We start from the raw sequence: 576,716 nt of genomic DNA on the forward strand, positions 1-576,716 counted from the left end.
TTTCTTTTTTTAATGGCCAAAAGTTCTATTTTTTTTTTTACTTTTTTAGCTTTTTTTTCCTTTATGACCAAAGGCATGAATGATGAACCTAGTATAATGGAGAAACTCCAAAAGTTGTGTAGTGAAACACTTCAATCACAACGTCATCAAAGTTGAAGTATGGTTAATGGCCAAAAGGCCAAATCAAACTAGCTTTGTGCAATGGTTGAGTGGCCAGAGGACCAAACAACTATGATACCAATGTAGCGAACAAAGTTCATACTTACAACTTAGATACTCCATAACACTTGGAATATGAAGATGTTAATTGAGGACAAAATTATATATACAAAATGTATAAATGAGAATATGATGATGAGATTGTTACAAATGAGGGCCCGCTTATATACCTAGGAAAATGCCCCTTTGTGAAAGGTCATGTCCTTAGAGACATGCCTCTTTAGTATAAATCATTATTTAATTTAATTATTATAATTATTATTTATATATATTTCATAATGAGTGACAAAATACACATTAGTATGTTGGGATGCACCAACACTATGATTAACCATGGTGGTAGCTTCAAAATATTTCATAGCATTAAAGATCAATGAGGTGCTTTGGGGGAATATTGAGAAGGAATGGATGAAATTTGAATGCTCATAGGTTGTTTATATTTAGTAAATATAATTGGTTCAATTGTTAAGCTTTTTGTATATCTAATTGAAGAGGTTATAGTAATGGAGGTAGAACAAGGGGTTCTAACTTGAGAAGCCTTTAGGAAAAGTAGATCAGGAGTAGGGTTTACACAACCATCATTAACAATAAGGAGTGCACGAGGTGAGGAAATTTACCTCTATCTCCTTAGATTACCATATCTCCTTATATTACCATTTAGCCTTGCTTGGAAGTTGTCCTTTCAACCCAATCTTCTAAGGTCATGCTTCCCTTATCTTGTAGTTATGGTCCTCTTCCACAAAATTGTATCTTTTATAAACTTTTCCTGAGCATCTAGTACTAAATTCTTTACAGAAGGTAGGACCTTTTAATAACCCCATCCACCTCATAGCCCATTTTGAGCGTAGAATATGGTATTTGTTGGGTTTCCGCTTTGTCCTATTTTTTTATCTATTTCTCTCATGTTGTCGATTGGCTAAATGATTATTTTTGAAGAGTATTTGCTACTTATTTGTTTTAACAGGATTAAAATAGCATTAATGTGAGTTTAATTAAGGCTTGTATGTTGTAGGATTAAAGCTGGTTTTATTATACTTTGGGACGTGCCTGCACCAGTTCATTCACATGCCTGCACCATTGCACTTACCTGCCTACACCATGCATTGGGATTCTTGCACTAGTTACAGTGGGCTTCTTGCACTATGAAGGATTCTTGAACTACATTCACATTCCTGCACTATGAGTCCAATGATTCTGCGTTGCTGCTCTTAATTGCTTCACCAGAACATCCTTCATTTTATTGAAGTTTCTTTTATCATGAATTGTATCTTCAGTGATGAAGTGATTTGGGCAGTAATATGTCTATGTATTGTTAGTTTGAAATAAGTGACAGTTATGTGGGATGGAAGTCTGGTTGTAGCTGCAAATAATCATGGAACATGCTATGTTTGGAGGTTGATGCATGGAACATAGACAATGACAAACTTCGAGCCATTGCATAAGCTTCAAGCACATAATTCATACATTTTGAAATATCTTCTTTCACCCGAGTTCTGTCAACATCATCGGTATTTGGCAACAACATCATCTGACCAAACTGTAAGGATATGGAATGTTGATGAGTTTGAAAAATCGAGCATGGAGGTAGCTACTTTGCCTACCTCGTCTTTGGCCTCGGCCATGACAGTGCAATGTGGAATGCCCTGAATGCCCACGGGAACACTGTTTTTCTGGAGGAGGACTCCAATTGGCTGTGGGAAATCGTGAAAAGCCAACCAGATTGAAGGCAAAGCTGGAAGCATTAAAACGTCGCCATACATCAGCTTTAGAATTAATGGGTGAGCATGATGAGGAGTTAGAGGAACTTCGGGTTGACATTGATGATGTCAAGAAAATGCACCGCGAGCAAGTGGACGTGCATGTAAGCCAGATCGAGAAGTTGAGTTCTTCACTTGGCAGTAAATAATTTAGTTGGCTTTTCAAGGAGGTTAGATATAGTGCAACAAAGAGTAGATAACAAACATTAAAATGCTTCTGAAACAAGTCACCCCTCCATCCCAAAAGTCTTTGTCCAAGATGGAGCTATAGGCTCATCTCCAAAGTGTGATGTGAAAGTGCGATGTGTGTGTGATAATCCTTCAATGGCTTCATCTCTTCACAGTATATTGTGTCGAACTCCAATGATAAGCGTGGAAGAATTGTGGTCTGAGCATTGTTGTTTCATGGAGATCACTTACTGCCCAAAAGTAGCACAGTCCAGATTTGAATGACTCCAGGTGGATAAGTCCGAGTCAATACGAATCTAATCGAAGGAGATATGCGCCGATGCCAACCTGTGAGCAGCTCACGCAAGGAGAAAATCGCTTAGTCAAATCACACCTTCCAGCAACAGCTATTCCAAGAAAAGAGGAATGATTCACCAGAATCGTTCCCTCTTTCGACACTCAGTTCAAACTAATTCTTAATTCGACAGATTGTTAAAACTAATAATCTTCCCTCCTGTATTTTAATTGGATGTTGAAAAGCCCCAATTTGTAAATCAATGCCTATATAAACTACCTGGAGCGATAGTCAGAAATTAATCAATTAATTACAGTAAGGAAGGAAATCGACCCAACTAAGGATAGTGCACATCAGAGGAAGGCACAGAAGGGAAGAGGAGTTGTCCCAATGTAGCCTCATGCAATTCATCAGTTGTGGATCACTCCTCTGGTCTTGCTGGAGTTGAGGGATGTCTGCATAATGTAAACATTGTTTCAGTAATTAAATGAAGCAATTTCCCAACATGTTCCGTTTATCTACTTGTTGTGTCTAATGATTTATATTTCTGTGTGAATTATGCACTCAAAGAGGGTGTGACCTGGATGGGTTGTTCGCCAGACCAGCTCGACACTACTCTCATCTTTTAGATTAAATAGCATCAAAATTATTATTTTCCGTGTGAAAGACTTAACTGTTTCAAGTCTCTTTTCCTTCTTCAAGTTAATGTTATTAAAATTGCTACAGCGTTTCCCTTCAGCTTTAAACTTTATTGGTTTGCTTCATTAAGAAATTATTCCTTTTTGTGCTTATGCTTGGGATATTCCTCCAGTTGTTCTTATTGACAAGATCTGCTTATGCGTTGATGAGCTGCAATTAATTTATACTATGGAATATGAAAACGATGTGAGTGGGTGTGGTTTTGAGGCACTGACAGATCCATTTAAAACTTTGCTTACAAAAACCATATATTATTTGGATGTCGTGGAGCCAATATTAATGAAAGTAAATTGTGTCATTTACTTTCCATTAAACTTCTGGAGAGTTTGCAAGATTTATTTTCAGGGCAGGGAAGGCGAGAGATTTACATTAATTTAATTGCTTTCATAAGCTATTTATGCAACATATTTACTTGACAATGCTTTCAAGTTAACCTTACACAGAATTAGTGTAGGTAGAATTAGTGCAAGCAAAATGGTTTTGAATTTCTTTTGAATTTATTCCAACATTTACAGTGTTTTTGTTATTATGCCGGCACTGCTTGATTTCTAGTTCAGTTTTCCTTCTATTCGCTTGTAATTAGAATTTCCTTTTGCATTGTTAATTGCCTTTTATTTCCCGCATGATTTAATTGTGTGGATTGATGTTTTCTTGAATTCTCTTTAGTGCAAGATTTCATTTATTGATGAGATTAAAACACAAGATAGAATAGCATTTATTTTGCAGGTTGTCAGGGGCTTTCTCTAGCATTTCCAGTGCTGCGTCTCAAAGTTCACAAACTATCCAGATTGAAAAATTAAATGTTGGTACATTTATAGACCCTATACTACACCCAACATTTTGGCGCCATTTCCAGGGAGGTGCTTAGGGGATTGACCTTGGTAACCTACTGCAGTTTGGTTTTCTCTTTTCCTAGTTTTTTGCAAATTTTATTTACTTTGAATTTGTTTCTTTTCTGCATTCTTTTTAAGTTTTTTTTTCATTTCTTGGGTGTTGTATGAACCCTCCCCCCCCCCCTAATCTATTCAACCACATGCTAACAATATATACCAACTAGCTTGTAAAGATAAAGAAATGGTATTTCAAGGCATTTTTTTAATGAAGAGTTTTGAGGCTAATATGAATCATTCAATGCACCTATTTCACTAATTAGTTTCCAGGAACATTCAAAGAAGGAGTCTCGAAGTAGTACATGGAGAACCTCTTTTAGTTTGGTAAGAAATGGAAAACATTGTTACTTTTGAATTTCCTATCAAAGATCTAGGAGTGGCTCAAATGCATAATATTCCCCCATCTGCACTACCAAAATTTCATGGTTTGGAAAATGAAGACCCAGATACATTCTTATTTGAGTTTGAAGTACTTTGTAGAGGATATGGTTATTTTACTAATTCTCAAAGGTTGAAAGTGTTTCCTTTTACTCTTAAAGGAGCAGCTCTCCGATGGTTCATGAGCCTTGGTGGGAACTACATTCAAACATGGGAAGACATGAAGAATGTATTCTTGGAGAAATATCAAGACTATTGCCAGGCCGGTGAAGATATTTTTGGAATAAAACAAAGGGAAAATGAAAGCTTGGAGGATTATGTGGAGTGATTTAGATACAACATCCAAAAATCAAAACATAAGAATTTGGTAAAAGAGACCTTGAAAACACTCCTACTCAAAGGAATCAAAGATGAATTTTTAGAACCTTTAAATCTGATAGGAGCAGGTGATGTTTCTCACTTACCATATGATGATGTTTGTAAATTATGCATTAGTTATTCATGAGGAATATCCAAGATCGGTAAGAATTCTAGAGAAATTTCTTCTCAATTTTTGGAATCTACTACAAAAATAGGAGCTACAAAATCTTTTCTAAATTTACAATTGGATGATTTGCAGGAAGAACGGAAGCAGTGTAAGGAGGATCATTCAACAAATTATTTCCCATCACTGTCGGGGTTTCAACAGGTATTTAAGGAATCAAGTAAGGAAATAAATCGACCACCAGGTATAACTCAAAACACATCATCATTTAATACTTGGAGTAATATTTATTGTCCACAACAGGTTCCTCAACACATCTACAACCCCATAGTTCCATGGCAAACTTATAATCCTCCTTTGATTCAATACCCCACCATATTCCCACAATGGCCCTCTCCCTGGAGCCAGATATTCCCACAGCCTCAAGGATGGTTTGAAGCCTCCTATCTAGGGAAATTCCCCATGCAAATTCCATTACCTGAGCCACAATAGTTGTAGTTCTCGTCCAATGTACCACCATGTTATCCCTCTCTATTTTCCCAACCATTTGTGCAACCAAAACCTAATTTCAACAATCAAGTTGCACATCAATTTAAAACACCTATTTTTCCTACTCGCTCCCCTATCAAATGTAATGTCATATCTTTTAGAGAGGTGAGAGGAGTGAATCCAGAAACTTCCCCTATTACCACACAACATTTACCTAGGGAAGAAAATTTAATCCATAAACCATTAGAGAAGCAATCCATGATTGGAACTTGTTCGAAAACTGTTGTTGAAGCTCACAAAGAAGAAAACCCTAGATTTTACCTTAACCATCCTTGTCAATCTAAAGAGAGAAATCTTCAAGCTGTGGAAGACCTATACAAGTTGGAGAATTATCAATATGTGTGTCCTATTGAATCATGGTTCCAAACAATTGTTAGTACACCCCATTCCCTCATCATTCAAAAACTCTTGATACCATATCAAGTAAGTTGGTTTCTCATACTCCGATATGGGTTAAAGTTTACATTTTAAACCTGAGTGTGAGTATATTTAGTATTTTGTTATGCACATGGCTTCATTGGAAGTATGCCTTCACTTAAAGGTGATATTTCTTTCTTTAAAAATAGGGTAGGATAATAGGAGAATAATGAATAAAGATGCATAATAACACTCTTGAACTTGTGATTCCCTAAAAGCACAACTTTTCAAATTTCTATTATCATGCACTCTCATGGTAAGACTTGTCAGAGAAAATAAATAAATAAATAAATAAATTACACTTAATACCTCATCTCTTAAAGTGACTTTGATTGTTGATCAATATGTCAGTGAAGTATTGTTATAAGTTACATGTAATATTTTTTTTCCTATTCTAACAAACTATCATCCAGAAAATCTTTTTAAGTTCCTCTTCGAAGGGACCAATGAAAAACCTCCTATGGTGGACCACGCCTACAAAACTCTAAGAATATCTCATAAATAACCCTAGCATGATCCACTCAAGGAATATTTTTTGTCATTATCTGAGATGTCTTTTAAATAAGTGCTTAGGGTAGCATGACCAACAAGTAAATAATAATAATTAAAAAAATTCACGCCATCCTACACTCTTAGAGAGTAGATTTGCTTCCCCACCTATTAAGTAACCCATTTGAGATTAATCATAATCAGAGTTTTTTTTTTTTAATTAATTGAGGGATAGGAGGTCTCATTGCGAGCCGACCTACTATAATCATGGGTCCTAAGGAGAATGACATTACCGCACTGGTCACCAAGCCAGGGTAATACCTTTCAGTTGAAAACTGGAAGACAAGAGGTCTCACTACGAGCCAGCTCATTCATTCTTGTTAGTTCTTGTGAATGGCATTGTTGATAACTGGTTACCAAGCCAGGACAATGACCTTCAATTAACTTCTAAAAAGAGAAAAGGCAAAATGTTCTTAAGTGAATCTGAATCTATATCTAATAGGTGGGACAAAAGCATTTCATAAGGTTAAAAGGTACCCCTGTCGAGGCTATGGATGCCTGCTGGCAGTAGGGCCATGCCTGTGGTATTAAAGTTAACTCTACATTATAATTTACTTGGTTGTTTTTTCTTTCCCTGAACTCACTATCAATCTCTTTGAGAATGGCTTTAAAATCCTTTTGTTCCTGGATTTAAGACCTCTGTGGTTTATATCTTCTAACTTAGTAACCGGAGAACCCACAGTAAAAACCATTTTTTGTCAACGTTTCAAATCCCAACAGGGATCCATCATCAGGACTTCTTTGAATGATGATAGTAGAAGAGCTTGAATGAGGGTTTTAAATAGTTTTTAATAGTTTTGAGGTGAGAAGATTTAAATGGATGTCGGCCTGTTTTAATTATTTTTATTTATTATTATCCTTATTTTCAATTAATTTTAAAGTATTTTCAAAAAACTATTTATTAATGTAATAATAAATAAATAATTTGATTATTTTAATCTTTATCATCAATATTTACTACTAAATGTTTAAATTTATTATTAAGGGTTTAATAAATTTATTATTAAGGGTTCGAAAATGGTTTTTACTGTGGGTTCTCCGATTACTAAGTTAGAATCCTTTTGTTGTTATACCTTGGAGTTCTATCTTTTTGGAATGGTTTTTATGGACGTGGGACCCTTAGTGCAAGTAATTCATTGTGCCCAGACAAGAGGAGCTTCAACTATACATGGATAATGGTAAAATGGTCATTGTGGGAAGGTATTACTATGTCTATTTTTAACACCATGGATTTTAAATCATGTCACTCATATTTACAAATGAGGATTTTAAAGTGTAACTTCTGATAAGGGATTCCTTCGGGATATTCTTTGGAAATTTTAAAAGTTGACTCTTTTATTTGAGTAAAACACCATCCGTACAATTTAGTTTTTATGGCAGTTTTCATTTTAGGTTTTCTTGAAATCAATTTAAGCAAATAAAGAGTCCAATAGACACTCTGTTTTAGAGCAAGCTTTATCTAACGCAGGAAAGGTGATCACGAAAAATTGTAGGAACATCATTTTGAAACGCCTACAAATATTTCTAATTTTGCTTTTTTGGAAGGAAGAGACATTACCGAATTTCCTTGCATGAGGACATGCAAAATGGTAAGCATGGGGGGATGTTGGGTCTCCGTTTTGTCCTATTTTTTTATCTATTTCTCTCATGATGTCGATTGGCTAAATGATTATTTTTTAAGAGTATTTGCTACTTCTTTGTTTTAACAACATTAAAACAACATTAATGTGAGTTTAATTAAGGCTTGTATGTTGCAGGATTAAAGTTGGTTTTATTATACTTTGGGATGTGCCTGCACCAGTGCATTCACATGCCTGCACCATTGCACTTACCTGCCTGCACCATGCATTGGGATTCCTACACTAGTTACAGTGGGCTTCCTGCACTATGAAGAATTCCTAAACTACATTCACGTTCCTGCACTATGAGTCCAATGATTTTGCGTTGCTGCTCTTAATTGCTTCACCAGAAAACCCTTTATTTTATTAAAGTTTCTTTTATCATGAATTGTATCTTCAGTGATGAAGTGATTCGGGCAGTAATATGTCTGTGTACTATTAGTTTGAAATAAGTGACAATTATGTGGGACGGAAGTCTGGTTGTAGCTGCAAATAATCATGGAACATGCTATGTTTGGAGGTTGATGCGTGGAACATAGACAATGACAAACTTCGAGCCATTGCATAAGCTTCAAGCACATAATTCATACATTCTGAAATGTCTTCTTTCACTCGAGTTCTATGAACATCATCAGTATTTGGCAACAACATCATCTGACCAAACTGTAAGGATATGGAATGTTGATGAGTCTGAAAAATCGCGCATGGAGGTAGCTACTTTGCCTACCTCGTCTTTGGCCTCAGCCACGACAACGCAATGTGGAATGCCCTGAATGCCCACGGGAACACTGTTTTTCTGGAGGAGGACTCCAATTGGCTACAGGAAATCGTGAAAAGCCAACCAGATTGAAGGCAGAGATGGAAGCATTAAAACGTCGCCATACATTAGCTTTAGAATTAATGGGTGAGCATGATGAGGAGTTAGAAGAACTTCGGGCTGACATTGCTGATGTCAAGCAAATGCACCGAGAGCAAGTGGACATGCTTGTAAGCCAGATCGAGAAGTTGAGTTCTTCACTCGGCAGTAAATGATTTAGTTGGCTTTTCAAGGAGGTCAGATATAGTGCAGCGATGAGTAGATAACAAACATTAAAATTCTTCTGAAATAGGTCACCCCTCCATCCCAAAAGTCTTTGTCCAAGACGGAGCTGTAGGCTCATCTCCAAAGTGTGATGTGAAAGTGCAATGTGCATGTGATAATCCTTCAGCGGCTTCATCTCTTCACAGTATACCGTGTCGAACTCCAATGATAAGCATGGACGAACTATGGTCTGAGCATTGTTGTTTCATGGAGATCACTTACTGCCCAAAAGTAGCACAGTCCAGATTCGAACGACTCCAGGTGGATAAGTCTGAGTCAATATGAATCTAATCGAAGGAGATATGCACCGATGCCAACCTGTGAGTAGCTCACACAAGGAGAAAATTGCTCAGTCAAATCGCACCTTCCAGCAACAACTATTCCAAGAAAAGAGGAACGATTCACCATAATCGTTCCCTCTTTCGACACTCAGTTCAAACTAATTCTTAATTCGGCAGATTGTTAAAACTAATAATCTTCCCTCCTGTATTTTAATTGGTTGTTGAAAAGCCCCAATTTGTAAATCGATGCCTATATAAACTACCTGGAGTGATAGTTAGAAATTAATCAATTAATTACAGTAAGGAAGGAAATTGACCTAGCCAGGGATAGTGTGCATCAGAGGAAGGCGCAGAAGGGAAGAGGAGTTGTCCCAATGTAGCCTCACGCAATTCATCAGTTGTGGATCACTCCTCTGGTCTTGTTGGAGTTGAGGGATGTCTGCATAATGTAAACGTTGTTTCAGTAATTAATTGAAGCAATTTCCCAACATGTTCCGTTTATCTACTTGTTGTGTCTAATGATTTCTATTTCTATGTGAATCAGGCACTCAAAGAGGGTGTGAGCTAGTTGGGTTGGCCGCCAGACCAACTCGACACTGCTCTCATCTTTTAGATTAAATAGCATCTAAATTATTATTTGTCGTGTGAAAGACTTAACTGTTTCAAGTCTCTTTTCCTTCTTCAAGTTAACGTTATTTAAATTGCTGCAGTGTTTCCCTTCAGCTTTAAACTTCATTGATTTGTTGCATTAAGAAATTATTCCTATTTGTGCTTACACTTGGGATATTCCTCCAGTTGTTCTTATTGACAAGATCTGCTTATGCATTGATGAGCTGCAATTGATTTATACTCTGGAATATGAAAACGATGTGAGTGGGTGTGGTTTTGAGGCACTGACAGATCCATTTAAAACTCTTCTTACAAAAACCATATATTATTTGGATGTCGCGGAGCCAATATTAATGAAAGTAAATTGTGTCATTTACTTTCCATTAAACTTCTGGAGAGTTTGCAAGATTTATTTTCAAGGCAGGGAAGGCGAGAGATTTACATTAATTTAATTGCTTTCATAAGCTATTTATGCAACATATTTACTTGACGATGCTTTCAAGTTAACCTTACACAGAATTAGTGCAAGTAGAATTAGTGCAAGCATAATGGTTTTGAATTGCTTTTGAATTTATTCCAGCATTTTAGTATTTTTGTTATTATGTCGGCCCTGCTTGATTTCTAGTTCAGTTTTCCTTCTGTTCGCTTGTAATTAGAATTTCCTTTCGCATTGTTAATTGCCTTTTATTTCCCGCATGATTTAATTGTGTGGATTGATGTTTTCTTGAATTCTATTTAGTGTCGGATTTCATTTATTAATGAGATTAAAATGCAAGATAGACTAGCATTTGTTTTTCAGGTTGTCAGGGGCTTTCTCTAGCATTTCTAGCGCTGCGTCTCGAAGTTCACGAACTATCTGGATTGAAAACTTAAATGTTGGTACATTTATAGACCCTATATTGCACCCAACAATATTACTATCATTATCAACCTCCAAAACCCTGTCATGGAAATGGGGTCTTAAAAATTCTGTCATTTTCCAACTCCTTGAAACTAAAAACTAACACCACCATCGCATCGACTCATAGAGAGATTTCTAATGATATATTTTTTTTTTCAAAAAATGACATCCATATCACAAGATATGGCTATTTAAATTAAGGTCATTAAACTCTTGCCATGTTAGTGTTGTTTTGCTTCCAGGAATGCCTCCCTCTTCTTTGTGCTCATGAATCTCTCCTCTCACTTCCAATGCCTCTCATCCTCTCTATCTCCTTTCCTAGACACATCGTGGAATGATTCCCTTGAGGAATCTCCTGCTACCCTCTCCATCACGACCATTCCAATTGTCTCATGGTGTCATCTAATCATCGCCTTCTCTTCCAACTGTAATTCCCCTAGTTAGTGCTCCCATTGGTCCCCACAATTTAGCACAACTATGTCATATTTTAACCCTCTTTCATTACAAAATATACTAGCTGGTCATGCTACCACTAAACAATCGAGCTTCCTTGTTACACATTATTTTGTCACCATTAGTGATATGAATTTCAATCTAGATCTTTCGTTGTCCATCAAAGTGTTCCAAAGCATTCCCCTGCAAGGCTAGAAGCTAAACAATCCCAAAGAGAATGGGAATTTTGGATTACATGGTCCAAAAACCTATTTTTTAGCACCTACGCAGTTCCCTAGTAAGTTTCTGCACATACGCATATTTGACCATTAAAGTCAGCAAAAAAGTGCACTCTATCTTCCACTGTGGACTACTCACATGACTCAACGAAAGTAAAAATAAAAAAGTAAATTATAGAAGCTTTGTTGAGAGAATATTTCCCAATTGAAAGCTTCGAGTTGATGCTTACTAAAGCCCGATCCCTTTGTTCATGGAGATAATTCCCTCTCTTTGTGGAACCCCAATCCCACCTTTTGAGGATCTAATCCCTTAGGGTGAGGATCTCAAACCTCCTCCTCTTGGACTATAAATCAAACACAAACTAGAGGGTTAGGGAGGACCACTGAAGGTAAACTTATGCTGCTAAAATAGGGCTAGAAGGCTTGTCATCCAAGAAGAAGATTGGAGACCATTGGAAGAGGCTTGTGACATTAAGGCAACCAGGTTGTAAGCTTGTTCCCCTTTGAATTCAATAAAAAGCAAATATTATTTCCTGATTGCAACTATTTTGATGTTATTTGTGAGATTTGTTGATCACTCACATGGTTTATAACTGATTATTGATTCAACTATATGATGTATGTTAAGAACTTCATTTACCTTTGATTTTATATACGAGATGTTTTTATCCCTTTGAATGTTTATGTCTATGCAAATCTCTTTTGGAGCACCATGGAGAAATTTTGGAAAGCATTGGGAAAGCTTCTAAGGCATTGAGAAAAAGATGGTTGTGGAAAGCACAGAAAGGACTTCAACAAGCACTTCACTAAATAGGTAAGTGATTTTTCACATACTACACATTTCATGTTTCAATTATAATCTAGGGAAAGGTAGCAATTCTTTTGATGTTTGTTACTAGGTTTTGTTTGAAATCTAGGGAGATCCTTCTTGTTCGCAAGAAGGATTAGTCTGCTATAACAAATTGGTGACTCCACCCTGGAACATCTCGTTCTTCATCATCTCATTGTTTTGAATTTTTGAACCTCTTCTCATAGCCTTATCTGAGTTTCTGCAAGATATTAAAATTTTGGATTTTGCGAATTGTTTTGTTTTATTTTTATTTTTTCTAAAAAAAATCTTGGACTACACATTTTATCTTTACCAACAAAGTGCATATTTTCATTTAATCCTTAGCATCAGTGTGTATGTGATCAGATGCTCAGAATTATGCTCAAAAATCAAAGTGTCAGAATCTTCTCAAACTCGACTTCAGATCGAAGAGCTTGTCATTCTAAATCCAACGGTGCAAACGACACTCAAATATGAGTTTGTATGTAGAAGTTAGAGAAAGTCAAAGTTCAGGTTTGACTTGCCTACATGGCAGGATCGGGATGATGTGGAAAGTATTCAACAAATAAGGAGGCGCCAAATGGCAGCCCACCATTGGCCCTTACAAATCGCATATCATACGAAAGAAGTGGCAACAAGAATCGGCCCCGACACGGTTGAGTTCCGAGTGCGATAGACCCGAACATGATAATTTTTATGTTGCAGTTTAATATATCGGCGAGTCAACGAAATCGCAATCATGGTATTTTGCCAGGTAAAAAAGACCTTGCGCCCGCCCAATCTCGTCAATTGTGATGAGCAGGAGGATTCCAGACGCAAGAGTTTTATAAGTTCCGATTTAATATCTCGTCGAGTCTGCAACCCCGCATCGCAGCGTTTTTCTCTGGGTAATTGTGTGATAACTGCAGTAGAATTTATTTTAATATTTGTTGAAGGGATTTCATAAATAACTTATTGTGAATAATAAGTAGGTGAAATAAATCAGTTGCTGCAGTAGAATTTCAGTTTAGAAATTTTCACATAAATCAAACACAAACCAGAGGGTTAGGGAGGACCACTGAAGGTAAACTTATGCTACTGAAATAGGGCTAGAGGGCTTTTCATCGAAGGAGAAGATTGCAGACCATTGGAAGATGCTTGTGACATCAAGGCAATTGCTCTCCTTTGAATTCAATACAAAGCAATTGTTCTTTCCTAATTGCGTCTATTTTGATATTATTTGTGAGATTCCTTGATCACTCACATGGTTTATAATTGATTATTGATTCAACTATATGTTGTATGTTAAGTTAAAAACTTCATTTACCTTTGATTTTATATTCGAGATGCTTTGATCCCTTTGAATGTTTTTGTCTATGCAGATCTCTTTTGGAGCATCATGGAGAAGTTGTGGAAAACATTGGGAAAGCCTCTAAGGCATTAAGGAAAAGATGGTTGTGGAAAGCATTGAAAGGAATTCAACAAGCACTTCGCTAAATAGGTAAGTGATTATTCACATACTACATGTTTCATGTTTTAGTTATAAGCTAGGGAAAGGTAGAAATTCTTTTGATGTTTGTTACTAGGTTTTGTTTGAAATCTAGGGAGATCCTTCTAGTCCGCAAGAAGGATTTGTCTGCTATAACATTCCTCCAATTTCCAAACTGACCACCTCCCCAAACTTTGAAATATGTGCCCCATCTCTTAGCCAGTTATATTTTAATTACAGTGAATGTTGTAATATTAACAAGAGGAGATTAGCTCAAAGGGGCTTCACAAACCCCACTCACTTAGAGGAACATAGTCCTTCGTGTTCTAATATCGAACATAAATACAAAAACATGCTTAATGCAAGCATAAATCATTGTGAGTTTTATAACTACAACTAAGTTACAATCATATCTTACATACACAATTTCTTATCCAACAACTCAAGGGATATAAAAATTCATTCAGGAACCCCCTTCCCTTGGCATGGTTTCCTCACATCGGAGGAGTTTCATAACTGAGGCATTTACCTTCCTCAAAAAAATTCATATCTGTCATGGCATGATTCATGGCAATCAATGGTTAATATTGGGTTCCAGTGTCACCACAATGGCCATGTTCGTTGTTATACACTTTGCCATATTCAAGTTGTTGCAGTTTAAATTTTTAGCCAACTTCATTTACCTAAATAGAGTAGTATGACGTCCTTCCTACATCATGGCATACAAATTTTACATGAGACACATCATAAATAAATTGCAATAAACTTAAATTATACCTCATTAGCATATCTGTCCATGAGGTGAACCCTGCAATTTTTATTTTACTTCTTATCACAACAAAACCAATTAGTCCATAATCCAAATCATCATAAATCAAAACTTTAAATAAAACTAAATCATGGCAATAATTTAGAAATTCATTAAATCAAATGGAATAATTGATACTTATCTCTAGTCTTCTCTTGTTCCTTTGATCCACACATACTGAGTGATTTTGCAAGCTTGGATAACACTTAGCAGTTCTCACACAACTCCATTAAATTTTCAACTCACACGCACTAAATTGGTTCCCAAACCCTACAAGCATCTAGTGGTGGATAGGCTCCATGCAATATTTAGTCTTTGACTCACATGCATTAGAATGGTTTCCAATCCTGGAAAACATCTAGTGGTGGATATGCTCCACATGATCTTCAATCTTTGACTCGCACATCCCAGGCCCAAGTAACCCCCCAATTCCTAGTGGTCTATGTGTCCCAATATCATCACAAGCCCAAGAAACCCCCAATCCTGGGTGGCCTACTTGTCCCAATATCATCATAGGCCTAGGAAGCCCCCAATCTCTGGTGGCATACATGTCCCATTATCATCATAGATCTAGGAAGCTCCTAATCTCAGGTGGCCTACCTGTCCTAATCATTGGGAATCCAGAGACTACCCCATCTCCAACCATCTGAACTAGGAAATATCACCTCTAGTGTCTCCACCCAATACCGAGAATCCAGAGCACATTGTAACCAAATGCAAACCCAGAGTCAAATATTGAAGACACAAAGAACACCTTTGCAAGCCAAAAATCCAAAGGATACAAGGCCTCCACCCAAAACCAAGAGGCCATAGAACCTTTCTCCTTCACCTACATAATGGATTTCCCACGCTTTGCTGCGTATACCCACAACCCAAATCTTGAGTCTGAGGTTCCTTCAACTTGTCCACAATTGTCCCAACATGTTGTAGATCACACAACTCTTTACCTGCTAACATAACCTTCATCATTCCTTGTTCACAACCATGACATAAACATGAGTGTCATAATCTCGTGATAATAAAATCATAAACTATAATAATCATCAACAAGAATTCACACTTTCTCAATAGATTCCTCCCACAACCGGGAATATTAAACATTACATCCATACATGCATTCAATTCATAAACATGATCAATCATTCTTTCATGGGAATGATTTCAGATAACAAAGTTCCAATTTCAATGGAATTTTTACACATTCATTTAACGATTACCATGTTCATGAATATAACACTCATATTCACATATATCATTAAGATCAAAGTTCAGAGACCTCCATGCATCTATGCAAGTCATGCATAGAAAAAAAACAATAGTTTCCAACACGACCAAAATAATTATTTTATCCAAATTACTCCTTTTTATATTTTTCCATCTTGCAGTTTACAAAGTCCATTTTCCATCCCACTTATAATCCCACATTCATCATCATTATCACCCTTGGGAGCAACGCTCCAACATATTCCAATGATGGCTTAGTCCAATCCATATGCCCAACTCCAACCTTTCTCAATTTCTCCCATTGTTCTTTATTTATACGCAAGGCCTCACTTAGGTAGCATAATTCTGTTGGGTTCCACTTAGATCTTCCCCAAAGCTCCATGGATTTCCTTCCACACCCAACAAATTTTTCCAAGACCCAAAAACAGGAAACATGAAAGGGAAAAAAAAAACAAGGGGAAACAATAAGAGTTCATTACAACAATCATAAAATCATAAACAAAAAGTAGCATGGCCATGCCTTCAATCAACAATCAAAATCAAATACAATACAATTCAATCATAAGATGCACATGAATCATACAACAATTTCCAAAATCAACTCAACTCCCATGATTTCAATGTTCAATGCATCCCTCACTTCATGTGAGATACATATTTGTGTTCTAATTTCAAGCTGAGTGCATTCCAAATATTTTTATAGTTCTTTAGAGTTTCAATGCCCCCCTAAACAATCCACAAAGGGCCCCTTTTGATTTTTACATATATATTCATGCAAATCAAATACCATTTTGTTAGCCCATAGGCCCCATAACACACATCACGCCCTTTGTAAATGCCGAGGAGCAAGGCCCGAGGTTATCAAATGTCATGAGGGTGTTGTAGCTACCGGAACACCCTCCAAAATTTTGGATTAAACTCAATTTCAGAGCCTTCCTTGGACTTTTATATTGTTGTCTCAAACATTAGAGCTTATTTCATGAGCTCTCTTGTAACACTTTGTTCCCTTTTGCATGTTAGGTTAATTGTCATCTTTTGGCATGTTTGGTTGTCGCGTAATGTTTGCAAGCCTATTCTGATGGTTTTGAAGGTCTATCTTTGTGTATATTATTTTTTCTAACTATGTAAACATATGTCGCACCCATACACAAATTCTTGAACATTGTCACACAAGCGTCGTCACGATCATCCTAAAGTCTATCTTAAGTGTCACACTTGTCGTATCTTGTCATAAGGTAGTCACATAGAGGGAAATGATTTGTTCATGTGTTCAGATGATATATGTTTTCATGTCGTCAAAGTATTATAAGTGTGTGATCACAGTCAAGTTTCATCACAATTTATCACCTATCCCACACTTAGCCATTTTTGGAAAATCTTCCCGACCAAGAAACTTAGCTTAACCAGGCCCCAACTGAACTGTGCACTGCACAGTCTCAACCCTCTAAGTTGTGCCATTGCTGCTTGAGATTGTTTGATGCGCAGTCCCTATCTCCCAAGGTTGTTGCACTACGCAATTCCTATGCCCGACTCTTAACCTTGACCCCCATAATTGCGCAATTATGTCCCCTAGCATGCCTTAAACTATGCACTTCACATATTCAAGCCTCAAGCTCTTCCCCTAGCTGTTGGAACTGCGGAATGCGCAGAAGCCCAACTTCCCTTGACATCCAAAACTGTACAGTTGGATTTCCCAATGTCCATTCCCTCAACCTGACCCCACTGTCTCCAGAAATGGCATAGTCTTGTCCTTTAGGCCCCCCTGAGTTGTGCATTGCGCAGTCTTAAAGCTCAAGCTCTTCCCCATAACTACTAGAATTGTGAACTGTGCAGTCACTGAGTCCCTCTTCTCAGCCTATCACTTCTCATGGGCTCAATGGATGGATCATAATGCATCATCTTAGACTAGGGGGGTTTCAGATTGAATTCGTCTCATCATGAGTGAATTGTAGGAACATGTACACTATCATGTCATGACAAGATGATGGAGAAGGAGAAGAAGGAGGGAAGCATGCCTAAAGACTCTCTTGTAGCTGAACTCACAAGTTGATCAATCAAGAGAAAGAAAAGGGACACAAGTTTGTGACCACCATCCAAGACTAAAGATCATTGAAGATTTTGCATCACCAAGCCATGCAAAGGTGAAGAGAAAGCATATTTAAGAAGACATCCAACACTTAACAGCAACAATGACTTGACATTGCCACATCATCAAGCAATCCATGTTAGCAGTGCCATGTCATGCCATGTCATGAGTGGTCATATGCCACATCACTATTATGGACCATGTATATTGTATTCAAATGTATTGTAAAGTGGATGTCCAAAGGACGCACATGGAATGTATAGAGGCATGTAAGTTGGAAAGTCATAGGAAGTTAAACAGTCATGAGGGTAGTCAAAGAGTCACCCTTGGTTATATATAATCCCTCATTGTATGAGCAAAGGGATTTTCACCTTGGCTCCTCCCGCATTAAGGAATTAGAGAGATCATCTAGTTCTTTGAGGAGCAAGGAGTGGCTCCAATGCTCCACTATTGGGGCTAGTGATGTACATTGTAAACATGTGTATTATAACTTTTACTTAATAACAAAATCCTTCAAGGCCAGCATGTTCTTCATGCCTGGACTATGAATGTTTGTAAGATTATTCTGTGGATGTTTGTATTTCATGTTTGCTTTCACATGTGCTAAGATAGTTGAACTATTTAAGTTATTTTGGTGCTTATCTTATCGAGAATGTGATGTAATGGTTTGTATTGTTATCCCATCCTTGCGGACTATTCCGCGGGATATTAGACAAACCTTTCATTGTTTGTTGGTTGTAACGACTGTCGCATCCGCTGGGTGTTAGACGGACCCTTATGGTTTATGTGTGTGTCTTCTTGGGTGGTACTATTACCTCTCACTTAGCGGCTCACTTTTCTCCCCCCTCTGTAATAGAAGAACCTTGACACAGTTTCAACTGAAACCTCACCAGGCATGCCCCCTTGCTTTTCGAAGATACATTTTCACCCCTCTCTTGTTGACAGTTAGAGCCAAGGCAAATCATTAAGAATTCGACAACTGAGCCTTAATACTAGATGGGACTCCTACACCAAATGGTGTGAGGTCTAATCGAGACTTCACGTCGGGGAGATCCCCTAAATGTTGGCAGGTTTAGCACCATCAACATTTTTGGTTCTAGAAGGAGGGTCGCCAGTATTTTATGGTTGATAAACCCACCGACCCCATCATCCCATATTATAGTCAAGACAACAATGTTCATTGCACCTCCCCTACTCGTGCTTCTGAAGTTGGTGACTCTTCTCAGCCCAAGCTTGAACGTGAAATCCCATATGATTAGATTCAGGCCATCCGCCCTATAACCTGTCAATTTGAAAAAGTTGTTGGATTGATCCCGAGAGTAATTAGTCTTCCATATTCTCCAAAGAAGAACAAGACCACCCCCACGGGGATAGTAGTTTCTACTCTTGAATACGTGGTTCTTGCCACTCTTGAAGAATTAGCAAACTCTGTGGAAAAACAAGAAGAGCCTCCACTCTTTCACAGTGGCAACAGTGACAACATTCTACTCTCAGACACAACTTTTTGCGGGTCAGGTAGAGAAGAGGAAGAGGAAGAAGAGCCATCAGATTATGACAAAGAAGAGGAGGACAATGAAGAAGAAGACATGGTAGACCAAAATATGGATTGGATGACTCAGGGCCCACTCGCACTTCCGGGTGTTCTACACAAGATGCCAAGGCATTCAGAGAAGCTTTTAACGAAGTATGACCCTGATAAAATAGTGAAGGTTGAAGACCATCTGGACAACTTTTACCTACATATGCAAACACTTGAGGTATGTTATGATGATGTTGCATGTAGACTTTTCCCATGTACCTTGGATGGTAGAGAAGTTGTATGGTATCACAGCCTTCCTCCAAACTCCATCCAGAATTGGAGGGGGTTTAAGAAGATATTCCTTGAAAAAATTGTTGATGATAAGACCCCCGCCATGTTATTGAAAGAGTTGGGTAATATTAAGATGGAGCAAAAGGAAAAAGTGAAAGATTTCAATCAGAGGTTCAATCACATCTTGAACAAATTTTTGGAAAACATGAAACCTCATGACTCCATCACAATAGATTACTACACTTTTGCCTTGCCAGCAAGCATTGCGCAGTTTGTGAAGCGAATTGTGAAACAAACACTAACAGAAAATTATGAAGAGGCTATCGTTGTTGAGAAGGACTTGTGTGCAATCGGAGTCATCTCAGATGATGAACCAAAAAAATACTCCAAGGACACGAGTAAGAGGTCTTAGGCCTCTATGAGCAGGGCCAAAGAGAAAGAACCATCTGATCTTGAAAGCTTGACTTGTCTTGTCAAGTCTCTGTCTAATGAAATGGCATAGCTCAAATAGAGGTCAAGTGAGACCACCGTGAGTAGCAAGCCTCCCATATTCAACCTGTTCAGAAGGACTACAACTTCTGGTAGTAGTAGCAACCAACCAACAAAGTCTGCGCAAAGCTCCAATGTTGTATTGAACATTGAACACTTGGGCATAGATCAATACTGTTCATATCAAAAAAGAACACCATTCAGAGAAAACGTGTCCACAGTGGAATCAATCCATGAGCATGCTTGCTACACAGCTTGTTGATTCGGTAATGGATGAAGAGAAGATTGAGCCTACAGAATAAAAGGAAGAAGTTGTTGCAACCGAAGCAACTCCAAGTGTCGGGCATGCAATAAACATGTTTAACTATATACTCACAGCCCAAAAGAGTATTGTTGATAAGCAGCCTCCAAGTGACGGTCCAGCGCAGAAGCAGACCAACCAATACAACCTAAGAAGCCAAGGGCCGACCACTAAAATTAAGTTGTTGAATCAGAAATTTAAAGAAAATCTATTAAGAAAAATCAACCCACCGGTTAACTCAACGCAGGACACTCAAAGCTATTTTGGGAAAGTAATCTCAATGAAAAGTGCTTCCACGAGAAGTAAGGACATAACCATCACTCTGGAAGCTAGAAACCAAGTTACATCCCCAGACACTTCGTCCATTCTTCCCATTGTGGACTACAACATAGTTGATGACATGAAGAAGGTTCGTGCGAATATTTCAATGTTTGAATTAACAAAGATCACGAGCCAGTGGGACATCCTCTTACAAGCACTTGGGCAGACCTCTACATGTAACGCTACCTCTTCAGACAAGGGATCTGGTAAGTCTTTTGGTTCTCTCAAATCTATACTTAATGCATTGATGATGGATGTGAATACACTTTGCCCACCTTTCTTGTTAACTTTCGAAATCTTTAATTTCAATGTACACAATTGCTTGGTTGATTCTGGTGCATCGGTGAATGTAATGTCATTATCTATTGCCAAGAAAATCAATGCAAAATGGGACAAAATAGATGCACAAATTATTCAGATGGATAGGACTCATGTCCAGGAAATTGGTGAACTTAGAGATGTCATAATCCTGTTATCATCTGACAGACGGGTCCACCAATGTATCAACATAGTGATTGTGGATATTTCGAAAGCATGCACAGTATTGTTGAGCAGAGACTAATCTAGAAAGCTACAAGGATACCTTTCCACGGACTAGTCACACTTATGGATTTCGTATAAAGGCAGAAATAATCAGAAACACATTGTCACTCCCTTGGACGGTCATAATGAACCGATGGCTTTCACAAAATTAATTTTCAGCAATTGCTTCCTTAAAACTCAACTAGGGTGTTATCTTGCGCAACCATCCCCAATTCCACCAATTACACAGTTGGATCTCCTTCCTTGTCCAACTAGTGATAATGAACTTTGTACAATTAGCAGTAGTTGTAGCAGTACTAGTGTAGTTCCTAGTCCCTGTACATATGATATTTGGACTTTGTACTTCAATGGTTCCAAAACGTAGGAGGGCTCTGGAGTTGGTTGCGTTTTAATAGACCCGCTGCAAAGAAAGCATTTGATCTCTAGCTACTTGGAATTTGAGTGCACGAACAACACTGCAGAGTACGAAGCACTCATCTTGGGCTTACAAAAAGCCATTGACCTCAATGTTGCCATCCTAAAAGCGGTAGGTGACTCAGAAATTGTGGTGTGACAAGTATGTAATACCATACATTGTGTGTCACCTCATCTTAGAAGTTATCAACAAGAGGTATGGCATCTTATTTCACATTTCCAAGCTTTCAATATTATTTATGTTCCAAGAATGCGTAACGCAGCTACGGATGCATTAGAAAATGCTGTTGCTAGGTTGTCACCATTAAGGGACGGTTTTTCTATTGAAATTCTTTATAAGCCTTATGTCCCTGACAATATCACTAATTTACGTGTTTTTGATGATGACCAGCAGATACTGTGCTTCATGGTGAACATTGATGTATTCAAAGATGCAGCGATTGATGAGGACGAGCACGAAAAGGCATTGCAGGATGCAGCCAGTGCAAGCAAAGGAAACCTCATCCCCAAGGGTGTGGTATCGTTGGAAAAGTTGTATGACCTACATAATCGCTTCCGAGGACCTGTCAATGCTAAGACCCATAGTTCCACACTATCACACAAGCAGATTAACTTGGGAATAGAAAAGGATCTGAAGTATGTCAACCTCGGTACTTGTTGTACACCACAAGAGCGAAAAGCCTTTATCTGCTTATTCAAGTAGTATCGAGATGTCTTCGCATGGACGTACAATGAACTCAAGACATATGACACGCGAATCATCCAGCATGTGATAGTGATCAAGGAAGGGGCCAAGACATTCCAACATAAGTTAAGGAAAGTACATCCAATGCTTGAGCCTCTTATTTAGAAAGAGTTGAGAAAACTGTTGGATGCTTGGAACATATAGAGAGTGCGACACTCAATCTGGGTGTCAAATTTGGTCCCGACGAGGAAGAAGTCCGGGGAAATCTGCCTGTGTGTAGATTTTTGAAATCTCAATCGCACCTTAGACAATGAAAACTACCCCGTGTCGTCCATGGAACAAATATCACAAACAATATCAGGGTCTGAAATGTTTTCTTTGTTAGATGGTTATTCTGGATACAACCAGGTTCTAGTCGTAGAGCTTGATAGACTTAAAACCACGTTCCAAACGAAGTGGGGCACGTTCGCATTCAGACGAATTCCATTTGGGCTAATCAACGTTGGTGCAACATTCTAACATGCTATGCACATCGGTTTCCGTAGACTCATTCGGCGAAGGGTAGTGATCTATCTTGATGATGTAACAGTGTTCTCCAAACAAATGTCAGACCACATACGCCACTTAAAGAATATTTTTGAGTGATGTCGAAAGTATGGAATATCCTTAAATCCCAAGAAAAGTATCTTTGCAGTGTTTGAGGGTAATCCCTTGGGCCACATTATTGTTAAGAGTGGGATTAAGGTAGACCCGAATAGGGTCAGTACAATCACACAGATTCCCTTCCCGGTGAATAAAAGGCCATGCAATCCTTCTTGGGAAAAATCAATTTATTCTGCAAGTTCATCTCTGACTATGCTTAGATTGTCAAGCCAATATAGGAGATGGTGAAGAAGGATGCAGTTTATAAATGGAATAAAAGGGAAAAGGATGTGTTTTTCCGTACTAAGAAGATTATAACAGAAGCACCCACATTGTACAACCCAGAATTCAATGAAGATTTCTTGCTCTACACTTTCGCCTCTGATACTTCTCTCACTGATGTACTCATTCAGAAGGATGAACTAAACAATAAGTGACCTATCTCCTTCATGAGCGCAAGTCTGCAAGGACCAGAACTTAACTACCCTCTTGTGGGTGGATAAATAGGCTTATGTAGTATACAAGGCGGTAAAGCACTTTCAACCCTATCTATTGAAAAATGATTGTGTTATATTTGTCCTACACCCAATAGTCAGATCACTTCTTATTCAATAAGAGTTGGGTGAAAATATAGCGAATTGGATGACCAGGTTGCAAGAATATGATCTAGAAATAAAGCCAATTCACACAATCAAGGGCCATGGCCTTTATCGACTAGCAGCATAAGTAGTAAACATGAAGGAAGAAGAAGAATATCTCTCAGGATGGGAGCAAGAGATTGAAATGTACAACGTTGAGCGAGCCTCCCCCACTACAAGCACAAACCCTTGGTCCACAAATGTGCGCCAATACCTTGAGCACGACACAGTGCCCTCCCAATTTTCGGCATGGCAAAAGAGGGAACTCAGACTTAAAGCATTATATTATCAATTGGTGCATGGGGTGTTGTTCAGAAAGCACTACAACAGAGTTTTTCTCAGGTGTTTGGAAGCACATGATTCAAAGAAGGTATTGTGTGATCTCCACGACGGACCAGTTGGGGGACACTTCGCAGAAAACACCACAATCCATAAGGTTATGTGTGTTGGATGTTACTGTCCTACATTATTCAGAGATGCTCATGCTTACGCCCAAAAGTGTCTGGTATGTCAAAGGTGTGCCGAGAGAAAAAATAAGTCATCTGCCCCACTGCATCACATTACAGTGGAAGAACCTTTTCAACAGTGGTCCTTAGACATTATTGGAGAAATTTTCCCGCATTCATCAAAGTAGCCCCGCTACATCCTAACTACCACAGATTACTTCACGCGATGAATAGAAGCAGTTCTGCTCAAATAGGTGAATGATCAAGAAGTCATTAGCTTTTTGCAGCAGAACAACATTTCCAGGTTCGGCATTCCTACTTCACTTGTTTTAGACAATGCAACATATTTTTCATTGTTAAGACTCTATGATTTTGCATTAGAAAATGTATTGAAACATTCAACTAATTATTATCCGCAGGGGAATGGTCTTGTTGAATTCACGAATAAGAACCTAATATGCATGATCAAAAAGACCATATTCTCTAAGCAACGAAACTTCACTCTGCTTTGGTAAATGCCTTATGGGCTGACCGAGTCATGCCGAAACCTTCCTTAAACACCTCCCCTTACTTCCTGGTGTACGAAAAATAATCCATCCTCCCGCCCAACATCTACTTGCCTGCTCTCCAACTCTCACAAGAATCCCAAGGCAAGCCATGTCTGTTAGTTCAGTGTAGGATGGATACCCTTCATAAGCTACAAGAAGAAAGGTTGAAAGAAAAAGAAAAAAATTCACTTCACCATAATCGTATTAAGAGGTGGTTTGACAAGAAGTCTACCGGGAAAAACAACTTTAGTGTGGGTGACTTAGTCTTAAAGTGGGATAAAGCTCACGAGGACAAATGAAAACACACTAAGTTTCAGTCCCTGTGGATTGGGCCATTCATGGTGCACGAAAAGCTTGGCCAACACACTTATCGTCTTCAATCACTTGACGGGAAGATTGACTCTCTCCCTATCAATGGCCAAGACTTAAAACAATATTTTCAATGAAGATCTGGGGTTGTACCCTACGCTGTGTACACAATCTTTCTTTTGTTGTTTGTTTGTTTGTTTGTTTGAATTTTGTTTTGTTGTTCATTATGTGAAGAAGTGTTTTTCATGAACATGTTGCGGCTTCTAAGCATTTGTGTGGTCGAACTATAAAGATCCTTGTGACACTTCAACATTTGGCTAGCCTTCTCTTCGTCTTCCTTGTGTTGGTTACATCTTTTGGCCAATGAATATCCGATAGAAAATATGATCCATCCATAAAGAGATTTTTGGTCCAGCCATGAACCCATGTCTAGTCCAGAAACACCATGTTTATACTCAGTCATTATGTTTTGGTGTCCTCAAGCTTATCCAACTAGTAGAAACAAAGAAGGGGGGAAATATAAACGAGCAAAACTAAATCAGAGGTCTCTATATGCTTCTTTGAAGGAACAACCACTCTTGCTCTCAATAAGTCGGTATCCCTCTTCCGCCCCAAAATAAATAAGTGTCGATGCACAATTCTCTTTAAATAAACAAATAATGGTGAAAGAAGAGAAAGACATCCTGCGCAGAGAGGTGAAGCAAGAAACTATGTCGGGGTACTGCCTAGGATCGCTGGTAGCGGAATAATGTTTGTGTTCCTGTGTGACTTCGTTGGGGTATTGTCCAAGCCTACTAGCAATGGAGCAACACTAGAGATGAAAAATTATACTCTGAAAATCTTAAGCTCGCAAGCTACACTACCCTTCCCAACTTGAAACATTGTGATTTTGCTAAATCTTATGTTATGTTCAACTGAGAAGGTATAGAGGGGACCATGTATGTTCGTGGGGTAAGTGGGAATGCCAAAGTAATCTTCACGATGAATCAATACTCCCTAAAGAACCAAGGCCATGCATAGAAGAAGTTAACCAAGGCAAAGAAGCTGGAGTTCAACCAATGTGTCACCAAGTGTTGTAGCTACTACAACACCCTCCAAAATTTTGGCTTACACTCAATTTTGGAGCCTTACTTGGTCTTTTATATTATTGTCGCAAACATTAGAGCTTATTTCATGAGCTCTCTTGCAGCACTTTGTTCCCTTTTGCATGTTAGGTTAATTGTCGTCTTTTGGCATGTTTGGCCACCGCACAATATTTGCAAGCCTATTATGATGGTTTCGAAGGTTTTTCTTTGTGTATATGAGTTGTTATAACTATGAAAACATCTTTCGTACCCATACACAAAGTCTTGAGCATTGTCACACAAGTGTCGTCACGATCATCCTAAAGTATATCTTAAGTGTCACACTTGTCGTATCCTATCGTAAGGCATTCACACAGAGGGAAATGATTTGTTCATGTGTTTGGATGATCAATGTTGTCGTGTCATCAAAGTATGCTAAGTTTGTGATCACAGTCAAGGTTCATCACAATTTATCACCTATCCCATGCTTAGCCACTTTTGGAAAATATTCCCGACCGAGAAACTTAGCTTAACCAAGCCCTAACTGAACTTCTCATCGCGTAGTCTTAACCCTCTGAGTTGTGACCTTGCTTCTTGATACTATGCAATGTGCATTCCCTGTCTCCCAGGGCTACTGCATTGCGCAATTCTTGTGCCCGACTCCCGACCTTAACCCCCAAAATTGTGCCGTTATGTGCCCCGGCCTGCCTTGAACTGCACAATTCACATATTCAAGCCTCAAGCTCTTCCCCTGGCTGTTGGAACTACGCACTACCTAGAAGCCCAACTGCTCTTGAAATCCAAAACTGCGCAGTTGGCTTTCCTAGTGTCCATTCCCTCAACCTGGCCCCATTGTCTCCAGAAACTGCATAGTCTTATCCTTCAGGCCTCCTTGAGTTGTGCACTGCACAGTCTTAGAGCTCAAGCTCTTCCCCCTAACTACTAGAATTGTGCATTGCGTAGTCATTGAGTCCTTCTTCCCAGCCTGTCACTTGTCCCGGGCTAAGTTGATGGATCAGAATGCATCATCTTAGACTAGGGGGTTTTCGAATCGATGTCATCTCATCATGAGTGAATTGTAGGAATAGGTACGCTATCATGTCATGGCAAGATGATGGAGAAGGAGAAGGAGGGAAGCATTCCTTAAGACTCTCGTGTAGTTGAACTCACAAGTTCATCAATCGAGAGAAAGAAAAGGAACACAAGTTTGCAAACACCATCCAAAACTAAAGATCATTGAAGATTATGATTCTACATGACCAAGGCATGCAGATGTGAAGAGAAAGCATATTCAATAAGACATGCGGCTCTTAGCAACAACAGTGACTTGGAATTGCCACATCATCAAGCAATCGATGTCTGCAGTGTCATGTCATGTCATATCATGAGTGGTCATATGCCAGATCACTATTGTGGACCATGTATATTGTATTCAATTGTATTGTAAAGTGGAAGTCCAAAGGACACACATGGAATGTAAAGAGTCAAGTAAGTTGGAAATTCATAGGAAGTCAAACAGTCATGAGGGTAGTCAAAGAGTCACGATTGGTAATATATACTCCCTCATTGTATGAGCAAAGGACTTTTCACCTTGGCTCCTCCCGCAAGGCATTAGAGAGATCAGCTAGTTCTTTGAGGAGCAAGGAGTGGCTCCAATGCTCCACTATTGGGGCTAGTGACATACATTGTAAACATGTGTCTTGGAACTTTTACATAATAACATAAGCCTACAAGGCCAACATGTTCTTCATGCATAGACTATGAATGTTTGCAAGACTATTCTTCAAATGTTTATATTTCATGTTTACTTTCACATGTGCTAAGATAGTTGAACTATTTCGGTTATTTTGGTACTTATCTTATTGAGAATGTGTTGTAATGGTTTTTATTTTTGTCCCATCCTTGTGGACTATTATGAGGGATATTAGACAAAACTTTCTTTCTTTGTTGGTTGTAACGACCATCGCATCCGTTGTGGACTATTCTACTGGGTGTTAGATAGACCCTTTTGGTTCATGTGTGTCTCTTCTTGGGTGGTACTATTATCTCTCACTTAGAGGCTCACTTTTCTACCCCCTCTGCAGTAGAAGAACCTTGACACTGTTGCAACTGAACACTCACTAGGCACATCCCCTCACTTTTCAAAGATACCTTTCGACTCCTCTCTCTTGATGATAGTTAGAGTTTAAGAATTCGGTAACCAAACCTTTATACCGGATGGGACTCCTACACCAAATGGTGTGAGGTTTAATTGGGACTTCACATTGGGGAGATCCCTTGAATGTTGGTAGGTCCAGCACCGTCAACAGAGGGGATTCCCTATCCTTTCCTTTAACATGACTTATTGTTGGCTTCTATGTCTGGGGCTTAACCAGTTCATCCTTCTTCTTTTTTGGTCTATTGGGGTGATCATTTTTCATATGGTCCTCTCCACAAAACCAACATGAGATGGGATTCATTTCCTTCTCAGCCTTATGAGGCCTCTTTCTAGCCCTATCAACCCGACTTTCCTCTTCTGAGGATAAGGCCCGTTGTGTTAACTCCTGCATCCATTTTTGCAACTTTGAGTTAACTTGGCTAGCTATTGTTGCTTCCTGGAAAGCTTCTTAGTTTTTTCCTTGTAGCTCTTCAGCATAGCCTCGAGTTCTTGAAGGTCCCTGCTCTTTCAAGGGAGTTTCCCCTTTCCTGTTCATGTTAAGTTCTATTGGCCATGCATTTTCCCCTTGCCACAATTGAGTCCTCGTATGTGTTGTCACACACCCACTCAACTGTTAATTAATTCTAGATACCAATGTCAACAATGAAATTTAAATTGAATCCCCTTCACCCACATTTTTCGTTGGAATAGGTTCTCACCTTCCTTAGGCTCCTTTGGATCTTTTGGTTGGACATCATAATTTTTTTTTAATAAGACCTATTATATGCTAAGAAAAGTATGCATTGTTATATTGAAGTACATTCTTGTGGTATTTGTTCTCTTGTATTTCTAAGTGAAACTAGGTTAAGGGAAGTGAAATATTTCTATTGTAATTTCATAATTCAAATCAACCCTAAGGCTACAATTTCACATGGTTTAGATCCAAGAAACCTCAAGATTGAAGTGAAATTCCAAATTTATATGACTGATTCTCAAAATTTCTACATGGTATCAATGTTGATTGCACTAATATTATCTTCTTATTTCTTTGAACATCAGATATTTCATCTATTGTACTTAGGAGTGGTTGTTGGGTGGTTAAGCCCTAGTGTGCTTGAGATGAACACTTGCACTCATGAAGTGTTTGATGGTTTGAAACCCTAGTTGCTCTTTTGATGCGAATATTTTTTATGTGGATGGTAATGAATTCTAATTTATTCATAGATGGCATGGATTTATTTTCAGCAGATGTGACACCCAAGAGGACCTACACTAGGTGGTTGATTTGATCGAGTATATGCCAATGTGTTTTCACATATGATAGATAAAATAAATACTTCATTGATCATTGGCATGTGATCTATATTTTGATGTGTATGATGCCCAAGAGGACCTATGATAGGTAGTTGATTTGTTCTAGTGAATTCCATCATTTGGAGTGGATTAATTCTTGTGATAGGCATGATAAACCATTTGAATACTTGTAAATTTTTAGATCCTAGGATATGTTGATTCATTTTGTTATAGATTGATGATTATTGGTTGATTTGTTTTCATTGAGTTGTGACTCCTGAGTTTACAATAATGGTGATCTTGGTCAATTTCAATGATTATTAAAGATGGAAGGAGTTTTCAATGTTATCTCTTGGGGCTAGTATTGGTTGTACATGTTGTACATTTGTGGAGAGATTGATCATGGATGTGCTAATTAATGTGATCCTTATATGTCCATGATCTTGTGCACCCGAGAAATTTCTTAAGGATGGACAATTATTTTAAAGTGTAGAAAGATTGGTAAATCTTATTATTTCTTAATTTGCAAATTGTAAATTGTTTGGTGATATTTTTGGAAAACTATTCAAATTTCTAAGGATTACACACACACACACACACATGATTTTAGACAGTGAATATTCTGTGTTGTATTCTTCATATATGTACTATTTTCTTGGAGTGTTTGACATTGAAGAAGGATGTGAAAGACCTAATGTGGAGATCATTTCAAAACCTACACTAGTGGACCCAATTATTGATTCCAGGCTTGCAATTGGTTGGACTAGTGATGAGTCCAAGTGATAAGGTTTTTGGGTCATCTTAGGCAAAGGGAGTTGACCATGATGATACTCATGCTTTAGTGGCCAGTGGTTTGAAGTGCATGAGAAGGATTCACATGGTAGAAGTTTGATGATGCCCCTTTGTGGATTAATGCTACTCTTACTATAAGCTTGAATTTCAAAATTGATGAGCTGATATGTACATAGATGTTATCTCATGCTTTTTATAGATTCAATCCACTTATATTGGTGTTATTGGAGATGTGATTCTCTTTGCAAGATATCTTGATGAACACTTGATGTGCTACCAAACATTTGGGCATATGATTTTTTTTTTTAGGGATGTTGGAGTTTTGACAAGTTACTATCAATGTCTTCATTGTTCTTAAGTCATTCTAGAGTTTAGCAAGAAGCAATAATATAAGGTTATGTTCCCTTAGTTTTCCAAATGGGCATTGTTCTTTTGGAGCCCATAACAAAAGCGAAAAGGGAGTAGCTTGGTTGGTGGTGTAAACCAAGTGGCTCTGTTATATTCTCCTTGTGTGTTCACTATATGGAGGTCGAGTTGTGCTGAATTGTTTGGTTGAATGCTTGGAGAGAGATACACTTTTGTGAGTAAAGATTGCTTAGATGTTGAGATGTGTAGACATATACCTGTGGGTGTGACTCTTGTAGAGATGATATGATGTTCTATCAAGATGGAGGAATATTCTTTAATATTTGTGGAGTCACTAAGGTTACACATCGTTAATTAAAAGTGAGTTGATGGGTGCCACAAAGAACATTTTTCTTTTAAAAAAGAGTGTTGTCTTTTGGGGTTATTTCAAAAGTGTTTTCACCTTGCTAGGTTTCTTCGCCCCTTGTTGATACTTTATGGACATATGGATGGTTAAGTTTGAATGTAGGTTTGACGTTGGCAAGAGTGCTAACAAAGTGTCATTAATTAGGAGGTTTTATCCTAATAGACATAATGACTAGCCCATTGGGTGCATGAAATGGGGAGGTTGGTTGTTTGATTAAGAGAGGTGACTACCTAGGATGAGCATCCAACATTTGGAGGGTGCTTAACCCTGAGAGCTTGGGGCCATGTGATGTACACATTGAGGGTTGGATACTTGACCTAAGGTTACATGGGTTGAGAAACATACTTCGTGGATGTTTGAGATGGATTCAAACACACATTTTGAGGACAAACATTGGAGATCAATGATCAAATTAGCGTAAATGTTGAGTAGTATTGGGCACAGGAGGACTTGTGGCACAAACTTAAAGGATGATTTCCTTGCATTACAACACTTGGATAATGGATCACCATGGAAATGGGAGTGTTGGACCACCATTGTGTATAAGAATGCACCATTTTGAAGAAGGAGCATTGAGCACAAGGATGGAAATGAGCTTCAAGGATTGGATAAACCTAGTTTGACACATTTACATCCTTGTATTGTAGAGCGCTTCATGTGGGGTTTCCTTTTTGGTTACTTATGTGGACTTATGTCCCTATTTTTATGTTAGCCTCCCTCACTTACTCTATATATAAAAAGTGAAGAGAACTCTTATATTAAATATAATTCATTCTACTCTATTCTACCTTTCTATTGTCTTGGAGGAGCCTTGTAAGGAGAAAGATGCTAAGGCTCATCAGGAAACCCGTAGAGAAGACAAGAAGAGGAGATATATATTAGTTGTTCTTGCTGAGATTTATCATGTGATTCTAGGCTTTTCTCTTGTAAGACACAAAGTTTTTGTTATGCAAATAAACCCTAGAGAAGAACATGACATTGGAGTTAAAATTGGACTATGTTGTGGCTCTAGTTGTAGCACTAAAGTTTCCACCATAATACCAGACATGGGGAGTGGAACTAATGCCCTGCATGATTTAGTAGTCTTGTTCTTATTTGATGCATAGAGGCTAGGGAAGGATAATGTAGATCCTAACATGATGAGTCTTAAACTTGATTTGATGCCTTACTTCGCAGAGACATGGTTATTGTATTCTTGCTATTTCATGGACGTTTTGGTACTTGTATTGATCTAAGCACTGGAGAATTAGGGTTTCTAGACTCAAACCCTAGGATGGACTTGTAGACTTGAAGGTTAGTGCTAGATTTGTCTTTCCATGTATTTGTATGATGTAACATGGCTAGGGTTTATAAACCCTAACAAAGACATAAGCACTAGTGTGGAGAGCTTGTGTGATACAAGCTTGGTGTATGTGCCAAGGAGGATTTGTTAATATTGATGCTAGCTTGTTGAAGCCTATCTTTCATTGGGAGTGCTTCCTAACTAGGAGCGGTTGGTGGCTAATATTTTCCTATGATCTCTCCTAGCTAGGGTTTGAGAGTTTGACTTGCATTAGCTCAATGAAAATATTATGGTATGTACATGTACTTCACGTGTGTGTGAAGTTTCAAATTGTCTAGTCACTATAAACTTGTAGATTTGTTTTTTGTTTTTTTTTTTTCAACTTTTGTTATCTTCATGATTGAGTAGATTTCAGTTCTTGTTCATGCTAATTTGATATAACATAGAGTTGAAATGGTTAAGTAATTTAAGAAATAGTAAAAGGATGAAGATGCTTACTTTCTATTTTATAATCTATTGTAATAAGGTAATTTAGATATGGTATATGCCTTGAAAAGTTTTTTATAAGGGTTGATACATTTTGGTATTCAATTACACTCATATGTTATTTATTCCCTTAGTATGCTAAGCACAATTAGGTTGGAGGAAAGTTTCAATTTGTACAATTACTATAAACATGTAGATTTGATTTTCAATTTGTGTTTTCTTCATGATTGAGTAGATTTCAGTTCTTGTTCATGCTAATTTGATATAACATATAGTTGAATTGGTTAAGTAATTTAATACATATTCGAAGGATAAAGGAGTAGATTTTCTATTTTATAATTTGTTGTAATAAGACATTTCATTTATGTGACATGCCTTGAAAAGTGAACCCCAAGGATTGAGGAATTGTGGTATTCAAGAAACTCATATGGTATTTATTTCCTTGATATGCTAAGTGCAATTGGTTTGGAGGAAAGTGAAATAATAATGCTGTAATTTAAAAATTAAAATCAATTGTAAGGTTGAATGTTCATAGGGATTAGATTTGATAAACCTCGTGATTAAGGTGGAGTTTTTGAATTTGCATTAATCACTTGATTCTCAAATTTCTACATTTTGCCTATAGAGCCTTAAATCTACCAAGATAGTAACAAATTCCCTTGCATCCATTGTGTTGATGAGTAAAGCAATGTACCATCTACCAATCCAGAATCAACGAACTCAACCTCATCTCATCTTATCATCTTCCCTCTTATTATTAGCACATGTATTGATGAATGCACTAGCTACATGCAACTCTAACACCCATTTGGGGGTAAATAAATGGTTTTATTATTTGTTGATGATTTTGTTAATTTCGGGTCATATAAATCAATCCTTTGTTGCAAGTTTTATAAATTCACCATTATTACCATGTTTGTTGATCCCACCAATAAGCATAAAGAAAACACACAACATATTTAATATGTAGAAAAACATGTAAAGGATTTAATATGAAATCAAGTAACAATGAATTTGAATATCATTTTAATGTTGCATTCGTCATTTTGTAGTTCACAGTTGCTATCTGTGTTTGAATTCTTTTTATTTGGACTTTTTAATACACATTTTTTCCTTAAGTTTTTTTATTCAAAGTTATTATATGATTTCTTTTCAAAGAAAACTTTGCAAAAAACCTAAGGGATTCCTCCCCACATTGGTAGTAAATTTGTCGACATACAATATTTTACCTCACCCAGGGGCATTCAGATGAGAACCTATAAGTATAGAACTAACCAAATGTTCAACAACACTCTCAACAATCAATTGAACTAACCCCTTGGGTTGAAGATATTCTATCTTTACTTCTTCCAAAATAGGGAAAATCTACATGTAAAAGCAGCATTACAATACGACCACCTTGCATCGTTGCTAATGCAAGTATCCAAACCACATGCTTACCTTCTCCCAATGGTAAAAATACAAAAGATAAGTTCAACAAAACATAACCAATGTCCAAAAATGGTTTTCCAGTAATAAAAATCCAAGTAAACTACCACTCCTACCATAGGATTGATGGTCCATTATGCTCCCTTATGGTTCCAACAAACCAAGCTATAATTAGCCAAACATACATATTTAACCTTGCATTCCATGAACATATTATATGTTACATGTAAGTTTATTGGGGAAAAAGTTTCTAACTAGGGCAAACATACAAATTAAACTTGGGAAAGGTCGATAGGCATCAACCCGTAATAAACATTAAATCACTTACCTCATGATACACCTCACATTCTCAAGATTAAAAAAATCATAAAAAGTGATTTAATTATAACTTTATTATTATTATTATTATTATTATTATTATTATTATGATTATTTATAAAAAAAATTAACATATGAGTTAAACATATAAATATTTAAAAAACATATAACAAGATTTATAATCATAGAGATTCACTTCCACTTTATTAGGAGATTCTTAACTTGTAAATATACTTTGTTATAATATCATGACTTAATAACGTCTCATTTCATAATCAAAATATTTTATATGAAATTTAGTTCAATTTGATTTATAACATATTTTTAGTTAAATTAAAAAGAAAAAATATCATTTTTTTAAAATAAATCTCAATTCTCTATCTAAATCTCTATCCTAACTTACTAAAAATATTTCATATTTCATAAAAATTAAATATTTATTATCCATTTATTAATTATTAATTATTAATAGTTAAATTAAAATTCTAAAAACTTTATTCCCAAATAAATCTCTCACCCCCATATATAAATATATAATAATTTGAACATGGTAATTTATATATATTTGAGCATGGTAATTTGAGGAATCATCAAACAAACCTAAGAAGTGTCATTATAATTATAACACCAAGAGGTCAAACTTATCATGGAAGATGGAGGTCTCGCACAACGATAGGGCTAGGATACTGACGCCCACTGGTTTCATGGATGTGGTATGCTGCGAAGATTGGAAACGAAGCGAGGACAAAGCCCTCCTTATAATGTGGGTTGATAATCATAGGGAGCTTCTGGCCTTTCATCCGGTGGCAGGATTTAAATCCTACTATTTCGCACAATTGTTTCATGATGGCAAGCGATCACCCTGTTATTCCCATTTTTTTTTGCGCCAGGGCTCCAATTGAACTTGCAGAGAAGGACCAGAGTTTCAGAATTGCTTCCAGAGCTCGAATCTATGGCAGAGGTGTGGATAATCTGTGGTGGCTGCGACATGTATCCTCTACGACGCATTTTATTTTATTTTTTTTGGTCTTCGTGGCCATTAGACGCCTAAGTTGCGCTATCTCCACGCAAATCTGGTTTTGTTTTGTACTCGTGATCAAGCCACGAAGACATACAATGGGCCTTAATATTATTTTCACGGGTTGCATCACATTTTCTCTGAGATGGATATGGCGTGCGAGCCCATCAGAGCCGAGATTTGTCCTCCTCTTTTCCCCTGTTATGTTTTATGTCGCATGGGGACTCTCACTGCTCGAATGGCCCTGTTGCCTAGAGAAAGTAGTTGATTTTTGTGGAAAAATCATTTTCCCAGCCTTGTCGGCGTTGGTGGGGAGGTTAAAAGAATCATTCCAACCCCAGTGAGTTTTCGGGTGTGGATCCAGTTCTGCATGCCCCGATCTATGCGTTTCTCCACTTTGTGGACCCCAGATCCGAGCAGATCTGCTATAAATTTAGCTGAGAAGCAGGAGGAGGAGAAGAGTATTTTCCATATATTCATAAAAACCTTTGCTGGAAGATCTATATTGATTTGGATCAATGACGAGGATTCAATGAAGAACGTCAAATACATTATACGACATTGGGAGGGTCTTCCATCAGCTGAGCAAAGGCTCATTTCAGAAGGGAAAATCCTTCAAGATAATAAGACTCAAAGAATACAAAATAAGCAGAGGCTACACTCTATCCTTGGTATCGGTATATGCTAAAAGGCCACAACCCTAGATGAGACATTTCCCGGACCTTACATAGTGAAGATGGAAAACACCCCCAAATTGAGATCTGGAACTCACAAGTAGATAACATGTTTCCATATTTTCATAAAGAGGCCATTAATTGTAGATTTAATGGTTTCTGGTTTCTGGCCCAAACTTGAGGGACTTATAGCGATGGATCTACACAAATTGGACTAAAAAAATGACATCTACTTGTGCTAAGAAGGATTTCTTCATTGTACACCTTTCCTTAAAAGAAGGTTATTAGAAAAATTTAGAGGAAAGACCATGGTTATGGGAAAGAGTTGGGTTATTCGTTACTCCCTGGTTCTCAGAATTCTACTCATCAATAATGGAAGTAACAAAAATGCCCATCTAGGTTCGGTTGCCTAATCTTCCAAACCCTTTTGGCACCATCAAGTTCTTGAAGACATTGGAAACACACTCAGATTTTTTATCAAAACAGATAGTGAGAGAATAACAATGGGGCTTTACAGATATGCCCACATTTTTGTGGAGATCGGCCTCAGCAAGGGGCTGCCAGATCATATCCAACTGAACAACAACTTCCAACTTCCAGTGGAAACAAAGTCTAGATTTTGAAAAATACAACCTTCAGATGTCTGCCAGATGATATCCAACTGAACAACAACTTCCAACTTCCAGTAGAAACAAAGTCTAGATTTTGAAAATACAACCTTCAGAGGTCGTGTATACAACCAAACCATACATCTACAATATAGTTATCCTACTGCCAAAAAAACCAACAAATAGGAGGAAATGGCAGGGACACAAAACAAAGAATTGGCAACCCCTGAGCCCCCTCCCTCTGATGAAGAGGTGGATCGGGACCTCCCAAGCAAAGAAAACGATGAAATGACTAAAACAGTAACACAGGAGGCACCCACTCCACAGAGAACAGAGCTCAACCAGAACACAGACATGGCAGTCACACCAATACTTGCAGTACACAAAGCAGCGAAAACGAAGAATGAGATGATATCAGGAACTAAAAGATATCATGTATCTAAGAGTTCTGAATCAGAAAATGAGCTCCACCCTAAAACAAATCCAGGGGATTCAGCTTCAGCTAATTATCTAACCTGCCACAGGGCTTTGGAAGGAAGTAAAAAAGAAGCGGAAGAAAGGAAAAGTGAACAACTTCTATAATTATACAAGCTGTTAGACAATCTAGCTTGTTTTTTTCTTTTTTTGCTCAGTTATGAGGGTTGTTAGCCACTTATGTGACAGATCCAAGTGATCCTTTATCTCTGAATATTTGTTGAACATGTATCTAGAAAATGTAATTTTATTTCAATTGATAATAAATTTACGTTTTTTTTCAAGTAAAAAAAACACCAAGAGTATCTCAAACAACCCCCGTAAGAGGGTGGGGGAGCCTACTCTTTGGACCTTATCACAATAAGCCAAAGATTCCCTCCTTGGGATTTAAAATCAGATGAAGAGGATAACATCTCATTGTGCCAACCAATGTTCCACCAAGTTTCCAAGACAAGGAGGCAACGGAGCGGGGATACGCAGGAGCGGCCTATGCAAAAGCTCCCCACCAATTTTTAGGAAACGTAGGGGGACGTCAGGGTCTTAAAAACTTATAAATATAAAATATAAATCGATGAATCATATAACTGAAACAAATTTAAAATGAAAAACATGATCATTGATATCATTATCATATAAATTATAATCATACATCATACATGTAAGTTTGTAACTATACAGTGTAAACTCTAACTTACTAACAATGCACAATGAAAATAAATTATAAAATTATAAATGTTTAAAGTTTTAAACTTTAAACTTTAAACCATATTGATGTTCCACTTCCTACTATGAACATTAAACACTGAATATTGAAATAAAATTATAAAAGTCAAGTCTGATACATCAAGAGTCAAAATTTTATAGTCAAAATAACATAAGAACATCAACATATCAAAAGATAAATGAGCATAATTGCTCAAGGTAATGCCTTGCTAGTCTCTGCATCCAATTGCAGCATGAATAAATCGGGATCAACCATATCACCATCTGAATCTGAATCACTTGCATTCTCAAACATGCTAAGTGGCACACCAACCAACCCCATTTGTGTCTCATCAAGTCTCTCCTCCATATCAACTTGTGCATCATCCTCTGGATCAACATCCTATCGTGTTGTTGGTCCAATCAAATACTCAGGTGTCTTCCTATGCTCAAGATGTAGGGCATTGTGCACAACAACTAACTTCTCAGCTCTTTTAGAGGTAAGCTTGTTCCTCTTGATAGAGTGGATGAAGCTATATGTGGACCAATTCCTCTTTGCTGCAGAAGAACTAACAATCTGAGACAACAAACGCATAGCTAGATGTTTGAGCTCTAGAGCACCATCCCCATGCATCCTCTACCAACCAATTGGATCATCTTGGGCTAGATCTATGTAATCTGCCCGAGCACCACGTGTGTTGAAGGGGCCACTAAGAGATGCAAACTGAACAAACTGTCTTCGAAATCTTGCTCCCTCCTCCTCATTGTACATCTTTGCAATTGCATCTAGGAAGCCATTGTTTACCTCAGGATCATCAATAAGAGGCACCCTCCTAGGGCTTTCAACATACCATTTTGGATTTAATGCATGTGCTTCCATGTGCAAAGGTGTGTTCATGCAATCCCACCTACGTTGAATGATGGGTCGAATCTGGGATGTATAGAACTTTAACGAGGGCTCCTTTTGTTGAATGGATGCCTTCACACGACCCAACATGCTATCAAAGGTCCCATAGATTTCTCCAAGACTAGGAGCATCTGAATCAATGTAACGAATGACCTTCACAATAGGGCCCAAGAATGACACCAAATAAGAACAATTTGCCCACTAATCATTGTCCAACGCCTGAAGCCTGACCTTCTTCCCCGTGTTTGTCTTTGATTCTGACCACCTTCCTCACTCTAAACTCACAACCAAGGATTGTAGAGGTGCTTGTACCTTTAGCATCCTCTCCAATAAGAGAAAATAGCTAACATATCTAATATCAGTGGACTTGAGGAATTCCTTCCTCGTGTGAGCCCTGTACATGGCCAAGGAGGTGTGGTGGTTGTAGATAAACATTTGCACATCTCTTGCAGCTGTCACCAAGTCTGATATCCACTGAATCTTGCTAATGTCCTTCAGTGCATTATTGAGTGCATGCACACAACAAGGAGTCCAAAAATATGTTGATACTTGCTTTGAATCAATAACCCAGCTGATCTACAAACTACTGTTGCATCTGTCACAACCTGCACCACACTATCAGGCCCAACATCCTTTATAGCTTCTCGAAGAAGCTCAAATTGGAAGGATGCATCCTTGCGCTTTCCAAAACAGTCAACAACTTTAAGAAAGAATGGAACTTCTAAAGATGTCACTATGATGTTGATTAGTGGGCGTTTTTGGATGTCAATCCATCCATCCATAACAATAGAGCAACCAAATCTCAACCCTGTTTGTCTCATTCTCTCTTTTTGCACATTAATTTTGGACACTTGTTTATCTAAAATTGTTGTTTTTAGCTTAAGTTCTCCAGGTGGTACATATGAAGGCCCTATTCTTGCAATTGCTTGGACTATTTCCTTGTAATAAGGAGAACGAACAACATGGAAGGGAATTCCATTGGCGAAATGAAATTTGCCAATTGCATCATCTGTGTCATCTCGATCTAGAACATTGTACATCCCAGACAGTGTAGCACCCATTGCACAAGAATGAGATGCACTAGTAGAAACCTTTGTCTTTTTTTATGAAGCACTAGATGGAGGCATATTTGTGGATGGATCAACATTTCTATTAGAAATCTATCATTTTCCAGTGGTTGCCCTTTCTAGCCTCCAAAGTGGCTCTCTTTGAGTTGAATTCAGATTCTTTGAGGGGCACATATTGACTCCTTTACCTGTAATAGCCAAAATAGGTTGCTTCACCCTGGTATAGCTGCCAACAAAGTGATGCCCACAAATATTGCAGACCCAATCACGTGAGCCACCACCAACTTTTGGATTTTTTTCGGAAGTCTGGTTACATAGATTAGAAGTGGTTTTAGAGGATTAAATGTCCCCTTTGCAAATTTTTCCAGATCTCTTGGTGGGCCTTCAGAATCTACACCATGCAAAGGCCTATTCTGATTTCCAGTTCCTGCCCTCCTGTGACTGCTTTCAATTTCTATTTCTTCTTGGGCATCATGTGACTCACTACCATTGTAGTTGTTGTCACTGTTCCCACTGTTCCCAGAATAACTCATGGTTGTAAGTTCAATGTAACTTGTAGGCTGCAGCCTGCAACAAGGGTTCACTGTTTAAATTTAAATTTTATTTTTAATAAAAAAAATTATCGCATATGCATACTAATCATAGTTTTAAAAACCGGCGGAAAAAACCGGTAACCGGCCTAACCGGCCGGTTGGAGGCCTGGCCGGTCCGAACCGGCCTATCTAACCCGGTTTACACCCTCATTCGCCCAAAAAACGGCCCTAACTGGTAAAAACCGGCCGGTTTAGGGCGGAACCGGCCGATTTATAGCTAACCGGCCGGTTAATGGACAGCATCTTTGTTACTAGGTGCGACAACATCTTTGTTAATCATAACACCCCTGAGAACCTTTGAATCTTCCAACTGGCCTCCAGGAACCTTCTCTACTTTAACATATTTCTTTATATCAACTTCATGCAACCCATTCCCAAGATCAACACCCACGGTAGTTGTTGCATCAATTGCCATATCCTGAAAATGGATGCTGTGTATTAGCAAGTCTTCCACACCATCAAACAGAACTAAATCTAAAATGTAATTTGTAAATTGTGCGAGCAAACATAGCAAGTGAAGAAATTTGAAACTTCTTTTACATATATGTCGACTAAATCTTATTTTTCTAAAAGGAAAACGAAAAGATCTTGGATTAGTGTAATGTCGAAAACTTAGTTTAACTACATAGTGAAAAATAAACTCACGACTAAGTACTCTGTTATGCCCCAACCCTTCTCAGTAATGCGTTTGTATAATAAGCATAAAGTGTGGTATAAAAGAATTCATAAAAACAAGAAAGCAACTGCATCGAACAAAGTAAAAGAGCATTGCAATGTCGAAAACTTAGTTTAACTACAAAGTGAAAAATAAACTCACGACTAAGTACTCTGTTATGCCCCAACCCTTCTCAGTAATGCGTTTGTATAATAAGCATAAAGTGTGGTATAAAAGAATTCATAAAAACAAGAAAGCAACTGCATCGAACAAAGTAAAAGAGCATTGCAATGAACTGACTCTGTAAGCAGTTGCTCATTTCACAACTCCAAATGTATGGTTCTTAACATTTTCATAAAGCTATTTGAATATAAATGATTTTGAACAAAGATTGCAAAATTACTAAAAGGTGAAGGTTGAATGAAACATTGATCATGTGTACACTGTAGACTTGTAGTAGGCCAATGGCCTCATAGCTTGCAGCATTGTTTTTGGACTTTATAGGCCATTTAGAGCCTCATTTCTTATGTATTTTGCTATTTTGTCGATGATATGTATTGCACTCGGTGCCATTTTGATATATTCACCTTTGCATGGTATATAAATGAGCAAACTTTGCATATTTTGTCTCTATTGGCTTGGAATCATGGTTTTACATCTTAAAAATAGTTTTGTTTCATTAAAAATTAATTATTTAATGTATTTTTTAAAAACCGGTTCGTTTAGACCAAACCAGTCCCGGTTAGACCGGTTCCGGTCGGTAAACCGGTTCATTAGGTGGACCGGTCCGGTCACCGGTTCCGGTTTTAAAAACACTGATACTAATACACAGTGAAAAAAATAAAAAATAAAAATACAAATTTAGTATTTACACAGTTAACAGTGACTGTTGACTGTGTAATACTAACACTATGCAGTCAGAAAATTCAAAATTTACAAAAAAATTATTACATTTTACAAAGTCAACAACACTGAAATTCGAAAATTATAAAATAAAATAAAAATTTACAATTTTTTTTTTTTAAATACAGTGACAGGTAATAAAAATTTTAAAATTTACAAAAAAAATTAAAACACAGTGATAGGTGGAGGTTAGCCGCGTGCTGAGTTACTCACTGTGGTTAGGCAGCAGACTCCATTCCAGAGGTGCGTTGTGCACTGTGGTTAGGCGGCAGACTCCGTCACTCCAGAGGTGTGTTTTGCACTGTGGTCAATGTCACGGACTCCCGACGACAGTGGGCAGTGTGGTGACTAGTCACGGGCAGCAGTGGGAACTTCAACTAAGCAACGATGGATGGCGACGGCAATGTCGAAGACTCCAAAGGTGAGATGGCAGCGATGGGCGTCGACACAAATAATGAACAGTGAACTCATCGGCAACGATGGTTTGCAGCAGAACAATGAACGCGTCTAGCAGTGATAGCAGCTCGATGGAACAGTGAACTCCTGCAGCAATGATGGTGGCACAATGGAACAGTGAACTTGTCCAGTAGCGATGGCTCAATGGTTTGCAGTGATGTCCAATAGCGATGAAATAAAATGGAAACCTAAAATCCAACGTGAAACATATATTATAATTTTATGATTTAATTTTTTTTTTAAAAGGTGATTTTTGTCGAAGGAAATGACCCCAGGCGACCCTAGACGACCCGTACGACCCCCTTTCGCGGATTTGACCCCAATTTTTGAGGAAACGACCCCCAGTCATCCCCAAGTCCCTGGAACACGAGGGAGCTAGGAAACAAGACCCCTAGGCGGGGGGACGCGACCCCGTGGAACACAAGTGCCAACCATGAGCCTAAACTTTGGACCTTATCAGAATAAGCCAAAGATTCCCTCCTTGGGATTTGAAATCAGATGAAGTGGATAACATCTCATTGTGCCAACTATTTGTCCTATTATTTTTTTTATTTTTTATTATCTTATGTTTCCAAAGAAAACAAAGGCATACCCTAATCTTATTTGATCCTTGCAAGAGTGGATTGCTTGGAAGCTCCTATAATTCACCTCAGTTTTTTGTGATAGCAAGTATCCATATCGTATAGGCGATGGACTATGGAAGGCCTGAGTGGTTGATTAATGGCTAAGTTGCACGAAATGCCGAAACGTTTCAAAGTTTCCGGAACGGGTACGTTTAGAGACGTAACCTCCCAAAAATGGAAACGTCCGCTGAAACGTCAGCAAAATGTCATATATGTATATATAAATAAATAAGTGAATAACACATTATCTTGCAAGAAAAAAGGAATAAATTATAAGACCCATAGATGACAATTTAGAAGGAAAAAACAAGTCTATAATAACTCTAATAGATGATTATGTAATGGTCGAATTTTGACCGAGTTTCGGGTACGAGTACTGCCTGAAACGTCAGGTTCCTTGAAGTTTCATGCAACATAGATTAGTGGCAACTTACGATAGAAATGAGAATATGGTTCATTATTGCTTATTTTGTAAATATATTGATTTTAATTATATTTCTTTCATTTTTAAATAATAGATGATATTATGTTTTAGTTAGTAATCCTTTCTCAGATGATATTGTGTTTTAGTTATTGATTTTTTATTTATTTTTATCAGATCTCGTTCTTTGCTTCTCTGTCCTGAGTAAGGGATCTAAAACATACTGATGTAACATGTATTCTTTGTAAGTAGTATTTTTAGAAAAAAGATAGATAAATAATTAAAATCTCCAAAACTAACAAATACAAAAATGTTGAAATTTTGGATTTTAGAAATCTAATTTTGTAAATATATTTTGCAATGTTGTTAACTTGCAAATCATAATAAGCTATTTGGGGAGCCCTTTATGATTTATGTTTTCTGATTCTTGAATAGATTAATTGTAAATTTACTAAAAACAGTATGAAATTTTAGTTTTCCCCAGGGCATAGTTTGGGCTTGACTCAATAAATTGTGAAGAAAATTGAAAGTTCAATTTAATGCTGCTACAAGCAGAAATGAACTTATGTTGTAACCACAGCTAACAGACAACTAGCTTCATTCTCCTTTTTTATTAAAAAATAGCAGGTTATTCAATTAATTTCAATCTGAATCATTGCTCTCTGGCAAATGGAATCTAACCACACAAATACGAGTGGCTATTATCCTACAGAAAATAATCTGATAAGGGTAACTGAGTTCTGACTTCATTGAAAGCCCTATTGAGTCTTCGTAACTCCTGCACATGAGGCTCATCATCTTCCACTGGAACAATTTTTGCAAACTGTCCTTCCCCAAAGTAGTCCACCACTCTGTTGGCAGCTTCTAGTCCAGTGACATATGCCTTTTCCTGCAATAATTCAAGAACAAAACGTAGTAAAGTATACCCTGTATTCCAAATGGACATGAAGTCCTAGATTAATGTACATGATAATGAGGGAAATGTAGTCACACCTGAGACCAAGAACCATGTCGAGTTATAATCCAGTCACCAGCCATAAATAAGTTTGGAATGCTAGTATTTCCACGCATCATGTATTGATAAGAACCTGAAATGTAAGTTTGTCAATCAGCTAACAAAATATTCAGTGCTAAAAGTTCAAATTATCATCTCAATTTCCTTCTAATCATGTTAAAACATAAGTAATCCATGGTGAATGATTTGGGTTAAGAAAAGAAAGGATTCTCACTAGCATAGATTGCAATCCGAACCCTACACATCACAATTGCCAAACAGATGTATTAATGTATTAGCATTCGTATGTTTTGTCATATCCTAATTGATGGCCTTTCTCCACTAGAAACACATGCTGAGAAGAAACTTGGTATTCTAGGGTTGGTGAGATACATACATAATCAAGTACTAAAGCTGTATGACCACCAAACACATCATTATGTATACATTGTACAATGGATGGTTACCTTGCCAGAGAGGCTCGCCTTTATAAGCTTCCATATGTGATTGATCTTTAAGTTAATGATTACTGGATTTTTGCTGAAGCCAAATTTCTCTATGGGGCTTATGGCTCTTCTAGCCTATTTGGTCAGGACTAAGCCTCTGGCCAAATTTGGTCCTGCGACCTGTTCTTGTGGTTCTCTGTTGGATACTGCAACTTAAGCCTGCAGTCTCTTTCTTGATACACAAACCTCATTTTCATAACTTTATTCTTCTATCAATCCCGACTACATGATCACCCAAGAACTCTGAGTTTGCCCTTAGTCAACCTCACAACTCGAAATCCCTCCGCCACTTCCTAAGTTTAAATGTGGGAACTTTTCTTTGGTTCAATGTTGTGCATACAACTTGTTTTAGTGCAGAACCATCCTTAACTTCCAATTCAGAACAAATTTGTCTCATCATGGTTGGTGGATCTAGTCTTTCACTAAGTACTTGATCATATTTCAGAATTACCTGCTGATATGGAATCAGTTCTTCTGCAACAAGTGTGAGGATTCCTCATTGGTCTCTTTGTGCAAAAAGGATGGCTCAAACACTAATCTACATTTACCACATAATAGATCTCCATGACTGGAATGGAATCTAAATCGAATGCTAATCTTCTCAATGATTGGAAATGGTCCACACTAAGATACTAAGTGTTGGGCTTCTTGATGTTGATCAACCTAGTCATAGTTCCCCAACAATGCATATCAACTCTTTATGGCTATTTTGTCAACACATGATAATGTACACCTATGTTGTGTTGAGTTTTTGCGTGCAAATTATACAAGCACTTATCTCTGAAACTTTATAATTAATTCCAATGATATAGAAGATTATTTAGCACTTCCAATGTATAATTAAGCAAATACACATTCAGAAATTCAGCCATAGAAACAATAAAGCAGTAGAGATGACAATGCACAAGAGAGACAAGAATTACCTTGGGAAAACTCACTTGGGGAAAAACCCAGCAACCTTCTTCTTAGAGAAATATTCAGTTCAACTAGAGATACATCAAAGTCAATGCTTATGGTCACACTAACCAGCAAGATGCTTCCACAAGACAACCAACAAGATGCCAAGTCCAACCTCCTTCACTTGTCCACAAAAATCCTCCTTGAGCAGCTCCGTCAAGGTCTGTAATGGAGGGTGTGTTTCTGCAAACAGAGATCTGAACTTTGGCTCTTTCACAGAGATCATACCACAGGGAACTCAGCCCTTTCACAGAGATCATACCACAGGGAACACAGCCCTTTCACAGAGATTTACCACAAGGAACTTGGTCCTTCTCACAGAGATTATGCCACAGGGAACTCGGTCCTTTCACAAAGGATATACCACAGGGAACTCGGCCCTTCTCACAGAGATTATACCACAAGAATTTCAGACTATCACAGAAGAATCTCAGACCTGCAATTAGGCTAGCTTCTCCTCTTCTTTGTCATAGAAATCTCTAACTTCTTCTTCACTTGTTCGTCTGGCTAGTCTTGTCTCCCTTCACTTGCAATCAGAGATCTATTTGTCTTGTGTGTGAATCGAATGATGCCTTTGGAAGGGGACGAATCACTTATTTACATGCACTGGAGGGGTTCTGAATGGGTCTCTCTTGGGGTAGAGCCGACCTGATCACATGTAGGATGACTTGACATCTTGTGGTGCCTAAAATCCAAATTTAAAAATTCAATATCCCGCTTTTGAAAAAGGCCATGAAGTTTTGGAAAATCAGGGGACTTATGTATTATAGATGATTTTTCTTAACTTGATAATTACTTGTCATGTATGTTGACCTTTACTTACTTTATTGGTTCTTGTTTATCAAGCAATTACCAAAACAATGAAAATTGTTAGGATATTCCAACACATAAGAAATAGTTAAGTATAACTTGGTCTAGTGTAAAGTTAAGTAAAGTATGTTTCTTTACTATGTACATTTGTAACTTACAATCCGACGGTCACGATATGTTCTAGACATGAAGTGATCCGACGGTTCATTCTCTCCTCGATATTACCGACATTTGATCCGTGGCTTAACACCCGATTGGTCCATGATCTCTATTTCAAGAGCATGGAGGGTCATTTGTAGGGTGACCATTCATGAGAGAAGCTTAAGTAAATTTTATTTCTTTTATTAATAAATTGCTTGAAGTGGCCGCGTTGGCTCAGGCTATGAACTGTTTCCCTCTTTGAGGGTTTTAACCACATCAAGAATACTAGTGTATTGATCTATGATCTGTTTGTGAGCGGTGTCCTTTGGTGTTCTATCTGAAGAACTTACCCTGTAAATTCCTACATGGTATCAGAGCTATTTGAGGGCCGCATCCGTTGGTGATCCAAATTTGAAGCCGGTACAAGTGCATGCGACTATTGTTTCCTAGATCTACTATTTCTGTCTACTTTCGGGCCGAGATGACTGCTCTATTATGTTAGAAGCATTTGTACCAGTGAAGAACCCCTTTTGTTTCATGCGAAAAGGTTTCCGGTAGCCCTAGCTACGTCATTTTTAAGATCTGGAGGTATACAGTCTTTATTTGCAGTTTTAGTTATTCATCTCTCTATTTATTTTGGTTTATTTAGCTCTCTATTTTTTTTTATTATCGGATCTATACCTTTCATTTTTGCGTATGCTCTTTGCCCTGCGACTCTGTGCAATCTAGGCAAATCATAAACAAAAAGGAAGGATTTTTCTCATGCATATGCTCTTTTCCGCCGCGCCTTAGTGTAATCTCGGAAAATCAAAAACATTGAGGAAAATATTTAGTTTCTGGCGAAAGCTAACTTCAAGCCATAATGTTTGGTTTTTTTTGTATGTCCATGTTGGGTTGTGTTGTTTTTTGTTTTGTAAGCAAAAAAAGATTTTTCAAGTAAGCACGGACCCCAAAGTTTCAGTGACTAAAAAAAACCCTTCCTCTTTTCCAAAAATTACTAACCTTTTAAACTAGCTCACTTGGTCCAAAGTTATAATATGAAAATAGAGGTCTTGAGTTCAAGTCTTTCTTTTTGTTGAGTTACTTTTTCAAAAAACACATGTAACTTATGTTTTAAAGTTACTTTATGTAAAAGTGTTCTCACCCATTATAAAAAAGTGAGTCACTTATAATTCTAAAGTCTTTTTATCTTTTATTTAAATTACAATTTAGTGGGTAGCTCATAAAGTACCATTGTAAAAGTGACTTTCACTTATTTATAAAAGTGGGCCACATAATTTTTTTTAAAGTGATCTAATTAGATTAAGTTTGGAAGGGGGGTGGATTTTTTTTAAATATAACATTATCATTCACTTCCGCACATTCACGCACTTCGTCAACATCGTCAACAACTTTTCTTAAAAAAGCCATAACTTTTTCATCCGGAAGTCGTTTTCAGAGCTGTTTTTTTAATCGGCCTAATTTTTTGAGATCTTTTCATTGGAACACTTAGTTTCAACATCTACAACTTCAGTTTCTATTAAAATGGAAAGTCCATGCCAAGTTATTCTTGACAGCACCAACTACTTCCAATGGTGGTCCTACATTGTGGATTTACTTAGAAGTAAAGGTCTTTACAGAATAGCCTCAGGCCAAGAAACTAAACCTGAAGACGAAGATAAGGCAGCGAAATGGGAAAATAGGCAAGATCTAGCATGTGGGTTGATAGGGATGTCTATTTCTCCAGACATTAGATTCCATATCGCAGAACTTGATACCCCTAATGAAGCAATGAAACAACTCACTAAATATTTTGGAATTAAAAATAAAATTAGAGCCCATCAACTCGAAAATGAGTTGCTTACGTTGGACCCAAATAATTTTTCTTCCATTGAAAATTTTTTGTCCAAGTTTAAGACCCTTAGACTTCTCTTGGAAGGTGATAAGGTTAAGAAAGAAGATGGTAGCCTTATCTATTCCATTCTTACTAAGTTGGGACCAGCCTACTCTGTGTTTGTTTCCACCTTCCATTCTACCAGAGAAGCCTTCATTTCTCAAGGACAAGACTACAAGTCCCCCTCTTTTGATGCTTTTTGTGATTCTTTAATAAAAGAACAAGAACAACTCTTACATCTTGGTCTTCTTAATCTTGGAAACTCTTCTAAGAAAGCGTTAGCCGCCCAACATCAACCAAATTCAAATAATCCTAAGAAGTAGTATCTTAAAAAGAATGGTCCTAAACCAAACAAGGGTCCTAAGCAATTTCAATCTCAAAATGAAAAATCAATTCAACAAAATGATAAGGCAAATAAAAACAAAGGGAAGAAAACTGATAGACATTGCAACTTTTGTAATCGAGATGGCCACTTAGAATCCAAATGCTTTAAGAAGATGGAAACCTTGGAAGCAGCAATAAAGAAGCATAACATCCATTTGGAGCACTCTTCAACTTCAACTTCATCTTCAAGAATAACACTTTCTGCATGTGGTTGTCAAGCATCTCGGTCTAGTTACACACTAGATGTATCTTCTTCTTCTCATTCTCATGAGTGGCTCATTGATTCTGAAACTTCTTATCACATGGCCAAAAACAAAGCCACGTTTTCTTCTTTAAATGATTTTAACACCAAAAATATATATGTTGGTGATGATAGATCTCTTAGTGTTAGGGACTGGAACTGTTCATCTAGACAATGGTCAATTTAATGATGTATTATGTGTTCCAACCTTATCCCGCAACCTTCTATCTATATATCAGATAACTCATTTAGGTGAAGGTAAAACCGTTGAATTTTCACCTCACAATGTTGTAATTAAAGACCTAAGAGATCCTAGACAAATTTTAGCTACTGACATTGCTGATGATTCTACAAGGTTGTATAAGTTTAACAACTTTGGGTCATCAACTCTTCCCTCAGTATTTGTTGCTCATAATGATGAAGTGAGCAAACTTTGGCATGAGCGATTTGGTCACTTAAACTATCGCTCCCTTCAAAATCTATGTAAAGAGAATATGGTGACAGGTCTTCCTATGGTATCTTGCAGAGATGGTGTTTGTTCCGAATGTGTACTCGGAAAACATCATCGAGATAGTTTTGAAAAATGTGCCTCTTGGCACGGCTCAACCCCTTTACAGCTTGTGCATAGTGATTTATGTGGTCCACTTCCATTTGTTTCATTCTCTGGCTACAAGTATTTCTTAACTTTCATTGATGATTTCTCCAGATGCACTTGGGTATACTTCTTAAAACTCAACAGTGAAGTATTTAGCATTTTCTTGGCCTTTAAAGCCTTTGTTGAGAAACGATTTGGACATCAAATTCTTAAGCTAAGATCTGATAATGGCGGCGAATATGTTAACAACAAATTCATCAACTTTTGCACTGAGCATGGAATTCAAATGCAACACACTGTTCCATATACTCCACAACAAAATGGTGTAGCTGAAAGGAACAATCGCACCTTAAAGGAAATGGCTAATTGTATGCTTCAATCTAAAGGACTTAGTCTTAATTTTTGGGCAGAAGCAATTAACTGTGCAAATTACATAGTAAATCGCACTCCTACTCAGGTTTTAAAAAATATCACTCCAAAATAAGCATGGAGCTCAATTAAACCAGATGTAAGTCACTTTCGTATTTTTGGAAGTGAAGCATGGGCCCATATTCCAGAGGAGAAACATAAAGCTTTAGAACCTAAGAGTGAAAAATGTATTTTGTTGGATATTCTGAAGATGTCAAAGGATATAGACTTATTCCACTTAAGTCCAAAAATGTTATCATTAGAAGAGATGTAAAGTTTGCTGAAAATATATCGGCCTGCGAGCCTAGTTCGGCGGATGTGCCACCTCTCTCTATCCCTTCTACCTCTAAAACTATTTCTTCTTCAGATGATGACAACGAGGATGACAATCCTCCCCCACCTTCTCAGGATCCTCCTTCAGCTCCTCATCTTCCAAAATGGGTCCGTGGTACTCGAGATGCAACAGGTGCTCTCGCAGGTGATCCTACAGATCAACGACGTACAGGTTCTCAGTTTGATAGAGCCTCTTCTTTACTGGCTCAAGCTTCAGCGAATTATGATCCTGACACCTTTGCAAAAGCTTAAGGCCATCCAAATTGGGACGCAACTATGAATGAAGAATATCGTTCATTATTGGCAAATGATACATAGGATCTTGTTCCTCTTCCAAAGGGACAAAAACTTATTAGATGAAAATGGGTTTACAAAACCAAGTTTGGACCAGATGGAAAAGTTGATAAACATAAAGCTCATCTTGTTTCTAAGGGTTTTTCACAAGTTGAAGGCATTGACTATACTGAAACCTTCTCCCCTGTTGCGAAAATGAACTCTATCTGCCTTGTTCTTTCCCTTGCTGCCTCTTTCAAATGGGAAGTCCATCAGATGGATGTTAAATCTGCCTTCTTGCATGGGGACTTGCATGAATAAATCTATATGGAACAACCTCCTAGCTTTATACAAACAGACTCCAGCCTTGTATGTTGGCTTAAGAAATCCCTTTATGGTCTCAAACAAGCCCCTCAGGCTTGGTATGCCAAAATGGATAGGTTTCTTTTAGATATTAGCTTTTCTAGGTGTCATTCTGACAATACTGTCTACACCAAGAAAGTGGGTAAGTCCCTTATCATTCTTGTTCTTTATGTTGATGATCTTATCCTATTGAAAAAAGACATTAACTCAAACAAATATATAAATCACACATAAAAACCAGAGACACAATATTGGCAGAAAAAGGCTGAAGCTTCAAGCTTCCTCATGTATTATCTCTCATTCATACATTACAAAAAAATTGAATATAGTGTTACAAATAAATAGATGAGAGACAGTGTTCTCAAGATAGTGCGTGCTATCTTAGACACCTTTGGTTGAGATAATTTCTCCTTTGGTTGAGATAATTTCTCACCAGACACACACCAATATAGGAGTTACCTAAACTAACTCCTATCTTAGAGGAACAACCCAAGAGTTAGGCACAAATTCCTAACTTGGAATATTTAATTTATTTATTTATTTTGGATTTATTATTGTTTTATGAGAGAGGCTAACATTCCCCCCTTCAATGATAAATCCAAAATAAGAACAAGGAACCATCTTCCAAGTTCTCATGTTGATCCTCAAAAACATTGCCTGAAAAAACCGCCAAAACTGGATGCTGGAAAAAACTCAAATCTGAAGAGAACATGAATCAGCTGCATGCCTGATTCATCTCTGAATGTTGCTTGACAACTCCATCACGTGCCAAGCCGCAAAAGGATCCAACTGTCCTTTGTTTGAAAACAGCATCCGGTGTCCACTGACACAATTTGATGAACGCCCACTGGCTGAAGATGTCGAAAAACAACTCAATGTTGCTTTTGCTATGATGAAAGCTGCTCACTGCTGCTTTGGCTGTCGATCGCCCACTGGCGAATTTGCTGATGCTCACTGCTGATGACAAATGCCCACTGGCTGATGAAGATGCCCACTGGCTACTTCGCTGATGTTGTCGAGACTTTCAGTCTGACAACCACTTGTCAATTTCATTGACATTTCCCCCCCTTTGTCAGCTGAAAGGAGAGACAATCTTCTCCAAAATATATCTGAATCCCCCCCTTCAGGTGTAGGAGAGTTTCACTATTGTACTCCCTCATTTAACTGCATGAGAGTACCATCATCTGTTCACTGCTGGCTGCACTATGTGTGATTGTAGTCGATTGTAGAACTGAGACAATCGTTTGACTGTGGATGACCATTCCCAAGGATCAATCCATTCATAATGTATCTTCAATCTGGCTGATTTTGGTTGGTTGCGACATTTTTCTGAGGAATGATTGGGCTTGCCACAATGGCAACACGGATAGAGATCAAAACACTGATCTTCCATATGACCAGCTCTTTGACAATGAGAGCATTTCGGTTGAACATGAACTTCAGGTTGCGTGCAATTCGGGTTGACTACTACTTTCTCAGAACCTGCTGAGGTGAGTTGTTCAAGAAATCCTGCACTCACAAACTTAATTGGCTTGGAATAATCTGGGATATGTAAGTTGGTGGCATCAGTGACATATCCTAAGCCTCGTCTATTCTTGTTATTTTGAATTTCTTCCCAGGGCTTGATGAGGGGTTTGGAAGAAATTGGAATTTGATCATGAACAACTTTGACACTTGAAGTTGTTGGGATGAATGACTTATCATCTGGATGGTTCAAAGACTTGAAAGTATCACTCTTTTCTTGCAATTCATTCCTTTGAAGTTGGGACTCAAGTTGAAGAAACTCAATGGTTTCATGTGTTTGTTGTAGATGCCGTGAAATATCAGCAAGAGTTTCTTTGCTGATGTGCACCATGTCTTCATCACTGGAGATGATCAAACTGTGAAGAATGTTTAACAACTGAATATGTTGCGCCATCTGAACTTGCTCACTTGAACTCAGGCTCTCTTGTCGTAGATGTCGTGCTTTGAACTGTTTCACTTGATTTTGTTACTTGAATGACAGGCTCGCTTGCTATGGAACTTGAATGGCACGCTCGCTTGATTTGTGGCTTATTGTACTTGCTGAGAACACTTGTTAGAACTTTCTAGAATTCACGCTCGCTTGATGACGAACTCAACTTGCTTGATTGGTGTTAGAGTTGAACTTGTTTTGGTTGCTGTGATGGTTGTGTCAAGGAGTTAAAACTCATGGACAGGGTGTCGAACACTGTCGAAAATGCACCCAAAAAAGCTTACAATGATTTCAATGATTCACTACAATGACTCAATTCAAGGCTTGGGTGTCGGTTTCAACCGAGAATGCACCCTTACAATTCAATGTGATTTGAGTTTGATTACAAGTTCAACAATGTTGATGTAGACTGTGCGCTGAAACGTTGAAGTTTACAGATTCATTAACTTGATTGTAGTGATGTAGACTTTGCTTTGAAACGCTGGAGTTTGCAGATTCATGAACTTGATTATATTGAGTGAAATTGTTTGTTGAGGTAGAATGGCGATGTTGAAAACTTTGATTATTTGTTGTAGTGTTGTTCTTGCAGCTATGTGTTGTGCTTGCTTTATGTATGCGATGAAATTATTGATGTGTCACAACTAGACACAGATCGAAAAGCAAAAACATGAATCCATAAAACACATGCGCCATCAAGCACACATAGTGTACCTTAGATCCCCTTATTCAATTTTGGGCAGATCTAGGACACATCAACACTAAAAAATGATATCTTTATTAATCACTGAGTACATCTGAAGCAATGAGAATGCCAAACTGACAACCCTTTGAAACAACTCGTCTTCAAAATTTGAATGGATAGTAACACGATCCCTCTCAAAGTAAAACAATACTGTGAATTACAACAACTTTCCCTTATCACTTCAAATACAAAATAATACACTTATATCTCCACAAAATATTCTTCAAATTACAAAATATAATGCACCTTATCCACTCATCTTCTTTCTTATGTCACTCCTTATATCTCCCCAAAGCACTCCAAAAAAACATTTTTACACATTAAACAGCATACCTCATTACAAAAATTTTAAAAAATATTATCCACTCCTTATCTCTCCAAAAAACACTTTAACTAAGTCATGCCCACTTAAAACTCAAACATAATAAAAACTCCGCTTCACATTACACCACTCATCCTTTTTTGTGCATAGGGCTTAAGAAAAATATAAGTAAAAGGTTGTAAACTCACGTTTTGGAAATGCCCAATTTCCCAAGCGTAAAACCTTTAAAAAGATTACTCCATTTGGACGTGTTGCTGCCCCAGGCCGATGTTCATAAGGCACAGAATGTATTGCAGATTGCAATGGTTCGTTTGGAGGAAGAGTTTAGGAATCTTTTGCTCCTTCACAGTGAACCTCTGGATCCCGAGCTGGTTCTCAATCCGGCCTCAATGGCCTCTTTCAGGTCTCTACTTGATTAGAAAAGAGTTTTACCCACTAGCTGAATTACGAATGATAAAAGTCGGGCAGTCTGTGATACCTCAGCACCCAGAAAACCACGCTGCTCACAGAATGGAGCTTTGATATGAAAATGACAATTGCGCCACATGAATTCGTCTGATCAGCCGTATGCTTTGAGACTCTTCGCCTTTGACGTGAAGATGGGAACTTCGTGCTCTGCTTTCAAGTCATTCTTACAGAAATGATCTTCCTCTTGAATTCTATGTATCCTTCATCACCTCTTCAACTGATTGATGAAAATGGGAAGCGCTCCATCACTGACACTCGTAATGCTCTCTGCTCCACCAGTCCGCCCAGGTCGATGAAATCAGGATTAACAGAAATATAATGCGGTCTGATCAGAAGGGTGATGGTTCTGGTCCTTAAATTCAATGCGGTCTGGTCAAATGAGTGATGGTTTTGGTATAAATTTCTCCGCCACGCCTTACTTCAAATGCTTATGCATCATTACTTCAAATGCTTATGCAATCTTTGCTAGAGCTAATGATATCCGCCGATGAAAGATCGGATTCTTGTCTCTGGTGCGAATAGATCAGCGAAGTCCAGAACAGAACTTCTATGCAAACCTCCGATCAAAACCCATTTCAAACCTGACTCGGAAAATCAGTCCATCCTCGATTTAGCAATGCGCTGAATCACATCTCAAGTTGGTCTCAGAATGGATTTCGTTTCCCAAAGGAATCGAATACCTTTGCAACACCTTCGTATACTAATGCTCAGAATTTAATTTTGTATGAACTGACAAAATAAACAGCTTTTACGCAGGGCTTCCTGATCTCTGAGCGGATCTCTAATCAACAGAAGTTTTGTTTCATTTACACTCAGGTGGCGATTTCCATGAACTCAATGGCCTGATCATACAAAGATGGGCGTGCTCTGCCCTGGCCTTCTCCTCTGTCTATCACTTTGTCCTATTGCCTCTATCTGTCAGGCCTCCCCTGGCTAGCTTGTCTCAGCCACTTCTAACTAAAATATCAACCATTACAATAGACAAGATGGATCCGTTTCCAACAGTTCACTCCACGCTGCTTACAACAAGAATGTAAGCCTAGCATCTATCATAGCTCACATTCAACCTAGCTCTGATACCACATATTGAAAAGAGAAATTAACTCATAGAAATATATAAATCACACATAAAAACCAGAGACACAATATTGGCAGAAAAAGGCTGAAGCTTCAAGCTTCCTCATGTATTATCTCTCATTCATACATTACAAAAAAATTGAATATAGTGTTACAAATAAATAGATGAGAGACAGTGTTCTCAAGATAGTGCATGCTATCTTAGACACCTTTGGTTGAGATAATTTCTCCTTTGGTTGAGATAATTTCTCACCAGACACACACCAATATAGGAGTTACCTAAACTAACTCCTATCTTAGAGGAACAACCCAAGAGTTAAGCACAAATTCCTAACTTGGAATATTTAATTAATTTATTTATTTTGGATTTATTATTGTTTTATGAGAGAGGCTAACATATCCTTACTAGTAGTGATCCCAACCTTATAAAACATGTGAAGTCCAGCCTTAAAAAGCAGTTTGAAATGACAGACTTAGGACACTTGCATTATTTTCTTGGTCTTCAAGTCTTGCAATCCAAGTAAGGTATTTCCCTTTCCCAGTCCAAGTATGCCTGTGATCTTCTATGCCACTTTCACATGGAAGACTATAAGCCAGCCCCTTCTCCCTTTCAGTCTGGAGCCAAAATTTCAGTCACTTGTACTTCCCCTGAAGTTGATTCTACCTTATACCATCAACTTGTAGGAGAACTTTTGTATCTAACCCATACTCGACCTGAGCTTTCCTTTGTTGTTGGCCATATTGCTCAGTTTATGCAAAACCAACATGAAAGTCATTAGAAAGTAGCTAAAAGAATACTTCGTTATGTTCGAGGTACAGTTCAGTTTGGGATTCATTACGGTGTAGAAACATCTCTTCTATTGGTTGGTTTCACTGATTCCGATTGGGGTGGTGACCCTGATTGGAAGTCTATTGCAGGTTATGTCTTCACTCTTGGTTCTAGCCCTATTACATGGGCTTGTAAGAAACAAAGTGCCATTTCTCTTTCTTCAGCAAAAGCAGAGTATCGTGGCGCCGTAGAAGCTAGTAAGGAAGCCATGTGGCTTCGTCAAATCCTGTCAGAGTTTGGCTTTCAGCAGCAGCATCCAACTACACTTTGGTGTGATAATCAAAGTGCCATTCAACTATTCAAAGATCTAGTCCAACATCAGCGCAACAAACACATTGAACTACACATGCACTTCATCAGAAAGCTCATTCATGACCATGTTATTGAAGTGCAATATTGTTCAATAGATGATCAAGTTGCAGACATCTTTACAAAGGCTCTCACAGAGGCGAAGTTTACTAAACTTCGATTTATGGTTGGAGTTCAGGAAGTTGTCACTAAGGGGAGATAGGCTCTAATGCCTCCTTCCTTCTCCTATTGTGTCATATTTGTACATCCTTCAATCCTATCCCAAGTTTTTCTTAAGGGGGGATGTTAGGATATTTCGACGCATATGAAATAGTTAAGTATAACTTGGTCTAGTGTAGAGTTAGCTAAAGTGTGTTTCTTTACTATGTACATTTGTAACTTACAATCCGATAGTCATGATATGTTCTAGACATGAAGTGATTCGACGGTTCATTCTCTCCTCGGTATTACCGACACTCGATCTGTGGCTTAGCACCCGATTGGTCCATGATCTCTATTTAAAGAGCATGGAGGGTCATTTGTAGGGTGATCGTTCATGAGAGAAGCTTATGTAAATTTTATTTCTTTTATTAATAAATTGCCTAAAGTGGCCACGTTGGCTCAGGCCGTGCACTGTTTCCCTGTTTGAGGGTTTTAACCACGTCAAGAATACTGGTGTATTGATCTGTGATCTGTTTGTGAGCGATGTCCTTTGGTGTTCTATTTGAGGAACTTACCCTGTAAATTCCTACAAAATTCACAACAAGACAGTACACAAGATATAGGCTCCATAACAGGGCAAAACCCCTCTAAGGGGAAAATGCAGAAAAATGCTTATTTTCTTTTTTGGAATCTGCTTTACAAAGAGACTTCCAAGACCAAAAGAGCAAATCAAACAACCCTACCAATCACCAAGTCAGCCCCTAACAAGATCTTCCCCAAGGCAGCTTCCAAACTTTGACCTACTGCAATTTTGGCCCTGTAATTTCAGCATTCTGCAACTGTAGCTTTACAGAAACCCTAACTTCACACGTGTGGAGAGAGAGAGAGAGAGAGATTTAGCCCAAGAAACTTCGATTATTCCTTCTTTTCCTAATCCTTCTAGCTCTTCTTCTCCTTCTCTATTGCAGATTGAACTTGTCTTGAGTGAGTGTCTCAAATGATGTTGAGCTCCTTGCATTTATAGCATTCTTGAGGGTTCAAATATCCCTCCCTTAGGCCGACTTGGTCTTGGGATACAAAATCGATTTTTCTTGATAGAATAAATATCTTTATTTATTACAATGAGTCCAAATGGAACTATGACACATGACCAATATTATTCTTTATGCTAGAAAGACCTAGAAAACCTAAAATCACAAAGAACATGCTTTTAACTCAAACTTGAGTATGAAATCAATATTACAAAATACAATATAAATTTTCTTTCTTTATAAATAATATACAATGTCATGATTACAATTAGGTCATTATGAAGACTGGACCTAGTTACAAATTTCAACATGAAGAACATGCCTTATAAAAATATTCTTTTGACAAATCAATAAATAAATTCTCTCAAGCATGAAGAACATGGTAGATATAATTTTTCTTTAATCACAAACATAATTTGTATTTTATCTTTACAAGTACAAATTGTACATTATGAAGACCGACCATAGCTACAAAAAACATGTTGTAGGAAATGTCACCCCAGGGGCCGTATTGGGACCTGAAACTCCACAAAAAGTGGAAACTCACCCGAAAAAGTCCTGAAATGCTGCCAGCCATACCATATGGCATTTCACAATTTGGAAATGCCATATGGTATGGATGACAACTTTTTAGGGTCATTTGGGCCAATTCCACGGCATTTTGATGTTGTTTTTGACTTTTGCAAGTCCACTCAAGTGGCCAAGGAGGGAGTGGGGCCCTTCTATGGCCAAAAAACACTAAATTTATCATTAAATTTAACTTTAATTCAATCCTTAAATTTACTTTCCATTTTAAAAAAATCAGTTATTTCATGGAAAGAAATAGTTATGCTCCTTGAATTAGAGGTTTCCAATAATGATCAAACTAGTGCACTCTTTCCTTACATTAGATTGTCTCAACTTGCTTTCACGCTAACTGTGACCAAGGAGATTAAATCAGGGAAGGGAAAGATTAGACACTTCATCGTATGCCAATCATGATAAGGAAAATCAACTTTAGGCTTTTCTGCTTGGTGACTTTTAGCAACAACAATCCTTTATCCAATCCCCTTTTTGCATACAAGACTGGAATAAACAGCAGGATTAGGCTTCAAGGTTTTGAAACGTTGGAAGAATTGCTAATTGCAACCAAAGAAACTAACCTGCCTTCCTGTCTAATATAATTAGCATGCAACTTAAACAACAGGGTTTCCTTAGTTTGGCCAATTTGGCATAGACACTAAGTGTAGGTGACCCAACAAATGAGAGAAATTTATGTTGGAAAATGTAACTAGGTCCAGTCTTCATAATTGTCATTGTGCTTATGTCATTATATATTTTATGTAAAATGCAAAAGAATAAAAAGAAACTTATTTATTTTTCAAGCATGGGTTTCATGCTCAAGAATTATTATTTTTAGATAAGCATGTTCTTCATGCTTCTAGGTTTTCTTGAGTCTAAGAGTCAAAATCCTATTTGGCCCTATTGTAAAGAAAAAGGAAAAATAATTTTTAAATATGTATTTTGGGAAAAATTCTCTCTAGAAGTCAAGTCGGCCCTACCTGTCATGTAGGCTTCACCCGAAGGGACATGATTGTTCGCACCCCTTTGGACAAGCATAAATAGAAGAAAGTTGGAGCTCATTTTGGACACACACATTTGGAGTATCTAATCTGAAATTTTGTAGAGAAAGAGGAGAGTCGAAATCTGAGCAGAAGGAGGGTTTGACTTGGTTTCTAGATGTTGGAAGGGTCTTGGATATCTCACTTTGATCTGATTCTATATGAAGAGAATTTTTCTGGGTTTTCCCCTTGAAGGGGTTTTACCTTGGCTTGGAGCCTATATCTTTTGTTCCTTTGTTCCTGTGATCTTCATGTTCATGTTGTGGTAATTGTTTGATGAAAGAATCAAAATAAAGATTAATAAAGAAGCAAACTAATTTCACAGAAAATTACTACAGTAAGGAAAATTTAAATTAAACTACAAACCTCCTGATTTTCCAGCATGGTATCAGAGCAAGGTTTGATTAGGGAGGCTTGAAGATCACTTTGATGGACTCCTGTAACTTTTGCATTGTCTCGCTTGTCTTATTTATTTTTCAAGCATGGGTTTCATGCTCAAGAATTATTATTTTTAGATAAGCATGTTCTTCATGCTTCTAGGTTTTCTTGAGTCTAAGAGCAAAGTCCTATTTGGACCTATTGTAAAGGAAAAGGAAAAATAATTTTTAACTATGTATTTTGGGAAAAATTCCCTCTAGAAGTCAAGTCGGCCCTGCTTATCATGTTGGCTTTGCCCCAAGGGACATCACTGTTCGCACCCCTTTGGACAAGTATAAATAGAAGAAAGTTGGAGCTCATTTTGGACACACAAATTTGGGGTATCTAATCTGAAATTTTGTAGAGAAAGAGGAGTCGAAATCTGACCAGAAGGAGGGTTTGACTTGGCTTCTAGATGTTGGAAGGATCTTGGATATCTCACTTTGATCTGATTATATAAGAAGAGAATTTTTCTGGGTTTTCCCCTTGAAGGGGTTTTACCTTGGCTTGGAGCCTATATCTTGTGTTCCTTTGTTCATGTGGTCTTCATGTTCATGTTGTGGTAATTGTTTGATGAAAGAATCAAAATAAAGATTAATAAAGGCGGCAAATTAATTTCACAGGAATTACTACAGTAAGGAAAATCTAAATTAAGCTACAGACCTCCCAATTTTCCAACATGGTATCAGAGCAAGGTTTGATTAGGGAGCATTGAAGATCACTCTGATGAACTCTTGTAGATTTTGCACTGTCTCTGAAGGTTGAGCAAGATTACAAGTGGTGCGCTAGTCTTATTCACACAATATTTTTTATCACTGAAGTAGCTCGTCACAAGGCTCTCGACCTCTATAATAATATGACTCACTTTACAATACACTCTGTAATACATGGCTCACATTCTACCCACTAGATCTTGCTGGATTGGTGTAACGACCCAGCGAAATTAACCAATTATATAAAGTTTAAACTTTATAATAAAACAAATGTGATGAAATTTAAACAATAAATATGTTAAGTTTATAAATACAATTTAAATTTATAAACATATATAAGTTAAAATTTTTATAAAATATATAATTAAACTTTATAATATATATATATATATTAAATTTACAAAATATATAAGTGAACTTTATAATATAAATTTTATAAAGTATATAATGGAACTTTATAATATATATATATGTTTAAATGTTATAAGATATATAACTAAACTTATAAATACACATATGCTAATAGCGTAAAACTCAACCATATGCTATAGCATACCTAAAAATCATTTCAGGAACCATTAAAAGGGGGGCGCGTCCAAACCAACTGAAAATTTATTGCAGAGCGCACCTTGCCAGGAAAATATCCGAGAGTTAAATTGCATGGAGGGCGTGTCGAGTCGCAGGAAGGCGGTGGCTGCAGGTAGGAGGGCGGCCACCGCCAGGCCCGTAGATAAAAACCGGGAGCCTGGATCGAGAAGGGGGGGGAAAAACCAGAGAGGGGCAGAGAGAACTGTTGGCATTATGGTTCAAGTGTTGTCCTTGATGGCAACTCACTCAGTGGATGGTACAGGTGCTCAAAGGTTAGTACAGGTGATGGCAACTCAATCAGAAGACAGATCTCAGTACAGCAAGAAAGCTCATACACGCTCTTTAGTTAAGCCCAAGTCGCGTGTACACGCAAGTTAGATTCAGAAAAAGCGCGTGTATGTGGAAAGGTTCCTTTGGTTCATGGTGGTTAGACCTTGGAAGTTGTGCCTATGATTTCGGACCATTATGTCTCGACGGGCGTGTCGATCCCTAGTTTTAAAGTTGATGGTATTGTGTTACTATGGTTTTGGCTCTTGGTATTGAGAAAGGCCTAAGGCTATATAAGGAGAAGAAGATCATTAGGCAAAGATCATCTTTCGACAAGGCATGAATATCTAAGAGAGAAAGAGATCTGATATGCAGGTTCTGAGTTGGTTGATCTGAGCTAAGGAGAGATCTCATCGGTTGATGGAGAACTAGATCTAAGGAGAGATCGGGATCAAATGGTTTGAAATGCACTATCATGTTATGGTTGATTATGCGTATTTCTAGATCTGCATATTGTCGCAATGTTACGTTCTGAGTCTAACTAATATCTGGTACAGCTGCAAGTTGAGAAAGTTTATTTTTAGATCTGTACGCAGGTTGGCTTCGGTAAAAGCGCGTGTATACGCGGTTTCTGCTCATTAAAGTAGCGTATATCTTTTGAAGCTTGATTTGGGTTTACAGTGGGATCTGACTGTTATTACAGAGTTCTGTAGTCTGCTCTGTGTTCTGGTAACTGGTGATTGACAGGGTTCAGTGGTTCAGTGATTCAAAGTTGGTTGTTTTATGCTTCAATGATCTGTTGTGAAAATTGAATGAATTGTGGTCTTCAGATTGTAATGTTGTGCTTCAGGAATATCCAAGTCTGAAAATGTATGAAAAGTGATACCTGGAAGAAGGAAGATTGTAGGTCAGCACCTACGTACTAGTATCTTGGCTAGTACAAAAGCAAAAGGGGGTTGGAGCTCCCTTCCAAGGAAGTTTGGAGAACGAGAGAAGGTTGAAGCCTTCTGCAGGTTGTAGCCTGCGTACTGGTATAAGGCTGCACCAGTACAAAAGATTGTAAACTGAAGTTTCATATTAAGAAAGATAGAGACAACTTGCAGCAGGTGGTTTTCACCCACATTGGGTTTCCACCTTATATCTTGGTGTTCATGTGTGTGGCTTTTTATCTGTTCTGTTATACTGCACATGTTTACTGTTAATATGATGAATAATGTCCTGATGCACTTAATTGAAGAATAAGCCAACTAAATTGTGAGTTTTCTGCTTATACGCTATTTTACTTCGTCACAGTAGCGTGTACACGCTGGTTCACTTAACTGAAGTAGCGTATATGTTTTGGGCATTTGAAAAGTTTGATTAATCTGATAATACTGATTCACCCCCCCTCTCAGTATTATTTCCAACAATTGGTATCGGAGCAGGTCCTTCAGAGAAGCTTGATCGCTTGAAGGAAGATCATTCATCATGAGCAACTACGAGAAAGAAGCATCAATCAGGCCACCGGTTTTTGATGGAACAAATTTCAATTATTGGAAGGTAAGAGTTACTGCATATCTTCAATCTCTTGGTACAGAAGTTTGGGACATTGTAGAAAAAGGCTATGCTTTTCCTTCAGCTACTCCTACAGATCCAGATGAAAAAAAGGCATATGAAACAAATGCAAAAGCAGTCGCTACCCTATTAGGAAGTATATCTCAAACAGAATTCATGAAGGTCATGCACTTCAAATCAGCAAAAGAAATATGGGACAAAATGATCACTAGCTATGAAGGAGATGAACAGGTAAAGGAAGCTAAACTTCAAACACTCAGGATTCAATATGAGACTCTCAGGATGTATAATGATGAAAGTGTGGCTAATTATTTTCTCCGGGTAGATGAGATTGTTAATTGTATGAAAAACTTGGGTGAAGAAATAAGAGAAACTATAGTAGTTCAAAAGGTTCTAAGATCTTTATCCCCCAAGTTTGAATCTAAAGTATCTGCAATAGAAGAAAAAGAAAATCTCCGTGTTCTCACTATGTCTCAGCTACATGGAATTCTAACCGCTTATGAAATGAGAAAGGGAGGTCCATCTGACAGAAGGGAAGCTGCTTTTAAGGCATCAGGAAAAGAAGATTACTATGAAGCAAGCCATGTTCCAGAAGAAGAGGAAGAAGAATCAAATTTTGTCAGAAATCTTCAAAGGGGTTCTGGAAGGTTCAGAGGTAAGCTACCTTTCAAATGTTTTGCTTGTGGGAAAGTAGGTCATTATGCTGCAAAATGTCCTTATAAGGATAAAGGAAAAGAACCTGCTAGATGGAACAAGAAACAAAGTGCAAATAGGAAAAGCTACTACACCCATGAAGATAGTGATGGCTTATCAAACAGTGATGAAGATGAACAAGGTAATAAATATAAGCTGTTAATGGCATTTGAAGATGATGATTATGAGGATGCTATAGATGTGGATAATCTCTATAATGAAATCACTAGACTCAAGAGAAGCATAGAAGAAAGGAATGTGATTATTGATACTTTGCAATTTCAAATTGATGAAAAGGAAAAACATCTTGAAAAACTAGAAGGTGAAATTGTTGGTCTCAGAAAAGAAATTGAGAAAACAAAAACTATTAATCTTAAATTTGTCAAAGGATCTGAAACCTTGGATGAGATTATTAGTGTGCAGCGGTCTCCTCTAAACAAAACAGGTTTGGGCTATAATGGAGAAACCTCTCAAGCATCCACCTCAAAAAGTTATCTTGATGCAGCAAGAGGAAATGAGCGGAAGAACAATGAAGATAATCAGGTAAAGCAGGGACGAGTTACAAACAGAAACTATCAGGGACAATCCTCCTTAAGGATGAACAAAAGCTACAACCAACCACAGGTAAAATCTTCTCAGTTTGGCTCAAGAATAGATGAAAATAGAAATTACAATCAGTTGGCTGGTAGATTCAATAACCGCAGAAGCTTCTTCAATGGACAATGCTTTTCTTGCCACAACTTTGGTCACAGAGCAGCTCAATGTGTTGCATATAAAACAATCATGACTAGGGAAGCTCAAAAACAAAGAAGTATGACAGGGATTACAAAAAGGACCTATAACAACTTTTCGGTGCTTGAAAATGAAGTTGAATGTTCTATTTGCAATAATTTTGGTCATAAAGACTCTGAATGCAGGAGCAGGTTTCAGGAGAAAAAGGAACAAGCCACAAGCACCAAAACATGGAGAATAAAGGAACCTCAAACAGAAAGATGTGGGATAGCATTTTATGCAGAAGGACAGGAAAATCTATGGTACATTGACAGTGGATGTTCGAAACATATGACAGGTGATAAAGAAAAACTTGAATCTTATTCTACTTTAGAAAAGGGAAAGAAAGTCTCTTTTGGAAATGATACTCCTGCTACTATAAAAGGAAAAGGTATTGCTCCTTTAAAAGAAAAGGTCAAGGCTGGAAATGTTTTGTATGTTGATGGATTGAAACATAATCTTCTAAGTGTCAGCCAGATGTGTGATCAAAAAACAGAGGTTATTTTCAGATCGAATGGATGTCTTGTTCGTGATCTTGATACAGGTAAAACAGTTCTCAAAGGCAAAAGAACTCCAAATAATCTGTACATATTTGAAGAAGAACAACAACAATGCTATCTTAGCAAGGATGAAGAGCACTGGTTATGGCATCGAAGGTTGGGACATCTAAGCTTCTCACAAATAAGGAAAGCATGCAAATATCAGGCAGTTCGCGATCTTCCAGATATCAAAATTCCAGACAACACCATATGCAAATCTTGTCAGTTTGGAAAGCAGACCAGAACTAACTTTCCAGAGAAGGAAGGGTCAGCTAGCTTGCCTCTTGAGCTAGTCCATACAGATGTATGTGGTCCATTTAGGAAAAGGTCACCTCGAGGAGAAGAATATCTGATATTATTCATTGATGATTTCTCAAGGTTTGTTTGGTTAGGGCTTATGAAGCACAAAGATGAAGCATTCGAAAAATTCAAATCCTTCAAAGCATTGGCCGAAAATGAATCAGGACACAAAATCAAGTGCCTCAGATCTGACAGAGGTGGGGAGTTCACATCAAATGAATTTTTTGATTTCTGCGATGAACATGGGATAAGAAGAGAATTCTCTACAGCTAGAACTCCTCAGCAAAATGGGGTTGTGGAAAGAATGAACAGAACTATCCAACAAATGGCTCGTGCTATGCTCGATGAATCAGGTACTCCTGCAACCTTCTAGGGAGAAGCCGCACATGCTGCTGTTATCATTCTTAACAAAACAAATGTCCGAGTAAACAGCACTCAAACACCTCATGAGCTTTGGAGTGGTAAAACTCCTTCCGTGAAGCATTTCAAAATCTTTGGGAGCAAATGTTATATTAAGAACACTGATGAGCAACTTGGCAAACTTGAACCTAGAGCAGATGAGGGCATTCTTCTTGGTTATTCTCCACATAGCAAAGCATACAAGTGCTACAATAAAAGACTTGGCAGAATTGTTGACAGTATTGATATAGTGGTTGATGAGAAGGGATATATTCCTAGGCAAGTTCATCATGAAGAAGATGAAGGTTACTCTCAAAGGCGAAATGATGAAGAAGAAGAACCTCAAGAAGAAGAAGAATCTCAAGAAGAACCAGAGGAGCAGACAAGAATAGAAGAGAAGACTCCATCCAGATATGTCCAAAAGAATCATCCAGAAACTCAGATTGTGGGGCAGAAAGAAGCATGAGTACAAACAAGAAGGACACTTGCAGAAGCTTCAAGCTACTTGGCTCTACTCTCCTCCATTGAACCACAAAATGTGAAAGAAGCATGCAAAGATGAATGTTGGGTCAAAGCAATGGATGAAGAACTTGAGCAAATCGAAAGGAACAACACTTGGGAATTGGTTCCTAGACCAAAAGATAAGAATGTAATAGGAACAAAATGGGTCTTCAAGAATAAGTTAAATGAAAATGGAGAAGTAATTAGAAACAAGGCCAGACTTGTTTGTAAAGGGTATGCACAGCAAGAAGGAATAGATTTTGAAGAGACCTTTGCTCCTGTGGCAAGACTAGAGGCCATCCGAATGTTCCTTGCTCTCTCAAGCTTTCAAAACTTCAAGGTATTTCAAATGGACGTGAAATCAGCCTTCCTGAATGGAGACTTAGAAGAAGAAGTATATATTGAGCAGCCAGATGGGTTCATTCTTGGGAATGATCCAAACCTTGTATGCAGATTGAAAAAGGCTCTCTATGGGCTCAAACAAGCTCCAAGGGCTTGGTACTATCGGTTGGACAAATATCTTCACCAACAAGGCTTTTCAAAAGGATCAGCAGATAGCAATCTCTATATAAAAGTTGAAAATAACAAATTGCTAATTCTTGTTGTTTATGTAGATGATATTATTTTTGGCAGCAATGAAGAGACTATGAGTCAAAACTTTGCCTTGGTTATGCAGAAAGAATTCGAAATGTCACTTCTTGGAGAATTGACATATTTTCTTGGATTGCAAATCCAACAAAATGAAGGAGGTATCTTCTTGTCTCAAACCAAATACCTCAAGCAGATCTTGAAGAAGTATGGCATGGAAGAGTCAAAACCAGTATGTACACCCATGGTTACAGGATGCAGCCTCAGTGCAAATGATGAATCAGCAGCAGTCCACCAACCCACTTATAGATCCATGATTGGGAGTTTGCTTTATTTGACAGGTACTCGACCAGATATTACACATGCAGTAGGAATGGTTGGAAGATTTCAAGCCAACCCAAAGGAAACTCATCTTCAGGCAGTCAAAAGAATCTTCAAATATCTTCAAGGGACCCAAAACTATGGCTTATGGTATCCTAGAAATACTGATCTCACTCTTCATGCTTACACAGATGCAGATTGGGCTGGAAGTGTGGATGATAGGAAAAGCACAAGTGGAGGTGCTTTCTTCATGGGTTCCAGATTAGTATCTTGGTTCAGCAAGAAACAAAGTTCGATTGCCTTATCTACAGCTGAAGCAGAATATGTAGCTGCAGCATCTTGTTGTACACAACTTCTTTGGATGATGCAGACCTTGCAGGACTTTCAAATCACTTGCACTCCACCTGTCTCTATCTTATGTGATAATACAAGTGCAATCAGCATTTCAAAGAATCCAGTCATGCACTCAAAGACCAAGCACATACCAATCAAGTACCATTTTCTTCGGGAACAAGTGCTTGAACAGAAGGTCAAGTTGGAGTATGTTCCTTCTAAGGAGCAAGTTGCTGATATTCTCACAAAACCACTGCCCAGGGAAACTTTTGAATATCTCAGACAAAAGCTGGGAGTAGTTAATGCTTCATCCTGTTGTTGAAATTTGTTTGTTCTACAGAAAAGTTGGTATACGCAGGTTACGGAAGTAATATTAGCGTATACACGCGGATTCATGGTGGGAAAGTCGCGTGTATGCTGGACGCTTGTTGCAGAAAGAATATCCGCGTACATACGCTGTTTTATACAGGAGAAAACGCGTATATGAAGTTCTGAACAGCAAGGGAAAACTCTGAAGTTCTGAACAGCAATAGGAATGTCAGAATTATTCAGGCACAGTTTCAGGGAGTGCAACAAGCACAGGTTCAGGGGGAGCAGCTCAAAAGTCTCATAAAGCATTGTTGGCATTCAGATGTTTTTGGTTGTTGGTTTCAGGAGAAGGAGCTCAGAAAGAAATTCTAGTTGCTGATCTAACAAGATGTTTATCAGATGCTGCTGATGTCTTTCCTAAGTCTTGGTCTAGATCTGTTGTCTCTATGTCATGTATCTCTCTTGTCTCTTTTATGGTGTCAAGGTCATGTAACAGCCTTTGTTGGTTTCCCCACTATGCCTGGGATGAATGATGAAATGTTCATGTATTATCATGGTTAGGTGGATGAGTCAATATTGATGTATCCCCACTTGGTTGGGTGGATGAGTCATTTTTTTGTATATCCTCACTTAGTTGAGAAATGGATGTATGTATGAGTCTTTGGTGATAGGAAGGTCTTTTATGATGTATAGAGTCATGTTCTTCTTGAAGAACATCTTTTGCAGATCTTGCCTACAGTCAAGGGGAGCATGAACAGCACTTGGTGAGCAGGATGGATAGATTGTTACTCTTTGGCATTCACAAAGGGGGAGCACACTTGGAGATTTCAGCATGTACTCAGGGGGAGTATGGACAGCAGTATGGACAGCAGAAGGATTACCAAGGAAGAGAATATCTTGGTCCTCCCTTTGCCCTTGATGTCAAAGGGGGAGAGTGACTTGGTGTGGTGGTTGCCATCAAGTCCAAAGGGGGAGATTGTTGACATTATGGTTCAAGTGTTGTCCTTGATGGCAACTCACTCAGTGGATGGTACAGGTGCTCAAAGGTTAGTACAGGTGATGGCAACTCAATCAGAAGACAGATCTCAGTACAGCAAGAAAGCTCATACACGCTCTTTAGTTAAGCCCAAGTCGCGTGTACACGCAAGTTAGATTCAGAAAAAGCGCGTGTATGTGGAAAGGTTCCTTTGGTTCATGGTGGTTAGACCTTGGAAGTTGTGCCTATGATTTCGGACCATTATGTCTCGACGGGCGTGTCGATCCCTAGTTTTAAAGTTGATGGTATTGTGTTACTATGGTTTTGGCTCTTGGTATTGAGAAAGGCCTAAGGCTATATAAGGAGAAGAAGATCATTAGGCAAAGATCATCTTTCGACAAGGCATGAATATCTAAGAGAGAAAGAGATCTGATATGCAGGTTCTGAGTTGGTTGATCTGAGCTAAGGAGAGATCTCATCGGTTGATGGAGAACTAGATCTAAGGAGAGATCGGGATCAAATGGTTTGAAATGCACTATCATGTTATGGTTGATTATGCGTATTTCTAGATCTGCATATTGTCGCAATGTTACGTTCTGAGTCTAACTAATATCTGGTACAGCTGCAAGTTGAGAAAGTTTATTTTTAGATCTGTACGCAGGTTGGCTTCGGTAAAAGCGCGTGTATACGCGGTTTCTGCTCATTAAAGTAGCGTATATCTTTTGAAGCTTGATTTGGGTTTACAGTGGGATCTGACTGTTATTACAGAGTTCTGTAGTCTGCTCTGTGTTCTGGTAACTGGTGATTGACAGGGTTCAGTGGTTCAGTGATTCAAAGTTGGTTGTTTTATGCTTCAATGATCTGTTGTGAAAATTGAATGAATTGTGGTCTTCAGATTGTAATGTTGTGCTTCAGGAATATCCAAGTCTGAAAATGCATGAAAAGTGATACCTGGAAGAAGGAAGATTGTAGGTCAGCACCTACGTACTAGTATCTTGGTTAGTACAAAAGCAAAAGGGGGTTGGAGCTCCCTTCCAAGGAAGTTTGGAGAACGAGAGAAGGTTGAAGCCTTCTGCAGGTTGTAGCCTGCGTACTGGTATAAGGCTGCACCAGTACAAAAGATTGTAAACTGAAGTTTCATATTAAGAAAGATAGAGACAACTTGCAGCAGGTGGTTTTCACCCACATTGGGTTTCCACCTTATATCTTGGTGTTCATGTGTGTGGCTTTTTATCTGTTCTGTTATACTGCACATGTTTACTGTTAATATGATGAATAATGTCCTGATGCACTTAATTGAAGAATAAACCAACTAAATTGTGAGTTTTCTGCTTATACGCTGTTTTACTTCGTCACAGTAGCGTGTACACGCTGGTTCACTTAACTGAAGTAGCGTATATGTTTTGGGCATTTGAAAAGTTTGATTAATCTGATAATACTGATTCACCCCCCCTCTCAGTATTATTTCCAACAAGAACCAGAGCAGAAATTCACCAGGAGAAAACCAAGAGAAGATAATTATCCATTGAAAGAGCTTTAAGCCGTCTGAGGTTCTGGGCACGGAGGGACAGAGAGCTTCTGTTGAGCAGCTTTCTGGATTGAGCAGCTAGGTTTGCTCAGTCTGGTTGGGTGGTATTGGTCTCCCGGAGAATCGAACTAAATAGCCACGGCATCACCAGCAGCAGAATCACCAGTTCAGTAGCAGAATCAGCAACAGTTAAGGTAAGTACAAATTAATTCTTTAGGCTTTCTGTATTTCAGATTTTAGTTACTGTGTTTTGTCACTACAGATGGTATCAGAGCCAGTTTTTAACTCTACGGTACCTTATTGGCCCTACACCTGTAAACACACTCTTAAGGTTTATGATTCTGTTCTGTTTTAGAAAGAAAACATTTCCGTAGAAACAAATTCCAGGCCAGGTGCTCCAGTTACAGGGCATATAATTGTCTATTTGAAAAGTTCCCGGAGATATGAATTCAATCCACTTACGAATGGGAAGCAAATTTTAAGAATTTTGTCCAAGAACTTCGATTAATAGAGATGTCGCCATTATTGAGCGGTTAAAATAGACCACTGTCAATAATGTGAATCCGTGCATATGATGCCCGTCCTGTAAAGTCCCTTGTGGAGTGCTAAGCAATTTCTATGTCGGTTTCTTCATAAAAATCTGCAACGAAAACCGTTCCCATGAACGGAATAAAATCGTCCGTGATAAACTTCGATCCCCATCTCTGCAAAGCTAAGTAGCAGGAAACGTGGCCTTAGGGGTCGTTTCCCCAGGGGAAACGAAACGAAACGCGTTTCCCCGTACCGTACGGCCTGGAAACACGTTTCCGGCCATATGGCCACGTTTCCCGAAACGGAAACGTGGCCATACGGCCGGAAACGCGTTTCCAGGCCGTACGGGCCACGTTTCCCCAAAAAAACAGTGGTTTTTTAATTTTTTTTTTAATTTGTTTTTAAATTTTTTTAGGGTTTCCAGGATGTTCTAGAAACGATTCTGGAAGTGGAATTGGTGCATCATCTTCTTCAGCACCACCATCCACTGTTGAGCATTCTACTGCTTCTATTTTTGATGAGGATTGTTATGATGAGGATTAGTCTTTTGTGACTTGTCTCTATAGTTCTTGCAGCCTTATAGTCTTTATTGTACTTGCAGCCTCATATACTAATATAAATAAAGGCTGATTTTGGATTTTCCAGTTCCTATATTTTTATTTTCATTATGTGATTATTCATGACTCATGAGTAAATGTGATGTAAATTTAATCTTAATGTTTAAATGTAATAAATTATAATCATATAATGTAAATGTATCATTAATGCTTTATGATTGCACATATATATATTAATAATTTTTAAATATTTTTAATATATATATATATATATTCGCGTTTCCCCGTTTCCAAAATTTGGGGAGGTCGCGTTTCGTATCGCTTCCCGTTTCGGAAACTCGTTTCCGTTTCCCCGTTTCGTGCAACTTAGCTGCAAAGAGATCCACGGCAGACGCCTCTTCACTGTTGCAAAGAACGCCATCCATGTCAAATAGAACAGCACTGACCTTCTCGGCCCCAGCCACCGACTTTGGACGACGCTTAACGGACGGCTCCGAACTGGCTATAACTCCCTCTCTATCTTTAGCAGCGCCGCAGTAGAACTTGGAGTATTTGTTCTTCATTCTTGCCCATCCTGATAAATGAGAAACCCTTAATGGCATGATCAGAGCCAGCGCTCTGTAGTCACCTCTCGATTCGCCAAAGGTGAAGTAGATCGATGGCGGTGATTCCATCCGTAGGCAGGAATTTAAAAGTAATATTTAAAACAGTTGCATATATTATGACCTTAGGATATGGTAGATAGCGCAAAACGGAAAGAAGCTTTAGAAATAAAATGAATAATTTATTTTCAACTTGGTAACATCGTGCATGGAGAATCCACTGGAAAATGATGTACACCGTAGTCCACAGCACAAAATATGCACCTCGGAACCAAGTGAAGTTCATATTGTTGAGCGCAGTGTCAATAAGAAGGGAAAAAGCATTCACTGAATGCATCCCTTCATAGAAATAATAGTTGCAAGCTACAACAATAAAAGATGAACTTGCAAACATGTCAAAGCTTAACCTTCCAGCTGATTCATTTCTAACAAGTGATGAGAAGGCATTCCATTCATGCAAGCTTTCAAGAGTCAAAATAGTCTTTGCAATTTTTGTTTTCTTTTCTTTCTTAATATTGAAAGTAAACAATGATTATTAAATAATGTAATAAAAATACTTTAGATTTTACTGTAAATACTGATTTTATTTTGCATAGGTCTTTTTAAGGATGTTAAAATCCGTGGGGAACCATTGCATAGACCAGAAGTTAGAACGTAATAGAACAGTACAGTGAACACCAGAATATAATATTTTGTGTTACGTTACCCAATAGGTGCTCCGCCTTCCTATATAAATTGCATATTAAAGTTCTCTCAACGGAGTCACATTCTTGGGAGTTCGCCAGTCAAGTAAGGAGTAAAATTCAGGAGATAAAGAGTGAAACAGAGGCAGATGACAGAAAATTGTCGGGGTTCAGGTTCCTTGCTCACAATCTGATTAGAAGCAAATTATCAGGCTTCAGGTTTCCTGTGTCCTTTGCCAGAGTGATGTTTGGATAAATGGAAATACAGAGAATCACTTGTAGACAAATTTAAGTTACTAATGAAATCATTTAGTTTCACCTTCTGTTAAAAGTATTTGACAGATCTTGAGTGTTACAGTTCGCCATGTAGAGTGAGCGTTTCTTTTGTTGTCACATGTCGAAAATACTCAGACTGCTATGGAGAAAAGAAGGCCCAAAATAGTGACAAGGAGGTGCCCTACAGATGCTGATTATTGACCAAAAAGTTAATTGTTTAAAATAGTGATAAAAGCAGACCCAGATTTGGCTCTAGACAGTGCTCTTCTTGCTGGGAACAATTCTTGAACAGAGCACCTAAACTTAGGGAGATAGCAACGGTATGTTTTTAAGAGAGAGTTCAAATAGAACTTACTCAAGTGAGAAATATTGTGACTACTGAATCCATATCCATTTAATGAATTTGAGCCAAGTCAATTATTTTAAAGAGATTCAGTGAATCAAGATCATCAAGAGTTTAAGAAAGAAGTGGGGCATAATTTCCTAGAACTGAATGTTGACATTGAAAATATTAAAACAAAATTTACAAATCTTAAGACAGCAGGTCGTGAACAAGAGAAAGAAGGGTTAACTTTTTTCTTGCACCAAACTTGTCAAGTCGGCCCCAGTGGAAGAGACACCCATTCGACCATCCAGAAGTCTATATATAAGGCATTCGACCTCCTCCTTCAAGCTCAATTTGATCTCTCTCATGTAATAGTCAGATTGAGGTATGACAGGTATGTTACCAATGAACATTATAAACGAGACATCTAACATTTTCATTTTGTGAATGTTATTAGGTAAATAAACTTTTGTCTTACCTTAGGAGCTAATAACCATACACTTCTGCATTATTCATATTAGGATAGAATACCCTGCATTAGGACAAGGAGGTCGCGAGACCACCCTCCTTGACCTCGGTACCAGTAAGATCCGCCTAGCGGGTAAAAATAGCAAAACTATACCCGTTTATAAATGTGAAGTTGCAAAAGAAAATTGTGTGTTAAAATTCGGTTATCCACCTCTTTTTCTTATAGAAATTTTATTATGTGTTCAGGGACCATTACCATGGTAAGGACGTATGAGCGACGACGACGTGACCAGGCAACATCATCACCATTAATGCCGCCACCGTCGCCATCATCATCCCCATCACCTTCGTCACCACCAAGACCACCGTCAACATCAAACGCTCCAACGCCAGAGTTGACTGTGATAATGAACTCTTTGGAAGCCTTATTGGAGACATTAAAAGAATCAACTAAGGCTAAAAACAAAGGGGAATTTCAGCATGTAGCCACCAGTTCAGCAGAACCAAATAATTTGGAGCCCAGAAGATCGAGAGAAGACATCTCTAGAGAGCTTCAGAAAATTAGACTCCCAGAATTTTTGGGAGGTCGAGCTGGTGAACGCGCTAAGGCATGGTTGGAAGGGATGAACCGGTGCTTTAGGTTAAGAGAATATTCGCCTTCAGCAAAAACAAAAATTGCCGTGTTTCAACTAAAGGAAAGTGCCTTGATTTGGTGGGGAAATCTGGAAAAGCAGCTGCACCTTACATCGGATAATGTTCCTTGGGAACTATTTGAGGAAAGGTTTCGCGCGAAGTATTTACCTCCATACTTTCAACAACAGCAAGCCAGAGCCTTTCATACACTAATTCAGGGAAGTAAAACGGTGGAAGAGTACGAAATAAGGTTTATGGAGCTGGTAAAATACATTCACTACTTAGACTCTGATGAACGTCAAGCTGAACGCTTCATATTTGGGTTAAATCCTCGCATCAGAGCCTTGGTAAGTATGTGGAAACCATCATCTGTAGCCGAGGCAGTCGAATGTGGCCGTTATGCAGAAGAGCACCTTGGAATCAAAAAGGATATGGGGCCAGCAGGGCCTTTACAATCAGGATTTCCAGGGAAGGCTCCCCGGAACTTTTTCAGAGGAGGTAGCTCGAGGCCACCTTACGGTAACAGGTTTACCCCAAGTGTGGGGACAAGAGTTCCCATGGCAGTAAACACTATAGCCGCGGAATCGTCCAACACTAGACCATGGGCATCGCGAGGGACTACCGGTAGAGGAAGGAGTGCGAGAAGAATCAACATGGGAGGACGCGGCTCGTTCTCTAGAAATTCACACCTTGATTCAAGAGGATCAGCGCAGCTCAATTGTTGGGGATGTGGGGGGGCCGCATTTCCAGCGTAACTGCCCAGAAGCTTCATCGAATATATTGCAAAGGACTGGGAAGGAGCCGATATCAGCCAATCGAAGTAATCATAGAATTCATGCAGTAGTCAACCACGACCAAGCAGCCCATCAATCCACTGTAGTGGAATCTTCAGGTATTATCAATGGCGTAAAACTCAAAATCTTATTTGATACTGGTGCCACAGATAGTTTCATTTCGTCATATGCATTAAACAAATGTGGGTTGGCAGCTCGTAGACAAAATGATTTCCACCAAGTGGAAATGGCCTCAGGAGAACTCCAAACCGTGGGCTTGAGTGTGGATCAATGCAAAATTGACCTAGGGGTCTGTTCGACTAAACTAAAAGTTTATGTCACAGCCTTAGGAACGTATGATCTTATCATAGGTATGGATTGGCTGGAAGCTCACCAAGCTTGGGTGGACTGTTATGGAAAAAGGATTCTGGGCATAAACGACGAGGGAGAAGTAATCCAAATTCAAGGAATCAAGAGGGAAGTTTCTTTACGCTACATTTCGGCGATGCAGGTGAAGCGTTGTTTAAGAAAGGGTTGTCAGGCTTATGCAATTCACGAAGTAAGCCAAGAAAAAGGGCCATCCTTAGAACAATATCCGGTGTTAGCCGAGTTCCCGGATGTATTTCCAAAGGAACTACCTAGATTACCCCCGGTAAGAGAATTGGATCTCACTATTGAATTAAAGCCAGGTACCCAACCGATCTCTAAAACGCCTTATAGAATGACAGCTCCAGAACTTCAGGAATTGCAAATCCAGTTGAAGGAACTACTCGATATAGGGCATATTCGGCCCAGTACCTCACCTTGGGGCGCTCCTGTAATTTTTGTGAAGAAGAAAGATGGATCCTTAAGATTATGCATAGACTATCGAGACTTGAATCGAGCTACAGTAAAGAATCAATACCCTATGCCGCGAATCGATGATCTTTTCGATCAAATGAAAGGAGCTGCTGTCTTTTCAAAAATTGACCTTCGATCAGGGTATCATCAGCTAAGGATTTCTGAAAATGATATCTCTAAGACTGCATTCCGGACACGTTTTGGGCATTATGAATTTACTGTGGTACCATTTGGGTTAACAAATGCGCCAGCCGTATTCATGAATCTTATGAACAGTGTTTTCAGTCAGTATCTTGATAAATTTGTACAAGTCTTTTTAGATGATATTCTTATCTATTCCAAGAATGAAGAAGAGCATAAAGAGCATTTGCGGCTAGTATTGTCCTGCCTTAGAGAACGTCAGTTATATGGAAAACTATCCAAATGTTCTTTTTTTCAGGAAAAGATTCATTATTTGGGTCACATCATATCAGGTGAAGGGATTTCAGTAGATCCTGAGAAGGTAAAAGCGATCATGGAATGGCCAATACCGAAAAATGCACATGAGATACGAAGCTTTATGGGTTTAGCTGGTTATTACCGGAGATTTGTGGAGGGATTCTCCAAAATCGCAAAGTCAATCACAACCCTTCAGCGTAAAGGTGTTAAGTATGAGTGGACCGAGGAATGTAATAAAGCATTCTCTGAACTCAAAAGACTACTCACCAGTGCACCAATCCTAAGAGTCCCTGATATGGGCAAAGACTTTACGGTATGTACTGATGCATCCAAGCAAGGGCTGGGTGCAGTGTTGATGCAGGATAAGGGAGTGATAGCTTATGCTTCCAGAAAGCTAAAACTTCATGAAGAACTCTATGCTACTCACGATTTAGAATTGGCCGCTGTAATGCTAGCTTTAAAGATTGGGAGACACTATCTAGTGGGACGAAATTTTACACTTAAAAGCGACCATCAAAGTCTACAATATTTGTTCACCCAAAGAGACTTAAATGCCAGGCAAAGGCGATGGAGTGAATTCCTAAGTGAATATGACTTCGGAATATCATACATTAAGGGAAAAGAAAATGTAGTAGCCGATGCCTTAAGCAGGAGACCTCGGATATTTTCTCTCATACCCATTAAAGTGGACTTAAGACAACGAGTACTGGATCATCTTACAAAAGACAGCTGGTATTTAAAGGTGAAAGCAAGTCTTGAGGGTATTAAGGCAAAAGAATCTAAATTTGAGGGTTATGAATTAGAAAATGATGGGATCTTACGATTCCATGGAAGGATGTACATTCCTGATGATAAAGATCTTCGAGATACCATCCTTGGGGAAGCCCACAAAGCAGTATATTGTGCTCATCCTGGAGTAGGGAAAATGTATGCGGATACCAAGAAACTCTTCTTTTGGGCAGGCATGAAGCGTGATATCACTCAATTTGTTGCAAAATGTTTGGAATGTCAGCAGGTAAAAGCAGATCATTGTCACCCAGCGGGCCTCTTACAACCCCACGACATTCCTATGTCTAAATGGGAGACCATTTCTATGGATTTTATCACTGGACTACCTCTTACTTCTCAAAGACACAATGCCATTCTGGTAGTGGTGGATAAATTAACAAAAAGCGCCCATTTCATTCCGGTAAGAGATACTTATGATGTTGCTGACGTGGATCGAGTATTCATAAATGAAATTATCAGATTTCATAGAGTACCTAAGAAGATTATATTCGATAGAGATTCGCGATTCACTTCCAGATTCTGGACTTGCATGCAGACAGCCTTAGGTACTCAGCTAAATTTAAGCACTGCTTACCATCCTGAGACTGATGGGCAAACTGAAAGAGTAAATCAAGTACTTGAAGACATGTTGCGAATGTATGTAATGGATCAGCAATCACACTGGGAAAAGTATTTACCCTTAGTCGAATTCGCACACAACAACAGTTACCACAGTTCGATTGGGATGCCTCCATTTGAAGCTTTATATGGCAGACCTTGCAGAACACCGTTAAGTTGGGACAGGTTAGAAGATCGAGTGATAATAGGACCAGAATTAATCCATGAAATGGAAGCGCAGGTCAGACAGATTAGACAACGATTAAAGGAGGCACAGGATAGACAAAAGAGTTATGCTGATGCTCACCGATCTGATAGGAAGTATGAAGTAGGGGACCAGGTCTTCGTCCGCATCAAACCAAATAAAAGTACTATTCGATTCGGAAAAGGGACAAAGTTGTCACCCCGATTTATAGGACCGTTTAAAGTCGTGGAAAGAGTTGGACCTGTTGCCTATCGTCTTGCCCTGCCACCTCACCTGCATAGAATTCATAATGTATTTCATGTTTCTGTATTAAGACATTATATAGCTGATCTATCTCATAACATCCAGTGGAAAGAATTGCAGGTATCGGACGAGGGAGTCATAACGGTCGAACCATTACATATACTGGAACATTGAGTTCGACAGCTGAGGAACCGTCTGGTGGACCAAGTTAAGGTCCAATGGGACAAGTATAGTCTTGGATCAGCAACTTGGGAAAATACAGAGGACATATGTCAGAGATACCCTAATTTATGTCCATTTTGAAGAACTTTACACTATGTTTAGTATATATTTACTTCACTACAGTCAGAGACTCAGAAACATTTTGAATGATTATGGATAAACATGAAACTTTATGGCATAATATATGTTTAAATTTCGGCTGGTACATGGATACCAAAATGATATATGTGGTTCGTTTTACTAAATTATAGTTGTCAAATAAGGTTAAAGGCCGCTAAATGATTTTACTTCTGATAGAAATTGAAACAATATAAATCTGTTTTATTTATGCATGTCAAAAATGAGCAACTGGAATGGAAGACAGGAAGTGAATACATCCTAAATAAAAGTCAAAATACATGCATAGAATATGACAAAATATGTTATGCTGTAGTATCTTATGTAAATAATACGTAAGTTATTTTGAATATGCTGATGCACATTTTACAAATGCATGGGTAAGTGTATGATTGCAGATAAACTATGATTGCAGATAAATGATCCAATCTCCAATTTCCGGGATGACCACGTGATGACAGAACCTCAGATCAGTTAAAGCTCAAAGTGATTCTATGATAAGGTATCAGCCCAAATTTTACTGGGAGGGGTGGAGGTGTTACCCACCGTTTATCCTTCGAACCCTGGAGTCATGGGAGGACTGTGCGAGTCACGCTCCCCTAGACGTGTGATGATGACTGCCGGATGCCTACTGAGAATCAGGTCGGTATAACCGACGCTGTCACCTTAGAGTTATGAATGGTTAGATCAGTGAAACTGACGCCACGGCATACTCCAGTAGAGGACGGATAGGATGGGAGCGGAAGAGATTAGGAAGGATAGGATGATTTTGAATAGCTTGGGGACCTGGATAGAAAAGGTCATGTCCATTAAAACCTTGAACCTAAAACTCTAAACTTCGGGACGAAGTTCTCAGAAGGGGGGGTGTATGTAACGACCCAGCTAAATTAACCCATTATATAAAGTTTAAACTTTATAATAAAACAAATGTGATGAAATTTAAACAATAAATATGTTAAGTTTATAAATACAATTTAAATTTATAAACATATATAAGTTAAAAATTTTATAAAATATATAATTAAACTTTATAATATATATATATTAAATTTACAAAATATATAAGTGAACTTTATAATATAAATTTTATAAAGTATATAATGGAACTTTATAATATATATATATGTTTAAATGTTATAAGATATATAACTAAACTTATAAATACACATATGCTGATAGCGTAAAACTCAACCATATGCTATAGCATACCTAAAAATCATTTCAGGAACCATTAAAAGGGGGCGCGTCCAAACCAACTGAAAATTTATTGCAGAGCGCACCTTGCCAGGAAAATATCCGAGAGTTAAATTGCATGGAGGGCGTGTCGAGTCGGAGGAAGGCGGTGGCTGCAGGTAGGAGGGCGGCCACCGCCAGGCCCGTAGATAAAAACCGGGAGCCTGGATCGAGAAGGGGGGGAAAAACCAGGGAGGGGCAGAGAGAACCAGAGCAGAAATTCACCAGGAGAAAACCAGGAGAAGATAATTATCCATTGGAAGAGCTTTAAGCCGTCTGAGGTTCTGGGCACGGAGGGACAGAGAGCTTCTGTTGAGCAGCTTTCTGGATTGAGCAGCTAGGTTTGCTCAGTCTGGTTGGGTGGTATTGGTCTCCCGGAAATTGGATCAAAATAGCCACGGCATCACCAGCAGCAGAATCACCAGTTCAGTAGCAGAATCAGCAGCAGTTAAGGTAAGTACAAATTAATTCTTCAGGCTTTCTGTATTTCAGATTTTAGTTACTGTGTTTTGTCACTACAATTGGCACTACATCTCCATGGTTTGAATAGAGGCTTGCAGCAATATCTCACACATATTGTTTTGGGTCTGCAATTACATGCCTGAGGTCACATGAATGCTACACAATGACTTGTAGCGCTATCACTGGTATTCTTCAATATCAGTGGCTCACTTGATTAGTGGCAACCCACACTGTATCTTGACTATGACTGCAACAAGTTATATGCTCATGATGATGGTATGTTTGATAGTAAGTCAGGAATCATGCTCCGGATAGAAGTATAATCTAAGACTACATATCCATAGTTTGAAACTTTAATCTATGAAAACTTGTTACAGTAAGAAAGTAATGACCTTAATAGGTCTTGGTATACACCGAGACTTGATTATCATGATTCGCAAGACTCTGAGAACGACCTTTTATGACCCGATTCATGTGAAATTTTTAATCAATTGTAGCAACTGGAAATTATTCTTCTAACTTATTAAAAATTAAGTGTAGTTTATTTGCTACGACAAATAACGAATAAAATCACAACTTCAATTTTCACCATAAAAATGTTGGATACTGAGAAAATGCTAGCGCACAAAATAAAATTGACACTGTTATTTTTGGACAATTGTCCTCGGACAAACCCAATGTAGGAAAATTGGTGCAGCAAATGAGGGTTTTATTATTATGATGCAACAGTGAATAATCTAAGTACAACCTATGGATGCCCAACTGGCTATCCAATCAGCAAATATCTAGCAAAAATATTAGAGAGAAAATTCTCGCTCCACAAGCAATCCCGACACTGCTTGCCTCAGAAAATCTAGCCATCCAAACCCTTGCGCAGGCCCTATACACAGCCATTGCACTGCCCTCGCACTTGTGGCCTATCTCAGCCTCTGATCAAGTCGACTTGCATGTCTCTACTACTGGAAGTGATTCTCTAGCCCTCTAGAAAATTATCTTGGCCTCTGGAAGTTGAATCAACCTCCTTCTCAGCTAAATCGAACTGCTAAACTGAATCCCTTGCACAACTTCTCTATGGAATAGCTTTTCCACTTGTTGCTGCCTCTTCGGAACTTGAAAACTTCCTCTAGACTCATTGTCTTTGCTCCCTCACTGTCTCTACATCCCCTCTGGCTCGAACTCTCTCTGCTCAACTGCTGGATGCTCGATCTGCCAAGGAAATCGATCTCTCAAGTGTGTCTTTCTCCAACCCCATCGACCTCCTCTTATAATTAATTGTTGGCGAACCAATGACCATGATTAGATCCCCATCAACGACTAAGATCATTTCTGAGTCGATCCATATGAGTTTCTAGAGAAATCTCACCTTTCTCAATTAATTCTTGTTAATTAATCACTTTTCCTAAGTTAGACTTAGGAAATATTTAATTATTGATTAATTAACTTAATTGAGCCATCTCTAGGTGTTTTCTCCTTAAACGTTTTCTAGGTTTTGGAGATCTTGTGTTTCTTAGCCTCTTTGACCAAAGTCAAGACTAGAACACCTTTCCGATGCTACAAAAACTAACACTCCCTCTTAGCAAGGAAGGTGTTCTCTCTCACTCTATCTCCATAACATCCTCCATACACGTTGTTGATGTCTGACCACTGTGATAATCTGCCACTATCCATCAAGCTACTGCACAACTCTGATTCATCTGTTACTATGAGCTGAACCATATTGTATTTGCATTGTTGCTAATAATGCACTGTACCACTTGTACTATTGCCAACCCTGCTCTACGCTGCAACTGATCTCATGTTGTTGATGCTGCTGCAACTACTACAAGTGAGAACCAAATCTGAATCAATTGTGTCTCTGGATTGGCTCTACGTCTATCTCCTGAGTCTAATTCCTCTGTGCCCCTCAACATCTAGCTGCAACTAGTACTGCAACTGTCCCTCAAGATCTGGCTGCACCATCTTGAACACTGATCCATCTACTACTGAAAACTATGGGTCCCTGTAGCAGGGGTAATGATCCGCGATGAAACATCTGTGTGATGTTATCCTTCATGGATCCTGCCCAAACCTACAACTCTAAACTCTAATCTACTCATATTATTGGTGCTACTGCTCTACTCCTATCTCTGCACCGCTGCTACAACTACTACAATAATGAGTCACATCTCCCCAGATCCCAAAGCACTAGCTTCCATAGGGTTGCTCCCTCTGAGTCTCGATCTCCCTATGGGAAATATCTCTACTCCCTCTTGGCAACTTACATTGTCCTCCTGCACTGGAAACTGGAATGCGTAGCTCTACACTAGGAATCTTCTGGCTAGATTTGGACCTACATATTGGGCAATTCGCATTGCCCATGTCACTGCAACTAGCTCTGCAACTGTCTCTCGAGAACTGATTACACCTAGCTATGTTGTTTTCATCTAAATAACTGATTGCACTTGTTGACACTGAACCTTCTACTATGATACGGTGGGCCCTCGTAGCAAAGGTGATGGTCCTGCTGCAACAACTGGAATCAATCTAACTGATCTCCTTACTACATCTACACTGAACCCTGCCCATCTTAACACGCTGAAGTATCAACCTCCACCTCCATCTGGATCTGGTGCCTCACTATCTCCTATCAAGCCTTGTCCCTTATTGGGACTTTTCTTCACTTTGCAACTAGCACTAGACAATTCACACTTCCTCCGATACCTATCTCTAGCAACTAGAAGTTGATCTGCTACCCAAATATGCATTCTAGCTAACTCACATGGACTGCTTTGGCAATCTCGTACGCCCATCTCTACAAGGCTACAAAATCTGTGAAACTCAAATAAACTGGAGAATGAAACTGGGAATCTCCTTCTCTTTCCTACTCGGCTTCCTTCTGCTACTCACACTCCCTTTTGGAATGCGCAAATCTGCTTGTTGCTACTGCCTTCTACAACTGGAAATCACAGATTTCCTCTAGGAACTGGATTTGGAAACCCTCAGATAAATTCCTCCATGTGTTCTTTTCTCTTCCACGTGGCATTGATTTTCTATTGCAAAACTAATGCAAAAACATCTACGCCCAAATTTGTTTAGCAAAATCTATGATCTGCTCACCCGAATTGCTTCCCGGCAACACCACTGCCTGCTAGAACTGCTATTGGACAAAATCGAACTTTTATGCCACTTGCAACTAAAACTCAACCTCTTCCCAATAATTCACACTACCTAGTTGGCACTCTGTGCAGACGTAGAAATTTTGCTCAGAGACTCTCTTTGTAAAATTTCTCCTCATCACTAAACCATTGATCTATCTCGAGCTTGTAGTCATACCATGTGAAATTTTTAATCTATTGCAACAACTAGAAATTATTCTTCTAATTTATTAAAAATTAAGTGCATTTTATTTGCTACGACAAATAACAAGTAAAATCACAACTGCAATTTTCACCATAAAAATGTTGGAAACTAAGAAAATACTACCACACACTCAATAAAATTGACAATTATTTTTGGACAATTGTCCCCGGAAAAACCCAATGTGGGAAAACCGGTGCAACAGATGAGGGTTTTATTATTATGATGCAACAAAAAATAATATAAGTACAATCTATGGATGACCAACTGGCTATCCAATCAGCAAATATCTAGCAAAAATATTAGAGAGAAAATTCTCACTCCATAAGCAATCCCAACAATGCCTGCCTCAAAAAATTTGGTTGTCCAAACCCTTGTGCAGGCCCTCTGCGCAGTCACTATGTTGCCCCTTGCACGTGTAGCTTATCCTAGCCTCTGATCAAGTCGTCTTGCCTGTCTCTACTGCTGGAAGTGACTCTCCAACCCTATGTGAAATTATCCTGGCCTCTGGAAGCTGAATCAACCTCACTCTCAATAAAATTGAACTGCTAAACTGAAGCCCTTGTGCAGTCCTTGCGCAACTTCTTTGTGGAATAGCTCTTCCACTTGTTGTTGCCTCACCGAAACTAGAAATATTCGTTCGGACTCACTGTCTTTTCTCCCACACTGTCTCTACGTCCCCTCTGGCTCGAACTCTTTCTGATCAACTGTTGAATGCTTGATCTGCCAAGGAAATCAATTTCTCAAGTGTGTCTTTCTCCAACCCCATCAACCTCCTCATATAATCTGTCGTTGGGGAACCAACTACCATGATTAGATCCCCATCAATGGCTAAGATCATTTCTGAGTCGATCAATGTAAGATTCTAGAGAAATCTCACCTTTCTCAATTAATTCTTGTTAATTAATAACTTTTCCTAAGACTTAGGAAATATTTAATTATTGATTAATTAACTTAATTAAGCCATCTCTAGGTGTTTTCTCCTGAAACTTTTTTTGGGTTCTGGAGATCGTGTTTCTTAGCCTCTCTAACCAAAGTCGAGACTAGAACACCTGTCTGATGCTACAAAAACTAACAATTCACCTATTGTGGCTCAAAATATCTTTTGTGGCACATTGGTGGCTCGCACGTATTATTACAGTTTACAATGGCTTGAAGTCTTACTATGGTTCTCGATATATATATATGTTACAGTAGCAGGATGATATACCTATGGCATGATGTTGGCTCACATACATTATATATTTAGTACCTCACACTGTTACTATCTGTTATGATCTCACACATAGTGGTTATGGACTCGCGTATGGTCTCGAACTTGCAATATGGTTGTCACACCTAAAATATAAATTTGCCACCTATAGCATGACTTTCGATCCGGTTTGCATATTTTTACATGATCTCAGTCTATTGCGGTTTGTTGTGGATGGTCTCGCACTTATAGTAGATGGTCACATCTTATAGTGTACGAACTCTTATAATAGTTGGTCTTGCTCTTCAAGCTTACTCTTTTGTAGCTAGGGTTCGTAACATTGTAAGCAAGTAACGAATGACAAAGGCTCTTATCGCTATGAGTGGTATCCACTATAGTAACATAACTTGTATGACAGTGAACTATCGTAGCTGGAAGGTTGTGAACGATGAGAAGATAAATAATGACTCAATATTCCTGTATGGAAATGATACTCTACGGGACTTTTTGACAAAAACCATTGATCAAAGAACTTATGACAGAGGAAAATGACAACAATGATAACATGATATTGTTGATGACTATTTGTTGACTGTGGATTTGATGAGATATATTGACTTCGGAGAGAATCACCTTATTCATTTACTAAAAGTATGAAGAAAATCCTATGAGTCAAAATTTGAAGGCATTTCTAGAAATCCGAATGTTCGTAAAGCATAAAAGCATCCTTGGTATTTGACAAAAGAATCTTTGTTGAAAGTGAATACAGTAAAAGTTAGTTTCTTTACCATGTCGCCACTCAAACAAGAAACTAACGGTCAAAGAAGCAGGACCAGTAGGCAGCATCAACAGAGATCGATAGGCTTTCCTCCAGGCTGGAGGAAGACTTCGCCATGTTTGCTAACATACCCCCAAGAGTGAAATGGGGTGACTTGGTGTTGTAGCCTCAGTGTGCTACTAATGGGTAGGATTCTTGACAAGGTCCACCTTATGAATCAATACCTTGCTACAGGGGCCCACAGTGAGAGACTCGGGTTATAGATACATCATACTAATCACAATTGATTCAGTATTTAGGATGCTTTTTAGTTGCAGATGTTGCAGTTGCAACAACAACAAATGAGAGGGAGTTGCAGTGCAGATGCAGTATTGGCGACAGTTCGGCAGGGTCAATAGCAACACAGATGCAACGTATATCAGAGTTGCGCAATGGTTGTTGGGCAATAATAGCCAAACATCAGCAGCGTGACAAGAGATGATGCAAAGACAGGGTATTGCTACAGAAGGCAACAACACTAGAACACATTCCTCGCTAAGAGGGAGTGTTAGTTTTTGTAGCATCGTATGTGTCTTCGCCTTGAAATTTTGTGGAGAGGCTATAATACATGAGATCTCCAAAACCCAAAATCTGTTTTTGGAAATTGCACGTAGAAATGTCTTAATTATATTATTAGTCAATTTTTAAATATTTCTTAAGTCTAAACTTAGGGAATATGACTAATTAATCATAATTAATTAAGTTATGGTGTGAATGTTCTAAAAACTCACACGAATCAACTTCAAGTTAATCATAGCCATTGATTAAGACCTAATCTTGGTCATTGAAGTCTCAACAAAAGATTATAAGAAGCAGTTGATGGGGTTTGGAGACTTCACTTGTGCAGTTTGATTTCATGAGCAAATCGATTTCCTTAGTAGCATTCATTTGCTGTAGAGAGAGCCAGAGAAATCGGAGTAGTGAGAGAGAGGTAGGGACAGTGAAGCCGAAGGAAGATTTCCTGATCCAGTGAGTGCACTTGCAGAGAGGCAGAGAAGCCACAGTGAGGATGACACAGAGCAGCGCAGTAGCCTCTAGAGGAAAAGTCGAATGGCTAGGGAGAAGCAATATTTTAGTACCAAAAGCTACACAGAGGTTCCAGAGGCCAAGAGAGATGTTTTCCCAGACAACAATTGGTCAGACGGCTTGAGGAGACACTGTTCCAAGCTAAAAACAACAGCAACTGTGCTAGGGTGACACAATGACTGTGAAGAGGCAGTTTAGACGGCTCAATTTGAGCTGAGGTCAGTATCGGGATTTGCCTATAGAGTGAGGAATTTCTCCACTAGATTTTCTTGCCAGTGTTTCTCTGTAGGATTTCCAGTTTCGGCATCTAGTTGTACTCAGATTATTTCACTGTTGTTTAATAATAAAACCCTCAGTTGCTGCACCGGTTTTCCTGAGTTGGGTTTTTCTAGGGACATTGATCCAAAAATAACTATCATTTTATGTGTGTGTGCTAGCATTTCTTCCAATGTTTATTTATTCCACAGTTTATTTATGTAGGTTGCAGTGTGATTGATTCAGTATTTGTTGTAGAAACAATAAATAAATTGTTAAGAATTAATTTAACAATTAGGAGAATTATTTCTAGTTGCTACAATAGGATTTGGGTTTCCGATTTTTGACAACATTGAGGGTTTCGAGGAGAAAACCAGGGCTAGGAGCCGGAACCCTACAAACTTGAAACCCTTGGCTCCAAAATTATTTTTTGCTTCAGCTCTTCAATTTTCTGAAAATTCTTCTATGACTACCCCTGCAAAAAATTCTAGAGACTAGATATTACCCTCAAAGGCCTAGATTTAGCTCCACTTCAACTTCTTCTCTTGACTTCACCTGCAAAAATGGAAATAAAACACCCAAAGCCCCAAATATATACAAAATCTCAAAAAAAAAACTCAATCAAAAATAATTTACAAATTAATTTACAAAAATTATTTTACAAATATACACATATACAAGGGTTTTGAAAAATAAATTTTTGAGAAATATTTTTTTTTTATGGATATTTTCTTTGATAAATGGATAAAATATACTTTAGAAACCTAATGCACACTATAGCCTTAGCAAAGATTAAATCCACCATATAAATATTCAAGATCCAAGCAAAGTTGATCTCTGCCCACAGTTTGTGAACTTGGAGACCAAGGACTGAAGTACCTGCAAACACTGTATTTATCTCAAAAAAAATTGTTAATCATATGGCGAATCAAAGCACCTAAGATTAGCCCAAAACTATCAATAGAATGATATTATCTCCATCTAATGAAAAACAAATATTATCATTACAAGCGCAACATAGGAAAGTCCGTAGTCAATACAAACCACAAATCAAGGAGCACAGAACACCTTGAATTGCACCCCAAAGTCTTTATTATGATAGAAATAAAAGTTTGCAACAGAACAATAGTGTTACATCAATGTTTCAACAACAATCTCTTAGTCAGAAATCAGATGGCTAGAGACTCAAATGACTCTAATTTATAGATAAATCCTCTAAGTGGAAAAATAATGGCTAGTTTGCTTGATCCTCATCAAAATAATCTCGGCCGTCAAAAGATACTTGACCATCTTTTAATCTTAACCATTGAATTTTTTTTTTTTAAGTTTGGCAAGGCTACATCTTCATCATTTTCAATATATCACCCCGATTGGGGTGGGGAATTGAACTGGTAACTTCACATCAAGAAATGTCTTAACAGAGCACCTGATCGCTGTTTATCCAAGACCCTATGGACCTTAGCAATTGAATTTTTATTTTTGAGAAATTTTCGAATTTATCATTTAATTCTATTTTTATTAACTCAAAATTAATTATTTTGAGCTAATTTCCTAAAAAAATTGACTTTGACTTAACCACCAAGGGTCCGATTTTTCTTGAAATATCCAATATTCCCTTGGTGGAGGACCTCCAAAAATTAATTCTTGTGATACCCACGAATTTTTCCACTTGGAGAATTTAATTTTCCTAAAACATTAATTCAACTCTAATTAATTAATTTTCTGGCTTAGGATTTAATTATTTTTTGCCAGAAAAATTAATTAATTGACACTTAAGGGGATTTAATGGTTTTTCCACCCTCTAATATTTTAACCATGGTGTCTAAGTATGAGGGACCTGTTGTACTCAAATTGTCAAAGTTCCAAGAAAGCGGAAGTTGCAACCTTTTTCAACAAAAATCGGATCACATATCAACAGTGCATGTGTCATGGTTATCCCATTCTACAAAGTTTGTAATGTAAATGATCTTAGTAAAACCTTGAGTCTATGTAACAACCTAGGTAAGCCTATAATTTGGTGACGAATTTCATCCTAGGAGGTTCTTTTAACCTCGTTGATTACTTGTGTTTTTAGGCATAGCTAATTAGAAGAGTTTTTTCCCTCCAACTTAAACTCCAAAGATAAGATGAAATTTATTGTCGAATTATTAGGTGAGTCCTAATGTTTTTAATCAAGTCTTATGTAAAAGTGGTTTGAGAATAATTTAAACTAGTTGGTTTAATTATTTTATTACAAATCACTTGCTTTACTAGATCATATACCTGTCTTGAGGGTCTAAGCCAAATGTGTATTCCCTCTTTGAGCCTTGTAAATAAAAAATCTTATGTATTAGATGGTTGCAAAAATAATTATTTCCCCTCGTGTAAATTAATTGATTTTTCTGGTAAAATAAAATTAAATCCCTAACCAGAAAATTAATTAATTAGAGTCAAATTAAATTGTCTTAGGAAAATAGCCCACGGGGCTTTGGATTGACGGTGAAAGGGTGCACTGTTAAGGCACTCCTTGAGATAGGTCACTAGTTCAAATCCCCCGTGGGTGCTTACCTACCAAAAAAAAAAATTGTCTTAGGAAAATAATTTCTCTAAATGGAAAAAATTTTCGGTCTTAAAAGAGTCAATTTTTAAAGGTCCTCCACCAAGGGAATATTGTATATTTCAAGAAAATTTGGACCCTTGGACCTTGGTGGTTAAGTCAAAGTCAAAATTTTGAGGAAATTAGCTCAAAATAATTAATTTTGAGCTAATTAAAAAAGAATTAAATGATAAATTCGAAAATTCCTCAAAAAATAAAAAATCGAGAGCCAAGATTAAAAGATATTTAAGTGTTTATCAATAGCCAAGATTATTTTGACAAGGATCAAAGAAACTAGCCGTTATTTTTCCATTTGGAGGATTTATCTATAAATTAGAGAGTCAGTTGAGTCTCTAGTCATCTTGATCTCTGGCTAGAATTGCTGCTGAAGCATTTTGTAAATTATTGTCCCGCTGGGAACTATTTTTTCTACTATAATAAAAGACTTTGGGGTGCAACTCGAGGTGTTCTTGTTCGTTGATATGTGGTATGTATTGACTACGGGCTTCCTATGTGGTGTTTTATATTATTATTTTGAGATAATACATAGTGTTTGCAGGTACTCAATCCTTGGTCTCCAAGTTCACAGACTGTGGACAAGGGTTACTTTGCTTGGATCCTTAGTTTTTATATGGTGGATTGAATCTTCGCTAGGGCTATAGTGAGCATGAATTTTTCTGAAGCATTTTAGCCATTCTTTCAAGGAAAAAATATCATAAAAAATTATTTTCTCAAAATCTATTTTAAAAACCCTTGTATAATTTGTAAATAATTTTGTAATTTTATTTGTAAATTATTCTTCTAACTTGGGTTGGGGTTTTTAAATTTATTTTGTATATATTTGGGGTTTGGGTGTTTTTATTTTCATTTTTGCAAGTTGGATCAAGAAATCAAGTAGGGGAAAAGCTAGATCTAGGCCCTTGAGGGTAAGATCTAGTCTCTTGGAATTTTTTGCAAGATTTCCCATGGAAAAATTTTCAGAAAATCAAAGATCTGAAGCATAAAATTTTTGAGCAAGGGTTTCAAAATTTTCAGGGCTTCTAGCCCCGGTTTTTCCCTCCTAAGCCTCAACATCCATCCTTCTACCCTCTGCATCTTGGTTTAGGGCCATTTTTTGGCCTTGCGTGGGGTTTTGAGGCCTTGGCCTCCTTCCTCCTCTCCTCCTCGGCCTCCCTCCGTCTAGCTCTACTCGGCTTCCTCAACCCTCCATCCTCCTCTGCTCCCTCTCTTTTTGGCCTTCCTCCTCCCTCAGCCCCTCCGTTAGGCATTCCTCCCTTCTCCGTCCTCCCTCAGCCTCCTCTCCCTCTTTCCCTAAGCTGCAACCCTCTAAGGGCTTGCGGCTCTCCCTTTTTTGGTCTTTAGGCCATAGGCCATGGGTTTTAGGCCTTTCCCTAGGCCTCTAAGCCCTCTTCATCCCCAACACTAGCCTCATTAGGCATAGCGTTGGCCCTTTGTGGCCATATCCTTCATCCTTGGTCCCCGATCTATCATCCTAACCCTTTTATCCCCACAAATTTGTCTTCCTTAGCCTTGTTCTCCCTTTTCTTGGCCTCTTTTGCCCTAAATTAACCTGAAACCCTAATCTGAAGTTTTAAGGCTAAATACTTGGCGGTTTTGCAGGGTTAAGGTCTCAAAATTCATATATTTCAAGTGGAAATTTGATCCCAAAGTTTCAACAAATTTCAACCACAGGATCTTCAGGGCTTTGGACCTAGGGTTTGACCTCTGAACCCTTGTTTTGCTTCAGTTTTACTACAGTTGTCAAATCAATAATCTTTAAGCCCTAAAATCACATTTTAAATGGTCAAAACCACTTAGAATTGCAAAATCTAAATTTTCACAAGTTTTGGCCACTTGGGAATCTTGAATTTGGCCTAGATGTAACTTTTGCTTGCTGGAAATTTCTGTGTAAATTGTGGAATCAAGTCTGCAAATTTTTCTGACTCAAACACTTAAAGCAGGCCAAATATTTCAAATTTTCAATGTCGGCAAAATTTTACTATGTTTAGATATATTAGGGATTGTCTTAAGTATTGTTGGGTTACTGATTTGTCATTGTTGCACTGCTTTAATAAATATATCAATTTTGAAATTTCTGAATCACATCCTCTAAATAGCTCCAAAATTTGATTTTTTTCAAGTTTGGCGAAATTTTACTATTTTTGGACATCTTGGGCATTGTCTTGGGCTTCATTAGCTTGTTGATCTACAATTTATTTATTGTTGTTTTAAATATCTCAGATCTGAAAAATTCGTCGAAAACATACCTTAAAGGCCCTAATACATCTGATTTCTCAATTTACTTGGCAATTTGGCACATTTTGCAGGATACTGTGGTCATAAATTGTTTACTATTGTACTATTAGTCACTAACTGCTCATAAAATATATCATTGGAACATAAAGTGCCCAAGTGTTTTCATATCTTGTTACTTGTTTCTAGCATTTACATGATTAAAGTGACTAACATTGTTGGTTTCTTGAGAATTTAAGTTTCACATCTGTTTGGCATTATCACGTATAATCTTGTTGAACTGTGATTGGCAACTTGATCAATAAGTGGATAAGTTGATTTAATTGATTAAGCATCTTATGGAATATTGTTGAAGTTTACACTTGTCTCGTTTAAGGATTTTCATTTTAATATTGTTAAGTACTCTTGCTATAAGAAGATTCTCACTAAGTACTTAAATAACTCAAACAATCTTAACTCAAGGCAAACCTCACTCATAATCTCTTGCATAAGCATACTAAGTCTAGATTTCACTAATAATTTACCTCCCAGCATAATCTAGGTTGATAGAAACATAGGACTTCTCACTTGACTTGAGGGGCCTCAGCAACTCTTCGGTGGTTAACACGGTGACCTTGCAGTCATCAGAGCCGCAGTCTTTGCAGCGCTGGAGGCATCGGGAGATAGGAGCACAACAGAAGGTATCGTTAATAAGACCTTAGCCTACTTCCTATTGGCCTCCTTCCCACAACCTACCTTGGAGCCTAGCTTCAAAATAGTTAAGGGGAGGTTACATCTAGATTAAGCATTTAACTAAAAATAACCAAGATCTCTGCATCACACATAGGTCATAGGTTTGCATATCATTCAAGTTAGTCAATCATCTTAAAAAACAAGTGTCCATCTGATCATTTGGGTCCATTTTACTATAAGAAAGAATTTGACTCCATTAAAGCACTGGTCTCATACTTCAAAATCTAATTGAATTAATAATCTTGCTTTAATTCAACCAAGTGGCTAGGCCACTCATCTGTGTCTTCCAAACTAGTTGGACTACCCCCCATAGCCTGTTGGTCGGAGACAACTAGAACAGAGTGGGCAGGGATCAGAGTGACAACCCCCTTCTTGAGCATTGTCATGGTGCCTGTATAATCCACACGACAACATTTTATGGCGTCGTTGTCGGGGGTAAGTTTAATTTGTTCTCGGCACTTCAACGACATGTTTCATAATCTTTTAATCCATCAAGCACCACTTTTTCTGGCGCTTGATATCTCACTAATCTTCTTATCACTTTTTCCACTTCTCTGTTTGCACCTTAGCATCTGGACATTTGGGTTAGTTTCTTGTTTGAATGGCGACTCCATTAATTCACCGATTCACAAAAAGATTTCATTAGAAAGAATTCTAGTAGCTTGGTTAACCCCGCTCTCAGAGCTTGGTTAAACAAATTACATTCTAGAAAGCATTCATTTTTCTCAGACAGGAAGCCCTCCCTAATATCCATCTGCTTCTCCCTAACTAACTTTTCGATTTCCACCTTTTGGATTTTAGAGTTGGATTCATGTTCAAGTGGTGACTCCACTTCTTTCATTTCTTACAAGAGTTCCTGCTAGAAGCTCGCTTCTTTTGGATCTCTTGTTTTTCTTGAACAAGGATTTCTCTCTGACATCCATTAGCCCCTTTTTCCCCTAAAGAAGGTCATCATGGATGACTTGTTTTCCCCGTTGCATTTTACTAACATTCCTCATGATATTCCGGAAATGGCTATGAGTAAATTACCTTCTTTCATGGGTAATGATGCAATCACTATGGCAAAGCACATCCAAAGGTTCAGACTTTGTCTGGAAAGGTATGCTCATTCCACTGCATACAATCATGAAGACATCAAGATGCAACTCTGTCCTTTCCTTGGAAGGAGATGCCAGGAATTGGTTTTGTGATTTTCTTGACGATTCTTTTGACTCCTTACAAGCCATCATCGATGCTTTTAAAAATAAATATGGAAATCAAGGGAGTTTGCCTTGTGCCTCTAATACTATAAAGAAGGATGAAAGCGATCCTGTAAAGGACCAAATGATCGAAGAAACATTTCAAGAAAATGAACCACATCAAAATGTGCCTTATTGCATACCTTGTAACCTCTTTCATGATGAATCCACTTGTGCCTTTGCAATCAAAATACAAGATAGTGGAAAGGCGGGAACAAGTAATCAAGGGGATCTTATCAGGGAATTAACTCAAAGGCTTAGAGACATGCAATCCAGTAAAGCTCAGTTGGTGAGAGCTATGGAGTTTAATCAAGAGAAATTATTAGCAGATCACTCCAAGGAAATGAAATCATGCACATCAGGTGGATGTCTATTGAGAAAAAGCATGTTGAAGAGTTAAGTTCCATAAAGAAAAATCATAAGAAAGATATAAGCTCTATTCATGACAGGGAGGCCAATCTTCAGAATAGATTATTAGCCATAGAAGAGCAGCTTGCTAAGGCTCTGAAAACCATGGAAAATAATCATTCTAATCAAATGGCCACCATGCAAAGTTATCTGGTCATCATGGAAATAAATCACAACGAAGAAACTGATTCTATTCAAGCAAATCATAATAAAGTGCTATTAAGGTTGAACACTCTAATCAAATGGATGCCATGAGAATTGAAAAGACCACTTTTCAAAATACGTTACAAATAATGGAAAAGATACAGGCACAGGAACTTCAGCATAGATCAGATTATGAAATAAACAAAGAGACTTCGACTAATCACCAACCTCCCAGTCCGCCAACGCAATTCTCATCTTGTTGTAAGAAGGTTACTTGCCCCAGTGAATACAGGTTGGTTGGAAGTGCCATGGTTGAAAAAGAAATTGAGGAAGATCAGATGTATGTATCACCTTTGATAGGGTACATTCAGAATAAGATTGGGCATATTTCAGATTTTTCAAATCCTTCATCCAAGCATTCTCAGAATCAGGACAAGAAATCTACAGTGGTCTCATTATTAACATCACACCCCACCAGGTGTTGAAAAGTGTGCAACAAGAAATGCTTGTTGAGAGTGCAACAAGATGATGGAGCTTAGTGAAAAGAGTCGCCTTCACTAAGTGGGCCCGCAGGCTATTTTTGGCGCAAGTCTATTTTTAGACATATGGATCATGTCTATGGATTGCAGATTGTTGTTTATGGATGATTGGTCAAGTTGGGAAAAATAGATGGACTTCTATTTTTGATGAAAGTGTGAGTGATCACAGTGTGAGTGATCAAAGTCTATTTTTAGACTGGCTGTCAAAAATAGAAAAGTCAAATATTATTGTCTCATAATAATATTTGGATTATAAACTTGATCTTATTCTCTTGGAGCACTTCAGGATGAGCTACGGATGTGGTACATGCAGATCCCAGAGGGAAATACGTGGTTACCTATGGGATGACTAATATTTGCATGCAGGACTTCAGTTAGAACTCAAGTGAGTTGAGTTTAGTGGACTGGAGGTGCAGTTGATGGAGTTGTGTTCAGTTTAGCTTTGTTAAACTAGTTGTATTTAGTCTAACTGATCAATAGACTAGAGATGAGTTGGGTGAAGTTATTAATTAATTCACAAGTTATTAACTCATAATGCAACTATAGAATACATCAGTTACCTCAGTTGCATGTCAGTGCATGTTCAGTTCAACAGAGACAGGTGGTAGAGAATCAGATTGCTATCAGTTGTGACTATAGTTGTGCACCAGATCTTGCACAATCAAGGGATTGAGTATGCCAATGAGTTTGCTCACGTATTTGCCCAGTATTGTAGCCTTTGCTCACGTCCAACAAAGTGTGAGTGATTATTTTGAGGTGAAATACGAGTTTGGGAAGCCATTCTCATCAATTCTTGAGCAGGTATTGAGCTGTGGAGGCAGGCAAGCAGCGGGGGAGATTTGGAGATCAGATCTGAGCTGTATTGTGTGTAACAGGTGGAGCTGGTACTGGATTGCTTGTGATAAGCATTGTACTTTGTAATGTTACATGATTCAATCAATATAATATACAGATAGTTGGGGTTTTTAGCGAGATGCTTTCCCCAGGATACATACTGTGTTTATGAGTTTGATTGATGCTTCTATGTGTGCCTGTGAATGTTTCTGCTTCTGTAAATTGATGATCAACGTAGAGGAGATTATGTATTATACATGTTCCGCTTATAATTGTATGATCAGGATAATCTCTGTGAATATGTGTCATATTATTCAAAATTTCTACACCGGGAAGAAAAGTAAAAGGCAAAAGAAAAGAAAAAGGAAGAAGTTTGATGCATCTGATGGCTAAGAGCATCTCGATATTCGGATGAGTCACAGTGCTAGCATTTTCAGAATTCAGCATGGCACATCCGAGCACATCCGAGAAGCAGTGTACAGACTTGCCGAAAAGTCGGCAGATGCTCAGTATGCACCATGTTGAAGACAGCTGATGCCATAGGGCATCGTTTTGTATAGTATCTCTAACCCTACTCACTTTTATTTTATGTCATTATATAGTTTATTTCATGCATTTATATTATCTCTTTATATTTCAATTTGTTAGAGTAGATTTTCTATTCCAGCAGTATTTTCTATATATGCATGATGATTTCGATGTTGAATGGATATTTATTTGATGGACTTCTGTCTCCTTAGATGCAGGATTCTGATATTCTCACATTACTTCTTGGAAGCAACGTGTCCCCATATGGAGCCAGATGTTGCACTCAAATTGTCAAAGTTCCAAAGAAGTGGAAGTTCCAAACTTTTTCAACAAATATCGGATCACATATCAACAGTCCATGTGTCATGGCTATCCCATTCTGTAGGTTTTGTAATGTAAATAATCTTTGTAAAACCTTGAGTCTATGTAACAACCTAGGTAAGCCTATAATTTGGTGACGAATTTCATGCTAGAAGGTTTTTTGGCCTTGTTGATTACATGTGTTTTTAGACACGGCTAATCAAAAGAGTTTTTTTCCGTCCAGCTTAAACCCCAAAGCTAGCGTGAAATTTACTATCAAATTATTAGGTGAGTCCTAGTGTTTTTAGTCGAGTCTGACGTAAAAGTGGTTTGGGAATAATTTAAGCTAGTTGGCTTAAGTATTTTATTAAAATCACTTGGTTTACTAGATTATATTGCGTCGCAAATGGATTATGTGTCTTGAGGATCTAAGCCAAATGTGTATTCCCTCTTTGAGTCTTGTAAATGAAAAATCTTATGTATTAGAGGGTTGGAAAAATAATTAAATCCCCTCGTGTAAATTAATAATTTTTCTGGCTAGAAAATTAATTAATTACAGTCAAATTATATTGTATTAGGAAAATAAATTCTCCAAATGGGAAAATCCGTGGGTTTTAAAAGAGTCAACTTTTAAAGGTCCTCCACCAAGGGAATTTTGTATATTTCAAGAAAATTTGGACCTTTGGACCTTGGTGGGTAAGTCAAAGTCAAATTTTTTAGGAAATCAACTCAAAATTATTAAAAAGGAATTAAATGATAAATTCGAAAATTCTTCAAAAAATAAAAAATCAAGGGCCAAGATTAAAAGATCTTGAAGTGTTTATCAACAACCAAGATTATTTTGACAAGGACCAAAGAAACTAGACGTTATTTTTTCATTTGGAGGATTTATCTATAAACTAAAGAGTCAGTTGAGTCTTTAGCCATCTTGATTTCTGGCTAAAATTGTCCCGCTAGGAAATGTTTTTCCTACTATAATAAAAGATTTGGCATGCAACTCAAGGTGTTCTTGTTCGTTGATCTGTAGTATGTATTGACTACAATCTTCCTATGTGGTGCTTTATATTATTATTTTGGGATAATACATAGTGTTTGCCGATACTCAATCCTTGGCCTCCAAGTTCACAGACTGTGGGCAAGGGTTACTTTGCTTGGATCCTTAGATTTTATATGGTGGATTGAATCTTCGCTAGGGCTATGGTGAGCATGAATTTTTCTTAAGCGTTTTAGCCATTCTTTCAAAGAAAAAATATCATAAAAAATTATTTTCTCAAAATCTATTTTAAAAACCCTTGTATAATTTGTAAATAATTTGTAATTTTATTTGTAAATTATTCTTCTAACTTGGGTTGGGGTTTTTAGATTTATTTTGTATATATTTGGGGTTTGGATGTTTTTATTTTCATTTTTTCAGGTTGGATCAAGAAATCAAGTGGGAGAAGAGCTAGATATAGGCCCTTGAGGGTAAAATCTAGTCTCTTGGAACATTTTTCAAGATTTCCCACGGAGAAATTTTCTCAAAATTAAGGAGTTGAAGCATAAAATTTTTGAGCAACGGCTTCAAACTTCTCAGGGCTTCTAGCCCTAGTTTCTCCCTCCTAAACCTCAGCGTCCCTCTTTTTTCCCTTTGTGTCTTGGTTTAGGGCCATTTTTTGGCCTTGCCATGGGGATTTGAGGCCTGACCTCCTTCCTCCTCTCCTCCTCGGCCCTTTGTCCTCCTCCATTCCCTCTGTTTTCGACATTCCTCCTCCCTCGACCTCCCTCCTCGGCCTCCTCTCTCTCTTTCCCTAAGTTGTATCCCTCTAAGGGCTTGCAGATCTCCCTTTTTTGGTCTTTAGGCCTTAGGCCATTCCCTAGGCCTATAAGCCCTCTTCATTTCAGCCGTTAGCCTTATTAGGCATAGCGTTGGCCCTTTGTGGCCATATCCTTCATCGTTGGGCCGCAATCTATCATCCTAACCCTTTTTTCCCCGCAAATTCGTCTTCCTTAGCCTTGTTCTCCATTTTTTTGGCCTCTTTTGCCCTAAATTGACCTAAAACCCTAATCTGAAGTATTAAGGCTAAATATTTGGCGGTTTTGCAGGCTTAAGGTCTCAAAATTCATATTTTTCAAGCGGCAATTTGATCCCAAAGTTTCAACGAATTTCAACCATGGGATCTCCAAGGCCTTGGGCCTAGGGTTTGACCTCTAAACCCTTGTTTTGCTTCAGTTTTACTACATCAGTCAAATCAATAATCTTTAAGCCCTAAAATCACATTTTAAATGGTCAAAATCACTTAGAATTGCAAAATCTAAATTTTCACAAGTTTTCGCCACTTGGGCATCTTGAATTTGGCCTCGATCTAACTTTTTGCTTTTTGGAATTTTCTACATAAATTGTTGAATCAAATTCGCAATTTTTTTTCTGAGTCAAACACTTAAAGAGGGCCAAATATTTCAAATTTTCAATTTTTGGCAAAATTTTACTATTTTTAGCTATATTAGGGATTTTCTTAAGTATTGCTAGGTTGTTGATTTGTCACTGTTGCACTGTTGTAATAAATATATCAGTTTTGAAATTTATGAATCACATCCTCTCAATAGCTCCATAAATTGTTTACTATTGTCATATTAGTCACTTACTGCTCATAAAAAGGATCATTGGAACATAAAGTGCCTAAGTGTTTTCATATCTTGTTACTTGTTCCTAACATTTACATGATTAAAGTGACTAACATTGTTGGTTTCTTGAGAATTTAAGTTTCACATCTCTTTGGCATTATCACGTATAATCTTGTTGAACTGTGATTGGCATCTTGATTGATAAGTGGATAAGTTGATTTAATTGATTAAGCATCTTGTGGAATATTGTTGAAGTTTACACTTGTCTCGTTTAAGGATTGTCATTTTAATATTGTTAAGTACTCTTGCTATAAGAAGATTCTCACTAAGTACTTAAATAACTCAAACAATCTTAACTCAAGACAAATCTCACTCATAATCTCTTGCATTAGCATACTAAGTCTAGATTGCACTAATAATTTACCTCCTAGCATAAGCTAGGTTGATAGAAACATAGGACAACCCTTCTCACTTGGCTTGAGGGGCCTCAACAACTCTTTGGTGGTTAACACGATGACCTTGCAGTCATCAGAGCCACAGTCTCTAAAGTGTTGGGCGCATCGGGTGATAGGAGCACAACAGAAGGTATAGTTAATCAGGCCCTAGCTTGCTTCTAGTTAGCCTCCTTCCCACAACCTACCTCGGAGCCCAGCTTCAAAATAGTTAAGGGAAGGTTACATCTAGATTAGGCATTTAACTAAAAATAACCAAGATCTTTGCATCACACATAGGTCATAGGTTTGCATATCATTCAGGTTAGTCAATCATCTTAAGCAGCAGGTGTTCATCCGGTCATTTGGGTCCAATTTACTATAAGCAAGAATTTGTGACTCCATTAAGGCACTGGTATCATACTTCAAAATCTAATTGAATTAATAACCTTGCTTAAATTCAACCAAGTGGCTAAGCCACTCATCGATGTCTACCAAACTAGTTGGTTTCCAATTTGTTTTCCTTCATCTCATTCGATAGGGACTACCCCCCATAACTTATTGTTAGGAGACAGCTCGAACGAAGTGGGTGGGGATCAGAGTGACAGCCCTCGTCTTGAGCGTTATCGTGGTACCTGTACAATCCAGGCGACAACAAGACCATGCATTAAAATATTTTTTACATGGGATTTTTTACAATTCAACCCTCAAAGGGGGAATACCTATTCGGCTTATGTTGAAGTTTCTAAGTTTACTTAGTTTAGAAACCCTTCATGCACTTTTTCTGATTTATACCTACCTACTTGTCATTTTTCTTTAACAAGTTATTTACAAAGTAAATACTGAAAATAAACACCAGTGCATGCTCAACATATTACAGATCAACAACTAAAAGAAACAAGAACAAACACACCACATGACACCATTATTTTTTGGACCAATGTCCCTGGAAAAACCCAATGCGGGAAAACCGGTGCAGCTATCTAAGGGTTTTCTTATTTATCAATATCAGAGTACAATTTGGATGCCGAAACAGGCCTACCCAACAGAGAATTTCCTTAGCAGCTATACCTCACAGTTTGAGAGAAATCTCCTGGCTGAAACACCGGAAAATTCCTTCCGGTAGCGCTTCAGCACAAAACTGCTCCTGCAACCCCAACGTAAGCCCCTCTCTGTCTCGCGCTGGCCCTACGTCAACCTTTCTTGGCATGCGTCAGCCCCAGGAGGCCTTACGTCAGCTCTAGGAGCCTCTGCATCAACTGCACTAGCCCCTCTGGTGCTCTATGCAGCACTTGGCTACTTCTGCGTGGCCCTGCGTGAGCCCTTGCTAGCTCTGCGTCACCCTCCTTGGCTGCTGCGCTGCTCTCTCGACACAATCTCTACCTTCTCTGTTTCTCTGTATTCAATGCCCCTCAGCTGCTTTCCTGATCATTAATTCTATCTCTCTTAGCAAACCCCGCTCTAGAGAATAGAATGACTGATCACTCTCGTGTCTTCTCCAAGTGACCCTCAAGCCTTCTCTTATACTTTTCCTGTTGATATCTCAACGGCCAAGATTAAGTCCCTAATCAATGGCTAAGATTAGATCTGGCTTGATCCATGTCTTTTGGACCACTCTAACACAGATTCATATTAATATAAATTTATATTTTATTTTCCCTAAGTTTAGACTTAGGGACTCCATTAAAAATATTAATTATTTTAAAATCTCCTTATCTGTTTAGAATCTGCCCAAACCCTTTCTGGGTATTGGAAATCTCATGTGCCCCAACCTCTCCACCAAATTTCATGGCTAGAGCACATCCGATGCTACCCCAAATCAACACTCCCTCTTAGCGAGGATTGTTCTCTAGCAATACTCCTTACTGAGTATTACTCTGATCATCCGGCATCGGTACCTATGCTGATGCTAGGCCTTCCTGCCCAACATTCTCTGCACTGCTGCCTCCTGTACCGCTGCCCATGGTTCTGCCACTGCCACTGCTGCATCTGTACGACAACTCCCTCTGCATCTGTGCTGCTGTTAGTCCTTTCTCCCAACACTGCATCCGCACTACACCTCCTCTCATCAAGCTGCATCGTGTTGCCCACGGTTGCACTGCAACTCAGTTACTGAGAAGTATGTAACTAATCTCCCAACTGACCTCCTTGTTGGGCTAGAAACACCCACTGATGCTGAAGCTCCCTCTGTCGCAGACAAGTGCTCCCTCTCTCTGACCTTTACACTGCTGCAACAACTCCCTGCATCTCGCACCGTTGCACACCTCTCTGTGCCTTCCTGCATTGGTGCAACACTCCTGTGCCTCTCGCACTGCTGCAGCCTACTAGCTTTGCGCTGTCTCGGGACTCCTACACTGTAACTCTCTCTACTGCTCCATCTGCATCCGTCTCTACCCATTCAGCCAGTCCTGCTACTCCTCGACAGGGCTCCTGTAGCAAAGTCTAATCCAAGAGGCTGGGTACCTCAAGAATCCTAACCCTCATCACCTATAGTCCATCTGACCACAACTCGATGTCTCCCCACTTCCGCTCAAGTGGTGCGCGTGCACTCATGGCACAATCATCGTCTATCAAAACTTCCTTCTCTGCCAATGTTGGCGCTGCCTTAGTCTCGGAAGACTCCCTTACTCTTCTTCCTTGGGCACTGGGTCGCAAAATGACCCATCTCCTCACAATGGAAGCACTTGATCTTGGAGAGATCTTTCTTCTTCCGCTTCTCCTACTTTCCCTCAGATGCTAGGGCCAAATCCTCCTCCTCCTGCTTGACCTTGATCCCTTTGCTGCTGCTACCTATCTTCGACTGTAGTCTGATCCAATGTGGAAAAAGTCGAAGTCGGGATTAATTCGGCAAGGGTCCAAAAGTTGAAAAACTCGGCAAAGTCGGGAGTTTTTCGAAAAAGTCGGCAAAAAGTCGGCAAAATTAAAAAAATACAAAAATATTCATTTTTTAAAAAATCCAGACTTTTTCAATAAAATCCCGACTTTTTCAATAAAATCCCGATTTTTTCAATAAAATCCCGATTTTTTCAAAGAAAAAAAAATCATTAAAGAAACTACCACGATTTTTTGGAAAAAGTCCCGATTTAATCCCGACTTTTTCGATTTAATCCCGATTTTTTCGACTGGGAAAAAATCGGCAAAAAATCGGCCGATATAATCGGCCAGCCAAAAAAATCGCGTTTTGGGGATTTAATCCCGACTTTTTCCCGACTTTTTCCACACTGGTCTGATCTCTTCCTGGCGAAGCGCTGCCCACATCTCGTTCCAAGGTCGGAGAGTCCCTCTGCCTAGGATACTCTAGACAAACACTTCCCAATCTTCTAAGACAGCATTCAGGGCTGTCCTCACCATAAGCTCCTGATCCGGTGTCGCTCCTATAGCACTCAACTGGTCTCGGATCTCATTCAGTCCTCCGAGGAAGGTGTCAATCGATTGACCCTTCTTCTTCTGATACGACCTCATCTGGTTCTTGAGCAACATTCTTCTCTGCACAGAAGTACGCTGGTATAGGTTCTTGAGAGCCTCCCACATCTCAACTGCCATTTCCTTCTCGGCTATATGTGGTACCACATAATCCTTGACCCCGTCAAAGATAATGCACTTGGCCCTCACCATCGCCTCTTCGTACTTGTCGTTATCATTGGGGTCGACCGGGATAGCTATAACCTTCAAGGCAAAGTTCGTGACGCGATTCCTGTCAAGCACTGATAAGATTTTGGCCTTCCAGACTACGAAGTTCGATGCTCCGTCCAGTCTATCCTGGTCTCTTACCCCGTGTAGTGCCATGACACTCCTCTACTTCCCTCCTGGAAGTTCTCTGTTCGACTCCTCTGAGTCTCTACTTCCCGTCTGGAAGTTCTCTTCTAGACTCCCTCTGAGTCCTGATTTCCCTCCTGGAAATCCTTCTACCGCTTGTCGAGATGCCCCCTACTCTGATCGTCTTGTGCAACTGCACTGTTGATCCAGGTTCCTCGGCTAGAAACCCTCGATAACAACTCCTCTGGCCCTGCTCTGTCAGGTATTGTTCTGACTACAGTACCTCACCAGCTCCACTCTACAATATTTTTGCAGCCTTCTAGACTCCAGCAACTGCCTCTCTGTGAACTGCGTCAGCCCTGGGATGCCCTGTGTCAGCCCTCTACGTCAGCAACGCTAGCCTCTCTGAGGCTCTGCGCAGCTCCCGACTTCTTCTGTGCGGCTCTGGCTGGCTCTGCGTCACACTTCTTGGCTTTTGCACAGCTAGAAACAACTTCTGTCACCTCAGGACAACTGTTTTTTGCTGCTATTGCACCGCTCGGCTAATGTATTTTAGTCCTCCTATGATCTGCAATCACGCTCTGATACCATGTTAAATTTTCTAAGTTTACTTAGTTTAGAAACCCTTCATGGACTTTTTCTAATTTATTCCTACCTACTTGTTATTTTTCTTTATCAAGTTATTTACAAAGTAAATACTAAAAAATAAACACCAGTGCATGCTCAACATATTACAGATCAGCAACTAAAAGAAACAAGAACAAACACACCACATGACACCATTATTTTTTGGACCAATGTCCCTGGAAAAACCCAATGCGGGAAAACCGGTGCAGCGATCTGAGGGTTTTCTTATTAAGCAATATCAGAGTACAATCTAGGTGCCGAAACTAACCTACCCAACAGAGAATTTCCTTAGCAGCTATAACTCACAGTTTGAGAGAAATCTCCTGGCTGAAACCCCAAAAATTCCTTCCGGCAGCTCTTCAGCACAAAACTGCTCCTGCAACCCCAGCGTCTGCCCAATCTGGACTGCGTCAACCCCTCTCTGTCTCACGCTGGCCCTGCGTCAATCTTCCTTGGCCCCGTCAGCCCCAGAAGGCCCTACGTCAGCTCTAGGAGCCTTTGCGTCAGCTGCGCTAGCCCCTCTGGTGCTCTGCGCAGCACTTGGCTGCCTCTGCGTGGCCCTGCGTGAGCCCTTGCTGGCTCTGCGTCACCCTCCTTGGCTGTTGCATTGCTCTCCCAGCACAATCTCTACCTTCTCTGTTTCTCTGTACTCAATGCCCCTCAGCTACTCTCCCGATCACCGATTCTATCTCTCTTAGCAAACCCCGCTCTAGAGAATAGAATGACTGATCACTCTGGTGTCTTCTCCAAGTGACCCTCAAGCCTCCTCTTATATTTTTCCTGTTGACATCTCAACGGCCGAGATTAAGTCCCTAATCAATGGCTAAGATTAGATCTGGCTTGATCCATGTCTTTTGGGCCATTCTAACACAGATTCATATTAATACACATTAATATTTTATTTTCCCTAAGTTTAGACTTAGGAACTCCATTAAAAATATTAATTATTTTAATATCTCCTGATCTGTTTAGAATCTACCCAAACCCTTTTTGGGTATTGGAGATCTCATGTGCCCCAACCTCTCCACCAAATTTCGTGGCTAGAGCACATTCGATGCTACCCCAAATCAACAGCTTAGACCCTCAAATTACATAACCAAATTGAGACACAACATGATCTAATAGACCAAGTGATTTGTAGTAAAATAATTTAGCCAATTAGCTTAAGTTATTCCCAAATCACTTTTACAGAAGACTCAACTAGAACACTAGGACTCACCTAAGACTTTCACGAAGAATTCCACCCTAGTTTTTGGGTGAGGTTGGAGGGAATAACTTTGCCGACCATCCGTGTTTAGAAACACAAATGAATCAGTGAGACAAAAAACCTCCTAGGATGAAATTCTCGCCAAAATAATAGGCTTATCTAGGTTGTTACATACATTCATGGTCTTACTAGCATCATTTACATTACATAACTTGCAGAATGGGTTCACAATGTCACATAAACTGCTTATAGATGATCTGATCCTGTTGAAAAAATTGGCACTTCCACCCCCTTCGAACTTCGACAAAAACTGTGCAACAGGTCCCTCGCCCATCTGTTATGATCACATGTTTGAAGGTGGGGCCTCCCGACCCCAAAGGTATGACTTTTCATTGGTTTAGTTGAGTAATTTTGTTTCATTATCATGGACACTTTTGGGCATGTATTGGTGGGGGGATCCAGCAAAAAGAGTGGGATAGGTATGTACTCTTGTCTCCACTACGTGATTTTCGTGGTTAGCCTTGTACCCTAGTCCTATGGCATCTCCTTTACTGACCATTAGCTTTAGGGTTGGCATTACATGGGAAACCCTGATTTTGGTTGCGTGGTCTTGCTTCCTAACACCGTATACATCACCCCCTTCCACTCATTTTAGCCCCATTCATCTCTTTTCTCATTAAGGTCCACATAGGGTTAACCTCCCCCTCCCCTTTTGCACACCTTGGGTCTGGCCAGGAATGTTAAAATTGGCAACTAAGGCCAAACTCCATGTGGGTCATCTTATTTATGGAAGCTGATATTTTTCTTAGATCCCTCTCATCGAAAAATGTAGGATTGATATAAAGATCATCTGATTCCAATAAGTATTCATGGAGTTCTGAATTTATTTGTGTTATAAGACAATTCGTCAAAGTCGGCCAGCAACTAAATAACACCCACATGTGCTCAACGTTTTAGTATAAAAAGAGGTGACTTGATTGTCATTTCAACACACACTTCACTCTTGATTTCTCTCTACTTGTTTTGGGTTTTAGTGGAAGAGAGATCAAGGAGTGGAAGCCCTAGACGTTGGAGGAAAGGAGGCTACCCTAGCCACAGCAAAGAAGACAAGCCAACGAAGCTATGGAAGGGATCTACGTTGACCTAAAGGAGCTCATGGGAGAAGTTTAACGCAGCTATGGAGGAGTCCCTAACAAGCCCTAAACGCTGTCCTTAACAAGCCCTAAACGTTGTCCTTAACAAGCCCTTGACGCAACCCTAGTAACCTAGAGGACGCAGTCAAGAAGGAGGGTTATAACCAGCCCTAGACGCAGCTACCTAGCCGCAGTCAAGGAGGGTTATGACATGCCCTAGCCGCAGCATATGGAGGCAGGAACAACGTGTTAAAGAAGGACTGTTTCAGGGTCATTTTTAGGGTGACAGAGCTGCTGTTAGGAGGGTCGAGGAGCTAGGCTAGAAGGCCGCATACAAGGTCTACTTCAGCAAAGGAGAGGGGATGTTAAGGTCACCCTTGTGACTGTTTGAAGAGGAAGCAAGGTCTGTGTGAAGGGATGATTAAGCCGCAGGCCTGTAAGTATTGTTTTGATGGTCAAAACAGCCCTATACATGGACCTATAGGTGTCTCCTCAAACAGCGAGGTCACTTACCTTGTAAAGAAAGGAAGGCTGCATAATTCAAGGTGAGTTATGGCATGATCGTTGGGCTGTTGTAGGTTACAGGAGGATGCCCTAACCAATGACCGAATTCTGTCCATGAACAATAGTACAGAGGTATGTATGTTCTCCATAAATGACTTGTGTTGGGTCCATGATTTTGGATCAGTTTGGATGGGATGTGCTTGCAGCCTGTAGTAGCCAAAGTGGAGGGGCAGACTTGGTGATTAGATGCCAGTGATTATTCATTGATGTATTAGACACTTGGAGAATCTGTTAGCAGCCATGTGGAGGAGTTTCTTAGGTGTTGGATACTGCCACATAGGAGCAGCAATGTCACAACAGTGCTAGTAGTATGATGGGGACAACAGCAATGACATTGTGCAGCAAATGGGACAGCAAAGATACATGGGACATCAAGGTCACATGGTGCTGCAAAGATACATGGGACAACAAGGTCACATGGTGCTGCAAAGATGCATGGGACAGCAAGGTACATCATGCCAAATGGGACAGCTAGTACATGGTGCAGCAATGGTACTTGGGACAGCAATGAAGCTTGGTGGAGCAAGCAAATGGGACAGCAGTGGCAGCATAAGGTGCAGCAGTATGATGTGTGCAATATGGTTATGAGGTCCAGTATAGTGATGATAGGTGCAACATGGTGCAACACGGTGAAGTGCAGCGTGATGACGAGGTGCAACACTATGATAGGTGAAGGAGTCACCTTGGAGAATCAGCTGAAGCAGCATCTCTTCAACTGAGTTCAGCTATCTCATGTTTCATCTTCTTAGAGATGATCTATGCTCTTATTTAGATAAGTCAACGTGTTGACTTATGTTGTAAATGTACTATCTCTCTCTCTCCGCTGAACTATTGAAGAACATATAAGAAGAATTGATCAAGGGTTTCCCCACATTGGGGTTTATCCCTGGCTAGCGCCACATCTTGTGTCCTCTTGTCTTGGCTTGTCTTCTGCGATTTATGTTTTTTGTTCTATCTGCAGTTTACTTTAATGCTGATGTGATTGCTAATCTGGAACAGATATTGAGCTAACTATGAAAATTGAATTAAATTGCTCTAAGCATAGAACATACCTAAAATTAACATGGTATTGGAGCTGAGGTGAAGACAAAGCCCAAGCAAGAGTGAAAGAGCAATCACCGAAGACAGTTGGGAAAGGACAAAAGGATCAATAGAGAATATTATCAGAATGCCGCAATAGAAGCTTCTGATGGCCTACCTTAAGATCACTTCAATGGGAAGTCCAGATCTCAAGGTGGAAGGAAAGACAGATGCCTTGTTTGTAAGAAGTTCAGTCATTATGGGAAGGAGTGTCTGAGATAGGGACACATCACTTGATGATGACAGGTCATCAAGGATATGGTCGACTCTTCTAGAAAGCAAGGAACCCCAGGTATGAAGAATCAAATGTTGTTTCTAATAAGATAAAGAAGTGTTATCTTGTATTGGCCCTCTCCTTCAAACTCTTCGGGAATCTGGCTTATTGATTGTAGTGCTTCAAGGCACTTCATCAGATAGAAGGGTGCTCTCTCTAATTTGGTAGAGATGGAAACAATCATGGGATCATACTTGGAGTTGATGCCACCTATCCCGGAAAGTGTGTAGGGAATGTTACCCCTCAATTCAATGAGGATAACTCAATTCATTTACAAGAATCTCTTTTATGTACCTGATTGCAAGAAGTACCCGGTGTCCATTTTAGCAATGGAAGGTTTCAGGGTGGCATTCATCGATGGAAAGGTACTGTCAGAAAATAGAATTTTCAAAGATGCATTTGAGTTTGGGGTTGGAAATTTGGATCGAATTGCAGGATGGTCCATTGGGGACCATGTCATTTGTCACATCTCATCTATTGCACCAGAGGTCTATATGGGGCCCTACCCGATGTGAGTCAGATGGTGACAAGGATGCCTGAATTCAAAAAGAGCATGAAGGTACATGTCTGAGATGTACCGAAGGAAAATCTTATAAGGGGACCATTCCCCTCATGTAGCAGGTCCACAAGTTTGGAACAACCCAAGGGGTTTGAGATTCATGATCAGAAATCTCATGTATGCAGGGGGAAGAAAGCCCGCTATGGCTTGAAGTTAAACACCCCAGACGTAGTATGAAAGGATTGATAGCTGTCTGATGAACCTGAGATTCACTAGGAGTGAAGCCGATCCAAACCAATGCTTGAAGGTTGTGGATGATAGACCTCTCATACCGACACCTTCTGAGGACGACCTCTTTTTGACAGGTGCAGGCCCTCTCATTTGCAGAAGTAAGAGGGAGTTGGATTCCGGATTTGAAATGGTGAACCGCAAGCCCGTGACTACCTCGATGGAGCTTAACTTTCAGAAGTTATGTGGTAGTGATGTCGGACCAAATTTGGGAAATGCCTCTGAGTTTCATAAACTCATTCGCATTGATGTTCTTGGTGAACTTCCGTCCAGATATATGTTTTGCAGTTAGCATGGTGAGCTCATATATAGTTGAGCCTCACTAGATTGCTGCCAAGGATCTTTTGAGATATCTTTGAGGCACAATCACTCATAGATTGAGATACACTGCCGAAAATATGAAGCTGCATGATTATTCAAATGCTAACTAGGCAAGCAGTGTGGAGGATCGCAAGAGCACTTTTGAGTGTTGGTTCTCTTTGGGTTCTGCTTCGATATACTGGAAGAGCAGGAAGCAGAAGACGGATGCTTTCAGCACCACTGAGGCCGAATACATAGCTTCAAGTATGACCTCCTGTGAAGCTGCCTGGTTGTGGAAGCTCTTCAGTGAGCTGTTTGTACACATGACGAATACCACCGTGATCTTCTATGTCAACCAGGGGGGGATTTCATTGTTGAGGAATCTCGTATTGCTCCAACATATAGACATCAGATACTACCTTATCTGGGATATGGTAGATCGATGAGCGAGGAGGCTCCATCGCTTTGAGACTGATGTACAGGTCGGAGACATTCTGTCAAAGCCCCGGGGAAAAGTCAAATTTGTGACTTTCCCGAACGACTTGGAGTCGTTGAGAGACCTTATGAGGGTCCTGCATGATGCATGCATTGAGCTCTGGGAGCTCCAGGGGGCTTGGGGTACTTCTTGGAGCAACAAGCGACCATAGGGCGACTCACCCTCCCCTAATGGTGCGTTGTGTACAGGGTAAATGGTTTAGCCTTCCCCTGTGATACCCCGTGGTGACTTGGGGACAGGATGATTAGTTCTCCTATCGAGGCATCCTACCCATGCAGTCTGGGACTCATGGGAAGTACCTCTCATCTAGCCAATGAGCAGGGAAATGGGGTTAAGGACAACAGTAGTATTATCGATGGACGCATCATTGTATCTACCATACTCCCTATGCCAGGATGACCTCCATTGATTTGGGATCAATATGAGTGGTTTGAGACTCTCTTGTGATATTGATCTGGGATCAACGAAACTGACTTCGGGTCAGTAAGAGTGATATGACTCACTCTCTTGGAACTGATCTAGGATCAGTAAGAGTGGTATGACACACTCTCTTCATATGGAACTGACTTCGGGTCAGTAGAGAATGGTATGAGACATCCTCGATCAATTCTTCTTCTTCATCGTTCAGCAGAGCAGTGCAGGGCACTGACGGCAGAGATAGTACAATCGGATAGATGGATCAGCAAATGGAGTTCTCCCTAGTTGAGAGGGAGTGTTAAAATTGGAAACAAGGGCCAAACACCATGTGGATCATTTTATTTATGGCAACTGATATTTTTCTTAGATCTCTCTCATCAAGAGATGTAGGATTGATCTAAAGATCATCTGATTCCGATAAGTATTCATGGAGTTATGAATTTATTTGTGTTATAAGACAATTCGTCAAGGTCGGCCAACAACTAAATAACACCCACATGTGCTCAACGTTTTAGTATAAAAAGAGGTGACTTGATTGTCATTTCAACACACACTTCACTCTTGATTTCTCTCCACTTTTTTTGGGTTTTAGTGGAAGAGAGATCAAGGAGTGGAAACCCTAGACGTTGGAGGAAAGGAGGCTGCCCTAGCCGCAGCAAAGAAGACAGGCCAGCGAAGCTATGGAAGGGATCTACGTTGACCTAAAGGAGCTCATGGGAAAATTTTAACACAGCGATGGAGGAGTCCCTAACAAGCCCTAAATGTTGTCCTTAACAAACCTAAACGCTATCCTTAACAAGCCCTTGACGTAGCCCTAGTAACCTAGAGCACGCAATCAAGAAGGGGGGTTATAACCAGCCCTAGACGCAGCTACCTAGCCGTAGCATATGGAGGCAGGAACAATGTGTTAAAGGACTTTTCAGGGTCATTTTTAGGCTGACAGAGCTACTGTTAGGAGGGCTGAGGAGCCGGGCTAGAAGGCCGCATACAAGGTCTACTTTAGCAAAGGAGAGGGGATATTAAGGTCACCCTTGTGACTATTTTGTTGATTTGGGGTAGCATCGGATGTGCTGCAGCCACAAAATTTGGTGGAGAGGTTGGGGCACATGAGATCTCCAATACCCAGAAAGGGTTTGGGCAGATTCTAAACAAATCAGGAGATATTAAAATAATTAATATTTTTAATGGAGTCTCTAAGTTTAAACTTAGAGAAAATAAAATATTAATGTGTATTAATATGAATCTGTGTTAGAATGGTCCAAAAGACATGGATCAAGCCAGATCTAATCTTAACCGTTGATTAGAGAATTAATCTCGGCCGTTGAGATGTCAACAGGAAAAGTATAAGAGGAGACTTGAGGGTCACTTGGAGAATACACCAAAGTGATCAGTGATTCTATTCTCTAGAGCGGGGTTTGCTAAGAGAGACAGAATTAGTGATCGAGAGAACAGCTGAGGGACATTGAGTATAGAGAAACAGAGAAGGCAGAGATTGTGCCGGGAGAGCAACCCAGCAGCTAAGGTGAGTGACGCAGAGCCACCAAGGGCTCACGCAGGGCCACGCAGAGGCAGCCAAGTGCTGCGCAGAGCACAGAGAGGCCAGCGTGTCTGACGCACCGAGAAAGCTGACGCAAGGTCTCATGGGGCTGATGCAGGGCCAGCGTGAGACAGAGAGGGGCTGACGCAATCCAGATTGGGCAGACACTCGGGTTGCAGAGCAGTTTTGTGTTGAGGAGCCGTCGGAAGGATTTTCCGAGGTTTCAGCCAAGAGATTTCTCTCAAACTGTGAGGTATAGCTGCTAAGGAAATTATCTGTTGGGTAGGCCAATTTTGACACCCAGATTGTACTCTGATATTGCTTAATAAGAAAACCCTCAGATAGCTACATCAATTTTCCCGCATTGGGTTTGTCCGGGGACATTGGTCCAAAAATAATGGTGTCATGTGGTGTGTTTGTTCTTGTTTCTTTTAGTTGTTGATCTGTAATATGTTGAGCATGCACTGGTGTTTATTTTTCAGTATTTACTTTGTAAATAACTTGTTAAAGAAAACTAACAACTAGGTAAGAATAAATCAGAAAAAGTGCATGAAGGGTTTCTAAACTAGTAAACTTAGAAACTTCAACATGGTATCAGAGCGTGATTGCAGATCACAGGAGGACTAAAAGACATCAGCCGAGCAGAGCAATAGCAGCAGAAAACAGATGTCCCAAGGTGACAGACGCTGTTTCTGGCAGCGCAGAAGCCAAGAAGTGTCACGCAGAGCCAGCTAGAGCCACGCATAGGAAGCTGGGAGCTGCGCAAAGCATAAGACAGGCCAGTGTTGCTGACGCATAGGGCCAGAGGGCTAAAGCAGACCCATCTGGGGTGACGCAGAGCCAACGTGAGGCAGAGAAGGGCTAACGCAGTTCACAAAGAGGCAGTTGCTGGAGTCTAGAAGGCTACAGAAATATTGCAGAGTGGAGCTGGTGAGGTATTGTAGTCAAAACAGTACCTGACAAAGCAGGGCCAGAGGAGTTGTTACCGGGTGCTTCTAGCCGAGGAACCTGGATCAATAGTGCAGTTGCACAAGACGATCAGAGTAGGGGGCATCTCGACAAGCGGCAGAAGGATTTCCAGGAGGGAAATCAAGACTCAGAGGGAGTCCAAAAGAGAACTTCCAGACGAGAAGTAGAGACTCAGAGTCGTCGAACAAAGAACTCCCAGGAGGGAAGTAGAGGAGCATCATGGCACTACACGGGGTAAGAGACCAAGATAGGCTGGACGAAGCATTGAACTTCATAGTCTAGAAGGCCAGAATCTTATCAGTGCTTGATAGGAATCGTGTCAAGAACTTCGCCTTGAAGGTTATAGCTATCCCAGTCGACCCCAATGATAACGACAAGTATGAAGAGGCGATGGCGAGGGCCAAGTGCATTATCCTTGACGGGGTCAAGGATCATGTGGTACCACATATAGCCGAGAAGGAAACGACAGTTGAGATGTGGGAGGCTCTCAAGAACCTGTACCAGCATACTTCTGTGCAGAGAAGAATGTTGCTCGAGAACCAGATGAGGTCGTATCAGATGAAGAAGGGTCAATCGATTGACACCTTCCTTGGAGGACTAGATCCGAGATCAGTTGACTGCTATAGGAGTGACACCGGATCAGGAGCTTATGGTGAGGACAACCCCAAATGCTGTCTCAAAGGATTGGGAAGTGTTTGTCCAGAGTATCCTGGGCAGAGAGACTCTCCCACCTTGGGATGAGATGTGGGCAGCTCTTCGCCAGGAAGAGATCAGACGACAATCGAAGACAGGTAGCAGCAGCAAAGGGATCAAGGTCAAGCAGGAGGAGGAGGATGTGGCCCTAGCATCTGAGGGAAAGCAGGAGAAGCGGAAGAAGAAAGATCTCTCCAAGATCAAGTGCTTCCACTGTGGGGAGTTGGGTCATTATGTGACCCAGTGTCCAAGGAAGAAGAGTAAGGGAGAGTCTTCCGAGACTAAGGCAGCGCCAACAAGGGCAGAGAAGGAAGTTTTGACAGACAATGATTGTGTCATGAGTGCACACACGCCACTTGAGCGGAAGTGGGGAGACATTGAGTTGTAGTCAGGCGGACTACAGGCAATGAGGGGCAGGATCCTTGAGGTACCGAGCCTCTTGGATTAGACCTTGCTACAAGAGCCTCGACGAGGAGTAGCAGGACTGGCTGAGAGGGTAGAGACGGATGCGGATGGAGCGGCAGAGAAAGCTACAGTGCAAGAGTCCCGAAACAGCACAGAGCTAGCAGGTTGCAGCAGTGCGAGAGGCACAGGAGTGTTGCACCAGTGTAGAAAGGCACATAGAGGTGTGCAACGGTGTGAGATGCAGGGAGTTGTTGCAGCAGCACAGAGGTCAGAGAGGGAGCACTTGTCAGCGACAGAGGGAGCTTCAGCATCAAAGGGTATTTCTAGCCCAACAGGGAGGTCAGTTGGGAGAACAGTTACTTACTTCTCCGTAAGTGAGTTGCAGTGCAGCAGTGGGCAGCACGATGCAGCATGATGAGAGGAGGTGCAGTGCAGATGCAGTGCTGGGAGAAAGGACCAGAAGCAGCACGAATGCAGAGGGAGTTGTTGTACAGATGCAGTAGTGGCAGTGGCAGAACCATGGGCAGCAATATAGGAGGCAACAGTGCAGAGGATGTTAGGCAGGAAGGCCTAGCATCTGCATAGGTACCGATGCCGTATGATCAAAGTAATACCCAGTAAGGAGTATTGCTAGAGCACAGTCCTCGCTAAGAGAGAGTGTTGATTTGGGGTAGCATCGGATGTGCTCTAACCACAAAATTTGGTGGAGAGGTTGGGGCACATGAGATCTCTAATACCTAGAAAGGTTTAGGCAGATTCTAAATAGATCAGGAGATATTAAAATAATTAATATTTTTAATGGAGTCCCTAAGTTTAAACTTAGGGAAAATAAAATATCAATGTGTATTAATATGAATCTATGTTAGAGTGGTCCAAAAGACATGGATCAAGCCAGATCTAATCTTAGCCGTTGATTAGGGACTTAATCTTGGTCGTTGAGATGTCAACAGGAAAAGTATAAGAGGAGGCTTGAGGGTCACTTGGAGAAGACACCAGAGTGATCGCCTCAAGGAGGTGATGAGTTGTTGTCCATTCTTAGCACTCCCAGATTCTTCTCAGCCTTTCACAATGGAGTGCGATGCATCAGGTGTAGGGATCGGGGTAGTCTTGTCCCAAGGTGGGCACTCCATTGCTTTCGAGAGTAGGAAGCTTCTACCTCATGAGCTATCGTATTCCGTTTACGACAAGGAGATGTTGGCCATAATACATGCATTGGCCAAATTTAGATAGTATTTGGTGGGGAATCGATTTCAAGTGAAAACAGATCACAACAGTCTTCGCCATTTCATGGGGCAGTAGGGCCTCAATGACGAACAACAAAGATGGGTCAGCAAAGTGCAGGCCTACGATTTTGATATTGAGTATGTGCGAGGGAAGCACAACGTAGTGTCAGATGCACTATCCAAGAGACCAGTCGGGCTTTCACTCATGAGCATTTGTCATGACTAGAAGGCTCGTATATTGGTAGAGTACTCCAGGGATCGTCAGGCGTGCAATATCTTGGAGGGTAGCTATGCAAATGAGCGCTATAGGGTGATGTATGAGGTCATTTATTATAAGGGGCACATATTTTTGGTTTCAGGATCACAGTTAAGGGAGCGTGTCCTTCGAGCAACACATGATTCTCCTTTTTCCGGGCATGAGGGGTTTAGGAAGACATATATGGCAGTGAGAGAGCACTTCACTTGGAAGGGCCTCAAGGGAGATGTGTTGAGGCATGTGCAGGAGTGCGAAGCTTGCAAAAGGAATAAGGGAGAGTTGACCCATCCAGCAGGATTGTTGCAGCCTCTTCCCATCCCTGAGGGGAAATAGGAGAGCATCTCTATGGACTTCATTACTGGACTTCCCTCGGTGCAAGGGAAAGATTATATTTTTGTATTGATCGACCGATTGACCAAGTTTGCACACTTTTTTTCCATACCAACATGATATTTAGCCTCACAGGTGGCAGAGTTGTTCCTCAAGGAAGTCTTTCATCTGCACAAACTCCCTAAGACCATAGTCAGTGATAGGGATAGCCGATTCATGGGAGGATTTTGGCAGGAGCTCTTCAGACTAGTCGACATTGAGCTCACCCTGAGCACCAGCTATCATCCGTAGACCAATGGTTAGACAGAGAGGGTGAACTAGTGGTTAGAGGGCTATCTCATGAATTATGTGACAGAGCAGCAGAGGGCTTGGATTCGATGGTTGCACCTGGGAGAGTATTGTTACAACACCACCCATCATATGTCCATTGGCATGACTCCTTTCTGTGCTTTATATGGTTATGATGCTTTGTCTTTTGCTGATATTGTTTTTGGAGACAACAGGGCCCCAAAGGCCAAGGATTGGATCCTAGAGAGCCAAGATATCCTCAAGGCTCTTAACGATAACTTACAGGCAGCTCAGAACCAGCAGAAGATGTATGTTGATCGACATCGAGTAGAGAGACATTTTGAGGAGGGGGACTTGGTCTACCTTCAATAGCAGTCGTACTGATAGTCCACACTCAAGCAGAAAGGGATCGAAAAGTTGCAACCGAGATTCTTTGGGTCATATTACTATAGAGTGAGCAGGAGGGTTGGAGAGGTGGCTTACGAGTTGGAGCTACCACCAGGGAGCAGGATTCATAACATCTTTCATGTGTCATGCCTCAAGAGGGTATTGGGGCAGCAGTTTACAGTAGTCATGGAGTTGCCTCCATTTGATGATGAGGGGCATTTCATCCTACAGCCAGAAGCCATCTTGGAGACCATGGTAAGGAAGGTTAGAAGCAGCATCATCAGAGAATATTTGGTGTGATGGAAGAATCTACCAGATGAGGATGCCACTTGGGAGGGAGAGCACATTCTTGAGCATCCAGCATTGAAGTTGCTTGGGGACAAGCAACATTTGGGAGGGGAGCACTGTCATGTCCCTTCCTAAATCATTTTGGAACAAAATTAATTTTTGTATTATGGGGCCAATTTTGGAGCTGGTGGACCCCATTCGATTTTATTAGGAGATTAGACTAGGAGAAGATGTTTTGTTTTGTAGATAAGTTACACATGGGAGCCACCCTCACTAGGGAATTACGCACTCCCTAGTTCGATTTGCATGGAGGGGGATAACTTTTGCATGGTGTTGGTGATTAGACTAGGAGAAGATGTTTTGTTTTGTAGTTAAGTTACACATGGGGGCCACCCTCACTAGGGAATTACGCACTCCCTAGTTCGATTTGCATGGAGGGGGATAACTTTTGCATGGTGTTGGTTAAGTGAGGGCCCACGATGGAGGACGAAATGGAGGGAAAAGTGCTCCATGAAAACTATATAAGGAAGGCAGCTCTCCTCTTCTCATTCATTCATGAGAGTATATAGATTTCTCTTTGGTTGCTCGAGCTGCTTAGTCGAGTCACTAGCTATTTAGCACGAGTTCTTCAGGCGAAGAGCTCACCCTTTCTTCGAGGGACTTCGAGTGCCACCCTAGGAAGGTTTTCTTCATTTCTTCAGGAGGAGGATCACATTGTGATTTCCAGCAGTAGCATTTCCTTCCAAGTGGTGCATATTACTAGAGGATGTAGTGGGAGAGGAGGCCGAGTTGTTTGTGGTGTTGAGCAGTGGAGTTTTGATGTGAGATTTTCCGAAGAGGAGGCTAGGGAGGATTGTCAGTCTTTGGGAGAGTTTGGGAGTTAATTGAGCTTCTGGTTTAGCAGCGTGATTTTCGCACTACCTGGGCCAGTGCAGTGTTTGGGAGCTCATTTTGGTGGGTAGAGTATCAACCCTTGAGGCTGAGCTTTGTCGTGGAGGTTGGAGGAGTTATTTGGAGTGGAGTTTGCTCCCTTTCCAAAGCTTGGAGGAGAACTTTGTGGCCATTTCTTGCAAGTTGTATTTCTAGAGCTATTGGGAGGGTGTAGGCCATAGAGGAGATCGAACTTGGGAGGTTGGATTCAGGCCAAACCCTTTCTAGGTTTTGGCCAAGGAGCTTGTGGCTGAAGTTTCATCATTTTTTGAGCACCGAAGACGGGATTTCTTGCAACTCATTTCCAGCCAGCAATTGTAGTTACTAGGAGACAGCGCAGAGCATTAGAGGAGCAGTTGTTTTCTAGCATTTGAGATTACTGTTTGACACCTGGGTTCTGTCAAGCTTGCCCTTGAGGCAAGCCCAGGTGCATTTTCCACACTATTGTACTTGCTCCATTCCATAAATAAAATGGCTCAGTTGGTTCTCATTTCTGTTGTGTATTGAGTATTTGTTGATCGTTTAATTTTTCTATGCATAAATTGAATTTGCTTTTGTATATCACTGTTTGTTTAAGTTTAGAACATTACAAGATCAAAGTGTTGCGTAGGCAGTGGATCGAATCCCCAAAGGGATTGTGTTGTCCAAGCCAGGAGGGCAAGATTCTCAAGGAAATCTCTCTCTGAGTGAGTTGATAGAGAGGTAAGATTTCCAATTCATGATTTGTCAGTGGCGGAGGGAGCAACGCAGCAGCAAATCCAGCGTTGAGCAGTCTTCAGGTGAGACGTAGTTTCCTGCAGCAGTTGCTGGGACAGCAAACGTCAGAAGAACGAAGGAGACACTTTTTGAGGGAATTTCTTCCTCGGAGAATTCCTAGCCAGGGAATTTGATTTCTCAATTGCTAAGCAGCAATAGAGAGAAGCTAATCTATTAACTCCAACAGGGAGTGCGTAGGCCAACCTAGCAGCAGCGCAGAGGAGAGAGGAAGCAGTTCGACATTTTTGTTGGCAGAGATGGCAGCCAATGGGCTGAGAGATCAAGATTGGTTGGACGAAGCATTCAACTATGTGATCTGGAAGGCTAGGATCTCCTGCTTTCTGAATGAGCATAATCTCAAAGCCTATGTCGATAGTGTGGTAGTTGAACCTGCAGATGCGGATCTACTCAAGAAGTGCAAGGTTGAAATGGCGAAGGCCAAGCGGTTGATCCTTGATGGAGTGAGGGATCATGTTGTATGTCATATCGCTGGCAAAGGGACTGCCAAGGAGATGTGGGATGCCTTGGCTACGTTGTATCAGGGATCTCTCGAGCAGTGGAAGATGTCCTTGGAGGAGAAAATGAAATCCACGAGGATGCAGAAGGGGGAACACATTGATTCGTTCCTATCGAAGCTTCAGGAGGTCTGAGACTTGTTGGCAACTGTAGGATCAACGCCTCAACCCACTAAGATGGTGAGGTATTTTTAACTTTAATATGTTCATTATGAAGGTTTATGGATAATTGCATATTTGTGCCTACTATTATTTCTTTTTGTGGAATATTGGGAGAATTTGGGCAGATTATGAAGATTTGGAGGAGATAATTTAAGGACTTTCTCCCTACTACAGGTGGATGAATATTAAATAATAAATCAACAAGATATTCTGGAATTAGGGCACAGATTGTGGAGCGCCAATGATTGAGAAAATCTAGGAATGTGTTCCCTGCCATTTAATGTAGATTCCTAGTATTGGGAACCAGATCCACTAATCAAGGGATTTTGATAGGGAAGAGCTTTCTCCTTTCATGGGGAATGATTCCTAATCATTTTGTATAAGTACCAAGTCAAATTTGCCTCTAGGGGTTGATTTTTATTAGTCTTCTTGTGGAGAGAATTCATATTTTTGCAGCTCCACTTTCATTTCTTGCAGAAAGGTAATTGTATTGATGGAAATAATGAAGATTGGTGCCATGTTCAGCTTCTAAATCTTGGTCTTCTCCATAGGACTCTGATTTTCATTGGGCTTGGCCGTCCCAAGAGCCTCATAGCCCTTTTGTAACATTTGTTTTTCTTCCTTTCACTTCTTATTCACATGCATCTCTTGTTCTTGTTTTTTCTATTTATGCATTTAGTATTGATGATTTTTTATTGTAGGATTAGGTTAGATAGTTGAAGTAAGTTATTTTGCAGGATCACAAGCATCATTTCATCATTGGAACAACTTTGGAAGATCATAGTAATCATTGAGTTACTTGGATTAGCTTGCTTATTCCTAAATCTAGATTTCTGGAAGTCCTTTGTGGCAAATAACAATAAATTTCTGCTATTTTTTAGAGCATGCTAATGAGCTTCAATCGAGTTGATTCCACTTGCATTAGATCACAAAAACATTCTAGTTAATAACAAAAATTATCCCATTTCATTTGCACTTGATTAGGTTAGGCATTTGATAGATTTACTAGCTCATTAGTTCTCGAATTTCTAGATTTTAGACTAGTAATTTTCTGTCATTTTTTAGCATGGGTTAACAGAGGTCTTTTTGAGTGATTCCACTTGGAATGGAGACCTAAGACATCCTATTCAATAACAAAATTTGTCCCATCCAATTTGGATTTGATTTGGTTGGTCATTCGGTGAATTATAACTCCCTATAACAAATCTACCGTTTCCTGTAGTAGTACTACATGAAACCCTGTAGCAGTCTTCCAACATGTATATACTTGCCCAAATTCGCTCAAAAGATTGGTTATTATCTCTTAGGGTTGAATCAAGACCCCTAGGCTCTAAATCAGTTATTAGGGAATATTAAAAACCGCTTAGGATTTGCCTCTTTACCCATGCAAAACATTTCAACGATTTGTGCTAATGGACAGATTTATGGATTGGATAATACAATGATGATTTTCTTGATTGCCACATCCAATGAACTATGTTAATGGATCTAAACTCTTTGAAATGTAATGGTTGAAATTTAGTTCATGATCTTTACTTTATGCAATTAGAATTGGTTTCTTTCAATGTACTTTCTTTCTTGTAATAGGTTAAGGTTTCCATTTCGAGCATTTCGTTTTATGCAATTAGTTTAGGATTTGACTTCAGTACATGCACTCCATTACATCATGACATCAAATGAAGGACACATTGTATGCTGCACATATAGTGTCAATACCTCTTAAGTTTTTACGAACCCCGGGGTGATAATTAAAGTTGGTAGCCTTGGGAGTTGCAACATTCTTGTTGCAATACCAAAGCTCATCATTTTTTGGCGCCATTGTTTGGGAGGTGTCAAAGTATGCATTGTTTTCTTCCCTAATTGATTCATTTTTTTTACTTTCTGCAAAAACAAAAAATTTGCAGTAGGCATATTTCATTTCAAAAACAGAAAAGTGCATTGCATTAGTGTTTTCATTCAATCATAAAAACAAAAAAAAATCTCCAACACCAACCCACCCCCCATTTGATTATGTGGTGCAGTACGAGCCACATCATTATCCACTTTTGCAGGTAGAAGAAGAGGAGATGGAAAAGAAGTTACAAGAAATGGATGGAGATGATGACAATGACAAAGACCCTCTTGGATTTCCCATTCAAGATACTGATATCAATGTGCATATGAAGAACATCCATCCATCTTTTCTTCCAAACTTTCATGGTCTAAGGTTTGAGGATCTAGAAACCTTTCTCTTTGAATTTGAAATTGTTTGTAGATCTTATGGTTACTTACTAAACACTCAAAAATTGAGATTGCTTCCGGCAACAATGAAGGGTAGAGCTCTTAAATGGTTCATGAGTTTAGGGACTAATTCAATAAGATCATGGAGTGAGATGCAAAAGATATTTCTAGAAAAATATAAAGATCATGATATTAAAGAAGAAATCTTTAGAATGAATCAAAAAGCAGATGAAAGCCTTGAGGATATAATAGAGAGGTTCATGTATAATGTTAAGAGGGGAAAACTACATCATTTAAGATTAGACACACTAAAAACTCTCTTACTTAGAACAATTACGGATGAGTGGATTGATCTTCTTGGCCTCATAAATAGAGGTGATGTATACCAATTAACATTTGAAGAAATATGTGAAACATGCAAACACATATCAAGAAGAAGGGCAAGAGTAAGTAAATCAACATCAATATCGTTAAGTCAAGTTAAACTTGGAAATTTGTTTGATGACTTTAAAACAAAAATTCTTAGTAATCTAACTAAACAAGTAGAAACGTTAAGAATGCAAGATGAAAAAAAGATGTTGATATTTGTGATGTCCATGCAAAATCACATGATATTAAATATTTCCCCTCATTACCAAGGTTGAAGGAAGTTTACCAAGAGGACAATGGAGCAATTCAATTGCCAATGCAGCTATGTTATGTAAGAGGACAATGGCAGCCTAGTATGATGCAAGAGCCTAATTTACAATTTCAAACTTATGCACATCCATCTCAAAGTAATTGGAACACACCCTTTCTTTGGAAACCTTGGCCATCTCAACCCCAAAACCAATCTTGGCAACAAGGTTGGCAAGGAACTTGTGGGAACCATCCACAATATCTTCCTCAATATCCTCCATACCCAACTCCATGTTATCCCTACCATTCACCTCCACCACAACCACAACCCCAACCACATCCATCTCAAATATCCACTCCCACTCAACTACCTGTACCACCATTTCCAAACCCACACAATGAAGTAGCTCAGCCCACTTACAATGTTGAGGTACAACACTTCCAAATATCTCCTCTTGATCTAAATGGTATTCATCTTAACTCAGGAAGAGTATTGCAAAAAATAGATTCTCTTGATATCATTGAAGGACCACATCCAAAAGAAGAAGATTCAAATGAGAATACCAAAAGATCATGGGATGCACTTGATGAAGAGCAGACATCAAAATCAGAGATTGAGAAAGCTCCCTCATGGTTACCATCAAATCCTCCATGTGTTGAAGAGAACAGCCAGCGAAAAGAGGAAGATTTAAAGGTCATGGAAGAAGAAGACATCCAAGATGATCCAAATTAGCAAGTGGACCAGGGGCAACACAACTATATTGAAATTGTAGGAATTTACAGGGTAAGTTCCTCAGACAGAACACCAAAAGGACACCAATCACAACTAGATCGCAGATCAATACACCAGTATTTTGACGTAGTTAAAACCCTCAAAGAGGGAAACAGTCCACGGCCTGAGCCAACGCGGCCACTTCAGGCAATTTATTAATAAAAGAATGAAAATTTACATATGTTTCTCTCATGCACGGATTACCCTACAAATGACCCTCCATGTGCTTTAAATAGAATTCATGGACCAATCGGGTGTCAAGCCACGGATCAAGTGTCGGTAATACCGAGGAGAGAATGAACCGTCGGATCACTACATATCGTGACCGTCGGATTGTAAGTTACAAAATGTACAACGGTAAAGAAACACACTTTACCTAACTCTATACCTAACTCTACACTAGACCAAGTTGTACTTAACTATTTCCTATGTGTCGGAATATCCTAACATCCCCCCTTAAGAACAACTTGGGATAGGATTGAAGGATTTACAAATATGACACAATAGGAGAAGGAAGGAGGCACTAGAGCCTATCCCCCCTTAGAGACAACTTCCTGAACTCCAAATATAAATCGAAGTTTAGTGAACTTCGCCTCTGTGAGAGCCTTTGTGAAGATGCCTGCAACTTGATCATCTGTTGAACAATATTGCACTTCAAGAACATGGTCGTGAATGAACTTTCTGATGAAGTGCATGTGCAGTTCAATGTGTTTGCTGCGCTGATGTTGGACTGGATCTTTGCATAGCTGAATGGCACTTTGATTATCACACCAAAGTGTAGTCGGATGCTGCTGCTGAAAGCCAAACTCTGACAGGATCTGACGAAGCCACAAGGCTTCCTTACTAGCTTCTACGGCACCACGATACTCTGCTTCTGCTGATGAAAGAGAAATGGCACCTTGTTTCTTGCAAGCCCATGTAATAGGTCCTGAACCAAGAGTGAACACATAACCGGCAGTAGACTTCCGATCATCAGAGTCACCAGCCCAATCGGAATCAGTGAAACCAACCAATAGAGGAGATGCTTCGGCACTGTAATGAATCCCAAACTGAACTGTACCTCGAACATAACGAAGTATTCTTTTAGCTGCTTTCCAATGACTTTCACGGGGGTTTTGCATGAACCGAGCAACAAGGCCAACAGCAAAGGAAAGGTCAGGACGAGTATGGGTTAGATACAAAAGTTTTCCTACAAGTTGACGGTATAAGGTAGCATCAACTTCAAGAGAAGTACAAGTGACTGAAAGTTTGACTCCAGACTGAAAGGGAGAAGGGGCTGGCTTACAGTCTTCCATGTGAAAATGGCGTAGAATATCACAAGCATACTTGGACTGGGAAAGGGAAATACCCTCCTTGGATTGCAAGACTTGAAGACTGAGAAAATAGTGTAAGTGTCCTAAGTCTGTCATTTCAAATTTCCTTTTAAGGCTAGACTTCACATGGTTTATAAGGTTGGGATCACTACCAGTAAGGATAAGATCATCAACATAAAGAACAAGGATGATAAGAGAGTTGCCCACTTTCTTGGTGTAGACAGTATTGTCAGAATGACACCTAGAAAAGCCAGATTCTAAAAGAAAGCTATCCATTTTGGCATACCAAGCCCGAGGAGCTTGCTTGAGACCATAAAGGGATTTCTTAAGTCGACATACAAGGCTGGAGTCTGTTTGTATGAAGCCAATGGGTTGTTCCATATAGATTTCTTCATGCAAGTCCCCATGCAAGAAGGCAGATTTAACATCCATCTAATGGACTTCCCATTTGAAAGAGGCAGCAAGGGAAAGAACAAGGCGGATAGAGTTCATTTTGGCAACAGGGGAGAAGGTTTCAGTGTAGTCAATGCCTTCAACCTATGAAAAACCTTGAGCAACAAGACGAGCTTTATGTTTATCAACTTTCCCATCTAGTCCATACTTGGTTCTGTAAACCCATTTGCATCTAACAAGTTTTCGTCCCTTTGGTAGAGGAACAAGATCCCATGTATCATTTGCCAATAATGAATGATATTCTTCATTCATAGCTGCTTCCCAATCTGGATGGCTTGAAGCTTCTGCAAAGGTGTCAGGATCATAAATTACTGGAGCTTGAGCCAGTAAAGAAGAGGTTCTCTCGAACTGAGAATGTGTGCGTCGCTAATCTGTAGGATCACCGGCAAGATCACCTGCTGCATCTCGAGTAGCACGAACCCATTTTGGAAGCTCAGGAGCTGAAGGAGGATCCTGAGATGGTGGGGGAGGATTGTCATCCTCACTTTCATCATCTGAAGAAGAAATGTTTTCAAAGGTAGAAGAGATAGGGAGAGGTGGCACATCCGCCGGACTAGGCTCGCAGGCCGATATATTTTCATCAAATTTTACATCTCTTCTAATGATAACATTTTTGGACTTAAATGGAATAAGTCTATAGCCTTTGACATCTTCAGAATATCCAACAAAAGTACATTTTTCACTCTTAGGTTCTAAAGCTTTATGCTTTTCATCTGGAATATGGGCCCACGCTTCACTTCCAAAAACACGAAAGTGACTTACATCTGGTTTGATTGAGCTCCATGCTTCTTCTGGAGTGATATTCTTTAAAGCCTTAGTAGGAGTGCAATTTATTATGTAATTTGCACAGTTAATTGCTTCTGCCCAAAAACTAAGACCAAGTCCTTTAGATTGTAGCATACAATTAGCCATTTCCTTTAAGGTGCGATTCTTCCTTTCAGCTACACCATTTTGTTGTGGAGTATATGGAACAGTATGTTGCATTTGAATTCCATTCTCAGTGCAATAGTTGATGAATGTGTTTTTAACATATTCTCCACCATTATCAGATCTTAACTTAAGAATTTGATGTCCAGATTGTTTTTCAACAAAGGCCTTGAAAGCCAAAAAAGTGTTAAATACTTCACTCTTGAGTTTTAAGAAGTATACCCAAGTGCGTCTGAAGAAATCATCAATGAAAGTTAAGAAATACTTGCAGCCAGAGAATGACACAACTGGAAGTGGACCACATAAATCACTATGCACAAGCTGTAAAGGGGCTGAGGCGTGCCAAGAGGCACGTTTTTCAAAACTGTCCCGATGATGTTTTCCGAGTACACATCCAGAACAAACACCATCTCTGCAAGATACCATAGGAAGACCTGTCACCATATTTTCTTTACATAGATGCTGAAGGGAGCGATAATTTAAGTGACCAAATCGCTCATGCCAAAGTTTGCTCACTTCATCGTTATGAGCAACAAATACTGAGGGAAGATTTGATGACCCAAAGTTGTGAAACTTATACAACCTTGTAGAATCATCAGCAATGCCAGTAGCCAAAATCTGTTTAGGATCTCTTAAGTCCTTGATTACAACATCATGAGGTGAAAATTCAACGATTTTACCTTCACCTGAATAGTTATCTAATATACAGATAGAAGGTTGCAGGATAAGGTTGGAACACATAATACATCATTAAACTGACCATTGTCTAGATGAACAGTTCCAGTCCCTACAACATTAAGAGATCTATCATCACCAACATATATATTTTTGGTGTTACAATCATTTAAAGAAGAAAACATGGCTTTGTTTTTGGCCATGTGATAAGAAGCTCCAGAATCAATGAGCCACTCATGAGAATGAGAAGAAGAAGATACATTTAATGCATAGCCAGACCGAGATGCTTGACAACCACATGCAGAAAGTGCCATTCCTGAAGATGAAGTTGAAGTTGAAGATTGCCCCAAATGGATGTTATGCTTCTTCATTGCTGCTTCCAAGGCTTCCATCTTCTTAAAGCATTTTGATTCTAAGTGGCCATCTCGATTACAAAAATTGCAATGTCTATCAGTCTTCTTCCCTTTGTTTTTATTTGTCTTATCATTTTGTTGAAATGATTTTTCATTTTGGGGCTGAAATTGCTTAGGACCCTTGTTTGGTTTAGGACCATTCTTTTTAGGATATGACTTCTTAGGATTCTTTGAATTTGGTTGCTGCTGGGCGGCTAACGCTTTCTTGGAAGAGTTTCCAAGATTAAGAAGACCAAGGTGTAAGAGTTTTTCTTGTTCTCTTATTAAAGAATCAAAAAAAGAGTCAAAGGAAGGGGGGTTGTAGTCTGTTCCTTGAGAAATGAAGGCTTCTCTTGTAGAATGGAAGGTGGAAACAAACACAGAGTAGGCTGGTCCCAACTTTGTAACAATGGAATAGATAAGGTTACTATCTTCTTTCTTAACTTTAGCACCTTCCAAAAGATATCTAAGTGTCTTGAACTTGGACAAGAAATCTTCAATGCAAGAAAAATTATTAGGGTCCAATGTAAGCAACTCATTTTCAAGTTGATGGGCTCTAATTTCATTTTTAATCCCAAAAACTTTATTGATTTGTTTCATTGCTTCATCAGGAGTATCAATTTCTGCAATATGGAATCTAAGATCTGGAGAAATAGACATCCCTATCAATCCACGTGCTTGATCTTGCCTATTTTCCCATTTAGCAGCCTTATCTTCATCCTTCGGTTTCTTTTCTTGGCCTGAGGCTATTCTGTAGAGACCTTTACTTCTAAGTAAATCCTCAATGTAAGCCAACCATTGGAAATAGTTGGTGCTGTCAAGGGTAACTTGGTATTGACTTTCCATTTCAATGGAAACTGAAGCTAAAGATGTTGAAAATAAGTGTTCAAATGGATAGATCTCGAAAAATTAGGCTGGTTTAAAAAAAACAGCTCTGAAAACGGCTTCCGGATGAAGAAGTTATGGCTTTTTAAAAAAAAAGTTGTTGAAGTTGCCGACGAAGTGCGGGAATGTGCGGAAATGAAAAAGTCCGCCCCCACAAAATGGAGACTTGAACCCAAGACCTCTACTCTCTTAAAATAGCTTTGAACCGATTGATCTATACAAAAAATTTGAGAGAGAGAGAGAGGGGGGGGTGCTTTGGGTTGCGTGCTTGCTTTGAGAAAGTTCTTTTTCCCTACAAATTAAAAAATACAACACCCAACACGGACATGCAAAGAAAACGAACCTTATGGCTCGAAGTTAGCTTTAGTCGAAAAACTAAATATTTTCAAAAATGAACCTTGCGGCTCAAAGTTAGGTTTGGCCGGAAACTAAATATTTTCCTCAATGTTTCTAATTTTCCGAGATCACCCTAAGGCGCAGGGAAAAGAGCATACGCATGAGAAAAATCCTTCCTTTCTGTTTCTGATTTGCCCAGATCGCACAGAGTCGCAGGGCAAAGAGCATACGCAGAAATGAAAGGTATAGATCCGGTAATAAAAAGGCTAAATAAACCGAAACCGAAATAAACAGAGAGAAAATAACAGTAAACTGCAAATAAACACTGTATACCTCCAGATCTTAAAAATGACGCAGCTAGGGCTACCGGAAACCTTTTCGCGTGAAACGAAAGGGGTTCCTCACTGGAACAGATGCTCCCAACACAACAGAGCAGTCCTCTCGGCCTGAAAGCAGTCAGAAACAGCAGATCTAGGAAACGGCAGTCGGATGCAGTTCTACCGGCTTCAGATTTGGATCACCAACGGATGCGGCCCTCAAATAGCTCTGATACCATGTAGGAATTTACAGGGTAAGTTCCTCAGACAGAACACCAAAAGGACACCGCTCACAACCAGATCGCAAATCAATACACCAGTATTTTGACGTGGTTAAAACCCTCAAAGAGGGAAACAGTCCATGGCTTGAGCCAACGCGGCCACTTCAGGCAATTTATTAATAAAAGAATGAAAATTTACATATGTTTCTCTCATGCACGGATTACCCTACAAATGACCCTCCATGCGCTTTAAATAGAATTCATGGACCAATCGGGTGTCAAGCCACGGATCAAGTGTCGGTAATACCGAGGAGAGAATGAACCGTCGGATCACTACATATCGTGACCGTCGGATTGTAAGTTACAAAATGTACAATGGTAAAGAAACACACTTTACCTAACTCTATACCTAACTCTACACTAGACCAAGTTGTACTTAACTATTTCCTATGTGTCGGAATATCCTAACAGAAATATGGTTCCAAACAGTCATTAAGTTGCAACAACACTCTCTTCATCAACTGTGCTTGATATCATTAAAGTCAAATCATTTGATCTCTCAAATTCAGTTACATGTCAAAGCATACATTTCAAGCCCACACGTTAGTTTGTCTGTCATCTTGATGTGCACATGGATACATTGGAAGTATTCTTATACTTGAAAGTGATTTTGTTTTTCAAGTAGAGTAGAGTATAAAAAAAATCTTAAGTGAAAACCTCCTTTGAGGCGCCTGAGATTGGCTCATTGATTGAAAACCTCCATGAGGCAGTCAATAGGTTGAAAAAAAGAGAAAACAAAAAGATCTTAGGTGAAAACTTCTTTTGAGGCACATAGGCAGACCTACTAGTTGAAAACCTCATTGAGGCGGCCAGTAGGCCTAGAAGAAAAAAAAAGGAAAAAAATAAAAAGAATCTTTGCTCCATGGATCTCTCTGATGAATGTAGGTGTTCTCAACATCTGCAAGCAACAATAACAAGTTGGCACCAAAAAAGAAAAAATTGGTCAAAATTCTAGTCAAAGGAAGTCAAACTTGGACTTTCTCCTCCTTTGCTCAGATGCTCCAGAAGGGCCAAGGCCATGCCAATCCATCACCCTCATCTATTTCCACCATCCACCCATCATTCTCAAGCTTTTCCCATTCATTTTCCTTCTTGTCCTAAAATACTACAGGAATGCTCTGTTTTACTACAGGAAACAGAAATACATAGAGCAGAAAATTATTTTTGTCATATCTTGAAAACCATGCATCCATTTGCCAAGTTGTTTCAGGTGGAGATGCATATGGATGATGGTAACATGCTCAAGCGATTTCAGCAAATTCCAGTGCACAGTTTTCGAGAAATCAGCCTCCATCACCTACAACCATTTTTGAATTTTCTCGGTATTCGTGCATCCATTTAAAAATTTGTTTCATGGGGAGATGCATATGGATGATGGTAACATGCCCAAGCAATTTCAGCAAATTCCAGTGCACGGTTTCCAAGAAATCGGCCTCCATCAACTTCAGCCATTTTTAATTTTTATTGAGATTCGTACATCCATTGGCCAATTTTTTTTATGGGGAGGTGCATAAGGATGATGGCAACATGCTCAGAAAATTTCAGGTCAATCCATTCTACCGTTTGGGAGATATGGACAAAACAAGGAAAATTTGTTGTTTCATGTAGTACTACTACAGGAGTCCTAGTTTACTACAGGAAACAGGCTGAAAGCTATAGGAAGGTACAAAAGGTGAAATAAAGTGTGGGAAAGGTGTCTAATGGTGGAATAAGGTATAGGGAAGGTGAACATCACCCATGGACAAGCCCAGCACTCCAAGAAGGTCGGATTTGACTAAGATGGCTTGCTCATGGTAATTGGAAGACAGAGGTTTAGAATCACCAGGCTATGAAAACTTGTGTAGAAGCAAACAAAGGAAATTATCACCTCCAAAGGACCATGGATCAATCATCAACTCAGCAGCAACATGCATGCCTCTCCAATAACCATCAGGTAGGTACAGGTATGCAATATTCTTGACCTCTTCTCTTGAGAAAATTATAGTTAAAAATTTGTTGTCAATGCATGAGAGGTGAGATTTTATAAGCTAAGGATGGGTCAGCAGTGTCGGCCACCTTCAACTAGTTAATTGCAGCGCACTCCTTCACTCATGCAATGTGAAAAAGCCAAATTAGGAAGGGTGATGATTTCGAGGAATGGGAACAACAGTTAAAAGAAGAAATTTTTGCAAAAGGCGAAGTCACCACAGCACTCCAAGCCCTCCATCCGTTTCATATCCACTATCTATCCATCAGTCATCCATCCCATTTCATAAGAAAAAAATAATATTTTTCAAGAATAAACTCTACACTCTGTCTCACCCTAAAAATTTCTTGAAAAAAACAAACAGAGCATCTTTTCCATTTTCACAAACCTACACTACCTCTGAGCCCTAGCATCATCCTCCAACCCCTCTACATCATTTCTCATCACTCCCATACAGTTAGAAGACCCTGAAGAAAGAAGGAATGATTGCTACCAGAAAGGTAGAATGCTGCTACAAGAAGGAAGAAATGAACAAATTGTGCTAAAACCCAAAATGGCAATGCTTAAGAGAGACCTAATCAAAACAAAGAACTCCAAGACTATTAGGAAATCGTCTAGGCCACAAAAGAGAAGAAGAAGGCAACAAAAGGAAATAAGGTATTCACCATCAAAACAAAACTCAAACTGCAGTGATAAAAAGAGGCTTTCCAAGAGGTCTCTAATCTCTTTCTAGCTTTTGTCCAAGGCCTAAAAGATATTATAGAAATGGGAGAAAGGCATGGAAGTCAAGTTGAGGGCCTACCCTAGGCTCAGACTATCATTTCTGCTCAAAATAGGTTTAAACAGGGTTTCTTGTAGTACTACAGGAACTACTACAGGGTTTCTTGTAGTACTACAGGAACCGCTACAGGGTTTCTTATAGTTTTCACAGGAAATACTACAAGATGTCCTAGTTCTCATCTAAAGGCGTTTTGAATGTTTCAGAGGTTTCCAAATGGTGGAAAAAAGTAGCAAAAGGTTGGAAAAGGATGTGGAAAACCTTGCCAAACTGAAAAATATTCAAGAACCCATCTTGAATAAGGGGAAGAAGGCAGGCTAATGGTCTCAAGAAACACTGTGATTTTTTCTATGCACAAACAGTTTTGGAAAAATGAGTGAAAATGGAATGAAGGTTTCAAGGGAGAGGATATGAATGAAATGGATCTACAAGCCAACAAAGTTCACTTGCAAAAAGGAAAGTTATGTTTGTTTGCTTAAAAGACTATTAAACAATCATGAAAAGAAAAACTACATTTTTGTGTTTGTCCTTGCAGAACTTACAGTCAAGATTCTTAAGAGAAAGGACTGAGGAATGCACAAGAGAGAGACCACCAGGGCCATGAATGAGGCACAATGAGGTCACTAAGTTGCTCAGAGGATGAGCAACACTTTCAGCAGGGGGTATGATGGGCCTCTAAATTAGACATAAATTAAGGCTCATGCCTCTAAATTAGACATAAATTAAGGCCCATCTGACCATTCTTCAGCACATTAAACCTCTCTTTTTGCATTAGATAATGTATTTTTAACTTTTATATGTTCATTAGGAAGGTTTATGGATAATTGCATATTTGTGCCTAACATTATTTCTTTTTGTGAAATATTGTGAGAATATTGGGCAGATTATGAAGATTTGGAGGAGGAGATAATTTAAGGACTTGCTCCCTACTACAGGAGGATCAATATTAAATAATAAATCAACAAGATATTCTGGAATTATGGCACAGATTGTGAAGCTCCAATGATTGAGAAAATCTAGGAATGTCTCCCTGCCATTTAATGCAGATTCCTAGTATTGGGAACCAGATCCACTAATCAAGGGATTTTGATGGGGTAACTTCTTCCTTTCACGGGGAATGATTCCTAATCATTTTGTATAGATATCAAATCGAATTTGCCTCTAGGGGTTGGATTTTTATTAGTCTTCTTGTGGAGAGAACTCGTATTTTGCAGCTCCACTTTCATTTCTTGCAGGGATATAATTGTATTGATGGAAATAATGAAGATTGTTGCCATGTTCAGCTTCTAAATCTTGGTCTCCTCCATAGGACTCTGAGTTTCCTTGGGCTTGGCCATCCCAGGAGCCTTAGAGCCCTTTTGTATCATTTGTTTTTCTTCCTTTCACTTCTTATTCACATGCATCTTTTGTTCTTATTTTTTTTCTATTTATGCATTTAGTATTGATGATTTCTTGTTGTAGGATTGGGTTAGATAGTTGAAGTCATTTTGCAGGATCACAAGCATCATTTCATCATTGGAACAACTTTGGAAGGTCATAGTAATCATTGAGTTACTTGGATTAGCTTGCTTATTCCCAAATCTAGATACTCACAAGCATCATTTCATCATTGGAACAACTTTGGAAGGTCATAGTAATCATTGAGTTACTTGGATTAGCTTGCTTATTCCCAAATCTAGATACTCGAAAGTCTTGTGGTAAATAACAGTAAATTTATGCTATTTTTTAGAGCATGCTAACGAGCTTCAATCAAGTTGATTCCACTTGCATTAGATCACAAAAACATTCTAGTTAATAACAAAAATTACTGCATTTCATTTGCACTTGATTAGGTTAGGCATTTGACAGATTTACTAGCTCACTAGATCATTTATAGATTTTCGAATAATAATTTTCTGTCATTTTTTAGCATGGGTTAACAGAGATAATTTTGAGTGATTCCACTTGGAATGGAGACCTAAGACACCCTATTCAATAACAAAATTTGTCTCATCCAATTTGGATTTGATTTGGTTGGTCATTTGGTGAATTATAAGTCCCTATAACAAATATGTTGTTTCTTGTAGTAGTACTACAGGAAACCCTGTAGCAGCCTTTCAACATGTATATACTTGCCCAGATTCGCTCAAGAAGATTGGTTCTTATCCCTTAGGGTTGAACCAAGACCCCTATGCTCTAAATCATTTATTAGGGAAGACTAAAAACTGCTTAGGATTTGTCTCTTTACCCATGCAAAACATTTCAACGATTTGTGCTAATGGACAAATTTATGGATTGGATAATACAATGATGATTTTCTTGATTGCCACATCTAATAAACTCTGTTAATGGATCTAAACTCTTTGAAATGTAATGGTTGACATTTAGTTCATGATTTTCACTTTATGCAATTAGAATAAATTTCTTTCCTTGTACTTTCTTTCTTGCAATAGATTAAGGTTTCCATTTCAAGCATTTCATTTTCTGCAATTAGTTTAGGATTTGACTTCAGTACATGCACTCCATTACATCATGACATCAAAGGAAGGACACATTGTATCTTGCACATATAGTGTCGATACCTCTTAAGTTTTTACGAACCCCGGGTCAATAATTAAAGTTGGTAGCCTTAGGAGTTGCAACATTCTTTTTGCAATACCGAGGCTCATTAGGTTGCAACCACAAAGATCGAGGAGGAGGAGTTTGCCATGATTGCCCAGATACCTCCAAGGGAGAGGTGGGGTGATCTAATATTGTAGATCGAAAGAACTATAGATGGATAGGATTCTTGAGGAGTCCACCTCTTGGATCAATAGCTTGCGATAGGAGCCCATATCAGAAGTAACAGGATGGACCAGTGTCTGTTAGTGCACAGAAGTGTCGGAGTGACAGTTGCAGTGGCTAGGAGTGCCAGAGACTGAGTAGTGCAAAGCAGAGATGGCAGCAATGTAGTTGGCACAGTGCAGAGTCAGCAGCAATGCAGAGGCTTCAAAGGGTCACTGCAAAGGCTAGCAATAATCAAAACTCCAACAACAGATGCATCATGTTGAACACCTGTCCAGTGTTTTGGATGTTTTTCCGTTGCAGTTGTTGTAGTTGCAGCAACAGCAGTTGGAGAAGGTTGTAGTATAGATGCAGTTGGCAGCAGTATGCGAGTCAACAACAGTACAAATGTAGCATTTGCGTAGTAGTTGGTGGGCAGTGATGTCAGACATCAACAGCGCAGAGGGAGATGTTACAAAGTGAGGGTGATGCTTCAACAGGTTGCATTACTAGCGCACATTCATCGCTAAGAGGGATTGTTGATTTCTGGTAGTATCGGATGTACTCTAAGCCTCAAAATTTGCAGGGAGGCTAGGACGCATGTATTCTAGAATACCTAGAAATCGTTTTGGGAAATTCCACCCAGGGACAGTTTTATTAAAATAATTAATTATTTTTAATGGATGCCTAAGTCTAAACTTAGGAAATTAAAATAATTAAAGGGTATTAATTACACTGGGGGTGAAACTTCTAGAAGAAGACGAGGATCAAGTCAAAATGATATGAGCCATTGATTAGAATCTAATATGGGTCGTTGATTACTCAACGAGAAGATTATAAGAAGGACTTCGATGGGCATTTGGAAGACACATCGGGTGAGAGATCATAGATCGATTTTCTCAAGAGAGCAATGCAGCAGTTGTCAGAAAAGGTGATCGAGGAGTTTTCTTGCAGTGAGGGTCAGGCATAATTTTTCGAAGCATGTTTTCCTGATCTAGAGAGTGTAAGGCAAATAGGGCAGAGTGTAGTCTGGAGAGGCAGCGCAGAGCTACGTTGTGGCAGCACAGAGCTTCAGAGGGAGTCTGTATTTCTACTTGGGGAACAGTCGGGATCTAGTGCCGGAGCCGGGGTGTGAGACCGAGAGGCCAAAGGGCCGAAGTTTCTAGCGAGCAAAGGATTGAGAGGAGGTGCAGCGCAATCCCAGCCATAGTGACGCAATAACAGCATGGGTGTGACGCGATACTGCACAGAGTGTAATATTCCTAATTTGCCATGGCTAACTGGAATATTCGATTTTGCTCAACTTTGCCTTCTATAGTTATTTATAAATAAAAAGGTGAGGAAAAGGGGACATAACTCACTTTTTGAATAAAGTCACTCCCTAGTAGCACAACATTGTAACTTAAAAGGGGAGCCAAGGGGGGCCAAAGGACCACATAGAGAAGGGGGCCCACGTAGACAATTGGAGGGACTGCGCAGATGGAGAGTAGCACGTGGCAAGAGAGAGGCTACATTGGAGGAGGTGGGCCTTAGGGTTTTGAGAGAGGCCAATGCTATAAAGGAGAGAGGAGCCTCCTCATTTTGGCATTTGATTATGTTGCATTTGAGCTAGTCACTTCGACTTAGAGCACGCTGGTTGTTTAGCCTGTCTGCAGCACTGCTTAGTGCATCGAGTGTCTCCGTTCGGAGATCTCACCCTTAGCCCGGGGGGACTTCAAGTGCTTGCTCGGGCAAGGTAGTTTCATCAATTTTTTGCATGAGGATCGATCTTTGGAGTTGAGGAGGAATTGAGCATTTTGATGACTGCGCAGTCTTAAGAGAGGAGGACGCAGTCTCTTTTGGTAGGAGCTCCGCATTGGGTTTATGTGGAGGATTTGAGCTTGGAGATTGAGCAAGGGATCAGCCCTTGCGTATTGGAGGATTTCGGCAGAGTCTCGAGGGAAGTTTTGGAGGATTCTCTTCAGTGGCAAAGCAGAGCCTTGAGGGATAGCGTAGATCCTCAAGGGGGTGATTTTCGAGGGTCAGCTATTTTAGAAAAGCTTTCTGGATTTATTGAGCAGAGGCTGATTCCAGAGTTTCAGCATCTTCTGAGGAGGGGAACAACCCCAAATCCTTACTTGATTCCAGTAGTAGCAGCAGCACAACATTTCTCCAGCAGCTTGGACGCAGTTCAGAGAGAGGCCATTTCCTTACCATTCTGAGTGTATTTCTTCACTTGCCTTGTGCAAGTCGAGGTGCTATCTTTCTGATCACCTCTTGTACTCTTTCCATTACTCAGTATAATAAAATGGCTTAGCATTTCTCTCTGCATTTCTTGAGTATCTGCTTATATTCCATGTATACATTATTGTATGTTGCACTACTGTTATTTTTATCTCTTTGAGCTTCCCGACTACTATACCACTTGTGTGTTTTTCTCCTATACTCTTAGACAGAGTTTGGAAAGGGCTAGGTAGCCTCCAGATCTCGTCCTCTTTTCAGAGGCGACATATCTGGTAAACGCCCTCCCAGTCCATCTCTGGTTGGAGTTTGCTTGTGTTTGAGGGATATCCCTGAAAAGGGATATTACAGTGGTATCAAAGCATAGATCTAGCTCAGCCTGTGAAGTTAGCAGTCTATGACACGAGGGAGAAGCCCTACATCTGTTACAGAGGTAGGAAATACAGAGATATTGAGTGTAGGTTGGAGAACACCTACGGAGAGGGAGACTGTGTTCGAGTGGTGGACACAGAACAGGAGGAGCCTGTGGTGGACGTAGAGCAGGAGGATCTGATGGCAGATATGGATGGGAAGAGATTTGCGGACATGCTCCTCAAATCAGTGCAGGATCTGTCAAGGCAGATCGAGGTGATGGGGCAGAGATTCACGGCGATGGAGGCTAGACAGCGTGAGAACCCACAGGTTTTCTAGGTTGGTGAGGGATCGGGTACATCCCACCATTTGCCAGAGCAGGGTGCCACTCAGCATGATACTACTCACAAAATGGCCTCACATGCCCCTACACGCTCTACCATGCCCACTTTCCTAGGAGCAAACACCAAGGCCGGAGCCCAGCAGGAGGTAGAGCCTGGTCATATTGGCAATTATTTTGCAGAGTACCGGGCCTATGGGCAGGAGTTCAGGGATGCTCTCTCATTTAGAGGCTTTGTTCAGCTTCAGCGGGATAGTAGACCCCACGACCATCACAGAGGATACCGGCATTATCATGATGGAGACACCCACCGCACAGCTAGTAGATTCCACTTGCCTACGTTTGATGGTTCATCAAACAGTTCGGCAAAGTCTTGGGTGGAGAAGCTGGACATCTATTTCCAGCTTAACCAGATGTTGGAGATAGAGGCCATCAAGGTGGCGACATTACATTTGGATGGTGAGGCCCAGGACTGGTGGTTCCATGGGATGGTTACACTCGGACACTCCACAGTGACAAAATATGCCGAGTTCACCAGGAGATTGATAGAGAGGTTTGATCGGAGGGATCCGGAACAACACTTTGTTGAGCTGATGAGGCTCAAACAGACAGGAAGCCCAGAGACCTACATTGCAGACTTCTTGAGGGTTTCAGTGATGGTGCCAGATCTATCTGCGGCACAGAGGATCTACATGTTTGTTGAGGGGTTAGCAGAGCCACTTCGGGGCCTAGTCAGATCCACCAGACCAGCCACACTCCAGGATGCTCTTAGCAGGACCCGGGACTTACAGGATGCCCTACCCAGGACCTAGACACCTTACCCCCAGAAACAGGCTTTCCAACCTAAGGGGAAGGATGTGAGGATTCCGCCTCCAAAGGGGAATCCAGGACGAGCACAAATTGATGATGATGCCAGGAGGGAGCTGAAGAAGAAGTGGTTGTGCTTTACCTGTCAGGAGCCATGGGCACCGGGACATAGATGTGTTGCTGGCAAAGCACATTTTATTGAGGTCTTCTTCGAGAGCAGCGGGGAACAGGATGAGGAGGATGATGTAGAGGCAGGAGATAGTCATGCCGTGCAAGATCCTTTGCCACCTCCACCACCAGCAGCAGGTGGTGCAGCTTTTGCACCTACCGGAGGGGCCCTTGCAGCATTGCGAGGAGTTCCCAAGTATTTGACGCTGCGCATACGGGGGGCAGTACGTGACCAGCGAGTATCAGTTTTGGTTGACAGTGGGGCAACCCACAACTTCATCGATGCATAGATGGTTGAGCAGAGAGGTATACAGACAGAGAGCTTCGATGGATTTTCAGTTTTGGTTCCAGGAGATCAGACCATTGTGTGTGCTCGTTATGTCCCAGAGTTATCAGTGACGATGGGCACCTACACACTGACTGACCACTTTTTCGTGGTCAATATTCCGGACACCAACATGATACTGGGTGTTCAGTGGCTCATCACTCTAGGGAAGGTCACGACAAATTGGAAGGCCCTAGAGATGGAGTGGGATGATGAGAAGACGGCGAGGCATGAGAAGATATGGGGACAGCACGCATATCCGCCTCAAACTGTTTCGGCTCATCGGATGGAGGCAGTCTTCCGGAAGGGAGACATAGAGTGGGCAGTGGAGCTCTCTGCATCAGAGGCAGGGACTACAGGGCAGACGATGCACCCAAAGATACAGTCCATCCTTGACCAGTATGCCACAGTGTTTGGGGAGATTCCGCCGGGACAGCCACCGGACCGAGGGTTTGAGCACACCATTGAGCTTGAGCATGGCATACAGGCAGTGATCACTACCCCCTACAGGCATCCCAAGGCCTATCGGGATGAGATTGAGCGGGCCATTCAGGAGTTGCTGGCTCTTGGGCACATTCGACCGAACACGAGTCCTTTTGGTTCTTCCATGGTGCTGGTGAAAAAGAAGGACGACACATTGAGGAAGTGCATTGACTACAGGGCCCTGAACAAGAAGACCCTGAAGAACAGGTACCCCATACCCAAGATCGATGAGTTGATGGATGAGTTGAGAGGAGCACAGTTCTTCTCAAAGATTGATTTGAGATCTGGGTACCATCAGATTCACGTGAGGGAGTAGGACATTTCCAAGACCGCCTTCAGGTGTCACTATGGGCACTTTGAGTTTTTGGTGATGCCCTTCGGGCTAACCAGCGCCCCAGCTACATTCCAGTCCTGCATGAATCACATCTTCCGCAGTCACTTAAGGAAGTGTGTGTTGGTGTTCTTTGATGATATCCTCATTTACAGTAGGACTTGGGAGGAGCATCTCCAGCACATTGAGACAGTGTTGCACATCTTGGAGGAGCAGCAGTTCTATGCCAACCTCTGCAAGTGTGAGTTTGGGTTGACTGAGATGTTGTACTTGGGACACATCATAGGGGTGGACGGAGTGAGAGTCCATGAGGAGAAGATCGAGGCCATCAGAGATTGGCCGAAGCCGAGGAACATGGCAGAACTTCGGGGATTCATTGGCATTTGTACTTACTACCGGAAGTTCGTCAAGAGTTTCTCACAACTTGCTGCACCCCTGACAGATCTGACGAGGAAAGGGGCATTCAGTTGGTCGGATACAGCGCAATGAGCCTTTGACAGGCTCAAGGAGGTTATGAGTAGTTGCCCAGTGCTTGCATTGCCGGATTTTTCGTAGCCATTTGTTTTGGAGTGTGATGCGTCGGGAGAGGAGATCAGCGCAGTGTTGATGCAGGGAGGTCACCCTATAGCCTTTGAGAGCCAGAAGCTCCTTCCGCATGAGAGGTTGTATTCTATATACGACAAGGAGACGCTGGCCATTATGCATGCATTGGCCAAGTTCCGGCAGTATTTAGTGGGTAACAGGTTCAGGGTGAGCACTGATCACAACAGCCTCAGGTTCTTTTTGGAGCAGAAACAGCTACAGGAGAGGCAGCAGAAGTGGATCAGTAAGATCCAAGCGTATGACTTTGACATTGAGTATGTCAAAGGTAAGAATGACATTGAGTATGTCAAAGATAAGAACAACGTGGTAGCAGATGCCCTTTCACGTAGACCAGCCACGTTGTCTCTTATGAGCTTGGACACAGACTGGAGGGCTCGACTCTTAGTGGAGTACTCCAAAGACAGATTTGCATGTGAGGCTCTGGATGGGCAGGTGGCGAATGACAGGTATAGGGTGGTCGATGAGATCATCAACTACAAGGACCGGATCTTCTTGACTGAGGGATCTAAGCTCAAGAAGAAGATACTTCAGGCATCACATGATTCACCATTGGCCGGCCATCAAGGGTTTACCAAAACCTATAGGGCCATTAGAGAGAGATTCTCATGGAAGGGCCTCAAGGAGGACGTACTCCAGCATATCTGGGAGTGCGATAGTTGCCAGAGGAACAAGGGGGAGATGAGCCATCCTGCAGGATTATTGCAGCCTCTTCCCATTCCGGAAGGGAAATGGGAGTGTATTTCGATGGACTTCATCACAGGGTTGCCCATGGTACAAGGCAAGGATTGTATCTTTGTCGTCGTTGATCGACTGACAAAGTACGCACATTTTTTCGCCATATCCGCACACTACACAGCAACACAGGTGGCGAGTTGTTCTTCAGAGAGGTCTTCAGGCTACATGGTCTTCCTAAGACCATCATCAATGACAGGGACAATCGTTTCATGGACGGGTTTTGGCAGGAGCTTTTCCGATTGGTGGGGATGGAGTTGACACCGAGTACCAGTTATCACCCACAGACGAACGGGCAAACAGAGATAGTTAACAAGTGGCTAGAGGGCTACTTGCGTAACTATGTCAGTGGGCAGCAGCGAGCATGGCTGAAGTGGTTGCATCTGGGGGAGCACTGCTACAACACTACACATCACATGTCCATTGCAATGTCACCATTCTATGCTTTGTATGGATATCATCCTTTATCTTTTGTTGATGTGATGTTTGGTGCTAGCAAGGCTCCGAGAGCTAAGATTTGGATCCAAGAGAGTAGGATATTCTCCGAGCTCTCAAGGATAATATGGCTACAGCGCAAAACTAGCAGAAGCTGTATGCTGACAGGGGTCTGGTGGAGAGACAATTTGAGGTAGGGACTTGGTCTACCTAAGATTACAGCGATACTGACAGTCGTCACTGAAGCATAAGAGAGCTGAGAAGCTCAAGCCCCGCTTTTATGGGCCATACAGGGCGATACGCAGGATTGGACAGGTTGTGTATGAGTTGGAGCTGCCCCAAGGCAACAAGATTCATAACGTTTTTCATGTATCATGCATGAAGAAGGCATTAGGGCAGCAGGTGACAGTGATAGATGAGCTACCACACACAGACGATGAGGGGCATTTGGTGTTGCAGCCAAAGGCTATTATTGATACCAGGGAGAGGCAGCTGCGAAGCAGGACGGTCCAGGAATTCTTGGTGAGGTGGAAGAATTTACCGGATGAGGATGCCACTTGGAAGAGTGAGAAAATTTTGCAGCATCCATCACTTCAGTTCTTGAGGACAAGCAACATTTTGTCGGGGGAGACTGTAATATTCCTAATTAGCCATGGCTAATTGGAATATTCAATTTTGCTCAATTTTGCCTTCTATAGTTATTTATAAATAAAAAGGTGAGGAAAAGGGGACATAATTCACTTTTTGAATAAAGTCACTCCCTAGTAGCACAACATTGTAACTTAAAAGGGGAGCCAAGGGGGGCCAAAGGACCACGTAGACACTTGGAGGGATTGCGCAGATGGAGAGGAGCACGTGGCAAGAGAGAGGCTACGTTGGGCCTTAGCGTTTTGAGAGAGGCCAACGCTATAAAGGAGAGAGGAGCCTCCTCATTTTGGCATTCGATTATGTTGCATTTGAGCTAGTCACTTTGACTTAGAGCACGCTGGCTGTTTAGCCTGTTTACAGCACTGCTTAGTGCATCGAGTGTCTCCGTTCGAAGATCTCACCCTTAGCCCCGGGAGACTTCGAGTGCCTGCTCGGGCAAGGTAGTTTCATCAGTCTTTTGCAGGAAGATCGATCTTTGGAGTTGAGGAGGAACTGAGCATTTTGATGACTGCACAGGCTTGAGAGAGGAGGACGCAGTCTCTTTTGGTAGGAGCTCCGGATTGGGTTTATGTGGAGGATTTGAGCTTGGAGATTGAGCAAGGGATCAGCCCTTGTGTATTGGAGGATTTTGGCAAAGTCTCGAGCAGAGTTTTGGAGGATTCTCTTCAGTGGCAGTGCAAAGCCTTGAGGGATAGCGTAGATCCTCAAGGGGGTGATTTTCGGGGTTCAGCTATTTTAGAAAAGCTTTCTGGGCTTTTCTAGTTTTATTGAGCAGAGGCTAATTCCATAGTTCCAGCATCTTCTGAGGAGGGGAACAGCCCCAAATCCTTACTTGATTCCAGTAGTAGCAGCAGCACAACAGTTCTCTGGCAGCTTGGACGCAGTTCAAAAAGAGGCCATTTCCTTACCATTCTGAGTGTATTTCTTCACTTGCCTTGTGCAAGTCGAGGTACTATCTTTCTGATCACCTCTTGTACTCTTTCCATTACTCAGTATAATAAAATGGCTTAGCATTTCTCTCTGCATTTCTTGAGTATCTGCTTATATTCCATGTATACATTATTGTATGTTGCACTACTGTTATTTTTATCTCTTTGAGCTTCCCGGCTACTATACCACTTATGTGTTTTTCTCCTATACTCTTAGATGGAGTCTAGAAAGGGCCAGGTAGCCTCCAGATCGCATCCTCTTTTCAGAGGCGACATACCTGGTAAACGCCATCCCAGTCCATCTCTGGTTGGAGTTTGCTTGTGTTTGAGGGATATCCCTGAAAAGGGATATTACACAGAGACAACGTAGAGGCTCATCTCTAGCATAGATCAGTGCCAGATTTCCGAGTGACAGGGTGAGATCATCTCACCATCTTTTGTCTAGTTAGATCTCTGTATAAGATTGCCAGATTGGGCATCCGAAGAATTTACTTAGAAATTACTGCACAATAATTCAAACCCTCAGCCGCTGCACCTATTTTCCCACATTGGGTTTTTCCGGGGACATTTGTCCAAAAACAATGGTGTCACTTGTGTGTGCTATTTCTTTCTTGCTCAGTGCTTGTTTCCGCATATTATTTAAGTTGTGAAGGTTGCATTTGTATTTATTTCGATGTTTACCGTATAATATTGTAAATAACTTGATTTAGTAGGAGAAATATATTCAGTTGCTGTAGTAGTGATTCAAGGATTCCGAATTTTCACACATACAACAAAGAGCATATGCAAACCAGAAAGAGTTGCAAACCGGGAATAAAAAAATAAAACCGAATTATTAACTCTATAGAAATAAAATAAAATGGCGTATTCAAACTGTTTACCTCTAGATCTAACAAAAAAGGTTGTATCTCAAGCAAACAAAAATCTTTTTGAGTGAAAGGAAAAGTATTTCTAATTGAAAGTAGTGGTCCGTACACAATGGAATAGTCCACTCAGCCCAGAACTGCATAGAAATAGAATATCTAAAAAATGCAACAACACAAACTCAAGATCTCAATCAACAACGAGGGAAACTTTTCAAATGGGCTCTAATAGCATGTTTGGGAAGATAAGGTATCCCACACAGAACAAACACATTAAGTAACTACTCACACAACCAAATCAAAGACTATAACATTAGTGTTTTTACATGGTTAAAACCCTCTAAGTGGGAAACGATCCTCAACTGTAGCCAACTTGGCCATGTGAGGCAATTTTATTAATGCAAAAGAAACTTTGTACATAAGAGAGTTTCTCACAATCATTCATCAGCAAATGACCCTCCATGATATTTAAATAGAAATCATGGACCAATTGAGTATTAAGGCAAAGATCAATAGTCATTAGTATTGAAAATATCATGAGCTATCAAATCGCTTTATGTCTAGAACATATCATGACCATTGGATCATATAACTACAAATGCATGTTGATGCATACTAAAAAGACACACTTTTACCTAAAAATACATTTGAAGAAGTTGACCTTAACTAACTCTTAAATTTCTAAATATCCTAACAAACGAAGATCGAATGTGTCTCCACATTCTCCCTTTACTATACTTGTCTCTTTACCTTTACTACGCTGGTTGGATTTAATTCTTGAAGAAAATAAGAAGACAGTGGCAAAACCATCTGCATTCATGATCCTCTACTAGGAGAGTTAGTAGTAGGTGCCCTTTCTGTAAATTTGTAAAGCAGCCAAGCTGCTATGTGTCTTCTGATGGGAAAAATACATAGCCAGTCCTTTAGATATAAGTGGAGGGCTAATCATTAATATCTAACCTAGAATATCGGTTTTGAATTGCAGGGTCAAATGTTGAAAATCTGACCTGGGAGATATGGTGGAAAAGATTGTAAAATATTTAAGATGGTAATAGAATTTCATATTTTTACTTAAAATGTTGGTCATCTCAAAAATATCCACAACCCTATTAATTACCCAGTGTGTATCTCCATATCCTTATAATTGTTTTGACTCTTGAGTCTTCAATATTCCTTCCCATTCATTTTTTCAGCATAATTAATCATATGTTCCCTGTGATAGCATCAAAGTGGTACATACTACAAACAATCTAATAATTTCATAAAATTATTTTGAACTCAATTTCCATAAGCAAACTATATAGCATTTGTCTTCAATATTCCTTCTCATTCATCTTTTCAGCACAATTAATCATATGTTCCCTATGATAGCATCAGAGTGGTACCAAACATCTAATAATTTCATAAAATTAGTTTGAATTCGATTTCCATAAGCAAACTATATAGCATTTATTTGTTGTTCAGAAATCTTGATAATGTCAAAATTCACCTATCTTGATTCTCCTGCATCTGGAAGATATAAAAGGGAGAGCTATAAATGAGAATTTAACTCTAGAGATTTCATACCTGGAAAAAAGTGAGTTACAGATTTAGGAAATCGAACAACTGCTTGATCTACCACATTTGCCTTTCCAAACTCTTTAATACATGTTGTTAGGTAAGCTTTGACCTTTTCAACAATTTGGTCATCCTTAAGTGGCAAAAACTGATTTGCATGATACTGTAAAATAAAGAAAATATATCAAAAAAGAAACCCACCATTATGCCAAACCACTATGATTGATGAAAAGTTAAAAGTGAGTCAGATATGGCATATTGTAAAAGCACCCTAGATTTCCAAGTCATCCAACACAGTTATTGCATATAAAGTTGAATGTATGGAAATGTCTACACTTACAAAATCGGCTTCTACAACTGTACCAGGTTCATCTTTATATTCTTCATGGAGAGCATTCAAATCAAAGAAAGTCCAACCAGTTGAAGTGTCAAAACCAAAGCAAGCATTGCTTGGCTTTGGAATGTTTACCTGTTTTTTGTTGAAATCAAGGACAAGTTATTTTGAAGTTTCAAAGAAATCAAATTCATAATTCAGTCTACCAGGCAGCAATGTAAGTGTTCACTGTTCACCTTCCTGTCCAGCCAAAGCCTTACAGCAAGCACATCAATAGCTCCCAAGTTTAAGACATTCAAGAATTCCTCTCTTTGTTGCAGAACTGGACTACATAAATTCAGTAGTCCATCAGGTATATAAAAAACAGTGGATCCAAACTAAAGTAGTTTCCACTGCACATAAAATTCACTGGAAGCAGAAAAGTATTCCTTGCTTGAATGACAAATGAACCTATTTTTTAAAAACTACTTAGACAAATTCTATTGGATACCATTCTAGAATCTAAACTTGTATGCTTTAACATTTTACAATTACGCCCTTGCATATAAAATTATAATCTGAGCGGAAACTAGCAATGCAAATACTCACACATGAGAACACAAGAGTACACATGATTTGCTGTAATGTACACATACAATACATCCTTCTTTGTATTATTTACATATAGAAGTACAAAACTGTTGGAAAATGATCAGGATTGACCCAGTCTCCTAGAGTTACAATAAAATATATACATATTTAGATCGCGATCAAGTGGGACAAAACACCCTATGAATTATACACTAATGAGATAAGAGAAATAAAGTAACAATAATAATTCATAGTTTACCTAGCTCCACTAGGACCTTAGGGACTAGATCTCATCAAATAGACACAATTACTACAGTACGAAATTGTTCATCTGATTTTTACAAAAGATGTATAATATGATATTATGACATTGTTCATCTGATTTTTAGAAAAGTTGTACGTGTCTGTCTATTCAGTGTTGACTATGCTAATGCTAACCTGGAGTTGTAGGAAATGTGTGAAAGAATAGCTATAAAGACATTTCCTCATCTCCTAAAAAGAAATGTGTGTACATTTTCGAAGTCACTGCACCTCAACCATCATTGCAAAAAAGAAAAAAATTGCAGTGAAACACACCTATTGTAAACTATCCGTTGTAGTGCAGTGATGCCAACTGCAAATATGACAGCATCGGCTGTAAATAACTCATCTCCACAAGCTACTGCTGATATGGTTCCAGTATTCTCATCCAGCAGAAAATCAGTTACTCTTTTATTTGCAAGAAATTGACAACCTTGTGTTTTCATGAACTCAATCCAAGGTTTAAATATTTTCTCTCCAACAGTTCCACGACACCAGACCACATCAAAATCTTGCTGCCAAGCATATCAATATCAGAAAATTGTCAGCTAAAATAAAATGCAAAAAAAGGTATGTATTGCATGCATAAAATGACACTTAGAAAGCACTTTTGTGCACCTGGTCAAGAAACATTTTAGGAAGTATGATATGTGTGAAGTTTGAACACAAAGGAGACACCGATAAATAAAATGTCAACAAAGAGACTGGAGTATGAAGTGATTTACTTAATTCATTTCTTCCACAACTTTTCCTTTGCATTAGTCCTATGTTCAACTAGAGAATGATTTTTTTTAAGCAGGGACAGTGAACCTGGTGAGCCAGGATGAAGTAATACAGCATTCCCAATGTGGCTGCTGCACTGCATTGCTCTCCCGGAGCAAACAATCCAACTAAAAGCATTGGATTGAAAGCATCCTGATAAACCCTTTCTGAACAGCCAAATTTGCTGAAGAGTTCCCGTGCTGTCACTGCCAAGAGGAACGATGTCATTCAAATCCCATTATGAAAATATAAGTAAAACCCAAATTTGAAATACTTGGGTTGTCTAAATCAACATCATTTTCTTTTCATAAGATAAAGTGAAATGAATAATATAGGCACAGCTTATTTAATTCCTGGCTTAGGTACTTACGTTTGTCATAATTTTTCCAAGCATTGTCAGTGTTGTCAAAATCAATTACTGAGATACAAAAGGATAGTTATATCAGTTGGATGATTGTAGGGTATGGCATGGTTGGATTAAAGCAAGTATTTTCTATATCAAATAAAAAGACAACAAATAATAATGTTGTGGAAAAGCCACAGTACACTTGAGCTGCACTAAAATTTATTACCTGCATACATCAGTGCAAGTGAAGTTAGACGGTCAGCTAAAGGTAGACGTTGGAACTGCATTTCATGAAGACAGTCAGGCACATCATTTGTCTCAAAGCATCCTGGTATGGGAAATCAAAAAAGGATACAAGAGTCACCTGCGTATAAATAAAGGTGCCCAGAGGACTTGGCAAGCGGGGAAGGTCCTGAAATATTGGGGATTCAACCTGCAATTCCCCAAACCTTAGTAAGACAAAATTTCTCAACAAATCTGATAGATGGCTTGCTATATTTTGCTACAGCCTGATGACAAAAGGGTCATGAATCCAAAAAGAACATAGACAATAAGCAAGATATTTTACTAATTAATTTGACTACTTGAAGAAGCACTTGCAACATATGAGCTAAATTCACATCTTTAAGGTCCAAAGAGCAAACCTCTAGCCCATTTGGAGAATACTGGGCAGAACGAGTCCAATTTGTAAAGGGTCGAATGCCAAGCTCATCAATCAGAGCAAATATATTACGATATGGATACCAAAAGCCTGTAGAAAAAGCTTCCATAAGTAAATTTCACAGACAACATTGAGTCTAAATGGTCAACATAGAATGCAATCCAATCAAAAATCTATTTTATCTCCAAGAAATCTAAGTAATCGTGGAACAACGCTGAAACCTTAAATTAGTGTTGAGGCTGACGCACTTAGTTCCATAGAATATCGGAAGGAATTAAAGTTCACCTTGATAAGAAAATGTGAAACTAAGAATGACTAGCCTAGGGCCTATTACAGCAAAATCTAGCAGGCCTTTTACAGGGAAACTCTACAAGGCATAAACTAGACCAAGAAGCCACAATGGAGTAATGGCCCTGTTGTCGCGCAGATTGACACGACAACGCTCAGACCGGGGGCTGTCACCCTGAACCCCGATCCCTCCGTTTAAGCCTGTCTCCCGTGGCTAAGGGGGGTAGTCCCTGTGAGATGATGAGACCAACTGTCAACCAGTTGGTTGGGAGACACGAGACACAATTAAGATAAGCACTAAAATGATTTGATTAATTTAGCAGACCAGTGCCTTATGAGATTGTTGTTAAAATGATTACTTGTTAGATGATACAGAAAAATAAAACGTGAACAGCAATCATTTGTCATCAAAAGGTAACAGCGAATCACAATGCTCCTAGAATGACCAAAACGATGTCCAACAACTAAAAGTTTCGAAAAGATGAGTGCTTTAAACCACCACGAGAGTCATAAATCATTAACCAGATATCATATTCGTATCTCGATTTGAAAATTTTAGATCTCAGCATGAAAGATATAACGTGATGATTCCCGAAAACAACTGGATCTGACAAAGAACAAATTCCACAATATTTTTCAAAATTTTATTTTTTTTTTAGACAAAAATAAAAATTTAAAGAAAAATTAAATCTAAGCTAAACCCTAAAAATCCCTTAAATTTTTTTTTTTTTTTAATTAAAAATTATATAAATCTAATTAAAACATTATAAAAAATAAAAACGAAAACTAACTAAAACTACAATCTAAATCATAAAGTTGATTTAACAAAGCCTAAGATATAAATCAAAGAAATATGATATCGAATTTTTATACTTGTTTCTTCATAAAACAATCAAAATGAAAACAAATAAATTAAAAAAAAGAAAATTTAACATCCTAATTAAAAATGAAACGTAAGTAAGACTATGTAACCTGCGATAAAACAAAAAAAATGTATCGAAATGGAAACCCTAGCCGAATAGTGACTGCGCAAAAAGAATATGAATCGTAACTCTGCGTGATGGCCTGCGGTGCGGTGATGGGCTCAGAGCGTAAACACTTCCTGCGTAACCTTACCAAACTCTGACGGCGAGCAGAATAGAAATCGAGAATGGCATATGCAGGTCGACAGAACAGTCCATCCGTAATACCAAGAAAAAGAACTTACTGTGGTTTCCAGTTCAGGACGGCGGACGAGTGAAGTTTATGAAGGTTTTCGATGGCCAGAAGGGGCATGCTTCCTTACCGTAACTTCTTCCTGATGCCAACGCTGAAGATTCTCAATGAATATGCAGGAGGAAACTATGCTTGCAGATGGACAGCGTATTTGAATCGATTCTTTTGAAGCTGCCAACTGTTATTCCCACGTAAGATGCCCACATCGATAGATTTAACGTTTAACTCCAGATCCGCAAGGTTTGCAGACGGCTTGATGCCCAGTATTACACCGATCTGACAGCTGATGAACTGAAACCTCTCCTCGTTCTGCGATTGAGCCCGTTGGAGCGATTTTGGTCTAGACGGATTTCTTGCCTTATGCCCGCGTACACATGCGCCACTGTTTTAGACCGATGAGCTGCCTGTAGATACAAGAAAACTGAAAACTCTAATGAAAACTGTATAAAACAAAACCTTGAAACCCTAGATCAGCTTGATTAATTTACAGATTTTGGCCCCTTAACAGCCAGATTCAGCAATAAGCACAGAAATATTTTAAAGAAATAAAGATTTCAGATTTTCACTGTGAAGGACTTCAGAAAATCTCTCATGCAAATTAGAAAATAAAACTGAATAATAGACCCAGGATCAAATCCAACTGGGCTTAGCAAAAAATGCTTGCGGGAGTTGGCTGGTTCAGCCGAGAACTTCCCCAAACGCCCACAAATCTTCTTCGATAAGGGTTTTTTGCACAGCTCAGAACAACCATCAGTAAAGAGGGCAAAAATGCTGCTAGGTCTCAGAAAGTAATGGAGATACCTGCCATTACTTCAAAAACCCTAACAACACTCAAACCCTACAAGTGAACAGATACCTGTGCTCACAATACTCTACAATAAGCTATTATTAATGGCTGAAAATAACATATGCAGAAAATTAAACAATCTCACAGCATTTCAAGAGAGTAACACCAGCAAGATATGGACCCCAAAGTCTTCTTTTATTAACCAGAAAACAGATTACAAGAGAGCTTCTTCAGTACCAGACTCACAGATCTTATTCCAATGATCTGAAATGACCCCCTAAGACCCTATTTAAAGGAAATGATCCCAACGGCTAGTTCGAGTGATCCATGTCGAAATGATCTCGACCGTTGATGAGGATCAAGACATCTCTTGATCTCATCCGTCGATTTATTAAAAATAATATTTTGCATTCATTCACTTAAAATATTATTATTTTATTAGTTAGGGTTTTTGCTCTATTTTTTTAATTTTTTTATTATTTTTTCATTTTTTTTTAATTTTTATTTGTTTTATTATTTTATTATTATTATTTTATTATTTATTTTTATTTTTTTGTAATTCATTTTAAAATGGATCATCGAACTAAGCCTTCGAAAACATCACCTAGGACCTAGGACTTAGGACACATGAAGGGATTTAAAACATTTTCAACCCTCAAGACACATTTCATGATAACTTTTTACAATTTACATCTCAAGGGGACAAACCCACTTAACACAGACCCTCACAAATCACCCAGTTTCTGCGACACACTTAAAATCTAGCAGATCAACACACTAGGATTCTCCTAAAATTCTAATGACAAAATCCATCCCGGCTTTGGGGTCAGGTTTGAAGGAAAACTCTGCCGATCATGGATCGGTGAGACGAAAAACCTTCCAGGACGTAGATTACCATCAGAAAGTTAGGTCCACCTAGGCAATTTACATACATGACTCATGTCTGCTAAGATTATTTACAATTCATATATGCAGACTGGGTTTACAATCAAAATGATTAAGCTGCTGATGACTGCAGGATGGCACGGACACGCTGATCAGATGCTGCCCCTTTTTGCAAAGAAAAAGGGGGGGGGGGGGGTACTGCATGGGTAGTTGACCGGTACTGGTCAACATCTGGCTCTACTTGAGGACACGTTGCTGCTTGCAGGAATGTGAGAATCCAGAATCTGCATCCATACAACACAAAAATAAGTAGCGTCCATCCAAAAATCATCATATAACATTAAGCATAGGAAAGATAAAAGCTCTTCATTTATTGACTATCTAAATCAGAAATAAAAATGCGGAAAAACAAGGAGTAGGGTTAGAAATACGATACAAAAGATGCCCCATGGCATCACATGTGTTCAATAAAGTGCATAATGAGCATTTGCCTGCTTTCAGGCAAATCTGTCGGCTGCTTGTCGGATGTGCCATGTCCAATTTTGCATATGGTAGGACTTTTTCCTATCCGAAAATCAAACTGCTCGCGGCCATCTGATGCGTCAAATCTTCTTCTCATTTTCTTTCTCTTGCGCTTTTTCTTTCTGGTTGGTTGTATGACTGATGACATGGAACTTTCTGTTTCAAAACTATCAGATGAAGTATGTAAGATATGCGTGCTATGTCTTTCTTCATCTTGTATCTGATCTTTATCATTTTTAAGTCTATCTGGATCTCCTTCAATTAACCATCTTTCAATCGAATCAATAACCTTCTCATAATAAGATGGAACTTGTTGTAACAAATGAGAAGGCTCTGGATCTGTTGATGTTCCCTGGTTTCTCTTATCTTCCAATTGCTGAAACCTTTGAACTTGTATTTTAATGGAATCCATCTGACTAGAGTGTTCAACCTTTATAGCATTGATTTGTCTGACATGGTGTTCTTGCATATCTTTTATTACTTTAACATTTTCTTCCTTTATGTTCATCAAGCAATGCTGTATGGAATTTATTTCTTCTTTGTGATTCGCTTGCATGTCAGCCAACTGATTATTATGATTGAATGTCATGATAGTCATTTCCTCATCCATAGTTAATAACTTATTTTGCATAGAGTCAATTTCCCTATCATGATCAGCTTTAATGGTCACCATATTTTCCTCTAAGACTGACAACCTGCTTTGCATGATTCTAATTTCTGTTTCATAATTAGTTTTTATGGCCTCAATTTCTTTAGCATGCTGATTTTGTGTGACCTCCATCTCCCTATTACGTTTCTCCAGATGGGAGCATAAAGTTCTTACATCATTGATATAACTAGTTTGATTGCTTTCCATATTTTTCACTAGCATCATTAGATCTCATATAATTTGCTTTTGTTCTTCCTTTTCATTGTCATTTATCCCTGATTTTTCACTATCATGTACTTGATCTGCAATATTTCCAACGGATGACACATTCTGATATGAAGAGTCGTCTTGGGATCTTTCACCATCAGCTGGACCTTTTATCAAATTACTTTCATTCTGTTGCACAATTTTAGAGGCAGAAGGCAAGCTATCCGGATAACCATATCTATCTTCAAAAGCATTGATAATGTCTTCCAAAGAAGTGAAAGAATCCTTAGGAAAATTGTTAAACCAATTCAAAGCATCATCTTCTAAAGAAAGGACAAATAGACGCATTTTGATATCTTCATGATTAAACTGAGGGGGTCTGCAATATATGATCATGATGCGAATAAACAAGTCTAGATGCCTTTTAACAGCGATTGGATCACCACCTGAAAAAATAGGTAATTCAGGAATGGCCTCCTCCGGAAAATCATGGAGACGGTGAGTAAAACGACATGGTTTAAATGAATAATCCATGATGAACAATAAGGGATTAGATGGATGATAGAACTAGATCTCTGCTCAAGAAAATCAAAAAATGAAAGAAATGGAGTCGCCACTTGAACAATGAATCTGATTTTAAGATCCCAAAAGGTACCAGCAAGCAGATATGAGGAAGGCTTCTTGTCTGGGAAAAATGAGAAAATGGAATCGCCACCCAAACAAGAAACACACCGAAGAGATACTGATGATATGACGAAAAATAAGGCAATGAAAGATCCAAATGATAACCCCAAAGGTCGAATCTGCCAGCTCAAATGAGAGATGAGAAAGATGAGAAGATGAATGTCGATGAAACTCTAGGAACAGAAAAACGGCGCCAAAAAATGTTGGCGCTGTCGGGCCAGATGAAAAGATAAAAATGAGAAGGAAGATTGTCGTTGAAACGCCGAGAAAACAATTTCCACGGCAACGGAGCCAAAAAATGTTGGCGTTGCCGGGCCAGATGAAAAGATAAGAAATGAGAAAAATGATTATCGTTTGAAACACCGAGAAAAAGTATCCCCGGCAGCGGCGCCAAAAAATGTTGTCATGCAGATTGACACGACAACGCTCAGACCGGGGGCTGTCACCCTGAACCCTGATCCCTCCGTTTAAGCCTGTCTCCCGCGGCTAAGGGGGGTAGTCCCTGTGAGATGATGAGACCAACTGTCAACCAGTTGGTTGGGAGACACGAGTCACGATTAAGATAAGCACTAAAATGATTTGATTAATTTAGCAGACCAGTGCCTTATGAGATTGTTGTTAAAATGATTACTTGTTAGATGATACAGAAAAATAAAACGTGAACAGCAATCATTTGTCATCAAAAGGTAACAACGAAATCACAATGCTCCTAGAATGACCAAAACGATGTCCAACAACTGAAAGTTTCGAAAAAATGAGTGCTATAAACCACCACGAGAGTCATAAATCATTAACCAGATATCATATTCGTATCTCGATTTGAAAATTTTAGATCTCAGCATGAAAGATATAACGTGATGATTCCCGAAAACAACTAGATCTGACAAAGAACAAATTCCACAGTATTTTTCAATTTTTTTTTTTTTTTTTTTAGACAAAAATAAAAATTTAAAGAAAAATTAAATCTAAGCTAAACCCTAAAAATCCCTTAAATTTTTATTTTTATTTTTTTATTTTTTTTTTTAATTAAAAATTATATAAATCTAATTAAAACATTATAAAAAATAAAAACGAAAACTAACTAAAACTACAATCTAAATCATAAAGTTAATTTATCTAAGCCTAAGATATAAATCAAAGAAATATGATATCGAATTTTTATACTTGTTTCTTCATAAAAAATCAAAATGAAAACAAATAAATTAAAAAAAAAGAAAATTTAACATCCTAATTAAAAATGAAACGTAAGTAAGACTATGCTAACCTGCGATAAAACAAAAAAAACGTATCGAAATGGAAACCCTAGCCGAATAGTGACTGCGCAAAAAGAATATGAATTGTAACTCTGCGTGATGGCCTGCGGTGCGGTGATGGGCTCAGAGCGTAAACACTTCCTGCGTAACCTTACCAAACTCTGACGACGAGCAGAATAGAAATCGAGAATGGCATATGCAGGTCGACAGAACAGTCCATCCGTAATACCAAGAAAAAGAACTTACTGTGGTTTCCAGTTCAGGGCGGCGGACGAGTGAAGTTTATGAAGGTTTTCGATGGCCAGAAGGGGCATGCTTCCTTACCGTAACTTCTTCCTGATGCCAACGCTGAAGATTCTCAATGAATATGCAGGAGGAAACTATGCTTGCAAATGGACAGCGTATTTGAATCGATTCTTTTGAAGCTGCCAACTGTTATTCCCACGTAAGATGCCCACATCGATAGATTTAACGTTTAACTCCAGATCCGCAGGGTTTGCAGACGGCTTGATGCCCAGTATTACACCGATCTGACAGCTGATGAACTGAAACCTCTCCTCGTTCTGCGATTGAGCCCGTTGGAGCGATTTTGGTCTAGACGGATTTCTTGCCTTATGCCCGCGTACACATGCGCCACTGTTTTAGACCGATGAGCTGCCTTTAGATACAAGAAAACTGAAAACTCTAATGAAAACTGTATAAAACAAAACCTTGAAACCCTAGATCAGCTTGATTAATTTATAGATTTTGGCCCCTTAACAGCCAGATTCAGAATAAGCACAGAAATATTTTAAAGAAATAAAGATTTCAGATTTTCACTGTGAAGGACTTCAGAAAATCTCTCATGCAAATTAGAAAATAAAACTGAATGATAGACCCAGGATCAAATCCAACTGGGCTCAGCAAAAAATGCTTGCGGGAGTTGGCTGGTTCAGCCGAGAACTTCCCCAAACGCCCACAAATCTTCTTCGATAAGAGTTTTCTGCACAGCTCAGAACAACCATCAGTAAAGAGGGCAAAAATGCTGCTAGGTCTCAGAAAGTAATGGAGATACCTGCCATTACTTCAGAAACCCTAACAACACTCAAACCCTAGCAAGTGAACAAGATACCTGTGCTCACAATACTCTACAATAAGCTATTATTAATGGCTAAAAATAACATATGCAGAAAATTAAACAATCTCACAGCATTTCAAGAGAGTAACACCAGCAAGATATGGACCCCAAAGTCTTCTTTTATTAACCAGAAAACAGATTACAAGAGAGCTTCTTCAGTACCAGACTCACAGATCTTATTCCAATGATCTGAAATGACCCCCTAAGACCCTATTTAAAGGAAATGATCCCAACGACTAGTTCGAGTGATCCATGTCGAAATGATCTCGACCGTTGATGAGGATCAAGACATCTCTTGATCTCATCCGTCAATTTATTAAAAATAATATTTTGCATTCATTCACTTAAAATATTATTATTTTATTAGTTAGGGTTTTTGCTCTATTTTTTTAATTTTTTTATTATTTTTTCATTTTTTTTAAATTTTTATTTGTTTTATTATTTTATTATTATTATTTATTTTTATTTTTTTTAATTCATTTTAAAATGGATCATCGAACTAAGCCTTCGGAAACATCACCTAGGACCTAGGACTTAGGACACATGAGGGGATTTAAAACATTTTCAACCCTCAAGACACATTTCATGATGACTTTTTACAATTTACATCTCAAGGGGACAAACCCACTTAATACAGACCCTCACAAATCACCCAGTTTCTGCGACACACTTATAATCTAGCAGATCAACACACTAGGATTCTCCTAAAATTCTAATGACAAAATCCATCCCGGCTTTGGGGTCAGGTTTGAAGGAAAACTCTGCCGATCATGGATCGGTGAGACGAAAAACCTTCCGGGACGTAGATTACCATCAGAAAGTTAGGTCCACCTAGGCAATTTACATACATGACTCATGTCTGCTAAGATTATTTACAATTCATATATGCAGATTGGGTTTACAATCAAAATGATTAAGCTGTTGATGACTGCAGGATGGCACGGACACGCTGATCAGGTGCTGCCCCTTTTTGCAAAGAAAAAGGGGGGGGTACTGCATGGGTAGTTGACCGGTACTGGTCAACAGGCCCACTGTCACCACAACGAAAACCCACTGCTCTTTACGGACTTTTACCGATGGGAGGAGTCCCAATAGGAAAGAGGCCACTTATGATAGATGTTCGAAGGTTAATATGTAATGTCCCCATTATAATTAATTTTGTTAAGAAGAATTTCCATTTTAGTAATTTTGGCAATTAGGGGGATATTTTGGCCCACAACTGAGGAGAATAGAGAAATCAAAGGACAACTTGACTTTTGGGTAAAGAGAAGGCCCCACTTTAGAAAAAAAGGGGAAAATTTGTGGAGTTGGTGGAATGTGGGGGCCACCCCTCAAGGAATACACACCCCTTAGAGGAAAAATCGATTTTGTGGAGGGAGGTCAAAATCTTTGGAGAAGGGACCCACAAGGAAAGGTAAGGCAGCAATTATAAATAGAAGGGTGAGAGCCGCAATTGGGATCTTTTGCTCATTAGATATATGAACCGTTGTTTGCTCAAGTTGTTTAGCTGGGTCAATAGAGTGTTGTTCAGCACACAAGATTTCTGAGCGGAGATCTCAACTCCTACTTCGGTGGACTTCAAGTGCCACCCTCGGGGAGTTTTGCTACATTCTTGGAGATGTTCTGGACGGATTTCATAGGGAAATTCCAGCTATTGAGGAGCAGCCTGGGCGCAGTAAGGGACCGCGCACTCTTTTGGGGAGTGAGCTTCATGACAACGTCAGCACCAGTAGCCAACCAGTTTATGGATAGACTCCTTGGGTTGTCTTGATACAATGGTTGTACATGGGATCGCAGAATGATTAGCATACTCTAGCAGGAGTTGGTCGAAGGAGGTGGCATTGGTAGGCCACCAGACAATGCCTCGTATGGAGCCGAGGGTTCTCCTCAATTATGTGGGGCACAGTGGTCACGGAGGAGCAGCACAACGGTGGCATCGCCACTGGTACATATGGTGATTCACCCCTCGTGTCTCTTAGGGCATCGCCACTGGTACATATGGGGATTCACCCCTCGTGTCTCTTAGGGAGGATTTGAAGGTGAGGTCCACGCATCAGAGGGAATGGTGATGCGACAGTGGAGGTGGCCGTACTGGTAGGGTGCGGACTGATGCGTACTATCTCAACTTTAGATCATGGCATCCATCGACATGTAGGGGCGTACAACATTGGGCAGTGGCTCACATGTGAGCACGAAGGTGCGTGGTGGTGTGTTGCGGTGCATGCGGTCACACCATGGAGTAGGGGCAGTGAATCACACCACGTTGGATTTGTTAGTGGGGCGACAAATGCATTGGTGCATATGGGACACCTGAGAGACAAGATGATACAATAGTAGGTAGGATGATCCAGTGGTGTACAAGGATAAGTTGCGGCATACAGTGGCATGTCGAGGAGTGCGGTGATACTTGGTGATATGCAGTGGCACATGATGCGGCACAGTGGGCTCTTGGAGCGTTGCCTCCAAGGAGACTTATGGGTAGGGGCATTAGGTGTACTATTGGATGCAACTCACCTAAGATTGATGAGGACATTGTTGAGCATTTAGTGACGCCATGTTTAATGGAGACAAGTCTTCGAGGGGGTTATCAGTAGATCCCAGGGGGAGAGAGGGTCGTCCGTAGGATTACTCTTCAGTGTCCCTGCAAACTGTCGATCATACCCTCGGGGACCTATCTAACCATCATCCTCCAATGTTGCTTACATTCACAGAGCATTTGGTTGTTGCCCCTCGATGCTCTCCGTTCGGGCAGCAGGACATGGGATGCCCACCCTAGGTAGTTGGATGAGACACTGCGTGTCATGGGCAGGGAGGAGACTCTCCAGTTGAGATGTTTGGTGGGTGCACGAGTTGACGAACATAGGCTTTGGGATGGCATGGTTTATTGTCGAGGTAGCATATGTTCCACTCTGGGGCTCACACTTAGGGAGGTGACCGAGAGGGAGCTGCATGGTGCTCTTTCCGCTGGACAACTTGAAGCGTTAGGTGAGCGTGAGCTACGGGGAATGGTAGTCCTTGTTGGCAGGATGATGCCTAGGCTTCCGACAGTACTCAGGCGCATCATCAGGAGCTGGGGCAACAGATCTTGCTGTGTGATTTGGCAAGTGCAGAGTTGTTGGCCATTCGTGGCACAGGTTCTTGACGCTTGATGCCTCCCTGTTGGATACATGCAGGAGTTAGAGACGAGGCACAGAGGGGTCCCAACAGCTAGCAGCATATCACAGCAGCAGGCAGTGAGGATTGGGAGTTGTGGACCTCCAGTATGGTTATGGGATCCACGGATCCAATGGGGCGATGGGATACCCCACTTCTCAATGAGCAAGGTCAGGATAACAGGCGATCCGATTCATTCTCAGGCAGACACATGGGGGATCACCGAAGCCCTCACCATATGGCGACGCACATTGTTGCTCAGGACTGGGGCCAGCCACAGAGTGTTAGGCGCTAGCACTATTGAGTCGCTTTAGCAGGTTGGGCCTAGCCTCGATCATCGCATATCTTATGGCCAAGAGTTATTGGGGAGGAGGCTTTGATACAAGCATGCTAGGCAATCAGTGATGACCATAGTGTCGTGGGGTCTGCGGGGTAGTTTTTTCTGCGATGAACATGGGACCCTAGTGTCACAGTACTTAGCAGTTCAGCTATCCGTAGGGGTGAGTTGGTTTCTACAGGGGAGGGTCATCCAGATCTTCCATCGGGTTTCAGTGATTCGTTAACGGCATGGGGGACTTCCACAGTGTGGCAAGTCGATCAACTAGAGGACATCGAGGTAGGCTCATGCGAATAAGGACTCAACCCCACAAAGGTTGGATTACAACTTCAAGAGTCTACTCGTGGAGTGCATGAGACAAACTATTCAGTAGAGTGGTTTCACGAGGAGACGACCAAGATTTTATACCACTGTGATACTCTACTTAGTGGCAGTTTGCAGAGGGCGTTTGGTGCCTATGCTGAGTTGGACAGTGAGTGGAGCACAGGATGCCTCACACTAACCAGGATGGCTTGGGACCCTGGTAAGACAGGACAGAGATCAAAGATGGTTGGGTGGTTCATTTGGGACCTCGGTATTGGATACATTGATTGTTTGGGTCAGCTGATTGAGAGGGTGCTTGTTTTAGGCATTGCTTGAGGACAAGCAATTTTTGGTGGGGAGGACTGTAATGTCCCCAAATTAATTAATTTTGTTAAGAAGAATTTCCATTTTTGTAATTTTGGTAATTGGGGGGATATTTTGGCCCACAACTTAGGAGAATGGAGAAATCAAAGGAATATTTGACTTTTGGGTAAAGAGAAGGCCCCACTTTAGAAAAAAGGGGAAAAATTGTGGAGTTGGTGGAATGTGGGGGCCACCCCTCAAGGAATATGCACCCCTTGGAGGAAAAATCGATTTTGTGGAGGGAGGTCGAAATATTTGGAGGAGGGACCCACAAGGAAAGGTAAGGCAGCAATTATAAATAGAAGGGTGAGGGCAGCAATTGGGATCTTTTGCTCATTTGATATCTGAACCGTTGTTTGCTCAAGTTGTTTAGCTGGGTCAACAGAGTGTTGTTCAACACACGAGATTTTCGAGGGGAGATCTCAACTCCTACTTCAGTGGACTTCGAGTGCCACCCTAGGGGAGCTTTGCTACATTCTTGGAGTTGTTCCGAAAGGATTTCACAAGGAAATTTGAGCTATTGAGGAGCAGGCTGGGTGCAGTAAGGGACCACGCACTCTTGTGGGGAGTGAGCTTCATGACAACGTGGGTTCCGGGAATTTAGAGGCATATTCTCTTGGCACCTAGTAGCGATTTTGCAGTGGTTTGAAGGGTTGGCTGAGTGGATTACATACAGGCCAAAATTCTTCTTCTTGGGCCAATGTAGAAGTGGTTTGGTTAGGCCTACACAATTATTAGAGGAGCACATTGGTTGTGGAGGCTTGAATCGGAGCTGGGGTTGAAGATTTATAAGGGGGCATAAGGATAATTATTGGAGGTATGCTCATCTAATTTTGGAGGGCTTTGGTAGCTATTTTTCAGGGAGTACAAATTACCCAGCTGTAGAGGGTGCTCACACAAATTGGGGGTGATTTTGGAAGGTTGGAATTAGGCCCAACCCTTTTTGTGTTTTTTTGGGTTTGTTGAGGAGAGACCAAGATTAATTTGGCTGAATTTTCTGAGGAATCCAGCGGGCTCAAACAGTTGTCTCTTTCCAACCAATAGTTGTTGGTAATTTTTGGTGTGAAGGACTGGGACCAATTCTTTTTTGGGTCATGTGGGAAAAATTAAGAGGAAGCTACAACAACAATTTTAGGCCAATCTGGGTATTCCAATAAGGGATTCGAACCATTTTCAAATAGCAGCAATGGCACAATTTCTAGGAAGCTAGAGGGAATTTGGGGGTCGAAGTTTCTACTCATTGGGCATCTTTCTCACCATGGGTTTGCTTCAACTTGCTTATGCAAGCCCAAGTGCACTTGTTCCTTGTTATTGTACTCCCATTTATTCCATATTTTTAATAAAATGGCTCAATTGTTGTTCTAAAACTTGTATTGGGTGTTTTGGTGCCTTGTGTGTAAATATTTTTGGTTGTTTTCTAGTTCATGCTTCAGTTATTCATTGCATAATTCCATTAGGAACATTACATAATATGTGAGATGACCTCACTAGGAGCTCTTCAGAAAACGTAAAATTTAGGTTCAAGGCTCCACAAGGAGGCGATTCACTTTATGTGATAAGACCTAGGAAAGAGGGTAGAAGCAATGTGGAAAAAGTCGAAGTCGGGATTAATTCAACAAGGGTCCAAAAGTTGAAAAACTCGGCAAAGTCTAGAGTTTTTTGAAAAAGTCAGCAAAAAGTCGGCAAAATTAAAAAAACACAAAATTATTCATTTTTTTTATTTTTTTTTAACATCTAGAGTATCCACAATATCAAATAAATGCATTTCCACATAAACATGTAAAGAAAGCTAATATATAATATGTATATGAAGTATAGTGCTACATCACATATCAAAATAGTGAATCAACTCCTGAATTTTGAGTCATGTCTGAGTCTCAACTCTCAAGAGTCAAAATATCAACAAAAAATATAATAAATGTATATCATGATTCATCTAAAAGTCATCAAGTAATCAGTCACTGAGATCCTCTTCCCCTTTTACGGGAATAGGGAATGGCTTTGCCTTTTCCTCTAGAGGAAGAAGACCCTGCCCCTGGAGATACAAAATCAAATGGACCCAATTGTCCTCTAGAAGCCGATGGAAGAGGTGGCCTCTGTGCTATGTTGCTGCTGCTGCCCATCCTAGATGGTGTCACCTCCTCCTCAACATCCTCATCCAGCTCTACCACTGCCTCCTGACCCTGATGTTGCTCCTCCTCCTCTATCTCTGGCTCTCCCTCCTCTGCAACTGCTACATCCTCTAGATCCACACCTAACCAATTCGAGATCGAGTCCATGATCGGCCTCTCAGTCTCGACTCTCCATGAAGAGGTGGTATCAATATTGTCCAATGAGATGGCTTCCACATCAATAGGTTTCTGAAGCTGTCTCACCCACAATCAAAGATTGTAGTAGATGTAGACCATGTCATTGAGGCATTGGGACTCCAATCTGTATTAGGGTCATAGATTGTAAATTAGTACTTAGAAAATTTAAATATCAAAATTAATCAAATGAATTCAAAAAATTTAAGTTGAAATCTTTTTACCTGTTGCGCTTTTTGGAGTGTATTTTGTCAAATACACTCCAATTGCGCTCACACCCAGAGGAACTGCATGTTTGGCTGAGCACTCAAATGGCAAGGTTTTGGAGATAGGGTACTCTGGCACCATAGCTTGTCCACCAAGCATCTACAAGTTAAAAGAAAAATGAGAAACATAAAAAAAACATTGAAATTCTAAACTTGAAAGTTTGAAACAAACTGAAGCTTACCTAGCATTTTGGTCGTCCTATTCTTAATATCCCTATTAAAACCAAATGTGCCACCTCCCATCCTATAGACCTCCATTTCTTTAGAAATATCCTCATGTTCTTGCTCAAATGACACCATCCTCTCGACACAAGTGAAGAATCCATCCATCACCTCGACATCAAATCTGAAACCACAAGCGTAAGAAAATGCAGGGTTGAGGTAGACACCTGCAGCATGAATGGGGCGATGGAGGGTATTGTTCCATCGCTGATCAATCACTCTCCATATGACTTGTTGTTTCTCTAACCCCTCGTCTTCCTTATCTGCATAATAAGCACGAATGGCTTCTTTGACCCTATCCATGGCCTCATACAAGTAGCCCATTGCGGGCTTGTCTCCATCAACCAACTGAAGAACCCTTACCAAAGGTTCTGAAATGGCACACACCTCCTCTACTCCTGCCCAAAAGCTCTGATCATATGAAACTAGTCTGCACATGCCCTCTCCCTCCGGTTTGTGGCTAATAGATAAAGAATGCCAATCCGCTGAGAGAAACATGGTCTTAATATCCCTATTAAAACCAAATGTGCCACCTCCCATCCTATAGACCTCCATTTCTTTAGAAATATCCTCATGTTCTTGCTCAGATGACACCATCCTCTCGACACAAGTGAAGAATCCATCCATCACCTCGACATCAAATCTGAAACCACAAGCGTAAGAAAATGCAAGGTTGAGGTAGACACCTGCAGCATGAATGGGGCGATGGAGGGTATTGTTCCATCGCTGATCAATCACTCTCCATATGACTTGTTGTTTCTCTAACCCCTCGTCTTCCTTATCTGCATAATAAGCACGAATGGCTTCTTTGACCCTATCCATGGCCTCATACAAGTAGCCCATTGCGGGCTTGTCTCCATCAACCAACTGAAGAACCCTTACCAAAGGCTCTGAAATGGCACACACCTCCTCTACTCCTGCCCAAAAGCTCTGATCATATGAAACTAGTCTGCACATGCCCTCTCCCTTCGGTTTGTGGCTAATAGATAAAGAATGCCAATCCGCTGAGAGAAACATGCTCTTCACATCCCACATAGAATTCAACAGAGACTGAAGAGATATGAAAGTAGTGGCAAATCGTGTAATGGCAGGACGCACCAACTCTTTGTTGTTGGTGAATCTTCTCATCAAGCTAAGCACAGATGCATGATTATATATAAATTTTGTTATGCTCTTGGATGATTCAACAATATCCCTCACAGTAGGAATCTTACCTATATCCTCCAACATCAAGTCAATGCAATGAGCAGCACAAGGTGTCCAAAACAAGTTAGGATACCTCTCCATAAGCATCTTGCCAGCTGCAACATAATTTGCAGCATTGTCCGTTATGACTTGGACAACATTGCTTGGGCCTACTTCCTGAATGAAGATGTCCAACAACTCACATAATGTACGTGCATCTTTAATGTGTGCAGATGCATCAACAAATTTCATAAACATTGTCCCCTTGGGACAACTAACCAAGAAGTTAAGAAGGGTCCTACCCTTCTGGTCAGTCCAACCATCTGACATGACTGTGCATCCAGTGTGTTCCCATGATGCCCTAAACTCTGCCAATCTAGCAGTGCAATCAGTCTTTTCATATTGAAGAAGAGGCCCTCTCAATTCTGTAAAGGTGGGGCTTTGTACCCTGGGCCAACGATAGTAACAACATCAAACATAGGCTGGTAGAATGGGTTTGTCTTGGCAATGTTGAAAGGAACATCACTCCATAAAAGACACTTACTGACCAACCTGTCAGCTTCTGCCTTTTCCTTTTTTTTCATTGATGATTTGATCCCAGGTTGTGAACCAACTGTTGTTTTAGGAACAAAAAAAGATGAGATAGAAGGATGAGTACCCATGGGTGACGAAGGTGATGCTGCTGTAGAAGCACTGCCACTCTCAATTCCCCCCACTCTTGAGCCCCCTACAAGTTGGTTTTTTAGTGCTGCCCTGGTGTCTTTTCCGTCCTCTTTATCCATCAATGATTGAATGGCCCGTCGGATGATTTCTGGAGTTGTATTTGGGCAAAGCTCAACATTTTGCCCCGGAATTTGCCTCAAATGGAATTTTAATCTGTTGATGCCTCCTAACATATGCTTGCCACACAACTTGCAAGTCAAATACATTCTATTGACCCCCCCAGTTTCAGGTGTAGTATCAAGCTCACCAAACTCCCACATAGCGTCCAAAATCCTTGGCATTTTGTTTTAAACTTTGAGCTTGAATTTAAAGTTTAAACTTGAGCACAAAAAAAAATTGAAACAAATTAAATTGCTTCAGCCTTCAAATCAGCAAAATATAATTTGTATTGCACCCAGAATTTAGAAACAAATTAGTAAATTTAACATAAAACAAATTTATAGTACATAAAACTTTTATCATTGATTCATTTATGATTATGAAATAATAAATATAGAGTCTGGACTCTGCAGATCTTAGATTCTATAATTCTAATATAATATATAATAATAATATAGCCTGCAAGTGTTGTCTTCAACAAATTTCATCTCTACCATTATCTCTACATTATAGCAGTGAACAAATACATTCAGTGCCTATCCATGAATCTTGACATCGTCCTGGGGCTTGTCAATCTCCTATTTGAAAATTTTATCTTCAAAGATCTTGAATTACCCCTGCACTAGAAGGTTGAGTGATTGATTCTTTTTCCATCAAACTGAAGTTATGATGTGAATGCCCAACACTGCGAGTCAACCCTTGACTTCTAGTAAATTCTTTAATTTTTGCAATGAAAGGTGCCACATTTACTTTAAACATTGAATAAATTGGGATCCCCTTACACCATATTGACCATCCTCAACTTGGAAACTACCAATAAGAGAAAAACATACTTCTGTTCTCAGCTGAGTCTAAACTATTGACAGTACTATGTAGCAATTTGGGGTTCGTTGCTTATCTTGTGCAGTCCTTCGCATTAAATTCTGAAGAAGACCAAGACTTTTACATACATCTGAGCTTATATATTTGCACATTACTGAACAATGAAGATATCTGAAGATAGGGTTTGGGTTTTTAATTTTTATTTACATTCAGAAGTTTGGGATTCATTGGTTACTACAGTTGATTTGGTCCTGTTTCTTGACATCAAAATACAATGAAATTTTGTCATAAATGACATACCTCACAAGACTTTTAATTCTCTGCGGATTGGACAACGGAAAAAACAGGCATCATTGATTCATTACATTGTGGTCTGGAGTCAATAGGCCAAGAAAGAAGCTTAGACTCTATAGCTGTTAGCACTGAGCACGAATTAAGGCAGTGAATCTGGTTCATTTTACATAATTTTTAACTGTGTTTAACTGTTTAACATTTATAGGAAATCTGAAACATTAATGATTAACATTAACCTTCGTCCTTGACTGAAACATTAACTATTTAACTGTCATACCTTGCTGGCTCCTCTCCACACAATGGCAAAGTTGCAAACGAGAGTTGGAACATAACCCTCAATTCTCCACAACAGCCAAAACAATGAAAACGCACAGCGAAAATGAACCAAAATCACCCTTTGCGGCATTTTATCCACGCATAAAAAATGGAAGCCGATTTTTTCCATCGACTCCCAATTAAATCGGGATTATTTCAATAAAATCATGATTTTTTCGTTTACAAAAAAATCGCCAAAAGTCGTGCAATTTAATCCTTTTGCCCAAAAAATCGTGATTTTAGGAATAAATCGCGATTTTTTCGGGACTTTTTCCACACTGATTTTATTTGTAAATTATTCTTCTAACCTAGGGTTTGATAAATTTGATGTGAGTTGGAGTTTCCGAAGGTAAAGGCCAAGAGAAAAGGTTTCCAATAATGTATATCAGCTATGCCAAGGCACATGAAACCTTCAAGAAAGCCCTTAAGTTGAAGCAAGGAAAAGTAGGGTTTCCCTCTTAGGCAAACAACTAGGAAAATAAAGTTTATAGATGAAATTGACATGGAAGCCCACCAAAAGAATAGATTTTGTGGCCAATACTATTCTCTTTATGTTTAGGCTCTCCTACCACCAAAAACCTAATTTCCTAGGGATTTGCATCAAGCCCTAATTCCCTAGCTTGGCCTTGAAAGGGCCGACTTAAGAGAGATAAAATGGATAAAATTAAGATGTGATCACCTACCAAATGGACCAGTCCTTTGTTGCTTGGGAGTATGGAGTCCTCAATGTGTTAGATTAGCTAAAGAGCTTCTAAGGAGGCCAAAATTTTGATGCCCTAGTAAGCAAAATTATAGCAATTACCTATGCAATGTGTTGACCACTAGTGTCGCACTTGAAGATTATCTGAAGACTCCATGCCCAAGGATGTACCAAAGGCTGCTCGTACCATCAAAGATCATCATACTACCAGAGTTTTTCAACTCTACTTCTTGTTATCATTTTCTGTTGTACTCAAATTCCACAATCCCTGCGTGGACAATGTAAAAGTGATACTAGCATGAGGAGTCAAGTCATGTAACAGGCCTGGGTAGCCTAGGACCTTATCATCAAGTGAGTATTACTCTGGGAGGTTTTTTTAACTTGGTTAATTATCATCTCCTTACGAGGACTTAATAATTAATTAAGTTTTTTTCCTCCAAGCATAACCCCAAAGCCAGAGTACGGCTTAATGGTGAGGCCTTGGGTGAGTCCTAGAGTTTATAACTTTATAGTCATTGTATATTACCATACTAGATCACTAGTAAAGTTTATGGAATTTGGTTAGGTCTAGGTGGTCATTTGTTAATTTTTTAAATTTCCCGCAAGGTGGAAATTGAAATAAAATTTGCATATGAAATGTAATAAGTAATGTATAGAGAAGTTGTATGGGGTATGAGTAATAAAAATTGCACCTCTCACCCTAAACTTTCTACTAAGACACACTTTGAGGGGTTGAAAATGTGTTCTATACCCTCAAAACCCACTTTTCCTAAGTTTAGTGGAAAATGTGGCAATAAATTATTCCAACGATTAAGTAAATGGAAAAAAATAATATCCACACATGCTAAATGATGTGGAAATGAGGTGGAAAATCATGGAGAAGTTAAAGTGAAGTCCCAAGGTGATGCGGACTCCCAAAATCAAGTTAAAGACATGTGCTCCAAGAAAATTGAATTTTTGGAGGGGACCACGAATTTCCCAACGAAAAACGTATTTATTGAGAGGAATTCGAATTGCCTTGGAGAGTCATCTTTTTGGTGGGCTTTGACTTGGAGTTTCACAAGAGATGAGCGGAGAGTGGTCTCCTACCACTCCACCCGCATATACACTCATCCCTCTTCATACTACGAGTTAGCTCCTCTCAGGGATTGTGTGGGCCTTGCTACCCACCATTTCCTGGGTGATATGCCTAGGAGAAATTTTTTCTCCAAGATGGTCCTCAGCCAGTAGCCAACAGCCCCTTGCAGCCACCAGCTAACTCATTATGCCTTTTCTCCGCCACCTGAGCCAATGATGTGGTCCCTCCCCCAATTGCCATGATTGTATGTTTGAAGGTGGGAAACCCGAACCTAAAAGTATGCCTTGTCATTTGGTAATTGAGTATTGTAGTTTGCTTATCATGGACACTTTTGGGCATGGATTAATGGGGGGATTCGGCGGAAAGAATGGATTAGGTCTGTGCCCTTGTCCCCTAGCCCCTTTTGGATTTTAACCTTGCATCCTAGTCCCGTGGGATCTCTTTTACTAGCCATTTGGCTTTAGGGATGGTATTTCATGGGAAAACCCAATTTTGGTTGCGTGGTCCCACTCCCTTATGCGCTTATATTACCCTCTTTCCACTCATTGTTACCCCATTCATCATTTCTCCCACCTGGGTCCACATTCCTCCACTGGGTCCAAATAGGGTTAGCTTGCCCCTTCCCCTTGCCCACACCATAGATCATGGCCTGGAATGAAGCCCGGAGGTTGATGCAGCTAAAAAAAAGATAAAAGCATATTTGGCCACATTCAACAGGAAAATGTACCACAAAATGCAAAAGATGGCCGAGACAAACACATTTAGCACATGGGCGAAAGCCAATACGTGAGCTCTACCCCATCTTCATGACCATCACCTTGGTTCCTACAAGTTCTATGAACCTCCTTCACCATATAGGAACCCATGATTGTCCCAACCCTTGGTGGGCAATAAACCGCCCTACCTTTAAAGGGCGTAAAAATTGCTATATCTTATACATCATGCTATTACCCCTTGAGACCCTAGCAGTTAATCAAAGAAAATCATCAAAAGGCAAAAGGAATATAAATAAGAGTGGAAAAATAAAGGTCAAGGCACCTCATGTACCACGATTGCTCCCTCCTATACATTATAAACCCAAGTGTGGGCTTCCCTCTTATTAGCTACCTTTGTACCCCAACATGTGACCCAGGGCTGCCCCTTCTCATCCCCTACTTCATTCACCTATCTGTCACATGCCACCACCTTTTGAAGGATGTACCTTGAATATATTATCCCCTTTAGAAGTGGAAACCACCTAATAGGATTCTTGGTTAACCCCATTTGGAGTTTAGGAGACATTGGCACATCCCAAAGCCCATTATGGAAGGGCAGGCCATTATGAAGTCCCCACTTGTGGTCCATGATTGGTAAGTTCATTTACTCGATTTCTCTAATGACTTGTTGTACTGGAAGGCTAGGGGACGCATTGGATCTTATGCAGGATTGCAGATGGTCTCCATCTTGGGTTTGGTCTCCCTATACAGGCTCTTAATCCTCTAGAGGGCTACATTGGCACATGTAGGGTGTGCGTTGAGAGCCATGGGCCTCCACAACAGCAGATAGCACTCCATGGATACCCACATCCATTCAGAGATTGCTTGTGGTTCACTTGTTGGACAAGGAAGATGCACCTGATCCATCATGCCCAACTGGCCCTAGATTTCCACCATACACTTGGTAGATGATCTAAGACTTGCGCGATGATGTGGCATCACCTACACCATCATCCTAGCCCGTGTAGGCGATCTACAGCCATCTTCGATTTTTTTGGAGACCCGTGAGGACACTTGTGTGCCCCCACATGTCATTTGGAGCACCACAGGTTATTACAAGGGGCCAACCCCTTGTCCATTGCTTTTGAGGGTCCTACTCTTCATTATGGCACCCATGGACCTCATTAGGCCTCTTAGAGGGCCCTATGACATGCATAGATTATTATTTGACCTCTTGAGAGGTTTATTCTTTCATTTATGAGCTAGTTTGGTGGGCTTGTCACCAAAAATGGATTATTAGAACATTATTTTATTTTTGGGGCTTATGTAGGCCAAGGAGGCTAATTCGAACTCCTCATTAGTGTATAAATACAAGTGAGATTAGTTCATTATTTTATCATCACTTTGGATTGGATCTCTTTTTTCTCTTGAGAATTTCGCACTTTTTCTTGGAGGATGAATTGGAGTTTATGTATGAATTCTGGTGTGGATTCGGTTTATCTTGTCTTGGAGCTTCTCTATTGTCAAAATGTGAATAGTTAGATATGTTCTATTACATGTAAGTATATGCTTTTAATGCTATTCTTATTTTACTTTGTCATATACATTGGATTGGGATTTTCACTATTTTTAGGGCTAATTGTTGCATGCATTTACTACTTAAATTGTGGAATTTTGTCTCTATATAGCCTCTCTCAATGTATGGGCCATGTAATGTGAATGAAATCTCCTAGGGGTAATTCTATCAATGAATTTATCTTGATAAGCCATCACCATTTGCACAATGAAGTATAAAAGTTACAAGATTGCTTCTCTGCGACCTAAAAGGCCAACGAAGTAGTCTTGAGGCCTCCTTGACTAAGAACCAAAGGTCCTCAAACATATTTATCATAGACTCCATTCTCCCAAGACTAAGGCATTGATCTACCAAAAGGCGGTCGCATAAAATCAACTTATTTTCACATTTTCCTAGGTCTAGCCAAGTTGGGTTACCTAGGGCATCATTTTCCAGTGAACTATCCTTCCAAAAAGTTCGATCTCCTAGCCTCTCCTGTGTTGGTGTCTCCTAAAGACCTCCTCCAAATTTGAGGCCATAATGACAATGGAGTTGTGAGAAAATTCAAGCCCTAGCTCTAAGAACAAACTTTGCCCTAACATCCCCAAGGCTAGTGCCTTATAGGATCAATTCAACACCTTTAAGTGAAAAATATTTCTTTGATCCTTTCCCCTACCTTGTGTAAGTTAGGAACATTATTGGGTGCTAAACTCTTTCCTCCAAACCGAGGTTGGGTCCACTTGGTCCCATGTGATCCCGTTCTTTTAAAAAGACAATTCTTCAAGAACCATCCAAGATACCAATTTCAATAAAGATTTTAGGGATTGGGATACTCTTTCACAAATCATATCTGTTGATTTGTGGTAGCATCGGATGTGCTCTAGCCATGAAAATTGGTGGGGAGGCTAAGGCACATAAGATCTCCAAGGCCCAGAAATGGTTTGGGGAAATTCCACCCGGTTGGAGAAATATTAAAATAATTAATATTTTAATGGGGTTCCTAAGTCTAAACTTAGGAAAATTAAAATATTGATGGGTATTAACTGGGCGAGAATGTTCTAAATGACATGGATCAAGCCAAATCTAATCTTAGTCATTGATTAGGGACTTAATCTCGATCGTTGAAGACTCAATAGGAAAAGTATAAGAGGAGGCTTGAGGGTCAGTTGGAGATACACCAAGATTGATCAGTTAGTTCGATTTTCAGGAGAGGGGCTTGCTGAGAAAATTCGAGCTAGTGGTCTGTTGCAGTGAGGGCAGTGAGTACATAACAGAGAGGCAGGGATAGTACCAGAGGGTCAGTGCAGTGACCTAAGAGGCTGACGCAAAGGCAGCTAGAGCTACACAGAGGTAGCAGGAACTACGCAGAGGCAGCAGGAGCTATGCAGAGGCAGCTGGGGATTGCGCAAAGGTTGAGGGGTGTTGGAATTTCTCAGTCTATCCGTTAGAAATTCTTCCTGTACTATCTGATTTATTTCTTCCTACTTGTTCATTTACTTAACAGGTTATTTACCATGTAAATAGTGAAAATAAATACAAGTACAGTATCAACACATACAGATCATCAACTGAAAGAAACAAGCACACAAGTGACACTTTTATTTTTGGACTAATGTCCCCAGAAAAGCCCAATGCGGAAAACCGGTGCAGCTATCAGAGAGTTTTATTATTAAGCAGTTCATAATACAATCTTGGTGCCAGAAATGGCTCACACAACAGAGAACGCCCTCGACAGTAGTACCTCTCAATCGGAGACAAATATCAGCTCCAATCCGTCCCACTAAATCTCCCAGCGTCATCCTCTAGGGTCTGCATTAGCCTCTTTGGCCCAGTGTCAGCCTCTCGGGGCTCTGCGTCAGCCTCTGGAGCCTCTGCGTCTCCCACGATGGCCCTCCTCAGGCTCTGCGCAGCTCCTGGCTGCCTCTACGTGGCCTCTGGCTGCCTTTGCATGGCCTCTGGCTGCCTCTGCGTGGCCTCTAGCTGGCTCTGCGTCATCCCTCTCCTGGCTTCTGCGTTGATGCTCCCGGTACTATCTCTGCTACTCTATTCACTGCCCCTTAGCTACAACTCTAATCACTACTTCGATTTCCTCAGCAATCCCTGCCCCAGAAAATCGAATTCTTGATCAACTCGATGTATTCTCCAACTGACCCTCGAACCTCTTCTTATACTTTTCTCGTTGACAATTCAACGGCCGAGATTAAGTCCCTAATCAATGGCTAAGATTAGATTTGGCTTGATCCATGACTTTTGGACCATTCTAACTCAGTTTTATATTAATTCACATTAATATTTTATTTTTCCTAAGTTTAGACTTAGGAACTCCATTAAAAATATTAATTATTTTAATATCTCCCAAACTGGTTAGATTCTGCCCAAACCATTTATGGGTCTTGGAGATCTCATGTGCTTTAGCCTCTCCACCAATTTTCGTGGCTAGAGCACATCCGATGCTACCCCAAATCAACACTCCCTCTTAGCAAGGATTGTGCTCTAGTAATACTCCTCACTGAGTATCACCCTGATCATCCGGCATCGGTCCCTGTGCTAATGCTAGGCCTGCTGCCCAACATCCTCTGCACTGCTGCATCATGTACTGCTACCCATGGCCCTGCCACTACCACTGCTGCATCCGTACGGCAGCTCCCTCTGCATCTATGCTGCTGCCCATGGCCCTGCCATTGCCACTGCTGCATCTGCACTACATCCCCTCTCATCATGCTGCCCATAGCACTGCCACTTCTAACTGATGCACTGCAACTCAGTTACTAAGAAGAAAGTAACTAATCCTCCCAACTCTGACATCTCTGTCAAGCTAGAAACACTCCCGATGCTGAAGCTCCCTGTGTCGCTAACAAGTGCTCCCTCTACATACCTCTGTGATGTTGCAACAAATCCATGCCTCTCGCACTGCTGCCTCACGCTGTCCTGGGACTCCTGCACTGTAGCCCTCTCTATTGCTCCATCTACGTCCGTCTCTACCGACATTCGCCAATCCTACTACTCCTCTTTGGGGCTCCCATAACCAGGTATAATCCAAGAGGTTGGTTACCTTGAGGATCCTGCCCCTCATCACTTGTAGTTTGTCTGACTACAGCCGATGTCTCCCCACCTCCTCTCGAGGTGCATGAGCACTCATGGCACAGTCGTCATCAGTCTCCACTTCCTTCTCCGCCTTAGCCGGCGCAACCTTGGTCTCAAAAGCCTCTCCCTTGCTCTTCTTCCTAGGACACTGGTTTGTGTAGTGACCCAGTTCCCCACAATGGAAGCACTTGACCTTGGAGAGGTCCTTCTTCTTTCTTTTCTCCTTTCTCGCAAATGCGAGAGCCGCATCTTCTTCTTCCTCCTTTTTTATTCTGACCCATTTTCCGCTACTCCCCGCCTTGGACACTCGTCTGATCTCTTCTTGATGAAGAGCTGCCGACAGTTCCTCCCAATCTGGAAGGCTCGTCCTGCCTAGTATGCTCTGGACAAATACCTCCCAATCCTCTGAGACTTTGTTCAATGCGGGCCTCACCATCAGTTCCTAATACGGTGTGGCCCCTATGGAAGTTAGTTGATCACGGATCTCCTTCAATCCACCAAGGAACACATCTATTTGCTCTCCCTTCTGCATCTAATATGACCGCAGCTGGTTTTCAAGTAACATCCTTCTCTGCACAGAAGTATGCTGGTACAATTTCTTCAGGGTCTCCCACATCTCATTTGTTGTCTCCTTCTCCGCAATGTGTGGCACCACATGATCCTTGACACCATCAAGGATGATGCACTTTGCCTTGGCCATTGCCTCCTCATACTTGTCATTTTCAACTAGGTCAACCGGGATCGCTATCGTTTTCAAGGCGAAGTGTTTGATGCGATACCTGTCTAGAATGGACAAGATCCTGGCCTTCCAGACTATGAAGTTTGAAGCTCTGTCCAATCTATCCCGATCTCTTAGCCCATTCACTGCCATTTCGCTGCTCCTCTTTCAACTCTTTCAAGTCTCTCTACTTCCCGTCTGGAAGTTCTTGGTTTGACTCCTTCTGAGCCTCGAATTCCCTTCCGGAAATCCCTCTACCAATCCTCGGCAGCAACTCCCTCCTCCTTGGTCTTGCCCTGTTAGGTATTGTTCTAACCACAGTAACCCACCAACTTCGCTCCGCAACTTACCCACAGCCTCCTATGCCCCAGCAGTCTGAAGATTAGAGCCTCTACGCTCTGCACAATCCCGACACCAGCATAATCTACACCTCTTGGCCACAGCGTCGATCCTTCCTTGCTGAAAAAGATGACCAGGCACTGCATAGGTTAGGTCTACTACTCTCTGCCTCAGCACTGATCCTCCTCGCTCAAACTGATGACGCAGGCTCTCTGCGTCACCCCTTTCTTGTTGCTTTCTGCTAAGAACAACTTTTGTCACTCGAGACAGCTGTTTCCGATGTTGCTGCTCTACTCGGCTAATGCCTTCAGTGTTATCCTGTGATCTACAACCATGCTCTGATACCATGTTGGAATTTCTAAGTCTATCCATTAAAAATTCTTCCTATACTATCTGATTTATTTCTTCCTACTTGTTTATTTACTTAACAAGTTATTTACCATGTAAATACTGAAAATAAAGACAAGTATAGTATCAACACATACAGATCATCAACTGAAAGAAACAAGCACACAAGTGACACCGTTATTTTTGGACTAATGTCCCCAGAAAACCCCAATGCGAGAAAACCAGTGTAGCTATCAAAGGGTTTTATTCAATGTTGCATTAATCGTTGTCGGGATAATATCGGCGCGAGGAAAAAATCGTAATTATCGGGAAATAATTGGAAATAATCGGGAAAAAATCGTTTGGTACAAAAATATTCATTTTTTCTCTTTTTTTTTCAATTTTTTTAATATCTAAACCATCTACAACATAAAATAAATACATTGACACATAAATATGATAAAAGAACTAATATATAAGATGTTTAATATCATTTCTAGTGCTAAAATCACACATAACATTGAATCGTGTCCTGAATAGTAAGCACTGACTCCCGAGTCCCAACTCAGCCTCAAAATATCAACAAAAAATATAATAATGTATCTCATCATGTCATAATGTCATATACAATAAAATGAAGAAAATAACTAAAGTCTAATCCTATTGATTTCCTCTGCCCCTCTTGCGAGAAAATGCCACAGCTTTCCCTTTCCCTCTAGATGTAGATGTTGGTGCTGGTGGAGTTGGCAATGGAGTCTGCTATGCTCTAGAAGCTGAAGAACTAAAAGTAGGAGCTATAGGAGGTAGACCATGTCCTCTACTAGTGGCAGGGGTAGCCCAGGCAGGTGGTGTCACCTGGAAACATTACAATCTCCCAATCCTGAAATCCTGAAAAACTGATAAGTTTGCCGGATTCTGAATGAAATCTAAAATTCTACTTTCTCCATATGAAATCCAATGAGGTCGGAACCACTCTAAAACATCCTGAGTGATTTCATGGTAATGTTAAAAATTTAAGTAAAAGGATACTTTTACTTTAAGAATTTAACATTACCATGAATAGCATATCAATACTAAGGCCTAGACTTGATCATTAAGCTGCCCCACTCAAAAATTATTTGTTTCTTTCAAAAAAAAATTGCATTTCGAACATTTAGCATCCCTTATAAAACCGCGTTGCCCCGACCCTCCGCGATAAATTGGGAAAAAATCGCGATTTTTCCGAAACTATCGGGTATAAAAAAAATCTGCGATTATTACTCACGATAATATCGGCTTCGGGAAAAAATCGCGATAAAACAATAATATCGCGATTTTCACTACACTGGTTTTATTATTAAGCAGTTTCATAATACAATCTGGGTGCCAGAAATGGCTCACCCAACAGAGAATGCCCTCAGAAACAGTACCTCTCAGTCGGAGACAAATATCTCCAATCTGTCCCACGAAATCTCCTAGCGTCATCCTCTAGGGTCTGCGTTAACCTCTCTGGCGCAGCGTCAACCTATTTGGCCCAGCGTCATCCCCTCGGGGCTCTGCGTCAGCTTCTGGAACCTCTGTGTCTCCCACGCTGGCCCTCCTCAGGCTCTGTGCAGCTCCTGGCTGCCTCTGCATGGCCTTTGGCTGCCTCTGCGTGGCCTCTAGCTGGCTCTGCGTCAACCCTCTCCCGGCTTCTGCGCTGATGCTCCCATATTATCTCTGCCTCTCTGCTATTGTATTCACTGCCCCTCAACTGCAACTCTGATCACACCTTCGATTTCCTCAGCAAGCCCTGCCCCAGAAAATCCATTTTTTGATCAACTCGGTGTATTCTCCAACTGAGCCTCAAGCCTCTTCTTATACTTTTCTCGATGACAATTCAACGGCTGAGATTAAGTCCGTAATCAACGGCTAAGATTAGATCTGGCTTGATCCATGACTTTTGGACCATTCTAACTCAGCGTTATATTAATTCACATTAATATTTTATTTTTCCTAAGTTTAGACTTAGGAACTCCATTAAAAATATTAATAATTTTAATATCTCCCAAACTAGTTAGATTTTGCCCAAACCATTTCTGGGTCTTGGAAGTCTCAAGTGCTTTAGTTTCTACACCAATTTTCGTGGCTAGAGCACATCCAATGCTACCCCAAATCAACACTCCCTCTTAGCAAGCACTGTGCTCTAGTAATACTCCTCACTAAGTATCACCCTGATCATCCGACATCGGTCCCTGTGCTGATGCTAGGCCTGCTGCCCAACATCCTCTGCACTCCCGCATAATGTACTGCTACCCATAGCACTGCCACTGCCACTACTGCATCCGTACGGCAGCCCCTTTGCATCCGTGTCATTGATGCTGCCCATGGCCCTGCCACTGCGACTGCTGCATCTGCACTACATCCCCTCTCATCATGTTGCATCGTGCTGCCCATAGCACTGCCACTGCTAACTAATGCACTGCAACTCAATTACTAAGAAGAAAGTAACTGATCCTCCCAACTCTAACATCTCTGTCAGGCTAGAAACACTCCCGATGCTGAAGCTCCCTCTGTCGCTAACAAGTGCTCCCTCTACAGACCTTTGCGCTATTGCAACAAATCCATGCCTCTCGCACTACTGCCTCACGCTGTCCTGGGACTCCTGCACTGTAGCCCTCTCTATTACTCCATCTGCGTTTGTCTCTATCGACATTCGCCAGTCCTAATACTCCTCTTTGGGGCTCCCATAACCAGGTATAATCCAAGAGGTTGGTTACCTCGAGGATCCTGCCCCTCATCACCTATAGTCCGTCTGACTATAGCTAATGTCTCCCTACCTCTTCCCTTGAGGTGCATGAGCACTCATGGCACAGTCGTCATCAGTCTCCACTTCCTTCTCCACCTTAGCCGACGCAGCCTTAGTCTCAGAAGCCTCTCCCTTGCTCTTCTTTCTAGGACACTGGTTCGCATAGTGACCCAGTTCCCCACAATGGAAGCATTTGACCTTAGAGAGGTCCTTTTTCTTCCTCCTTTCTGATTTTGACCCCTTTTCCGCTACTCCCCACCTTGGACACTCGTCTGATCTCTTCTTGACGAAGAGCCACCCACAGTTCCCCCCAATCTAGAAGGCTCGTCCTGCCCAGTATGGTCTAAACAAATACCTCCCAATCCTCTGAGACTGCGTTCAATGCGGTCCTCACCATCAGTTCCTGATCCGATGTGGCCCCTATGGAAGTTAGTTGATCACGGATCTCCTTCAATCCATCGAGGAAGACATCTATCTACTCTCCCTTCTACATCTGATATGACCGCAACTGGTTTCCAAGTAACATCCTTCTCTGCACAGAAGTATGCTGGCATGATTTCTTCAGGGCCTCCCACATCTCATTTGTCGTCTCCTTCTCGGCAGTGTGTGGCACCACATGATCCTTGACACCATCAAGGATGATGCATTTTGCCCTGGCCATTGCCTCCTCGTACTTGTCATTTTCAATTGGGTCAACCAGGATCGCTATCGTTTTCAAGGCGAAGTGTTTGATGCAATACCTGTCTAGAATGGACAAGATCCTAGCCTTCCAGACTACGAAGTTTGAAGCTCCATCCAGTCTATCCTGATCTCTTAGCCTACTCACCGCCATTTTGTTGCTCCTCTTTCGACTCTTTCAAGTCTCTCTACTTCTCGTCTAGAAGTTCTCAATTTGACTCCCTCTGAGCCTCGAATTCCCTTCCGGAAATCCCTCTGCCAATCCTCGACAGCAACTCCCTCCTCCTTGGTCTTGCCCTGTTAGGTACTGTTTTGACCACAGTACCCCACCAGCTTCGCTCCACAACTTACCCACAGCCTCCTATGCCCCAGCAGTCTGAAGGTTAGAGCCTCTAGGCTCTGCGCAATCCCGACACCGGCACAATCTGCACCTCCTGGCCACAATGTCGATCCTTCTTGGCTAAGAAAGATGACCGGGCACTACATAGGTTAGGTCTTCTCCTCTCTGCCTCAGCGTTGATCCTCCTCCTAGCTCAAACTAATGATGCAGGCTCTTTGCGTCACCCCTTTCTTGCTCCTTTCTACTAGGAACAGCCTCTGTCACTCGGGACAGCTGTTTCCGTCGTTGTTGCTCTGCTTGGCTGATGCCTTCAGTTATCCTGTGATCTGCAACCACGCTCTGATACCATGTTGGAATTTCTAAGTCTATCCATTAGAAATTCTTCCTGTACTATCTGATTTATTTCTTCCTACTTGTTCATTTACTTAACAAGTTATTTACCATGTAAATACTGAAAATATATACGAGTACAGTATCAACACATACAGATCATCAACTGAAAGAAACAAGCACACAAGTGACACCGTTATTTTTGGACTAATGTCCCCAGAAAAACCCTATGCGAGAAAACCGATGCAGCTATCAAAGGGTTTTATTATTAAGCAGTTTCAGAATACAATCTGGGTGCCAAAAAAGGCTCACCCAACAGAGAATGCCCTCAGCAGTAGTACCTCTCAATCGGAGGCAGATATCAGCTCCAATCTGTCCCACGAAATCTTCCAGCGTCAGCCCCTAGGGTCTACGTTAGCCTCTCTGGCCCAGCATCAACCTATTTGGCCCAGTGTCAACCTCTCGGGGCTCTGCGTCAACCTCTAGAGCCTCTACATCTCCCACGCTAGCCCTCCTCGGGCTCTGCACAGCTCCTCACTACCTTTGTCTGGCCTTTGGCTGTCTCTGCGTGGCCTCTAGCTGGCTCTGCGTCAACCCTCTCCCGACTTCTACGTTGATGCTCCCAGTACTATCTCTACCTCTCTGCTACTTTATTCACTGCCCCTCAGCTGCAACTCTGATCACTCCTTCGATTTCCTCAGAAAGCCCTACCCCAGAAAATCGAATTCTTGATCAACTGGTGTATTCTCCAACTGACCCTCAAGCCTCTTCTTATACTTTTCTCGTTGACAATTCAACGGCCGAGATTAAGTCCCTAATCAACGGCTAAGATTAGATCTGGCTTGATCCATGACTTTTGGACCATTCTAACTCAGTTTTATATTAATTCACATTAGTATTTTATTTTTCCTAAGTTTAGACTTAGTAACTCCATTAAAAATATTAATTATTTTAATATCTCCCAAACTGGTTAGATTCTGCCCAAACCATTTCTAGGTCTTGGAGATCTCATGTGCTTTAGCCTCTCCACCAATTTTCGTGGCTAGAGCACATCCAACACTACCCCAAATCAATAAGGGGCCTGCATGGGTAACGCAAGGGGCCAGAGAGCTAAGAGGCTGACGCAAAGACTTTAGGAGCTGAGGTGAAGCTAGCAGGGCTGACGCAGGGCCAAGAGGAAGTGTCGAAAGGACTTTTGTGAGACAGACTACAGCTGAGAGGCTGAAGATCTGTCTCCGAGAAGAGGTATTACTACCGTGTAACAATCTTTGTTGGGTGAGCCATTTCTGGCACCCTAATTGTACTCAGAAGTTGACTAATAATAAAACCCTCATATTTGTTGCACTGATTTTCCTGCATTGGGTTTTTCCGAGGACGATTGTCCAAAAATAACAGTGTCCCTTTTGTGTTTGTCTCAGTTATTTCAGTTGTTGATTTGTATATGAGTTAAAGCTGCATTTGTGTTTATTTCAGTATTTATATTTATAAATAACTTGTTAATGGAATAAACAAGTAGGAGAAATAAACTAGATAATGCAGTAGGGATTTCTAACATGTCAGACTTAGAAATTTCAACAATATCCCCCAAACCTAACACTTAAATGCCCCCATTCCTCTCCTAAAAGACATTGTACCTTGCTTAGAAAGCAACCAAGTTCTATCCTTCAACCTCTTATGGAAAGGGATCATTTGGGTCACTTCACATCCACTCATTGATTTATCCTTCATTGGTGACTCCATAATATATGGGTCTCCTCCCATCAGTGATAGTTCGTAAATAGTAAGGAGCCTTAGCTGAGGTGACAGTGGGCTAAGTCTCCATTTGTTGCCCTTGGTCTTGCATATTCCCTTTAGGGATCCCCTTTAGGTCCCCTACTAGTTTGAGCAGTAACATTTTGGCGCCATTGCTGGGGACATGAAACGTTTGTTTTGTTCCCCATACAAACATATTGACATATCATTATTGGCGACTCCATTGGAAGAACGAAGCCCTAGTTCTTCATTTAACTTTAAGGTCGGTGCTAGTAGGGTGAAGCAAGCATTTTTCTAGTCATCTTTAATTTCACCCTGGCGACTCCTACATATTTTTCATGTATACCTCAAATAGGTTGTCATTCTTTGATAACTTTCCCGCATTGGACATTAATAGCATCCCTATGCATCGTAATCATGTTGCGGGAAGGATGGTACGTGGGATGCCCGTGTTTGATGGTTATCCACTCTCCGCAATTGACCACGTAGAAATATTTAGTGCACATGCTTCAAGAGAGAAGATTTTCCACCAAGATGTCCTTATGTTATTGTTCGTGGGATGTCTCGATGGTCATAACTCATGGCTGCATGATCATGAACCTAGGAGCATCTCATCTATTGAAGAGTTCGTTGATGGCTTTCTTAGACATTTTCAAGTACACCCTACATTAAGCATCCAAGAGGAAGCCTTCATCGAGCATCATCAAGACATTAAGAATCTAGGTAATGAGCAAGAAGACGGTTCCTCCTTCGGCCCACGTGATGAAAATGATGATTTTGAGGACACGTGCTGGGGAGGATGAATTTATGGAAAGTGAAATTGAGACCAACCTTACCTTTCTCAAGGATATTACTCCTGATGAATCCTCTTTTGAAAACCTTGAGAAAGATGATCCCATTAGCCCCTTGGAAGATGACATTGAAGATTATTTCCACATTGAAAAGGAGAAATGGGAAATTGCTGGTCCTCAATTTGATTGTGCTCCCATTTACAACACGGACAAGGAGGATGAAGATGAGATTGGTCTTCCCTTCTACTCAGGCACTATTTATGATGACATACCCATTGATACCTTTGGGAAGGAGAATCTTCACTTTCCTTTGCATAAAGAGGGGCAATTGGAAGTAATAAATTTCCCTTTAAGACAGACCCAATCTTTGATACTAAGGAAATTGATAAGGCTCCCACTTCTCCTAAGTATGATTCTATGTTCAAATCACTTGAGCCTTTAGATTGTGATTTTGGGAAAGCGCAACTCGTTGAATACAATACTTCTTTCTCCCTTTTTCCTATTGGCCATCATCTTGAGTCTTCATCAAATGATTCCCTCACCCTTGGTCATATGATCTCAAGTAATTGTGAGCCTTCCCCCTTCCCAAGTATAGTGTCAAGGAGAAGCCCTTCATTGATTATACTTCTCCCACTTGAATGCACCCCCATGGTTTTGATCACTCCATAGTCTCCCCTCTCCAGTGTAATCATAATGTGCAACCTACTTGTGTTTCTCCATCTCGTCGGCCTCCCTTTCCTACTAATCATAACCCAATGAAGGCCATAAGCCATGACGTAAATAATAAGGACAATGGTCGAAGTATATGCCATAGGTTGCCATCCATCAATAGTTTACGAGCTTGGTTGTTGAGATCTCTATATTTTGGTTGCAAGAAAATATCTTATGGACTAGATTACATCCTTTTCTTACCTTTTCTCACATAATCATCCATGTTGTTGAAGTTTTTAATTTTACTTAGTTAGAAACCCCCCATGCACTTTATCTGATTTATTCCTACCTACTTGTTATTTTCCTTAACAAGTTATTTACAATGTAAATACTGAAAGTAAGCACTAGTGCATGCTCAACATATTACAGATCAGCAACTAAAAGAAACAAGAACAAACACACCATATGACACCATTATTTTTGGACTAATGTTCCCAAAAAAACCCAATGCGAGAAAACCAGTGCAGCTATCTGAGGGTTTTCTTATTAAGAAATATTATAGTACAATCTGGGTGCCGAAACTGGCCTACCCAATAGAGAATTTCCTTAGCAATAATGCCTCTCCGTCTCTAAGAACCAAAGTTCCTCACTCATATTTATCATAGACTCCATTCTCCCAAGACTAAGGCACTGATCTACCAAAAGGTGGTCACCTAAAATCAAATTATTTTCACATTTTCCTCGGTCTAGCCAACTTGGGTCACCTAGAGCATCATTTTCCCAGTGAACTATCCCTCCAAAAAGTTCGATACCCTAGCCTCTCCTGCGTTGGTGTCTCCTAAAGACCTCCTCCAAATTTGAGGCCATCCCGATGGTGCAATTGTGAGAAAATCCAAACCCTAGCTCTGAGATCAAACTTTGCCCTAGCATCCCCAAGGCTAGTACCTTATAGGATCAATTCAACACCTTTAAGTGAAAATTCTTTCTTTGATCCTTTCCCCTACCTTGTATAAGTTAGGAACATCATTGGTGCTAAACTCTTTCCTCCTAACCTAGGTTGGGTCCACTTGGTCCCGTGTGGCCCCATTCTTTTGAAAAGACAATTCTTCAAAAACCATCCGAGATACCAATTTCAATAAGAATTTTAGGGATTGGGAAACTCTTTCACAAATCATATCCCACAAACCTAACCCTTAAATCCTCCCATTACTCTCCTAGAAGACATTGTACCTTGCTTAGAAAGCAAGCAAACTCTATCCTTCAACCTCTTTTGAAAAGGGATCATTTGGGTCACTTCACATCCACTCATTTATTTATCCTTCATTGGTGACTCCATAATATACCGGGTCTCCTCCCATTGGTGAAAGTCCGTAAATAGTAGGGAGCCTTAGCTAAGGTGACAGTGGGCAAAGTCTCCATTTGTTTCCCTTGGTCTAAAATTTTCCCTTTAGGGATCCCCTTTAGGTCCCCTGCTAGTTTGACCGGTAACAGGCCTCTCTGGGGAATTCGAATTGCATGAGGGAGCTTTGGGATTGTTAGCATCACACTTGGCATTTAGTTCTTCATTGAGATCTCCACCCATTCTCCTATATAATTGAGCCTTGGGCTCTCATATTGTATCTTTGCAACGAGCCATTGTGCTTGGGGAAACTCTGTTTCTATGTACTCTTGTTCTTCATTTGAATAAAAAGACTTTGGAGTTCATTCATGGTTGTTATTCCATTGGAGCATGTGTTTGGTTAATCAATGGTATAATCATCTCTACTTGTTCCTTTGAGTTGTATTTCATTTGCTCATATGCCTTTATAGAATTGTAAATGTATAGCTATCTTACATTTACAATTGGTTTATGAATATGCTCTAGGTGTAGACTACCTCTAGCGGTTTTTATATAAATTTCTAGAGTTATCTTACCATTGTTTATTGATTTAATCCATATGAGCTAATGTGTGTTGGAGGTTTTGTAGAGGATCATTGTTGAATCAACTAGCAAGCGTGAGGGGAAGTCTTCAAGAGACCAACCCACTCTTGGCATTGTTTTCAAGGAGCTCTCATCAATATTTGAATTTCATAAGTTTAATCTTTAAAAGTACTTGTTCTTGCAGGGTTCTCTTTTTACATAGTTTATGCATAAGTCAAAATATCGAAAAATCCTTTATATATTTTGTTCTTGTTCTTTCATCTATTTACCTAGCTAATCAAGAGCTTCTTATAAGCTAGACAAGTGATGGGGTCTTTTTCCATCACTTGATTTACTTTTGTATATTATTTTGTAGCATTATCACCCACTTACATGCTCTGGTTTTCACATTAAATTTTGTTTTAGTTTTGCAGCCTTAACATTCTTTCTTGTAGGTCCTCTCAAGCTTCAAGTCTCATTCCAAGGAGGCTGTGGGCATTAAGAGAGTTTGTGAAAGAGGCTAGGTCGTGTATCATTTTGGAGCTTGTATTCTCTAATTGTAGAACCTCTTCATCTCTTTCGAGGCTCCCATACTTGAAGGGATTTCCTTGTTGTTTCAAGATCTCACATTGTATTTTCCCATCAATTCCTTGGGCAACCCTCTAAGAGGCTCTAACCATCATTGTAAACCATAATAATAAAATTTTTCTTTTGTGGGAGCGTGGGTCCTACCCATTGGCATCCCTATCTCTCCATTTTAGGGAGAGAATTTGTGGTTGGATTGACTTGTTGGCTTTGACATTTCCATTTTCTTTCACATCACATTCATGCTTTAATTGGGAAGTAACACAAATCACATTTCCTTTTCTTCAAGTTTGCTACATGCTTTAAGCTTGCACCACTTATCATTGTTGCTACAAGTTTCAAGTTTACATTTCCATTTGCAAAGCAATTTACTCTTACTTTATGCAAGCATCTCTATTATTTTTAGCAAACTTTGATACATTTAGCTTGGCACTTGTCTAAATAATTCATGCTTTATTGTTATGTCACATTTCCATTTTGAGTATATTGAACCATTGTGTGTTGGACAAGTTTATTTTCCAAAGCAACTATTTACTCTCATGTCAAGCTAATTTTATTTTCTCAAGTTTAAAATCCTTTTTGAAAAGCTATTGAGGCATCAATCTTATCTCACTTCATTTTCAAAGCATTGCAATTTACATTGAGAAATTTTACATGTGTTTTATTTGCTCATTTTGCAAACACATACATTTCAAGCTTCATTTGCTTTAGTTTGTTATTGGTTCATCATTTATCTTTAGCAACTGACAATTTTAATTGTTCATGAAGCTTATGCATCTTGTGTTTACTTGAGCAACTATACAAGTGATTTTGTGGAGCATATTTACTTGAAGCAATTCTATCTTTTACATAGCACTTGCATATCATATTAGGCATTCTAATTTAGTTTCATTTTAAACAAATTAACCTCCAAGAATAAGCTTGGTTGATAGAAATCATAGGAAAAGACTCTCTTGGAAAGTTCTTCCAATTGATACGAAGTAAGGTAAAGGCGTGTGACCCTACAGTTATGAAGGTTGTTTGTCCCCTTATAGGAACGAAGGCACATGTTGGCTAGTAAGACTCAGTGGAAGGGTATCGTTAATGACACCATCGTGTCCTCAGCCCCTCTTTCTTACAGTCACCCCAATTTTTACCTTTTGGCAAGAGCTCAAGAGGACCTAGATTAGGCATTTAAATTAAAACTAACCAAGATAATTGCATCCAAATTTAGTTTCGGTGCATTTCATATTAACACACATTATTGTTTTACTTGCAAATAATCATTACACTTGTCATTTATGAATATGTATTGAATTGGATACTTTGGGCAAGTATCATCTCATTGTGTAAGTAGAATTCTAATTGGTTTCCTTTGCAAGATATTCTTTCCTTGTATGCTTTGGATTAGTAAGTGATCATATATCTTGAAGGCATTTTAATATCTTGCATTGATATTTTATTTTGCTAACATCTTTTGTTTCATTTTCAAGATTACTTGTGTTTCAGTTTAAAGCATCTTATTTTATTTTGAGCAAGTATCATTCATTTTTTAGCAATATTTTGAAGGCACTAGTTTTGCATATGTTTATTATTATCTCATATTTTGATGGTTATTGAAGTTGATTTTAGCTCATATTACTCATATTATATTTGCTTGCAATCTCAAAAAAGTAATCTATTTCCCTCTAACATCTCCTAGAAATCTCATATCTTTTAACTTAGTTTTCCATTTAGGGACCACCCCCCTTAGCTAACCTAGGAGATAGCTTAAACGAAGAGAGTTGGGAATAGGTGGCAATCCCTTCTCTTTGTTGTGCCACCAACCACACCTTGTGGGGTTAAAGGCTTTTCTCACTAACTAGTAGGCGTGTGTGACAGGCGACATCAACATAATGGAAGATGGATTTCTCATGGGAGAGCTACCAAGAGTTCACCACTAAGGACATTCATTTACACATTATTTATGAGTAATGCATGGAATAGATCATCTAGATTGACATTCAAATATGTATTCAACAAATTAGGGTGCGATTGGAATTACTAGAAACAATAACATTCCATATATTAGACATGTAAGAATTTAATTTTCAACATCTAAATACACTTACAAGATAACATGCAAAAAATCCATTCCAAACATCCAAATGATAGCTCCAAATATAGACAAATCAGCTCCAAATATCAAAGTGCATCAAAATACTCCAAATTTTCCTCAAAGATACAAGTCCGAAATTAGCTCAAGAAACTGAAATATTTCAAGTGACGATCATCATAAGTTACAATGATATGTTTCTCTATTTATATGAGGCATACAAATGCCTAATTAGCCTACAAGCCCCTCTAAACATAAAATAATGGGCAAGTATAGGTCTAGGTCACAAGCTGACCTAGTAGCTTGTGCAATACATCAATAATATACCACTTGTGTGAGCCGAAATAGCTAGAAGGTTGAAATCATACTAGCGTAGACCTCTTTTAGGAAGATGTTGAGTGCAATAAGTGCGAAAACAAGTGTAGAAACATTCTAAAATCAGCCTCTAGTGGTTGGCCCCTAGATCTTTGTCACAATCATCCTATGGGCCCCAGTTTGGACTTTGGGGCACAAAATGGGTCTCATGGGTCTCCAAGTGGTGTGAATGCCTGATTTTTCTCCAAGATTGAGGGCTATGAAGATGGTGCTAGCCTTCCCATGTCTCACAGTATGAGACAAACTTCATTTGAGCCCTGGATCAACTGCCTGACCCTGTAGTACCGCTAAGTCGGCTGAGGGAATGTTGGTCCAAGTGCATCATCCCATAAATGATATAAGGCAAAGTGCAGGAACACTATGGGTGTTGAAGGTGCCCATGGATACAAATGATGCTCCACAACTATCCGGATTCCCATGGAAATCAACGCATCACCTGTGGGTGTCAATATGTCCCTTTGGAGGACCTAGACCCCAATTAAGTTGCCCAAACCTATAGATGGAACCACCTATCAATCACACACAATATCTAGTGCTGCAACTTTCACCATTAGGTACGTTTAATCATTACTGCATCTAAGTGAACCAAGCTTGAAAGAAATGGGCAAATTAATACTTCATATAAGGCTTCTCTTCCAAAATTGGGGCCTTACTCACGTAATGGTGTTACCTCCCTAGGTAGGAGTGGTCAATAGACGATCCTCTTAGGTGTCCCAAGGGGAAGTGACATGTCCTTGGCCCACCCTTCAATCCATAGGTTCCATGTGAATAATGATGGAACAAAGGGGAAAAAACTTCAAGGCCAAGTGCCATGGTCAAAGGGACTTGCTATGATGGAGTACCCACATCCTGGGTGTATAGATGTGAGGAGGGAGCAATCATGGATGCACAAGTTACCTTGTCCTTTGTTTTTCCACCCCTCTAGATTCCTTTTATTTTTTCTTGATTCTTCTTTGTATTACTGCTTGTGGCTCAAAGAATGAGAATTTGCTTTGTATGATGTATAGCAATTATTACCCCCTTTAGGATGAGATAGTTCATCGCCCATCAGGGGTTGGGACATGCAAGGGTTCCTCATCTTCTATGAGATAGGGCAACATTGGTCCAGGAACCAAGTGATGGCCATATGAGTGAGTTAGACCTTGTGCTTGGCTTTTTCCCTTGTGCTAATTTGTAAGAACTAACCATATTTTGCATTTTGATTTTTCCTTTGTTTTTCTTGTGGCCATCATATGCTCTTTCTGTTTCTTTTAGCTGCATCAACCTCCCAAGGTACATTTCGAGGCCCTACCTAGGTATGAGGATGTGTGGGTGCCAAATCTTAATGATACAGTGATCAGTTGAACCTAAAGAATGGAGTTGGAATAGGGGCTTGCAATGTAAGATGGAAAGTGATAAGTATGGAATAGGGAGAGATGGGGCTACGCTATCTCAATCATGGCTTCCCAAGTAGTTCCCATCCAATACCCATTGGTCCATTAGGGAAGGTCCCACTAGACTAGGATTGAAAATCAACCCCCCATTTAAGGTGAGGGACAAAATCACAACCAAGACCCTTCTTTCTTCCAAGTTACCCCATAATCCATGTCAAAATGTCACAAATCAAACAAGCATAAGCGCTTGATTGCAAAATGAATAAAGTACCTATTGATCAGAAGCCAACCTTCCAACATGTGTTCTTGGTAAATAGGCAAGGAAACATATGATTGATGCAAGTGGCGGAGATATGGATGTCACATCACGTCGGCTACTCAGTGGCTATCAAGAGTTCTTGGCTGGAAGAGAGGAATAGGATAAAAATATCTAATAGGGGTCACCCACTTTTGGTGAGTAACATTTGGCTCCAACTGGGACATGAGCTCACCGTAGAGCGCATGATCCATGTGCTCAAGCGAGCAGTTCATGAGAACTCTAGCAATCTTCTGGGACCGCAAAAATGTAACCTGCACATTATAATACAACTGTTTGGAAGCATGTGAATTGGGCGTAGGTTATAACCCATGTTTTTCATAAAAGTAATAATCCATACAGAAAAGTAAATCTAGACTAAATGCAAATCTAATCTATATGCAATCTATTCTAGAATGAGAACATGAGATGTTGGTGTTAGTTATGCAAAATGAATATGCAATGCAGCTACACTACTATGCAATGGTAGCATACAATGTATGAGCTAAGTATAACCATACAACCTGTTGAAGTTTCTAAGTTTACTTAGTTTAGAAACCCTTCATGCACTTTTTCTGATTTATTCCTACCTACTTGTTATTTTTCTTTAACAAGTTATTTACAAAGTAAATACTAAAAATAAACACCAATGCATGCTCAACATATTACAGATCAGCAACTAAAAGAAACAAGAACAAACACACCACATGACACCATTAGTTTTGGACCAATGTCCCCGGAAAAACCCAATGCAGGAAAACCGGTGCAGCGATCTGAGGGTTTTCTTATTAAGCAATATCAGAGTACAATCTGGGTGCCGAAACTGGCGTACCCAATACAGAATATCCTTAGCAGCTATACCTCACAGTTTGAGAGAAATCTCCTAGCTGAAACCTCGGAAAATCCTTTCGGCAACTCCTCAGCACAAAACTGCTTTGCAACCCCAGCGTTTGCCCAACATGGATTGCGTCAGCCCCTCTCTGTCTCACGCTAGCCCTGCGTCAACTCTAGGAGCCTCTGCGTCAGCTGCAGTAGCCCCTCTAGTGCTCTGCGCAGCACTTGGCTACCTCTGCGTGGCCCTGCGTGAGCCCTTTTTGGCTCTGCGTCACTCTCCTTGGCTGTTGCGCTGCTCTCCCGACACAATCTCTGCCTTCTCTGTTTCTCTATACTCAATTCCCCTCAACTGCTCTCCTGATCACTGATTCTATCTCTCTTAGCAAACCCCGCTCTAGAGAACAGAATGACAAATAAATCTGGTGTGTTCTCCAAGTGACCCTCAAGCCTCCTCTTATACTTTTCCTGTTGACATCTCAACAGCCGAGATTAAGTCCCTAATCAATGGCTAAGATTAGATCTATCTTGATCCATGTCTTTTGGACCATTCTAACACAGATTCATATTAATACACATTAATATTTTATTTTCCCTAAGTTTAGACTTAGGGACTCCATTAAAAATATTAATTATTTTAATATCTCCTGATCTGTTTAGAATCTGCCCAAACCCTTTCTAGGTATTGGAGATCTCATGCGCCCCAACCTCTCCACCAAATTTCGTGGCTAGAGCACATCCGATGCTACCCCAAATCAACACTCCCTCTTAGCGAGCACTGTGCTCTAGCAATACTCCACTGAGTATTACTCTGATCATTCGGCATCAATACCTGTGCAGATGCTAGGCCTTCTTGCCCAACATCCTCTGCACTGTTGCCTCTTGTACTGTCGCCCATGGTTCTGCCACTGCCACTGCTACATCTGTACGACAACTCCTTCTGCATCCGTGCTGCTGCTGGTCCTTTCTCTTAGCACTGCATCTGCACTGCGCCTCCTCTCATCAAGCTGCATCGTGCTGCCCACTGTTGCATTGCAACTCAGTTACTGAGAAGTAAGTAACTGATCTCCCAATCTGACCTCCCTGTTGGGCTAGAGACACCCACTAATGCTAAAGCTACCTCTGCCACTAACAAGTGCTCCTTCTCTGACCTTTGCGCTGCTACAACACCTCCCTGCATCTCGCATTGTTGCACACCTCTATGTGCCTTCCTGCACTGGTGCAACATTCCTGTGCCTCTCGCACTACTGCAACCTGCTAGCTCTACGTTGTCTCGGGACTCCCGCATTGTAGCTCTCTCTGTCGCTCCATCTGCATCAGTCTCTACCAACTCAGCCAGTCCTGCTACTCCTCGTCGAGGCTCCCATAGCAAGGTCTAATCCAAGAGGCTAGGTACCTTAAGGATCCTGCCCCTCATCGCCTGTAGTCCATCTGACTACAGCTCAATGTCTCCCCACTTCTGCTCAAGTGGTGCGTGTGCACTCATGGCACAATCATCGTCTGTCAAAACTTCCTTCTTTGCCCATGCTGGCACTACCTTAGTCTCGGAAGACTCTCCCTTACTCTTCTTCCTTAGGCACTGGGTCGCATAATGACCCATCTCCCCACAGTGGAAGCACTTGATCTTGGAGAGATCTTTCTTCTTCTGCTTCTCCTGCTTTCCCTCAGATGCTAGGGCCACATCCTCCTCCTCATGTTTGACCTTGATCCCTTTGTTGTTGCTACTTGTCTTCGATTGTCGTCTGATCTCTTCCTTGCGAAGAGCTGCCCACATCTCGTCCCAAGGTAGGAGAGTCCCTCTGCCCAGGATACTCTAGACAAACACTTCCCAATCTTCTGAGACAGCATTCGGGGCTGTCCTCACCATAAGCTCCTGATCCGGTGTCGCTCCTATAGCAGTCAACTAGTCTCGGATCTCATTCAGTCCTCCGAGGAAGGTGTCAATCGATTGATCCTTCTTCATCTGATACGACCTCATCTGATTCTCAAACAACATTCTTCTCTGCACAAAAGTATGCTAGTACAGGTTCTTGAGAGCCTCCCACATCTCAACTGTCGTTTCTTTCTCGGCTATATGTGGTACCACATGATCCTTGACCCCGTCAAGGATAATGCACTTGGCTCTCACCATCGCCTCTTCGTACCTTTCATTTTCATTGGGGTCGACTGGGACAGCTATAACCTTCAAGGCGAAGTTCTTGACACGATTCCTATCAAGCACTGATAAGATTCTGGCCTTCCAGACTGTGAAGTTCGATGCTTCGTCCAGCGTATCCTGGTCTCTTACCCTGTGAAGTGCCATGACGCTCCTCTACTTCCCTCCTGGAAGTTCTCTGTTCGATTCCTCTGAGTCTCTACTTCCTGTCTGGAGGTTCTCTTCTAAATTCCCTCTGAGTCCTGATTTCCCTCCTGGAAATCCTTCTGCCGCTTGTCAAGATGCCCCCTACTCTGATCGTCTTGTGCAACTGCACTGCTGATATAGGTTCCTCAGTAGAAACCCTCGGTAACAACTCCTATGGCCTTGCTCTGTCAGGTACTGTTCTGACTACAGTACCTCACCAGCGCCACTCTGTAATATTTTTGCAGCCTTCTAGACTCCAGCGACTGCCTCTCTGTGAACTGCGTCAGCCCCTCTCTGCCTCACACTGGCTCTGTGTCACCCCAGATGGGGCTGCATCAGCCCTGGGATGCCTTGCATCAGCCTTCTGGCCCTCTGCGTCAGCAACGCTTGCCTCTTTGAGGCTCTACGCAGCTCCCGGCTTCTTCTGCTTGGCTCTGGCTGGCCTGCGTCACACTTCTTGGCCTCCATGTTGCTAAAAGCAGCTTTTGTCACCTCAGGACAGTTGTTTTTTGCTGCTATTGCTCCGCTCGGCTGATGTCTCTTAGTCCTCCTGTGATCTGCAATCACACTCTGAAACCATGTTGAAGTTTCTAAGTTTACTTAGTTTAGAAACCCTTCATGTACCTTTTCTGATTTATTCCTACCTACTTGTTATTTTTCTTTAACAAGTTATTTACAAAGTAAATACTAAAAATAAACACCAGTGCATGCTCAACATATTATAGATCAGCAACTAAAAGAAACAAGAACAAACACACCACATGATACCATTATTTTTGGACCAATGTCCCCGGAAAAACCCAATGCGGGAAAATCGGTGCAGCTATCTGAGGGTTTTCTTATTAAGCAATATTAGAGTACAATTTGGGTGCCGAAACAGGCCTACCCAACAGAGAATTTCCTTAGCAGCGATACCTCAAAGTTTGAGAGAAATCTCCTGGCTGAAACCCCGGAAAATCCTTTCAGCAGTGCCTCAACACAAAACTGCTCTGCAACCCCAACGTCTACCCAATCTGGACTGCGTCAGCCCCTCTCTGTCTCACGCTGGCCCTGCGTCAACCCCAGGAGGCCCTGCGTCAGCTGTGGGAGCCTCTGCATTAGCTGTGTTGGCCCCTGTGGTGCTCTGCGCAGTACTTGGCTACCTTTGTGTGGCCTGCGTGAGCCCTTACTAGGTCTACGTCACTCTCCTTGGCTACTGCGTTGCTCTCCCAGCACAATCCCTGCCTTCTCTGTTTCTCTGTACTCAATGCCCCTCAGCTGCTCTCCCAATCACTGATTCTATCTCTCTTAGCAAACCCTACTCTAGAGAATAAAATGAATGATCACTCTGATGTGTTCTCCAAGTGACCCTCAAGCCTCCTCTTAGACTTTTTTTGTTGACATCTCAACGACCGAGATTAAGTCCCTAATCAATGGCTAAGACTAGATCTGGCTTGATCCATGTCTTTTGGACCACTCTAACACAGATTCATATTAATACACACTAATATTTTATTCTCCCTAAGTTTAGACTTAGGGATAAACTTAGGGACTCCATTAAAAATATTAATTATTTTAATATCTCCTGATCTGTTTAGAATCTGCCCAAACCCTTTCTGGGTATTGGAGATCTCATGTGCCCCAACCTCTCCACCAAATTTTGTGGCTAAAGCACATCCGATGCTACCCCAAATCAACACAACCAATGTAACCAGCATATCACTAGGTCAAAATAACATATCTTGTTCATATGGGTTCTTGTCAGAGAGGACATCAAAATATCACATCCTCCTTTGCAAGATTGGCTTGATGAACAACAAGGGTGGGAGGTGGGAAAATAATAGAACCATGCATAACGAAAAAGAGTTAGGAATGAGGAAGAAGTATCCAGTTTGCGCAATTAGATCCTCTCTTGTAACCAAAGGATGGAGAATTCGACAATCAAGCTCATGAACTTTCGATGAAGAGCAACCTTAGGCATATCATTCTCATAATTGTCCTTAGGGACATGGTGGGAGTGATATGAGGAAGATGGAGGAGGGACAAGATCAACATTAGTATAATATATTGAATCATTGTCAAAATGATGACTAATGTCCCACTTCCCTTCTATATGGAGGAACTCATTAATGTCAACCCCATGCACATCCCAAGGAGCCATTTCCTCCGGTTTCACATAGCAAGCAAACAAGGAGTCACCAAGGGGAATTCAAGATGCCTTGAAAGATGCTTTCCCCACCCTACAAGCATTGAATTTGAGGTTCGATGATGAATGAGGGCTTCATTCTTCCAATTGAGGCGCCAAGTAAGGATCTATATGTCGTATGGAAAAGAAGTTAAAGTTTTCAAATTATAGGAAGGTAGACTCGCTTCGTCCCCGACAACAGTGCCAAAAATGTTGCCGCAAAATCTAGTAGGCCTTGGAGAGGGAAACTCTACAAGGCATAAACTAGACCAAGAAGCAACAATGGGGTAGTGGCCCACTGTCACCACAACCAAAACCCCCTGCTCTTTACTAACTTTTACCGATGGGAGGAGTCTCAGTAGGAAAGAGATCACTTATGATAGATGTTTAAAGGTTAATATGTGAGATTAACTCACTAGGAGCTATTCAAGAAAGGCAGAATTTAGGTTCAAGGCTCCACAAGGAGCCAATTCGCTTTCTATGATGAGATCTAGGAAAGAGGGCACATGACCTAGGTTCGATAAATTTGACGAGTGTTGGAGTTTACAAAGGTCAAGGCGAAGAGAAAATGTTTCCAACAGTGTATATCATCTATGCCAAGGTTCATGAAACTTTCAAGAAAAGTAGGGTTTCCGTCTCATGCAAACAACTAGGGCAAGAAAGTTTATGGATGAAATTGAAGTGGATGCCTACCAAAAGGATAAATTTTGTGGCCAATACTATCCTATTGATGTTTAGGATCTGCAACCACCAAAATTCTACTTTCCTAGGGACTCGCATCAAGCCCTATTTCCCTAGCTTGGCCTTGAAAAGGTTGAATTAAGAGAGAGAGAAAATGGATAAAATTAAGATGTGATAACCAACCAAATGAACCAGTCCCTTGTTCCTTGGGAGTATGGAGTCGTCCATGCATTAGATTAGCCAAAGATATTCTAAGGAGGCCAAAGTTTTGATGCCCTAGCAAGTAAAATTCCAACAATTACCTATGCAATGGAAAATGGATTTTTCATGGGACAACTGCCAAGAGTTCACCACTAAGGACATTCATTTACACATTATTTATGAGTAATGCATGCAATAGATCATATAGATTGGCACTCAAAGAAGTATTCAACAAATTAGGGCATAATTGCAATTACCAGAATGGCAGAATCAACAACATTCCATAAATTAGACATGTAAGAAATTAATTTTCAACATCTCGATACACTTACAAGGTAACATGCAAATAATCCATTCCATTCATCCAAAGAATAGCTCCAAAGATTGACAAATTGCATCAAGATACTCCAAATTCTCCTCAAAGAGACAAGTTTGAATTCAACTCAAGAGGACAAAATACCTCAAGTGGTGATGATCATAAGTTACAATGATATGTTTCTCTATTTATATGAGGCATACAAACGCCTAATTAGCCTACAAGCCCCTCTAAACATAAAATAATGGGAAAGTATAGGTTTAGGTCACAAGCCAACCTAGTAGCTTGTGAGATTTATCAATAATATGCCACACGTGTGAGCCGAAATAGTTGGAAGACTGACATCATGCTAGCACAGGGCTCTTCTAGGAAAATGTTGAGTGTAATGAGTGCCAAAACAAGTGTATAGGCCTTCTAAAATCAACCTCTAGGGGTTAGTCCCTAGATCTTTGTCACAATCATCCTGTGGAACCCAGTTTTGGCTTTGGGGCACAAAATGGGCTTATGTGTCTCCAAGTGGTGTAAATGCCTGATTTTGCTCCAACATTGAGGGCTTTGAAGATGGTGCTAGCCCTCCCATGTCTCAAGATATGACTCATGAGACAAACCTCATCTGGGTCCTAGATCAACTGGCTTACCCTATAGTGCTGCTAAGTTGACTGGGGAATGTTGGTCTAGCTGCATCATCGCATAAATGATATAGGGCAAAGTGCAAGAAATTTGTGGGTGCTAAAGGTGCCCAAGGATACAAATGATGCTCTATAAGTGTCCAAAGCCCCATGCCTCTCAATGTATCACCTGTGGCTGTCAATATGTCCCTCTGGAGGACCTAGACCCCAGTTAAGATGCCCAATCCTATAGATGGAATCACCTGCCAATCACACACAATATCCAGTGTTGCAACTCTCACCATTAGGTACATTTAATTATTATTGCATCTACATGAACCAAGCTTGAAAGAAATGGGCAAATTAATACTTCATATAAGGCTTCTCTTCCAAAATTGGGGCCTTAGTCATGTAATGGTGTTACCTCCCTATGTAGGAGTGGTTAATAGATGATCATATTAGGTGTTCTCCATGTCCAAAGTAAAATGACATGTCCTTGGTCCACCCTTCAATCGACAAGTGCCATGTAATAATGATGGAACAAAGGAGAAAAAACTTCACAGCCAAGTGCCATGGTCAAAGGGACCAGCTATGATGGAGTACCCACATCCGGGGTATATAGATGTGAGGAAAGGGAAATCATGGATGAACGAGTTACCTCGGCCTTTGTTTTTCCACCCGTCTAGATGCCTTTTACTTTTTCTTGATTCTTCTTTGTATTATTGCTCATAGCTAGAGAAATGAGAGCTTGCTTTGTATGATGTATAGTTGTTATTAGCCCCTTTAGGATGGGGTAGTTCATCACCCATCAGGTGTTGGGACATGCAAGGTTTCCTTGTCTTCTATGAGATAGGGCAACATTGGCCCAAGAACCAGGTGATGGCCATATGAGTGAGGTAGAGCTCATTCTTGGCTTTTGCCCACGTGCTAAATTGTAAGTCCCGACCATCTTTTGCATTTTGATTTTTCCTTTGTTTTTACATGCGGCTATCATATGCTCTTTCTGTTTCTTTTAGCGACACCAACCTCCTAGGGTACATTTGCAGGCCCTACCCAAGTGTGATCATGTGTGGGTGCTAAATCCCAATGAACTAGTGAGCAGTTCAACCCAAAGAATGGAGGTGGAATAGGGGCTTGTAAAGTAAGATGGAAAGTGGCAAGTATGGAATAGGGAGAGATGGGGCTACGCTATCTCAATCATGGCTTCCCAAGTAGTGCCCCTCCTTTAAGGGAGGTCCCATTAGACTAGGATTGAAAACCCCCCGTTTAAGGTGAGGGAACAAGATCATAGGCACGACCATTATTTATTCTAACTTGCCCCATAATCCATGTCAAAATGCCCAAATACAAACAAGCATAAGCACCTGTTTGCTGTGAGAATTTATGAATCTACACATCAGAAATCCTACTGCAATCACTGGTTTATCATCTCCTATTTGTTCTTTACATTCAACAAGTTATTTAATTACTTAAACAGCGATGAAAACACTCTTGCAGCCTACACATATATGCAGATCATGAACTAAAATAAATTGAGACAATCACACAAGGGACACCGTTATTTTTGGACAGTCGTCCCCTGAAAAACCCAATTCGGGAAAACCAGTGCAACATATAGAGGGTTTGTATTATTAAGCAAATTTTTGAATACAACTAGGGTGCCAAATCCGGCTCACCCAACAAAGAATAAACCTGCCAGAAGTACCTCTATCCGGAGACAGATAATTTGACAATTCCAACAACTGGATGATCAAACCCCACAGACGACAATTGTTGTTCCTAGTGTTGGGCAGTGATGGTTGCTCCAAGCTCTGTGTTGGAACTGTGTCACCTCCTCTAGGAGCTACGTCACCCTCCCAGTGAACCTCCCTTGCTCAGAAGTCGATTTGCTGAACTGTTGCTCTCTTTGCCCCACAGAAAACCCCAGCGTTGCCTCCGAGGGACTGCGTTAGCCCCTCTAGCTTCTACGTCACCCTCTTTGGAGCTGCATTGTCTCTCCTACTCCTACTCTGCCTCTCTGCTATGTATCCTCAGCCTTGGAATCGGGTCCCTCTGCCAAACTACCCCTCTCACTGCAACTCAGATCACTTAGCTCGACTTTCTCAGCAAACCACGCCCCAGAAAAATCGAACTCTTTGATCTCTTGGTGTATGTCCAACTGACCCTCAAGCCTCCTCTTATTCTTTTCCTGTTGATGAATCAACGGTCGTTATCTAATCTCTAATCAATGGCTAATATTAAAACAAGCTTGATCCTCGTCACTTAGAACCTTAGAAATTTCTAAACTTGACACATTAGAAATCCCTACTGCATTATCTAGCTTATTATCTCTTACTTGTACATTCCATTAACAAGTTATTTATTAACATAAATACCAAAATAAACACAAATGCAACCTTCACACATATACAGATCAGCAACTGAAATAATTGACTCAATCACAAAAGGGACATCGTTATTTTTGGACAATCGTCCCCAGGAAAACCCAATGCATGAAAACTGGTGCAGCGGATATGAGGGTTTTATTATTATGCAGTTTTCTGAATACAACTAGGGTGCCAGAAATGGCTCACCCTTCAGAGAATTTCCTTGGCAGAAGTACCTCTCCCTGGAGACAGATATTTCCGTTGATCAGCAACCGGATGATTGATCCCACAACAACTTAGACAGATCCTTAGTTGGACAACGAAAGCTGATCCAAGCTTCTCTCTGGTACTACGTCACCCTCCAGGGACTGTGTCACCCTCTTCTGCTCTACGTCTGCCTCTCAGCTCCCAGTCTGCCCCACGAAAGTTCCTCATCGCTGCCTCTTCATCCCAGCGTCAGCTCTGCTAGCCTCTACTGCCTCTACGTCAACCTCCTAGCCCCAAGCATCTTCTATGTTGGCCTCCTCAGCCTTCCTAGGCTCTGCACTGTCTCTCCAGCACTTTCTCTGCCTCTCTAGTATGTATTCTCGGCCTCCTACTGCACTGGCCCTCGCTGCAATAGATCACTAACTCAATTTCTCAGCAAACCCTGCCCCAGAAAATCGAATTCTTGATCAACTTGGTGTGTCTCCAACTGACCCTCAAGCCTCCTCTTATACTTTTCTTGTTGACAATTCAACGACCGAGATTAAGTCCCTAATCAACGGCTAAGATTAGATTTGGCTTGATCCTCGTTATTTAGAACTTTCTCACCCATATTATATTAATACACATTAATATTTTAATTTTCCTAAGTTTAGACTTAGGAACCCCATTAAAAATATTAATTATTTTAATATCTCTTCATCCGGGTGGAATTTCTCCAAACGATTTCTGGGTCTTGGAGATTTCATGTGCCTTAGCCTCTCCACCAATTTTCATGGCTAGAGCACATCTGATGCTACCAAAAATCAACACTCCCTCTTAGCGAGGAATGTGCTCTAGTAATGCTTCACTATAGAAACATCACACTGATCCTCCGCACCAATACTTGTGTCGATGCTTGGCCTGCTGCCTCACATCCTCTGAACTATTGCTCCCTGTACTGCTACCCATGACACTGCCACTACTACATCTGTACTACAGCTCTCTCTCAACATGTTGCCCATGTTGCCCCTAACACCGTCACTGCTAACTGGTACACTGCAACTGAGCTACCGAGAAGTAACTGACTTCTCCCAAATACTGACATCCCAGTCAGTCTGGAAGCCTCATGATGCTCAAGCTGCCTGTGCTCCCTCTGCTGCTACTGCGTTGTTGCATACACCTTTGTGCCTCTCGCACTACTGCAACCTCTGTTGCACTGCCTCAGACTTCTGCACAAGCACTGCTGCTTCGTCCACACTTTTCTTCACCCGACACCTGTCATCATGCTACTGTTGTTAAGGGCTCCCGTAGCCAGATGTGATCCAAGAGTTTGGGTACCTCAAGGATCATGCGCTCAGTATGTAGTCTTCCTAACCACAACTCGATGTCTCCCCACCTCTACTCTAGAGGTGCATGAGCACTCATGGCACAATCGTCATCAATCTCAACCTCTTTCTCTGCCTTAGCTAGCGTTGCCTTTGAATCGGAAGCCTCTCCCTTGTTTTTCTTCCTGGCTAGGATGCATAATGTCCCAGCTCCCCACAATGGAAGCACTTAACCTTGGATATGTCCTTCTTCTTCCTCTTCCCTTGCTGTCCCGCAGATGCTAGAGCTGCATCCTCCTCCTCTTTCTTGATTCGACCTCCCTTGCCACTACTCCCCGCCTTGGTCATCCTCCTGATCTCTTCCTGGTGAAGAGCTGCCCACATTTCCTCCCAACTGGGAAGAGTAGCCTGCCCAAAATACTTTGGACAAATGTCTCCCACTCCTCGGAGACTGCATTTAGGCCTTCCTGCCCAACATCCTCTGCACTGCTGTATCCTGTACTACTGCCCATGGCTCTGCCACTGCCACTGCTGCATCTGTACGACAACTCCCTCTGCATCCGTGTTGTTGCTGGTCCTTTCTCCCAACATTGCATATGCACTGCACCTCCTCTCATCATGCTACATCGTGCTGCCCACCGTTGCACTGCAACTCAGTTACTGAGAAGTAAGTAACCGATCTCCCAATCTGACCTCCCTGTTGGGCTAGAGGCACCCACTGACGTTAAAGCTCCCTCTGCCACTGACAAGTGCTCCCTTTCTGACCTCTGCGCTGCTGCAACAACTCCCTGCATCTCACATCATTGCACACCTCTCCGTGCCATCTTGCACTTGTGCAACACCTGTGCCTCTCACACTGCTGCAGCCTGCTAGCCTCGTGTTGTCTCGGGACTCCTGCACTGTAGCTCTCTCTACCGCTCCATCCGCATCCATCTCTACCCGACTCAACCAGTCCTGCTACTCCTCTTCTGGGCTCCCGTAGCAAGGTCTAATCCAAGAGGCTGGGTACCTCGAGGATCTTGCCACTCATCGCCTGTAGTCCGCCTGACTACAGCTCGATGTCTCTCCACTTCCGCTCAAGTGGTGCGTGTGCACTCATGGCACAGTCATCGTCTATCAAAACTTCCTTTTCTGCCCATGTTGGCACTGCCTTAGTCTCGGAAGACTTCTTCATCTAATATGACCTCAACATTCTTCTCTGCACAGAAGTATGTTGGTACAACTTCTTGAGAACCTCCCACATTTCATATGCGGTTTCCTTCTCGGCAATGTTTGATACTACATGATCCTTGACCCCATCAAGGATGATGCTCTTGGCCCTTGCCATTCCCTCCTCGTACTTGTCTTTATCATTGGGATCGACGGGGATAGCTATTACCTTCAAGGCGAAGTTCTTGACACGATTTCTGTCAAGTACGGATAAGATTATGGACTTCCAAACTGCGAAGTTCGACGCTCCGTCCAATCTATCCTGGTCTCTTACTTCGTGTAGTGCCATGATGCTCTTCTACTTCCCTCCTGGAAGTTCTTTGTTCGACTCCTCCGAGTCTCTACTTCCCGTCTGGAAGTTCTCTTCTGGACTCCCTCTGAGTCCCGATTTCCCTCCTGGAAATCCTTCTTCCACTGTCGAGATGCCCCCTACTATGATTGTCTTGTGCAACCACACCACTAATCCAGGTTCCTCGGTTAGAAACCCTCGGCAGCAACTCCCTCCTCTTGGCCTTGCTCTGTCAGGTACTATTCTGACTACAGTACCTCACCAGCTCCACTCTGCAATATTTCCACAGCCTTCTAAACCCCAGCAACTTGAAGGTGAGAGCTCTTAGGCTCTGCGCAATCCCGACAACAGCAACCCGACCTCCTCATCCAACTGCGTCAGCCCTCCCAGCTTCTACGTAGCTCTGCGTGAGGCTCCCTTTGCCTTCCTTAGCCTTTACGCTGCCTCTTCCCAACTCACCTTTGATGACGCAAGCACTGCGTCACCCTTCCTTGTTGTTGCTCTACTAGAAACAGCGCATGTCACCTCGGGACAGTTGTTTTTTGCTACTATTGCTCCGCTCGGCTGATGTCCTTAGTCCTCTTGTGATCTAAAATCACCCTCTGATACCATGTTGAAGTTTCTAAGTTTACTTAGTTAGAAACCGTCCATGCACTTTATCTGATTTATTCCTACCTACTTGTTATTTTTCTTAAAAAGTTATTTACAATGCAAATACTGAAAATAAACACTAGTGCATGCTCAACATATTACAGATCAACAACTAAAAGAAACATAAACAATCACACCATATGACACCATTATTTTTGGACCAATGTCCCCGGAAAAACCTAATGTGGGAAAACCAGTGCAGCTATCTGAGAGTTTTCTTATTAAGCAATATTAGAGTACAATATGGGTGTCGAAACTGGCCTACCCAACAGAGAATTTCCTTGGTAGTAATACCTCTCAGTTTGAGACAAATCTCCTGGTTGAAACCCCAGATAATCCTTCCGGCAGCTCCTCAGCACTAATCTGCCCCAAAAACCCCGTGTCAGCCTCTCTCTAGACTGCATCAGCCCCTCTCTGCCCAGCACTAGCCTTGCGTCACCCCAAATGGATCTGTGTCAGCCTTAGGAAGCCCTGCGTCAACCCTTTAGCCCTTTGCGTCAGCAACGCTGGCCTCTATGAGGCTCTGCGCAACTCCCGGTTGCCTCTGTGTGGCCCTGCGTGAGCCCTAGCTAGCTCTGTGTCACTCCACAGCTACTGCGTTGCTCTCCCAGCATTATCTCTGCCTCTCTGTCTCTCTGTACTCAATGCCCCTCAGCTACAACTCCCGATCACTAATTCTATCTCTCCTAGCGAACCCCGCTCTAGATAATAGAATGACTAATCACTCTGGTGTACCCTCCAAGTGACCCTCAAGCCTCCTTTTATACTTTTCTCGTTGACATATCAACGGTCGAGATTAAGTCCCTAATCAACGTCTAAGATTAGATCTGGCTTGATCCATGTCTTTTGGACCATTCTAACACAGTTTCATATTGATACACATTAATATTTTATTTTCCCTAAGTTTAGACTTACGGACTCCATTAAAAATATTAATTATTTTAATATCTCCTGAACTGTTTAGCCCAAACCCTTTCTAGGTATTGGAGATCTCATGTGCCTCAATCTCTCCACCAAATTTCGTGGCTAAAGCACATCAAATGCTACCCCAAATAAACAAATAGCATCTTCCGCTGCACGGAAGAGCCGTGGTATAAGGTGGTCAGGGTGTTCCACGTCTCCTTTGTTGTGTTCTTCTCGGCAATATATGGTATGAAATGATATTTGATCCCGTATAGGATCATGCACTTCGCCCTTGCCATGCATCCTCATACTTATTGTTCTCAGTTGGGTCAACTGGGATAGCCACGGTTTTCAAGGCATAGTCCTTGATGCCAGGACTACCAGGATCCTGGCCTTCCAGATGACAAAGTTGGAAGCCTCATCCAACCTATCTTGATCCCTTAGTCTATTCACTGCCATTTCAGCTCCTCTTTTAAACTCCCTTTGAGTCTCAACTTCCCTCCTGGAAATCTCCCTCTAAGTCCTTATTTCCCTCCTGGAAATCCTCTGGCCAACTGTCGAACCGCTCCTCTCCAATCCTCCTTGCAACTGCAACTCAGATCTAGATTCCTTGGCTAGAAATCCATCGAGGTAGTGACTCCCTCTACCTTGGTCCTGCCTCCTTAGACATTGTTCTTCTTTGACAGAAACAGCGTCCCACCAGCTCCTCAAATCACAATCTGCCCATAGCTCCCCAAGCCCCGACAACCGAAGAAACTGAGCCTTTCAAGGTCTGCACAATCCCAGAAAAGGTAGAAACTGCTCCTCCTAGCCACAACGTCAATCCTTCTTGGCTGAGAAAGATGATTAGGCACTACGTAGGTCTGATCTGCCCCTCTATCTCTGCTCTGACCCTCCTCCTGGCTCGAAATGCTGACGCAGGCTTTGTCACTTTTTCTCTAGCTGCTTCTGCTCTTGAACAACGATGTCTCTCGGGACAGCGGCTACTGCTGCAAATTTTATATTTTTGCTGGTGCCTTCAGTCCTCTTGTGATCTGCAATGCTTTGATACCATGTTGAAATTTATGAATCTAACACATCAGAAATTCCTACTACATTATCTGGTTTATTATCTCCTACTTGTTCTTTCCATTAACAAGTTATTTATAAATATAAATACCGAAATAAACACAAATGCAACCTTAACACATACAGATCAGCCACTGAAATAACTCAGACAATCACACAAGGGACACCGTTATTTTTGGACAATCGTCCCGGGAAAAACCCAATGCGGGAAAACTGATGCAGCAGATATGAGGGTTTTATTATTATGTAGTTTTCTGAATACAACTAAGGTACCAGAAACGGCTCACCCTTCGGAGAATTTCCTTGGCAGAAGTACCTCTCCTCGGAGACAGATATTCCGACTGATCAGCAACCAAATGATTGATCCCATAGCAACTTCAACAGTTCCTTAGCTAGACAGTGAAAGCTTCTCCAAGCTTCTCTCTGGAACTGCATCACCCTCCAGGGAATGCACCACCCTCTTCTACTCTGTGTCTGCCTCTCAGCTCCCAGTCTGCCCCACAAAAGTTCCTCAGCGCTGCCTCTTTAACCCAGCGTCAGCTCTGCTAGCCTCTACGGCCTCTGCGTCAGCCTCTTGGCCCTTTGTGTCACATACGCTAGCCTCCTCAGCCTTCCAAGGCTCTGTGCTCTCTCCAGCACTTTCTCTGCCTCTCTGATATGTTTTCTCGGCCTTCTGCTGAACTGCCCCTCGCTACAACAGATCACTAACTCGATTTCTCAGGAAACCATGCCCCAGAAAATCGAATTCATGATCAACTTGGTGTGTCTCCAACTGACCCTCAAGCCTCTTCTTATATTTTTCCGATTGACGATTCAACGACTGAGATTAAGTCCCTAATCAACGACTAAGATTAGATCTGGCTTGATCCTCGTTATTTAGAACTTTCTCACCCATATTATATTAATACACATTAATATTTTAATTTTCCTAAGTTTAAACTTAGGAACCCCATTAAAAATATTAATTATTTTAATATCTCTTCATCCGGTTGGAATTTCTCCAAATGATTTCTGGGTCTTGGAGATTTCATGTGCCTTAGCCTCTCCCTCAATTTTCATGGCTAGATCACATCTGATACTACCATAAATCAACACTGTAGGAGCTACGTCACCCTCCTAGTGAGCCTCCCTTGCTCAGAAGTCGATTTGATGGACTACTGCTCTCTCTGCCCCACAGAAAACCCCAGCGCTACCTCTAAGGGATTCCGTCAGCCGTTCTAGCTTTTGTGTCACCCTCTCTGGAGTTGCGCTGTCTCTCTTGCTGCTGCTCTGCCTCTCTGCTATGTATCCTCAGCCTTGGAGTCAGGTCCCTCTGCCGAACTGCCCCTCTCATTGCAACTCAGATAACTTAGCTTGACTTTCTCAACAAACAACGCCCCAAAAAAATCGAACTCTTGATTTCTTGGTGTATGTCCAACTGACCCTCAAGCCTCCTCTTATACTTTTAATGTTGATGAATCAACGATCGTGATCTAATCTCTAATCAACGGCTAAGATTAAAACAGGCTTGATCCTCGTCACTTAGAACCTTCTCACCCATATTTTTATTAATACACACTAATATTTTTATTTTCCTAAGTTTAGACTTAGGAACTCATTAAAAATATTAATTATTTTAATAACTCCTCATCCGAGTGGAATTTCTCCAAACAATTTCTAAGTTCTGGAGATCTCATGTGCTCTAGCCCCTCCACAAAATTTCGGAGCTAGAGTACATCCGATGCTACCTAAAATCAACACTCCCTCTTAGCGAGGAATGTGCTCTAATAACACTTCTCAACAGAAGTACTACACTGATCCACTGCATTGGTCCTCTGTGTTGCTGATGCTTAACCTGCTGCCCTTCATCCATTGCACCGCTGCTTCCTATACTGCTGCCCATGACAATGCCACTACCACTACTACATCTGTACTGTAGCTCCCTCTCAAATGCTGCATCATGCTGCCCATAACACTGCCACTGCTAACTGTTGCACTACAACTCAGTTATTTCACTACAACTCAGTTACTAAGAAGTAAGTAACTGAAACTTTACCCAAGCACTGACATTCTAGTCAGTCTGGATGCCCCATGATGTTGAAGCTACCTCTGTTGCTAATCTGTGTTGACCCTCCGCTGCTACTGCATTGCTGCAAACTGCTATGTGCCTCTCGCACTGCTACAACATCCACTGCGTTGCCTCAGACTTTGGCACTCTAGCAATGCCACTATCGCTCCATCACACCTTGCTCCAACTGACACCTGTCATTATGCTACTATCGTTAAGGGCTCCCGTAGCCGTATGTGATCCAAGAGTTTGGGCACTTAAAAGATCCTGTGCTTTTGTGTAGTCCTCCCAACTACAACTCGATGTCGCCCCACCTCTTCTCCAGAGGTGCATGAGCACTCATGGCACAATTGTCATCCTCACCTTCCTTGTCCGCTTTCGCTGGAGCAGCCTTTGATTCAGAAGCCTCCCCCTTGCCTTTCTCCCGGGGGCACTGAGTGGCGTAATGTCCTAGTTCCCCACAGTTGAAGCATCTGACCTTGGTTATGTCCTTCTTTCTCTTCTGCTGCCCTTGTTGTCCCGTCGATGCGAGAGCTGCATCCTCCTCCTCCTCCTTCTTGACCCGGGCTCCCTTGCCGCTACTCCCTATCTTTGTCATCCTCCTGAGCTCTTCTTGTCGAAGAGTTGCCCACATCTCCTCCCAACTGGGGAGAGTCGCTCTGTCCAAGATGCTTTGGACAAAGGTCTCCCAGTCCTCAGTGACTTGCATTTAGGGCAGTCCTGACCATGAACTCAAGACCTGGTGTAGACCCCACGGAAGTCAATTAGTGGCGAATCCCTTGCAACCTGAAAGGAGGGATCGATCTCTTCTCCCTTTTGCATCTGGTACTGTCTCAACTGATTTTCTAATAGCATCTTCCATTGGACGGAAGATCCATGATACAAGGTGGTCAGCACCTCCCACATCTCCCTTGCTATGTTCTTCTCAGCAATGTGTGGTACTACATGATCTTTGACCCCGTTTAGGATCATGCACTTGGCCTTAGCCTGGGCCTTCTCGTACTTCTTCAACGGATCAGCGTCAACCAGCTCAACAACTAACTTCAAGGCATAGTCCTTGATGCGATGTTTGTCTAGGATTGCCAGGATCCTGGCCTTCCAGATGACAAAATTGGATGCTCCATCCAATCTGTCCTAATCCCTCAACCCATTCATTGCCATCTCTGCTCAAAAATAGGACTGGTTCTCTTCTCCCTCTCCTGCTATCAATCTAGCAAGACTTGGATCTAGATTTCTTTGGCACTAGAAATCCTCTAAGGAACAAGCTCCTCTAGACTCCCTATCCTGATTTCCTTCACGGAAATCCTCCTACCAACTGTCGAATCACTTCCTCTCCAATCCTCCTTTGTTGCTGCAACCCGAATCTAGATTTCTTTGGCTAGAAATTTGTCAAGGCAATGACTCCCTCTACCTCGGCTTTGTCTCCACAAACACTGTTCTGCACCAATCAAAAACAACATCCCACGAGCTCCTCAAATCGAATCTGCTCTACTCCCTCAACTCGACAACTGACTATTTTGAATCTCTCAGGCTCTATGCTGGCCCAGAGAGTTGATGCAGTGACTGCATGGGCTGCTCTCTGGCTCTGCGTCACCCTCTGCTGGCTCGAAATGTTGACACAGGCACTGGGCGAGCCTCTGCATCACTCCTTTGGCTCTGCATCACTCCTGCAGTTGTTCCTCTGCCTCTAAAACAACGTTGTCACTCAGGATAGCTGCTTCTCTGCAGCGAATTCTCTGGATTTCTCGGCTAGTGTCTCCAGTCTCCTATGATCTGCAATGCTCTGATACCATGTGAGAATTTATGAATCTACACACCAGAAATCCTACTGCAATCACTAGTTTATCATCTCCTACTTGTTCTTTACATTCAACAAGTTATTTAATTACTTAAACAGTGATGAAAACACTATGCAGCCTACACATATATACAAATCATGAATTGAAATAAATTGAGACAATCACACAAGGGACACCGTTATTTTTGGAAAATCGTCCCCAAAAAAACCCAATTCGAGAAAACCGGTGGAGCATAAAGAGGGTTGTATTATTAAGCATATTTTTGAATACTACTACTACTTATAGAGCATCACTCCATTCCATGGGCACCTATAGTTAGCGTAACTCCGACAGATAGGTCACCCAGAGAATTATATATCAAACTTCCTAAGGATGTCTGTGATGGTATCAGACTTATCAAAGACTAGGAGGATCATGTTATTTGTTGAGGGGTTGGTTGAGCCTCTACATGGAATTGTAAGATCTTACAAACCTGCTTCTTTGTAGGATGCAATTAGTAGGATGTGAGACTTGCAATATTCAGTCCCCAAGACCAAGGCCCCTACCAAGCCAACTTCCCCACTAAAAGGCAAGGACATCAAACCTCCTCAGAAGGAGTGGACTGAGAGAAACCAGTTGGATAAGGAGACCAGGAGACATCTCACGAGGAGAAAGTTATGCTTCACCTGTAAAGAACCATGGGCACCAGGGCACCGATGCACAACAAAGGGCAAGGCTCACTATATTGAGGTGTTTTCCAACAATGAGGATGAGGGGGATGAGCAGGAGCTACCATAGGAGGAGTTTCAAGAGATGGAGGCGAGCACTCCCAAGACGGAGATGGGAGTGGCATCATTGCTACACTCACGTGGATTCCTCGATATCTGACACTTAGGATTTGAGGAACTATACAAGGGCATGTAGAAATATGGTGATAGAATTGCAACTATTCAAGAAATTTAATCTAAATCAAGAAACACAATCCTACTCTATGGAAATTAATTCACAATTTAGAACAACATTCGCAAACATGCATCAATCACATACACAAGTACACAGATTTATCTAGGGGAAACCAACTAGTAAAAACCCCTTAAGCATGCTTGCATTAATTAGATGAATATAGAATGTATTACAATTGCTTGCTCGCTCTGAGCTCAACCTGTAAGTGAATAATTGTTCTCTCTGCTCAATGAAAAGATTTGACCCAGACTTAGTCAATTTTTGCCTCTGCTTGAGCCCCTATTTCCTTGTGCAAATCTTGAGGAATTAGGCCCCTATTTTTTAGGAATTTTCCTCCAATTGATTGTGCAATTCCCAAGGTTGGATCTCTAACTACATGCAACACCTGTACACTCAAGACTAGTCTACAACTGATGTTACACTACCTTGGAATCTCCACCACAGTTGGGGAACTCGAATTCTCTGCATGCACTACCTATTTTTGGTTAATTGATCAGTTAACTAGATGATCACTAACTTAGACTGTTGTCCCACGCACAATTGACCTCCAACTAGTTCTATCAACAGTTAGAACTAGTTTAATTGAATACAACTAGAAATAACTGAATTGGATTGCTACAAATTAGCAATCACACATGCATAACTGAACTCCAAGCCCTCTAACTCGAATTTACTGAGCTAACTGAGTGACAAGAGCCATGTCACCTCAGTTAACTACCTCCAAGTTGTTTGTTGATGTGGAAATTCGAATTTTCTCAATTTGACCAAGGCAAAGTCAAATTGAGACTTTCTTGCTACACTTCTCAATACTCCCTCTTAGCAAGAAAGGGATTTTCAACCACCCCTATCCTACACCTGTGGAATTCGAACTTCCCTCTTGACAAAGCCTTTGTCAAGATGGCGGCATCTTGTTCCTCTGTCGGAACATATTGTAGCAACATTATCCTCTCTGCACACAATTCCATAAATGATGATACTGCTATCTATATGCTTGGATCGATTGTGAAATACCGGATTCTCATAGAGCTTAATGCAACTCTGATTATCACAATAGATCACAGTTGGATCCATCTCCTGACCAAACAGTCCCACAAGTATCTTTCTCATCCAAATCGCCTCACATGTTGCTTGACTTGCAACCATGTATTCAGCTTCTGTCGCCCTGAGCACCACAAACCTCTACTTCCTATTGTACCAGGAAATTGTTACGAACCCAACACTAAAAATTCCACCTGATGTACTCTTTCAGTCGGATGGAATCCCTGCCCAATCTACATATGTGAAGCCACACATCTTCACTCCCTTTGTCTGTCTGTACCATAATCCATACTGGGTAGTGCCTCTGAGGTACCGTAAGACATGCTTTGTTGCCTTCCAATACAATTTGGTCGGCCTAACCATAGCTTGGCTCAGTTGGTTGACTACATAGCACATATCTGGTCATGTGTTCACAAGATACATCAGTGAACCCACTAGCTACCGGTAAATGGTAGCATCAACCTCTTCACCTGAAGTGGCATTCTCCTTCCTCCAGTTGGTCGCTAAAGGTGTCTCCATGGGCTTACAACTCTCCATGCGAAATCTCTGCAGTATCTCGGTGGCATACTTTCCTTGAGACACAAACAATTCCCCATCACCTTTCCATACTTCCAACCCGAGGAAGTAGTGCATGAGACCCATGTCTTTCATCTCAAATTCCTTTGCAAGGTCCTCCTTGCAAGAGTTGATCAGTTGCTCATCACCTATCAATATTAAATCATCAACATATAAAACAATGATAAGCAATTTACCTTCTACCAAAATATGATAGAGGTTCGCATCTGCTTCACTTTTGGTGAAGCCCAATCCAGTGAGATAACTATCAATCTGATTATACTAAGCTCGAAGTGTCTGTTTGAGATCGTACAACGCTCGTCTAAGTCTACACACATGAGACTCTCGATCAAATGTCTCAAAACCTTCTGGTTGCTCGATGTACACTTCCTCCTCAATAACACCATTGAGAAATGTTGTTTTTGCATCCATCTTGTGGATCTTCCACCCCATCTGCATAGCTAGTGCAAGAATTGAGCTAATGGGTGAATACCTTGCTACGGGAGAAAAAGTTTCCTCATAGTCAATTCCCTCAACTTGAGAGAATCCTTTGGCCACAAATTTGGCCTTATATTTCTTTATGCTTCTGTCTGTTGCATCATTGCATCAACCCAAACTAGTTGCTCAACTGCTTCCTCAAAAGAGGATGGCTCAGTCTCTACAAGCTCAGTGATTAGATCCATGTAGCCAGTGTACCTCTTGGGTGACCTCCTTTGCCTGTGCAAATTTGAAGGAGCTCCCACATTCTCCCTCGCATCCTGCACCAATCTATCAGCTTCCCTAGTTCTTTTTCTACCTTCTTTGGATGGTTCTACTTGAGTGGATGTCTCCACTCTGCCTCTTCTATGATCCTCCATGTGTGGTTACTCCACAACTTCCTGAGGCTCCTCCTTTGGAGCTAAAGGCTCCTCTTCCAGTTGGATCTGAAGCTCCCGCTCAAAAGAGCATATCATTGCTTTCTCCTCATCAAACTTTACATCCCTTCGCACAACTATCATTCTGAGGGAAGGTAAGTACACCCAGTAGTTGTGTGGAGTTTCAATGTAACCCACAAAACTCCCAACTCAACTGTTGGCTCAAGTTTCTTCCTCGAATCTTTGGAGACATGGCAGTAAACAGAGGCTCCAAAAATTCTGAAATGAGACACATCTAGCTTTCTCCCCGATAAGGCCTCCTCCAGTGTAATCATACCAAGAATCCAATGAGGACTCTGGTTCTGCAAGTAGACTATTTTGTTACATGCCTCTGCCCACAAATGCAGTGGCAGGCCTTGGTCATGTAGCATAGTTCTTGTAGCTCCCACAATGCTCCAGTTCTTCCTCTCAGCTACCTCATTCTGCTATGGGTTGTGGGGTGTTGTGAACTCTCTTCGAATGCCTTCTTTCACACAGAAATCCTTGAAGTCATTCGAAACATACTCACCTCCATTGTCACTCCTAAGAGCCTTCACCTTCTTGCCAGTCTCTTTCTCAACTAGTGCCTTGAATTCTACAAACTTTGAGAATGTCTCATCCTTCTTTCGCATGAAGAAGATCCAACACTTCCTTGAGAAATCATCAATAAAAATAACATAGTACTTATGTCTGGCAGTGGAGGTTGTCAAGAAGGGTCCACAAACATCAAAGTGGACTCTCTCCAAGACTGCATGTGCTTTGCTGTCTCAGTCATGGAATGTGGATTTCACATACTTCCCGAAGGTAGAACCCTTGGAGAAATCCTGCTGCTCAAGTGCTCCTTTAGGGAGGCCAGTGGTTATTCGCTGCATGATTTTTAAGGCGCCATGATGCAAATGGCCCAATCTCCTGTTCCAAATCTCAATGATGTCGTGACTCTACACTTTCTCTGCCTTATTGCTTAATACAGCACAATCTTCTACATCAAGTTTATACAGGGTCTTCACACGAACCTCGATCTGCTTCACCTGCCTAGTAACTATGTGTCTCAAAAAGGCTTTACCTTTACTAAAGATCACATCATAGCCACGATCTTCCAAAACTGCTACAAAGATGAGGTTCTTCTTCAGGCCTGGTACAAACATGACATCTTTGAGGTGAAGAGGGGATCCCGACTCCCTCTTAAAGGTTACTGTACCAATCTCGATAGCATTGTACCTTCCGTCATCCCCAAGCTCAATATGCATCTGGAGATCTTTCTCCTCCAGGTCACTGAAAAACTCTCTACACCTTGTCATGTGGAACAAGGCACCTGAATCCAAGTACCACACACTCCCCATCACAGTGTTGGCCATGCATGCGATCAAGGTGAAATCTAGCTCGAACTATGAATCCAATGCTTCACCTGCTGCTCCTCCTGAGTTCTTCTTGCTAGAATTTTTGTGTGGAAACTTTGTAGCATAGTGCCTGAATTCATGACAATTGAAGCATTTTATTTTGGACAAGTCTTTCTTCTTGCCCCCTTGGCTGGATTCTGGTTTGGTTTGAGATTTCTTCCCTTTGCCCTTATTTCCCTTTCCAACCAATGCAAAATTATCTTCATCCTCTCCCTTGGATGAACTTCCATCTCTAGTATTTCGCCTGATTTCTTCTTGTACCAAATCGGACCATAAGTGTTCCCAATTCAGTAATTTCTCCCTCCCGTTCACCGAGTCCTGGTAGCTATGCCAACTTTTGGGAAGGCCTAGAAGAGCTAGGCTCACCAGGTCATCTTCTACAACATTCACACCAACCCCTCCAAGCTCATCCCGAACTTGTGTAAATCTGGTGAGATACTGCGGAATAGTATCATTCTTCTGCATCTTAATGTTTCGAAGTTTGTCTTTGAGGGCCAGTTTTCTATGGTCACTACTATTCTTGAATAGCTCATTCAGTGCCTTCCACATTGTGAAAGGAGTTTCTTTCCCATGGATATTTGAGACAATGTGGTCTCGCATTCCCTCCAATATTATTCTCCTCGCCTTGGCTACATCTTTCTTCCATTTGGCTAGGTTTTGCGCATCAATTGATCCTAGTTTTGGAATTTTTGTCTTGACATAATCCAACAATCCATTGTCATCAAACATTGCCTCCATGCAATCTTTCCAGGTAATGAAATTTGAGCTGCCTTCCAATACATACTGTAATCTTAGTCCATTGAAGGTCATTTCCCCAACTCTAAGGAAATCCTACTACACTGAAGCTGCAAATTCGAACCTCCTGAGGAACAACTTCGAAATTCTTGTTCTAATGTGAATCCTGCTCTGATACCATGTAAATTTATGGTGATAGAATTGCAACTTGTAATATCCCTAAGGAAAACTAACAATAAATATGCAAAGCAAACATAGACAAAAACACCATAAAACAGTGACAAATAATCAGATCATAAAATTGCACCAAAACTGCGCTACTAAGTTCTTTTATTAATAGAAACAGGTGTACAATAAGGTGCTGGAAGGAATGCACCTGGGCTTGCTCAAGGCAAGCTAGCAAAGCCCAAAATGACAAGTAAGACACCCTCCTCTGATCTGCTGCTATGTTGCTCAAGCTCTGCACTGAAGATGCCCAGAAATACATTGTTGGTCGAATGGATCTACTACTAGGGCCCTCTCCGGTGCTCATAAAATTCTGGGAAATTAATCCTGAACTCTCCACCAAATACCTAGAATAACCCACAAAGGATATGGCCTATGCTTGACTTCGTAAATTCGGCCCTATTTTCCCTCAATGGCTCAACTGCTAGGTGATTCGACCCACCTGTAAAATCAGCTGCAAAAGGCCTCCAAAATGGCAGCAATACTCCTCAAAATGTTTCGCCGACCTTCACTCCAAGTTTCAACCCCAATCACAACTCACTCCTCTAACACTCCGAGTGCTCCCACAAAGAACTATGCAATCCCTGTGTTGCTGGAGCTTCACCTCTCCCAGGTAATCGACCCTCCTGCTAGTAGTGCGAAAATGGCAAGGTGAAACTCCCTCCTTGGACTGGCACTCGAAGTCCACTAAAGCAAGGGTTGAGATCTCCGCTCGAAGACACTTGTGTGCTAAACAACACTTGCAGACATGGCTTCAACTCAAGCATGCTCTTGTCATAGACAATTTTGTAAATGATGAATGAATGGGAAAATGAGTGTCTCTTACTACTTTTGTCAAGATGCCTCCAAAATACCCATGTGGGCTCACATCGAACTTCCCACACCAAATTTGCTCCAATGAGAGCGTACTTTCCATGTGTGCTAAAAATCTCATGTGGTGACCCCAACGCTCCACCAAAGCCACAATTTTTCCCTCTAGCTCTAATGTTTGAGTGTATCTCAAGCAAAAAGTCAAATGTGGATCCTCTACGCCCACCTTTCCTAAGTGCATCCGTGCAATAAACCATGTTGTCGCGCGGATTGACACGACAACGCTCAGACCGGGGGCTGTCACTCTGATCCTCGATCCCTCCGTTTAAGCCTGTCTCCCACGGCTAAGGGGGGTAGACCCTTCGAAATGATGAAGACCAACTGCCGATCAGTTGGTTGGGAGACACGATATGAAAAGCACTAAAAGGATTTGAAGTTAAAAGACCAGTGCCTTACGAGATTAAATTTTAAGTGATCACTTAGTAAATATTTCAGAAATGTAAACGATGTGTAGCAATCATTCATCATCAAATGACTAGAATAGGAGCAGGATATTCGATAAACACACAGAGTTCTTATAATGACCAGAGCTCAATAACGATATTCAGTAATTAAAAGAGATGAATGCTTTCAAACAACCACGAGAATCATAAATCATTAACCAGATACCAGCTAACCTTTAAGATGATCATTCATGTACAGATTCCTCTAAAACATTTATCCCACATCAGTATTTTGAATCTTAAAATGATATTTTCCTGAAAACAACTGGATCTGGCAAACAAGAAAATTTCAAAAAAAAAAATTATATTTTTTTTTTTAATTTTTTTTTTTTAAATCTAAACTAAAACTAAAATAAAAAGGCCTTATATATATATTTACAATTATATTTTTTACAAAATTTTAAAATCTAATTTGAACTCACAATCTAAAAAAAAAATAAAAATGATATTTTTTAGGCTTTTTATGAATTTTTATCCTTTTTTTTATATATATTTTTTAAAGTTTAAAAATCTAAACTATAAAAAAAAACTATAAAAAATCTAAACTAAAGTCTAAAGCCTAAAATTTTTTTATAAATGAATCCTTTTTTTTTTTTATTTTTTTTTTTTTCATGTTATAAAAATCTAAAAGAGAAAAACGATTTGTTATGAAACTTAAAATCTAAAAATTAAAATCTAACAAATCTTAAATCTAAAGTCTAACTAAAATCCATATCGAAACTGTAATGAAACTTTAAACTAACTAAAACGTAACTAAACAAAAGACTGTAAAACGATTAATGTGATACACTTACGGCGCTTGAAGAAATATAACCCAGAAGAATCACGACCTGGCCACGCGAATGTCAATGAGGAAAATCCAATGTGCTTTTAATACTTTGATGACTGGAACGATAATCATAACCCTTGTTGAATGCTCCAGACTTGCCCGGTGACGGATGTCCTGCGATTTCCAGCTCTCGACGCGGGGTGAGCAGGGCATAAGCAGCAGCGACTGAGCGTTTGAAAATACCGCCAATCCTTGCCACGCAGCAGATCATGAGGACATTTGCATTTACGATTTGGAAGAAACGCTGGCTTACAGTGAGTTTTGCTTCACTTTATACGCAGGTCAACTGTCAATGTGATGTGGAAACTGAGCACGTTTCTGCTAATCGGCCAAAGGAAACTTGATGGCGGATAAAGATTTTAGCCAGAGGTTTGTTGTCTGCAGGCTTTGTGATGGCAAGGAAACAATGGCGCGTATGGTGGCAACTGTGTAATGCTTTAGAGATGGATTGATGGCCTGAAATGATGAAATCACCCAAAAAAAAATAATATGTACATAAAACCAAAATAAAAACCCTAATGAAAAATTTGAAACCCTAGATCAGCTTGACTAATTTACAAATTTTGGCCCCTTAACAGCCAGATTCAGCAATAAGCACAGAAATATTTAAAGAACAGAGATTTCAGATTTTCACTGTGAAGAACTTCAGAAAATCTCTCATGCAAATTAGAAAAATAAACTGAATGATAGACCCAGGATCAAATCCAACTGGGCTCAGCAAAAAATGCTTGCGGGAGTTGGCTGGTTCAGCCGAGAACTTCCCCAAACGCCCACCAATCTTCTTTAGTAAGGTTTTTCTGCACAGCTCAAAACAACCATCAGTAAAGAGGGCAAAAACGCTGCTAGATCTCAAAAAGTAATGGAGATACCTGCCATTACTTCAGAAACCCTAACAACACTCAAACCCTAGCAAGTGAACAAGATACCTGTGCTCACAATACTCTACAATTAGCTATTATTAATGGCTGAAAATAAAATATGCAGAAACTAAATTAGCTCACAGCACTTCCAGAGAGTAACACCAGCAAGATTTGGACCCCAAAGTCTTCTTTTATTAAGCAGAAACAGTTTACAAGAGAGCTTCTTCAGTACCAGACTCACAGATCCAAAATCTGAAATGACCCCTAGCACCCTATTTAAAGGAAATGATCCCAACGGCTAGTTCGAGTGATCCATGTCGAAATGATCTCGACCGTCGATAAGGATCAAGACATCTCTTAATCTCATCCGTCGAAATTGTTAACTTATTATTAAAATAATATTTTGCATGCATTCACTCAAAATATTATTATTTTATTATTTAGGGTTTTTGCTTTATTTTATAATTTTTTTTTCATTAATTAATTTTTTTATTATTTTGTTATTTTATTATTTTATTTATTTTATTAAATGGATCATCGAACTAAGCCTTTGGAAACATCACCTAGGACCTAGGACTTAGGACTCATGAGGGGATTTAAATTTCCAACCCTCAAGACACATTACATCATGACTTTTACAATTTACATCTTAAGGGGACAAACCCACTTAACATAGACCCTCATAAACCACCCAGTTCTGCGACACAACTATAATCTAGCAGATTAACACACTAGGATTCTCCTAAAGTTCTAATAACAAAATGCATCCCGGCTTTGGGGTCAGGCTGAAGGAAAACTCTGCCGATCGTAGATCGGTGAGACGAAAAACCTTCCGGGACGTAGATTATCATTAGAAAGTTAGGTCCACCTAGGCAATTTTACATACATGACTCTGATCTGCTAAGATTATTTACAATTCATACATGCAGACTGGGTTTACAATTAAACTAATCAAGTTGTTGATGACTGTAGGCTGGCACAGACACGTCGTTCAGGTGCTACCCCTTTCTGCCAAGAAAAGAGGGGGGGTACTGCATGGGTAGTTGATCGGTAGTGGTCAACATCTGGCTCTACTTGGGGACACGTTGCTGCTCTGTAGGAATGTGAGAATCCAGAATCTACATCCACGCAACACACAATAAAATATAAGTAGCGTCCGTCCACAAATCATCATATAACATTAAGCACAGGAAAGATATAAGCTCTTCATTTATTAACTAATCTAGAAAAGCAAATCTAATCCTAAAACCGAAATGAAAATGCTAAAATGACAAGGAGTAGGGTTAGAAATACAATACAAAGGATGCCCCATGGCATCAGATGTGTTCAATATAGTGTATACTGAGCATTTGCCTGCTTTCAGGCAAATCTGTCGGCTGCTTGTCGGATGTGCCATGTCCAATTCTGCATATGGTAGGACTTTTTCCTATCCGAAAATCAAGCTGCTCGCGGCCGTCTGATGCATCAAACCTTCTTCTCATTTTCTTTCTCTTGCGCTTTTTCTTTGAAGCAAGCTGTATTACCGATGACGTGGAACTTTCTGTTTCAAAGCTATCAGATGAAGTATGTGAGATATGCGTGACATGTCTTTCTTTATCCTGCATCTGATCTTTGTCGTTTTTAAGTTTATCTGGATCACCTTCAATTAACCATCTTTCAATTGAACCAATGACCTCCTCATAATAAGATGGAACTTGTTGTGACAAATGAGAAGGCTCCTGATCTGTTGATGTCCCCTGGTTTCTCTTATCCTCTGACCATTGTTGAAACTTTTGAACCTGTATTTTAATGGCATCCATCTGACTAGAGTGTTCAACCTTTATAGCACTGATTTGTCTGGCATGATGTTCTTCCATATCTTTTATTACTTTATCGTTCTTTTCCTTTATGTCCATCAAGCAATGCTGCATGGAGTTTATTTCTTCTTTATGATTTGCTTGCATGGCGGCCAACTGATTATTATGATTGAACGTCATGATAGTCATTTCTTCATCCATAGTTAATAACTTGTTTTGCATAGAATCAATTTCCCTATCATGATCAGCTTTCATGGTCATCATATTTTCTTCTAAGCCTGACATTTTGCTGTGCATGAATCTAATTTCTGTTTCATGATTAGTCTTCATGGCTTCAATTTCCTTAGCATGCTGATTTTGCACAATCTCCATCTCCCTATTACGTTTTTCCAGGTGGGTGCACAAAGTTCTCACATCATTGACATAATTAGTTTGATTAGCCTCCATATTTTTTACCAGCATCATTAGTTCTTGTATAATTTGCTTTTGCTCTTTTTCATTGTCATTTGTCCCTGATTTCCCACTATCATGGACTTGATCTGCAATAGTACCGGTGGATGACACATTCTGATCTTGAAATCTTTCTTCAACAGCTGGACCTTTTATAAGATTATTTTCTTTCTTTTGCACAATTTTAGGGGCAGAAGGCGAGCTGTTTGGATAACCATATCTATCTTTAAAAGCATTGACAATGTCTTGTAAAGAAGTGAATGATTCCTTAAGAAAATTGTTAAACCAATTCAAAGCATCATCTTCTAAAGAAAGGACAAATAGGCGCATCTTGATATCTTCATGATTAAACTGAGGGGGTCTACAATATATGATCATTATGCGAGTAAACAAGCCTAGATGCCTTCTAACAGCGATTGAATCACCAACCGAAAAAATAGGTAATTTAAGAATGGCCTCCTCCGGAAAATCATGGAGACGGTCAGTAAAACGACATGGTTTAAATGAATAATCCATGATGAATGATAAGGGATTAAAAGGATGATAGAACTAGATATCTGCTCAAGAAAATCAATAGATGAAAGAAGTGGAGTCGCCACTTGAACAATGAATCTGATTCTAGGATCCAAAAAGTAACCACAAGCAGATATGAGGAAAGCTTCTTGTCTGGGAAAAATGAGAAAATGGAGTCGCCATCCAAACAAGAAACAAACCGAAGAGATGCTACTGATATGGCGAAAAATAAGGCAATAAAAGATCCAAATGATAACCAAGAAGATTGAATCTGCCAGCTCAAATGAGAGATGAGAAAGATGAGAAGATGAATGATGAAAAGTTGTTGAAACGCCGAGAAAACAATTTCCCCGGCAACGGCGCCAAAAAATGTTGTCGCGCGGATTGACACGACAACGCTCAAACCGGGGGTTGTCACTCTGATCCCCGATCCCTTCGTTTAAGCCTGTCTCCCACGGCTAAGGGGGGTAGACCCTTCGAAATGATGAAGACCAACTGTCGATCAGTTGGTTGGGAGACACGATATGAAAAGCACTAAAAGGATTTGAAGTTAAAAGACCAGTGCCTTAAGAGATTAAATTTTAAGTGATCACTTAGTAAATATTTCAGAAATGTAAACGATGTGTAGCAATCATTCATCATCAAATGACTAGAATAGGAGCAGGATATTCGATAAACACACAGAGTTCTTATAATGACCAGAGCTCAATAACGATATTCAGTAATTAAAAGAGATGAATGCTTTCAAACAACCACGAGAATCATAAATCATTAACCAGATACCAGCTAACCTTTAAGATGATCATTCATGTACAGATTCCTCTAAAACATTTATCCCACATCAGTATTTTGAATCTTAAAATGATATTTTCCTGAAAACAACTGGATCTGGCAAACAAGAAAATTTCAAAAAAAAAAATTATATTTTTTTTTTTAATTTTTTTTTTTTAAATCTAAACTAAAACTAAAATAAAAAGGCCTTATATATATATTTACAATTATATTTTTTACAAAATTTTAAAATCTAATTTGAACTCACAATCTAAAAAATAAAAATAAAAAATGATATTTTTTAGGCTTTTTATGAATTTTTATCCTTTTCTTTTATATATATTTTTTAAAGTTTAAAAATCTAAACTAAAAAAAAAAAACTATAAAAAATCTAAACTAAAGTCTAAAGCCTAAAATTTTTTTATAAATGAATCCTTTTTTATTTTTATTCTTTTATTTTCATGTTATAAAAAACTAAAAGAGAAAAACGTTTTGTTATGAAACTTAAAATCTAAAAATTAAAATTTAACAAATCTTAAATCTAAAGTCTAACTAAAATCCATATCGAAACTATAATGAAACTTTAAACTAACTAAAACGTAACTAAACAAAAGACTGTAAAACGATTAATGTGATACACTTACGGCGCTTGAAGAAATGTAACCCAGAAGAATCACGACCTGGCCACGCGAATGTCAATGAGGAAAATCCAATGTGCGTTTAATACTTTGATGACTGGAACGATAATCATAACCCTTGTCGAATGCTCCAGACTTGCCCGATGACGGATGTCCTGCGATTTCCAGCTCTCGACGCGGGGTGAGCAGGGCATAAGCAGCAGCGACTGAGCGTTTGAAAATACCGCCAATCCTTGCCATGCAGCAAATCATGAGGACATTTGCATTTACGATTTGGAAGAAACGCTCGCTTACAGTGAGTTTTGCTTCACTTTATACGCAGGTCAACTGTCAACGTGATGTGGAAACTGAGCACGTTTCTGCTAATCGGCCAAAGGAAACTTGATGGCGGATAAAGATTTTAGCCAGAGGTTTGTTGTCTGCAGGCTTTGTGATGGCAAGGAAACAATGGCGCGTATGGTGGCAACTGTGTAATGCTTTAGAGATGGATTGATGGCCTGAAATGATGAAATCACCCAAAAAAAAATAATATGTACATAAAACCAAAATCAAAACCCTAATGAAAAATTTGAAACCCTAGATCAACTTGATTAATTTACAAATTTTGGCCCCTTAACAGCCAGATTCAGCAATAAGCACAGAAATATTTAAAGAACAGAGATTTCAGATTTTCACTGTGAAGAACTTCAGAAAATCTCTCATGCAAATTAGAAAAATAAACTGAATGATAGACCCAGGATCAAATCCAACTGGGCTCAACAAAAAATGCTTGCGGGAGTTGGCTGGTTCAGCCGAGAACTTCCCCAAACGCCCACCAATCTTCTTTAGTAGGGTTTTTCTGCACAGCTGAAAACAACCATCAGTAAAGAGGGCAAAAATGCTGCTAGATCTCAAAAAGTAATGGAGATACCTGCCATTACTTCAGAAACCCTAACAACACTCAAACCCTAGCAAGTGAACAAGATACCTGTGCTCACAATACTCTACAATTAGCTATTATTAATGGCTGAAAATAAAATATGCAGAAACTAAATTAGCTCACAGCACTTCCAGAGAGTAACACCAGCAAGATTTGGACCCCAAAGTCTTCTTTTATTAAGCAGAAACAGTTTACAAGAGAGCTTCTTCAGTACCAGACTCACAGATCCAAAATCTGAAATGACCCCTAGCACCCTATTTAAAGGAAATGATCCCAACGGCTAGTTCGAGTGATCCATGTCGAAATGATCTCGACCGTCGATGAGGATCAAGACATCACTTAATCTCATCCGTCGAAATTGTTAACTTATTATTAAAATAATATTTTGCATGCATTCACTCAAAATATTATTATTTTATTATTTAGGGTTTTTGCTTTATTTTATAATTTTTTATTTATTTATTTATTTTTATTTTTTTTAATTTTTTAATTAATTAATTTTTTTATTATTTTGTTATTTTATTATTTTATTTATTTTATTAAATGGATCATCGAACTAAGCCTTTGGAAACATCACCTAGGACCTAGGACTTAGGACTCATGAGGGGATTTAAAACATTTTCCAACCCTCAAGACACATTACATCAATACTTTTACAATTTACATCTGAAGGGGACAAACCCACTTAACATAAACCCTCATAAACCACCCAGTTCTGCGACACAACTATAATCTAGCAGATTAACACACTAGGGTTCTCCTAAAGTTCTAATAACAAAATGCATCCCGGCTTTGGGGTCAGGCTGAAGGAAAACTCTGCCGATCGTAGATCGGTGAGACGAAAAACCTTCCGGGACGTAGATTATCATTAGAAAGTTTGGTCCACCTAGGCAATTTTACATACATGACTCTGATCTGCTAAGATTATTTACAATTCGTACATGCAGACTTGGTTTACAATTAAACTGATCAAGCTGCTGATGACTGTAGGTTGGCACGGACACGTCGTTCAGGTGCTACCCCTTTCTGCCAAGAAAAGAGGGTGGGTACTGCATGGGTAGTTGATCGGTAGTGGTCAACAAACCAAAAATGAACAAAATTGATATTTACTTAGTAAAATACTAAGTAGGAATATCACAATCCTCCCCGCCAAAACGTTGCTTGTCCTCAAGCAATTGCAATGAAGAATGTTGAAGTATCTGCTCCCCCTCCTAGGTGGCATCCTCATCTAGCAGATTCCTCCATCTGATCAAAAACTCCTTGATGATCGTGTTTCTCAAATGCCTCTCCCGGGTATCCAAAATGGCCTCTAGTTCCAACATTAAATGCCCCTCATCATCCATAGGGGGTAGCTTTGTAGCTGTTGTAACCTGTTGTCACAGTACCATTTTTAGGCAAGACACATAAAAGATGTTGTGCACCCGAATCCCCGGGGGTAGCTCTAGCTCATATGCTACCTCCCCCACCCTCTGAGTGACATGATACTGTCCATAGAAGTAGGGTTTGAGCTTCTCAGCCCCCTTCTGTTTGAGTGAAGATTGTTGATACAGTTGAAGCCTCAAGAAGACCAAATTCCCTACTCCGAACCGCCTATCAACTCTGCCCCTGTCTGCATAAAGCTTCTGCTGGTTTTGGGCCATCCGCATGTTGTCTTTAAGAGCCCTCAAAATGTCTTGGCTCTCCTATATCCAATCCTTGGCCCTTGGGGCATTACTATCACCAAACATAACATCAACAAAAGACAATGCATTGTAACGACACAAAGCTCGGAATGGTGACATACCTATGGACATGTGGTACGTAGTGTTGTAGCAGTATTCACCCAAGTGCAGCCACCGTATCCATGCTCTTTGCTGACCTGTCACATAGTTAGGCAAGTAGCCCTCTAGCCACTTGTTAACTATCTTCGTATGCCTGTCTGTCTGAGGGTGATAACTGGTACTCGGAATGAACTCAGTGCCCATGAATCGAAATAGCTCATGCCAAAATCTACCAATGAACTGGGTGTCTTGGTCACTGACAATGTCTTTAGGAGACCATGTAGCTGAAACACCTCCCTGAAGAACAATCCAACCACTTGTGAGGCCGAGTACTAAAATGACATAGCGAAGAAATGAGCAAACTTCGTCAGGCGATCTACCACCACGTAAATGTAGTCTTTTCCCTGTACTATGGGTAGCCCGGTAATGAAATACATCGATATGCTCTCCCATTTCCCCTCCAGAATGGGAAGTGGCTGCAAAAATCTTGCGGGGTGTGACTGTTCACCCTTTTTCCGCTGGCATGTGTCACACTCCCTAGTATGCCTCTGAACATCATCCTTGAGGCCCCTCCATGCAAAGCGCTCTCTAATGGCCCTGTATGTCTTCGTGAACCCTTGGTGCCCTGCTAGTGGTGAGTCGTGGGCAACCTATAGAATCTTCTCCCTTAGTTGGGAGCTGGGTACCAAATAAATCCGGTCTCGAAAGTAGATCACCTCGTTCATTACCCTGTACCAGTCATCTGTCACCAACCCATCGAGGACCTCACACGCGAACCAATCCTTGGAGTACTCCACTAGTAGCTGCACCCTCCAATCCGGGGCAATGTTCATCAAAGAAAGAGTGGCTAGCCTCCTAGACAACGCATCAGCCACCACATTGTGCTTTCCCTTGACATACTCAATGTCAAAGTCATAAGCTTGGAGCTTGCTCACCCACTTTTGCTACCTCCCCCATAATTGTTTCTGCTCCAAAAAGAACCTGAGGTTGTTGTGATCTCTCTTAACTTTAAACCTGTTCCCCACCAAATATTGTCTGAACTTGGCCAACGCGTGCATGATGGCTAGCATCTCCTTATCATATATGGAGTATAGTAGCTCATGGGGAAGTAGCTTCCGACTCTCGAAATTTATGGGGTGATCTCCCTGCATCAACACGACCCCCACATCCACTCTTGATGCATTACACTCCAACACGAAGGGCTGGGTGAAATTAAGAAGTGCCAACACCGGACAGCTACTCATGACCTGTTTGAGGTGCTCAAAAGCCTCTTGCGTTGTAGTGGTCCACTCAAATGCCCCTTTCTTCGTCAAGTCAGTGAGGGGTGCTACTAGTTGGGAGAAGCCCTTCACGAACTTCCTGTAATAAGTGCAAATGCCCACGAATCCCCTCAACTCTGTCACATTCTGGGGCTCTGGCCAATCTCGGATAGCTCGGATCTTCTCCTCATGTACTCTCACACCGTCCACCCCAATGATGTGCCCTAGATAGAGCATCTCAGTCAACCCAAACTCGCACTTGGACAGTTTAGCATAGAATTGTTGCTCCTCCAGAATGCGCAGTACTGTCTCAATGTGCTGCAAGTGCTCCTCCCAAGTCCGGCTATAAATCAGTATGTCATCGAAGAACACTAGCACGAACTTCCTCAACTGCCCACAAAATACGTGGTTCATGCATGATTGGAAGGTAGTTGGTGCATTGGTCAGCCCGAAGGGCATAACCAAGAACTCAAAGTGCCCATAATGGCACTGGAATGTTGTCTTTGGGACATCCTGGTCCCTCACCCGGATCTGATGGTACCCCAACTGCAAATCAATCTTCGAAAAGAACTTAGCCCCCCTCAACTCATCCATCAGCTCATCTATACGTGGGATGGGGTAGCGGTTCTTCAGTGTCTTCTTGTTGAGGGCCCAGTAATCTATGCACATGCGTAAGGACCCATCCTTCTTTTAAACCAACACAACAGATGAAGCAAAAGGGCTAGAACTAGACCTGATGTGCCCAAGTGCCAGTAGCTTGTGGATGGCCCTCTCTATCTCATCCTGATATGCCTTGGGATGTCAATAGGGAGTAGTGATGACGACCTACACTCCCAGCTCCAACTCAATAGTGTGCTCAAACCCCCGGTCAGGACGCTGACCTAGTGGTATGTCTTTAAATACAACTGGGTACCTATCCAGAATAGCCTGTATCTCCAGATGTGGTGGCTTAGATTTGCCCCTAGCCTCTGAGATCCTCAACTCCACAGCCCACTCAATGTCCCCATGTCTCAAATCAGCCTCCATCCTGTGGGCCGAAACAGTTTGTAGTGAGTATGAGTGCATTCCCCATAGCAACACCGACTTGCCATCTAGCCGTACAAACTCCATCTCCAACTTCCTCCAATTAGTCATGACTCTGCCAAGTGAATAGAGCCACTGGCTCCCCAACACCACGTTGGTGTCTGGTACGTCTAATATCAAAAAGTAATAAGTCATAGAGTAGTTCCCCATGGTCACTGCCAAAGCTGGCACATAGCGAGTGCACTGTATGGTCTTGTCCCTCGACATAAGAACTAAGAATCCCTCAACCTCCTCAGTTATAATGCCTCTCCTCTGAACCAACTGAGCATCAATGAAATTATGGGTAGCCCCACTGTCCACCAAAACTGATACACGTTGCCCCTAAATAGTGTCAAAATTTTTGAATCTACACATCAAAAATCCTACTGCAATCACTGGTTTATCATCTCCTACTTGTTCTTTAAATTCAACAAGTTATTTAAATATTTAAACAGCGATGAAAACACTATTGCAGACTACAATTATATACAGATCATGAACTGAAATAAACTGAGGCAATCACACGAGGGACATCGTTATTTTTGGACAATCGTCCCCGGAAAAACCCAATTCGGTAAAACCAGAGCAGCATATAGAGGGTTTGTATTATGAAGCAGATTTTGAATACAACTAGGGTGCCAAATTCAACTCACCCAATAGAGAATAAACCCGGCAGAAGTACCTATATCAGGAGACATATATTTTGGCAAATCTAGCAACTAGATGATCAAACCCCACAGATGACAATTGTTGTTCCCAGTGCTAGGCAGCGATGGTTGCTCCAAGCTTTGCGCTGGAACTGTGTCACCTCCTCTAGGAGTTGCGTCACCCTCCCAGTGAGCCTCCCTTGCTCAGAAGTCGATATGCTAAACTGCTACTCTCTCTGCCCCACAGAAAACCCCAGCGCTGCCTCTAAGGAACTGCGTCAACCCCTCTAGCTTCTGTGTCACCCTCTCTGGAGCTGCGTTGTCTCTCCTGCTGCTACTCTGCCTCTTTACTATGTATCCTCGGCCTTGGACTAAAGTCCCTCTGCCAAACTGCCCCTCTTACTGCAGATCACTTAGCTCGACTTTCTCAGCAAACCACGGCCTAGAAAAATCGAACTCTTTGATCTCCTAGTGTATCTCCAACTGACCCTCAAGTCTCCTCTTATACTTTTCCTGATGATGAATCAACGGGCATGATTTAATCTCTAATCAACGGCTAAGATTAAAACAGGATTGATCCTCGTCACTTAGAACCTTCTCACCCATATTTGTATTAATACACATTAATATTTTTATTTTCCTAAGTTTAGACTTAGGAACTCATTAAAAATATTAATTATTTTAATGACTCCTCATCCGGGTGGAATTTCTCCAAACGATTTATGGGTTCTGGAGATCTCATGTGTTCTAACCCCTCCACAAAATTTCGGAGCTAGAGCACATCCGATGCTACCCAAAATCAACACTCCCTCTTAGCGAGGAATGTGCACTAGCAATACTTCCTCATAGAAGCATTACACTGATCTATTGCATTGGTCTTCTGTGTTGTTGATGCTTGGCCTGCTGCCCTTCATCCACTGCACCGCTGCTTCCTGTACTACTACCCATGACTCTGCCACTATCACTACTACATCTATACGGCAACCCCCTCTCAAAAAGTTGCATCATGCTGCCCATAGCACTGCCACTGCTAACTGCTGCACTGCAACTCAGTTGCTGAGAAGTAAGCAACTGAAACTTCACCCAAAAACTGACATGTTGGTCAGTCTAGATGCCTCATGATGCTGAAGCTACCTCTGCTGCTAATTTGCGCTGACCCTCTGCTGCTGCTGCAAACTGCTTTGTGCCTCTCGCACTGCTACAACATTCACTGCGCTACCTCAGACTTTGGCACTCTAGCTCTGCCATTGTTGCTCCATCACACCTCGCTCCAACCGACACCCGTCACTTTGTTACTGTCGTTAAGGGCTCCCGTAGCTGTATGTGATCTAAGAGTTTGGGCACTTCAAGGATCCTACCCTCCATGTAGTCCTCTCGATTACATCTCCATGTCGCCCCACCTCTTCTCCAAAGGCGCATCAGCACTCATGGCACAATCGTCATCCTCGCCTTCCTTGTCAGCTTTCGCTGGAGCAGCCTTTGAGTTAGAAGCCTCCCCCTTGCCCTTCTTCCGGGGGCATTGAGTGGCATAATGTCCTAGTTCCCCACAATTGAAGCATCTGATCTTGGTTATGTCCTTCTTTCTCTTCTGCAGCCCTTGCTGTCCCAACGATGCTAGAGTTGCATCCTTCTCCTCCTCCTCCTCCTTGACCCGGGTTCCCTTGCCGCTACTCCCTGTCTTGGTCATCCTCCTGAGCTCTTCTTGTCGAAGAGCTGCCCACATCTCCTCCCAACTGGGGAGAGTCGCTCTACCCAAGATACTTTGGACAAAAGTCTCCCAGTCCTCGGTGAATGCATTTAGGGCAGTCCTAACCATGAACTCAGGATCTGGTGTAGACCGCACAGAAGTTAACTGGTCGCGAATCCCTTGCAACCTGAGAAGAAAGGGATCGATCTCTTCTCCCTTCTGCATCTGGTACTGTCTTAGCTGATTTTCTAATAACATATTTCGTTGAACGGAAGATCCCTGGTACAAGGTGGTCAGCGCTGCCCACATCTCCCTTGCTATTTTCTTCTCAGCAATGTGTGGTACTACATGATCTTTGACCCCGTCTAGGATCAAGTACTTGGCCTTACCTGGGCCTCCTCGTACGGCTTAGCAACTACCTTCAAGGCATAGTCCTTGATTCGATGTTTGTCTAGATTTATCACGATCCTGGCCTTCCATATGACAAAATTCGATGCTCCATCCAATCTGTCATGATCCCTCAACCCATTCACTGCCATCTCTGCTCAAAAATAGGACTAGTTCTCTTCTCCCTCTCCTTTTGTCAATATAGCAAGACTTCGATCTGGATTTCTTTGGCACAAGAAACCCTCTACGGAACAGTATCCTCTAGACTCCCTCTGACTCCTAATTTCCTTCACGGAAATCCTCTCGCCAGCTATTGAATCACTTCCTCTCCAATCCTCTTTTGCTGATGCAACCCGGATCTAGATTTCTTTGGCTAGAAATCTGTCAAGGCAGTGATTCCCTCTACCTCAGCTTTGTCTCCACAGATAGTGTTCTGCACCAACAGAAACAACGTCTCACCAGCTCCTCAAATCGAATTTGCTCTGCTCCTCCAGCCCTGGCAACTAGCTAATTCGAACCTTTCAGGCTCTGCTCTGGCCCAGAGATCTGACGCTTTCATTGCGTGGGCTCCCCTCTGGCTCTACGTCACCCTCTGCAGGCTCGAAATGCTGATGCAGGCACTGCATGAGCCTTTGCATCACTCCTACAGCTACTCCTCTGCCTCTGAAACAACGTTGTAACTCAAGACAGCTGCTTCTCTGCAGCAAATTCTCTGGATCTCTCAGCTGGTGTCTTTAGTCTCCTATGATCTACAATGCTCTGATACCATGTGAAAATTTCTGAATCTACACATCATAAATCCTACTGCAATCACTGGTTTATCATCTCCTACTTGTTCTTTACATTCAACAAGTTATTTAAATATTTAAACAACGATGAAAACGTTATTGCAGACTACACATATATACAGATCATGAACTGAAATAAACTGAGACAATCACACAAGGGAAACCGTTATTTTTGGACAATCGTGTTGATATTTCTAAGTTTGACAAGTGAGAAATCCCTACTGCATTATCTGGTATATTTTCTCCTACTTGTTCTTTTCATTAACAAGTTATTTATAAATATAAATACCGAAAATAAACACAAATACAGCCTTAACACATATACAAATCAACGACTGAAATAACTGAGACAAACACACAAGGGACACCGTTATTTTTGGACAATCGTCCACGAAAAAACCCAATGCAGGAAAACCGGTGCAGTAGATATGAGGTTTTTATTATTATGCAGTTTCTGAATACAACCAGGGTGCCAAAAATGGCTCACCCAACAGAGAATGCCCTCGGCAGCAGTGCCTCTCCTCGAAGATAGATATTCTGGCTGATCAGTCACCGGATGAACAATCCCACAACAACTATGGCAACGCCTTAGCTGGACAGTGAAAGTTGCTCCAAGCTTCTCTATTGCTCTGCGTCACTCTATAGGGACTGCGTCACCCTTCCCAGCTCACTAGCACTCAGTCTGCCCCACGAAAAATCACGTAGTGCTACTTCTTGGCCCTGCATCAGCTCTACTAGCCTTTGCACAGCTACTGATGCCTCTGCGTCAGCCTCTTGGCTCTCAGCGTCAGTCGTCTGGCCCTCTGCGTCATCCACGCTGGCCTCTTCAACCTCTACGTAGCTCCCAGTTGCCTCTTCGTCAGCCTCCCTAGGCTCTGTGCTGTCTCTCTAGCATTATTTCTTCCTCTCTGCTATGTATTCTCAGCCTCGTTCCAAATTGCCCCTCGCTGCAACAGATCACTGGTTTGATTCTCTAAACAAACCTTGCTCTAGAAAATCGAACTGACTGGTCAATTTGATGTATCTCCAACTAACCCTCAAGCCTCCTCTTATACTTTTCCTGTTGAGTCTTCAACGGCCGAGATTAAGTCCCTAATCAATGGCTAAGATTAGATTTGGCTTGATCCATGTCATTTAGAACATTCTCACACAATTTTATATTAATACCCATTAATATTTTGATTTTCCTAAGTTTAGACTTAGGAACCCCATTAAAAATATTATTTATTTTAATATCTCTGCAACCAAGTGGAATTTCCCCAAACCATTTATGGGTCTTGGAGATCTTATGTGCCTTAGAATCTCTGCCAATTTTCATGGCTAGAGCACATCCGATGCTACCACAAATCAACACTAACTCTTAGCGAGGAATGTGCTCTAATAATGTTTCACCATGGAAACATCACATTGATTCTCCACACTGGTACCCATGCTGATGCTTGGCCTGTTGCCTCACATAATCTGCACTGCTACTCCCTATACTGCTGCCCATGACACTGCCACTGCCACTACTACATCTGTACTGCAGCTCCCTCTCAATATGCTGCCCCTAGCACTGCCACTGCTAACTGCTGCATTGCAACTCAGTTACCGAGAAGTAGGTAACTGACTTCTCCCAAATACTAACATCCGAGTCAATCTGGAAGCCTCGTGATGCTGAAGCTGCCTCTGCTGCTATCCTGTGCTCCCTCTGCTGCTACTGCGTTGTTGCATACACCTTTGCGCCTCTCGCACTATTGCAACCTCCACTGCGCTGCCTCGGAATTCTACACCCAAGCACTGCCTTTCTGCGCCACTACATTGTGCTCCACCCGACCCCTGTCATTCTGCTACTCTCGTTAAGCGCTCCCATAGTCGGATATGATCCAAGAGTTTGGGCACCTCATGGATCCTACCCCTAGTTTGTAGTCCTTCTGAGTACAACTCGATGTCTCCCCACCTCTTCTCTAGAGGTGCATGAGCACTCATGGCATAGTCGTCATTAGTCTCGACCTCTTTCTCCGCCTTAGTTGGAGCTGCCTTAGAATCAAAAGCTTCTCCCTTGCTTTTCTTCCTGGGACACTGGGATGCATAATGTTCCAACTCCCCACAGTGGAAGTACTTCACCTTGGACATGTCCTTCTTCTTCCTCTTCTCTTGTTGTCCTACAGATGCTAGAGCCGCATCCTCCTCCTCTTTCTTGATTCGACCTCCCTTGCCACTACTCCCTACCTTGGTCATCCGCTTGATCTCTTCTTGGCGAAGAGCTGCCCACATCTCCTCCCATCCTAGAAGAGTGGCCCTGCCCAAAATACTTTGGACAAATGTCTCCCACTCCTCGAAGACTGCATTCAGGGTAGTCCTGACCATAAATTCTGGATCCGATGTAGACCCCATGGAAGTAAGTTGGTCACGAATCTCCTACAACCTGAGAAGGAATGGATCTATCTACTCTCCCTTCTGCATCTGATACGACCACAGCTGATTCTCCAATAGCATCTTCCGCTGCACGGAAGTGCCCTGATACAAGGTCTTCAAAGTATCCCACATCTCCTTTGTTGTGTTCTTTTCAGCAATATATGGTATGACATGATCTTTGACCACGTCTAAAATCATGCACTTCGCCCTCGCCATTGCATCCTCATACTTCTCATTCTCAGTTGCATCGACTAGGATAGCCACGGCTCTCAAGGCAAATTCCTTGATACAATGTTGATCCAGGACTGCCAGGATCCTCGCCTTCCAAATGACAAAGTTGGAAGCCCCGTCCAACCTATCTTGATCCCTCAGTCCATTCACTGCCATTTCAACTCCTCTTCTGGACTCCCTTTGAGTTTCAACTTCCCTCCTGGAAATCTCCCTCTAAGTCCTGATTTCCCTCCTGGAAATCCTCTTGCCAACTGTCGAACCACTCCTCTCCAATCCTCCTTGCAACTGCAACTCGGATCTAGATTTCTTGGCTAGAAATTTGTCAAGGTAGCGACTCCCTCTACCTTGGTTCTGTCTCCTTAGGTATTGTTCTGCACCGACAGAAACAGCACCCCACCAGCTTCTCAATCACAATCTGCCCACAGCTCCCCAAGCCCCGGCAACTGAAGAAACTGAGCCTTTCAGGCTCTGCGCAATCCCGGTAATGGCAGAATTTGCACCTCTTGGCCACAACATCGATCCTTCCTCGCTGAGAAAGATGACCGGGCACTACGTAGCTCTGATTTGCCCCTTTCTGCCTCTGCGTTGACCCTCCTTCTGGCTCGAACTAATGACGCAAGCCCTCTATGTCACTTCTTCTCTGCTGCTTCTGCTCTAGAACAACACTATCTCTCGGGAACTACTATTGCCGCAAATTCTTCAGATTACTGTTGGTGCCTTCAGTTCTCCTGTGATCTGCAATGCTCTGATACCATGTTGAAATTTCTAAGTCTGACATGTCAAAAATCCCTACTGCATTATCTGGTATATTTTCTCCTACTTTTTCTTTTCATTAACAAGTTATTTATAAATATAAATACCAAAAATAAACACAAATGCAGCCTTAACACATATACAGATCAAAAACTGAAATAATTGAGACAAACAAACAAGGGACACCGTTATTTTTGGACAATCGTCCTCGGAAAAACCCAATGCGGGAAAATCAATGCAGTAGATATGAGGGTTTTATTATTATGCAATTTCTGAATACAACTAGGTGCCAGAAATAGCTCACCCAACAAAGAATGCCCTCGGCAGTAGTACCTCTCCTCAGAGACAGATATTCCGGCTGATCAGTCACTGAATGAATGATCCCACAGCAACTACGACAGCTCCTTAGCTGGACAGCGAAAGCTGCTCCGCGTCACTCTGCAGGGACTGCGTCACCCTTCCCAGCTCACCAGCACTCAGTCTGCCCCACAAAAAATCACCCAGTGCTGCCTCCTCTTATACTTTTCCTGTTGATGAATCAACGGTCGTGATCTAATCTCTAATCAACGGATAAGATTAAAACAGGCTTGATTCTCGCCACTTAGAACCTTCTCACCCATATTTTTATTAATACACATTAATATTTTTATTTTCCTAAGTTTAGACTTAGGAACTCATTAAAAATATTAATTATTTTAATAACTCCTCATCTGGGACTGCGTCACCCTTCCCAGCTCACCAGCACTCAGTCTGCCCCACGAAAAATCACCCAGTGCTGCCTCCTCTTATACTTTTCCTGTTGATGAATCAACGGTCGTGATCTAATCTCTAATCAACGGATAAGATTAAAACAGGCTTGATTCTCGCCACTTAGAACCTTCTCACCCATATTTTTATTAATACACATTAATATTTTTATTTTCCTAAGTTTAGACTTAGGAACTCATTAAAAATATTAATTATTTTAATAACTCCTCATCCGGGTGGAATTTCTCCAAACAATTTCTGGGTTCTGGAGATCTCATGTATTCTAGCCCCTCCACAAAATTTCAGAGCTAGAGCACATCCGATGCTACCCAAAATCAACAAATAGTGCCTCTGATCCTCAAGGTCAAAAACTTGGGTACCCCACGAAGTGATTTAAGGACCCCTCCCGAAGGTGCAAAGAAAACTCCCCTTGCTGCTGTTGCTGCTGGTGGTGGCCCTCCCTCCTGAGGTGTTGCACTATCATCTCCACCCATCTCAAAATATGTCTCATCCTCTGCATCGTTGTTAGAGAAGACCTCGATGTAGTGGGACTTGCCTGCTGCACATATGTGGCCTGGTGCCCACGGCTCCTGACAGGTGAAACACAATTTCCTCCTCCTGAGGTCTCTCTGAGTCTCCTCATCCAGCTATCCACGCCCCTAATTGGCCCTAGGTGGTGGAGCCCTGGTGTCTTTTCCCCTTTGTTGGAAACCCTGTCTAGGGGGTAGTGGTGCTCGAGCCCTAGGTAGGGCATCTTGTAAATCTCGGGTTCTCCCTATCGAATACTGTAATGCTATGGGCTTATTGGACCTCACTAACCCGCGCAATGGCTCTGTTAGCCCATCCACAAACATGTAGATCCTCCTAGGCTCTGACAAATCCAGCACCATAACAGACAAACTACACAACTCTAAAATGTATGCCTCCTCACTCCCGGTCTGGTTGAGCCTTATTAGCGCCCCAAAATACTCCTCAAGATATTTCCTCTCGAACCGCTCCAACACCCTCCTAGTGAAATCATCATAAGCGGTTACTCCTGCATGTCCCAACGTGGTCAGCCCATGGAACCACCAGTGATGGGCTTCCCCCTCTAGGTGCAATGTGGCAATCTTGATGGCCTCTCCTTCCGTCATCTGATTAAGCTGGAAATAGACATCAATCTTTTCGACCCATGCCTTGGCCGAGCTCTTGGATGACCCATCGAAAGTTGGGAGGAACAACCTCCCCACAGTGCGTTGCAAGTTTGTCCCCTGCATGTAGACTCCTCGATTCTTTCCCTTGGGCCTATTGTTGCCTTTCAACTGGCAGAAATCCTTGAAAGTAATGGCCCTCCCAAAATCAAGTCCATAGGACTGATACTCCAAGAAATAGTCCCCATAAGGCACATCCTCCTGCTCCAGTTGCCCACCAGCTCCACATTTTAGGAACGTATGAATGAGAGACCTAGTGTGTGTGTTTGGAATCAGTGACATGTTGGCATTAAGGGATGCGTAGTGTTGCGAAGTGCCAAACCCTTCTCCATATTGGAAATCCCCTTGGACTTCCTTACCCTTGATGCCATTGCCATTTCGCTGGCCCATTCCTTCAATATTCCGAGACAAGTCCTGCACTTCCTTCAATAGAAGGTGGGAAAACTCCTTTTCCTCATTCCTTTTGTCTCCCTCATTGTCCGCCATGTTTGCTTCTTCAACCTCAGGCTCTGTCGTCACAGGGTCAAGGGTAATCTACAACTGCCTCTCTCTGCTCCTATACCTTTGCCTTCGGTATGTCACGTTTTTCTTATCCTCTGGTGTCATAGACTGCGTTGCTCCCACAGGTTGTACCAAGTCTATGAACTTTGATACCACCGTAATAACCCTAAGGAAAATTAACAATAAATATGCAAAGCAAACATAGACAAAAACACCATAAAACAGTGACAAATAATCAGATCATAAAATTGCACCAAAACTACATTGTTGAGCTCTTTTATTAATAGAAACGGATGTACAATAAGGTGTTGAAATGAATGCTCCTAGGCTTGCTCAAGGAAAGCTAGCAAAGCCCCAAATGACAAGAAAGACACCTTCCTCTGATCTGTTGCTATGTTGCTCAAACTCTGTGCTGAAGATGCCCAGAAATACGTTGTTGGCTGAATGGATCTGCTACTAGGGCCCTCTCCGGTGCTCAAAAAATTCTGGGAAATTAATCCCTTCCTCTCCACCAAATACCCAAAATAACCCACAACGGATTTGGCCTGTGCTTGACTTCGGAAATTCATCCCTATTTCCCCTCAATGGATCAACTACTAGGTGATTCGACCCACCTCCAAAATCTGTTGCAAAAGGCCTCCAAAATGGCAACAATACTCCTCAAAATGCTTCCCCAGCCTTCACTCCAAGTTTCAGCCTCAATCACAACTCACTCCTCTACCACCCAGAGTGCTCCCACAAAGAACTACGCAATCCCTATGTCGTTATAGCTTCTCTTTTCTCGGATAATCGACCCTCCTATTGGTAGTGCAAAAATGGCAAGGTGAAACTCCCTCCTTGGGCTGGCACTCAAGTCCACCGAAGCAAGGGTTGATATCTCCGCTCAGAGACACTTGTATGCTAAACAACACTTGCAGACTTGGCTTTAGCTCAAGCGTGCTCTTGTCATAAACAATTTTGCAAATGATAAATGAATAGACAAATAAGTGTCTCTTCCTCCTTTTGTGACTATGCCTCCAAAATGCCAATGTGGGCCCACATCGAACTTCCCACACCAAATCCACTCCAATGAGAGTGCACTTCCCATGTGGGCCGAAAATATCATGTGGTGGCCCCCACGTTCCACCAAAGCCGCAATTTTTCCCTCTAGCAATTTGAGTGTATCTCAAGCAAAAAGTCAAATGTGGGTCCTCTAAGCCCACCTTTCCTAAGTGCATCCGTGCAATAAACCAAAAATGAACAAAATTGATATTTACTTAGTAAAATACTAAGTAGGAATATCACACAATTGCTCAAGAAATTTAACCTAAATCAAGAGACACAATCATACTCTACTGCTCTGTGGAAATTAATTCACAATTTAGAACAATATTCGCAAACATGTATCAATCACATACACAAGTACACTGATTTATCTAGGGGAAATCAACTGGTAAAAACCCCTTAAGCCTGCTTGCATTAATCAGATGAATAGAGAATGTATTACAAATTGCTTGCTCGCTCTGAGCTCAACCTACAAGTGAATAACTATTCTCTCTACTCAATGAAAAGCTCTGGCCCAAACTTAGCCAATTTTTGCCTCTGCTTGAGCCCCTATTTCCTTGTAACAAATCTTGAGGAATTAGACCCCTATGTTTTAGGAATTCTCCTCCAATTGATTGCACAATTCCCAAGGTTGGACCTCGACTACATGCAACACCTATACACTCAAGACTAGTCTACAACTGATGTTACACTGCCTTGGAATCTCCACCACGGCTAAGGAACTCGAATTCTCTACATGCACTAGCTATTTTTGGTTGATTGATCAATTAGTTGGATGATCACTGAGTTAGATTGTTGTCCCACTGCACAACTGACCTCCAACTAGTTCTATCAACAGTTAGAACTAGTTTAACTAAATACAACTAGAAATAACTAAATTGGATTGCTACAAATTAGCAATCACACATGCATAACTGAACTCCAAGCCCTCTAAGTCGAATTTGCTAAGCTAACTGAGTGACAAGAGCCATGTCACCTCGGTTAACTACCTCCAAGTTATCTGCTGGTGTGGAATTTCGAATTTTCTCAACTTGACCAAGCCAAAAGTCAAATTGAGACTTTCTTGCTACACTTCTCAACAGGGCAGAGGGCGACAATATTGGTTGATGATGGGGCCACCCACAATTTTATAGATGTTGGCTATGTATCCAGGAGAGGGTTAGACACTATAGAGTTCAAGGGGTTTTCCATAGCCATATCAGGGAACAGGTTTAAGCACTACACCAGGATGATGCCCAAGATGAGCTTGATGATGGGGAACTACACTGTTACGTATGACTTTTTTGTGACGGATGTTCATGACACTAATGTAGTGTTAGGAGTTCAATATCTCATCTCTATAGGGCATTACAACACAGACTACAAGTAGATGGAGTTGGAGTTTATGCACGATTGAAAAAAGGTGGTGTTAAGAGGCATGCACACCTATCCCCCCAAAGTAGTGACGTCAAACAAGATGGAGGAAATCTTTCGGCATGGCGACATTGAGTAGGCAGTGGAGTGATGGGTATTAAAGAAGAAATCGGCAAGACAACATCAACAACATCTAGCACACATTATTGCTCTATTGCAGAAATATCAAGATTCAAAAGGTTTTTGGATATATTCCTCCAGGGAGGCCACCTAGTAGGAGATTTGAGCATATTATTGAGATAGAGGAGGGCGTCCAGGCGATCATCACCACTTCCTACAAGTATCCTAAATTTTATAGTCATGAGATTGAGAGAACCATCTGGGAGTTGCTTGCATTGGGCCATATTCATCCTAGCTCCAGCCCATTCGCTTCATCAATAGTCCTGGTCAAGAAGAAGGACAGATCCCTGAGGATGTGTATCAACTACAGGGCATTAAACAAGAAGATTATCAAAAATCGATACCCCATTCCGAGAATTGATGAACTAATGGATGAGCTGAAGAGGACCAAGTATTTTTCCAAGATTGATCTTCATTTGAGCTGCCACCAAATTAGAGTCAAAGAGCAAGACATTCCTAAAACTTCTTTCAAATGTCAGTACGGCCATTATGAGTTTCTAGTTATGCCCTTTGGACTGACCAACGTGCCTGTTACCTTTCAGTCCTACATGAATCAAGTTTTCAACAAGCAGTTGTGCAAGTTCGTGTTGATCTTCTTTGATGACATTTGGTGTAGAGTAGGGCATGGGAAGAACATTTCCAGCACCTGGAGGAGGTATTGAGGATCCTGGAGAAGCAGCAATTTTATGCGAAGCTATCCAAGTTCGAGTTTGGATTGACCAAGATGCTTTATTTTGGGCAAGTAATTGGGGGAGATGGAGTACAAGTGCATCATGAGAAGATTCAAGCCATCATAGAATGGCCAACTCCTAAGAACGTGACATTGTTGAGGGGATTCTTGGGCATTTGCACATACCGTAGGTGGTTTATCAAAGGGTTCTCACATCAAGCAACATCACTTACAACTTTGACCAAGAAAAAGGCCTTTGCTTGGACAAACGCAATAGAGAAGGATGTTGTGCAGCTTAAGGAGGTAATGAGTATTTGTCATATTTTAGCATTACCTGATTTCTCTTAGCCATTTGTTTTGGAGTGTGATGCTTCAAGTGAAGGTATCGAAGCAATGTTGATGCATAACAATTACCCTATTGCTTTTGAGAGTAGGAAGCTTAGGGACTATGAGTGTCATTATTCTTTATATGACAAGGAGATGCTAGTGATCATGCATGCATTGGCCAAATTTAGGCCATAATTGGTGGGGATCCAGTTCATGGTAAAGACGAATCACAATAGACTTTGCTTCTTCTTGGAACAAAAGGATTTGAATGATCATCAACAAAAATGGGTGAGAAAAATCTAGACCTATGACTTTGAGATTGAGTATGTTAAGGGAAAGAATAATGTGGTCACAGATGCTTTATCTAGGAGTCCCATGACATTCTCTCTTATAGGCACTTTATTAGATTGGTAGTCCCATATATTGATGGATTATTCTAAGAACAAGCTGGCACATGAGATTTTGGATGGACAATTACAAGATCACAGGTATAGAGTAGTTCATGATGTCATCTACTATAAGGACGGAATCTATTTGGTGCTAGAATCACAACTAAGGATAAAGTTATACAAGCAGTACATGATTCTCCACTTGCAGAACATTCGAGTTACCTTAATATCTACAGGGCAGTTAGGGAGAGATTCTCCTAGAAGGATATCAAGGAGGATGTTTTGAGGCATGTCCATGAATGTAGCATCTGCCGACAGAATAAGGAGGAGCACACACATCCAGTAGGCCTATAGCAACCACATTAGAGGAAATTTCAGCCTAAAAGTGCCCATGAAATTTTCATGTGATTTCCATGTCATAACATGTAAACCAATCAAAATCCTTTAAATTTAAAAAGAGGTACACGTAAATATTTTGGAGGGAAAAGAAAAACTACTTTTTTAAATCGTATTTTTGGCTTATCTCCTTATAGGTTTACTCAAATTTCAAGTGTAGACACTCATTGGATGCATAATTAAATTCCACATCCAACAAGTACGCATTATGCATACTTTTGAGAAGACCCACATTGATAAAAAAAATGAAGATACATTAAAAAAGCATGTTCAACAGACTTTTTTTAATGTATCTTCATTTTTTATCAACGTGGGTATTCTCAAAAGTATGCATAATGAGTACTCATTGGATGTGGAATTTAATTCTGCATCCAATGAGTGTCTACATTTAAAATTTGAGTAAACCTATAAAGATGTAAGTCAAAAAAAAAAAAAAGTAGTTTTTTCTTTTCCCTCCAAAATTCATAACTCTTATTTTATTATTTTAACTATTATTTTATTATTTTTCCTTAGGAGGCCACTTTTAGGCTAAAATTTCCTCTAATGCTTCCTATTCCAGAACAAAAGTGGGAGAGTATTTCTATGGACTTCATCGAGGGACTGCCATTAGTACAAGGCAAGGATTGTGTCTATGTGGTGGTGGATCAACTAACTAAGTATGCCCACTTATTTGCAATTTCTTCCAAGAGATCAACATCCCAGATGGCAGAGTTATTCTTTCAAGAGGTTTTTAGGCTACATGGTCTGCCCAAGACCATTATCAGCGATAGGGACAACAGATTTATGGGAGGATTTTGGTAGGAGTTGTTTAGTTTGTTGAGCACAGAGCTTACTCCTAGTACGAGTTATCACTAGCAAACAGATAGACAGACGGAGATAGTGAATAAATGGCTAAAGGGGTACTTGAGGAATTATCTATCAGGACAGCAAAGGGCCAGGGTGAAGTGGCTACACTTGGGCGAGTATTGCTACAACACCACATACCGCATGTCGATCGAGATGTCATTGTTTAGAGCACTATATGGCTATGATGCATTATCATTTACAGAGATGGCGTTTGGAGATAGTTGGGCCCCAATGGCCAAAGATTGGGTCCAGGAGTGCGAAGATATCCTTAAGGCACTCAAGGATAACCTTCACATGGCCCAAAACCAATAGAAGTTATATGTTGATCGGCACCAAATTGAAAGGAGCTTTGAGATAGAAGACGCAATGTACTTACACTTGCGGCCACGTACAGATAGTCCACCCTCAAGCAGAAGGATGCAGAAAAGCTAAAGCCATGGTTTTATGGGCCTTACCAGATTGTCAGGAGAATAAAAGAAGTGGCCTACAAGCTGGAGATTCCAAAAGGAAGCAAGATACATAATGTTTTCCATGTGTCTTGCTTGAAGAAAGCAGTTGGACAGCAGGTTGTTACTTCATCTGAGCTACCTCCCTTGGACAAGGAGGGGCATTTGGTGTTGATTTTTGAGGAGATAGTGGAGGAGAGGGAGAAAAGTTTGAGGAGCAGAACTATCAAGGAGTATCTTGTGCGGTGGAAAGATCTACCTTCGGAGGATGCGACGTGGGAAGGAGAACAAATATTGTAGCACCCAGGTCTCAAATTGCTTGAGGGAAAGCAATTTTGGGCAGGGAGGACTATAATGTCCCCCATTTATTGAGCACGGAGCTATTATTTCCTCTTGCTTAATTGTCTCCTTTAAGCTAGCGAGAGAGGAAAATTATCAAGGAGACCAAGGTAGATTTGCCCCATTTTGATCATTATTAGTATTAATAAAAAAGGACAAATAATTATTAATAAAATAGGGTCAAAATGTCACATGGAGAAAATAAGTGTCTCATCAATAAAATAATAAAAGAAGTTCTAAAAGGATGGAGAAGGTTCAACAAAGTCTTATAAAAGGGGAAGAAGCCATTCCTCATCATTCTATCTTGCGATTTCTCATTGTCATTGGATTGGAGCACAAGCGAGTTTTAGATCGACGGTTTCAGGCGAGATCCTCACACTAGTTTCGGTGGACTTCATTGCCACCCTAGCTAGTAGCCATCTAATTTCGGTGGACACCATTTCCACCCCAGTTGGTTATGTCAAAAGATTATTTGGATTATCTAATTGAGTTTGATTGTAGGTGATCTTCAGTACCCACAGAACACATTTTGCAGGAATATTGATTGTTTGCAGGAGGACCAATTTACATCTTCAAAAGAGGCTGAATTTGCTCTAATAAGGAGGGTCGAATTTCATTCTTAGATCTGAGGTCGAATTCATATGCTAGTAAGGGCCGAATTGTTGGCACTGTGCAGAAGACATTGGACTGAGTTTCCCTTCAGTTATCTCAAGAGGACGAGATTATCCTTTGGCAGTTCAAATCATCTAGAGTTTGAGGCTGGGTTGTATTGATTTTCCTGGACCTGAAAAGAGGTCGAATTACAGTTCCTTACAGATCGACTTCTCTTCTATAGCAACTAAGATCCATTATCACTGACAGACAGCCAAATAGCATAACTGGACTCACTGAGTTTGTGTTTCATTGAGGCCGAATTCTCCTCTTGTTAACCAGGCCAAATACACTGATTTGAAGAGGGCCGAATTACCTTAACCTGGGAGGCCAAATTCTCAAGAAGCCTGTAGAATAATTGAAAACATGCTGAAGATATATCAGTGCTCTTAGAGAGACGAGTTTCTCTTTAAGAAGTCACGTCACAAGGAGATAAACCTGAAGGTCGAGCAAACTAGAACAAAGGATGAATTTTCTGAAGAAACCATCAGCACTTGAAGGCCTAATTTCTGAGAATTGTTAGTGGCCGAATAGCATTTGGTGAAGGATCAAACTATTAGACATAACAAGATTATTATACTATGTATATGGAGATTCCTTTGAGGCCAAAATTTCTTCTTCAAGAGGCTGTCATTTCCAGAATTGCCAGGTTGAGTCAAGGAATCAATTTCTGAAGCTGCCATCTACCAGATTGAGTACCCATGGGCTGAGTTCAGTATTGAAGAAGTTCATATCATTCGAGGGCCAAATTGATCTATTTCCATGTTGGAGCTAAGTTACCAAGTTCCTTGTTGAATTGTTTTGTAAAATCCTTCAGATCAGATCAATAAAATTTATATTCTACCCCATTCAAATTCTAATTGACAGTGTTCATTGTTTTTTTAGCAAAATGTTCAACAAAAAGTTTGCTTGCCAATTGTTTGTATAAATTCTTCAAAGAGAAAATTTGTTTGCATTAGTGAATTGTCAGCTTTGGTACATTATAATTTCACAAGTCAACAACAAGTGTTTCCAACTGACAATAAAAGTTGAAAGGTTTTCCCTAATTAAATTGTTCAGCACAACAGAATTTCCTCTCTGAATCATACCAAAGGTCAAGCTTCCGCTCACGATAACCAAAAGTATAACAAGAACTTGGAGGGGAAAGTTCGTTACTTTATGTGCAGGAAGGAAATCTATCTAAAAACTTGAAATCTAATCTACAACTTGAATGAAATCTAAACTAAGGCTTGCTCCTTTGAATTCAATACTAGGTTGATCACGACGGAGGTTTTGGGGGAGCAGAGAGAGCTAGGGTTGGCAGCAGAAGTTAAGCATTGGGCACCATGGAGAGGCGAGGGGGGGAGTTCCACTCCCTCCTACAATCAGGCAGTCTCCAATCGATTCAAGAAACCTCTGGAGGCTGAAATCGGAATTTTAGGAGGAGGGAAACAGGACAACAGAGGTACACAGGGGCAGGAAAATACGTAGGAAGAAGTCAGAAAAGAAAAAAGAATAGAAGGAGAAAATCAGAATGTGGATACCAGAAATCGAACTGGACCGTGTAAGCCTAGGGCAACTATCACACCCAGAGTGGTGTTAAGTGATCCAGCGCTACAGGCGCATAGAGAACACATGGCAACTTACGTAGTCATTTGTAAATTCATGGGGTTATGGCCAACGGAGAAGGCTTTACAGGCATGGATAAAGAATCATTGGAAACCTAAGGGGGATATAGATTTGCACCTTGGATCAAAGGGTTTCTTCACTGTTGTTTTTACGAACATTGAGGATAAAGACAGGGTGTTTGAAGGAGGGCCCTACTTCTATGCTGCTGCAGGCCTCTATATGCGGCCTTGGGTAATGAATTTTGTCCCAGAGCGCGAGACATTCACTTCGGTCCCGGTTTGGGTAAGGCTCTACTCCTTACCACTAGATTATTGGCAGCCAGAATCATTAAAAGCAATAGGAAATAAACTAGGGCACTTTGTTAAAATATCGGAGGCCACTAGGCGGGGAAAGTATACCTCCTTTGCCCGGATTTGCATAGAGATGGACCTCTCTGGAGCTCTACCGGATGAAGTTATTTTGGAAGTTTTTGATGAAGAATGGGTACAAGCGGTGGACTATGAGCATGTTCCTTTCAGATGCCGCAAGTGCCATGAACATGGGCATCTATTCAGGGATTGCCCCTTAAACAAAATGGAAAGCAGAACTAAAGCTACCTCAGGGAAAGAAACTGAAAGCTTTAGCAAAGTGGGAAACAGAGGTAAAGGAGGGAGAAAGTACCAAAAGAAAATAAATGAGGAAAAGCAGCCAAGTTAGAATAGGTACAAGGTACTAGAAGAAGAAGAGGAGCACGATAACGCAATTCAGACTCTGGAGGTAAGCCCTGTGGAGAAGGAAAAGGAAGAGAGTATGGAGGACACACAAGACAACAATCAACAAAAGGAGGATCTGCTGAACACAATGGAACTTGATAGGGACCAAGAGATGACCCCGAGCGAGGTGGGAACAGAAGATCATGAACTGCAGGATATTCTTGATAGGGAGCATCTAGATCTGGAAAAGTTCCTGGAGCAGGGAACCACCAAAGGAATGGATTCGCTACCACAAGAGGAGTTCAACAGAGTGCAACAATTGTTCCTATGGAGAACTCAGGCAAAAGGTTCGGGAGTCAAAAGAAACCATGATAGTCAGGACAACGAAGGGGTGAAAACAATGAAGGCAGCAACGGGACTAGCTCCTAGGAACCCAGGCAGGAAAAGAGGTAGGAAAAAACAGAATGAGCTGTTGATAGAGTGTGGAAAACTCATGATCGATTCAGGTAAGATGAAAGACCTAACCAGTTACTCATTTACAAATCTTTCTTAATGAAGCTCACATCACGGAATATTAGGGATCTAGGGAGCAAAAGAAAGCAAAGGAATCTTAGCAATAGAATGAAAGAAGAAAAACCAGATATGATTTTTATCTAGGAAACAAAATGTTCAGTAGAAAAAATAAGAGAAATTCACAGCAAATGGCTGAATAAATATGAATATCTAGAAGTCAAAGCAGACAAAACAACAGGAGGAATTCTCACACTATGGAACCCTCAAAAAATAGGAATCCTAGATGTTGAAGCATCTAGGAACTACTTATCAGTGGTTATTCAACCTTTGGGGGACAAGGAAGTTTATTTAATCACAAATGTTTATGGTCCACAGAAGCCTGAAGACAAACTAAGACTTCTTACTTCACTGGAGGATCTAAGAGACAGACATTCGAGCATCCCCTGGATTTTGGGAGGGGACTTTAATATGATTAGGTCACTGTCAGAAAAAAAGGTGGAACCAGATCACTAGGCAGAGACTCCATAGCATTTCAGAATTTTATAAACAATATGAGGCTAGTAGACACAGAGACAAGTAATGGCATCTTTACCTGGAATAACAAAAGGGGAGGAGAGTCTCAGGTGGCCTCAAAACTAGACAGATTTATTATCTCGGAGGACCTTATCCTAACAGGCCTTGACCTGTCAACAATGATACTCCCTTTTGGTGGCTCAGATCATTGGCCTGTTCAACTTCAAGCGTCCTGTATAGGAACTCCAAGAAACAGACCTTTCAGGTTTGAAAACATTTGACTCACCCATCTGGACTTTATCAGCAATATTGAAAAATGGTGGACAAAGGATATGCAAGTTCAAGGCACTAAAATGTTCCCCCTGCATAAAAAGATTGAAACATATCAAAATCAAGCTTAAAGATTGGAATAAGAATGAGTTTGGCAACATTTTTGAAGCAAAAAAAGTGGCAGAACGAAAGCTACATGAAATTAACCAAATCCTCATTACAGATGGCTTCAACGGGGAAAGAAAGGAACAAGTTGACTACCATCAACAGGAATGGGAAGAATTATGCAAACAAGAGGAGATATTCTGGAAACAGAAATCAAGGGTACAATGGTTAAAAGAAGGAGAAAGGAACACAAGGTTTTTTCACAAATCTACCATGGATCACAGGTCTCATAACAGGATCTCAAAAATCAAAGATTCTCAAGGGAATCAACTCGATACCCACAAAGAAATAGAAGCTGAGCTGGTTAAACATTTCCAAGGAATAGCAGAGGAACCTCTCTTGGACAGATCGCAATTCATCAATGACTTTACAAGGCACATTCCTAAGCTTGTGACACGAGAAGACAATTACAATCTAAACAAGCTTGTGAATGAAGAGGAGGTCAGCAAAGTCATCAAAGAAATGCAAAATGGGAAGGCACCAGGTCCGGATGGTTTTAATGTTGACTTCTTTAAAGCATGTTGGAAAATAATCAAGCAGGATATCCTCGATGTGGTGGAGGACTCGAGGAAAAATAGAACTATTTTGAAGGTGCTCAATACCTCTTTCATATCCTTAATTCCAAAACAAGATAATGCTATGACACCAGACAGATTTAGACCAATAGCATTATGCAATGTGGTGTATAAAATAATTTCCAAAATTATTGCCAACAGGCTTAAACCCCTTCTCCCAACCCTCGTATCTGAGGAACAAACTGGGTTTGTGGAAGGCAAACAAATTCTAAACAATATCATTCAAGCACACGAGGTGGTTCACTCACTTATAAGTAATAGGCAGGCAAGAATGATTATGCAACTTGACCTAGAAAAGGCTTATGATAAGATAAGTTGGGCTTACATAAGGAGAGTTCTTATAGCTTATGGATTTGACCATAACTGGGTAAGATGGGTGATGGCCCTTGTAACTACCTCTAGTTTTTCAATCCTGGTAAATGGTTCACCATCCAAGCCCTTTAATCCGACGAGAGGTCTCAGATAAGGAGATCCTCTCTCACCCTTTCTCTTTATTCTCATGATTGAAGGGCTAGGCAAAGCTATCAAGTCTACCAAAGCACAAGGTAAAATCCAGGGTCTCAAACTCACAATGAACGGAGATGCTTTAACCCATCAACAATTTGTGGATGATACTATGCTACAGGGAATACCTATAGTCAGGGAAGCTCTAGCCTACAAACAAATCCTGAAAAACTTTGCGATGGCGGTGGGCACAGAGGTAAGCCTCACCAAAACAAAGATTTTATTTTTCAATACTGACATTGCTATTCAGAGAAGTATATCCAGAATTCTAGGCTTTCAAAGAGATATGCTACCCTCCAAATACCGGGAGTATCGCTAACTGACAAACCTCTGAGCAAGATGGTTTGGGAGCCTGTGATTAATAAGCTACAAGACAAAATATGGAAATGGACAAGTAGGTCTTTGAACCTAGCAGGACGACTTGTACTCACAAAAGCTGTCTTACAAACGGTCCCCATCTTTATGTTTTCAGTCCTTCCAGCTCCTAAAGGAGTCATGCAACTATGCAAAAATATCCAAACAGATTTTCTTTGGGGCAAAGGGGGAGAAAAAAAATGGGCCCTAGTAGCCTAGGAAAAGATCTGTAAACCTAAGTCACATGGAGGTTTGGGACTAGATGATCCTGAAGTGCTAAACAAAGTTTTGGGGGCAAAACTTTGGTGGAGATGGCTAAAAGATTCAGCTTCCCCTTGGGCCCAAATTTGGAAACAGAAATATGCAAACAATTGGCAAGACAGGGATCACATTAGAATGTCTGGGATCATCAAAGGCTCCCACATTTGGAACAAAGCCTAGGAGAATAGAGACATTGTTCAGAAACACAGTTTCTGGGAAATTAGAGATGGAAATCTTGCATGGTTTTGGGAGGATAAGTGGCAACAAGAACCCAAATTGTTAAGAGAAGAATTTTCAAATCTCAAGAACGATACTGATAACAAAAGGTTACTCAGAGTAAATGAATTCTGGGACCAGGAAAAAAGTGAGGGAAAATGGAGGATATGGAAGAACTTGGAATACAGTGATGACTCCCCCTTGAAGGCACAGGCAGAAGCTCTAACAGCTATCCTGGAACAAAGAAAGATACTAACATCAGCAGATTCAGACCAGCTGAGATGGGGCAATAACAATGAAGGCAACTTTAACCTCAAAGAGGCTAAGCGCATAGCCATTGGGCTTGACTTTCCAAACCCTGATTAGGTATGGAAGGACCTATGGCAGAATCAAAGCTGGATGAAGATCAAACTGTTCATGTGGTTAGATGTTGACACCTAATCTTCATGATTGGGAATTTTATGTAAATAAATAAATTGGGAAGGTGAACAGTCATCGGGAGATGAACTGAACAATCACTCCCTATTGTATATAACAATGGGTTACCTATGGAATAAAAAACAAATCAGTTGTTTGTTTTGTGGAGTTACTGCCTGGCCTGACATGGTATCAGAGCCAGCTCCCTGTTTACCCTTTATGTCTTTGTAACTCCTGATCTGCTCCATTGCTCTCTATAGTTCTGTCTGCCACACCTGCGCTGCCCTGACATATTCTATTTATGATTTTTTTGCATACGCTCAGACTCCAAAACCGTTTCATATTCTCTGACCCCTGACACCTCTGTCCATAATGCACTGCCTTTCCAGCGCTGCCTCAGCTGCAAACTCACCTCTGTCCATAACGCGCTGCCTTTCCAGCACTGCCTCTGCTGCAAACTCACTATTGTAACGTTGAATGATGGTATCGTTGAAACGTTGAATGATGGTATCGATGGTATCGACCGCTCAATGGTGGCTCAGCGAAATGGTGGCGCTGCCCGGACCTGAACCAGCGACCTTCAGCTCTTTTGCCTCTGCTGCAAACTCACTATTGAAACGTTGAATGTTTGGTAACGTTGTCCTTGAACTGCGCTGTGGTTTAACTGCGTTGAATGATTTAATGATTTAACTGCTTGAAATGTTGAATGGTGGTGCTGCCCCGGTCGCAGCGGAATAAGCTTTGAAGCTGCTATTCATTACAAACTGCTAAAACGTCGATTGCAACATAAAGACTTGACAGCCGGTGGATGTTCTATTAACGGTGCCCAATGTATTTTGATGTTGTTCAATGAAATGTTTGTCTCTATTAGTATTTTCGGTGCGCAGCAGAAATTGGTATTTTCGGTGCAAGTTGCGATACTCATCGAAATATTCTCTTTGGATTGAATAATATATTTGCCATACATCTTTCTTTTAAAGTCTGGTCAATATATATATTGAATGACAGAGCGTTTTGAGTTTTGAACTGTGGTATTAACGCTATTTGAATAGTCCAGCGTATTGCACTGTGCGGTTAAAATAGTATTTGAACTGCGGCTTTATTAAGTGATATACACAACCTATGAACTGCTTTTGAATCGGTCCAGCGAATGGTCTATGGTATATATATTGAATGATTTTCATTTGTGCGTGGAGCTCTTGTTTAAAAGAAAATAAAAGGGGAGGTGATATGGAAATATTATATGAGGATATTTTATAAATTTTGGAGACATTTGAAGAAAACATAGTGCATAAAGACTTTGAAATCTTTTTGCCCTTTTGAGTACAATTTCATTGTATATCAGCAGAAGTATTTTTTCTATCAGCAGAAGTTTTTTTTTTACAGAATGCATTCAATCATCTCTATGGTAGGAATAGTTCTCACTGGCAAGGAGAACTATCCTGATTGGTCCCAGATGATACAACACACCCTCATCTTCAATGAGTTGTGGAAAGGAGTGTGTGTCGGAGAAGGAGACAGTGACCCAGAAAAGCCTACCTCAGACAAAGAGCTTGCCATTTGGGAAAACAAGAACAGCAAAGCTTATGCATTAATCGCAGCATCTGTAAATAAAGAGGTGAGTCGCCATATTTCATCATATTCAACTGCCTTTGAAGCTTTACAAAAGCTGAAAGAACTCTATGACTCACATTCTGCACTTGAAGTCGTCCAACTCATGATTAAACTCTTCACTCTTGAACTGCAAAATAATGATCCTCTTGCTCTTGCATCTGAAATAAAGTCTATAATGCATGATATCAAATCCACTAAGGTTGAGCTGGATATCCCTCTTATTGCTTTTCTCAAGGCACTTTATCCTACTTACTCCAATTATCTTGAGTCTTTGCAAGCAAATGGAAATCTCAAAGATGTAACCTTTGACTCTCTTGTGAAAAAGTTTGCTGAAAGAGAAAAAGATTTTGGAAAGAAGACAACCCCTGAGTCTTCTGAAGAGACTGTGTGCCTTGCTCATAAAGAAAAACATCATACTCAAGATTCTACAAGAGGAAGAGGTGGACGAAGAGGAAGAGGAAGATATTTCAGAGGCAGGGGGAGCAGACATTCTCAAGGAGAAAAGGTAGATTTACACTGTATTCGCTGCAAAAGAAATGGATCACATGATGCATCCACATGCAAGCTACCATGGGACAAAATTGAGCAGAGAAGAAACCAACAAAAAGGTAAAATTGATGATACAGTCAAAGGTAAAGCACCTGAATCCGCTCACTATGTTGAGGCACAATGTATCATTGGAGTAAATGAAGATTTGTTTAATGCTTCACTTGCTTCCTGGAAAAATGATTGGTTGCTTGATTCAGGAGCAACCTGTCACATGACTCATAGAAAAGATTTTTTTGAAGATTTCACTGACAATGTTGATGGAGCAGTACACTTTGCAGATCAATCAAAAATCAAGCCATCAAGGCTTGGCACAATCAGGCTTAAACTGCCTGGTCTTCCAGACTTTCTTCTGGATCATGTTCTATATCTCCCACAGCTCAAGAGAAACTTGCTGTCCTTGGTTCACATCCGCCAGCAAGGTCACTCCATTCATATGTTTGATAGCAAGCTTGAGGTAAGAAAAGCATCTGACCACTCACTTGTCATGAGGGGAATAGAAGAAGAAAGGCTTCTCAAACTGCAAGGAACCTCTGCTCATGCACAACATTTCTCATATATTTCTCATCATGAAGAAGGTATACTTCCATCAAGTTTATTATGGCATGCTAGATTTGGACATTTAAACTATGACAGTCTCCGCTTATTGAAGAAAAATGGTGTTGTTGGTTTGCCTACAATTCCTAGGAAACATAAGCAATGTGATGCTTGCATTCTAGGAAAGCATAGCAAACAGTCTTTTCATGATTCAAATTCAAGAGCACATAGGAAGCTTGAACTCATTCATTCAGATTTATGTGGTCCAATGCCTGTTCCTTCTGCAAATGGAAATAAATATATCATGACATTTATTGATGATTACACCAGAATGTATTGGGTTTATTTATTGAAGAACAAATCTGATGCCTTTCAAACATTCAAGAATTTTCATAAATGGATTGAAAATGATGCACAATCTCATATTGGGTCTATTCGCACTGATAATGGAAAAGAATATACATCAAATAAATTTGAAAACTATCTTCGCCAACATGGGATCAAACATCAAACAACTGTGCCTTATAATCCCCAACAGAATGGTGTAGCTGAAAGAATGAATAGAACAATCTTGAATATGGTACGATCCATGCTTTTCTTCAAAAATGTAAAGATAATGTTTTGGGCTGATGCTGTTCTATGTGCTGCATATATAAAGAATAGATGTCCATCTAATGCTATAAGAAACAAGACTCCTTATGAATTGTGGTATGGACATGTTCCTTCGGTAAAACATCTCAGGGTCTTTGGTTCCACCTGTTATGCTTTGATACCAAAGGTACATAGAAACAAACTTGGTGCTAGAAGTCGTAAGTGTATCTTCCTGGGGTATTCAAACACCTCCAAAGCATACCGCCTCTATGATGAAGTAAATAAAAAGTTTGTTGTATCTAGAGATGTCATTTTTCTTGAATCATCCAAATCTGACAATGTTGTTGAGCGGCAACTTGATCGCTTGGATAGATTCGCAAAAACGAAATCATTTCAAGAGTTTGATAATCAGACTCCACATCTTGAAGGGGGGATTCCTATACTAGATCAACATGTGGAATCTTCTTCTGAAGAACAATCTCCCCTGCATGAAACTCCAACAATGGATGATGCTTTAAGTGATGTAATTGATAGAATTGGAAGACTCAATCTTGATTCAGTCCCAACTCAATCAACAAATCAGCCTGGACCATCTCAGAAAGGTCCCCCGAAGTGGCTGACAAAGACACTTGAAAGTGTTCATCCTGATGAAATTGGAAAAACAGGAACCAGAAACTCAAACCAACAAAATGGAGGTGATGTAGATGACTCTAATTCACCTGTTGATATGGATGTTACTTATGATTGTGAATTGAACTTGTCTATAGATTTTGAACCAACTTCCTTCAAAGAAGCTGCTTCTCATGATGAATGGAAAGAAGCGATGCAAAAGGAGTATGATGCCCTCATAAAGAACGGGACTTGGAAGCTGGTTGATCCTCCATTTGGAACCAAACCAATTGGCTGCAAGTGGGTCTACAAGGACAAGTACAAAGCTGATGGCTCACTTAAGCACAAAGCTAGGCTTGTGGCAAAAGGTTTTGCACAGAAGGAAGGGGTCGATTATGAGGAAACTTTTGCTCCCACAGCAAAATGGGCCACCATCCGGACACTCTTTGCACTAGCAGCTCAGAACGGTTGGAAAGTCCATCAAATGGATGTAAAAACTGCATTCTTGAATGGAGATCTAAAAGAGAATGTTTTTGTGTCCCAGCTTGAAGGATTTGTTGTGAAAGGACATGAACATAAAGTATGCAAACTTGTGAAGTCCTTGTATGGCCTCAAACAAGCACCGTGAGCCTAGATGATCTTCTAATGACAGGGAACAACGAAAGCTACATTGCATCCATAAAGAAGGAATTGGGGAAAAGTTTTGAAATGACTGATTTGGGCTATGTTCATTACTATCTTGGCATTGAAGTAACCCAACATCCAAAAGCCATATTTCTTTCTCAAAAGAAATACATTGGAGATTTGTTAAACAGATTTGGCATGACAGAGTGCAATCCTCTTTCTACTCCAATGGAACAAAACTTAAAGCTCACATCTATTGAAGGAAAGGAATTTGAGGATGCAACAAAGTATAGACAGCTTGTAGGAAGTCTCATCTACCTCACTACTACTAGACCAGACATTTCATTTGCTGTTGGAATCCTCTCCAGGTTTATGCAAAAGCCTTGTGAGGGACATTGGTCTGCTGCAAAAAGAGTTTTAAAGTACTTGAAGGGAACTCAAGACTATGGAATCAAGTACACACAGGTGGATGACTTCAGTTTGATCGGATACTCTGATTCAGACTTCGATGGAGACAAAGAAACTGGAGTGTCTACTTCAGGATATGCTATGAGTCTTGGATCAAGAGCTGTCTCCTGGAGATCGCGCAAACAATCAGTTCCAGCAGATTCCACAACAGAAGCAGAATACGTGGCAACAGCTGAAGCAACAAAAGAAATTGTGTGGCTCAGGAAAATTCTTGAAGATTTGCAGGTAAAACAAGTACAATCAACTCCACTCGTGATTGACAACACCTCTGCAATAAAGTTGGCCAAGAACCCAAAGTTCCATGATCGAACGAAGCATATCAATACTAAATATCATCTGATTCGACATCATGTTGAGGCCAAAACAATCCATCTCCGTCATTGTTCCACAAATGAGCAAATTGCAGACATCTTCACCAAAGCACTTGGAAGGGAAAAGCTTGAACGATTCAGAATGATGCTTGGACTCACCAACATCCCTTCAGATTAAGGGGGGAATGTTGACACCTAATCTTCATGATTGGGAATTTTATGTAAATAAATAAATTGGGAAGGTGAACAGTCATCGGGAGATGAACTGAACAATCACTCCCTATTGTATATAAAAATGGGTTACCTATGGAATAAAAAATGAATCAGTTGTTTGTTTTGTGGAGTTACTGCCTGGCCTGACAGTACAGCATAAAAAAATTCTAACCTGGGAAAACCTGAGGAAAAGAGGGGTAGTTGGTCCATCTAAATGCCAGCTATGTGAAGCTCAAGAAGAAACTATGGATCACCTTCTAAACCTCTGTCCATTCACATCCACATTGTGGAATTGGATTGCCTCAATATTCAGACAAACAGACAGAGACATGGGGAGTATTACCAGCACCTTAAAGAAGTGGAGGAAAAATTTCTCTGATAATGAAATAGTCAACAAAGCTTGGGCTTTAGCTCCAAGCTTTCTAATCTGGGATGTCTGGAAAGAACGCAACAACAGAATATTCAAAAACAGGAAAGGTTCTTCCCAGTGCATCATGGAACATATTTTAAGACAACTCAATGAGACGGTAGGAACTCTCATTAAAAACCCCCCTGAGAACCAACCGAAAGATACTGATGTGCAGATACTAATGCAGTTGGGTATGCAGGGGCTCACCCCAAAGGGAAAAAACAAAAATGCAAATCATATAATTGCTGATAAGGATTTCTGGCAACCCCCCCCTCAAGGTTTTCTGAAATGTAATATTGATGGGGCCTCAAAAGGAAACCCGGGCATGGCTGGTTATGGAGGAGTGATAAGGGATGAAAAGGGTTGTATAAAAATCATCTTTCATAGTAATTTGGGGAAAGCCACAAACAATATGGCAGAGCTCATGGCCCTGGAGCAATGCTTAGAAATCCTGAGGGACTCAAATCTTCATAACATTATAATTGAAGCCGATTCCGAATTGATTATCAATTCGGTCAAGAGAATTTGCTATGGCTCAGCTCCGGAAAAAGTTTCGAGACATTGGAGGCTTCTGCAAGTCTATCAAAGGATTCAATCCCACTTGCAGAACATGAGAACCTTGAGTTTCACTCATGTGCGTCGAACAGCCAACAAATTAGCGGACATCTTAGCTAATGAAGGCGTACTCTGTGCTAAAAGCAACAATAAATATAAATGGAGAGAGATCCCCCAGGGTAGATTGAGGGAAGAGTGTCTCAGACAGGCGAATGCAGACCAGGAGCTTTATCAGAGCAGGGGATACTAGCAGGTTGTAGTCTTCTGGAAACAGTTGAATGTTAGTCCACATGAAACAGCAGTTCAGGGATAGAAACAAAAAGAATGGCCGTTCCTTAGGCCAGAATAGGTGCCCAGAATCCTACAATCCCAAGGTTCTCGGGCGGGTGTCAATTAACAACACAAGTATTTACATGAATTTGAATCATGTTACAGAAAGCCTTGTCATTGGCTATGCAGGGAGATTGGTTAAAGAATGAGCAGGTAGGAGAAATAGCAGCAATCGCATCAACTTAGCATTGCAAATAGCAAGATGGTTATCAAGACAAACGAACCCGAACTCGACTTTAACAATAGCTTTATCAGGATTCGGGTCTGAAAGCAGTGTTAAACAGCGAGCAAGTTACGCAGACGGGCAGGAATCGTATGCATCTGGTGGATTTCGGGTGGATTACATGCGCGAGGGTTATCAGCCAAAACGGACCCGAAATTTTTATAGAGCGGTCTCTATAGGCTCATCGGGTCTGATTCAAGAGTTAAAGGGAGTGCTTGTTAACGGCCCGATATTGTTAATGACCGTTAGATCTCTGAGGATAGATCGAACGGTCAGGGCTTCCGATTATCTTTTGTGGTCGTGTTGTCATGTTTTTGCGGGCCCTGGGCCCGGTGAGTGGGCCTTAGGCTCGGTTTCCTAGGCTATAGGTGGCCCACATCTCTTTTGTACATTGTGTAATATGGTTGTAATTTTAATTTAATTGAAGGTCCAACGCTTAATTCAGCAAAAAAAAGAAATCTAAACTAAGAAAATAAATGTTTTGCAGTGCTTGGGTTTGTTCTTTTTAGTTAATTTTAACTGAATTAGAGCAAACTAAACAAGCAAACCACGAAATGAAACAGAACACAAAACCCCCCGATGTAGGGGGATGGGATGTCCACTAGCTCCCTCAAGGTTACAATGTTTTATTAGGAAGGTTTGCAGTCCTTTAAAATAAAAGGAAAGGTTTTCTGCCCCATTTTCAACAGGGAAGAATATGGGTGCCTTTTTAGGTCCTAGATAGTCCGAATCACCAAAATTTGGGCAACACTTCCCCTTGTCTATTCAATAAATCTGCAAAATCAGTAAGTTATTAATGGTAAAAGATGCCCCACATGACTTTGGGAACATCCAAAAGGTTAGTCTAAAATAATAAAAAATACAAGTGAAAATTTATTGAAAAGCTAGTCTAAACAAGCAAGAAAGAGCTAACTAAAGCTAGCTTTTCTTGACAGTCTTTTATCTTTTGTTTATGAAGAAAATAAATGGCACTCAGATCTGCCAAATAAATCAATTGATATCTTAAAATAAAGTAACCAGAAAGATTTTTTTTTAAATGTTTTAAAGAAAGAGGAGGAGAGTTTGTAAATGGAATCCTTGGGCAATGGAGTATTTGGAGCAGGGTAGGATTTTGCTTCTTATAGTTTGAATTTCATGAAGCATCTAGCCAAACCCATGTTTTCAAATCGAGGTTCCTATAACTTTTGTTAAATATAGGTGCTTCCTACATAAGAAACTTGGAAAATATGCCAATCACCAAGAAGTACATATAATCTTCAATTTCTAAATGCAAGAAAACAAATAGATTTGACCACAAAAAAATTGAGAAATCTACTCCTACTGAGTAATAATACCCCTTCAAAGGCCTATAAACAAAGCTTGAAAGCAAATTAAAACAAAGCAAGGTTACCTCATGCATTAAATGTTGATTTCTAGTAGCATCAGATGTGCTCTAAGCCTCAAAATTTGCAGGGAAGCTAGGACACATGTATTCCACAATAACTAGAAATCGTTTTGGTAAATACCATCCAAAGACAGTTTTATTAAAATAATTAATTATTTTTAATGGGTGCCTAAGTCTAAACTTAGGAAATTAAAATAATTAAAGGGTATTAATCTAACTGTGGGTGAAACTTCTAGAAGAAGACGAGGATCAAGCCAAAATGATCTGAGCCATTGATTAGGATCTAATCTTGGCCGTTCGTTCTCAACAGAAGGGATTATAAGAGAACACTTGAGGGGCATTTGGAAAACACATCGAGTAGAGATCGAAAGATCGAATTTCTGAAGCACAGCAATTGCAGAGAGAGAAATTCGAAGTGATCTTTTGCAAAGAGGGGAAGGGATAGTATCCAAAGGAAAATTTTCCTGGTCGGAGAGTACAAGGCAGAGAGGGCAGAACGACGTCCAGAGAGGCTGACACTGGGCCACGTAAAGCTGACGCAGTGGCAGCGCAGTTCCTGAAGGGAAATCGAATTCCTGCTGAGGAAATCAAGTTTCAGACATCGGCAGCCGGGGTGACCGAGAGGCTGAGAGCTGAAGTTTCCAGCCATCAAAGAGTCAGAAGGAAGAGCAACACAATCCCCAGCAGAAGCGACGCAAGAACTACGTGGGGTTGACGCAGTTTTGCGCAGAGGCTGACACAGAAGGGATGCAAAGGCTCACTTCCAACAGATCAGAGCCGAATCTTCTAGTGACAGGGTGAGATCATCTCATTATTTCGTTTTGTCTAGTTTTTCTCTATATCGGATAGCCAATTGGGCATCCAACAATTTGTACTCAAATTTACTACTCCATAATAATTAAAACCCTCAGCGGCTGCACTGGTTTTCCCGCATTGGGTTTTTCTTGGGACTTTTGTCCAAAAATAGCTATGTACATGTGTGTGATGTTTATTTCTCTCCTGTGTTGTATTTTGTTTCCGTAGTTTTTATTTGTGTAGGCTGCAGTGTATTTAATTCGATATTTGTCGTAGCAAACAGCAAGTAAATTGGTTAATCGAATTAACATCAGTTGTTGCAATAGGAATCGCGTAACTGATTTTTCACATGGTATAAGAGCACAGATCATGAGTAGAAGAGCTCAAAAGCAGAAAGGAAGAGGAGTTCGAAATTACTGCAGAGTTAGCATAGTTTGTGGGCCAAGGAGGTTGAAGTTTTGAGGAGAATTTGATTTCTCTGAGTGAGTTGACAGAGAAATTCGATCTCCAGATTGAAGCTTTCCAGAGGCCGAAGTGAGCAACGTACTTTTCCTTGCAGAGCAGATCTTCAGTTGGGACGCAGATATTTTGCAACAGTTGCTAGCAAAATAGCGTCAATGGGAGAGAGAGAGACACTATTAAGGGAATTTCTTCCTCAGAGAATTCCTAGCCAGGGAATTTGAATTCTCATTTGTTGAGCAGCAGCAAGGGGTAGTAGATCTACTGACTCCAGCAGGGAGTGCATAGGCTAGCCTACCAGCAGTGCAGAGGAGAGAGGAGCTCATTCGATTTTTTCATTGGCAGAGATGGCAGCCAATGGGTTGAGAGACCAGGATTAGTTGGATGGTGCATCCAACTATGTGATCTGGAAGGCAAGAATGTCATGCCTTCTGGATGAACATTTTCTCAAGATCTACATTGACAGTGTGGTAGCTAAGCCCGCGGATCCAGACTCGCTCAAAAAGTACAAGGAAGAGATGGAGAAGGCCAAGCGGATGATCCTCAACAGAGTGAAGGATCATGTAGTATGTCACATCTTAGGCAAAGGGACTGCCAAGGAGATGTGGGATGCCTTGTCCATGCTATATCAAGGATCTTCCGAGCAGCGAAAGATGTACTTGGAGCAGAAGATGAGATCCACACATATGCAGAAGGGGGAACACATTGATTTGTTCCTTGCAAAGCTTCAGGAGACCCGTGACGAGTTGGCAGCTATGGGGTCAACACCTCAGCCTACCGAGATGGTGAGGCTGACTCTAAATTCAGTCTTAGAAGAATGGCAAGTGTTTTTCCAGAGCATCCTGGGTAGAGAAAGATTGTTGGATTGGGAAGGAATGTGGGCCACTCTTCAGTAGGAAGAGATGAAGAGAGACTTAGTCAAGTGCAAACTTGACAGTAGCAGCAGCGGTAGTGGGACGAAGCCCAAGGAGGAGAATGAGAATTCAACCCTCGCATCTAAGGGGCAGCAGGAGCAGCGGAAGAAGAAGAAAGATGTTTCGAAGATCAAGTGCTTCCGGCATGGTGAACTTGGTCACTACGCTACGTAGTGTCCTCTCAAGAAGAAGGACAAGGACGAGAAGCATGATCCGAAGGTTGCATCCGCACAGATCGAGGAGGAGGAATTTGCCATGATCGCCCAGAGGTGGGGTGATATAGAATTGTAGTTTGAAAGAACTGCAAATGGGCAGGATCCTTGAGAAGTCCACCTCTTGGATCAATACCTTGCTACGGAAGCCCAGATCAATAGTAGCAGGATGGACCAGTGTCAGTTGGTGTAGAGGAGTGTCGGAGTGACAGTTGCAGTGGCTAGGAGCACTAGAGTCTGAGCAGAGCAGAGCTAAAGTTGGCAGTAGTGCAGTTAGCACAGAGTAGAGTCAGCAGCAGTGTAGAGACTAGCGGTAGTCAGAACTCCAGTAACGAGATGCATCATACTAAACACATGTTCAGTAATTTTGGATGTTTTTCCGTTGCTGACGCAGTAGCAGCAGCAGTTGGAGAAGGTTGCAGTGCATATGTAGTATTGGCAATGGCAGTGCCAGTGGTAGCACGGCTGCAGAATTTGAGAGGGAGTTGTAGTACAGATGCAGTGTTGGCAGTGGCAGTGTCAGCAGCAGTACAGATGCAGCATTTGCGCAGTAGTTGGTGGGCAGCGATGTCAGACATCAGCAGCGCAGAGGGAGATGTTACAAAAAAGGGTAATGTTTCAACAGGTTGCATTATCAGAGCACATTCCTCGCTAAGAGGGAGTGTTGATTTTTGGTAGCATCGGATGTGCTCTAAGCCTCAAAATTTGCAGGGAGGCTAGGACAATGTGTTCCACAATACCCAAAAATCGTTTTGGGGAATTCCACCCGGAGACAGTTTTATTAAAATAATTAATTATTTTTAATGGGTGCCTAAGTCTAAACTTAGGAAATTAAAATAATTAAAGGGCATTAATCTAACTATGGGTCAAACTTCTAGAAGAAGATGAGGGTCAAGCTAAAATGATCTGAGCCATTGATTAGGATCTAATTTGGGCCGTTGGTTCTCAACAGAAGGATTATAAAAGGAGGCTTGAGGGGCATTTGGAAAACACATCGAGTAGAGATCAGAAGATCGAATTTCTGAAGCATAGCGGTTGCTGGGAGAGAAATTCGAAGTGATCTTTTGTAGTGAGGAGCAGGGATAGTATCGGAAGGGAAATTTTCCTAGTCGGAGAGTATAAGGCAGAGAGGGCAGAACGACGTCCAAAGAGGTTGATGTTGGTCCATGCAGAGCTGACGCAGTGCCTAAAGGGAGATCGAATTCCTGCTGAGAAAATCAAATTTCAAAAGCCAGGAGTCGGGATGTGAGACTGGGAGGCTGAGAGTTGAAGTTTCTAGCCAGCAGAGGGTCAGAAGGAAGAGCAGCGCAGTCCCCAACAGAGGTGACGCAAAGACTGCATGGGGTTGACGCAGTTCTGCGCAAAGGCCAACGCATATGCTCACTTCTAGCAGATCAGAGCCGGATCTTCCAGTGACAGGGTGAGATCATCTCACTATTTCGTTTTGTCCAGTTTCTCTCTGTATCAGATAGCCAGTTGGGCATCCAACGATTTGTAAGCAGATTTATGTTAGGTCCCTATGCTACTAGTGTAACCCCTTATTGTTATTAGTGAAACCCCCTTATTATATTGTTATGCCCATGTAATCCCCATATTGTTATTATTGTGCCCCATAGAAGCCCACTATTGTTATTGTTGTGCCCTTACATTATTATCGTTATGTCGGCTCTGATTACATTATGACCCCTTAGACTCCTATATATAAAAAGGAGGTCTTGTCATTTGTATCATCCAAGAATTGTTCATTTGTGTAATGTAAAGGAGGTTGCCCCCTCGAAGAGGCTTATTTCTAAGGCGTTGATCTATCCTTTCTATCTTTTTGTGAGCTGGTTTCATAACATTTGGTAACAGAGCTTTGGATTCTACGGTTTCGCTGCTCCAAACAGGCCTTCGTGGAATTTTCGATAGAATTTTTTTTCTACGACGTTTCAGAAGATAAAAACAAAACCCATTGGAGACACAATCGTTCTGAACCTCGGGTCCGAATTTTAGATCTTGTCTCTCTATATTTTCGGAGATATGATCTCAGGAAGTCGGGGTTTTTGGAAGCTCTAGAATTCCATCTCAAACAGGTCATCGTGGAATTTTTACTATAATTTGTTTTCTACGAAGTTTTAGATTCTGAAATTAAAACCCATTTGAGCCAAAATCTTAGTGAAGCTCAAGCCCGAATTTCAGATTTTTCTTCGCTATATTTTCGAAGATACAGTCCAAGACATTTAGGGTTTCTGCAAGCCCCCGAATTACATCCCAAACATGTGACCTTGGGAAAATCGTCATAACTCTCTCTCGGAGCATCTGATTCAAATTTCGTAAAAAGTGACAGAAAGAAGACAGACTGTAGTTTGTTGGGTATCAGTTTCAGAACCTAAGGTCGAAACAGTGACACATGGCACGTTGTACAAGTTCGCTCTACTGAACCAATCTATAATTAGGTCATCGCGGGAGATTGGGCATAACTCTTTCTTCGGGAATCCAGTTGCAATCAGACTTGCGAGGTTAGAAAGAGGACTCAGAGGGCTATCACAAGCCGATAGTTCAGAACTTAAACATCCGAAATTACAGAGTTACATTCGTTTCAAGAAACGTCAAAAGAAAAGGATATACATCGGGAACCAACCCTAGAGAAAGAACAAATGAATCCTACCATATCTTGTACTGCATTGGCAGGAATTACCACTCCTCAAACTCTCAAGATAGAAGGACATATCAAGAAGAAGAAGGTTCAAGCAGTGAAATATCAGGAAGAAAAGGATCAAGAAATGTCAAAAGAAAAGGATACTCACTAGGAACCAACCCCAGAGAAAGAAGAAATGAATCCGACCATATCTTGTAATGCATTGGCCGGAATTACCACTCCTCAAACTATAAAGATAGAAGGACATATCAAGAAGAAAAAGGTAATAGTGTTGATTGATTCGGTAGTACCCATAATTTTATTCATTGTAAGATAGCCAAGGAATTGAATTGCTTCCTATATCCAGCACCAGAGTGTCAAGTGACGGTTGCAAGTGGAGGAACCATAAATTTCTCTAGAAAGTGCCATAATATCAAGCTATCCATGGGAGAATATGTTTTGAATAGTCCAATGCTTTCCATTCCAATGGGTGGTGTTGATGTTGTACTAGGAGTCCAATGGCTACAATCTTTGGGGAAATCGGGAAAGATAATCAGCTCTAATGGCATGACAAAGCTTCTAAAGGAAGAACAACGTGGCCTAATTGCACAATTATGTTCGCTAGAGGTTCCCACATCGAAATCATCTATTTCTCCAGATCTCCAAAACGTCTTGGACAATCATTCCAAGGTATTTGAGACTCCCAAAGGCCTCCCACCTATTTGTGATCATGATCATGCTATTCATTTTCCAGGAAGTGTTCCTCCAAACATCAGGCCTTACAGATATCCCTTTGCACAAAAGATTGAAATTGAACGTATGGTTGCAGAAATGCTAGAGGCTGGTATAATTCAAACTAGTCAAAGTTCTTTCTATGCTCCAGTAGTATTGGTGCACAAGAAGGATGGATCATGGCGCATGTGTCTGGATTATAGAGAGCTCAACAAGTTCACTATTAAATATAAATTTCCCATTCCTCTCATTGATGAATTACTGGATGAATTTCATAGAGAAATTTACTTCAGCAAGTTGGACCTTCATGCAGGATATCATCAAATCAGAATGAAGACTAAAGACATTCTGAAAACAACATTTAGAACTCATGAGGGTCATTATGAATTTTTGGTCATGCCTTTTCGCCTTACCAATGCACCTTCTACATTCCAAGGTTTGACGAATTCCATTTTCAAACCCTTCCTTAGAAAATTTGTGTTAGTATTTTTTGATGATATACTAATCTACAACAAGTCTTGGAAGGATCATGTTCAACATGTTGATAGAGTGCTCAGACTATTGAACGAGAAACAATTATATGCAAAAACCTCCAAATGTTTCTTTGGAGTACAAGAGGTGGAATACTTGGGTCATATTGTATCTCATGAAGGTGTTAAGGTAGACCCTCAACAACAACAAGTTCTCCAACTCTTAAAGGATAACCTCACTTTGGCATAGAATCGAATGAAACAACAGGAAGATCAACATCGCAACGAAAGAAGTTTTGATATAGACGACTGGGTATTTTTATGAATACAACCATACAAACAAATGTCCCTCAAGCAAGCTAAGAAGGATAATAAATTATCACCAAAGTACTATGGTCCTTACAAGGCACTGCAAAAGATTGGTACTATGGCATACAAATTGGAGCTTCCTGCATCTTCCCGAGTGCCCCCAGTTTTCCATGTTTCATGCTTAAAGAAGTTTATAAGTGACAAGCTCCCAGTTCAAATAATATTGACGGAACTTGATGAGGAAGGAAAAATCATATAAGAACCTGAAACAATCACGGAAACAAGAAACCGACAGCTACAAAATCGATCAATTTCAGAGTATCTCATCAAGTGGAAGAAGTTACCCGCTGAAGATTCCACATTAGAGGACGAGAATTTTATACAGAAGCATCCATAACTACTCAAGCGTTGAGGACAATACTTTTTGAAGGAGAGGAGCATGTTAGGTCCCTATACTACTAGTGTAACCCCTTATTGGTATTAGTGAAACCCCCTTATTATATTGTTGTGCCCATGTAGTCCTCATATTGTTATTATTGTGCCCCATAGAAGCCCACTATTGTTATTGTTGTGCCCTTACATTATTATTGTTATGTCGGCTCTAATTACATTATGACCCCTTAGACTCCTATATATAGAAAGGAGGTCTTGTCATTTGTATCAGCCAAGAATTGTTCATTTGTGTAATGTAAAGGAGGTTGCCCCCTCGAAGAGGCTTATTTCTAAGGCGTTGATCTATATTTTCTATCTTTTTGTGAGCTGGTTTCATAACAATTTACCACTGCATAATAATTAAAACCCTCATCTGTTGCACCAGTGTTCCTGCATTGGGTTTTCCAGGAACTTTTGTCCAAAAATAATTGTGTAGATGTGTGTGATGTTTATTTCTTTCTTGTGTTGTATTTAGTTTCCATAGTTTTTATTTGTGTAGGTTGCAGTGTATTTAATTCGATATTTTCAATTACAGAGACATTAGATTTTTTTGTTGCAAGTATTATGACTATTTAGGGCATAGTCCAAAATTTTATGAAGCATTCACTCATCTCCATAGTTGGAGTAGTTCTCTTTTCCAGTTCTATTTGGAAAAGAGAACTACCATGAATGGTCCAGGAAGATAAAGCATACCCTCATTTTTAATGAACTTTGGAAAGGAGTTTGTGAAGGAGAAGGTGGCAATCCTCCAGAAAATCCCACTTTTGACAAAGAGCTCGCCATATGGGAGAACAAGAACAGCAAGGCCTATGCCTTGATTGCAGCATCAGTCAATGAAGAGGTGAGTCGTCATATTACGCCATTTACAAATGCTTTTGAAGCCTTAAAGAAGCTGAAATATTTATATGACTCGCACTCTGAGCTTGAAGTAGTCCAATTAATGATCAAACTGTTCAATTTAGAATTGAAAGATGATGATCCCCTTGCCTTAGCCTCTGAAATAAGAGCCATTATGCATGATATAGAAGCCATCGGTGTTAAAATGGATGTTCTTCTCACAAATTTTGTTAAGGAATTGTATCCCACTTATTTTCATTATCTTGAATCATTACAAGCTAGTGGCAAACTTGAGGAGATTTCCTTTGACTCTCTTGTGGAGAAGAGATATGAAAGAGAGAGATTTTGGGAAGAAGAAGACAATTGCTTAGTATTTTGATGAAGTTGTGTGCCTTGCACAGAAAGAGAAGAATTAGGCACAAGATTCTTCTAAAGGAAGAGGTGATTGAAGAGGATGTGGAAGTAAGAATAATAGAGGAAGGGGGGGCAACCATTACCAAGGAGGAAGCCCTAATCTCCGTTGCATATGTTGTAACAGAAATGAACATGATGCTTCCACATGTAAGCACTCATGGGACAAAATCAGACAAGAAAGGAATGAAGATAAAGGAAAATCACCAGGTCAAGGGAAAGGTAGAGCACCTGAATCTGCTCATTATGTTGTGGCACATTGCAATATTTGTTGAAAAACGCAGCAAGAAATTCTGAATTTGATTTTTCCTTGATTAAATTGAGAATATTTGAATTTCCACATCAGCGGACAACTTGGATGTAGTTAACTTGTGTGACATGGCTTGTGTCACCCAGTTTACTCAGTAAATTCGAGTTGGAGGAGTTAGAGTTCATTTAAGCATGTGTGATTGCTAATTTGTAGCAATCAAAGTCAGTTATCTCAAGTTGTTTTCAGTTAAACTAGTTCCAACTGTTGGAGGAACTAGTGGAAGGTCAGTGCAGTGGGATTTTAGTCAAACTCAGTGATCATCCAATTAACTGATCAATCAACCCAAAATAGCTAGTGCATGCAGAGAATTTGAGTTCCCCAACTATGGTGGATATTCCAAGGCAGTGTAACATCAGTTGTAGACTAGTCTTGAGTGTACAGGTGTTGCATGCAGTCAGATGATCAACCTTGGGAATTGCGCAATCCATTTTGGAGAAATTTCTAAATAATAGGGGCCTAATTTCTCAATAATTGCGCAATGAAATAGGGGCTCAAGCAGAGGTAGAAATTGACTTAATTATGGGTCAAAGCTTCTCAATGAGCAGAGAGATAGGTTATTCACTTGCGAGTTGTGCTCAGCTGAGAAAAACAATTGTAATACATCTTTATTCATCAGATTAATGCAAGCAGGCATTGGGGTTTTTAGCAGATTGTTTTCCCCAGGAAAAATATTGTGTGCATGTGTGTTATTTCTTATTGCATGTCTGAAATTTTTGTTTTAAATTGTGAATTAACTTTCGCAGAGTAGTAGAGTAGGTTTGTGTCTTGTGATTTTGATTAAAACTTCATGAGAAATTGCAAATCTACACCATAATTTCTACATGGTATCAGAGCAAGAATTTCGAAGTTGTTTCTTAGGAGGTTTGAATTTGCAGTTCAGTGTAGCAGGATCTCTTCAGAGCTGAGAAGATGACCTTCAATGGGTTGAGGCTAGAGTATGCCTTGGAAGGCAGCTCTAATTTCATCGCATGGAGGCGATATTGGATGACAATGGATTGCTAGAATACATCAAGAGAGATGTTGCAAAACCAGCGGAATTTGATGCCTAGAACCTTGCTCAGTGGAAGAAAGATGTAGCCAAGGCGAGGAGAATAATATTGGAGTACAGGACCACATTGTCACCAATCTCCATGGGAAAGAAACTCCTTATGCAATGTGGCAGGCACTGACAGATCTGTTCCAGAATAGCAGTGACCATAGGAAATTGGCGCTCAAGGATAAACTTTGAAATATCAAGATGCAGAAGAATGACACTATCCCGCAGTATCTGAGCAGGTTCACACAAGTTCGTGATGAGCTTGCAGGAGTTGGTGTTACTGTTTCATATGATGATTTGGTAAGCCTAGCCCTTTTGGGCCTTCCTAAGAGTTGGCATAGCTATCAAGATTCAGTGAATGGGAGGGAGAAACTACCAAATTGGGAATGCTTATGGTCTGATTTGGTATAGGAGGAAATAAGGCAGAATACCAGAGATGGAACTTCATCCAAGGGCGAGGATGAAGAAAACTTTGCATTGGTTGGAAAGGGAAAGAAGGGAAAAGGGAAGAAATCTCAAACCAAACCAGAATCCAACCAAGGGGGCAAGAAGAAAGATTTGTCAAAAATTAAATGCTTCCATTGTCATGAATTTGGGCACTATGCCACGAAGTGTCCACACAAAAAGGCAAGCAAGAAGACCTCAGGAGGAGCAGCAGGTGAAGCCTTGGCTTCACAGTTCGAGCTTGACTTTACCCTTATCGCATGCATGGCCAGCACAGTGATGGGGAGCGTGTGGTACTTGGACTCAGGTGCATCGTTCCACATGACAGGGTGTAGAGAGTTTTTCAGTGACCTGGAGGAGAAAGATTTGCAGATGCACATTGAGCTAGGGGACAACAGAAGGTACAACGTGACCGAGATTGGTACAGTCACCTTTCAGAGGGAGTTAGGCTCCCCTCTCAGGCTCAAGGATGTCATGTTTGTTCTAGACCTAAAGAAAAATCTCATCTTTGTTGTAGTTTTGGAAGACCATGGTTATGATGTGATCTTCAGCAAAGGAAAAGCATTCCTGAGACACATAGCCACGAGACAGGTGAAGCAAATCAGGGTTCGTGTGAAGAACATGTATAAGCTAGATGTGGAACACTGTGTTGCATTAAGCACTAAGGCGGAGAAAGTGCAGGGCCGCGATGTCAGTGAACTTTGGCACAGAAGACTTGGCCATTTGCATCATGGCGCCTTGAAGATTATGCAACAAATAACCATTGGCCTCCCTAAAGGAGCACTTGAGCAGCAGGATGTATGCAAAGGATGTACCTTGGGGAAGTACACAAAATCCACATTCCATGATCAGGATAGCAAAGCACATGTAGTCTTGGAAAGGATCCACTCTGATGTCTATGGACCTTTCTCGATAGCCTCCACTACCAGACACAAATATTTTGTTATTTTTATTGATAACTTCTCAAGGATGTGTTAGATCTTCTTCATACGAAAGAAAGATGAGACATTCTCCAATTTCATAGAATTCAAGGCACTGGTTGAGAAAGAAATCGGTAAGAAGGTGAAGGCTCTCCGAAGCGATAATGGAGGTGAGTATGTCTCGAATGAATTCAAGAATTTCTATGCGAAAGAAGGCATTCAAAGAGAGTTGACAACAACCCACAACAAAATGGGGTGGCTGAGAGAAAGAATCGTGGCATTATGGGAGCAGCGAGGGTGATGTTGCATGACCAAGGCCTACCTTTGCATTTGTGGGCTTAGGCATGCAACACAGCAATCTATTTGCAGAATTGGAGTCCTCATCGGATTCTTGGAATGATTACACCAGAGAAGGCCTTCTTGGGGAGAGTCAGATTTGTCACACTTTTGGATTTTTGGAGCCACTGTTCACTACCATGTCTCCAAAGAATCAAGGAAGAAGATTGAGCCAACAATAGAATTGGGGGTATTTGTGGGTTACACAAAAACTCCCCACAACTACCGTGTGTACTTGTCATCCCTCAGAATGACAGTTGTGCGAAGGGATGTAAATTTTGATGAGGAGAAAGCAATGTGACGCTCTCTTGAGAGGAAGCTTCAGATCCTACCAGAAGAGGAGCTTTTAGCTCCAAAGGAGAAGCCTCAGGAAGTTGTGGAACAACCACAAATTGAGGAGCAAAGAGTTGAGACAACCACTCAAGCAAAACCATCCAGAGAAGGTAAGAAAAGAACCAGGGAAGTTGATAGACTTGTGCAGGATGCGAGGGAGAATGTGGGAGCTCCTTCAAATTTGTGCAGGAAGAGAAGGTCACCTAATCGGTACATTGGCTACATGGCTCTAATGACTGAGCTTGTAGAGACTGAGCCATCCTCTTTCGAGGAAGCAGTAGAGCAACTTGTATGGGTTGATGCAATGGTGGAGGAATACGAATCCATTGTAAAGAACAGTGTTTGGGAAGTGGTCCCAAGACCAACAGATAAATTAGTTATGGGTTCGAGATGGATCTTCAAGGTAAAGCAGGCAGCAAATGGAAGCATAGAGAAGTATAAGGCCAGATTTGTGGCCAAGGGGTACTCTCAAGTTGAGGGAATTGACTATGAGGAGACCTTTGCTCCTATAGCAAGGTATGTTGATTTTTGGTAGCCTCGGATACGCTCTAGCCATGAAAATTGGTGGAGAGGCTAAGACACATGAGTTCCAAGACCCAAAAATCGTTTGGCGAAATTCCACCCGGATGAAGAGATATTAAAATAATTAATATTTTTAATGAAGTTCCTAAGTCTAAACTTAGGAAAATTAAAATATTAATGTGTACTAATATAAAATGGATGAGAAAGCTCTAAATAACGAGGATCAAGCAAGATCTAATCTTAGCCATTGATTAAGGACTTAATCTCGGTCGTTGAATCGTCAACAAGAAAAGTATAAGAGGAGGCTTGAGGGTCAGTTGGAGATACACCAAGTGAGATCAGTTAGTTCGATTTTCTGGGGTGAGGTTTGCTGAGGAAATCAAGCAAGTGATCAGTTGCAATGAGAGGCAATTCAGCAGGAGGCCAAAGAATACATAGCAGAGAGGTAGTGACGTGCCGGGGGAGATAGCGCAGGCCCAAGAAGGGCTAACGCAAAGGTCCTAGGAGCTGATGCAAAGGACGCAGAGGGCCGTAGAGGCTGACGCAGAGGGCCATAGAGGCTGACGCAGAAGTCGTAGAGGGCTTCAGAGGCAGCACTGGGGATTTTATGGGGCAGACTGGGAGTAGATAAACAAATTCTGAGCCGGGATAGGGTGACACAGCTCCTGGAGGAGTGACGCAGTTCCTAAGCAGTGCTTGGAGCAGCTTTCGCTGTCCAACATAGGGAACAGTCGGAGTCGCTATCGGGTTTGATCATCTGGTTGCTATTTTGCCAGAATATCGATCTCCGGATAGAAGTACTACTGCCAAGGATATTCTCTATTGGGTGAGCCATTTTTGGCACCCTAGCTGTATTCATGAAATCTGCTTAATAATACAAACCCTCTATATGCTGCACCGATTTTCCCGAATTAGGTTTTTCTGAGGACGATTGTCCAAAAATAATGGTGTCCCTTGTGTTATTGTCTCAGTTTATTTCAGTGCATGATTTGTATATTTGTGAAGGTTGCAATAGTGTTTACTTCGATGTTTATGCAATTAAATAACTTGTTCATCTAAAGAACAAGTAGGAGAGTGTAAACCAATAATTGCAGTAGGGGTTTATGATGTGTTAGATTCAGGGACTTTCACATGGTATCAAAGGGATTGCAGATCAAGGAGGACTGAAGAAACAAATAGAAGAAATCTGAGGATTTGCAGCAGAGAAGCAGCTGTCTCGAGAGACAGCATTGTTCCAGAGCTGAAGAGGCAAGAGGAGTGACGCAGTGCAAAGAGAGTAACACAGAGGCTCACGCAGAGCCTTTGTTAGCATTCTGAGCCAGGAGGGGAAGGCGCAGTAGCTGGGAGGAGCCCACGCAGAAGCTGCATCAGCAGTCCAGTCCAACGGAGAGGCAGAGGGGGGTAGATCAGGCCTATGCAGTGCCCAGTCATCTTTCTCAGCCAGGAAGGATCGACACTAAGGCCAGGAAGCGCTAATCTAGCTCTCACTGTGATTACGCAGAGCCAGAAGGGCTCAGATTCTTCAGTTGTCGGGGCTAAGGGAGTTGTGCAGATTGTGATTTGAGGAGTTGGTGGGACGTTGTTTCTGTCTGTACAGAACAGTGTCTAAGGAGACGGAACCAAGGTAGAGGGAAGCACTACCTCGACAGATTTCTAGCCAAGAAATCCAGATCCGAGTTGCAACAGCAAAGGGGGATTGGAGAGGAGTGATTCGACAGCTGGCAAGAGAATTTCCGGAGAGAAGTCGAGACTCAGAGGGAGTCTAGAAGAAGAGAAGAGATGGCTGTGAACAGATTGAGGGATCAGGACAGAATGGACGAGGCTTCCAATTTTGTCATCTGGAAGGCCAAGATCCTAGCAATCCTAGATAAACATCGCATCGAGGACTATGCCTTGAAAACCGTAGCTATCCTAGTTGACCCTGATGCAAATGAGAAGTATGAGGAGGCCATGGAGAAGGCGAAATGCATGATCCTAGACGGGGTCAAGGATCATGTCATACCACATATTGCTGAGAAGAACACAACAAATGAGATGTGGCAGATGCTAACCACCTTATACCAGGGCTCTTCTGTGCAACGGAAGATGTTATTGGAGAATCAGTTGAGGTCATATCAGATGCAGAAAGGAGAGGAGATAGATCACTTCCTCCTCAGGTGCAAGGAATTCGCGACCAACTTACTTCCGTGGGGTCTACACCGGATCTAGAGTTTATGGTCAAGACTGCTCTGAATGCAATCTCAAGAACTGGGAGATGTTTGTCCAAAGAATTTTGGGTAGAGTGACTCTCCCTAGTTGGGAAGAGATGTGGGCAGCTCTTCGACAGAAAGAGATCAGGAGGTTGACCAAGGCGGGGAGTAGTGGTAAGGGAGTTCAAGTCAAGAAAGAGGAGGAGGAGGATGCGGCTCTAGCATCTGCGAGACAGCAAGGGAAGAGGAAGAAGAAGGACATCTCCAAGGTCAAGTGATTCAAGTGTGGGGAGTTCGGACCTTATGCATCTCAGTGCCCCAGGAAGAAAGGCAAGGGAGAAGCTTCCAACTCAAAGGCAACTCCAGCAAAGGCGGAGAAGAATGTCGAGACTGATGACGATTGTACCATGAGTGCTCATGCACCTCTAGAAAAGAGGTGGGGTGACATTGAGTTGTAGTCAGGAGGACTACTTACAGGGGCAGGATCCTTGAGGTACCCAAACTCTTGGATCACATCCGGCTACGGGAGCCCTTAACAACAGTAGCATGATGACAAGTGTTGGGTGAAGCAAAGTGTGGTGGAGCGGCAAGCAGGACTAGAGTGCAGAAGTCTGTAGCAACACAGTGGAGGTTGCAACAGTGCGAGAGGCACAGAGGTGGTTGCAGCAGTGCGAGAGGCATAGAGGTGGTTGCAGCAACGTAGTGGCAACACAGGGAGCACAGGATAGCAGCAGCGTGGCTTCAGCATCACGAGGCTTACAAACTAACCGAGATGTCAGTATTTGGGGGAAGCCAGTTACTTACCTCTCGGTAACTGAGTTGCAATGCAGCAGTTAGCAGTGGCAGTGCTATGGGCAGCATGTTGAGAGGGAGCTGCAGTACAGATGTAGCAGTGGCAATGGCAGTGGCAGTGTCATGGGCAGCAGTACAGGGAGCAGCAATGCAGGGGATGTGAGGCAGCTGGCCAAGCATTGTTGAATTTTCTAAGTCTATCCGTTAGAAACCCTTCATGTACTTTACTGATTTATTCCTACCTACTTGTTCTATTAATTAACAAGTTATTTACCATGTAAATACTGGAAATAAATACAAATACATGCTCAACACATTACAGATCATCAACTGAAGGAAACAAAACAAGCACACAAGTGACACCGTTGTTTTTGGACCAATGTCCCCGGAAAAACCCAATGCGGGAAAACCGGTGCAGCTATCTGAGGGTTTTATTATTATGCAGTTTTTGAATACAATCTGGGTGCCAAAACTGGCTCACCCAACAGAAAAAAATCTCAGCAGTAGTACCTCTCAGTCGAAGACAGATGTTCCGGCTGAAACCCTGGATAATCACTCCGACAGCTTCACAGCTCCAATCTGCCCCACGAAACCCCAGCATCAGCCTCTAGGGATAGCGTCAGCCCTTTCTGGCCCAACGTTTGCCCAACGTCACTCTGGCTTGGCCTGCGTCAGCCTCTGGAGGCACTATGTCAACCCTCTGGCCCTCTGAGGCACTAAGGAGCTCCTGGCTGCCTCTGCGTGAGCCCTAGTTGGCTCTGCGTAAACCCCTGGCTGGCTCTGCGTGAACCCCTGGCTGGTTCTGCGACCGTCACTCTCAACTACTGTGTTGATCCTCCTGGTGTTATCTCTGCCTCTCTACTTCTATGTTCACTACCCCTCAGTTGTAACTTTGATCACTCTCTCGACTTCCTCAGCAAACCCAGCCCCAGAAAGTCGAAATCTTAATCAACTCGGTGTGTTCTCCAAGTGACCCTCAAGCCTCCTCTTATACTTTTGTCGTTGACAAATCAACGGCCGAGATTAAGCCCCTGATCAACGGCTAAGATTAAATCTGGCTTGATCCATGACTTTTGGACCCTTCTAACACAGTTTTATATTAATTCACATTAATATTTTATTTTCCCTAAGTTTAGACTTAGGGACTCCATTAAAAATATCAATTATTTTAATATCTCCCAAACTGTTTAGAATCTGTTCAAACCATTTCTGGGTATTGGGGATCTCATGTGCTTTAGCCTCTCCACCAATTTTCATGGCTAAAGCACATCCGATGCTACCCCAAATCAACAAGCATCAACACAAGTACCGATGCAGAAGATCAGTGTGATGTTTCTATGGTGAAGCATTACTAAAGCACATTCCTCACTAAGAGGGAGTGTTGATTTTTGGTAGCATCAGATGTGTTCTAGCCATGAAAATTGGTAGAGAGGCTAAGGCACATGAGATCTCCAAGACCCATAAATCATTTGGGAAAATTTCACCTGAATGAAGAGATATTAAAATAATTAATATTTTTAATGAGGCTCCTAAGTCTAAACTCAGGAAAATTAAAATATTAATGTATATTAATATAAAATGGGTGAGAAAGCTCTAAATAACGAGGATCAAGCCAAACCTAATCTTAGTCGTTGATTAGGGACTTAATCTCAGTCATTGAATCGTCAACAAGAAAAGTATAAGAAGAGGCTTGAGGGTCAGTTGGAGACATATTAAGTGAGATTAGTCAATTCGATTTTCCGGGGCGAGGTTTGCTGAGGAAATCGAGCAAGTGATCAGTTGCAGTGAGGGGCAGTTCGGCAGGAGGTCGAAGAATACATAGCAGAGAGGCAGACGTGCCGGGAGAGACAACGCAAGCCCAAGAAGGGCTGACGCAAAGGCCGTAGGAGCTGACGTAGAGGACGCAAAGAGTCGTAGAGGGCTTCAAAGGCAGCGCTGGGGATTTCGTGGGGCAGACTGGGAGAAAATCAACAGATTTTGAGCCGAGATAGGGTGACGCAGCTCCTGGAGGAGCGACACAGTTCCTGAGCAGTGCTTGGAGCAGCTTTCGCTATCCAGCATAGGGAACAACTGGAGTCGCTGTGGGGTTTGATCATCTGGTTACATTTGCCAGAATATCTATCTCCGGATAGAAGTACTACTGCCAAGGATATTCTCTGTTGGGTGAGCCATTTTTGGCACCCTAGTTGTATTCATGAAATCTACTTAATAATACAAACCCTCTTTATGCTACACCGGTTTTCCCGAATTAGTTTTTCCGAGGACGATTGTCCAAAATTAACGGTGTCCCTTGTGTTATTGTGCCAGTTTATTTTAGTGCATGATCTGTATATTTGTGAAAGCTGCAATAGTGTTTACTTCAATGTTTATGCAATTAAATAACTTGTTAATCTAAAGAACAAGTAGAAGAGTGTAAACCAGTAATTGCAGTAGGGGTTTCTAATGTGTTAGATTCAGGAATTTTCACAATGTACTCATCCATTAGATCAATTCTTGGCACAGATGGGGTGGAAGATCCACCAGATGGATGTAAAAACAACATTTTTCAATGGGGTTATTAAGGAGGAGGTGTACATCGAACAACCAGAAGGTTTTGAGACATTTGACAGAAAGTCTCATGTGTGCAAACTCAAGTGAGCGTTGTACGGTCTTAAACAAGCACCCCGTGCTTGCTACACCAGGATCAATAGCCATCTCACCAATTTGGGCTTGCTAATCAAATCTTGCAAGGAGGACCTTGCAAGGGAATTTGAAATGAAGGACATGGGTCTCATGCACTACTTCCTCGGGTTGGAAGTATGGCAAGGCGATGGGGAACTATTTGTGTCTCAAGGCAAGTATGCAAATGAGATACTACAGAGATTCTACATGGAGAGTTGTAAACCCATGGAGACACCTCTAGCGACCAACTGGAGGAAGGAGGATGCCACTTCAAGTGAGGAAGTGGATGCTACCATTTATCGGCAGTTAGTGGGTTCACTAATGTATCTTGTGAACACACGGCTAGATATGTGCTATGCAGTCAACCAGCTGAGCCAAGGTATGGTTAGGCCGACCAAATTATTTTGGAAGGCGGCTAGGCATGTTTTATGGTACCTTAGAGGCACTACTCAGTTTGGATTATGGTACAAACGGACAGAGGGAGTGAAGTTGTGTGGCTTCACAGATGCAGATCAGGCGAGGAGTCCATCAAACCAAAAGAGTACATCAGGTGGAATTTGTTGATTTGTGGTAGCATCGGATGTGCTCTAGCCACGAAATTTGGTGGAGAGGTTGGGGCGCATGAGATATCCAATACCTAGAAAGGGTTTGGGCAGATTCTAAACAGTTTAGGAGATATTAAAATAATTAATATTTTTAATGGAGTCCCTAAGTCTAAACTTAGCGAAATTAAAATATTAATGTGGATTAATATAAAATTGTGTTAGAATGGTCCAAAAGACATGGATTAAGCCAGATCTAATCTTAGTCGTTGATTAGGGACTTAATCTCGGCCGTTGATATGTCAACAAGAAAAATATAAGAGGAGGCTTGAGGGTCACTTGGAGAGTACACCAGATGATCAGTCATTCTGTTCTCTAGAGCCAAGTTTGCTAAGAGAGATAGAATCAGTGATCGGAGTTGCAGCTGAGGGGCATTGAGTACAGAGAGACAGAGAGGCAGAGATAGTGTCGAGGCCCGGGGGATCAGCGCAGGAGCCAGAGAGAGTGACGTAGTAGCAGCCAAGGTTCACGTAGGGCCACGCAGAGGCAGCGAGGAGCTGCGCAATGCTTCAGAGAAGCCAGCGTTGCTGACGCAGGGCCAGCGCTGGGCAAAGAGAGGCTGACGCAGTCCAAAAAGGCAGACGCTGGGGTTTCTAGGGCATATTGGCGCTGAGGAGCTACCAGAGGGTTTATCCGGGGTTTCAGCCAGGACATTTGTCTCAGACTGAGAGGTACTACTGCCAAGGAAATTCTCTGTTGGGTAAGCCGGATTTGGCACCCAGATTGTACTCTGAAATTGCTTAATAAGAAAACCCTCAGATAGCTGCACCGATTTTCCCGCATTGGGTTTTTCCGTGGACATTGGTCCAAAAATAACAGTGTCATTTTGTGTGCTTGTTTCTGTTTCCTTTAATTGATGATTTGTAATATGTTGAGCATGCACTAGTGTTTATTTTCAGTATTTACATTGTAAATAACTTGTTAAGTAACAGAACAAGTAGGTAGGAATAAATTAGTAAAGTGCATGGAGGGTTTCTAACTGGTAGACTTAGAAACTTCAACATGGTATCAGAGCGTGGTTGCAGATCACAGGAGAACTGAGGACATCAACTGAGCGGAGCAATAGCAGCAGAAAACAGTTGTCCCGAGTGATAGAAACTGTTTCTAGCAAAGCAGCAACAAGGGAAAGGTGACATAGTGCCTGTGTCATCAAGGGTGAGCCAGGAAGAGGCAGCACAGAGGCTAAGGGAGGCAAAGGGAGACTCATGCAGATCCACGCAGAAGCTAGGAGGGCTGACGCAGTTGGCTGAGGAGACTGAGTTGCTGGTGTCAGGATTGCGCAGAGCCTAGGAGCTCTCACCTTCAAGTCGCTAGGGTTTAGAAGGTTGTGAGTGTTGACACCTAATCCTCAGCGGTTGGGTGTACCCAGAATGTGAACAGTCATCAAGTAGATGAACTGATCAGTCACATTCCTGTATATAAACAATAGTTACCTAATGAAATAAATCAATCAGTTTTTTCTGCCAAGTCTGGAGTTACCCTGGCCTAACATGGTATCAGAGCACAGGTCCCAGGTTCCTTTTTTTGGCGTGCCTTGTAACTCCTCTGTCCCATATTCTGCCATAACGCATCTGCCTGCTGGTTTTAGTGTAATTGCATCCGTTGGTTAACGCCTCTGCCTTATTCTCTTCTGTTCTTAAATAATCTGCCTCTGCCAGCGCCCTGTCCATAATGCCTGTCTCTGACCTGCATAGGCCTGACATACCATCATCCAATCTCATTAATCACATTCCCTTTGCGCGTTGCCTCTTCTCTTGAAGCATACCTGCCTGTTGTGATCACAACGTTTGTGTCGTTGAAGATCATGGTTTCAACAAAATCAGGCACCTTTTCTTCGTAATCGTTTTAAGGGAGCTGAATACCCAAAGGCGCCTGTTGTCTAAGCACCAGAGTATACTCAGAAAACCTCCTGTTCTTCTGCCTTTGCCTGAGCGTATTGAGGTCCCCTCCGGAGCCTGTTTTCAAATAAAAACTGCTGAATATCAGAGCGGCTAAAGACTGAAGCTCGAACTTTGGAGAATGCCTCTGTCGGCCAGCTTTGGAACGGTGGTTTGAAGAGTCGTTTGGAAGGCTCTTCCCTTTGTGGCTTGGCTCTAAACTAGAGCGCTGGGCTACGGTTGAGTTGAGCGGGATTTGTTATGCAGATTTGATGATTTGATGCTATGATGATTCGGTGATATATGTTACAGTAAGCAGCGTTTAAATTTTCATGTGATATATATATATACGCTCTGATATATGCATGTGACACATATACGCTCTGATATATGCGCTCAAATTTTTTATGTGACACATATACGCTCTAATACATAGTACGGTGATAGCAGTGCTCATATATTACAGTGGCAGCGTTTAACACAAGTGCTCAAATTGTTCATGTGGTGATATATGTTACAGTGGTAGCATGTTATCAACATTCATTTCAATAGTCAATAATATAAATGGCGTAGCAAAATCAGAATCATTCTTTTAGCAGCGAAAGTTTTTTTTCACAAAAGCACATTCTTTTTGCCATTAGAAGTATTTTTCTATCAGCAGAAGTGTTTTTACAGAATGCATTCAATCATCTCTATGGTAGGAATAGTTCTCACTGGCAAGGAGAACTATCCTGAATGGTCCCGGATGATAAAACACACCCTCATCTTCAATGAGTTGTGGAAATGAGTGTGTGTCGAAGAAGAAGACAAAGACCCAGTGCAGCCTACATCAGACAAAGAGCTCGTCATTTGGGAAAACAAGAACAGCAAAGCCTATGCATTAATCGCAGCATCTGTAAATGAAGAAGTAAGTCGCCATATTTCATCTTATTCAACTGCCTTTGAAGCTTTACAAAAGCTGAAAGAACTCTATGACTCACATTCTGCACTTGAAGTTGTTCAGCTCATGATTAAACTCTTCACTCTTGAACTGAAAAATAATGATCCTCTTGCTCTTGCATCTGAAGTAAAGTCTATAATGCATGATATTAAATCCACTAAGGTTGAGCTGGATATCCCTCTTATTGCTTTTCTCAAGGCACTCTATCCTACCTACTCCAATTATCTTGAGTCTTTACAAGCAAATGGAAATCTTAAAGATATAACCTTTGACTCTCTTGTGAAAAAGTTTGCTGAAAGAGAGAAAGCCTTTGCAAAGAAGACAGTCCCTGAATCTTCTGAAGAGACTGTTTGCCTTGCTCATAAAGAAAAGCATCCTGCTCAAGATTCTACAAGAGGAAGAGGAAGATACTTCAGAGGCAGGGGGGCAGACATTCTCAAGGAGAAAAAGCAGATCTGCATTGCATTCGCTGCAAACGAAATGGATCACATGACGCTTCTACATGCAAGCTACTATGGGACAAAATTGAGCAGAAAAGAAATCAGCAGAAAGGTAAAACTGATGATACAGACAAAGGTAAAGCACCTGAATCCGCTCACTATATTGAGGCACAATGTAACATTGGAGTAAATGAAGATTTGTTTAATGCTTCACTTGCTTCTTCGAAAAATGATTGGTTGCTTGATTCAAGAGCAACCTGTCATATGACTCATAGGAAAGATTTTTTTGAAGATTTCACTGACAATGTTGATGGAGCAGTATACTTTGCAGATCAATCAAAAATCAAGCCATCATGGCTTGGCACAATCAGGCTTAAACTGCCTGGTCTTCCAAACTTTCTTCTGGATCATGTTCTATATCTCCCACAGCTCAAGAGAAACTTGCTGTCCTTGGTCCACATCCGCCAGCAAGGTCACTCCATTCATATGTTTGATCGCAAGCTTGAGGTAAGAAAAGCATCTGACCACTCACTTGTCATGAGGGGAATAGAAGAAGAAAGACTTCTCAAACTGCAAGGAACCTCTGCTCATGCACAACATTTCTCATATATTTCTCATCATGAAGAAGGTACACTTCCATCAAGTTTGTTATGGCATGCTAGATTTGGACATTTAAACTATGACAGTCTCCGCTTATTGAAGAAAAATGGTGTTGCTGGTTTGCCTACAATTCCTAGAAAACATAAGCAATGTGATGCTTGCATTCTAGGAAAGCATAGCAAACAGTCTTTTCATGATTCACATTCAAGAGCACATAGGAAGCTTGAACTCATTCATTCAAATTTATGTGGTCCAATCCCTGTTCCTTCTGCAAATGGAAATAAATATATCATGACATTTATTGATGATTACACCAGAATGTGTTGGGTTTATTTATTGAAGAACAAATCTAATGCTTTTCAAACATTCAAGAATTTTCATAAGTGGATTGAAAATGATGCACAATCTCATATTGGGTCTATCGCACTGATAATGGAAAAGAATATATATCAAATGAATTTGAAAACTATCTTCGCCAACATGGGATCAAACATCAAACAACTGTGCCTTATAATCCCCAACAGAATGGTGTAGCTGAAAGAATGAATAGAACAATCTTGAATATGGTACGATCCATGCTTTTCTTAAAAAATGTAAAGATAATGTTTTGGGCTGATGCTGGTCTATGTGCTGCATATATAAAGAATAGATGTCCATCTAATGCTATAAGAAACAAGACTCCTTATGAATTGTGGTATGGACATGTTCCTTCGGTAAAACATCTCAGGATCTTTGGTTCCACCTGTTATGCTTTGATACCAAAGGTACATAGAAACAAACTTGGTGCTAGAAGTCGTAAGTGTATCTTCCTGGGGTATTCAAACACCTCTAAAGCATACCGTCTCTATGATGAAGTAAATAAAAAGTTTGTTGTATCTAGAGATGTCATTTTTCTTGAATCATCCAAATCTGACAGTGTTGTTGAGCGGCAACTTGATCGCTTGGATAGATTCACAAAAACGAAATCATTTCAAGAGTTTGATAATCAGATTCCACATCTTGAAGGGGGGATTCCTATACTTGATCAACATGTGGAATCTTCTTCTGAAGAACAATCTCCCCTGCATGAAACTCCAACAACGGATGATCCTTTAAGTGATGTAATTGATAGAATTGGGAGACTCAATCTTGATTCAGTCCCAACTCAATCAACAGAGCAGCCTGGACCATCTCAGAAAGGTCCCCCAAAGTGGCTGACAAAGACACTTGAAAGTGTTCATCCTGATGAAATTGGAAAAACAGGAACCAGAAACTCAAACCGACAAAATGGAGGTGATGTAGATGACTCTAATTCACCTGTTGATATGGATGTTACTTATGATTGTGAATTAACTTGCCTACAGATTTTGAACCAACTTCCTTCAAAGAAGCTGCTTCTCATGATGAATGGAAAGAAGTGATGCAAAAGGAGTATGATGCCCTCATAAAGAATGGCACTTGGAAGCTGGTTGATCCTCCATTTGGAACCAAACCAATAGGTTGCAAGTGGGTCTAGAAGAACAAATACAAAGCTGATATCTCACTTGACAAGCACAAAGCTAGGCTTGTGGCAAAAGGTTTTGCACAGAAGGAAGGGGTCGATTATGAGGAAACTTTTGCCCCCACAGCAAAATGGGCCACCATCCGGACACTCTTTGCACTAGCTGCTCAGAACGGTTGGAAAGTCCATCAAATGGATGTAAAAACTGCATTCTTGAATGGAGATCTAAAAGAGAATGTTTTTATGTCCCAGCCTGAAGGATTTGCTGTGAAAGGACATGAACATAAAGTATGCAAACTTGTGAAGTCCTTGTATGGCCTCAAACAAGCACCACGAGCCTGGTATGAAAAACTAACAGAGCATCTTCTGAAACTCAACTTCAATCATTTTGATCTTGATGATGCAACTTTATTTGTCAAAAAAGTTGGCAAAACAGTTGTATATCTTGTGGTATATGTAGATGATCTTTTAATGACAGGGAACAATGAAAGCTATATTGCATTCATAAAGAAAGAATTAGGAAAAAGTTTTGAAATGACTGATTTGGGCTATGTTCATTATTATCTTGGCATTGAAGTAACCCAACATCCAAAATCCATATTTCTTTCTCAAAAGAAATACATTGGAGATTTGTTAAACAGATTTGGCATGACAGAGTGCAATCCTCTTTCTACTCCAATGGAACAAAACTTAAAGCTCACATCTATTGAAGGAAAGGAATTTGAGGATGCAACAAAGTATAGACAGCTTATAGGAAGTCTCATCTACCTCACTACTACCAGACCAGACATTTCATTTGTTGTTGGAATCCTCTCCAGGTTTATGCAAAAGCCTTGTGAGGGACATTGGTCTGCTGCAAAAAGAGTCCTAAGGTACTTGAAGGGAACTCAAGACCTTGGAATCAAGTATACACAGGTGGACGACTTCACCTTGATTGGATACTCTAATTCAGACTTCGATGGAGACAAAGAAACTGGAGTATCTACTTCAGGATATGCTATGAGTCTTGGATCAGGAGCTGTCTCTTGGAGATCACGCAAACAATCAGTTCCAGCAGATTCCACAACAGAAGCAGAATACGTGGCAGCAGCTGAAGCAACAAAAGAAACTGTGTGGCTCAGGAAAATTCTTGAAGATTTGCAGGTAAAACAAGTACAATCAACTCCACTCATGATTGACAACACCTCTGCAATAAAGTTGGCCAAGAACCCAAAGTTCCATGATCGTACTAAGCACATCAATACTAAATATCATCTGATCCGACATCATGTTGAGGCCAAAACAATCCATCTCCGTCATTGTTCCACAAATGAGCAAATTGCAGACATCTTCACCAAAGCGCTTGGAAGAGAAAAGCTTGAAAGATTCAGAACGATGCTTAGACTCACCAACATCCCTTCAGATTAAGGGGGGGAATTGTTGACACCTAATCCTCAGCGGTTGGGTGTACCCAGAATGTGAACAGTCATCAAGTAGATGAACTGATCAGTCACATTCCTGTATATAAACAATAGTTACCTAATGAAATAAATCAATCAGTTTTTTCTGCCAAGTCTGGAGTTACCCTGGCCTGACAGTGAGAACTTTGCAGAGTGGAGTTGGTGAGGTATTGTAGTCAAAACAGTACCTGACAGGGCAAGTCCAAGAGGAAGGAATTGCTACCGAGGGTTTCTAGCCGAAAAATCCAGACCAGTGGTGCGATTGCACAGACGATCAAAGTAGGGGGCATCTTGACATCGACAGAAGGATTTCCAGGATGGAAATCAAGACTCAGAGGGAGTCACATCGAGAACTTCCAAGAGGGAAGTAGAAGAGCATCATGGCACTACACAGAGTAAGAGACCAGGACAGGCTGGACGGAGCGTCAAACTTCGCAGTCTAGAAGGCCAGAATCTTATCCGTACTTGACAGAAATCGTGTCAAGCACTTCGCCTTGAAGATGATAGCTATCCCAATCAACCCAGCTGAGAACGACAAGTACGAGGAGGCAATGGCGAGGGCCAAGAGCATCATCCTTGACGAGGTCAAGGACCATGTAGTACCACACATTGCCGAGAAGGAAACGGCAAATGAGATGTGGGAGGCCCTAAAGAAATTGTACCAGCATACTTCTGTGCAGAGAAGAATGTTACTAGAAAATCAGTTGAGGTCATATCAAATGAAGAAGGGAGAATCGATTGACACCTTCCTCGGAGGACTGAATGAGATCCAAGATCAGTTGACTGCTATAGAAGCCACATCGGATCAGGAATTGATGGTGAGGACAGCCCTGAATGTTGTCTCAGAAGACTGGGAGGTATTTGTCCAGAGTATACTGGGCAGAGGGACACTTCCACCTTGGGATGAGATGTGGGCGGCTCTTCGCCAAGAAGAGATCAGACAACAGTCAAAGGTGGGAAGCAGTGGCAAGGGGATCAAAGTCAAGCAGGAGGAGGAGGATGTTGCCCTAGCATCTGAGGGAAAGCAAGAAAAGCGGAAGAAGAAGGATCTCTCCAAGATCAAGTGCTTCCACTGTGGGGAGTTGGGTCATTATGCGACCCAATGTCCAAGGAAGAAGAGTAAAGAAGAATCTTCCGAGACTAAGGCAGCACCAGCAAGGGCAGAGAAGGAAGTGGAGACAGACGATGACTGTGCCATGAGTGCACACGCACCACTTGAGCGGAAGTGGGGAGACATCGAGCTATAGTTGGATGGACTACAGGCGATGAGGGGCAGGATCCTTGAGGTACCTAGCCTCTTGGATTAGACCTTGCTACGGGAGCCCCGAAGAGGAGTAGCAGGACTGGCTAATGTGGGTAGATACGGATGCAGATGGAGCAACAGAGAGAGATACAGTGCAAGATTCCCAGGACAGCCCGAGGCTAGCAGGTGGCAGCAGTGCGAGAGGCACGGGAGTGTTGCGGAAGCGCAGAGGTCAGAGAGGGAGCACTTGTCAGCGGCAAAGGGAGCTTCAGCATCAGGAAGGTCTCTAGCCCAACAGAGAGGTCAGAGTTGGGAGATCAGTTACTTACTTCTCAGTAACTAAGTTGTAGTGCAGCAATGGGCAGCACGATGCAGCATGATGAGAGGAGTTGCAATGCGGATGCAGTGTTGGGAGAAAGGACCAGCAGCAGCACGGATGCAGAGGGAGTTGTCATACAGATGTAGCAGTGGCAGTGGCAGAACCATGGGCAGCAATACAGGATACAACAGTGCAGAGGATGGTGGGAAACAGTCCTAGCATCAGCATAGGGACCGATGCCAAATGATCAGAGTAATACTCAGTGACGAGTACTGCTAGAGCACAGTCCTCGCTAAGAGGGAGTGTTGATTTGTGGTAGCATCGGATGTGCTCTAGCCACAAAATTTGGTGGAGAGATTGGGGCACATGAGATCTCCAATACCCAAAAAGGGTTTGGGTAGATTCTAAACAGTTTAGGAGATATTAAATTAATTAATATTTTTAATGGAGTCCTTAAGTCTAAACTTAGGGAAATTAAAATATTAATGTGGATTAATATAAAACTGTGTTAGAATGGTCCAAAAGACATTGATCAAGCCAGATCTAATCTTAGTCGTTGATTAGGGACTTAATCTCGGTCGTTGATATGTCAACGAGAAAAGTATAAGAGGAGGCTTGAGGATCACTTGGAGAGTACCCCAGATGATAAGTCATTCTATTCTCTAGAGCGGGGTTTGCTAAGAGCAATAGAATCAGTGATCGAAGTTGCAGCTGAGGGGCATTGAGTACAGAGAGACAGAGAGGCAGTTATAGTGCTGAGAGAGCAGCGCAGGAGCCAGAGAGTAACGCAGTAGAGTCAGGGCCACACAGAGGCAGCCAGGAGCTGCGTAGTGCTTCAGAGAGGCCAGCGCTGCTGACGCAGAGGGCCAGAATACTGACGCAGGCAGGGCCTCCTGAGGCTGACGCAAGCCCATTCAAGGTGACGCAAGGCCAGCACTGGGCAGAGAGAGGCTGACGCAATCCAAAAAGGCAGACACTGGGGTTTCAGGGGCAAATTGGAGCTGAGGAGCTGCCGAAGGGTTTATCCGAGGTTTCAGCTGGGACATTTGTCTCAGACTAAGAGGTACTACTATCAAAGAAATTCTCTATTGGGTAAGACGGATTTGGCACCCAGATTGTACTCTGAAATTGCTTAATAAGAAAACCCTCAGATCGCTGCACCGGTTTTCCCGCATTGGGTTTTTCCGAGGACATTGGTCCAAAAATAACGGTGTCATTTTGTGTGCTTGTTTTTGTTTCCTTCAGTTGATGATTTGTAATATGTTGAGCATGCACTAGTGTTTATTTTCAGTATTTACATTGTAAATAACTTGTTAAGTAACGGAACAAGTAGGTAGAAATAAATCTGTAAAGTACATGGAGGGTTTCTAACTAGTAGACTTAGAAATTTCAACATGGTATCAAAGCGTGGTTGCAGATCACAGGAGAACTGAGGACATCAGCCGAGCGGAGCAATAGCAGCAGAAAACAACTCACTTGAGTGACAGAAGTTGTTTCTAGTAGAGCAACAACAAGGGAAGGGTGACGCAGTGCCTGCATCATCAAGGGTGAACCAGGGAGAGGCAACGCATAGGCTAAGGGAGGCAAAGGGAGACTCACGCAGAGCCACACAGAAGCTAGGAGGGTTGACGCAGTTGGCTGAGGAGGCCGGGTTGCTGGTGTCAGGATTGCGCAGAGCCTAGGAGCTCTCACCTTCAGGTTACTGGGGTTTAGAAGGCTGTGGGAATGTGAAAATTCTATCACTGCAGCAACTGATTTACTTTTCCTACTTATTTCACCATAAGTTTTTCATGAAATTACATCAAGAAACATTAAAATAAATATTGCTGCAGATATCACACCATAATACAGAAACAAACATATGCACAAGAATCAACACATTGACGGTTATTTTCGACTAATGTCCCCAGAAAAACCCAATGTGGAAAAACTGGCGCAGCAAGGGAGGATTTTTATTATTCAACAATTTTCTAGTACAACAGGGTGCCAAACTGGCTTACCACAAATAAACAAATTTTCCAGCACTTCTTTTGAACCCAGCATCAGCCCTACTGACCTCTATGTGCCCTGAAACCCTTTGCGTCAGCCTGTTGAGACTCTGCGCAGCCTCTCTGGCCTTCTACGTCACTCCTGCAACCTCTGCGTGGATGACGCAAGCCCTGCTGGCTCTACGCAGTCTCTACTGCCTCTGCATGGCTCCCTCTAGCCCTGCGTTTGCCTTTTCTGCCTCTATGCTGATCTCCCCTCTCTCTGTTCCGTACTTGCTGCATCCTGACTGCTCTCCAGACCATTGGTTCAATTTCTTAGCTAACCCCGCTCCAGAAATTGAACTGACTGGTCTCCCTCAGTGCGTTCTCCAAGTGACCCTCAAGCCTCCTCTTATACTTTTCTCGTTGACAAATCAACAGCCGAGATTAAGTCCCTAATCAACGGCTAAGATTAAATCTGGCTTGATCCATTACTTTTGGACCATTCTAACACAGTTTTATATTAATACACATTAATATTTTATTTTCCCTAAGTTTAGACTTAGGGACTCCATTAAAAATATTATTTATTTTAATATCTCCCAAACTGTTTAGAATCTGCCCAAACCCTTTCTGGGTATTGGAGATCTCATGTGCTTTAGCCTCTCCACCAATTTTTGTGGCTATAGCACATCCGATGCTACCCCAAATCAACACTTCCTCTTAGCAAGGACTATGCTCTAGTAATACTCCTCACTGAGTATCACCCTAATCATCCGGCATCGGTCCCTGTGCTAATGCTAAGCCTCCCTGCCCAACATCCTCTGCATTGCTGCATCCTGTACTGTTGCCCATGACTCTGCTACTGCCACTGTTGCATCTGTACGACAACTCCCTCTGCATCCATGCTGTTGTTGGTCCTTTCTCCCAACACTGCATCCGCACTGCAACTCCCTCTACATCTGTGCTGTTGCTGGTCCTTTCTCCCAACACTGCATCTGCACTGCAACTCCCTCTTCATTCGTGCTGCTAACACACTCATTTCTACTTCTGAAAGGGGTTCTTTACCATCCCCATATTTTCCCTGAAGTAGTCAAATTTTGACTTTCCAAGGGCCTTGGTGAGGATATCTGCCACCTGTTCTCTTGTAGGAGTGTAGCTCAATTGTACAGCTCCTCGTTGGACACAGTCTCTGAAAAAGTGACACCGAATACCAATATGCTTCAACCTATTATGAAACAATGGATTCTCAAAGAGTTTGATGCAACTCTGATTATCACACATGATCTTGGTCGCCTCCATATTTCTTTTGAATAGGTTCACCAGCAGTTTTCTAAGCCATATGGCCTCACACGAAGCTATGCTTGCTGCCATATATTCTGCCTCAGATGAGCTCAGAGCCACGGACTTCTGTTTCCTACTGCACCAAGAGGTCATTCCTGATCCAATGTTGAAACAGTACCCAGAGGTACTTTTCTGATCCACTAAACTTCCTGCCCAATCTGCATCAGTGAATCCACTCAACCTGATATCCTTCCCCTTGGTGTATAAGAGCCCATAATCAACTGTTCCCTGTAAATACTTGAGAACAGGTTTGGCTGCTGCCCAATGTGCCCTCTTTGGTTCCACCATGAACTGACTAAGGGGGTTGACAGCGTAGCAAATATCTAGCCTAGTATTGACCAGATACATCAGGGACCCTATGAGTTGCCAGTATAGGGTGGGATCGAAGTCTTGTCTTCTGATGCATCAATCTTCTTCCAGTTGGTCATCAATGGCGTAGCCATAGGTCTACAGTCTCCCATCCCGAACCTTTTCAAGATTTTTACAGCATACCTCCCTTGCCCAAGGAAGATTTCTCATTTCTGCTGCCAAACTTCCAACCCTAGGAAGTAGTGCAATCGTCCCAGATCCTTCATATCGAACTCTATGGCTAGATTCTTCTTACAGTCCTCAATGAGTCTGGACGATCCTGTCAGAAAGAGATCAACCACATATAATACTAAGATAAGCAGCTCGTTCTCTACGACCAGATAGTAGAGATTCAGATCCGCATCACTCTTGACAAACCCCATCTTCTGCAAGTAGCCATCTACTCGACCATACCACGCTCTTGATGCCTGCTTCATCCCATACAAGGCTTTCTTCAATCTGCATACATGAGACTTCTTCTCATGAGTTTCAAAGCCCTCTGGTTGTTCAATGTATATCTCTTCTTCTATTACCCCGTTCAGAAATGTCATCTTGACATCCATTTGATGGATCTCCCATCCCATTTGGGCTGCAAGAGATATCACGGTCCTAATAGATGTATACCTGGCTGCCGGGGCGAAGGTTTCCTCATAGTCAATCCCTTCCTTTTGACCATACCCCTTAGCCACAAACCTGCCCTTGTATTCTCAACACTGCCATCCGCAGCATATTTGATCTTGTAGATCCATCTTGAACCTACCACAGATCTGTCTTGAGGCCTTAACACCACCTCCCAAAGATCGTTCACCATTATGGAGTTATACTCCTCTACCATCACATCTAGCCAAACCTGATGCTGAGCTGCCTCCTTGAAACTAGTAGGCTCTCCATCCTAAGCTACTAATGCCTAATATCTGTCTGGCTGTTTTCGCTCCCTCTTATTGTTCCTTGGCTCATCGATGAAGTTCTTTGCATCACGCAGAATCTGACGAAGTTCCCTGCTAGTTCTTCCTCTGCCAGCAGGTGCTTCTGTTCGCTCCTCCTCCTCATCTTGAGACTCTTCCTGGCTAGAGGAAGAATTCTTCACTTTTGTTGGTTGACGAGGCATGGCCAACAGATCCTCTTTCGACTGCTCCTCGGAAGGCATCTCGCGAGATCTTCTGAAAGCTCTATCCTCCATGAACTTTACATCTCGTCGTACCACTACCTTCCTGCTCCCTGGAAGATAGATTCTGTATGCCTTAGCGTTCTTGCTATATCCCACCAGATATCCCTTTTCTGCAGTATGATCCAGCGTCTTCCTCTTTTCTTCGGGTATGCGGCAATATGCTAAACTCCCAAATATCCTGAAATGACTGACTTCAGGCGTCTTCCCAGTGAAGTCTTTCTCTGGAGTAATCTTGCCCAATGCCCAATGAGGAGTCCTGTTCTAAATGTAGATAGCTGTGTTGCATGCTTCCGCCCACAGGAATTTTCGCATATCCTGATCATACAGCACGGCCCTAGCTGCTTCTACAATAGTCCTGTTTTTCCTTTCTGCCACCCCATTCTGCTCTAGATTGTAGGGAGCTGTCCACTCTCTTCTGATGCCCTCCTTAGCGCAATAATCAGTGAAGTCCTTATCGACATACTCTCCACCATTATCTGAGCGCAAAACTTTATTTTCTTCCCAGTCAAATTCTCCACCAGAGCCTTGAACTCTTTGAATCAACAGAAAACCTCATCCTTGGTTTTCAGAAAATAAATCCAAGTTTTCCTCGAGTGGTCATCAATGAACGTAAGGAAATACTCGGCACCACTGAGAGCTTTGACAGACATAGGTTCGCTGATATCTAAGTGTATCAATCCTAGTACACTCTTGGCCCTGTGTTTGCTCCTAGGAAATGCCGTCTTGGCATACTTTCCTAGAGCGCATCCCCTGCATACATCATCTCTTTCCGTACTCAAATCTGGAACTCATGTTACAGTGCTCCTGAGAATTCTCAGAGCTCCATGGTGCAAGTGACCCATCCTTTTGTGCCAAAGTTTGTTCAAGTCCTTGTCCCCATGACTGCCTATTAGTGCCATTGGTGATTCTAGTTGTAATCTATACAACCGATTACTTTTGACCCTGATCTGCACTTTCTTTTTCCAGCTCAGGTATTTGACATATACCTTTTCCTTGATGAAGTAGACGTCATAGCCCTTGCCTTATAGTTGTGACACAAAAATTAAGTTCATTCCCAATCCTGGTACATGCAACACATTTGTGGCACGGAACCGCTCTCCCGATTCTGTCTGAAAAACTATGGTACCCTCCCCTACTGGAGTACACTTTGCCTTGTTCCCCATGGTGATCTGAAAGTTCATCTTCTCTTCTCAATATTCTGAGAAAGACTCCCTGATTCTCGTCATATGCCACGAGGGTCCACTGTCTATATACCATGCTTCTGATGATGCAGCACTAGTCATGCACACCACTTCTTCTTCCAGCCTGGAAGCCAACATAGAGAAATCGAAATCTCTCTCTTGTGCAATCTTCTGAAAATCTGCGCGAGTCCCCTAAGGTGGATGCCTCTGCATCGTGGTCTTGACCCATAGCTAATTTTCCCTTTCTGTCTCTCATTACTTGCTCTCGTACCATGTGAAAATTCTATCATTGCAGCAACTGATTTACTTTTCCTAGTTATTTCACCATAAGTTATTCATGAAATTACATCAATAAACATTAAAATAAATACTGCTGCAGATATCACGCAGTAATACAGAAACAAACATATGCACAAGAATCAACACATTGACACTGTTATTTTGGACTAATGTCCCTGGAAAAATCCAATGTGGGAAAACCGGCACAGCAAGAGAGGATTTTATTATTGCGCAATTTTCTAGTACAACAAGGTGCCAAACTAGCTCACCCACAGATAAACAAATTTTCCAGCACTTCCTCTGAACCCAGCGTTAGCCCCACTGACCTCTACGTGACCTGAAACCCTCTGCATTAGCCTGTTGAGACTTTACGCAACCTCTCTGGCCTTCTACGTCACTCCTGCAACCTCTGCGTGGATGACGCAGGCCCTGCTGGCTCTACGCAGTCTCTGCTGCCTCTGCGTGGCTCCCTTTGGCCCTACGTCTGCCTTTTCTGCCTCTGTGCTGATCTCCCGTCTCTCTGTTTCGTACTTGCTGCCTCCTTACTACTCTCCAAACCACTAGTTCAATTTCTCAGCTAACCCCACTCCAGAAATTGAACTGACTGGTCTCCCTCAGTGTGTTCTCCAAGTGACCCTCAAGCCTCCTCTTATACTTTCTCATTGACAAATCAACAGCCGAGATTAAATCCCTAATCAACAGCTAAGATTAGATCTGGCTTGATCCATGACTTTTTGACCACTCTAACACAGTTTTATATTAATACACATTAATATTTTATTTTCCCTAAGTTTAGACTTAGGGACTCCATTAAAAATATTAATTATTTTAATATCTCCCAAACTATTTAAAATCTGCCCAAACCCTTTCTGGGTATTGGAGATTGGTGAGCTCCAGTATTGTAGCAATAATGCTACAACTCCTGGGGCTTCCTGTCTCTCATTTTATCAACCCGGTAGTTCGTACAAACTTGGAAGCGACGGTGCTATATGCACAAGTACTAGCTCTTGTCGCAGCTGTCACTTGGTCAGCTGGCACAAGTCCGCTAGGGCTCAAGCCAACTTCTATAGGCTCTCAGAAGAAGCTTGCTAATTGATGGACGAAAGCTATTCTCAAAGGAAAACTACTCTACTTGACAAAATGGACTGAAAGCAAATCAAAGCATGTAAACCTAGGAAACCCTAATTTAACTAGTCTAACCTCTACAATGCAAAGAATGTGAATGAAACCTCTACCAATGCTGCTGTTACCTCTAATAAGTGGAAATGCATGGATCTAAGCTACTTGCATCATAAAAGACATGTTTTTGTATTTTTCCTTTAAGTGGATGGAATGATTGTGATTTTGTGCTAACTAGGGTTTGGTTGTGCAGATGGGATGGAGAAGGAAGGAAAGCGTGGGACAGGTTGGGGAGGCTAGGAGAGGTCCCTAGGGATCCTTAGCATCCATCCACAGAGGTTCCTCGCATTCAGATGCTCAGCAACCGAGTGAGTGGCCTCCTACAGGATGTCTGCAGGGGATCCTACAGGATACGCAGAGATTTCTACAGGATGTCTACAAATTGCTACAGGATGACCTACCGTGAGTGTTTGAAGTGATGGAGGAGTGACGGAATGGTAGGGGGAGATGTGTAAGGTAGGAATAAGGCTGGTGTTGGCTCAGAAGTGGAAGAATAGGATAGGGAGTGAGTGTAGGGAGTAGGTTGGAAGATAGAGGACTAGGTCAACGAAAGGGCTAGAGAATGAAACTATGTGAGGAGTGAAAGACTTTGGGAGATAACAAAGCGGAGCAGGGGTCAACGATGTGTTTGCATGCGTGATCAAGATGGAGAATGTGGTAATGGAACGAGAGAGAGCAGTGTAAGTGAAACAAATGCTTATGACTGTCACCAAACCGAAAATGCATCAACCTAAACTACCTGTGCGTATAAATTCAATGAACAGCAATCCAAAACGCGAAGGAGAATGTGCATGAAGCTGTGATGAAGGCGTGTGTGCAGGTGTGAATCATGTGGAAAGATCTATCATAACGAGACTATGTTGCAGCATGTAGGAAGTGAAGAACTGCGTGTTTTTGTGGCTGGTATAGGCTGCACTCCAATCTCCAAACGGAGATGGCAGTGGAGACTTCCTCAACCTTTTTTGCCGGAGCTCCAATGTATTATCAACCTGCTAATCTAACTAAACAACCGAAAGCAATTCAACCATAAACTAGTCCTATCTATGCTCATGAAAAAGACTAATTCAACAACCTGTAATTCAAATTGCATGTGAAAATGAAAACTCAGAGTGCTGAAACGAAATGCAAACAACACTACAGCAGAGGGGATCTATGGCTCTCAGGTTGGGCCCGAACCTGAGAGCTATAGTCTCCTTAAGAAAACTCAGAGCTAGATCAAAATCTGCCTTCTTTATTCATAATCTGATGTTATGCCAAAACTGGCTTACAACAAGAACTAACACCGAGCTGTGCTCAAAAATTACAATAGTAATGCGAAAGTTTCAACAACCTATCAAAGGCTACGGCCTCTATACTTATGCAAAACAATGATCCAACAAGTGTCCTTGATTTTAGGAGCTCGGCTGTCCAACTAGAGTTTAACTGTTGATCCTGTAGGACAGTCATAATTGTTGTTCCTGTAGAACAGTTGTAACTGCTGTTCCTGTAGAACAGCTGGCTGCTTCTAAGCTCGGAGGGGAGATGGATTGGAGCTCGGAGTTCTTGGTGGGAATCACGAGGAATGTCCCAAGACCGTGGACATCCTCTCCTAAAAACCAGCAGTGCCACCTCATTGTCCCCTTGTCTCCTTTTTCGTGTCTTTTCTCCCTTTAAATGCAAAAAACCTGAAAGCATCATGCATTAGTCACGTAGATAATATGTCTACCCTTCTTCCTACAAACAACACGAACAAACTAAGAAATGCATGCATAAGCAATAAAATATGAATGGTTTGAGCAAGTAGAATAGGCCAAAATGAGCCCAAATTGTACCAAAATTGGGGCTCATCATCACCCCCCAGCTGAACCATTTGCTCATCCTTGAGCAACCTTGCTCCTGCTCCTTGTCCTTGGCCGAGGACTCGGGACCGGAACAGGCTCTTTCTTTTCCGCTTTTGATGGCCCTGCCTTCTCTGCCCCTGGTGGTGACGAGGGTGGAACTTCTTCCCTCTTTCCTGTTTCTTTGAGCCGGGCTTCGGAAGGCGATTGGCCTATCTTTCGTGTCCAGGAGGTGACCTTCGGGCTTCCTTTCTCGGGGGTGGCCGGTGTCTTAGAGGGAGTTTTCTTACTGGGTGAAGTAGGACCACTCCCTAAAGTGGTTTGGCTGCTGGGAGGAGGCTGCGACATGTCTGTTTTCATCCTCTGACTTCTCCTGGTTTCGGAAGGTAGAGGGATCTCCCTCTCCCTCTTTTTTGTTGGTTTCGCCGGTGTACTGAGGGCGGCCAGCGCAGCTGCCGCCTCCTTCTCGAGAGGATCAGCTTTCTCTCCCTTGCTTTTTACTTTCCCGGTGCTCCTTGTGGAAGGCCCTTCCCTTTCTATTTTCAGGCTTCCTGTAGAAGACCCCTCTTTATCCACTTTCGGCCCTCCTGTAGAAGACCCTTTCTTTACGAGCTGTGGGCTTCCTGTAGAAGACCCCTTCTCTGTTTTTGGGCTTCCTGTAGAAGCCTTCGTCTGCTTTCCTGTAGGCGTAGTTCTTGGGCTTCCTGTAGAAGCCTTCGTCTGCTTTCCTGTAGGCGTAGTTCTTGGGCTTCCTGTAGAAGCCTGCTTTTGTTTTCCTGTAGGTGTTGCTTCCGGGCTTCCTGTAGAAGCCTGTTTTTGCGTTCCTGCAGATGCAACTCTCACCACCTTTTCTTGCTTGGCTGCATGGATTTTGCTTTTGGCTTTGACTGCAGGAGCTGACGAGGTGCTTGGGCTGGCAGGGACCACCTCGGTTTTGACTGCCCTACTTTTCAACCTCTTTTCCCTTGCTGACAGGATGGGGGTGTCCTCTTTTGCTCTGTCATCCTTTCCCTCCTCCTTCTCCTTTCGTTCTTTCTTCTGTGTTGGAGTCGGGATCTTTTGGCTTTTCCCTTTCTTATTCTTGGCTACTGGCTCTTCTTCCGCACCGCTAGAGGACCCCGTTTCTTCAAGCAACATTTTTATGTCCCCTTCTCTTGTTAAATTCCTAAATGATTCCCATGCGAGGGGGACCTTATATGAGTGGAGAGCATCCTCCACAAGAAGCTTGATTAGCCCATGGTGGGCTACCTGATCCGGAATGCCGTCCTTGAGCTTTGTAGCGCACTCCGTCAAGGACTGTAGTAGAAAGTAAGGAATGCTCAATCTCTGTTCTGCAGGAAGATGAATCCGGTGTCTTAGTTCACTGAGCAACCGGAAGTGATATGCATACACAATGCTGTAACGACCCTCACAGGTAATATATTTCATGATTTGCAAACTGACTTCGTTCCATGGTGGCAATAGGCTCGTCCTTCTCACCCCATTTTTGTCCTCTGTGAATGATTCTTCAGGTGGGAAGAACTCTTTCTTGGCTTGCTGGCTTAGCTTTCGTTCTTCTTTATCCCACGGGAGACCCATAGGAAGCTCAGTGATTCTGCTGATAGACTCCGGGGTGATCTTGAAGCTTAGGCCTCTGAAATTGACTGTGGCCAGCACCTTGGATTTTGGCCTCAGGGCCTGCAAGAATTCCTCGGCCACTTCCTCATCGTACCCTTGCAACTTATCACAAAAAGACATCCACTGTGCTCGTGTAAACAGCTCTACCACGGCCTGATTTCTCCTCAATTTTTCTGAATCTGTGGGTTCTCGCCTGATAAATCCACCCAGCATGATGCACAATTTTCTTAACCGGAGGTGGTGATGGTGGAGGAGTGTGAAGTTTCGGTGACAGAGTGCAGAACAATGCGTATAATCCACAAAATTTTACAACACAGTCTAACTACTTCAACAATCCTGTAGAATGACAGTATAAGTCTACAGACAGCAATTTCACCACTTTCTCTATACCCAGACAGTAACTGACAATTCTACCACCTTACATGACCATTTGCATGAGAAGTCCAGGGTTACCTCGTTACTCGGCCACCTTTTTTTTTACGTGAACACCCGCGTTCCTGTAGAAGACTGCGTTCCTGTAGAACTGTGTTCCTGTAGGAGCAGTGCGCAAATTTCCGGGAGGACTGCAATTGGACCGCGGTTGAGGTGCGCTTCACCGGTGTTCTGGTAGCCAACAGCTCGGCGTATCAAGGTGCAGAGACGATCGGAATAGCCACTCGAGTTCGAAGTGGTGGTTGATTGAATGCATGTCAAAATCTAGCCGATTAGATTTTGAATCGGCGCGATCCGTGGCGCGGGGGACAGCTCATCCCCCGCCGGACCGTTGAGCGACGTCATCAACCACTCACCGGCGTATTCACTTGCTGCCGCATTCATTCCCACAGATCTGCCGCCGCCTTTTTCTGCTGAACTCATTCCCACGGATTCTCCCGTGCGTGCTACTGATTTTTTTTGTGGTCGCCACCCGAACATTCAACGATACCATAACTCGCCGACGTGGCCAATCTACTTGGCCATACGGCTGCTCAACCATTCACCTTTACGCCATGCAAACAAATCAAAGTAATATTCATGCGATTTGATGGAAGGAAGGGGTTAGACGCTTACCTGCGTGGCTGCACACGATTTTTCCAGTTTTTCGATGATGGTGAGCGGATCTACCTGCTGCATGCGCACTCGCACAAACCCGGAGGCTCATGGTTACAGGTTGCTGACGATGGAGGGAATGCTGTGGTTGCATGCGCTCGCATTACCTTGGAAATGGCGGTGTTGTGAACGGTATCCACTCCAGCAGGTTGAACTGTTACAGGATTCCCGCGGGTGTCTCGCACCAATTCTTCTTCCTTGGGTGTATGCTGCACGGCGGAGGATCTGGTCTTTCAATCCCGCTTCCGGAGCTTCTGATGCCTGTGGTGTAAGATCTCCGCGCTTGTTTATCTTTGAAAATGCCTTTCTTCGCAAGAACTCATTGATCTGTTTTGCTGGTGCAGGGGACTTGGATGCATGTTGACGAGGATGGTGGAGCAAGGTAACAGCGTCGTGCATGGGCCCAAAAGAGGCTTGCATGCGTCCACACCAACCCGTAGTCATCAGATCTGCTCATGAAATGCATTCTGGCCCGTTCTGAGCCTCTACAGGAAGTTTCCTGTAGAAATACAGAGCTTCCTGTAGACAGGCAGCTCTTCCTGTAGAAACTGGCACCTTCCTGTAGAAACTCGCACCTTCCTGTAGAAAATCTGTGTCTTCCTGTAGGGGACTCAATCTATAATGAAAGTGCATATACCTTGAAGAACATAAGCATTCTTGGAGGAGGTGCTGGTGAGGTGTCCTGGCTGCATGATAAGGACCTTTGACCTTGAGTTGAGAGGCTTCCTCTCCTCCATAGAACACCTGCAATCTGCATGCAAATAACTTATGGATCTTGTTTTTTCTTTTTTCTTTTTTTTTTTGAAAGATAGCAGGGGCGCCTCAAGGAGGTTTTCACCCGTGCCATCTGCCCTGAGCGCCTCAGAGAGGTTTTCACTCAAGGATCTTTTTCAACTTTTTCCTTTTTTTTTTTTTTTTTTTTTTTTTAAACAAAAGCAATAGGAGCGCCTCAATGAGGTTTTCACCCCTACTACCTGCCTTGGGCGCCTCGGAGAGGTTTTCACCCAAGGATCTTTATTTCTTTTTTCTTTTTCTTTTTTTTCTTTTTCTTTTTTTTTTTTTTTTTTCTTTTTTTTTTCAGATCTTCTTTCAGGGTGTGCCAGAGGCAGAGGCAGAACCCTTCTCTATGACCAATACAGATTTCTCCATAGTTTTGATAAACTCTTGTCTTGAGAGAGGTCTCCTGTAGATCTTCAATCGATGCCCATTGACAAGCATGGGAATGGCTTCCTCATCAATGGTTCGAATGAGGACAGATCCATTGTCATGGCATTTCTCCACTGTATATGGTCCTAGCCATCTGGTTCTCAACTTCCCCTTGAAATCTTTGTATCTGGAATCATACAACAAAGCCCAATCTCCCGGCTGAAATTGCTTGTCATGGAGATGTTGGTCATGCCACACCTTTCTCTGAAGTTGGACCACTTCTGAGTGAAGGAGGGCCTGCATGCGGTGCTCATCCAGTCCATTCAGCTGCAGTAGCCTTTCTTGTTGTGCATGGCTGAGATCTAGATCCAACTGAGCTGCCATCCTCAAGGTGTTGTACTCAAACTCAATGGACAGCAAAGCTTTCTTCCCATAGACCAGCTCATAAGGTGTGAAGCCGGTGGTGGTCTTCCAAGTGGTGTTGTAAGCCCATGTGGCCTCAACCAGGCAATCTGCCCAATCTTTTCTGCTGCTGCTCACCACTTTGGTCAAGATCCCCTCTAATGCTCTATTGGTGACTTCCACCTGCCCATTTGCTTGAGGATGATAGGGAGTGGAAGTCCTATGCTTGATCTTGTGATGAGCTAGGAGATCTTCAACCAAGTTGGATGTGAACTGGCTCCCTTGATCGGTCACCAGCTCTCTTGGGTAGCCAAACTTGTAAAAGATGTTCTCTCTTAGGAACTCGGCCACTTTCTCTTCTGTTGCTGCTTTGATTGCTTTGGTCTCTGCCCACTTTGTCAAATAGTCAGTACACACAATGATGTAGGATCTTTGCCTCGAAGAGGGATTGATTGGACCCACAAAGTCCATGCCCCACTTCTCAAATGGCTCAAGAGTCACTTGAGGTTGGAGAGGCATCTCATCCCTTTGGGTCGGTTTCCCCATTCTTTGGCATTGGTCACACTGACTGACATATCTTCTGACATCTTGATGAAGTGTGGGCCAATAGTAGCCTGCCTGCAGGATCTTGAAGGCAGTTCTCTTTGCTGCAAAATGCCCTCCACAAGGCCCATCATGACAAGTGAGGAGGATATCAAAGACTTCCTCCTCCCTTACACAACGCCTTAAGATCTGATCGGGGCCAAGCTTGAACAGGTTGCCCCCAATCCAAGTAAATGAGGCACTTTTTCTGATGATTCTGCTCTTCTCTTTTGAAGAGAGGTGCGGAGGGAACTGAGCCGAAACAAGGTAGTTTGCTATATCAGCAAACCATGGAGAGAGTACTGAGATAGCAAACAGATGCTCATCAGGCATCTGGTCATCCACCGTCCCATCTTCATCTGCAGACAAATCCAATCTAGACAAGAAGTCAGCAACAACATTTTCTCTACCTGGTTTATCAACAATGGTTAGATCAAACTGCTGCAATAAAAGTAACCATCTAATAATACGAGCATTCACATCTGGTTTATTCATCAAATATCTAATAGCAGCATGGTCAGTATGTACAAAGGTCTGGTAACCAGTAATATAATGTCGGAACTTGTTTAATGCATGGACCACAGCCAAGAATTCCTTCTCGGTTACAGTGTAATTCAGCTCAGCTTTGGACAAGTTTTTGCTAACAAAGTAAATGGCATATGGAAGTTTCTGCTCAACTTGTCCTAAAGCTGCACCTATGGCTTTGTTCGAGGCATCAGTGTGGATGTGGAAAGGTAGGGCCCAGTTTGGACCTCTCAAGATTGGTGCTGACACCAACTTGTCTTTTAACTCATTCAAACTCTTCTGACAATCGTCAATCCACTTAAACTCCACATCTTTTGCCAACAGACCAAACAATGGCGAGGCTAGCTTGCTGAAATCTTTAATGAATCTCCGGTAGTATCCTGCTAATCCCAAGAAACTCCGGACATCCCTTACTTTTTGAGGAGGTGGAACCCTCTTGATGAGAGCAATTTTGTTAGGATCCACCTGCAATCCTTGGGAAGAAATGGTATGGCCTAGCACGGTCCCCTCAGTCATTAGGAATTCACATTTTTCAGGACTAAGGGACAAGTTCATCTCGGTGCATTTGGTTAGGACTTTCCCAAGGTTGGACAATGCTTCCTGGAAGTTGACCCCATAAGGAGTAAAGTCATCCATGTATATTTCCACTGCATCATGGACCAACTCCGAGAAGATGCTCAAGACAGCTCTCTGAAAAGTAGCAGGAGCATTGCATAGCCCAAAGGGAAGGACTCGGTAGGCAAAGGTACCCCAAGGACAAGTGAAGGTGGTCTTATCTTGGTCTTCCGGGCTGATTTGGATTTGATTGTACCCGCTAAACCCATCCAGGAAAGAGAACTTCTTTCCTGCCAGTCCATCCAACACTTGATCTATGAAAGGTAGAGGGAAATGGTCTTTCTTGGTAGCTTTGTTCAGCTCCCGGTAATCCACACAGATTCTCCACTTCCCATTCTTCTTGGGAACCAACACTAGAGGGGACACCCATTCACTATCTGAGATGGGGTAGATGAATCCGGCATCCAACAGTTTCTGCAATTCTTCCTTGACAATGTCCTTAAGAGCTGGATTCATTCTCCTCTGAGGTTGCCTAACCGGTTTACAATCCTCTTTGATGTATATATGATGGGTACAGACCGAAGGATGGACCCCTTTCATTTCCTTATAGCTCCAAGCAAAAGCATCTAGGTGGTTGGCCAACAGACTACACAGCTCCTTTTCCTGGGAAGGAGATAAAGAGGAGCTGATCTTCAATGCTTTCTCAGGGCCGAACTCCACATTCTTAACTCTGGGAGTGACAGGGTTGGTTGTACAAAGATCCACTAAGGTGCTAGCTTGGGCATCCTCCACCAATTCCTCTAAGGGTAGTGCACTGGTAGGTGGATCCTGGATCAAGGTCTCGATCAAGTCATCTTCGGTTAGGGGGTCTTTCCTAGTGGTATCTAAGGTGCACAGAGGTGCTGAGTACACCTCGTCTTCTTCTCCTTCTTCCAACCAGAGTGGTAAATCATGCTCTAAAGAAGGTTGGGCAGGAGGGTATAGGACTAGCTGCTTGGACATGGGACCATTTTTGATGGTCATGTTTCCTGCCCGACAACTTATGTAAGCATCTGCAGTAGCTAACCAAGGCCTTCCCAAAATGAGAGGATATCCAGTAAGCTTGGCCTTTGGTTGCAGAACCAGGAAGTCTGCAGGGTATTCCCAAGAATCAATGGAGACCATGACATCCTCCACAATCCCTTCGGGAGTCACGGTGGAGCGATCTGCTAATTGCAGTACTGTCGAGGTCTTTCTCAAGGAACCCTGAAGATTGAGTTTAAGCATGGTATCCCTGGTCATCACATTGATGGCCGCCCCCAGATCAATCAAGGTGTGGGGGATAATGGTGCCATTGATGTGAACATCTACTACAGGACTTCCAGGATCTAGGTACTTTGGGCAGATGACTTGCCCGAGCATAAGGTCAGACAGTTGTCCTATGACATTGATAGTTGAGGCATCTTTCTTCCGTCTGCCTGGGTGTTTGAAACACTTCTCCTTAACCAGCTTGTTATATATTGGCACATCCTTGATGGCTTGGAGAAGTGGGATTTTTACACACAACTGCTTGAGCTCACCCAAAAGCTCATCTTCTTCTGGGTTAGGTTGTGTGGTGGCTGTTAGTCTCTCAGGAAAGGGTGGAATAGGCTTTGGTTCACTCTCCTGATGGTCTTCCTCATCCTCTGGGGGAGGAGGCTGGCGATCTGGAAGAGTCTTTCCAGATCTAAGATTGATCTCCTGGATCTCCACAGCATAGGTAGGGCATGAGGTTTCCCCAGTGTATACCTGCTGGGCCTGTCTATTGTTGGGGTTCGGGTTCGGTTGAGCAGGCATTTGAGGTTGCCTTGGAGGAGCAGGAGGTAATGGTTGTGGTTGAACTGGAGGTGGAGGCAGAATGGTGGGTGGAGTGTTGTACTGAGGCCTCCACCCCGACTGAGGTGCATTCCATTGACGCTGTGGCTGGGTATGTGAGTGATATGGATGAGAAGTAGGTTGAGTGGGGTACTGAGGTGGATAAGACCATGGAGGAGGCATGGACCATGAAGGATGAGCAGGGGGACCCCAGGAAGGCATAGGAGTTGACTGGTTGGGGTTGTAATAAGCTTGAGATGCCCCTTGCATCCCCTGCTGATAAGGTCTAGATCCTTGTGGCCTCTTTTGGTTGAGGTAATAGAGAGGCTCTGTGGGAGCTTCGGTCCCTTAGTACATGGCTTTAAACCCAGGTAAGGTTGGACACTGATTTGTTGGGTGGTCCTCCTCACAAACGAAACACACTTCAACCGAATGCAATGGGCATTCGTTCTTAGGGTGTCTTCTGGTGCACCTAGGACAAAAGACAGCCAAGGCTCTCTCAGCTTCTTCTTTCTTCTGCTGGATCCTGAATGTGTCCAGCTGCATGGCAATGGTCTGTCTCACCTCGCTCTTAAGATCTTCTAATTGGTTTGTAAACTCATGTTTGGAGAAAGGGACACCAGTGGAGAGGAGATTTCCTCTACCTCGTTTCCTAGCTGCCCTGGAATGATTTCTAAACACAGTCTTGATGTCCTCATAAGGCAGTTGGTAAATGTCCCCCCCAGCTAACATGTGAAGGGTGTCTAAGAGATCTTCAGGGACTCCTCGGAGTAGAACCAACTTGAGGGATTCAGGGTCAAGTGTGCACCTGGCCCGCTTATAGCTAAGTTGGAACCTCTCCTCATAATCCTCTAAAGACTCATCACTCCCCATGGTCATCCGAAAGATCTCCCCCTTGGTTTCCTTAGACCTACAGTAATCCCGATACTTGGTATTGAAGGCTTGCTGCATCTGAGCCCAAGTAGCGATGCTATTCCCAGGTAATCCCATGAACCAGCGTAGTGCTGCATCCTTAAGAGTGGAAGGGAAAAGCTTCAGCTTTTGCTCATCTTCAGTATAGTCATAGGTTCTACAAAGGACAGCAAACTCAAACAAGAAGGTATCAGGATCCTCAGTGGTCAGTCCATGGAAGTGAGGCAAGGCGGAGGGGCTAATGTTCTTCATTTTCATCTCTCCATTGGTCTCTCGGATGGGGAAAGCTCCTTCTATTCTCTCATCTTCTCTTCTATCATCAGCCATGGCTTCAGATGGAGTGGTCTCTAACTCTTCTTCTTCTATAGGGTCTTGGTATATCTCAGGATGTTCACCTATAGGTTCCTCTGGGTCACTGTCACCAAAGAAGAGAGAAGGGTGACTCAGTGATGTGGTGGGGGTGTTTGGTAGGAATTTGCCTGATCTATCTCGGTTCCTACGAGGCATGAAATGGAAAGGACTTTTCTTTTTTTTTTGAGTGCTTTTGCTTTTTCTTTGGTACCTGCAAAACTGAAACAGAGTGATCTACAACTAACTATATTGCTCAAATGAAATTTGCGGAATTGGAAAGCTAATCTAGGAAAGCAAGAAATATTAATCTAGGAAAGCAGGAAATGCTAATCTATGAAAGCAGGAAATACTAAGCTAGGAAAGCAAGAAATACTAAGCTACTTTTGCAGAATGGAAATGAAATAAACTACTGAGCAGAAGTAAGAGTACGAAAGTAGAAGAAGAGCAACAATTACTAATACTCTGACGCTTCCCCGGCAACGGCGCCAAAAAGATGGTGAGCTCCAGTATTGTAGCAATAATGCTACAACTCCTGGGGCTTCCTGTCTCTCATTTTATCAACCCGGTAGTTCGTACAAACTTGGAAGCGACGGTGCTATATGCACAAGTACTAGCTCTTGTCGCAGCTGTCACTTGGTCAGCTGGCACAAGTCCGCTAGGGCTCAAGCCAACTTCTATAGGCTCTCAGAAGAAGCTTGCTAATTGATGGACGAAAGCTATTCTCAAAGGAAAACTACTCTACTTGACAAAATGGACTGAAAGCAAATCAAAGCATGTAAACCTAGGAAACCCTAATTTAACTAGTCTAACCTCTACAATGCAAAGAATGTGAATGAAACCTCTACCAATGCTGTTGTTACCTCTAATAAGTGGAAATGCATGGATCTAAGCTACTTGCATCATAAAAGACATGTTTTTGTATTTTTCCTTTAAGTGGATGGAATGATTGTGATTTTGTGCTAACTAGGGTTTGGTTGTGCAGATGGGATGGAGAAGGAAGGAAAGCGTGGGACAGGTTGGGGATGCTAGGAGAGGTCCCTAGGGATCCTTAGCATCCATCCACAGAGGTTCCTCGCATTCAGATGCTCAGCAACCGAGTGAGTGGCCTCCTACAGGATGTCTGCAGGGGATCCTACAGGATACGCAGAGATTTCTACAGGATGTCTACAAATTGCTACAGGATGACCTACCGTGAGTGTTTGAAGTGATGGAGGAGTGACGGAATGGTAGGGGGAGATGTGTAAGGTAGGAATAAGGCTGGTGTTGGCTCAGAAGTGGAAGAATAGGATAGGGAGTGAGTGTAGGGAGTAGGTTGGAAGATAGAGGACTAGGTCAACGAAAGGGCTAGAGAATGAAACTATGTGAGGAGTGAAAGACTTTGGGAGATAACAGAGCGGAGCAGGGGTCAACGATGTGTTTGCATGCGTGATCAAGATGGAGAATGAGGTAATGGAACGAGAGAGAGCAGTGTAAGTGAAACAAATGCTTATGACTGTCACCAAACCGAAAATGCATCAACCTAAACTACCTGTGCGTATAAATTCAATGAACAGCAATCCAAAACGCGAAGGAGAATGTGCATGAAGCTGTGATGAAGGCGTGTGTGCAGGTGTGAATCATGTGGAAAGATCTATCATAACGAGACTATGTTGCAGCATGTAGGAAGTGAAGAACTGCGTGTTTTTGTGGCTGGTATAGGCTGCACTCCAATCTCCAAACGGAGATGGCAGTGGAGACTTCCTCAACCTTTTTTGCTGGAGCTCCAATGTATTATCAACCTGCTAATCTAACTAAACAACCGAAAGCAATTCAACCATAAACTAGTCCTATCTATGCTCATGAAAAAGACTAATTCAACAACCTGTAATTCAAATTGCATGTGAAAATGAAAACTCAGAGTGCTGAAACGAAATGCAAACAACACTACAGCAGAGGGGATCTATGGCTCTCAGGTTGGGCCCTAACCTGAGAGCTATAGTCTCCTTAAGAAAACTCAGAGCTAGATCAAAATCTGCCTTCTTTATTCATAATCTGATGTTATGCCAAAACTGGCTTACAACAAGAACTAACACCGAGCTGTGCTCAAAAATTACAATAGTAATGCGAAAGTTTCAACAACCTATCAAAGGCTACGGCCTCTATACTTATGCAAAACAATGATCCAACAAGTGTCCTTGATTTTAGGAGCTCGGCTGTCCAACTAGAGTTTAACTGCTGATCCTGTAGGACAGTCATAATTGCTGTTCCTGTAGAACAGTTGTAACTGCTGTTCCTGTAGAACAGCTGGCTGCTTCTAAGCTCGGAGGGGAGATGGATTGGAGCTCGGAGTTCTTGGTGGGAATCACGAGGAATGTCCCAAGACCGTGGACATCCTCTCCTAAAAACCAGCAGTGCCACCTCATTGTCCCCTTGTCTCATTTTTCGTGTCTTTTCTCCCTTTAAATGCAAAAAACCTGAAAGCATCATGCATTAGTCACGTAGATAATATGTCTACCCTTCTTCCTACAAACAACACGAACAAACTAAGAAATGCATGCATAAGCAATAAAATATGAATGGTTTGAACAAGTAGAATAGGCCAAAATGAGCCCAAATTGTACCAAAATTGGGGCTCATCAGAGATCTCATGTGCCTTAGCCTCTTCACCAATTTTCGTGGCTAGAGCACATCCGATGCTACCCCAAATCAACAGGGAACATTGCAGAGTGGAGTTGGTGAGGCACTGTAGTCAAAACAGTACCTGACATGGCAAGGCCAAGAGGAGGGAGTTGCTATCGAGGGTTTCTAGCCGAGAAATCCGGATCAATGGTGCGGTTCTCAGTGAGCGGAGAGATAGGTTATTCACTTGCAGGTTGTGCTCAGTTGAGCAAAGCAATTGTAATACATCTCTATTCACCAGATTAATGCAAGCATGCATTGGGATTTTTTGCAGATTTCTTTCCCTAGAAAAAATATTGTGTGCATGTGCATTATTTCTTATTGCATGTCTGAAATTTTTGTTCTAAATTGTGAATTAACTCCCACAAAGCAGTAGAGTAGGTTTGTGTCTTGTGATTTTGATTAAAACTTCATGAGAAGTTGCAAATCTACACCATAATGTCTACAATATTGGAGTAACTGAAGACTTGTTTAATGCTTCACTTGCCTCATGGAAAGATGCATGGTTGCTTGATTCAGGATAAACTTGCGACATGACTTTTAGAAGAGATTTCTTTGAAGAATTCACTAATAATGTTGATGGAGAAGTCTACTTTGCAGACAAGTCAAAACTCAAGCCATCCGGGCTTAGCACCATTAGGCTCAAATTGCCTAGTCTCCCAAACTTTCTTCTACATGATGTTCTCTACCTCCCGAAGTTGCGGAGAAACTGTTGTCTTTGGTTCACATCTGCCAGCAAGGACACTCCATTCACATGTTTGATGGCAAGGTTGAGGTCAGAAAAGCATCAGACAACTCACTTGTCATGACTGGGATAGAAGAAGAAAGACTCCTGAAGCTGCAAGGAACCTCTGCTCATGCACAAAATTTTGCATACAATTCTCAATTTGATGAAGGTACAATACCATCCAGTCTCTTATGGCATGCTAGATTTGGACATCTGAACTATGATAGTCTTCGCTTATTGAAGAGAAATGGTGTTACTAGTTTTCCCACCATTCCTAGGAAACTTAAGCAATGTGATGCTTGTATCTTAGGAAAGCACAACAAACAGTATTTTCATGATTCTCATTCCAGAGCACATAGAAAGCTTGAACTCATTCATTTTGACTTGTGTGGCCCTATGCATGTTCCTTCTGCAAATGGTAATAAATACATGATGACTTTTATTGATGACTACACCAGAATATGTTGGGTATATCTATTGAAGAAAAAATATGAATTTTTTGAAACTTTCAAAAACGTTCATGCATGGATTTAAAATGATACACAATCCCATATTGGCTCTATTCATACTGATAATGGAAAAGAATATACTTCAAATGAATTTGAAAACTATCTTCGCCAGCATGGGATCAAACATCAAACAACAGTGCATTATAATCCCCAACAGAACGATGTCGCTGAAAGAATGAACAGGACAATTTTAAATATGGTACATCCAATGATGTTTTTCAAAAATGTCAAGTTGATGTTTTGGGTTGATGCATTTCTATGTGCAGTGTATATTAAGAATAGGTGTCCATCTCATTCTCTCAAAAAGAAGACTCCCTATGAAATTTGGTATGGCCACATTCCTTCAGTGAGGCATCTCATGGTTTTTGGTTGCACCTGTTATGCCTTGAAACCTAAGGAACATAGATACAAACTTGGTGCAAGGAGTCGAAAATGTATCTTCTTGGGGTACTCGGATACCTCCAAAGCATATTGTCCCTATGATGAAGTAAATAAGAAGTTTATAATATCTAGAGATGTAATTTTTCTTGAATCTTCCAAGATAGACAATATGTGGCAGCAGTAGAAGCAACGAAGGAAATTGTGTGGCTTAAGAAAATTCTTGAAGATTTGCAGGAGAAACAAGTGCATTTTACTCCTCTTTTGATTGACAACACTTCTACAATAAAGTTGGCCAAGAACCCAAAGTTCCATGATCGAACCAAGCATATCAATACAAAATATCATCTAATTCGACATCATGTTTAGGCCAAGGCTATTCACCTATGCAATTTTTCTACAAATGAGCAAATTGTAGACATTTCACCATGCTTTTTTATTATGCTCAGCAAAATCTTTAGAAATTGAAAGTATAAGAGAACACTTCCCTTCACTCTGCTAACCTACAGCACAACTGGTCTGTGCACTTTTCCCCTACTCGACCTGCTTGCGTGTACCACTGAGTTAGACCGGGTTAGAGGCTGACCAGGTCGACACGGTGGGTGACTCGGACCGGCCGGCCGAGTTGTTACCGAGCCAGCCGAGTTGGATACTGACTCAACCGACTCGGTAAGGGTGGCCAGAATGCGGTTTTTTTTTAAAGTTCGGTTTTTTGGGACCCCAAAGCCCATTCTAATGTGCCTTTGGGTTCTTTGGGGTCCATTTCCCTCTCCTAAACCCTATAAAACCCACCCAACCCCTCTCATTTCCTCACAGCCATCTCATTGCATTTGAGTGAGAATTTGTGAGGAGTTGTGGAGTTTGTTTTTGGAGCAGCAATGAGGAGTCTTGGGCAAGCATTGTAGCAGGAGTGAGGAGCTTCTTGGGCAGCCATTGGAGCAGCATTGAGGAGTTGGTTTGTTGGAGCAACTTTGAGGAGGCAGTTTGTGCCTAGAGGTATTTTTTTCACTTCTAAAAATCTGTTTTTGCTTCTTTCTTCTTTTTTTGTGCAAATCTGGAAATTGAAAAGAGTGATTTTTGTGAAAGAAATGAACATTGAAGCAATGCTATTTTTTTTGTATTCATTTTCAGATTTTTTCCTTTGATTTCCAAGTGAAAAAATGGCACCTAGAGTGAAAGATGTTGCTTGGGCATATGTTGAAATGGTTGATAGTCAAATGCATTGCAAATTTTTCCATAGAAAAACTAAGGATGGTCCTGAAGGCATTAATAGGCTGAAACAACACTTGGTAGGGATTAGAGGCCAAATTACTCCATGTGAATTACCAGAAATTGGGGATATTAGGAAGGATTTGTTAAATGGCTTTGATAAGTTTAAAGAAGAAAAGGCTAAGCAAAAAGAAATAGAGGCTGAAATTGGGAGGAAGAGGAGTATACAAAAAATGATGGCTATCAACCCCCCTTTTGATTTTGATGGTTCTTCTTCTATCCCTTGTACTGATGCATCCAACCTCTTCCGATATGTTCCTCCCTCTTTAGAGTCTATTCAAGAAAAGGGTAACGGTAAAATGAAAAAGAAGGGTGATATGAATATCAAAAGTTATTTCACTGTCACACCCTCCTCTCCATCAGATGCACATGGTCCTAAAGCTAGTAGAACTTTGCAGCCCACTTTAGATGACCACTGGAAAAAAGAATTGATGGAGACTTCTTGTGATTACATATGTAGATGGTGGTATAATGTTGATATCCCCTTCAATGCTTCCCGTTCACCATATTATGAGCCTATGTTTGATGCCATACATGCTACTGGAAAAGGCTTCAAAGGCCCTACTATGCATGAGATAAGGGGGTATCATTTGCAGAAAGAAATTTCCTCCATTAATGAGTATTTGAAAGATTTCAAGGACTCATGGACAAGAACAGGATGTACTATCATGTCAGATGGATGGACTAATCAAAGGAACCGTACCATCATAAACTTTCTTATCTTCTGCCCATAGGGAACCATGTTTCTAAAATCAGTTGATGCATCTGATAGGGTGAAAGATGGACAATTGTTGTTTCGGCTATTGGACGAGGTTGTGGAGGTGGGGGTGGCTAATGTTGTTCAAGTCATCACAGATAATGCCTCTAACTATGTTCTTGCTCGTAAATTGTTAGAGGAAAAACACAAAACCATATTTTGGACCCCATGTGCATAGACCTCGTGCTTGGGGATATTGACAAATTAGATTGGGTCAAAAACACTGTAGATCATGCCAAAAGCATAACAAAATTTATCTACAATCATTCATTGATTTTGAACCTTATGAGGAGACACACAGGGGGCAAGGATAATATTAGGCCTGCCATCACTAGATTTGCTACTCATTTTTTGACATTGTAATCTATGCTTTCACAACATAGGAACTTGTAAAAGATATTTTCTAGTGATGAATGGAATCAAAGCCAGTGGTCTCTCAAACAGGAAGGCAAAGAATTGAAAAAGAAAGTTAATGAAGAAATATTTTGGAGAAAGGCAATAGAGATTATGAAGGTTGTTAAGCCACTAGTTAAGGTGTTGCGGTTGGTGGATGGGGAAAGATTGGCTATGGGCTTCATTTATGAGGATATGGATCAAGCAAAGGAGCAAATAAAGAGGGCATACAAGGATAAAGTGGCTAAGTATGGGCCCATTTGGGCAATCATTGATGAAAGATGGAACAATCAACTCCATCGCCCTATACATGCAACTGGGTATTTTTTGAACCCACGGTATCATTATAAAGCTCTGGCAGCAAGAGCTTTGAGTGGGGAGGTTAGAGATGGATTGATTGACTGCATTGATCGCATGATCCCATTAGAGTGTGATCAACTGGAGATACATCGACAGGTCACAACCTTCAGCAAAGCCACAAGTACCTTTGGGAAGAACCTAGCAAAGATTGCAAGGGAAGCAGATGAGCCAGGTAAACAAAAATTTCAATTTTCAAATTCTTAATACTTATTTTGTTAAATCGTTTATAATTTGAAAGTTGGATATAATTTGTAATTTTGTTGAGCTAACTCATTACACTCCTATGTTTTTTGCAGCACAATGGTGGAAGGCTTTTGGTAGCCATTGTCCTCAATTGCAGAAGTTTGCAATTCGTATTTTGAGTCAAACTTGCAGTGTTATTGGGTGTGAGCACAATTGCTTTGTCGTTGAGAGGATTCACACGAAGAAGAGAAACCGTTGGGATCAAAAACGGTTAAATGATCTAGTCTATGTCCAATACAACCTCCGGCTCAAACACAACCAATTGCTAAACAAAAGACCTGATTCAGATCCCATTGTGTTGGAAGATATTGATCCAACATCAGATTGGGTAGTGGAGAGTCATCCAACAGAGTTTGATTCTGATGAGGAACTTGATTTGGATTTATAGACGGTGGCATCACTTGAAAATAATGTTCAGTTGAATGCAGATCCACTTGTACCAACCTCAGGGCTAGCCCGAAGTCCTCCAGTTGCGGGCGCTTCCTCTGCTCAGCCATGACGAAAGTGCATATCTCGTCTATCTCAGCATCCACCAACTGCATAGCCTGCTAGTGCTACCACTTCTACAGTTGTAGTTGGAGATGATGATGAAGAGGATCCATGGGCTTCCCTGTCTGACTCTGATTCAGAGGTTGAGCCAAATGATGTTGGCTCCTCTAGCAGTAGCTAGTAGTACTGGTCACAGTTTACTTTTGTTGTAGAGGCCATTTCTAGCCTCCTTGGTTATGTGTTTTTGTTTTGATCTCTATATCATCATCATGTATGTATTAGACAATGCACTGGGTGCCATTTCGATATAATGGATATATTCATGAGCCTACTTTGATCATATGTTGTCTTCTATCTATATTCTAAAGCTTTGTGTTTGGAAACATGAATGAAAATCTTTAAAATTATGCTTTTTTTATAAAAAAATAAATATTTAATGTATTTTTTACAATGTCCAAGTCATTGAAATCAAACCGGCTGAGTCGATACTGAGTCAGAGTCGAAGTCGCAGTTAACCCTCGGCCAAGTCGGAGTCGGAATCGGAGTTTTAAAACACATCGTGTGCATGTACGAACGAACTCATACAGACCTGTACAACCCTTCTATGCAATTGAATGTGGCCCTGGCTAAAGTGTACGTTGGCTGGAAAATACTCTGAGTTTGTTCAACCTCTCCCTTTGCCCTAGTGCGCTGATCTAAAAACCCTAGGCACTAAGCTAAACACCCTTTCTCTACTAATTTGAATGCACAAGTTGTCTAGTGCATAATGAGCCAAGTCTACGCCCTTTTCCCTCCTTTGAATTCGACCTGGGCCCACCATCTCCACAAATGGTTGAGATTAAATCTCAATGGATGGTTAAGGCCGTTTCACTTTTTGACTATAGGAAAATTAAAATTTTCCTAAGTCAAAATAATGAGAAAAAGTAAATTTGCACCTTTGGCCCACATGTTGGTCCCTCTGCGAAATTTAGTGCACCTCCAAATTTAGTTCCTCTAACTCCATTTAACACTCCCTCTTAGAGAGTGAGGTGTTCTGTACTACACCCAGTTTATCTCTAAAGTAGAAAAATATGTCCCTTGCCAATGCCTTGGTCAAAATATCAACTGTGTGTTCCTCTGTTGGCACGTAGTAGAGTCAAACTTTACCCTTCTGAAAAAAATCTCTGATATGGTGGTACCAGATCTCAATGTGCTTGGAGCGGTCATGAAACAGTAGATATTCAGAGAGCTTGATGTAGCTCTAATTATCACAGTGTATGATTGTGGGCTCCAACTTCTGATTGAACAACCCAACAAGTAATTTACTCAACCATATGGCCTCACAAGCTATCAAGCCAACAGCCATGTACTCAGCCTCAACTAAGCTCAGTGCAATTGCTCTCTTCTTCCTGTTGAACCAAGAAACAGTTGTTGATCCAACACTGAAGGTACAACTTGAAGTGCTCTTCATGTCTGTTGAACCCCCTGCCCAATCTGCATCTGCGAAGCCCTGAAGCATCACACCATCAACCTACCTATACAACAACCCATAATTTGTTGTGCCCCTAGGATACCTCAACATGAGCTTGGTAGCAACCTAATGCACTCTCGTCGACTCAACCATGAACTGGCTCAATTGGTTGACTACCAAGCAAATGTCTAGTCGTGTGTTCACTAGATACATCAATGACCCTATGAGCTACCTGTAAAGTGTGGGATCAACTTGCTCTACTCTGGTAGCATCCACCTTCCTCCAATTTGTGACTAGAGGCATGGTCATGGGCCTGCACTCCTACATGTGGAACCTCTTGAGAATCTCATGCATGTACCTTCCTTGTCCCAAGAAGATCTCCCCATCACCCTGCCATACCTCCAATCCAAGGAAATAGTGCATCAACCAAAAAACCTATCATTTTGGTGGGTATCCACTCCAATTCCAACAATAAATTCTTTTTCCCTAGGTGTTTTCCCTGAGAGGGAAACACTAGTCTTTCTTCCCTCAACTTAAGGACTTTATTGAAGGATTCATGAGCCTTGGCTTAGCTAACATACATTACAAGAAACCTTTTTTCCTTGCCTTGACCTTGATTTGCTCCAACACTCGCCGAATCTATCAAACCGTAGGTCTCGTGCCCTTGTTTCTAGGTCTCTTCATAGAAAGCGAATTGCTTCTTTGTGAAGCCTTGAACCTAAATTATGTCTTTCTTGAAGACTTCCTAGTGAGATCATTTCACACATTAACCCTAGAATATCTATTATTAAGTGATCTCTCTCCTATCAGTACTCCTCCCATCGGTGAAAGTCCGTAAAGAGCAGGGGATTTTGGCTGTGGTGACAGTGGGCACTACCCCTTTGTTGTTTCTTGGTCTAGTTTATTCCTTATAGAGTTTCCCTCTCCGAGGCCTACTAGATTTTGCGGCAACACGATTTTCCTTCACTCTTGTTATTTAATGTTCATTTGCATTAAGTATTTCTATTCTTGTTAGTTCAAAAAGTAGTGACTTAGGCTAGTAATATTTAGGCAAATACATTACCTGGTCTAAATTTGAAATTAATATCTCTTAGGGTCATTTCCTTGTACAGTTAGGTTTCAAATTTCAACCATATGGGAACTTAGTGGTACGCTTGCTAGAATAGTGTTTAGGATTTATGTTTTGAGCTAAGTGCATTTCTAACACTTAATTTGGAAACTTTCACAGTGACCTAGGACCTCAAATTTCACCATAAACTAGGTTAGATTTGATTTTATGCATTTTGGAAATTACCTTAAATTTCTGGGTTACATCAAGTGCATTTCCAGCAATTGATATAGTTCATAAATTTACCTTTTACAGATTGTATTAGAGACTTAGAATTCACTTTTTTAGATCACGTGATAGTCTCATGTTGTGTGTTTAGCAAATTTCTGGAATTTTTTCTTTAGAGTCCCACTATTAAATTTCTGTATTCTGCATTCATATTTAACACAGAAAATTAATTTTGAGATTGTATTATTGAGCATTTACATTTTCATTTCATACTTTATTTGCTGAATTTTCATTTTCATTTTTCAAATATGAAAAATAACTTTCACATGATCATTATAATTCAGACTTGACATAAGTCTAAAAACCTAGCATTCACTATCCTATAGTAAACTTGAACTTGATTGAAAATCTAAACATACATGCCTTCATTGTAAACATGTAAAACTGTCTAAACCAAAGCACATTAATCTTGAAACACTTCATTAACACATATATACCACTAGACTTAGACTTGCCTTAGGAATAACCCCCTGAGTTGGACAAGAGCCAACCTAAAGCAAGAGGAAGAGCTGCTGAGGGGACAGTGGGTAGCCTTCGTAAATTACACAAACTAACACCTTGTGCTTGGGACTTGCATTTTATGGCTGCTAGATTTTGTTGTAACCGATAGGAGATGTGACTAAAGTGGAGAAAATCATTCAATGTTGAAGACCAAATTTCTTGGTAAAAATGAAGAGTGTGCTCAACTTGATTTTAAACATCATAAATAATGAAGTTATTCGATTTAAGATTGACAATATATTTTTCCTTAAGTAGTTTATCAGATTGGATTATGACAGAATGGCGTGGGGGGTTGGTGTTGGAGTTCACAAGGGGGTGGTAAAGAAGAATACTAAGGAGAATACAGCAAGAGAAGAAGGGGTTGGAGGACATCTAGATATCAATAACATCCAAAGGAAAAAAAAAAAAAAACATGTTGGTTAAAACAAAATCCACCACACTAGCACCACAAACAAAAGGAAAGAAAGAAATCCCAACATAAAGAAGGGAGTGGTTTGTACCATTAAGAATAACCATGTGATGAGATTTCCCACCATTGATTAAGTGTCTTCCATTAGTGGCTATAGTAAGATCTACTACAGATCTGTGAAACATAGGGAAAATTTTACGGACGAAATTTCGCTAATTGGCTAACTTTTGAACATTTTTGAAAAAATATTCACTCATTTGGTTAAAAATCCACCCATTTTTTACATATATATGATCAAATGGCTAATATTCACCAAAATTTTACCAAATTTAATAGTAGATTACATGTTTTTTATTGAATATTCGCCCACATTCTATATATATGACTTTTCAAACCAGAATAGCCACCTCTAATACTATGCATAGGCATAATATTTGAATCCTTAAAAAATACCTTGGTGAAACACCACATTTAGTTGGTTGTCCTTACAAATTGTCAAGGGATTTGAATCAATGTTATAAGAATCGGACCAATCATTGAACTGATTGAATCAGAAGTAGACAAAAACCAGACCACAAAACTAGTCCACCAAAAAATACATAAAATATCAACTTTTGGAAAAGCACATACACACATATATATTCATGTGCATCCATGTGAATACAAACCATTATACACAAATATGCAAAGTTTCTTTTTATATAGCAAGGGTGCATATGACCAAAATAGCACTAGTGCAATCTACTTTTCAACCAAAATACATCAACAAAGAGGTACTAAATGGCCTCTAGAGTCCAAAAATCACTCTAAAAATTTCTTCTAATAAGCCTTCAATCAGCACAAGAAACTCAACTCAAAAACTTCAAATAGCTCAAATGCATTGTGTGAGTTAAATGGAGGGTGGGTTCCTCTTTAAATGGCATTAGTGGGACATAGGGTCAGTTTAAATGTTTTTATTTTTTTAATCAATTTTTTCAAATTTAAGTTTAACTGGTCCCCATTGTCAACTATATGGTTCCATGAGAAACCGGTCGGTTTTGACATTTATGACCAGTTCCAAAGAAAACCAAATAAAGATGGGATATAAATTAGAACCTTCGACTCTGATGAAGGAGGTCAATCGTTGCTTTATTGGGCACACAACTCTTCTTGAACCTTTAGCCACATGACATAGCATTGGTCTATGAATTAGAAACTAGGAATAGCCTTTAAAAGAAGGAAGTTGTTTTACAAAAGTTTCACGAGTTTCCATAAAGAAAATGATGTCAAATCCGTGAAATACATCATATGAGGATCCTAGAGAGAAGGAAAGCAATCCACCACTATTTTAAATTGAAATTATGTTGCATTCATGAATCACATTATTAAAGGAGCCCTTGGAGGAGAACACCTTATACTCTTCCATGAACTTTCTTCAATAAGGATGGAGGAATCCAACTCATTACTTGTTTGCCTCTCAATAGTTCTTCGATCATAGATATCAAACTCATTTCTTCGCCTCTCCCTCCAGCGCTTATCCAATGTCTGTGATTATTCCATTATTCTTTGTGATCTTCTATTAACCCTTAGATTTTTGGATATTACTCTCATTTCCAACAGCTAGTTCCCATATTTTCATTCTCTTACATATCTCCAAAGTTTCTCCTCTTTGACATTCTTCACATTGTTGTCCTCATCCTGTTCGTTTCTATAGCATCGGATGTGTTCTAGCCACAAAATTTGGTGGAGAGGCTAGAATACATGAGATCTCCAAGACCCAGAAATCATTTCTGGAAATTCCACCTAGAAGTGACTTAATTAGATTATTAACCAGTTTTTAAATATTTCCTAAGTCTAAACTTAGGGAATATGGTTAATTAATCAAAATCAATTAAGTCAAGGTGAGAATCATCTAGAAACTCACAGGATCGACTTCAAGATGATCCTAGCCTTTGATTACGATTTAATCTTGGTCATTGGAGTCCCAACAGAAGATTATAAGAAGAATTTGATGGGCATTTGGAGAGATCACTTTTGCAATTTGATTTTCTTAGCAGATCGTTTTCTAGAGAGCAGCAGCAGTTGCCAAAGAGCCAGAGATCAAAGTTGGGTCAGTGAGGGGCAGAGACAGTGGTCCAGAGAAAGTTTTCCAGATCCAGAGATGCAGCAACAAGTGACAGAAGTAATCCACGCAAAAGCAGCACAGGGACTGCGCAGTAGCTGAAGCAGAGCTATTCGATTTGGTTGGTAAGGAAGTCGATTTAGTTTCCAGAGGCCGAGAAAGTCTTCCAAAGGGCCGGATAGTCACTACCAGTAGCAATGGCAAAAGTTGGATGGCTAGCTCAGAGGCAATTTCGAGCCACACATGTGAGAGGCAGTGCAAGGACTACACAGAGGGCTTACACTGCAGTTTGGACAACCAATTTTTCTGAAGAAGCCAGTGTTGAGATTGCTTGTGGGGTGAGAGAATTTTCTCTCTAATTATTTTTGTCAGATACTTGCTAATTGGATTGCCAGTTGGGCATCCATAGATTGTACTTAGATTTCACTGTTGCATAATAAAATAAAACCTTCATCTGTTGCACAGTTTGCCCACATGGGGTTTTCCCGCATTTGGTTTTTCCGGGGACTTTTGTCCAAAAACAACGGTGTTAATTTTTATGTGTGTGCTAGCATTTCTCAGTTCCAGCGCTATTTTGTTTACGCAATTTTTATTTATGAAGGTTGCAGTGTGTTTATTTCGATGTTTCCATAGAAATAAACTGAATAATTGATTTATCAGTTAGAAGAAATAATACCAGTTGTTGCAATAGGGTTCCAGTTTTAGGATTTTTCACACATCCTTGGTAATTGATGTCAGCTTCACTTCTTTCTCTTTTCCTAGTTTCCTTTTGTAGTATTCACTAGATAGCTCTTCTCACATAGTTTAGCAGGCTTATTACTTCTATTGCCCACTACTCTACACTCCATCCACAACTTTTTGTCTTCATCATTCTCTTCTCACATCCCACTATGCTTGACCTCATCAGTATACCCCTATATTGCCAATCCCAATCTCTACTTTGGGAAGACAACATGCCCACAACTAATGTCCATTAATGACCTAGATCTCAAAACATGTAAAACAACAACATAAATATTGTGGATGTTAGTAGAAATTTGCTTTTCTACCTCGCCAGTGGACACATTATTTATTCTACAAAAAAAAATTGGACAACTTGTTAAACCACTCGTCGATATTTGTTTCCTTGAAGATGCTAACTTACTAAATAATTCTGCAAAATTGTGACTCATCTTAAGGAGCTCATCATGTTAGAGATTTTGTCTCTGTTTTATGAGACCTGTTACCACAAAATCTAGCAGGCCTAGTGCAAAGCCTCACAAGGCAAATCTTGATCTCAAGGCAACAAGAGATCAGCTACCACTATCACCTCAATGGCCTTTCTCCAACTATTTAGTGGTATTTTAACGACAACGGAGGCTTCCCTATATAGATCACCTAAAGGATATTCAATAATAAGGGTTCAAGGTGATTGATGAGGTCTAACGATTGGGATAGGGCACTGGAAGAACCTAGAGGACTAGGATAATCTTTACAAAAGTAAAGCACTCTGTCCCTAGACCACCTAAACAGATTATAGGGTTGTTATAAGTTAGGGTTTGGTAGATTTTCAATAATAAGGCATGCAATGTCATATAACAACTAGAAGAAATAGTTTTACAATGATTAATCAACAAAGGATTGAGACTATCAATTAGATATGCAGAGTTTAGGGTTTGCAATGGAGTTTTTATGGCTGAAACATGCATAAAACAACAATAGAATAATGACATCAGCCCTGGAAATAGGGTTTTACAATGCAATAAATGCTACCATTTTCTTTTTTAACAATTATTTAATGCAATTCCTACTTGGAGGGAAATAACGCACCAAGAAAAATGACTTTTTAACAATATTCAAAGAAACCCTAACCCTAACCCTAGATATCTAGAATTTATGAGAGGAGAGAGAAACTAGTAAAAGTAGAAGGTTTGACCATCACCAGCTAGACTAGTGCCTTGATCTAAATAGGCAATGGAGTCATCTAGAGAAAATCTAATGATTACGACCTTGTTGAAGAGGCTGAGAGGGATAAAGCCTCTTCTACAAAACCTAGTGACTTTCTTCTTAGGGAGATTTTAAATTTAGGAAATGCACGACTTGGAGTTGTCTTAAAGGATTCAAGGAAAATAAGTTTTCATGGCATAGAGTATCAAGATTTCTAGATAAATTTGGCAATTTTAACCACGGCACAGGTAGAAACCCTAAGTTACACAATATGACATGCAATATAGAAGATATGCAATAAACTTTAAAAAATTCCACAAGATTCTCATCAAAAAATCCCAAAAAACCAACTTCAACCAAAAGATCCACGTCCAAGAGCAATTCACACAATAGAGATCACATTGCAGCCAAGCAGAAAGAGACAAGAAGCTAGTGTGCACCTCCAAAGTGAGGGAAGTGTGATGAGTGAATGATGATGATAAATGAATCAAGCTTCCCCCTATTTATATGAGGGTACCCATGCCTTAATTTATTAAATTTACAAGCAAAACCCCTAAAAAGTTCACTTGAGCATTCAACAAGGTCAAAAGGTCACAAGTTGACCTTAAAATAGCACTAAAACATATTAAAATGCCAAAAATAGCCCACGCATGTGGCAGAAAATGATCTCCACTGTGATGTCATCCTCCAAAATAGACAAGTAGGCATCAAGGAATATGAGACAAGGGTCTAGGAGTGCTCCTCACTCCAAGAAAGTCCCAAAATGCATGTGTACATCTCAAAATGGTGCCTCCTCCACTATGACATCATCCATGAGAAGCCCTATGTCACCCTTGGCAAGCATGTAGGAGTGACATGGCATCTCCAAGGGCAAGCATTGGCATCAAAGAGGCATTGTGATCCCTCCCAAGTCTTCTCATTTATAACCATCCTCATCTAGGCTTTCAAACAACGTACCGTCCATCAAACAAGATCAAGGCCAACCTAGGGGCATCCTAGGTCCGTTTGGGCATATCATAAAATAGTCCAACGCCCAAGCTTTTAGGCTCAGTGTTTCGGCATCTGGAGGCTCATCAAGGGATGTAGCATCACATGGAATCATCTCAAGGCCCAACGCTCTTCACTATAGAGCCAATGTTGGGGCCACAAAGTTATGCATGCTCTCTAAAAGGACAAAGAACCCACTGTAAGATGTTGAAGAAGAATGGAGTCATCCCTCAAGGGATTTATGTTGCATGTGTGACGCCACCTGAACAAAACCTCTCAAGATCAAGTGACATCAACTTCATTAGGGACATAAAACCATTAAAGTATCATAGTGAACCATATCCAATGTTAAGGGCAAAAGAATACTTTACACAAAACTCACCTTCAAATGTCTAACTAGATCAAGATATGTAAACAAGTTACCTCACTTATGTTAGGGATGATTGGTTCAACAACCCTATTAGGTGTTTCCAACCCCCAAGGGGAGTGACATGTCCCAAGTCAACCCATCAATCCACAAGTGTGTGTGACGATAATGGTCATGGAGTGGGAGATATTTCAAGGCAAGTGCCACAGTCATGAGACCAGCTAAATAGGGTCCAACATCCTGAGTGCACTAATGTAAGGAGGGAGCAATTGAGGTGGAATAAGTTACCCTTCTCCTTGGCCTTATTTTTCCACCCTCTGGTGCACCTTTTACTTTAATGATTTGTCTTAATTTGGTGAATAGCTTAGGAGCCCAAGCTTGATTTTATATTTTTCCAATACCCCTTCAAGGTGTAGCAGTTTTTCCCTCATCGGGGTTGGGACATTCAAGAGTTCCTTTATTTTGGAATCTGGATGAAGCATTAAATGCTTTGAGGAACTAGGTGATGGCTAATGAGGGGGGTAGAGCTCATGCTAGGCCTTTTCCCACGCGCTAAATATTATCCCAGCCATCATTTGCATTTTACATTTTATTTCATTGTGGATTTCTATGCTTTTAACTTTCTTTTAACTGCATCAACCTCTGGGGCTAAGTTTCCGGGCCCTGACTCAAAGATGTGGATGAAGACTGCCAATCCTATTGACCAATTGCTAACAACCCAAAGAATGGGATGAATTATTGGAAGAGATGGAAAGTGGTACGTATGGATTACCTTGTACACACTATATCAATTAGTGCCTCCCCGATATTGCCCTTCCTAAACCCTAAGGCCTTAGAGGAGGTCCCACTGGACTAGAGTCAAAGTCTAACCTCCCAAATGAAGTGTGGGAACAAGAATACAATCAAAGATCTGTCAATCATCTAGTTTGCCCCATGATCCATACTAATATGCCCATAACATTAAATGAAAGCACGTGATTGCAAGAATGGTTAGACTACCAACTGAGAGATGACCCACCTTCCATCTAGAAGAAATGCCAAATGGCAAAGAGATTTGACCAAAGCAATAGGTACAAAACTCTGACATAGTGTCATGTGCTGATCATTATGGGGCTGCTAGAAAAAATATGCCTTTTTCTAAAAGAAGTTAGAACTACATCTTTTCCTACATGAAGGTCGTTTTATTTATCTCATTGCATTATTCTTGAGATAATTATCGATTTTATGCTCCTATCAGAAAATCTCCTTCTCAAAAATCAACTTGCTTGACATTTTAATCTAGACACATTCTCTTCCCAGGTCCAGGTTGTGATCAGAAAGGTAACCAAATGTTGTCAATCGGTAGAATATTGTGTTAATAAAGTGCATATGGTGCATATAATGGAAGTATAAGTCATTAATCATATAGGAGAGACAAGAGAAGTCCAAAATGTACAGTATTAAGGAGATGGGCCATTACATAAATAGATGAGAGGTTGAAGACCATCCCGTTGATTCTTGACATAATATGAGTATGCCTGCTTGGCAATTAGAAGTAGTTCTAGTTACATAATTGCATGCTGTCCCGTCTAACATTACAGCTTAGGGTTTGACGTGTAGGTGTATGATCTGACCATGTCAATGATTTAACAACATGTTGGCAAATAAGAACATTGGTCAAGAATAGTTTAGGGCATATACAGAATGGTAGATTAACGAATTGCTTGATCTTGAATGACTAAAATCCGTCATCAAGCATAAACTTACTTATTCAAGTAAGTCCAAAAGTTGGAAGTTAAGTTCTTTTAAAGCTTCCCGCTTTTCCTTTGAGTTCAAATATTTCATACTTTATGTAACTTATATTACAGATTTGCATTTGAGAAAAAACTATAGTTTGAACTTTGAATTAGAGAACTGTAAGTTCAGCAGATACATAGAGTAATTAGACACCAAACCAAATGAAGACGTGAACAGTACTCACTAGGTAACAATGGCAAGATTTGTAGAAACTTGTGGAGGATTGTTTATGCCATAAGGTCAATTTCCAGAGAGAATATTTCGTTTATATTTCATGAACTCTTCCAGCTGAGAGGAAAATCACTTCTATAAACCTTCAGAGCAATTTACCGTACACTAGATGACAAGTGATTGTGCTAGAGGAAATGTACAAATGCCCTTTATCCTGAACCTTGAGGATCATTACCATGAATGCCAACCTCGACGGAGCGGCCTGATGCACTCTTCCACCCGGCAACAAGCCCCCCGGGCTGTCTACCAGCTTCAAGAAGTGTAACATCAAATCCCTGCAGATAAGGAACCGTGGTGAGCTTGATCTCCAAATGAGATAAATGATCACCTAGGATCCACTGTAATGTGCTCATTCAATTTCCACATTTAGGACTATGCTATGCGTGTGGGAATGACAGGACTCCATCATATTGACTTATGTCAATCATTAAGGCCTATAATTTTTGGTATATGATCCAGCTTGAGCACTTTAGCTTCTTTTCTGCATGTGAAAATGAAATGACTGCATGGGATTATAGCAATTGACATAAATTCAACCTAAAATGAAAATTGTATATTTAGATATTTCAGTCATAGCCAAACAATTGAATGATTCCCTGCCTGCTTGGGCTGACTTGTACTGCCAAACCTCTATAAATTTGCAGCATTCTGAAGTAAATTAACATCCAACCGCCAAGGGGTTAGCTCAACGAGTTATTGCCAATTTGAATCCCTTGCTGAGGTGCACTGGTTTACATGTGTGGATTTACTAGACATGCCATGCAGAAGCATGACTTGAATTTCCAACAACGTTTTCGTTGAAAAAAGATTAACATCCAAAGAGCATGAGATTAATAAAAGGAATATGTAGGTTGTATCCAAATGTACCTGTTTGGAGAGGTGATGAGCTGCACCAAGACCAGCCCAACCAGCTCCCACAACAACCACTTTTTTTACAGCAGCCTTACCATTGCCATTACCAGTGCTACTCTCCCCTGGGCCCTCTGCCTGGCATCTGGGTTTGGCCATATTCTTGTGTGTATTGTCCTTGATGCTTGAATGGATGATTGAATAGTTTCTCGTGGAGAATTTGAATCCAAGGGAATTACATTGTTGTTTCCCATGGCTTACTGTTGACATAGAAACTATCCCCTGGTAAGGGGCTGGAAAAAGAGAAGCCAACATGATGTTTGTTCGGTTGACAAGAATTTAAAATGACCAGTGCATCTATATAGCAAGTGCCCACATCTTCAATTTGTAGGATGCTGTCCTCCCCATCACCTCATCTTAAAGCCCCCTATCATAACAACACCCAGACGTGTGGCTGTTGCTTATCCACAGCCTCTAGTTTTCACTTTTCTACCATATATCTTCTTCTGGAAGAAAAAAGAAATCAATAAACAGCTAAAACCTTCCAGAATTTTCAAATGGCGATTGCTAAAGAGTTGAAAGCCTTCAGAGTTTTCATATTCCAACAAAAACATTAAAAAAAACAGAAAGAATATGTGAAATGGTAGTCCGTGTTTTATTTGGTCATGCTTTCCGAATAGATGCTACTTCAGCACTGAGATAATCTATGGTCTACGATCCTTACTTTCTGGATAGATATGTTATCTAACAACATTAGTGATGTGTGATGTGTAGGTTGACGGTAAGTTATTTGAGCAAAGCTTGAGAGACCGAAGTTTAAATTTCATTCAGTACATCTGATGTGGTGGAAGCTAAAAGGACGGATTCCCGATCTTGTTTTGGATTACGTATATAATATTAATATTTTAAAAATTCTTTTGGAGTTCAGATATAAAGTTTTCCGAGTGGTTTTTTTTTTAAATTTAATAAATCAAAAGTTAAATCATGTTGTATTAAATTTATTTTTAATTAAAAAATTTATTTTTAATTATTTTTTATATTTAATTAAATTTATATTATAATAATAATAATTTAATTTTAAAATTATAAGTATAGAAATTTAATTTAGATGTATATTATTTTTTTGAATTTAAACCAATATATGACAAAGCATTACATAAATTTAAAAAAAATCAATTTACATAATTTTAATATTATATTTAAAAATTTAGATAAAATTTCATAATTAAAAAAAAAACTAAACTAATTTACATAATTTTAATATTATATTTAAAAATCTAGACAAAGATTTCATAATTGTATTGGGATATAAAGTAACAAAAGATTTTTATTTTTATTTTTAAATAAGTATAGCTTATTCAAGATACATCTTTTCTTGGGCGAACAGTAACGAAGGGGCAGCGAACAAGCGGGAGCGGAAGATACGCGGCGGCTAGGGTTCCTCAGCTAGCGGAGTTCAATTCGTATGGAGAAGGGCAGGGGAGGGAGCTCGGCTCCCTCCTACAAAGATGCAGTAGCCAGCGAAAGTAAGGGGCCCACTGGAAACAGTAAAAACGATATGATCTGCAGATTCAGAGACGATGAAAAGGAAACAGATGGGACCAGAACAAAAGAAAACAGCAGCACAAAGGACAAAGAGGAAGAAGACAAAAATTTGGGTTCAAAAGACAAAAAATTAAAAGGACCTTGCAAACCAAAAGCAGAAATCACTCCCCGAGTAATATTAAATGATCCTACTCTGCAGGAGCACAGGGAACATATGGGAACCTGCGCCATAATCTGTGAATTTATGGGCCTATGGCCCAGTGAAAAGGCGTTACAGACGTGGATCAAGTATCATTGGAAACCCAAAGGAAGCATTGACCTTCATCTGGGGTCAAAAGGATTCTTCACAGTAGTGTTCTCCAACATCGAAGACAAAGATAGAATATTCGAAGGAGGACCCTATTTTTTTGCTGCAGCAGGTCTCTACATGAGACCTTGGAAAATGAACTTTGTCCCAGAGAGGGAGACTTTCTCCTCGGTTCCTGTGTGGGTAAGGCTCTACTCTCTACCTCTGGATTATTGGCAAATTGAATCGTTGGCTGCCATTGGTAATAAACTAGGACGCTATATCAATGCTTCTGAAGCCACTAGAAGGGGAAAATACACCTCCTTTGCTAGAATCTGTGTGGAAATGGATCTAGCAAAAGCACTTTCAGATGAAGTCATCCTGGAAGTTTTGGATGAGGAGTGGGTGCAAGCGGTTGACTACGAGCATATACCCTTTAGATGCTGAAGATGCCACGAACATGGGCATTTGTTAAGAGACTGCCCTCTCGGCAAAGAAGATAACAAAGAAAAACTCAATACAACGAAGGACACCGAAAGCTTTCAAAAAGTGGTCAGTAAAGGAAGGGGAGGAAAAAAGGGATCAAAACAACATCACGCTGAGGGGCAAAAAGGCAGTCATAATAAGTTTAAATTGCTAGAAGAGACTGAAGAAATCATAAGAGAAAACCCAGATACGGAGGAAGAGGTCAAAGAAAAGAAAGAGGACTTAAATCTCTCTCCAGCCATTGACTCTCTAAAAGAAGCAATGAGAAGTGAAACAAAAATGGAAATGGACCAGGAAATGACTCAAAGTGAAACAGATCTGGAAGAGCACGAACTACAAGAAATCCTTGACAAGGAAAACTTGGATCTGGAAGAATTCCTGATGCAAGGCACCAAAGGAGGACTAGATTCTCTGCCCCAAGATGAATGCAACAGAATACAACAGTTGTTTTTATGGAAAACTCAGGAACAAGGGCTGGAGAAAGGCAAGAACTTCTACAAACAGGAGCACAGAGGGGTGAAAACAATGAAATTAAATCCAGGATTAGCCACTAGAAATCCAGGAAAGAAGAGAGGCAGAAAAAAGAAAAATGAGCTCCTGATGGAGTGTGGAAAGCTAATGATAGACTCAGGTAAGATGAAAGACCTAACCAGCTACTCCTTTACAAATCTTTAATTATGAAGTTCATCTCATGGAATATCAGAGGTCTAGGTAGTAAAAGAAAACAGAGAATGCTAAGTAACAAAATGAAACTAGCAATGCCAGACATAATCTTCATTCAAGAAACAAAATGCTCCATTCAGAAAATAAAACAAATCCATAGCAAATGGCTCAGTAAATTTGAGTTTCTAGAAGTTAAAGCAGAAAACACAGCGGGGGGCATTCTTACTCTCTGGAACCCCCAAAAAGTCACTATTGTAGATGCGGAGGCAACGAGAAATTACTTATCAGCTATCATTCAGCCAATGGGGATGTCTGACACCTTCCTGGTTACGAATGTCTATGGTCCTCAGAGAATAGATGAGAAGCTTAGATTTCTAAACTCCCTGGTAGATCTCAGAAGTAGACATAAAGAAATCCCTTGGGTCATTGGAGGAGATTTTAATATGATTAAATCTCTTTCGGAAAAAAAAGGAGGCACCAGAATCCTCAGTAGAGATTCTTTAGGGTTCAATTATTTCACAGAAGACATGAAAATGGTTGACTCTGAAATGCAAAACGGTCTTTTCACTTGGAATAACAAAAGAGGAGGTGATGCTCAGGTTGCCTCTAAGTTAGACAGATTTTTGATCTCTGAGAAGTTGATGCTCACAAATACAGAAATAGCTGCAAGTGTTCTCCCTTTCGGAGGCTCTGATCACTGGCCGATTCAATTAGAAATCAAGGGAATTGATGCTCCCAAGAACAGACCCTTCATATTTGAAAATATCTGGCTCTCCCACCTAGATTTTATCAATGAGGAATGGTGGTCCAAAGATCTTTAGATTCAAGGCTCCAAAATGTTTCTCCTCCACAAAAGACTAAAGCACATAAAAACCAAACTCAAAGAATGGAACAAGAAGGATTTTGGTAACATTTTTGCAAACAAAAAATCAGTAGAGATCAAAATGCAGGTACTAAACCAGGCAATGATCGCAGAAGGTTTTGATAAATCCAAAAGTGAGCAAGCTGAAAAACTCAACCTTGATTGGGAGAACTTATGCAAACAGGAGGAAATTTTTTGGAGACAAAAGTCCAGAGTTCAATGGCTCAAAGAAGGTGAACGGAACACTAGGTTTTTCCACCGTTCCACCATAGCCAATAGAACGCATAATAGAATCTCCTCAATATTGAACGAAGATGGGAAGCTTCAGACCACTCACAAGAATATTGAAGATGTGATGGTTCAACATTTCAGAGGCATCACAAATGAAAACAATCCAGACAGAGACCATCACATCAAGGAAATTATTAAGAATATTCCAAGGATGGTGTCTAGAGAAGATAACTTTAACCTGAACAAACCAGTATCTAAAGCAGAGGTTAGTACGGTGATCAAAGAGATGCAGAATGGCAAAGCTCCAGGTCCAGATGGTTTTAACGTGGACTTTTTCAAAGCCTGCTGGAATGTTGTCAAAAAGGATATTTTGGATGTGGTTGAGGAATCCAGAAGAAGCAGATCCATTCTGAAAGCCCTCAACACCTCTTTCATCTCCCTGATCCCCAAACAGGACTCTGCCCTGACTCCTGATAAGTTCAGACCTATTGCTTTATGCAATGTTGTTTACAAAATCATTTCTAAGATCCTCGCCAACAGACTCAAACCTCTTCTGCCTTCTTTGATTTCTGGGGAACAGTCTGGTTATGTGGAAGGAAGGCAAATCCTGGATAACATTATTCAGGCCCACGAGGTCGTTCACTCTCTCACCAACAAAAAGCAAGCCGGTATGATCATGCAATTAGACATTGCAAAAGCATATGACAAGGTGAACTGGATTTACATCAAAAAGGTCCTTTCCGCGTTTGGGTTTGATCATGACTGGATCAGATGGGTCATGGCTATGGTTACCTCAACCAGCTTTTCTATTCTGGTGAATGGCGCACCCTCGGAGATCTTCACTCCTTCCAGAGGCCTGAGACAGGGAGATCCACTCTCTCCCTTTCTTTTCATCCTCATGATGGAAGGATTGGGCCAAACTATTAAAACTGCTAAAGTTTCAGGAAAGATCAAGGGCCTTCAATTAACGGAGAACGGCCAAGCCTTGACTCATCAACAATTTGTGGATGACACCATGCTGCAGGGTATCCCCATAGTCAAGGAAGCTACATAGTACAAAAAAATATTAAATGACTTCGCCTTGGCTTCAGGTATGGAAGTCAATCTCTCCAAATCATTTTTTTTCTTTAACACTAACATTGCTATTCAAAGGAACATCTCCAAAATTCTGGGCTTCCAAAGGGAGGTCCTCCATTCTAAGTATCTGGGCATCCCCCTCACGGATAAACCAATGCGCAAAAGTATCTGGGAACCGGTGCTCAACAAGATGCAAGACAAGATCAAAAGATGGACTTTTAGAGCGTTGAACCTGGCTGGCAGATTGATTTTGACGAAGGTCGTTCTTCAATCCATCCCTATTTTCTTTCTATCAACCCTACCAGCTCCCAAAGGGGTTTTGCAGCAACTCAGGAACATTCAGAGAGACTTTCTCTGGGGCAAGGAGGAAACAAAAAAGAAATGGGCCCTCGTTTCTTGGGATAAAATCTGCAAACCCAAAAGTCATGGAGGCCTAGGCTTAGATGATCAGGAGATTCTAAGTAATGTGCTAGGAGCCAAACTCTGGTGGAGATGGGTTAAAGAACCAGAGGCACAATGGGCTAAAACCTAGAAAGAAAAATATGCCAGCTCCTGGCAAACAAGTGATCTCATTAGAATGTCAGGGAACATAAAAGGCTCTCACATCTGGAATAAAGCCTGGGATAACAGAAGCCTAGTTCAGAACAATAGCTTCTGGGAAATCAGAGCAGGTGAACAAGCTCTATTCTGGGAAGATAAATGGCAACAAGAACCAATGTTGTTAAGGGAGGACTTTATGAGCATCAAGCAGGAAACTGATTCCCAAGGACTAATAAAAGTCAGGGATTTCTGGAATCTTCCTCAGGATACTGAGAAATGGAGAAACTAGAGGAAAATAGAATGCAGCGGGGAAGGCCCCATAAAGGCAAAAACAGAAGAACTTATGAAAATTTTAGAACAGAGAAAGATCTTGGTCACTGATGGGCAGGATCAGTTAAGATGGGGACAAAACAAAGAAGGCATCTTTAACATCCATGAAGCAAAAAGAATTACCCTTAACCTAGATCCCTGCATTTCGGCAAAGTCCTGGCAAAAACTTTGGAACCACCAAGGATGGATGAAGATCAAACTGTTTATGTGGTTAGTTCATCATAGGAAATTATTAACTTGGGATAACATTCAGAAGAGGGGGGTTATGGGGCCCTCTAGATGCTCATTATGTGAGGCTCAAGAGGAAACAACAGAGCACATTCTCAACAACTGTACCTATATCAACTGGTTTTGGGATTCTTTCAACATCATTTTTCAACAGACAGACAGAGATAAAGGTAGCATCATTAATACCCTGAACAAGTGGAGAAAAAACTTTTCAGAGAATGATATCCTTAATTTGGCCTAGACCTTGACACCAAGCTTCATAATCTGGAATGTTTGGAAGGAAAGGAACAAAAGAATTTTCAAGGATGAAAAAACTACTGCCATTTGCCTATTGGAATTAATCTTAAAACAGATTAAGGAGACCGTCTCCACCATTGTGCACAGTTACCCCTCGAACCCTCCCACTACGCGCAATTTGAGAACTCTCAAGCAACTAGGAATTCATGAGATTATTCTCCAAGGTCTTAGCAAAAAAGTTAGAGTGTTGGAAAGGGAAAAGGAATTCTGGCATCCTCCACCAAAAGGTTATTTGAAATGCAACATTGATGGGGCTTCAAAAAGCAACCCAGGAATTGCAGGTTATGGAGGTGTGTTAAGAGACGAAGAAGGAAAAATAATTTTCACTTTCCACTGCCATTTAGGCAAAGCCACCAACAACATGGCTGAATTAATGGCGTTGGAACAATGTCTGGAGCTGCTTAAACTCAATCACAGCTATAATGTTCTCATAGAAACAGACTCCGAAATTTCTATAAATGCAGTTAAGAAAATCAGCTATGGAACAGCGCCTGAAAGGGTCTCAAAACAGTGGAGACTTATACAAGTTTACTAGAGAATCCAGAAACATCTCCAATGCCTTCGTATGGTTAGCTTCAACCATGTTCGGAGGAAAGCCAATAAACTTGCAGATCTACTGGCTAACCAAGGAGTAATTAATATCGAGTGCAGAATAGACAGGAAATGGCAGGAAATGCCTCCTAGCCGGCTAAAAGCCATCTGCGAGGCTCAAGCCGCAGAGGACAAGGAAATTTATGATTATTGGGCTCGCAGGGTTGGAAATGATTAATTGAAGGCAGCGAGACGGACTTCTTTGCTCTTCAGAGTGAGTGTTATGGCAACCACTATTCCTTTTTCTTAGGAGAGCTCCTTTTCCTTTCTAGATTCCAGGTTCAGGAGTGGAGATTCAGTTAGCGAGGGAGGATTCCCAGTTTTCCCAGCAGCAGAGATAAACCGCTTCACTAGTGGTTTTCACCTGTTTGCACCGCTTTCACCCGGGAAGTGGTTTTTGCTTTTTTGGAGCGATCATATTTAGGTTCCTACACGTGGCAGGGAGGTGGTTAGGGAAACCGCCCTTCCCCGCTCACTATCGCGAGGTCTTATTGCTCTGTGCGATATTAATCTCCACCGTAGGATGAAGATGAAGTTAATCAACGGTCCTGCTTTTCCCTGCAGCTTTGAGGTTTGGTCCCGCCTTAATTCGAATGTCCTGTCGGAGCGTGGTCAACCTTGTCCGTCGGTTTGATCGCGGATTGTACGGCCCAGATTGTCGGGATCTTCTGCCAGGTTTTTTGTTTTTTTCTGTTCAGCTTTTTGGTCAGCCCTTTGGGCTTTTTCTAAATTTCCTCGTCTCCTCGGCGGCGGGGAGACTTCTGTTAATATTGTAATCTATTTGTTCAGTTAATGCAAAAGTAGGACCGACATTTGCCTCAGCCAAAAAAAAAAAAAAAAAAAGATACATCTTTTCTTAATTGTACTAGGATAAAAGGGAGCAAAACTTAAAAGTGTTAAAATTTTTTTATATATAAACAAGGCCGCATGGTCAGGCTTAGTTTAATTTAGCTACTAATTTATTTTGTATTGTTATGATGTAATTAGTTTCAGTTAAATGTAATAATTATTGTTGTTATGTTGTTTCTTTTCCAAGATGTTATATAACAATTTTTTATTTAAAAAAAATATTTTAATTGTGAATAAGGTGCCCATTTAATAATAATCATGACTTTGGAGGAGTTTCATTAGATTTTTTTCATGTACCACTCGTCATGAACATGTCATCAAAGTCATCATGGTACTATATAGATTTTGTAAATAATAATTGCATTAACAACTAATATATTATTTAATTTTTTATTATTATTTTCTATTATAGATATTGTAATCTTTATGATGTATATAATTGGTAGAAGATAGAAACAATGTTTTAGTGATTTTTTGGTAAATTTAAAAATGTGTAAATATCTTTATAATATATCTCATAAAATTAAACCTATTCATTTCTTTAGCAGTTAGCAAGCAAGGCTAGCGAGTAAATAGTAATCCAATTGTTTTCAGTTTGTATTTTGTTTTTTTTTCTTAATTATTTATTGGAATAAGAAATTATATATATCATTGTAATATATTTCAAAAAATAATCAATTTTAACTATTTTTTTATTTAAATTGGATCATGCCAATTATAATTATAATTTTGAAGTAATTTTCATAAATTTGAATTGTTCCATTTCTTTTCAATTTATTTATATACTCAAGATTACAATTTAGAAAGTTTAAATTAGAAGTTAAAAGTCTAAATTACAATTTAGAAAGTCTAGTATATAAGTGCCTTGGTTGTGTATGTTAAGAACCTAGCCCATCAACCATGGTCCTGGATAAATGGAATTAGAAAGCCCATAACATTGAGATTAGTAGCAGGATTGTCGGAGGAATGATGTGCTTTGACATATGGTCCTCTAAAAGAGATATATAATTCACCTAGCCCATCAACCATGGCCCTGATAAATGGAATTAGAAAGCCCATAACATTGAGACTAGTAGCAGGATTGTAAGAATGATGTGCTCTTACATATGGTCTGTTGGGTCCCTATAATACTAGTGATTACCCCATTACTATTGTAGTTATACCCCTTATTTATATTGTTGTGCCCCTATTACCCCCATATTGTTATTTTTGTGCCCCATAGAATCCCTCTATTGTTATTTTTGTGGCTTTATATTATTATTGTTAGGTTGGCTGGATTATATTGTGACTCCTTAGACTCCTATATATAGAAAGGAGGTTTTGTCATTTGTATCATCAAAGAATTGTTCATTTATGTAATGTAAAGGAGGTTTCTCCCTCGAAGAGGCTGAATTATAAGTCGTTGATCTATCTTTTCTATCTTTTCTTGAGCTGGTTTCATAACATTTGGTATCAGAGCTTTGGATTCTAGGGTTTCGCTGCTCCCAATAGGTCATCGTGGCATTTTCGCTATAACTTTTTTTCTGTGATGTTTTAGAAGTCGCAAAAAAAACCCATTTGAGAAGAAATCACACTGAACCTTGGGTCCGAATTTCAGAGCTTTTAGCGCGATATTTGCGGAGATATGATCTGAGGAAGTTGGTCCTTTTGCAGACTCCTGAATTACATTCAAAACAGGTGACCTGGGGAAAATCGTCATAACTTTCTCTCTGGGGATCGGATTGAAATTTCATAAGAAGGTACAGAAAGAGGACGGACTGTAGTTTCTTGTGTGTGTGTTTCAGATTCAAATGTTGAAACAATGACTCGTGGCACGTCGTACAAGTTCGCTCTACTGAACCAGTCTAAAAGCAAGTCACTGTGGGAGATTTCACATAACTCTTCCTTGGAGAATCCAATTTGGCTCAGACTTGTGGCATTGGAAATAGGACGCAGAAGGCTACTACAGGTAGCAATTTCAGAACTGGATGATCCGAAATTACAAAGATACATCAGATTCAATATCAGGCTTCTATAAAGTGAAAAAATGTGTGTAGTTTTTTTTTTAATTTTTGTGTAAGCTTGGTTTAACGGAATTCAAAGGGCATAGTAAAGCATTATTATCGGTAACTGATGCCCCGAGAAAAGAAAATGCAAACACCTAGTAAGGAATCTGAAAGCTCTAGCATGACTCATGAAGAAGAGGAAGAAATGCTACATGATATATCAAAATTACAAGAACAAGTGCAACAAATGTCACACTCACAAAAGTTAACAGATGCTAAGATAAATGGCGTGGAAGCTAAGATAAGTGGCGTGGAATCTAAGATAAATGGCGTGGAATCTAAGATAAAGGGCATGGAAGCTAAGATGGATGATTCGAAAACAGATTTGAAGAGAGACATGGCAGATTTGAAGATAAATTTGAAGACAGACATGGAAGAATTGAAGAAGTTGCTACAAGAAAGGGTCACTAATGGTGAAAAGGTAGTAAAGGAAACTCATGATGAGAACAAAAGAAATGTTAATCATGATTCCATAGACGCTAATGTTGGATTGAAGAATCACCATATTCCAAAAATCGATATGAGGAAGTTTGATGGCAAGGATCCCGCCACATGGATATTACAGATGGAGCAATTCTTCGATCTCAATAATGTGCAAAACGCACAAAAGGTACGTATGGCAACTGTATATTTGGAACCAAATCAGTTTGTATGGTATCAATGGCTTTGTTCTCGTAAACAATTTATCACTTGGGCAATTTTTACGGAAGAATTGATAGCACATTATGAAGATACAAAAAGCAACACTTTTTTTAGCCAATTGATAAGTCTCAAACAAAAGGGTTCAATAATGGAGCACATTGAGGAGTTCCAAAAATTGAACATAAGGGTAAAAGATATTCCAGAGGAGCATAGGATTGATGTGTTCATAGGGTCTTTAAAGGATAATATCCAACATGATGTTCGCCTTTGGGAACCTGATTCATTAGAGAAGGCATTCAGGTTAGCAAGAAAAATGGAAAGCAAAATTATGGCAACCAGGAAGCATACCACTCACAACTATAAAGACGGAAGTGTTGTTGCCCCTAGTCTTCCACAACCTATAAGGTTGACACCACAACAATTGGAAGAAAAAAGAGCAAAAGGGCTTTGTTACAGTTGTGATAGCAAATACACTAAAGGTCATAAGTGTGCTGAGAAGAAATTATTCTACATAGATTGTGAAGAGGAAGAAGAAAAGGAGCAAGAAAGGTCAAAAGAAGAAGATATACTCCAGGAACAAAGCCTAGATGAAGAACAAATAAATCCGACCATATCTTGTAATGCATTGGCAGGAATTACCACTCCTCAAACCATCAAGATAGAAGGACAAATCAAGAAGAAAAAGGTAATAGTGTTGATTGATTCAGGAAGCACCCACAATTTTATTCATTGTAGGGTAGCAAAAGAATTGAATTGCTTCCTATATCCAGCACCAGAGTGTCAAGTGATGATTGCAAATGGAGGAACAATAAATTGCTCTGGAAAGTGCCATAATATCAAGCTATCCATGGGAGAATATGTATTGACTAGCCCAATGCTTTCCATTCCAATGGGAGGTGCGGATGTTGTACTAGGAGTCCAATGGCTACAATAGCTTTTAATTTTCAAGAACTTTTCATCAAATTTTCTACGGAAGGAAAGGAAGTTGAATTAAGGGGTATTGCAGGGAAACCAGGAAAGATAATCAGCTCTCATGGTATGACAAAGCTTCTAAAAAAGGAGCAAAGAGGTGTAATTGCACAATTATGCTCGCTAGATGTTTCCACATTGGAATCATCTATTTCTCCAGATCTCCAAAAAGTCCTGGACAATCATTCCAAGGTATTTGAGACTCCCAAGGGTCTCCCACCTATGCGTGATCATGATCATGCTATTCATCTGATTCCAGGAAGTGTTCCTCCAAACATCAGGCCGTACAGATATCCCTATGTCCCAAAAAGTGAAATTGAACGTATGGTTGCAGAAATGCTAGAGGCTGGTATAATTCAACCGAGTCAAAGTTCTTTCTCAGCTCCAGTAGTATTGGTGCACAAGAAGGATGGATCATGGCGCATGTGTCCGGATTATAGGGAGCTCAACAAGCTCACTATTAAAGATAAGTTCCCCATTCCTGTTATTGATGAATTACTGGATGAATTGCATGGATCAATTTACTTCACCAAGTTGGATCTTCGTTCGGGATATCATCAAATCAGAATGAAGATTGAAGACATTCCGAAAACGACATTTAGAACTCATGAGGGTCATTATGAATTTTTGGTCATGCCTTTTGGCCTTACCAATGCACCTTCAACATTTCAAGGTTTGATGAATTCAATTTTCAAACCATTCCTTAGAAAATTTGTGTTAGTATTTTTTGATGATATACTAATCTACAACAAGTCTTGGAAGGATCATGTTGAACATGTTGACAGGGTGCTACAACTATTGGAGGAGAAACAATTATATGCAAAAAGATCCAAATGTTTCTTTGGAGTCCAGGAGGTGGAATATTTGGGTCATATTGTATCTCATGAAGGAGTTAAGGTAGACCCTAGCAAAATTAAAGCCATTAAGGAATGGAAAATCCCCACATCCATAAAGCATCTGCGAGGATTTCTTGGGTTGACAGGGTATTATCGCAAGTTTGTTAAGAATTATGGGAGAATAGCAGCACCTCTAACAACATTATTGAAGAAAGATTCATTTTCATGGACTCCGGAAGCAACAAAGGCCTTTGAACATCTTAAAGAGGCAATGTGCCAAGCACCAGTCTTAGCTACACCGGACTTCACAAAAACCTTTATTGTGGAATGTGATGCTTCAGGAAATGGAATTGGTGATGTTCTAATGCAAGATGAAAGACCCATTGCTTTTGAAAGTCGTCCAATCAAGGGAAAGTTTTTAAGCAAAGCTATTTATGAGAAGGAAATGTTGGCAATACTCCATGCACTTAAGAAATGGCGACCCTACCTAATGGGAAGACACTTCAAGGTAAAAACGGATCATGATAGCCTTAAATACTTTTTAGAACAAAGATTATCCTCTGAAGAGCAACAAAAGTGGGTCACAAAGATGTTGGGTTATGACTTTGAAATCATCTACAAAAAAGGGAAGCAAAATGTGGTGGCAGATGCACTCTCAAGAAAGGATGAGGATGTGGAAGCATTGTTGTGTGCCATTTCTATTATCCAACCAGATTGGATAAACGAAGCAAGGGAGGAATGGAAGAATGACGAAGAAGTGTGGGCACTTATTCGAAAGCTACAACAAGATTCCAGTACTTCTGATACATTTAGCTGGCAAAATGATTCGTTATGGTACAAAGATCGCTTATACCTCTGTAAGAATTCCCAGCTAAAACAAAAGATTCTTATGGAATTGCACACTTCTCCCTTAGGAGGGCACTCAGGATTTTTAAAAACTTACCACAGGGTTAAGAAGGAATTTTTTTGGGATGGCCTTAAATCAGATATTCAAAAGTTTGTGGCGGAATGTTTGGTTTGCCAACAAAATAAAGTTGAAACAATTAAGACACCGGGTCTATTACAACCTTTATCCATTCCAAGCCAACGTTGGGAGGAGGTTTCAATGGATTTTATCACAGGTTTACCCAAGTCTGAGGGAAAGAGTGTCATCATGGTGGTAGTTGACAGACTTACCAAGTACACTTTTGTGCATTATCACATCCATTTAAAGCCAGTACAGTTTCTACTGCATTTATGGAAACAGTTCAAAAGCTACATGGAAACCCAAAGATTATTGTAAGTGACAGAGATCCCATTTTCACTGGAAAATTTTGGACAAAATTATTTTCTTGTCTTGGTACTCAGTTAGCTCATAGCTCATCTTATCATCCTCAATCTGATGGGCAAACTGAGATAGTAAACAAATGTTTGGAAGGATATCTTCGTTGCTTTGTATCTGATAAACAGACACAATGGGTCAAATGGTTGCCTCTGGCTGAATGGTGGTATAACACTTCCTTCCATACAGCAACAAAAATGACCCCATTTATGGCACTTTATGGGTATCAACCACCATCCATCACATCATATTTAAGAGAAAATTCTAAGGTTCAGGCAGTGGAACATCACATCGAACATCAACAACAAGTCCTCCAACTCTTAAAGGATAACCTCGTGTTGGCACAAAATAGAATGAAACAACAGGCAGATCAACATCGCAGTGAAAGAAGTTTTGATGTAGGTGATTGGGTATTCCTACGGCTACAACCATATAAGCAAATGTCCCTAAAGCAAGCTAAGAAGGATAATAAATTATCACCAAAGTATTATGGTCCGTACAAGGTGTTGCAAAAGATTGGTACTATGGCATACAAATTGGAGCTTCCTGCAGCTTCTCGATTGCACCCAGTTTTCCATGTTTCATGTTTAAAGAAGGTTATAGGTGACAAGCTCCCAATTCAAACAATATTGCCAGAACTTGACGAGGAAGGAAAAATTATATTGGAACCGGAAGCAGTCACGGAAACAAGAACTCGACAGCTACGAAATCGATCAATTTCAGAGTATCTTATCAAGTGGAAGAACTTATCCGCTGAAGATTCCACATGGGAGGATGAGAATTTTATGCAGAAGTATCTAGAACTACTCAAGCGTTGAGGACAACACTTTTTTGAAGGAGAGGGGCATGTTGGGTCCCTATAATACTAGTGATTACCCCATTACTATTGTAGTTATACCCCTTATTTATATTGTTGTGCCCCTATTACCCCCATATTGTTATTTCTGTGCCCCATAGAATCCCTCTATTGTTATTTTTGTGGCTTTATATTATTATTGTTAGGTCGGCTGGATTATATTGTGACTCCTTAGACTCCTATATATAAAAAGGAGGTTTTGTCATTTGTATCATCAAAGAATTGTTCATTTATGTAATGTAAAGGAGGTTGCCCCCTCGAAGAGGCTGAATTCTAAGTCGTTGATCTATCTTTTCTATCTTTTCTTGAGCTGGTTTCATAACATGGTCCTCTAAAACAGATATATAATTCCAAACTTTTTCGATCGATGAACTCTATTGATAGATGATATCAAAACCCTAGTACTTCAATTTGTAACTATTTATTTAATGGTGAACCTGAAAACATTATACAATATTTAGCGTTGTTGGAATTGGAAATATACTTCATCTTGCATGATGATTTTGAGATCATAAGAATGCTTCCATAATCTTCATTTTGGTTTTGAGATCGCAAAATTGCTTCCAATATAATTCCAAACTTTTTTGATCGATGAACTTTATTGATAGATGATATCAAAACCCTAGTACTTCAATTTGTAACTATTTATTTAATGGTGAACCTGAAAACACTATACAATATTTAGGGTTGTTGGAATTGGAAATATATTTCATCTTGCATGATGATTTTGAAATCGTAAGAATGCTTCCATAATCTTAATTTTGGTTTTGAGATCGTAAAAATGCTTTCACAATCTTCATTTTGGTAAATTGCATATACGTTAATGCACTCACTACTTGTTACTTTGGTAAATTGCATATACGTTAATGTACTCACGACTTGTTACTTGAACTAATTCCAAATTTTACTAAATTTAGAAAGAAATAATTATTAATTATTGAAGCTGTGAATATATACTTTATAAATTAATTTTTTTTTTTGGAATGTGTAAACTTGTAGACTAAATTAGTTTACAATAGACTTAACCACCATTTGCATGAGCTTTCCAAAATTTTGAATTTGTGAACTTGTGACTTGTAGACGAATATATAGTAGTTTATAATAGGCTTAACCACCATTTAAATGAGCTTTTCAAAATGAAAATTAGTAATTTCTCCCCTCCACAAGAGTCACATTTCAACGCCCGAGGCAAATAATGGTTATGCTCGGTATAATTTATTTTTATTTTTAATCGTAGGATGGGACAGGCCAATAATGGCTGTGAGCGGGAGTGAGGAGGACAACCTCTGCCGACGAAGAAGCTTGTACAGCCAAAGAGCCAATTAAATTCACGAAATTAAAAAAAATAAATCTAAATGTTTAATAATTCATTTAGTTCTTTGCACTTAGTTCAAGACCTCGCCGTCTGCGTTAAGGATTGTGTGAGATGGAGTGAGGAGGAAAACCTCTACCGGCGGAGAAATAAGACAAAAAGAAATAACTAATTAGGTTTTAAAAAAATAAATTAAATTATATTACCGATATTAATTTTAATAAATATTTAATTAAATATAAAACTAAGTCAAAACCAAAAAAATATCAAACAAATATATCCTAAAATAAATTAAATTAAATTACTAATGTTAACTTTAACAAATATTTAATCAAATATAAAACGAACGGGTATATCCACTGGGATAATAAGTATAGCTTATTCAAGATACATCTTTGTTATATTTAAAGGTATAAAGTTTTATTTTACTTTTTCAAAAAAATTTGCCATGTGAATGTTTTGGTTTTTCTATGAGTGTTCTCGATGTAGTAATATTTGTTTTGGTTTTTCAATGAGTGTTCTCGATGTAGTAATATTTCTACTTCGCTATTTGTTTCATACCAACTACTCAAATCAAAAGTGGTTTATGCATACCAACTACTCAAATCAAAGGTAGTGTATGCATTTTGCATTATTGGGAAATAAGAAATAAAGAGAAAATTTATATTATAATCATATTTTTAATATTTATTAAAAATTAAAATTAAATAAATAATTATATAGATATAGATAGGTTATAGAGTTTTTGATAAACGGTGATTGAGTGTTTGTTAAGGTATTCCTTGATGTGAAGTCATTGGATCAATTCTCCATCATATATATATAGTCGACAGGGTCTTGGATTAAGGCACTCCCTGATGTGAAGTCATCGATTCAATTCCCTGTCCTGATAGAGGTGATATATTGGACATGATGAAGATGTAGCCCTGCCAAGCTTACTATATATATATATATATATATATATATATATATATATATTATTTTTTATATTTATTAAAATTGAAATTAATTAATTTTTTTACAAAAAAGTTGTGTGAAGCAAACTAGTGCATTCTAAAAACTATTGAAAATACTAAGAGGAGGTTGAATCAATATTTTGTTAGATTAACAATTTTTAACTTTTGACAGTAATTACATCACATGATTATCCATCTCAATCAGAAATAATACATGAACATAGAGATTTGAAGTGAAAATCCAAATTGGGAGAAAATCACTTGTGAAAGCTTCACTATCAAACTTCAATTTACAATTATACAAACAACCTCCTATGAGGACACCAATGCTTTGTAAACACCAAATTACAACTTTTGTAGGCATTAACCTATAGGAGATTCCAATCCCCCATTTCAGCACCAACCTACATGAGACTCCAACCCCCCAACTGAGCACCAACTCAACAAGTTTGTAGGTACCAACCTATAGGAGAATCCAATCCCCTAGTTGAGCACCAACTCAACAACTTCATAGGTTCTAACCAACTTCTTCAATTTGTTCCTTGGACCTGTCAACAACTCTCGGTTTATAGTAAATTCTCTTTCTTTACCATGCCACCCTTATGTTTTCTCCTTCAAACCCAATCACAACCACCTGTCCTTCCTATACTTCTTAACTCTTCGCTCTTTAATTTGTCTTTACTCTTCAATTTGGTTTAACTCTCCAACTTGGCTTGTCTCTTCAACATGGTTTGACTCTTCAACTTTTGCTTGGCTCTTCTAGAGGGACTTGATTGGACTGAAAATCTCCATTTATGTAAGGACTATCTATGTTATTATTAGGTTTTTGCATGACGGGAAAGACCCGACTAATGCATTCTCAATTCATGCACCAGTATTGAAAAATGTGACTTCACTGCAAGAGAAACTAAACTTGTGCCTAAAATCAGGCATGAAATTCAAAAATTGAGTATATGATATTAGCCTATATTGATATTCCAACCAATTAGAATGGTAATGTAGTTGTTTTCTACATGGACATTGCAAACATACCAAAAGGGTGAGTGTTTAAAATAGGTGGTACTTATGCCAACATTTGCATGGCCAAAGTAAAGTTGAACCTAGTGAGGTATTTCACTAATGAGATCCAATAGAATGTGTCAAATGTGTGGGACTGCAACTAAGAGTTCCATTACAAGAGTTTATTGCCGTTGCTCATGTTCTCTTGGTGGGAAGACCCAATGAGTATTCAATTTCCTAGTGGAATCCACATGCCAAGTTGGTGTAGCTAAGTATGAAGCCCTATCATATTCAAAAGGCAGGGTAACATAAGTTAGTGTTGATATAATGCTCAAAAGATAATCCTAGGCCATGTATGGCATTACTATGCAAAGTACTAGGACCCTTATAGGGATTACTGCAATGCGTGGTTTACAATATCACTTTGAAGTGGCAAGATACTTCTATGAAAAGAGACTGCAACTATTAGATGTTAATGTGAATCTACAAGTAGAGTTTGAGACCTTGTAATTTATGTTGGTAGCGAGGCTCAATGGGTGTGTCATTAAGAGATAGACATATGTAAGTAAATAACAACAATAACAAAAAAGTAAGGAAATAGAGCATTACCAAAGAAGGCATAGAAAATGAGTCTGGCATGTGAAAGAAACCTTGACTGAATGTGGATGAGGGGCCATATTACAGTCTACTAAGTCTAGTGACTTAAAGACACAAAGGATGACGGGTCTAGTAATTTTACATGGTTGGGATTTTGACCAAGTGATGGTACTAGCTTTGTAAACCCCTCCTCCCACCATGGGTGAATTTAATAGTTAAATGGCACACACTCGTTCAACATCTTTGTGGGCAACAAATGCCCACACTACCACCCAAGAGCAATTAGTACTCCTATAACATGGGGGAAAGCTCAAATCCTTGATGATGTGGCTACACCAAACACTCTAGATTTATGTAGCTAAAGAGGATGCACTATCACCACCATAGAACTTGATTATCCCTCATCGAAATCTATTAGCATGGATGTTAATCATGCTACCACAAATTTTCCTAGGTACTACAAAACTTATTCCCATGCCTAACGCTTAGAAGAGCCAAACTCAAATGAGTTTGAACAAGGTACACAAGGCATTATAAGAGAAGAAATATCATTTCCTACCAACATGAAATTCATCTATCTATCATAGGAGGAACCCTAGCTAGAATCTGCCTATGGGGAAGAAGAATTGAATAAATTACAACAAATATGTTTCCACAACTATGGTTGAAAAGAAAAACCAAGACTTTGGGCTTTGTAGGATAAACAATTGTCAACAAAGGGAACATGACAATAAAAAGGGAAAGGGCACTAGAAAAGTCCCTTAGACAATGATTCAAATGAGAAACCATCCAAGGGAGTAATAAGAAACAATAGATGAGTATTTTCACATCCATTAAGAACTCAAACAAATGGAAGAGTGTCATCATTCCTCATCCTTGCTACCACCTCTTTAATGATAATTAAACCATTGTTCTAGCCCTTTCCAAGTGCATTATACAACCTATTGTCCATAGTACATACAATTGGGTTAAGGTTCGAGTTTGGATTATAAACTAGACAAAAGGAATCTTTGGTAGAGTCTTTAGAGAAGGGAGTTAGTGAAGTGGGCCTATTTAGCGTACCCTAGGTGACTCCCATTGTAGAATAATTCCATGAAGAAGACATGGACTAGATGCAACATCTCATTGATTTATGAAAGATTGATCCACCCTCACTCACTAAGCTAATTATAGAACATATGATAAAGATCATATGCAAGGTAGGGGAAAAGGAAGGCTTTGTGAGAGAGTTACAAATTTAGAACCTACATATAAATATCAATTGGAAGAGTGGGGAAAGGAAAGGGGAGCACTACAAATCAAAGTGGAACGAGCTATGGAAAATGATAGCCATTGGAGGAAACAAGTAGAAGAGGCTATTGTGATGTTGGTAAAGCAAGTAGAGATGAAAGTTGACACACTAGAGAGGCCAAAGAAATGGGCTACAAATGCTAGAAATAAGTAGAGGCTCACAAAATAGCTTTGAAAGAAGGGGAAGAGCTATCTGCATGCTTTGAGGAGGTGCTCACACACACACTTAATACTCCTGAGATCACCTTATAGGAACTTAATGTAATAACTAAGGTAACAACAACCTTGCACTAGATAAAAGAGAACATAAGAGGTTGTTGGAGTCCACATCAAGGGTAGAAGCAAGAAGAGAATAGGAGAATAAGGAAGAAGTCAAACAAATAGAAGTTGCAAAGGCAAAAGCACATAGGAAATGATAAGCCTTAATCATCAATCCTATTATTGTTGAAGTCCACACATAGAAATAAAATATGGAGTGGCTACATCTAAAATGCCACAACTTATGGGTGAAATTTCAAAGGCACCAAAATATCCTCATAGAAATCAAGCAAATATTTAACAAGAGATAGAGAATTGTAGGAAAAACCTCATTGAGTTTATTCATCAAGTCAACTTCTCTTTTGTGGGATGTCTCCTCTCTTGGAGGGTTTTATGTACATGTGACATGCTTTTACTTGTAGCTTGACTTAGTCTCCTTCATTATGTGGATGATTGGTCACCTTTTGTAACTATCTTAGGTTAAATTTAGGGAGATATAAAATAATAAAGAATGAGAAGCATGTAGAAGCCTCACCTATAATAGAATATCTCCTTCATTATAGATGGTTGTTTTTGTTGGGTATCATATGAGAACACAATGTTTTTGAAGATCTACCTATTGCAAGTTTTCAATGATCATTCTTAGAGCTCTTTATTTCACAGTGTATTTCTAGGTGCATTAAAGATTTTTTGCGATCATTCAAGACATTTATAAGCTTTCAATCGATCCATTTGAGAGATAAGTCTACTACATCGAATGAATACATTTTAAGGTTTCATCCATTCCTTTTTCTTTTATTAGTTTGATAAGTACTTAGTCTCTTTCCTACTTTTCCTCTTGATTCCTTCGCAAGAGTTTAAAGTTTTTATTTGAGCTATAGTTGATCTTGTTGGTGAAGGTATCTCCCTTGAGGAATCCCTTATTTTAGGGCCTTAGTCTTCTTATCTTATCTTGATTAGATAATAAATTATTCTACACTAAGGTTTAATCTCTTGACCCTAATCCTCAACATAAAAAATCCCAATTCATAGAGGGGCATACTTCTTGACCCCATAAACCCTCTAGAAATTAGGCACATATCTTCTCTCAACAATCATTCAGGAAAAATCCTATAATCTAAATCCTTCTACTTTTGTTTTGTTCAGAAAGAAATATAATGGTGCAAAATAAAAAAAAAATATTAATTTGGATTTTTTTCATAGTATGGCATAAAAATTATTCATTACTTCATTTTCTAGATTAGTTTTATTAAGGATTTGTACTTAATTGATTATGTCTAAACCTAAAAAAGCAAAACTGCCCTATAGAATTATGTTATAAGGATTATCTAATGTCTTATGGGTTGATTTTAGGCTTTCTCAAATCTAGAAAATAAATTACAACAATAAAAAATAGGTTTGGAGAAACCCTAAGGCTAGGTTTTAGTGCTCAAAGGTTCATATTTACTCATACTTAGCCTATATTTCATTTCAATATTATCATTACAAGTTTATATTACATATGTAATGGTGAAATTAATCTCCTAAGTTCTTATAGTGGTTGTTACAGGTGGATGTTGGTGGCCACCCGCCTATTCCATTGGGAACCCCCACCACTGTCTCTTTCAGTTTTTTCAGTTTCCTTAATTGTAGCACAATTTACTATTTTTGGCAATTTTTCGGGTCCTGGATGTTCAGAGTCCTTTTGAGGCCCTAAACGATGTTTTTTGGGGAAAACTGAGGCCAATAGTGACCTTTGACTAGTGTTGGCCAATCAGAAGTTGTAGTCCTTGGATAGATCTTTCTAACGAGGTATTTTGCGTGCCAAACGAAGATCATATGCCAAAGTTACGACCTCGGGAAGTTGATGTACCAATTTACCCAAATGGGGCCCATGGTTTCGACGCTTCATCTCCTAGGGTTAGTTTTTTGGATGTTTATAATAAATAGGCCTCCGAGCCTCATTGTAACACAGTTTAGAGACATGTAGCCGCCACATATCTTCTCAGAGATAAGCTATCATCGCCTGAGCTAGTCTTGTTTCCATTATGTTTGTAAGCTTATTTCAGTATTTGATATTAATTAAATGAAGTGTTGTTTCTGTTGCATCTCTGTATTTATGGTTATATTTATAGTTTGTTGCATTTATGTTTAAGTTCAGATCAATGGTATCAGAGCGGTCTGCTCTTTCTCTATTTTCGAACATTTGCAAGATCAGCCTCGCAAATCCCGACGACCTCCCATGGCAGAAGAGAAGAAAGATGAGGGGGCAGGAGATCCTTTCAAAATCTTGCTCGAAGAATCCCTCAAGCAACAAAGGAATGCGATAATGGACAACTTTTCTCGGATCCTTCAACAGATACCCAAGGGCGACGCATGTACTTTCGGCAGCTACTCTAGAAGCGTCCCTTTAAGGTACAAGTTAACTTTGACATCCCCATATTTGAAGGTCAAATAGATGCGAACGCAGTAGATAAATGGTTAAATCTGCTAGAAGGATATTTTTATGTTCATGATTTTTCCAGCCAGGAAAATATCACTTTTTCACTTCTCAAAGTTTCCCCCCACGTCAAGGACTGGTGGGAAACCTACTGTGAGAAGAAGGATGAAAGTACACCCTCACTGTTTTCAGCCGCACCCACTTGGAATTCGTTTCGGGATGCCATCAAGGAGCAGTACTACCCTGTCAGGAGCTATGAGGATAAATACATAAAGTGGACAATGCTACAACAGGGAAGAGACTAGGACGTCTTGGAGTTTACCAATGTTTTCCATACCCTTCACACGAAGTTGGGTATCAAGGATTCTGAGAAACATTTGGTACTTAAGTACTATGACTGCCTACACAAGTACATCGAGGATGAGATGGAGTTCCTGGACATCTCCTTGCTCAGCACAGCATACCAGTACGCTATCAAGATTGATCAGAAGTTTAAATAGAAAAAACGAGACTTTGGATCTGCAAATCGAAGCAAGGGAAAGGTGCCCCCAAACTGTAGAACAAAGGGAAAATCCAAGGTGGGGTGACCTAAGATAACCCCCAAAGCCACAAGCAAAGAACAACACCATGAAGACAAAGAAGGACACAGGAAAGTGGTGTGAGTTCCATAAGAGCTCCACTCACAACACAAGTGAGTGTCGGGCCAAGCAATCATTGGTGGTTGAGTTGAAGGCTTCCGAGTTAGACACATGTTCCGACTTTGAGTAAGAACCCAACAAGGGGAATGATAAAGGGAAGTAGATCATTGATCCAGAGCCAAGTGCCACTCTAGCCAACACCAAGATTTAGAAGATCGAGCCTGAAGATCCAGAAGAGAGGGAATGCCTATTCCACTCACAGATGTGAGTGAAGTGTTCTCCACTGTAGTTCATTGTCGACAAAGGGAGCCAAAAGAACCTCATTTCAGTAGAGGTCGTGAAGCAGTTGGGCCTATCGACTACAACACACCCATAGTCGTACACCATCAGGTGGATTCATCAAGGACGAGATATCCGTGTCAGCAAGCAGCACCACCTTCCCTACAACATCAAGCCCTTCACGGATGAGGTATTCTGTGATGTTGCTCCTCTTGAATTTTTTGATGTATTATTAGGACAACCATACTTATGGAAGCGACATGTTGTATATGAGTCTAGACCTCATTCTGTTATTATTTCTTTGGGTAGTAAGTTATACAGGATACCGGAGGTAGCCCCACCTACTGCCATCTCCTTAATATCTGCCAAGAAATGTAGTAAGGTCATCTCCTAGACTAGGAAATTTGTTTTCTTTCTGATTCACTCTCAAAGTAAGGGGAAGGTCATATCCACATCCATGGCCCGTAGGAAGGGTTCCTCCAAGCAACAAAATTAGGTGGATATAATCGTGGAAGAATACAGGGACATCTTCTCCTCACCCACAGGGGTACCCTTGCATTGTCAATTCAAGCATTTGATCTATCTGACTCCCAAATACCTCTACCCGACAAGTCGATATATCTCCGCTCCATTCTAGAAAATGAAGAGATCAAGCAGCAAATCCAGGAGTTGCTGCAAAAAGGGCACATCCGACCAAGTTCCTCGCCTTGTGGGAGCCTGATTATGCTTGTACAGAAGAAGGATGAGACTTGGAGGCTCTGCACTAATTATTGGGCATTAAACAAAATCACTGTCAGGAACAGGTATCCAATCCCATGGATTGATGACCTGTTGGACCAACTCAAAGGGGCCAAGTATTTTAACAAGATCTCTATGAAGTCTGGTTATCACCAGGTTCCAATAGAGCCCACAGATGTATGGAAGACTGCCTTTAAATCCAAGGAAGGCCTTTTTGAATGGTTGGTTATGCCCTTCGGGTTGACAAATGCCCCTGCTACTTTTATGAAGCTAATGGATGACATATTGCGGCCCTTCACCAACTCGTTCATGGTGGTTTATCTGGACAACATCCTCATCTTCAGCAAGAGTTGGGAAGAACACTTGCAACACATTCGGCAAGTCCTTCAAACCCTTTGGTAGCACAAACTATGTGCCAACTTGGAGAAATGCACCTTTGGCATGATCCAGGTCGAATACTTGGGTTACATAGATTAGCGTGGCATGCATGTGGACCCAACTAAGATCCAAGTCATTCGGGATTGGCTAGCCCTGCCCACTCTAATGGAGATTCACAGATTTTTGGGCCTCGCAATTTTTTATCGGAGGTTTGTGTCGAGATTGTCCCATATTACTTGGCCTTTGAGTCATATTACTAAGGGTGGGGCGAAAGCAAAGTTTTCCTGGTCTAAGTCCCAACAAAAGGCGTTTGTTGAGTTGAAGCACCGTCTCTGCTCTGCATTGGTACTCACACTACCAGACTTGCAGTAGCCATTTGAAATCGAGACAAACGCCTCAAACTATGCTATTGGTGCAATCCTCACCTAGCACAGGCATCCATTGGCCTATCATAGTGAGACATTTTCTGACACAATTCAGAAGTACCCCACCTATGATAAAGATATGTATTCCATTGTGCAGGCTTGCCGACAGTGGAAGCACTACATTCTAGGGAAGGAGATGGTCATCCACACCGATAACCGACCTCTTCAATTTATATAGACACAGGGGAAGTTGCAGAAAGATCGCCATAAAAAGTGGTCTACATATCTACAACAATTCCACTTAAACATTAAGTACAAACAAGGTAGCACCAATCATGTTGCGGATGGCCTCAGTCGGCCCCTAGTTGCAGCACTAACTATTGTTCTCGACTCTTGTGGTCACGAGACCTCTGGATGGTCGCAACTATACAAAAATGTTCCAAAGTTCGCCTCGACATACCAAATGCTAGTAGCTGGTGTTGAAGAAATTTTAACTCGGTTCGGTACTTTTGATATTTGTATTTATTCAAGAAAAGAAATATTATTTTTATAATATATGTTAATGAGTTTCTTGCTCATTGAAGTAGGTCTAGCACATGTCAAAGTGTTATAGGTGAGTCAAAGAGTCAAAAGAATTATGTTGAATACCTTAAGGGTATGTTACATTATGTATATTTGTGTATAAAAGTCAAAGAAGACACCTCCAAGTAAAGTCAAGTCTCCTCCTAGCAAAGACACCATCAAAATAAGCAATGACACCATTAAAAGCACCTATCGTAGCAAATAAAGTCAAGTCAGACTCAAAGCAACAAGTCAACCTACAAGTCCGCCTAAATGAGGGACAACCCTCTATATATAGAGATTGTCTACCCCTCTAAAGATAATGAAGATTATCTCTAAAATCAACAAGCAAGTGCAGTCAAATAAAAAGTGGAAAAGTCGAGTTTAAGGGAGCCTCTAGAGCAGTGAAGGAGGAAATATAACTGAATTATAAAGGACTGTTTTAGGGTGAATTTCAGCCACACGTGCAAGGAATAGAAGGGTTGATTGCGGTCACTACAACAACAACATTAAAGTTGCTCATCTATCATCATTTGGGCTACAAACTAGGCCTACTAGGCCTCCTATCCAAGCGAAGAAGGAAGGACCTCAAGCAAAGGAAAGAGGATTGATATAACATCAACAAGATCTCTCACACGTGCAAGAATTAGGGTTGCAATGTTGTCACACTAAACCTACCACTATACACCAAGAAGGGACCTGATTGATTAAGAGAAGGAAGGATTATCCTTAGGTGAAGGATACTATCTTAGTACAAAAGATAAGTATCTCTTCTAGAAGGTCTACTAACAGTGGAAGGAAGAATAAAGTGTCGGAAGAAGGACGAAGTGTCGGAAGGAGGTGGACAAAGTGTCAGGGAAACATAGTGCAGAGAAAAGGAAGGACTTGACTTGTGCTTGGAGGATCTTCTAGTCAAAGGTCTAGGGTTTGGCATTGATCAAGAAAGAATCTTCAATAAGAGAAAACTTATCGAAGAGTTTTCCTCTCAAGAGAAGAGAGTTTTTGGCCTTGGCAGAGAGCCAACCTCTTGTTTTCTTGTTCTTATGTTTTTTATAGCAGTTTTATAAAGTACACACACATGCATTAATAAGAAGAAGAAGATTAATATAACAAGAAAAGTGAAAAGACTCCACAAATTGTTATCATAGAAAGAAGAATCATACTAAACCTAACTGCCCTAGATTCTTCAACATGGTATCGAAGCTAATGTGACACATCAAGGAAAGGAATCTACAAGGTTAAAGCATTAAGCCAAATCTACTCAAAGAAAAGAAGAGCCTTACACAAAGGCCCCTACAAAGAAGAACAGATCAAAAAGGGACCTACATCATTTACAAGTTACCAAGAAAATCTCTTCATCAAGAAAAGTCCACTTGGAGAAAGCAACTTGAAGAACATCAAGATCCTAGGAAGGTGTTGACGGTGCTAGACCCGCTAACATTCAAGGATCAGTGCGATATGAAGTCCGAACTAGACCTCACACCGTTTGGCGTGGGATTCCCATTCGATAGGATGGCTTGATTGCCATTATCTTAAAGATTTGCCTCAACTCTTGCTTGTCAGCAAAGGAGAGTGGTATGCTTTGCCTTCGAGAAGTGAGGTTCGCGTGCCTGGTGATTGTAAGTGTTACTTGTGTCAATGTTTCTTTCACTGTAGAGGGAGAGGGTGGGAGTGAGTCCCAAGTCGGTTGGGAGGAAGCCCCAACTCTTCTAGGAACACACAACACAATAGGATGTGCACAACTTTTGGGGGAGCAGTCCACACAGATGCGGTAGTCACAACACACAAGGGAAGATAACACGTACAACACTCAGCGGATGAGTCCGCACGAGTGCAACGATTGTTATAGCAAGTTTCATGTGAAAGGTCTGTCTGATGTCCGAGGAGATATCCACCACGGGGAAGACAATGTTAACAACATATACAACACATTTTCATTAATAGATTATGTATTACAAGAAGTGAATTAGTTAAATTGCGAAACACAAGTTAAAGCAACATGCATCACAAGTGTTCAAGCTTAGTCTTACAACAATTACAATACATGTGTGAAAACGTGTTGGCCTATTAGCAGGCTTCTAAGTTAAGTGAAAGTTCCAAGACACATCGTTACACCATACATCTCTAACCCCATGGGCGGGGCGTTGGAGCCAGTACTTACTCCTTAAAGAAAAGATTACAGATTCTCTTGGCTATGTGGGAGGAGTTGAGGTGAAAATTCCCTTGCATGTACAAATGAGGGGGTATTTATAGCCAAGGGTGAAATTGACACATGTTTGTAGGGTGAGTGCTTCACCTTCCCTATGATTGACATATGCATAAGATGAGTGGTTTACATTCTCCTATGGCATATGAGCAGGATGAGTGTTCACCTTCTCTTGCTGATGCCCCGACACACATCCTGCCCATAGAGTTTGAGACTCATGGGAATTACCTCTCATCTAGCCAATGAGTTAGGAAAATATGGTTAGGGACCATAGAACTACCAATGGACGCATCATGTACTGTTGTACTCCCTATGAGTAGGATGCATGGTGTTCAACATCTTGATCTGGGATCAAGGACTGACTTTAGTCAGTGGAGAGTGGTATGATCATATGACTCACTCTTGATCACTTCTTCTTCATTATTTCTTCATGTTTTAGTATAGTAGAGTAGTGATGGCATGGATGGTACAGGATGACGGGTTTGCATGATGATGTCAGATGGTTTGGCAGGTGGAATTCTCTCTAGTTGAGAGGGAGTGTTAAAATTGGAAACTAGGGTGAACTTCCACCTTAGGAAAACTCATATGATGGAGATGATTATTACATTGGATTCCTCTTTCAGATAGGTACAATTTTGATATAAAGTCCATCTCATTCTGACAAGCAGAAATGGAATTTTGAATTTATTCTTCTCATGGACAAATTGTCAAGGTCAACCTCAGTCAAATGTAGGCTCATGAATCCCAATGGATGTGTCTCCTCACCCTCGATGAATTGTATAAATAGGAGTGAGCATTCTCTCATTTGGACACTCACTCATCTCATCATATCATCTTCTCTCTCCTCTCTTGATTGGTTTGTACACTTTTAGGCTCTCTCTTCTTTGCACGTGTGGAAGGAAGACAGATTTCAGGAGGCTGAAATTTTCTGTGATTAGGGTAGCATTGACCATCATTGAATTGGGTATTTTGACCAAGCATTGACTTCTATTTTTGGGCCAAAACTTTGATGTTTTTAGGTTGCATTCTTTGGCACACAAATCGAGGCAATTGGGGACAATTTGGCCACGTTGAATGCATCGTTGACTTTTTTTTTGACCACATAAATTATGTCAAGGATTTTTTGGGTTAACCGAGTTTTTTTCGGGTTGAATTTGACCCTCTCTAGAGGCCGTACTATTCTATTATTGACCGAGCTGATTAGAGGCTGATTTCAGGCAACTTTAACCATCGTTGACTTTCTGGTTAGGGCTGCATTGACTGTTGATTTGGAAGATTTGTTTTGGGCTTGTATTTATGATATTTGTACTTTCTCTCTTTGCTGAACTATTGAAGAATAATAAGAAGATTTGATCAAAGGGTTTCCCCACATTGGGGTTTGTCCCTGGAATCCACCACATCCTGTGTCCTCTTGTCTTGGCTTGTCTTCTGCATATGATTTTATGTTCTATTTGCATTTATTGTCAATGCGTATAATTTAATGTGATTGCTACTATATATAATTGAAATTTGTCATTGGGATGCTAAGGAACATTGAAGTTAATTGTCTTAAGCATAGAACATACCATTGTTATCTAAATTTAACACTAATTAAGTCTTCCATCTACTCTTGAAAGGGGTCTTTGATAGGTAAGCCACCTTTTTTCTCCCAACTGTGTAAGGTGGTTTTTAAGCCCCCACGAAATATGCTAAAGGCCACAAAATCAATATCTTGAAGACCTTGAAGAGAGGCCTAGCATTCATGATTTTCTGTAAAATGGACTGACATATAAATATTGATAATAACACATGCCTGATTGGTGGCGAGGTTCAAGAAAGAAGTAGCTAACCAATGCATTGATTTATGAGAGTTTAGGAGTTGAAGTTGACATGGATTGCACATGGTACATAGGCTGCCTGAAAGCTCCTTGAGCACTAACTGAGGCAATGCAACTACCATTCCATACCTTATGGTGTCATGCGAGGATCTCATGGTCCTTCATTTTGGTCTCCTGGACTAGAGCCATAGAGGGTCTTTCTTTTTTTATAGTGATTTTACTTCTACCATTATCTTTTCAGACCTAAGTCCCTTATAATTCTAGGAGAGAACTATCATCACTTACTCTTGGTATGGGCTTCCCCTTTAGGTGGGGCAATACCCTAACCTTTTTTGCTTCCCTTATTGCCCGTATCCCCCACTTGGAGATGTTTTACGGTGGTCTGATGCCCTATTTCTTTCTCTTTTTTGTTTTGTTTTTTCTATCCAAACTTATCTATTTTTCTTCCTTCCCGATCTTCGAATTTGACGTTTAGTCTCTTTTATCTTTTCTGATTCAAATTTCTCATTGGATGAACTTGCAAATGTTGGCACTGCATTTCTTTCTCTTCGTGAGAGAAGTATTCTTCCTCTTTATATAATTCAACTTGATTTGTTTCTTATCCTTCACTAGGTCTAGATTCAATCATCGACTCTACCAACTCATGTAGAGCAGGTTAGATTATTGGTTGATCTAGTTCAGGGGGAATTCCTAGGGGATTTCCCCTTCCTCACCTTCATCATTTAGCACTTCATATATGTTCCCATTATGACCATTATTTGCAGATTTTCTTGTTCCTTCTCCACTATTAGTAGATTTATTGTTGGGAGAGTTATATCTGATTCCTCTCTGATTTTATTGTTCCTGCTGCTTATTAGGGGGATGTTGTTATCTATCAGGTTTCCTCCATTTATTTTCTTGCTTCCACTGTTATCCTAACTCCCTTATTTATCCTAATCTTCTTGCCTTTTAAGGCAATTTCTAGCAAAGTGACCATATTCATGGTGAGCTTTACACTTAAAGGGGAGCTAATCATAATCAACCTCTTGTTTATGGGACCAGTTATCCAAGCTGAGGTTGATTGTAGCAAGAAACCCCTTATCCAAATCTACTTCCACACAAATTCGGGCACACGAGAAGAGACTATCTCGAGGCTCTCCACAATCAACATAATTTCCCAAAGAGTTGCTAATACTTCTAAAGGTAGCGTCATTCCAACAATGGAGGGGAAGAAAGGGTAGCTTAACCCATACAAGAACATCAACAGGGACATCACAATTTGAATTAAAATTGGGGCTCCATTGATCCCAAAAAATCCCTTAGGCACCCATAAAGTATGATCCACTCTAGAAGATTAGATCTTGATCTGATTTATTTTCAAAAAAGAAGGTGAAGAACCCTTTCCCACAGAAGGAAGAGACGATCTCCCTTATTAATGGTTTCCATTTTTTCTCAATCCACATGCGGACGGATCTGAGTGATGGCCACAAACCGATAAATTAGTCCACTAAACCCCTTTCAACAAGTTGGAGGGCACATGATCTAGCATGTGGAGCAGAGACCTCCACTTTTGGAATATCATCTAGCTTCTTAACGAAGCAAGAAAAGGGGGCTTTTTGAAACCCTGGCCTATTGGTCACTATGGAGTTGAATGTGATGATCTCCTGATCCAATCGAGATGGAGAGGTCATATTGGTCATGACTGACCACCTGGCCCTTTTGGGCTGCAACTGCTACAAAGGATCTCGAGGACGAAATGAAACAGATCAATCAAAGAGCTCACTAGGGGATCCACACAAAAGAGGACGACCTTGCCATGAGCAGAGTGTTGACGCGGAGGAGAGGTGACCTGACAATCAAATCTTACTGGGAGCAGGTTCGCTCAGCGCTATAGTTAAAGCTTGTAATTATCTCGGGAATTTACCACTATCATCCCCAGTAGATTATTTGCGGGAAGCTCCCTGTAATGAACATATCGTCGATCCTAAAACTCTTCCCACCATTGTTTTCCACTCTGAACGATCCCCACCTTCAGATGCTGCAGAACTTCTACAAGTAAGCATTCTTCATGCAAAAACCTAATTCTCAGAGTTCGGAAATTAATATATTGTGTATCAATTCTCTCATAATAATACTTACATTAGTGATAACATTGGATAGTAGGTAGCCATAGAGCGCCTCTCAGCGCAAATCTCTCCCATATTGAACCGACCTTTAAATATTTACACTCATTTATGAACACTACAACATCTCTCCCATACTAAACTATAGAGTACCTCTAAACACAATTAAAAATAATATAATCCTCAATTTTTTTTTATTAAATAAATTGGAAAAAATTAAAAAATTGAAAACTTATCCATCATTCATTATATTTTACCTGTGAACCATTCACATAAATTTATATGAAAAATAATATAATACATAAATTTATATGAATTGAGAATTTTTTTTGATTTCCAATAGGCAAATTGAAAATTTATCGACCATTCATATAAATTTATATTAGAGACGCTACACTCTCATATAATGTGAGAATGTGATGAAAAATACAAATTTAACATGACTCCTCATGTTGTGGAACCTCAATAATTTTGATGCTTTAAAAAGAAGGAATTTAGCGCATATGTAATGACTTTTTTTACAAACTTTTCCACATTGAACGACCTTTAAAGTAAAAGTATCAGAAAATCTATGAAATATATGAGAAATAATATTTAAATCGAAGACACGAAGACAGTGGATCATTTCATTTCGCTCCCGAAGTTATGGCCAGTGCATGAGAGAATTGATCATCAGACAAACTCAATCTTAATGATAACATAAATAGATGTCACAAGCAACCAGAAATATTGTCAAGAAAAGAACAGCTCAAGACCCAGGATTTTAGGTACCAGCTGACGCAGTTTTGGACGCTTTCAAAGTATGGGACGAGAATGGAACTGGGAACGCGTAGAATGCGATTTGAACAATCTGCCATTGTTAAAATTTATCGACATACTTGCTTGCGGTTCACTTATACTGGTGCCAACACTCTATACAGTAAAGAAAACCCATTGATTTCACCACAATTTGAAACCAATGCAATTACTTTTTCTCACCTTTTACATTCTTGTCGTAATATAAAAAAACTCAGAAGTCTCCATGCTCACATGGTCGTATGTGGGTTTGGGTTGAACTTGTTTTTGTGTGCCAAAATTCTAAACATGTATGCTAAATGTGGTAATTTGAAGGATGCACGACAAGTGTTTGACAAAATGCCTGAAAGAGATGTAGTCCCCTGGACTGCAATGATTGCGGGGTATGTTCAGAATGGATGCGCCAATGAGGCATTGACACTGTTCGATCAATTACCCCTGGAAGGGATCATGCCCAATTCATTCACTGTTGTGAGCGTTCTTCAGGCATGTGCTCAGATAGGAGCACTGCAACAAGGTAAGTGGATTCATGACTATGTAAATAGAAATGGGTGCGAGTTCAATGTTTACGTTGGGACTGCCCTGATAGTTATGTATGTCAAATGTGGGAGTGTGAAGGATGCACGCAATGTGTTTGACAAAATGTCTCATAGGAATGTGTTTTCATGGAATGCAATGATTGCTGGATATGCTGAGAATGGCGATGTTGATGAGGCCTTGATACTTTTTCATAAAATGCAGTTTGCTGGTGTGATACCTGACTCGGTCACGATGGTGAGCCTGCTTGCTGCCTTTGCCAATTCAGGAGACGTGCAGCAAGGTAAGAGGTTCCATGGTTGTATAAGTAGGAAGGGGTTTGAGTGCAATGTTTTTGTAGGGGCAGCACTGATAGACATGTATGCTAAATGTGGGGTTATAAAGGATGCGCGTCGGGTGTTTGATAGAGCAGCTAAGAGAGACGTCGTCTTATGGACTGCGATGATTTCAGGGTATTTGCAGAATGGATATGCTGCCGATGCCATAATGTTGTTTTATGAAATGCAAAGGGCAGATGTGCCACCGGACGTGATTGCGATGGTTAGCGTGCTTTCAGCTTGTGCCCATTTAGGTGCTTTGCAACAGGGTAAATGGATCCACGATTGTATAATTAGAGTTGGACTTGCGTCTGATGTTATTGTTGGCACTGCTCTCATAGATATGTATGCCAAATGTGGTAGTCTAAAGGTTGCTAGGCAGTTCTTTGACAATATGTCTCAAAGAGATGTGGTCGCATGGAATGCTATGATTGCTGGTTATGGAATGCATGGGCATGGCAAAAATGCTATTTCACTTTTTACTGAAATGCAACAGATGGGCATGAAACCAAATGGGGTTACCTTAATTTGCGTTTTGTCTGCATGCAGTCATGCTGGCCTGGTGGATGAAGGCCGGCAAAACTTTGATTGCATGAATACAAAATACAATATTGAGCCTGGGATGGAGCATTATGCCTGTATGGTAGACCTTCTTGGCCGTGCTGGGCTTCTAAATGAGGCAGAGGCTTTAATCAATGCGATGCCACTAGAACCTGATGCTAGTGTATATGGGACCTTGCTCGGCGCCTGCAGAATTCACTACAATGTTGAGCTAGGGGTGCGTGTGGCAGAACGCCTTTTTGACATGGCACCTGCAGATACGGGATTTTATGTCTTGCTCTCAAATATCTATGCTGCAGCCAGCAGGTGGGATGATGTGGCAAAGGTTAGAGCAGTTATGAAAGAGAGGGGTTTGAGAAAGACCCCAGGACGCAGCTTTATTGAGATAGATAATGAGATTCATGCATTCCTAGTGGGAGACAGATTACACCCAGAATGTGAGAAAATTTATGCAACGTTGGAGACTTTGGCGAGGCAGATTGAGGCTATAGGGTATGTACCCAATACAAACTCTGTTCTCCTCAATGTGGAGGAAGAGGTGAAAGAAGAGATGCTCTATAGTCACAGCGAGAGGCTGGCGATTGCTTTTGGTCTAATGAAAACAAGCCCTGGGACAACAATCCGAGTAACAAAGAACCTGCGTGTGTGTGATGATTGCCATATTGCCACTAAGTTTATCTCTAAGATTGTTAGGCGAGAAATTATTGTTAGAGACGCAAGTCGTTTTCATCATTTTAAGGATGGAGCATGTTCATGCGGAGATTATTGGTGATATCACTTGGAGAAATATAAGAGAAGCTCATGAACCACATTTAACATGGATGAATTGTGTTCCTGTGGGGATTACTTATAATTTCAACCATAGCAATCTGAGACAAGCTTGCAGGGATACAAATTTATGCAAATAGAGATTCGTTGTCCTTATTAGAACTAGAGGCTATCTAAAATGGAATTATTTTTGATAGATCAACATAGGATATATCTAAATCTGTTTACGTTTTAAGAAAGCAGAGAGAAAAGCCTAAATTTGCCGAGACTGATTTGACTTAATGTAGGCAGTTAAAGCCTCTAGATTATGTTACCAACACAAATTTTGTGCTGCTGGAGGCGAAGGGAAGCATGCTTTTACGGTGGCAGTGAGAGGCTGCTGATTGCACAAATCCCTAATCAATAAGTACCTATGTGTGTGTGGTGACTGCCATATTGTCATCGAGCTTATCTCCAGGATTGTTAGGCGAGAAAATATTGTGAGCGATGCAAGTCATATTCATAATTTCAAGGACAGATCATGTTCAGGTGGGGATCATTGGTGATATTAATTGAACAATATCTGAGAAGCGTGTGAATCTACAATCTTACGTCTATTAGAGCGACACCTTTCACGGATGGATCTTGTTCTTGTGGCAATTACTGGTGATACTTATTGAAGCAATATCAATCATAAGCTTGTGAGGATACAAACTTATGCACAAAAGGAATTCGTTGTCCTTCCTGTTCCTGCATGTTTATTAAGATAAAATTCTTTCTGATAGGATATACCTAAATTTCTTTACTTTGAAAAGAAACTATTGAAGATGCTTCCTTTCGACTGTTTTAATTAGCTTCACCCATTGGATGTTGAGTCAGAATTGTCATTGACACCGGGACTAGGAACTATGTTTGTAGCTTCACTCGATCTGCTTCCATAGCCATGATAGTTCCTGCTTTTTTAGCGGGCTAAACCTATCACATGTTTGGGGACAACTGAATTTTGTTGGAGAAACATTACTATGCTCTTGACCAACCAGTCAGGCTCTAGTTGGTAATTTCTTTACCTTAAGAGAGGAGAGAAAAAAAGTTGGAGACCTTCACTAAGGTAGGAAAAGGTTGCAGGGTATGTTCCCAACACAAACACATAAGCTTTCTGCCCCTCGATGTGGAGGAGGTAAAGGAAGACATTACGCTCACAGTGAGAGGCTTGTGATTGCCTCCTTGGGACACCAGTGCGAATCACAATAAAGCTGTGCGTGTAGAGATTGCGATATCATTAGTGAGTTTCCCCAAGATTGTTCGGTAAGAAATTACTTTTAAGAAATGCATTTAGTTTTCATCATTTCAAGGATGGGTATTTTTCATGTAGTGATTATTAATGATATTAGTTGAAGCAATTATAAACATAAGCGTGTCTGGTGTCTATTAGAACAACACCTTTCAAGGATGGATTGTGCTCTGTTGAGGATTGTTGGCATTTTTAATTTAAGGAATCTCAGATATGATATGGAAGGGTACCAACTTATGCATAATAGGGTTAACATTCTCTAACGTTGTTCATCTTGTTATTATAGGTTATAGGTTAACTAACGTAAAATGATTTATGATTAATTAAAATTTAGGATATGTTTAAATTAATTTATTTAAGGAAATCAATGAAGATAGCACTATTTATTTTCACCGGAAAAAAGATTTGTTTTTATGAAGAGGATGGGATAGGGTGTATTGCTTTCCATTTTAAGATTAGAAGTTATAAAATCCTTTTAAATGTACTCAATTTTTCTCCATGAATCTCTAGAGATGTTGTAGCCCTAAACTAGAGATACTACAATCAGCCCAAATGAACTATTTCAAGGAAAAGTACATTAAGAGATCTCTTTTTCTAGTTTGATTGAGATTCAAGTTTGATTGAGTCCATTCAGTTCCTAACTATGATTATGGTTGGTAGTTGAGTTGTCTTCCATTGAATATTTCGAGGAAGAGGGATTTCGAGGAAAAAAAACCTGCTTTTACATACTGAAGCAAAGGATGAGGGTGTTTGGTAACATGCCATCTCTTGTGGAGTTTTCCCCCTTATTCCTCAAAAAGTTTTGACTCTGGAGGAAGGTGACTATCAGTTAGACAAGTAGAAAGTAACTCCAAAGGTCCCAATGAGATTTGACCTCAAGACCTTTTAGTGCAACATTTACCAACCTAGACACACATAAACATAAAGAACCTCAAGACCTTTTAGTGCAACATTTACCAACCTAGACACACATAAACATAAAGAGATCATTTTTGACCCGTAGTTTAATTCTCATGAACTTTGACTACTAAAATTCTCTCTCTCATATATATATATATATATCATTTTTTTAGTAGCAAGAAAAATTTAATTCCAATGAGGGCTTTTTTACAAAGCCACAATGTCACTTTGAGGCAATGTCACATGGTTCGGGTTCAAATTTGTGTTCGGCAACGATTAAATTCAATTTTTTTTTATGAAGTTCGAATGAGGTTTGACATTAAATTTGACTATAATCAATTGACATATATATATATATATATATAATTTAACTTACATAAATTATAAATTATTCAATTCACATATTTTTAATTATATCTCAAAATTTATATATGTTAAAATGCATATTTATCTATGTTGCATGAGTTTCTGGATTGTGGGAACGTTGAGAACTTGGGTACGGGTGTCGGGAACGGCTAGAGGTTTCCCCAAAATTTACAAGAAACAACGAATTGAGAGCAGTAATATTATATAATAAAAAAATAAAAAATAAAAAAGATTTTTTTTAATTATATAAGTTATATAATAATCAAAATTAATATTGACTCAAAATATTCAAATATTAAAATCAATTTAAATATATAAATAATAAATATGTAATCTCTCTTATATATACATATATTCTGGGTGTCTCTCTCTCCAAGTTGCTCCCTTATATATATATATATAAAATATTAAAATGTCATGTTCATTACCAGTGCTTTGACACATGACTAGTCTTTGAAACGATCTAGGTTTAAAATACAAAGGAACAATTTTACATATGTTTCTCTAGTTATTCTTAAGAGAAAAAGTAAAACAACTCTAATGTTTAAGCATTATCTGCCACATACGATATGCACACACAATCTTTTGCGATATATATACATAAACAACAAAAGAAGTACTCATCAGCATGACATCCCAGATATCGCCCTTACATCGAGGTGCCACACGCTTCCTTAACTCATCAAGGGATTGCTCTAGTTTTTCAATTAAGGATATCTATCGGTGTTAAGGATGTCTTTGGCTTTTCTTCCTGCGAAGGTTTCAACATAGACTCATGTTTTGTGGGTAGTTCAACATATTTCTCTACAGGTTTTGTATTCCCCAACCCCAGGGAACTCCGGAACTCCAAAAAAAATAGTCTTCAAAGCTTTCAGAACTTTCCTCAGCTCCCATTGCAACTTTCGCTGAAAAGGGAATGTTTCCATATAGTGCCAAAGCTCCAAAGAGCACGGAAACCATTGGAACGGGTTTCCCGCCCCTCAAGAATAGTGCTCTTGTAACATAGATTTTTTTTTTTTGGTCAGAAAGAAAAATCTTCATAGATTTATATTAAGACAATATAAAGATCATAAGATATGGCAAGGGACAGACACCTTGCTGACATATTAGTGCATATAGATCAAAATTGACAGTCATAGGATCCTCGAAGAGATCAGAACAAAATCAAAAGCTGTACAGATCATAGGATCCCCAAAGAGATCAGAACAAAAACTCAAAAGCTGTACAGATCAAAAGCTAGGACAGCTGCTATCATAGACAAATATGAAGAAAGGGACTAGAGTGCAAAGCATGTGAACCAGATAATGAAAGAGAACGATCACATTCTCGGGATGACGAAGTCCTGAATAAGATAGGAGAATTCATCGAATGAAACCTTCAAAGACCAAGAACCCGGCTCCATTGCAAGACCTTTCTTGGAGAGAAGGTCAGCATGTTCAATTCTGGAACGAGGAATATGTTGAATTGAGCGCTGTTCCAAAATGCTCTAGAAGTGCCTGATTCTGTTTAACCATCTAAACAGATGAGGGCAACTAATGAGGCATGCACCATTGACATGATCTATCAATGATTTTGAATCGCCATAAATTGAAATGCATTGGATGTCCAAAAAAACACAAAAAGCAAGCAGGCCTGTAAGGGCCCTAGCCTCGGCCATGCTGTTTGAGCCATGCCCACCGTTCCAGGATAGGAAGAATTGCTGCTTGTCATTCATGATGATGTGGACCCCACATCCACAGATGTTATTTTGCTCAGCTCCATCGAAGAAAGCACAGGGAGCCTGGAAAGAAAAGTCGTCCAGCTTATTTTTACAGACTTTTTTCATCCTGAAAGGAATCATGTCATGAAAGGCCGAAATGCGCTGCAGAGTTGACTTAAGGGGCTCCTTTGAATCTTGGAAGATTTTAGCATTCCTCCACTTCCATAAGCACCAGCAAGTAATAATAAACAAGGATCTCCAGGAGTGCTTTTGCTCGCTCCACCATTGGAAAGCTACCTGAACTAAAGCAAAAACAGTGTGAGGGAAACCATAAAATAGAGAAAGTTCATACCAGATCTGAAGAGTCGAGTCGCATTGGAAGAACATATGGATGTTAGACTCCTCTGCAGCTTGGCACATAGCGCATCTGCTCGGCCCATGCCAGCTTCTCCTCTAAAGGTTTTCCCATGAGAGGTTTCTGTTGTTAAAGACTAGCCATGAAAAAAGGATCATTTTGAGAGGACACCCCAACTTCCAAAAGCATGAGGGAAAAAGAGAACTAGAGCCAGGAGCATTTGGAGAGATCATGACAGCATAGATGTCTTTCACACGAATAGGCATCTTAGCATTAGGAACGGTCCATATCAGATGATCACTGGTTCCGGAACGGAAGATTCCTAGGCTGCACAAATCTTCTTTTACTGAATTCCATATCGGGAGAAGCGAAACTGGTATGCGAAGATGGCAACCATCTTTCCATAATGGAATGGGGCCACACCATGAAGCGATCAGTTTGTCCCAAGTAAAGCAACCGATTCTGTGAAAGAAACTTAATAAATTTTGAGGAAAAAACGATCTTCCTCGGCCATTCAATATAGGATCTATACCGATTAAGATTCGGGAGCCAGAGAAGAGGTTTGTTATGAAACCAGCTCACAAAAAGATAGAAAAGAGAGATCCACGCCTTAGAATTCAGCCTCTTCGAGGGGGCAACCTCCTTTACATTACATAAATGAACAATTCTTGGACGATACAAATGACAAAACCTCCTTTCTATATATAGGAGTCTAGGGAGTCACAATATAATCCAGCCGACCTAACAATAATAATATAAAGCCACAAAAATAACAATAGAGGGATTCTATGGGGCACATAAATAACAATATGGGGGTAATAGGGGCACAACAATATAAATAAGGGGTATAACTACAATAGTAATGGGGTCATCACTAGTATTATAGGGACCCAACATGCCCCTCTCCTTCAAAAAAGTGTTGTCCTCAATGCTTGAGTAGTTCTGGATACTTCTGCATAAAATTCTCATCCTCCCATGTGGAATCTTCAGCGGATAAGTTCTTCCACTTGATAAGATACTCTGAAATTGATCGATTTCGTAGCTGTCGAGTTCTTGTTTCTGTGACTGCTTCCGGTTCCAATATAATTTTTCCTTCCTCGTCAAGTTCTGGCAATATTGTTTGAATTGGGAGCTTGTCACCTATAACCTTCTTTAAACATGAAACATGGAAAACTGGGTGCAATCGAGAAGCTGCAGGAAGCTCCAATTTGTATGCCATAGTACCAATCTTTTGCAACACCTTGTACGGACCATAATACTTTGGTGATAATTTATTATCCTTCTTAGCTTGCTTTAGGGACATTTGCTTATATGGTTGTAGCCGTAGGAATACCCAATCACCTACATCAAAACTTCTTTCACTGCGATGTTGATCTGCCTGTTGTTTCATTCTATTTTGTGCCAACACGAGGTTATCCTTTAAGAGTTGGAGGACTTGTTGTTGATGTTCGATGTGATGTTCCACTGCCTGAACCTTAGAATTTTCTCTTAAATATGATGTGATGGATGGTGGTTGATACCCATAAAGTGCCATAAATGGGGTCATTTTTGTTGCTGTATGGAAGGAAGTGTTATACCACCATTCAGCCAGAGGCAACCATTTGACCCATTGTGTCTGTTTATCAGATACAAAGCAACGAAGATATCCTTCCAAACATTTGTTTACTATCTCAGTTTGCCCATCAGATTGAGGATGATAAGATGAGCTATGAGCTAACTGAGTACCAAGACAAGAAAATAATTCTGTCCAAAAATTTCCAGTGAAAATGGGATCTCTGTCACTTACAATAATCTTTGGGTTTCCATGTAGCTTTTGAACTGTTTCCATAAATGCAGTAGAAACTGTACTGGCTTTAAATGGATGTGATAATGCACAAAAGTGTGCATACTTGGTAAGTCTGTCAACTACCACCATGATGACACTCTTTCCCTCAGACTTGGGTAAACCTGTGATAAAATCCATTGAAACCTCCTCCCAACGTTGGCTTGGAATGGATAAAGGTTGTAATAGACCCGGTGTCTTAATTGTTTCAACTTTATTTTGCTGGCAAACCAAACATTCCGCCACAAACTTTTGAATATCTGATTTAAGGCCATCCCAAAAAAATTCCTTCTTAACCCTGTGGTAAGTTTTTAAAAATCCTGAGTGCCCTCCTAAGGGAGAAGTGTGCAATTCCATAAGAATCTTTTGTTTTAGCTGGGAATTCTTACAGAGGTATAAGCGATCTTTGTACCATAACGAATCATTTTTCCAGCTAAATGTATCAGAAGTACTGGAATCTTGTTGTAGCTTTCGAATAAGTGCCCACACTTCTTCGTCATTCTTCCATTCCTCCCTTGCTTCGTTTATCCAATCTGGTTGGATAATAGAAATGGCACACAACAATGCTTCCACATCCTCATCCTTTCTTGAGAGTGCATCTGCCACCACATTTTGCTTCCCTTTTTTGTAGATGATTTCAAAGTCATAACCCAACATCTTTGTGACCCACTTTTGTTGCTCTTCAGAGGATAATCTTTGTTCTAAAAAGTATTTAAGGCTATCATGATCCGTTTTTACCTTGAAGTGTCTTCCCATTAGGTAGGGTCGCCATTTCTTAAGTGCATGGAGTATTGCCAACATTTCCTTCTCATAAATAGCTTTGCTTAAAAACTTTCCCTTGATTGGACGACTTTCAAAAGCAATGGGTCTTTCATCTTGCATTAGAACAGCACCAATTCCATTTCCTGAAGCATCACATTCCACAATAAAGGTTTTTGTGAAGTCCGGTGTAGCTAAGACCGGTGCTTGGCACATTGCCTCTTTAAGATGTTCAAAGGCCTTTGTTGCTTCCGGAGTCCATGAAAATGAATCTTTCTTCAATAATGTTGTTAGAGGTGCTGCTATTCTCCCATAATTCTTAACAAACTTGCGATAATACCCTGTCAACCCAAGAAATCCTCGCAGATGCTTTATGGATGTGGGGATTTTCCATTCCTTAATGGCTTTAATTTTGCTAGGGTCTACCTTAACTCCTTCATGAGATACAATATGACCCAAATATTCCACCTCCTGGACTCCAAAGAAACATTTGGATCTTTTTGCATATAATTGTTTCTCCTCCAATAGTTGTAGCACCCTGTCAACATGTTCAACATGATCCTTCCAAGACTTGCTGTAGATTAGTATATCATCAAAAAATACTAACACAAATTTTCTAAGGAATGGTTTGAAAATTGAATTCATCAAACCTTGAAATGTTGAAGGTGCATTGGTAAGGCCAAAAGGCATGACCAAAAATTCATAATGACCCTCATGAGTTCTAAATGCCGTTTTCGGAATGTCTTCAATCTTCATTCTGATTTGATGATATCCCGAACGAAGATCCAACTTGGTGAAGTAAATTGATCCATGCAATTCATCCAGTAATTCATCAATAACAGGAATGGGGAACTTATCTTTAATAGTGAGCTTGTTGAGCTCCCTATAATCCGGACACATGCGCCATGATCCATCCTTCTTGTGCACCAATACTACTGGAGCTGAGAAAGAACTTTGACTCGGTTGAATTATACCAGCCTCTAGCATTTCTGCAACCATACGTTCAATTTCACTTTTTTGGACATAGGGATATCTGTACGGCCTGATGTTTGGAGGAACACTTCCTGGAATCAGATGAATAGCATGATCATGATCACGCATAGGTGGGAGACCTTTGGGAGTCTCAAATACCTTGGAATGATTGTCCAGGACTTTTTGGAGATCTGGAGAAATAGATGATTCCAATGTGGAAACATCTAGCGAACATAATTGTGCAATTACACCTCTTTGCTCCTTTTTTAGAAGCTTTGTCATGCCATTAGAGCTGATTATCTTTCCTGGTTTCCCTGCAATACCCCTTAATTCAACTTCCTTTCCTTCCACAGAAAATTTCATGAAAAGTTCTTGAAAATTAAAAGCTATTGTACCCAAGGATTGTAGCCATTGGACTCCTAGTACAACATCAGCACCCCCATTGGAATGGAAAGCATTGGGCTAGTCAATACATATTCTCCCATGGATAGCTTGATATTATGGCACTTTCCAGAACAATTTATTGTTCCTCCATTTGCAATCATCACTTGACACTCTGGTGCTGGATATAGGAAGCAATTCAATTCTTTTGCTACCCTACAATGAATAAAATTGTGGGTGCTTCCTGAATCAATCAACACTATTACCTTTTTCTTCTTGATTTGTCCTTCTATCTTGATGGTTTGAGGAGTGGTAATTCCTGCCAATGCATTACAAGATATGGTCGGATTTATTTGTTCTTCATCTAGGCTTTGTTCCTGGAATATATCCTCTTCTTTTGACCTTTCTTGCTCCTTTTCTTCTTCCTCTTCACAATCTATGTAGAATAATTTCTTCTCAGCACACTTATGACCTTTTGTGTATTTGCTATCACAATTGTAACAAAGCCCTTTTGCTCTTTTTTCTTCCAATTGTTGTGGTGTCAACCTTGTAGGTTGTGGAAGACTATGGGCAACAACACTTCCGTCTTTATAGTTGTGAGTGGTATGCTTCCTAGTTGCCATAATTTTGCTTTCCATTTTTCTTGCTAACCTGAATGCCTTCTCTAATGAATCAGGTTCCCAAAGGCGCACATCATGTTGGATATTATCCTTTAAAGACCCTATGAACACATCAATCCTATGCTCCTCTGGAATATCTTTTACCCTTATGTTCAATTTTTGGAACTCCTCAATGTGCTCCATTATTGAACCCTTTTGTTTGAGACTTATCAATTGGCTAAAAAAAGTGTTGCTTTTTGTATCCTCATAATGTGCTATCAATTCTTCCGTAAAAATTGCCCAAGTGATAAATTGTTTACGAGAACAAAGCCATTGATACCATACAAACTGATTTGGTTCCAAATATAAAGTTGCCATACGTACCTTTTGTGTGTTTTGCACATTATTGAGATCGAAGAATTGCTCCATCTGTAATATCCATGTGGCGGGATCCTTGCCATCAAACTTCCTCATATCGATTTTTGGAACATGGTGAGTCTTCGATCCAACATTAGAGTCTATGGAATCATGATTAACATTTCTTTTGTTCTCATCATGAGTTTCCTTTACTACCTTTTCACCATTAGTGACCCTTTCTTGTAGCAACTTCTTCAATTCATCCATCTTATCATCCATGCCATCAAATTTAGCGTCAATCTTAGCTTCCATGCCATCCATCTTAGCTTCCATTCCCTTTATCTTAGATTCCACGCCATTTACCTTAGATTCCACGCCACTTATCTTAGCTTCTGTTAGCTTTTGTGAGCGTGACATTTGTTGCACTTGTTCTTGTAATTTTGATATATCATGTAGCATTTCTTCCTCTTCTTCATGAGTCATGCTAGAGCTTTCAGGTTCCTTACTAGGTGTTTGCATTTTCTTTCCTCGGGGCATCAGTTACCGATAATAAATTTTTACTATGCCCTTTGAATTCCGTTAAACCAAGCTTACACAAAAATTAAAAAAAAAACTACACACCTTTTTTCACTTTATAGAAGCCTGATATTGAATCTGATGTATCTCTGTAATTTCGGATCCTCCAATTCTGAAATTGCTACCTGTAGTAGCCTTCTGCGTCCTCTTTCCAATGCCACAAGTCTGAGCCAAATTGGATTCTCCAAGGAAGAGTTATGTGAAATCTCCCACAGTGACTTGCTTTTAGACTGGTTCAGTAGAGCGAACTTGTACGACGTGCCACGAGTCACTGTTTCACCTTTGAATCTGAAACACACACACAAGAAACTACAGTCCGTCCTCTTTCTGTACCTTTTTACGGAATTTCAATTCGATCCTTAGAGAGAGAGTTATGACGATTTTCCCCAGGTCACCTGTTTTGAATGTAATTCAGGAGTCTGCAAAAAGACCAACTTCCTCAGATCATATCTCCGAAAATATCGCGAGAAAAGCTCTGAAATTCGGACCCAAGGTTCAGCGCCAATTCTTCTCAAATGGGTTTTTTTTGCGACTTCTGAAACGTCACAGGAAAAAAGTTATAGCGAAAATGCCACGATGACCTGTTTGGAGCAGCGAAACCCTAGAATCCAAAGCTCTGATACCAAATGTTATGAAACCAGCGCACAAAAAGATAGAAAAGAGAGATCCACGCCTTAGAATTCAGCCTCTTCGAGGGGGCAACCTCCTTTACATTACATAAATGAACAATTCTTGGATGAAACAAATGACAAAACCTCCTTTCTATATATAGGAGTCTAGGGAGTCACAATATAATCCAGCGGACCTAACAATAATAATATAAAGCCACAAAAATAACAATAGAGGGATTCTATGGGGCACAGAAATAACAATATGGGGGTAATAGGGGCACAACAATATAAATAAGGGGTATAACTACAATAGTAATGGGGTAATCACTAGTATTATAGGGACCCAACAAGGTTCCATCTTAAGTTCTCTAGAAAGAATTGCTAGACTTTCCTGAGGCTGAGCCAAATGGCTGAACCTTGCCTGGTTCCAATAGATCCCCTTCTATACCAATATTCTAAATCTTTTCCTTGCATATATTTCTTTCTAATAGAAAGGCTCCAAAGCCCATCGCCAAAAATGCCTCTCCATAGCGATTTACATAAGAGCGTTTTTCCAAAGGATCGCATGTCAAGCAGGCCCCATCCTCCTAGCTTCTTAGGCTTTGATAATTTGTCCAGCTTTGCTAAATGAATTTGATTCTGATTTGATTTTCCGCCCCAAAGGAAGTTTGCCGAAAGACTGTTCATTTTATTTATGATGCTTGCAGGAAGGAAGAAAATATGAGCCCAATAGACTGCTAATTGCATCAAGGCTGCCTGAATAAGAATAAGTCTGCCTGCCAAAGAGAGAGTCTTAAACTCCCAGCCTGATATCTTTTTATAAAATCTTTCCAATAGCCATTGCCAGTCTGCTTTCGAGTAGCCCTTAGCCTTTAGTTGAAATCCCAAGTATTTCATCCCTTCTATGATCGGACTCGGAGCAATACCCAGTAACTCAGCAATCTAGGAAACCATTGCCATGTTGGTGTCATTATGAAAAAGTGTAGATTTTCCTTTGTTTATAACTAAACCAGTTGCTTTCTGGAACCTATCAAGAATTTCATTGAGGCAGATCCAGGAAGCTCTGCACAGCATGGCAAAGATGAGAACATCATCAACGAATAGGTTGTGAGATAAGAAGATGTCCTTGCATATCCTGACCGGCCTGCATCTCTTTTCAACAACTGCTTTATTGATATGAAGGCTGAGGGAGTTCATCGCCAAAATAAAAAGGAGAGGGGAGAGGGGGCATCCTTGACGAAGCCCTCTTTCCGCTGAAAAGAAAGGGGAGGGCATTCCATTGATAATGACCGAATAATGTACATTCTCTACGCAAGACATTATCCAGTTGATGGAATGAGATTTTAATCCAATCTTCGCCAACAAAACTCTCAAAAATCCCCAATCCAAACAATCAAAGGCCTTCTGCAAATCTATTTTTAGAATGGCCGCGTCCATCTTCTTAGTTATCATTTAATAAAGACTTTCCTGGGTCATGGCAACTACATCCAATATGTTGCAGCCCTGTAAGAAAGCATGTTGGTCCTTTGAAATGAAGGAGGCCAGAGTAGACTTCAACCTTTCTGCAATAATTTTGGAAATAATTTTGAATAGGATGTTGCATAATGATATTGGTCTGAAATCTTGGAAGGAGTCTGTCTCTGCCTTTTTGGGAATTAGGGCAATCTGAGTAGAAGAGATGATGTTGTGAATACTTCCGGACATCCGGGATGCCTCCGCCATCCGCAACAGGTCGCTTTTGAAGAGGTCGAAAAAATGAGAGAAAAACTCTATGGGCCAGCCATCTGGCCCAGGGCTTTTATCTTTTTTGAAAGCTTTGATGACATTTTGAAGTTCCTCTTCAGAGATCGGCCGGAAAAAGCTTTCATTCCCTGCATCATCGAACATTAATGGAGCCAATTCAATACCCCAGAGGGTGTCCTGAAAGTCATTAACTTCTTTTCTTTTGTATTGGTTCTTAAAATATCGCACAGCTTCATTTGTGATATCCTGCTGAGAATAATAGAATCCGCCTCTGCCATTGCTGATTCTCCAAATCGAGTTTCTCTCTCGTCTGGCATTTGCGAAATTATGGAAAAATTTAGTGTTCCGGTCTCCATCCTTTAGCCAAATAGCTCTGCTTTTGAGCCTCCATGTAGTCTCCTCCTTGTCCAGGAGCTTTTGTTTTTTTTTTCCAGATTTCTTATGAGACCTTTGATGTCAAGTGGAAAATTATTGGGGTCTGTAGCGCTTAAAATGCTGTCCATCTCTTTTTGAATATCATTGAGCTCCTGTCTGTCCATTTTCCTTTTTTGATGCTGCCATTTCTTTGCCACCTTCCTCAAAGATGCCAGCTTTTCTCGGAAGGTCATGAAAGGGAACAGGTTTGACTTCGATAGGTCCTTCCACGATTTAGAGATAATTTCGTTGAAAGCTGGATCTTCTAAATGAACTTTATTAAATTTAAAGGGGTAACCCAGCTTGAAACCATTCTCCCGCCAGCCGAGGAAAATAGGCCTGTGATCAGATGTGAAGGCATTTCCTATAGATGAAACAAGCATACCCATTTTGTCGATGATGCTAGAGTGCAGAATGAATCGATCAATCCTCTTAGCAATATATGCTTCTCCGGCCCTACTGTTATCCCATGTAGGCATTAGTTTTGCAGGGACAATGTCGACATAATTTTTATTTAAAAATTCCATCTTGATCCTGTCAGCAAGCGGGTCTTTTTTCCTGCATTTGCCCCAACATTCATCAGAGTTTAAGGTCAGATTTAAATCTCCAGCTATCATCAGAGATTCAATTTCAAATATTTTCGAGGCAAACAATTTTTCCTAGAAGGGGGCTCTATTCTTATAAGGCGCATAGGTATTGAGAATGTTGATATTTAGACTTTGACCTCTGATAGAGACCGAAATAAGAATCCCTGCAAAACACTTATAGGCCTTGGCCTTGATCCAGACGGGGTCCCATAGGACTGCGAGCCCTCCTGACTGGCCTCGAGCCTCGGATGCAACCATAAACCATGAAGGGAACATTTTCCTAAAGTAAGCAATAGAGACCTGGCTGCTGTGCATGGTTTCCTGTATCAGGATGATTTTTGGGTGAGCTGAATAGAAGATGTCTTTTAGCGCAAGATATTTTGGGTTTGCGCCTAAACCCCTGATATTCATAGAGACAATGAAAGTCATTTGGATGACTCACCAGCCATGCTCGCTCTAAGAGGCTGAATATCAGTCATGTCCTGAATAGGAACATCAATGAGAGATAAGTTCCTTACTCCATGCTCAGAAACAATGGTTCTCCCCCTGAAGTGACGACTGCCTCCATTGTGTTTTTTCCTGACTGTTATATTCTTTGCTGAGTTAGGACTTATGAATAAAGAGGCAGGACTATTGGGCTTATGAATTGTCAGGGGCTCCAACTCAAGAGATTTTTTGCTCAGCAGATAGTCAATATCGCTGTCATATTTGTTAATAGGGGATGACTCCGGAGAGTTGAAGGGAGTAGCTGTAACCAGGGGTTCTTTGCCTTTTGGAGATGAAGGAGGATTTTTGACAGGAGTCGGGGAGGAAGATGATATCGAAATGGGGTGAGAGCCGACCACAAAATCCATTAAGTTCATGGCAGGAGGGGAAGGGACTGGCTTTCCATCCAATGGATCGGGGATAGGAGCGCAAACAAAAGGCGGGGATCTATTGACATCAGGGCAAACAGGATTGGATAGGGAGGATTGACGGGCATCCGGTCCTTGTGAAATATCCCGAGGAGAGAGCCTCTGTAAATTGGGATCAAGATTTTCAGGGCGCTGATTTTTCTTATGGTCGGCCTCTGGAGAACTTAAAGAAGATGAAGATATTCGCTTTGAAAGAGGCAAGGAAGAAACTACTCCAAATCTGCGGTGGACCACCTTTGGCTTGGGGAGGTGATGGCGCCTACAGTTTTTAATCAAGTGCCCTGTTCTATGACAAAGGGAACACCTGAAAGGAATTCCCCAAAAATCTAGCCTTTGTTTGATTCTGTGCCGACCCCATGCAATCTCAATGTGGTCAGGATATCCTCCTTTATAAACCTTTTCAATGAGAATCCACGCTATCCTCTTATCTTTTTCTCCTCTGCACCATGGGTCGACATACACAAATTTGCCGATGGAATTTCCTATTTCAGTGAGAGATTCTGTCGACCACATTTCCAAAGGCAGATTTGGAAGTTTCACCCAGATCAGATTATTTGATGGGGTATTCTTTAAAGGATCAAAGCCAATGTACCATCTGAAGAGAGATAAAAAACTTCTACCATGCACCCAGGGCTTGTTGAAGACAGCCTCTAAATCAGAAGCCTTTAGGAAATGGAAGCAATACCATTCTTTCATTAGGCGGGAGATAATGGGGGTATAACCTATCAGAGGTTTCCATCGGTCATCGAGCCATTTCCGCATATCCGCATCTTCCATTTCCGGGAATTGCCATTTACCTACCAAGGCAAGGTTTTGCAGACTATCGATTCTTTCCGAAAGGAGGGAGCTATCCAGAGAGATTGCTTTAGGAGGGGAAGCGGTTTTTACCGGATTCCTGGATTTGTTATAATGGAGAGCTTGTTCATTTGTTCGCACTTCCTTTGAAGTGGCCTCCCCTTTGTTATGAGATTTTTGGTAAGGTTTACCGGAGAAGGGAGCGCCTTTTTGTATCCAGGCAGGTTTGATGATCATGTCGTCCACCGTGGCAAGCCACGCTTCTGACACCTTGGACCCTTCACGTGCTTTTTCAGCCGTTATGGTAGCTTGGATCATTGCCTCCGTGGCGGATGAGTCTGACCCACCTGTCATTGAATCAATAGAAAATCTCTATTCTGGAAAGAGATCTCACCTTTAATTAAGTTCCTGAATGGGACAGTACAGAAAATATCTATTCTGTAGATCCTAGACTGAACAAAATACCCGGATGGAATAAATATCAGATAAGGAAAATTGAGGATGGAGGCTCAGGAAGATCCTCGGGATCAGTACAAAGAAGACTCCAGAGGGAATGATGAAGCAGAGATAATGAAAGCACTAAAAACCAAGGAGGATTTCCCAAAAATATGACGATTTCTAACCGTCAAATTGGCTAGGAGAGGATTGTAGAAGATTGCAAGTACTCTTTAGCACATAGACCACGTCATGTGAGGGCAGAGTCATTACTCTGAGAGTTTTGAAAACATTTCTAGGGAAAGTTACAGAATTCCGATCACCGGAAAAAGGAAACCGATTGAATCCCCTGTTATCCCATGGGCGCCATTACAGGATTAAGAGAAATGGTGTAGGGCCAAAGAGAGGAGAACTAGCTGGCAGTATTCCCTTGACAATCAATGCAACAACAATACAACTGGAAAATACACCACCATTGTCCAAATCTAAAATGAAAGTCAGAACATGGCCTATAGATAACTATAGAATTCTTCAGTTTGAGGATAAAAGTCTTGAACATTATGGTAGCTTGAGGTGAACAGGCATCTACCAGTGAAATTTCTTGCTAAAATTCCAAGATTGATCACTTGAAGCGCCAGAATTCCATTGTAAACTCAGTATACTCTTGAATTCAGAACAGAATTACTTACTATTTCTACCATAATCCTATAAAAAACTACCTTAGACGATTATTCAGACACTCGCACAAAATTTACGAGGAAAGGAAAGGAAGCGTACTAACCTTAAAGACTAAAGCTTGAGCCGCGGGTGAGAGCGCCAAAACCCCATGCACAGAGCACCATCCAACCATCACACAGACACCAGGAAGATGAATGTCAATCAGAGAAAAAGAGAGCAGGACTGATGGAAAAGAATTTTCCAAAACCAGCAGGGAAGTGTAGCCGGCCAAGGAGGCCGCGAGGCCGAAAGGTCGAAGCCCCGCGCTGACGAAGATGGAGCTATAAGAAGCAGGAGGAAAGCTTCTTGCGATAAACACGTTGTCTTCCAGGCGTCAGCAAAAATGGTTGGCATGCATGCGTGATGAAATCAAGGATTGCCACGCAGAGACAAAAGTTCAGCATGCAAATGTTGAGGCGTGGCAGCAACCCGACGTGCTTGGTGGTGAAGATGACTGGCTCCCTGTGGACGTCGCTGAGAAAGGATGATGGGTTCTCTGAACAGGCTGTGGATGGCGATGGTTGGCTCCCAGGGCGGTTAGAGAGATCTGATTGGTTCCTTGCGTAGCATAGCGTTCTCACTCCGCAACTCCCCCCTTCTTTGTTTTTTCCTTACAACTAGACTAAACTTTACACCTTTAGCTATCTATCTTGTAACATAGATATTTACCCATTAAATAATTCATAAATTTATATTATAATATAAATACATTAGATAATAAATAGTATACTTATACTCACTTCACAAAATTCGATATAAGAGATCAAGCAAACCACTTTTAAGTTTTTTTTTTTTTTTCAACTCACTTAAATTGATTGACCACCTAAATTGAAATTTTTTATTTGGAATAAATACCCACATATCTTATAAAGTAGGGAATGTGAATGATAAAATTAAGTGAATTTGATAACGTTGAGGTGACAGGTCAGATTGGAGCGAAAAGAAACAAAATACATTGATTTATTTAATAGTGCACTGAATAGTGAATGAAACCAGTGCAATGAGGAACTTCTAACCAAAGGAACTCTACGTACCTGCTTTTATATTAATTAAAATTTAATTTTCTATAGCCTTAATATTATATCGTGACTTCAGTGCAGTAAAGACTGAAAGTTATAATAGATTAAAAACTTTAGAATAATACCGAGGACTTGGGCAGATTTACTTGTCGATGAAACTAACACCGAGGATTGGGGTGATTTATTTGTCGATGAAAATGTCATCGCCGAATCATTCAACCACCAAAGTGGCCATACACATACCATGAATTGAACTGAATTGGTAACTCAACAAGCAAACGTAGTGTATTTTACCGACATAGCACACATACGCTAACGGAGTCCAAGAAAAAGATCAACCGAAGTGATGTCTATAGAATAAAAGAACATATGGTCGGGCTCAGCCTTGACGTACAATGCCATATTGCCATTAAGCAGAAGCGAACTTGGACGAACCGAAACGGATTTGAACTCTTTTCTTTTCTGTTTTGTTTTGTTTGAGGTTGGTCGAAATTCGAACTTAATGGACGAAATATGTGATATAGCTTTGAGGTAATAGTTGAATGTGTGGTTGTTATCTAATGAGATATTAAATGGTCTCATGATTGATGTAGACATAAATTGGCCAAAGGCTATCTTCATGTCCTTCAATTTTAAAATCTTATAGGGTCCACATTCATTGGTGCGGAACGGGGAGTCTTTCACTTGTGGGCAAGGTTTGATTCCCATGAAGGCTTTTCCTAGAGTCATGGGTCACCTTGAGGTAGTGGCCAAATGCATGGCCAGATAAAGAGGGATTATTTTAAATGATTTTATGACTTGTGGATACATAAGTGGATCGAAGCCTACTACCACGTCCTTAAATTTTTCTAGCTCAAGTGGTTTAGCATAATTGGTTTGATCAAATTGTTTCATGGTGGAGTTCAACATGAGGTCTCTAGTTCTAGGCATATAAGATTTGAGTCTAGTTGAGTCCTATTGTCTTACTGATTGTTATTGTAGTTGATTGTTGTGTCGCCTTCCATCTGAACATTTTGAGGAAGAGGAAGACATAGAGGTTAATACAACCCACACTTACAATTAAAAGCCTTTATTTAACTATGAAGATCACACCATCAAATGTGATCTTCAACATACTTTCGTATTATTGCCAAATGGTTATATCTCTACAAATGTTATAAAGTTTTCAAAATCCCAAATTGACTCATAGGAAGAATATGCCTCCAACAACAACTATTAGCAAGGACACAATTAAGCCATCTTATAAAGCATCCCATCTTTAACATGATAGTTTGAGAAAAGATTCTTGATTGTCCAAAATCAACTAACACACAAATGGAAGTATGCACCGAGAGTTTGAGTTGAAAGGATACAAATATTTTCATTCTTTATAATTAGAACACCCACTGCTAAGCTAATGATTTAGGTGTTTGTTGGTCACTTGAGTAACAAATGAACAACATGATTTGTGTTTACCTTCTTGTACTTAATAATATAACTAACAAATGACCAATATGACCAATATGATTTGTGTTTACATTTTTGTACTTAATAATAGGTCAAACCACTACATATAACAAGTCTACTTTAGATGACGATGTTTGTGTTTTGAACAATGAATGAAGAAATTGTAATGGTTGATGATCCATATGAATAATACTCTCTTTTCCAAAGAAGAAATGCCTCTAATGCTCTAAAGTTCCTAGCAAAATATAAAATTCTTAAACACTATATTTTAGTTTCATTTGAAAAAATGTTTCATGATAGTAAGTTACAAGGTTTCCTTTGTGATTTTAAAAGAAACATCTACGTAAAATTGTGAAGGATTTGTTTTTACCTTAAATGGCCATTGTAAAGCATGAAGAATGAGTTTGGGTTGTGCACAATGCATGTTTTAGTTGTTGAAAAATCACAAACTTTTAAGATTATGACGAATATGCTTACAACTTGCAATAAGTTGATTAAGATGATGATGAATATGCAAAACTAACAAGTGAATTCATATCAAAAGATTGCACATTTGAAAATTTTTTCAACTCATAAAAATTGGTAAGTGTGAACTTTGATGTACAAAAATAAAAATTCTATAATTTGGTTTCAATTTATGCCTTTGAAGAAGTGCAACATGTCATATACTTGATAATGAGTTTCCTTCATTATATTATAAGCAAGGACATATACTAGTTATAAATTGGATGGAAGTGGTTTAAATTTTTTGATGATATAGGTTAATAGAATATGAGGTATTTAGGGGGAACTCATTTGCTCCTCAAAAATCTCGCTTTATGTAATTCCTTTCATCATCATGAACATAATGAGTAACTATATGGTAAGTTTGATAAGTGATTTACCATGTGCACTTGGGCTTGTAACTTCCAAGGAGCACAATGAACCAACAAGTGGGGAAGTATGATGGTCAGATAAATATTTTATTTTTGGTTGATAAATATCCATATCCCAAGCCTGCATATAATTTTGGCCTTATGTGTTATTTTTCCAAGCTTATGGTGGACATATATTTCTCATGCAAGCTTGTCGTTAATGCAAACTTTTGGAAATGTAACCCTTGGGGGAAGTCAATTTGTCATGAGAGAGTTGTTGGGTACGCTGATGTTGGTGTTGGATAAGTTGTCATAGTACTTCCATAATGTTGCTATAGTTGTTGCCATGAACTATGTGGCAACCATGACTATGTTCACGGGTAATTGATGAAATTAAGATAAATTAGTTTACAATTGAGTTTTCTTTGGTTCCTACCAACTCACGTTTCTTGGCTAGCTAAGCATTGGATGGAAGTGGGATAACCTAAGCAACTATTTAGTAGTGAAGGGGATCCCATTCCTTGTCTTATGTATTGTTGCAAAGGGAAGAGAGGTTGGTGAGTAGGATGCCTGTGATAAAAATGGGCTTGATTGCATTGGGTTGAGTGAGAGAAACTAGAACCATAGCCAATAATACACACTTGTTTCATTGCTTGACATGGGGGTGGCACCTTACTTGATCTAATGCCTATGGTTGGGAAGAAAAACACTCCCATGGAGCTATTTCCCCAAGTGCAACTTATAATAGATAAATAATTATATGTTGATGACTAATGCATGTGGTTGTTGTTGTAAATGAGTGACATGTGCTTCTTGGGGAAGATACATTTCTAGAATTCAACATTGATTCAATACTACATTCAAGTTGTCTTGGAGATAAACAAATACATATTTAAGGTTGTTATAGTGTTGTTGTGATTCAAATGGCATATTTATGCCTATGTTCTATTTTTAATGTTTGTAGACGCCAAATGGGCTTTGTGGGTATCACAGATGAAGCTACAAGCATGAATAATGTAATTAATTTATGCGGAAATGGATTGCACATGTATGTTGATATAATTTTACATATATTCATTGTGAATATTACATGTATCAACTAAAAATATCATTATCTTCAGTAATGATTGAAGGCATGCATGGGTAATGGTTGAATTTGTTTATGGGCAATGTTAATTTCATTGCTTAATGATAATTGCCTGTAAATTCTATATAATAATCATTATTACAACTTAAATTGTAAAATTGGGCTCATTACAATATGGTATCCAAGCATTTGGAATGTGTTTTCTTTAGTACCCATCACATGAACAAGAATATAAAGGCAACTAAAGATGCTATAACCTAAGCCTTTAAGTCATAGGTTGGATAGGTTGAAACCATGTAATTTTACATGTTTTAACATTCCCAACTTATCACTTGAAAATTTTGGACAAGACTTACAAGTGAATACTTTTAACTATGTGTCTATATAACCTTTGTTGGCATTATGACACAGGTTTGGCACTATGACATAGGGGTTATCCTTGATGGCAACTTACTCAGATGGAAAATCACTGTTCAGGCTCTCAGAATGAAAGAAAAAGAGATATACGCAGGTTTCCTTTGACGAAGTTGCGTATACACGCAGTATTGCCGATCAAAAGTCGCGTATGCATATGCACGCATTTTCATGCACGAAAAAACACGTACATGTGGGAAAACTTATTTTTGGTCCATGGCATTTAGTCCTTGGTATTTGGACCTATGGTTTTGGACCATAGTATCTTGTCTGAAGTGTTGAACCCAGGTATTTGGTCCAAGGTATTGATTCGTTATGGTTTTGGACCATGGTATTGTGTAAGGCCTAAGACTATAAAAGGGGAAGGAGATCATTAGGCATGGACATATTTTTGACTTAAGTATTGAATATTTGATAAAGAGCTAAATCTAAAATACTGGTCATTGGGTTATGATGCATAGCTGGATCTGAATCTAGGAGGAACCTGAGTGCAAGAAGAATGATAAGTACTATTGATGGGTCAAGATCTTAAGGCTTGAATAGTAGTATCTTTGTGGGATTTTGATATGTTATTTTTGGCACATGACTTGATCTATAAATCTGATAATCTGGGTATAACTGATGTTTGAATAAGTAAAAAGGATGAATTATCTTTTATAGATCTGTACGCAGGTTCAACAAAGCAAAGACGCGTATACACGCTGGTTCTGTAATTCAAAATAGCGTATACGCAGGTTGGCCTTAATTCAGAAGCGTATGCACACAGGTTGTACACATTGAAGTAGCGTATGTCTCTTGATATATGTTTTAACTACTTCTATTTATTGCTGCAGTGGTCTGGGTTCAGAATTGGTGTCTGGTTACTATTACTGTTTTCTGGGTACAACATTTAGAGAAGTGACTATTTGATTCAGTTTTGTTTGGTGCAAAGGAGATTGGTTGATACAGATATACTTGATTAGAGAATTTAGGCTTCTGTGATCCATATCAAATTTGAGAAGAATCTTCGGCGAAAATCACATAGAAATATTTTTGCCGACGCGTTTCGAACCAAGCAGTGTGGTTCATCGTCAGGACAAGTTGAATGAGTAGATCTTGCTATGCATTATAAATAGATTGGGCAGAATGTCCACTAACCAAATTTCCAGATCAGGTAACGGTTAAAATGATAACAGCTAGATTGACTAGGGAACGACTAGTTAGACCATGAAGGGCATAATATATTTAATTAAGAAAGTTCAATTATTAATTTCTTAATAAATGGACCATTTTTATAATTGCAAATATATGTTGGAATAAGCGAGTAATATATTATAATTATAAAATCAATCAAGTCATATATTTTAAATAAAATATAAGTTAAGGGACATTTAAAACTTAAATTAAGAAAATAAATGAATAAATTAATTGGTTATCAAAGATGTTTAAAAATATTAGTTAGTTGAATAAGTTAAAAATAGAATAATCTAAAAATAGCTATTTCTATTTTAAAATAAAAGCTAGAGGACCTATATTAAAATAAATAGATTAGTATCATATTTGAAGTCAAAGAGTATCCCTATAAAAATATTAGAGAGATTACAATATAGATTATTAAGGGTAAAAAGAAATAAAAATAAAATAAAAAATAAAAAAAATAAAAATAAAAAATAAAAATAAAAATAAAAATAAATAAATAAATAAATAAATAAATAATTTAAAAATAATAATAATAATAATAATAATAATAATAATAATAAAAACAAATAATAATAATAATAATAATAATAAATAAATCAAAACAAATCAAATCAAATAAAAATATTAATATTAGTTTAAAAGTCAAAGGGATTTAAATATTAGAGAAATCAAGAATTCGAAAATAAAAATAAAAATAATAATAATAATAATAATAATAATAAAGGGAGAAAGCGACTAGGAGGAGAGGGCTGGGACCCAGCAACTACTGATCTTCTAGCCATCCTCTCTATTGAGATTGTTCGGCCTTTTTTCAATCTCAAGGGCTTCCCTAAATTTCCGATGATGGAATTGCGACACTCTAGCAATCACACTAGCTTCTTCGATGCAGACATGATGATTGGTTTTCTCCACATGCTCTGCTAAAGCGGAAGACTTGGTTCTCATATGCTTGAGGTCAGCTGCGTGCTCACTAATCCTTTGGTTAATGGAGCGACCAGTCTCACCGATATAGGGGGTCCCACAAGAACAAGGAATAATATAAACCCCTTTCATGTCCTTGGGGTCGATAGGATCCTTCACAGATTTGAGGGACTTACGAATGGTGTTAAGAGGTCTAAAGGTTGCAGGGACATTATGCTTCTTAAGAACCCTCGCAATCCTATCCGTGGTCCCTTGGACATAAGGAAGATGAACACCAGGAATCCGATCCTTAGGTTCTTTTCTGGATAACGAATTCTTAGTAGCTTTGAGGAAAGCCTTTTGTCCCAAATGTCTGCTATAACCGTTCTCAACAAAGACATTAAGGAGATGGGACTTCTCCTCCTCGAAGCTCCTTTCATCAGAGATCCTTACGGCACGAGTCGCTAGGGTGTTGAGAACACCCAACTTCTGGGCCGGGAAATGGTGGGAACTAGCATGAAGATACTGCTCTGTATGAGTTTTCTTGCGAAACACTCGGTGGGAGAGGGAACCATCCTCATTCTTCGAGATAAGAATATCAAGGAATGGGAGGCAACCATCGACTTCTTGCTCCTTAGTGAACTTGATGGCCGAGGATTGATTATTGAGATGATCAAAGAAGAGATCTAACTCCTCTTGGCCGTGAGACCAGATGACATTAGTGTCATCCACATACCGCTTCCAAAGCTTGGGCAGAAGACGGGCTGAGTTTAGAGCCTTAGATTCAAAATCCTCCATAAAAAGATTAGCAACAACAGGGGATAGGGGTGAGCCCATGGCAACTCCACAGGTTTGCTCAAAGAACTCACCTTCAAAACTGAAAAAGGTCGAAGTGAGGCAGATCTCAACCAACCGAGCGGTATCAGGATCAATTAGACGGTTGATTACTTCCATGGCCTCATTTATAGGGATACAAGTGAAGAGGGAAACAACATCAAAACTGACAAGAATGTCCCCAGAGTCCAGCTTGATGTCCTTGAGCTCCTCAATAAAGGAAGCCGAGTCTTTAACGAAGGACCCTGTGCGACCAACTAAGGGTTTAAGCTTCAAGGCAAGGAACTTAGCAAGAAGATAGGTCAGACCTCCAATGGTGTTGACAATGGGCCTAAGGGGAGCTCCTTCCTTATGAATTTTCGGGAGACCATAGATTCTAGGGGTGATCGGATTGCTCTCAATGAGTTTATGGTGTAAGGGACCCACTGAGTTACTGGATTTAATGGCAAGGGCCACCATCCTAGAGATCTTCTTTAACGGGTTTTTGGGAAGCTTCTTATAACTACCGCTATTATGAAGATGATCTAACATTTTATGGCGGTAGTCCTCCCTGTTAAGAATGACAGCAGCTCCACCTTTGTCAGCTTTCAGAACAACAATATCTTTGTTCTGATTTAAGGATTTAAGGGCTTCAAACTCATCCCTGCTAAGGTTGCTCTTGGGAGGCTTAGCCTTCCTTAGGATGACAACACAATCTTGCCTAATAGTGTTCTTAATACTATCAGGTAAACCACGAATCCCAAATTCTACGTCACAAATGATGTCATCCACAGGGATCTTCTTAGGAGCCAAGGCAAAGTTTAGACCTTTGCTTAAAACTTTAAAAACAGGAGGGGAAAAAGAAAAACCAGATAAATTGATAACTTTATTATTAATATGAGAGGAAGGGGGAGGATTAATATTTATATGACTCTTCTTGGATTTAGAGTTATTGTTAATCAATCTCCTACTCTTAGAACAAAAATTGTTTACTCCCTCCTTACTATTAATAGAATTATTATCAATATTCTTATTTCTAATGTCGTTATTATTTTTGTTACTATCAAAGCAATTAATCCTACTATTCATATTATAACCATTAATAACCTCATTATTATTATTAATATTATTAATCACTTTATTATTATTATAAATATTATTATTTGTAATGTTATCATTATTAATAATATTACAAATGCTATTATCACTATAATTTCTAATATTATCATTATAATCCAAATTACTATTATCTATTTTTTTATTTTTATTTTTTTATTATTATTTTTTTATTTTTTATTTTTATTTTTTATTTTATTATTATTATTTTATTATTATTATTTTTATTTTTTATTTTTTATTTTTATTTTTTTTATTTTTACCCTTAATAATCCATATTGTAATCTCTCTAATATTTTTATAGGGATACTCTTTGACTTCAAATATGATACTAATCTATTTATTTTAATATAGGTCCTCTAGCTTTTATTTTAAAATAGAAATAGCTATTTTTAGATTATTCTATTTTTAACTTATTCAACTAACTAATATTTATAAACATCTTTGATAACCAATTAATTTATTCATTTATTTTCTTAATTTAAGTTTTAAATGTCCCTTAACTTATATTTTATTTAAAATATAATTAACTTATATTTAATTAAAATATAATCAACTATTCTCTATGACTTGATTTATTTTAGAATTATAATATATTAACTCGCTTATTCCAACATATATTTGCAATTATAAAAATGGTCCATTTATTAAGAAATTAATAATTGAACTTTCTTAATTAAATAAATTATGCCCTTCATGGTCTAACTAGCCGTTCCCTGGTCAATCTAGCTGTTATCATTTTAACCGTTACCTGATCTGGAAATTTGGTCATTGGACATTCTGCCCGATCTATTTATAATGCATAGCAAGATCTGCTCATTCAACTTGTCCTGACGATGAACCACACTGGTTGGTTCGAAACGCGTCGGCAAAAATATTTCTATGTGATTTTTGCCGAAGATTCTTCTCAAATTAGATATACTTGATGTTTGATTGATGTTATTCATGGATCCAGTCTGAAAATTTATGAAACGTGGTCCCTGGAAGAAAAGAGAAGGTTGTAGCCTTCTGTAGGTTAGCACCTACGTACTAGTACCTCAGCTAGTACAAGAGCTAAGGGGGTTGTAGCTCCCTTCCAGGAGAAGCTGGAGAACGAGAGAAGGTTGTAGCCTTCTGCAGGTAGCAGCCTGCGTACTGGTATAAGACTGCACCAGTACAAAATCATTGTAAAAATAAGTTTCTAATTAAAAGAAGATAGAGACGAATTGCAGCAGGTGGTTTTCACCCACATTGGGTTTCCACCTTATATCTTTGTGTCCATGTGTGTGATGATCTGTTCTGTTTTACTGCTCCTGTTTACTGTTCTTATGATTAATGAAGTCCTGATGCACTGATTAAAGATCAACAATTAATGAATCTTAAGTTTTCTGATATACGCTGGTTTCTTTAGACACAGTAGCGTATATATGTAGTTTCCCATAGCTGAAGTAGCGTATACAAATCTGATTGTGAAATGAAAAATAATTGATTTGGTAATACTAATTCATCCCCCCTCTTAGTATTATTTCCAACAATTGGTATCAGAGCAGGTCCTTCAGAAGAGACTTGATCGCTTGAAGGAAGATCTATTATCATGAGCAACTACGAAAATGAGGCATCTATCAGGCCACCAATCTTTGATGGAAGCAACTTCGTCTATTGGAAGGTAAGAATCACAACCTATCTTCAATCTCTTGATACAGAAGTTTGGGATATCGTGGAAACAAGATACACATTTCCATCAGCAACTCCTACAGATACGGCTGGTAAAATTAGTATGAAACAAATGCAAAGGCTGTCAATACTCTATTAGGGAGTTTATCTCAATCAGAATTCATTAAGGTTATGCAGCTCAAAACCGCAAAAGAAATATGGGACAAGATCGTTCTGAGCTATGAAGGAGATGATCAGGTAAAACGTGCAAAACTACAAACTCTCAAAATCCAATATGAAAATCTCAGAATGCACAATGATGAAAGTGTGGCTAATTATTTCTTACGTATAGATGAGATTGTTAATTGTATGAAAAACTTGGGTGAAGAGATAAAAGAAGCTACTTTGGTTGAAAAGGTTCTAAGATCTTTGTCTTCTAAGTTTGAATCAAAAGTTTCAACCATAGATGAAAAGCAGAATCTTCAAAGCATTACCATGTCACAGTTGCATGGAATCCTAACTGATTTCGAAATGAGAAAAGGGGGACCATTAGACATGAGAGAATCTGCATTCAAAACCTCAGGAAAAGGAGAATACAATGAGTCAGAACATATGTCAGAAGGAGAGGAAGAATCAAACTTTGTCAAGAACTTTCAACGGGGTTCTAGAAGATTCAGAGGTAAGCTACCTTTTAAATGCTTTGCTTGTGGAAGAGTTGGTCACTATGCAACCAAGTGTCCTCATAAAGATAAGCTTGACAAAGGTAAGGAACCAGATAGATGGAATAGAAAACAAAATGTGAGTAAGAAGAGCTATTATACACATGAAAACAGTGATGGATTTTCAAATAGTGATGAAGATGAACAAGGTAATGATTATAGATTTTTTATGACTTTTGAAGATGATGATTTCTTGGATGCCATAGATGAAGAAGGTTTTCATGAAGAAATTTCTAAACTTAAAATTATTTTAGAAGAAAAGAATATGATTATAGATACTCTGAAATTCCAACTTGCTGAAAGGGAAAAACACAATGAAAAGTTAGAATATGAAATTGTGGGACTTAGAAAAGATATTGAGAAAATAAAAGCTCTTAATCTTAGATTTGCTAAAGGATCTAAAACTTTAGATGAGATTATCAAAGTGCAGCGTTCTCCTCTAATCAAGACAGGTCTTGGGTATACTGAAGAAGAATCTCAAGCACAGAAGCCATCTACCTCCAAAAGTTATCTTGAAGCAGCAAGGAGAAGTGAACAGGTTGACAATCGACAGTAAAGGCACAATGAAGATCACCAGGTAAATCAGGGACAATTTACTTCAAGAATGAACAGAGATTGTTGGAAATAATACTGAGAGGGGGGGGTGAATCAGTATTATCAACTCAGATACTTTTCAATTTCATACTCAGAATCATATACGCGGCTTCAGTTCAGTATATCAACGTATATACGCGACTGTGTTAAATGCAACTAGCGTACATGCAGTAATCTTATGAATCAGTTAGCTTATCTTCAGTAAATTCATCAGAACATTATTAACCATAATAACAGTAATCAGGTGCAGTAAAACAGAACAGATCATCACACATAAGAAGCACACATGAACACAAGATATAAGGTGGAAACCCAATGTGGGTGAAAACCACCTGCTGCAATTCGTCTCTTTCTTCCTTTAATAAGAAACTTCTTTTACAAGGTATTGGTGCAGTCCTTTACCAGTACGCAGGCTTCAACCTGCAGAGGGCTACAACCCTCTCTCGTTTTTCAGCTACTTCTGGAAGGGAGATACAACCCCCTCAGCTCTTGTACTAGCTAATATACTAGTACGTAGGTGCTGACCTACAGAAGGCTACAACCTTCTTTTCTTCAGGGACCACATTTCATTAATTTTCAGACTGGATCCATGAGTACAAAACAATCACTGCTGCAATACAATCATCAACTTATACTTGCATCATAAATCTCTAAATCACCCAATACTGAATCACTGAAACCCTGTCATCAAAAACACAGAACACAAACCAGAGCCCAGAACTCTGCAACAACCACTAGAATCAACAGCAACCTGAAACACCAAATCTCATAATGCATACGCTACTTGACTACATCAAAACCGCGTGTGTACGCGCTTTCACCAGAGACAACCCGCGTACAGATCTAAAGATAATTACTTATACCTTCGCTGTCAGATCCAACCTTAGCCAAGCGTCACACACAGATAACCAGCAATACTAGATCTTTCCATTTCGTCAGACATCCATTCCTTGCCTCTTTTTTTTGCCTAATGATCTTCTCCTCCTTTTATAGTCTTAGGCCTTGCTCAATACCACGGTCCAAAACCATAATAAATCAATACCAAGAGCCCAATACTTGGGTTCAACACACTTGTCGAGATACCATGGTCCAAAACCATAGGTTCAAATACCGAGGACTAACTACCACAGACCAAGACATAAGTTTTCCCACCTGTACGTGCTTTTCCTTGCGTGAAAGTGCGTGTATACGCATACGCGTCTTCGGCACGTCCAACCCGCGTGTATACGCTGATTTGTCACAATGAACCTGCGTATATCTCTTTCTTGACCTGCTGTACTAAGATCTGTCCTCTGATTAAGTTGCCATCACTTGTATCAACCTCTGAGTGAGTTGCCATCAAGGACAACACTTGTATCATAATGCCAACAATCTCCCCCTTTGGACTTGATGGCAACCACCATACCAAGTCACTCTCCCCCTTTGACATCAAGGGCAAAGGGCGGACCAAGATATTCTCTTCCTTGGTATACCTTTTGCTGTTCATACTCCCCCTGAGTACATGTTGAAGTTTCTGATTGAGCTCCCCTTTGTATATGCCAAGTTGTATCAAGCCATCCATGCTCCCCCTGAGCAGATGCAAGTTCTAAGACCAGCAATTCATTCAAGACCATGACTATCATTCATCATATGATCTGCACCATAAGCATCAGCATCCAAACCTGCAATACCATTCCTTTGATCAAACAACAAATTGTATCATTTAGCTTTATCAACAACTTCTAACCATAATGCCAACAATGCATTATTTGAAGTATATGCTCCCCCTGAGCCTGAGCCAACCATGACCGAACCATTTCCTGAGCCTGTTCTGCTGCCCTTTCTTCTGATCTCCATATACGCGACTCTGCAGCCTGTAACTCACGTATATACACGACTTATCTTCATTATATCAGCGTATGCAAGATGGAATACTGAATTTCTTCACTTTCAGGTTCCCCTGTGTTTGTTATGTCAGCTAACTGAGTTATGTCACACCTTTTTGTCTCTAATTCTGTCTTCTTCAATTCCTGGAACTGTGATGATGTATGGTCCTCTTGTTTTGAATTTTGAAATTTGCTCCTGCATTCCCTTGCTTTATGTCCAAGTTTGTGGCATGTATAACATCTTACATATTTCATGTTCCTTCTATTGCAATCAATTGCTCTGTGTCCATATGCATTGCAGGCAAAGCAATATCCTCTGAAATACCTGGGATGCGATGATCTTTTGTGATGGTCTTGAACCATTCTACTTTTACATCTGGCTGCAACATGTCCAAGATTATGACATACATAACATTCAACATTATTCAGTGGAGGAAGTAATCGTCTATCACTTCCATAGTTAGGAGTGAAGGATTTTCCTTGAGGAATTTCTTTCCTTGGTTGTTCCTTGTTGAGCATTTTAGATTTCTTATTAGAGTTTCTTGCCTCAACTTGTGAGCTAGATTCACCTTCAACGGATTCATAAAAACCAAGACCAGTTTTGATAATAGGGGATCTTTGACTACCAAGAATGTCATCCAAAATCTTAGTACTATCTTGAAATCGCAACAATTTATCCTTTTCTTCTAATTTACCTTTTAAGATATTTACCTCAACCTGATGTTGTTCTTCCTTTTCCAGATACTGATTCCTTAGGTCTTCTTCATCTTTTCTTCCTTCTTCCACTTGTTGCTTTAATTTGATCACTTCATGTTCTTGATCTTCAAGAGCTTCTCTGTTCTGCTCTCTTGATTTTCCAAGATCTTCTTTTAGAGAGAGGATCTCTGATTCAAGTCTCTGAATTGTTATGCTCTGATCATTTACTATATCCTGCAATTTCTCCCTTACCCTGGTTACTGTCTCCAATTGTTCGTTTAATTTGGTAACTTCCTCAGTTTCTGCATTCTTCTTTTCATATGCCATGAGACTTCTAATGTCTTCACTACCATTGAATGAGTCATTACTTTTAACATGGGTATAATAGCTTCTATTACCTTCTTCAGACATCTTTCCTTTGTTATGAGGGCATCTAGCAGCATAGTGACCAACTCTACCACATGAAAAACATTTGAAAGGTAGCTTACCTTTGAACCGTCCAGTTCCCCGTTCAATATTCTTGACAAAATTTACCTCATCTTCTTCCTCTGACATGTATCCTGACGCTTCGAATGCGGCTTCTGATGGTCCCTCTTTTCGCATTTCAAAAGCAGTTAAGATTCCGTGAAGCTGTGACATGGTGATTTTCTGCAGATTCTCCTTTTCTTCTATGGCAGACACTTTGGAATCAAATTTAGCAGACAGAGATCTCAAAACCTTTTCAACTAAGACAACTTCCTTAAATTCTTCACCCAGATCCCTCATACAATTTACAATCTCATCCATACGCAGGAAGTAATTAGCTATGCTTTCATTACTATGCATCTTAAGATTTTCATACCGGATTCTGAGAGTTTGAAGCTTTGCTCTTTTTACCTGATCATCTCCTTCGTAGCTCAGAATGATTTTGTCCCATATTTCCTTAGCTGATTTGAAATGCATGACCTTCATAAATTCTGATTGTGTCAAACTTCCCAATAAGACAGTAACAGCTTTGGCATTGAGCTCATATTGCTTTCTCTCTGCTGCATCTGTAGGAGTTGCTGATGGGAATTTGTATCCTCCTTCTACGATTCCCCAAACTTCTGCTCCAAGTGATTATAGATATGCAGTGGTTCTTATCTTCCAGTGGGTAAAATTGTTCCCGTCAAAGATTGGTGGCCTGATGTGTGCCTCTCTTTCTGGATTAGTCATTGTGATGGATCTTTTCCTTCAAGCGATCAAGCTACCTCTGAAGGACCTGCTCTGATACCAATTGTTGGAAATAATACTGAGAGGGGGGGGGGGGGGGGTGAATCAGTATTATCAACTCAGATACTTTTCAATTTCATACTCAGAATCATATACGCGGCTTCAGTTCAGTATATCAGCGTATATACGCGACTGTGTTAAATGCAACTAGCGTACATGCAGTAATCTTATGAATCAGTTAGCTTATCTTCAGTAAATTCATCAGAACATTATTAACCATAATAACAGTAATCAGGTGCAGTAAAACAGAACAGATCATCACACATAAGAAGCACACATGAACACAAGATATAAGGTGGAAACCCAATGTGGGTGAAAACCACCTGCTGCAATTCGTCTCTTTCTTCCTTTAATAAGAAACTTCTTTTACAATGTACTGGTGCAGTCCTTTACCAGTACGCAGGCTTCAACCTGCAGAGGGCTACAACCCTCTCTCGTTTTCCAGCTACTTCTGGAAGGGAGCTACAACCCCCTCAGCTCTTGTACTAGCTAATATACTAGTACGTAGGTGTTGACCTACAGAAGGCTACAACCTTCTTTTCTTCAGGGACCACGTTTCATTAATTTTCAGACTGGATCCATGAGTACAAAACAATCACTGCTGCAATACAATCATCAACTTATACTTGCATCATAAATCTCTAAATCACCCAATACTGAATCACTGAAACCCTGTCATCAAAAACACAGAACACAAACCAGAGCCCAGAACTCTGCAACAACTACTAGAATCAACAGCAACCTGAAACACCAAATCTCATAATGCATACGCTACTTGACTACATCAAAACCGTGTGTGTACGCGCTTTCACCAGAGACAACCCGCGTACAGATCTAAAGATAATTACTTATACCTTCGCTGTCAAATCCAACCTTAGCCAAGCGTCACACACAGATAACTAGCAATACTAGATCTTCCCATTTCGTCAGACATCCATTCCTTGCCTCTTTTTTTTGCCTAATGATCTTCTCCTCCTTTTATAGTCTTAGGCCTTGCTCAATACCACGGTCCAAAACCATAATAAATCAATACCAAGAGCCCAATACTTGGGTTCAACACACTTGTCGAGATACCATGGTCCAAAACCATAGGTTCAAATACCGAGGACTAACTACCACGGACCAAGACATAAGTTTTCCCACCTGTATGCGCTTTTCCTTGCGTGAAAGTGCGTGTATACGCATACGCGTCTTCGGCACGTCCAACCCGCGTGTATACGCTGATTTGTCACAATGAACCTGCGTATATCTCTTTCTTGACCTGCTGTACTAAGATCTGTCCTCTGATTAAGTTGCCATCACCTGTATCAACCTCTGAGTGAGTTGCCATCAAGGACAACACTTGTATCATAATGCCAACAGAGATCGCCAAGTAAATCGAGAGCAATCTACTTCAAGGATGAACAGAAGCTACAACCAACCGCAGGTAAATCATTCTCAATTTACCTCAAGAACGAATGGCTATGGAAATTACAATCACCTGGACAGAAGGCTTGATAATCGCAGGAATTTCTTCAATGGCCAATGTTTCTCTTGTCATAACTTTGGACACAAAGCAGCTCAATGTGTTGCCTACAAGACCATCATGACCAGAGAAGCACGAAATCAAAGGAGTGTGACTGGAATCATGAAAAGAACCTATAATAACTTTTCTGCTCTTGAAAATGAAATAGAATGTTCTATTTGTAACAACTTCGGTCATGAAGATTTTGAATGCAAGAGTAGGTTTCGATAAACAACTCAGAAGGAGAAAGCTTCATTGAGTCCCAAAACATGGAGGAAGAAAGAACCGCAACTAGAAAGATGTGGTATAGCCTTATATGCGGAAGGGCAGGAAAATCAGTGGTACATCGATAGTGGATGCTCGAAACATATGACAGGTGATAAAGAAAAACTTCAATCATATAGTGCCTTAGAAAAGGAAAAGAAGGTCTCATTTGGAAATGACATCCCTTGCATTCATAAAAGGTAAAGGTTCTGTTCTTTTGAAAGAAAAGGTCAAAGCTAGAAATTTCATGTATGTTGATGGCTTAAAGCATAATCTATTGAGTGTCAGTCAAATGTGTGATCAAGGAAATGAGGTAATATTTCGATGAAATGGATGTATTATTCATGAGCTTGATACAAGAGAAATAGTGATCAAAGGCATAAGAACACCAAATAATTTATACATACTCAAGGGAGGACAACAACAATGCTATCTAAGCAAGAATGATGAACACTGGCTATGGCACAGAAGATTGGGGCATCTAAGCTTCTCTCAGATAAGGAAAGCATGCAAATATCAGGCGGTTTGTGATCTCCCTGACATCAGAATTCCAAACAATACAATATGCAAATCATGTCAGTTTGGGAAGCAAACCAGAACTAATTTCCCTGAGAAGGAAGGATCAGCTAGTAGGCCACTTGAACTTGTCCATATTGATGTATGTGGTCCAACTAGGAAGAGGTCACCTCGAGGAGAAGAATACTTCATATTGTTCATTGATGACTTTTCAAGGATGTGTTGGATAGGACTCCTGAAGCATAAAGACGAAGCTTTTGAAAAGTTCAGAGCATTCAAAGCCTTGGTTGAAAACGAATCAGATCGCAGAATCAAATGCCTCAGGTCTGATCGAGGAGGAGAATTTACCTCGGATGAATTTTTTGATTTTTGTGAAGAACATGGAATAAGAAGGGAATTCTCTACTGCAAGGACTCCTCAGCAAAATGGAGTAGTGGAAAGGATGAACAAAACGGTTCAACAAATGGCTCGTGCTATGCTTGATGAGTCTGGAACTCCCGCAACCTTCTGGGGTGAAGTTGCATTTGTTGCGGTTACTATTCTCAACAAGACAAACATTCGGGTGAACAACACTGAAACTCCTCATGAACTTTGGTATGGTAAGACTCCCACAGTTAAATACTTCAAGATTTTTGGAAGCAAATGTTACATCAAAAGGACTGATGAAAACCTTGGCAAGTTTAAACCAAGAGCAGATGAAGGCATTCTCCTTGGTTATTCTCCCCACAACAAAGGATACAAGTGTTACAATAAAAGACTTGGAAAAATTGTTGAAAGTATTGATGTAGTGGTTGATGAAGAAGGAAACATTCCTAGGCAGGTAAAACTCGAATATTTCTAAGATGATGAGGAATATCCTTCAACATCAAATCAAACTTATGATGAAGAAGATACCCATGAGGCACCAGAAGAACAAATAAGGATAGAAGAAAAGACTCCATCTAGGTACGTTCAGAAGAATCATCTAGAAACTCAAATTTTGGGGCAGAAAGAGGCGGGTGTACAAACAAGAAGAACTATTTCAGAAGCTTCAAGCTATCTAGCATTGCTCTCCTCCACTGAACCACAAAATTTAAGAGAAGCATGCAAATATGAATGCTGGGTCAAGGCCATGAATGAAGAACTTGAGCAGATTGAAAAGAATAACACTTGGGAGTTGGTTCCTAGACCAAACGATAAGAATGTCATAGGGACAAAATGGATATTCAAAAACAAACTGAATGAAAATGGAGATGTTATTAGAAACAAGGCCAGACTTGTTTGTAAAGGGTATGCTCAACAAGAAGGTATAGACTTTGAAGAAACTTTTGCACCGGTTGCTAGACTTGAAGCCATAAGAATGTTCCTTGCTCTTTCTAGCTTTCAGAAGTTCAAAGTTTTTCAAATGGATGTGAAATCTGCCTTTTTAAATGGAAACTTGGAAGAAGAAGTGTATGTTGAGAAACCAGATGGATTCATCCTTGGAAATGATACAAAACTTGTATGCAGACTTAAGAAGGCACTCTATGGTCTTAAACAGGATCCAAGGGCTTGGTATTATCATCTGGACAAATACCTCCATCAACAAGGTTTTTCAAAAGGATTAGCAGATAACAATCTATATGTAAAAATTGAGAATGATAAATTGCTAATACTTGTTGTGTATGTTGATGATATCATCTTTGGTAGCAATGAAGAAGCCATGAGTCAAAATTTTTCTTTGCTGATGCAGAAAGAGTTTGAAATGTCCTTGCTTGGTGAGCTGACATATTTTCTTGGTTTACAAGTCCAACAAAATAAAGACGGTATCTTTTTGTCACAAACCAAGTACCTCAAGGAGATCTTGAAGAAATATGGCATGGAAGATTCAAAACCAGTATGTACCCCTATGGTAACAGGATGCAGCCTCAACGCCAATGATGATTCAGCAACAGTACATCAACCAACCTATAGATCCATGATTGGTAGTCTGCTCTATTTGACAGGTACCCAACCAGACATCATGCATGCAGTGGGAATAGTTGGAAGATTCCAGGCAAATCCGAAAGAAGCACACCTTCAGGAAGTTAAAAGAATTTTCAAATATCTTCAAGGGACACAAAACTATGGCTTATGGTATCCTAGAGATACAGATCTCACACTTCATGCATATACAGATGCAGATTGGGCAGGAAGCGTGGATGACAGAAAAAGCACTAGTGGTGGTGCATTCTTTATGGGTTCCAGATTAGTCTCTTGGTTCAGCAAGAAGCAAAGTTCAATTTCTTTATCTACAGCTGAAGTGGAATATGTGGCTGCTGCATCTTGCTGCACACAACTCCTTTGGATGATGCAAATTCTGCAAGATTTTCAAATCACTTGTACTCCACCTATCTCTATTTTATGTGATAATACAAGTGCAATCAGCATTTCAAAAAATCTAGTCATGCATTCAAAGACCAAGCACATACCTATCAAATATCATTTTCTCCGAGAACAAGTGCTTGAACAAAAGGTCAAATTGGAGTATGTTCCCTCCAAGGAACAGGTTGCTGATATACTCACCAAACCACTGCCCAGGGAGACATTTGAATACCTCAGACAGAAGCTGGGAGTAGTTGATGCATCATCTTGCTGTTGAAACTTATCTGTTTTAGAGAAAAGTGGTTGTACACGAGTTTAATGAGGAGAATTCGCGTACATACGCCGGTTTATGTGGATACAGTCGCGTATATGTTGGTTTGAAGACAAACAGTGGGCTAGGCTCAGGATGAAAGGAGTCTGATATGGGTCTGACAGAGACCATCTGGCACAGGTTCAGGGGGAGCATATATATTCTTCTAATAATGAATTGTTGGCATTATCCTAGAAGATCTTGGTTCAAGATCACAGTGTTTTTGTTTCAGGGGAACAGGTGCAGAAGAAGAATATGGTTGCTGGTCTGAATGATGATTGACAGATACTGCTGATGATAGTTGTTGATAACTATCATAGTCTGGTTGTAGATATTTCGTCTCTATGTCATGTATTTCTTTTCTTATCAAGGTCATGTAACAACCTACTTTGGTTTCCCCACTATGCTTGGGATGGATAATGTAATGTTCTTGTTTTATCTTGTGTAAACTTTTGGTGTATCTCCACTTGGTTGGGTGAATGAGTCAATCCCCACTTGGTTGGTAGATGGATGTATGTATGAGTCTTTGGTGAGAGGAAGGTCATTTATTATGTATAAAGTTATGTATCTTCTTGTAGAACATCTTCTTACAGACCTTGCCTACAATCAGGAGGAGCATGGATAGCACAACAGAGCAGAGATTTCAGCATGAACTTAGGGGGAGCATAACCCTTTGCCCTTGATGTCAAAGGGGGAGAATGACTTTGAGTGACTTGGGGTTGCCATCAAGTCCAAAGGGGGAGATTGTTGGCATTATGACACAGGTTTGGCACTATGACACAGGTGTTGTCCTTGATGGCAACTCACTCAGATGGAAAATCACTGTTCAGGCTCTCAGAATGAAAGAAAAAGAGATATACACAAGTTTCCTTTGACGAAGTTGCATATACACGCGGTATTGCCGATCAAAAGTCGCGTATGCGTATGCACACACTTTCATGCACGAAAAAGCGTGTACGTGTGGGAAAACTTATTTTTGGTCCATGGTATTTAGTCCTTGGTATTTGGACCTATGGTTTTGGACCATAGTATCTTGTCTGAAGTGTTGAACCCAGGTATTTGGTCCAAGGTATTGATTCGTTATGGTTTTGGACCATGGTATTGTGTAAGGCCTAAGACTATAAAAGGGGAAGGAGATCATTAGGCATGGACATTGACTTAAGTATTGAATATCTGATGAAGAGCTAAATCTAAAATACTGGTCATTGGGTTATGGTGCATAGCTGGATCTGAATCTAGGAGGAACCTGAGCGCAAGAAGAAGGATAAGTACTATTGATGGGTCAAGATCTTAAGGCTTGAATAGTAGTATCTTTGTGTGATTTTGATCTGTTATTTTTGGCGCATGACTTGATCTATAAATCTGATAATCTGGGTATAACTGATGTCTGAATAAGTAAAAAGGATGAATTATCTTTTATAGATCTACATGCAGGTTCAACAAAGAAAAGGCGCGTATACACGTTGGTTTTGTAATTCAAAATAGCGTATACGCACTTTGGCCTTAATTCAGAAGCATATGCACGCAGGTTGTACACATTGAAGTAGTGTACGTCTCTTGATATATGTTTTAGCTACTTCTGCTTATTGCTGCAGTGGTCTGGGTTCAGAATTGGTGTTTGGTTACTATTACTGTTTTCTGGGTACAACGTTCAGAGAAGTGACTATTTGATTAAGTTTTGTTTGGTGCAAAGGAGATTGGTTGATACAGATATACTTGATGTTTGATTGATTTTATTCATGGATCCAGTCTAAAAATTTATGAAACGTGGTCCCTAGAAGAAAAGAGAAAGTTGTAGCCTTCTGTAGGTCAGCACCTACGTACTAGTACCTCAGCTAGTATAAGAGTTAAGGGGGTTGTAGCTCCCTTCCAGGAGAAGTTGGAGAATGAGAGAAGGTTGTAGCCTTCTGCAGGTAGCAGCCTGTGCACTGGTATAAGACTGCACCAGTACAAAATCATTGTAAAAAGAAGTTTCTAATTAAAAGAAGATAGAGACGAATTGCAGCAGGTGGTTTTCACCCACATTGGGTTTTCACCTTATATCTTTGTGTCCATGTGTGTGATGATCTGTTTTGTTTTACTGCTCCTATTTACTATTCTTATGATTAATGAAGTCCTGATGCAATGATTAAAGATCAACAATTAATGAATCTTAAGTTTTCTGATATACGATGGTTTCTTTAGACACAATAGCGTATATACGTAGTTTCCCATAACTGAAGTAGCCTATACAATTCTGATTGTGAAATGAATAATTGATTTGATAATACTGATTCACCCCCCCTCTCAGTATTATTTCCAACAACCTTTGCTTAGATTCATGTTGAAAATGTTTATTCAATTGAATAGAAAACACATTTTGGAAACATATTTAGTATATCTCCCTCACATTAGATTAGATGTTGCTCTAATATAAAGCATCACATTTTTTTTTTAGTTTCATTATTATCCATCTACTTAAAATTTGTAATAACCTTTAATTAACTTTTTTTTTTCCTTCCTACCTTTATTTAAATAGCAGTGAATAATAATGCATTGTATTATACCTCCAGTTTAATGTTTTTGTGGGCACTACATTTTTTGAGTTAAATGTGGGATTATAAACGATGCATCTTAAGTGTTTGACAAAGTATTTAGAATATATGTGGTCTTACAGATTGAAATAGTTGTTGGGCATGGACATAATGAATTACCAATGCATTCATTACACTTCTTTGTTAGACTTATTGGAATAGTATGATAATAGCGATGTGGCGATCAAAATGGTTAGTGTGGTTTTAGTTTGTGCCCATTTTGGGGCTTTGTAATTATAGGGAATCCTCTCCCATTCAACTTGATTCCAGATATATTTTAGAAATCCAAAACTTGATGATGGATTAATTTCATCCTTGCATTGTTACATTTGAGAAGAGTTTCCACCAAAATTGCTTCTTAAAGTGCCATTAAAACAATTCATTTTCCTTTTTACATTGAATCATAAGTTGGGTGCACGTTAGATGTTAACTGATGTCACTCAATGACATCCATTAATAGCAGCAAGCTTTGCAACTACAAAACATCTAAATTAGTGATCCAAGTGGTGCCCATAATGTGTCTCTTATGACCTTTGAAATGTCTAATTTAAATGCGACCACGTTTACATCCAAATGTGCAATTGTTATAATTTCTACATTTGCAACCATGTGAACATCAAAATTTTTGATACAAGAAACACCCATGTTTGCATCCATACTAACAAACCACAATTGCATCCTTAATTTCTTCCATATTAATCTCCTGAATAAAGTCCACAAGGGATCACAATTGCATTCATGTTAATGTGTAAAATGTAATATTAATTATGACCATATAGATGCCCAATTTCAAATATATTTTTGGTTCTTGTATGGGTCTTAATTACATAATTATTAATGCCCAAATAGGTTTAATTTAAGGTCATTCATTAGGTCTCAATTGTGACAATAACTATGCTTAGATTAAAAAACTATCAAAAAAATAAAAGGGATAAAGAAATCATGTCTATCACGCATTTGCAATTAATTTTTCCATCAATGTTTAATTCAATGTCGACTTGAAGTGGTTGTTTTGATAATGAGCCATGCTCAAACATTGGCAGTCGTGTTCCTCTCCTACCCATAGTTTGTGAAATGTGACTATTTATTGTATTGAATATTGTTGATGTAGCCTTTAGGTAGATTATTATATTGCATTCACAAAATACCAATAAACCTTATATTCATTTAAGTATGTGAGGGTAGATCAAGTTTATTTGTAGTTTTACAATCTGTACAAGATGGGTTCCCATTTTTCTTTAAAAAATGGCTAGTTCATATTAAAATAAGGTTATTTCCAAACCATCCAACAAGATAATACAATCTATAAAAAAACACAGTGAAAAGAACTGACAATTTCTCAAAATTTCAACAATGCTATCTACTCTTTATGCAGCCTAGCCTTAGAGTTCTCTATCTACTATTATCTATTCTATAAGTATACTAATTCACATACTATCCAATAGAAAAAAAAAAATTCTAGAACATAACAAAATCCAAAAATTAATGAGGTTCATGCCCACTAAAGGCATCCATTTGTTATTGAACTTGGATGCTTGAATGACAGAGGATTACTTATTTTCTTGAGTTGATTCTTGCTAAACTATGTCTTCCTCATTTTCCATAAGATTATATGCCCCAAAAGAACCAATAGAGAGGAGTCATTAACTGATTCAGTGTAGCCAGAGACTTTTTCTCCATTTCCAGCATGTTAATTATTTCTTGTAGCACACCCATTCTTCTATTTCTCTAGTCCTTTGATTATTGTTCTCTATGTCGATTTCAATTTTCCTTTGCTAGTTATTTGTTGATGATATGATTATTGGTGTCTATTAGCTACCTTTACATTTTCCAAGCCTCTAATGCATTCCTCCTCTCCCAATATTTTATCCAACCTTCCTATTTATGAGCATATAGCAAAAATAATTGCAGGCCTTGGAATTCCCCTACACAATTTAGAGTTCTCACAAATGGCACATTATTTTGAATTTTTTTGTGGGTTTTCAATTGCTTCTTTCCACCTGTCATTTAGATCATTGAGACAACTTCCAGTTGAAGAATGTAACTAGGTTTGGTCTTTATAAATGTATTTAAGTCACAATATAATGTATTTGTCAAAAGAAAGAAAATGAAAATTTATTATTAATAAAATTGACTTATTAAAGCATGGGTTTCATGCTTGGGTCAATTATTTTTAGGTCAAAGCCTTCATTGCATGCTTCTAGGGTTTGTGTCAAGTGTCCTTGTCCATGTCATAATGTAAGGAACCCTTATTGGGAATTATTTGTCAAGAAAGAAATTTATTTTGTATTAAAATTAGTCTTCTAGCCCTCCTCCACCAATTCGGCCTCAAAACTAGACAAGTTAGCCTAAAACTGGGCAACAAAATCACTATACAAAGACAACAACTTGACCTCATTTGTCACACACTCATAACAAGTTCGATTTGCAGCTTCTGGGCTTAGAAAATGTGTGAATTTCAGGGAAGAAGGAGAAGAAGGATAACGAAGAAGAAGAAGGTCTCTCTCAAGCATAAAAGGTCAAATTTTTGTCTCTCTCTTTCTCCTACATGTGTGAAGCTGTGTAGCTGCTAGAACAGGGCCAAAATTTTGCAGTAACTGGGAGGCTGAAGTTTTGCTGCTGGGGGTCGAAATTATGCAATTGGGAAGTCGAATTACTGGATTGAAGTTGTTGGTTAAGAATAAACTACAATATCATCTTGGAAGTTTGAATTGGTGGAGGAAGTTCTATTGGTCTAGGGCCTTGGTCCATCTCAATTTGAATTACTGAAGGAAGAGTTCTTGACTAGGTTTTCCCCTATATAGGGGTTTTAGCTCTGGATGGGTTCCTATATCTGGTGTCCCTGAGTTTTGTGTTTTGGTTTTGGTAATTGCTTAATGAACTAAGATAAAAAGGAACATAATAAAAATAATAAGAATTCAAAAATATCACAAGTAAATATCAACTAGAGAAAATATTTCTGCCTTTCTGATTTTCTAACATGGTATTAGAGCTAAGGTAAAGAAGGAAGAAAAATGCAGGTTAAAATATCTATTGAGGAAAAAGGAGATCAAGAAAAGGGACATTAAAAAGATCACATAAGAAGACAAGTCTACTATTTACAAGAACAATGACAAACTCAATTAAGCGAGAAAACAAATTAGAAGGAGCCTCCAACTACAGGGCCTAGAAAAAAAGAATATATCTCATTCTTGAAAAGAACAAAGTTTTAGATCTTGTTCAAGGAAAAGTCAAGAAGGCTACTGACGAATCAAATAATGCAGAAAAAGTGAAGTTTGGAGAACTTGAAATTGTGGCTATGAACCTAATAGTGGATGGAGTTAAGGATAACTTAATTCCATACATATCCAACCTAAATTTTGCCCAAGAAATGTATGAGGCTCTCTCTAAGTTATTCACAATCAAGAACATTGGTCAAATAGCAAGCCTCAAGAATGAACTAGGAATTGTTAAGATGCCAAATGATGACATTGTTTCAACATAATTTATAAGGATATCTAGAATCAAGGATGAACTCCAAGCAATAGATGAAGTTGTCCCAGAAAATGAGCCCGTGATTACTGCCCTTCTAGGACTACCTAAATATTGGAGTGCTTTTGCATTAGGACTTAACAGTTGGAAGGATACTCCAACATTTGAACAAATGTGGAATCCATGTAGTCAAGAAGAATCCATAATATCGATGGTAAATAACAAGAAGAAGAATGAAGAAGAAAAAACCTCGAATTTTTATTCTACTCATCACAAGAAAAAGAGAACATTCGAAAAGTTAAAAGGACCAAAGAAGAAAATGGACCTATCCAAGGTTGAATGTTACAATTGCCACAAGCTGGGACATTACCAGAGTCATTGTCTTGAGAATCCAAGAAATAAGAAAAGAAACATGGATCAAGCAATTGTCATTGATGAAGCTCCATCTAAGAAGAATAAGACTAAAGAAGAATCAGAAGTCAAGGACTTATACTACTAAGTCCTCCCTTTCACATATCTTCACTTGGTCTTCTATTCTAAGTTCTAAATTTCCTTTATGTTTTCTAAAATTTGTAGGTATAACGTGTGTTCAGATATTTTTGAATTATTTTTATAAGTTGTAGGTATCCCTCAAAGATTAGATTGAGAGGGAACCTCCATCATTCACCAAAAGATAAGTATTTTATTCCTTGTCTCCTATTTTGTGTTTAGTTTCTCCCTGATATCAAACTATGTTTGTATTGCATGCTAATAACCTTTCTCTTATATTTTTCTTGGTTACGAAAGCTTGTTGTTTGCTCAAGGGTTATGGAGGAGACTTCAAATAATAAACTTGAAGCATGGAAATAGTTCTACTACAAAGAAGCCCTTCAAGCATTGATGTCCTACAAAGTTTGCTAAGAAACAACTCAAAGGGATGCCTTAGACTATAAACTTTGTTATAAAAGGTGTGTTCATTCTATTTTAATTTTTTCTCTACATTACTAACATCATTATGTCTAGGATTTTGAATCATAAGAGATTCTTGCTTGGGTGATTAATCATTAGATTGAATCTACCCTCATTATATTTTTATCATTCGTATGGAACCCTAAAAGGTTCTCTACAAAAACCTAACCTAAGGGTATGTCTATATTTATGAAACCCTAGTCTACTTAGGGTTAATGATGATATCTAGAAATCCTATTCTCTTGATGTTTAGAGTCTTTGTATTGTTATAATAGAAACCCTAGTCCTTTGGGGTTTCCTGTTAATGTTTAAATGAAACCCAAGATCCTTAGGGTTTGATAAATTAGGGTTTATGATAAAAACCCTTGTGATGTCTATAGTAAGATTATTGGGATAAAACCTTAGGTGTGTATTCGTCTATTTGATTGAAATCCTAGTATTGTCAAAATTTGTTATATGTCTAACTTTAATATATTTATGTTTGTGTCTTAGGATTACCTAGTAGACAGTGTTGTGATTCATTAGTACCTGATTATAAAATCCTGGATATGTATATGCTGACCTGTTTGTCAATTTAGTCCATGAATTGTAGAGTTTGTAACAAAGCCCTAATTTTGATATTCTAGAATATGATGATATTGTTTAGGGTTTGCATCAAACCTTAGTAGAGTCTAACATATAAATTTTGAAAATTGTTGAAACCTTAGACGCATTCTAGAATTGTACTTGTTCAAATTACTTTGAGGGTTTGCAATATATCATAGAAGAGTCTGACATGTAAGTGATATAATGAGATTGATATCCTAATGGAATTTCTTTATGTTGTAGTAATAGAACCATAACAAGGAGTTGAAGTTTAGAAGTATGTGTCTCTTGTTGATTGTAAACCTATCTAGGTTTAGGTATTTCTTATCTAAAGTCTAACACTTCAATTATTTTGATATAGTTAATTTCATGCTTATATATATATATATATGTATGTATTTGGTTGTACTTTATATTAAAGTTTTGCGGGTACACAATCTTCAATATAATGAAGATGTTCATATAAGAATGATGAAGAAAAGCTATAAGGATGATGATGAAGATGACCTTGATGAAGTCATGAAAGATTGAAGTTTCTCTGATGTTATAAAAGAATAAATTAGTTGATCTCCCTAAGTTAAAAGGGAGTCTGGATAGAAGAAAGTGTAGAAAATCTGTGTAGGTTAACCCGATAATGCAATATAAATCAAAGCAGAATACTATAACCTACTTCTACTATCAATTTGCGGAAGCTTAAAGATCGAGTTGAACAATATAACCAGAAGAAGAAGAATCAATGGAACAATACACATAAAAATGCTTTGGGGAAAGCCTCAACTAAAAACCCCACACTATTTTATTATCATACATGGTGGAAATACATATGAATTATACAAAGCCTTAGCTCTCACAGCTAGCCAGCTCTTAGTACAATCCTCACAGATGCTCACAAGAAATCTTGGCTTCTCTCTAGCCTTCCTCTCTTCCCTCCAAGCTCCTATTTCCTTACGCTGTTCCTTGTGGATGATTTTCCTTCAACCAAAAACCAAGCCTTCAAAACTGTGCAATCCTCAAGGATAAATCCTTGACTGCATGCATGAGTTTTCTCCATGAGAAAACACATGCATCTGATAGTACACTGTCCTTGAACTTTAGTATCAACTGGGTCTTTCTCAGAATAGACATGCATGAGTTTCTAATGAGGGAATCTTCAGTTAACTGGAGTAGCACTAATTGAGTGCATTAATGCATCAACTGACTATGAACTCACTATTAGTTCCTCAAATAGTTTGGAACTAATTTAACTGGACTTAACTCAGTAAACTGATTTAACTAATTACAACTCAAATATAACTCAATCTTATCTCCTTAATTTAAGGGATAACTCTTGCATGACTTCAGAAAGACTTCTAACTTGAATTTATCCAACTAATTAATTTAAAATAAATAAATTAATTATTTCCAAGTAGCTATTAAGACTAAATTCGATTTTAATTCACAATTTCATTCAAGGACAAATTAAATTGGAATATTCTTGTTTCCATATTTCAACACTCCCTCTCAACGAGAAAGGGATTATCTGCCACCCTGATCCTGTCTCTATGGAACTCGAATTTACACTTTGACAATGCCTTTGTCAAAATGTCAGCATCTTGCTCCTCTATCAAAATATACTGCAGCAACTGATCCTCCTCAACCTGTGAAAAACCATGGGCAAAAAATATTGCCTTATGCTTCTCCACACTACCATCAATAGCGTGCTTTACCTTGTAAAGCCAACAGGAACTCACAGCTGACTAGTTATCTGGTCTCGGAACCACGTCCCCAACACTGTTATGAGCTATGGATTCATACTCCTCCACCATAGCATCAACCTAAAGTGGTTGCTGCATTGCTTCCTCAAAGGAAAATGGCTTGGTCTCAACACATTCCCGAGCAAGGGCCATGTATCTAGTGTACCTCTCCGGTGACCTCCTCTGTCTGCGTTGAGAAGATGGTGCTCCCACATTCTCTCTCGCATCCTCCAACAATCTGTCAGCTTCTTTTGTGGGCTTCCGTCCATCTCTGGAATACTTTGCTTGAGTGGATGTCTCCACTCCTGGAACCTCTGCATGCGACTACTCCGCATTAGCCTGAGGTTCCTCCTCCTTAGGTACCAACAGTTCCTCCACAACCTGTAGTTGAAGCTCCCTCTCAAGGGAAACTTGCATGGCCTTCTGCTCATCAAACTTGAGATCTCTGCGAACCACTGTCCTTCGACTGGTAGGCAAGTACACTTGATAGTTGTGAGGTGTATCAGTGTACCCCACTAGTATCCCCAACTCTGATTTCGGCTCAAGCTTCTTCCGTGCATCCTTTATCACACGGCAATATACCGATGAGCCAAAGATCCTGAAGTGACCCACATCTGGTCTCTTATCGGAGAAAGCTTCTTCTGGTGTCTTCATCCGAAGTATGCAATGCAGGCTTCTATTCTGCAGATAGACCGCTGTGTTGCATGCCTCAGCCCACAAGTGAAGTGGTAGGCCTTGGTCATGTAGCATTTCCCGTGCTGCCCCTATAATAGTTCTGTTCTTCCTCTCGGCCACCCCATTCTACTGTGGGTTATGAGGTGCCGTCAACTCTCGTTTAATTCCTTCTGCTACACAGAAGTCCTTAAACTCTTGAGAGAAATATTCTCCATTGTTGTTGCTTCTCAAGGCCTTGATCTTCTTCCCTGACTCTTTCTTGACCAAAGCTTTGAACTCACAAAACTTTGTGAAAGTTTGGTCCTTCTTCTGCATGAAATAAATCTAGCATTTATGAGAATAGTCATCAATGAAAATCACATAATACCTTTGCTTCACTGTGGATGCCGTTGAGAATGATCCACACAAATCAATATGAACTCACTCTAAGATAGCCTCTGCTCGACTGTCTCGATCGTGAAAGGAAGACTTGGTGTACTTTCCAAAGGTACAACTTTTGCATGTGTCAACTTGCTCAAGTTTACCTTTGGGAAGTCCTGTAGAGATCTGCTGCATTATCTTCAAAGCCCCATGATGCAAATGGCCCAACTGCCTGTGCCACAAATTGCCAATGTCTTGGCTTTGCACCAATTCTGCTTTCGTACTCAATGCTACACAATCATGTACCTCTAGTTTATAAATATTGTTCACCCAAATCCCTATCCTCTTGGTCTGACCCGTGGCTATGTGTCTTAGGAACGCCTTTCCTTTACTGAAGATAACATCGTAGCCTTTTTCCTCCAACATCGCGACTGATACCAAGTTCTTCTTCAATCCAGGCACATACATCACATCTGTCAAGGTGAGAGGAGCTCCATGCTCCCTCTGAAAAAAACCGTGCCCACTCTTGAAACACTATACCTTCCATCGCCACCCATCTATATGCGCACCTTGAGGTCTTTCTCCTCCAAGGCACTGAATAATTTTTTATCACCGGTCATGTGGAATGAGGCTCCATTGTCAAGATACTAGACACAGCCCATCATCGATGACACCATGCATGCAATGAGGGTAAAGTCCATTTCGAACTGAGAGGCTAATGCCTCACCTTCCGATTCTTCCAAGGATCCCTTCTTGGACTTCTTCGATGGGAAATTAGTTGCATAATGTCCCATCTTGTGACAATTAAAGCATCTTACTTTAGACATGTCACCCTTCTTCCCTCCATGAGAAGAATTCGATTTGAATGGGAAGCCTTCCCCTTCCCTTTCCTTGCCTTACTTGCTAAGGCCATATTTTCTTCATCATCATTCTTGGATGAAGAACCATCTTGTGTGCTCCTCTCGATCTCCTCCTGCATAAGATCCGACCACAGTTGTTCCTAATCTAGCAATTTCTCCCTTCTATTCACAGAGTCCTGGTAGCTATTCCAACTCTTTGGAAGGCCAAGGAGAACAAGGCTCACCATATCATCATCGATAGTAGTTATTCCCACACTGCCAAGCTGATCTCTGTAGGTGGTGAGCTTTTTCAGATATGTGGAAATAATATCGCCCTTCTCCATCTTGATTCTTCAAAGCTTATCCTTGAGTGCCAATTTCCTCCGGTCACTACTGTTCTAGTAGAGGTCCTTCAATGTCTCCCACATTGAAAATGGAGTATCCTTCCCATGTGTTAGCGCTTGAAATTTCACCTCAGGCTGAGAAAGGCAAACTCCAAGGCAACATCAAACCACTTAGCCTCGTAGCTAGCCCTACGGGGCAGGAGAGGGCTCTCTCCGGTATATCTCGGCAAAGATCTTCAAAGGGCAGAGATAACCAATAAAGAACACTGATTTTAGGCTAGTAAACTGATAAAAGGTTTGATTTGAGATTTTTAGGATTTTGGTGGAAAATCGGGGAAAGGCAATTTTGGGTGCGGGGATTGGACACAGTTTTCGCAGGGGGCTCTTTGGGGCAAGATAGGAGACTGTATTGATGCCTTTAAAAGAGTTGGATGGATGAGAATGACTGGTGAGGAGCTAAGGAGAGCAAGCAATCACCTTGAATTCCCCTTAAACAGATGAAAACATTGATATTAAGCAAACTTAAAAGCAGAGCATGGCAATCATGAATTCTACTTTAACACTTCATTTGCCTAATTTGCAGAAGGAAAAGTAAGAAGATGATTCACATAACAAACTTACAAGTACAAAGAGAAACACACCATCAATACATGTAACCATAGGAATCCCAGAAAGGAATGCAAAACCCTGGTCTTTCTTCCTTTGCCAAAATTGCAGAGATACAATGAGTAATACAATAGAAGCTTTCTCCCTCAAGAGTCCAACCATGAAAATGACCAAGAAAGTACATAATATAGGAAATCTAACATCTTTCCTTGCCTCTAGGAGTCGAGCTCACTATCCTAGGAGCTGTTTCAACCAATTCCAAACTGAACACTAGAATCTAGGCAGTCAAAACAACTTGCCTCTATAAGCTAGGAAACCAATTCATTCATTAAATTTTTGCCTATTTCATGAATGAATCTTCTAGAAGAGATAAATAAGTGTCAAAGTATCATAAAATTACATCATTTACATCAAGGAGGATCAAAACCCACTCCAAAAAGTCAAACCTAGTCAAAACTGCGTTTTGCTGAGCTGTAGGTGCATTTCTGTGAAAATAGCCTGATGCGTAGCGCCCTGAATCTCAACGCGTAGCGCGCCTTTGGGCCTGCTTTTGAGGCACTTCCCGGAATCCAAATGAGGCAAAAAGTGGGCTTGTTGGAAAGGTATGGATGTCTACTTTCCAACCCAAGTGGAATTTCTGAATTTGGTGACCATTTGACCCTCCAAAATTGCAATCTCCCAAGACTGCTTCCTGTGTGTCAAAAAAGTGGCAGAAAGTCATTTTTTGCATGTTTTTTGACCTTCTAGAGGCTCAAAACTTGGTGAAATTTCTTGGCAATTGCTGAGAAAATGTGTTTTTGCATGACAAATCCAAAAATTCTGAGTTTTCATGAAAATGAGTTTCCCATCTTCAGGGTAGCGCGCAGCGCGCTACGCGTTGGGGAAGAAAACCTGTTTTTGGCACAAAAAATTCACAATTGACAAAATTTTCTCCAAATTTCTTGAAATTTGGTCTGGGAGTCCCCAATCAAGTACCATGCTCAGTAAAAGAGGCTTTGGCCAAAATTTGGAGTGGATCGGGCCTTTTCTGTCGTTTTAGTGCCTTGGCCAACCTCCTTGGATCTGGCGATTGTATTTTTGACATTTCTCTAAAACCATGACACCTGTGTAAAAAGTGAAGGAGATTTTTCTTCTTTGGCATGTTGTGGACAAAAACCTCTCTCAGTTTTCCAAAATTCATCTTTGATTTCTCTGAAACATCTTTTGAGTGAAACTTATCCTGATGTGTGAAACAAGGAATTTTGTCGAAATGAAGTGAAATGAAGGGGATAAGGGGCTTCTAAATTCTTGGGGAAATTTTTGGAAGTAGGGAGGGATGTTAGGAAGCAGGGGAAAGTGGAATCTCAGAGATTGAGTGAGGGGAAGGGGTCCAAAAGGGCAAAACACAAGCCCAACTTAGAAAATTGCCAGGTTGTAGCTAGAAACTAGGGTTTGTGGGAAAATGAGGAATTTGGGGAATCTCAGTGATGGGAAGTGTTTAATAAGATACATGAAGGATAGGGGAAGGTGTATGAACATCTGGATACAAGTTTTGCCGATGATTTGTCCATCCAAGAGAAATTGCCTTCAAAACCCTAGGAGAGGGAAATGAACTTACCTAGGCTCTACTGAAGCATGAACAAGGTGTAAAATGACCCAATGGAACATGACATGATGATGAAAACCCTCTGAATGATGATAGCCTCAGCTAAATAGTGAGATAGATTGGCATTTGGGAAACTTTGAAAAGAGTGAGAGCAAACCCTAGACCTAATGCCTAGTGACCAAATTTTGCTTGAAGACTCACTGAAATGACAAAATTTGACCTTGACACTTCAAAATAACTTTGTAAGAGCACGTTTGATCACTGGAGGAAGGCTGGAAAGACTGACACTAACACCATGGAGACTCAAGACAATATGGTCTCGAACTCCCTCAAGGATGATCTGTCTCGCCTTCGCCACACACTTCTTCCACTCTGCCAACTCTGTGCATTAGTTGAAGCTGGATTTGGGATTTATTGACCAATGAATTCCTTCAAGCCATTGTCTTCTAATACAACCTCCATTCTATCTTTCCATTCTATGTAATTTGAGCTACCTTCCAAGGCATACTCGAGTCTCAAACCATAGAACGCCATTGGCCAACCTTGAAGTATGATATGAATTTGATTTGCACCTGCAACCCCAAACTTCAAACTTCGAATTCTCTTCTCAATATATAGTTCACAACTCCGATACCATGTAGAAAATATGTGTAGGTTAACTCGATAATGCAATATAAATCAAAGCAGAATACTATAACCTACTTTACTATCAATTTGTGGAAGCTTAAAGATCGAGCTGAACAATATAACCATAAGAAGAAGAATCAATGGAACAATACACATGAAAATACTTTGGGGAAAGCCTCAGTTAAAAACCCCACACTATTGTATTATCATACATGGTGGAAATACATATGAATTATACAAAGCCTTAGCTCTCACAACTAGCCAACTCTTAGCAAAATCCTCACAGATGCTCACAGGCAATCTTGGCTTCTCTGCAGCCTTGCACTCTGCCCTCCAAGCTCCTATTTCCTTGCGTTGTTCCTTGTGGACGATTGTCCTTCAACCAAGTGGAAAACCAAGCCTTCAAAACTGCGCAATCCTCAAGGACAAATCCTTGACTGCATGCATGAGTTTTCTCCATGAGAAAACACATGAAACTGATAATACAATGTCCTTGAACTTTAATCTCAACTGGGTCTTTCTCAGAATAGACATGCATGAGTTTCTGATGAGGGAATCTTTAGTTAACTGGAGTAGCACTAGTTGAGTGCATTAATGCATCAACTGACTGTTAACTCACTATTAGTTCCTCAAATAGTTTGGAACTAATTTAACTAGACTTAACTCAGTGAACTGAGTTAACTAATTACAACTCAAATATAACTCAATCTTATCTCCTTAATTTAAGGGATAACTCTTGCATGACTTCAAAAAGGCTTCTAACTTGAATTTTTCCAACTAATTAATTTAAAATAAATAAATTAATTATTTCCAAGTAGCTGTTAAGACTAAATTCGATTTTAATTCACAATTTAATTCAAGGACAAATTAAATTGGAATATTCTTGTTTCCATATTTCAACAGAAAGGGTATATCTCCCAAATTGAGAGGGAGCACACATTATGGCAATGAATACTACAAATGGATGTTTGTGAAAAAGACCTGAGAAGTACTGAGAATGTATTTGGTGTTGCTGAAGAAATAAAAAGAAGAAAGCTTCCAACAAAATTGTATATGGATAACTTGATGACACAAACAACATTCAAATAAATGAGGACCCAAAAGTTTTGTGTTCAATTGTATAAATATTTAAAAGTTTATTGCTAATATGGGTTTGTACAGGTAAATCTCTCCATGAAGAAGGATGAACAATTGAGAAGCATGTTTGGACAAATGGATATATCTAGTCTACTAGGGAGAGTTGAAGCATCTAATGGCATATGCTTGGGATGACTTCTGGTCGGTATGTGTGTTGATGTCTAGATCCTGAAGAGGGAGGGTAGAATTGGTATTGGAGCTTTGAACTTGAGTACACACCTAGATCCCTGGGTTAATGGTTAGTTAGTAACCCTGTTGGTACCTAGATTGGATGAAAGATTTAGTCCATCTTAGTCCCACCTGGATAGATAACCCTGGTCAGGTATCTAGTCTGTGGCACGAGTGTTCCTGAAATTTTGGTTGTTCATTTTGGAGACCTTCCATGTACCTCTATATATAGTTGTAATTATGAATATCTCCCTAGTTAAGAGGGAGTGTTGAAGAATGTAGCTAGGTTCAGTCTTCATAAATGTATTTAAGTCACAATATAATGTATTTGTCAAAAGAAAGAAAATGAAATTTTACTATTAAAAAAATTGGCTTATTAAAGCATGGGTTTCATGCTTGGGTCAATTATTTTTAGGTCAAAGCCTCCACTGTATGCTTCTAGGGTTTCTGTCTAGTGTCCTTGTCAATGTCATAATGTAAGGAACCTTTTTTGGGAATTATTTGTCAAGAAATAAATTTATTTTATATTAAAATTAGTCTTCTAGGCCTCCTCCACCAAGTCGGTCTAAAACTTGGCAACATAATCACTATATAAAGGAAACAACTCAACCTCATTTGTCACACACTCACAACAAGTTCGATCTACAATTTCTAGGCTTAGAAAATGTGAGAATTTCAAGGAAGGAGAAGAAGGATAACGAAGAAGAAGAAGGTATCTCTCAAGCATAAAAGGTTGAAATTTTTTCTCTCTCTCTCTCTCCCCCATGTGTGAAGCTGTGCAGTTGCTGGAAGGGGGGCAAAATTCTGCAGTAACTTGGAGGCCAAAATTCTGCTACTGGGCGTCGAAATTCTGCAACTGGGAAGTCAAATTGTTGGATTGAAGTTGCTGGTTAAGAATAAACTCATATATCATATTGGAAGTTTGAATTGGTGGAGGAGGAAGGTCTATTGGTCTAGGGTCTTGGTCCATCTCAATTTGAATTACTGAAGGAAGTTTTCTTGATTGGGTTTTCCCCTATATACGGGTTTTAGCTCTGGATGAGTTCCTATATATGGTGTCCCTGATCTTTGTGTTTTGGTTTTGGTAATTTCTTAATGAACTAAGATAAAAATGAACACAAGAAAAATAATAAGAATTCAAAGATATCACAAGTAATTATCAACTAGAGAAAATATTGCTGCCTTTATATTTTCTAACACTTCCAAAACACATGTTCATATCCACCCATCTTCCACTGCAAAGAGATGAGCTCCAAAACATAGGTTTTCCTTTGTGACACAAAGTCTCCTTCCAAAGAACAAGGTTGATTCCTATCATGCAACCTATAAGGGTATCAAAAACTGAAACGTTGGATGTCTAATAAAGGAATACCGACTAAAACAAGCATTGTCCAACATCTTTGAAACATTATACCACATGAGAATTCCCATCCAATCATCACAAGGAAGATAACGAATGCCACTTGTGATGAAGTGTGCGATGGAATGGGGGAGGATAATGCCTTATTAACCATACACATGCCTCCCTTGGTGCTTTCCACTTGTTCATTAGATTTATAGCACTCAATGTTAGTGTTGTGATTGCCAAATAATTCCTGGAAGGTGTTGTAGCCACTATAACACCCCCCAAATTTTATATCCAGTATACTTAAATTTTGCACCCCTCCATTGCTTTCCAAGGTTTTAATGGTAACCCTGTGGAGTGAAATGACTGAAACCCTCTAATTACCTAGTTATCATTGGAAGCTATGGTTGTGTATACTTTCATGAGACACATTTCCTATTTTTCCTGCATTGCTTCTTCCCCATTCCCATCTTATAATTACACTAGGGTTTACGACATTTGCATTCAATCAATTTTACATAGGTCGATCTTGATTTTGAAATATGTAACTAGGTTCGGTCTTCATAATGACATGTAATCATGATTTATGTATTTAATGAAAAGAGAAAAATAAATTTATTATTGTTATGCTTGAGACATGGGTTTCATGCTCAAGGGAGATTTATTTTTAGGTCAATCATTCATTGAGTGCTTCTAGGTCTTGTCATTGAGTCTAGAAGTCAATTGAGTCATTGTCATGTATGAAAGACCCTTTTGGGCATGTTACATATTGTAAATAAAATTTATTTGAGTCAAAATAAAGTCAAAATACTCTCCAAGACCTCATCATGGTACAAAGATCAAGTCAACCTACATGAAAGGACAAGTTGGCCTAAAGATAGCAATTCATACCCCTCAAGAGCCTATAAATAAGAAGGAACTCGACCTCATTTGGACACACTCTCAAGAAAGTTCGATCTACACTAGATAGAAGTTGGAAAGGGACGAAAAAGGAGAAGAAGAGCAAGATCAAATTTTTGGGCCGTTTTCTCTCTCTCTCGTGTTAGGGTTTTTACAGTTACTGGGCAAGACGAAATTCTGAAGTTGCATCGAAACTGTGAGACTGCATCGAAGTTGTGAAGCTACATCAAAGATGTGAAGTTGCAACTAGGTTGAAGCTGTGAAAGGTCGAAGCACTGAAGCTGCGGGGCCGAAAATGTAGAAGAATCTACTCGTCGAAGTTGCAGAAGAATTTGTTGGGAATCAAAATTGCAAAATTTGTTGGAAAGAAGGAAATATTTGACTTGGTATAGGAGGGTATTTTTCAAGGGTCATAGGTCTTGGAATTCGTCAATTGAAGATCTATAAGAAGAGAATAATTCTTGCGAGTTTTCCTCTCAGTTGGAGAGGTTTTGACCCTGGCTGATTGCCTATATCTTTTGTCCTCTTGTCTCATTGTTCTTCATTGTTTAGTAAGTATTTGATGATAAGAACACTAATTATAATCAAGTGAAAGAATAAGCTAATAAATTTAAGTAAAAATACATCACAAGAAGTTATCAAAGTAAGAGAAATCACCTATCTTGTTGCCCCTAGATTTCTCAACATGGTATCAGAGCTAAGGTGACTACATCAAGGAAGGGCAGCTTAAAGAAGGATACTCAAGGGTCGAAGCACAAGAAGATCATTCAACATCAAGGACATCGAATCATCAAGAAAGGATTCATAAGGGTCGAACAAACTAAGAAGCATTAAGAAGGACTACTCAAAGCAACAACAAGGAGAAAACCTCAAAACCCTAGCTCACTCAAAGATAGGGTTCTTCAACTGAAGCATTCTTGGGAAGCTTACAATCTCCATCACAAGGAAAAGAAGACCTCAAAGACCCTACATCAACTCAAAGAAGGATTACACATTGAAGCATCTTGAAGTCTCCAATTCAAGGAAGCGAGAAGAAGGCGTTGTCATCATCATCAAGGATTCAAGGTGATCTCCCTCTCTTTGAGTCAAGGATCACTTTTGAAGGAAGACATCTTCATCAAGAAGACATCTTCTATTATCAACATCATCATAAAAAATCAAGAAGGCATCAAGCTGAAGATATTGTCATCAAGGAGTATCTTCACAAGTAAGTATCTTTATATCTATGTTTGAATCTATCAAAATGACTTCATTTTGCAAGGAGATCAACAAATTGGTTGGGTCAACAAACTATCTTGCATGGGAAAAGAGGACAAATTTGATCCTCATAGAAAATGAAGTCATTGGTCATGATAAGGGTTTAATTGTTGAACCGCCAAAAGAAGAAGCTCAAGCTCTACAAGATGAAGATATCCTCATACTTCATGAGGGTGTAAAAAATACGAGACTAATTGAAAGATTTAGGGGAAATAATGCCAAATAGAGATGACCACCGTGGTACTCAATGTAATAATTGATGAATGGGAAACTTAGTATAAAGAATTTTTGGAAAGAAGGAAGCCACCTCATTCAATAAACTCTGGTCATTGTGTAAAATTGAAGAAACCAGGTTAAAAGCAAAGAGCGATGTGGGACCAGGTGAAAAATTTCAAGCATTAGTTTCCATGACTAAGAGAAAAGGAAGGTTTGGAAAATTTGGTCCTTAGAAGAAGAAGAAGGATATGTTGAAGATCTAATGCTATGGCTATCAGGAATATGGGCATCACAAGAAATATTGTCCAAAATTCAAGAAGGAAAACAAAAATAAAGAAATAAATGAGGCTCATATCACTAAAGAAGTTGAAGAACCTGATGAGAAGAAATCCAAAGGGATAGATCTTCTCTATTAGGGTTTCTACAATTATTAATAGCAAGGAGAAGTGGGAGGTGAAAATACCTCCACCATGGCAGTCAAGATGAGAATAACTATGATGAGGTACATCTTAGTAGAAGATGGTATCATGTTAGAAGCATATGATTAAAGAAATAGCTCGACAAATCCTTATAAAATCTTGAAAGATAGTTGAAGTAGAAGTATACATGGTTGTAACAGTCATCATAAAAGGAAGTATCTCTTGGTAACCTCATTGAAATCATAAGTAGTACTTATGGTTAGAAGAAAGTCATTTAGTGTAAAGCTCATCATACATCATTAGGAAGAAGCATTTGCAAGATGAGGATAATCAAGATCCTCCATTGGAATCTTCATTCAAAGGTTCACCTCTTGGAAGAAGCAAGTGCCTCGCTGAGAATTCCACCTTGTATGGGATTCATTGTTTGGAAGAATGATGGTATGATGACAAAGGAATGCAACATGTCAAGATGGTTGAAGTACTCTCAATCAAGGAAAGGAAGTTGCTGAAGGAATCCTAGGTGACCAAAATAAGGAAAGAGGTATGTACACATGTATTTAATGCAGTCATGTCGTCATATGGTTGCATGGGTAAAAGTTTTATCTCATGAGCATGATCAAAGAAAAGGGATCTCCTCCTTTGGAAAGATGCATGAGGGCATGGTTCACATATTGACTAGATGAAATCAACATAATATGTCCTCATATGGAATATAAGGTGGTTGAAAAAGATGAAGGAACTATGAATGAAAGTTCCTGGGGAGAAATATGTGAAGAAAGAAAGAAGATATCGTGAAAGATGCAAATATGAGCATGCAGAAAAGGAAATCAACATCCGATGACTAGGAGAATTGACCATGACATCTTCATGGAAAAGGTATAAAGACTCTGTGTTGAAAATGACAACAAGAAATGCTAAAAATAGCAGTGTGGGTACCAGTGCTGGATTGAGCAACAAGGAACAGGATGGATTCCAATTTTAGTCAGTCCCTTGGCTAAAATAGGAAGTAAAATTCGAATTTGAACTTAATAGCTGTTTGAAAATAAATTAATTAATTCACCATGAGTTAATTAGTTGTGAAAAATCAAACATGAAGTCTATGTGAGGACATGCAACAGTTTCTTTATTAATTGGGGAATTTATCCATCAGTTAAAGAGATAAGGATGAGTTCTAATTTGAGTTGTAATTAGTTGGCTCAGTTAACTGAGGCAAGTCCAATTAGATTGATTTAAACAGTTTGTTTAAATTAATGTGAGTTCAGTTAGTTAATGCTTGCATGCATGTAACTACTATTCTTCAGATAACTGAATATTCTCTCATGAATAACTCATGCATGTCAGTTCCGACAGAGACCCAGTTGAGATCAGAGGAGGGATAGTGTACTATTAGTTGGATGGATTTTTCCTATAAAGGAAACTCATCCATGGAGAAGGATTTATCTCCTTTAGGATTGTGCAGTTAGATCAGAGGTTAGTGAGTGTGTGAAGAGGCCAATTCACACTAGTGGCTACACTGGACCCCAAGGAAAATTGCGCGAAGAAATAAGAAGCTTGGAGGGCAGAGGAGAAGGTTTTAGAGAGGCCTTTGACTATCTATGAGTAGCAGAGGGATTGCAAAGAGAATCCGGACTATATTTCCACTTGTATGATAATACAGAGTTGGGGTTATAGGCTGAGGCTTTCCCCATGATATTTCTTCTGTGTTATGTGTGATTTCTTCTCATTCTCAGTTATATGTGTTCTCATTGATCGTGCTCAAATTGATTAAGCTTATGCAAAGTGTTGTAGAAGTAGATCTTGTATTGTGTTTTAGTATATTACATAATCTGTTGATCTACAGTGGGAATTTATACATGGTATTAGAGCGAGGTTTTGTAGAAAAAGTTCTACATGGTATCAGAGCAAAGGTGATCAAAGAAAAGAACAATATACAAAGGAGAGGAGATTTCGAAGTTTTGAGTTTTGGGCCACGAGTTTTCAGAGCAGATTTGAAATTTTTTTAGAAAAAAATAGCAGATCTGGATTCCTTGTGGAAAAATACCCAAATTCAAAAAACAAATCGGCTGAATCAGAGTTTGGATGAGGGAGATATCGTTGATTTAAAATCAGCTATTTTTCCAGAAAATTTCGTGATGGCGGGAAAGATGAAACAAATTAGTGTGCTAGCCAAGAACCTGTATGCACTTGAGGTACAAGATGCATGCAAAGCCTTGAGGAGCAAGGCAAAGGTTAGATACTTGGTGATTGAGAAAGAGAGTAAATTACCTCTCAACATGCATCTCCAAAAGAAGTCTTAGACGATTGTGGAGGAGCCACGATTGGTGAAGCAACTTCAAGAGGTTGTGGAGCAACCACAACCAGAGAAGTTGAGAGGAGATCGAGTAGAGACTTGTACTCATGTAGAGACCTCCAGTAGGGGGAAATTTCGAGCTAGGTGGGCAAAGGGATCACATGCATCCATACCTCTAGGTAGGAGGTGGGGTGATGTGGAGTGATCATCCCAAGAAGGCTGGAATAGGGGCAGGATCCTTGAGGTACCCAACCTCTTTGATTCGACTTTGCTATAGGAGCCTCGACGAGGAGTAGCAGGACTGGCTGAGTGGGTAGAGACAGATGCGGATGGAGCGACAGAGAGAGCTATAGTGCAGGAGTCCCAGGACTGTGTAGAGCTAGCAGGTTGCAACATTGCGAAAGGCACATGAGTGTTGCATCTGTGCAGGATGGCACAAAGAGGTGTGCAACGGTGTGAGATGCATGGAGTGTTGCAACAGCTCAGAGGTCAGAGAGGGAGCACTTGTCAGTAGCAGGTAGAGCTTCAGCATCAGAGTATGTTTCTAGCCCAACAGAGAGGTCAGTGGGGAGTTTTTTTTGTTTCTAGAGTTGCTGGAGCAACCACACTTGGTAGAAGTGTTGCATGCAAAACATTCCAAAGGTACAGGATTGGGTTCGAGTTGAAGCCTTTCTTGTTGAGAGGGAGTGTTGAAAATGGCAACAAGAAATGCTAAAAATAGAAGTGCTAAAAATAGCACTACTATAAATAGTAGTTTGGGTACCAATGTTGGATTGAGCAACAGGAAATGAAAAATGGAAGTGCTAAAAATAACATCCTATTTTTAGCAGTTCAGGATGGATTCCAATTTTAGTCAGTCCCTCGACTAAAAGAGGAAGTAAAATTCGAATTTGAACTTAAAAACTGTTTGAAAATAAATTAATTAATTCACCATGAGTTAATTAGTTGTGAAAAATCAAACATGAAGTCTATGCGAGGACATGCAACAATTTCTATATTAATTGAGGAATTTATCCATCAGTTAAAGAGATAAGAATGAGTTCTAATTTGAGTTGTAATTAGTTGGCTCAGTTAACTGAGTCAAGTCCAGTTAAATTGATTTAAATAGTTTGTTTAAATTATTGTGAGTTCAGCTAGTTAATGCTTGCATTCATGTAACTGTTGTTCTTCAGATAACTGAATATTCTCTCGTGAATAACTCATGCATGTTAGTTTAGACAGAGACCCAGTTGAGATCAGAGGAGGGATAATGTACTATTAATTGGATGGATTTTTCCTATAAAGGAAACTCATCCATGGAGAAGGATTTATCTCCTTCAGGATTGCGCAGTTAGATCAGAGGTTAGTGAGTGTGTGAAGAGGCCAATTCACACAAGTGGCTACACTGGACCCCAAGGAAAATTGCGCAAAGAAATAGGAGGCTTGGAGGGCAGAGGAGAAGGTTTTAGAGAGGCCTTTTACTGTCTATGAGCAACAGAGAGATTGCAGAGAGAACATGATATCTTGTGAGCTGATTCTTTTTGTAATCTGGACTATATTTCCACTTGTATGATAATACAGAGTTGGGGTTTTAGGCTGAGGCTTTCCTCATGATATTTCTTCTGTGTTATGTGTGATTGCTTCTCATTCTCAGTTATATGTGTTCTCATTGATCGTGCTCAAATTGATTAAGCTTCCGCAAAGTGTTGTAGAAGTAGATCTTGTATTGTGTTTTAGTATATTGCATAATCTGTTGATCTACAGTGGGAATTTCTACACTCTGATGAAGTCTGGAAAGAAAGGAGACCCTTGACATTGAATATCTTGGAGATGTGTCAATATGTATGCAAAATGTTGATGTTGCTACAAGTAGATGTCATGATGAAGGGCCATCACAAAAGGTAACTTTGATTTGATGTTCATATTTTTTTATTGTATTTGTGAACAACATCTGGATGGGTTAATGCAGGGCTACCAGAAAAAGAGTTGTAGATGTCACCTACAACTAGAACTCATGTGGTGGGATAGAAGATCCTAAAAGAAACATGACGTGGAAAAGGTAGCTATATGAAGGAAAGCTAGATGTTTACTAGAATATCATTTGGAAAAGGATGGCATGACCGACATCGTTCATGAAGGAAAGTAATGGATGACTGATTCCCTACAAAGAAAAGATGAAGGCTCCATAATAATTAAGAATATATCTATGAAATCGAAAGGGGGAGCCCTACAAGAAGCTATAGGTCCCATGATCTCCACCAAAGAATAGATAGCTGCTACTGGAAACAACTCCCTGGTTAAGAGGGAGCTTGGAAGAAAGTCCTTGGTTAAGAGGGAGCTTGGAAGCAAGTCCCTAGTTAAGAGGGAGCTTGGACAAGTCCCGAGATGAGAGGGAACTTTGGCACATTCCTTTTGTAGGAATGGGCATATCCTCCCTAGATGAGAGGGAGAGGTAGACACATCACTCTTTTCTTCACTTTCGGAAGAGAGAATGGAGGTATGGGCAAGCATTTAGCATCTCATACTCTTTGAGGATGTGGTAGGGAATCCAAGATAAGAGTAGTTGTAGAGGACCGATATTCTTTGAGGACTGAGAATCCAAGATAAGAATAGTCCTGGAAGGACATACCCTGTGAACACTCGAGTGGGGTATGTTCCTTGAGAGACAATGATAATGGTGTCCATAAATCATTGGTATCATTAGCCTTGTGCTTTGATCTTGTGGAGAGATAGAGTTGTTAGTCAAGGCCTTACTATGTGACAATGCTAGATAATATGATGCTAAACAAATGGGTTACCAATCTGACTCTTATTATGAGAATTTTTCAGATTGAGAATGTCCAAGTACCTTATATGGATTATGAATACTTCCCTAGTTAAGAGGGAGTGTTGAAATATGTATCTAGGTTCGATATTCATAATGACATGTAATCATGATTTTATGTATTTCATGAAAAGAGAAAAATAAATTTATTATTGTTATTCTTGAGGCATGGGTTTCATGCTCAAGGGAGATTTATTTTTAGGTCAAGCACCCATTGAGTGCTTCTAGGGCTTGTCATTGAGTCTACAAGTCAATTGAGTCATTGTCATGTATGAAAGACCCTTTTGGGCATGTTACATATTGTAAAGAAAATTTATTTGAGTCAGAAGACCCTCTAAGACTTTGTCATGGTGGAAAGATCAAGTCAGCCTACATGAAGGGACAAGTCAACCTAAAGATAGCAATTTGTACCCCTCAAGAGCCTATAAACAAGAAGGAACTGGACCTCGTTTGGACACACTCTCAAGCAAGTTCGATATCCACAAGATAAAAGCTCGAAAAGGACGAAAAAGGAGAAGAGCAAGATCGAAGTTTTGTGCTTCTCTCTCTCTCCCTCTCTCTCTCGTTTTAGGGTTTTTAAAGTTACTGGGCAAGATGCAATTCTGAAGTTGCATCGAAGCCATGAAGCTGCATCAAAGTTGTGAAGCTACATTGAAGTTGTGAAGCTGCATCAAAGTTGTGAAGCTGCATCAAAGCTGTGAAGTTGCAGCTAGGTCAAAGTTGTGAAAGGTCGAGACTGTGAAAGGTAGAAGCACTGAAGCTACTGGTGTTACACATCATTTTGTCACCATTAGGAAAATGACTACTAATCTGGATCTCTCACTATCTGATGAAGTGTTCCAAGCATTCCCCTACAATTTTGGAAGCAAAACAATCCCATAGACAAAAAGAATCCTGGATTACATTGCTCAAAAACTTAATTTTAATCCCTTGCGCGGTTCCCTAGCCAATATATACGCAAACGTATTTTTGACCATTTTGGCCAGCGTAATTCTGCGCTCTGTCTTCCACAGAAAACTGCACAAATCTCTTAATGAGAGTAAAAATAAAAAGTGATTTCTAGAAGCCTTGTTGGAGGAATATTTGCCAACAGAAAGCCTCTAGCCTCTACATACTTGGGCCTCATCCCTCTGTTGATGGATCAAAATTCGTCCCTTTGTGGAACCCTAATCCCTTCTTTTGTGAATCTCATCCCTTAAGAAGAGGATCTCAAACCTCCTCCTCTTGGCCTATAAATTCAACATAGACTAGAGGGTGGAGGAAGGACTTCTGAATGTAAACTTATGCTGTTGGAATAGAGCTGGAAAACTTGTCACTTAAGGGGAGGATTGGAGACCATTGGGAGGAGGATTACATCATCAAGGAAAGTTTGTATTGCTTCTTCTTGTTCAAATTAATACAAGAAATTGTTTCTTTCCTAATTGCACTTGTTTTAATGCTCTTTGCAAAGCTCCTTGATCTTTTGCATAGTTTATAACTGAATATTGATTTAATCTTATGATATATGGTATGTCACAATTTTCATTCATTTTGTGTTTCATCTTTATCTATGCTATGCTTTTATGCCTTGTTTGTTTCTGTTCATGTAGGTCTTCCTATGAAGTGACAAGGAAATACTTTTGAAAGCATCGGAAGGACTTCCACAAGCATTTCATAGAAAGGTAAGAGGCTCTTTCATATCTCATATTTCATACTTCAGTTGTAAATTAAGGAAAGGTAGCAGTCACTTGTTCTGTTTGTTACTAGATCTCTTTTGAATCTAGGGAGATCGCTCTTATCCACAAGAGCGATTTGTTTTCCATAAAAAATAGGCAACCATACTGGGGAACAATTTGTTCTTCATTATGTACTCATGTGGCATTTGATTGCTTTCTGTAGCCTTGTCTGAATGTCTTTTGGACTTTGAAAGATTAAAGTTCTGGATTTTTGGCCTTGTTTTTTATTTTTCTTAAGTTTTCTCAGTTTGTGCACTTTTACTTTAGCAACAGTGCACAATCTTGCACACTTTTCCTTTAGCAACAATGTGTCTACGCACTGAATTCAACTAATTGCCTGCGCAAGTTTATTAAATTTTTGAAAAATTATGGTTTTCACTGTTGTGTACATATTTTTTTTTATAAGTATGCTTTCTTGGATCTATTTAAATTCTGCAAAACTCAGTTTCAATTCGATTGAATGTTGTGAATTGTCTTATTGGGAAATTCTTTTGTTTACGAATTAGAATTAAAAGGATTCATCTGATGATTTGTTGATTTATCAAAGGAAGGATTAATAATTGCGGATTTTTTGTCTTGTCTTTCTTCTTTCAAATGATCAGATTTAGTATCTGTTTTACCCGTTTCTGAAGGAGACTACCTGCACATACTGGAAATGGTATTCCACAGTTCACAGTGGCTTAGTAATCCTTTATACCTAGTTACCCTTTATTTTTTATTTTGGTTGTTTATTTGATTTAATAAAATTGGAACAAAACCTTAATAAAATTCATTGTGGCCGAGTTACCAAGATATTCACGTAGAATGCAAGGTTTACCCCCTGAGTACACACCTGGTTAATTGGAGAAGATCAAAGTAGAGAGATCGAAATCGACGGGATCTGGACCCTCAGATCAACCTGAAACATCTAGAGTTGTAGAATTGGAAACAATATAAATTGAATTAACTCAACCACACATAACAAAATCAGAGACAATTCACTCTGGACCTGAAGTTACTATTATTATTTAGGGTGAATCTGAGATCAGTGAAACTTTAGGGACACAATTACCTGAACCTGAATTTGATGTTTCTGAGCCTGAATCACCTTCAGCTTCTATAAATCATACTCCTTTCCATCTTCATCTCAAAGAAGAACTATAATTACGACCGGTTTACCTAATGGTTTTCTAAGTATTGAATATATTATTGAAGGTGAGGAGGAAGAATCACCACACACTCCTCTTATTGCTAGTGATCCATTAGTTTTTCCAAGACTTCCTTTTGATCCTTTTTGACTTGATCCTTGGTATTTCACCCCTTTGAACTATTTAGGTCAAGGTATTCCCCGCTTACGTACTCCTTTTGATTTCACACCTAGGAAAATCATGTTAGAAACTACTCCTGTAAGCCAATATACTGTAACTTCCATGTTTACAGGCTCTTTGAAGTCATTTTTATATGGTGGGCCTTCGGTTCCCACTAGATATCAATCACTTATTGGAACTTTTTCGGGAGCCACTCCTTCGACTCCAATTTCTCCTTGGCTTTCTGGAGTCTCATCTAGTTTATCTACCTCCAATCTAGAGACAATTGCTTCAGGCATAAATTCTATGCCTAAAATACCTCTGACATCTGACCAATACATTAATATGATATCTAGTAATACAGGTATTCCTCAACCAACTCCAATTGGTGTTTATTATCTAGATGGCGGGAAATCATCTAATGTTCTATATGGAGAATAACCCCTTGATGGAATGTATTCTCTAGTTTTAGGACAACCTTTTTCTAGAACTTACACAAATTTTGGTCAGATGCCTCCATTCGGTCCAAGTCCATTTGTTGTGTCTCAATCTTTGATTGGTTCTCCTTTTCTACAAATGGGTAGTACTATTTGGAACCCTTATTATGTTCAACAACTTGTTCAATATTCTCCACAAGTTCCTTTTTATCAACTGATTCAGGCTACTGGTCAATTTATACCACAAACACCTATTCAGGGCACCCCACAAGTGTCTGACCAACAACCTATCCAAAATATTTCATAGACACCTATTCAACAACCTGTGTGTGGAGTACTAAAGAAGGTATGTTTTTGGTAATTATTTCAACATCTTTTCATTAGAACTTACAAACCTTTTGCATCATGAACTAGGAAAATGATAAGGGATTGTAATAAAACTTGTAAGATTAATGTGAAAAACGAAACACTAACAATTGTCATTCTCTTATGCAGGAAGAGGGAAAAATGAAAATCTTCCGTTCCAAAGGAGAGGACAAGGACGGGTTAATTGCTGTCCCTTTGACGGGGAACCGTATGCAGACAAGGCAAAACAAATCAAAGCGAATCAGCCCTGGAAAGGAAGTGGAGATATCAGCTCGGCGCAAGAAAGAAAAGAGATAACTAAGGACTAACGGTCCCGCGAATCCCTCATGATCCCTTGATTATGAGGGATCACTGCTTTAACTATTTTTTGCACCGAGACATCTCCGCCTTCACCATTATAAAAGGGGCAGCACTATTAGCTCGAGGGGTCTGTCGAGTCCTTATGTTTTATGTAATTTCTCTGAAGATTGAAACTTTGATCATCAAGTCTCGTTGAGAACTGATCTACTGTAATTCCATTTTATGCATTAATACAAACTCGGTTGCTATTTCATCTCTGAGTTTGGAATAACTTCAAGCGGTGTACCCCTGGAGGCTAAGGGCCCAGCCCTGGAGGACACTTGCTCCTGTACTATTACGTTTGGTTTATGCGTGGTTTTCTTATCAGCGTTATTTGGTAATCTGATATGTTTTGTTAGTTTACATCACATGCTCTGTTATGTTTGATTTGTTAAAGTTTCTAAAGATAGAACTATTGCATTAACTTGGAAACGTATCACTATTCTTTTAAGTGTTGACATAATACTGTCGGTCTTTACAGAATATTGTTGCTGTTCAATTACAGAGCCTCTGTGCTGTGCACTTATTCATTGATATTACGGAATTCATCTTAGCGATTATATTCTTTGCGATTGTTGGATCTATAGACATTGCTGTTCCATTCTGAAACACGGTCGTAATCTTTTATAACTGAGATTGATAACTAGTCTACCAAGGTCAGGTTACTATTAAGGTGTGCCATGTGCATATATGGTTTTCAAAGCGCTGTTCTATAATTCATCATTAATCAGTGCTGTTCCATTTTGGTGTGTTGTTCAATTCGTCCTTAAGAGTGAAGGATTTCCATTTGATTCCTATAGGTCACGATTCGTGCATTTGATCTTGTAGATTAAGGTGTTACTGCTTGTTAGACTTAGTTGCTATTACAGTTTCCTGTTTGCTGTTCCATTTCAGACTTGCTGTTCCATTTTAGATTTGCTGTTCTATTTCTTATTTGCTGTTCCATTTCTTATCTGTCGTTCCCTTTCCTGTCAATTGTTATTTTGGTGTGAAGAATGATCCAAGGCTGTAGTGAGTACTGACATTTACTGCCCGGCTCCCAGATCCATGATCTGTTCTCTGATTTACTTTAGTTCCATCAGTTTACAAAGGGATGAGTTACTGCTACTGAACCCTTGATTGATAAATTGCTTAGTTTTCTGAATGTGTAGTTTGGTCTTTTGAAGTAGTTTGCTGTAAACAAGCATCCGTTTACTCTTGTATTTTTAAGCACTGTACTACTAGCATTACTCTGGCAAATGCTAGCCTCAAACTAAGACACTCTTTGAAATAAAAAAACGTACCTGGATTGACAAATTAATGTGAGGTAATTAGAGGTGAAAGAGACCCTTTTTATAGCTCAACATTTTGGCGCCGTTGCCGGGGAAAGAGTGTAGCCATTTGCTTCTTTCCAGAGTAGTGTAAGAACTTGTTAGGGAATAATTGGGTTTTAAAAATGGAAGGTAAGAACCTACATGTGGAGCATGTAACAACCCTGCTCCCTTGCCCGCTTTCCTACAGATTTGCTGCTGTCTTGTTTGGGTAGAATCTAGCAGTTGATTTGTGTGCATGACTAAGCAGAAAAAGCCAGAAAAGAATTCCAAACTTCTACCTAAGCCAGAAAAAGCTAAGGGGCCGATGACCCTTGGCTGATCAACCTTCATAGATGAAATCTTCAAGAAAGCAGAATCTCAGCCTTCAGTAGGGCCCAGAAAAGTTATTTCTAGACAGCCTACTAGTTCCCTTCAGGCCACAGGATCACCATCTGTAGCCTTTGCTGAGGTGCATAGTCAAATTGAAGAGCAGTACTATCAAGAAATTGAAAATTCTACTCTAGAACTATTGCAAGAAGGAAATTTTAGCAATCTTTGTGAAGGACGAGGAGAGACAGGGGAAAGTGAGGAACCGAGGTCTCCTCTTGGGACAACTCAGCCATTGAACAACCCAGACAAGGGAAGTGCTGCAAAAATCATTGTTGAAGAAACTCAATCTCCTCAGACATTAGGCACTCTCATTATCCCAGACAGAGGAAGTGTTATTAAAACTATTCCTGTTAAAGCCATTCCTTCTCAACCTAGGAATACCCTCCTAGATATCCCAGAAGGTTATTGGCATATATTCGACCAAATGGCTCAAAACCAGCCAAACACCCAAACCTCTACATTGCAATACCCCATAGTGGATACTGCAGCAAATGCGCCCATGAAAGCAATCCCTCTTCAACATATCCCTACATTCCACGGTCTTACATCAGAAGATCCAGATGCATTTCTATTTGAGTTCGATGTGCTGTGTAGGGGATATGATTACACCACCGACCCCCAGAAACTAAAATTATTTCCCTCTACATTAAAAGGGGCTGCCTTAAGATAGTTTATGGGATTAGGTGGCGGCGTTATAAATAACTGGGATCAAATGAAAGAATCTTTTCGAAAAAAATATCAGGACTATTGCAGGTCTAGAGAACTGAAGAATGAAATATTCCAGATGGTAGCTAGACCAAATGAAATGTTAGAGGAGTATGTGGAACGTTTTCAGTATAATCTTCAAAGATCTCCTTATGCATCACTACCTTTACCTGATAATGTGTTAAAAACAACATTGATTAGGGGCATGAAGGAACAATGGATTGAAACATTAAACATTATGAGAAAAGGAGATATTTATCAGGAAAATTTTGTTGACATTATTGACTTATGTATCAGGAGCTCGAGAGGCAGCACAAGATTAAAACCGGCAGAACATGATTGGTTTGTAAGAGATAATAAAATTTCGACAGAAGGAGTAACGCGTGCAAAAATTGGAAATTTATTGGAAAATTTTAAAACTGATATACTAGGGACGCTAACTACACAACTTGATGTTATGCAGGCCAAGCAGAAGCAAATGGAGGCAGAGCAGAATTTGGCAATCTTCTGTCCCCGATGCAGGAAGAAACATAGCCATAAGGAGTGTCCACTAGATGCAGTCTGAACATGCACCATCTGCACAAAAGATCACCTTACGGAAAGTTGTCCCTCACTTCCCGGATTAAAAGCAGTATATAAGGAAGCAAAAGAAGAGCCAGAATCGGTATATTTGCTCAACCAGCACCGTCAGTGGCAGCCGCGACAATCTGGTATGTTTTCGGACCCAACCTCTTCTTTTCAGTCTCCGCAGTATAATGCTCAACAATATAATATGTGGCAAAGTCAATCCCAACCCCCGTTTCCAAACTGGTCACCACAGTCGTTTCCTTCATCAACCCCGTGGCTGAATCAGGCAAGCCAATCTGGTTGGCCGAATCTTCCCTATACCCCTCCATATTGGCAAAGTAATGCATACCCACCACAATGGACTCCCCCTACTTCACAAAGTTCAGTCTGGCAGACAAACTGGCAAAGACCGATGCATCAGCCAGTAGGAACCATGCCGCTCCCTCAACCTACACTGCCAGCCTTACAACAAAATCCCCAGTCTAATATGAGACCGCAACTCCCAGCCCAACCCAACCCCAATCCAAATAACAGACCGGTCCAATCTGTCCAAATAGTAGAAACATCAGAAATAGGAGCTGATCTGAGGGAGTGTAATGATCTTCAGCTAAGATTTGGGCGTATTATTGAAATTGAGGGAGATAAGACAACCCATGTTGAAAATCAGTTACCCAGAGAACATCTGTCACAAGAAGAGGATGTGAACAAACAACAAACTCATAACCAAACAACCACATCCTCTCCCCCGTTCCCAGAACGATTAATCATACCTCGACCTACACAATATCCTGATTTTGACATTCTGGGAGAATTACAAAATTTGTACATAAAAATTCCATTCCTCCAAGCTATTCAAGATATCCCGATATATGCAAAGACTATCAAAGAATTGTGTGTAAAGAAACCAAGGAGGAATGCAGCAAATAATCCAAGAGTCCAAGTAGTTGGCACTCTATCTGACTTATTATCAGGAAAAGAAACACCCATTAAATACGAAGACCCAGGAAATCCAATAGTCACCGTACAAATTTATGGTCAAACCTTCCCTAATGCCTTAGTTGATCTAGGAGCTGCAATCAACATCTTAACAACTACTACTTGCCAAAAGCTAGGCATTACATCTATAGAACCCACCTCTACCTTGTTAGAGCTAGCTGACCGATCTGTGGTTAGGCCAGAGGGCACACTACATGATGTCATGGTATCTGTTGACTCTTGGGAATATTCGACTGATTTTCTGATAATAAATCCCAAAAGCCAACTTGATGGACACCCATTGATTTTAGGAAGACCTTGGCTTGCAACTGCCGATGCCTATATTGGCTGCCGACAAGGCAATATGACCATAACGAGGGGAGCGAATATCAAGAAATTAGCCTTATACCCTCCAGCACAGCCAAGTGTCACAATGATCAAAACCAATAAGCACCTTGTATCATACCTTACTGACAACATTAGATCTCCATTAACTATACAAGAGGCACTTGATTTTAAAGATCAGACAGAGGACGATGCCATTAATAAATTTATTAGTCAAACTGAATTCAGATCCCGCACACAGTGTCACATGATAGAGGCAGCATTTGATAACGAATTAGAAGAAGATCCTCTTAAAGATACACATGATCAAATGATACCTGTTACCTCTGTTGCAAATAGTAAAATTGTGGAAATCAAACTGGGAAAGACCTTAAACATTAATGCCAACCTCACCTCCGAACAAGAAACAAAGCTCATCCATCTGTTAAGGAAATATAAAGAAGCATTTGCATGGGACTATCCTGATATGAAAGGAATTGACCCTCAATTATGTACACACCACATTTACATAGAAAAAGATGCGAGACCTGTTCGCCAGCCTCAGAGGAGACTTAATCCTCATCTAAAGGATGTGGTAAAAGCTGAACTTCAGAAAATTTTAGATGTCAATTTCATCTATCCTATCTTCGATAGTAAATGGGTCTCTCCGCTTGTGGTGGTACCAAAAAAGAATGGGAAATGGAGAATTTGTGTGGACTACAGAGAACTAAATAAAGCAACACAAAAAGACCACTTACCCCTTCCATTCATCAACCAAGTATTAGACACTTTGGCAGGAAAGAAATTCTTTTCTTTCTTGGATGGCTTCAGTGGATACAATCAGATTCAGATTGCCCCTGAAGACCAAGACAAAACCACTTTTACTTGTCCGTGGGTAACATTTGCCTACAGAGTTCTACCTTTTGGCTTATGCAATGCTCCTGCCACATTCATTCCAAAGGGCTATCCTCAACATTTTTGCATACTTAATAAATGAAGGACTTGAAGTATACATGGATGAATTTACACTGTATGGAGACGATTTCGATCCAGCATTGGATACACTGGAAAAAGTCCTACAACGCTGCATTGCTACCAAGCTTTGTTTAAGCCATGAAAAATTGTATATGATGATGATTGAAAGACTTATTCTAGGACACTTTATTTCAGTAGCTGGCATTCAGGTAGACCCAGCCAAAATCCAAATAATTTTTCTTATTCCCACTCCTACCACTCAAACGGAGGTATGCAGTTTTCTTGGATTTTCTGGTTATTATAGGAGGTTTATAGAACATTTTTTGCATATTGCTGCACCTATGTATGCACTAACTGGTAACATTAATTTTCTTTGGACAGAAAAATGTGAACGTGCTTTCCAGGATCTGAAGAAGCTTGTGTCCACAACCCCAGTCCTTCGAGGACCAAATTGGGATTTTCCATTTCAGATATCATCTGATGCCTCAGATACAGCCATTGGATCAGTCCTTGGGCAGGAAGAGGATAAAAAACCATACGCAATTTATTATTAGCAAAAATTTATCCCCTGCTGAATTAAATTACACTATTACTGAGAAAGAATTTCTAGCTGTAATACATGCTGTCAATAAGTTTAGACATTACATTATTGGATATCCTGTTATCTTGTATACAGATCATTCTGCCATCAAATATTTAGCAAACAAGCCTATCACAAATGGCAGAATAACTAGATAGCTGATTTGATTATTGTAGGAATTTGATATTACAATCAAGGATCGACCTGGAAAAGAAAATTCTGTAGTCGATTTTCTCTCAAGAATGCCAAAGCCATTCGATGCAGCAACAGTGGAAGATCAATTTCCGGACAAGCATCTGTTTGCTGTGGCTGTTCAAACACCCTGGTATGCTGACGTTTCCAATTACCTAGCAGTAGGTAAAGTACCGAAACATCTAACCCCTAATGAGCGGAAACAGATTGTTCAGAGGAGTGCTCGATTCTCGTGGGTTGGAGGCTACCTGTTCCACACAGGGGCAGACATGCATATCAGAAGATGCGTTCGAGAGGATGAAATCTTCGACATTTTAAAAGCCTACCATGACGGACCATGTGACAGATATTTCACCAATCGCAGAACTAGACATAAGGTGCTGCAAACAGGGTATTATTGGCCTACAATTTTGAAAGATGGAAAGAAATTCGTCCAAGCTTGTGACAGTTGCCAGAGAGTAGGACACCCTGGTCAGTCCGATGAGATGCCCTTGAACCCACAGTTAATCATTGAGCCATTCGAAGGATGGGCCCTTGATTTCATCGGACCAATTAACCCACCCTCAAACCAGAAAAAATATATTCTGGTGGCAACAGAATATGTCACCAAATGGGTTGAGGCAGAGGCATTGCCGAGAGCTACAGAAGATTCTGTCATACAATTCTTGTTCCATATATTTGTGCGTTATGGCCTTCCAAGAGATATAATTACAGACGGTGGACCACAGTTTGCTGGGAACAAAATAGCTGCAACACTAAAAAACTATCATGTCCAGCATAAAATCACTACTCCATACCACCCACAGGCAAATGGTCAGGTAGAAAGCAACAATAAAATAATAGAAGCAATCCTAACAAAAACAATTGCGTCACATAGACGTGATTGGGCTGCCAGATTACCAGAGGCACTGTGGGCTTACATAACAACATGGAGAAGTACCACTGGTTACTCACCTTATCAATTAGTGTTTGGAAAGCAACCCATTTTTCCCATAGAATTCGAAATCCAAACACTGCCAAAAGCCCAGGAAGTTGGCTTAAATTTAACTGAGGCACGGATCAATCGATTACAGCAGATCAATGAGCTCGATGTAATCAGGCCCTCTGCACTCCAAAATACTGCACTTATCCAACAATAGCGAGCTAAATGGCATGATGCTCTCATTAAAAATAAAGTCTTCCATGAAGGAGACTGGGCACTTTTATACGATTCCAGGTTTCAGAACTTTCCCGGGAAACTCCAGACTCGTTGGTTAGGACCATACGAAATCCAGAAGGTACATGACAATGGTACTCTTACTCTAATCACTATTGACGGTTCTGGATATGCCTTCAAGGAAAATGGCCACCGAGTTCGCCTTTATCGCAAACCACTCACTTGGGAGTCCTTCTGCCAGCAGCTACGCCAAGACTCTAATATGGAAATTTTGGGGGAGGGAGAGAAGTCTTCCTCACCTGTGATTCATTAAGTAATTTACCTCTTTTCATAGTTTGTACATAATTTCTTTTGTTTTGTTTTTGTACATATTTTTGAATCAAACGCTTTGCCGTTACTTTTCGAAGCAGCAGCAATGTTATTATTTTTGTTGTTCCTTTTCTCAAAGGGACAACATTTTCGTTCTGCTGTTCCTTTTTCAAAAGAACAACACCTTTTGGATCAGCCGTCATTTTGCTTTAATTTTGTTCTTTTTCCTTATTTTTACTTTCTGTTGTTCCTTTTCCAAAGGAACAACACTTTCGATTTTTGTTGTTCCTTTTCCAAAGGAACGACACTTGGGTGTCTTGCTGTTCCTTTTCCAAAGGAACAACATTTTCGATTTTTGCTGTTCCTTTTCCAAAGGAACGACACTTGGGTGTCTTGCTGTTCCTTTTCCAAAGGAACAACATTTTTGATTTTTGCTATTCCTTTTCCAAAGGAACGACATTTCTGCGTTTTGCTGTTCCTTTTCCAAAGGAACAACGTTTTCGATTTTTGCTGTTCCTTTTCCAAAGGAATGACATTTGTGTGTTTTGCTTTTCCTTTTCCAAAGGAACAACGTTTTCGATTTTTGCTGTTCATTTTCCAAAGGAATGGCATTTGTGTGTTTTGCTGTTCCTTTTCCAAAGGAACAAAATTTTCGATTTTTTCTGTTCCTTTTCCAAAGTAATGTCATTTGTGTGTTTTGCTGTTCCTTTTCCAAAGGAACAACGTTTTCGATTTTTGCTGTTCCTTTTCCAAAGGAACGGTGTTTGTGTGTTTTGTTGTTCCTTTTCCAAAGGAACAACATTTTCGATTTTTGCTGTTCCTTTTCCAAAGGAACGACATTTATGTGTTTTGCTGTTCCTTCTCCAAAGGAACAACGTTTTTGATTTTTGCTGTTCCTTTTCCAAAGGAACAACGTTTCTGATTTTTGTTGTTCCTTTTCCAAAGGAACAACATTTTTTATTTTTGCTGTTCCTTTTCCAAAGGGACGACATTTGTGTTTTTTGCTATTCCTCTTCCAAAGAAACAACATTTTTGATCTTTGCTGTTCCTTTTTCCAAAAGGAACACCACTTGTATTCCTTTGCTCTTCCTCTTTGAAGCAGCAACATCCTCGTATCCCTTTTACTTATGCTTTCTCCCCTTGCTGTTTTAAATTAAGGATGCTTACTGTTCCTGTTCTTTCAAGTCTTTTGGAATACAGCTATGCACTTATGCAATGGATACAAAATCACAACATACTAAAATCAGGTGAATTATAAAATCGTTATTTTTATAAGAAATTTCTCTGAATTGGTAAAATGATAGAGGGAAGGACACACTTACCCATTATCTTTTGCTGTCATTGCTTCACTAACTCTGCTCTTATTGGTTATCTTTATCATGTTGGTTCCTTTTAAATCCTCTTTGATTATTATTCAGGAATAGGAGCAAAGGGTTTATATCTTCCTATTGAGATGTTAAGACTTCTTCCACCATTCCTACTCTTAAAGAGTGTTGAACCACCCTTTGTGTATAAATGGGAAAGTACTTTATGAAAAAGAAAGAAAAAGAGAGCAAACTGACTTGTTTATATAAAATATGTCAAATGCAGGATAGGGGGTCTCATCAAGAGCCAGCCTACCATGATCATGAGGAAGAAAGTGAAGTGGCATTCCCACTATGGCCACCACACCAGGGATATGGTCCAAAAGGTATATCAAATAAAGAACCCTTGGAACAGGAGGTCTCATCACAAGCCGGCCTGCCCACCTTTCGCTCCTTCCTCGTGAATGGCATTATGGCTAACTGGTCACCAAGCCAGCATAATGGCCTACATTTTGACATCACACAACACTTCCTAAGCATACACAAAGGATCATGGTTCCATGGGTGAAATAAACAACTCTGCCAAGATTATGGACACCTGTCAGCAGCAGAGCACTGTTAATGGTATTGAAGTCACATTATTTACACCAATAGGTAGTTATTAGCACCCTTCTGTTTCTTATACCTTAGTAATCAATCACATAAGACGAATGCATATTATTTTCCGAACCATACAACGCATGTAAATCTATTATCACCAATCATGACAGAACAATTGACAATGACCGCATGAGACTCGGTATGTACGGCAGATGTCCTATCCTCCTAGCCTCGCATCATATCACAACAGTCTCTTACGTATTAAGCGATCCAACTTGACACCTCGATTTTGGTAATCTGCTACTTTTGTAAACATGGCATATTGCCATACGTTGTTCCTTTATGACTCTGCTTCAGAACAGACCGGCACGCCGCTCCTTTATTTGACGGCCAGGACGGCCTATCACATTGCGGGGGGGGAGGTTAACCTCATCATTCCTTGGATGATGTGTCAGACCGCTATTCGGGAAACTGTGTACTTGGGAATAGCACAGCTCAACAGTATACTATTTTTTATTTTTGCATGACTTGCTGTTCCTAAGCCATTTCCATTGTATATTCTACAACATTAGATTTTGAGCGAGTCTTGCGTCTGTCAGCCTCTCTGTGTTTTAACAGCGTGAACAGCTGCCGTTCCATTGTCAAAATTCTGAGATTTTACAGCGAAACCATAAACATGGGAGGGAGATCGATTTGGAGAGAACTGCAGGTGTTAACAATCTCTGATGCTGCACGGAAATCCTGGCAAGAGTCGGGTGGCTAACTTATCTCAATCGCTTACAGGAATCCAACGAGACTGTAGCAATTGAATTCTTGCAGAACTTGCAAGAGGATCACTCTACAGTGAGGGAGAGACACATAGCAGTCATTGATGACATAATCACAGAGGTCTCGGGACTGCCAGCCACTGGACCTGTATGGACGCTAAAGAAGGAGAGATTGTAGAAGATTATAGAAACCTTCTAGGAGGAAGGCCAGAGCCTGACAATTAGAGGAAAGGGGGTTCTGCCAGCAGCATTAGGAGAACCATGGGCGGAATTGGCAAAGACCATTCAAAGCTACATCACCTGTGAAGGAAGAAAAGACGTGGTAAGACCACGACACCTTAAACTTTTAGCTGTGTTAAAGAAAAAATGCTCTGTAAATTTACCTGCATTTTTGAATTCATTACTGCATGATGTTGCACGAAGCATAAAAAAGGCACAACATGTAGAATCAGTTGTTAGCCATCATGGGTTGATACGCTTAATAGTCAGCCATAGCCTTACCCAGCAGCAGAGCAGCTGGGAAGAGCTAATTGCCATGATAGATGGAGGATTGACCACACCATCCCCAAAACGTAAACATGCCACCAGTACACCTGAGCGTCCAGAAAAATGAAGGAAATCGGTCCGACTAGCACGGCTACGAGGGAGGCTGGAGAAGCCCCAAGGAAATACCAGCCAACTGGTAGAGATAGAAGATACAGGGGATGAGCAACCCCCACGATTAGAAGGAGAAGACAATGAGAAAGTAATGCAGGAAAACGAGGAAGCAGAAATGGAGGAAGAAACTGAGCAATCTGAGCAGGAGGAGGAAACAGAACAACAGGAAGGCAGCCCAGTGCAGGATCCATTAAGAGAAGACGAATTGGCCAAATTTTTGGCCAATATGGGCGAATATGGCCAATATTCTAGCCCATCAGACCACCATGCTGAAGAAGAACCAAAATAACACTCTGCTCAGGAGGGAAATGCACTTGAAGAATCGCATGCACAGGAAGTGGAAGAGGAGAGTCAACCTGTTCATGATGAAAACATGACAGGAGATGCAGAACAGGAACAATCCGTTCCTAGCCAGATGACACCAGAAGAAACTCCAGAAGAAGGGGGGCAGAAAAGGAAGTCACCTAAGAAATAATAGAACCAGCTAGGGTTCTTGCCCCGAAGCAGCCAGAGCAGAGAAACAAAGAACCACCCCAGAGAGAAAATTAGGAAATTAATCCAGGTCATAGTCCAGGCCGCAACGAACAGTCTGCTGTTCCCTCTAAGGAAATTGAGGAAATTAAGAAATTACGGAAAGAACAACAAAGACTATTGAATGTAATAGTTCAACTTCGATAACAGATTAGGATTTTGAAAGCAAGGAAAAGGGTAAAAAGGACTTCAGGAAGGAAACATGCAATCGCTCCAGCAAAACCCCTCAAGACAAAGGATCGGAGGACCAGAGTCCACCCTGCTGTTCAAAACCCTGTCGAAAAGTGGGCTGTTGTTCCAAGTGTTGTTGAGAAGCAGACTGCTGTTCAAATTAAAAAGGAACAACATTTGACTGATACCCACGTTAAGATAGAAACGGATGATATATTGACCTGCGATAAGGAAATTCAGACAGAGGCACCACCCTCGGGAGTGATAAGGGCCATGAACGCAAGACAACGCAATAGGAAAATTCAGGTAAAACTCCCGGTCTCCACTGCCGCATGGGAAAGAGATCTGAGAACGGTAACCCTACGGGAGGGTTTGACACAAGCCCAGCAAGCAGCAGAAAAGCTCATAGAGAAAACGGTCCCTCGAGAAAGGTATGAAGAGCTACAACAACAGCTTAGGAATGTCAATCTATCTGAAAGCCAGGCCTTTGAAGGGTGGCGAAGGGAAGAAGAAAAAGTCGCGAAGGTAACTCGTAGGTTAGATATAGTTATCAAGCAGATGGATACCTTATGTTCTTTGTACAATGACGTCCTAGCATGTAGAGCCCCTGCTAAGAATTATGCATTGTTTTTAATGGAACGATATTTTCAATTGAAAATAAAGGCTGTTAAAGTAGGTGCTCCCATACAAATTAATACCATCGATGACTTTATAAAATGCTGTAAGCACTACGAGGTAAAAGTTCAAAGACTATTGTGTGAGTTTTATTTACATAACCTTGTATTAGACTAGGAGACCGAGCTGAACCCTGGCCCTTTTGTTGGGGATATCCAATTACAGGAATTTATTTCATTTGGGGTTAATCAAATTAAATGGCTTAAAGCCTATAATGCTTTCCAAAGGCAAGAAAATGGATTATATTTGTGGGTAAGAGCTGAGCCTAGGAATCCAGTACAGTTGTGGAGAGAACATAGGAACCTCATGAAGACTCCAGGTGTAATTGAAGAATTAGGACCCATTCACACAACAATCAATCAGCAAGGAATAGAATACTTTTTCACTATTAAATACCTTGCCATTGATGCGGCTAAATTTCGATATCAGATCTCTAATCCGAATATCCAACTCAGGGAGCCATTTAAGTATGAAAATTTTAAGTTAGCCGCCAACCACTTGCACCTCTATGGTGAAGTCATTTTGAGGGTAGGGCCATCCTGGTTAGGATATAGGTTCCAGAGTCCAATTATTTGGCACCCTGCACCTTGGTACCAAGCCCTGTATGTGATTCTTGAGGGTCAGACATGCCATTTCTTTGAACACCTAGTTATGCATCATGGCTGTAGACCTCCACATGAGATTCCATCTCCAGCCTACTCTCTCACTGCCTTACATGTCAACTACAATGTTTTCATGAGGGCATGAAAAAGGGTAAGCAGGGGGGTGTGTGGAGTACTAAAGAAGGTATGTTTTTGGTAATTATTTCAGCATCTTTTCATTAGAACTTACAAACCTTTTGCATCATGAACTAGGAAAATGATAAGGGATTGTAATAAAACTTGTAAGATTAATGTGCAAAACGGAAACACTGACAATTGTCATTCTCTTATGCAGGAAGAAGGAAAAACGAAAAGCTGCTGTTCCAAAGGAGAGGACAAGGACGGGTTAACTGCTGTCCCTTTGACGGGGAACCGTATGCAGACAAGGCAAAACAAATCAAAGCGAATCAGCCCTGGAAAGGAAGTGGAGATATTGGCTCGGCGCAAGAAAGAAAAGAGATAACTAAGGACTAACGGTTCGACGAATCCCTCAGGATCCCTTGATCCTGAGGGATCGCTGCTTTAACTATTTTTTGCACCTAGACATCTCCGCCTTCACCATTATAAAAGGGGCAGCACTGTTAGCTTGAGGGGTCTGTCGAGTCCTTATGTTTTATGTAATTTCTCTGAAGATTGAAACTTTGATCATCGAGTCTCGTTGAGAACTGATCTACTGTAATTCCATTTTATGCATTAATACAAACTCGGTTGCTATTTCATCTCTGAGTCTGGAATAACTTCAAGTGGTGTACCCCTGGAGGCTAAGGGCCCGGCCCTGGAGGACACTTGCTCCTGTACTATTACATTTGGTTTATGCGTGGTTTGCTTATCAGCGTTATTTGGTAATCTGATATGTTTTGTTAGTTTACATCACATGCTCTGTTATGTTTGATTTGTTAAAGTTTCTAAAGACAGAACTATTACATTAACTTGGCAATGTATCACTGTTCTTTTAAGTGTTGACATAATACTGTCGGTCTTTACAGAATATTGTTGCTGTTCAATTACAGAGCCTCTGTGCTGTGCACTTATTCATTGATATTACGGAATTCATCTTAGCGATTATATTCTTTGCGATTGTTGGATCTATAGACATTGCTGTTCCATTCTGAAACATGGTCGTAATCTTTTATAACTGAGATTGATAACTAGTCTACCAAGGTCAGGTTACTATTAAGGTGTGCCATGTGCATATATGGTTTTCAAAGCGCTGTTCTATAATTCATCATTAATCAGTGCTATTCCATTTTGGTGTGTTGTTCAATTCGTCCTTAAGAGTGAAGGATTGCCATTTGATTCCTGTAGGTCACGATTTGTGCATTTGATCTTGTAGATTAAGGTGTTACTGCTTGTTAGACTTAGTTGCTGTTATAGTTTCCTGTTTGCTGTTCCATTTCAGACTTGCTGTTCCATTTCAGATTTGTTGTTCTATTTCTTATTTGTTGTTCCATTTCTTATCTGCCGTTCCCTTTCCTGTCAATTGTTATTTTGGTGTGAAGAACGATCCAAGGCTGTAGTGAGCACTGACATTTACTGCCCGGCTCCCAGATCCACGATTTGTTCTCTGATTTACTTTAGTTCCATCAGTTTACAAAGGGATGAGTTACTGCTACTGAACCCTTGACTGATAAATTGCTTAGTTTTCTGAATGTGTAGTTTGATCTTTTGAAGTAGTTTGCTGTAAACAAGCATCCGTTTACTCTTGTATTTTTAAGCACTGTACTACTAGCATTACTCTGGCAAATGCTAGCCTCAGACTGAGACACTCTTTGAAATAACAAAACATTCCTGGTTTGACAAATTAATGTGAGGTAATTAGAGGTGAAAGAGACCCTTTTTATAGCTCGACACTGTCCAGGGGACCCCACAAGTATCCATCCAACAACCTGTTCAGAGTATCCCACAAACATATGTTCAACCTACTCTACAGATAACTGTTCAACAACTGATTCCAAGTGTACCCCAAACACCTGTCCAATCAATGCCCCAAATGACTATTCAAAGTACACCTCAAACATCGGTTCAACAACCTACACAGACTATGCCTCAAGCATTTGTTTATCAAACTGTTCCTACTTTTCAGTCTACAACACAAATACCTAGTGGGAAACTTAGTGCAGCATCATTTCAAACACCGTATTAAGGACAACCTTTTCAAGGTCAAACGTTTCAAGGTAAACCTATGCAAGGCCAAATTTATTTGAGTCAAATGGTACAGGGTCAATCATATCATAATCAACCTTTTGAAAATCAACCATACCTTGGTCATACTTTTCAAATTCAACCTGGTTTGGGTTACCCTAGTTACCTTGGGGGAATGAAAATTCCAACTGCTCAAGCTATTCTAAGATATCCTCCTCCAGGGGTTGGAATTAATCAAGGGTATCAATATCCTCAACAAGAATTTAACCGACAGTTACCTTTTATAGCAACTTTAGATTTACCAGATTTATCTCAGCTCACAAATGATCCTATCTACTATTATCCTTTTTGGTTGGCGATTCCGACTAAATTACCAAGCGATATACCAAAATTTGAAGGTAAATCAAGAGAAGATCCATCAAATCATGTTATGACATATCACCTATGGTGTTCATCAAATTCATTAAATGATGATTCCATCAGATTACAACTCTTCCAATGAACTCTAACATGTTCGGAAGCAAAATGGTACATTGAGTTACCACATGCTTCTTTCCACAATTTCAATTCCTTAGAAACAAAATTTTTAACACATTTTCAGTTACCCATTCGATATGATACTGGTACCGAACTTTTGACTTCATTAAAACAATCCAATTCTACTCACATTTCAGATCACATACATGAATGGAGGCATAGACGTCGTTTAGTCAAAGTTTATATTCCAGACCAAATATTAGCAGAATGGTTCACTAAATATTTTCTTTCCAATATAACATAAGATGTTTCCAAAGGAGGATTTGTAATGAAACAACAAGTTATAGCTCGTGCTCAATATTTAGACCTTATCTATGCACAATTTGGCACTTAAAAGATTCCCAATTTACCTCACCCATCCAATTCAGATCAACAAGTTTCAACTCCTATAGGATCTCACACTGTTGATGGTGTAATTGGTTTTGTCAACCAATAGTCAAAGGGTAAATCATCTAAGAATAATTCTAAGAATACTTAATCTTTGGCTATACAAAATTCACGAAGTGAAAACATTTCTCCTGAAATGAATGCATTATAATCATCTACTGGTAAACAATATGGAAGTAAGAAAAAAGGAAGAGGAAAAGCAAAACAAAATGCCTCTCAAAAGTACAAAAAAAAACAAATTGAACCTTCTGAAGAGAAAAAGAAACCTCATTATCCTTGTTTAATTTGTAATGAAGATCATTATACTAAGGAATGCCCACATTGTGTTGAGGTTACTAAATTCCTTAAGGGTTCTCCCACGCCTGATAGTTTGAAATATCCTTTCCATTCTCAAGAGAGTAAAATGATTACTCATAATCCATCCTTTTCATCCTTATCGACACATATCATGATGATGTCTTCACAAGTTTCAGTAGTAACCAGATCAAAATACTATGGATCTAAAGCTCCTATACATGGAAATGATGTTAGTCAATCTAGTCAACCTTCAATATCAATTTCACCTCCTTCTGAACTTTTACAGATCAAGAAACCAAATCTTGACATAGTAATCATTCCACCTCCTAAAGGTGTTATTCGATAGTCATCTTTTAATCTACATGCTAGAGTGACTCAGAATTACAACACTGTTGAAGACCTGGCTTAGTATCCTTCAACAATGTTGGCCCTTGAAGTGCTGCAAACATGTCTACCACAAAGGAAATTACTATTGTCACCCATTGGAGCAATTGATCCCCAAGACTCTAACCTCATTGTCTTTGACCCATAAAGCCATATACCTAGACTCCCACATCATCTGGAATTTCGAATACCAGTTTTTGTTAAAACGAAACAAGTATTTCATACAGTAATTGACGAGGTAGCCTCTACATGTATTATGTGTATTACTTGTTGGAAAGCTTTGGGTTCTCCAACTATCAATCAGTCACCTACTACTCTTAAAGCCTTTAACGACAAATGATTTCAACCTTACAATATCCTGAATGACCTACCAATATAATTAGAAGGTAAAATAGTTGTAATTGAGGTAGAAGTTGTTGATGCCCAACTTTATTACAATATTTTACTAGGCCAAAGTTGGACTTATGCAATGTTTGCAGTGGTCTCATCACTTTTCCGAATGATAATGTTTCCTCATCAAGGGAGGATAGTGAAAGTAGACCAGTTGTCCTATTATACTTATGATCCTAACTCTACTGGTAGTGTACCCTTTATGGGGAAAATGATTACTCCATATGAAGGTATTGTCATTGCTTTTCTTAAGGATTCATCATTGATGGGAAATTTTGCACTCCCTCCACCCAACATTTCTTCTAATGTTTCCAAAGTTAATATGATCTCATCAGGCACTTCCAAATCATATGATCCTTGGATTGTGCCTTCAGAATCTAATTTGAACACATATGGTGACCAAATGCCTCTAAGCCCAATGGAATTGGCTTATTAGGTTGTTCAATCATTTTGAAAACCACTCCATATTGATAATGATCAAGTGAATGCGATCATTAACGAGTATTCTCAATCCTGCTAGCTAAAGCCAATCTCATTTCTTGATCCTTTTGATAATATGTTTCCAACAGATGAAAGCATCATGGAAGTTATGACCATAAATGAAATTCCTTGGGATGATTACCATCATCGTTCCTCTTTCCTACCCAACTTTGAAAATATTGAGAATGAATTTTGCACAATGTTTTCAACTGAGATTGTAGATAACCCTGAATTCCCAATATCGATTTTTGAATCCAAATATGAAAAGAATTTAGAGAATATATTTGCAACTATTCCACTTAATATCTCAGTGAAACCTGGAATTACATAGAACATTCACATAGGTGCCTCATGTTGACTTGATGAAATCCAGACCTACAAGGCCCTATTCCAATAATTTCGTGACATCTTTGCCTGGTCTTATGAGGAAATGCCAAGAATCTGTTGGAAATAATACTGAGAGGGGGGTGAATCAGTATTATCAAATTCTTTTCAATATGCCTTCCAGATTTATACTTTAATTTATTCTTCAGATATTGATCATTAATTTGTGTGTTAGTGCTATATAATAATGAACAAGAACAAGAAAAATAGATAAGCACACCAAAGAACACTAGATATAAGGTGGAAACCCAATGTGGGTGAAAACCACCTGCTGCAATATGTCTCTATCTTCTTTCAATTAGAAACTTCTTTTACAAGGATTTTGTACTAGTGCAGTCCTTTACCAGTACGCAGGCTACAACCTGCAGAGAGCTACAACTTTCTCTCGTTTTCCAGTCTCTCCTGGAAGGGAGCTACAACCCCCTTTGCTCTTCTACTTCTTTAAGGACCACGTTTCATTAATTTTCAGACTAGATCCAATAAGATCAAATAATCATCAAGTACATGAAAATCACCCAATCTCCTTATACAATCAACCAATGAATCACCCAACTTCTCAGAATGCTGTAAACAGAAAAGTAATACCAGAAATCTAAACCCAGAACTCTGCAGCAATAGATAAAAGACAGTCAACAAATGTTTTAAGATAGGTCCGCAACTTCACTGATATAAACCTGTGGATAGCCGCAGCCTTTCTGTGCCTGAACTGCGCAGATCCGCACCGTATCCTTCAGCTGATCTGCGGACCACCACACTTTCTCCTTCTGCTGAACTATGTACCTCAACTCAGATATGCACTGTACTCTTTGTCTGACCGCGTACCTCCGCACTGTTCCTTCTGTGCCTCTACGTATCTCCGCACCTTGTTTTCTTCTGCTCTGCGTACCTCGCACTGCGCCTTCTGTTGCGCTGCGTACCCCCGCACTGCGTCTTCTCCTGCACTGCATACCCCCACAAATACACCATGGATCGCCTGCAAACCTCTGATTAGGGCCAAATTAACAGTCCTCCAATGTGTCACAGTCAGTCAGATCCACAGATCTGATCATGCGCCCGAGAGATCACGACTTATCAATAGATTCGCCTTAAATTTTCTCCTTGATTTAGATCTAGCTTTTAAAACCAATCACCCAAACATTCAGATCTTAAGATATTCAAATTTCACAAGTGTTTTGCCAAGTGATCTCCTTCCCCTTTTTATAGTCAAACCCTTATCCACACCATGGGACAAAACCATCAAAAACCAATACAAGGGATCCAAACCGGGGTTTAATAAATTAGATCCTATACCACGGGCCAAAACCATAGGATCGTAAAAGACGGGCTAAAAACCAAGGGCCAAACATAAGAAACCCCACGTGAGCACGCTTCTTTGCACTGGAGTGAGTGAATTGGGGAACCGCACCTTATGAACGGATAACCTGCGGGTATGTCCGCACCTTTTGAACAATGCACCTGCGAACCTCTTATTTTCCATTATTTTAAGAGCCTAAAAAGAGTTTTTCCACTTGAATGAGTTGCCATCAAGTACAATACCTATACCATAGAGCCAAACCAGAAACATAATGCCAACAGAATCAACCCGAATATAGTAATTCATGAAATCAAGACTAACCCGGATGCTAAACCTGTTAGGCAGAGATTACCTCCAGTGTAGGTTTTAACCCCATATAGAAATTACCTGCATACAAATTTCAAAACACAGAAAATAAATAATGTGAGAGCAGAACACATAAAACACATATACACAGAGATTTTCCCCTGGATCCCAAATCCGGGACTACCAACTTGATTTTTCATTATGTTCCTTTCAATGTTACAATACATATTTATACATGCCGAAGCATCTAATACCATGGACCGAAAACCATCGCGTCCAAAAAACATGTGCGAAAATCATGCACAAAACCATAGGTGGGTCCACCCAACCTAACATAGGGTCCAAAACCAAAATTTTTCGGGGCGCTACCCCGGACCCTATAAAGTGGGGTTACGGGTGCCCCTCAAACCCCCTATTAACTACATGGAAATAATATAACACAACCCAACATTCTCCCACTTCTTGTTTTCTTTCCACAGGGGGCCACAAGATAGCTTAGTCATTTTCCCAACCCTGAAATGCCCATTGTCTCTCTACACCAAGAGAACTTCTCAGAGCTCATAGATTTCGTCAATGCATCTGCAGTATTCTTCAAAGTGTCCACCTTTACCAGCAACACCTTTTTGTCTTCTATCATATCCCTCACAAAATGATACTGAACATCAATGTGCTTTGTCTTTGAATGATATGCAGGGTTCTTTGCCAAGAAAATTGCACTTTGGCTATCACAGTCTATCCTTATAGCTTCCTGTACTAACCCCATACTTGAACACAATCTTTGCAACCAAACTGCTTCCTTGCTTGCATGAATGGCTGCCATGTATTCTGCCTTTGTAGTTGATAGTGCCACTACAGATTGTTTCTTACTCATCCAACTGACTGCACCTCCAAATAGGTTAAACACATACCCACTTGCAGATCTTCTCTGATCCAGATCTCCTGCCTAGTCTGCATCAACAAAGCCACGAATATCCAACATTCTGTCCAATCCTGGTCTTCCTTGGTAGCACAAACCATAATCACTAGTGCCACGCAAATACCTGAAAACCCTCTTTACTGCTGTCCAGTGCTCCTTCCCTGGTTTTGACATAAACCTACTCAATACTCCCACTGCATGTACAATGTTTGGTCTAGTACAGACCATTGCATACATCAGGCTACTGACTGCACTTGCATATGGAACACAGGACATGTCCTCTTCCTCTTCTTGTGTCTTGGGACATTGTTTAGCAGATAACCTCACACCTATAGGAATAGGAACCTTTACTGGTTTACTATCCTGCATATTAAACCTCTGCAATATTGTCTCGACATACTTCCTCTGGTTTAACCAGAGCTTCCTCTTTTTTCAATCTCTTTTAATTTCCATGCCCAAAATATAGTTTGCAGCACCAAGATCTTTCATGTAGAATTTGGAGGACAATTGGGTCTTCAAATCCTGGATAATTTCTTTGTCATTTCCAACCAGCAGCATATCATCCACATACAAGACCAGATAAATAACACGGTCACCAGTTAATTTAAAATATACACAATGATCTGCTTTGTTTCTCGTGAAGCCAAGTCCTCGTATAAATGTATCAAATTTCTGATACCACATCCTTGGTGACTGTTTTAACCCATACAAAGACTTCTTTAACTTGCATACTAGTTCTTTCTTACCCTTCACTGCAAAGTCTTCAGGTTGCTTCATGTAGATTTCCTATTCCAGATCCCCGTGAAGAAATGTTGTCTTCACATCCATCTGTTCTACCTCAAAATCAAAAGCAGTAATAGCAGAAAAAAGTAATCTAATAGAAGTTATCTTGGAAACAGGAGAAAAAATATCACCAAAATCAATTCCCGGCACCTGGTAATAACCTTTTGCTACCAACCGAGCTTTGTTTTTCTCCATCTTTCCTTCTGCATTTGTCTTCTTCTTGAACACCCATTTGCTGCCAATGGGTTTCCTTCCAGTCGACAACTCCACTAGATCCCAAGCCTCATTTTCGTGCAAAGATGCCATTTCATCAACCATGGCCTCTTTCCAGAGTTTTCCATCCTCTGAATCTACTGCGTCATTCAGAGTTCTGGGATCATCATTGGTAACAGACAAAGAAAAATTTGAATAGAATGCAGATGGACTATACCTTTCTGGCTGCCTTCTTTCTTGAACTGATCTTCTCAAAGCCGGCGTTTGTGGCTCTTCATCTTCTGATTCCTCCTCTGCTGTAGAGTCTAGTTCTTCCTCCTTTAGCTCAAACTCTATCTTCTTAGGTTCCTTTGGTTGGACTTCATGTTTAATAACATCTTTCACCTCTCTGAACACCACATCTCGACTGTACACAACCTTCCTTGTTACTGGGTTCCAAAGCTTATAACCATTTAAACCATCCTTATACCTAATAAAGATGCATTTTTCAGATTTGCTATCCAACTTAGTTCGTTTCTCCTTTGGAACATGTACATATGCATCACATCCAAATACCCTCAGTTGTGAAAGAGAGGGTTTCTTACCGGTCCATACCTCTTGTGGAGTCTTATCCTCCAACACTGATGAAGGTGACCTGTTGACCAGGTAACATGCAGTATCCACCGCCTCTGCCTAGAATTCCTATCCTAACCCGACACCACTGAGCATGCTTCTTGCCCTTTCCATCAACGTCTTGTTCATTCTTTCTACAACTCCATTTTGCTAAGGTGTATATGGAGTAGTCTTCTGCTGTGCTATACCACACTTCTTGTAGAATTCTTCAAATTCCTTAATGTAAAACTCTCCACCGTTATCTGTCCTCAGCAATTTTATCTTCTTCTCTGTCTGGTTTTCCACCAGAGCTTTAAATTCTTTAAACCTGTCAAAGACTTCAGATTTCTTCTTAAGGAAATATATCCATGTATTCCTTGAGAAGTTGTCTATAAATGATACATATTACACAGACTTACCCAGTGATGGAACCTTCATAGGTCCAAACACATCACTGTGCACAAGTTCTAATATCTGTTTCGCCCTCTTACTACCAGAGGGGAAACTCACCCAATTTTTCTTCCCATATACGCAATTTTCACAGAAATCAAACTCCAGAGAGCTATTACTCATACCTTCTACCATACCTTTACCATGAAGTATTCAAAGGCCCTTCTCTCCAGTATGTCCAAGCCTTTGTTGCCACAACATGGTCTTCTCTCCAGAGACCACTAGATTTTCTACTCCACTTTCAGGAACCAAAAAACTGTTGCACCCATCAATAACAGTGCTACCTTGTAGCTTGTATAGAGTTCCAATCCGAACTCCCCGCATAAATACCAGTTCTCCTCGAACCATCTTGCAAGTATCCTTCTCGAACACTATTTTTACACCTGCATCATCCAGCTTGCTTACAGGAATCAGATTTCTGGCTAATGCAGAAATATGTAGAACACCCAGAAGTGTTCTAACCCTTCCACCTTGCAGCTTCAACTTTACTTTTCCACGACCAATGATTCTAGCCTTCCTGTCATCCCCCAAGAAGACATCACCACCATTGTATTTCTCATACTCGCAGAACCACTCTCTATGGGGAGTGAAGTGAAAGGATGCACTTGAGTCAATCAACCATGCCTCATGATCTACATGTGTACTTGAAGAAGCCGAGTACACATCCCCACCTTCATCTGAGGTGGTTTTCGTCTCTGCAAAAGGAGTATCATCAGATCCCTTTCCTTTATCAAGAGCTTTAGATTTACAGTCTCTTTTGAAGTGCCCTTCCTTTCCACATTTCCAGCACACCACCTTTACAGGTTTTCCTGGAGATTTAGATCTCCCACTTGATGAATTATTTTTGTTTTTGTTCTGGGACCGTCCTCATATAGACAAGGCATCACCATTCTGGCTCTCCATATTTTCCCGTCTCATCTCCTCCGTCAGCAAGGATGAGAATATTTCATCAAAATGCAAGGCAGTTGCATTGCTACTTATTGCAATAACCAGACTATCCCACGAATCTGGTAGAGAACACAACAAACTAATGCACTTATCTTCATGTGAAATTTTAATATCAACAGATGCTAACTGACTTACCACAATATTAAATGCATTCAGATGCTCTGTCACCAAGTCTCCATCTTTCATCCTCAAGTTATACAGCTTTTTCCGCAGGAATAGTTTATTCGGTAGAGACTTAGTTTGGTACAAAGTCCCTAACTTGTCCCACAAAGCCTTCTCCGTAGCTTCCCCTGATACAGTCAGTAATACTGAATCTGAAATACAAAATCATATTGTGCTCTTTGCCTTCCGATCCAACTTCTTCCATTCTTCATCAGACACTCCCATTGGTTTAGTACCTGGAACTACTACGATCCACTGATCTTTATCCACCAACAGATCCTCCATCTTGAGTTTCCACAACTCAAAACTCTGACCATTAAATTTCTCGATCTCTATCTTTCCACTGCTCGCCATCTTCTTTCACCACCAGAATTGATCTCGCATATCTCCCACTGAACAGGGTCTACCACAGGCCCAAGCGAAACCCCTCAGCAACAAAGGCACCCCTTGAAGCAAAATCTGCTCTGATACCAAATGTAGGTTTTAACCTCGTACATAAATTACCTTCATATGAATTTTAAAACACAGAAAATAAATAATGCGAGAGCAGAACACATAAAACACATATACATAGAGATTTTCCCCTGGATCCCAAAACCGGGACTACCAGCTTGATTTTTCATTATGTTCATTTCAATGTTACAATACATATTTATACATGTCGAAGCATCTAATACCATGGACCGAAAACCATCGTGTCTAATACCATGGACTGAAAACCATCGCGTCCAAAAAACATGTGCGAAAATCGTGCACAAAACCATAGGTGGGTCCGCCTAACCTAACATAGGGTCCAAAACCAAAATTTTCTAGGGCGCTGCCCCGGACCCCATAAATTGGTGTTACGGGTGCCCCTCAAACCCCCTGTTAACTACATGGAAAGAATATAACACAACCCAACATCCAGTGCATCCTAGGGAAGCTTCCGCCATTAAAGCTGAAGTTGAAAATCTTCTAAAAGCAGGATTTATCTATCATGTTCCCTTGACTGATTGAGTTTCCAACATCGTTCTTGTTAACAAGAAGCAAGGGACAATTAGAGTATGCATCGATTAGAGGGACATTAACAAACATGGTGCTAAGGACAACTATCCTACACATTATATTGATCAAATCGTTGATGATTGTGCTAGGAATGAAATATTTTCTTTTATGTACAAATTTTATGGATACAATCAAATTAACATACTCCATGCGGATCAACATAAAACCACATTCATTTGTCCATGGGGAACCTTCGCTTATTGAAAAATTCCATTTGGAATGAAGAATATTGGCACCACTTTTCAATGGGCCATGTCTTACACTTTTCATGACATTAAGTATATTGTACAACCGTATTTAGATGATCTACCAACTCATTCATTGAAACATGAAGATCATCCAATGCATCAATTACTGGGATTTGTCATTTCTAAGGAAGGCATTCGGATTGAGCCCTTTAAGGTAGATGCTATTTTGAATTTGCCTCCTCCTTTAAATCTACACCAACTCCAAATTTTTCAAGGGAAAACAAACTTGTTACTTCGATTCATTCCAAATTATGCACAGCTAACTAAAGGTTTTACTCGAATTTTGAAAAAGGGAATCTCTTTTGAATGAGATGAAACTACTCAAAAATATTTCAATGCACTTAAACACGTGTTGACTCACACACCTTTGTTGCATTCACCTAATTATCACCGATATTAATTTTTGTATTTAGCTGCATCTGATGTTACCATTGGTATGGTACTAGTTCAAGAGGATGAATTGAACAATGAACATGTGATTTATTATTTAAGCATAAATCTTACTAAAACTGAGATTAAATATGCACATGTGGAGAAATTGGCCTTGGTAGTTGTGTAAGCTATCCAAAGATTCCATCACTATATTCTTTTGCGTAAAAAAACAGTGATTTCAGATTGCAACCCTATGGTTTACATTCTTACTAGACAGTTGCTTGGGGTAAATATTCTAAATGGATAGTTATCTTGTAGGAATTTGACTTGGAATTTGTGAAATCTAAGTCGAAGAAACCATTGGTGTTTGCCGAATTGATTTGTGACTTTCCCTACTCTGAAACAAAAACCATGGCAGAGGATTCTCTTCCAGATGAATCACTCTTTCTCATCAGTACATTAGACCCTTGGTATGGAGATATTATTGTTTATCTTCAAACTCAGAATTTTTGACCTGAATTATCTTGAATTGACCTTCGTTGTATTCGGTACCAATCCCAACAATATACCATTATTGCCAATACACTTTATTGTTCTGGTGCCAATTCTATTTTTAGATGATGTTTGACACATGATGAAGCTGAAAAAGCATTAAATGACAATAACTCTGGAGCATGTGGCGGTCATATGTCAGGGTTTGACATCGCCCAAAAAATCTTACGCACTGGATATTTTTTGGCCTTCCATGTTTAAATATTGTATTATTAGAGTCCATAAATGTCATAATTGTCAAATCTATTACCGCAAAATGCCTGCACCTCTTGCTCCCTTTCACATAATCATCACTGTCGGTCCCTTTTTGAAATGGGGCATCAATTTTATTACATGTAACCCTCACTCAGCCGGGGGGCATGGGTATATTATCCTAGCTGTGGATTATTTTACAAAATGGGTCGAGGCGATGGCTACATATATGGATGATGGTGAAATCGCTGCACTTTTCATATTTAATCATGTAATTGCTACATTTGGTGTTCCACAAGCCATCGTCACGGACCATGGTAGCCACTTTCGAAACTTTATCATGACTAAATGTATTGCAAAGCTATGCTTGGATCATGATGACTCAAATCCATATTAATCACAAGAAAATGGCCAAGTAGAAGCCATGAACAAAGTTTTAACTACTATGCTTCAACGAATTATAGGAATTCATAAGCGAAATTGGCATTTAATGCTTTTCTCAGCTTTGTGGGCATATCACACCTCAGAAAAAACTACAACTGGATTTACTCCCTTCCAGTTGGTTTATGGTCTAGAGGCAGTCTTACCCATTGAATGTGAAATTTCGTCATTAAAACTAGCAATCAAATTATTTCCTGCTACTTCTGCAGAGGAAGAACGTTTTTATACTTAGCACGTTTAGATGAGACTCGTCGCAATGCTACACTAGCTAGTGAGACTCATAAAAAATGAGTTAAGGCTCAATTTGATCGAAATGTAAATCCTCACACGTATTCAGAAGGTGACTTGGTCTTGGTCTACGATCAAGAACATGATAATTTAGGAGCTGGTAAGTTTGAACCTATGTGGCATGGCCCCTATATCGTAAAATGTGTACTTGCAAAGGGTGCCTATGAGCTAATTGACTACGATGATGTTCCTTTGAGTAAGCCCAGAAATGGGCTTTACCTGAAAAGTACTATGCTTGATTTATTGCATGGGTACATTGTACATTGTTGTATCATATTTTGCATGTGTGGCAATTTTACTTCTTTTTGCAATTCCTTCTATTTCCCCTGCTTATCTTGTGTTACACTTGATTTGTAGATGTCAACACTCCCTCAAAACTACATTGGCTACACTGATGGTGCTAGTCGTAGTACTTGGAATCTATCTTCCACAACTTGGGCTATCTATTCGCCCACCGATGAGTTAGTAACCCTGCATGGAATATGTCTTGGTCAAATGACAAACAATATTGCAGAATATAGTGCGGTCATTGAACTATTATCCAATGCCATATCATTTGGCATTCGTCGTTTAATCGTTAGAATGGATTCTCAACTCATAATATTACATTTAAATCATATTTATTCAGTTAGGAGTTCTACAATGTTAAGGATGTTTTTACGGGTTTGTCTCTTGGAAAGAGAATTCGATTACATTGAATACCAACATATTCCAAGACATTTAAATACATTAACAGATGCATTGGCAAATTATGTATTAAATCAACATTTGCAACATTTGTAAAAAGAAAAACAATAGTCATTCACATATTGGAAAAAATAAGTTGAGCAAATAGAAGTAGCTTTCATTAGTCATAATGTTTGTAAAAAGTTTGAGTTTACAAAAATGTCATCCAAGACATATGGGTCCTCATGGCCTTTATTATTTGAACATGTTGATAGACCAAAAAAACAAAATCTAGCCCTATGACTAGCAACTAAGCATGATGATCATGATAGCAGACAATGGTACATGCTACTCGTCGTAACATATGGATAATCGTCCCAAGTACGCCTATTGTGTGCCTCTGGTAGCGAAGAGGAAAATCATTAATCCCAATGTCTGGGATATCTAGAGTTAACCTCTCTAGGTTACTCTCAATTTCGGTCAGAGCCTTTGCCGCCTCTGGATTTTGTGCCACAGGAGACGGATGCTCATCACGTCTATCAAATCTTCACATTGCTACCGGTCTAGTTGGTCCCATATCTTCATGATAATTTTAGATGATTAGTCTTGGATTCAATAATAAGAAAAACACAAAATGACCAAAATGATAATTTTTACCTATGTCACCCCATTGCATTCCTGCAGGGAGTGGGATGTCTGGATCACCCGTATAATCCATACCCGCATATGGGTAATCCTCAATCATGATGATTTGGTGATTCAACCATCTAAAAAATGCAAGAGTATATCTCACCACCAGACCATCACCACCTCCATGGTGGGCCATCAATGTAACCCACTGTAGCATGCAAGGATCTCGTGGTCCTCCCATCTCCATGGACACCTGTGGGCAAAGGAGAGGAATCCTTCCAGAGAAAATGATATAACTATAGAACCATATCCAAAATTCTTTAGTTTTCCATTATCTGCTTTGGTGAGTTTCCCTTTGATATTGGTAGCAACTCCTTCACACTAGTTAAATACAGTAGGTTGCACGCACTCTAGAGAAATATGCATTTGAGATTTAATAATGAGGTGAAGTGCAACACTTCCACATAACCAAGAAATAGTAAATGAAATGGTCCTAAGTGGAAGTATTTCGATGTCTTTTATCTCAATTCTTCCACCAATGAGTTTAGAACTTGGAACATAATGTTTAGCTAAGTAAGCTCATGTTGTTTCACCACCTAGTCTATTCCCAAATAATGAAATATTAGTCCCACAATGTGAGAGCCCAGTCAAGAAATAGATATCGTTGGCATCGATAGTTAGTCTTTGATCTCTAATCAGAAAACATTGTTCTTGGACATTCCAAGCTCTTACCAACCATGTCAATAGATCCACTTGGGCTTTCATCCATGGAATCATAAAATATTTGAGAAAACAATAGTTTGAAGGCCTGCAATGTAGCTGGATCATTCAGATCCTCAACATATTGATTTTCATGTTCTCTCTCTCTCCATTCCCTCGTAACACTTCAAACACCTGAAATTAATGATGGAAAATAGTTAGAAGAAGATAGAAGATTTTTGCAAAAATTTGGGAATTTTTCATCATTTTTAAAAGCCCTCGTTGCCTTGTGCAGTTGCCTTTTAGGGACAATGCGCATTTTCATAGTGCCCTTCAGGAATACCATGCAAGTCGTGATTTTATAGCAGTAGAAAAATCGGGCTTGTGTAGTACCGATGAAGAGGAACTGGGCAAGCTTGAGGGCACAATCAAAATCATTAAAAACACTAAAAAACATTAAAATCACCATCAAAATGAAAAATAAAAACTATCAATGTGAAGAGTAAGGGATGATATTCTACCTGGAGAAAATGGCTCGTGAAATGGTCCACTAGTCTGATCATAATCTGTTGCTGAAGTTGTGGGTAGAAATGCACTTTCAAAGAACTTCCAAATGGTAAAATTGAAATGGTAAAGAATTTTTCACTTTTTGACTTTTACAAGAAAAATAGGCTTATTAAAATAACATTTTTTCCTTTAACTTCTAAAATTCAAAATTTGTAATGTTTTTTACTATTTTTTGAGCAGTTATGATGATTTTTGGGCTTGAATTCGAAATTTACAAGTTTAATCATGAAAATAGATAATTTTAGTGATGTGTAAATGTTATCACTTTTTTGGACTCTTAAAAAATTACGAAAAAGCGAAACCTTTGAGTTACCTTTAAGCTCTTTTCTGACTCTTGAAACGTGAAAAGATTGTTGAGTATGCTTGTTTATTTCAAACTCGTTAAAGAAAACGAAAAAAGTCTGCTTGATATAAGTTTACCCCTTTTACGGATGATGTGGAATATTTACGAAAAAGGTATACTTTGACTAATCATGGTCAAAAGAGTTCTCTCCCACATTATTTTACCCTTTTCCGGGCTTGAGAGACTAAATATATGAAAAAAGACATTTTAGAGTTTACGTATGCTTTTCTCCTAACTTCCTAAATATGAAAGCACCGAGCCTTGCTTTCTCCAGGCTTGTTAAAACTTTACGTTGAAAAAGTTGAATGAGTTTTCTTTTCGTGTCATTTTCAAACTCTTTAAATATGAAAACAACATTGAGTTATCCCTTCATTGGACTCGTAAAATATAAACAGTGCAAGACTAGTCAATCATGATGAGACCAAACTACTCCTTCCTAGTGTTCATTAAAAATAATCTGAAGGGTCTCATCCGAAGGATGAGCTTACAGGACAAGAATATGTTATCCTCCTCAAGCTTGCATAAAAACAGAGAGGTACTTACTAGTAATGGTGGGGAAAATTGGAAAGAAACATTTGTTTTTGTTGTAAGAAGGTAGTATGTCACTCTTGAACATGACACTTCGTCACCTTTGTGTCTAGGTTGGGAAATCCATTTGCCTCTCAAATTGATCACACCTTATTGAAAAATTTCAGATCAGTTTTGGGTCTTATTTTTTTGAGTCAAATGCTTCCAAGTTGAAATGTCGTGTCACTGATATATTCAAGAGAAGTCCAACCTCAATAAAAATTACCTTGCAATTCATAGCCTTCAATCGCGTCGACCATCCCTAAGTCAGTCTCGAATCACTCAAATTTGATCTTCAAAACTTGACATGAGTTTCGTGTTGTAGGCCCTCCTGCGATGGATCACTTCCTATCGAATTCAACTCATTATCTAGGAAGTTGATCTAGAAACCTCCTTTGGTACCTTGGAACATGCATGCCTTAATGACATGTTTCTCTCCTTCGACGATAGGTTCTCATTATCGACCTCCGATCAAATGATTCTATGAATGCTCAACTTCAATAAATTTATTCACACTCCATAGATTCTACTGGAAGTACCTTGAGAACCATTGTCATTATTGGTGGTTTCTCTCACACCTATTAATGACTCACATCATTGACCAGTAATTAGGTGGTTTCTACCATGTTCGACTTCGAGACATTCACTCGCATGGATAGATTCGTACTATGGATCGATAGAGATGAATACCAAGACCTTAGATCTAGTTTCATCCATCAAGGTTGCGTGGGGTTTCAAGATATTCATGATTGTAAAGATAGATCCATATTTGATGGTTGCATTTATACTGTTTCTACTGTTGACATGAATTTGTGTATATTTCCATACTGATTCTTTGAGATACTTCTACTTTGACTATGGGAATGCTTGCCTCAGTGATGTTTATACGAAACTATTGTATCATAATCCTTGATTGTTTGTTTCAGGTCTGCAACCAATTAGCCTCTAATCCTAACTTTGGCATGATAAAGCGCTTCAGTCCTCAAGATCCTTTCTAAATTTCCACTTTAGGGGGAAATCTGTTACACGTCATTTTGTCACCATTAACAAAATTAATGCTAATGCGTATCTCTCACTATTCGATGTAGTGTTCCAAGCATTCCCATACAATGTTGGAAGAAAAACAATCCTAAAGACAATAAGTATCCTAGATTACATTTCTAAAACAATTAATTTGAAGCACTTGCGTGATCCCCTAGCTAGTATTTGCATAAACCTAGTTTTGACCATTTTGGCTAGCGTAATTATGTGCTCTATATTCCACTGAAAAGCACGAAAATGTCTTAATGAGAGTAAAAATAAATAAGTCTAGAAGCCTTGATGGAGGAATATTTCCCAACTGAAGGCCTCGAGCCTTTACATACTTGGGCCTCATCCCTCTGTTCATGGAGAAAAAATCCTCCCTTTATGGAAACCTAATCCCTCCTTTTGAGGATCTCATCCCTTGAGAAGAGGATCTCAAACCTCCTCCTCTTGGCCTATAAAGTCAACGTAGACTAGAGGGTGTAGGAGGGACTTCTGAATGTAAATGTATGCTGTTGGAATAGGGATGGAAAGGTTGTCATTTAAGGGGAGGAATGGAGACCATTGGGAGGAGGCTTACATCATCAAGGCAAGGTTGTATTGATTCTTCTTGTTCAAATTTATACAAGCAATTGTCTCTTTCCTAATTCCACCTCTTTTAATGCTCTTTGAAAAGCTCCTTGATCTTTTGCATAATTTATAACTAAATATTGGTTTAATCTTATGATATATGATATGTCACAATTTTCATTAATTTTGTGTTTCATCTTTATCTACGCTATGCTTTTATTCTTTGTTTGTTTTTGTTGATGCATGTATTCCTGTGAAGCACCAAGGAAAGGATTTTGAAAGCATTAGAAGGACTTCCACAAACATTTCGTAGAAAGGTAAGAGGCTCTTGCATATCTCATATTTCATACTTTAGTTGTAAATTAAGGAAAGGTAGCTGTCACTTGTTATGTTTGTTACTAGATATCTTTTGAATCTAAGGAGATCACTCTTGTCCACAAGAGTGATTTTTTCGCCATAACAATTAGGTCAAAGTTGTAGAAGAATATGTTGGCCGAAGTTGCAGAAGAATTTGCTGGGAAACAAAATTGCAGAAGTTGTTAGAAAGCAGAAAAGATTTGAATTGGTCTTGGAGGGTCTTGGTTAAGGGTCACAGGTCTTGGAATTCGCTAATTGAAGATCCATAAGAAGAGAAGAATCCTTGTGGGTTTTCCTCTCAGTTGGAGAGGTTTTAGCCCTGGATGATTGTCATGTCCCTTCTCAAAAACATTAGTAACAGGGTGCTGCTACACAATTTTGCACATTTTGACTAAGGAAGAGGGCCCCACACTTTCAACTTAGGGACACCCACATAGGAGTTCGAATTAGCCATTCGATATGCTTGGAGGGAAAATCGAATGGGTGGATGGAGGGGCCCGCATGAGGCTAAGGGGGCTCAAGGAGTTATAAAGAGAGATCAACTCTCATTTTGTTTTCATATTGAACATTTGCAAACAAACACTCTTTTGTACACTCTGCTGCTTAGCGAGTCTACCAGCTGTTTAGCCATAAATCTCTCACGCCGGAGAGTCAACCTCTTCTTTGGGGGAACATCCATGCCCACCCTAGGGAGGCCATTCCACAGGAGTTTCAGGGAGTTCAACATAGTCACACACTTCAACCAACAACACAGAGGGGGAATTGCGTATTTCCTAGGCAGCCAGAAACACGCAGGAGGAATTGGAAGCCATCTAGGAGGTTCATTGCTTGCTGGGAGTTCTGTAAGGCGAGGAGGCTACTTGTTGAGGACATTTTCACTGGAGTTTGTAGCCAGCAAGACCAGTGCATCAGTTATTTGAATTTTTGGGTAGAGGGATTGCGTAAAAGCCTGTAGCAACGATTCATGGGGACTTGGGAGAGAAGTTAATCTTGGCCAAGATCCATCTGGGGAGTAAGGAGTTGGATAACACATGTAAAACCAACACTTCAGCGGTGATTGTAGAGGGATTCACAGGCTATTTCGTGCAGGTCAAAATTGGGGAGAGGCTTCAAGGAGGCCAAAAATCAAAAGTGAAAACCATCAAAATTCCCTTCTGGGTTTTGTCCAAGGAGTCTGGGGGTCAAAGGATATGATTTTCTGGGCAATTTTGGGGCACCTTCCAGCAGGTCAAAGTTCAATAGGGCAGTGGTTTACTGGGGCAACACAGTACAGAGTGGTGCAACAACTAGGCAACCTTCAGCTCAATTATTTTCCCACCTGGGGTTGGTCTTGCTTGTTCATTAGGACAAGCCCAGGTGCACCATTCCATTTCATATTGTATCTAGCCATTTGATTTTTAATAATATGGCTAAGTAGTTCCTGATTTCTATGGATATCTAATGTGTGTTTTTATTTTTATATGCTACTGCACTATTTATTTGCTTAATATCACTCACATTCCTACTTAGGAACATTATAGTGGTATCAGAGCATGATCTTGGCCCAGCTATGGGTAACCAGTAAGATCATGGGAGATTTGGGCATGTATGCACAATGACGAGTTACACCGTACACTACCCATGGCCCAAGGGAGATTCAATATTCAAGAATTTTGGGTGGAACCTGCTGGAGCGATGAGAGGTTGGCTCAGTTGAGGAAGGTGTCATAAAATATCCATCCTCGTCCTTACAACATAGACACTAGAGGTACACAAGCCGTGGGAGTAGAACCATCTACACTATGTGGGGAAAGCCGACAAAATTAGGGCACCAGATCTCCTGAAAAGGAGTAGGCAGGCCAGAGATAGTTATAGGATGAGTCAAGGAGACAATTTTGCTGGTGGAGACATGGTCTTAGACATCAGGGGCCTGAGGAGGAGATTGAATATGAGGCAAAGGAGACCCGAGAGTGTGAGGATCACATTGGTATACCTGGTGTGGCATAAGAGTCACCATTGTTGCAAGCCTCTTTGTTAGCACCAGTTGAGACCTTGGGGGAGAACGTAGAGCATACACCCATAGGACCATCCATCGATGAGGTGCCAGGAGACACAAACATGTCCACCATTGAGAAGGTGACATCTGTTGTTGAGATATCCAGGGTCGTGATCGAGTTTTTAGGTGATAGTAGTGCACGGCAGGATGATGAGGTGCCAAGAGACATCATCACCCTTGATGAGGAGCCGATAGGTACAAAGTCACCCAGATCTATGATAGAGTTGTGGGATGACAACCACCTACAAAACATGGAGAGAACGTAGAGGGGCGTGAGCTAGTCATGAAGGGGCAGTTAGTGACTCATGTTGAGCCCATGGTGGAGGAGGACGAGCAATCTCTTTGGGGCCCACCACTGACTTAGAGTTGTTAGATGCACAGACTGTGAACAGAGTTGCAGTACTTCCAAATAATAGCTCTCTCTGGGCTAATATAGATGGGGCTTGCAACATTGCTAGACTACCTTTGCACCATGGAGAGAGAGATGTAGAGACTCCTCGATAAATTTTATGTGTTGACCAAGATGGTGATTTGAGGCGACACGATTTGCATAGGGTGCAACACTCACAGGATGGAGGGTTTTTTTCTATGTGCTAGAGTTTGTGCATTTGATCTCTCTCTTGGGGTTGGATGGCGAGAGATTTTGAGTTGGTACCCAGTGGAGTGGGATAGACTCATGGAGATGGTCGTAGTTCAAAGTAAAGCTCAATGGGAGCTCTTAGACATTGAGAGTGCTGGAGGATCAAGTTGGCATTGGGATCTAGGTGGGGCTTCCTATCCATTATCAAACATGCGGGATGACTATGGAATTGATGAGGTAGTCAACCCCGTGCCCGAGTGCATGCAGTCCTTAACGAAGTTTCAGTTGATGATAATGGCCATGTGGTTTGTGAGCAAACTCCATTGGTTGTTTTGGCATGTTGATTGTGTAGGATGATTAACATTCTTTGGCAGGAGCTAGTTGGAGGAGGTGGCGTGGGTATGCCACTAGACTGGATATTGTATGGAGATGATGTTCTCCCATTGAGGTTTAGGACTCAGGGGTCACAGAGGATCGAAACAACAGAGAAATACCCCCTAGCAGAAGTGGAGCTAGGGTGCTTAGGTCTACCAGGATGGACGAGGGCACATTTTGCGTGTCATGGTAAGGTCAATATCAGAGTGGCAGACACTTTGGCACATGCAAGATACCATATGTTATAACATAGTATGATAGTAGGTAGTGGTACACAAGATTGCACAAAGTCAAGTTGTAGCGTCCAATTTTATATAGAGGTATGTGGCTTGATGCATACAGACCCAATTCTAGGCCGTAACACCCAGTGGTGTGTAGGGCTATGCAGTGAGGAGCAGTGGCTTGTAGAGGAGCATGGAGATACATGGTGGTATACCACAGCATGCCGGTTGACACTGTGGGGTAGGAGGAGTGACTCACATCACATTGAGGATGTGTGGGGAGTGACAGGTGCAGTGACACATGCATGACACATGACGATACAGGATGGTATGGTTGTAGCCGGGGGTATTTGTTTTGGAGAATTTGGTATCTACGGATAAATACTAATTCCCTAGATAAGTAGCCATATCTAGAACAACAGTTTAAAGCACTTTATCCTTTTCCTATAAGCAATAGATAAGACAAAGAAGATGAGAAGACCTACTTGTAGTTCCACTTTCCTCTTGTCTCCTTTGTATCGATCTTGTCACTCCTTCCCATACTTAACACACTTGAGAAGTACCTATAAACACAAACAGAAGACAAAGAACCAATCAAAGCAAAAGATCTATTGAATACAAGTAAATGGAATCATATACATTCACACATATAAGCATCATATTTCAATACAAACATATGGGAAAAAGGTTCAAATACTTTATTGAATAGAATAAGGAATTACAACCATCATGTCTGATTCAAAGTCATTCCTCCAGCTTGGATCCCATCCACATCACATCAAAAGCATGAAAAACTTGTAGCATAACAATACTTGTCTCAAATCCAATTCTCATAACAACATTATCTCCTTACAATTCAACATAGTCCAACCCCTGATCACTTAGATGAGTGTTCAATTTATAGGAGGATGAAGGAGGTTATGTCATAAATGGGGGTATTGAATGACCTTCCATACTTAGAATTAGTTCCATGGAGGAAGGGATGAGAGGATAGGATGCATCTTAATTCATTCCTCATCCATTTTCAAGCTCATATGAGTTGATAAGTGAGGGAAACTTCTAGATGACTCCAAGAGATAATAATATTCCCCAAACCCTATGTGAATTTCACTCAATCTCGCCCAACGCAGGTGAAAGAGGGACTAAGTGCTCTGTAGAGCACCCTGGCATGGACTCAACTACTCTGCAGTGCACCCTTACATGGGCCTACCTGCTTTGGTTCCTCTAGAGGTCATTTCAAGATGTCTTCACGTCATGAAACTCTCTGGGAAGGAGGCATTCAAAAGGGTGACTTGTTTAGGGCATGTAGCAACTAAAATTAGGGTTTGATGAGCCCTAAAACACTGATTTGGATGATGGGAGTGATGTACCCAAATGGTTCTGTAATAGCTTCCCCCTAAAGCATGAAGTCGAAAAATGCAAATGTCGAATGAAATGCTTTACGATGTGATGAGGAGGCTTCGAAGTGGAAGGCGACTTGCATCAATTACAATACATATATAATGATATTTTGATTTTTACATGAATTCGCTGAGGGAAGGCATACCCATGCCCAACATATAAACTTTCATTACATGTACATAGACAGTCGTCTACAGATATAGACCCATGATCGGAATGACCATCAATGTAAAGCCATTGTACATATGATTTAGTACACCTGAAATCGCAGCCCAGATGGATGAAAGTAGATCCAGGGTCTTCTATCTCGTTCAATCACTCGCTCAAGTACAAGTCTAACCATGTGAATATGTGATCTGAAGTTGAACATGGGAAGACACTGTCTGATTACCAGCCAATGATGTAAGCTGTTAATAGACGCGAGAGAAATCACTGATAATGATAATGATCCTCAAGGTACTGCAGTACATTCTGCATGGTGTGAATGGATGATTTGATGTCGAACACCATACAAATTATTTCGGTCGAAGGTCATTGATGTCAACCTATCACCGGAAGCGAGAAACTTGCCATTAATGTATGCAAGCCCCAAGGTACTGGAAGGGTGTTTCTAAGTCAACTTCTTGGATAATGTGCTGATATTGACAAGAATCGACTCATCATAGGAGGGCCTTGATGTATCCCACATCAATGACACGAAATGAGTGTAGTGATTTTGGAGATGGAATTTGACTAATGATACAAGGTTTAGGAATGGCATTCATGAAAATGAAGGTTTATGGTATTGTAAAGGATGAATTTTGACTGAATGACTTCTCTTGAACATGTCGGTGACACCGAAATGAATTGGTAGCATTGACCCAAAACAAAGTGATGGATGGTATGATAAACATCAAGCTGATAACCCAACACAAGTAGTCACGTTGATGGACTGAAAGTGTCATGTTCAAGAGCAACCTGCTACCATAAAGTGGTTTTCCCCTTTTTTCCCATTTTCCCCAGTCATTGCTGACCAGTACCTCTTTATTTTTTATCAAGCTTGAGGAGGATAACATATGCTTGTTGTATAATTCCACCCTTCGGGTGAATCCATCGCTATGTGATGTTTTAACAAGTCTAGCGAAGGTGAAACTCGGTCTTGTCTAGATGGACAAGTTTGTCGCTATTTGATGTTTTAACGAGTTTAACGACAAAGATAACTCGGTCCTTTTCATGTTTAGAGAGTTTGAAAAGGGACAAAAATAAAACTCCACAAGTTATTTTTCGTTGATTTATCTCTCAAGCCCAAAAAAGAATAAAACAATGCAAGAGAGAACCTATTGACCATGTTTGGTCAACGTATTACTTTTTCTTAGTTAATCTATCTCAGCCTGAAAAAGGGTTAAACTTATACTGAGTAGATGTCGTTTCCAATCCGTTAACGAGCTGAAAAGGACAAGTGCTCAACAATATTTTCATGTTTAGAGAGTTTGAAAAGAGCTTAAAGAGGACTCCAAGGGGGTTCCTTTTTTGTTATTTAACAGAGCTTGAAAAAGAGATAAAAGTATGCTTTGTGGTCAAAGGTACAATTTACAATCGAGCACGTCAAATTCTGTAAGTTAGCTGTAAAACCTGCTCAAAACACCACCAAATGGATTAAAAATACCTGTTTCATAGGTAAAAATAGGCAAATACTAATGTTTACTCGATTAATGAACATGAAATAAACATAAAACAAGTTTTTACCATGACATTTTTTACCATTTGAGACTCACCATTTAGTTTTGTGCTCTGGGCAAGTTTTTTACCTCGAAATTCACCAGTTGATTGTGAGAAATTCTTTGGACCATTTCCCATGTCATCCAGACTAGGTAGGAGATCTACCCCTCCTCTTTCTTTTCAGGTCATTCTTTTGTTAATTCATGCAAGTTTTATGGTTTTTTGGGGCCTCTGGGGTTTGATTTTCTCGCCCTGGGATCAACGCAGGCTTTCACATTGAAAACTATGTTGAAGAGCACCCTGATAGAAAGCTTCCTGCTCTAGAATGCATTGTCTCTGTGCCTGGGCTGCGTTGGGCGAGTTTCCCCAATTTGTTTTAGCTGTTTTCTCCAAAATTTGTCCTATTTTTTTGCATGGAAAGGATCCTAACTAAGCTTATGATTGTATTTCAGGCTTTCATCAAATTAGAATTTCGATTACATTGTGAGAAAGAGAGCATGAAGAACAAGACATGGTTTCCCTAAACAATCCAGGTACAGTTGAGGCCCTCAAAAACTGTAGGTTACTCAAATACTTCAAGTTGTCTAGAATGAGGCAACAAATAGAACTATTGCAGTTCCTTGTTCATGCATGGGATCCGACAGATCAGACATTTCACATAAGGGACAAGATGGTCCCTATTACCATTGATGATATTTACTTTCTTACCGGACTATCGAGGCGAGGTTCCCCCATCTCACTTTCTAGATTTGCCCGTGGAGGTGAATCGGTGAGAGATTACATTCGACAGTTTTGTCGGCTAGGTACACAGCCTAACAAGGATGGGAAAATAAACATCAGGGATGTAGGTGATTTTCCTTTGAGGATGATCCTCTTCACAATCGCAAAGCTGGCTGGCAGTGTAACACTACATCTGGTGAACAGATCATATATGCAGTATGCACTTGAGTGTCTAGAGCCAAAAGTATTCAACTTGTGTGAGGCCGTGCTTTCTTCATTGAAAGAACAACTGGCCAAGGTAAAAAGTGGTAAGATGAAGAATTTTTGCTATGGTTCAATCTTAATCACTTTTACCTTAGAACGAATTCCATTGATGCAACCGCAACATGTATCACTAGGTGTAGCTGGTCCTAGAGATCCACATATGCAGAGGTGGGTTGAATTGATGGCTCGACATGCGAGTTAGTCAACAATCATTTTTTCCACTTCATTCTTTAGTTGGCTCGATCGACAACACCTTTTCATCAAGGAGCATCCATACTTGGGGATGGATTTCCGTGGAGATCCAGACTTGATTCTACTAGTTGGAGCACAATGGGGTGCTATAGGTAAATTGTTTGACCAAAGTGTTTTTTGATTTTTCAAGTTTCTACATGTTTTTTGTATTTTTAATGTTTCCAAGACTAAAATAAAATCATTCTCATGCATGCAGATGTGGGTATTGTTCGACCTGTGGGACACCAACAGGGTGCAGGTGGGCCAGTGCGGAGAAACATTGGGAGAGCAGTCCTCCAGGACTTAGATTTGGCTGAGTTGCAGGATCACATAGAGGGATTAACCCTTGGTATTCTGGATGTCTAGATTGAGGAGTTACCTATGAGGCTGCAATGCCACGCTATTGATGTTCCTAGCCGCTGGATGAGGATTTTGCACATGATAGCACAAGCAGTGACTTGTTATCATGAGAATCACTAGGTATACTTAGGATGTTTTTGCATGCATTTTGAGTTTTTGGGTCAGATGACGAAACGTGTCTTGAACACAAATTTTGTAATTTTTTTTAAAACATCTATCTATTTTACTTTCAGAGTTTTCTGTGGTTATGTGCAATCCTATTCAAATAACGATGTGAATTGAAAAATATTACTTTTACATGTGTCGCAAATGTCTATTTAAGACATACTTCTCTAGAGAATGAGTTAATGTGTTAAAGTTTCTGGAAATATGTTGATATTGAATGTATTCAAAATGCCTTTCCAAAATACGAACTCTAAGGAACATACGAAGAATTGTTGGGTTTTGGATGGTATACACACTTGTAAGTTGTAGTATGACGAGTTGTGAGTCCAGCCTAACGATGATTCGGCAAATGCCAAGTGAAATGGCATCAGAGATAAGTTCGATCAACACACTATACTCAGCAATGTTGTTCGTCGATCAACCAATACAAATCCCTTGAAAACTCACTAACTCGCCACTTGGAGTGAAAATAGCCCACGCTGCAGAAGGTAGATTATGCGTACTACGACTAGCACCTTTGGCGTAACCAGCAAATGGTTTTGAAGATTTCGAAATCTGCAACAAATGCAAAGCGGATTACTAACCAGATAAAAAACTCTAAAAGACACACACTTACACACACACATGCAATGAAAGCATATATACAGTGAGTTTTACTACACTTAATTAAGCATAGTAACGTTTGAGGTACAACCCGTTTTGGGGATGCGACAATGGAATCCCATCATAATCTACTAACTCATAGGCACCTTTTGCCAGAACACGCTTGACAATATAAGCACCCATCCAAATTGGTTCAAATTTCCCTGCTTCAAGTTTATCAGCTTCCTGATCGTAAAGAAAGACCAGGTCTCCTTTTGAGAAGATACAAGGCTTGAAATTTCTATCATATTGTGCCTTGATTCATTTCTTATGCGCTTTGTTAGCCAATGTGGCATCACGATGGGTTTCATCCAGATGGATTAGTTCCAAGAAATGCGCTTCTTCTTCAGAAGTGTTGGGTAACAGGTCAATCGCGAGTTTGAGAGATGAAATTTCACATTGTATCGGTAAGATTTCTTCCAAACCATAAAGAAACTGAAAGGGTGTGAATCCGGTTGCATTTATCACCGAGGTTCGATATGCCCACAAGGCAGAGTACATGATTAAATGCTAGTTTCATTTATGAACCCCTATCATTCTTTGCAACATCTGCTTCAGGACTTTGTTGATGGCCTCAACTTGTCCATTCTCTTGCGGGTAATAAGGGGTAGAACTATCATGTGACAGTCCTAACTTAGCAGTCAACTCAGCCATCATGTGATTGTGAAAATGCGACCCATGATTTGTAACTATAGCTTGTGGTACACCAAACCGGGCAACCACATGGTTAAAAAATAAAAGAGAAGTCATTTCGCCACTGTTGTTTAATGTTGGCATCGCCTCGACCCATTTGGTAAAATAGTCAACGGCGACTATAATATACCCATGCCCCCCGGCCGAGGTGGGGTTACATGTCATGAAGTCAATGCCCCATTTGGAGAATGGTCCAACAACAATGACTGGATGCAATGGTGGAGGTGGTAATCTAGTTTTGAGGTCATAGATCTAGCATGTGTGATAGCGTCTGACAACAATAATACAATCTTTGAATATAGTTGGCCAGAAGTAATCGGCACAGAGAATTCTTTGTGCGGTAGCATATCCAGATAAGTTTCCACCATAGGCACCTGGATGGAAATCATTCATTGCTTTCTTGGCTTCCTCATGTGTGAGGCACCTTCGTAAAATCGTATTGATACCACGACGGTAAAGAGTGTCGCCAATGATCAGATAATATTTGGCTTGGTATCGGATACGTAGTTGTTGCGAGCAAGAGGTATTAGGCCGAAAAGTTTGGGTCTGGAGATAGATCAGTATATTCCCATACCACGGGTCAGATGACGATATCAGAAACAGAGACTCATCCAAAATCGATGGTTCAGATGTTGAATCAGTGGAGGTCGAGGGAAGGTCACAAAGTAGCTCGGCGAAAATGAGATATTTCTTTGATTTGGACATGATGAATTCCAGATCAAACTCCTGCAAAATGACTATCCATTTTGAGTATTCCCCCCCAGCAATTGACGTGACAAAATGTATGTCATAGGGTTGCAATCCAAAATGACAGTGGTCTTCCAGAGCAGGATGTAGTGGTGAAATCTCTGAACAGCTTGCAATGTTGCCAAAGCTAGTTTCTTGACATAAGAGTACTTACTTCATTGAGATTACGACTCAAATAATATATCAGATGTTCAATCCCATTTTCCTTTTGGACTAAAACCATGCCAGTGGTTGTATCTACAACAGCGAGATATAGGTAATAGTTATTTTGATAATTTGGAGAATACATTAATGACGATCTAGTCAAGGTATCTTTAAGAGCAACAAAGGAAGCTTACACAACCTGATACCAATGGAAGGGTATCCCATTTTTCAAAAGATGTGTAAAACCTTTAGCCATTTCAACGTAATTGGGAATAAACCTCCTCAGAAAGTTAGCCTTCCCTTGGAGTATTTGTAACTGTAAAAGATTTGAGGTGGAAGCAAGTCAAGAATTGTATGAACCTTTAATGGATCAAGTTGAATTCTATCTCTAGACACTACGAATCCAAGAAATCGACCAGAACCAACACAAAACACACATTTGTGTGGATTGAGTCATATCTTGTAGTGTCAGCACCATAAAAATATAGCTCTCAAATGTTGCAGGTGATCATTCTGCTTTCGTGAATGAGAAGGTAAATCATTAAGGTAAGGTTGAACAATGTGCTTGATGTCATGGAAGGCATAATTCATTTCCCTCTAAAATGTGGCCCCTGCATTCTTCAAACCAAAAAGGAGTTTCCTATGTGTGAATGTGCCCCATAGACAAATAAAATCTATTTTAGAAATTGTTTCTTCAATATTTGACAGGTTTTGATCCGAACCTATTGTGTTTATAAAAAGAGAATTCGAAAGGAAATCAACAACTGAAGGGTGGTTAAGTTCATTTGAATAATCTTCGATGTCATCTGGAAGATGGGAACGATGATGATAATCTTCCCAAGGTTCTTCTCCTATCATCATTGATTGGGTGATTCCTTCATCCGTAGAAAATATACACGAAAAGGATCCGAAGAAGTACCATATTCTAATGAACGGTCTACCCATACAATTGGTGAAAGTGGATTTGGGTTTGCCGCGCAAGCCAAAAAAATTGATTGCTATGCAAGCTCAATGGGGCTTAGCGACATAACTTCAGTATTACTATCAACTTTAGAATCATTGGTAATCCTCCTTAAATCAGATGAGGTGGAGGAAATCATGTTGCAAGTCTCTACTCTTGCCACTTCCGCCAAATTAGATGGTGACGGTAGCGTAAAAGTACCCATTAGGGAAGGATCTTTAAAGAGACCTACACCAACACTTTGAAGTGACAGTGGGGGTCTATGTACCAACAGAATGCTTCCCATAGCCTGAGAACTAGATGCAAAGAAGGCAAGCTGATCGATAACTGTGATTCCACCCTTATGAGGGAATGTAATAGTACGAAAGTACGTGGAAACCACAGCAGCCATAGCATATACCCATGGCCTTCCAAGTAAAATGTTGTAGTCGAGGGGTCCGTCAACTACCTCAACTTCAATAGTAACTATTTTTTCCCCTAGTTCAATTTGCAGGTTACTCAAAATCCCACAAGGTGTATATGTTCGTCCGTCGAAAGCTTTTAACGTGGTTGGTGATCGTGACAATGGCGGTGAACCAAGTGTTTTCTAGCAGCTCATTGACATAATGCAAGTAGATGCCCCCTCATCAATAATAGTTCGGTGAACATTCTTATTGAGAGATTTTACTTGAATTAGGAAAGCTAATTGTGCCGATAACTGTGGTGTATATCCTGCATGGTTAAAAAGCACAATATTGGAATTCGTAGGATCTATTCCACCAATTGTTGACAGTAAAGCCTTTTTCTGGGAGGGACAATTTTGTAACACCTTGAGTGTCAACATAGTAGAAGGTGATTGAGCAAGATCTTCTACTATGTTATAGTTCTGAGCTGCTCGAGCTCGAGGGTTAAATGTCGATTTATGCATAACTGCCTTTGGTGGTTTTATTGTCAATTCTGGCACAATAGGTGGTGGAATATTTTCAGATGAAGTTGAAGTTGAAGGATTAGGTTGATCAGTGGCATGAGTATTCGATGATGACGGTGGATTTTCATAATATTTATTTCTCGTTGACACCAAAATATTTCATTTTGAGGCTTTGTGATGGATAACATAAGTACTTGGGATGTGGAAGCATGGTTTGTCACAACCAAATGTGTCTCCGGGTTTGGAAACGGATCAGTAAACACTGCAGATGTGTTAGAAGTCTTTAGAAGCTTAGAGACTTCCAAGCAGTGTGGAAAATCTCTTGTAAAATGCTCGTCATTATAGATTAGACATGGATAACGAGGTTTCCTTGCTGAAGTAGAGGAATCAGATGATTTCTCTTGAGGGGGATTATCTTGTTTTTTCTTGCTTTTCCCCTTCTTCTTGCCTCCTGGTTGCTTTTGATTCTTGCCTTTGTTAGATGACACGACATTGAATTCGGAAGCAAGAGTGTTTTCTGATGCATTGGTAGTTTGATTGGAAATGACAAGTGTTTGACCAGATGGTGACACCTATCATTTGTGTGCTCGAAGAACCGATCACACCGTCGCTGGCATGAGAGTCCTTACTCGATTACAGAGGAGGAGGAACAGTGAAAGTTGGTCGGGGTGCATTAGGAATCTTGTCGTAGAGTGTGATGGATTATGTATAAATCAAATCCAAATATTGGGCACGAGCAATTACTTGCTCTTCTATGACAACTCCACCTTTTGTCACATCCTCGGTGATTGACGGCAATAAGGATTTTATGAACCACTCAGCCAAAAGCTGATCAGGAACATATGTCTTAACCATTTGATGATGACACTGCCACTCATGAATATGATCTGATATATGAGTAGCAGTAGTTTGTTTAAAGTTGGTTAGGAGTTACGTTCCAGTCTCGTATCTGATAAGTAACTGGAAGTGGGTCAAAAATGTGGTGGCTAAAGTCATAAAGTTGTCGAAAGAAGCTCGTGGTAACTCAATGTACCACTTCGTAGCCAGACCAGTAAGCGTTCTTTGGAAAAGACAGAGTCTAACCGAGTCATCATTTAAGGAGTTTGATGAACACCACAAATGAAAAGTCATGACATGATTTGATGGGTCTTCTCCGGGATTTCCATTGAATTTCGAAATTTTAGAAGGCAACTTATGCATAATTACCGGCCACCAAGGTGCATATAAGATTGGATCATTAGTGAGCCAGTTTAAATATGTTAAGTTGCTACGAATGACAACTGTTGATTCAAGTCAGGTTGAGCATACCCAGGATATGATGGAATTTCCTGAGCAATAGGTCTTTGCATACCAACATAGGGCATCTGCATTTGGTAACCTTGATAAGGTGGTTGTTGAACAAATCCAGCATAAGGTGGTTGTTGATAACCAGGTTAAATTTGTGGTTGTCCATAACCAACAAAGCCTTGTTGACCAGGACCTTGGTAAGCTTGATATTGTCCAAACCCAAGTTGAGCCTATTGGGTAGGTCCAAATTGGGGTTGGAATTGTTGGAACTAAGGCTATTGATATTGGGGTTGCCACGGTTGTTGAATCAACTATTATTACAACTGTTGTTAATTTAATGATTGTTGTTGCCCAGCAATGAAAGGTTGACCAGGTTGTGAAGAAACTATACCAATGTAAGCCTCAGTCACTTTGGATAAAGGTATACTAACCTAAGGTTGTTGGACCCCAGACACAAGTAGTTGTTTTATAACAGCTTGAGAAACTTGGACCTCTTGACCCACAACTTGTGGCTGCGAGGTAGAAGGACCAGTTTGTACAGGTTGAGATATAACAGTTTGAACTTGTGAATGTGGTACAGTGGTAACAACAGGTGTAGTAGGAATAGCTGACATAGTTTTCATTGGTTGTGTTGGATACACAAGCCTTGGTTGAATTGGCATTATTGGTTGCCATTGACAGACTCGCATTCCAGGCTGACCTGAATACTGCGGGATACTACCATATGATGGTCCTCTAGGATATGGAGGATAAGGTGAATAAGCATATTGCTCTCCATATGGTGGAAATCTAGTATGTAATGGATACATAGGTCATTGTTGACTAGATTGCCCAGTTTGATATTGATATGCAGGATCAAACTGTTGAGTTCCCGTTAATGAAGAACCAGGTAAAATTCTAGTTGAGGACATGGGTGATGACCATGGTGTAGAAGCAACCCCTGAGTGGGTTCCAGATAAAGATTGGTAACCAATCAGGATGAATGATTCACCATATAGGTGTGACTCAGGAGTAGTAGAAAACATTGAAGAGGTTGTGACAAAATATTCTACCGCAGTTGCATCAGATGATATAGTCTGGGATGTTGATGGTTGTTCAGCCATAGTTAACTAACCCAATAGATGTCCTAAAGAATCAACAGGTACTTGAAAAGAAGCAAGATCAAAAGGAGTAGTAAAATGAGGAGTATAAGGATAAAGATAAAGCCCAGTTCCAAAATGGAATGGGGTTCCAAGTGTAGTATCTTCTTCTAATTCTTCCTCAACAACAATTAAACCAAGTGGAAGAACTTCACCGTCTGGTCCGTAATAGACTTCTGGTGTTGATAAAGTGGAAGTTTTAGTAATTACTGATGTCTAAGGGTTAACCAGTTGATCATCTTCTAGTAAAGTAACAACTTCTGAATGTTCAAATTTGAAGTCCAGATGTTCCGGTAAAAGAACAATAGTTTCAGAGAGAGGTTCCTGAACAACTTTAGGTTCAGAAGTAACTTCGGTTTGAACTGTGATAGGTTCTGGATTAACTTCTGGTTGAACTGATTCAAGTTCATAATTAATTTCTTGTTGAGCAACTTTAAGTTTTGGATCAACTTGTTGTTGAACAACTTTAGTTACTGTTTCACTAATATCAGTGATAATGTCTTTAGGTAATTGTGAAACTTCTTCTTTAGAAACGGATGTACCAGAAATAGTTGGAGTAACTGGAGTCTCAGTACTTATCGAAATGGATGATTCTGGTAATTGAGATGAAGAACCAGGAGTTGTTGATGTACTTGAATCAGTTAAGCGAGATTGCTTTGAGCAAATTGGTGTAGATTTGGGAAGAAAATGTGGTTTACTCGCTGTTCTCCGCGAACGATGGGGTAAGGGTTGATGTTCCTCCACGATTGCTAATTAATTTTATTATAAAAAAGAAATAAACAAAAAGGGCTAAGCTAGGAAAAAGGTTTACCAAGCAACTGTGAATTGCAGAATACCTCTTGGCGAACGTAGAAGTACGGGCAGACAATCTCCTCGAATGCTATGTTTGGTGTATCACAGTGTACAAGGCGATCGACTCGGTTACCTAAGGATGGATAGCAACCTAGTGTTGTCCTCCCATATCTACCCAAAAGTATGTGGAGGCCCAATCCGTATAAGCGTTGTCTAATACAAAACCACACAATGAGAGCATTCCCATATACTCTACACACTGTAACACATCCCTATATACCTAAAGGTACGTGGACAAGCTACGATATAATCACGTACGTGGAATGAGGTATCACACTCGAGATGTATTGCAGACAAGTTAGTGACAACTGCTTTGTTTTATGATGTCGAAACATGTCTCTAGCCTAGAACCACTAAATGTTTTTCGTTAATGACAATGCTCCATTTGCTTAGGAATGTGCCTTTCAAGTTCACCACGTGATGTATTCTGAAATTCCTAGGAATGAAAGTATTATGATAAGAATTCTTTCCATTCAATTTAACAATGAAAATCCTAGCTACTAGGGATATAGCAATCAGATTTGTTTCGATTAAAGAGCAAAGAGCACAATCTAATGCAATTTCCCTAAACTATTCCTATGAGCACACACAAACTTTTTCAATGCAACATGCATGTATTTCTTTTCGATTTCCTTAATGTGAATGTGAACAAAAGGGAAACTAATGCACATACAATCAATCAATCTTGAACAAGAACGAATACTTTATGACAGTTCTGTTTTGAAGGAAAAGAAGACTTTTACGACACTTCCTTTCAAACAAAGATTAATCAACTATAATCTAACTTTGACTATGGATTGACAATGACAAAGAAAACATTTAAGAAACATTAATCAACCAAGTCAAAGTAGGGCTAGAAAAGGATATAGAAGCTTTTTTTCTGAGACATGACATTCATTGATCATTCAGCAAGAAAACAAATAGAGAAAAGTTGGCAAAAACACATTCCAAAGGTGGGAAACTGACCCTAGGAGGATTAGCGCAGCCCTGAATGGGAGACAATGCGCTTCAGAGCACTGTCCCTAAGCAAAGGGTGCTATACAGCGCATTGTGTCCCTCACAAGCCTGTGCTGGTGACAGTGAGCCATTTCAAAAGGAAATTTGACACAGTTTTGACCAAAATTCAATGCAAAAGAGATGAAATAAAATCAATGAGCACAAGTAGGTTCTGCAACAGTGTCCTAGGAGGTGGATAAGCCACTAGGAAGGATGATCTTCCCCAGTGGAGTTGCTAATTTGTTTTGGAGAATTTGGTATCTACGGATAAATACTAATTCCCTAGATAAGTAGCCATATCTAGAACAACAGTTTAAATCACTTTAGCCTTTTCCTATAAGAAATAGATAAGAAAAAGAAGATAATAAGACCTACTTGTAGTTCCGCTTTCCTCTTGTCTCCTTTGTATCGATCCTGTCGCTCCTTCCCATACTTAACACGCTTGAGAAGTACCTGTAAACACAAACATAAGACAAAGAACCAATCAAAGCAAAAGATCTATTGAATACAAGTAAATGGAATCAGATACATTCACACATATAAGCATCATATTTCAATACAAACATATGGGAAAAAGCTTCAAATACTTTATTGAATAGAAGAAGGAATTACAACCATCATGTCTGATTCAAAGTCATTCCTCTAGCTTGGATCCCATCCACATCACATCAAAAGCATGACAAACTTGTAACATAACAATACTTGTCTCAAAGCCAATTCTCATAACAACATTATCTCCTTACAATTCAACATAGTCCAGCCCCTGGTCACTTAGATGAGTTTTCATAGGAGGATGAAGGAGGTTATGTCATAAATGGGGGTATTGAATGACCTTCCATACTTAGAATTAGTTCCATGGAGGAAGGGATGAGAGGATAGGATGCATCTTAACTCATTCCTCATCCATTTTCGAGCTCATAGGAGTTGATAAGTGAGGGAAACTTCTAGATGACTCCAAGAGATAAGAATATTCCCCAAACCTTATGTGAATTTAGCTCAATCTCACCTAGCACAGGTGAAATAGGGCCTAAGTGCTCTGTAGAGCACCCTGGCATGGACTCAACTGCTCTGCAGCACACTCTTACATGGGCCTACCTGCGCTAATTCCTCTAGAAGTCATTTCAGGATGTATTCAAGTCATGAAACTGTCTGGGAAGGAGGCATTCAAAACTGTGACTTGTTTAGGGCATGTAGCAACTGAAAATAGGGTTTGATGAGCCCTAAAACACTGATTTGGATGATGGGAGTGATGTACCCAAATGGTTCTGTAACAATATTCCATGGTGTACAGAGACAGGTTGCAGTACACATTGGCATGTCGATGAGTGTGGTGATACTGGGTGGTATGCAGTGGAAGATGATGTAGTGAAGTGGGTGCTTAGAGAGTTACCTGCATGGAGACTTGTGGACATGGGCAATAGGTGTACCATTGGTTGCATCTCACCTAGGATCGATGAGGACATGGTTGAGCATCTGGTGACACCATGTTTAGTGGAGATAGGGCCTCAAGGGGGTTGTCAGTAGATCCAAGGCAAGGATACAGATGTTCATAGGATTACTCTGGAGAATTATGGAAGACTCTTGATCATACCCTTCGGGACATACCCACTCATCCTCCTCTAGTGTTGCTTACAGTCACATAGTTTTTGGTTGTTGCCCCTTGATACTCTCCATTCAGGCAGCAGGGCATGGGAGGCTCACCCTAGGAAGTTGGATGAGACACCGTGTGTCATGGGCTGGGAGGAGACTCCCCAGTTAAGACACTTGGTAGGTGCACGAGTTAACAAATACAGGCTTAGGGATAACATGGTTGATTCTCGAGGTAGCATATGTTCCACCCCTAGGCTCACACATGGGGAGGTGACTGAGAGGGAGTTGTATGGTGCTTTTCTAGCTCAACAACTTGAGACACTAGGTGAGCATGATGTGCGAGGGATGGTAGCCCTTGTTGGCAGGATGATGCCTAGGGTTTGAGCAGGATCAGGGCACATCATTAGGAGTTGGGATAGTAGATCTTGCTATGTGATTTGGTAAGTGTGGAGCAGTTGGTTATTCGCGACATGGGTTCTTGATGCTCGATGCCTACTGATTGGATACCTACAGGAGTCAAAGATAGGGGACACAGGAGTCCCAACAACTAGCAGCATATCATAGCGACAGAGAGAGAGGATTGGGGGTTATGGACCTCTAGTATGGTTATGGGATCCAAGGATCTAGTGGATTGGTGGGATACTCTACTCCTCAGTAAGCATGGGCAGGATAACATGCGAATTGATTCATTCACAGGCAAACACATGGGGAATCACCGAAGCCCTCACCATAGGGTGAGGTAGATTGTTGCTCAAGATTGGGGCCAACCATGGAGGGATAGGCGCTAACACTATTGGATCGCTTGGGAAAGTTGGTAGTAACCTCGATCATCGCATAGATTGTGGCCAAGACCTATGCGAGAGGAGGCTTTGGTATGAGCATGTTAGATAGTGGTTAGATAGTTAGTGATGACTAGGGTGTCGCAGGGTCAACAAGACAATTTCTTGTTACGTTGGGCATGGGACCTTAGCATCATAGTACTTAGAAGTTCATATACCCATAGGGGTGAGATGGTTTCTATAGGGGAGGGTCATCAAGGTTCTCCATCAGGTTTCAGTGATTCACTAAGGGCATGGGAGACTTCATCAACATGGCAGGATGGCAAGCAAGAGGATTTTAGGATGAGCTCTTGCAGGAGAGGCTTCATTTGCATAGGGATTGAGTTGTATCTTCAAGGGCTCAAAATCAGAGTGCATGGGGTGGACTATTCGGTAGAAGATTCATGAGGATTTGGGCAAAGCTTTACATCATTGGGATGCCATAATTATTGGTGATAGACACAGGGGTTCTAATGCCCATATCTGGCAGGATAGTGATTGGAGAAAGGGGGGCTTCACATTAATCAGGTTGGCTTGGGATCTTGGTATCGAGGGACTCCTTCACTATAGGATAGTACAACGATCAAGGACGATCAAATGGAACATTTGGGACCCTGATGAAGTTTGCAGTGATAGTGGGGGTCCACTGTCAGAGAGGGTGTTTGTTCAGGCATTACTTGAGGACAAACGATGTTTGGTGTATTGGAAGAACTTGGCAGATGAGGATGCCACCTGGGAGGGTGAGCATATTTTGGAGTACCCAACTTTGAGGTTGCTTAAGGGGGAGGGGAGGACTATCATGTCCCTTCTCAAAAACATTGGTAACAAGGTGCTTCTACATAATTTTTCACATTTTGACTAAGGAAGAGGGCCCCACGCTTTTGAATTAGGGACTTAGGGGCCAAAACGACTTTATTTAGCTGCTAGTGGAATGTGGGGGCCACACACATAGGAGTTCGAATTATCCATTCAATATACTTGGAGAGAAAATCGAATGGGTGGATGGAGGGGCCCGCATGAGGCTAAGGGGGCCCAAGGATTTATAAAGAGAGATCAACTGTCATTTTGCTTTCATCTTGAACATTTGCAAACAAACAGTCTTTTGTACGCTCTACTGCTTAGCAAGTCTACCGGTTGTTTAGCCACGAATCTCTCATGCAAGAGATTCAACCTCTTCTTTAGGGGATCATCCATGCCCACCCTAGGGAGGCCATTCCACAAGAGTTTTAGGGAGTTCATCACAGTCACACACTTCAGCCAATAACGCAGAGAGGGAATTGCATATTTCGTGCGCATCGAGAAACACGCAGGAGGAATTGGAAGCCAGCTAGGAGGCTCATTGCTTGCTGGGAGTTCTAGGAGGTGAGGAGGCTTCTTTTTGAGGAAATTTTCATCGGAGTTTGTAGCTAGCTAGACCAGTGCATCAGTTATTCAAATTTTTGGGCACAGGGATTGCGCGGAAGCCTATAATAACAATTCGTGGGGACTTGGGAGAGAAGTTAATCTTGGCCAAGATCCATCTGGGGAGTAAGGAGTTGGATAACACAGGGAAGACCATCAATTCATAGGTGTTTGTAGAGGGATTTGTAGGCTGTTTCCTGCAGGTCAAAATTGGTAGTCGAAATTTGGGAGATGCTCCAAGGAGGCCAAAAATCCAAAGTGAAAATCGAAGAAATTCCCTTCTAGGTTTTTTTGGGTTTTGTCCAAGGAGTTTGGGGCTGAAAGGACATAATTTTCTGGGAATTTTTTGGGCACCTTCCAGCAGGTCGAAGTTTAGTAGGGTAGTAATTTACTAGGGCAGTGCAGTGCAAAGTGGCGCAAGACCTGGGTAGCCTTCAACTTAGCTATTTTCCCGCTTCGGGTTGGTCTTGGTTGTTCATTGGGACAAGCTCAGGTGCACGATTCCATTTCATATTGTATATAGCCCTCTGATTTTTAATAATATGGCTCAGCGGTTCCTGATTGGCAGCGTTTCCATGGATGTCTAATGTGTGTTTTTATTTTTATATGCTGCTGCACTATTTATTTGCTTAATATCACTCACATTCCTACTTAGGAACATTACAATGTTATTAGAGCATGATCTTGGCCCAGTTGTGGGTAACTAGTAAGATCAGGGGAGATTTGGGCATGTATGCACAATGAAAAGTTACACTGTACACTACCCATGGCTCAAGGGAGATTCAATATGCAGGAATTTTGGGGTGGAATCCGTTGGAGCGATGAGAGGTTAGCTCAGTTGAGGAAGGAATCAGATCAGATCCATCCTTGTCCTTACAACATAGACACTAAAGGTGCACAAGCCATGGCAGTACAACCATCTACACTATGTGGGGAAATATGACAGAATCAGGGCACCAGATCTCCTTAAAAGGAGTAGGCAGGGCAAAGATAGTTAGAGGATGATTCAAGGAGATGATTTTGCTGGTGGAGAGATGGTATTAGAAATCAAGGGCCTGAGGAGGAACATGAGGCAGAGGACATGTGGGAGTGTGAGGATCACATTGGTATAACCAGTGTGGCACAAGAGTCACCATTGTTGCAGGCCTCTTTGATAGCACCAGTTGACACCTTGGGGGAGAAAGTAGAGCATACACCCATAGGACCATCCATTGATGAGGTGCTAGGAGAAACAAACATGTCCACCGTTGAGAAGGTGACATCCGTTGTTGAGATATCCGAGGTCGTGACAGAGTTTTCAGGTGATAGCAGTGCACGACAAGATGATGAGGTGCTAAGAGACATCACCACCCTTGATGAGGAGCCGATAGGTACAGAGGCACCCAGATCTACGATAGAGTTGCGGGATGACAACCACCTACAAAACATGCAGAACACATAGAGGGGCGTGAGCTAGTCGTGGAGGGGTAGTTCGTGAATCATTTGAGCCCATGGTAGAGGAGGACGAGAAGTCTTCTTTGGTGCCCACCACTGACTTAGAGTTGTTAGATTCACATACCGTCAACAGAGTTGTAGTACTTCCAGATAATAGCTGTCTTTGGGATTATATAGATGGGGCTTGCAACATTGCTATAATACATTTGCACCATGGAGAGGGAGATGCAGAGGCTCCTCGACAAATTTTATGTGTTGACCAGGATGGTGAGTTGAGGCAACATGAGTTACACAGGGTCCAACACTCATAGAATGGAGGGCTTGTTCTATGTGCTAGAGTTTGTGCATTCGATCCCTCTTTTTGGGTTGGATGGTGAGAGATTCTGAGTTGGTACCCAGTGGAGCGGGCTAGACTCATGGAGATGGTTGTAGTCTGAGGTAAAGCTCTATGGGATCTCTCAGACATTGAGGGTTCTGGAGGCTCAGGTTGGCATTGGGATCTAGGCAGGGCTTCCTATCTGATATCAAACATGCGGGATGGCTATGGCATTGATGATGTAGTCAACCCCGTGCATGAGTGCTTGCATTCCTTAGGGGAGTTTCAGTTGATGATAGTGGCCAGGTGGTTTGTCAGCATAATCCAATCGTTGTTTTCACATGTTGGTTGTGCATGGGGGCGCAAGATTATTAACATTGTTTGTAGGCACTGGTTGGAGGAAGCGGCATGGATATGCCACAAGACTTGATATTGTATGGAGACAATGTTCTCACATTGAGGTTTAGGACTTAGCGGTCATAGAGGATCGACATAACAGAGATATCCCCCCTAGCAAGAGTGGAATTTGGGTGCTCAGGTCTACCAAGATAGATGAGGGGACATTTCGAGTGTCATGGTGGGGTCACTATCAGAGTGGCGGACACTTTGGCACATGCGGGATACTGTATGTTACAAGGTAGTATGATTGTAGGCATTGGTACACAAGATTGTATAGAGTCAGGTCGTAGCGTCTAGTTTTATATAAAGGGATGTGGCCTGATGCATACAGACCTAATTCTAGGCCATAGCACCCAGTGGTGTGCAGGGCTATGTAGCGAGGAGCAATGTCCTGCAGAGGAGCATGGAGATACATGGTGGTATACCATAGCATGCTGGTTGACACTATGGGGTAGGAGGAGTGACTCACTTTGCATTGAGGATGTGGGAGGAGTGACAAGTGCAGTGACACAAGCAGGACAAAAGACGATACAGGATGGTATGGATGTAGCCAAGGGTATTTCATGGTGTACAGAGATAGGTTGTGGTATACAGTGGCATGCCGATGAGTGTGGTGATACTGGGTGGTATGTAGTGGCAGATGATTAAGTGCAGTGGGCACTTGGAGTGTTACCTCCAATGAGACTTATGGATAGGGGCAGTAGGTGTACCATTGGATGCATCTCACAGAGGATCGATGAGGATATGGTTGAGCATTTGTTTAGCAGAGGTAGGGCATTGAGGGGGTTGTTAGCAGATCCAAGGCAAAGACAAGGACATACATAGGATTACTCTTGAGCATTATGGTAGATTCTTGATCATACCCTTCGGGGCATACCCACCCATCCTCCTCCGGTGTTTGGTTGTTACCCCTTGAAACTCTCCATTCAGGTAGCAGGGCATGGGAGGCTCACCCTAGGCAATTGGATGAGACACCATGTGTCATGGGCTAGGAGGAGTCTCTAGTTGAGACACTTGGTAGGTGTACGAGTTGACAGATACAGGCTTAGGGATAACATGGTTGATTGTCGAGGTAGCATATGTTGCACCCCTAGGCTCACACTTGGGGAGGTGACCGAGAGGGAGTTGTATGGTGCTCTTCCAACTCGACAACTTGAGACACTAGGTGAGCATGATGTGCGAGGGATGGTAGCCCTTGTTGGCAGGATGATGCCTAGGATTTAAGAAGGAACATGGCACATCATCAGGAGTTGGGATAGTAGATCTTGTTATGTGATTTGGCAAGTGCGGAGCAGTTGGTTATTCACAACATAGGTTCTTGATGCTCGGTTCCTACCTATTGGATACCTACAAGAGTCAAAGATGGGGCACGAAGGAGTCCCAACAACTAGCAGAATATCACAGCAACAGATAGAGAGGATTGGGGGTTGTGTACCTCTAGTATGGTTATGGGATCTTGGGATCCAGTGGATTGGTGGGATACTCCACTCCTCAGTGAGCATGGGAAGGATAACATGTGAATTGATTCATTCACAGGCAAACACATGGGGAATCACCAAAGTCCTCACCATAGGGGGAGGTAGATTGTTGCTCAAGAAAGGGGCCAACCATGGAGGGATAGGCGCTGACACTATTGGGTCGCTTTGGCAAGTTGGGCCTAACCTCAATCATCACATAGATTGTGGCCGAGACTATTACATAGTAATTTGTCACTGACCTTGTATCCCCTGATCTTGGATAAAGTCAGTCTCTGAGCGACATCTTCTGTGTGTCATACCTCAAACAAATGTGTCCACATCTTCCCAATCATTCAAGAAGATTAAAAAATTCTCTTTAATCCTGAAGATTGACCCTTTTTACCCATGTTTCAATATTGTCGCAAGTAAACCTCATTCTGCCTGCGACGATTTTCTGTAATGAACTAGAACGTCGTGACGTCATCGCAGGGGTACATCTGTTCTCTGTGATGGTCGGATTTTAGGGCTTGTCACAAGTCCTCAATATCTTTCTTGTGATGATAGCTCTGAATACACTATTGCCCCGCGACGTCGTCTCTGAGTCCCAGTGTTTGACTCGCGACGATCCAAATATGGCGAATTAGTTCAAACAGAATGCTTCTGGGTGGTTTTGGAACTGGTTGTTGGGTCAAGGAAGTTCGCCTTTCCTCCTCTGGGATGGTGGTTCCGCCTTTTGAGAAACCTCCCTTGAGGATAAGCTCCCTCTCCCTCATTTATGGAGGCTCCTCCTCTTATAAAATCATTCCCCATTGCTATGATCAACTAGTTCTTAGTTTTTGGTATTGTGCAAATTAGCTAGCTTTGGTGTGAGATTGATAGTTTGTAGTGTGAATTTCTGATAGTTTAGCAATTGGTTGTGGATTGCCTTAGCCTTGTACTAGTGCTTTTGAGTGAGAGAGAGAGTTATCAACCTCTTGGGAGACCCTTTTGAGAGTGAATGCTTGAAGAAACATACCGGCTGGATCCTTTGAGGAAGCTTGCGACGTTAAAGTTTGGTTGTAAGCTTTGATTTTATTCATTTGAATACAATCAATGGTGATTTCCTATGCCATGTGTGAAATATAATTGATAGCTTATGGTTCCTTGACTCTGTAAGTAAATAGGTCATTGTTGTGCTCTGTTACATGTTCTGTTGTTCTCTTGTGTTGTTTCAGGTAAATCACTCATCGAGCAGAAGGAAATGATAGCTGAAGCGGCATAACGGAAGCTCCATCGAACACCATTTTGAGGTAGGCTCTTTCAACAATGACTATTTAGGGAAATTATCTGTTGTTTTGTCTTGCTGTGACTAGACCCACTCTAGGGCTAGAGGGGTTACCTCCATTCGCAGAGGGAACATTTCCTACATCACAAGTTGGTGACTCCGCTGGGGAATTCTTTGTATGTTGTCGCTTGTTTTGCTCTTGATTTGTTTTCGATTAGTGTCTCTTGATTTTTGGGTTGATCCATTAGTGTTCTGGGTTACTTGAGTCAATCTGGTAGTCCCTCTCACTGTCTGAGAGATTAGTCTAGTGTCCTTCAGGTGTTTTTTCTTTGTTTTTTCTCTTAATTGAGATCGTCGTTGTTTATAGCCTAACAGTTGCAACGACGTCGCGCCTGTCCTCTTTGGTTAAGTTGTACGTTGCTCAGTTGCTAGCTTTGTGCCTGCAACGATTTGGCTTTTGTCTCAGGTTGCTAGTTTAACCCATGCGACGATTCCTGAAATCAGACCGTCTCTGAAAACAGGTGTATTCTTGCGACGATGTCTTTGAAAACAGGTGTACTCTTGCGACTATCTCAGGTTGTCAGTGTTGCACCTGCGACGATTCCTGCAAGGTTGTTTTTCACAGCCTTACCTCCTGAATCAACCAGTGCTGCTTGTCCCCTGCTGTCTCTTGTCTCTTATCAACTTGTTTTGGCTGTATTTGGTTAAGGCACTTTCTCCTTGGTTTCATTTATCTGAGTCTTGTGTTTTCAGACCGTGTGACCTAAATCTTTTCAAGGTTTCGTCAAGAAGTCGTTTGTTTGGGTTACTCGTCCATATAAGTTTCGTCCACAAGCATATGATTTATTTATTTGAGGCTGTTTTGTTGCTTTTCTATCCTTTCTGATTCGTCTGTAATGATTGGTCATCAAATTAGTTTGATTTGTTGATTTGATTTCCATTCACTATTCAAACATAGATTACATTTGTTTTGACCAGTGAGGCTTGCATTTGCTTGTTTGTCATTAAATCCAAAAATAAAAAATATTGCATTCATACAGCATACGAAAGTGAAAGTGCATTTGCATTAGCAATTTTTCATGATTGAGAAATTAGAAAGCAAAGTTCAAATCTTTCATTAGTAGTTGCGAGATTAGTGCATTGATGCATCATGTTTCCTAGTGATTGGATTGCTTCCATGCACTGCTATTCTTGCATTTTCTTGTTATTGTTTGCATTCACTTGGAAATGAACTCTTTACCCTCATTTAGGTAGTTGTTAATCGGAACGAATGGTGTTTTACTCATTGTAGTTGCATCCTAGGAATTGTTGAAACACATTTGGTAGGGCCTTAAAACCGAAACTTAATTCAAGATTAACAGCTAAAATTTATTGAATGAACTTAAAAACGCATTGGAACCTAACACACACTTATCTAGAGGTCTAGGCTAGAGATGTGCTTCGGCACCGTTAAACCTAGTTACTATTGTTTTCACTAAGGTTGGGTGATTCCTCCTTCTGTGATCTAATAGGTACTAGCATGGATTTGTGCTCCCCGTACCGTCGAGTATATATCGGGAGACCCCACTAGGTTATCAGCCTATTATTCATAAGAAGTCGAGTCCGCTGCCTTACAAATCTTAACGCACCGAACATAGCATTCGGGAAGATTGACTACCGTATGGAAAGTCCTTGGTCATTTCTCTTTCATTTGATCACCAAGGTGTATATGCAATTTTGCGATTTGTCTGGTCAACCTCTTGTCTAGTATTCCAGAGCAGTCACTTTCATTCCTTTTCAACTCCTTAAGAGTAAAAGGATCATTTGAGCCCTTGTCCTTTCAGGCTCATTAAACCTTGAAAGAGATAGAGTCACCTTTTCATCCTTTTCTCGACTCTTAAAAAATGAAAAGGCTAAGTTTTGTTTCAATGTCGTAAAATTTATTGCCCATGAAATATTCCTGGTTACAGTTAGAGTTCCTTTCAAGGTCGATCCCAATGGCAACATTCCCAGAGTCCACCAGTCAAGGTCTCCCCCTAGATGGGAATCCTGGTCCTTTTCCTTTTGTTGGAAATGCTGGTGCTCCATATATGGGAATGTTGTCCTTGCCTGGGTTAACCATCGGTTTGCTCATTTGGTTATTTTCAACCACGGTGGTCCCGAGCGTCATGATTCCTGTTTCGCCGTCTCCTTCGTTTGAATCACACCACGATGATTCTAAGGTTGAGCCTTCACCTGCTTCCCCTGTTTCTTCATCCTCCTCTCCTACTTCGCCTGGTGAAAGTTCCAAATCCAGTAACTAGGAGACTAAGAAGAAGAAGAGGAAGATGAAGAAGAAGAAGTTAGATAAGCGGAAGGCCACCCGTGCAACTATTACTCCGAGTACACCTCCGGTGAAAACACCTTCTACTCCTCAATGGAAGGTTAATTGTCCTGGTATTCCTAGGATCTTAGAAGTATGGTCTCATGATCTAGCTCGTCCCTCATCGTCCTCTAAAGTTCATGTCGATGTTACCCCCTCAACTGGCAATGGTAAAAAGAAAGGGAAGATTCGATTCCCCTATAGACTATGTGATGGCTATCATCCCCTTCATCTTTGTCCGCTCATGGATAAAGCTTGGTCCATTTTGGAAAGTCTTACAGCTTCTTCACCTCCACTTCCAGTTGGTTATCAGAGGCTCTCTTCCGACCCTCACCACGTTGACCATGAGATTGACTCAGATTCATCTCTTGTCCATTATTCTCTTCCTGACCCTGGCTGTGTTAAGCCTGTTCTTGACCAACCATTGGTCAATTTGGTTTCACCACCAATTGTTCCCTCTGTTCCAGAAGAACATCATGATCATTCTGCTCATGTTCTTCTCATCTCGTCAGATTCTCCTGAGTCCAAGAACGACCCTTCTATCTCGACCGATCAAGAGGGTCCTTCTTCAATTCCTATAGAGCATGGGGTGATCGTACAATACCACCACCAAGTAGTTCAGTCATTTCCTTCGACTGGAGTCACCTGACTGCATTCCGACTTCCATCCTATGTGCCTTTCTAGATTAGAGTTCGCGCCTATAATAAGGTAGTCCCTGAAACTCTCTTAGACGAAGGTGCGTCTGTTAGCCTCATGCCTTCCGCTACTTGGCAAGCTTTAGGCTCCCCTCAGCTTGTGCCGGTCACTCAGAATCTGTTGGCTTTTGATGGAGGAACTCGTCAACCTTTGGGGATCCTTCCAAAGTTCCCTGTTACTTTGGGAGGTAAAACCGTCTATATAGACGTGATGGTTGTCCAAGGTGTGTTAGATTTCAGTCTTCTCCTTGGCCGTGACTATATTTATGTCATGGGGGCACTTGTTTCTTCACTTTTCCGTGTGGTTTGTTTCCCACATGACAGAAGAATTGTGACCATCGATCAATTGTCGTTCTTTAGTCACCCGGTGCCTCCTGTACAACCCTCATCCCCTATCAGTTCTTGTCCGCAAGGAGTACCTTCCCCACCACAGTTCAATTATGTGGCTACCCGTTTCGTCTCCGCATCTATTGATGTTCATGTAGATGGTCTCGTACATCATGTACTGGGGGCATTGGAACCTAATATGTCGTTGGTGCCTAATGACATGTATTCCTCCTAGAGCATGGTTCTTCCTTCCAGTGAAGATCTCTTGGGAGTCATGTTCTCGTATGGCTCATAAACAAGAGGTCCTAAGGATAGTTCTTTTTGTGTCAACCTCGTTAAAAAATGAAACAAGAGGTCCCGAGGATAGTTCTTTTCTTGTGTCAACCTCGTTAAAAAATGAAACAAGAGGTGCTGAGGATAGTTTGTTCCTGTGTCAACCTCACTAAAAATGAAACCAGGAGTTTGGAGCATAGTTCCTGATCTTGTGTCAAGCTCGTTAAAAAATGAATCAAGGAGTTGCCTGAGGATAGTTCTTCCACTGTGTCAACCTTGTTAAAAAATGAAACAACTCTCTTTTCCAAATCGAGTCTTTGATTAAGAAATCGTAAAATTTGAGTCGAGTCTTTCCAAGATCTCGAAAGTGAACCTTCATTCCATCCACCTCGTTGAATGCAATGAAGCTTGAGGGGAATGTACCTCGATTTGCGTCGTTATGTTGGGGGCATGTGAACTTATAACAAGCATAGTTTTTCGTTTCAAAGCTTGTGTAAACATGAAACCGAATCCAAGCAGAGTTCTCCATGGTTCAAGCTTGTGTAAAAATGAACCCATACCCGATTTACATCTCGTGATTGCCATTTTTATTTGCTAAATTCTGCTAGATGAGCCTTGGTTGTTTTATTTCATTGCTACCATCTCTTTGGCCGATCATATGCTTTGTTGTTTTTCCTTTCCTGAGGGACCACATCGACGAGTGGTTTTATTAGCTAGCCCCTTGACCATTACATGTTTTGAGCAGTTCCACCATTGTCGGAATAGTTGCTACCCTTTATACCACTCGTTCCTCTAGGATGAGTCACCTTTAAGCACTTTTTTGACTTGTAAAAGTTGAAAAGCTTGCAGAGTATTTTTCCCTTTTTGACTCGATAAAGAGAATAAAAATGGAGGTTTGCTTTCAGCTCTTTTCTGACCGTTTAAAAACAAAAATATGGCCGAGCCCTTGTTGTTTTGAGCTCGTTCTTCATTACGAAACATCGTGTCTCCAGTAAGTTTTCTACTTTTTCAGACTGGAAACACTATTTATGAAAAGTACTCCTTGACCGAAATGGTCAAGCGGTTCTCTCAAGTATTGTTTTCTACCTTTTTGGGCTTGAGAGACACAAACGTACGAAAAGGGCCCACCTGGAGTTTTCTTTTCCGTGTCTTTTTCAAACTCTCTAAACATGAAAAAGATTCCGAGTTTTACCTATGTCGGACTCGTTAAACCCTGATGACATTGGACTCATCGCCATGATGAGACCCGAGCTTCTCCTCCCTAGGGTTCGTTAAAATTTCACTAGGTTGGATTTGTCCGAGGGATGAAATTATATCGCAAACATATGCTATCCCCTTCAATCTTGTTTTTCAAAAATAATTGGGGTACTCACCAGCAATGGTGGGTGAAAATTTGGAAATATTCAATTGGTTACCTACGGCAGCTAGTCTTTGATGAACATCGACACTTTTTCCTCTCGCTGGGTTTGGGATATCCTCACATCGTCATTAGCCTTCCGGGGTTGGGGTTTGTCATTTCACCTCATTCCATTTGATCCTTGTCATCTTAGCCGGACCGTCGATCCCTTGGTATCAAAATGCTACCGAATTTCGGAGTCGTGTTGCTGACATGTTCAAGAGTTTAATCCTTTTGCTGTTTACACCCTTACTTCCCCCTCTGATTCTCTGTTTCATCCATATTCATCTTGTTCCTTGTCTCGTGTTGTTGATGTGGGAAACATTATGGCCCTCCTGCGACGGGTCGCTTCCTGTTGACACCAACTCATTATCTAGGAAGTTGATCTAGAGATTCCTTTCGGTACCTTGGAGCTTGCATGCCTCAATGGCAAGTTCTTTGCACTCAACGATAGGCTTGCATTATTGGTCTTCGATTGGGTGATTCCACGAGTGTTCGACTCCAGATCATTCTTCACACTTTGTGGATTGTACTGGCAGTACCTTGAGAACCATTGACATTACTGGTGGTCTCTCTCGCGCTTGTTAACGGTTTACATCATTGGCCGGTAATCAAGCGATTTTCTAGTATGCTTGACTTCAGCACATCTATTCACATATTAGAAATTGTACTATGATCGGTTGGGATTCAAGACCCTGGGCTAAGATTACATAAGTTCGGGTTGCGTGGATTGGTTCGTGATTGTATACATGACTCTTTGATTGGATGGCTGCAACCATACCTGAGTCTTTCTGGATGGCTGCGACCATACCTCTATTTTTATATGGTCTTATTAACTGGATGGCTGCGTCCATACCATAGACCACGTCTATCTGTCTTTTGGATGGCTGCACCCATGCCTAGACTTCATGTATTTCTTTCACTGTCAGAGATATCAGTTGTACTTGCGCCTGCAGGCTCTCAGCGATGGTGTTCCGATTCGGTTATGATTTTGTAAAGCATTTCACCCCTCCCACTCTCTTGGCCTTCATGCTTTAGGGGGCATCTGTTACACAGTAATTTGTCACTGACCCTGTATCCCCTGATCTCGGATAAAGTCAGTCTCTGAGTGACATCTTCTCTGTGTCATACCTCAAACAAATGTGTCCACATCTTCCCAATCATTCAAGAAGATTAACAAATGCTCTTTAATCCTGAAGATTGACCCTTTTTACCCATGTTTCAAGATCGTCACAAGTAAACCTCATTCTGCTTGCAACAATTTTTTGTAATGAACTAGAACGTCACGACGCCGTCATAGGGGTACATCTATTCTCTGTGATGGTCAGATTTTAGTGCTCGTTGCAAGTCCTCAATATATTTATTGCGATGATAGCTCTGAATACAATGTTGCCCCGTGACATTGTCTCTGAGTCCCAGTGTTTGACTCGCGACGATCCAGATATGGCGAATTAGTTCGAACATAATGCTTCTGGATGGTTCTAGAATTGGTTGTTGGGTTAAGGAAGTTTGCCTTTCCTCCTCTGGGATGGTGGTTCCACCTTTTGAGAAACCTCCCTTGAGGATAAGCTCCCTCTCCCTCATTTATGGAGGCTCCTCCTCTTATAAAAGCATTCCCCATTGCTATGATCAGCTAGTTCTTAGTTTTTGGTATTGTGCAAATTAGCTAGCTTTGGTGTGAGATTGATAATTTGTAGTGTGAATTGCTGATAGTTTAGCAATTGGTTGTGGATTGCCTTAGACTTGTACTAGTGCTTTTGAGTGAGAGAGAGAGTTATCAACCTCTTGGGAGACCCTTTTGAGAGTGAATTCTTGAAGAAACATATCGGCTGGACCCTTCGAGGAAGCTTGCAATGTCAAGGCTTGGTTGTAAGCTTTGCTTTTATTCATTTTAATACAATCAATGGTGATTTCCTATGTCATGTGTGAAATATACTTGATAACTTATGGTTCCTTGACTTTGTAAGTAAATAGATCATTGTTGTGCTCTGTTACGTGTTCTATTGTTCTCTTGTGTTGTTTCAGGTAAATCGCTCATCGAGGAGAAGGAAACGATAGCTGAAGCGGTGCAACGAAAGCTCCATCGAACACCAGTTTGAGGTAGGCTCTTTCAACAATGACTGTTTAAGGAAATTAGCTGTTGTTTTGTCTTGCTGTGACTAGACCCACTCTAGGGCTAGAGGGGTTGCCTCTGTTTGCAGAGGGAACATTTCCTATGCGAGAGGAGGCTTTTCTATGAGAATGTTAGACAGTTAGTGATGACTAGGGTGTCGCGGGGTCAGCAGGACAATTTCTTGCTGCTTTGGGCATGGGACCCTAGCGTCATAGTACTTAGAAGTTCATATACCCATAGGGGTGAGTTGGTTTCTATAGGGGAGGGTCATCAAGATTCTCCATCGGGTTTCAGTAGTTCACTAGGGTTGTGGGAGACTTCATCAACATGGCAAGATGGCTAGTAAGAGGATTTCAGGAGGAGCTCCTGTAGGAGAGGCTCCATTCACATAGGGACTAAGTTGTATCTTCAAGGGCCCACAATCAAAGTGCATGGGGTGGAATATTCGGTAGAGCAGCTTTATGAGGATTTAGGCAGAGTTTTACATCGTCAGGATGCTCTACTTATTGGTGATAGACACAGGGGTTCTAATGCCCATATTTGGCAAGATAGTGAGTGGAGCAAGGGGGGCTTCACGTTAATCAGGTTGGCTTGGGATACCGGTATCGAGGGACCGCTTCAGTATAGGATAGTACAATGATCAAGGACGATCCAATGGCACATTTGGGACCTTGGTGAAGTTTTAACTGATAGTGGGGGTCCATAGCCAGAGAGGGTGTTTATTCAGGCATTGCTTGAGGACAAGCAATGTTTGGTGCATTGGAAGAACTTGCCAGATGAGGATGCCACTTGGGAGGGTGAGTATATTTTGGAGTACCCAGCTTTGAGGTTGCTTGAGGGCAAGGAACATTTAGGAGGGGAGGACTGTCATGTCCCTTCTCAAACACATTAGTAACAGGGTGTTGCTACACAATGTTGCATATTTTGACTAAGGAAGAGGGCCCCACACTTTCGACTTAGGGACTTAGGGGCCAAATCGACTTTATTTTGCTGCTAGTGGAATGTGGGGGCCACCCACATAGGATTTAGAATTATCCAATTGATATGGTTGGAGGGAAAATTGAGTGGGTAGATGGAGGGCCCACATGAGGCTAAGGGGGCCCAAGGAGTTATAAAGAGAGATCAACTCTCATTTTGTTTCCATCTTGAACATTTGCAAACAAACACTCTTTTGTACGCTCTGCTTAGCAAGTCTACCATCTGTTTAGCCATGAATCTCTCACGCGGGAGTTTCAACCTCTTCTTTGGGGGACCATCCGTGCCTGCCCTAGGGAGGCCATTCCACAGGAGTTTCAGGGACTTCAACACAGTCACACACTTCAGCTAACAACGCAGAGAGGGAACTGCGTATTTCCTTGGCAGCCAGAAACACATAGGAGGAGTTGGAAGTCATCTAGGAGGTTCATTGCTTGCTGGGAGTTCCGGGAGGTGAGGAGGCTACTTGTTGAGGACATTTTCACTAGAGTTTGGAGCCAGCTAGACTAGTGCAATGATTTATTCAAATTTTTGGGCAGAGGGATTGTGTGGAAGCCTATAGCAGCAATTGGTGGGGACTTGGGAGAGCAATTAATCTTGGCCAAGATCCTTCCAGGAAGTAAGGATTTGGATAGCACAGGTAAAACCAACTCATCAGAGGTGTTTGCAGAGGGATTTGTAGGCTATTTCTTGTAGGTCAAAATTGGCAGTCGAGATTGGGGAGAGGCTCCAAGGAGGCCAAAAATCCAAAGTCAAAACCAGTGAAATTCCCTTCTGGTTTTTTTTTTAAGTTCAGTAGGGCAACAATTTACTAAGGCAACGTAGTGTAGAGTGGTGCAACAACTAGGCAGCCTTCATCTCAGATATTTTCCCACCTAGGGTTTGTCTTGCTTGTTCATTGGGACAAGCTCAGGTGCACCATTCCATTTCATATTGTATCTAACCCTCTGATTTTTAATAATGTGGCTCAACAATGCCTGATTGGCAGCATTTGCATGGATGTCTAATGTGTGTTTTTATTTTTATATGTTGTTGCACTATTTATTTGCTTAATATCACTCACATTCCTACTTAGGAACATTACAGTGGTATCAGAGCATGATCTTGGCCCAATTGTGGGTAACCAGTAAGATCATGGGAGATTTGGGCATGTATGCATAGTGACGATTTACACCATACACTACCCATGGCTCAAGGGTGATTCAGTATGCAAGAATTTTGGGGTGGAATCCGCTGGAGAAATGAGAGGTTAGCTTAGTTGAGGAAGGTGTCAGACCAGATCCATCCTTGTCCTTACAACATAGACACTAGAGGTGCACAAGTTGTGGGAGTACAACCATCTACACTATGTGGGGAAGCCCGATAGAATCAGGGCACCAGATCTCCTGAAAAGGTGCAAGCAGGCCAAAGATAGTTAGAGGATGAGTCAAGGAGACAATTTTGTTGGTGGAGACATGGTCTTAGACATTAGGGCCTGAGGAGGAGATTGAACATGAGGCAGAGGACCAGTTGACACCTTGGGGGAGAAAGTAGAGCATACACCTATAGGACCATCCATTGATGAGGTGCCATGAGATAAAAACATGTCCATCATTGAGAAGGTGACATTCGTTGTTGAGATATTCAGGGTCGTGACCAAGTTTTTAGGTGATAGCAACGCACGACATGATGATAAGGTGCTGAGAGACATCACCACCCTTGATGAGGAGTCAATAGGTACAGAGGCACCCGGATCTACGATAGATTTGCGGGATGAAAACAACCTACAACAACATGGGGAGCACATAGAAGGGGTAGTTCGTGACTCATGTTGAACCCATGGTGGAGGAGGACGAGTAGTCTTCTTTGGGGCCTACCACTGACTTAGAGTTGTTAGATGTACAGATGTCAACATAGTTGCAGTACTTCCAGATAATAGCTCTCTCTGGGCTTATATAGATGGGGTTTGCAACATTTCTAGACTACCTTTTCACCATGGAGAGAGAGATGCAGAGACTCCGTGACAAATTTTATGTGTTGACCAGGATGGTGAGTTGAGGCGACATGAGTTACACAGGGTGCAACACTTGCAGGATGGAGGGATTGTTCTATGTGCTAGAGTTTGTGCATTGGATCCCTGTCTTGGGGTTGGATGGCGAGAGATTCTGAGTTGGTACCCAGTGGAGCGAGTTAGACTCATGGAGATGGTATTAGTCCGAAGTAAAGCTCAGTGGGAGCTCTTAGACATTGAGGGTGTTGGAGGCTCAAGTTGGCATTGGGATCCAGGTGGGGCTTCCTATCCGATATCAAACATGCGGGATGGATATGGCATTGATGAGGTAGTAAAACCTGTGCCCGAGCACATGCATTCCTTAGGGGAGTTTCAGTTGATGATAGTGGCCAAATGGTTTGTGAGTAGACTCGATTGGTTGTTTTGGCATGTTGGTTGTGCATGGGGGCACAAGACGATTAGTATTATTTGGGAGGATCTGGTTGGAGGAGGTGGCATGGATATGCCACTAGACTAGATATTGTATGGAGACGATGTTCTCCCATTGAGGTTTAGGACTCAGGGGTCACATAGGATCGACACAAAACAAATATCCCCCCTAGAAGGAGTGGAGTTAGGGTGCTTAGGTCTACCGGGCTGGACGAGGGGACATTTCGCATGTCATGGTGGGGCCACTATCATAGTGGATGACACTTTGGCACATGCAGAATACCTTATGTTACATGGTAGTATGATAGTAGGCAGTGGCACCCTAACGTCATAGTACCTAGAAGTTCAGATACCCATAAGGGTGAGCTGGTTTCTATAGGGGAGGGTCATCAAGATTCTCCATCCAGTTTTAGTGATTCGCTAAGGGCTTGGGAGACTTCATCAACATGGTAGGATGGACAGCAAGAGGATTTCAGGAGGAGCACCTGTAGGAGAGGCTTCATTCGCATAGGGATCGAGTTTTATCTTCAAGGGCCCAAAATCAGAGTGCATGGGGTGGACTATTTGGTAGAGAAACTTCATGAGGATTTAGGCAGAGTTTTACAACATCGGGATGCTCTACTTATTGGTGTTAGACACAGGGGTTCTAATTCCCATATCTGGCAGGATAGTGAGTGTAGCAAGGGGGGCTTCACGTTAATCAGGTTGGCTTGGGATCCTGGTATCGAGGGACTGCTTCACTATAGTATAGTATAACGATCAAGGACGATCCAATGGTACATTTGGGACCTAGGAGAATTTTGCAGTGATAGTGGGGGTCACAGTCAAAGAGGGTGTTTGTTCAGACATTTCTTGAGGACAAGCGATGTTTGGTTCATTGGAAGAACTTGCGAGATGAGGATGCCACCTGGGAGGGTGAGCATTATTTAGAGTACCCAACTTTGAGGTTGCTTGAGGGAAAGCAACATTTGGGAGGGTAGGACAGTCATATCGCTTCTAAAACATATTAGTAACAGGGTGCTGCTACACAATTTTGCACATTTTTACTAAGGAAGAGGGCCCCACACTTTTGACTTAGGGGCCAAATCGACTTTATTTAGATGCTAGTGGAATGTGGGGGCCACCCACATAAGAGTTCGAATTTCCATTCAATATGCTTGGAGGGAAAATTGAATGGGTGGATGGAGGGGCCCACATGAGGCTAAGGGGGCCCAAGGCATTATGAAGAGAGATAAACTCTAATTTTGTTATCATCTTGAACATTTTTAATTTAACACTCTTTTGTACGCTTTGCTGCTTAGCGAGTCTATCGACTGTTTAGCCACAAATCTCTCACGGGGGAGATTCAACCTCTTCTTTGGGGGAACATCCGTGCCCGCCCTAGGGAGGCCATTCCATAGGATTTTCAGGGAGTTTAGCACAGTCACACACTTCAACCAACAATGCAAAGAGGGAACTGCGTATTTCCTGGGTAGCTAGAAACACGCAGGAGAAGTTGGAAGCCATCTAGGAGGTTCATTGCTTGCTAGGAGTTCCGAGAGTTGAGGAGGCTGCTTGTTGAGGATATTTTCATTGGAGTTTGTAGCTAGTTAGACCAGTGCATCAGTTATTCGAATTTTTAGGCAGAGGGATTGTGCGGAACCTTGTAGCAGCAATTGGTGGGGACTAGGGAGAGCATTTAATCTTGGCCAAGATCCATCCGGGAAGTAAGGATTTGGATAGCTAAGGTAAAAACAACACTTCAGAGGTGTTTGCAAAGGGATTTTCATGCTATTTCCTGCAGGTCGAAATTGGCAGTCGAAATTGCGGAGAGGCTCCAAGGAGGCCAAAAATCCAAATTCAAAACCAGTGAAATTCCCTTCTGAGTTTTCCTGGGTTTTGTCTAAGGAGTCTGGGGTTGAATAATTTTTTGGGCACCTTCCAGCAGGTCAAATTTCAGGAGGGCAACAATTTACTAGGGTAGTGCAATGTAGAGTGGTGCAGCAGCTGGGCAACCTTCAACTCAGCTATTTTCCCACCCGGGGTTGGTCTTTCTTGTTCATTGGGACAAGCCCAAGTGCACCATTCCATTTCATATTGTATCTAACCCTATGATTTTTAATAATATGGCTCAACAGTTCCTGATTGGCAGCATTTCCATGGATGTCTAATCTGTGTTTTTATTTTTATATCCTGTTGTACTATTTATTTGCTGAATATCACTCACATTCCTACTTAGGAACATTACACTGATCACCTATAGCTTGTGTCCTCTTGTCTAGTTGTTCTTCATTGTTTGGTAGCTATTTGATGATACGACCACTAATTATAATCAAGTGAAAGAAAAATCTAATAAATTTAAGTAAAAATACATCACAATCAGCTATTAAAGTAAGAGAAATTGCATATCTTATTACCCTATATTTCGCAACAGTTGCAACACTACTCCTCCATTTATGTTTATTTAGGTGGAAGGTATTTTATTTCTGAGAAGCTATCATAACTATACTTATGCGTGTCCTTGTATGTACAAGATTTGGACAAGGTTGCAATTAGACCAAAAGGCTTACTACTACTAGAAGTAGCTCTTAATGGGAAGCAAATACTATTAGGTAAACGAGATTAGAAAATACATCATGATCCATTGGTGATTTAATGATGACATATTATGCAGAGATCAACTTAACTTCATCCATATTTGAGTTAATAAGTGATAATGAGTTTGTGATGTTAGATGTGACAATGAGTTTGGAGTCCCCTCCACTTGAAATTTTCTTAGGGTTCTTTCCCTATGATCTCTTAAATCTTTTACTTCTCCTTTGACTCCACTTTGATTGCAACACATCTTTGTAGTCTAGCTATAAGTTTTGAAAGACTTATTCTTCTTGTCCTGGTCACAATTCACAATATTAACTTGCAGTTATACCTTGTCTGTATTCTAGAATCACAACTTGAGAGAAAGACTATAGAGCTAACTCCTAAGTCACAAATCACAAAAAAAGTTCCTAATAACCTATCCATTTGCCTCTAGAATTATGACTTACGACTTGCAACCAAGACTATAGAGTTAACTCCTAAGTTGCAAATTGTAAAAACAATTCCTAATGACCTATCCATTGGCCTCTAGAATCTTAACTTGAGACCAATACCATAGAGCCAACTCATCAAGTCGCAAGTCGCAACTTTAGTGCATAATGTATTATTCACTGCCACTACAAAGTGTGGTTGCGACTACAAAGTTCCACTGGCACTACAAAGTGTGATTGTGACTAGAAATTGCCACTGCCATTACAAAGTGCAATTCTGACTACAAAGTGCAATTGTGACTACGAAGTTCCACTGCCAGTACAAATTGTCATTGCCACTACAAAGTGCGTCTACCAATACAAAGTGCGATTGTGACTGCAAAGTGTGACTATGATTGTGATCTACGACTATAACTGGGACTAAGATAATCACAATCTTCCTTCATCGTATCACATGTCAACTCAAGAGGTGGTTTCAATTTGCTTCTAAGATTTAGTTAAGGGAATATGATATTTTAAATATCTTTTGTCATGTTTATGTAAATAATAAATGTAAACCCATGTAAAAGGAAATATGAGGAATACAAAATGTCATAAGGAATACAAAAGGTCATGGGGAAGGTGAAAAGTTACCTCCCTATTTGTATTAATATACCCTCATGCATCATTTAGGGGGACTTTTAGCACTTGAGCTAGGATAGGAATTAAATAGTTATTTTGTGCTTAAGTTGCTAGAAGAACTCTTCTCTTAGGAGACAGTAGGGTGAGCTATGGTGAGGCTAGGGTTTTGTATTGAAGATGGTGTTAGAATCTTATATTCCACTAGTGTATTTTATGGGTTTGTGGATCATGTAATTGAGTTCACAACATGAATAATGAGAAGCTTTTTACTCCTTGCATTGATTCCCATTCATTTTCATGGTATTGATAATGGCTATCATACATATTTATTATGGGTGTATGTGTGGTCTCATATTGGTTATAGGTTAATGAACTAATTCATGACTTATGGATTATATGTTTGTTTTGGGTCATTTCTCTCTCATTCCAACAGAAACTGACAACTAATCGTGAATTAATTTGTGGTTGACTTCTAGTAATTGGTCACTTGTATGTCTTAGATGGTCTCAACTAAATGGTTCCTCTTAAGGCATATTGTTCTTATCATTATGTTATGTAAGATATCAATTGTGAGATCGTTTAGTTCTCATTTTTGGGGCATTTCATTCTTGTCCTCTTGCTAACATCTCTGCATTTTGATAGCCAAGAGTGATACTATTATGGTGGAAGTCAGGCCCACATACCAGCTAGGGCTCCTATCTAAAATAGTGTGAGGTATGATTTAAACCTTACACCGGGGAGACCCTCTAACTGTTGGGGGGACACTTTTCCTTGTCAACTAAAGAAAATAAATTACTAGACCCCACCCACCCCCCACCCCCCCCCCCCCCCCCCCCCCCCCCCCCCCCCCAATTTATTCTAAGCGATCCAATTTGTAAATTGACCATTGACTTTGCTTGCTTGTTTATAGAGAAGTTATAATGCCTTAGGACATGATAAGATTTAATGAATCCAAAGCTTCTTGCTATCCCTTAAGCTCTATTAACTAGCTTACTTAAGTAAGAATCTTAAGGTGTTGATTGATACTACACATGATGAATGATTACATGATTACATTATGTGGGCTTGATTGCTAACATATCTGCATTTTGATAACCAAGAGTGAAAATATTATGGTGGCAGTTAGGCCCACATACCGACTGGGGCTCCTATACAAAATAATGTGAGGTCTGATTGGGACCTTACACTAGGGAGACCCCTTAACTGTTGGCGAGACTTTTTTCCCTGTTAACAAAATGAAACAAATTACTAGACATCCCCCCACACCCACCCGCACCCCCACCCCGGAAATTTATTTTAAGTGATTCCATTTGTAAATTGACCATTTCATTTTCTTGCTTGTCTATAGAGGAGTTATGATTCCTTAGGACATGATAAGATTTAGTGAATCCATAGCTTCTTGCTAGCCCTTAAGCTCTATTAACTAGCTTACTCAAATAACAATCTTAAGGTGTTTGTAGGTTTTAACCATGTACAAAAATTACATGCACACAAATTCTTAAAACATAAAAATATACAATGGTGAGAAGACAAAACAAATATACACAAATATTTTCCCTTGGATCCCAAAACTAGGACTACCAGATTGTTTTTTCGTTATATTCCTTTCAATGTTACAATACATATATATATATATATATATATATATATATATATATATATATATATATATATATATATATATACATGTTGAAGCATTCATAAACCCCAATCCACTAACCCTGGATTAGAACATAACCGTAATTCCCTTGACCGGGTCTACAAATACCATGACAAGAAAACCATCGTGACCAAAAAACTATGCACAAAAACCATGCACAAAACCATGGGTAGGTCCGCCCACCATCTTTGGATTTCCCCCCCATCCTTGGGTCTGCCTAAATATTATTGGGTGAGCATAAAATAAAATAGTGTTGATTGATACTACACGCAATGAATGATTACATTGGTGTTCCATTGAAAATTTTCATATTTATTTATGCTTCAAAATTATCAACCCATGTAATAGACCTAATGCTTCTACTTGATTATTTGTTGCCTTGCTGAACCCCTAGGCATAAGAAATTTCTTGCTTTCCCACATGATCAAGAATAATCCCCCATCACCTGCCATCCTTGGATTTCCCTTCAAGGATTTATAGATTTATAAAAAAAGAGAATCTAGTTCTTCCTATTAAGATTCCATCAATGAATTTCTTCCTCTACCACTTTGAGCTACATAGATGAGAATTTCCTTGGTCTTCCAATATGGGATTTTGGCTTCTCTAACCCAACTAACAACAAATCCTTTTACATGGTTTCTCATTTGTTTCTCGCAACGATAAATTTTGTCCTTGCTTTCCTTTTACCATATCCTTTAAATGAGAAGTCATATGGCTTGTGTTGCAACCTTCTTTGGAGGAAGAATTTATTGTTGGAAGGTTGCTTTGTTTCATGCCAATCTGATCTTCCAACTCAAGATTTTAGGCATTTCCATCCAAAACCTCTTGAGAGGGGGCTTGTTCATGAATGTGTCATGATAATTTTTTACTCTAGAGTTGGATCATTTCCTTCCAATCTTGAAGCATAACATTTATCTCGCAAGCTTTGCGTAGGCTATATTCCAAACTTTCTTAGTATATTCATAGTTCAAGATTAAGTTAATGGAAGCTTTCTTCTCCTTACTACAAAAAGAACACCAAAAAAACTAGTGGTTTCCTCTCTTTTGTCAAAATTTCAATGGTTTTGTTTTTTTTATAATAACCAATATCCAACATAATATTTTATTTTTTTGCAAACAATCCCTTTTCCAAATTATCTCCATACTACAACTTTTAGGAATTGTATCTACTCAACATTTTTCAAATTGTATCCCACTTTAGCTATACAAAGCACCATGAGATCCTATCCCCCCACAACCATGTGTTTCTATTACTTATAGGGGAAGCTCCATGAAGCTTATTGATAAAGGAATTCCATTAAGCTCTTCATTTCTCCAACAAGTTCAAGTTCTTCCAAGTTCTTCAAAATTTTCCGAAGATTGGTTACTAAATTGTCGCATTCAAAAATATCCCTCAACGAACAAATGTTGTAAGAAGTAAATTTAAGGGAAGTGTATTTAATCTTCCCATAAATAAAAATGAACCAAATTCTCGTCCGGTCCCCATTCGATTTCCCTTCTCCGTCATACCGACCTCTATTAGAGCAAGACCCTCCATGGCAGGATCTTCATCAATAGGGGTTCAAAATGATCGAATTATTGCACCCTTACAACACATAAGAGAAAAAAATGATACACATCGCCTCAGTTGGGGTTTGCTCCCATAGCTAAGGTACTTGGCAAATAGAGGGATCAACGGCTAAAGCTTAAACATACCTCCTTCCCACCCCACCTCTCTTTCATTCTTAGCCGGTCTTAGGAGTCCCCATAGGGGCAGGGCATTGCCTTCCTCGATAAAGCTGGAAGTAATAAAAGCCAAAAAGGCATAGAACGTGGCTAGCTGGGGTCTCCCTCTCCCTTGTGGTCGAGCCTGCTGTAGCATCCTTATGGCCGAGCTAGAGAAATGAGGATGGGAAGGAGAGGCTTCAGGCAGTTGGAGACATTCTTTGTAATTACGCAAGCACCAAAAAAACCCAAAGCCAACAACGATGAAGCAAGAATCTACTTATGGTTGGTTAGGTCCGCTAAAATTAAAATAATTGTCTTCCAAATCAAAATCTATTTATCAGCAATAAAACTATTGATAATTAAATTAATTTTAAAAATCAATAAATACTTTATTAAAAAAATAATTTTTATTAAAATATAAATAACTAAAAAAAAAATCAAAATTAACAAATTATTCACTATATAAATTTCGTAATAATCATATTTTTAAAATAATTCACCATTAATAAAATATCATATTATATATAGATATATTTTCATAATAATTGTATTTAAAAAAATACTCTATATAAATTATATTTTTTTAAATATATATTTTTTTAAAAATTGATATTTTATTTATGGTTGAACTATTCTAAAAATGCATTAGCAAAAAATATATATATATAAAACTCAACCCTTAACCCTTATAAGCACTAGCAACATGGATTATCATATGACATACGGGGCAAATCATAAACAATACAAACATAAGAGATAACGTGGTAACCATCTTCCTCATCATCATAGTCCTCATGCTCACGATATTTGATTATCATAGGAAATGGATCAAGCAACATCCCTCCATGTGCACACTCATCATAAATATGTTGCATAGTAGTTAAAAGCTCTGAATTGTATCATAAAACCTAACGGTTAATAATGATTATTAAAGAGTATAAATTATTAATAAAATAAAATAATTAATAAATGGTGTATTTATTTAAATAACACAAATAAAAGAAAAAGTTTTCTATGCAAAATTCAATAATCAACCCATATTGATTTTAATCCAAAATCTAAATTGTAACATTTATTTATCAAATATCAAAATCTCACATATCACTCATTATATGCAATTGAAATAGATCAAGATACCTATTAATATAGCGCACATGCTAATAGAATCAAATTATATTTGAAGTTACATTTATTCAATTCTAATAATGAATTAGATATGGTTGTAAAATTTATAATCCACTTAATGATACTTAATAATATAGCACATATGTTAATAAAATCAAATTATATTTAAAGTTACATTTAGTTAATTCTAATAATGAATTAAATATGGATGTAATATTTATAATCCATTTAATGATAATGCTTTATGATATCTATATAATCAAAGTTATTTATTTATTTTATGTTGGTTCTTATTTAGAATTTAAGATGTCAAATTGTTTCATAATATTAAAATTGCTATTCATTGGGCTGAGATAAAGCTTTATATGAATCCAATTCTATTTATTTAAGAGCACCAACTTCTCCATGGCAACATTGTATGTGAAAATGTCAATATGTGAATCCAAGGGACTTGATTCTAAATTCTCTTTTGTTTGGGTGGGATCGGCGGAGTCGTCTTCGAAATGATTGGGATGGGGTAGTTTAGGTAAAGGATAGGGAAGGTAGTTTAGGTAAATGGTAGGAATAGTTGTTTCCTTACCTTCCATAGGTTAATAAAATCAAATTATATTTAAAGTTATATTTATCCAATATTAATAATAAATTAAATATAGTTGTAATATTTATCAATTTATATCCATTTTAATTTTGGATCTAACAAGTGTTAAGAGGAATCAAATCTCCTGAAATGCAAATTTCTTTTAGAATGAAAAATGATCTAATCTCTCTTAGAGCTTGGTAGATTGGGAGTTAAGATGGATCTAGGTTAGTGTTATTTAATGTGATATGTATATTATGATTTTATTTTTTTTATTTTTTTTTACTTTTATCTAAAAAGTTATTCGTAATTTTATTAATAAAAATAAAATTACAATATAACAAATTTAAATTTTATTATTTTTATTACTTTTAACTTTTTACAGACACTACAACATTTCTCCATATTTAACATGTAAATCTTTACAAATCCTTTACATCTTATAAATTGAACATATTAATATAAATTCAACATATCGAGCCCACATGTAAAAATGTTTACATACTTTCCCACATGTAAAAATATTTACATACTTTCTTACATTACACCTACACATCTCATGTGCAACAATCTACCTAATGATAAGGTCTTATGATATCTATATAATCAAAATTATTTATTTATTTATTTTTATGCAGGTTCTCATTTAGAATTTGCGATTTCAAATTGTTTCATGGTATTAACAAAATGCCATTCATTGCCCGAGAGGTGCTGGAGAGTCCACTACGAGTGTAAATGTTTGTACATGTCAACTTAATTAAAAAATAATAAAAAGTTAAAATTAATATAAAACCCAATATGCTGAAGATAAACATTTGAATGTTAAATCAATTAATAATAAAAAGTGAAAAGTCATAAAAATAATAAAATTTAATTTGTTATATTGTAATTATATTTTTATTAATAAAATTATGAATAGTTTTTAAAATAAATAAAATAATAATATACATATCACATTAAAATATATAAATAGTAATTATAAATTAAGATCCATTTTACCATATAAATTAAAAAAAATGATTCCCCAACCATTTTTAAATTTATTTAATAAGTACATAAAAACCTAATATTTACAATAAACTTACAACATAACAAGATTCTTAACCATAGATATTTACCCCAACTTTACCATGGATATTATTGACCTGTAAATAGACTTTGTTACAACACCATGAGCCAATAACATGACTTATCAATACCACATCCCCAAAAACCATAACTCATTTCACAGCCAAAATATTTTATTTTATAACATTTTTAAATTAAATCTAAAAGCAAAAAAGTTATAATTACTTTTGAGATATTTTTAAGCCCTATATCATCACCACTACTAAAAATATGCAGTGGATATTAAATCAAGGTTTTAATAAAATTAAAAATGAGATGTGAAATTTATATAATATAAATAGTATTATTACAAACCAACATAGATTCATTTTACCTAAGGATTTATCATGTGATAATAGGAATCAAATTTCTCAAGGTGCAAACCTTTCCTCAAGCTTTGCACTCAAAAATAAGTTTGAATCTTGAGAGGTTTGATTCCTCTAGATGCTTAGCAGATCTGGAATTAAGATAGATCTATGCTAGTATTTATATGTAGTGATGAGAGTAGGTTTAAAATTTAACTTATATTTAAAGATGTATTATATAACTGTAAAGTTTTTTTTTCTCTTGTAAATCAATTTATTATCTTCGAAAATAAAATTACATCAATTTTTCCATGAACGCACTTGACAATGATACATTTTCTTCCTTCTTGGATTTATATCCCATGATTGTTCATAGGTTTTTCCTTCTTTCCTTTCTCTTCCAGATGTCTATCCATTCCAAGGGGTTATCATGAGTAGATGTAGATGAAACAACGATGAAAATTCCTTGAGATGCTTCCATTGTCGAAATCTCTAGCATCTATGATGTTTCTTTTTCACTTTCTGAGTGATTTGATTCATGGGTATGTTTATGCCAACTCATGGATGTTGCCAAAATTATGGCCAAGTCTCTTCCTATATTGATCAAAGGATGAACTTCCTTTGCTGAGGGTTGAGATGGCTCAACATGAGGTCGAGTTGAGTTTGAAGGTGCAAATTTGGTAGTAGGTGACTTATGAGTCTGTGAGTTATCCTGCTCGTGAGCCATGGTAGTCTTGGATGCTTTGGCTCCTTTTGGATCTTGCCATCCACAATTTTTTTTCTTAGCATCTGGGTAGGAATAGGGTCCTTGCGAATAGGGGCAAACATTCTAAAGGTGACCACGCTACTAACAAGTCCTACAATGAAAAGTAATATTTTCATAATCCACCAGTTACGAATTAACCCTAACTTTCCATTTGAGAAGGATTTTCTTTGGTAATCCTTTACCAAGGTCCACTTCAACATATATGCAAACAAATGTGAATATTCCTTTTGCAATCCTATCAGAGTCAATTTTAATGAAGTGACCTAGTAAATTTCTCACATCTTCAAGGATATCTAGGTGTGTCAGATGGATGGGCAGATTGGGGAGCTGTACCAAGACTAGGGTTGCTAGAGCCGACATAGAGAGAGGATTAAAATCCGAAAACCAAGGTTGAAAGGAGGGGTTGAACCGACCCCAGAACTAGGATCTTTGGTAAAAAACCTTCTATCAATCTTCTAAACTATTGAAGAGCACAACAAAGAATCCTTTTGAATAGAAATACAACATAGTACTCTTAGGCCAATTTTGGTGTACCCACTCTTGAAGAGCAGATGTTGCATGACAAAAATCATCGAAACAACAAATAATCACTTGATGTTTATAATATGCAACCACAAACCTACATATAACATTATCCACTTCAAGAGAAGGGGTATCCACTTCCTGTTCCACAACAAATGTTGGTGCATAAAGATCTTTAGGGTTCAACGGTGAAGGTCTAGGTTTTATAACATCCTTAAAGGATTTGGGTTGGGTTAAGGAGGACACACTGCAACCTTTCGCTCCACTTATTACTCTTGCTACAATGTAAATCGAGGCATCCTTGGCTATGTTGTACTCATCAAGGGATTTCTGACCTTGAAGCTACCGACCTCCATGTAGGAGATCAATACAACCATATGAGATTCTCACCCTATCCTATATCCTAGATACAAGTGAGGAGATGAGATCTATGGCTTTGACTTGCATACAAAGCAAATCTCCTAAGATTGGTTCACAAATATCATAAAATTCACAATATTTGGGGTAATAACCTCATCTTGGGAGCGAAAAGAACCCTTGCATGATTCAAAACCAGGCACATCACAGTCTCATGAATGTCCACAATCGTACTTGAAGCGAGGTTTATTAGCAGCAAGGCTGAGATTCACAATGTGGTTATCCCTCCCAGCTATAAATCTGGACTGGATAGAGTTTTCCACTATAACGTGATCAAAAACCCTAGTGACCGTCATTCTTAATATTTGATGATTTACAAGTTCATCGGTTAAAGAACCTACTTTGGTCCATTTCTAACCACTAATTTCCTTTGATTGGAAAATTTCTAATGGCATATTTCCATAGTTTTTGTCCAAGGGATCGAGTTCCTCCACCCCTTTGACATCGACAGTGGCCACTACCATATGCCATTTTTGCAGCCTTTCTATCTTCATAAATTCCTTCTTTAAGGCCTTTATTCTCAAAGATTTGTTGTTTTGAGGATCTAGGACATTCTTAATTGATTAGACTTCTTGCAAAGCATGTTTAGTGCCTTCAACACTAATTAATTCCTTCGGCCCTATTTTTAATGATTTCAAAGGCGCTCCCAACGATGTTTTGAGCAGGATTGCTCTTTTCTAAACTTGTCAACACCATTTTTAGGGTTTCAATTCCCGATTTGTAGATCTACATATGCATTTTATTGTATAAATGTAAAGTTAAAAATTAATAATTGCGCCGAGAGGCACTCTCCTGCCTAATATCGTAGAGATGTTGTAATGTATTGTTTAGCATTTTGACTAAGTCAAATTACATAAAAATAAAAATGTATAAAAAGATTAATGTAATGTAATGTAAACATTTTAACTCTGTCAAAAAAATAAAATAAAAATAACAAAATAAAATGAACCCTATAAAAATAAAAATGACCCATGGTATTGAGAATCCATGATATTGTCCAATTTCTAAGTTTCATATTTTCTCTTTTCAATCATATTTATATTATTTTGTCATATTTTAGAAATTGACATATTGTAGTATGCAAGTGGTGCAAAAAGTATATTGGTAAATCTTTGTGTATCTAAGTGATCAGAAATTCAATTTCTTAAACATATCTCACGAGGTAAAGCTAAAAAAAATTGACATATTGTTATATTGTTCAATATTGATATATTATAATATTAGTTGAATGTCATAATTGTTGTAAATATTATGGAGGTTCTTCGTGCTTATTTTGAAAAACTGAAATTCCATATTTTTCTTTATGTCTTCCTTGTTTTGATAAGTTATTTTGACTATAGTTGAAATTACTTTGACGATAGTTGAATTTCATATTGTTTAAAAATGAGAAGTAGATAAACATGCAGGGTTTATGCGTTTGTTTTGGTTTAAATCGTTGGAATTTTTGGTTTAATATGAATGTTGGACATGCCATTTAGTCTAAGCCATGGTTCCACAACCTTTCTTTAAATAATAAATATAAAGCATTCATGCAAAAGAGTATCCCTATGTCCCTAAATAATCAATTACGTTTAGAGAAAACAAAGGTTTTGAAATCCCCAAGCTCAAAGCAATTTTATAGTTGGTTATTGGATGCTCCAACGATACTTAATTGACTCCAATATTAGATGTTAACCACATTTTCTTATGCTCGACTCATATTTCGTCCAACGTCGGATTTTAATGATCTATTCTTAGTTAAAATAGAGTTTGTGTAGTATTCCAATTTTTCTCTTTTGTAATAAATTGTTAAAAATTATGTAGGGATGTTTTAATTTATGCTATATTGATTACCATAATGTATCACTATGGTGTTATAAATATTGCAAATATTTTTACTTTTGTAGTAAAAAAAATGATGATGTAGGAGAGTTGGGAGGTAAAGGTGACTGTCAAACTATGGAGTATAGTTAGGGTTTCAATGTTTTTGGGCGACTTTGCCTTTGTCTAGCCTTTGTGAGTGTTTAGGGAGGTGTTGATTTTCCATCTTACAATTCATACTATCTATCGTCATGATGCAGTCTTCATAGGGTGAAGGGTTATCTTAATCCATTCCCTTATCTAGACATTATTGGTTTTTGTCAGCCCTCTGTGTTCCTTACGGTGGTTTGGAGGTGTTTTGATCTGCCATTGTTTGAGTGGAGGAACATGGCTAACTAGGAGATGGTGGATTGTGACTCGGTGACCCCATTCCAAGGACCTACTTTTGTCTACTATGGTGGTTATGGTTCCTGTAGGGAGGGAACTATCTCCTTCATTGGGAATGTTGAAAGGGGGATTCCTTTCTCTGGAGGTTTCTTTTAGGCAGAGGATCATATGCCTTATGGGGTTTCACAACCCTTTTCTATCAAGTATCTTGATATCTTGCTAGTGGTCACTCAGGTAAATAATTTTACTGCACCCGTGATTTTTACTCAAGCAGTTAGTGATGGTGATTTCCCTCCTTTGGTCCCATCCTCTTTTGACACTAGGCTATAAGGGTTTTCTTGGTCTTTTTCAATGGGATATCCATATGTGGGTCTTCATTTTCCATCTATTACCAATGGGGTTTTGTCATTTCTGGTTTCTTCATTTGGGGTTGGTTTCGCGGTGGTGCTAGAGGCATATTCAAATGTGGCTATAAAAGTCATGCCTCTTCCATTTGTGGGTGTCATTCTCCCCAATTTCCAAAATTTCACGAGGGCTCAGATCCAGTTGATAATGGTTCTAGCTCGACAACTCTAGAGGTGGAGTTGGAAAGCCCTAGTCCTTTGGATTCTAGTGATAAGGGGAGCCCTCCAAATGAAAAAGGAAACATAAGGTTTTAAAGAATGATAAAATTTCGTCTCTATATAATCAATGCTTGGGGGATGATGTGGAGATGTATCAGGCTGTGGAATTAGTAGAGAAGTCATTGGTGGGTTGTGCAAGGGGCCATAAGTTTGTAAGTTTTGCATGGAGACTCTCATCGAATGTGAGGACCAAAAGGTATGTTCGAGGGTCTCAAAGGCTTCAGATATTCTATTGTTAGCAAAGGGCTATTTCCAATTTATTTTCAAATCACATGAAGTTACAGAGTTGGTGGCGAAAGAAATTTGTTCCATCGACTCAACTCCTTTGGTTCCCTATGTTTGATGCTAGCAGGGAAAGGCTCGATGTGGTTCCTGTGTGGGTGCATTTCCCTGGTCTGCTGAACCACATGTGGAACCCCCAAAACTTGGCAAATTTAGGGGACAATATGGGTTGATTTATGGAGGCAAATTACTCTTTTAAAGAGTTGGACTTATCAATTGCTAGGATTTTGGTCAATTTGGACCTTCAAAAGAAACTCCATGAAACGATGAACATTGGAAAGGGGTGCGTCAGACTCCAAGTTCTTAAATATGAAGGGCTTCCTTTTTGTTGTTGGCAGTGCCACCTATATGGTCACTTGGTACAAAATTGCAAACTTCCATTCAAAAAATGATCACGTTTAGGATGGACCACGAAAAAGAAAAAGACTGAGGGCATGGCCTTGGGGAAAGAAGGAGGTTATCTATTAGAAGATGGTGTGGCATCTGAATTTCAGGTGTCATTGAGCTTGACAGTTCCTAGCTCCATGTTGACTACTCATATGGTCTCCCGGCTGAAAGCCTGAACACTACCGATTTTCCCACAGTCCTTTTATGGATGATCTACATGCAACTTCTCAGGATTGATCTATTGATATATGTCTTTTCCTACTATTTTTTATTTTTCAAATGTTGGACACATGCAAATATTTCAGCTTAGCATATTTAGTTTTTTTTTTACCTATATATAATGTATGGTGCACTCAATACAATGACAATATTTTATTTTTTGGTTGGATTACAACATATATTGTGTCCCTCGTTGACTGGACTGCAAAACATATCATGTTTTATTTTTTGACACTTAAGCCATTATAGGATCTAGGTAGATCCTAGTGAATGCACACTTGTATTTTTATGTGAAAAATGTATTTTTCTTTCAAAATTTAAGAATGAAAGTACATGTTTTTTTCCTAGGAAAAAATTGATGATGACTAACACAAGCAAACATGAGCACCTATAGGGGTTATGATACCATAAATAGATAAAGTTAAGGGGGTCTAAGGGATTTCTTTATTATTCCTTCTATTCATTATACCTTAGCATCTTCGCTTTATTTAAGACATGAGTAGTGGAGAATACCAATTCCTAGAGTTAAGTCATCACTCCTATACTTTAGCAAGATGTCTCTTGCAAATTCTTGGAATAGGAAGGAGTAGGGGGGGACTTCTTGTTAAGGGGAAAGACATAGGAAATTTGAGAGAGGGGCCTAATGATATAGACTATATTAGTCATGAAAGTTAGTAGACAGGATCCATGAAACTAGGAAAATCTATAAGAATTTTTGTAGCATTAGCGAGATCTTTCTATTCCTTCACTAAAAAACACTAGAAGGAGAGACTTTTGAGGAATTGAAAAGCAAAGAAGGAAGTCCTCTTGTATTGTAAGAGGCAAGTAATGTGGGTGAATACAACTATTTTCCTTTTGCAAACTTGGTAGAGAAAATAACCTTGCTGAATTCCTTATCAACTAAACTCATAGCTTATTGTTCCTACTTCACCATAATGGTACCATGGCCTAGTTAGAGGGCGAAGTCATATAATGAACTACATATGATTAAGTGGAAATCACTTAGTTTGCTTGGTTTTTTGGATCATCTTCATCGCAATTAGATAATTTTTCTACTTCTGCTCTTGTTAATGCTTTACATCATTCTGGTTACAAATTTTGAATGTGCAATGGGTAAATAAATAAAGATTTAACTCCATAAACTATTTCTTTTGAATTGTTGAAGATATAAAATTTAGTATCTTCTGTTGGAAAAATGCACACTATGTAGCTTTGTATTTCCTTCTCTACATATTCTGTGGAATTGAAGAAATAAAATGTGGTATTTAGTACATCGTTATAGATCTTTATTTTTTTGTATGATACCTAATTTAAGATATGACATTGTTATTTTCAAGAATATCCAATGATTTAAGAGCTTTCCTTTATTTCCATGTGATTTGATGATAACACCATTTGAGAGTTAGTTTTATCCCCTCTCATTGTTAAATTGCATTGTTTTATGCCTTATTTTTGTCACTACCGTGATATTTTGTTGTTCATGTGTACTTTCCTTCATGTGTCTCACTACAAGGAAAACACCTTTTAGCGAAGCTTTTTGCAGAAGGTATAAAATTAACCCAAAAATCCATTTGTAGCGGAGGTCACTAGTGGAGGTGGGCAGGCGGATGTTTTTTGGATGGTATGTCTAAAATCTACAAACTCACCTATGATTTACTATCCACACAAGCATTAGTGTTGCATACAACATGGTGCACCATGGAAAATTTATTATTATAAAATAAAGAAAACACGGTGTGCTAAAGACCACAATGCACCGGTGCTTGAATCGTAAATAGCACCAATGTCCTTCATATAGTCAAACGTGTTGGTGCATACCACTAAGGAGCATTGTTGTAGTTTTAAATTTCAGAAAAATGTGATGCTATTTTCCAAAGACGCTCCGGTGTGGTAAACTTATCAAAACGCCCCTGGGCATCTTCTAAAGCGCACCGCCGGTTTTTAATTTCTAAAAAAAGAATGGTGCTATAGTAAAACACAACATCGGTGCGATACTTGTATAGAAATGTCCTAGGGTGGCTCGAGAAAAGCATCGCGATATTTTTTAATTAAAAGAACAATGCGATTTTGGATATATCCCACACCGGTGCTATTAGATAAACACATCGGACAAGGGTTAAATAAAAAAAAACCCTCCCAGCTATAATTTTCATTTTTACCATCTACAATGCGGGAGGGATCTAAAGCATCGATGCCACTCTTTCCACAGGCAATTTCCCTGACGTCTGTGCTTCTCTTTCTCACCATCCTTCCGTATCATGGTCACTATCTGAGTTTCCAATTTTTTCAAACCGTGCTAAAATTTGTTTCTCTCCATTACGTGTCCACAATGCCTCCCTGACGACCAAATGTGCAAGTAATGTCTATGTTTCTTTCTAATTTAATTTTTTAGTGGAATAAAATTGCAAACGAGGTCAAATTTGCCACTGTTTCTTATTTTTTTTCACCATGCGGTGCGCTCGATATGTTCAACTCGCATCAATAGCTACGCACCCTATAAATTTACAGGGTGCACTGCATTTCGGTGTGTGAACATAACACACCGCCATTGTTGCGGTGCATTTGTAAATGAAAATGCATTGGGAAACAAGTGTGCCACACCACAATCAAAATTTAAATTTGTGAACCAAAAACAATGCATCATACTTATGTGTGCACCGATATGAGTGTGGTTATAATTTAAAGTGCCCTACTGCCGATGCATGAATATGTTTTGAGCACACCGATGATTTATTTTTTTAATTGCAAGTTGTGTTTAAATACATGTTTCATTTAATAAAAAAATGTATTTTATGTATGAGGTTGATGTATTTTAAATGTCATTCTTGTAGCAGAGATGTCAGTAGAGGGAGCAACAACAACAGGCGGACCCATACAATATGATCCGAACATGGCAGGCCAGAGAGACAGAGATGGATTTTACCCTCGCCCTATTACTGCAGCGATCCTAGCGCTCTTAAGGAATGTAGGCCTCCTCAAGTACTATGAGGAGGATACATCCCTGAAGGAACACTTTGTCTTATTGGTGCATCTAATCCGCTGATGGAGTGCTCAGGAGCATGCTTGCCATGTCGGTCTTAGGGCGTTGTATAGGCCCACTAAGGAGGACATATACTTTATCACTGGCCTATCTAGGAGAGGGGAATATTTTTCACTTATTCCCTGATATCCCCATGGGGTTGCAGTGAAGATTCAACTTGCCTACACTCAGAGATATTTCAAGCCTCATGCGATCCATCCATCAAATTTTCAAGTCTGTGGTGGACACTACGTATTTCTTCTTTTGCTATAGAGGAGGTTAGGTGCCCCTTGTTATTTGTCACCATATTGCACACTCTAGTAGTAATGGGAAGTACATTAGTTTCTCTCTTTTGTATTATGTTGATTATTTTATTCAGGTGTCACATTGTATCAGATGGTTTGCCATTTTTTTGAGGCAATTTTGCATGGCTTTAGAAATATGTCGTGCATTGAGACATGGAAGCGAGACCTCCTCTTTCGATTATGAGATTTTTTGTTTATTTTTTAGGTTTCTAGAGGCGAGGGCTACATTTGACCATCACCCTTCGAGGCCGATCATTGAGGTCTGAATGCGCATGTGGGGGCATATGATACCCAAGAGGGGCTTGTTGGAGTATCCGACCAAAATTTCTCTCGAGGCATTGACGCTATTGGCGAGTGAGGATGACCATGTGTTTGTTGCGTTGGCATTTCTGTATGCAAGGATTGATTGGAGAGGGTGTCCCAACATCCTCTTCATAGCGGCTGAGCCTCCAGATGATAGAGGTAATATTAGTGTTTTCTTTAAATTAATCTAGTTTCATTTTCTTATTTTAATGAATTAGAATAAAATTTATTCTAGCACATTCTTTAACTTGTTTTATTAAATTGTTTAATGAAATTGTCTAATTATTTTTGTGTACTATATATTTTGTAGACATTGGCTCATTTGATGGGGACATGCCTCCTCCCCCACTGCTGTATGGATGAGATGAGGAGATGGGTAAGGCCCAAGAGGGTGAGGCACATCCTCAAAAGGGCGTGGGCATCTGGGGCTGTAGGGTTGGTCTGCGATTTTGGATGGACTACTGCGATAGAATGACTTAATTTTTGGTTCGGCACGGAATCTACCTCGAGATATCAGCATAGATTTGATGTTCGTGGATCTAAATAGGGATTGTACGTGCGAGATGCTTTCTCTTATGTGACATATCATTGGATCTAGAAGGGCACTGACAATGATGAGGGATGCAGGCCAACATCATGCAACAGAAGATGCATTAGGTGAGGGTGGTGATGATGATGATCAGGTTTATGATCATGATCATGATGATGAAGGTGGTGATCATGATGCTTCTAGTAGTACCACTCCATCAGATCATGGCCATGATCATGGTGTCAGTGATCCTTTTGGTAGTACAAATCCTCGTCAGTCGCCTGATGATGAGATGCCAGAGCTAGAGGATGTGCCTTATGTTTCTCCTGACAAAGCAGACCAACCACCTCCTCCTCCACCTCATAGTTCACCAGACTGCGTTGAGGGTGCAGTAGTTGACCATCCATTACCTTCTACTATAGACCAACCACCTCCTCCTCCACCTTAGTTGAGTTCGACAGAAGTTGATCATGCAATAGTTGACCATCCATCGTCTTCTACTATAGACTAGGTTGGCACTATGTCTGTTTTATCAAATATTTGATTGCACTTATTTGACTTGATGTGGTTATTTGACTTGTTTATATATATATATATATATATATATATATATATATATATATCATTTTTTGTTGGTATTCATGTTTATAATGTTAGGTCATGTTAGATATGTTCATTTAATGTGCTTGTAGATAGATGTGTATGTGATAGCAATTATTTGACATGAGATTTATATTAATTTGAGGATGTGTGTGGTGATGATGTTAGATTACAATGTTTGTGTTTTATTCGCTGCGATCATGATGATAATGACCTGTTAGATTATTAGATTTGTGTGCTAGCTAATGACGTCTATATGTGCTAGAGGTGTATATAATTAGATGATGGTAGTGAATTCGAATGTGTATCTGAGATAATGTTTATGATTGCTAGATGGCTATCATCATGATTTTTATTTTTATGAAATAATATTAGTATAGATTATGTATTGGTGAACTTATATCAAACTTTTATATATGAAATTGCATGCAAAATGACTTTAAAAAAGTGCAAAGATATTTTTATAAATTACAAAGTTTAGTGTGGTTGAAAGTATGATTGTAAAATTACGATAAATATTTTTCTATTGCTTAGATAGTTCATTGGTATTCAATCTAACCTAATTAGTAAAATATTTCAATACTCACAAGGAAAACATAATTAAAGGTAAAATAATTTAGTTAGTTGTTAATAAAACAAAAATGTGTAACTCATTCAATTTTTAATATAAAATATTATTATTAATAAATATTCAATATTGGTTTATGAAATTCAATCTATTATTCAATTTAAAAAACTTAAGTCACAATTTTTTATAACTTGTAGCCTAGAGCACAGAGGGATCAAATCTCTTGAGATGCAAACATCTTTTAGAGTGAAAAGAGATTTGATCCCTCTAAGTACTTGGTAGATCCAGAGTTAAGATGGATTTAGGTTGGTATAATATATATGTAGTTGACATTGAAATATTTTATTTATAATTCATGTTCTCCACATTAAATATTAAAATATGCCCCCACATAATTTTTCTTGTATGTATACATTTAATTATTTTTATTATTAATATTTTCTGAAATATTACATATCAAATCCATATTAAACATCAAAAAATTTACAAATATCCCTCACACATTTAATTAGAAACAACTATTAATGGAATAAGAATTATCTCAATCTTTCTCACTAAAGTGAAAATATAAAAAAATCCAATTTAAATTACTTTACTTTTCTCTATATAAAGTATTTATAAAATTATGTTATTTAATATGAACATTGAAATATTTTACTTATGGTTGTAGTAAAATATTTTTTTGTTATAAATATATTTTTGTTTTAAATATCACATGTAAATGAAACATAGAATGAATTACACATAATGTAATATCAATATTACTATTTCTGACATGTGAAAAATTACATTTCTTCCTTGTAGTAAAAAGTAAATTATATTTTTTTACTCATTACATTTCTTTTTCATAATAAAAGCTAAATTATTCTTTTTACTATTGATTACTTTATATCTCTATACAAAGTTATATAAGATTAAGGTGTAAATTCAAGTATCATAATTATGTCCAAAATTAATTTATTTTGTTATTATTATTTTTAATTTGTTAATTTAAATTATTATTTTACTATTTTTAAATGTAATGTTATGTGACAACATCTCTCCCATACTGAGTTGTAGAGCGCCTCTCGGCACAATTAATTTAGATTTAATATAACTTAAAAAATTCTATCATTATAAAATTTAATTTATTACTAAAGTTATGAGATTTTCAATCAATTTAAATTTAATATTTATAGCAACTCTTACCAATTTAAATTAGAAATTTCTCTCTCTAAAGATGAGGATAAAGAAATGTAACATAAGGCTTCATGTGAAGTTACTTGTAGTTGGGGATTTTCTCTATTGGAAGTTCTCCCTTAAAGAGACAAGTGAATTTTTTTCTAGTAATAAAGATATAACATTTTGATGTTGTTTTGTTCTTTATTTTTCATTGTACTAATTTAAATTTAACTATTTTTGATAATAAATATGAGTTAAATAATACAAAAATGATAATATATTAGATTTAAACTTTTGACAAATAATATATTTGATTCTTTCTTAATGAACAACTCAAAAAATATTATTTTTTCCCATATACTTATCACGAGATAATCACTAAAATTCATGTTTTTTACATTTCTCCTAGCTAATATTACATCATGTTCACAATGATAAATATATGTCTACTTTAAATAATTTAGTTATAAGTACATAAAAAATAGATATTTATTTCACATAATCTAAATAAGAAACAAAAATGCATCACCAAGTCTATTTGAAAGTCAAACAAATGCCTCTTAATCACCATCACAAATTTGGTGTGCTTGATATGTTCCTCTCACACCGGTGCAATCATATTTATCAAACGCACCACACAAATGATATTTAAGCATATAGTTATAGCTGAATGTGTTTAATAACGTGAAATTTCCATACCAGTGATAAAATGTTATATGTGCACATTGGTGCATAAGTGTGACGCGCCGCTACGAAAATTTATGTTTGTGAATTAACAACTACGCGTCAAAGGTATTTATGCATCGATTTAGGTGCAGATGTGTTTCAAAGTGCATCAGATCCGGTGCATGACTGTGTTTTGGGCGGACCGAAGATTTTTTTTTTTTTAAGTTGAAAGCTATGTTTCCATATTAATAAATACATTTTTCATTTAATATTTTTTTTTTGTGAATCTTACCAATTATATTATAAAATGCCAACAAGACGAATAAAAAAATAATATAATTAATGAAATAATGACAACAAAAACATACAACAATAGTATAAATGATGAAATAACACAAGTACATATGACTCTCCATTGTCATTACTCTTATTATCTTCCTCACTTTGCATGATAACATTGTTATCAAAAGTATGTTTTGATCTAAGGTCATGTCTTAATACGAATCGCCAATCCCTATCCAACACATCTAGGTAAAAAAACACCTGGTTGCAGTGGTTTGGGAAAACAAAAGGCTCCCTAACTTCATGCCACATCTTTCTAGAGTTAATAGATATAAACCCACTTTTGCGATCTTCCTTTACCTTATTCTGATCAAAGGTGTCCCACCAGTTGCACCTAAAAATAACATATTGGAATGAAGAGAAATCCACTTCAATGATCTCTTCTATCTTTCCAATGTAACCTAATGTCCCCTATATATATATATATATATATATATATATATATATATATATATATATATATATATATATGCTGCAATTCAAAGGTGCAATATGAAGCTAAAAATGTATAGAAAGAGAATATAATTACTTAGTTGTCGCACCCAATCCCTATGTTTAACGCATCCTCTTCAGTACACAGGTAACAACCAAATGCACCATATTTCTCTTTGACTTGATCAGAAACCAACAGTTAGGGCATGTCATTGACATATTTTCTTTTAAATGATTAGGATAATGCATGCTTCTACTATTCAACCGTTTGAATTCTTTCTTATCATTGTCCCATTTCCTCCTATTCTCTTTGTACAATGCGACCCACAATTGTGTCACTTCCATATTGTAAAGAATGAATTTGTTGATCGCTTCAATTTTTGAATTGATTGATGATCAAATCAAACCAATACATATATATATATATATATATATATATATATATATAAGATCAAAATATGTTTTAATATGAAGTTCAGTGTGAATAGTTAATGTGTAGTAATTTGAGAAATGATAAGCTTACACTTATGGATCATCGAACTTAGGCTCCCCATTTGAATCAAACATTTATGCAAACTCCTTCTCCTTCTCTCTCTCATATTCTCTAAGCCATTCAACTGGTGTCATTATTGCAGGCCTTTGGGTTCTCTTTGGTTTACCATTGAAAGCAGATGCTTCTCTTTTGTAACGGTGTTCTTTTGGGAGGAATACCCTGGTGCAGTCATACACTGGCTTTTGTAGGTTGTCATACCAACTAGCCTTCAGAGAAGGTCCACAACATTTACATCCATGATGCCCTTTTGTTACAAGACCTGCGAAATTATTGTATGTACGCTGACATGTTAGCGGCTATGAAGATTTGAACAATTGCACCAAATTAAATTAATATGTGAAACAATATTGTTACTAAAGAAATCAATAAGAATGTAATTTACTAGAGAAAAATCCTAAGCCTGGATAATCATGTATGGTGTAAGCACATATGCCATACAACATAAAACTCCTCTCTATTGCGATGGGTCTTGATACATCGTGCACATGTATCCTTTCCCATAATTCCTCAATTCATCTACCAATGGTTGTAAGTAAACATTGATATTCTTCACTTGTCTTCTACTAGGGACTATGAGAGCCAACATAAGATGTTCATTCTTCACGGAAAACCATGGGGGGATAATGTTATTGATCAAAACTATAGGCCAAACATAATAGTTGGTGTTTTGGAGGGAATATGGGTTGACGCCATCCATGCTAAGTCGTAGAATTTGTACTTCATCCTTGAATTTTTCAATCCATGTATCCTCTTTATGCTTCATGGATATTGAATTTGTTGGGATTCATATAACTCTCAATTCGCTTCTGTGTCAGGCATGCCATCCATGCAATGAAATATTATTTGAATCCTTAGGATTATAGGCATGTGCCTCATTGTCTTATGAGGAGGACCATGTGATTTACCCATTTTTTTTGAATTGCAGTACCTATCATGCCCACATTTCAAACATATCTCTTTGCTTGCGTATTCTCCTATATATAGAATAGAATCATTCGGAAATGCATGATATGATATGTACTCAACACCCAACATTTTAAAAAACTGATTTGCCTCTTCGTAGCTACTTGAAAAGACATTATAACTCGGAAGAACCTTATCTTTGAATATCCTGTAGTTGGTGGGGAATATAATTGTACAATGCCAATATTTAACATTCATAAAATTGGCCATTTTTTAATTTGATTGTGTGACACAATATAATGAACTTTATCGATCATGTAGGTCAGTTAACTCAATATTTTGGAGAAACATGCATTTGACATGCCAAACTTTACTTTCACATTGTACAACAACATCATTGTCCCTAGCTGAGTAGACTTTGGCTTGCCACCAGGTCCAAAGAGAGGGGTGGTGGAAGTTGATTTCAGGATTTTGAATAAGGTATCAATAATATGAGCATCATCCCCTAGCTCATCATTCTGGAATGCATCGAACAACATTGCCTCCATGGCAGTCGTATCCCGTAAGTAATCATCCATAGAAACCTCCATTTGATTGTCTCCATTGCCAACTTGTGATGAAAAACTACTATCGTTGCGGTCATTCCTAATTGGTGAATCTAGACATAGTGGGAATTGAATAGGTGGTTTCAACCATTCTTTGTATGCTTCCTCTATGATTCTTGCTCTTAATGCAACCTTCTCTTGGGTTAACGTTGTAGTGGGGTTCTCCAGAAGATGCTAGGTGGGTCGCTTATCATCACTAGAATCCTAATTTCAAAAAATATTGAAAATCATTAGTACAATATCAATTATATTAGTAAGCATGTCAATGCAACCGGTTTGTTGAAATTACATTATACCAAACAATTATTACCATTGTCGATCCAGTATTGCAGCTCGAAGATGCCATGTTCCAATTGGTAGGGTGAAGAGGTTGTCCATTTCCATCTACCAACTACTTGCGATATGCTGCTCCTAATAAGGGCTTTTGATTTTTTTGAAATGAAGGATTATTTTCTGCATCTTAACTCAATTCTGAATTAAGTTCTTACAATCTGGATACATTTTTATTCAAATTGACATGAATTAAAAAAAAATTCAATTAGATAATTGAAATATAAATAAAGTTTGAACTTACTAGAGATGGAAAGGGAGCACTCCGTGAAGGAATTTGATCAGCAATATGAAATGAGTTGGAATTTGAAGAATTGGCCATTTGATATTATTGAGATTTTTTCCCTGCATTTGAGAAAAATCAGAAATACAAATTTGTGTGCATATCTAAAATTAATCTTGACAACCATATAGCCACAATCTGAATTTCAATATGGAAGACCATTTTTCAAGAATAAGATGACTTTAAGCGGAAAATTTATACTATGAACTACTGTAATTCATGTGGATGCATCCTCAAATACAATTTGAGATTAATATTCCTTTTTATGTGAAATTAAAATTTGAAATAACTTTTAAACCCAACTAGTGTGCTTATCAGAACAAAGTGCACCAATGTGTTTAAAAAATTAACAACACCGAGGTGTTCAAATACTACCCGCACAGGTTTCCAGCATTCTAGAAAAAAATATGTTATTATAACGGTGCTCTTGTACAAAAACACACCAATGCGTTTAAAAACAAACAACACCGCTACACACCTGTTTCTAGAGATTAGAAAATAAAAATGAATTTAGCCAACTCAGTACTCTTATAACAATTAAAGTATCAATGCTTTTAAATAGAAACCACACTATTGCATTAAAACAATTAATCACACCGTTTCAGGGTTTTGAAAAAAAAATTGTGTCATCTTTGTGCGTTGAAAAAATTTGTTGCCCCGGCAATATCGGTGCACTTTTTTTATAAACACTTGATTATCAAACACACCTATGTGCGGAGAAATTGAAAAAAAAGCACGATTTTTTATTTTTATATTTTTTTTAATTAAAAAATGATCAACAATTCATTTTTTGATATCTAATTTCATAAAGTCTTTTAAATAGTAAAAAATTATTCACTATTTCATTATTTTACCCAAAATTTCAAGTGAGTGGTTTGCAAGAGAGACATACCAGGAGCACTCTGCAGCAACAAAACTATTCAGAAGATCAGAAGATGAAAGGTATGGTGATTCACTCAAAAACTTGCATAGTAAAAGTTTTAAATTTTATTGTTTATTTTGCTAATAAAATTTTTACGATTTCTATTAGGGTTTAATTAAAAGAGAGATCATTTGCAAGAGAGATATATTGGGAGCAATGTGGAGCTGCAAAATATTTTGGATCCGTCGAAAGATCAGAAATTGAAAAGTATGGTGATTCACTCAAAACCCTAGATAGAAAAAATATTAAATTTGACTATTAAACTATTTTACAATTTCTGTTAGATTTATTCACAATTCAGAATTTTTTTAAAAACTTTGTATAATAAAAAATTTACTATAGATTTTACTAGTAAAAATTTTGACGATCTGTTTTCCTATTTAAATTTAATTAAAATTTAGACAAAAAACAAAAAAAAGTAATACTTACCTTAAACCCTTGCTTCTTCCTGCAAAATTTCACCCTAGGGTTTAACTTCCTCTACCACTTCACAATTAGGGTTTTTCAATTTAGGCATTTTATACTTAATGCGTTTGTGTACTGACTATATATATGGTGTTTAACATGTAAATTAGGGGAAGCAATAGATTATAACACTCTCTATTCCGTACAATCGGTTAATCATTGCACCCAGTGTAATATAATGCACTGACACGACTCTTCCAAATAACATCGCTAAATCATTTTGATGTGTTTATCCTTACAAATCACACTGTAATAATTTAAAGTTAATTTTCCATGATAGTGTTGAAAAATTAAATTCCCGATGCGTTTAATGTTCTAAACACACCGACACGTTTATTAAGATAAACACACGAGTTACCAAAGTTTTTTTGGTTTAAAATTATTTGATTTAGTTGTAAAGTATATTTAATGGCTTCAATATTGAATGGTATAGGTAGTATATTGATAAAAAATTTCTTGGAAGGTCTTAAGTAATAAAAATATTGATCAACACAATGATAGCACATAAAAAAAAAACGAAGAAGACAAGTTCTTTGTAAATTTTTTACAAAATTAATATGTTTGAACTATATGTCAGTTTAACTAATATGTATTGGTTGGTGTGTATCATGCAGAACCACAAAATGAACAACGTTGATAGGATTATTTCTAATATAAGTGTAGAAGAGCGTAAAATCCTGATAGAATAATTGTAAAATGATGAATCAAGTGAATGAAAAAATACCATTCAATATGAGTTTTTTGTTTGTTTGAATTTTCATTAATAATATACTTAAGAATATTAGATAACATGTTTCAAACAATCTGTTAATTCATATATGTTTAATTTTTTACAGGGGAAACAACGAATGCAAAGATCAATGTTGTTCTACGAAAAGAAAAATTATAGGACATGTAAATGACAATGAATTGGTCCTTAGCTCATATGGAGTAATGTTGGAGGTTAATGGAAAGGAAATTTTTTTTTATAGAACTATGAGGGATCTAGTGGAACGAATTTATAGATGTACTTTCTACTTACAATACAAAAATCAATCCAATGATTCTAAGAAGAAAATTATATCTAAACTACAAGAAGCGTTTTCAGAGCAACGGTCAATTAGAAATATAAAACATGCAATAGAAAACACATACAACAAAAAATAATCATTCAAAAGTTAATATTCCTAATTGTATAAGATTAATTTCTAGAATTATATGTATATATTACTACAAACCATTCATTTATTAAAATCAATTTTGTTATATTTAATTTTCATATATCATTATAAAAATAGTTTATTACTATTTTCAGGAAGATTATGAAAATCCAAATTGATCAACGCGCTGATATGCAAAACATGCCAGTAGGAATGTCCAAAAAAGTGTACAAGGAGATTGTCAAAGAAATGGACATATTTGCATCACAAGAGGAGCCATATCAACAACAACATGCTTCACATGTATATAATAATGATTTACTTTGTATAAATAAAAAAATAACTTAGTATTAGATATTAATTTTCAATATTTTCTTGCAGAAAAGAAAACAAGATGGAATTCATTCAACACATAAAACATGACGACAAGGAAGAAAAGGGTTGATTTCAAAGTTTGTGATCAATTGCTAATATTTTCTTATAACAACTCAAGGTTTCATTTTTGTATATTTCAAGTTGTTTTACAACAACCATCCTTGAATGTCTTCAAATAGGTGCTAACATACAAGAGCCATCAAATGAATTGATTGACATTGGGTTGAATATGGGTTGTGCATATATGTTGGCATATCAAAAATTAATTGTGGAATTTGTAAGTATCTACATTGTTTTACTTCTCTGAGTTTATAACTAAAAAAATAAAAAAAATTCTTTATATTAAATCTATGATTTATAATGGGGTTTAAAACATGCAGGAAACAAAGTATGGAACTACACCGACAAAAGACTTGTTGCAACAAGGCATGAGACTTGGTTTTGAAACGATGTGCACAGTTTATAAGTCACTTCTTTCTATGGTACATTTTTATTTGATTATTCTCACCAATGTAGATACACCCATTACACTATTTTTATGTTTGTAGATGGAACTATAGGATCAAGAAGATGAAAACAATCGATGAAATCAATAAAAAATTCTTCCAAATAACCCAAATCATAAAAGTAGCTCGAGCACTGACAACAGTTACAATGAAGAGTAATGATTGATTTGGATATCAACACAACCTGTTGTAATTTTTGAATTAATTGTATGTGAAAATCATACATTTTGTTTAATATAATAGACATAGTGTCCCAATTGAAAGCCAAGGGGTTAGAAATAACAATCCCATTTTGTATGACAAAGATATTTTTATTGATATATAATAAAATACATTTAATTTATTTTATTGTGTTATCCAATGTCATTGTGAAATGTTACACCATTGATTAAATATATGGATGATTAAATATTATAACGAAGAGATGTGAAATCCGATAATATAACAAATTAGTCCACACATCATATACAAATGCACTAATCCAATTTTAATTTATATGAATACTATTATAAGATATATGTCTATTTTTCGATGCATAACGGGTTTAAAAAATTACTATAGTTGCATTGTCATAGGTCGATGTTTCCAAAAAAGAGAAAATCTCATTAAAATAACTAGTTCGTCTATAACATAAAAATGCACCGGTGCGTTATGTTATATAAAAGAATCATGACGACATCTTTTTGCATGCCCGATGCCTTTTCAAAAAATGACAACATCAGTGCGTTTATCTCTTCAAGCATTGGGCTTGTTTGAGATTACCACCCTAGTGCATTGTAATTCTTAATGCACTAGTGCTTTCATATCACTAACACCCCGGTCCTACAAAATATTATTTCCATCCTGGTGCATTATGGAAACTAACAACACCAGTCCTTTTGTATAACTAACGCACCGGGGCACTCGTACAAATAAAACGAATCAGCGCTGCAAGTTAAAAAAAAGCACTGACACAACAATTATTTTTTGCATGCCCTAGAGTTGTTCCTTACAAGAATGCCCCGAGGATTTTTTATCTATTAGCACCGGTATTGTATATATTACGCACTGATATTCTTTGCATTCAACGATACAATGCTTTTAATTATGTATGTTGCCCAATGCTTTTTATATATGTAGCGCACTTGTGCTACTTATTCCGTTAAGCACACCAAAAAAAATAAAAAAAAAAAAAATAAAACATTTGCTAGAATCTCCGACAACCCAAAATTTTCAGATGTGATGAAGTTCTGTTAAAACCTTTGCTAAAACATCTACTATCACAAACGAATGTTTTAACAAATGTTTTTTTGGCAAATTTTTCCAATTTTATAACATTAAAAATCCATTATAACCTCTGTTAGAAGGTATTTTCCTTGTAGTGTCCCTTTGGACATGGAGCCTTCCCTTAGATATTGCAAACGATCTCTAACAATGTGCAAACTAATGAATTTTTCTAAACTTCCTAGTTGTTATTGTTGAGAGCATGTTAGTGGAAAGAATTGGCGTTTCTAGTTATCCAATATCTGAATGATCGTATATCTAGGATTTTTTTTGTAGGCATGTTAGCTAGATGGATAAGATGTTTTGGATATCTAAGCATATGAAATTTTATTTAGTTAACACTCAAAGAAAACTTCAGATGGAAGATGTCCTCGATGGGAAGAACTGTGGAATAAGGGAACCTTTCTTGTAGTAACCTAGATGAAAAATTTATGTAGTGTGTTTGGGACCTATGATTTTCTAAAAGGTCTATGATTAGTCGAAAAACAAGATTCCTAGATCTAGATGTAAGTAAGGTGGACCACATGGCAAACATAAGAAGTCCATAAAAAAAAACCAAGGCTATAAAATGAATTGGGTGTGACATGGCATGTTAATGTGTTACTATTGACATGGTTAGGTGGATCGATTAAGATGATGTGGCACATCTATGTGGCATGTCGATGTTGTATGAAGGTGAAAATAAATAAATGTGGCATATGTTGTGGTTTGTGATGTGGAGACCGAAGGTCCAAAAGTGGAAATTTTAGAAAATGGCCACTTTTGGGAAATTCTAGATGTTGGATGACCGAATACCCAAAATCCAAATATTGACCTGTTCTGACATCTCACTAATGATGTGGCCGTATAAGAGGTAACTGCTAACATGGAAGACTATATGGAAACACTATGGAGGATGGAATGGAAGTATCTAAAAATCTAACATTATTATGTGGATTTATGAAAATATCTAGAGATAAGATGCTTTAAATATATAGAAATATGGATATTCAGTTATTTGACCATTATTTGGAGTGACCTTTATAGGATTTGGGAATATGAAAGGATCCAAACATTTGAGAATTTAGAAGGATCTAGACAACTGGGAATTCAAAAGGAATCTAAACATTTAGGAATTCAGAAGAATCAGAAAACACTGTGAAGAAAATGACCTAGATTCAGATAGGAGTTGTCATGCTTAGGTGTCTAGCTCACGAATGTGGAACTATGCAGTGGTGACACAAGGGTGAAATATTGATACATTTCTGATCACACGGTGTTATGTGGTGGAGACACATGGTTACAACATTGCCACATGTCAACCACATGTCAGTAACAAATAAAGTGACATGGTATAAACAATGAATCTTTTGAGGGCCATAGCTCTATGCTTAGAGCTCATAACGAGATGAAATTTATATCATCAAGAAGTTCTCAATGTCTAAAGATGATGATGGCCTTGTAAAACAAGTTTGAGATGGTTAAAGGAAGAAGTAATTTTAGATTCCCACTTCTTAAGGTAACCTACCGGGTTGAGATTGAAATACAAAAAACATACAACAAAAGATCTTGTGAAGCAAGTCCTCCATTATCTAAATTTTATTTAGACATAGAATTTATTATTATTAATAAATGGTATTTGTTATAATTTGGTTTATTCTTTTCCTTTTTAGTATCACTAAATTGGGATGTGCTACGAATCTAAGAAATTCTATATGAATTTCCTCAAAATCCATTGAGATCTCAAATTCTTCTTTCATAAGGGATAAGAAAGGATGTGAGCCTAATGTCCCATCTAGCTTTGTTACTAATTATCTACTACAATCCTCATAAACATAACTGCTATCCATTTTCTCTATATCGTTTTAGTGAATAAGAGGTGTAGAGTGTTAGGGTTCAAATCTTGGTATTCGATTTAGATTTCTAGGATTTTTTTTTTTTTAAACAAGATTATAATTTTTTTTTTTGTTTATTTTGGATTGCTTCCGTTTCTATAGTTTGTGTCTTTAGGCTAATAAATGTTTTTATTTTTTTTGGAAAATTTAAAAATATTTTATTATTTATGAGAATATTTACATATAAATGAAATATTCTCATAATCATCATCCTACTCCATTATTTGAATAACAATATTTATAAATTAAAATGATATGTTAAGCATTTATTCACATTCAAATTCATAATAATTATAGCATAATTCTTGATTTTTCTTCTTTTGTTGGTTTGGTTTTGGTTTATTTTTGGTTGTTTATTTTTAATAGTGGGAAAATCTATCATAACTTAGTTGTCAAACTAATAGTGGGAACAATCATCATTGGTTGTTGTTTGCAAATGTATGCTGACTCATCACTATTATTCAAGGAAAAACACACCACTTGGAATTACTTGCTAGTGGTCCATAAGGGAGCAGGTTTTCACTCTTGCCGAATGACTTTGGGTCTTGGGCCATTAACTTGTTTCCTTACATCCAAGGAAGATGAACTCTGATCCAAGTAGAAGCAATTTTAGGCATACTCCAAGCCCAAATTTGTTGGTTTTGTTCGTATATTAATTATTTAATAAATAATTTATCAATTCTCTATAACTATAGATAATATTGTTTCCCTGAAGCATGTAATGGTAGTGGCATTGTTATGATTTCCTTTGATATTTAGGATTTTTAATGAGTTATTTAAGATTGATTATTTATGATATAAATTTATGCATAATGTGAATTGATAAGTATTAGTTGAGAGAAAGTGTTTAAGAGGTAAATTTTTCTTTTATTTTATTTTTCTTTCATTTTTCTTATAGTTATTTTATGTTAGAGAAATTGACAATTAGGCCAGCCTCGTACTCACATGACACTTGACCTCTACCACTATAAGCCCTAGGACCACACAACCATAGGTAAGCAATTGGGGATTTGAACATGAGAGCTTTGTGCTCATATTTACTTTACATTTTCATTCTACTCACATTTACATTACGTTAAATTCATAGATATGCCAAATAAAATCCCCAAGGAAATGAGCTAACTTTTACTTGAGTGAAAATTTTCAATAATTTGTAAGGATGAGTTTATTCATCATCATCCATGATCCGGATTTAAACAGGAACGCAACAAATTATAGACATAACCATAAATACAAAGATGCAACAGAAATAATACTTCATTTCATTCATGTAAAATACTGAAATATGCTTACAAATAGAAGTGGAAATAAACTGGCTCGGGCGATGGTAGCTTATCTCTGAGAAGAGATGTGGTGGCTACATGCCTATGAACTGCATTACAATGAGGCTCAAGGGTATTTTTATTATTGAACAATGAGAGAAAACCATAAACAACCAAAACCATAACCCGAGGAGATGTAACACCAAGAGTTTATGGGCCCCGTTGGGGTTAGTTGGACAACCAACCTCCCGGGGTCGTCACTTGGTCATATTATCTCCATTTGACGTGCATGATACCCCGTTGGAAAGATACCTCCGAGGACTACAACGGAAAAGTTGAGTTTACCGGAAAATCGTTGGCTGTAGATTTCCAAAAAAAAGTCGTTTAGGGCCTCAAAATGGCTCCAGAAGTTTAGGACCCGAAAAACTGCTAAAAATAGTAAAATGTGCTATAATTAAGAAAATTGAAAAACTGAAAGAAACAATGTTGGGGGTCCAAGTGGAATTGGTGGGTGGCCACCAATATCCACCTGGATCATTCCTCCCCTCTTAGGAAGCAATGGTCCCCATTGTGTTGAGTTCCCCCATGAGATGTGGAAACTTTTGCTGAACTTGGTCCTTGGTGAGCCACTTGCCCTAGTGAAGGAGTTGTCCTACTTTGACAAATCAATACAGTTGGATCTTCTGCTCGTGAGTGTGCTTGATCTGCATGTCCATGATCTAATCAGTTGCAACTTGTTCCATGCAATCTGGATTTAACTCTGTTGGTGTGAGTTGTTCTACAATGTCTGATGTGTCTAGTAATGGTGGAAAGTATGGCCAAAGGTGGTCCACATTGAACACTGGGTGCATGCCAAGGAATGGGGGAATGCTAAGTTTAAATGCATTATCTCCCACAGCCTTGGTAATGGTGTAAGGACCATATCAGAGTGGTCTGAGTTTCCGATAGGCTCCGGTAAGGCGTTCCTTTTGCAAATGCAACCAGACTTTGTTGCCCACCTGAAACTTGTGTGGCACCCGATGTTGATCATGTCGCTGCTTGTACTTGGAATTTGATTTCTCCAGAATGTCATGGACCTGCTGGCAGATATGTTGGATGTGATCAATGAAGCTATTTGCCTTATCGATTTCAGATTGGACATGATCCGAATCTGCTCGAGTAGCTACAAATGGCATGGCCACATTAATGGGACATAGTGGTTGGAATCCCAAGCCCACTTGAAAAGGGCTGTGGCTAGTTGAATTGTGGAGAGCTCGATTATAGTTGTGTTGAACATAGGGGGGGCTCTCATCCCATGTGTGTGGATGCTTTGAGTTGTACATGCACAGAATGTGTACGATCATCCTATTGACAACCTCTGTCTGGCCATTTATTTGGGGATGGAAAGCTGTGGACTTAGTGAGTTTGGTGTCTAGCATCGACTAGAGACTGGACTAAAATGTACTGAGGAACATGCTGTCCCGATCTGAGATGATAGACTGTGGGATCCCAAAGTGTACCCACACTCGTTCAAAGAAGAGTTTAGCAGTGGCTTCCGCTGTGATATTCTTCTTGTAGGCCGCCATAATGGCAATCTTCGAGAGTTCGTTGACGACCACAAAAACACAGTTGTTTCCATGCTTAGTAGAAGGAAAGCTCGACATGTAATCCATGGAGATGGATTCCCATGGTCAACTAAGGGTAGGCAGTGGAGTATAGAGGCCTTGTTGCCTGATGGTCGGTTTGGCAATGGTGTAGGCAGTGCAGGATCTGATGTACTTCCCGAGATCCTGTTGAAGATTCAGCCAATAAAAATACTTCTGCAGTACTGTCACCATTTTCTCGACCTCGAAATGCCCAGCAACCCGACTATAGTGTGCTTCCAAAATCATCTTGGCACGCTCACTTGAAGAAACACAAAGGTGACCCAGGTGGCATAACTAGGTGTTACACTAAAATTTGTCACCATGACTATTTGCAGTCAGTATGGCTCCATCATTAACCATACTGTCCTCCTTGGCAAGTCTTATACCTCTGCTCCTCATGTCAAACTCCAAAAAAGAGAGAAAGCCTTTAAAAAATCAATATAACTCTGGTTCCGCACTTTCTCTTACTCTTACCTGCGTGTACGCACCTCAAGTTCATAATACCTGCGTACTTGTACGCTCTGTCTGTAAAGGGGTGGGTGCGTACCCCTGTAAAAGTCAAAAGGCGCAAGTTTTACTTCAAAAAACTTACTTGCGGTCGATTCTAGAGCATTCTAGAAGATGGTTTGACGTGTATTGAGCACCTCCAGATGGTTCATGCATCCCAATGAAAGAGGAACTTATCCCATGAAGAGGGGAGCTATCCCTTTGAAAGAGGAGCTTATCCCATTGATGGTGGACCTGTTTAACTTCCTCCAAAGCATTATAAATACAGGCATTGGGCCAGAGGGAGGGGAGGTTGAAAGCTGAACATTCCTAAGGGTAGATGCTGCTGAAATTAGGACTCCCTTATAGAGCTTGAAAGGAGAGATTCCAATCCTTTCTTAGCTTCATTTGGAAGTGGGTGAGCTAATCGAAGTAGAGGAGAACTCTTGCTGGACCCTGGGAGGGACCTGCACAACACCAAGGCACTGGTTGTAATGGTTTCTTTTGTTTCCAATTAATACAATTAAGTTCATTTTTCTCAACAAGTTGTTATATATAATTTGTTTCATAAACTCCTTGGTCTTTATGATGAATATGTTTTATTATATGAGTTATTCAGGTGCTATGTAATCGTTTGCTTGTTAGTGAATGCAGGCTTCAAGGAGAAGGAGCTCGTCTGGATCGGAGAGGCTTGGCTGCTACAAACAGCGTTGGACTAGAGGTAAGCCTTAAACACCTGGTTGCTTTTATTTTAAATGCATATTTAGGGAAAGATAGTGCTTGATTGTTTTGTTTGTCACTAGAAAAGCCTTGTTTTCTAGGGAGGTCGGTTTTGTCCGCAAAATTGACTCTTTCCGCATGACAAAATGGCGACTCCGTTGGGGACTCCATGGATTTGATTGATTTCTCTTTTGATTGATACTTTGATTTGAGAAAAGTTGATTTCTTTCTGGTTTTTGACTGATTGACTGTGAATTTGGGTGGAATAGCTTAGGATTGAGTTAGTTTTTTATTTTTCTTGTTTTTGAGAGCAGTACGCACCCTCTGCATTAAGCACAGTGCGTACCTGTACGCACTTCTGCTTTGCGCACAGAGCGTGGCCGCACCTGTGCAAACAGGCTGCCTACGTACCCTGTCAAAAGTTTAGAAAATTCCATTTTTTCCTTTTTTTACCTATTAGATTTTGTTTATAGTTTATTTATTGCTGCCCAGATCCACTGGTTACCTGTCAGAAGTTTTCATCTAAGCTTGTTTCATTAGCATCAAGGGTTTTAGTGAAGTTCATAGAAATTCTAGCCCTAGGTTTGATTTTTGTATTGGTCTTGTAGTGACTCTGGCTTTAGAAGTTGTAAAAACCTTGGATATCCTTGGTCTTTTCAGTCTTCTTAGGAGTTAGACCATTCGTAAAATCCACCTTTGTTTGAGAAACCTACCGTTGTGTTGTCTCTTTGCGGAATTTCGAGAAGGCTTGTTTGTTAAGCTGTGAATTTCATTCTTAAGAAAAAGAACAAAAGCTTTTTATTTTTGTTTTTGACTGGTTTATGATTCTGCATGAACTAGTCCTTGGTTGAATTATAACTGAGTAAAACATCCTGGAATTATATTTTGTAGGCTTTTACCTCATTAGATTTGCTTTTAGGTAAATAGGTCTTAGATTTTCATAGATCTTAAAATTGATTTTTGTTAAGTAGTTTTACATGCTTTGTTAAAATAGGAAAAAATACAAAATCTCTTTTGAAGAAAGTTTGTTTAGCAGCGTTTGAAGTCTTTGAAAAGAGAAGGGAAGTTTTCGTGAAATAATTAGTGGTCTTGTGTTGTGTGCTTTGGAAAAGATAAAGAGATTGTTTCTTTGATTTTCATTGCCAAGAAAGTTGTCTTTATAAATTTTGCATTCTCCAACTCTCTTAGCTAGGAAATTCATTGAAAAGGAAAGATTGTTTTTTCATCCTAGGTGCATCTTTTTAGTGGATTTGAGTCGAGTCTACACATCATAAGTTTCATCTCCGCTACCTTTTGTCCTAAAGAACAACCATAAAAATTAACGCTTAAAGTAAAATTCACTTAGTAACTTTTTATTTACTAGGGCTCTAATACACCAACATAGATCAGGCTAGTGTCTTGGAGTAGGAGACTAATTAACTCTCCAAGACAGCAAAACCAAACAAGTAGCTTATCTTGCGGTAGGATAAATCCAATAGTTACATTTATGCTCTGGGAAAGCTCCTCTTAAAGGAGAAGCACGAGATCGTGTTCGAACCAGTGAGGGAATCAATCCTCCTTCATTGGGAACGACGCCAGATATGCACGTACTACAAATGGTAAACCTCAGATTAACCATTGTCGAGGAGCCTGGGGTCACTTGTCGGTAAACCTTGGATTATTGTCAAGGAGCCGGCAAGGGGATTGAGCTTGTTACTTTGCCCTTGCGTGCGTATCGGATCGTAGACTGTTCCCCCAGGTATATTTGTTGCTGTTGGTGACCTTAGTGACTATTATCTTTAGGATTCTTCCTAAGGTGATGGTGGAGGGAAGATCCCACTGTACCTGGAGCAGACGTCGGCTAGACTCACTTGGATTTTCTGGGGGGTTCACTTCACTCGAGACGGTTAAAGTGGAGGAACTTGGTCCAGTCTATTCATTAAGCAGGTTGTCGGGGTAACTGTTCCACCCGCCATTTCTGTACTGAATTCTGCGATGTTGGATTTCATCACCAACTAGTGTTTTCGGTCCGGAAAGTTACTGTTTGTGTGTGGTTTGACGCCCTAGATTCTTTAGGTGTGTGATTCGAATTTGTTTGGTTCTTTAGAGACTTTAGGTGGTTTGCTTTGAGATTTTACTTTGTTTGCATGTGCAGTAGTTAAAAGTTTTAACTGTGGCTGAATTACCGAGACAGTCCCGTAGACTTCGGGGCCAGTCTCCTGAGGTTGTAACCGTGGCTGATTTGTTGAGGAAGTCCCGTAGACTTCGGGGCCAACCTCCTGAAGACGTCCGGGCCATTACGAAGGTTTGAAAGTCCTCGTAACTCCTAGTGGCAGTAAAGTAGGATCACCTGAAGAAGGAGAGTCTTTGTTGGTTGTTCATCCTGATTACCAAACTCTAGAAACAGGTTATAATCCTGAAGCTATTTCGGTTTCCGAACTTGCTGGTAGCTTTTCATCTACTAGTGATATAGGCGAAGAACCTGAGATATCTGAACCTGTTACTCCAACATCGGGGTTAGTCTCTCCAACTTCTAGTGCTCCTAATTCACCTAGGGTAGAAAGAGTCATCACCGAAAATCTTCCTTCTAGTTTGATAGCTATTGAAGAACTTGCTCCGGAAGAAGAAATAGGCATCCCTATCCCTGAAAATCAACCTACTATTGATCTAAGGGAGCGTGAATCAATTTTTTACAGTCCACCTAGAAGTACTACCTGGTATCTTTCTTTAACTAATTATTTGGACAACTCAGGGTTAAGTTTTTCACCAGCTCGTGCTCCTTATCCACCTAGGGGTTTTTATACTCCCGTAAATATGTCAAGTCAGTCGTCCATGTTTACTCAATCGCCTGAATCTTTTTTGTACGGCGGTCCTTCTGTTCCCTCTGGGTATCAGTCACTTGCTGGTACTTTTTCGGGAGCATCTCCTCAACCCATTGAACAAAGGATATTCACTGGAAGCAATGGTGCAAAGCCGTTGAGCGTAGAAGACATTCTTATGATGTCAGGTTCTATCCCCAATTTTCAACCTCAAGGTGGCCAGTTACCGCCTGGGGGGCAACCTCAATTAACGCCTGGGGGGCAACCTCAAGGTACACAATTTGCATCTGGGGGGCAACCTCAAGGACAGTACGTGCTTACAGTACAATACATTCCTCAAGGTCAACCCCAGACTCAATATGTACCCCAAGGTCAACCCCAGTATCAATTTATACCTCAAGGTCAACCCCAGTATCAGTACATGCCTCAAGGGTATCTACCCCAAGGTCAGTACTCGAATCAAGGTTTCCAACCACCCCAAGGTCAATCTTATGTTCAAGGTACGGGAAATGTACCTTTCAATTATCAATCCTACCCTCAACCTGGTTATGGATCTCAATATCCTCAACCTGTTATGGGTCAATACCTCGGAATGAACATAGTGTGGGATCCATCGCAAATTCAACAGGTGTTGCCGCCAAATGTACAGTTGTCATCTCAAACTGGACAACCCTTAGTTTCTGGTTCACCCCAGCAACCAGTCCAGTCTAATATTCAAACTTCTGTACCTTCGGTAGTTTCTCAGTCTGGGCCTATTTCGCCTCGTACTCCATCTCAAACGACTGCTGCAACTGCTGCAACATCTGTTCAATCTACCCCACTTACTTCTGGAGTATCGACAACTCCGGTTTCTACTGTTCCTGTATCTACTCCTCAGACATCTTTACCATCGTCTGGATCCACGATTCAAACTATGGTTCAGATGCCTGTAGGACAACCTGGTTTAAGTACGGTTGTCACAAGTCAACCACAATTCACTTATCAACTGTACCAGGGACAGTACCAATTCGGTCCTACTGTCCAGCAGCCAGTTTACCAGTATCAACCGTATCCTGGGTACACTTATCAACAACCACAGCAACCCCAGTACGGTCCGGTTAATCCTGGTTTTCCAGGAGGATACAATATCCCGAACGCGATTCCCATTCCTAGTTATCCTGGATATCCTCCTCCTGGGGCTGGTATAATGACTCAGAGTTTTAGGGATCCTAATCGGCAGCTACTGTTTATCGCAACTTTGGACTTACCAGACTTGTCGCGCCTAACGAACGATCCCATTAATTATCTTCCGTTTTGGCCGCCAATGCCGAATAAGTTGCCTAGTGACATTCCCAAGTTCGAAGGTAAATCTGGAGAGGACCCGTCGAATCATGTGATGACTTACCACCTCTGGTGTGCCTCTAATTCCATCTCGGATGATTCGATTCGCTTACGTCTTTTCCAACGCACTCTCATGGTCTTGCGACCAAGTGGTATATCGAGTTACCACGGGCCTCTTTTTATAATTTTAGCCAGTTAGCTACCTCGTTTTTAACTCATTTTCAGTTTCAGGTCAGATATGATAATGGCACGGAGTTACTAACTTCATTAAAGCAATCGACGTCCACTTATATTTCCGATCATATTCATGAATGGAGATGTCGAAGGCGGTTAGTGAAAGTTTTTATCCCGGACCAGATCTTAGCTGAATGGTTTGTTAAATCATTGTTACCGAAGATTACTGAAGACATAGCTAAGGCCGGAGTAGTTACTGAGGAGCAAGTGATTGCTCAAGCACAGTACCTTGACTTAGTTTATACTCAGTCAGGTACGTTACACGAAAAGATCCCCGATCTTCCCAAGTCAAATCAAATCGCTGCTGCTCCTTCGGGATCTCATGCTATTGATGGCATGATTGGTACGGTGAACACTAAAAGCAAGAAGAAATCCTCAAAGAATTCTTCTCCTATTATAACCTTACCAGACTCCCCGACAGGAGATTCTTCTGCAGAGGTTTCCGCCGATATTCACGCTGTAGAATCATCTACGGCTAAATCAAAATCCGGTGGGAAGAAGAAAGGGAAGAAGAAGAATAAAGCAGACAAAACTCCAAAGGAGAAAACTGAAAAGGCGGAATCCAATGATGAAAAGCGCAAACCTCGTTATCCATGTCTCATTTGTGAAGAGGAACATTTTACAAGAGACTGCCCTCATCGAGCAGAGGTTGCGAAAATCGTCAAAGGTTCCCAAACTCCTGCTGTCTTGAAGGATCCATTTCCAAAAGATAGCAAAATGATAGGTTCTTCCTCGAGTGCCAATGAAGAACCCATTTTGATGATGTCCCATGTAAGGATTGCGACTCGATCGCAAGATTATGGTAGTAAAAGTCCTGTTGATGGCAAAGAAGCAGAATCTTCTCATTCTAATCCATCAACCTCAGCTCCCGGTTCCGATCCACTACAGATCGAGAAGCCTAATCCAGACTTAGTAATCAAACCGCCCGCCAAGGGTATACTTCGAAAGTCTGCTTTCAATCCACATGCGAGAGCGGCCTAGAATTATAACATTGTTGAGGACTTAGCTGTTTCACCCTCAGCAATGTCGGCTTTGGAAGTGCTGCAATCATGCCCAGCACAACGTAAATTACTTTTGTCAGCTATAGGAGCTGTTGATGTTCAGGACCCGAACCTAATAATATTTGATCTAGAAAATAGTACACCACGTTTGCCTCATCAAATGGCTTTCCAGATCCCAGTGATAGTCAAAAACAGGCCTATTCATCGGACTGTAATTGATGAGGGAGCTTCAACGTGTATTATGTCGATACAGTGTTGGAGATCGCTTGGTTCTCCTTCACTAAATCAATCCCCGACAATTCTTAAGGCCTTTGATGGCTGTGGGTTTCATCCTTTTGGCATTCTACAGGATTTGCCTATAGGGGTTGAAGGAAAAACCGTTAGTCTAGATGTGGAGGTGGTTGATGCCCCTCTAGACTACAACCTTCTCTTGGGTTGAAGTTGGTCTTACGCTATGACAGCGGTCGTTTCATCGGTCTTCCGAGTAATAAAGTTCCCACATAATGGAAAGATCGTAACAATAGACCAGCTGGCTTACTTTTCATCCGACCCATCCTCTTCAGAGAGTATTCAACATGTCGGTAAAACGACTATCCCATATAAGGATGTTGGAGTAGGATTAGTTAAAGATGCCGGTTTACTGGGAACTTTTCCTTTTCCTCCACTCAACGCATCATCTTCATTTGCAACCATTCATATGATTACATCAGACACTATTTTTTATGACGATCCTTGGATCGTTCCTTCTGAATCTGAAATAGACTCATTTGGTAATTTTATGCCTTTGAGTCCATATGAAATTGCCTATGAAGCCGTGCAGTCTTTTACCGACCCGTGTTCAACCAAAATCGACCAAATGAATGTGGTCCGTGAGGAATCACTTTTCACATCAACCTCAGAGTTAATAGCGTTTCCCGACGTTGTTTCATCTGACGAGCAACTTCGTGAAGTCCTGTGCATAGATGATTTACCATGGGACGATCTCCATCATAGATCTTCGTTTTTACCCGAGGATGATCGTTTTGAAAATGATTTCTCACCAATTTTTACAGCTGAATATGTCAAGGAAGCTCAGAATCCCATGAAACATCCTGATTCAGAGTTGAATTTGGGAAACATCTCTCGAACTATTCCCATTGACATTTCGGTTAAGCCTGGAATTGTTGAAAACATTCATATAGGTGCCTCGTGTACAGATGACGAAATTCAGACATACAAGGCCCTATTTCAAGAATTCCGCGACGTGTTTGCCTGGTCCTATGAGGAAATGCCAGGAATTGATCCCACGATTGTTGTTCATGAGATCAAGACTTACCCGGACGCTAAACCCGTCCGGCAACATTTGCGTCAGATTCACCCACGAAAAGCTGCTGCAATTAAAGCAGAAGTTGAGAAACTGTTGAAAGCAGGTTTCATTTATCCGATCCCGTTAACGGATTGGGTATCGAATATTGTTCCGGTTAACAAAAAGCAGGGAACAATAAGAATATGCATCGACTATAGGGACATTAATCGAGCTTGTCCAAAGGACAACTATCCAACACCCTATATCGATCAAATCATTGATGATTGTGTCGGAAACGAAATATTTTCCTTTATGGACGGTTTTTCCGGATACAATCAAATCAATATTCTACCTGCCGATCAACCAAAAACGGCTTTCATTTGTCCATGGGGGACATTTGCTTATTGCAAATTGCCTTTTGGGCTAAAGAATGCCGGAGCAACTTTTCAAAGGGCGATGTCTTATGCGTTTCATGACATCAAACACATTGTGCAACCGTATCTCGATGATTTGCCTGCTCATTCATTACATCGAGCTGATCACCTTGTCCATTTACGAGCAATCTTCATGAGGTGTAGGCATTATCGTATTCGGTTGAACCCACACAAATGTGTCTTCTGTATAGAAGCGGGACGATTGCTAGGATTTGTAGTTTCAAAAGTCGGCATTCGCGTCGATCCCTCGAAGGTAGAAGCTATCACCAAATTGCCTCCTCCTTCGAGTCTTCGCCAACTCCAAAGTTTGCAGGGGAAAGCAAACTTTTTACGACGATTCATTCCTAACTACGTCGAAGTTACAAAGGGTTTTACCCGGTTGTTGAAACAGAACGCTCAATTCTCTTGGGATGAGATAGCTCAGAAATCTTTTGATGCACTCAAACACGCGTTGACCCATGCACCGTTGTTGCATCCTCCCAACTACAACCAGGATTACTTTTTGTACCTTGCCGCCGCCCATTCCACCATTGGGATGGTCTTAGTTCAGGAAGACGAATTCAGAACGGAACATGTGATATATTACCTTAGTCAGACATTAAATCCAACTGAGCTAAAATACTCACATGTGGAGAAATTGGCATTGGTAGTCGTTCAAGCTGTCCAACGTTTTCGTCACTACATTTTACTTCGTAAAACTACAGTCATTTCGGATTACAACCCTATGATCTACATTTTGACCAAACAATTGCTAGGGGGCAAGTACTCTAAATGGATTGTTATCCTGCAGGAGTTCGACTTGGAGTTTGAGAAATCTAAGTCTAAGAAATCTTTAGTTTTTGCAGAGTTAATGTGTGACTTCCCGCGCGCTGACACAGAAACTGTGGCAGAGGAGCCCATTGCAGATGAATCTTTGTTTCTAATCAGCACTTTAGATTCGTGGTATGGGGATATCATCATCTATCTCCAGACCCAATCCTTTCGGCCCGAAGTTTCAAAGTCGGAACGTCGGAAAACTCGATTCCAGTCCCAACAATACAAAATTATTGGAGATACTCTTTATCGCCGTGGGGCGGACTCTATTTTTCGACGTTGCTTAACTCATGAAGAGGCTGAAAGGGTTCTAAATGACTGTCACTCTAGAGCGTGTGGCGGTCATATGTCTGGGTATGCCACAGCCCAAAAGATATTGCGCGCTGGCTACTTCTGGCCGTCCTTGTTTAAAGATTGTATTACTGCGGTCCGAAAATGCCACAACTGTCAAGTGTTTGATCGAAAGATGCGCGCTCCACCTGCTCCTCTCCACCCTATAATTGCCGTTGGTCCTTTTTCCAAATGGGGTATCGATTTTATTACATGTAACCCTCACTCGGCCGGGGGGCATGCGTATATCATCCTTGCGGTAGATTATTTTACTAAGTGGGCCGAGGCGATGCCTACATTCGAGGCAGACGGCAAGACAGCTGCAATTTTCGTGTTCAATCATATAATTGCTAGGTTTGGTGTCCCACAAGCGATAATCACTGACCATGGGCGCCATTTTTGAAACGTTATGATGACAGAACTTACAGGCCAACTTGGTTTGCGTCACGATAGTTCAACTCCTTATTATCCACAAGCAAATGGTCTGGTTGAGTCCATCAACAAAGTTTTAGTTATCATGATCCGACGAATCATTGGTATTCATCAGTCGAATTGGCACAACATGTTATTTTCAGCGCTTTGGGCGTACCGAACCTCAGTGAAAACATCAGCAGGGTTCACTCCTTTCCAACTAGTTTATGGTTTGGAAGCTGTGCTACCCATTGAATGCGAAATCCCGTCACTGCAAATGGCCATCGAGTTACTTCCAGCTACTTCCGAAGAGGAAAAGCGTTTATTATACTTAGCTCAATTAGATGAGAATCGACGTGATGCTACATTGGCGATCGAGACTCACACAAAACGTATGAAAGCTCAGTATGATCGAAATGTGACCCCTCGAAATTTTTCGGAAGGAGACCTAGTGTTATTATATGATCAAGCTAATGATAAATTAGGTGCTGGAAAATTCATTCTTATGTGGCATGGGCCCTATATTGTCAAGCGAAAGCTAGCAAAAGGGGCCTATGAGTTGGTAGACGTTGACGGGGACTCTTTGGGTAAACCCAGAAATGGACTTTACCTAAAGAGGTATTATGCCTAAAATATGGGTATGGAGAATTTTTAGTTAGGATAGTTTTTCTTTCTAGCTGGTGTGTTTGTTAGTTTAGACAGTGTGCTTAGCTTAGAGAGTGTGTTTTCGTCATTATTTCTGCTTATCTTGGTTTTACTCTTGATGTTGCAGATGTCGATGCCTCTCCAAACATACATTGGTTTCGCTGATGGTGCTTGTCGTAGTACACGGAATATCTCTTCCGCAGCTTGGGTTATCTATTCGCCCTCTGACGAGTTAGTATCTATGCATGGGGTAAGCCTCGGTCAAACAACAAACAACATTGCCGAGTATAGTGCAGTGATTGAGTTATTGTCTGAATCTATTTCATTTGGGATTCAGAGTTTGATAGTGAGGTTAGATTCTGAACTCGTTGTATTACAACTTAATAGAGTGTATGCCATTAGAAATCCAGTGTTATTAAGGTTATTTTTGAGAGTGCGTCTCTTGGAATGTGAGTTTGATTATATCGAATATCAACATATTCCAAGGTCTTTAAATACATTAGCAGATGCAATTGCTTCTCAAATGTTAAATAGACATTTGCAATAATCATACATGTAAATTTAAAACCATTCCATAACATGATTTACAAGATAAGGCGGTAATAATGATATATATATATATATATATAGGAGTGTGTCAAAAAAATACATCGTCTTCGATCATAGGTTGAAAAACACCTTATGATCGACAAAAATGATAAGTACAAAAAACCAAAATGTCACATGTGTCTACAAAACGACCATCCAATCACTGGTGATGATCTCTATATGACACCACTGCACAAGCCACCCTACACAAGAACCTCCTAAAAGGTCTTGGGACCCCGACTACATAGCGCTGAAGCCGGATTGGAATGTCATCTATGGTAGTCTCCGGTATATCTGCTGTAAGACGCTCTAGATCACTTTCCAACTCAGCCAAAGTCTCTGTGGTCTCATCCTGTGGGGCCGGTGCCGCTGCAACTGGTAGTCTCCTCTCGTAAGGCCGGAGATTGGCTGGACATCGTGGGCCTACATCTGCATTTTGAAAATTATTACTATCAATTTTGAGACGATATAAAACAAACAAAAAAAATAGATAGTTTAAAAAACTTGTGGAAAATGAAGTTACCTGTATCATCCCATTGTTCTCCCGGTGGAAGAACCATGTCCAGATCTCCACGAAAATCAACTCCGGCATAAGGAAAATCGTGTATAGAAAAGACCTGGTCTTCTAACCAGCGAAAGTACTCCGGAGTAAATCGGACAACCTCCGTTCCCTCATCAGGATGAAGGGCCATAACCGCAACCCATCGCATCAATTTGGGCTCTCGAGGAAGCCCAACCTCAACAGTGAGCTGCTGTGGGATCAGCATCGGAACCCTCTCTAAGCCAAAACTCACAACTAAAGCCCCATAACCAAAGGTCTTTAGCTCTCCATTTTTGGCTCTAGTCAGTTGGCCATTTACATTGGCCAACACAGCATCACACCAGTTGAAAATGGTACCTTGATAGCAATCAATAGCCATCCGCATCTGGGATCCAGTGGCAATGTGTAAAGCGGCAGCCCCGCAAAGTCTGGTAACTGTAAAGGCAATCACCTTAAGTTCAGGACAGGATATAGTTTTGATCTCTATCCCCTTCTCCTGAGACTGAGTGTTACACCACTCTAGTTGGAGACTAGTGATGGACTGGCCACCCGACCTAGTCCCGAACAGAGTCAAGTGTTCGCCTCTCTTGGGAAAACCAGTGAGAAAATAGATATTTGCGGGCTCCATCTCGAGCTGGTGCCCTCCAATATAAAAACACTGGTCCTGAACGTTCCATCTTTCTACCAGCCACTCTAGAAAGCTCACTTGGGCCCTCATGCCAGGTATGGCCCAGTATTTATAAAGGCCGCATGCCTTCAAAGCATCAATTGACGGTTGATGATTAATGGCGGCCAAATCAACATCTTCGTGCTCTCTCTCGCGCCAATCAAGCATGGTGAACAATCTACATGCCAAAAAACATCCATTAGATTCCATGAAATCAAAAATTTTTGGTCCATTTTGGAGAATTTAGGGTTTAAAAACTTGTTGCGCGGAGTACGCACCCCGCCTTTAGGAACAGAGTGTGGGTACGTAGGGTCCCTGAAGGCAAGGTGCGTACCCCCGACATTTTTCCAACTGAGAAAATGTCGGGGTACGCGGGTCCCTAGTGTGGTGCCTGCGTACCCCGAGAGGCGGTCTTTGAAACCCCAAAGCCTCCCAAAAATGAAATCTGGGGCCTAAAAAAGAATTCTAAACGGATGAAATTGAAGAGGAGGATGTTGAAAATTACCTGGAAGAGGCGGCGTTCGGTTTCGATGGTCGGATTCTCGCAATGTCCACGGGAAGTTTCTTGCCAAAAGCCCTTTTTCTCTCCTCAACAGTAAAATGGTAAAAATGAATTGGTAAAAGCCCTTTTTATAGGTTTTTTGGGTAAATAAATGGTAAATTTGTTTATTTTTCACCATGAAAAGGTATTTTTCAAAGTATTTTTATCTATCTTCAACAGGTATGAGTAATGTGTTGGTTTTTGTGCAGGATAAAGGATTTTCAGGGAAAATTGTCATTTTTTACAAACAAAAACATCAGAGTCATCTTTAAGCCCTTTTCTGACTCCTAAAACATGAAAAGATTGCGGAGCATTTCTTTTACACTCGTTAAAACGAAATTAAAAGATGGTCCTCTTACAGCCCTTTTTTGACCGTAAAAACATGAAAAGATTGCCGGATTTTTGTCGTTTCAAATTCGATATTGGAAATAAAACGATGTGTCCTTGATCGCTTTTTACTTTTCAGATCAGAGACACTAATCATGAAAGTACTCCTTGGTCGTAAAGATCAAGTGGTTCTCTCAAGTATTATTTTATACTTTTTTGGGCTTGGGAGACACAAATTTACGAAAAAGGTCAACCCTGGAGTCTTCTTAAGTTTTTCAGACTCTCTAAAATTGAAAAACGCCGAGTTTCTCCTATACTGGACTCGTTAAAATTTCACAGTAAAGGACCTGTTCGATTACAAACAGGAACAGACCACTCCTTCTTAGGGTTCGAATCTAAACTAAGCTGGATTCATCCGAAGGATGAGCTTATAATCAAGCAAATGTTATCCTCCTCAAGCTTGTAAAAAATAAAGAGGTACTTGCCAGAAATGGTGGGGGAAAAGAGAGAAAAATGAGCCTATTTGTTATCCTTTGTCTCGGAAAAACCTTATCACCACTCTTGAACACGACACTTTTCATTCACCTGGGTTGGGAAATCCTTTGCCTAACAGTTGATCAAACCACATTGAAAGTCTTCAGCCAGTTTCTGGGTATTAACTTTGGGTCAATTGTCACCAAGCCATCTGTTGTGTCGTTATGTGTTCAAGAGGTCACTGCAAATAAACCATTCATCTGCAAAATATCTGTCATCCATCTTGACCATCCCTGAGTCAGTCCTTACAGCTACATTTCTTCGACTTGATCTATGATTTCGTGTTGTGGGCTTGCCTACGAGGGATCGCTTTCTATCGACATCAACACATTATCTAGAAGGATGATCTAGGAATCATCAGTACCTTGAAATCTGCATGCCTCAATGGTAGGTTTCTCGCCTTTGACGACAGTTTACATCATTGACTTTCGATCGAAGGATTCCGTGACATGTTCGACATCAACACATCTACTCACATCTCATGGATTGTACTGGGTACTTTGGGAACCATTAACATCACTGGTGGTTTCTCTCACACTTGTTAACTGTTTACATCATTGACTGGTAATCAAGTGGTTTCTACCATGTTCGACATCAACTCATTTATTCGCATCGATAGAATCGTACTGGAAGCAGAAATGAAGACCCTGGATCTAGTTTCCGCCATCCAGGCTGCGAGGAGTTTTGTATTCATTATACAGTAGACTAATTATAAACAGATGGCTGCGTCCATACTATGTCTACATGTGTCTATGATTATGATGTATTGCGAAATCATTCCTATATCAGAGCAGTAGTTAGTTTGTTAGTTAAGTTTTTGATCTGAATATGGGAATGCCTACCTCAGCGATGATATGATCTCATATATGTATTTTGTGTTGAATATTTGCAGGTTCCGACTGGGCTCTCCACAAGATAATCCTCGAAATGATAAAGTGCTTCACGCTTCCTAGATGATATGAAACCCTAATCTACTACAGACCTCGCACTTTAGGGGGCAATCTGTTACACTAAAATTTGTCACCATGACTATTTGCAGTCAGTATGGCTCCATCATCAACCATACTGTCCTCCTTGGCAAGTCTTATACCTCTGCTCCTCATGTCAAACTCCAAAAAAGAGAGAAAGCCTTTAAAAAATCAATATAACTCTGGTTCCGCACTTTCTCTTACTCTTACCTGCGTGTACGCATCTCAAGTTCATAATACCTGCGTACTTGTACGCTCTGTCTATAAAGGGGTGGGTGCGTACCCCTGTAAAAGTCAAAAGGCGCAAGTTTTACTTCAAAAAACTTACTTGCAGTCGATTCTAGAGCATTCTAGAAGATGGTTTGACGTGTATTGAGCGCCTCCAGATGGTTCATGCATCCCAATGAAAGAGGAACTTATCCCATGAAGAGGGGAGCTATCCCTTTGAAAGAGGAGCTTATCCCATTGATGGTGGACCTGTTTAACTTCCTCCAAAGCATTATAAATATAGGCACTGGGCCAGAGGGAGGGGAGGTTGAAAGCTGAACATTCCTAAGGGTAGATGCTGCTGAAATTAGGACTCCCTTATAGAGCTTGAGAGGAGAGATTCCAATCCTTTCTTAGCTTCATTTGGAAGTGGGTGAGCTGATTGAAGTAGAGGAGAACTCTTGCTGGACCTTGGGAGGGACCTGCACAACACCAAGGCACTGGTTGTAATGGTTTCTTTTGTTTCCAATTAATACAATTAAGTTCATTTTTCTCAACAAGTTGTTATATATAATTTGTTTCATAAACTCCTTGGTCTTTATGATGAATATGTTTTATTATATGAGTTATTCAGGTGCTATGTAATCGTTTGCTTGTTAGTGAATGCAGGCTTCAAGGAGAAGGAGCTCGGCTGGATCGGAGAGGCTTGGCTGCTACAAACAACGTTGGACTAGAGGTAAGCCTTAAACACCTGGTTGCTTTTATTTTAAATGCATATTTAGGGAAAGATAGTGCTTGATTGTTTTTTTTGTCACTAGAAAAGCCTTGTTTTCTAGGGAGGTCGGTTTTTTCCACAAAATTGACTCTTTCCGCATGACACTAGGCATCCTAGAGGTGAAAATATGGAACATGCTAACCCTCCAAGAGCGTCTGGTATGTGTGGCCGAATTCCGAGTCGCTTTTGTAGAGAAGTTGCCAATCAGAAGTCTCGTTCCCACAAGAGTTGAGCATGGTGGTTAACGCCATGATCGATGGTCGACTGAGTCAATCTGCAACATTATTAGTGCTACCCTTCTTATACTTGATATTCAAATGGAATTGTTTTAGGTATGTGCACCACATCTGATGGCGATCATTCTGCAACTTCCCTTGTATCTGTATGAATTGCAGGGGACGGTGGTCTGTGTGGATGACCGTTTCCTTCCCCAAAATATAATGCTTCCATTATCGGTAGGCCTGGACAATGGAATACTTCTCTTTGTCATAAGTGGGATAATTCCAGACTGTGTCTAAAAGTGTCTCACTGTGATATGCCACTGGATGCCCGTGTTCAGTAAGAACTGCTCTAATAACATAGTTAGAGGCATCTGTCTCGATCTCAAATGGTTGTTGCAAGTTTCGTAATGCGAGCACTTGTGCCGAGCAGAGGTGATCTTTCAATTCTATGAATGCCTTTTGTTGAGATTCAGACCAAAATAATTTTGGTTTCGCTCCTCCCTTGGTGACTTGACTTAAGGGCCAAGTGATATGAGAGAATCACAACATGAACCTGCGGTAGAAATTGGCAAGAACTAGAAAGCTGCAGAGCTCTGTCAGAGTGGTTGGAGATGGCTAATCCCGAACGACTTGGTTCTTGGCTGGATCCACATGCACCCCCCTTTCATCAATAATGTATCCCATATACAGAACTTGGGTCATGCCAAAAGTGAATTTCTCCAAATTGGCACATAGCTTGTGTTGTCGCAGTGTTTGGAGAACCTTTCGGATGTGGTGGAGGTGCTCTTCCCAACTCTGGCTGAAGATCAGGATGTCATCCAAGTATACCACTACAAATGAGTTGGTGAATGGCCGCAAGATTTCATCCATTAGGCTCATGAAATTTGCAGGAGCATTCTTCAACCCGAAAGGCATAACCAACCATTCAAAAAGGCCCTCCTTGGCTTTGCAGGCAGTCTTCCACACATCAGAGGGTTCGATTGGTACCTGGTGATATCATAACTTCAATTCAATCTTGCTAAAATATTTCCCCCCCTTCAATTGGTCCAGAAGGTCATCAATTCGTGGGATTGGGTACCTATTCTAGATAGTGATCTTGTTCAGCGCTCGATAGTCAATACAGAGTCTCCAAGTCCCATCCTTATTTTGTACCAACATGATCAGGCTCCCATAGGGTGATGAACTCGGTCGGATGTGACCTTTCTGTGGAGGCTCCTGAATTTGCCTCTTGATTTCGTCGTTCTCCAGAATGGAGCGCTGACAGATTGGTCCATTGGTCAACGCGCACCTGGGGTCAGATCGATGGAGTGCTTGACTTTACAATGCAAAGGCACCACTGTGGGGGAGGTGAATATTTCCTCCTACTCCTATATGAACTTGTCCATCTATTATTTTCATGTAGAGGGGCCCTATCTGGAGGTCTTGGCCACCATCTTCTTCTTTCCCTAAGGGTGTATCATCAGGAAAACAAATTTCCCATTTTTGGAAATGAGCTTACTGCATTGTTTTGCAGTAACCAAAGAGATGGTGGTAGGCGGTGCTACCTCTGATATCTTGTACAAATTATTTCCCAAAGTAACAATAATAGCACGAGGCCTTGACTCATACACATCATGTTGCTTCCATAAGTATGATTGGACTAATAATACATCACAAACATCAAGGGGAGCAATGTCACATAATACCTCATCCGTGAAGGGCTTGATGTTGTATGGAAGGTGACATTGCTGGCTCACACGAAGATCCCATCCTTGGTGAAGCCACCCAATGGTGTATAGTTGGGGATGGCTGTGGTTGATAAGCTTAGCTGCTTTAGGAACTCTGCCGAAAATGAGGTTCTTTCGACTCACATTATCGATAATGAATTGTAGCGGGGAACCCTTTACCCACATTTGGGAGTGGAAGAGGCGCTCCTCCTCCTCTGGATATTTGGATTCCTCCATCTAGATCTTCGTGGTGGCGACGAAGGCATTGGGCTCGACATTGATAATCTGCTTCCCTTTGTCATTTCCCTCGTTGGGTTCTGACTCAGAGTCAGAACATGCATCTGATTCCAAAGCCTTTAGCTTGGCCACCAAAGACTGCTTAGCCCAACACTCACTTGTGTTGTGAGTGGAGCTCTTATGGAACTCACACCACTTTTCCGTGTCCTTCTTCAGCTTCGCAGTGTTGTTCTTTGCTTGTGGCTTTAGCAGGGGGACTCCTGGGCCACCCCGCCTTGGATTTGTACTTTGTTATGTGGTTTGGAGGAACCTTTCCCTTGCTTCGGATTCTCAGATCCAAAGTCTTGCTTCTTCTATTTAAACTTTTGCTCGATCTTGACAGCGTATCGGTATGCTGTGCTGAGCAAGGCGATGTCTAGGAACTCCATCTCATCCTGAATGTACTTCTGTAGGTAGCTGTGGTATTTGAGTACCAAATGCTGCTCAAAATCCTTGATACTGAACTTTGTGCGAATGGTATGAAAAATATTGGTAATCTCCGACACGTCTTGATCCCTTCCCTGTCGCAACATGGTCAACTTTATGTATTTATCCTCATAGCTTCTGACAGGGTAATACTACTCCTTAATGGCATCCTGGAATGAATTCCAAATGGGTGTGGCTAAAAACAGTGAGGCCATACTTTCATCCTTCTACTCGCAGTAGGTTTCCCACTAGTCCTTGATGTGGGGGGTGGCTTTGAGAAGAGCGGAAATAATCTTTTCCCTCCCGGAAAAATCATGAACAGAAAAATACCCTTCTAGCAGATTTAACCATTTATCTACAAAGTCTGCATCTATCTAACCCTCAAATATGTAAATGTAAAAGTTAACTTGTACCTTAAAGGGTGTTGCACTTCCAGAGTAGCTGCTGGAAGTAGATGTGTCGCCCCTAGGTAGCCGCTGAAGGATTTGGGAAAAGTTGTACATCATCGCCTTCCTTTGTTGTTCGAGGGCCTCTTCGAGCAAGATTTTGATAGGATCTCCTGCCCCCTCGTCTCTCTTTTCATCCGCCATGGGAGGTCGTCGGGATTTGCAAGGCTGGTCTTGCAAAGGTTCAACCAGTTGAAGCCCTAACTCCTTATATCTTAACCTCATTGGGGACATGCAAAGAAAAACAGATAAAGAGCAAACCGCTCTGATACCACTGATCCGAATTTAAATAGGAATGCAACAAATGCAACAAAAATAATACTTCACTTCATTCATGTAAAATACTGAAATATTCTTACAAACAGAAGTGGAAATAAACTAGCTCGGGTGATGGCAGCTTATCTCTGAGAAGAGATGTGGCGGCTACATGCCTTTGAAATGCATTACAATGGGGCTCAAGGGCCTTTTTATTATTGAACAATAAGAGCAAACCCTAAACAACTGAAATCCTAAACCGAGGAGATGTAACACCAAGAGTTTATGGGCCCCGTTGGGGTTAGTTGGACAGTTAACTTCCCAGGGTCGTGACTTGGTCATATTATCTCTATTTGACGCGCATGATACCCTGTTGGAAAGATCCATTCGAGTGTTGAAAATAGCAACAAGAAATGCTAAAAATAACACTGTTATAAATAGCAATTCAACCAGTGTTGAACATAGCTACAAGAAATGAAAAATGGAAGTGATAAAAATAGCATTCTATAAATAGCATTTCGGGATACATTCCTATTTTAGTTAGTCCCTAAACTAAAATAGTGAACTAAAATTCGTATTTGATTTTAGCAGCTGTTTGTAAAATAATTAATTAATTCATATTGAGTTAATTAGTTAAGGAAAATCAAACATGAAGTCTATGTGGGGACATGCAACAATTTCTCCATTAATTGAGGAATTTATCCATCAGTTAAAGAGATAAGGATGAGTTGTAATTAGTTGGCTTAGTTAACTGAGTCAAGTCCAGCTAGATTAATTCAAACAATTTGTTGAATTAATGTAAGTTCAGTTATTTAATGCTTGCATGCATGTAACTACTGCATTTCAGATAAGTGATTATTATCTCATAAATAACTTATGCATGTTAGTTCAGACAGAGACCCAGTTGAGATCAGATGGAGGGGCAATGCACTATCAGTTGCTAGAATATTCCATTGTGAATATTCCTTGCATGCAGAAGGAATTATTTCCTTGAGGATTACGCAGTTACTTCTTCAGGTTTTGTGAGTGTGATGAGGCCAATTCACACATGTGGCTTCATTGGACCCTAAGAAAAATTGTGCAAGGAAATAGGAGGCTTGGAGGGCTTGAGGAGGACATATACTATGTCTATTCAGTTTGTGAGCTGTATTGTTTGATTGTAGAGAGAGCAGGATAGCTTGAGAGTTAATTCCTTTTGTAACTTGAACAAGATTTTGACTTGTATGATAATACAAAGATTAGGGTTTTAGGTTGAGGCTTTCCTCGGGTTATTTCTTCTGTGTTATGTGTGATTGATTTCTCATTCTTAGTTATATGTGTTCTCTTGATCTTACTCGATTCGATTAAGCTTCCGCAAAGTGTTGTAGAAGTAGATCTTGTATTGTGTTTTAGTATATTGCATAATTTGTTGATCTACAGTGGGAATTTATACATGGTATCGGAGCAAAGGTGATCAAGGCAAAGAACAGTATACAAGAAGGAGGATTTCGAAGGTTGTGGTTCCTGAATATAGAAATCGAGTTCTTATCCCATCTCAATTTCACCAATGGAGTTCAGCGGTTTAAGACTCGAGTATGCCCTTGATGGCAGCTCGAATTATATAGCCTGGAAGGATTGCATGGAGGCAGTATTAGAGGATAATGGTCTAAAGGACTTCATTGATCAAGAAGTCCCCAAGCCGACTGATGCTACTCAATTGGCGGAATGGAAGAAATGTGTGGCTAGAGAAAGGAGAATCCTCCTGGAGGGAGTTCGAGACCACATTGTCTCGAGCCTCTATGGGAAGGAGACACTGTTTTCGATGCAGAAAACATTGAAAGATCTATATCAGAACAACATCGATTAGAGGAAGTTGGCATTGAAAGACAAGCTTCATAAGATCAAGTGTGAAAAGGGCGACATGATCTCTACATATCTGAACAAGCTCACCACCTGCAGGGATGAGCTTGGAAGTGTAGGGATCACGACCGCTGATGATGACATGGTGAGTCTTGCACTCCTCGGTCTTCCTAAGAGCTATCATGGCTACCAAGACTTGGTTAATGGAAGAGAAAAACTGCAAGATTGGGAATGACTTTGGTCAGATCTGATGCAGGAGGAGATAAGAAGCACCAGAGATGGATCATCATCAAAGCAAGATGATGAGGAAAATCTAGCCTTAGCGAGTAAGGCGAGGAAAGGGAAAGGGAAGGCATCCCATCCCAAATCCGGTTGGGAAGAAGATTGTCAAATCGAAAGTGCAATGCTTTCATTGTCATGAAGTGGGCCATTATGCTATGAATTGTCCACAGAAGAAATCCAAGAAGGGCTCCTCGAAGGGATCTGATGGTGAGGCACTGGCCTCATAGTTTGAGCTGGATTTCTTGCTTATCACATGCATGGTTTCATCCATGGTGTAATGTGTGTGGTACCTAGACAGTGGAGCTTCATTCCACATGTCCGGTGACAAGAATCTTTTCAGTAACTTGGAGGAGAAGGATCTCCAGATGCGGATTGAGATGGGCGATGATGGAAAGTACCGTGTTTCAGGTGAAGGTACGGTTGTGTTTCAGAGGGAGCATGGAGCTTCCCTCATCTTGACTGATGTAAAGTATGTACCAGGTCTGAAGAAGAATCTTGTGTCTGTCACTATGTTAGAAGATAAAGGCTATGATGTAGTCTTTAGTAAAGGAATGGTATTCCTGAGGCATATCGGTACTGGACAGACAAAGCGAATAGAGATTCGAGTCAAGAATATCTACAAGCTGGAGGTAGATGACTGTGTTGCTTTGAGTTCCAGAGCTGAGATGGTGCAGAGCCAAGATGTTGGCGAGTTATGGCATAGAAGACTGGGCCACTTGCACCATGGAGCCCTAAAGATCATGCAACACATTTCTACTGGATGACCCAAGGGAAAACTTGAGCAGACGACTACATGCAAAGGTTGTACCTTGGGTAAGTATGCAAAATCTTCCTTTTCAGATCAAGACAGTAGAGCTGGAGCAATCTTGGAGCGAGTTCACTCAGATGTTTGTGGACCCTTCTCTACAGCCTCCACCGCTAAACAAAGATACTATGTTATTTTTATTGATGTTTTTTCTCGTAGATGCTGGATCTACTTTATGAAAAAGAAAGATCAGACCTTCTTGAGGTTTTGTGAGTTTAAAGCCTTGGCAGAGAAAGAATTTGGAAAGAAAATAAAAGCCTTGCATAGCGACAATGGTGGAGAGTATGTCTCCCAACAGTTTAAAGACTTCTGCGCTGCAGAAGGTATTAAATGGGAATTGACAACACCCCATAACCCACAGTAGAATGGGGTGGTCGAAAGGAAGAACATATTGATTGTGGGAGCAGCTCGAGCGATGTTGCATGACCAAAGCCTACCACTGCATTTGTGGGCTGAGGCATGCAATACAACAGTATACTTGCAGAACAGAAGCCCGCACCATATACTGGGAATGAAGACACCTATGGAGGCCTATTCTGGGAAGCGACCTGATGTAAGTCACTTCCGAATCTTTGGGTCATCAGTTTATTGTCATGTGACTAAAGATGCCAGGAAGAAGCTAGACCCAAAAACTGAGTTGGGAATACTTGTGGGGTACACGGATACACCCCACAACTATTGGGTGTACCTGCCTTCCACTCAGAGGACTGTGGAACATAGGGATCTGAAGTTCGACAAGCATAAAGCCATGCGCTTATCACTTGAGAGGGAGCTCAAGTTGCATGCAGAGGAGGAACTTTCAGTTCCTAAGTAGGAGGAGCCTCAGATTGATGCGGAGCAGCCGCATGCAGAGGATCTGAGAGTGGAGACATCCACTCATGTTGATACTTCCAGAGATGGGTGGAAATGCTCAAGGGAAGCTGACAGGTTGATGTTGGATGCGTAGGAGAATGTGGGACAACCATCTTCTCAGTGCAGACACTGGGTACATGGCCCTGGCCCTGGTTGGGGAGTGTGTAGATACCGAACCTTCTTCATTCGAGGAGGAAGTGCAACAACCAGTCTGGGTTAATGCAATGGTAGAGGAGTACAACTCTATCATTCGGAATAGTGTGTGGGATGTTGTCCCAAGGCCTTAGGGCAAGTCAGTGGTGAGTTCTAGATGGCTTTACAAGGTAAAGCAAGCAGCTGATGGCAGTGTTGAGAAACATAAGGCAAGGTTTATTGCCCAGGGTTTCTCACAGGTCGAGGGGATCGACTATGATGAGACTTTTTCTCCCATAGCAAGGTACTCATCGATTAGAATGATGTTGTCACTATCAGCTCAAATGGGGTGGAAGATCCACCAGATAGATGTGAAGACAACATTCCTCAATGGGAAGATTGAGGAGGAGGTGTACATTGAGCAGCTAGAGGGTTTCGAGACCTTTGATCGTGAGTCGCATGTGTACCGACTCAAGAGGGATTTGTATGGGCTGAAGCAAGCACCCCGTGCTTCGTACACCAAGATCGACAACTATTTCACTGGTTTGGGCTTCACCAAGAGTGAAGCAGATGTGAACCTTTACCACATCATGGTAGAAGGTAAACCATTGATATTGTTCTTTATGTCGATGATCTGATTTTGACAGGTGATGATCAGTTGATACAGTCTTGCAAGAAGGACCTTGCAAGAGAGTTTGAGATGAAGGACATGGGCCTTATGCACTACTTTCTAGGCATGGAGGTGTGGTAGAAAGATGATGAAGTATTTGTGTCTCAAGGCAAGTATGCCAATGAGATACTCAGGCGCTTTCACATGGAGAAGTGCAAGCCCATGCAGACTCCTCTAGCTGAGAACTGGAGGAAGGAGGATGCTACTTTAGGTGAGATAGTAGCTAATATTATTCATCGGTAGCTGATGGGTTCGTTTATGTATCTGGTGAACACATGACCCAACTTATGCTTTGCGGTGAACCAACTGAGTCAAGCTCTGGTTCAACCTACCAAGCTGTTTTGGAATGCAGTGAAGCATGTGCTGAGATACCTCAGAGGCACATCTCAGTTTAGATTGTGGTATAGACGGACATAGGGAGTGAAGCTTCAGGGCTTCACAGATGCGGATTGGGCAGGTGTCACACGGAATCTGTCAAGGGTGCGGACACGACTGACCTTCCTAGAAGTCTAAGACATTCTAATGACAAACAAGACAAAATGGAGTGATCTTTCTCTAAATACACCTTTTACAACATGAAAAACTACAAGTGTTTAGGCTTACCTTATTCCAAAACGCTGTTGTTGAAGTCCGTTCTTGACGATCCGGATGAGCTCCTCCTTCAAGTCAATTCCTGCAACCACAAACAATCAAACAATTACCAAGCACTTGCATTTCATATAATAAAACATATATTCAACATGCAGACCAAGGAACACATGAAATAACTCATTAACACAAGCTATTGAGAAAAATAAACCAGTTTGTATTAATAACGAAACAAAGAAACTCTTACAACCTGGCCTTGGTGTTGTGCAAATTCCTCCTAGGGTCCATCAAGGGTTTTCCTCTACTTTGACAAAGCTCACCCTCTCCCAAGTAGAATCAAGTGAAGACAATCTCTCCTCACAAAGGCTCTAATGGAAGACCTAAATCCTGCAGCATTTACCCAAAGAAAATGTATAGCTCCAACCTCCTCTCCTTCTGGCTCAATGCCTTCATTTATAGTGCTGTAAAGAGGTTATTCAGGTCCACTATCAATGGGATCATCCCCCTCTATGGGTGGGATAGCTCCCTTATTGATGGGATAAGTTCCCCCTTAATAGAGATACATGAACCAACTGGAGGCGCATCCATTTCATCAAACCGACCTCTAGAATGTTCTAGAAGTAACCACAAGTAACTTTTTCAAGATAAAACTCGCGCATTTTGCCTTTTACAGAGGGACGCACCTGTCCCTTAACATACAGAGCGTCTATGGACGCGGATTTTGTGAACATGGTCAGCGTCCCCGCAGGTAAGGCTAGAGAGAACCTGCGACCCCAGAGATAAACATGATTTTTACAAGACTTTCTCTCTTCTTTGAGTTTGAGATGGATAACAGAGGCATGAGACTTGCCTAAGAGGGTAGCATGACTTGTTGATTGGAGCCATACTAACTGTAAGTAGTCAAGGTGACATTTTTTAGTGTAACAGCAGGGAGTCCATCAGACTGGAAGAGCACTTCTGGAGGAATCTTCAACCTTGGTTTAGCTGTAGTTTCCTGGTACAACAGGAAACAAAGATCAGTTGCACTTAGCTCAACAGAGGCTGAATACATGGCTGCTAGTCAGGCTGCATGTGAGGCCATTTGGATGCGGAAGATTCTAGTGGGATTGTTTGGTCAGAGGATGGATCCTATAGTGATCTACTGTGATAACCAGAGTTGTATCAAACTCTCTAAGAATCTAGTTTTTCATGATAGGTCCAAGCACATTGATATCTGTATCACCATTTTCAAGACTGCGTGGTCAAAAGTATCATGTTGTTGTATGATGTTTCGAACGAGGAACAAGATGTAGATATTTTGACGAAGGAATTGTTAAAATGAAAGTTCGAGTTCCACAGAGACAAGATTGGGGTTACTGATAATCCCTTACTTGTTGAGAGGGAGTGTTGAAAATAGCAACAAGAAATGATAAAAATAGAAATGCTAAAAATAGCATTGATATAAATAGCAGTTCAACCAGTGTTGAACATAACTACAAGGAATGAAAAATGGAAGTGCTAAAAATAGCATTCTATAAATAGCATTTCAGGATACCTTCCTATTTTAGTCATTCCTTAAACTAAAATAGTGAAGTAAAATTCGTATTTGATTTTAGTAGTTGTTTGTAAAATAATTAATTAATTCATCTTGAGTTAATTAGTTAAGGAAAATCAAACATGAAGTCTATGTGGGGACATGCAATAGTTTCTCCATTAATTGAGGAATTTATCCATTAGTTAAAGAGATAAGGATGAGTTGTAATTAGTTGGCTCAGTTAACTGAGTCAAGTCCAATTAGATTAATTCAAACAATTTGTTGAATTAATGTAAGTTCAGTTAGTTAATGCTTGCATGCATGTAACTAATGCACTTCAGATAACTGAGTATTCTCTCATAAATAACTCATGCATGTCAGTTCAGACAGAGACCCAGTTGAGATCAGATGGAGGGGTAGTGTACTATCAGTTGCTAGAATATTCCATTGTGAATATTCCTTGCATGTAGAAGCAATTATTTCCTTGAGAATTGCGTAGTTACTTCTTCAGGTTTTGTGAGTGTGATGAGGCCAATTCACACATGTGGCTTCTCTGAACCCCAAGAAAAACTGCACAAGGAAATAGGAGGCTTGGAGGGCTTGAGGAGGACATATACTATGTTTATTCAGTCTGTGAGCTGTATTGTTTGATTGTAGAGAGAGTAGGATAGCTTGAGAGCTGATTCTTTTTGTAACTTGAACAAGATTTCCACTTGTATGATAATACAGAGATGGGGTTTTAGGCTGAGGCTTTCCCCGGGTTATTTCTTCTGTGTTATGTGTGATTGATTTCTCATTCTCAGTTATATGTGTTCTCTTGATCTTGCTCAATTCGATTAAGCTTCTGCAAAGTGTTGTAGAAGTAGATCTTGTATTGTGTTTTAGTATATTGCATAATCTGTTGATCTACAGTGGGAATTTCTACATCAAGAACTATGACGGAAAAGATGATTTTATCAGAAACCTCAAGCATGCACATGTCAAAACAAAGGAGATTAAGAAATATCCTTTCGACGTCTGAAGCTTAAATCCGTATGACCGCACTGTATTGTGAAAGAACACTGCGCGAGAGTACAGTTTCAGTGGATCCACAGGGCATGTCATTGGGCGGAGGAAGACCCATGGAGATATTGTTATAGTTTCTCCAGGCCCAATGAACCGGTCGGCATCGCTGTGGAATGGTTAACGAAGCAGCATGAAGCAACATTTAGGAGAGCACTAACAACAACAACAACAAAGGTAAGCATACTGGCACGTGACAAAGGAAAGAGGAAGATTTTCGACAGTGCAGAGGCAAAACAAAGTTGCAAGTTTCGAGCAGACCCACTTATGCATAAAGCAGCTTTGGAAATAGAGGCAAAGAGGCAACAACGCGACAAGAGGAATGCACAAAGGCAGAGATAAAAATGGAGAATGGAGGAAACATAGAAGGAGTTGCATGTGTTGAAGGAGAAACTCCGGAAGGAACAAGAGTTGAGCAGACAGAAGAAGGAAGCACAACAAGAACAAGTACAACAGGGGGCACAACATGTATATACAGATGAAACTGCACCCGTACAAGTAGTCGACTCAACCGAACAACTGGCACCAAGCAAATAGGGTGAGCAGTCGCAGGAGAAGGACTTCACTCAAGAGATAGAACAAGCACTTGAACAGATGGATACAAATATAGAGCAACACGAGTTAGAACAAAATATCAACCTCATGCCTTATCATCAAGAGGTCAACCCACCAGCTTCACCGGATCCAGAAGCAGAGAAATTCCCAAGCAACCAAGGAGACATTGAGATCCTTGGAGACAATCCGGAAGGAGAGATGCAAAACATATCGTTCGACAAGTCGCAACATAGAGTTGTGCAATCTTGCAAAGTGTCTACTTCGGATGATCACACATCTCTTGCACAGTTTGAGGAACAAGTGATCGTGTCTAACGTGCGCAAGCATCCAACAACATTGGCTGATGCTACCATAGTATATGCCGAAGCCACTAGCTCGAGTGTTCGCTTCTTGATAGATGAGAACAAGTGAATGGATAAGGAGTTATAGACGGCCAAGTAGGGAGGAGAACTGGTTACAACATCCGCCCGAGTAGAGTTGAAGAAGGCAATATTGGATGAAGTATTGTCCCTTGAGTCAGTCATGCAGGCGTTGTATTCCAAGTTTGGCATCGTGCATAAGGCAGTTGTCCATCTCAACGGTTGGCAACAACGATGTGCTAGGAGAGCATGTATCTTGTCAAACGTGCATGCTATTGTTGACTACATGAAAACATGGACAATGAGATACAAGGGAGCCTCGTTACACTTGCCCAAGATGATGAAGCCCAGAGCGGTCGAGCTGAAGGCACGCATCCGGAGTCAGATCCGGAACTATGAAGATCTCTCGCAGCTCATCACTAGTTTGTAGGCTTCCCATGCATAGGTATTCATGAATATGGATGTTATTGTGCACGCACATGCAATCCCATCTATTGGGACAATCACCGAGGTAAAGACAAAGGAACAAGTATGACTGGAGCTTGACTCGTACTTTGACGAGCTGATGTGCATAGCCACCAGCCCGGACTTGCTGATCAGTGCAGACACCATGCATCAGTATGTTCTTGGCCCAGCCGCACTCAAGAAAATGAAGTGCATGTTATCAGACGAGTTGGACAGAGGAGCTTGAGCAGTGTACCCGATGCAATGGAGGCAAGAGTTTGTTTCTAGAAAGATGTCACCATAGAGTACACAGACACTATCGCGGACTACCAAGCATGGCATCAGTTCGCTACTATCGACCACTGTGAGGATGTCAAAGAGTTGGTCTTCCCAAACTTGTCCGAGTCATAGTGATGTCTTGCATGGCTTGCTCAAGCCTATTTTGTCTCACATGGGTACATGTGCAGATTATGTGTAATGTCTTGTCAAATGGAAGTTCAAGTGTTGATAGTTGGATGTAACAGTCATAAAGTAGATGAAGAGTCATGAGGGTAGATGAACACTCACAAAAGGGAATGTCAAGGGCCACCCCACCCTTTCCTATAAATAGTCCCTCATAACTCATTGTAAAAGATTTTGGTCAACCATGATTCCGATAGGAGTATCTTAGAGAGAGCTTGGACAATATTGTAATGAGCCTTGGCTTCTTCATTGTGGAGAGCTAGTATATATTTTGGAGGAGCAGGCGGAAGTGACTGTAATGTTCTGCTATCGGAACTAGTGGTTGGTCATGGTTGTATTGTATGATTGAAACTTTCACTTCTTAATATAACAGAGCCAACACATTTCATGCATATGTCATATTGTATTTCAATTATCTTGTTTACTCTAAATGATATATGTATATGTTTGCTGATGCATGCATGTGTAACTATTTTCTATATATGTATGTATGAATATTACTGAAATGTGTTGTTGGTTTAACCATCACTTTGGATTTCTAGCTTACTTGCCTTCCATGTTGTGATACAACGAGACATCATGAGTTGTTTTTACCAAGTTTAATTTCATTTATGTTATTTAGCTATTAAAACTATTGGGCTTAAAATATCCAGAACAAATACTGTTAATTATTATTTAAAAGACTTTGGACTAGATTATTAAAAGAATCAAAGAAACAGTTGAACAAACTTCTGAGAACAGTTACAACTACTCCTTCACCCTTTTTCCTTAAAGGAAAAAGAGGGCAGAACCCTGGGGGTTTGGAAGGGGAGGACTATGTTGCATTCTTCCTTGAGCTGGTGAACATTACTAGTGCTAAAGAAAGTTGAGGTAACAAGCTATGAGGTATGGGACTTGAGGCTGGATAGAGTCCTGATGCCCAAGGTACCCATTTGTTCCTTATTTGCAGAAGTGGAAGGGCTCGGAGGGGGAACCTGGACGTAATTTCTAGTTTCGAGGCTAGGTGGTGAGATCTTCCGATTATTTAATATATACGTAACGAAATACAGATAAGTGATACTAACATGGTAATCATTATTAGTAGAATAGTTTGAATGTTTACTGTAAATTGAAATAACATAGTAATAGTGAATGACCTGTTTACTGTAAGTAGATAGTTTGGAAATGGTTTAGCATAGATAATGATCATTCACTAATTTTTGAGTAGAATAGTAAGGAAAATAGATGATGCATGCTTTCCTAATGGATACTGATACACATCTAGAGAACTGTACAACTGTCAGTTAGCAATCAATGTTGAACTAATAAGAAAAATAACATTACAGACAAATGTCGATTTAACCTGGAAACACATAAGTATATAAATTGTAAAGCAGATGCCTATCAATTTTATGCTAGAAATAAATAAATAAATGATACGAATTGTAAACATATTCATATAGCAATATATATGTCTAAATATCAGACCTCCGTCATACACAGGAATTTCCTTAAACTGTAGAAAGAAGTCAACTCGACAAACCCTTCCCCATGCTTCCGGTTAATTAAACGATTTCTTTACAGTTCTTTACATACCTAGGGTTTGAGCCGCGAATGAGTTCGTAAAGAACCCATCCATAGCTATGTACCCCAGTTTCTTAAAATTAAACCATGAATTCTAATCATACTAATCACAAATATGTACATAAATCACTTTAAACAAAAATGAATGCCATATCCTGCACAACGACTGAGAAGAAAATCATGCACAAACTAAACGAGGGTTTCAAACCAGACCCTGAGGTAATACCTGCACAACAAGAAACCGTGAGGAAAATACCACCTCTGTAATAACTCGACAGCAACATCAACCATGAAATGTAAGTAGGCTTACCTATATGTGAGCTGGGAAGCTGTTGAAGCTGTGACCAGACCTGTATGGAACCGGACCACCTCAGCGAGGAAAGAATTGGAAAATAATTGCAAGAAGACTCAATGACATTATCACAGTGGAACATATGTTACCTCGGAACGTCGGAGCAATGATCCTTTCTTCAAGATCGCTAAGGACCAGTCGGGCTCTCCATTGCTGCCCAAAATGCCAATAACCCGTTAAACAACTCCAGAACTCTCATAACCCAACCTCAGTGGAAGAAACAAGGCATAACAACATAATACAAGCAGAATGGGGATAAGTATGGCACCTAGAGTCTCATAGGAAAATTGGCTACAGAGTTTCATAAGTTCACCATGACAGAGCAGAGCGCCGAAGCAAACACTAACCAAATTATTATCCCTTCCACCAAAATAGTTGATAAACCCTTCACCCAGGCTTGAACAATCAAGACCGCCAATCGACGCCGATCGAATGATAAACAGAAAACCATCCCAACCTTGAGATACTTCCACGGTAAGTTAGGTAAGGGAATTAACACCATCACAGGTGGCAAGGACGAGCTTGCGTAATCCAGGCAGAAGGACACCGTGGGACTCTGCGATTTTAATGGAAGGCAAACGATCCCTTTCCGACTCTGCAACTCCAAATCTAACCCAAATCACAAACGTTAACCCAATTCATTACCACAGCAATCAGACAAGTTCACGTTATGATGGACCAAGGGGTAGACAAGGCATTAGTATTATAATGATTAATGCTTGTTAGATTAACGATTTTTTATTTTTTGTTTAATATATATATACATAGATAGGATGTTACAAATGGTATCAGAGCCTAGGCTTGCATACTGAGACCTCTGGGTTGTTCTAACAGTCAATTAAGTTGTGATGTTCCTATATATATGAAGCAAAATAAACTGAGTTTTGACTAATTGTGAACACAAAAGGTGAATTAGCATCAAGGATAAAATGCATAGGAGCCCTAGATTGTCGAGCCAACTAGAGGTGCCTTATGTAGAGGCCAACCCAGAATTATGGGTGCAATTGGGAGAAGAATCAAAACAGGCTAACGCTACCTTACTCGAGACAGTGCAATAGCTTCGAGAAAAAATGATGAACCTCAGAACAGATAACGAATGATTAAGACAGGAGCAGGAGAATATTCTTAAAAGTTTGTCAGATCAGCAAAATTAGAGAGGACTAGATCCCAATATAGAAAATAGAGAAAAGACCCCAACTGCTCATAATGAGGAAGATCATGCAGAATCCGTAGAAGGTCACAAAGAAGAAGATGAAGGGCATTCAGATAATGTTTTTGACCAAAGAAAACCAAAAAGACCAAAGATAGAATTACAAGGGGAGCTCAAAAAAATCAGACCCTCACTGTTCGAAGGAGAGTCAGAAGAAGCAGTGGAAGCTTGGCTGATAGACATGGGTAAATACTTCCAGATTTATGAATATACTGAAAAACTTAAAGCAAGGCTGGCAGTTTACCAATTACGAGGAAAAGCCACCCTTTGGTGGGAAGAAATTAAAATTGTAAGGAAGATTGATGAAGAACAAGTAACATGGCAAGAATTTCATAAACACTTTAAAGATAAATATTTAACAGAACATTATTATGACGAAAAAGAAAAAGAGTTCCATGAATTAAGACTGGGAACCTTGACCATGGATGAATATGTAGCACACTTTACTTGTTGCGATATGTCCCATATATGCAAGAAGAAAAAGCTAAGATCCAACAGTTTATTAGTAGTTTTCCCAACTTCATGAAGGAGAAATTAGAATTCAACTATCCTAAAACCATGGACGATGCAGTTTGGAAGGCTCGCATCTGTTATTAGTAGATGAAGTAGAAAAATGAGGGATCTAAAGGAGTTGCTGCCAAGAAAATGAGGAATTTGCCACCAAACAGACATCAGAAAACCATGCATGGCAGAAACAATCAACAAAGGACTTTTGGAAAGTTTGCAAGAAACCCACCTAGAACTCAGACATTCACTGAGAATAGACAACCTGAAGGAATTAGTAGAACTGTTACTGAACAACCAGCAAAACCGCCACTACAATGTTGGGGATGTGGAGAAGCACATTATTACAAAAACTGCCCGCACAAAGCTCGAACTGAGAAACTTTCTAACATGCAAGAAGCCTCTATGGTAGGGGATATCGCAAGGAGCATGCCCAGGATTAATGCGGCTTTGGATGATCATCAGGCGGAATATCAACCCACCATGATCAAATGTGAAGGTATGATTGTTGGTCAATCTGTTTCTATTTTATTTGATCCAGGTGCTAGCTTGAGTTACATTAGTCCTAAAGTGGTAGAAAGATGTCAACTGCAAAGCAGTAAATACAAACAGTCGTGGCTAGTTCAACTAGCTACTGGGACCAAAAGAAAGGTGTCAGCCAAAACATAAAACTGCCCTATAATAGTTTCAAGACAGCCTATCTAGGTCAATCTGAATATTCTTTCCCTAAGCTCATATGATGTATTAATAGAGATGGATTGGTTAGAAGGTCGCTGGTCCCTGGTAGATTGCAAAGAAAAGTCCATAAGTTATCTTACCGAGTTAGGACAGTAGAAGGAAATTCAAGGAATTAAGAAAAATATCAAGTTGCACCCTATTATAGCCAATCAACTCGGAAAGTGTATAAGAAAAGGGTGCCAGATTTATGTTGTTCAAGTAGGGTACAACAATGATAAAAATAAAATGACCTCTTTATTGAATATTCTTGTAATCTAGGATTTCTTAGACGTATTCCTTGAATCTATTCTAGGATTACCGCCAAGGCGAGACATTGATTTTACAATTGAACTAATGCTCGGAGCAACCCCTGTTTCGAAAACCCCTTATTGTATGAGTGTTTTGGAATTGAATGAACTTAAAATGCAACTGCAGGAGTTGTTATGTAAAGGATACATACGCCTAAGTGTGTCTCCTTGGGTAGCCCCGGTGCTATTTGTACGCAAAAAGGACGGAACCCTACGATTATGCATTGACTATCGTCAGTTGAATAAGCTGACCATAAAGAACAAATACCCGCTACCTAGCATCGATGACTTATTTGACCAAGTACAAGGAGCTAGTGTGTTCTTGAAAATCGATTTAAGGTTCGGATACCACCAAATCAGAATAAAGGATGAAGACATCTGTAAAACCGCATTCCAAACTCGTTACGGATATTATGAGTTCGTGGTACTGCCTTTTGGCCTTACTAATGCACCAACCATGTTCATGAGTCTAATGCACGATATTTTCCAACCCTTTATAGATAAGTTTGTATTGATTTTTATCAATGATATACTAATATATTCTAAAAACCATGTGGAACATGAGCAACACTTGAAAACGATACTGCAAATTCTGCGAGAAAACCAGTTGTATGCAAAGTTCAGCAAATGCGATTTTTACAAAGATCAAATCTACTACCTAGGCCATGTTATATCAGTAGAAGGGATAGCAGTGGATCCAGAGAAAATCGAAACTATTATGGAATGGATGCAGTGAAAAATGTGGCCAACATAAGATCCTTCTTAGGCTTGGCAGGGTATTATCGCTGATTTATAAAGGACTTTTCGAAAATTGCCTTCCCAATGACTTCACTTCAGAAAAAGGGACAATCTTTCCATTGGACAGCGGAATGCCAACAAAATTTTGAGCAGCTAAAACAACTGCTTACAACTGCTCCGGTGCTAAAGGTAGCAGATTTGGAAAAATCCTTTGTAGTATGTACCGATGCAAGTAAAGAAGAAGTTGGTGGAGTACTAACTTAGGAAGGAAAAGTCATTACTTATGAGTCACGAAAGCTGAAGCATTATGAACAATGTTACTCTGCCTATGATTTGGAGTTGATCACGGTAGTGCATGCACTAAAGATGTGGCAACACTACCTTCTGGGAAAGAAATTTTTGTTGTTAACTAACCATAGTAGTTTGACAAATTTCTTTAATCAATCTAATTTAAATGCACGCCAGGCCAGATGGACTGCATTCCTGAGTGAATTTGATTTTGACTTGAAACACATCAAAGGAAAAGAAAACCGAGTAGCTGATGCTTTAAGCAGAAAATTACATTGCATCTATGAAGTACATTTCAGTCATGCACAATCTAACCTACCAGGGGTTATCCGAGAAGCTTCCCTCAAGGATCTAGAATATGCATTCTTATGGCAGCAAGCTTCAGAAGCCCAAGAAAGAGGGAAGCAATGTGAGTATGCAATTAATTCTGATAAAATGTTAACATTCAGAAATCAAATTTACATTCCTAACTAGATTTCCGTGAAGCAGATGTTATTAGATGAGTTTCATAGGAAACCTTATGTTGCCCACCCAGGATACCAGAAATTGTATTTTTCCATTAAGAAAAGTTATTTCTGGCCTGGTTTACGAAAATATGTGGCTGAATATTTATCCAAGTGCTTAGAGTGCCAATTGGTGAAAGCAGAACATCAACATCCTACGGGTCTATTGCAACCGTTACCCATTCCGGAATGGAAATGGGAGACCATAACTCTAGATTTTATTACGGGGTTACCTCGTACCAGAAAGCAACACGACTCAATCATGGTGGTCGTAGACAAGCTGAGCAAGACTGCTCATTTCATCCCTGTAAAATCCACCTATAAAACGGTAGAGATAGCAGACATATTTATGAGAGAAATCTTCCGCCTACACCCCTGAGTGGTGATCTCTGATAGGGATGTAAAATTTACATTTGCTTTCTAGAAAACTCTCTTTGCAGGACTGGGTACCCAAATTCATTTCAGTACTACTTACCATCCACAGACATATTATTAGACAGAGAGAGTAAATCAAGTTCTAGAGGATATGTTGCGCATGTTTGTAATGCAACAACCACAGAAATGGGAGGATTACCTCCACTTGGTAGAATTCGCCTACAATAACGGACATCACGAATCTTTGGGTATGAGTCCCTTCGAGGTACTTTACGAGAGAAAGTGTCGGGTACCCATGGATTGGAATAGTCCAAAAAATAAATTAGCATTGGGTCCTGACATGCTAGCGGAAATGGAGGCTATCGTTAAGAAGGTTCGCAGAACTTAAAGGTGGCACAGGATAGGAAAAAAGTGTATGCAGACAAGAAGAGAACTCATAAAGAATTCTAGTTGGGTGATCATGTGTATCTAAAGGTGAAACCTTGGAAGAGCACCTTGCAGTGGAAAGGTTGTGCAAAATTGGCACCACGATACTGTGGGCCTTTCCAAATTTTGGAACAGATTGGGCCTGTGGCATATAAACTAGCACTACCAGGCCACATCCGAGTACACAATGTCTTTCATGTGTCCTTGTTAAAAAAGTATATTTACGACCCTCGACATATTATTAACTGGGAGAGTATTCAGGTAATGATAAATAGAAAGAAATATGATTAAAAGATTGTTGTTTTGAAATGTTCTAACAACATAATATGAATGTGCAGGTAGAACCCGAGGGAGAATTTCTGGCAGAGCCTCTTCGTATCCTTGATCGGAGAGAAACCACCTTGTGGAGGCGAGCCATCATCCAAGTTAAAGTGCAGTGGAAGCACTTTGGCCCAGATGAGGCTACCTGGGAAGAAGAGGAGGCCATGCAAAAATCTTATCCTGCACTGTTTACGTAGAGAAAGAACACCAGGGACGATGTTCCTCTCGAGGGGAGGGAGCTGTAACATACAACGAGACATCATGAGTTGTTTTTACCAAGTTTAATTTCATTTATGTTATTTAACTATTAAAACTATTGGGCTTAAAATAGCCAGAACAAATACTGTTAATTATTATTTAAAAGACTTTGGACCAGATTATTAAAAGAATCAAAGAAATAGTTGAACAAACTTCTGAGAACAGTTACAACTACTCCTTCACCCTTTTTCCTTAAAGGGAAAAGAGGGCAGAACCCTGGGGGGTTGGAAGGGGAGGACTGTGTTGCATTCTTCCTTGAGCTGGCGAACATAACCAGTGGGAAAGAAAGTTGAGGTAACAAGCTGTGAGGTATGGGACTTGAGGCTGGACAAAGTCCTGACGCCCAAGGTACCCAGCTGTTCCTTATTGGTAGAAGTGGAAGGGCTCGGAGGGGGAACCTGGACGTAATTGCCAGTTCCGAGGCTGGGTGGTGAGATCTTCCGATTATTTAATATATACGTAACAAAATACAGATAAGTGATACTAACATGGTAATAATTATTAGTAGAATAGTTTGAATGTTTACTGTAAATTGAAATAACATAGTAATAGTGAATGACTTGTTTATTGTAAGTAGATACTTTGGAAATGGTTTAGCATAGATAATGATCATTCACTAATTTCTGAGTAGAATAGTAAGAAAAATAGATGATGGATGCGTTCCTAATGGATACTGATACACATCTAGAGAATTGTATAGCTGTCAGTTAGCAATCAATGTTGAACTAATAAGCAAAATAGCATTACAAACGAATGTCGATTTAACTTAGAAACACATAAGTATATAAATTGTAAAGCAGATGCCTATCAATTTTTTGTTAGAAATAAATAAATAAATGATACGAATTGTGAACATATTCATATAGCAATATAAGTGTCTAAATATCAGACCTCCGTCATACATAGGAATTTCCTTAAACTATAGAAAGAAGTCAACTTGACAAACCCTTCCCCATGCTTCCAGTTAATTAAACGATTTCTTTATAGTTCTTTACATACCTAGGGTTTGAGCCACAAACGAGTTCGTAAAGAACCCATCCATAGCCATGTACCCCAGTTTCTTAAAACTAAACCATGAATTCTAATCATACTGATCACAAATATGTACCTAAAGCACTTTAAACAAAAATGAATGCCATAGCTTGCACAACGATTGAGAAGAAAATCATGCACAAACTAAACGAGGGTTTCGAACCAGACCCTGAGGTAATACCTGCACAACAAGCAACCATGAGCAAAATACCACCTTTGTAATAACTCGACAACAACATCAACCATGAAATGTAAGTAGGCTTACCTGTATGTGAGCTAGGAAGCCATTGAAGCTGCGACCAAATTTGTATGGAACCGGACCACCTCAGCGAGGAAAGAATTGGAAAATAATTGCAAGAAGACTCAACGACATTATCACAGTGGAACAGATGTTACCTCGGAATATCGGAGCAATGATCCTTTCTTCAAGACCGCTAAGGACCAGGTCGGGCTCTCCATTGTTGCCCAAAATGCCAATAACCTGTTAAACAACTCCAGAACTGTCATAACCCAACCTCAGTGGAAGAAACAAGGCATAACAACATAATACGAGCAGAATGGGGATGAGGATGGCACCTGGAGTCTCAGAGGCGAATTGGCCGAAGAGTTTCATAAGTTCGCCATGACAAAGCAGAGTGTCGAAGCAAAGACTAACCAAATGAATTATCCCTTTTGCCAAAACAGTCGATAAACCCTTCAGCTAGGCTTGAACAATCAAGACCGTCAATCGACGCCAATCGGACGACAGACAGACAACCAACCCAACCTCGGGATCCTTCCACGGTAAGTTAGGTAAGGGCATTAACACCATCGCAGGTGGCAAGGACGAGCACGTGTAATCTAGGTAGGAGGACACCTCGAGACTCTGCGACTTTAATGGAATGGAATGTACCACGTAGGCTGCTAGCGTGGTGATCCCTTTTCAACTCTGCAGCTCCAACTCTAACCCAAATCACAAACGTTAACCCAATTCATTACCACAACAATCATACAAGTCCATGTTATGATGGACCAAGGGGTAGACAAGGCATTAGTATTATAATGATTAATGCTTGTTAGATTAACGATTATATATATATATATATATATATATATATATATATAGGATGCTACAATGAGATATGTATCACAAAGTAAATATTTTGATGTTTTTTATGGATTGATGCCCATCAAAATTTATCATCCATTTACTGCCCTATTTTAAGAAGACACGAATTCATAAAATAGACATAAGACAATTTGTGATAAAATCTTTTTGCAAATTATTGATTTATTTGTTGTAAATTTTATAAATTACATTTCATGTTAACTCAGTAATTATGAAATCAGATTAAATATATTTAAATTGTTAATCATTGGTTAAAAATATTTATTTATTTATCTCTCTATATATAAAATTGAGTTTAAATAATGTATCCCAATGTATATCTCATGTATATCCTAACTTATATAGTATTGAATTTACTGTGACAAACTTATATAATATTGAATTTACTGTGACAAATTGCATATTGTTTACCTTCAAAATTATCTAGCAATTACTTATCTAACTTGTGAGATTGAGAAATTTGTTATTTATTAGAGTTAAATTGAGACATATTATTGGGTTTAAATGATATATATCACAGTCTATATCTCATTATATATATCCTAATTTATATAGTATTGAATTTGCTGTTACAAAGTGCATATTGTTTACCTTGAAAATTATTCAGCAATTATTTATTAGAGTTGAATTAACTTGTGATATTAAGAAATTTGTTATTTGTTATTTATGGGAATTAAATTAATGTGTGAAATCGAAACATGTATAAGATTTTAGATATAGAATAATTAGTAACAAGTACATTGTCAAAACACTGAGAATCTTTGATTTGAAATCTCAAAATAAATTATCAAATTGAAAATTAATTATACATTCTTCCCTTCAATATTAAATCTGTACCATTCCAATCCACATTAAAACTTCCCCAATCAAACTGCCTAAATCATCTTTTTTTATTTAAAAAAGAAACACATGAATGACCTTCATACCGTGCCTCAGGTTACGTTAACTCTTTTGGTTAAAGAGGTTCTGCACATTATACGCAAAAACTATGGCAGTCATGCATAAAGCTTACAAAGCAACTAACAATGAAAGAATCGACTTATTCACAGTTCAAATCATTATTGAAACATTCCAACCTTCAAATGAAAACAATCACATCTCACACAGACAACATTTTGATCTAGATTTCATTATATGATGGAGAGTTGTAAATTGTACTGTAAAACAATGAATCTTCCAGTTCAGAAGCTCAGTAATCCTAATTTCACCATAACCAATCTGAAAATTTTGTTCATCACCCCTAAAATCCCACCACGACCACCATCAACGGGTAATCAGGTGTTTTATTCAAACTGAAACCACTCCAGTAACCAGAGCTTTCTGAATTTTAAGAACTGGAACTTACAAAATCCAATTCATACTCAAAGTGGAGGCCTGAGCCTTTTAATTTCCGTTCAGCAATCAAATCCAGACGCCTGCTCATCTCATCACTCAAGTGATTCTTCCAGTCCCCCACTGCCCCCTTCCTGAAAAAATAACTGTTCCTGATATTAGCTGCAGGAATCCTAATTTCCCCACTCTTATTCACATCCATATTTGCCAGAGACCCAAAGCTGCATTTTTCCACAATGGCATTCACGGCCTTCTCGTCCTTCACAGCATCAGAACAGCCCAGAAACCGGGCCACCTTCCTCACGCAGGCATCACAATCCCTCTGCAGATCTTCATACATCAAGAACAAAACATTCGAACCCTCCTTCATACTCTCCACCCAGTAGCTCAGCACATGGTCGAAGAAGGGTCCATAATGAAAATTCCCCGAGCAGAAGGATTCGAACAGGTCCTTCATAGAATCACCACTGTTATTAACCAGTCCTCCTTCGATTTTGCTATAGAAATGCCAGAGGGAAACGAAGGTGTCCTTAGGGTTCCTGGCTATGTAAACTATAGGGCACTTGGCTTTAATGGAGGGCGGAAGGGCCGTGTAGGGCATGTGGGTATGAAGCAGGCGAGGGGAAGGGAGGCTTGATAAGTAGGAGGAGACAAGGGAGGCATTATCAGAGGACCCCAAGTCATGTTGTTCCATGGTGGGAACCAGACAATGGGGATTGAATTTTCTCAGAGGATCATCGTTACTGTTACCATTGATTTTGCTGCATGGGCTTTCATGGTGGACAATGCTGAAAATCAGAGCCTTCATCCATGTAGTCCCCGTCTTGATGCTGGAAGCCAGGATTATGTCATCCTCTCTGGCTTGGAAGTCTGTTTGCAGGCTCTGGATTATTTCCATCTCGGCCTGGGCATACCAGAAGCCTTCCTGTTGCAGCAAACTCTGACTCGTGACTGAACTGGCCATGGCAGAGGTTCGTTCCTTGTTTTTAAGGGTGTTTTTTTTTGTATTAGCATGGTGTATGGTCCTGCTGTTGCTTATTTATTCACTGAAAAGGCCACCTTACATGTTTTCTCTGCTGGTTTTTTTGTTTTATTAATTATGAGCACATAGGGCTTCATGCTTTCCATGTGGAGGATAAAGTGCCCAGAAGCCTTCCTGTTGCAGCAAACTCTGACTCGTGACTGAACTGGCCATGGCAGAGGTTCGTTCCTTGTTTTTAAGGGTGTTTTTTTTTGTATTAGCATGGTGTATGGTCCTGCTGTTGCTTATTTATTCACTGAAAAGGCCACCTTACATGTTTTCTCTGCTGGTTTTTTTGTTTTATTAATTATGAGCACATAGGGCTTCATGCTTTCCATGTGGAGGATAAAGTGCCCAGAAGCCTTCCTGTTGCAGCAAACTCTGACTCGTGACTGAACTGGCCATGGCAGAGGTTCGTTCCTTGTTTTTAAGGGTGTTTTTTTTTGTATTAGCATGGTGTATGGTCCTGCTGTTGCTTATTTATTCACTGAAAAGGCCACCTTACATGTTTTCTCTGCTGGTTTTTTTGTTTTATTAATTATGAGCACATAGGGCTTCATGCTTTCCATGTGGAGGATAAAGTAAAGTTTTGTATGGAGATCTTGAAAGCACCAAGATGCACGTAGGGAGATCCACAACGTTGGCTGAATGCCCACAAATAGCGTTCACCCTCTTTGCATTTTGGGGCCGTACATGGTTATATGAATTTGTACAATGGGTATAGATTATGATATTACAACTAATATTAATTATTAAGGCCAATGGAAATAATATAAATTTGTAGAATGGTAAAGAATATGATATTACAATTAATGAAGGCCAAAGGAAATAATGAAGGACTATTTTTTTTTAAGTATATTTTAGTTATTAGTATAGTTTTTGGAGACTTTTTTGATGATGCTATTTTAGGCTTGTATTAAATTTTTTTTATTTACCTTTATATAGTTGAAAAATATATAATAATTTAAAACAAAGATAAATAAAATCTATTTTTTTTTTAAATTTGAACATTATCAATTAAATTACATTGGTGTGAAGGAAAACTATATTGATTTAAGGAAACTATTATAAGTTGGAATTTATGGTTTGAATTTTGGGGTGTACATGGTTATATAAATCTGTGGAAGGGCAAAGAATATGATATTAAAAGCAATATTAATTATCAAGATTAATAAAAACAATGAAGAACCAAATTTGATTTTTTAGTATATTTTGGTCATTAGTATTGGAGACACTTTTTTGATGACTCCATCTTAGGCTCACATTAATTTCTTTTGTATTCACCTTTACATGGTTGGAAAATATATAATAATTTAAAACAAAGATAAATAAAATCTATTTTTTTTCTTCTTTTTTCATTTTTAAGTTTGAACGTTATCAATTAAGCTACATATTGATGTAAGGAAACTATTATAGGTTGGAATAGATGGTTTGAGTTTCGGGGGTACATGGTTATATAAATCTATGGAATGGGCAAAGAATATGATATTAAAACTAATATTAATTATTAAGACCAATTGAAACAATGAAGAACCAAATTTGAATTTTTAGTATATTCCGATCATTAGTATCAAGACACTCTTTTGATGACCACATCTTAGGCTCACATTAAAATTTTTGTATTCACCTTTACATGGTTGGAAAATATATAATAATTTAAAACTAAGATAAATAAAATCTATCTTCTTTATTCTTTTTTCATTTTTAAGTTTGAACATTCTCAATTAAGATACATTGGTGTGAAAGAAAGTTATATTGATGTAAGGAAACTATTATAGGTTGGAATAGATGGTTTGAATTGGATCCACACCAAGATGATTAGCTTTTGTTATAGGTTTTACGGTGATGGACATTGATAAGGGATGAGATTATGTTGTTGGCACAAAGGGCCCATGTTATCACAATCCTTGTCCACCTTTGCTTTAATATCAAATCATAAAGCAAGTATATGAAACATGTAAAACTATAAGGAAAAATACTTAAGAAAAAAATATCATGTATTTAAAAAAATAAAAACACGAGTCTTCTTCTAAAATTTAATAAGAGAAAAGACAAGGGAGGAGAAACAAGTATTACAGGGTTGAAGGGTTGAGGATGCTTAACCTTTTAGCTATCCCCCCAGTTGAGCCATCCTCCTATAGACCATTCCCTCACAAAGAAAGAGGAGTCTTTCATTGTGAATGAAGGACATGTTGCCTAGATTTCCATGTTGAGCACGAAGATGAGCCAAAGAGAATGTAACCCACATATTATGAATAATAAAGAGCTTGGTTGAAGCCATGATGGATTTCCCATTTTAGTTTCTAACGTAAATAATGTCTCCATGTGCTATTTATTTTGATGTGTTAACTTATATTTTTTGTGTAATGAAACTGCTATGTGTGTTTGTAACAACCCCGGTCAAAAAACCACATAATAAAGTTAATAAAGGAAAAAATAATATCCACAGTCATGGGACATGTATTCCAAGCTGAATGTTCGGCATAAACATAATGATTGGATCACTTGTGATTAATTAATGTTTTTGGAAATTGGCAAAGGCAATGGCAAAGTCTTTGGAAAGGCAAAGTGATATTTATTTATGAAAATAAAGGAAATTAGGAGAAAAGAGAGGTGAAAGGTCACAGGTTGCATGTGAGGAGGAAAATGAAGAAAAATAATGGAAAACGAAGAAAATAGAGGCCTCATTAATAAAAAGGTTTTTGAGGATCAGTTTGTAGCTTTTTGTCAGTTCAGTTTTGGAGCTCTCATTTTTCTACTCTCTCTCTCTCTCATACTCTTGGACACTTAGATTTTTCTTGGAGCACTCTTGGAGGAGTGTGGCATACTTGGGATTTGGAGCAAGAAAGAAAAGGAAGAGCAAGATAACCAAAGAGGACATCGGGATCAACAACTACAACAGGCTTTGCTTGCAGGTACCAAGTTGCATGTTTGATTTCCTTGCTAGTTTTGGCATGCATGACACATGCATGTGGTTTCTTGGTTATGATCTGTCATTTTCATGGAGGATTTCCTGGATTGACGGTGGATTTTCCTAACCTTGACATTTCCTGGATAGCCATGGTGTTGTGGGTGTCTTTCCTTTTTTTTTTCTAATTGGTTTTCATGTTCCTTATGGTTGTGGGTTGAGTTACTAGTTCTTGGAAGCCTTGGTTGGACAAACGCTTTGGAAGCCCTATAGCAGCTGGGGTTGAGTTACTAGTACTGGAAGCTTTGGTTGGACAAACAATCTGGAAGCTCTTGGTGGGTTGAGTTACTAGTCCTAGAAGCCTTGGTTGGAAAAATAATCTAGAAGCCCGACAACCACTATGGGTTGAGTTACTAGTCCTGGAAGCCCTAGTTGGAAAAGATGCTCAGGAGCCCTGGACAACTTGGGTAGAGACCAATATGGTGATGGTTAGTGATGTTCGACCGTGAGGTGGAATCACCGGTTGAGGCTTGAGGTGGCTTGGCCTTTGGAAGCTCTAGTTTGGTTTTGTTTGATTTGTTCCATGAGATCCCACATTCATGCTTGGAACATGGCACACAGGTGATTGGCTGAAAGAAAGATTTCGCTCAACCCAATCTATGGTCGAGTGGTACGAGGAAGTCCCAGACTTGGTTGCATTTTGCATATGTTAATAAGAGATCCTTTCATCTTATATTTGATGGGTAAATATACTTGTTCATATGTGGTTTTTATGGATGTTATATCTTTGTTATTTATGTTGAATAAATGTTGGCTAAGAGGATGTTTTATGACAATCTTGATGTATGTCTCTCATCATGTTTTTATTAGCACACAAATGAACAATGAATATATGACCTAATAGATGATAATGCAACTATTGTGATAAGGCATCAATGCTTCCTTATGAATCTCAGATAAGTATGAGACCCCTATGCTCAGATCCATTGTTATGACCTGTAGATTTCATATTTGTGAAATGTTTGACGAAATTCCTGTCATGGCTAGTAGGGGTTGGATCAAGTACGTGTACCAATTATTGCATTAGTATCTTTATTCCATTGTTATTTATCATTTCTGAAAGTTTCATGAAGTTCTGGGCAGTGGCTTGAGCCCTGACCCTAAAAATGTGGCATAGAATCTGGGGTCGCTAGCTCAAAACAGGTTGAAAAAGTCCACAATTGCTGACATGCCTTGCTGTGGGAGTGACTGGAAGGCCTCATTCACATGCATGGCTTGTCACGGGAGCGACTGAGGGTCCATATTAGTGAAATGTCAAGTTATCTTAGGGGTTTGTCACCTAGAAGGGTTGGTTGGCTCTTAAAGGTTTTGCAGCATATGTGGAAGGTCAGAAATGTTTTTTTTTGTTGGTTCCACTTCCTTAACTATACATGAGGATTTGAATCACATCATAGTAGCCTCTCGTCACATGTTTACCCCAACAGACCGGTTAACTTGGTTAAATGTCGGAGGAGGGTGTTGTAGAGTGGTATCAGAGCATGGTTTGTCCCTTGGACTAGATGGGCAATGTGTGTTGGTTGTGCATACATGTCGATTACATATGTGTTGCTTATGTTCGTGGTTTATGTGATTTTTTCATATGCATGACATTGGTCATAGTTGCAGTGATGTCGTCATGTGAAAAGTTGATGGTGTTGTTGTTGGATGTGGTAGTCATGAGTGCATGTCTGCATTGGTCATGCATGTCAGTGTTTATATGTTGTTATGAATACATTGGCATGGTGATAATTTTCATGCATGAGGTCATGGTATGTGTTCGGTATGGTCATGCATTGATAACTAGTAATGGTTGAAATAATATTCATTTACTATTGTGATTATGATTACAAATATATTATGCTAATCTTGTTGAACTTGTAGACAAGATATCCTCCCCGAACTAAACTGAGTTATGTTGGTTTGTGTATAATTTGGTTTAGCTAACATGATATACCTTATAGGAAGAAAATATCAAAGATAGTTAGCAGAATGATAGACTATAGTTCACGAGACTCTCCCTATGGATCAAATGAGCATCATGGTATTGGGCACTCTTCTGACATAACATATAGATTGAGAAGTTTGAAGGCAAAAATAAGGAGTTGCAAAGAAGATAATGACCAAATCATTCAATCACAAGAGAGACTTGCTAGGGCACACAAGAAACAAGAAGAAGTCAATGTGGTGATTCTTCAGAGCTTGTCAGAGTTTCAGAGACATGGACCACTTAGAATCAGTCATGGAGAGGAGGATAGGACTAATGGAGCATATGGTCATAGGTCATATGGTGGGAATAGGTCGGATATAGATGACACGATCAAGGATGGAATATTCTTGGATACACTTGATAGGAGAGGCAATGGACATGCGCTTTACTCTAGTTTTGGTTCAGACATGTATCATGGTCATCATCATTATCATCCTTACAGGAGGAGTGACAGAGGATATTTTCTGGATGAGTTCAAAAAGAAAAGCCACCTACATTTGGTGGGGAAATGAAGAAGTCACAACATGCCGAAGCATGGTTGCTTGGAATGAATAAGTTCTTCTGATTGCATGATTACTCACGAACATGAAGGCCAAAATAAATACATTTAATCTTAAAGGTAAAGAAAATATATGGTGGGAAGATGTAAAGAATGTCAGAGCTATTCATGAATAGGAGTTGACTTGGAGTGAGTTCGAGAGACTATTCGGGAAGAAGTATCTATCAGAGAGATACTATGACAACATGGAAAAATAGTTCTATGAGCTGAAGATGTGATCTATGACCGATGAGGAGTACACTAACTTATTCTTAGAGTTATTAAGGTATGTGCCTTACCTCAAGGAGGAGAAGGCCAAGATACAATTATTCATTAGTGGGTTGCTGGTAGAATTAAAGAACAAGATTGATTTTGATGAGCTTAGATCATTAGAGGAGGCCATCTAGAAGCTAAAGAATTCTTTTGAGCAATCAAAGCACGGATCTGAGACAAAGCTGTACTGGAAAGGTAATGCAAATAATTAAGGAAAATGGGATAAGAAGCAAACAATACTTCAAGACACAGGTAACAAAGAGACATCGCATAAGAAGTTCAGTGCATCTGATAGAGGACAAGGATTTCAATCTGAGGAGTAGAATGAGGGTGTAGGTTGGAAGCCTTAGCAATGTTGGAATTATGGAGGAGAGCATCACAAGAGAGATTGTCCACAACATCAGGGTGGTAGACCACATATCTACAGTGCTTAGGAGGCACAGGAAATGGGAGATGTTGGACAAATTATTCCTCGGATCTATGCAACATTGGAGAATAGGCAGGAATATCACCAACTGTCTATTATCGAGACAGACGATAAGCTTTGTGATCAATTTGTTTCTATTTTGATTGACCCTGGATCAAATTATAGCTAGGATAACCCTGATTTGGTGGATAAGTGTGGTTTGAATAAATAAGTGCATGCATAATCTTGGTTAGTGCAATTGGTTACAAGTATAAAGAAGTGAGTTCATCATTGGGTAAGAGATTGTGCATTTGAGTTGAATGGTATGCCTACATCAATACATTTGAATGTATTTCCATTGGGATCATATAATATCTTGTTGGGCATGGACTGGTTGTATCTTCATAGGACCAAGGTGGATTGTTATTAAAAGGCTATTGAGTGCTTGGATGACAATGGGGAACAAAGAGTTTTGCAGGGTAAGAAGAAGGAAACATCAATTAGAATGGTGTCAGCTACGCAGGAAAAACGTAGTCACAGAAAAGGTGTGTGTTATTTGTAGTGCATATTTCCAGTGACAAAGGTAAGGAAGTTTATGATGCAAATGTCTTGAGAAAGTACCCGATTTTACAACAGTTTCAGGATGTGTTTCTGGAAAATATTTCAGAGTTTCCACCTCATAGGTAAGTGGAATTTTCTATTGAGTTGGTACCAAGGGAAGCATCAACATCAAAGGCACCTTACAGGATGAGCACACTGGAGTTAGTAGAATTGAAGTTGCAGTTGAAGTAAATGCTTGACAAGGGATACATTAGGACAAGTGTGTCACCTTGGGGTGCACCAATGTTGTTTGCGAAGAAGAAGGATGGCATTCAGGTTGTGCATCGATTACAGGAAGTTGAACAAAGTGACCATCAAGAACATGTATCCGTTGCCAAGGATTGATGACTTATTTGACCAGTTGAAGAGAGTAGCAATGTTCTCGAAGATTGATATGAGATCAGGATACCATCAGGTATGCATCAAAGAAGAGGACATCTACAAGACTTCTTTTTGGACCACGTATGGGCATTATGAGTTTGTTGTAGTTCCATTTGGTTTGATGAATGCTCCAACTAATTTTATGTGCTTGATGAATAATGTGTTGCATCCTTATCTGGACAAGTTTGTTATTGTATTCATTGATGATATATTCTAACAATGAGGAAGAACATGCCAAACATTTAGTAGCAGTATTGAGATTTCTGAGAGAGAATTAGTTGTATGCTAAGCTTAGTATATTCAGTTTCTTTCAAAAAAAGGTACATTACTTGGGACATGTGGTTTCCAAGGAAGGCATAATAGTGGATCCACAAAAGATAAGGGCTATCATGGAGTGGTCAGCTCCTAGAAATGTGGATAAGGTAATATCATTCATGGGGTTAACATGTTATTACAATAGGTTCATGAGGAAATTCTCACAGATTTCTTATCCTATTACATCATTGCAAAGGAAAGGTAAGAAATTTGAATGGAAAGAGGAATGTGCAACTAGTTTTGAAAAATTGAAGTAGTTGTTGACAAATGCTCCAGTTTTAAAGATTGCAGATTCAGACAAAGAGTTTGTGGTATGTACGAATTCTTGCAAGAGAGGGCTTGGTGGAGTCCTTATGTGGGAAGGACAGGTAGTATGCTATGAATCAAGGAAATTGAATGAACACGAGCAGAATTATCCAACACATGATCTTGAGTTGGCAACGATCATCCACACATTGAAGATGTGGAGGCACTATCTTCTTGGCAGGAGATTCATATTGATGAGTGATCACAATGGATTGTGGTATCTATTTGACCAACCGAATTTGAATGCCAAACAAGCTAGATGGTTGGCCATCACGAGTGAGTTTGAGTTTGAGATCAATACATTAAAGGTAAAGAGAATAGGGTTGTAGATGCTCTTGGAAAGAGGATACAGGTAAATCACATAGAAACTATGAGTTCTTATGTGACAAATTACAGGATTGGATCTTGTAGGAAGGACAATAGGATGACATGTATATGGATATTATGCCTAGGCTATAATAGGGTACATGTGATCAATATATCGACTACCATCTCACAGTAGATGTCTTGGTCAAATTTAGGGATATGATGTATGTGCCAGATGACAGTGAGCTCAACAAGATTATCTTGAGAGAATTTCATGCTAAGCCATATTCAGGTCACCCTAGATATCCGAAGACATTGACAACGATGAAGAAGTTCTACTATTGGTCGAACTTGAATAAAGAAGTGACATAGTTTGTGGTTAGGTGCTTGGATTGTCAACATGCAAAAGAAGAGTGTAAGTATCCAGGTGGTCTACTACAGCCGATTCTGATTCTAGAGTGGAAATGGGAGGTCATTTCCATGGAATTCATTATAAGTTTGTTGAGGAAATCTAGACAACATGATTCCATCATGGTTGTGGTGGATAGGTTGACAAAGGTAGCACACTTCATTATAGTAAAGTATACATATTCAACTAATGATGTAGCATAGGTATTCATCAGAGATGTAGTGAGGTTGCATGGTGTGCCGAAGAAAATTGTGTTAGACTGGGATTCCAAGTTCACTTCTAGATTCTGGAAAGAGTTATTTATAGGTTTGGGTACAAAGTTGGCCTTTAGCACAACTTATCATCTGCAGACAGATGGACAAACGGAAAGGGTCAACAGGATATTGGAGGATATGTTCGGGATGTATGTGATGCATCAATAGTGGAAGTAGGAAGAATATCTTCCAATGGTTGAGTTCGCTTACAACAATGGGTACCAAGAATATTTGAGGATGAGTCTGTTTGAGGCATTGTATGGATGAAGTTGTAATACCCCGATCAGTTGGATTGATCCATTGAATAGGGTGTTAATTGGACCATACATGTTGGTAGAAATGGAATAGGAAATGTAGGTAATCAAGAAGAATATGAAGGCATCACAAGATAGACATAAAAGTTATGCAGATCAGAACAAGATGTTTAAGGAGTTTCAGGTTTGGGAACATGTGTACTTGCACATTAAGCCCAAGAAGAGATCTTTGATGATTGGATCATGTGCCAAGATGGCACCTCGTTTTTATGGACCTTTCAAGATTCTTGAAAGGATTGGACCAGCAGCCTATCGACTTGCACTACCTCTGACAATGAAAGTCCATGATGTTTTCCATGTGTCATTGCTTAAGAAGTATGTTAATGATGTTGATCATGTGATTGACTGGTCTGTATTGCAGGTGGAACCAGAAGGAGAATTCCAACCTGAAACTCAATGCATTTCATAGAGAAAGATGATCATGCTCCAAAACTAAGCAATCAAGTAGGTTAAAGTGCAATGGAAGCACTTTGGGCCTGATGAAGCTACATGTTGGATGGCAGATCAAATGTGGGCTATGTATCTTTCTCTATTCACTAGTTGGGAAAAGTTTTTTGGCATATGTTTTGGTGTGATGTTTTATATGTATATATGTGTATGGATGTAAATACCACCATGAGCTGTGTTATAAAACCCCAATAAGCGATATGGGTGTCATGTCATTATGATTGTCATGTGGTTATATTTCTCATGTTGGGTTTCTTCTCAGCAGGATGATCATTGTAAGTATTGCAATGAGCTAAGTTGTAAAGCTCCATGGGAAGTATGTTTTTCTTTTTAGCAGTCTTGCTGGTTGTAGGTGTCATCGAATACTGAGGACAGTTTTCCCCCAAGGGGGAGGGTTTTGTAATAACCCTGGTCAAAAAATCATGTAATAAAGTTAATAAAGGTAAAAATAATAACCAAGGTCATGGGATACATATTCCAAGCTGAATTTTAGGCATAAACATAGTGATGGGTATCATTTGTGATTAATTAATGGCTATGGAAATTGGCAAAGGCTTTGGAAAGTCAAAGTGGCATTAATTGGCATTTTATTTATGAAAATAATGGAAATTAGGAGAAAAGGGAGGTGAAAGGTCAAAGGTTGCATTTGAGGAGGAAGATGAAGGAAAATAATGGAAAATGAAGAAAATAGAGGCATTATTAACAAAAAAGCTTTTGAGGATCAATTTGTAGCTTTTTGTCAGTTCAACTTTGGAGGTCTCATTTTTCTACTCTATCTCTCTTTCATACTCTTGGACACTTAGAGTTTCTTGGAGCACTCTCGGAGGAGTGTGGCAGACTTGAGATTTGGAGAAAGAAGGCAAAGGAAGAGAGGGATAGCACAAGAGGACATAAGGATCAATAACTACAACATGTTTTTCTTGTAGGTACCGAGTTGCATGTATGATTTCCTTGCTAGTTTTGGCATGCATGTGGTTTCTTGGTTATGATCTGTCATTGACATGGAGGATTACTTGGATTGATGGTGTATTTTCATAGCCTTAACATTTCCTAGATAGCCATGGTGTTTTGGGTGTATTTCCTTTTGTTTTATGGTTGGTTCTCATGTTCCTTATGGTTGTGCATTGCGTTACTAGTTCCTGGAAGCCTTGGTTGGACAAATGCTCTAGAAGCCCTGTAACAACTTGGGTTGCGTTAGTAGTCCTAGAAGCCTTGGTTGGACAAATGCTCTGGAAGCCCTTGATGGGTTGAGTTACTAGTCTTGGAGGCCCTGGTTAGACAAATTATTTGGAAGCCTGACAACAACTGTGGGTTGAGTTACTAGTCCTGAAATCCCTGGTTGTAACAAACACTCTGGAGCCCTGGACAACTTGGGTACAAACCAATATGGTATGATTAATGATGTCCAACTGTGAGGTGGAATCACTGGTTCAGGTTTGAGGTTGCTTGGCCTCTGGAAGCTATGGTTTTGTTTTGTTTGATTTTTTTCCATAAGATCCCACATTCATGCTTGGAATATGGCATGAGGGTGATTGACTGAAAGAAAGATTTTTTTAAGCCCAATCTATGGTCGGGTGGTACGTGGAAGTCCCAGACTTGGTTTAATTTTACATATGTTAATAAGATCTCATTTCCTCTTGTATTTGATGGTTAAATATACTTGTTCATATGAGGTTTTTATGGTTGTTATGTCTTTGTTATTTTTGTTGAATATATGTTGATTAAGAGGATGTTTTATGGGAGTCTAGATGTATGAATCTCATCATGTTTTGATTATAACACAAATGAATAATGAATATATGACCTAATAGATGATAATGCAGCTATTGTGATAAGGCATCAATGCTTCCTTATGAATCTCATATAAGTATGAGACCCCTGTGCCTAGATCCATTATTATGACCTATAGATTTCATATTTGTGACATGTTTGACGAAATGCCTATCATGTATACTAGGGGTCGGATCAAGTAGCTGTACCAATGATTGCATTAGTAGCCTTATTCCATTGTTATTTATCATTTCTGAAAGTTTCATGAAGTTTTGGGCAGTGGCTTGAGCCCTGACCCCAAAAAAGTGGCACATAATTCGAGGTCACTGGCTGAAAAAGTCCAGTGTCACTAGCATGCCTTGTTGTGGGAGAAACTGGAAGGTCTCATTCACATGCATGGATTTTTATTGGAGTGGATAAGGGTCCATATACACGAAATGCCAATTTGTCTCAAGGGTTGGTCATCTGGAAGGGTTCGTTGGCACCTGAAGGTTCTGTAGCATGTGTGAAAGGTCAGAATTGTTTTGTTTTGTTAGTTCTGCTTCCTTAACTGTACATGGACAGTTGAATCACATCATAGTAGCCTCTCGTCACAAGTTTACCCCGACGAACTGAATAACTTGGGTAAATGTGGGAGGAGGGTGTTACAATGTTTTAATGGTGCTCTGAAGATCCAATGGTCGTTGTGTTAGTTAGTAAGTTGAGATTTTATTCATATTTTTAGTTTGGAGTTTCCCTTCAGTTTGAAAATAGTTTATTGGTAAATGGATATCCCAACAACTCTTTATCTTCCACAACTTGTTGATTTGTAAGATTGGATATCTATGGTCATGGTTTTTTTAATGTTGCAATCTTGCAAGGGTTTTTTAATT

At 39.9% G+C, this 576,716-nt stretch overlaps 2 protein-coding genes and 1 pseudogene across 3 annotated transcripts; 1 reads left to right on the plus strand and 2 right to left on the minus strand.

The window, feature by feature from the left end:
• Positions 1-44,382: 44,382 nt before the first annotated feature.
• LOC149249469 (uncharacterized) lies at positions 44,383-321,096 on the minus strand. 2 transcript variants are annotated; one of them, XM_089458700.1, is made up of 13 exons: positions 320,484-321,094; positions 319,792-319,891; positions 147,957-148,063; positions 147,677-147,745; positions 147,539-147,593; positions 147,337-147,384; positions 147,015-147,172; positions 146,481-146,719; positions 145,571-145,661; positions 145,341-145,469; positions 145,010-145,163; positions 44,795-44,889; positions 44,383-44,690 (listed from the first exon to the last, which is right to left on the minus strand). In XM_089458700.1, the coding sequence occupies exons 1-13, from the start codon at positions 320,778-320,780 to the stop codon at positions 44,508-44,510; spliced, it is 1,725 nt and encodes a 574-aa protein (XP_089314826.1). In that variant the 5' UTR covers positions 320,781-321,094; the 3' UTR covers positions 44,383-44,507. The 2 variants fall into 2 exon arrangements, with proteins under 2 accessions (XP_089314826.1, XP_089314827.1); XM_089458701.1 differs by lacking the exons at positions 147,337-147,384; positions 147,539-147,593; positions 147,677-147,745; positions 147,957-148,063 and having other exon boundaries at positions 320,484-321,096.
• Positions 321,097-352,659: 31,563 nt separating this feature from the next.
• LOC149249470 (pentatricopeptide repeat-containing protein At1g11290, chloroplastic pseudogene) lies at positions 352,660-356,143 on the plus strand (annotated as a pseudogene).
• Positions 356,144-563,565: 207,422 nt separating this feature from the next.
• Positions 563,566-564,171, minus strand: LOC149249471 (cytosolic sulfotransferase 6-like). Its single transcript, XM_089453041.1, has one exon. It carries the CDS (start codon positions 564,169-564,171, stop codon positions 563,566-563,568), a length of 606 nt encoding a protein of 201 aa, XP_089309167.1.
• Positions 564,172-576,716: the final 12,545 nt, after the last annotated feature.

The sequence above is a fragment of the Pinus tabuliformis genome, chromosome 7 (genome assembly GCF_031772625.1).
Source record: "Pinus tabuliformis cultivar Carrire ecotype Pingquan chromosome 7, CPIR1, whole genome shotgun sequence".
In the NCBI taxonomy this organism is placed as follows: Eukaryota; Viridiplantae; Streptophyta; class Pinopsida; order Pinales; family Pinaceae; genus Pinus; species Pinus tabuliformis.

Coding starts and splice junctions, on each gene's coding strand:
- LOC149249469 (XM_089458700.1), bottom strand. CDS start 320,780: ATGTTGGCTTCTCTTTTTCCAGCCCCTTACCAGGGGATAGTTTCTATG. Junction 146,720..147,014: donor ACTTCATCCTGGCTCACCAG/GTTCACTGTCCC, acceptor TATGCTTGGCAG/CAAGATTTTGATGTGGTCTG. Junction 145,470..145,570: donor GGCTTTGGCTGGACAGGAAG/GTGAACAGTGAA, acceptor AACAAAAAACAG/GTAAACATTCCAAAGCCAAG.
- LOC149249471 (XM_089453041.1), bottom strand. CDS start 564,171: ATGCCCTACACGGCCCTTCCGCCCTCCATTAAAGCCAAGTGCCCTATA.